The 476423-nt window shown below is 36.5% G+C and overlaps 6 protein-coding genes across 9 annotated transcripts; 3 read left to right on the top strand and 3 right to left on the bottom strand.

The window, feature by feature from the left end:
* The first annotated feature begins 23019 nt into the window (after nucleotides 1-23019).
* Nucleotides 23020-284299, top strand: ADAM12 (ADAM metallopeptidase domain 12). Its single transcript, XM_070946456.1, has 23 exons — nucleotides 23020-23134; nucleotides 48071-48204; nucleotides 83117-83190; nucleotides 175859-175937; nucleotides 179518-179594; nucleotides 194503-194686; nucleotides 196722-196787; nucleotides 197547-197618; nucleotides 198231-198400; nucleotides 199712-199796; nucleotides 213428-213576; nucleotides 234410-234587; nucleotides 242218-242307; nucleotides 242977-243172; nucleotides 252874-252982; nucleotides 253082-253280; nucleotides 264434-264511; nucleotides 265880-265988; nucleotides 272605-272737; nucleotides 274909-275020; nucleotides 276579-276761; nucleotides 282344-282477; nucleotides 284239-284299. Exons 1-23 carry the CDS (start codon nucleotides 23020-23022, stop codon nucleotides 284297-284299), a joined length of 2787 nt encoding a protein of 928 aa, XP_070802557.1.
* A 10584-nt stretch (nucleotides 284300-294883) lies between these two features.
* Nucleotides 294884-333632, bottom strand: FANK1 (fibronectin type III and ankyrin repeat domains 1). The gene is made up of 11 exons (XM_070945825.1): nucleotides 333611-333632; nucleotides 327083-327254; nucleotides 323625-323749; nucleotides 316476-316557; nucleotides 311402-311476; nucleotides 310412-310477; nucleotides 305529-305694; nucleotides 299589-299732; nucleotides 295220-295297; nucleotides 295084-295128; nucleotides 294884-294985 (listed from the first exon to the last, which is right to left on the bottom strand). Exons 1-11 carry the CDS (start codon nucleotides 333630-333632, stop codon nucleotides 294884-294886), a joined length of 1077 nt encoding a protein of 358 aa, XP_070801926.1.
* Nucleotides 333633-376710: 43078 nt separating this feature from the next.
* Nucleotides 376711-387499, bottom strand: BCCIP (BRCA2 and CDKN1A interacting protein). 2 transcript variants are annotated; one of them, XM_070945014.1, is made up of 7 exons: nucleotides 387324-387499; nucleotides 384165-384239; nucleotides 383281-383361; nucleotides 380986-381072; nucleotides 379208-379395; nucleotides 378599-378701; nucleotides 376711-378018 (listed from the first exon to the last, which is right to left on the bottom strand). In XM_070945014.1, exons 1-7 carry the CDS (start codon nucleotides 387477-387479, stop codon nucleotides 377848-377850), a joined length of 861 nt encoding a protein of 286 aa, XP_070801115.1. In that variant the 5' UTR covers nucleotides 387480-387499; the 3' UTR covers nucleotides 376711-377847. The 2 variants fall into 2 exon arrangements, with proteins under 2 accessions (XP_070801115.1, XP_070801114.1); XM_070945013.1 differs by having other exon boundaries at nucleotides 378599-378770; nucleotides 387324-387496.
* A 132-nt stretch (nucleotides 387500-387631) lies between these two features.
* Nucleotides 387632-413521, top strand: UROS (uroporphyrinogen III synthase). 3 transcript variants are annotated; one of them, XM_070945015.1, is made up of 10 exons: nucleotides 387632-387720; nucleotides 393019-393099; nucleotides 395466-395549; nucleotides 402296-402392; nucleotides 402520-402594; nucleotides 404122-404196; nucleotides 408222-408305; nucleotides 412440-412525; nucleotides 412969-413067; nucleotides 413302-413521. In XM_070945015.1, exons 2-10 carry the CDS (start codon nucleotides 393037-393039, stop codon nucleotides 413419-413421), a joined length of 783 nt encoding a protein of 260 aa, XP_070801116.1. In that variant the 5' UTR covers nucleotides 387632-387720; nucleotides 393019-393036; the 3' UTR covers nucleotides 413422-413521. The 3 variants fall into 3 exon arrangements, with proteins under 3 accessions (XP_070801116.1, XP_070801118.1, XP_070801117.1); XM_070945017.1 differs by lacking the exon at nucleotides 412969-413067; XM_070945016.1 differs by lacking the exon at nucleotides 387632-387720 and having other exon boundaries at nucleotides 392905-393099.
* A 5847-nt stretch (nucleotides 413522-419368) lies between these two features.
* On the bottom strand, nucleotides 419369-452489 carry EDRF1 (erythroid differentiation regulatory factor 1). Its single transcript, XM_070945068.1, has 25 exons — nucleotides 452366-452489; nucleotides 450918-451132; nucleotides 447787-447853; nucleotides 445829-445954; nucleotides 444191-444315; nucleotides 442805-442964; nucleotides 440613-440714; nucleotides 440219-440340; nucleotides 439475-439586; nucleotides 438453-438600; nucleotides 437214-437322; nucleotides 436078-436189; nucleotides 434796-435056; nucleotides 433060-433131; nucleotides 432816-432966; nucleotides 431776-431964; nucleotides 430834-431034; nucleotides 429243-429461; nucleotides 425753-425976; nucleotides 424650-424808; nucleotides 423507-423656; nucleotides 423211-423364; nucleotides 422895-423010; nucleotides 422446-422612; nucleotides 419369-419693 (listed from the first exon to the last, which is right to left on the bottom strand). The coding sequence occupies exons 1-25, from the start codon at nucleotides 452477-452479 to the stop codon at nucleotides 419528-419530; spliced, it is 3741 nt and encodes a 1246-aa protein (XP_070801169.1). The 5' UTR covers nucleotides 452480-452489; the 3' UTR covers nucleotides 419369-419527.
* Nucleotides 452490-461462: 8973 nt separating this feature from the next.
* TEX36 (testis expressed 36) lies at nucleotides 461463-476002 on the top strand. The gene is made up of 4 exons (XM_070944964.1): nucleotides 461463-461513; nucleotides 465307-465438; nucleotides 473922-473999; nucleotides 475676-476002. Exons 1-4 carry the CDS (start codon nucleotides 461463-461465, stop codon nucleotides 476000-476002), a joined length of 588 nt encoding a protein of 195 aa, XP_070801065.1.
* Nucleotides 476003-476423: the final 421 nt, after the last annotated feature.

The following is a 476423-nucleotide window of genomic DNA, read 5'->3' as shown; positions in this document are numbered from 1 at the left end:
TTGTGACCTGTTGATCATTGAGTCTCCTTTTCCAATGAGATATTTTAGACAAGCAGCATCAAAATAATTGATTTAAATTTATCCTGGTGCAACTCCTGCAGCAAGGTCATCTTCACTGTATTTGAATAGCATTTTGAAATGAAAAAACTTCACATTTCTTTTTTTTAATTGGAACAAATTTGAACTGCCCATTTGCTTCCTGAAAGTAAACATCTGCCCTATATTTCCTTAATCAATTCAGGCTTTGACATGAATCATAATGCAGCCCTTTAAATTACTTTTAATATAATTTTGAGATTAATTACCATGCTTCCCTCCGATCATATTACTTATTGAAAAGAAATCTAGTGTTTGGAAGTTCTCTTTCAAAATAACTACACTTTTGCAAGATTAACACATTTAGCAAGTATTAAATCTTCTAGATTTTTTAAAAGCTTGGATAACAAATTGAATTTCTTCTTTCCTAACTGGGTTTGGCATTTTACCAAAACTGTAGGAGGGAAAATGGTTCAATAACCATCTTCAGTGACTTATGAAGTTGGATAGCAAAGAATATCATCTGTCTACCAGATGCAAAACTGGCATGAAGAAAAAAAATGCTCACACAGATGATAGCGTAAGCAATTATATAGAGAAGGGATCCAAGGTTAAGAAGTAGAGAAGTGTTATCAATAACTGAGAAAAATAGTTCCATTTCCTTAATAGAAGCCAATAATGCTGATGGATTAATATCTCAAAATGGATTTATTGCTCTATTATTAAGAGAACTTTATTAGTTTCTTTGTAACATGCTTATTTAGAACATTTTACAGTAGCTTCATATTCATTATTGGATCTGATATTTTGCTAATTATAATAAACGGGATTATTTCATGGTTGTAGTGTAAAGTCTCAAATAAAGGACAATAAAGTAAGGAACTCTAGTCTCGAGAGACACAGGCAGAGAGACAAGTCATTCAAGAATAAAATTTTACATTGATTCAGAAATATTTATTCAGAAATAAATATTTAAGGTTGGCTGAAACAGTTCTCTAGATATATTTATTTATTTATTAAATTTATATGCTGCCCATCTCACTATCCAGAATTTTATTTTTTGCCATTCAGAGCTGCACTTTAATTGAAATTTGTAACTGGTATTTTAAAATACTGAATTGTTACTGATGTTAATCTTTGATACTATTTATCTTTGATATTTTTTATCTGGTTTCCATTTACCATAGCAGCAAAAGGTTAACACTGCAATTTCTAAAACTGATTTTGAACAATAAACCAATTATTTAAAATTATTTCTTCATTTCTTATATTTTCATTTTAAAAGAAATATCAAGAAATCAAATCATGTTTATTCTTTGTAGCATATACAAAAACAACACAAAGCAAATTACTGTTTATTTACTTAGATTGTTTTTGCATTGCTTTTCAAATGCAACAAGGGAGAAATGTACTTTCAGATTTGCAAGATTCTGTTAACGTAATCTTATAATAAGGTAAAATTAGAGATAGTCCTCGACTTATGGCCACAATTGAGCCCAAGGTTTCTGTTGTTAAATGAGACATTTGTTAAATGAGTTTTGCCCCATTTTACAATCTTTCTTGCCTCAGTTGTTAAGTAAATCACTGCAAGTTGAAAAGTTAGTAAGTGAATCTGGCTTCTCCATCGACTTTGCTTGTCAGAAGGTCACAAAAGTCGATCACATGCCCTTGGGACATAGCAACGGTCATAAATATGAGTCAGTTGCCAAGCATCTGAATTTTGATCACATGATCATGGGGATGTTGCAAAGATTGTAACTGTGAAAAACGGTCATAAGTCACTTTTTTCAATGCTGTTGTAATTTTGAACAGTCACTAAATGTAAGTCTAGGACTATCTGTAGTGCTTCTGGGCATGCTTTCTGGCTGCACTACCTTGCAAGACTGACATAACTTTTCCCTATCTAAATCCAACATCTTAACAAAATTCATGTATGTCGCTTTCTTTTGCAGATTTTTTTTTAATTGGAATCATACAGTGTTTTAGATTTAATTCCCAAAAAAGTGATTTACAGGACATGGTTAAATTGAATTGATTTTAATTGGGTTGTTTTAAATTCTGGCCAAAAATATTTAATTATTTTTTAAACTGTTTTTAAATTTTGTATGTTCTGTTTTTATTTTGGCTGTTCACCACCCTGAGTCCTGCTGGAGAAGGGCGGTATACAAATTAAAACAAATAAATAAATAAATAAATGGAAACTTAAGTGCAGCAGCGGTAAGCAACTCATTAAAGCTTCTATATGCAGGTAGTCCTCGAGTTACAACCATAATTGAGCCCAAAATTTATGTTAAGTGAAACATTTCTTAAGTGAGTTTGCCCCATTTTACGACTTTTCTTGCCACAGTTGTTACGTGAATTGTTGCATTGGTTAAGTAGCATTGTTGTTAAGTGAATCTGGAATTCCCATTGATTTTGCTTGTCAGAAGGTGATCACATGACCCTGGGACACTGCAGCCATCATAAATATGAACTAGATGCCAAATGTCTGAATTTTGTTCATGTGACCATGGGGATGCTGCAACAGTTGTAAGTATGAAAAATGGTCCTAAATCACTTTTTTCAGTGCCATTGTAACTTTGAACGAATTGTTGTAAGTCAAGGACTACCTGTATGTTTGTATTAAACATGTTAATACTATGCTGAGCAATACTTGAAAATGACACAGCTGCTTTAATGAGTTGTCTTGCTCTAAAATAACTTTTTTTTAATTGAATATAAAGCATTCTACAGCCATGTTTTCTATATACTATTGATAGTGAACATTCCAGGCCCAACTCCATCATTAAATTTAAAAAATTCAAAATTTCATGAAAAATATGGTCTATTATATATGTTACAGCAAATATTTAAATGGCATCAGCTGTATGGTGATGTTTTCAATTTTTCTTCTCAATTACAAAGCATAGATAGAGGTTTTTGGTTTCTTAAATTCTAATGCTAATTTATTTTTCTAACGTTCATATCTTTACAAAAGCAGCTGGAATTGCAAGATGCAAACACACAGTAATTGGCAACATAATTTTTTGATAAGAAACAGCACAGGAAACAGTCCTTAAAAAGGATATAAATTAAGGCAATTAAAGACCTCAAAAAGTATTTGAGAATAAATGCACAGATGTGTCCAAAAATGCTAAACCATAACATGCTTCAAATGATAAAACAGTATGTTTTCCAGTAAAAGGTAGGCTGAGAAGAGCAAAACTCATTTTATTTCTTGTATATAATACAATAGATTATGGTTTGTGTGAAATAGTTACAGTAGAGTCTGGTACTCTAGAAATGGAAAATGAATAGCAAAAGAACAATCACAACATCTGAGTGCAAAATAGAAGAAACTGTAGATGCAACTTTCAAGATTTCATCTGCTCCTGAGCTTTAGAGTTATTGTAACCTTCCAGACATTGCATAAAACTGCACCTATTTGAAGGAAGTCTTTGGAATTAAACATGCAAAGCACTATTGATTAATTGTATACCATCAAGCTGGTATTGATTCTCTGTTACCACTGTTCCAGGATAATCTTTCCTCTATTTATGCTCTTCAAGTTTTCCAATAGTGAACCCATCAATACTATAATTGAATTTGTCTGCCTTGCATAGAATGTCACAGTAAAAGCAACTTCCTGTACAGTTCTGATCTCTGTATATTTAAACATGTATCTTTTTCAAGGCCTTAATCACATGTATTGCTGTTTTGTAGTGTATTTCTTAACTGCTGGTTCTTTAACTATTGAAAGCCCATCCCAAAAAATGGAAGCTATCCATTACTTCAATTTCTTCGTTGTCAATTCTAAAGCTGTTTTCTATATCAGTTGTCATTAGTTAGGTATACTTTATATTTAATCATAGTCTCTTTTTTATTATAATTCTTGACTTTCATTATTAAAGCTTGCAGATCATTTGCATTTTCAGCTTTTAGAATAGAGGCATAGCATAGGTCCGTGATGGCGAACCTATGGTACGGGTACCACAGGTGGCACACAGAGCCATATCGGTGAGCATGCGAGCTCAGCTCTGATTTCCAGGCCTTCTGGGCCCACCAGAAGTAGGGAAACAGGCTGTTTCCTGCCTCTGGAAGGCCTGGGGGAGTGGGGAAGGCCCGAATTTTGCTCTTCCCAGACTCCAGAGCCTCTCTAGGAGCCTGGGAGGGGGCAAAAACTCATTTTCTTCCAATCTAATTTTGTCCAACACATATTCAACATAAATAAATATGGAGACAGTAAAGAGCTTCCTCTCACTTAGTTGCTGAATTGCTGCCAATCTTTTCCGCTATATTCTTTCTGGACTGTAACTTCCTGTCCTACGTATAGATTTTGCATTAAGGTGTATATAGATTTTATATTGAGATGTTCTCGGTTCCCATTTTCCTAAGAACATTTTGACAGCATGACATGGCCAACTAAATCAAAGGCCTTTCAATAATCAATAAGCACATGTTGCTTTCTTTTTTGTATTCATCACAGCAATGGGTCTTCTGTTACTTGGTTTTTGACAATCTCTTTTCACATTCTTCTTTAACAGCTGCTTCAATTTTAATCCACAGTTCTTCTGCTTCTCTGTCTATGAAGTTTAGAACTTGAAGTTATTGATATTCTCATTTTAAATGGTGGGTGTATGTTCAAAATCATAATCTGTTTTATATTGATTTAAAACCTGCATATGAACAGTTTGCAATCTGTTAGACAGTCAGCCCCTGGTCATATGTTCAGCCCCACTAAGTAGGCCAGACCAAGAATTCAACACCGTAGGAAGGTTCAAATTACTTTTATTGAGATTGACCTTAATAAGAATATCTTGTTCTGTACACTTTCCTCCTGCTTACAATTGTGAATTAGAAAAGTGTCTGCCTAAGCCACTTCTGAATATTATCTTTTTTCTGTATTTAAAAAAAATGTTTCAGCCCCTTTTGCCTTAGTAATGTCAGGTGCAAGTTACCAGGAATAGGAGTTGAATTCAAAACACTGAAAGTTTATTACATGCTACCTCTACACAAAAATCTGACCTATGAATGGTCAAGCCAAATTGGATAAGAGATAAGAATCAATAGAATTAACAGAGGCTGGACTTTTGTGGGGGCACAGCAACTCCAAACTGATGGGCATCTGACCCTGCCTTTGAGCTCCACCTGGTCCTATGAGTAATGGTTCCTGCATATCTTCCTGAGCTCCCACTGAGAATGTTAAAAATAGATTTGTACCTACTGGAAATCTTTCCTTAATGCCACTCTTAAAGAAACCCTCTCTTCAGAACACATGGTAAAAGTGCTCCTTGGTGTTTTATAGAACCATGTTTCAGACATTCCTTCATATTTTCATTGAGAAATTCAAAGATATTGAACATGCATATTTATGGAAAATGTTTCCTTAAAAGTATTCTTTCCCAATTCCATTTGCAGATGACTTATAATAAAAGAGACTCATTACACTGTCTGTTTGAGCTTCTTCTGAATATTATCGTGATGTTCCGGAGTTATGAAATATGAAAAGAACATTCCTTGGTTTTTCACATGTAAATAGTAAGCAGTATGTTCTTTACGACTATCACCTTGTTGTTTGTACCTTATGATTTATACTGATTGTTTTTATTTAGTATCTTATGACCAGGGGTGAAAGCCAGCAGGTTCTGGAGAACTGGTAGCGGAAATTTTGAGCAGTTCGGAAAACCAGTAGCAGAAATTTTGAGTAGTTTGGCGAACTGGCAAATACCACCTCTGGCTGGCCCCAGGAGTGGGGAGAGAATGGGGATTTTGCAGTATTCCTCCCTGCCACACCCACCAAGCCACGCCCACAGAACCGGTAGTAAAAAAAATTGGATTTCACCACTGCTTATGACTATCTTATGTTGTATCTTATGTTTCATGATGATTGTATTATGATTATGATCTTGATTTACCACTTGTTGCTTGTATGAACACTGAGAGCTTATGTACCAGACAAAAATTCTTTGTGTATCCAATCACACTTGGGCAATAAAGAATTCTATTCTATTCCATTAAAAAGAGCCCAAATCCAACCCATTTTAAATAGCTGACGCCTAAAATATTTCACTGTGTTGACCATTCTCATGTTAATGCTTCTTAGGTTTCACTATAATTCTGTGTTTGCAATTTCAGATTCTCTTTTCTTTTCCTGCATGGCAATATCAGTCACGAGATGTCTTGAAGACTTTAATCTAGTCAAGTCATAAATACCATTAGTATTCCAAAAAAGCCTCAGCTTTTCTTCAGTAGCTGTAGAAAAAGAATAAGAGACAATTTTGACAATGCAATGCAAGAAGAGTTATATTCTTGCTAATGCAGCTTAGCCCTGAAAAAAGGAACTCTACCTTGATTTTTCCGTGGTATAAGAGGAAGAAGAAAGAAATTCTGTCAGGTTTTCATGATTCTTCTATCATAATTTGTAACAGTAAAATAGATTTCCAGTGTTTCCTGACTCTGGTTTTGAAGACCTGATAATAGCTTGTAGAATGCTGTCTCATCTGATGGGTCCATTATCCAATACCATATTGTCAATCACTTCAGACTCTCTTTCCATTCGGTTTTCTTGAAAAATGTAGGTGTGGTTTACTATTGCCTTCTCTCATGCAGTTGACATGTTGCCTTTGCAATTCTCAATAAAGTGATTATCTGCCTCCAGCATCTTTGATTATTTCTGTTGCCCAACATAGGTGGCATACTTGCTTTACCTGGCTAGCTGGGATGACCAGACTTTGGGTGACCTTACTATGAGTATGGGCCCTTGGCAGATGTTCTTTGTTCATCCCTCCCAAGAGCATCCCCCTCCCACCACAATGAGTAGCATAACAGCACTTGATGGGATTATACTGCCAGAAAAATAGCCATGGAAGTCCATTGCAACAAAACTGTAATTTTAGTACATTTTGCCCAGAGACTCAACATACACCAGCAAACCTTTCATGCTGTGAAATCCAATTAGACAAAAAAAAAAAAAAAGCGAAACAACATTAATGCATGGCAGAATCGTTTATAACTGTAACTGAGTGTCAACTAGAATATTCCTTATGACCACTTTTCTAAGGAGCTTTCTGGTTTGGAAATCTTCCCTAAATTCTATTGCTACTTACTAACAATGTTTTATATGTTTCATAGTAAGTTAAGTTGGCATGTTTACTGCAGCCTCAGTATCTCAATCCCTTATTGAAATATGTGCTCTCTTCTCTGATTAGAAAGTATAGTTATTCAAGTTGTACTTCATACCGTAGAAGTATAAGAACTTGCCTAGAAATATTTGTTAATATAACTTTTCTAGTTAAAAAGTAAATATTAGAAAAGAATTTATATTTGAGCTTGAAGCAAAACTGAACAATCACTTCATAAGGAAGCATGTGGGTGATGGAAACAAAGTATGGCAGGTAACAGACATTGAACAAGCAGAAACCGGCAATATTTCAGAAGCATACAAATACAAAATAAGGGGCTCAACAAGCAATAAAAAAAAAAAAAGAGGGGGGAGGTCAGACTGAAGTCCAAAAGGGTTGTTTTTAAGTTATTGTATTATCTTTAGGCTATAAAGTATTTTACAGAACAAGTACTTCATGACATAAAGTTTTAACCTATTCAGAATCTCTATGTCAAGGTTCCAAGTAACACCCCCAATGAAAGAAGACTCCAAGGCTAGAGGTTCCTCAAAGTTCCATTTTATTAGAGATGTCATATTGGCACATCTGGGAAAACCCGAATCTGAAAGCTTCCAGGTTTTCCCCACCCAAAAGATATCTCCACCACTCCATGCAATCCCCCCTCCCAGTTTCCCACAGCACTAAATGTGGCAGCCCTGAAGATCCAAAGAAAAAGATAGCCTCTAGGGCTGACACCCTAGGAGAGAATGGGAAGGCATCAATGGGGGGGATTCTACCATTTATACCCAGTTCGGGCAAACTGGTAGCGGCGGTGGGAGGCTCCGCCCACCCACCCAATGTCATCACAGACACTCTGCGCATGTGCAGAGGTGGCGCGCATACTCACAGTTCCAAACCGGTAGCAAAGGCAAGTGAATACCACTATTGAAAGGCATGCTATTATTAGTTTATTATAGGACTTTCCCATCCCAACCCATGGATTCAGTGAGAGATAATCTTTCTTTTGGCCATTGAGCCTACCATGGAATAAAGAAATGATAAGATATGAAATGTGTGCCTATAATCTTCAAAACATATGCTGAGGTTCTCAAAAAAAGAATTAAATATGCTAAAAATGGATATAAGGGAACACAGACTTTTAAACCATGATGATTGTTGAAGGTAAACAGATGTGGATCAGTAAACTACCTGTACTGAAACTTTTTTGGGTGGGAAGGAGTAACTATTGAAGAAAACATTTAAATTATCTGTACTCATGGGTATCCTTCAGATGGTTTGAATATCATATTTCATCAAATCCAACTTGCTTGGCCAATGGCAATGAATTGTGGAAGCTGCAATCCATAACATCTGGAGGTCATCAAATGGTCCATGCCTGCCCCATTATATATAAAAATATTAATTTGGACAAACTCCATTATAATCTAATTTGAAGTAAGAGAAAAAAGCCAACAACAAAAGCCTGTACTTAAAATACAGATTCTCAATCAAACAGGCTGCTCAGTAGTAGAGGTGTTGAAAATGACATTTTCACAATGTATGTGCTATTCCCTTTCTTAACTGAATAATTTAAATTATGCTTGGTGGCATTCTAGAAGTTCTACTTAATGATTTTTAACTTTCATTTCAAATGTGATTTTATTTTCGGAAAGACTTACAAAAGGCTATAAATGCATTATCTTTTTTTCATAATGTTTCATGGCGGAGCTGTTACATTTATATATTTATACAAAATTTTACACTGCTTTATCATTCTAATATGAAACAGTGGTTTGGCAAAATATCCCTATAAAGCCTCCAAGCCTCTATCATTCCAGAGCATGAATCATCCTTTCTGAGATATAGAGCAATTGCTTTCATTATTGATAATGGAATCTTATAGTTGTCTATGAAGGAGTCAGACCTCATCAATACTATTGATGCTAGCTGAATGTAAGATTGCAGCCAATTTATATTGATATCTTTAAAGCATGCATAATCTTGGGTTATCTAGGCACAGCTCCACTCTTCTATAAAACAAAGGGAACAGTTTAATAAACATGCAAGTCAAATAAGGTGTGATGAATGGAATGGAATGGAATGGAATGGAATGGAATGGAATAGAATAGAATAGAATAGAATAGAATAGAATAGAATAGAATAGAATAGAATAGAATAGAGCAGAGCAGAGCAGAGCAGAGCAGAGCAGAGCAGAGCAGAATTCTTTATTGGCCAAGTGTGATTGGACACACAAGGAATTTGTGTTTGGTGCATAACTTCTCATTGTACATAAAAGTCAGTGGTGGGTTCCTACTGCTTTGCTCCAGTTCGGTCGAACCGGTAGTGGCAGAGGGAGGCTCCGCCCACCTGCCCGGACGTCATCACGGATGCTCTGCGCATGCGCAGAAGCGCTGCGCTTGAGCGAAGCAAGGACACGCGTGCTCACAGTTCTGAACCGGTAGCGAAGATAAGTGGAACCCACTACTGATAAAAGCTATAAGTGATAAATCATGATCATAGTTATCATAAAAATACATTCATCATAAATCATAAGATACAACACTTAGTGATAGTCATAGGATACTAAATAAACAATCAACATAAATCGTACTAGGAAACCAAATAAAACAATATAAATTATAAAGATTTAAGTAAAGATTAGTCTTAAAAAATTAATTTCTAATTGATAGGAATCTTCCAGAAATTTTCTATACTCAAAGACTGATATAATGCAATGGTCTGGCTCAGACATAAAAATACTGGATTAAGATCTGGGGTTTATTAGACTGAGAATAAACCTTTGTCCAAACACTTTCTTTCCATTTATGTTTCCTCTCGCTTTTCCAGTAGAATGAGGACTTCCAAGGGGAAGTATTGAACCATAATTTGAATTGTAAAATGATACATTAACTTTATAGACTGCAATATATAAGCATCTGCAAACAGCATGATTCTTTTACCTTCTATTCCCCCTTGAAATAATTCTCAGTAAATTAGGGAAGGACTTTTTTTTTTAGCCTTAGGGATGGATATAATTCAAACTCTTCCCTCTGCAATACTTAGCTTACTAAAGTCTCATGTACTATAACCTTAGAATGCACAACTTCTTTACCTCCTGGAATCTGTATGGCAATCTCATTTCATCTATCTATCTATGAAACACAGAAAGTTATTTAAAAGAGAAAAAAACCAGAACCAAATAAATATAAAAAAGGAACATAAACATAAATAGGCAGGAAATATATTAACAGATTCATGTACACATAAAAAGATTTGGGTAAGCATTTCAGTGAATAGCCATAATCAGCTACAAGAGAAATGGATACAATGAATAGCCATATTTCATTATAATTATAGCTAATCTATATTAATAAGTGAATTGTTTAAAGTTGCTAAAACATCAATTTTGCAAACCACCGAGTAGTTGGGACCATATATTTATCTTTCCAGTGCTGAATAAGCCTATCATCTCTAAGTAGGTCAGTGAAAATCAAATTTCATTTGTCCAGGTATCATTTTTCATCAATAGCAATATATTTCAAAGGAATGTGTGCATCTGAAAATATTAAATCTTATCATAAAGTTCAAACTTCATTTTTTAAAAAATAATAGATGGAAATAATTCTGTCAGTGAATCTTCATTTTAGATACTCTTGATTGACATTAATTTTATTTTGCATATGAAAGTATCACTGGAAAAATAAGTATGAATTATGATACCAGAGTATTGAGTAACAATGTGATAATTCTAGTTAAATTGGTGAGGAAGAAAAGCAAACCCATTGGAGAAAATAATAAAACAATTCAAACTTGCCTTATCAGATTTGGCATCCATGCTGGTCAAAGGCAGAAAAAAAATATTCTATATTCATTGATTTGGTATTTCAACTTACCAAATGAAATGATTCACAGAGACATTATGACACTTCTGGTAACTTGTAATTATTTCAGAAATATACTGTAGTGTTATTGATAACATTAAAAGAAATGATGGGATTGATATATTAAACCTACTTGAATTTGGTCACATGTTGTTCGATTAACCCAAATGAACTGAAAAAAGTTGTATGGCTTCCTAAATGAAATGGCTTTAAGAGGCTAAATTACATGAAGAATGACTGAGAGAACAATCCATTTTATTTTATTATTTATTATTATTTTTATTTTATTATTTTATTTTTATATGGCCCGTCTTCCAAAGGTGACTCTGGAATCTTTATCCTTTAAGCATGAGATCAGTCAGCTATTCTAGTCCATGGGAAAACACCATAGTACATTTCCCATTGCTTACTGTTATAATACAGGTAGTCCTCAACTTATGAGGTCCTCATAAGTTGAGGTCCTCAACTGAACCCAACATTTCTGTTGTTCAGTGAGACATTTGTTAAGTGAGTTTTGCCCCATTTTATGATCTTTCTTGCTGGAGTTGCTTCAGTGAATCACTGAAGTTGATAACTTAGTAACCTGGTTGTTAAGTGAATCTGCCTTTCCCATTGACATTGCTTGTCGGAAGGTCACAAAAGGGGATCACATGACCCCGGGATATTGTGACTGTCATAAATGAACCAGTTGCCAACGGTCTGAATTTTGATCATGTGACCTTGAGGATGCTGCAAAGGTCATAAGTGTGAAAATCGGTTATAAATCACATTTTCAGTGCCGTTGTAACTTTGAATGGTTACTTAAAAAAACTGTTGTAAGGTGAAGACTACCTGTATCTCATATAATTTCCTCTGTTTTTGTCCTAGATGTTTTTACAGTCAGAGGAAAGCAAAGTCAAGTCCTCTTCTAATATAAATCTGGACATCTATTTCTTATGACTCAAGTGGTATCCTCCAATGGAGGAAAATATGAAGAAAATATCATATTTGGATTCTATGTGAATCTTCAAGCTTTTCATCTATTGTATTATTGTATCATTAATTCTTTTAGCTCCTCTCATATCATTACACAAGCTGCATGACTTGATAAGAATGAAAATTAGGAAAGCTAATACCTATACTTTAATTTGACAACCTTGACTTGACAAAGACTGAAACCAAATGAAAAATTTCCTAAGGCAATCCTAACTCTACAGGAAAAGAAATTGTAGCATTACCCCAGAGATCCTAATCAATTCAAGGATCAGTTTTTGTTTTTTTAGAAACTAAAAGACTAAATAGTGGGAATAATGAAGACGGCAGCAAACAATTTTTTTCCCTAGTGAATTATTATTGTTAGTGCAAATAAGCATCTTTCTAAGTTAATTCTACCAATAGAATGGGATAAGCATTTGTTTACAAATTAGATACCATGTTTCTCCGAAAATAAGACCCTGTCTTATATTTTTTTGAACACTGAAATAAGCACTTGGCCTTATTTTCAGGGAGGTCTTATTATTTTGGGGCTATGGAGCAAGATGGGGCTTCTCTTGCCATCTTACCTGATTTCCAGTTTTCCAAAAAAATTAATAAAATTGAAAATCGATTGGGCTTATTATCAGGTGATGTCTTATTTTCGGGGAAACAGGGTACCAGTGTAGTGTTAAGATTTTGGATTAAAATCAGACATAGAAGCTCATTGGATTACACTGTACTAGTAATACACTTGGTCCATCCTACTTCACTGAGTTGTTGACATGGGAAACATATCATGGGGGAAAAGTTAGGTCTTGTATTGTGTTTACATATACTGCAAATGCATACAAAACAAAAACACTGAATGCTAATATCCAGTTCTTGTCAATATCATTTAAGGAGATAAAGAAGTTTATTTTACAACTTAGAGGAGGCAAGGCCTCGGATCAGGGTTTTATCCCACCGGAATGTTAAAAATCTATTTTTGGGTAGTTGGTCTCTTTATTTCCCTATCTAGATAGTACAATATGAGACCCAAGAGACTGGGTAATTGTAATTATCATCCCTGTGTTTATGAAAAGCAACCAAATTGACCAAAATAACTACTGCCCTTTTAGCCTTTTGAATACTTTTAGTAAGCTGTATGAAGCTGCCATCTGTGTAGAACAGAAACCGGTTTAAGGAGCATTAAATGTTCTGCACAATGGAACACTGATAATGAGATGGAGATTAATTATCAACAATCTATATAACACTCATTTTTGTGAAGAGACCTAAAAACCATCATGGTCAATAGGTCCAAAATTTCAAACATCTGTGATTCGTTTTTGACATCTTGGAAATCTCCCCATCCCCAAATATGCTATATCTGAAAATGCCTAAGGGAATACAAGTACTTTGTTTTAACTACCCAAAAAATAAAGCTCAATTACTGTATGGAGCCTGTCTTCATTATAATCTAATCTCCCTATTCTGGAAATAATCGAATATAAAATGGTAAGATCTAATGTCCAAGTTCTCAAATGTATTCCAAATGTTTTTAATACTTAAGGCTGGGCTACTGCCGTTTGAAATCAGGATATTAGTCACCATGAGTAATATTTGATTAAAGTTCAGTCTAACTTCTTCAGGACTTGCCTGTTTAGTATTGAATGATTTCTACCAATCTTCAAGGTGATACATTTTAGAGGTTACATTCGGCTTCTGTAGCTTTTCAGTGTGATAACTCTTGATTTTAAAGCCTGATTATGCAAAAGCAGAAATTAAAGTAAGAGTCAGCAATATGGAACACTAATAAAATATGTCTGGTGGTTCCAAGCTATTACATCCTTGATAGCATAAATTGCTCCCTCAAATCAGATAAGTAGCTTTGTAACTGAACAATTACAAAATGAGCCTTAGTGCAGTGGTTAGAATGCAGTACTGCAGGCTACTTCTGTTGGCTGCCAGCAGTTTGAGTTTCACCGGCTCAAGGTTGAGTCAACCTTCCATCCTTCCGAGATTAGTAAAATGAGGACCCAAATTGTTGGGGGCAATATGCTGACTCTGTAAACTGCTTAGAGTGGGCTGTAAAGCACTGTGAAACGGTATATAACTCTAAGTGCTATTGCTAAATATAAGAGGGTTACTTATTCACAATACACAATACACAATACTTTATTGCCTGCTGTGCTATATGGAAAATGTAGGAAAATATGATATAGTGAATTGATCTGCCATTGTGGGTCAATACAACTAGGAGATTGCATGCTGTTAAGACATGACTTTCATTCAAGATATTCACAGTTCTGGGACTTCCGGTGGAACCACAGGCGCCGAGGACGCTCTTTTCTTGAGCGTCAGCCCCGCGATCTCGTAAAGCCGCTAGAACAGCACAAATCAGCTGTCTAGCGGCTTGAAAACTTTCTCCCTGGGAAAAGGGGAGGAAGAGAGCAGACGGGCATAGGTAGAGCTCCCCAAGGAGCCCCAGGAAAAATTCTGGGGCTTGAAGGGTGAGAGCTCCCTGGAAGCCCGATAGACCTCCGGATCCGGGACGTTTCTGCTTCAAGCAGAAGAAGATGCCGCAACCCTCCCTGCAAACAACACTTGGAATAAACATCATTTGGAAGCAGGCTGAGCAAACTCAGGAGAGATTAGATCTGCAAGTACTGAACTTTAACTCCAAATGTGTATTACTTCCTTCTGACTTATTAAGGGGAGAAAGTGAAACCAAGATGGCGATTGAGCTTAAATGGGGCGTGAAAGTGAAAGTTAAAAAGGAAAGTTTCTTTTAGTGTTGGCAGCCCCTGTTCAAAATTAGAGATTTGTGTTTTTTTTTTAAAAAGGAGAAGATCAAAGATTACAGCAGTGATTTTTTAAAAAAGGATTGATATTATTTAAAGACTGATTTCTGGATTTGGTGGATCTATTGTTCTGGCAGCTGATTAAATTTAAATTGGAAACTAAAAATGGCTTCAAAACAAATTAAGGCTATTATCCCCAAAAGTGCTGGGACTTCACCAGCTCAAACGTCCAGATTGCAATCTCTCTCTGTTCCAATGGAACCAACAATATTAACATTTGAAATGTTGCAGGAAGCCCTCAAAACACAAGCCTCTGTTACAGAAAAAAAAATTGCTTCAATGTTTCAGGAGCAAACTCGAGAAGTTGCTGAAGAAATAGCTCAGGTCAAAGAGACTATTCAAAAATGAAACAAAGAAATTAGAGAAGATATTATTATGGCAGTACAAGGATTGGCAGGACACATTGAAGCAATAGATGAAAAAGTGGAAGAAATTAAGCAGTCTAATGAGAACTTGGAAAATAAAATGGGGGAGGTCCAGGACAAGATGGAAAGAACAGAGGCAGATGTGATAATGATACAATATAGAGACATGGAATTTGCTCTGAGAATAAGAGGCCTCAAGGAAAATAAGCCAGATAATTTGAGAGAGATCTTTTCAGAAGCATTTGCACAGATAATGGAAGATCAAAAAGCAAATTTTGAATGGCAAATTGACAAACTTTATCATGTCAATTCATGGGTGGCCAGACAGAAACATCTACCAAGAGACATTGTAGTTTATTTTACAACAAGGAGATTACACAATGAAATTCTACAAGTAACTTTTAAAAATAAACTTCAAGTGCAGGGGCAGGAGGTTTTAACACTGAAAGAAATTCCCCCCAAAATGTTGAGAGCCAGAAAGGATTATGCCTTTCTGGTGGAAGAACTGAGATACCGTCAGATACAGTATAGATGGGAAGTTCCAGCTGGTCTACTGGTGAATTACTCAGGAGAAAGATACCATCTCAATTCAGTGTGGAAGGCAAGAGATTTCTATACCAATGTATTAAAGGCTGGATGCCCCCAGCCCCAGGAAGCTAGAAGGAAAACGGAAATAGAGGGGGCAAGAAAGGGGGAGAAAGAAGAATTGTTGGCACAGGCCCAAAAGGGTGATTTGATTATTCAAGAAGAATTAATACAATTTTCAAATACTGTTCAAGCTTTGGAGATAGAAGAACCTAAGGATCAAAGACAGACTTGAGCAAGGGGGAGTTTGGAGACCACAGAAAGTTAGCCTATTTTAGCTTATGTTTGTTATGCTATACCCTGTTTTTGCTCTGGGAAGTCCGGGGGGGTGGGTGTCGGGGAGGGGGGATGGAGGGAGAGGGGGGATGGGGGGTGGGAGGGGGGAAAATTGTTGTAATGATTGTTAAAACTTTTTAAATAAAAAGATATTCACAGTTCCCCCATAGTTCCTGTTTTACTATTTTATTTGAGTGACTTTGAAATGTCATTTGTTTTTAACTTACTTTCCAGTCAAATTTTAAACTATGTCCAAATGTAGCTTAATTTTGTTAGATTGTCAAAAAGGAAAGACTTAACACAAATCTGCACACTTGAACTGTCAACCTTTTGAGACAGGTTTTTCTTTTATTGTTACGATTTTTATTTATATATACTGTATGTATGTGTGTTTATTTATTTTGCTTTTCTTTGTTCTGGTCTATGACTAAGAATTCCAGCAATATACTGCAGTTATATTTTGAGGGCAAGGTTTTTGGAGCAAGGCAAGGCTGAAATAATAAAATGCTCATTTTTCTTTTTGCTTGAGAAAAATTTCTTTTGTATTGTAATGAGCATTCATAGACAAAAACAAAGTTATTATCCCTCCTGCAGCTTATTTTTACATCATTTCTGAAAAATACAAGTCCTCAACTTGTTTAATGTAATAATGGTGGCTTGAAATTAACTCTGCATCTTCTCACAGTTCACCAAATGTTACATATTTCTTGGAACAATTAAGTCTTTAATAGGGGACAAAATGTGGATCAATAAGTGACCCTTTCAAAAATTCAAACAAAGCAATTCATAGGGAGTTTTTAACTTGGTTCAACATGAGATGGAGACAGAGTAGTTTGCATTTTTTTTTCCTGCCGAGTATTTTTGCACTGAGTGCATGATTGTGGATTGTTTGGATATGGTTTCTTTTTTTAAAAAAAGGCTTTCTAACCAGCTCTGTCAGTGTATGAGGCCAACTTCACAAGCAAATGATGAAGCAGGAAACAACGGATGTTTCAGAGAATGAAACATTTGTTTCATAAGGTCTTCTCTACGTTGTTTCCCCCCCAAATAAGACATCCCTTGATAATAAGCCCAATCGGGCTTTTGAGCGCATGGTAATAAGGCCAAGCGCTTATTTCAGGATTCAAAAAAATATAAGACAGGGTCTTATTTTCAGGGAAACTTCTAACCTAGTCAGCTACTGCAATATATGGCGAAAGTTGCTGCACCATTATTGGTGCTGATGTAAGATTCCCCTTAAAGCAGAATGGAAGTTGAGGACAATTCCACTTAAAGTATCACCAAAAGCATTTTCTTGTGGCCTTGATAAAGAGATCTCCAAAAGTAAGTTAAAATCCAGATGGGTTCATACTGGGTCATTCAATTCTTTACATATTCAACCTCCAAGCTTTTAAACATCAAAAAGAACATCTAAAATTCTGGATGGGAAACAACTGTCAAACAATGCTGGTCCTGCAACTTGGATTTAAGTTAGTCCTAGTATTATGGGCAGATTAGCTGCCTGGTTACTACATTTTACACAAAAGGAAGCTCCCATGCATTCTTCAAGGGTAGCACATCAAGAAGTTAAATAATTATTAAACATTTCATGTAAAAGTGAATACAATTATACTCTGCACAATTAAAAATTAATTTGTCACATCATAAACTACAATCCAGTCACAACTTTTAGAATAGACTAGACAACCCGTCATCTGTTGTGCTATTTTTTCCCAGGTATTTCCTTATCTAAACAAAAACAGAATGACTGTGGACAAACAACAACAACAACAACAACAACAACAACAAAACAGTGGGAGTAGGAGCAATTTCTGACTTCCTGTCATCTTCCCCATTGTCTTTCCCTGGAGGAAGCTGACAAGAGACATTAGAAATGACAATCATATGACTATGGCTGATAGTGGCAGTGCAGAAGTGTGAAGCAGCCACAACATTGCCAAATTTTAGTCCCATGGGGATCACGTCCCAGATTTTTGATGTATTCTTTAAGCTAGCCCATTTGAGGTATGTTGATTCCAAAATTGTTGCCCTATGATGCAAATTTTACCCAATTAAAGGTTACAAACAAATAAATATGAGAGTTTAGTACTATGTAGATTTAGGGATCATTTGTAACTTTTGGTAATACATGTAGTCTGGGCTGCATTGTTTTTACTTAATCTAGTAAAATCTTTCCCTTACAATTCTTTTTTAAATTTTGTTTTTGCTACTGTCCCTAATAGTAACAAAATGTCCATTATTTTCTCTGTTTCCCCATCTAAAAGGCATTTTGAAGGAGTAATTAATTATATGATGCAATCCACACCTAACATCTGGTTGAGACAATTAATCCATTTGAAGCTCATACCTTAAAAGAAAAACAAGATAATACCTGTACCTGGTGGAGAGCTTGCAAGTGTTCATAACTGACCAGGAAGGAAGTTATAATTTTATAACTTTATAAAAATTCTAATCAATTCTAAGACATGATAACTCTTCGCCATTCGTCAGGTTGAATTCATGCAAAATGAAAAGGAAGAAATGTCAGCTCCTGTTTATTCCTGCCTCATGTGCCATGTTTATCAAAGGTATCTCACTTTAAAGTCAAGTAATTCTATATTACTTCTTTTAAACCAGATTAAGGTTATACTTCCATTTGCTTGAAGACTTGCTTTTTTTCCCATCCACAACAACTTTCCTAAGAAATAGGTTGGAGTGAAAGAGACAGACTGGTCCAAAGTCACAAATCATCTTTTGGGCTTCCACAGTTGAGGGCAGATGATGCTGTACCCTAGATCTATGGTTGATTCAACATCTGGGATAAAAAGATCTATGATGGCATCTACTTTGAATATTACTAATGCGCTGAGATAAATCCTCAATAAAATGCAGGACACCAGCATTTTCACACATATTTTATTACCTCACATTATTTCCTCAATACATTAGTTAGTTAGAAGAGTTAGAATAACTTGATTGTCGCTTTAAATGTACACTAATCAGCATACATTAAAATGAATTTTTGTTGCATGCAGCTCTCAAAGGGTCTCCACCTCCAATATACACTTAAACATGACAAAATAAATACATACAAAATTATGCATACACCCACATACCCACATAGATGATACAGAGAAACAACACAGTCTAGTTTGGATGTATACATGTACATGGCAAGAAAAACGAATATTGTGAGTTTATCAGATGGATGGCATAGAGAACAAAGCTCTTCAAGAAGAGATAACCTTGATGGATGGCCTATTAATGTTACCAGTATATGTATGGATTAACATGAAGCTTTCATGGTCTGCTTTGCCACGTCCTTTCCAGAACTCTGGCTTTTTCTTTACATGAGGATTTTTACAAGTAATTGTAGCAGGATGTCTGTCATAAACACTGTCCACAGGACTTCTATATCCTGTCCTGGGATTTCTACACTCACAGCCTCTCACCCTGCATTCTGGAATGGCTGGGTATAACTGTTCCTCCAGGAATTGCCTGGGGCAGATACTTAAGCTGCCACCATCTGATTTAAATGGGGAGATCCCTTGGGAATTTCACCAGGAATTGGGATGAGGCAGAAGAGGCAATCCTATTCTGAAAACTCTGTTTTTAAATAAATGGCTATAGTTTCCCCTTTTAACATGTTACTGGACCAACCAACGTAGAGTATGTGGAATTTATGCAAACTCAACCCTGCAGCAGTAAAAAAAATAAAGGATGTTTGTTTTAATAAATGGCACAAAATAAGTGCTTGAGTGATTATAGCTGCATCAAATTATGAGAGGTCTAGGTATACATAAAAAGCTACCCTGTTTTCCCCAAAATAAGACATCCCCTGATAATAAGCCCAATCGGGCTTTTGAACGCATGGCAATAAGGCCAAGTACTTATTTCAGAGTTCAAAAAAAATATAAGACAGGGTCTTATTTTCGGGGAAACATGGTAGCAATGATTAAAAAGACACAGAGAGGTGGGAAATTAGTGTTATGCAATGACCCAGATTTATGGGAAATTAATGCTGTGCAAAGATCCAGATTTAAAGATCAAAATTTGATTTGGAGCATGCATGCGCATATAGGTAGGACTTATTGGAAACTCTTTACACTGAACATTTCTGCCCAGAATCACGTGACACGTGAGAAAGACAGCCAGACATGGCCAAGAAAAGATAGAGTTGTTTTAAAGCATTCTGATCCAGGTATCCCTGTATGGCCCACAATGCATTTTGGCTTTCAAATCTAGATTTCTGAAGAGCTTTACAGGAAATGAGAGTAAGGGTAAAACTTTGCCTCTGAGCAAAAGCATAACTGAAAAGAAATAAGATGCTTCTGATGCTTCTACCTATACAAGTCCTCAGCTTAACTACCATAATTGAGCCCAGAGGTATGGTCTAAGGCAGAGGTCTCCAACCTTGGCAACTTTAAGCCTGGCGGACGTCAACTCCCAGAATTCCCCAGCTAGCTGGCTAGGGAATTCTGGGAGTTGACGTCCGCCAGGCTTAAAGTTGCCAAGGTTGGAGACCCCTAGTCTAGGGTCATGACAGTTGTTAAATGGGTATCACATGACCATGCCTGATTTACAACCTTTTTTTGCAGAGGTCATTAAGCAAACATAGTGGTTGTTAAGGAAATCCATTTTCAGCAATAGGCTTTTTTTTTTTCTGGAAACCACAAATAAACATTGGAAATTGGCAAAAAATGCTGAAAATTGAGCCAATTGTCAAAGGCCCAAAATGCAACAATGTGACTGCAGAAGGGGAGGGGGGCATCAGAAATTTGAAAATGGGTCTCAAGTAGCTCTGGAAAGGTCCATCATAACCCCAAACATTTGCTAAGTGACTGCTTGTTAAGTGAGGACTCTCTGTACTTTCCCTCCCTGCTTTACCTTAGAGGTTCCAATTCAGGGATTAGGACAAATGGCCCAAACCCAGATCTAGCCAGAAAATGTGCTTCCACGGTCCTTGCTGCTCCCGTGATTTATAGTCCACTTTGAGGGGGAAACAAACTTTTTGCTCTTTCTTTCAATTTAAATAAAATCTGCCTACATGTCACTGGAAAAAGATACAGATTTTATACAAATGTAGACATCTAGTAGCTATAGTTGCCCATCTACACTAATAACATATTAACTTATATGAAAGGACAAGGATGCACAATGTTGCAGGACCAGGACAAAAACTAAAATCAATTAATTAAAATGGAATTAACATATTAATTGCAATTGATATGACTACTTCCCATACATTTAATGTTGTCCACCTTCTGCCACATTCAGTTACAATTTGGTGGCAGCAGATGGGCCATGAAAGTTGCACCCAATATTTTTTTCTGACTAAATTTGTACATTTGTATTTTAGGGGAGAGGCATCCCTAAGAACATTTTTCTTGTATAAGATTTGCATTGCAATTAATGATCTATGATTACATTTCTTCATAGAGATTGAGTTTATTTTAGAAAGCATGAAAAGTTTTATGGACATTCGACTTCAAGGGTGTCAAACTCGCAGTGTCACGTTGCTATCACATGACATATTGCAACATTTTTCCCCTTTGCGGAGCTGGGGTGGGCGTGGCCTTCACATGACGCATCCAGCCCATAGGCCACCAGTTTGACACTCCTACTTCTTCTTTGAAGAGGGAGGGTTAATGCCGAAGAATTCCCATTTGTTTGGCAGGAGAAGATATACCACCAGAAGTGGCATATCTTTTCCTGTCTTGTATCATCAGAAGTGCTTTGCTAGAAGGTGAAACTAGAACAGGGTGTATTAAATGACACAATCGGTCAGCAAAATAAAACTCTTAGAAATCTCTAAAATGGGTCTAGAATTAAACTAGATTTGGAGATGGTGGAGTAAATTCCCTTTCACCGGAATCAATAGGAAGGGATGAGAAATACTAAAATAAACAGGAGAAATTCTAAACCCCACAGAGCTTTGGATGCAAAAAGCAAGGTTCACAGATTCATCTGACCTCCATAAGCTATAAAGATCTGCTAGATATTGAGGTCCCTAGGTTAAATGTTTTGGTTTTTTTTTTTTTTTTTTTTGCACAGACATATGAGCAGAACTTTCTCAGTCACAGCGTTTCATAAATAAAAGAAATCAATCAGGGATAGCCAAATTCTGTCATTTTAAATTTAGTGAACTACGCAGTCTTTTTTTTTCTTCTTCTCTTCATAATAGTAGCAGTTGTGTCTGTGTGGTCTCTACACCAGTAAATCCCTCTGCCTTCAGGATTTATTTCAAATGTATCTACCAGGTGGTTAAGTATTAGAATTAAAAAGGTAGATTTGCAATCGTCTGTCCTAAAAGGAACGGGATCATAACCAACATTTTAAAGCAAATTAAGAATAAGATTAGCTTTTATGCTAATCATTTTCCAGACATGCAAACTCAACTATTTGAGACTTGAGATGGAGTGACTTTCGAGACAAAACAAGATCATTTATCATCCTTGGAGGAGAAAAGGGATTTTACAGCCAACCTTAAAAATCAATTTTCCTTCCAAACAGATTGAAAACTGGCAGGCAGGTCAAGCTCTCTGTAAACCTCTCTACCGAAGCTGGAAGGGCACTAGGACCCGGCACAGGAGCAGCAGGAGGAAAGCGAAGAAGACAACAATTAGTTCCATTATAATGACAACTGTAAAAGTTGGCAAGGGCAGTTTTTCACAAGGCCGGCCTTCTTTCACGAAAAGATTTTTAGTGCCTCCTGTTGCCAGCTTGGATGAGTTGCTCAGTTGTTGCAAACGGTCAACAGATTTGTTCTTGCCAGGGGGGTGGGGGGTGGGGGCAAAAAGCCAACCCACCAACAGTTTAAAATTAAAAAAAAAAAAAAATTTGAAACCAAAGCCCAACTCATCATCAGCCTATGCAGGAGCAGGAGGGGTTTCGGAGTGAACTGCATGCAGGAAACATCTCACATCCTGAGTTTCAGGACTCTTTTCGCTCTGCTCCGCAACTGTGCATTCATGGGGCTGGGACCAGCTGATCCAAGATTGTCTTTCAGCCTGGATTAAGAATGTCAGAGCGCTTCCAGGCAGGACGACAACGCAGCCCTCCTTTCCCTCGACCCCCGACCCAGATACTCTGTCTGCTGCTCAGCCTCTTCGTAACACCGCCACCCGGGTCCCGAGGTAAGTTGGCAACCCTCATCTAAGACCTGCAACCCCCAAAACGCCTCTGAACAACGGCTTCCCCCGCCCCCCCCCTCAAGTTTGGCCAAGGCGCTATCGACGGAGCCAGCCTGTCCCGAGCGCCCACACGTTGCACAGCGCTTTCTTTCTTTCTTTCTTCTTTTCTTTTTGCCCTGCCAAACAAAGAACCGTCCCTCTCTTCTTTCTTTTTCTTGGCTGATTTCCTAACTTTGACTTTTGATTTCTCACTTTCGGGGAAGGTGGGCAAGTTCGGGGCGGGCAGCAGAGCGCTACTCTCGCCGGGCCGGTTGCCGTGTCTGCTCCGAGTATGGGAGGTGGAGGAAAGACGCGGCTGCCGCCTTTCGACGCTTACCCGGCGCGAAGGACATTCCCGCTGGCTCGCCCTGGCCCTCCCACGCCCCCTCACGCCTTTCTTGGGCGACATTCCCTTCAGCCGCCGGTCCCGTAACTCTTCTTTTGCTGGAGGATGGGTGGTCGAGGTGGGCTTCTTCCTTACTACCTACCCCATCATCTTCCTCCTCCTCCTCTTCCTCCCCCTCCTCCTCCATCACCACAACCATCCTCAACACAATCCCCAGCCCCCGGGCCAGGATAACAGCCGTAAAGTGGAAATGGGTAATAGCAGGTGAAGGATTACTCCCAAGTGTGAAAAATCTATTCAGTTGAATTTCTGCCTGCTGTGGTAAATAGAGATAGTCCTCGACTTACAACAGTTCATTTAGGGACTGTTCAAAGTTACCACAGCACTGAAAAAAGTGACCTAGGACAGGGGTCTCCAACCTTGGCAACTTTAAGCCTGGCGGACTGGGAGTTGAAAGTTGCCAAGGTTGGAGACCCCTGTCCTAGGTCACTTTTTTTTTTCACAATAACAACCTTTGCAGCGTTCCCATGATCCTGTGTTCAAAATTCAGGTGCTTGGCGACTGCTTCATACTTATGACCAGTTGCTGTGACCCAGGGTCATGTGATCCCCTTTTGTGACCTTCTGACAAGCAAAATCAATGGGCAAGCCAGACTCACTTAACAACCGGCTTGCTAATTGATCAACTTGTGATTCACTTAACAGAAATTTCGGGCTCAGTTGTGGTCATAAGTCAAAGACTACCTGTAAACGATAAACCATGTCATTCTCTGAGAGACACTGAGGCAGTGACTTAATGGCTTAATAGTTTCATGGAGCATCACGGTACCTGTTTAACATTCAGCTATAGATGTCAGATTAATTATTCACATAATGCATTCTGCCTTGTCTTCTCTTGGCATTGCTATCATTTTCAAGTAGAAGTATACTTTTATCTTTTTTATTTCTCTACATCCTTGTTAAGAATTACACTGCTGAAAAGAATGCCTCTGGGCTTTTTCCATGGGCATGGGATTGTTAGATTATAATCCTCTGCCTGTTTCCATAGACGTAGCTAGAATTTATGTCTGAATATAGTTGAGTGCAGCAAGAATATGGAGAATGTTGACTTGCCTGCATGTTTAAGCTGTTTCCCACTTTTTAAAATGGAATTACACTGATGTAATTGAGAGTAATTAATATCTTACAGAAATTCAGAAATAGCCTATGATGAAATTCAGTAGAGCTAGCCTCCTAAGTGAAATTAAGTAGGATTATACTCTTCAATTTTTTTTCAAAGTAGGACTATATTTAAAATAATTACTTTGGGAACAAACACCTCCCCAGTGTAAAGTATCCTGTTGTCTTAAAGTATACTAAATTAATGAAAGAAGGAGCTTTGTAGCTTAATTTTTATTCTAATACAATAATCAGATCTAACTGTAAACCTGAAATAATGGGCAGTGTGATTATCATCCACACTTTCTTTCCATTGCAAGCCATAGGATGCAATAACAAAATAAATTCAAAAAATGGGAACAGTTTTATTCTGGTATGCCAAAATACTGTACTTGTTGAAAGTTAAATCGTGTGTGCATCTCAGTCTAGATTAATCAATAATTGAACTGGCCTGTCTAAAATGCAAACACATTGGCAAATTGGCATACTCTTTTAATATAAAAAGAATACCAGATACATTTTACTTATAAAACAGAATTATTTTTCAATTCCACAGCTATTTTCTATTTAATTGTTATGATCTGAAGGAATTCTTTGTCCAGGCTTCCTCCACAGATGAATGCCTTTTTTTTTTTTTTTTTTTTTTTTGCAGTATTTGTGTTTTGTGTTGAATGAACAGGACAAATAAAAGTTATGTTGCCCAGTCTGAAGTGAAAGAAGCTATCTCATTCCTAATGTTGCAGAATCAGCCAAGCATTTTTTCCTGGAGAACAAACATTCCTTTCTGCTAAGCTTCTTGGATCTAAGTCAGTTTAGGATTTTACATCCATCATAGCAGCTGTCATGCGATTGTTCCAACTCTCTTGTATGACACACACTAGATTTAATACTCTCTCTGTGGCAAAAGATTATTGGGGTGAAGGTGAAGGATTTAGAATATGTTGCTTGTTCAAGTCATTCCCTTTTTATGGAGAATTAGAATGATGGTGAATTTCTCTTTTGCAAGAGTTCAGGATATATAAAGGTCACTGGCTTTCAGATCCTTAAAAGTTACTCTTATTTTGATTGTCTTGATTCTGGACCTGTTGAAGCCCTGACCAAACTGTGTGATGCAGAAATAGTTAGTTGCAAAGTAATAGTGAATTAGTAGGTGCTATTGAACAAAACCAACTTGTTTGTTGGTTTCCTGGGCTAAGTTTTATGAAGGTAGTTGGGAGACATTTAAATATAAGAAGTTAATAAATAAATCAAAACAAATGCAAGTCAATTTTAGTAAAAACTCATTATCTAGTCTGCTATGACAATGGAGAAGCATTTTTTTTCCTTCACGGTAATATCCTTACAAACAAATGTAGACTTTTCCAAGAACTTTCAAATACTGTCTTAATCATGATACGGACTTATTAGTAGTCTGTTTAGTAATTACCCTGACTTTGGGATTTGTTCCCAAACTATTCTCCCAGACATTTGTAATACATTAGTTATTAGGAATTTTACATCAGTTACTAGACCCCGATATTAAGAAGTGGTTTTAACACAGTATTTGTTGTTGTTGTAGTTGTATTGTTGGTATGTACTCATTGAGTTCCTAGTCTAGGCTTGATTTCAATGCTTTGCTGTGTTTTCATTTAGAATGATATGAATACCTCTGAGTTTTTAAATCTGATCGGAAACCTGGAACAGATGTACTATTCAGATATATACATGCATTGAAAAAGTAGTATTGGAAGACGGAACAAGCCACACTAGAAGTAACATAAAGTGAATATTATGAATATTACGAATATTCACTCAAATGGAGTATCATCTGTCATCTCATGAGCATAAAGAAGTTTGGGGTTAACTTGGACATGTTATAAATTGTTAAAAAATATATTATGTCGATATGGGGAGAAAACTGTGGAACAAAACATTGCACAGTACTGTGAGCACTTAATTGCCAACTAAGTCTGTTTTCATTTATCTTAGAGAGGCCAAAATGGACACCACTGATATTATACCTCCCATTGAGGCCCATGTCTGACATCATTCTTCATGCCACAAATAGGGAAGGAACCATTCTCTTTGCTTACTGGTAGATGGGGAAAAGCTACAATTTCTATAGGGACAGAGTGAGGGCCAGAAATTCCCATTCTTGTGGTTTTCTTTGGGGAATGTCCAGTACAGCTGAAGCTTTCCTGCTCTTGCATGATGGCCAACTTGACCTCCAATAATGGATCACCCTAAACTCAACATACCTTTATCTTCCTCCCTGGAGAATGTTCTGGGTGGCCAAATTCAAACTATTCTACCTGATGCTTCAGACTGAGCAATATTAGAACACCACCAGACATTTTGACCAACTTGATTTTCTCCTTTTGAGGAAAGCATTAAGTAGCTAGGGTAGAATTGTGCTAGTATGTAATTTGGGCATACCTTCTTGCAGGGTGGATAAAAATCAATGATTTTTTTTAAAAAATAAAAAAAATCAGATTTTTTTTTATTTAAATCGGATTTTTTTTATTTTTATCGAATTTATTTGTATAAAAAACTTTTGGGGTAAAAATCTATCGTAAGATAGTTTTCTATTTAAGATACATAAATAATTTAGTTCATTCAGCATGAAATGGAGCTTAGTTATGTAGCATGAGGCTGCATATTCTGCAACACTGGGACTGTCGGTGAGTCAACAGTGGGTCAAAGGAGTAGCAGAGATGACAGTTGCTCCTTAAAAATTATGATTTAAATCGAGTTAAATTGTGATTTAAATCAACTCGATTTAAATCAAATCCACCCTGCCTTCTTGCCTGAAATCGTGGCTGTAAAGGTGGTTAGAAACTTATGCTACAAGTGGTTTGACTTCTGCTGCTTCTTCCTTAAGCAGCATTAAAGCCAGTGGTGGGATTCAGCCAGTTCGCACCACTTCAGGAGAACCAGTTTTTAACTTTCTGAGCAGTTTGGCAAACTAGTTATTGGAAGAAATCATTAGGGCAGAGAACTGGTTGTTAAATTACCTGAATCCCACCACTGGTTAAAGCATAAAGCAATGAGTTATTATGGTTGGTCACACCGTCAGATTCTGACTGGACTAGATTCTGCATTTTTGTCTACCTTTTGAATCCTTCCAAGGACCTGGGATAGGCAAATGTTGTTGTTTGATGTGTTAAACATATTGTTGCAGGATGTGACTTGTTCCAAGTAAAGCTGCCATTGGCAACTATCTGATTTTGTCAATCTGTGCGGTGTTCAGTCCCAGATATTTTGGGATTGCACCCATGGAATGTATTAATATTGGTGCATTTTAATACTGGTACTACCTTTGCTTTCTTTTGCCCCAGTCAATCTAGTTCTATTTTCAGGTTTTGTGATTTTTTCCAGTTTGTTCTTTTCTATTCTGCTGTCTTCATGTACTGCCACCCCTACTGTTCAGACTTCTTTTGTTTTATCAACAGTTGTTAGGTCTGAAGCGTTACGTGGCAAGTTCTTGTCTGTTAGTATTCTAAAGTCAGAAAATACTTTAGCTTCTTCATTTGCTATTATTTTGTCTGTTTTGTAATCCCACTGATTCTTTGCTGGCAGGCAAATGGCATTTCTTGCAGTCAATCCAATATACCATAGTTGCTATTTTATCATGCCATTGTTTGTAATCAGTCTCTGTAGTCTTCTTGCAGACATTAACTATGTTGCAGAAAAAGTATTTTCTGTTGCTGTCTTCTCAATTCTGGCTTTGTGTGCATTTGTTCTTAAGGCTTCGTCTTGTGAAGCCAGAATCAGCCCTTCTGTCCCTTTTTTTTTCAACTTTCCTGCTCATAACCATTGCCAAGTCTTGTTATTTGCTTTACCTCCTAGTTTTGTGTGTGTGTGTGTGTGTGTGTGTGTGTGTGTCTACTGACCATGTAATACTTTGCCTTGCCATGTCTCTTTTCTATTCTTCATTTGGTTTTTCTTTCCAATGACTCTGAACACCATCCAACAATATCAGAAGAAGCACCAGTAAATTTTAAAAGCTTTATTTTAGGAATATAAATATCTCATATTGAGTCTTTTAACCACACAAACATGAACAATAAATCCTTCTTGCCGTTGGCCAGGAAGATAAATCCTTCTTGCCGTTGGCCAGGGAGAGGGAAATTCAGGAATTTTCTGAGATGATCTTCAACGGGCTGAAAGGTGGGATTTCTAACTTCTCCTTTCTTCAGTTCTCTTTTTATAGGCAAGGTTGAGTTACCACACTATTATAGTTATATTGTAACTCAAGAGGTGTTGAACTATGGCCCCTTTATGACTTGTGGACTTCAACTCCCAGAATTCCTGAGCTGGCTCCAGAATTCTGGGAGTTGAAGTCCACAAGTTATAAAACAGCCACAGTTCCCAACCTCTGTTGTAGCTGATTGATGAATCTTCATCAATCTGCAGAGGTCATTCACCTTTGTGGGCATAATTAGAATATTCCTGTTTGTGTCCATATCCAACTATATTATAACCTCAGGGAGCACAAAATACTTGTTGGAATGATGGTTTCTGTATATTCTTTATCGCTTCACAGCCTGGTACATCTTGAAATATCTCTGAATATATTTGCAAGCATATACTCACTTTCTGTGAGTATAACTCTTCCACTTTTTAATATGTCTATTAATTTACCCAATAACAAGATCTTAGCTGATTTGCATCTTGCCTAAAGGAGAGAAAGGCAGGATAGCCAGAACATTACCATGCTGGTAGATAATTCCAATTCAGCTCATTATTTATTTTAATCAATTTAATTTTAATGGATTTAATTCAGTTCAATTCACCACTTTACAAAAGATGAGAGAGAAGAAATTGGGACTTATTAGTACCAGGGAGAAGGAATTAGCTCTTGTTTGAAACCAGATGGCTAGCTTGCCATGCTACAGGTTTTCTGTCCTTATATATGTTTTCCTATGAAGATGTACAGAACTAAGGATTGTCAGATTACAGTGCAATGTATATATTTAATATAGAGCAGAAAGCAAACGAACATTTGAAGAAGTGTTTATGTTATCGGTTGATAGCCAGGGACTTAAGGACTAATCTTGGGAAAAGTAATATAATTAATGACATCTATGCATATAGGATCGTGGGGTCTCAGTGGCTAAGACGCTGAGCTTGTTGATCGAAAGGTCGGCAGTTCAGCGGTTCGAATCCCTAGTGCCGCGTAATGGGGTGAGCTCCCATTACTTGTCCCAGCTTCTGCCAACCTAGCAAGTAGAAAAATAGGGACCACCTTTGGTGGGAAGGTAACAACATTCTGTGTGTCTTTGGCGTTTAGTCATGCCAGCCACATGACCATGGAGACGTCTTTGGAAAGCGCTGGCTCTTCGGCTTTGAAACGGAGATGAGCACCACACCCTAGAGTCAGGAATGACTAGCACATATGTGTGAGGGGAACCTTTATCTTTACCTTATGCATGAACAGTGAAAAGTGAAATAGAAATAAGGGACAGGTTGAAAAATACGATGAATATACAGCTAAAATATTTGAAGATATCCACATCTCACATTGTATATGAAGTGAGTGATTCTGGAATAAAGCATAAAAGTTGATATATGCATGTACATGAGAATTGAGTGCATATATTATATTGATGTTACATATTAAGCCCCTTATACTTAGTCAATTTTTAGTCAGGGTTTCTAAAAAATTAGAAAAAAATGGAAAGAGCTACAGTATGTGAAAATTTGAAGAATAAAAATGGAGATTATCCATCCGGGAACTCCCAATAAGTTAGATGACTACAGTTTCCATAGGATCCTCAGATTTAATTCGGATTCCAACCTAGAAGGGAGACGGGATAATGGAATAATTCTGGGTGAAAGAAAACTTCTTGTATCTAAGCCTCTATTGGAAATGAGCAAAATCTGTATAATGTTATTAAGTTTGACATGGAGTTAATATAATGAATATAATATATTGAAAGACATTCCTGGAGCAATATCAATTTTCCTTCATCACTTTTCCTCCTATACTGTGTTTAGTGTACATGTATTTAGTATTGTTGCTGTGGTGGATCAAATCTGAGCAGCTTACAAATTCTGTTCACTACTCCTACATTTGATTTTTAAATTTAAAATAGTTGTACAACAAAAACTCCAACAATCTTTTACCTGGCACAGCAGTAATTAAGCCATGCAGCCTTAACCGAAAGCTTTTGTAAGTATCGTCATGTAAAATTTAGGACTGCTTTTGAGTTTTGGGGGAAATAAATGGAATATACTGTTCTCATGCCTGACTTCTAAAATTTCATAGGTATCATCAGTGTGTTCTTTGGTCTGATCCAATATAGCTGTTCTTTATTTTTTCCCCTTTTATCGTGCTGTGACAATTTAGATCCTTTCAAAAATAATATCTCTCCCTCGGACATTTAGAGCGCTACCTAAATGTTCTCCCTTTTTCTGTAACTTTGGCCTTAAAAAAAGATAGATAGCTTTTGATTACTCTTACTGTCAATGCATTGGCACTGGAACATGTACATTTAGCTAAGAAGAAAACCCTTCTTTTTTTCCACCCAGAACCCTTATTTGAAGCCATCCCTTGGGTGGTGCATAATTCTGCTACTGCTGGCCTTGCTCCATTCCCTTTTAGAGTGATAGAAACAGAAAAAGTAAATGGAACAAATTTGTCATTGGCCTTGTCACTTCCTTACTCTATGTGTTCAAAGCAGTGGTTAGAACCCCCTGAGTTTAGCTAACTTGACATGTGCAAACGTTTATAACCTTAAATTTGGCCATATAGCTTTTATTCCACCTTTATAAGTAAAATAGCTATAAAATTAAGTCACTAATAAGGTACATGAAGTGTTGGAAAGGCTACAGGCAGAGAACTCCTGTTTTAAATTGTTCATCAAATAATCAACATTTCAAGATATTTTTCCTTTACAAAGACTAGAGGAATTTTTTAATATTAATTTTATTAAAAATTATAGTTGGAAAGATAATGAAAAAAATAGAAGGTGAGAAAAGAAAAGAAAAAAATAATTTAAAAAGTACTATATAAAAAGTTAATCTTCAATTGAAACAAATATAAACAATTTCAGTAACTTATTTCTTTCTGTTGAACTACAAGCGATCCCTTTCTCTCATATCCCATCACGTAGCTATAAACAGATCCTTAAAGACCTTTTATTCAGTCCTGATCAGCAAATTACATTAAGGCAGGGGTCCCCAATCCGCAGCTATGACCCACTACTTGGCCTTGAATTGTTCCGAAAAGACCATGGAAGTGGTGGGTGAGCATGCACATATGCAGATCCCCACTTATGCAAGCAGTGGGGACTGCTCATGCAAATGAAGGACCGCTCGTGCAAATGCTCACCATTCGTGCAAATGGAACTGCAATGCGCCACTCACACAGAACCATCCCCCTCTCCCTCTCCTCTGGTCTGCAAAGCCAGAAAGGTTGGGGAATTCTGCATTAAGGATTACCAGAGATAGCAACATGCCTATTTTAATGTTGATTATATAAACCAACTTTATATTACTTTCTTTTACTTTTCACAGTCTTGATCCTTAGTCAGTTCATATAATGTCCTGAAACTTAATTTGTTTTAATTTTTTTCTTTCTCCTTTCTTACAAAATTCTTCAAAGCTTTAACGATAGTCTTTTGTAAATCCAATATAAGAAAATTATCCACGTCACTCTCTTGGCTTGTTATTTGGATATGCCTTTTAATTTATTAAGACAATTGGTTTCTTTTGTATGTCCAAGGTAGGAACATTTTCCATATGATTCTTCTAATCTGTCATTTTTAAATCCACTATCAGATCCATCTCATTCTTTCTGGTGGAGCCATCTTCAGTTCACCATTACTCCCCTGGAAATAAAGCCAGACAAAAACGTTTAAATGGCTATTACATGACCAGTTAGGTTATTGCAGGAATTCACTCCTAGCATTCAAGACAAATGCATTGTTTCACGAAGTATTATATAATTTGATATTTGTTCCTATATGAAAATTCCTTTAAACCTTTGCTTGACATCACATTAAACAAACAAAATGCCAGACATCAGTATTGACAAAAGTTAGAAACATTTGGATCTCAACCACCTAACCATGCATTCATGCATTTTATATGTTTCAATATATTTTTTATTGTACATTGCAACATTCCAGCAGCACAATTGATGCTGTAAAACCTCTTAAGAGCCAAGATATTGCTAACATGAAATATATTTTTAAGCTGACTATGGGCTTTTATCCACTATAACTACCTCTGGCTTTCCATGTTCCACAAAAAGCCTGCTTTCAGTTATAAATGTAAAGTTTCAAAAGGGATAATTATAGTGAAATGTTGAATAAGAGCTACTATTCAGTCCAAAATAACTACTATTGCATTTGTGTTGTGGTGCATTGCTTGCAGAATTAAACTTGTTGTAAGTAGCATATCCTGCAAACCCAGAAGGATTTGTTGAAAGAAATATTATATTTGTCCTGAAAAGTAGCAAACAGAAACTTTTCTGTCAGGATACAAGCATGCCTTCACATCCTAAGCAGAATGCTAATAGGAAGAACAATGTATCCAGAGCTCTCAACTTTTTTGATGCAGGACTATTCTTTTTAAAATTTGGATTGTTCTTTCACTAGAGAATTTCTGCCAAAGTTATTGTGAAAACTCCTAAGCCAAGTCAGTATCTAACAAAGTAATGCAAGAGAAAAACATTCAAAAAATCTGAGCTTTCACAATGCTACTAGCTTCTCTCTGAATATTTTATACTAATAGCCTACAGCATGGCTTTCTTACCACTTCGGTATATATTTACGGGATAATGTGAATGATTGGATCTCATGTATACAACTGCTTTGGGAAATAAGATTATTCTGCATATATTTTTATGAAACACAAGGCTTTTTCGACACAGTTGAAGGTTACAGATAAAAGATTCTAATTTAATCTCAATTTTACATTAATTTGTAAAAAGTTATGTTTTTAAAAACCCATATTGAAAGAGCCCTAAGCCTTTTTTGCACCAGATTGATTGCATCTGTTTTAGTACTGAAGGAATCTGGCCATTATCCTAATGTTTCTTGCATATTTCTTTGGTGCATCAGACTCAGAGTATTTTTTACAGTCTAGCGATTTGCATTGCCAAGTCCATGTGATATAACATAGGCTGTGTGCCCTGATTTCTTCAATTGAACAAAGTCAGCGTTAATACTGTTTTTTTTAAAAAAATCATGTATGTATGTACACGCACTTCTAAAATATGTTGACATTGTTTCATAAAACAGATGCATGTTCAAAAGTCCAAATTAAAGAAAGCAAAGTGTAAAAACAGTTCCTATGCGTTCGAAGCTCATTTTTGAACTCTTTAATACAGTCATCCTATGTTTTGACATGGTTTGCCCTCAAAAATACCAGCTATGGTGAAGCACAACACATTCTGGCATTTGGTTAAGCAATGACAATATACAAGAAGTAAAGAGTTTATAGAAATGCTACATCAATATACAAATCAGGCTCAAAATACTTGATTTAAACAAGTTCTGTTCTTTCACCAAGTGCCAAATATATGCTTGAATGACTAATGGAGTCATATGGTTCACAGAATGAAGCACTTTATTGTATATAGTTTTGCAGACTTCCAAAAGTTATGCTACAGAGATTATGCTGAGATTAAGAAGATCCAACTGTTGTGTTTGCTTGTGTTATTCAGAGTTCAGTGGGCCAAGAAGTGAAATCAGCCATCACAATGGTATCATTTTAACTTTCATCTTTGAAAGACAATTTAGCACTGCTAAATTACCATCTTCATGTTAACATGTCAAAGGTAACTTTTTAAAAGGTGTAGAGAATTTGAAGGAAGACACAGTTCTTTCTGCAGCTTTTTTGATCAATACATTATAACACTGAAGGAAGTAATTCACAAAGTGGCAACAGTTAATCTTTCTTTGAATTGCATAATTAGAACTTTGCACATTATATTTTTGGTTAAGCAGGCTATTAAGCTAAATTGTTTGAACTCATCTTTCTCATGTAAGAAGTCATGAATCTAAGTAACATAAAAGATCAAATGGATTTGCAGAAAACCCCTGTGTAGATCAGTTTGAAGTTGGCAGCCCTGTCAAATTAGAGAGAGGATAAATTTTAATTAGAAGCACAAGGAACTGAACATTACATGCAGAAATACATGGATTCCTTTAGGTGCTCTTACATTTTCAGGCCCATCAAAAGATGTAGTTAATTTTTAACATTCCTAACATACTTTTACAAGCATGTAAAAGAACTATAAGAGATAAATGAACAAAGTAGATTTAAGGTTTCAAGAAAATGAGGAATATCTTAATACATTCTTCAAGGGAGAAATGAGCAACTTTAGCTGTAAACAGTAGGGTTTACATATGCATAAGCACCTAATGCTGAATTTTTATACTCCTAACAGGCAGTTCTAGATCTAATTATTATTAGATGTTGGATTATTCTTTTCTGAAGAATAAATTGTTGCTTTTGTTATAACGGCTTGCACAAATAGATTTGCAGTGGTGCTGGGAAAACTGAATAATCTCCTTCAATTTAAATATCCTTATATAGGATTAAACCCATCTCCCCACAGTGGGCAGGTTCTTCTAGAGCATGGGTGCAAACTCGCTGCTATCACGTGATGTTTCACAACGTTTTTCCCCTTCGTGGAGCTGGGGTGGGTGTGGTTTGCACGTGATGCCTCTGGCCCACGGGCCACCAATTTGACACCTCTGTTCTAGAGTGAACATCTGCCGCATTAGGTACACCAGAGGTCAATCACACAGGAAGGCTCAAACAGCTTCTATTGAAATTGACTATCTTACAAGTTTGATTGTGCTGTACCTCCTCCCACTTTTTATAATTGTGAATTAAGGAAATGTCTGTCTGTCTTTGTCAGCCATTGAGATGTGCCCGACCCTTGGCTACCTTATGCATCAACACTGTTCATGTCCCTCTGTTTTGCACCTCATTCTTCAGATCCACCATAGTCATCCTGGTGTCATTCTTTATAGCGTCTAGCCATTGGGTAGTAGGGTGTCCCCTGTTCCTTTTTCTGCTGATGACTGCCAGCATGATGGACTTAAGTGAGTCTGCTTGCATGACATGGCCAAAGCATGATATCCTTTGCTTGGCCATCTTGCTTCGAGTGATGCTGTATTTTTGGGTGAGATTCAGTCTAGAACTTCCTTGTTTGTGATTTTTGCAGTCCATGGGATACATTATAGTCATCTCCAGCACCATAATTCAAAGGCACCCGCCCTTTTCCTCCCTGTCTGCCTTTTTCAGAGTTCAAGTTTTGCAGCCAGAAAAATTATTGTCTTGTCTAATCTGTATTTAGTTGGTAGGCTGATATCTTTACTTTTTCAAATGTTATTCATGCTGGATATTGCAGTTTTTCCAAGTGCTATATTGCCTTCTGATCTCAGGGCTGCAGTCACCACCATGTTGGTTGATTTTAAAGCCCAAGAAGATGAATTCCTTTACTGTTTCAGTGGTCTGATTGTCAATCTGTACTCTGACCTGTGTGTTCTCTGCTGCCGTAATCATCTTTGTTTTCTTGATGTTAAGGTGCAGTCCAAATTTTTCGCTTTTCTCTTTCACTCTCAGGATTAGCTACTCCAGATCTTCTTTGCTTTCTTTCAAATGTTATATCATCTTCATATTGGAGGTATGTCTGCCTGAGTCACTTCTAAATGTTATTTTTTTCTGGATTTACAAAAAAAAAGTTTCAATTTTAGAATTTTAGCTATGCCTTGCATACAGGTAATCTTCAACATACAACCATTCACTTAATTAACAATGGCTTCTGAAAAAGTCAGTTACAACCTAAATTTGAATTTATGTCCGTCACCCTGCTCTTGCAGCCATGTGTTCACAATTCAGGTGCTAGGCAACTAGCATGCAATTAGGATCAGTTGCAGCATCCCACTGTCATGTGATCATAATTTGCAATGTTTTTTGCTGGTTTCCAGGTGAATTTGCACTTATGACCACATGACTCAACTTACGACCATGGTGATGACTTATGAATCTGGCAAAAATGGTCATAAAATGCATCTCATCACATAATGACTTGACTTACAGATGACTTATGATGGAAATTCCCTAGCTGTAGTAATAAGTCAAGGACCAGCTGTATCTCTATTAATACCATTTTGACTTTAGAGAGAGGGAGCGCCTGCTGAGAATATTAAATATAGAATTGTGTCTACTGGGTATCTTTAAAGAAATCCTGTCTTCAGAACAGCTCTGGTGTTCGGTAACATGATGAAAATGCTGCTTGGTGTTTTATAAAACCATGTTTCATACTTCATGTTTTCCTCTTATTTTGATTTAATTCCTTTGAAAGATTTTGAACATGCACATTTATGGAAGGTATTTCCTTAAAAACATTCCTTTATCATTCCATTTACACACAGATGACTTGTGACAAAAAAGAGGTTGTTAACTGTCACTAGAATAATTAAGCTGGAAGAGGCTGCTTGGTTTATTAGATTCAATCCCAACTGTATTCTGGAATTCAGATTAAAGTATCTGAGATAGATGACTATTTAGCCTCAGCTTGAGTTTCCAGTGAAAAGAAGGCCACTATCTTTCTGAATAATTATGAATCTGCATCTGCTGTTAGTGCTGGAATTCTTCCCTAGGATCTAGATTTAGATTAGCCGTGGTGGCGCAGTGGTTAGAATGCAGTATACTGCAGGCTACTTCTGCTGCCTGCCGGCTGCCTGCAATTTGGCTGTTCAAATCTCACCAGGCTCAAGGCTGAATCAGCCTTCCATCCTTCCGAGGTTGGTAAAATGAAGACCCAGATTGTTGGGGGCAAGATGCTGACTCTGTAAACTGCTTAGAAAGGGCTGTAAAACACTGTGAAGCAGTATATAAATCTAAATGCTATTGCTATCTAACTTTCTGCCTCTGAAACCTATTATTACATACTGTGCATTCTGAAATGACAGAAAATGAGTCTTGATTCTCTGTGATGTAACATCCTTTCAGAATTTCAAGAGTGCTGTCATATCTTCCTTGATTTTCTATTTTCAAAGCTAAATATTCATATTTTCTCCAATGTTTCTAGTCTCTGGTCATTGTTCTTCTCTGAGCCTATTCTAATTTTTCTGCATGCTTCTTGTGGTGCCCAGAGCTGACAGTACTCAAATTATGATGTGGTCAGTGTAGAATAAAGTAAAACAACTCTCCACCATTAATTTGAAACTATTGTTGATGCTGCCTAAAATTGCAATATTTCCTTCCCAACCCTTCAGATCATTATCAATTTGCAACTTATTCCAAATCATTTTCACAGTGAAAAAAATTCACATTTCCTAGCCAGATAAGATCCATTTTGTAGTTGAGCATTTGATGTCTATTTCCTAACTGAATAATTGTGCAGTTGTATTTGTTCAGCTTCATTCTGGTATTTTCAACACATTTTTATAATTTGAGGTTTGTAATAGCATGTAAATGAATTAATTTCTTTTTTTTTAGTGTTGGGATGGGCAAAAATATATAATAAAGGATAACATTTGTCATATTTTCTTGACGTATTGCGAATGTTTATCAGTTATATTCATAAATAGGTTATCTTTAGATGTCTATGGAAATTGTCAGTCATCCAGGTCATGATTGTCCCAAAGGTGCTTTTTCAAGAGGCAACTGGACTTCCTGGTTGTTTCTTTGAAGACGTTTCGCTTCTCATCCAAGAAGCTTCTTCAGCAGAGCTGCAAGGAATATAAATCCTTACATTCGCTACCATCCAGTCAGAGCTGAAGAAGCTTCTTGGATGAGAAGCGAAGTGACTTCAATGAAAAAAACCAGAAAGTCCAATTGCCTCTTGAAAAAACAACTTTGGGACAGGTTATCTTTAGCTTTTCTTTTGCTACCCATTTTGAAAAGCTAGAGATTAATAATTTAGTATAAAAAGTCAGCAACATGCGCATCTGTAGAAAGTTAAAACATTAAGGTACGTCATGCCAAAAATGGCAATCCAGTAATGCTGAGATTGGTGGATGGTTCTGACAGATAAACTATGGATCTATTGGTCCATAATATGGTGTGTTTGGGTTTGAATTAGCAAAATGAATTGACAGCACTACTCTATTGTGATATCATTTATAGGACATGGTTACATTGTCTAGCATTATGTTTTAACTAGATTGTTATGATTTTTTCTATCATGTTTGAAGAATGCCATAATTTAATGTAATATATGAGTTTGGAAACATGTCTTTTCTGAATTACACTTCCCAAATATGTATATAAAAATAAGGCTACATGCAAAATGGCTTAAACTTTAGAGACTGTTCTTTATTCCTTGCTTTGACATCTATATTCTCCCATACATTTTTATTCAGTTGTTATGAATTCTGTTTGCTATTTGGTTTTATTGTTCTGTCCACTTGATGTATCTTCTTTCTATATTTCTTTATGCCTTTTGGCTTCACAACCTTTATTTCATATTGGCATATTTCCTTGTTTCATATAAATATCATTGCTCTCATATATCCTGTCAGCTCCTGTTTTCAGACATATTTCTAGGTTATGTTAAAAACTACCTTTAGAATTTATTTAACTTGCATGTTTTCTTGGAAGTTTGGCTTTCAGTTTAGTTAACTTTTTATTTCTAAAAATGTTTTCTATCTGGGTTATGTGTTCCATTTTCTACAGGAAACCTAACCTTACGATTTACAAATAAAAATTTGAATCTGGTGCAAATAAAATCCAATTTATTGCTTGACAAGGAGAACAAAGAATCTGCCTTAATTAAATACAAGGCTCTTTTCTGTCATAAGAATAGTTGACATATGATTTGGGCAGATCTTCATGGCTGAATTAATAATGCATAAGCAAACGTCATCCTTTGGTGACTCAACTAAACAACTGATGTAATGGAACTCTTATAAAGTGATGGGGTTGTGGTGGATGCTTGTGTATTTCTAAGAAGTAATTAATTACATATACTAGCCACATGTGGGAATATTTTGATGCTTCAGATTTATACACAAACAGTCCACCATTGCTTGAAACTCTCATGAGCCTCCTCGGGAATATTAATTGGTAACAGTGGTATCTATGCATTAGCTTCTATATCCAAGGCATTATGTTTCCTAATGGCAATTGTTGATAAAAATGAGTGGAGGGTGCTTATCAGCTTACCATAGGCATGTGTTTGGTCACTGCGGCAACACAATGCTGGGCTGGATAGATCTTTGTTAGAGACAGTAGTCTTTCCTTAAAATCAGGCCAATTACAGAGCTTATTTCAGTAAATCAGTATCTTTGCTGGCTGATCTTAAAAAGCTAAACAAGTTTCAGGCCAGGAGCATATGTTTCTGTGTATATACTGGTATGTATTTGTATCTCTGATTTGAGGGGTGGATTTATAGAAATGGTACTTTCTTAAGAGCCCATTATCATTTTTACATACACCAGGGGTGGGTTCTACTTAACTTTACTACTGATTTGCAATGGGGCTGCGCGCGTGCGTGAGCATCGCTCGCGCACACACATACTCTTCTGTGCATTCTGATGTTCTGATGACGTCGAGGTTGGTGGGCGGAGCCTCCCGCCGATTTTACTACTGGTTCTATAGAACCGGTGCGAACTAGGAACAACCCACCACTGCTCTACACATTCTTTTAAATGAGCAACTATGAAACATGATACGACTTTCACATTTATTTATTTATTTTTATTTGCTTTACCTGTTTTAATGAAGTGACCAACAAGGAAATACAATTGCACCATTAAAACATTCATAGTATAACACTATAACCAATTATAAAATGCCATAAAAAGGGGGAAGCTTAAGTAAAAATCATAGAAACAACCAAAAAGAAAAAAAATGGTGTAATTTAAAAAGCAAAAGTCCTTAATCGTGGCTTTCAATGATTTTCTAAAATCTAATACATGCTGATTGAATTTCAGAGGGAAAAGAATTCCCTTTAAAAAATAATTTTATTGAAGATATTTATAATGAAATAAAAGCCATAAAAGAAATTAAGTATAACAAAGAAAAACGGTAAACAGTAAAAAAATTGAAAAGGAAAAGGAAAAAAAAGGAAACCAAAATTGATAAAGAAGTGGTCTCTGATCTTCTTGATGATGATTGTAGATACATTTCTATGTTACCTCCTCTTTCTAAAGTTACATCACAGTTTCCTTCTTTCCATAAACTACCCTTTCTAATCTTCAAACCCCCAAATCACATTTTCTCTTATTTTCAACAAAAGGTTTATAAGACGCTTCCTGTCAATAATAAATGTAGTTATTCATCTTTCTCTAATCAAACAGTTTGTTTTTGCTGTCTCTGCTATGCTCAGGGCATAGGTGTGACATTAGTGCCCAGGGCATTAGTTAGTGAGTACCTGCCAACATTTGGGCTGCTGCATTCACCTCAAAAAAGCTTATTGATTGTCTCAAAGGCAATCCTAAGTGCTGATAGAATTTCATTATTCCAGGTGAGTGGTGATGACAGCATGAGTTGTAACATCCTCCTCTTCCATTAAGTTTGCAATTGGTACATCTGATGAAACTTGCAAAAGATGCAGTGGTCACAACCTCCACTTGTCCATCTAGCAGTAGTTCTGGATCTAGGAGGACTACAAGTCACAAGCCTGTTCCTTTAAGGCAATGGAGACCCCATCAAGACACATAAGTGGACACATAATTGATGTCAATATGGAAGATAGAATACTTTATAACAATGATTGATAGTATCTACTATATGTTTCTATGTTGATATGATCATTATGACTATGAAGATGTTTAAATTTTAATACTTTAATACTAGAAAACACACTGTTCAATTTAGAAATGGAATTTGTGATATAAAAACAATAAAAAAGACACATAAGTGGTGATAACAGGAAGTTCTGATAGACAAACAATAACTCCATTTAGCTAAGGTTCAATTTCAGCTTATTTCATTCATCTGCTTCCAGATACTGTCAAGACATTGACACCCTCTCCTATGTGACCTAGGTTAGCAATGTATAATTGGGTATCATCAACATACTGTTGATACTAAACCCCAAACTGAATGGATGACTTTTCCAAGCGGCATCATGTAGATATGTTGGAGAATAGAGGCTAGAGTACCGAACAGTGCACCTCCCCCCACAAAAGAGGGCTGACTGGCTAATCTCTTTTTGCCCATAATCACTGACAAATTGCCCCATGAAGGACGAGCAGAAGTATTACAGTACTACACAGTGTCTTCAATTCTTAACCCTTGTGAATATTTTATTTCAAGTTCTGAGATATTTTAAACAAAAATATCACGTTCTAAAGAATTGACTTCAGCTTATAAAAATTTAAGTATAAATTTATACTTTATAAACTCCAACCTGGCTATTTCATTATGAAATTGAAGTCTTATTCTCTCGTGGATGTAAGTCAGTGGTGGGTTCCTCCCGGTTCCGCCGAGCCGGTAGCGGTGACGATATGATGTCACCGAACCGGTTCTGCCCCCCCCGCTCTCCCTGCATTATTCTTACCTTTTATTTGGCCCCACCCCCAATCTATTGCTGCCTCCTGAGTCCCAGCTGATCAGCTAGAGGGAAAAAAAACCTGTTTAAACTTTTGCCGTGGGGCTTCAAAGGGCCGCCCTACAGTTGATCAGTGTTAAAAGAAAACAAATGAGTAGACTGGTGCCTGCAAAAATAAATGAGTAGACTGGTGACTGCAAAAATAAATGGGTAGACCAGTGCCTCCAAAAATAAATGGGTAGACCAGTGCCTCCAAAAACAAATAAGTAGAGCTTATTTGTACAGCTGTAATAGGTACAGATACAGCTGTACCTGTTATAGGTACAGCTCTGCAAGCAGCTAAAAGCCTGGTAGACCAGTACCTTTGCTAAATCCTAAAGAATTGTCACATCACCATCAAGCCACGCCCACAAAATAAGTCACACCCACAGAGCTGGTAGTAAAAATTTTTAGAACCTACCCCTGGTGTAAGTCACATTCAATTCTAATCAGATTTACTTCTGAGTAAACATATAGTTGATCCTCTTTAGTTCTTGTACAAGGTATAACCTTTCGTCTAATATGTATGCGTAAACATAAGAATTTATGTATAACATTTTCACACACACCCCAAATCTCAAAAACATATGGTTGCTTTAAGAAAAGAGAGATTCTAACAATTACTTCTGAAACATTTTTGAAGCATGTACAGTATTATTTATATTATTGTATAATACAAAGCAATAGTTGTAGTATGATTTGAGGCATGATTCCTATGCTGCACTCACCCTGCTCCATTCATAGTATTTTATCAGGCTTCTAGATATTGTTCATGTGAGCCCCTCTGAATTGAAATGGCACCACCCAGTTACAGTTAATCATGTCAGTAAGAATCAGACCCGATTATCAAGAGGAAAATATGACCTGGTGACTCTGATGTGTGACACATTACTTTTAAACCTTAAATCTTCATATAAATTAGTAAGAGTCATTAAGGCTGAAATGTTTCTGCCTATTCAATTGTGTGAATTAGAATTCTCTTTTCTGTCATCAGACAGGATAAAGAATATTTGCTGCATACTTAAAAAGTCTTCTATGAAACCTGGTCTCCTTTTCTTGCAAGGGTGGAGAAATAGTCATCCTACTCACCATGATATCTGATCATGAATTTAAAACAGCTATTTTATACCTCTTATGTGTACCGTTGGTAATCAAGCCCTCTTTTTTGAACTCACTGCCATATATAGCTCGCTTACTTTTCCCAAACTCTTTGAGACTTTATTCTGAGATGAAAGGCCTTTTTTTTAAAAAAAAAATTATACACAAACAAACAAACATTTAATACATCAGTCATTCCTTCCATGCGACATCTAGGTGTTTTCTCCATGACTTTATCTTTTTATTATTTCTTCTGTCTTCATTTTCACCACATCTATTACAGCATTTCTCCAAAAGTACAATATTCTAATTATACCATTTTCTTACATAACTATTAGTTTGCATATCTATATCTCTTTTCTAACCAATAGTAAAATTGATCCCATATCTTAAAATATTCTAAATCCTCTCTTTCTTTGATCATCAAAGTTAATCTATTCATTTCTGCACAGTCTAAACATTTTTTAATTCCTTCTCCTTCCAAAGGTATTTTCTCTGCTTTCCAATTTTGTCTAAAAACAATCTTTGCAGCTGTTGTTACATGAATAATCATATAAATATTTTCTTTACTAATTATCTCTGGAAGGATACCCAGTAGGAACAGCTGTGGTTTTAAATCAATACGTTGTTGTATCATTTCCTCCAACCATGTCTTAATTTTAGCTTCTGGACATGTCCACCACATATGATAATAAGATCCTGGTAACTGGTGACATTTCCAACATTTAGCTGATTTATCTTTAAACGGATAAAGTGATGTGAGTCCCTCCTTGTGAAGTGGGGTCAGGGGATTCAGATGGGCCTACTGATTGCGTACCTGGCTCCCTGCCACGTAACAGCGGTCCTGCCTGAGCTGCTCGGCATTATAGCCGGGGTGGCGGTGGAAACCCCCAGACTTATTGTTATGGGGGATTTTAACCTGCCATCTGCTGGTGAGATGTCGGAGACGGCTCGGGAGTTCATGGCTTCCATGACGGCCATGGACCTGACGCAGGTAGTTCAAGGCCCCACCCACTTGGGGAATCACACTCTGGACTTGATTTTTGTCTCTGATCAGTGGCTGAATGATCTAAGAATAGGGGATATAGACATCAAGCCCTTGTCATGGTCTGATCATTCTCTCCTTCACATGGACTTTCAAGTCACTTCCACCCACCGCAGGGAGATGGAACCAACCAAATGGTTCCGTCCCAGGCGCCTGATGGACCCCGAAAGGTTCCTGATGGAGCTTAGGCCATTTCCTGAGACTCTGGCTCACGACTCGACTGAGGACCTGGTGGTCGCCTGGGACAGGGCGGCTACTGGGGCCTTGGACCGCGTCGTGCCTTTGCGGCCTCTGACCCGATGCCGATCTAGTCTAGCTCCTTGGTTTTCCGAGGAGCTGAGAGAGATGAAGCGTCAGAAAAGACGCCTGGAGAGCGATTGGAGGACAAGCCGATCTGAATCTGACCAAACACAAGTGAGATCTTATATTAAGACCTACCTAGTGGTGATAAGAGCGGCGAAGTCTAGCTACTTCTCCGCTCTTATTGAATCTGCAGAGAACCGCCCAGCTGCGCTGTTTAGAGTGACCCGCTCCCTACTTCAGGTGGGGGTATGGGAAGATCCCTTAAAGGGTCGAGCTGAGGATTTTGTACAATTCCTGCATGATAAAGTCGCTCAGATTCGGGAAGGCCTGGACTCCGATTGGGTAGATCCAGGGGAGGAGACGGGGGCAGGTCTTGAGAGCATTATCTGGGAAGAGTTTGACTCTGTGGCTCCTGAGGACGTGGACAGGATTCTGGGCAAGCTTAACGCTGCCACATGTTTATTGGACCCGTGTCCCTCCTGGTTGGTACTGGCCTCCTGGGAGGTTACACGAGGCTGGCTCCAGGGGATTATAAATGCTTCTCTGAGTGAGGGTGTCTTTCCCGCCGCCTTGAAAGAGGCGGTTGTGAAGCCTCTCCTCAAGAAGCCTTCCCTGGACCCAGCTATATTATCAAATTATCGTCCAGTCTCCAATCTTCGCTTTGTTGCGAAGGTTGTTGAGAGTGTGGTGGCGCGACAACTACCCCGATACCTGGATGAAGTTGTCTATCTGGATCCGTTCCAGTCGGGCTTCAGGTCATGATACAGCACAGAAACGGCATTGGTCGCATTGGTGGATGATCTCTGGAGGGCTCGGGACAGAGGTTGCTCTTCTATCCTGGTCCTATTAGATCTCTCAGCAGCTTTTGATACCATCGACCATGGTATCTTACTGCACCGGCTGGAGGGGTTAGGAATAGGGGGCACCGTGCTTTGGTGGTTCTCCTCCTTCCTCTCTGACCGTTCGCAGTTTGTGTTGGCAGGGGGGCAGAGGTCGACCTCGAGGCACCTTATTTGTGGGCTGCCACAAGGGTCAGTAATCTCACCCCTTCTGTTCAACATTTATGTAAAACCGCTAGGTGAGATCATCCGTGGTTTTGGGGTGAGTGTTCATCAGTATGCTGATGACATACAGCTATACATCTCCACCCCAGACCACCCCAATGATGCCCTTGCTGTGATGTCCCATTGCCTGGAGGCCATGCGGATCTGGATGGGGAGAAACAAGCTCAGACTCAACCCCTCCAAGACCGAGTGGCTGTGGCTTCCGGCGTCCCGGTATAGTCAGCTGATACCATCACTGACAATAGGGAATGAGATCTTGCTCCCCACAGAGAGGGCCCGCAACTTGGGTGTCCTCCTGGATTCATGGTTATCTTTAGAAGATCATTTGACGGCCGTGGCTAGGGGTGCCTTTTATCAGGTTCGCCTGATCCACCAGTTGCGTCCCTTTCTGGATCGGGACGCCTTGCGCACAGTCACTCATGTCCTAGTTACCTCCCATATGGACTACTGTAATGCTCTCTACATGGGGCTCCCCTTGAAAAGCACCCGGAGGCTCCAACTGGTCCAGAACGTAGCCGCACGGGTGATTATGGGCGCAGCTCGTTACGCCCATGTAACATCTCTCCTACGCAAGCTGCACTGGCTCCCGGTGGTCTTCCGGGTGTGATTCAAGGTGTTAGTTATCACCTTTAAAGCACTCCATGGCTTAGGACCTGGGTACCTACGAGACCGTCTTTTGCCACCAATAGTCTCCCACCGACCAGTTCGTTCTCACAGGGAGGGACTACTCAGGGTACCGTCAGTCAAATTATGTCAACTGGTGACTCCCAGGGGGAGGGCCTTCTCTGTGGGGGCTCCAACCCTTTGGAATGAACTGCCCCCGGAGATACGGAATATCCCTGATCTCCGTGCTTTCCGCCGTGCCCTCAAGACCCTGATGTTCCAACAGGCAGGGCTAAACATACAAACATGTGAATGATTTTTTAAATGTTATCTAATTCTGGGTTTTATTTAATTGACCAAACTAAGTAATAATTTTAATTAGCAATTTTATGATGTTTGTGTGTCTATATTTTTCTTGACTGTACACCGCCTTGAGTCCTATGGGAGAAAGGCGGTATAGAAATATAATAAATAAATAATAAATAAATAAATAAACATTTTTGCCAGTTTCTCAGGGGGCATATGCCATCTGTAAAACATTTTATATTGGTTTTCTTTATTTGCAGTGGACATTGTTAGTTTGTAATTCCAGATGAAAGGCCTTTTGAAGGCTACTGATACCATCTTCTAAAATCTTCATGTGTTTAAAATCCTAAACTTTGCTATTATGTACCTGTATTTGGAGAGAGAGGCGTCAATGTTTCAGAATGCACAAGGAAAATTAATCAAATTGATTTCCATTTTAATATTGATTTCAAGTATAATATAATTTGTGTTATTACTTTGGGTACAGATTAAGGAAGGTTATTGATGCTGGATTTTCTGAGAAGGTGTTTCAGATATCAATATATCAAACAGATTTTGCATCAGCTGACATAGTCTAACATTTGAGGGGTGGTTCAATATCCTTAGATTTTGTCCATGTTTAAGCATTTGTTTGAGCCATGAAGTATTAATAAGGGGGAGTATAGCAGGGAGGATTTCATAAGGTATTTTTTTTAGTGAGAACATTTGTAAGCAAGGGAGAAAAATTTATTGTCATATGCTGGGTATCATGAACTATATCAGTACCTATACTCTTATTTCTTAATGCTTCTTCATTGTAAAGTTGGACTTGGTTTGGGGACTCCTTCAAACAATAAGCCACTTAAAAATAACCCCTATCAAATACAGTAGTGAAGTATTCTAAAATTGTGTCCAAAATCATAATGTAAGAAGTAAATGGGTAAGAAGAATAACAAAAAAAAAGGTGTTTTGATTGTTACTTTGATGTTCTATCTCTCACAAGTGAATCACTTCATTTCCCCCCATATGTTTGCCCTATTTGTACCTTCAAAGTGGAATTACTGCAACTTGCAACCAAAACATATAAAACACAACATAATGTAAGACATATAAAAGCTTATTCTGATACATATTTTAATAACTTTTGTGTATTAGTTTATGTTTATAAGAGCTGTGATGACACAGTGGTTAGAATGCAGTACTGCAGGCTAATTCTGCTGACTGCTGACTGCTGGCTGCTATCAGTTCAGCAGTTCAAATTTCACCAGGCTCAAGGTTGACTCAGCCTTCCATCCTTGCGAAGTCGGTAAAATAAGGACCCAGATTGTTGGGGGCAATATACTGACTCTGTAGACCGCTTAGAGACTGCCATAAAGTACTGTAAAGTGGTATATAAGTCTAAGTGTTATTGCTATTGCTATTCTTTCAGATTTACTTAGCAATAGTTTGTACTACTGTACTGCTGGTGCCAGTCCTTCACTAACATTTAATCTTTTTTTAAATTATACTAGGAGAAACTGTTGAAAGTAAACTGGAATTCCCTAGGCAATGGATTCAAAGAGAACAACTAGAATACTATGGCATAACCATCCCTTATCTTTTGAATGGTAAACCATGGAAACCAATAAAGAATCTTTATGAACAGGTAAGTTGTGTTTCAACTATTGTTTTTTATAACATAATTTCATGGATTACAATACAAAAATGTATAGGACTAAAGTCTTTTTTTTTTTCCTGAAGCAATATTTATATCTGCTTTCCTCAAACTGAAACATTCTAGAATTTTGGGTGGGCTACCTAGGGAAATTGAATATATTTGCGGTTTTTCAGATTGAAGATATACATACAGTATATCTGTCACTGTGCAGAATCGCCTTCATTACTTAGAGATGTGATCACAAATAATTTTATTTTTCCTCAGAACATTGCCCAGGAGAATAACTTGTTATGCTGGGGCTCACAGTTTTGGTTTAAGGTTAGAAATTCTGGGCTTTTAACTTGGCCAAGTAAAAGTGTCATTTAGAGGTTTCTTGGTTATTCTTTCTTCCTTCTCATATGCATCTGAGGTGAAAAACCATTTAAGATGTTAATATATTTTGTTTTATTATTTGTTAACCAATTAACAGGCTTTGCACAGATGTGGCAGAATCTCTCCAGATGACCTCGTATCTAGCTTCTCAGCAAAAGGCACACAGACTTGATGCATTTAGAATAATTCCGTTTCTTTATTACAGATTAAAGCAAAGTCCTTCGTACACACAGAATATCGGCATGCTATGGTATACACAAAAGATAAAACCTGTATAAAAGTCTGTGTTCCAAGATTCATATTTTAAGCCTCTTCCTCCTGCTTTTCCAAGTCAACAGATATTTTGTCATTCTTTTATTTGGCTTTGAGAAGCACTTGATCTCTTTTGACATAGCAGTTTTCCCTTCCGGAAAGCGTTGGTTCCTGCCTTATCGGTTTCAATCCTTCTAGAACAGGGGTCAGCAATCTGCGGCTCTGGAGTTGCATGTGACTCTTTCACCCCTCTGCTGCGGCTCCCTGTCACTCAAAATATGCATCACAACTGCCAATATGCGACACCCGCCAGCTTGCGATTTATTGAGCTTTTCAACCCCCCAGTAGGCCAACCATGGATAAATCCAAGAAAAGAAAAGTTTCAGAATAAAACAAAGATTAATTCAACTACATATGCTAGTTTTGTGGCCACTCAAGAAGTAGTCAGGCATGGGAAGGGTTTTGTGGCTCCCGGTGTTTTCTTTTCTGTGGGAAACGGGTCCAAATGGCTCTTTGAGTGTTTAAGGTTGTAGATTCCTGTCTAGAACAAGGAACTACCAAAACAAATAAAAAGCCCACTGAAAATAAGATTGGTTGAACAATTAATTACAATGTTTATGCCCATTCAATAGCTCTTTTTTGCTCATTTATATCTTTATATATCAAATATTTAGGATTATTTGCAGCAGAATCCTATCTATATTTAATAAAAGATAAACTCCATTGTATTCAGTTCGGTTTAGATGATTTTTCAGAAAGACTGCAGTCTTAACAATTATCCTTTGTAGTGATTTGTCTTTTAAAAGCTAAGTCGTGGTGTGTGGTTGTGCATTTGTATGTGTCTATATACAATATATTCTTAATTTAAGGGATTTGGGTTTACCAGATTTTGAATGCAGTGGATAAAATGTCTGTATCTTGTAAGTTCTGCACATGTGTATAAACCCATTTCCATTTTACACATTTGTAACATATTGTATGTAAGAAATATATGTGTAAAATCCCATTTAGTTAATTGACATTCTGTTTTTATAAGCACCCTTTATTCCATTTGTCTCCTAAATTATATTAGTTTACATTAAAAGCTTATGTTTATATAAAAGGAATATTTGCCATTTTATATATATATATAAAAGCTTACTAAAGGACATTAGACTCACACCTGAAATTATAAGCTAGCTAACATAAGATATCTTATGTATTTAGTATCCACCTAAATCTATTTTGGGGTTGCTTAATTAGAAACAGATGGTCATCTTTACTGTACTTCAGAGATTTTCGAAAGTGATGAATACAGTGTATTGAAAGAGCTTTAGTATAAAAATTTTCAGAGAAGAATAATAATGGCATTCATGCCATTAATTTACTTTCCAATTGCTTGCAATTCAAGGTGAATGTTAAATTAAAATGCTGATTTAATATAGAGAGCTACATGGAATAATAGTGCTCCCATTCCCTTGGAAACTGAAAATGTAATAAAAAATATTTTGATTCTTGTGAGAAATTCAGCAAGAGAGATATATAACAATTTATTACATTTTTATCAAACAAAAACTAGCATTTATTATGAACCAGTTTAATTTAGACAAATCTTAGAAGAAGGTGATTCAGAAATATCACTATTCCCACTGTAGCTGTGTATGGCCATGAAGTTTTTAGCTTTGATAAGAATGAAGTTGAATCAGAGGAGGAAGCTCAAGAAACATTTCAGTCTAATCCAAGATTCAAGAGTTATGAACATGCCACGTGGCTTACAATACCTGGAGCACACAAAAAACATGGAATACACTCTAGATCTATGACAGAAAAGATATATGTGTACAGATAGTCCTCAATTTACAACTACAATTAAACCCACAATTTCCATTGCTGCTTCTTCTTCTTTTTCTTTTTATATTTATATTTATCATGTCTTTTCTCCTGAATCCTTTTTCTCACTTTTAAATATATTACTCGAGTAGTTCTCCCCAAGTTTTCTCCTAGTCTCTTTCCACTCTTTCCTTCTTTTCCCTTTGTTTGATTCTTTTTGGTGGAATATTCCCCCCATCCACTCTTTTTTTTGCTACTGTTAATCCCAGTTAAATCATCTAACTGCTTTTTGCTTTCAATTCCTTTTCTTTCAATATTATTTTCTTGCTCCTCACTTATACTCTCTTTTTCCTGCTCTGTATGTTCCAGCAAAATTTCTAACTTTTTATTACCCTTTAGTGATTCACACATATTTTTAAACATCTCAATTAATTCTTCACACATCCAAGAATCCATATTGTCAATTTAAAAAATTGTTAACACTTTTACTTTATATTTAATTGAAATTCTAAAGTCCATATAGTCTCTTTTTAATTCCAAATGGTATCCAATTCAAATATTTATCCAATCCATTCCAAATTAAAGGTTTGTTATTTCCCACAATTGTTGACAGTCGAAACCAAGCAGTTCAGAAAAACAGATACTCCTTAAAAGTTCTCACAGTTTCCAGATTAAATCACGGTCACAGCTGTTGTTTTTTCTTCTATCTTCCCACCAATATTGCAGTACTCACTTTCCACCAGCAGATGTCTCTCTCAAATCCATAATATTCTCAGAGCAACTAAGTATCCAAGCTGTCAAAAATATTTTAAATCCACATAAAGAGTTCTTTTCCTCGGGTTTCTTTTGTTGTTGTTGTTGTTTTTAGTTTCCCCAAATTCAATTTTAAATCCAGTTATATTTTTTTTCCCCCTTGGGCTTTAGTATTTTAACTTCCTCTTTGTTCTTTTCCTTCAGATGTCAAAACTGTCAAAAATATTTTAATCCACATAAAAAGTACCTTCCCTTGGGTTTCTTTTTCTTTTATTATTTTTAATTTCTCCAAAGCCAATTTGAAATCCAGTTGTAAAATTTTCTTTCTTGGGCTTTAGTATTTTAACCTCCTCTTTGTTCTTCTCCCTCCATTAACTTTCCCAAGTGCCAATTAACCACTCATTTCTGCTCAGGGACACCTTTTAAAGTTGTTAAAAATTTTCTTTTTTACCTGTGAGTTAGCCAATCACTCACCCGTACCAGCACTCCATTCAGACACCGCTCCTGCACAAACAACTTAGTCCAGTTGCCCCAGCTTCAGCGCGGTCATTTTTCAATGGCCACCGCCCCTGCCGCCAGTTCAAAGAGCAGCCTCCAACCTTTTGAGGAACTTGCCTGTTCCTCTTGGTCGTCCGAGGCACCTCTACTTCTTCACCATCCCTACAGGATGGTTCTGGTCTGAAGATCCCCCGACAGCAGTTTGTCTGGCTGAATTTTCGCGGGGCTTGTCAGAGCCCACTATTTCTCCAGCCGGTCTCACCACAACCCTTCCAGTTTCTACATTTTCCATTGCTAAGTGAGACATTTAAGTGAGTTTTGCCCTGTTTTATGACTTTTCTTATTAAGTGAATCACTGCAGTTGTTAAGTTAATAACATGGTTGTTAATGGCTTCCCCATTAACTTGCTTATCAGAAGATCGCAAAAGGTGATCACAGTCAACTGTCATAAATGTGAACTTTTTTAGTGCCATTGTAATTTTGAAGGGTCACTAAATGAACTGTTATAAATTGAGGACTACCAGCAGAGTTGGCCCATGAGGATGCGACTTGGAGAGCAGGGAGAAGAGGAAGAATTGGACTTCCTGACGTGATTAGAAATCGAGAAAGATCTGGAATAGACAAAAGGCAAGAGAATTCACAGTTATACTCTTTCAATAACTTTCTCATTGATGAAATTTAACAATTGCAATTTTGTTGCCCTTGAGAAGTCTGATTTAAATCTTAGATCCTGTTTTTCTTACATCCTATTTTACTTTTGTGGTATCTATTTTTCTCTTACTCCATTGATATGATCTCCTGGCTTGTGCTCTCAAGATGTTAATTCACTACTATGTGCTCTTCCTATGCAGTCTTCCTGACTGCAAGACTCTGGCAGTAATAATCAGCCCTGGGCATGATAGTGTTGTTCATATATTTTAATTTCTGCAAGATTTCATAATTTATAAAATATTAACTCAGCCATGTATACAGTATATATGTATATATATTTAGAGCCATTGGCTACAGTGGCCTTTGATTATGTGCTTATGATCTCGCTCCAATAAGTGAGTAATCCTGAAACAAAGCAGTTAGTAACATTGGGTCAAATGTAAATATAAGTTAAATTATTTCAGCAGTATTAAAATAATTACCTCATGTTTATAATACATTTGCAATTATGTTTCATTCGAAAATATAATTTTGCAAAGCTTTGGTGCATTACATGCATACTGTGTTATGCTTTCTTCCATTAAATTCTGGCAAACTAAGCTGAATATTTCACTTAAATGTTCTTTGTTCTTATATCTTCAGGTGGTATGATATAATTTTCTATCCCTCCATTGGGAGAAAGGGGAAAAAAGTGCCAGTTCTATTGCATGTAGATCATCCTAATGAAGAGATAAGGCTTCTTTCTTCCCTTCCTTCCTTCCTTCCTTCCTTCCTTCCTTCCTTCCTTCCTTCCTTCCTTCCTTCCTTCCTTCCCTCCCTCCCTCCCTCCCTCCCTCCCTCCCATAGCAGTAGCATCCTGTTGTGGCCCACCAGCGGCCTGTGCGGATTGTTGCTGATCCTGACGAGGAGGAGGCTGGTCTGGTGTCACGCCAGCAGCCTGTGCAGCCAGCGCTCGAGTTGGACAGCAAGGAGGCTGAAGAAGATGTGGTGCCAGAGGCAGGGATTCAGCCAGGGCCTTCAGAACCTCCAGAGGCTCCTTTAAGTGCAGAGGATGAAGTGGAGGAGCCTCCTCTCAATGCACGAGCATGCAGAGCTGCCAAAAGGCAGGAGTGGTTACTCAGGAGGAGGTCTCCTCAAGAATAAGGCTTGGGGCTAATTGGCCACTCCCTTAGCCTATTTAAGTTTGCACACAGCTTGTAAAAAGCTGCAGGAAACAACATGTGTTCGTCCTTTCGTGCGCTGATCATTGAGTTTGAATTTTCTCTGCAAACCTGGCTTCTGGGCTTTCTGCCAACTCTAGTAAGACACTATCTTATCTGTGGAATTTCTGGCAGGTTGTTAAGAACGTTTTATTAACAGCCTGCATTTGCAAAAGACTGTGTTTTGAAGTAAACTGAGTTTGGTTCGGAGTTTGTGTGTGCTACATTCTTTGGGATCCGTAGCTGGGGCAGAACACACCCCTAGGGTTAGAGGATAAAAAGAATTAAGATAATGGATACAGTATTAGGATTGAAACCATCCCCCTTTGCATATGTATCAACATATTGCTGAGCACATTGTAAGCCGCCCTGAGTCTTCGGAGAAGGGCGGCATATAAATCAAATTAAAAAAAAAAAAAAAAAACATTGCATGCCTGCTCATTTAAATTAAGGAAGAATAACACAGACTAACAGGGATGGAAGGGACTGTGGACATCTAGTTCAGGGTGGGTTCTACTTACCTTTACTACCGATTCGCAATGAGAAACGGTAGTAAATGTAATACTAGATGTTGAATTCATTTAGAAGTACTGGATTGGACTACAGGTGTTGTAATTCTCAGTTGTAGTCTCGTATTTCTGGATAACATCAGCAGGTTGGGAAGGATAGTATACAATATGATTAAAATACCAGTGCAGTACAAATTCATCCATTTGAATCACTCCAATTCAGATATTCTGCATCTCATTTGTATATCGTCTCTACACACAATGAGTGGCACACAAATCAATCAATCAAACAAACAAACAATTTTTTTCTCCTAATCGGGGTTGTGTTAATATGGGAAAAAAAGTGAAGAAACGTGAAAGCATATAATTGGAAATTTGGAAGTGATGTCATCTGGAACTCTTTTCCTATATTATTCCATGAAACAGAACAGTTGCATGCTAACTATGTAGATTCCCTGAAATGTTAAGCTATACACTTACTGATCTCAGTCACAGCAAACTTTGCAAATTTTGCAGTGTATTGTGGTATTTTGGACTTAATGTAAATTATGGTTGTTATCCTTTACTGCTGCTCAGATACCTTTTTGAAAATATTCTGGACTGATTGCAGTGGTGGGATTCAATTTTTTTTACTACTGGTTCTGTGGGCGTGGCATGTCTTAGTGGGCGTGGCAGGGGAAGGATACTGTAAAATCTCCATTTCCACCCCACTTTAGGGGAAGATTACTGCAAAATCCCCATTTCTTCCCGATAAGCTGGGATTCAGGAGGCAGAGGATAGATGGGGGCGGGGCCAGTCAGAGGTGGTATTTACCGGTTCTCTGAACTACTCAAAATTTCTGCTACTCATTCTCCAGAACTGATCAGAACCTGCTGAAACCCACCTTTGACTGATTGTAATTTAACCAGTTGCTTCCAAGGCCAGCCTGAGTAATCTGAGTAATCTTCTGCTATTCTGGTCTATCACAAAGAAATGTGGCTGTGTATCCATCTTATCTTGTGAAGATTGTTGGTTTCATTTTAGATTGATCTTGGCTAAATCGTTCCCACTGCTCATATTGCTGCTGTAGCTGAAAACTCTTCCAAGTTTCATATAAGCCTGTTTCCTGATAAGAATATTTCTGTAGCACTTACTTCTATTGAGCTACCTGCTGCATGATACTATATGTGATACAGTTTTAATTCAAGTCTTAATATTATCTTAAAATACAATTTGCTCTCACTTAAGAATACAGCAAAAATCTGGAATGTCCAACAGCTTTAACAATAGCTTGAAGCTAGAACTAATTTGATACAGTTGTGGAGCATAATATGCTATAAAATACAGTGTTCACTCATGTAGGATTCATTTAGCTTTTTCATTGCTGTTCTATACTCCTTACCAAAGATTATGTTCCTTTTACATTGATCCTCACAAAGTCAAGCTTTATGATTGTTCTTAAACAGATGAAGCTTGGTGTAGCAGTTAAGGTGTTGGACTCGAAAATAGGGTACCTTGAGTTGTAGTTTGCCTTTAAATACAGAAGCTGACCCGGTGACTTTGAACCAGTCTCTCTTCATAGGATTGTTTATGTAGGAAGAAATGGAGGGAGCATTATGCATTCTGTCTTGAGTTTTTATAAAATAAAATCAGGATGTTAAATTCATTCCATCCATGTCTGCACTAGGATTCTCCTTCACGGTTGAGTGAAACGGCTGTTCACTTTAGGCCAGGAGGAGGTTGCATCAGCATGCAAACTGTTGTCTTCACTGACAGTCTCTTATCCTGCCCAATGGCACGATGCCAACAAATAGTGCTATCCTTATGTATAGCATTCCAGGCACTTTAGAGACAGAGGCTGGTTGATAGCAAGGGTTGATTTTCTTCTTATCCCACCAAACATTATGAACTGGTAGGAAAATGCCCACTAAATGCTTTTTTTAAATTGGTGTGGAGGCTAAAAGGCAAGTGTGGAAGATACTACTTTTTTTAAAAAAAGCTATCTTTCAATATTCTCTGGGGTTTTGTGCAAGACATTTGATTGATACTCAAAGAAAATTGATAATTAGGCTTAATTTGGACAGGAATTTAACAATATTCTGGAATAATACTTTAACATATTCCCCCCTGCCCCCACCAAAAGAGTATCAGCTTGTTTGTTTAACAGTATTTGCAATCTGTTAATGTCTCAGGAAACTTGGGGAAATGTTTAATACAAAGAGAAATAAAAGAGAAAGCAACATAGCAATACAACTATATGATGGTGGAAAACCTCACACAATAAATGACAATCCAATGTTTCCTGAAATTCATCAGCAGTAGGAATTATTTCTGGCCACTTCTCCTCCTTTTCTAATTTATTATGTTTGGTATGTAAAATATGACCCAATCACAGATTTATATCACTCTAGGTAGGGCAATAAACTAGCAATACAATTTTTAGTTCTCTGAAAAAAATTTCTCATGCCCTCAAGAATCAATGGTGATGGCGATATTTTCAGATCAGTGGAAGACCAGAGAATATAAACATACATGGTTTCTCCAATTCATAAGGATTGGGATTGGCCCACTGGGTGTAACTGCAGTATTGCTGTTTTTAAAGTCCCTCTACTGGGTTGTAGCTTTCAGGTGGAATCTTATTATTCTTTCTATTGGATTTTGAAACTGCTATCCCTGTTTGCATAAGAACACCAGCTGTTTATTGAGCAGTCCTCGTTGCCTCACCCAATGCCTCTAGTTAGGTCTTAATGTACTATTAGCTGTGAACAAAACGTCTTCTCCACACTCTAGCTGTGCACGTTGCTCAGATGGTTGCTACTGTCATAGTTTGTCGTGAAAGCACCGTAGCACAAAGATCTAAAATATCCTCTGGTGTTTCTTTTAATAATAAACCTGAGGGTACATCCAGTGGGAGACCCTGAGGATACATTCAGGCTGGCTTACAATTTGACAATAAGGAGTGGTGACATTTCCAAACTGATTTGAACATATCCCAATTAGAATGTCTCCGCTCCTTGTTTCTTCTTTCATCTTCCTGTTTCCCCTTTTCTTCCCCATCATGGCATTTGTCTAAGTTGCTTCTCAAACTACAAGACTCTTTTTCTCTTTGTAACCGTCACAGCCTTCCATCTCTCAAAAAAGAGTTCTGTAAATGCATTGTTTGATTTTCTTCTTTGTCAAAATCTTCCTGGAGTAAATTTCCCCCACATCAAATGTCCCTGAGTCAGGAAATTGCAAATTCTTACGGTTTTCAGTTCACTGGAGCCATTTTGATAAACATCCAAAGCTTGGTATATTAGCTAAGGTGCTGGGCTAGAAACCAGAACACTGTGAGTTCTAGTATTCTCTCAGGCATAAAAGCTGGCTGGGTGGCTTTGGGCCAGTCATTATCTCCCAGCCAAACTGACCTCTCACAGTCACTGTTGTGAAGAAATAGCAATTGTACTTTGAATTGACCAAAATAAAAAAGTGAGATAAAAATCAAATACATGAATGAATACTTCTAAAACATCTCATAGTTGATGGACTGTGTCAAAGAAACATCTTTAACCTTCCCTGTCCTATACAGTAACAGTATGGTTCAGTTGTAAACAGTCATTCAATTTTTAAGCCTTTCTACCTCCCCTGTGTTCTAGGCTCACTTAACCAAAAGTGTCTGTTCAACAGCTTCTTACACACACACAGAGAGAGAGAGAGACACAGAGAGAGAGAGAGACAGAGACAGAGACAGAGACAGAGACAGAGACAGAGACAGAGACTGCTCCAGCACAGTCTGCTCTCTGTCTTCCTTGCTTTCCAATGACAGAACAGCAGTGCAGTTGAGACTCTTGAGACTAAGGTGAGTAGTCATAAAGTCAGTGCCGGAAAGTGAAAACAAGACAGAGAGAGAGAGAGAGAGAGAGAGACAGTGGATACAAAAGACAAGACAAGGGTTAGAATTTTGTGCTTCCCTGTCCCCCAAATCCTGCCATCTGTATTCACCCAATGGACATTAACATCTGGAAAGGATCAAAACAGTTGTTTGTTTTCTAAAACTGGCAGTTTACACTGAGTCACTAGTCTCTTGCATCCAGATGAGCCAAGAACGAGAGCACCCAAATAACACAGGTCTTATATAGAATGTTGATCAAAGACAGTCTGAAGGCAGGTATAGACTAATAAAAGACCCCAGTAGGGAAATAATTGCTTTACAAATAATAACGATACAAGATAGTCTAAGGGAGAAATTGGTAGCATTATTCACTGTGTGAAGATATTACAGATACCTTTTTGGAATGCAACATTACAGCTTTGATATACAACATTTGTCGAGGCTCTAATTATTCTGACAACTCAACCCTAAAGTTTATTACGGAAGGATGGAAAGAAATGAGGAAACACAGCAATACTCCTGAATCTCCTACCTCCGTTTGTGATGTAAATTCTTTAGACATTAAATTACCAACAGACAACAAATTTGCATTGTAACAAGATTCTATACTTAAAGGAACTACCAGGGAAATGTAATTAAAAATACATGCAAACTATATACAAATAAATGATTATGGGATGGTTTCATTAAACTAAATTCTTATTCCAGTTCTCCTTAAAAATATAATCTAGAACTCAACATAGAGATCCCCTGCAGGGGCCAAACGTCTACAAATTAAAACAGGTTTAACTACTTCCCAGAGTGTCAAAGAAATGGGACCCACATACTGTATCTGGGAAAAGAGTATTCCACATAGTATGACCTACTACTTGTGCCATTAATAGGCAGGGGTTTTTTTTGATGTGGGTTTAGTGCTGTTCCAAAACAATCACTAAGTCTCTGTTCTAAAGCTGTCTGAATAATAGCTGGTGAATGCAAAGAGACTTGAATTATGAAGAATATAGAAAGAAAGCTGGCTCCACTTGCTGTTGATTAGCTGCTGTATAGGTGATCAACTTTGAGAGCTGTGGAGAAAGGTGAGTTAGAACTGAAAGTAGAATGGCATTGGAAGACGTTGCTCCAGGGTAATGGAGAGTTAATGGAGAGCTTCAAGGAGAGACTGGACAACCACCTGTCTGAAATGATATAGAGTGTCCTGCTTGTGTAGGAGTTGGACTAGAGGTCCCTTGTGTAGGAGTTCGACTAGAAGTCCAAGGTCTCTTCCAACTCTCTTATTCTATGTTCTAAGGTAATGCAGTAGCCTAAAGTGGTTTCTACCTTACTCTACCTGGTTGCAATGTACGAGTTGAATCCAAATGGCAGAGTCTATAATCTTTCATTCACTGGAATCTTTGCCAAAGAACATGGTTTCAGAAAGTCTGTGTGAATAGCATATATATTTGATGAAAGCTGATACACTTAACATGTCACATAAATCTTCAGTGCAGGTCAATTTAATTTGTTTTAACTTTACACAATTTATATTTAAATTGTATTTATTTAAATATATTTATTAACAATATAAAAAGATCTATGCTTTATGCAGGATGACACTTAAATTGTTTTGTTTCACAAAAGAGAGACAGGCAATGGCCATTAGAATGACTACTACAGTCAAAACCAGAGGAAATGAACCAAGGGGATATTTAAATATCAATCTCTAAAGTATAATAACCAATCCATAGAATATATATTCAAAATGTAGTATCTGCTTTATTGTCTCATACTTTCCTGTTATCAGATTGTATTTAGGCATGTGATCATATCAATATTAATAATGGCTGTAATTAACTTTGGCAAGCGTACGAAATTTTATTTTATTTTATTTTTCCAAATAAAAAGGACTGGCTCATTCAAAAAAGGCACCAGAAAGTTTCTACTTAGATTACTGCCAGCCTACTAGGATGAAAAAGAAACATGGATGTCCAGCATAGGCTAAACATGTAAGTTAGTATAAAAAAATTACTAGCAGGTAAATTGAAATAAATTGAAAATCCCTCTGGTTGGATGAGCATGCTAATGTGCACTGTGACTATAGAGACAGTTTGGTATAGAGGTTAATGCATTGGGCTAGAACAAGGAGAGTGAGTTCTAGTCCCCCACTTATGCAGAAAGCCAGCTGGGTAACCCTGGGCCAGTTGCTCCCTCACAGCCCTAGGAAAGAAGCAATGGCAACCACTTCTTGCCAAGATAACTTCAGGAACTTGTCCAGGCAATCACCAGGAATCAAAACCTGACTTGGCACAAACAAACAAACAAAGTCATTATACCCCAAGTGGAGTATAGAAGGCAACTTGAAGGACCAACATATCACAATTGACTCTAAAGTTGATCCAGGATGTGCCCCAATAATCTATGGACAATGATCATGAGGCCTGTGTGATTCAATAGTGGATTGTATTTCTTATATTGAGCTGAATTAATTGGCCAGAAAATGAGATTTTACTAATTGTAAAAAAAAAAAAGTTACAAACTTACAGCTATATTTTTTTTCTATTCAGATATCATGTCATCCACCAAGGGATATGCCACATTTCCCCCAGCTTTGGCAGTGCTAGATGTGCCATCTCAGAAGCAAAATCTCAGCTGCCACTGTTGCTTTTAGTTGACCTCCGTATAAGCATTCAAACATCCAAGCACTTCTAATCTCCAATTTACCAGCCAAATTAACGTTGACATACTTATCAGTGCCTTGAAATAACATTTTAAAAGTCAAACAGCCTAACATGACACACATGACTTTAGAAAGAGCATCAGGCATTAAATATATTTCAGCCCCAAAAGTCTTCTGTGAGAAAGCATGCATTGGCTTGAAAGGAAAAAGTATTATGGAATTACATATACCACAAACTTCTTGTAAGACAGGAAAATGTTATGACAAGTCTAGGTAAAATATTGTTACTTAATTGACCTTCCAAAAGGCAACCATAAAATAAAGAGAAAACTAAAAGATGCAGGGCGACACAGGATCACCAATTAAGAAGAGGAGAATCTTTTGTATCCTTATTTTGAAAACCTTCATAATGTACACATCAGCAGTATTGTGTGTATAACAGTATAGCATTAACACTAGCCCCACAAAGTATAGCTTTCCCTAATGTATCTCCCATTTTTTTCAGAGCAGACTGAACACAATAATATTATTGTTAATTGTTAATTAATATTAACAATTATACATGTGCACCTTTTCTGTTGTGCCTTTTGCCTTGTCCCATGATGTAGTTGTGGTGGCAGTGCAGCAAGCTAAAGCACTTGTGCTTTTATTTGAAACTTTAACCCTTTAATTAAATTGTCTTTAATCCCTTCATTCAGGTTGTGGCCTTGCCACAACCTGAATGAAGAGGCTGAGACTGTATCTCAGTCACAGAATCTGAGGCTGTATTGTGCATATAGCCTTGTTCCTGGAATCCTTAAGTTTTTCCTTGGAAATCTCAGCCTCTTTTAGCAATGATAGTTCACGGTCTGAGTCAGGATGGATGGACAGACAAACAGACAATAAATAGATGATAAACAGACTTTGAGAATCTCTTTCAGCTGTACGTTATTCTTTTGCGGGAGTCCAGGAAGCTATTCCTAACCATGTTATTCCCCCTTTAAAATAAAAGAGGCATAACTGAGATATCTTATAATATTCTTTCTGAATCCAATAAATTGCTCAGATTTTTCAGTCATTTTGACAAAATGGAGTGTTTGTGGTTTGTGTTTTTTTTTTTAAATTAAGGGAATAGCTTTTTCTAACCAAATAAACTGCCCTTAATGTCTTTGAGAGTGGACTTGATGAATCATTCAGTTCTGCTATTCCATGCTTGATGAACCGTTTCCTTGTTTACCTTTGTGATTACTTTGTACTTCAACCATATGCATAAGGATAAAAAAAAATCTGCAAACGTCTGACCTTGAATTTGCAATGACTTACATTCTCTGGCAATTTTTCTGCTCTTGACTAGAAATAGTATATGAGCTGTCTCATTTGACATTGATCCAATCAATATAATTTAACTCTGGGAATACATCTGTAACATAGCATTGTGATGTCTATACTTCACAATTTTGGACTCACTCTGCCATATCACTAATTGTTTAGATATCTAGTAATTTATTTTTGTGTGTAAAATTGCGGTAATCATAAACACTAGAGAAAGCCAGCTGTGTGCAAATGCATTTTTAAACCATAGCTTTTCAATTTTTCCTTTGCTTTTTAGATCATTATATGTTTAACTGAGTTTTGCAAAAAAAAATTTCAGGCACAAATTTAAACAGCTCTATAGAACTGTAGTGCAGTTGAATAATTTCATAAGGCTGGTATTAACTTTATTCTTTACTTTAACTGGTTACCTTATCTCCTTATTTTCTCTACATCCCTCATTTTAATTTTTCCAATTCTAAGGATGCATTTCAAGATTCAACATTTAAATGATAAATGTGAAAAAGCAAGGTAAACTAAGATATCATATACCCTATAACAGGGCTGTGAAACTCACGGCCCATGGGCCGGATGCATCATGCACTGGCCAAACCCATGCCTGGCTTAGTGAAGGGGGAAAATGTCATGATACATCATGTGACGATGCAGTGATGACACAAGTTTGACACACTTGACCTATAGAGTTATTAATACTGGAGAAAATAAAATATTATTGAAATTAAAGAAGTGGTGTTGCTCTGAAAATTACATTGAAGCTGCATGTGATCCAAAGCAGCAGTCCTCTTATTGGTAGATGGGAGCCTCCATGTGCACATAATCCAGGACTGAGGATTCTTTATTGATTACTAATAAGCTTCTAGTTGTGCACTGGTTTTGACCTTTAAACAATATGCAATCTGGCACCTAGTTTCCTACAGCAGGGGTCCCCAACCCTTGGGCCACAACCCACTACTGGGCCGCCTGTTTGAATATGGGCCGTAGGAGAGATGGGCAAGCACACACACATGAAGCTCCACTCACACATGCAGAGGGCACTTGCGTCCGAATGGAGTTTCACCCGTGAGTGTCCTCCGCATGTGAGAGCTTTGTGTGTGAGCACAAGCAGGTCCGCATAAGTGCCATCCACTCAAGCACCCTCTGCTTGCACAAGTGGAGCTTCACACACGAACGCAAGCACCCTCCACCACTTGTACACGAAGCTCCATTTGTATGAGTGGAGGGTGAGCACACTGCTCTCACAAATGGAGCTGTGTGTGTGTGCATCATCCTGCCAGTCACACACACACCCAGGCTGGGTGGACTACCAAGTTCAAAAGCCACTGGGGACAGTTACTAATTCAGGAATGGCGGCCTGCAGGCCAGATGTGTCACGTGCAGGCCACGCCTACCCCAGCTCCGCGAATGGGAAAAACATCACAAAATGTCATGTGATGACAATGTGACACGGTGAGTTTGACACCCATGGTCTACTTCAAGTATGTCCTATGCATCCAGCGCACATGAGATAGGTAGATTCCTTTCCGAGAAAATGTGAAACACCAGATTTGCACCAATGGCAGAAACAGTCTCCTACCAGAACTTTGGACATCTTCATAACTACAAAGCTGTTCAGAAGGTCATTTATTTAAGACCTATCATAAATATGCCTGTGTTTTTTTGTCATTGCAATTCATGATGTGAATGGTTTTAAAGATTCTTATTTTATTTTTTAATACATTTTATATATTACAGTTGTTAGCTCCTAATACACTGCCAAAAGATCATTTGAAAAGTGGAGATGCAATTAATGCAATTACTTTCAATATAATTTTGCTAGTTATTTTAAGTACTGTATACTGTTCTATTGAAATAAATGAACATATTTGAATATTGTAACTATCACTTATTTACTGGAAACTAATTTTAGTTGATTAGTCTTTTCAAAATGAAAGTAAACTGAATTTTTTTACTGCAAGTAGAGAAATTTTTCAACAATGTTTTCTTTTGACAAACATAAACTTAACCCTATGCCAACTTTCATCTAATCTTTCAACCCTGGAAATTGCAGGAAGCATACAATAGATTCATATAATGTGCTATATGTAGCACCTACAGTTACGATATTAATTAGTTATTCTTCTAATTAGTTCAGCTGTATGCTTCAGATTTAGTTCCAAAAATGTTCTTTGAAGGACCTAGAGGCATGAATGTTGCATATGTCTGCAACTTTTTAAAATAGGTGCATCTTTTTCCAGGACTACCAGGTGGTAAGTTTTTACTATTGCAAGTTCTGAAATTCTGGAATCAAATTTGGAACATTTAATTCCTACTAATTATGGCTATGCAAAGCATTGAAAGGGAAACTACTAATCATATTAGAAGGAATAATGTCCCCTCTTTAAGGCATTAAAGTATCTGCATGCTCAGATACTGGGTTTGTTAGAAACAGATCATGCTGGATGAATCTTATTGCCTTCTTTGGTAAAGTGATTAAATTAGTGGATCAGAGAAATTCTGTGAATATAATTTACTTAGACTTCAGTAAGGCATCTGGAGGAGTAGGCCACAGCCTGTTTCTTGGTAAGATAGAACAATGTGGGATAGAAACCACCAGATGGATTCGCAGTTGACTGACCAATCACACTCACTATGTAATCTTCAATGGAACTACATTTACATGGAGGGAAGCATGCAGTGGGGTACCTCAAGGCTCTGTCTTGGGTGCAATGCTCTTCATAACATCTCCATAAATGATCTAGATGATGGGATAAAAGGGGAATTAATCAAATTTGCAGATAACACCAAGCTATGTCTGATGTCTGGTCTCAAGTCTGAAATCTCAACAGATTTCTCTTGAGTCCTGCTGAATCTCCAACTCATCCTCCTTGATACACTATTTAATGTTTTTATCCTTTGCCAAAGCTATAGAGTAGGTGAATCTTCTCAGTGTCACTGTGATCCCGAGTCTGATTTTGGGACATTTGCATACAAAAAAACCCTAACCCTGAAGCCATTGCATTATCTGAAGTCCATCAGACAACTCATCTCACTGTATGCTTTTCCTTACAGACTCATATCCACACTTCTACTGGGACTCCCTGCAAGGGGACATGCACACACAAATACACACGCAATAAATGCTTTGAGGAATGCTTTGCTACTAAGGACATTGTTTGCTGTAGAGACCCTGACTGTTCAGTGTGATATAAGGCTCTGTTTGTTGGTCTATAAGTGTAATAAATTATCCGTGTTTCAATTTATGAGTCTATCATGTCTGCATTAGACAGTCATGTATACAAAAACTGTTAACTATCTAGCACCAAAGTAAACTGATGCTCTTGCTCCTTGTCATTTATATAGCACTTCCAACAATTAAAATGTTTTATGATCCTTCATGAACAGATTTTAACACTGGGAGAGCTTAACATAGTTTCATTTTGGAAATAGGAAACTCTTTTAGAGCCTTGGCATAGGTACAAGTCTGGGAACTATACATTTTTTAACAAAATAAAATTAATCTACATAAAATTATTTATTAGGGCACTGAATACACAATTTATAATCTATGTAGTTCCTATAGGTTGTGTTGAATAAAGTTTAAGAGCAGATTATGTTCTGCCCAAATTTCCAGGATCTCAATATCTTTTTTTTTTTTCTGTTACATTTGCAAGGAATGTATTAATGTCTGAAAACTTGGGTTGGTAAATCATATGTCTTGGGACCTTGGCTAACAGCAGCTTCCAATGAAGTCGTATCCAAGTTGGGTTCAACATATCCATGCATTATTGTATGCTTAATGTATTTTGTCTGGTTATTCTCTTAAATGCCAGGTGTGTTGGGTAAAAAGCAACTTTCTCTTCTAGTGGTTTCTGGCAATGTTGGGAATACATTTAGATGGGGAATTTGAGGGTCGTATTCCTAACTGGAGGCCACCACGTTGGAAAAAGCAGCATGACTGACAAGACAGAAGAGAACATTCCATTACCCAAAGTATTTCAGTAAGTCTCTAAGTCAGTGGTTCTCAATCTTTTCTTCACCATGGACTGCCTTTAAATATCTTCTGTGGCCATGAACCATGGTCACGGATCACCATTTAAATCTTAACTCAAGATTTAAAACATAACATTTCTTCAAGCTTTTGTGGATATCGTGCTTCCCCCCCAGAAGTCAGGGGACCACAGGTTGAGAATCACTGCTCTAAGTGATTAGCAGCTGTTGTAACTTCTGCACTATACCAACTTAAACATTGTTCTTCAGATGTGAAGGCGTGCTTAGTATATGTGCAGTTTTTTACAGATTCAGAATAAGAAATATGAAAATGGCAAGTGAAGAAATTTAGTCACCCTTTCAATCAGTATTTTGTTACACGTTCCTTGGCAGAACTCACGTATTTCCCATAGCGGGCTAAAAATCTAGTCTTCTTTTTGGATTTCTCCCCACTCTTCTTTTGCACAATTCTTTTGGCTTAGAAATATTCTTAAATCAGTTTGCATGTACTGCATATTAAAGATCTCCCCAAAGTTTTTCAATGAAATTCAAGTCTGGGAAATGTGGAAACCCCTTTCCAGAACTTTTATGTTCATTTTCTGTTAGTACCTCATAGATAATTTAGAAATATATTTCACTTGTTTGAAATATCTAAACTCTGCTTAAACTTTTACCATGGTCTAAGTATCTTTTAGACCTAGAAGAATATGTTATAGGAAATTAGCATACTTCAATAATGTATCTAATTTTACCTCTTACCCTTTGAAAAGTGTGGCTAACAGCAAGAGGAGAATATGATGAAATTTGATAAAGGAAACAAAGGCTCTTTTGAGTCACGGAGTTAATGATTCATTCTAAGTCTTCTTTCTAAGAGAGCTAACTTTCAGAGGCTAATAATTCTGCCTTTTCAAAATTGGAAAATAGTTTCTGAGAATGAAAGCCAACAGTAATTCTTAGAACCAATTGGTTCTGTTCAGTCACCTTCAAAACTTTACAAGCTGTGGTGACATTCCATTCTTTTGACAAGATTATTAAAAGAATAGAATGGAATTAGGTGACTTTTTAAAAATTAGATACCATAGGCAAATGTACTATGTAAAATAGAATATTTCTGGGTATTTGTGGGTGTTGGTGACCACCTTTAAAGCGCTCCATGGCTTAGGGCCAGGGTATTTAAGAGACCGCCTTCTGCCACCAATAGCCTCCCACCGGCCAGTACGCTCACACAGAGCGGGCCTCCTCAGGGTGCCGTCCGCCAGACAATGTCGGCTGGCGACCCCCAGGGGGAGAGCCTTCTCTGTGGCGGCGCCCACCCTCTGGAACAACCTCCCCCCAGAGATACGTACAATAACAGACCTCTGGATTTTTCATCGGGCCCTGAAAACCTATTTATTTCAACTAGCTGGGCTGGCTTGAGTTAAATTTTAAATTGATTTTAAATTGGGTTGTTTTAATTTACGGCCAAAATATTTAATTATTTTAAATTGCTTTTAAATTTTGTATGTGCTTTTTTACTCTGGCTGTTCACCGCCCTGAGTCCTATTGGAGAAGGGCGGTATAGAAATGGAAACAAATAAATAAATAAATAAATAAATTTATAGGAAGATTTGGCAAGGAAAGTTACCAACCGAAGGACTGGTGTTGAGGTTCCATATGATAATATATAAAAGTAGAATTTTTGTTTATATTTGTTGCTTACATGTATGATCCAAAAGCAAAACTGGTGCACTTATCAATATAAGTCTACATATTTCCATCTGGCGAGACTTAAAAATGATAGGGTATTTCATGATTCTGTAGAAACACAAAATATGGTATTATTCCTTTTAAAACAGTTTCTTGATTTAAAAACAACAACAAAGATTGCTTTTATGCAATATGTTCCATTTTTATTTTGCATTGTTCACAGACCTTGTTAATTGTATTTTAAATTTTGGACTGCTTTGGTGCAGAATAATTAATGCAACTTTTAAATGCAAAATTATTGTTGAAAAAAAAAGTCTAACTCTGAAGATTCCTTTGGATCTATTCATCAACTTAACCCAATAGTTAAGATCATTAAGCATGCCTCTACATTTCTTCCATTAACGGCATGGAAACAAAAATTTAATGAGTACATCTTCATTTCAACATCATATGAGCATTGCATATATTTCATCTTACCGATCTGTCAGCAGGTCAGGTATCCCCATTTAAGTTGTCTAGCCTATGAGCAATACTTGGGCTAGGATGGTGATGAATGTTAAAATTCTTAATCTTTAAAGCAGATTGATACTAAAACAAACTTTCATATATGCATCTTCATACATAGATATACAGTGACTAAATGTGATGTCTCTGTGCCTCTACTTTTTTTCAAATCTATTTAATTCACTTAGATGTCTTCACACTGAGCTTCTTTGCTGCTTAGATTAAGGAGTGCTATTTTACTAAGAGATAATATTCCATCCTGGAAGATTATCATGGGAAGAGAAGAAATTACCTTTTACTGAGCCAAAGCATTAGTTCATTTAGCTCAGTACTTTTGACGTTGGCTTGCTGAATAAGCCACATTAGAATGGATTACTGATTGTGCTAAAACAACCAAACAAATCATATTATAGCTTAATGTCATGTGTAAACAGTTTGGCTCTGATTCTTACATATTTCAGTCATTTTTTTCCCCAGTTGTACCTCAAGACATAGAAGAAAATTAAATTGGCTAATCAAAAATGTAGATTCTGCAACACTATTCAATTCCCCCTTAGCTCATTCTCTTATACATGAACAGTAACTTTAAATTGGGATCCTGGAACTATTCAACAGATCTTCATCAGACCATAGATAAGCAGACTTTTATCAGTTCCTGGGAATGTTGACATAATTTTAGGAAGGTGGACAGGGGGAAGGGAGTGAAGAACAAAATGAATATTAGTTTGCGACAATACAACAAACCACCATTCTCTTATTAGCTACTGTTCGACCTTTTTATGACCTGATCCTCCTTCCCCACTCCCAGCTCTTGTTAGTGCTTCTCAGTCCACCAGGCATTGTTACTTCTATAGATTTTAGAAAATGCTATGGATGTGGCTAGAAATTGAATGAGAGACTACCAAAAAAAGCCCAGTCTAGATTAGACTGGATTGGGGAATCAATGAAACATTCTGGAAAAAGAGGCTTTATTTGTGATTTTCTTTGAATACTATTCAACTCTGCAATCTGATTAAAGGAAAAGCCAAGTGTGGCATATTCCCATTCCTTAACAGGCTGGTGTGGTGGATCACCACTGATTCTCCCATTCACACTCCATTCACGCTCCAGAGAGTTTTAGGGCAGGACAGAGGCTGAAGAAATAAATCATATCAGTGGCTTGCCTTTAGCAGGAGTTGAGGCACAGATGGGGGGAAAAACGGGACTGTGTCCTATAATAAATTATCATCTGGCTTTCATAGGATGTATCTGACCTGAATATAAACATAACTGCCTACTTAGCAGCTTTTGACTCATTGTTGGTTGTTGTAGACAATTAGACTCCTAACCAAACAAAGAGGAAGTGTGCTACTCCTGTGCAGAATGGATAGGAAATAGCAGCATGGAAATGGAGAGATGGCAGGTATAGATGCCACCAACCAAGGCATAAATATTAAAGAATATAATCCTTTCCTGATCAGATCAGTAGTTCGCAATTTTGAAGAAGCAAATAGATGTTCAGGAAATAATATTTGAGTATCTCGGCTTATTCTGAGATTTCATACTTCTGTAATATAAGATGAGAAAAATGTACTTGCCTGAACTGTGGAACAATTTCCCCAATGTCTGTCTTTTAGAAGCTCTGCTGCTACAACTCTCAGAATTTGTAGCCTGCATGTTCAATCAATTGCCCAGTTGAATTGATTTTTTTTTTAAAAAAAGTCAGACTACCCTGTGGGTATGCAGGCTTTGGTGAATTATTTATTTCATTTATTTATTTATAAAATAAACGTAAGGTGAAGCTTGTGTGTGCACTGGTTCTAAAATTGGTAGATATAAATGTCGTGAGTTATTTAACAAGACACAAACATTGCAAACATTTATTTCTCTGCACATATGGCAATAGGATCACAGAACCTAATTCTACTTTACCTGGTTATTCCAAAAGGGACATGTTATTTGTGTTACATCTCTGAAAGAAGTTTGAAACCTGGGTTGCTGTTGCACTGGCAAATGTCTAGTGCTACAAGATAATGATTTACATCTGATAAAAACACCAAGCAAAAAGAAAAAGAAAATCATTATATGTACTACCTGCTTGATGGTCAATGAAGCTCAAGTTCACAGGGCTCTTGGTAAAAAGAGCTAATGTGTTGTCTCATCAATATATCAAATTATACAGTAACAATGTTTACAATAAGCAGTAAGTAATTCAAAGCATATTTTGGGACATCTGGACTATAAAATCCTTTTGGTAGATCACAGAGCCTATGTGTTGCTTCAGTGTTTTATTTTCAATTATCTGTAGCTGAGGCATAGATGGTTCTTATTTGGGTTTAATTTGAAAAACTCACATAGGGAGGTGTTCTGTCCCCAAACTCATTTATTGGAAATTTTACATCTGTGGCTCAATTTTTGGTGGAATTATAGCAAATAACCAAAGACATATGTGGCTTTCAAGTATTAGAAATCTTCTGGGATAGGAAACAGTGATTTTTTAAAAAATGTATATAACTTGATATAAATGATAAGATGTTAAGAGAGCTAGTTTGGCCCAATGCTAAAGGCACCAGGCTAGAAATGAGGAGTCTGTGAGTTTTAATCCTGCTTTGGCATGAAGATCAACCAATCTCACCCATGAAATCAGGCTCAGATGACCAGCTGCTGGATCAATATTGGTTGATCTAAAAAAGTGGACCCTGCACTTTTGGGAAAACACATAAAAAAAATGATAAAATGCTGCTAGTTCTTCATATTTTAAGTGTGTGTTTGTGTTTGTGTGTGTGTCCATTTTCTAGCATCCTTTCTCTTTGTGGCAAACCCCCTCATCCTGAAGAAAAATTGACATGAGTGCTCCTTAAAGAAAGGGTGTTGTGTGGCAGATTGGCCTCCAAACAGTCACAGTTTTTTGACAAATACATTAAAGAGGCATAGCTTAAAAACCCAAGCACAGACTTTACTTAAATTGAGCAGGCCTCAGAACTTCAAAAGCTCTTCCTTATTTGCCAATTTTACCCCAGACTGGGAGGGAAACTTACGTTCCTGTAGTTTTCAGATGGAACAAGTATCGGTATCTTGCTTTTATAAAAAGAAGGTTATTTATAAACAATAATAAATGTGGGATAAAAATCAAATAAAAAAATCAGGTAACAAAGTAATAAACAGATGCCCGAGTCATCTGGAATGGATCAGGCTATTTCCTGGGTCAGACTTCTGGAGTAAGTAAATAGTTCTACATTCTCCTATTTACCAAGTGTTTTTTTCCATGTTTTTTTTTTCACTTTTAATGGATTCTGAATAGAGCCAAAGAAAAGTGGCATAGTATCTCTCTAGTGGATCATAGTCTTCTAGATATGCCAAACCACAACAGTCATGGCCTTTGGCCATCCCCTGACTGAAAGTAGTAACCCAACATATTTACGGTAGAGTGTTACGTTGTACTGTTTTTAAAAAGAACCATTTCTTTTCTCTTGAGATGTAGGCCTTAGATAAAAGCCAAGTGACATCATGAAATTATTTTTTATTTATATACAAAATAGAAGGGTAGAGTATATTTCTTCCACCTTGAGCAAATGTCTATTTTCTTCCATATTGCCACTGAGAGAATATTATTGTTCCCCAGCACAAAGATAGCTTTTGGAAACAGGCTTTAAGGACATGACTAAGATGATGTGTTTGAAAGGATTTCCTCCCTCTAGCCTTGATTTACTTTTAATATATGCAAATGGATTGAATAACATTTCTTCTTTCTCTGAAGGTGTGCTCTTTTGTGCATGTATTTATTAAGAATAGAGTGCAATTGACAAATTTTAAATAGACAGATTTCATCTCTTTTCAGAGAAAATATCTCAGAAAAGAGGGGAAAACCTGCCTGTTAAGTCTAAAAGCATTTTTGACTCAGGATTCTGTTTTCTTCTCCACTTCTTTGAAAGGGAAGAAGGAGAAAAGGATGGTTAGTAGGAAAAAAGTATTTAATTGGTATGTTGTTCAATTTGATTAGCAACCTAATGATGCCACCTTATGATGACTTAGGTTCATCATCTTTCATGTAATAAAGCCCAAACTCTACTAATCTATCCAAGTGACAGGCATAACTAGAGCATTCAGTGCAATAAACTAAGTTTAACACCTTTGTGAAACACAGTCACTGAAACCATGACACCATGGTGATGTAGCAACATGTCCTAGTCCAGGGGTGGGCAACTGTGGCCCTTTTATAACCTGTGGACTTCAACTCCCAGAATTGGCTGTCTCAGGAATCCTGGGAGTTGAAGTCCACAGGTTGTAAAAGGGCCACAGTTGCCCACCCCTGGACTAGTCCCAATGCAACTTATATCATGTTGACTTTTGTGACCTCTCTGATCTTGGAAATATGGGTGCCAATTCTTGACCATAAACATCAGCTCTGTAGAAAGAAGGTTCATTTATATTCATTCTCTCTCTCTCTCTCTCTCTCTCTCTCTCTCTCTCTCTCTCTCTCTCTCTCTCTCTCTCTCTCTCTCTCTCTCTCTCTCTCTCTCCCCCTCCCTCCCTCCCTCCCTCCCTCCCTCCCTGTAGGTACCTATAAATATAGGTATAGGTACCTATAAATAAGTACATACCTTGGCTGTTGTTTGTATCCGGAGAAATCATCTGCTGCATTACCTTCTTTAGCTCTGCAATAACATTTCCCCCTTAGTAGCTTGTATGAGAAAGCATAACCTTTCGGCTTAATGAATGACTAAATGAATGAATGGAGTGAATGAAGGTGATTTTCTTACATTTCTTTTTAAAATCCTAGATTTTATTCATATCCACATGAAAGCTTTACAGAGATTCCAATAAGGGAGAAAGCCATGTAATATAAAAAGTTGAATAATGTACATTCCCAAAATGTGTTTCAGAAATTGAGCAGGGAAAAGGAGTGTATTTTCTGAAGAAACAAGTACAGATAATTAAAATATTTGGAATATGACAATGTGACTAGTTTAATAAATCTTTTGTCTTGCCAACATTCCTTTGACTAAAAATACAGAAAGATGACTGATCTTATATATAAGGAGTACTACAGTGTGTGTATGTGTGTATTCTGTTGTCAGTTATAGTAACTGATTTAAGTATTATTTTACTTATATTTCTTTATACACATCAAAGAGAAATCATAAATACACTGTTGTCCAATTTATTAGTCTAATCCCAAATGGAATGCTTTTTGTTGTGAACATTTTAAGGATCTGATCACTTTTGTCTACTAACATTCCAATTGCACTTAAAAAAGCCTTAAGATATAATATTATGAAAAGGTCTATACATTTTAAATATGTAGCTATACCAGTGTTGTACAATTATATTTGTAAATTTATTACTACTAAAATTAAGTTTTCAGGACATTTAGGCTTTTTGGATAGTTACATGGTACATTAGTTCTACGATAAAGTTTGTATATTGTTTTGTTCTAGATGTGAAAACTCTCAAAACATAGTAGTCCAACCTCCTGCCTTTTAAAGATTAGGCAGAATATTTTTAGGTGATTAACAAGAGCATGGAAAAAATATTGTTAATATTTTCCTGTTGTTCTATAACAAAGTTTTCCAAAAATGGCCTTAGAATTTCTATTTTACCCAAACAATGTTGAAATGTACTTTAAAAATATGTATTGTAGACATTTATATCTTTACACCAATTCCTCCTCTTTTTATGTGTATTCTATTATATAATTTCAAAATAACCTTCCAGTAGACATAATCCTTCAATGTATAAACATTGTGTCCCTTGGAAATACAGTCTTTGAATGATTCATGCATTATCCAAAATATACTGGTGAGATGAGAGGTAAAATTTCACTTTCATTTTTTAAAAACATTAGCAACAATTTATCTGGCTTTCTACTTATTCCATTTATCACTGTCAAAAGTTCTGCAAAAACAATGGAAAATTTAAAAGAGGAAAAAAGTTAACTGCTTGCTCTTAACTTTGGCCTAAATTCCATATAACTCCTGCAAAAAATGGAACATGCGTGCAAAATGACTGTGGTTTACAATGAGCCAAGAAGAAAAAAGTCACCAGAAAGCTCATTTTAATAGAGAACTGCTTCAAGAGTTTAAAATTGGTGCTAAGTGATCCTGGCATGAAACCCATGTAATGGGTCATAGCAATTTGACTTGAAATAAAGAAGAGAAAAATACGTTAATTAAGCAAGTAATCAAATAACAGTGCATGAAGATGCGTGACATTGAGTTTTAATTCAGAGAAGCAAACTCTTGATACTCCTTTGATTAAATTAAATTAGGCTTGTATTGTAATCAGAATTCTAAATATATGCTGAATTAATAGAATAAAGTTGACATCACTTAACATTCTAAGATCATAATACAAATAGGTTGCAATCTTTTTATAATTAGCTAATATTTTCATTTAATTATCCATTCACCATAAAGTTAAGTTATCAAAGTTTATATATTGAAACTTTGCTCCTATTTCCATCTAGAAATAATTAGAGTTGAAGTTAGAATGACCTTTAATGGATTGATTTTCAAGAGTGTAAATAGCAAACCCAAAAAGATATATCAAATTTTAGGCGGACAGTAGAAAAAGGAACTTAAATTCCCTCCTTTGTCAAGTTCCAAACTGAAAACTTTTGTCTGATTCTTAGATATTCTTTGTTAATTTTCTGTCCATTGAAATATCTCCTGCATGTAAACACCTGTTTTGGAGATGAATCTATTTTTATAGTGTTTATGGAAAACAGAAGAATTCAATTCTCAATTCTAGTGATCTGTCAGTGGGTGTTATTTACATTCTAAGAAACAATTGCATTTATATAATGTAATAGTTGCTTGGTGTCTAGCTGTCCAGGGTAAAGATAAAAAATTTACATGAAATGCTCTTAGATAAGAGGCTATGCTATGATGCTGAGGTTGTAATAATTGCAAAATATGTCTTTTATTGTACATCAGAATCAGATGTACAATAATGTGAACATCAGAATTCTATACATATGAATATGTGAACTCCTTAGCAGTTTATTTAATTAAGAAAAATTTTCTGTATTACTGTAAACATTTCAGTTTCCTCAATCTGTTGCTATTATACTCTTGTGTATGAAAAGGACAATTTGGGCTGTCTAACAATAAAGAATAGAGACCAAAGTTCACTTGGAATTATACTTCTTTGAAATATATTTTTACTTATTTATTCCATTTACTAAGCAAACTTAATCTCTTATCTGTTCACATTCTAAAAAAGGGAATTGATTATAGATATATAATATGATACAAAGATAGAGATATAAAATAAAATAATTGATCATTAATATTTTCTTATATTAGGACACTAAAAATATACTGGAAAAAATAATTTAGAAAAAAGTGCATAACTAGATTCCTAGGATGAGAATAAATTTAAGATAGATTTTGATGACTAAGGGCTTACCCTCACTTTGCTAGAAACATTTCTGGAGGGCAGGAGTTGACTGTGCCACCTTGAATTAATCCCTATTAATCATCAAAATGACTTCCGGGTGCATTATTATACTCCCATTGTATATTTGTGTTGCCTCAATTGATATTCTCTGTTCTGGACTACACTCTTCAGTTTTTTGTGTCTAAATCCAGTTCAATGAATCAATCAGAATAGATCTGGAAAGGACCTTGGAGATCTTTTAGTTCAGCCCCCTGCTCAAGCAGGAGACCCTTGTACCATTTCAGACAAGTGACTTGCCAGTCTCTTCTTAAAAACCTCCAGTGATGAAGCACCCACAACCAGGGGTGGGCTGCTGGGGGTTTGCAGGAGTGCGAGAGAACCTCTAGCTAAGATTCTGTGCAGTTTGGAGAATCCCCAAATCCCATTCCTGGCTGGCCCCGTCCACCTCACCCCTCCCCTTCAGGAGTCCCCACACGTCCCATTTTGGATGCAGGTAAGTGTAGGACATGCAAGGAGGCTTGGGGAAGGCAAAAATTGGGCCTACCGGAAGTTCGGGAAGAGGGCCTCCGGAACCTGGGGAGGCCATTTTCGCCCTCCCGGAGGCTCAAGCAAAGCCTCCAGAGCCCAGGGACGGCAAAAATCCCCCCCCCGCCCGCCATGGTGCAGGAGGCTGACTAGGCCACGCCCACCCAGCAACCGGGCAGAGAACCCCTTGCTAAAATTTTTGAAGCCCAACCCTGCCCCCAACCTCTGAAGACAAGCTGTTCCACTGGTTAATTGTCCTTATTTTTAGGAAGTTTCAGTGATGAAATTTAAAATTTGTTACTATCGGTTCTGTGGGTGTGGCTTGGGGGGGTAATGTGATTGGGTGAGCATGGCCAACTTTTTTTTTTTAAAAAAGCATTTTTTTTCTACAACCTCTTTGGCTGAGGAGGTTGTAGAAAAAATGCTTTTAAAAGTAAAAAAAAAGCCTCTGATGATCGTGCGGCTCAGCTGGGCATGGGGGGGGGCAGAGATTTTTGCTACCAGTTCTTCGAACCACCCGCCGCCATCGCTACTGGATTGGGCAATCCGGTCCGAACCAGGAGCATTTCACCTGTGGGAAGTTTCTGCTTAATTACTGGTTGCTTCCCTCCTTGATTAGTTTCCATCCATTGTCTCTTGTCCTGCCCTCTGGTGCTTTGGAAAATAAACTGACTCCCCTCCTCTCTGTGGCAGTCTCTAAAATACCAGAATACTGCTTTCATGTCCCTCCTAGTTGTTAATTGGCTACTTTTCAGACGCATGGAGATGCATTTTGATGTCTTACTTTTGTATGTATAAATTCAAACAAATGCATTCAGGTATACAAATACACAAGTGTATAAATGCATGAAGACTTGCCCATTGGCATTCTTTTTTCTCGAGTTGAAAGATAGGAGAGCATAGCAGCAGGAGAATTGTCCAGTTGGAGGACCTGATAGTTGAGGTCTAGACTGTGTGTTTTGCAACCTGTTGCCAAAGTGTCTCAGTTAAATAGGATTTTCTCAAGTCAGTTTAGAGTCAAGTGAGCATGAGCAACAAGCCAAATCAACTTTAAACAGTAACTGTGGATGTGCCTTATAATAATAATTCTAATAGCAATACTTAAAGGGACATGTATCTTGCTCGTTTGACTGAATCAGTACCTTTAGAGCAGAGCTGTCCAACCTTGGCAACTTTTAAGACCTGTGGACTTCAGCTCCTAATAATAAATAATAATAATAATAATAATTTTATTTCTATACCACCCTTCTCCCGAAGGACTCAGGGCAGTGTACAGCCTATTTAAAAACACAAGACAAAACAGCAATTAAAATTTAAAATGAATAAATAATTTGGCTCAATTAAAACCCCAAAAATTTAAAATACCCCAATTTAAAACTATTATGTTGATAGCCCGGCCTGGCGGAACAACAGGGTCTTCAGTGCGCAGCGAAACACGCGGAGGTCGGAGATCTTACGTATTTCCGGGGGCAGTTCATTCCACAGGGCTGGGGCTCCCACAGAGAAGGCCCTCCCCCTGGGTGTCACCAGCTGATATAACTTGGCCGATGGCACCCTGAGGAGACCCTCTCTGTGGGAGCGGACTGGTCGGTGGGAGGCTATTGGTGGCAGAAGACGGTCTCGAAGGTACCCGGGTCCTATGCCATGGAGCGCTTTAAAGGTGGTAACCAACACCTTGAATCGCACCCGGAAGACCACCGGGAGCCAGTGCAGCTCACGCAGGAGGGGTGTCACGTGGGCACAACGAGTTGCGCCCATAAACACCCACGCGGCCGCATTCTGGACCAGCTGGAGCCTCCGAGTGCTCTTCAAGGGGAGCCCCATGTAGAGAGCATTACAATAGCCCAACCGGGAGGTAACAAGGGTGTGAGTGACCGTGTGCAGGGCCTCCCGGTCCAGAAAGGGCTGCAACTGGCGGATCAGGCGAACCTGATAAAAGGCCCCCCTGGCCACAGTCGGCATATGCTCTTCTAAAGACAGCCGTGCATCCAGGAGGACACCCAGATTGCGAGCCCTCTCCGTGGGGGGCAAAGATTCACCCCCAATAGTCAACGATGGCACCTGTTGACTATATCGGGGCGCTGGAAGCCACAGCCACTCGGTCTTGGAGGGGTTGAGTCTGAGCCTGTTCCTCCCCATCCAGACCCGCACGGCCTCCAGGCAGCGAGACATCACATCAAGGGCATCGTTGGGGTGGTCCGGGGTGGAGATGTACAGCTGAGTATCATCAGCATACAGATGACACTTCACCTGGCTGGGGAATTCTGGGAGTTGAAGTCCATAAATCTTAAAGTTGCCAAGGTTGGACACCCCTGCTTTAGAGGAAAATCATAACTATCATAACCATAAAGAATAGTCATGATGAGTAAGAACCAGCTATTAATAAAGTACTATAAATAGTTTTACCATTAGATTTTAATTTTTTGTACAAATACTAATGTTAAAGGAAAGAAGTGTTCTTTATTCTTACTGGGCCAGAATATAAATTTGGCTTGGCAACAAAATTTGAGGGGAAAAAACCTGCCAAGTATTTCTTGACTTGCCTCAGTTAATACAAAACCTTAGCATTTTTTTTGCATCTAGCACTCTTCTTTGGACCTAACTTTGTGTGTGTGTTGTGTGTGTGTGTGTGTGTGTGTGTGTGTGTGTGTGTGTGTGTGTGTGTGTAAGATGAAGAATTTAATGTGTGTGTTTGTGTGTGCACGTATGCGTGTATAATAAATCAGTACTTAATTTATTGAGTTGTATTGATCCTTTTTCTAAAAAGCAAATATTATAGGAAAAAATCCTGTTTAAAATGTTGATTGCTTTAATTCAAGCATTCTATATATATAGCAATTATATAATTTTTAATTATATAATTTGGGGTATAGTACATTATTTTGCCATATTATTTATTTTGAGTGTTAAAAAGAGAGTCTCAGACTTGATCTCATGATTCTACTGCTATTGGAATATCTTAAACGTTGTCCTTTCTAAGTCCTAAAGTATTTACTTCTAGGTTCTGAACTATTTTCTTACCTACCCTGTTTCCCCTAAAATAAGCCCCCCCTGAAAATAAGCCCTCCCCAAATATATTTAAACACATGTGCAGCCGGTCCCCGCCATTTCCTCTGGTTTCCTCCATGTGCCCCAAAATAATAAGACCTCCCCAAAAATAAGGCAAAGCTCTTATTTTGAGGTTCAAAAAAAATATACGACAGGGTCTTATTTTCAGGGAAACACTGTAGTACAAAGCTCACAGTAAGGCTATCTCCAATCCCACTCTGCCAATTTGCCTGGAGCTTTCTCTGAAATCATTAGAAGTTGAGCTAAAATCATCTCAAAATAAAGCTAGAAATAACACCCAGGGCGCTGGTGAATGCCAGTGATTTTTTTCTAAACATTTATTTATTGTGGTAAAATGATTGTGGTATTTCATCTTTCATCAATTATGGCATATATTAATATAGTTATTTAATAGAATGAAAAGAAGAAACCCACTATTGACATAAGGTAAGAATATGTATGTTTTTTATTTATTTTTTTACATATTTTTATTTTTTCCAAAGATAAGATGAAATACAGATAAAAGAAACTAAGAATTACAGACAAGACACAGAGAAAAGAAAATGAAAAAGTATATACAATAAATATAAAATTAACAATAAGCATATGACCTCCACCCTAGTTGAATGCTGATACCTGTATCTCACACAAATCTGATAGGTTTGATCCCTTGCATTGCAGAGCCACAAGTAGTTATACATTTTTCATCTATGCTTACCAAATTACTAATTTACGTTAAATTTCTCTTAACAAATATCTCAAGTATAAAAAAATTTGATTGTGTATCAATCAAATCAATCCAATAGCTGTCTATTGTAAAAAAGCTGTTAACTGTTAACCCCCCAAAAGTATATTAAACTTCAAAGCCCTCTATTAATGTCCATTATTATTTTTAACTCCCAGAAACTCCACAAACGGCTTCCAGTCTCTTATAAATGTATTCAAACTGTCTCTAGTCAACACAGTTAATTTCATCATCTCTGCCAATTCAGTCAATTTCAAAATCCATTTTTCCACTGTTGATATTCCTTTTTCTTTCCAATATTTGGCGCACACAGTCCTTGCAGCTGTCACATATACAGAAATAAAGTTCCACATTGCTTTTCTGTTGATTTATCCATAATACATAGAAGAAAGGCTTCAGATTTCATTAATATTTGTGTTTTATGTAATATTTTGTGTTATAAGTACTATTATATTTATCCGACATGATTTAGCATGTTTACAAGATCACCACATGTGTAGGAGATACCAGGCTGAGTCTGAGGGAGAGGTCAAACACATCATCAGTCTTGAGTCCCTTCATGCCCAAAAGAGTCCTAAATCCAGAACACCTTGAATTACATTGACTCTTATCTGCCACCAATTTGCTTTATCTGTTAGTAGTTCAGATTCTTGTAGAGAGTATTAGCATACAATCAATCTATATTCATTTGAACTGCCTTGACTCCTGATTTCCTGACAACAATTAAGTATAAAGGTATCTGAAGTTTGATTACATTTCCAGTATTTGTTGGAAGTTCCATTATATATTCTTGTCAATTTATTTGCAGTCAAATCCTATCAATACATTATGTTATAGAATTTTTCTTTCAAACTGTAATTCAAAGTAAACTTTAAACCACTAATTCATGTATTGATCTAACTTTATATTATAACCAACATTATGACCATTTTACCATACAATCATCTTCCAAGTTCACCCTAAGTAATATTTTATAAACTTTAGAAATCAAATAGTCATCTCCAGAGCATAAAGTCTAGAATATGTATATGTATGGATTTTTTTTTAAAGCAGAGACTTTTGTACATGCACGGCTGAGTCACCTGGAATCCTCCTATATTGTAAAAATACTTTCTGTGACTTCATGGGAAATGTTGTTTCCTGTAATTGTTTTTGTCAAACTTATTTCCACTGACAGTTTCACAGATCCCACAACAGGCTGGTGTAAGAAAACCTTCTGTCTTTTCCCACACAGTCCTAGGGGAAGAGATTTTACCTCAGAGTGCAAACAGAGAGCTTTCTTCCACAATGTAGCTGCTTAGTATTTTGAAATGTGGGGGCGAAAGCTCTCATAGGACCAACATTTGTGCCTGCTTCATTAGAAAGGAATATGTATAATCCAAAAGAACATGGAGAAGGTCATGGGAAAATTATTAAACTAAATTCTAGGTTGCTAAGAAAGGCTTCATGAATAGAGGACTAAAAATATAGTTATTAATCCATATGAAAGAGTAAAAATAAAAAAGAGCTTTCAGTACCTTGGGTGTTCTTTAGGGAAATCTCCTCTCATATATGTTCTGTGTAAGACAAAACACAGAATGAAAAACAAAAGGATCAGAAGAATGAGTGTGGGATGTCCTTGTTTTTGAAAATAAGTTGCCTTTGTAGATAAGCTTATTCTCGTTAATTTAATTCTATAAAATGAGGATTGAAATAACATCAACAGATTTTTTTTTGGTCAAAATTATTCTAATAACTACTTTCTCTTGACTTTACCATTATATAATGAAAGGATTTTGGAAATAACAATCTATATCAATCTTGATTTTTGAATTTTTGTCCCATTATGATTTGTCAAATTACCTTGAAATTTGGGTTAGTTTAAAACTGATCAATTCACACCATCCCCTGAACTCCTTGTACTGAGGCATCTTTTACCACCTGAGTAAGCACACAACTATTTTCCCACTACATTCAAACTGGTGCCTTCCTTCCTCCCATGGAATCCATGTTTTGTCTGGCAAAAACCAATAACAACAGAAGTAAGCCCCAGAACAGTGTTTCTCAACCTTGGCAACTTTAAGATGTGAGGACTTCAATACCCAGAATTCTCCAGCCAGCTTACACCTTAAAGTTGCCAAGGTTGAGAAAACACTGCTCTGGAGACTACATCACTGATGATATCACTTGGTTGGGCAATAAAATGTCTTCCAGAAAACAACCATGCTTAGAAAGCAGTAAGGACCCCACAGTTCAATCCTGAGTTACAAATATTTTCTTCTTTTGGTAGTACATCAGTACTTGAGTATGTTAGTCATTCCATAACATCTACTGAGAAAATATTAAAATCTGTTGTACAATGATTGCAATCTACCTTTCTTAGGCAGAGGTGGATAGAAATATGAGCAAATAAGTTAATTTTATGTGCAGTAGCTTTTAAAATGAAGCATGTGATTGAAATATTTTATGACTAAACTCATGAATAATGTGAATGAAATGGAAAGGAAAATATTAACTGGTCCTGACATTAAGAAGGACTGTCCTGCAGGAAGAGACAAATATTTCTAGATAAATTAATGGAAAGAGAGAATGGAGAATTCTTACTCACAGTTAAAAAATGTTGCATATCATTATGCATAAGTTGGCAAATCAGATGTTGCTAGAGCGTTTACTGTTTATGTGACCTACCTATGGGAAAAGGCTCTACATTTCATAATGAAATATGAATTTTATGTTATTTTGGGACCAGAGGTCATATTTATACAATGGAATTTTTCCTCTAGCATATCTATCATGTTAAATTCTTAGTATTTGTATATATATGTATGTATATATGTATATATTCACTATCCCATGTGGGAAAGATTTTAATTAAGAACAGATTTCCTGTTCTTGAGTACACCCTCACACATAAGTCTATAGCAGAATAAAGACTAACAATTCAAGCACATAACCAAATTTCTCTTTAAAGTGCTAAATCAATACCTTTAACATATTTAAGGATTCCTGTGGTTACCTAACATAAATTTAATTGTCAAGTTAAATGAATGCTTTTTTGAGATTGTTATTTCTATTTAAATGCTTCTTTCTTGTCTCTTTACTTTGAATTCCATTCTCCTATTTTTCTTTCCCAATTTTGCAACTTGTATACCTGTTGGAGAGATTTTTTTGTTGTATTGAATTATTGTATTCTTCCATTTCATTTTTCAGACTCACCCAGCAATGCTGAAATTTCTTATACAAGCCGAAAATGAACAACTTGTCATCAGTCTGGAAAGAAATGAGTAAGTGGTTGTAATTGGTATTCCCTGCAGTATAGTAGTGCTATGGATTACTAAGTTAAAATTGATGGTTTATATTTGTAATGTATGGAGAGGTATGGCCCTTACTACTTTCTAGCTTTGAAAAAAATAGGCTGGTATAACAATGTTTCCAAAGGTTTATTTCATTATTTAAGACAAGGTGGCAATTCTGTGAGATTTTGTGCATAAACCATGTATCTCTTTTGGCATTACTTTAAGCTTGTTTTACTTTCACACTTAAATAAACCTGCTTGTTCACATTATGATAAATAATTTTAGACACATACTGCTTTGTTTTGATATTATTTCATAGTTTGAAATGAGTTAACTTGTCTAGGGACAATCATTAGTTTGCTATTCACTTTTTTGCAATTCAAAAAAACTTAAATTCTCTCTGACCTAGTAGTTGGAAGGTAGGAAAACTGAGAGAAATATAATAAATTTTACTAAATCATCTCATAATTATAGTCTTGCTTATTGCAAGAATGGCAGCATAGTGATCTTAGTCTTGTAGAATCAGTCATCAGTTCATCAAAGATTAATAAGAGAATAGCAAAAGCAGCTACTTCAGCTGACTGCTAATTCAGCAGATCAGCGGATCAAATCTCACTGGCTCAAGGTTGACTCAGCCTTCCATTCTTCCGAGGTGGGTAAAATGAGGACCCAGATTGTTAGGGGGCAATATGCTATTTAGTATACTGTCTTTGGTGTAAGCCGTCCAGAGTCCTCGGAGAGTGGGAGGCATAGAAATATGACTAATAAAAAGGACTTAGTCTATATTATCATCTTTCTCTACAGTGATATGCTGATCCTGGCACAGGGACTTGGTCTATCATATCTGTTTTTCTCAGAAGGATGTACATGACAACTGACTGCGCATATACACAATTCTTCTACACAATCAGGAGCATTGCCTATTTTTAGGATAGAAAAACCAATAATTTGCTTAGGGATAAAGGAGCTGCTTACTTGGTATCAGTCTGCTACTCCCAAATGTCATTACTTAATTGACTGAATGCACTGACATTTTAAAATTTATACCTTTTTATTTTTGGCATCTGAAAATATAGTTTTCCTCTCTATTTACTCCAACTGACAGATTGTGAAATCCTTGGCTTGGTAAAACTGAAAATAAACCATATGTAATCTTTTATTCGTAAGCATTGAGTCATCCTAGACTGGATTAAGTGATTACAAGTTACTCTTTTATAGACTCTTGGCTGAAATGGTGTGGCTGAGTAGCCATCCATCCAAGACATAGTATGGGCGAACATTTCTTCAAATTAAAAACAAGAATGAGTGAGCAAGATTAAAAAGTCCTACAAAATGTGTTGGTCCAGAACTCTGCCTTTAAATGCAAGCACATAACTAGAGTGGAGCAGAATTTGACCTGTTCCTCCCTATTTACCAGGAATGACCAGGTATATGTACAGAGGATTCTTGGGCAGTTATAAACATCAAGGAAGGAAGTTGCCACAGCATAGCCAGTATATGAAACTGTCATTACATACAGTATACAACATGAGTAGGGTGATAAGGGTCTAGCATGCAACACTAAAATAGGAAACTAATTACCTGTACAGATTCAAGACTGTTAGAAGGAAGGAAATACCGTGTTTCCCCGAAAATAAAACCCTGTCTTATATTTTTTTGAACCTCGAAATAAGCGCTTGGCCTTATTTGTGGGGAGGTCTTATTATTTTGGGACATGTGGAGCAAGACGGGGCCCTTCTTGGTGTTTTACATGATTTCCAGCTCTGTCTCCTTAACCCTAACCAGAGGAAATGGTGGGGACCGGCTGCGCATGTGGTTAAATATTTTTGGGGAGGGTTTATTTTCAGGGAGCAGCTTATTTTAGCACATGCGCTCAAAAGCGTGATTGGGCTTATTATCAGGGGATATCTTATTTTCAGGGAAACAGGGTAGCAATAGCACTTAGACTTGCATATCCCTCCATAGTGCTTCACTATAGCTTCCTACCCTAGTAGGAGGATGAAATTGTGATTACAAATTATGTCTGTAAATTTTCCCTTTGGTCTAAGTATATAACAAGGGTGGAAAAGAGAGTTTTTAATATAAGAGATTTTTCCTTTTCTCCAGCATTTTTGTGTAGGCATAAGCTATTTCAGGAAGTGAGAGGGAAACTGACATTTTCTGCAAAAACCTGAGCACTGATATGAGCATTGGAGATAGTTTTACAATTTAAAAAACAAAGGCCAAATCCTGTGTCATTTCATACGTTTAAGGAGTTGAGCTCTTTTATTTCTCACCACAATTCCCATCCTCCCTCAGGAAGGCAAATGTGAACTGGACTTTCTGCAAAAGATTATTCTATGGTGGTTTAATAAAGGAGCAAGTCATCCAAATTGCCTCCCAATGGAATTCACTGAGATTCCTTAGTTCTGCTAGAGAGACCAATAATGTTGCCAGGGGACTGCAAGGTTGAGGTTTAACATTTAAAATTCTAGAATTTCCCGCAAACAATAACATCTCTTGGGAACAATGAACATCTGAAAATTGGCAGTGTAGCTGTCCAGCATTTGCCATTATGAACTACATTAATTTACTGTCCCCAGTTTCAGTCACTACATTTTATGAAATCTAACGTGACCTATCTACTCTCCCTTTGGTGGTGATCAAGATATATTTCTTCTTCTTTGGTTGTCTGTCTGTTCTGATACAATATTGCTTAATGCATTGTAAGCCGCCCTGAGTCTCCGGAGAAGGGCGGCATATAAATCAAACGAACAAACAAACAAACAAACAAACAAACAAACAAATAATAAATACATAAATACATAAACAAATAAATAAATAAATGGCTATCATCAAGTAGTCCCTCAGGGCTAGGCTATTTATTTTTAATATAACCAGCACCATGTTCAAGCTTCATACTATATGTAGACGGAGCTCTCAGAAGTGCTGTCTATCAATCAGCCAATCAAATGTTTCAGCAATGCCTGATTTACAAGTAGCAGTTTCATAATTTTGTACATGAAATTCTGAAGACAGAAATGGGTCTCTGGTTGATAATGCTAAAAAAGCATCCTGTGTGGGCCCTGATCTCATAGTTGACAACAGGTCAAGGAAATCTGACTTAATGGAACTATGGTGTTCCTCAGTTCCCAGAACTCCTAATTCTTCTTGCAAAGTTCATGACTATTGCTCAATATTTTCTTCCTCTAAAGTCCCTGGTGTGAGACAACATTGCACTCTATCTGTTGTTAATAAGACTACAGCCCTGACCTTGTTAGACCAAGTAAGATATATGGTGTTTATTTCTCAGAAGGTATACACAAGATTATGCTAATAATTAAATTATTTACCTGTCTGGCATAGAAGAGATACCAAAATTAAAATATGAACATTTTACTAAGGATACATACTTAGAAAAGAATATAGGGAAGAGTGGGAGAGGAAATATCCTAAACTTAATCTACCTGATAGCATCTCCTTAAAACAGATTTCTCAAATATCTCATTCTCAATAATATTGATTAGTGATTACAAGAACATTTCTGAAGAGTACCAGACTGGGAAAACTGCCTGGAGAGGAAGAATGAGTATAGTTCAGTTAAGCTATTATTTGAATTGTACGTCTAGGTTTTTATTGTTGTTGTTTTGCAAATATAAATTGATTTAGAAAGTACTATGTTTGAATAATAGAAGAGCTAAATCAGAAGGGGGAAAAAACCCTTTCTTCTCAGAGGTTTGCTCTCTTCAACTTGAAATAATCTTCCTCCACATAGCCAAAATTACCTACCACAGTGCTCTGGTCCTTAAGTGCGAATTGTGCACAGAGTGTGCCTAAATATACCATATCAATTATGGTTGGTATGGCTACCAAGAGATTGTATATATAAATCAGTTTAAAAGAATAGTATTTTTTTCCTCCCAATTTATTTTTTATAATGGGAGGTTAAGCTTACTCTCATTGATAATACAACAGTGGTGTTAGACACTTATTATGATCTGATCTCTGTTTACCATGTAATTACTCTTTTGTAAACATCATCTTATATTCAAATAATTTTCTTGTTGCATAAAAATTATGTAGCTCAATAATGTATGTGTGTACACACACACACACACACACACACACACACAAAGATCAATGTATGTGTGTATGTATGTGTAGATACATATCAGTATTCAACTACAATTTTCCTTTAAGTGGTTATTCAGTAGCATACCTAGGATTGCCCCTTGGTGAAATGCCTCTGAAAAGAAGCAGTTAAAGTGGATTCATTATTTATAAACTGATAATATATACTCTTCCATTCTCTAATGAAGCATAAGATGATGGGGTTTTGAAGAATGCATTTTTGCATAAGAAATGTAAATTGATTCTGCAAAGATTTTAAAATAAATAAGTGTGCTTGAGATGAGAATAGAATGTGAAGACAAACACCTTCGCTGATTCTGTGTTTCTTAAATCAAAACAGAGGCATTTAAAATCTGTGTTTATATTGCCTAATAGTTTTTTTTTAAAGCATTATTTGCAAAGTATGGAAGAAAATTGCTTGCTAAATGTTACAATTTCTGTTTTAGGTAGATAATTAAATTAAAATAAACTTCTGGTAGTTATTTATACTTGGCCAAAATAGGTATAAATAGCATTCATATCACGTTACTGAAAAAAAATTAGAGAATCAATGGGCAAGCTGTGATATTGTTCAATAGTGCTAGATTATAAACTCATCATCTTCCAAGTGGGTCACATTGGGGTTCATTGCATATTGCTGCTGTGGTGGATTCCAAATAAAGAGTGGCATTTCAGATTGCAACTGAGAGGAGTCTTTCACCTAAGCTAGGATGAACTGATTAACTAAATTACTTTATTACTGATTTTGAAAATATTGCTTTTAGATGAAAATATAGATTCCTTACTGCAGAATTTAGATTGTAATTACGTTTCTTCATTTTCATCTGAATCACAATGGGATTAAATAAAGAGTCTTTGGCCGTCAGGTATTTAAATGTTGGAAACACTTGCTGAACAAATTGACTATTCAAACTTGGTCTATCTGTTAGACAGAATAGAATAGATTAACCTTCCTACTGATCCGTAGGACTATGTAAAACTTAGGATATTTCATGAGTGAAACAAACTTTTTGAATCTGAAAAGTCAGTGCTGCCAAGTGAGACAACCCCATACAGAATTTTCTTCCTCCTCCTCCTCCTTCTCTTCCTCTGATAAAAGGTGTTCCTGGCCTTCCCATTGGGGATAGGCAGATCTAACCTCCCTCTGAAATTACAGCACATCACAATGACTACTTTGTCTTGTTTGGATTCAATTTCAGTGTGCTGCCCCTCATCCATTTCATTATTGACTATAGGGTCATTTTTTGAAGAGATCACAGGGAAAGTAGATCTGACTATCATCATGTATATAGCAATTTCATTAGATATTGAAAAGAAATAGCAATAGCATTTAGGCTTATATATTGCCTTATAGCTCTTTATAGCACTCTCTGGGGAGTTTACAATGTAAGCAATATTTACATAGTCCTCCCCAACAGTCTGGGTCCTCATTTTACCAACCTCAGAAGAATGAAAGGCTGAATCAACCCTGAGCTCCATCAGGATTGAACTCCAGACTGTAGACAGAGTTTGCCTACAATACTACACTTTAATCACTGCGCTACCAGAGGTAAAACAGTAGAAACAATATAGAGACCCAAGAAACATGGTATAATAGTCTCCGCTTTAAGGAGCAATAGTTTCTAGGCAATATTTCCTGAAAGTCTCCTCAGGGATAAGAATGAAGCACTAAAAAGTTGTATCCTGTATTCTCCTCTCAGGTGGTTCAGAAGGATACTGTGGCAAATTTTATGAAAAATGCTGACATCTCAAGAAGAATCTATCAAGTTACATGCCTTCTGTTAATTACTAAAGAAAATCCAACAGACTATAGGTCAACCTCAAGCCTACATCTGCTGCTTTTAACTAGGCCCAAGGACATAACTCTGTTTTGTTATCAAGTTGGAAGGAAGATAGTTCCTTCCTTATTCAACTTTATTTCAACTTGATAAAAAAAAGTCCCCAGGTTTCTTATAATTTGCAGCTTATTTTTTCATTTGTAACCAAAAAAAAAAATTAATGTAAGCATAATTATAGTTTGATTAAATTTACTTTTACATTTAATAAACATACCAAAACTGATACTTGAACAAAGCCTCTTTCTCATACACACACATACACACCACTGATCTAAAATTGCCTAGTGACCAGATCAGAAAATGGCATAAACATAAACACTCACTGTATTACAATTTTTCCAAAAATGTTATTTTTCTTCTGTCAGAAGAAAGAATAATAAAAATGTTTACATCGCTTCACTGTTTCCAGAAATTTTACACTTCTAGTTCAATGGGGTGTGAATTTGTGGATCAAATCAAGCAGAAAAGAGCTGTTTCTTTATAGCATTTATCACCACAGTATAAAATTTGAAATGGACTTGATCCTGATCCTTAGCAGATGGTAGTCCTATCATTCACTTGTGCTCCAGTCATTTACCTTGCTGCTTTAATATTCATTTGTGTAGGTGGGACCATCTTTGAAACAGATTAGAGAGGGCACTCAGCAGGGACTGCCCAAGCATACTTCTATTGCATGTACCTCTAGAATCATTGATGAAACCAACTCCAACCTTTTCAAGATAACTTGGAACCCAGAAGGATCCAATGACCTTTTGACGAATAGTATCATAATAAGCCCATACACAGGTAAATTGTAGCCACTAATCTAACCTTAATCAGATGGTGATCCATTTATGATGGATGATCCCTACCCATAGAACACTTTTTGCTAAAAAAAAAAAAAAAAAAAGTTCAAATAAAATCTAATACCGTATGTTGGTTCTGTAATCAGTTTTTATTGGTTAATAGTCATCATGACTGTTATGAACCATAGAACTGCTTCAAACAAACCAACCCAAAACCAGATGTTTGTCCAGCTTATTCATGGATTCTGTTAGGTAGAATCTCCAAACATTTTCTGATCCTAAGACTAAATATGTATACAAACACCCACATACACACTCAGCATGAACCAGCTCTTGCACAGGTATAATTTCAAGGGACATAGTATCCTTATGTATCACCATCACACCACCTTCTCCCTTGGCTTGCTCTACTACAAAAGAAGCTGAGCCAAAATCAGACCTCTGCCTTTCTAAACAAGGCAAGTCAGCTTTCTCATCCATTATCTCTCTCTGTGTTTTTGAAGTGACTTGGATTTATAGAGGAGCAAGACCATTCTCTTTGAAGGGCTGGAATGATTCTCTAAGACTTGATGGTTCACATAATTTCCAGAAGTGGGGAATGGACCTTTCTAATCATCCTTTTCCTTTGTGCCTCTCTGATGAGCCAGATTCTGAAATGGAGAGAACTATTCCTGTGCAAGTATCTTTTATGAGATACTGTCTTATGATATACTGTCCTTCCTTGTTTTATCTAGTTTGGGTGGGGTGGTAAGTATTCATGCACTGCTATTAATTTGGTAGCCAGTAGGTGTGGATCATGCCCGGGGCAGGTGCTATCTAGATATTCATTTTATTTCATCTATAGTGTATCTCCTTAGCCTAGTAGCCAATTCGGTGAGTCTTTGTTTAGCAGTCTCTAGAGTTTCAGATGGAGTCAGATTTTTGTATTTTTTGCAGTAGCATGTTTTATCCTAATCTCCACTCTTCTATAGTTCTACCAGATGACCAACTTCTACCAAGAGCCTTGGTAGTACAGGGGTTTAAGGCACCCTGTTATTAAGCTGGTTATTAAGACCAGCTGCCTGCAATTACTGCAGGGTTCGAATCTCGCCAAGGCTCAAGGTTGACTCAGCCTTCCATCCTTTCTAAGGTAGGTGAAATGAGGACCCAGTTGTGGGGGCAATAAGCTGACTTTGTATAAATATACAAAAGGATGAAGGCTATTGCTGAGCACATTGTAAGCCGCCCTGAGTCTTCGGAGAAGGGCGGCATATAAATCAAATTAAAAAAAAAACAAAAACTTCCCTCGTCTTGATTTTAGCCTCAAATCTTATTTTCCGGGGTGGGTGGAGGGAATACAGTATGTACTGCTGCTGTTCTTGATCATGTAGTCAAGTAGCTCCAGAATTACACCAGCTGTGGTCATCAGATTGTTCTGATTCCCCAACAGCTGAAATAGACCATGTTCATCTGGGTGTTTGTTTCCTAGTTTATTCATTGTTTGGTTTTGTTCCCTGCTCAAGTCTCTAATTAATCTGCATTAGTACTAGTTGTTACAGCAAAACCAATAAAACACATTGAGGAATTATTTAAAGACACTCAAGTAATATACTCATTGCAAGACTATCTGGGTCTGTCATGTCTGCGAAATTGTTGCTGTATATGTAAATACAGGTGATATGCTTTATTTGTAGTGTTTATCCAGTTCCTGTTCAAATAATCATCAAAGCTCTGTTACTGGAAGATGTTCAAATATAGCCAATCTTTTCATGTCAAAACAGTGATTTTTTTTTTGTGCGGATATCTTCCTAATTCCCAAAGTCCTGTGGCTATTTCTTAAAGTTCATTCTCCTACTTTTATGTAAATTGATATTTTTGGTTGATCTTACTGCTTTACTTTTAACATTGTTGGCTGGAGAAACCGGAATAACATATTTCCAGTATCATTTAAACTGACAAAGTCTGTGAATAATTTGACATGTTTATTATCAGTGTCTAAAAACATAAATGAAAGAATAATAAAAACAAACAAAATCCTGGGGAGAAAAATAGGACCTCCCAGACATATCTTGCTGATGTAATTTATTGCTATAATGTAGTCACAAAATATTATAAATTGCTCTCTCTGTTGCTGACTGAGTTGTTTTTATCTGTGAACTCAGAATGAGCAGCGGTGTCATAGTATTTCAGAGAAACTTGACAGCTGGAGTTGTCCTTTAATTAAAATAAACAGTGATATTTTCCAAAGTTGCGGCCCAATGTTGCATCAATGTTAATATATATATAGTCAATCATTTTCAAGCATTGTTATAATGTTTGTGCTATTACTCTTCTCAAAATTAGTTCTGTAAGAATTCTTTTGCATATCATTTTCAATGTGCTGTATGAAAAAGATCAAAAATTTCTCTAGTGCAGGGGTGTCAAACTCACGGCCTGTGGGCCGGATGCATCATGCGCTGGCCACTCCCATGCCCAGTTTAGTGAAGGGGGAAAAGTCACAATACGTCATGTGACGCTGCCGTGATGATACAGGTTTGACACCCCTGCTCTAAATGGCTAATGTTAGATTCTGGAAATAATGGCATGGTGTCTCTCTTACTATTAAACAAGATAGTCATGAAATTTAAACAAGTTCATTTCTCCCTCTTAAATAATAATGTTGTTTGCTTATTATTATTTCATCCGTATTTGTGGGTTCTATTGCTCATTCTACTGAGAGGAATCTCCTGACAAACCCGTCTATTCTGCAACATTGCATCTTCCCCAAGGTATGTGCTCTCCAGATGTGTAAACATCAATTCCCAATTCGAGAGTTAATGTTCATATATGCGAACAGAGAACAGCATCAAGAAGGCTACTATAGCAAATACTACATTACTTAAGAGAAAAATATCTGTATTAAACAAAAACATATCTTTGGGTTGTTGTTTTTTTAAAAGAATCCAACACTTTAATAAAATTATTGAATTGAAAAATGTTTAAATATTTGAAAAGGAAAATATTCACAAGGTTGATATTCTTATATGTAAATTTGTATATGAAATATGTTCATGATGTATCTTCTTTGTATGGTATAGATCTTGGTATGATATTAGCAATTAGAGTGTTGGACCATGACTAAGGGGTTTTGAATTAATCATTCACAGGGGAAACTCAGTCTAGTCAGTCCCTGTTATACCATGAATGTCTAGGGAAAAGGGTAGATTACAATCAACCACAAGTGAAAATGGAGGAGGTTGAAAGAAGAATTGGCGACAAAAGAATAACTGTGGAGAGGAAGTATCAGAATGTGTGAAATATGTTGAAGAAAACAGATATCTGGTCTGGCAGTTCAAGTCAAAAGCTACTGTATTTATTAATAGTTGGGACTAAAATATTCCAGCATAGAAATTCGTTTAGTAGCTTTTCATAACCTAACATGTCTGAGGAAGCTACAACATTTCAGAAGAGCCAAAATTTTCCTTGGAAGTGTATATGTGGAAACATTCCAATTGTATTATTTTGGTTTCCAAGGTATTGGCAGATATCCAAGGAATATCTTCAGCTGGGGACAATGCTTTCTTTGTCTATGGCCATTTTCTCACTGGTGATTTATAATGCCTTATAGTATCATCAAAGCACTACTGTCCCAATATAGCAGTAATGAAAGCAGGCTTTATTGCTGCAACAATGGGAGAGTAATGCTATAGTATTCATTAGTGAGGAAATGGCCTTTGGTGTCATGTAGTCATGTGGCCAATCTTTGAATTACCCCATTCACAGTTAGGTCCTTAGGGTACATAAAATTCTAATTCTTACTTGAAATTCAGCTTAAAATAATTCGGCAACCTTCTATAATTAGCTATGCATTTTGATTGACTAGCCATTCTAAGCTGATTACAATTAATTTGTAGAAGCAATTGCAATATGTTTATGCTTTGTTCTGGTTGATAAACATATTTGAAGTGAAATTAATCATATTTCATTCTTTATGGCTGTAACAGTTGAAAAGTTAATATTTCTAAGGGACAAATGTTTCCTGCAAACTAAATAGGGAGCAATTTGTATAGAGAATGAAGAATGAATGAACGATAAAATGAATAAATAAACAAATAAACAAACAAACAAATATTAATAGATAGATAAATAATAGATAAATGGAGAATGAAAATAAAAAATAGACGATCTGTTATTTCCATCAACTTTCCAAAGGGGAAATCTATCAAGGGCCTGGTGGCTCAGCAGACTAAAAGCATTGTGATTAACACCAGCTGTCTGCAATTACTGTAAATTCGAATCTCCCAGGCTCAAGGTTGACTCAGCCTTCCATCCTTTCTAAGGTAGGTTAAATGAGGATCCAGTTTGTGGGGGCAATAAGCTGACTTTGTATAAATATACAAAAGTATGAAGGCTATTGCTTAACGCATTGTAAGCCGCCCTGAGTCTCCGGAGAAGGGCGGCATATAAATCAAATTAAAAAAAAAAAGTTAGTACAGTTGGAGATATAAACACACTGCTGTGGGAATACAATTGCTGTGAAAATGTGCTGCATTTATTTTCCTATCCTTGGTGTGTATTTTTATCCTCAAAGCGTCACAGGGGTTACAAATTACTGGTTGAGCTTGCTGTCTTTTTTGCAGCTGTGAATAGAGGAAGAGGCATTGGAAATGGATAGTTGGGAGAATAATTGATGATTAAAGATTAGCCAAAATACTCCAGATACAAATTAGTTTTACTTTAGGTGAGAAAAAGCTTACTAGGTTTCCTTTGTTAACTTTACAAGTTTCTCTATTAACTTTTCCCATAATGGGGCTGTTCCAAACAATATGTCACGTATTGACAGGAGAAAAGATCTTTGTTGATGAACTATTTGTTATTGAAAAAATATCTTTCACAACCCAAATGTTTGTCTTGTCTGATATTTCATCTAATATTTAATCATTTAAAATAGCAGGAAATAGTTGAAATATAGGTCAAACAATAGTTGGACAGTATCTTTACTAAGACCAAACAAATAAGAACAAAAGGGTGTGTAAGTGTCTACTTATATTCTTAACAGCCTGCTAATTTTGTTATTTCCAGAGGTTTGGGATCCTTGATGAGTTTTATGCATTTATGAATAGAATAGAATTGAATAGCATAGCGTAGCGTAGCGTAGCGTAGCGTAGAGTAGAGTAGAGTAGAGTAAAGTAGAGTAGAATAGAGTAGACTAGAGTAAAATTCTTTATTGGCCAACTGTGATTGGACACACAAGGAATTTGTCTTTGATGCATATGCTCTCAGTGTACATAAAGAAATATAAAATACATTCATCAAGAATCATAAGATACAACACTTAGTGATAGTCATAGGTTACTAGTAAGCAATCAAATCATAGGAAACAAATAAAACAATATAAATTGTAAAGATACAATTATGTATACCTCAATAAACTGAAACTGTTAAGTTGAATATAAAATATAAAAAATGAAGTCTCCATTATTTTCCTATCTGGTGAAAAACTTACTATACAGAATTCAATGGAAAGTGTTAGAGACATGTAACATTGCAGAATTGATTTCCAAAAGTTAGTTTTGAGTGTGTGGGGAATATGACATAGCACCAGCTTTGTGAATCCTGAGAAAAGAATCAATTGCTTTAAGTTAATGTAGATAGGTATTATGTTCCAGCTTTTGCAGACTCTTAAAGACCTTTTGAAGATGAAACTTGAAGCACTGCATAGATCTACCACCTCATCTAGAGAATTAATCTTTTGGTCCTATAGTTTTTTACTCCTTGTTATTAGTATATGAACTGGGGTTAATATATAAGAATACGTCTAGGTTTAATATATGAACTAAAATTCTCCTGTCCTAGTGAAGGAAGCAATGAACTGAGGCCCCCCAAAAATGCTTTTTCTCTATCAGTGCTAATGCATGATAAACATACACCCAGATCTAATGTAACAATATTCATTCATAAAGTTAATGTTAAAAATGAAAATTCAATCATGTTGGAGAAAAGGCAGGATGCTGATGCTGACGATGCTGATGATATCTGCAAGATGATATCTGAGGAGCCATGGTGGCGCAGTGGTTAGAATGCAGTATTGCAGGCTAATTCAGCTCACTGTCAGGCGTTCAATTGTCACGGACTCAAGGTTGACTCAGTCTTTCATCCTTCATAGGTCAGTAAAATGAGGATCCAGATTATTAGAGGCAATATGCTGACCCTGTAAACTGTTTAGAGAGGGCTGTAAAGCACTGTAAAGCGGTATATAAATCTAAGTGCTAATGCTATCTGCATATACCAAGTCCTTGGGAAGGACTGGATAGGTAGATAAAAATGCCAAATTGGTCTAAACATCTGGCAACCAACCATAATGATAACCATTCTTATAATAGTTACAAACCAATTAATTGTGGTACATCTTACAGCATAGAGGAGAAATTTTTGATCTTGGATAGGCATCTTTGGAACAAAATAGTCCCAGCAATCTGACTCTTTCATTTCAGAAGCCCAGCAGAAAACTGACAAAGGAAATTTAATACTGAAAATTAGGTAAGAGTGAGAGTACTGAGAAACTAGGGACTTGGGCCATACGTTAACTCAACCCCAATTGTGAGACTTACAGAATCCCTTTGACAAACTGGTGGTACAAGAAAATCTCTGTGCAACAGCTAAAACACACTTAGCATAACTCAACACAACAGAGAAACCAGATATGTGAATCACTCCTGAAATGACAAACACATGAAAACTTCAAATATGACTAGACATATTATATGGGAACGTGATCAATCAGTTGTGTCTTTTTAAAATTATACGGAATGTTCTTTCTTTCCTATTTAATGAAGACTGTGCCAACATAAGTATTGAAAGACGTACTCAAGATGCTGCGAAGAATTATTAGATTTCTTGTTTTAATACTCTCGACTTGCTTTTGTGGATTTCTGACAGTCTTATGATTACTTCATATTGCGTGTTATAGTTTGTAACCATCAATCATGGTGTTGCAATCTTCTGAGATATTGATTTCATTATCCTTATTGCAAAGTTTTTGTGTATGCCTGTTTGTATACAAGAAAGAAGGGCAGATAGATGTTCATGAACAATCCAGTTATTTGGTTCAGTCACATAGCACCAAAAAGGTATGGAAACAAATATACATCAAAGAATCAGAAACCTCTTCATTAACTATTCTGTGTGGTGTATCGCGATGTGTGAGGATTTCAGCTTCCAGAATTCCCACTCAACAAATCCGGTGGGGACCACAAAATGGTGGGAAATTCTGGAAATCATTGTCCCACCACATCTGGAAGGTATCATATGGGCTTAGCTATCATTTTATAGCAATAGCGCATAGACATATATACCACTCCATAGTGCTTTACAGTATTCTCTGAGCAATTTACATGTTAATTTTAAATGTTAGTTTAACCAGTCAACTCCAAATTGGGTATGATTTATATAACAAAGGAGCCAGGGATGGGAGTGGTGAATCTCACCAGTCTGTAACATACTTCCTTGCTGTTTGTACTATGAATTTTCTTCCCAAACAGCTGTATTTTGTTATCTGAATTTGATCTGCTTCGAAACAAAGCTCTTGAGGGCTGGGTTATAGGAAAGGTTCCACATTCACATATGTCTCATCCCTGTGTCTCTTTAATGGAATGATTCCTGTTTATTTATACTGGGTCAGGACAGCCCAAATGAAAATAAATGACCTTCCTGCTATCATATAATTTGCCCTAAGTTATATTACAGCCAAGTACGTGCTGTTAAACAGATAAGAAAATGTCCAAATGTAAAAATCTCTCTCCTTTGCAAGACAGTTACTATCTTTAAAAGGGTTTTTTATTCAGCCACAGTTTTGTTGCAAAATGCAATAACACAGGAAGTGAGGTAGTTGCTTTTTTTTTTAAATGCAAACTCATACTTTTCAAAAAATTAACTGATTATAATGCTTTCTAAAGCTTTGAACTTTTATTTCATGCCTTATATTGTGATAGAACTTTTTAGTACCAAACGGATTTTCTCACTCTGTGAGTCTAAATATTTGACAGTTTCTCCATAGTTGCTCTAAATCAGCAAAGAGAATTGTAAATAACTTTTCAAAAGTGGGGTTGAACCTGCTCTTATTAATTATCTGCTGGATATTTTCAGCTTGATTCATTGTCCCTGGGGCCCAATTTTGTTGAGTAAGATAGATGACACTCTGCTCTTTTAAAATTTCTCTCTTTCTCCATACAATCTTTTGGCATATGTTCAGAACTTTTTTAAAAATGAAAAATATTTAAACAAAATCTTTTGCCTCTCCTATAGGTCTTACAGAAGAAACGGATTCATACTGCCTGGATAATTTCTACCTTTAGTAGAAATAGATTTCAAATTCTTGATTACCTTATTCTTCCACCTGCTTTTAAGAGAGATTCCCCAAAATGTCCAATCATCCTTCAAAAACAAATACTATTACAGGTAGTCCTTGACTTATGACCACAATTGAGCCCACAATCTCTGTTGTTAAAGGACACATTTGTTAAGAGAGTTTTCATCCCATTATACAACTTTTCTTGCCACAGTTGTTAAGTGAATCACTGAAGTTGATAGGTTAGTAACCTGGTTGTTAATTGAATCTGGCTTCCCCCTTGACTTTGCTTGTCCGAAGGTCGCAAAAGGGGATCACATGACCCCACGACACTGCAACCATCATAAATATGAACCAGTTGCCAAGCATCTGAATTTTGATCACGTGTCCATCGAGATGCTGCAATGGTCATAAGTGTGAAAAACAGTCATGTCACTTTTTCCAGTGCCGTTGTAACTTTCAACGGTCACTAAATGAACTGTTGTAAGTCAAGACTACCTACGTTTGTCTATAAATAAATGGCGAATAGTGAAAGGTTGCCATATTAGAAAGAAAACAAAGTATTAAATGACAATGTCTTTTATTAGAGTAGCATGAAAAATAATCAACCTACTTTTACATAGGTGTTTTATTTCTTGAACTCTCCTAGGAAATGTAACTCTTAAACCTAATTATATGAAAGAGAGTTAAACTGTTTGCTGATAACAATCTTGAATTTCAGACAGGACTTAATTATTATGTCTGTGTTGAATATTTCCTTTTTTAATCCTGTCTGTGTTTTGTATGTTTCAAGTGTGGTTTTGCTTCTGTCTTTCTGTTTTCCCCTTTTACTAGAGCGATTCTATACATCTTTTGTTATTTGTCCTCTAAGCCAGGGTCTCCAACCTTGGCAACTTTAATACCTGTGGACTTCAACTCAGTGGTGGGTTGCTACTGGTTTGCCCCGGTTCGGGCAAACCGGTAGCGGCGGTGGCGGGAGACTCCACCCACCCACCCAGATGTCATCAAAAACGCTCTATGCATGCACAGAAGTGCCATGCACCCATGAAGCGTGCGCGCCCACGCTCTCCCAATAATGAACCGTAGCGAAGAAAATTGAAACCCACTACTGCTTCAACTCCCAGAATTCTGGGAATTGAAGTCCATAAGACTTAAAGTTGCCAACGTTGGAGACCCTGCTCTAAGCCAGCAGTCCCCAACCTTCTTGGACAGGTTTTGTGAAAGACAATTTTTCTACAGACCGTGTGTGTGTGTGTCTAGATCCCTCACATTTGCAGCTTACAATTGGGTTCACATTCCTATGAGATGATCTACCTGATGATCTAAGGTGGAACTGAGGTGATGATACTAGCACTGGGGAGCAACTGCAAATACAGATGAAGCTTTGCTCGCTCGCCTGCTGTAAACCTCTAGCTGTGCAGCCTAGTTTCTATCAGGCCATGGACCGGCAGCGGTCCATAGCCTGGGGGTTGGGGACCCCTGATTTAAGCTACTGTGTTTATATGTCTGAGTGAATGAGAGAGAGTAAGAAATCCTTAGCTGAGCATTTGTAGACATTTATTTTTTATTTTCGTCCCATTTTCAGAGGTGTATGCAGATTGAAAAAAATAAAAATGTTAGCCACAACGGTGTGATTGAAACTCTGCCTGTGTCTCTCTCACACATGAAAAGTCTTATTCGGGATAGCATCTTGAATTTGGGGGGGGGAATGGACAAAACTTGAGCTAATGCTTTTATTTTTTCCTCTCCCCTAATTCCCAAAGTATTATCATTTCACTAGTTATCAAAATTGCAAATTATTAATGATATTATTCAGATTTGTAATTGCTTCTTTCTTAGATTCTGACTTGATGCACATCCTTGTGATATGTTTTTAGGAATAGTTGGTGTAAGCAGGATTTGGTCTGTCTTCAGATGAGTCAAATACGTACACCAGAACACAAGCTTTGTATTAACATGCTTGTAATTCCAGAATGAAACTAACGGTAACTCCCATTTGTTATGCTTTAGTGGAATGCCAAATAAACACCTTATCAGTAGGCAATGTTAAACATATCTTTGTTCCTTTTACTCACATCATCCATTATTTCTTGGACAGCATGGATTAGCTGATGTGTGCATAAAGAAAATAGTGAGCTAATAGCTTCTCTTGTATGAAGATTGCATGCTAACACAAATATGGTCTGACGCAGCAAAATGTAGCTAACTGGAATGAATCTTCATCATGAATCATTAGAAAAGATGACACTTTGGCTACAAGAGGAAAAATCTTGATGAAGGCCAGTTGTAAAAGCACAACCTGCTATTTTCATGATGACTTGTGACTTTAGTAGATGCTTTGTTGTTGCTGCTGCAAAGCTTAATGAAACAAGTTTTTTGCGCTGGGAATCCCCTTTCCCCTCTGAGAGAGCTTGGCTTTGAAGAGATACTTTGAAAATCATTGGCAGCCACTACAAATAACACACCACTGCTGAAAATGTATTTCACATACTTCCTTTTGCATTAAGAAATTATCATTATTATTACAACTGTGTAATCAACTCGGCAGTTGTAGTGTTTCAATATCATTTATACTGTGGCATGATCAACATTTTGTATGTTTTCCAACTGAGCAAACTGCACCTGCTTACGTTCCAAAGGCATAGTAATGTGTTTGTTGCAGCAAAAACAGCAGAGGCCATGATACCTTCAAAGGCTAAGAGATTTATTGCAATGTAAGCATTCATGTACTACAATCTACTTCCTCACAGCATAGTCCGCACTTTGTAAGCATGGATCTGTACACAAATAGAGAGGCCCATAATATTTCCCTGCAGAGATCAAATGTGCAGTATATAAAATAAATATAGTGACCCATTCAAACAGTAACTGGAACTGTTTGAATGTTAGCTGTGCTAATGTAATAGCTGTAGAACCTATGTTTCCAATTAAATCTGAATTAAAGAAAATTGCATTTTCATATAATGTATATGTTGGCAATTTCACACTCAGCTTCATTTTTCTCAACATTTTTTCCACTACTCTTAATGTTCATTTTTATTGTGAGATGGGTAAATTTTTTCCTGGAATTCTTACTTACTTCAGTTGGCTATCTTATTACTCTAATTGTTGAGATCAGTATTCATAAAACCATATGAGAAAGCCAATAATAAGCCACGTGATCGTATTCCCCAGCTTGATTATTTTAAATACCTTTAGTTTTGGTTGCAAATTGCCCTGTTTTCCTAAAGCATAATTTTAGTCCATTCCACAACTTAGACTGCCTGTACCTTACAAACTGTCCTTATGGTTCCTGCCTTGACTCGGAAATGACTCCACTTTTACACTATGAAAAAAAAAATCATGGGAGTAAAATATTCAGAGTGTTAAGAATTTCTGAATATGGCAGTCCCATTGGCTGTCATTGGATTTCCTTGCTACCGTGAGCATTATTTAGTAGTTTTGGTTCAGCTTGTGAGAACCTGTTGCTATTTTTTCTAGGATGAGATGCCTTGCCACTTACCCTCAGGCAAAAATAGCCCAGGGCAGTGGGCTAAGGATGGTGAAGGGTCAGCAGCACAACTCCACCTAAGGCATCTGTCAATACCAGCCCAAATTACTATACTAAAAATGTAGTTGGGGCCACCACTGAGAAGCCAAGTGGGAAATCTTCTCTGAGTATGTTGGTTCCACTGGCTTATCTCCTGTCAGTGGCCTTGTCCTGCCTGTTACCTGCTCAGGAGCTGGTTGCTGCTTAATTTAAAGACAACCCTGTTTACACTTTGCTCTTCCTTGACATTTTACCATGTTATCACGGACCCAGAGGTGTGATTATTTTTGTTTTGTGATGGAAAAAAATCAATAGGTAGTTTCAGGGAATTACTTTGGCTTATTTGTTTGCTTATTTATTTAAAGGTTCCATATTGCCACAGAATATCATGTACAGTAAACCAAAATATCAAAACCAAAATAAACAATACAAACTCAAAAGGACATAAAAAGATTAATTGATGTCAGGATCTGAAATTTGTTGCATCCTGACCCAAATCCCTGAAGAAAGAGACAGGTTTTCTCTGTCTTTCTAATGACCTGCAGCTTCAGGGCCAATTGTATTTCATGGGGAGATCATTCCAGACACTGGTTATTCAAAAATCAAACTCATAATTTTATTTAGCTAACACAATGATTTTAAGATTAAGCGTTCCTGGTAGGCCTATTTAAATTAACTTTGCTCTTCATTACATATTAGTCTGTCTCATACTATATAACAGAAATTATTTTGAATACAAAATATAAAAAGAAATAGGTTGGAAGAAATCACTACAATCTGTAAGAAATTATATGGAACACCTCTGAAATACTTATTTTGTGTTTGCTAGTTTTATTTTAATTGGAAAAGAGTATGATTTTATTCAGGTGCCCTGAGTGGGAGCTTGGAATCTAACTATTTATTGTTCATTAAACACAACTCTTGCCAAATTATATTGCAATCAAGTATCCATAAACTGTTATATGGTTACATAAACATTTGGCATGCAAGTAATGGTTTGAAGTTTTACTGAGTCAAAGGTTCAAGAAAACATTGGTGTATTGAATCAACAGCTGACATTCTTTCATTAAGTATGCCACTTCCAGAAGTATTACTTAGTCTATTTAAAACATTTCTAAGATTGGATTTTCATCATGTTTCATGCTATGTATGTATACTTAAGGTCAAAATATACAAATGCTATCTCACTGTGAATGAAATACAAGCAGATCTTTTGAATATACAAAACAGATATGTCATCGTACATAGGAAGTTTTCAGAATTTTAAATCAAATTTCCATATAAATACATACAGCAATCCATTTTCTTCAGTTTTCCTTTGAGGAATGAAGTGGAAATTCATGGCATAGTAAAAAATAGAATGTACCCAAACAAGAATTCATACTGATTAATTTTGATTTCGTATTTTTATGTATACTATATCATTATACTACATGGAATGATATATATGACAATACAGAAGACTTTACTCATATTAAGGTCACATATTTTTAAATTTATGGGAAATTTAAATTTCCCATAAATATAGTTTGATGATTAAATACATCTGTTGGGCAAATCTGTAGATATTGGTATAGATCAGGGGTGTCAAACTCATGTTGTCATGGTGGTGTCACATGACGTATCATGACATTTCCCCCTTTTGCTAAACCGAGCATGGGTGTGTCCAGCGTGTGACCCATCTGGCCCAGGGGCCACAAATTTGACAGCCCTGGTATAATTCTTGCTTCTAAGAGGTCAGGATGGTTATAACATGAATAATAGAAAACAGCTATTCAGCTAGACTAGTTATTTTTTAAAAAATTGCAAATGCAGCACAGGTCCATCATCCATACTAAAAGCTCAACAGAATAAAATGGGATTTTCAAAAAGCAGATGGGAAGAAGAGACACTTTATTCCTTTTACCTAAAGAAGAACAGGAACTCCAATCAGCCTTTCTTGGGATAAAAACATAGGATGGGCTGAATCCATTGGCAACGTTTTGTAAGCATACTGTTGCCAGGCCATTTCAGGCTTTGTTAAAACAGCGCACAAAATAGGTCCCAGAAATCTTTTGACAACTTTTGATAAGGATTGAATAATAATTTTAAATTAACTCTCCTGATAATAGTTTGGCTGCTTCATTCTGCACCAACCACAGCTTCTAAACATTTTTTAATGGCAACCCCATTTAAAGTAGGCCTGCAATTGATGCACCAGGTAAAACTGGAAAAAGCCCCAGATCTTGAGCAATTGAAACTTCCCTGCCTGTGTAGGAAGGAGTGGAAACACTGCAATAGGATGCTCCATACCCAAACTTTGAAGGTGGTCTAGAAAAATATTATGGTTAATGATACTGGGTCAGTCAGAAGAGTATGTGCCTTTTGAGATGACATGCTCTTAAGTCATCCCTGACTTGGCCATCCTGGATAGCAACATGACTTTGCTATCTCCATTGCCTGATCTAAACTTGCCTCTTTTGCTTGTCTTTCAAGTCCCTTGAGTTTAAAATGCATATGTGTTGAAGTGATTCCCACATCTTAATATATATGGGATAAAGTACTAGTGTAACTCTGGAATAGGAAACCTCCCTCCCTCCTGGGCTGAAGAGGATGAAAGCAGTATCATGGGGACATGGCAAAAAACACAGGCTGTCCTAGAGGGCATGTTTGTGCCATGACTGGTTGCCAGTGGGAAAAGGAATCAAATCTGATATTTTGGTTTATATTGAGAACTAGATGAGTCTTCAGGATTCCAAATTTGTGTCTGTCTAATTTTCTCTCCAGAGTACCCATTTCGTCAAAAAAGTATTAAAAATAATAGACTTAACTCATCAAGAGCCATTTTTAAAGATCTCTTAGAGAATGTCTATTAAAAAGTGGTCTGAAGTTTGACTTTTATTCTTGAATGTATATAAATTCAGGGAAACAAATGTGACATATGGTTGAATAACAGTATGGATTCCACTTGACAAAGAGCAATCATCTCAGTATAAATAGTGAAACACAGTGGAGATTTCCTTCAATTTAACCTTTCAAGCTTCCTCCCCAGGCTTAAGAATGCTAGTAAGTATTTGTATACTTTGACCTTTATTTGGTTAGTCCAAGGGACTAGTCAGTGAGTTGGATCCCTTTGTGCCAGCAGGATGTATACATAATGTATAGTTGATGGAGAAAAATGGGAGCATGGAAATCGAAACTTATCCAGTAGGTGATAAAGAAAGCTCCAATAATTTATCCAAAACTAGAGTGTGCAATATTTAATTTGCCAATAAGAACTGCAAAATATTATACCAAGGACATTTATAAACCTTTTTTGAGACCAAACAGTCTCACACAGAATTTGAGAGGAGTGTTTCTCTTCCTGAGATGAATAGAGAGCTTGTTGTGGTTGGTTTTTACCATGGCAAAAAAGCTCTGTTTCTGATGAATTTGAAGTATGGAATTAAAAAAAAGGCCCTGGTCTAGATAGGATGCTAAAAAACTCCTTTAAGACAATATCTCACTTATGGTAGACATACAAACTCCAGAGATTCTTAGATGATGTGAATCATAGAGAACAGAAATGAATTTCCTGCTTTGCCTACTTTTGGTTTCATCAAATTATGGGGCAATTTCTATTAAGTAAAAGCTTAGTGAGGCTCAACAAAAGTTTTTTTTTCATTTTCACAGAAGTGTATTAGGCTATTAGTGGAAATTTGTACTCCATTGAGTCTATTGCTCTGAATCAGGAAAAACATATTTAACTTTATCAACTTGAATTTTTTTAAAAAAAATTGTGCCTGCTAATGAAAGGTATGTCAACCTTGAAAATATATAGTAGATCACTAAAAACAAAGGACACAAATTAAATAGTGTGTCATGAATGTATGGTGTTAGTTTAAAAATGCTAAAATAGTTCCTTTGACACCTTGAAATTGTGGTCTGTACTATAGCTGCACTAAATGTGGCACATTATCCTTGAGGGATATCTGGCCATGAAAGAGTTTTGATTAACTGTCTATTCCATATTACAACAAATATATGAAAGAAAGAAAAAAGACTTCTGACACGAATACTATTGGTTAGACATCAAGAGAAAAGAATGAAAAAGCATCAGCATTACACTTCAAAATGAAGCAGAGAAATAATTTGTAAGAAAACAAGGAAGAAATGCTGTTGTTTCACAATCTAATTTGAAATCGTGACCCTAATTGTATCTTTCAGTGCTGAATATAGAACATTAATCTAAAACATTGAATTACCATCCCCTAACATAAGAGGTTTGGACTTCATTAAAGAGTCTTATTTGGAAAATATTATGAGAACTCTGGGGAGCAAACCAAGAAGTAGAGTCATCCATCCACTTAGCAAGCTCTGCTATATCAGCACATTTCTTTGGAAAGCCTCAACCAAATGACCTCATTGTTCTCTGACTTTATGTCTATCAACAAGTGATGTTGTAAAACCATTCTTCTCCACTTAACAGTCCTATTAAGACTAATAAACTGTTGCAGAGCATTTGGTGCCAAGAGAGATGTTGAAACTGGACTTTGAAGTAATGGCAAATTAGAATGCGTTCTGCAGACCATTCTCTGACTGTCTTCACGTTCAGTCAATTCTCATGGAAGGACATTAATTTTGTTTATTAAAAGAGGAGGTGTGTTATAGGTAGAGTGGAAGTGTTCTTTTCTAGCTGTACATACAATTTAAAACTTTTTACAGATGATCTGGCTATTAATCGGTATATAGAGTAAAGGAATAGTCTGCTGTTCCAATAGTCTACAATGATCCATTGTTTTATGATCAGGCTCAATAAACCTAAATAGGTATTTCTGAAATCACATGTAGATCTCCTTGTTCTGGGAAACAAATCATGAGAAAATTTGAATCAGTAGTAAAGTGGGATTTGGGATTTGCTTCCAGAAATGTTTCATACAATAATTACCTACAAATCTATTTTTATCATACATCACTTTTGCTGTAGACCTGTATTTTTCTACTATGAATGCTATATAACCCTGTTCTTCTCATTTCCTGCTAAATTATTTTGGGGAAAAAAAATCAAGGTAATCTCTTGCTTACCAAGCTTTCTACATACTCTTGTATACATGCAAACTTGTTAGTGTGCAAAATTATACTTTTATTAAAGAAACAGTATGAAGAATAACAATACAATGTGTGCAACAAATTGATAATCTTTAGCTCTAAATTTATCTTTTGTTAATTTTTCCCTCAATCTTTTGTAGAAATTGACCATGTAATATTTTTGTTGCTAGCATTCTGCTTGTGCTTTTATTACATTATTTTGATATTCACTGTTGTTTCCTGTATATTTAGTAAGCTCCCTTTTTTAATTTACACCAAGGCCTGTTGTTGGCTGTCTGTTATATAATCAGCCAATACATGCTTTTCTTCTTTGACAGTTTGTTTGTTCTGAAGTAAACCTGTGCTCCATTTCTGCAGGGCAGGTATATTCCATCAATATCACTATGGGGATATAATGCATCATAAATAGTCATCAGTTTTCTTGTTTTTCAGTCCAAACTGTCTAGTTGAGCTTATGTCCAGTTAATAAATCTAGTAGTCTATTGTATCATAGATATGTCCCAGGAACTGATGACTTTCATTGTGTTTTCATTGTTTAATTTTGCTTTAGCAGTTTCCTTACTCTTTGGATGTATTCTTTACTAATCACATTTTTATCTTGTCCATGCTTGATGTTATACATCTGTAAAATGTCCATGTAGTTGTAGATTTCATTCGCTTGTGGACAGATGCTCAGGAACTCTCATATCTGACATGGTCCTTGTTGACCCAGGCAATCACCAATCTGATATAGGATTGTTTTGATGTTTTTCACCATATTAAATGGGTTGGTGGATTCACTTAGTCAGGATCTTCCACCAGAACCTGGCTTGTATGGCTGCTCCTTCTGGTAGAATACATTGCCACCAGCATAGCTCTCAACCTTATCAGAGGATCACAAGCCTCTCCCCCACAACAAGGGGGCATCCATGGGGATGATGAGGATGATTAATAATATTGGAATTTATAAGCTAGGTTGGAGATTTGAATTTAGCAGGAATTCTTGTGTTTCTAAGCAGCATTGTGTGCTGAAAGTAAATAAAGGAATGAAATAGCAGCAAGTTCCATTTAAAAAAAAGAAAAATGACCATACTGTACAATAATATAGTTGTTATGGATTCAGACTAAATTTGAGCCCAAGTATCAGTGAATGTTGATATACAGTACTTTTGGTATATTAGAAGTAAAGGTAGATTTGTTAAGAAATACATAGTAGGAAAGCCTCCTTTTTACCTAAACTACAACTTGAAGGGAGATGGGGAGATAGAAACTTCCCTTCCCTCTTAAACATGAAAACTTGTTTTTCTTTAAAAAGGTGGGGGGGCAGGCTAAAAAGAAACACAGGGACAGTGTGTGAAGATGCTTCCCTTTATCTGTTCTCACCATTGGCCCTAATGATGAAAATAGTTCATAGAGGCAAAGAGATAACACACTTCCCAACAAGTTATTTATTTACTCTTTACTATGTAGATAGAGTGAGGACGATTACAATGTATTGTTCTTTATTAAGGAATCATTTGCATGCCACCAACAATACCAGAAAAATTCTGCCAATACATTTTTATAGTTAATCACTGTAAAATCAACTGCCTTTCTCAGGCCAAATAACCTGCTAGTTTCCTTTGCCTACCTATTCTCTAGAAGCCATGCAAGATCTTTCAAATGATGTTAACTATAACACATATGGAAATGATGGGCTTCATGCAGGACTTCTTATAAATGAAGCAAATGTTTTCCAGTTGTTTTGTTTGCGAACATCAATGTCCAAATAATTCTTGGAAATATTATCACAAACAGAATGGAATTATTAGCTTTACACTTTATTCTATGTAACAAAAACCAATCTGGATTAAGATCTCCGGTTCCCAGTGCTATCAAGAACCTGGTTCTTGTCTTGGTTTTATAGGACTGACCATATTCACTCAATGACCAAATTAGGGTGGTGTCAGCTGCTTGTAACCAAGCTCCACAAACATCCAAAATAATGTCATAGCATATTCTGCTTGTTGAAAGTTATTTTGTGTGGGGTCTAAACAAGATGGAGATACAATTTTCAGGAATTACTTAGACTTCATTCAAAGAACATGCAGGAAGCTCCAACCTGTTTTTCTTTCAGACCCATATTGTCTTTCAACATCCATAACATTATATTAAAAAGAAATGGAAATACCAGAAAAAACTGATAATATTTCAGAGTTTACCTGTCAAAAGAGTGAAGCTGAATATGAAAAGTTCTTCCTTACTAGAAGTAAAATGAAACAATCTTGCGGCTATCACATTTAGTTTTTCATGTGGGTCTTTCCCAAAAAATGTCAAGATAAAGGGAAATGTGTGAAACAAGAACTGCTGACCTCTGCAGAACTTTTTTCTCAGTTGTGTGATCTTCTTGACTAAAAGGCAATATCAGAACATGACATTTGGTAAATTCCTTGGGCAAGGAGAGAGATAATGTAAAAAGATGATAAAATTCAAGCTTGGGCATTAAATTAAAATATGTGACTAGTCTTACCTGGAAGGGGAATCAAATGTTTGTTTCCTTCTCCATTAAAAGCTGGGAACCCACTACAAGATGTTGCACATGAGGATTTGATTGAGAATTTAATAAAATGCAGTTAGTGATAAAGTACAAAGGCAATGATGAGACCAGGAAAGCAATGTTTGGGAGAGCATGATGGCTGCAAAGAACCAGAAGGGCAAACTAAGAAGAAATTCAGGAAAAGATAATAATAGGGAAGGAAGCCTTTTCCATATATCTGTCATATACCATGTAATCTGTACTTCTATAACTGTCTGGTTTGGTTCTGCAACCCAAGAAGACAGACACAGACTTCAGAGGATAATTAGAACTGTAGAAAAAACAATTACTACCAACCTGCCTTCCATTGAGGACCTGTATACTGCACGAGTCAAAAAGAAGGCTGGGAAAATATTTACAGACCCCTCGCATCCTGGACATAAACTGTTTCAACCTCTACCCTCAAAACAACGCTATAGAGCACTGCACACCAGAACAACTAGACACAAGAACAGTTTTTTCTCGAACGCCATCACTTTGCTAAAGAAATAATTCTCTCAACATTGTCAACTAAGTCTGCACTACTATTAATCTTCTCATCATTCCTATCACCCATCTCCTCCCACTTATGACTGTATGACTGTAACCTTGTTGCTGGTATCCTTTTATATTTATATTAACTGTTTCCTAATATGATTTGATTGCTTATTTGTACCCTATGACTATCATTAAGTATTGTACCTTATGAATCTTGACAAATGTATCTTTTCTTTTATGTTCATTGAGAGCATATGCACCAAGACAAATTCCTTGTGTGTCCAATACACTTGGCCAATAAAGAATTCTATTCTATTCTATATGCTCTTTTTAAAAAACCACATCTACTACTGTTTCCTTCACAGAAATGCAATAATGAGATGGACCCAGACTTGAATCCCAACATCTTAGATACCTTTCCTTTTTCAAACAGCCAAGAATATTTGATGCACTGAGGTGTGAATGAAGAAGCAGAATAAAATTGTTTTCTGCAGGCTTTTTTCTGGCCATGGATAAACGGGATTTTATGTCTTGATATTCTGTGACAACTCTCATTCCACCACTCAACAGTTCAACAGAGTAGTTCATTAGATAATAATATAAGGAACAATATGGAGTTAAGTTTAATATATGTTCAAGGTTGTTTCAAAGACACCAAATATCTGATGCCATCTACTAAAAATGATCCTTCTATCAAGAAATGACCTTTCAATGTACTTTTAGTGCCATGCCATCTTAATGACTTTTTAAGATTGTTCTGTTTATTTAAGTATTTCTTTAAAAAAGGTATGAAGCTTTTTGCAGACTGTCAATGATGACATTTAATCTGTCATAGTTCGACTGATTTCTATACATTCTGCTTTGCTAAATCATGTTGCTAGGACAACACTACTTCAGAAGATGAATTCTACAAGGGATTGATGTATTTATACTTAAAAGAATATGTGGAGTGGCAGAGTCCTCATTACAAATGAACATTATTAACAACCTAACACTCAAGAAAAGCTGCTAGAAATCTCATTTGTTTGGAGGTCAAAAGAACATATATGGTAATCTTGCTATTACATTCTGTTCATTCTTTGCCAGCAGTTTGCACATCATGCTCTAAACTGTATTATTTCTAATTAATTGATTTGATTTTTCTGATTCCAACCAGAGAATTGTTCCTATAGCCCTTCCCCCCCCCCCCCCGTAGTTCTCTTTCTTTTTGGAAAATAAATGGTTTATATCCAAAATATTACTCATCTTTTTATACCAGATAACAGTGAACTCATGCAGCCCACTCCTTTTGATGAGTTCATGACCCAATGTACTTCACTTGATAGATCTGTGCAAGTACATTTGCTTAGCATGCATTCACATACACCCCTAAAATGCAGATACGTTTTCTTGTGTGTGCTTGAAATTCCATTGTTATGGCAAAATATGGGGTGATTTTAAAATGAGCCAAGAAGAAGATAAGTGCTGCACTCAGTAACACTCAGATTACTAAGAATTGCTTGCTACTGAAACTAGTCGAAAGAATTCAGTTAAAACAGATTGCACAGGATACAGTTTCCCTTTGAATGGAAAAGAAATATATCTACTGTTGTTTATTTGACTTGATGTGATACAGATGTAAGAAAGTGAAAGGGAGAGTTGTGCAATCTTAGCAAAGGTGTGCTGTTTCTGAAATCTTTTCTTTTCTAGAATGTCATCAGGAATGGGTTGAAGTGATGAAATATAGAAAAAAATATATAAAGTACCTGTAAGTGCTGTAAGGAACTTAGCCCAATGGAAACTGATACACAAATAAGTGGTTTTCCCCCCACCCTTCATTTCCAGTATATAGAAAACAGAATGAAAGGAAATTCCAGATTTCATATTACATTTGTTCTTCTTTTAAATTTGGCAGTCTGTCGCTTCAATTTAGCCCACCACTCTAATAGCCACAGCATAGTAAATTTTGGTGAAATTTTTAGCCTAAACATCTTCGGTACATGAATGACTTAGTCCGTATTCTGAGCTAATGATATTTTGTATTAGAATTGCTTGCAAGGTTTACCAGGAAGTTATAAGGCTACAACATTGCTGTATTGGAACTTTGTGAGCTCTTGACTTACATAATGTTTGGAGGCAGGGGTGAAATTCAGCCGGTTCTATCCAGCTCAGGCGAACCAGTAGCGGCGGCTGCAGGAGGCTCCGCCACCTGCACGGACATCATCACATCGCTTTTTTGTGATGATTTTAAGCCTCTGTGCATGTGCAGAAGGCTTTGTGCATGCACTGACAATGTTGCACGCTCACTTCGCTTGCTCGCATACGGTGCACGCACATTTGCAAACCAGTAGGGAAGGTAAGTGAATTTCACCTCTCCTTGGAGGCCCCTTATTTAAAAGTTATATCAGAAAGTACCAAAACAGGACTTTGAGTGACCACAAAAATTCGAAAGATACTGTATATATATGCCTTTGAATTGCATATAAAGCCATTTTAAAACTATAGAGATTTGCTACATAAGATTTTAAAAACTACTGTACAATTAAACCACATAAAATTCTAAAAGCCAGAACAAAAAATTCTGAAATTTTCTGACCCCTTGCCTAAATTTGGTACTGGGTTAGAGTAATTATTAAACAAAAGTGATTCAGTGTCACGAGAAAGGATACCAATTCAATTAATGTGTTCTTTCAAAATATTGTCTGCTTGCATATCAATTAGCTGTTATTACCAGAAGTGTTTTTTGCATGTCAAGAAATTCAGGCATATGGCTCAGTAACTTCCAACAATATAATTTATCCTGGTCTATTTAGATCTCTTTTTTGGACAACTATGTTTGTTAAACAATATGTAACAGACAGATTAAGCACTACATTTCCATGGAAAAAACCAGCAATTAAAATATATACAAAGTATAATTATTGAGGGAACATTGCAATTATAGATGTATAAAATTAAGAAGATTATAAGCACACCCAGAAGGAAAGTTTTAATAAAATAAGAAATCCTGTGCAGAAGAGGCAAAAAGTGACTTTATTTTTATATGGATTTTCAGTACCCCTGAACCAGGTTTCATATCAAGAGTTTATTAGGTTTTCTAATTTTAGAGTGGATTATTAGAAGCAGCAGCCACTAGCCTGCTGATTGCTTTATTACCATTCATCTGTAGCATCATGATCAAGTACCACAAATGGACCAGAGGGTTCCACATTGCCCTGTACCACAAGTTGCTGACTCATTGCCCCCCCCCCCCCGCCTTTGTCTGATGAATCTGGTTGTCAGTTAAAGACAAATACATTGGTCATGGATATGTCATTGTTTTGGGCTTGTAGGCCAAAAACAAAACCACTGCTATTTGAAGACGGTGTAATTATCCAGGGCTTTCATGGGGGATATGACCAAGGACAAATTTAAAAGGCAAGCTATTGCTTCTTATCACTCTTTATTGCCCCCCCCCCAACTTTGCACCACAACAATTTAATTTTGGATAGGAGGATGTTCTGGGGAGAAAGTGTCTGCAAATGCTCCTTAGTTCTAAATAGAAGCTAGCAACATTCCTAGAGATTAATATGATTCTACTTCCGCATGTACTTTGCTTTCCACTCCAAGTTTCCATTTATGCAGATACTATAGTAGATACTTTAAAGACCTTTTGGCTATTAAACTCAGAAGGAATAGGGAAGCTTGCAAATTTCATAATATAACTACCAGTGTTAACTGCCTGGTTGCTTCCTGCCCAGCCATTCTGATAGCTTTAACACTGGTTGTCTTTTTCAGATAATTGGATAATTAAATATGGGTGCCTGTTGGGTTGGTTGCTGTTTCTTTCCAACTGTATTGTCCATCCCTAACATGCCTTATTGCAAATTTCATTCATCAAGTGGCTTACAGAAATCACAATAAATGGTCAAAAGTGGCATAGATGAATATATACATCTTATGAGCTAGAAATCAAACAAAAAGTTTACATTGATAAAAATGAAAGTTTTGGTGTAAAATAGCTCCATCTTTAGCTTTGTGTCAGGAACATCCACAAGTGACTCATTATTGAGTAAAAGCTGCATGTCTAAATATCTGCTGTGTGAGCGAAATTAGATTAGGTTCAGAAAGCTATTGTTTTATATTTGTTGACATTTGTGAAAAGAATTTTGGAATCATATTTTGTTTAAGTGCCATAATATGTGTAGCACTGTTTTGATTAAAATAAGAAACACTGAACAGCATTTAAAAAGCTGAATTTATGGTGGACTTTATTTGTATTTTGGAGACTGATAAGATTTTGCATCCAATATTAATATAGAAATTTTAAAAAATAAGAAATGGGAGAGGAAGAAAAGAACATCTTTTGTAGGGGAAGGAAATATCCTGGATCTCAGCATTGTCCAACTTCTTGAAAGAATGTGCACCATAGTAATTTTCATAAGTAAGACTGTAGCACATTATATACTCCTGATGCAAATGTTTATATTATCCCTATTAGGATTTGTGTTATGATGTGGTTTTTTTTCTCTTTTGTTGTATGATTAATATTTTTTATTTATTTTTAAAACAATTTATATGCCAACTATTTCAGAGACTCAGCTGGTTCCATTCGCCAGACATATTAACATAATCAAACATTCACACACCAAACCATTACAATTCCAGTAAAATAGCACATGTTCCTCCTCAAGGAGTATGATTCATTTTGATTGGAAGCAAAATGTGTACAGTTGCCTTTCCAGAAGTTCAAAATATAGATTTGTTGTATTAATGGATGGAATTAGAGGAGAGAGAGAGAGAGAGAGAGAGATTTTCAAAATGATACTGTAATTGTTAATATAATGCAGTGAATTTTATCTAGAATTATGGCACCAACACTATCTGCATGGATGAATAAATCCACGCAGAGAGATCAATAAATCTCTCTCAGATGTTGCTGTTACGCTACACACTTTTCAGACATATTAATACTGTAAATTTAAACACCTAAGACTAAAGTAGTGCTTCCCCCCCCCTTAACTTCACCTTAGTTGCATTTTTGAATCAATGTTTAATATGTAGGACAGTTTGGCAAGGTAAAATATATGTGTACCTAGAGCAGGTATTTTTGCCAATTTTAAATATTTAACAAAATAATTTTAGATAATAGTGTAATCCTGTAATAATGGTTGGGCTTGTATAAAAATATTAACCATACAGTTCTTAAACATTACTTGCTGTAAACAAGAAATAGTCTGGGGAGACATAATTGATAAGCAGGTATTATTTACTAGCACCTGAATCAACTCCATTTGCGATTTCCTGCTTAGTTAAGTATAAATGGCATCTTCCCTGATGGATTAATAATTATCGTAGAATGAACAATGGAGATCAAATACCACTGTTAGCAGCAATTTAAGCAAACATTTAAACAGTATTAGCAATAATTTCTTTTGCCATTATTCATGGAACACTAATCACAATAAATTGATTTTCTGGTGGTGTTATGATACACTAAAATATTTAACATGATTGTCATATATCTTTCTGTGCTTTACAAATCATTCGGCTTCAGGCATCACTGGATGATTCAGGCTGTAGTATTAAAGAAGCATCACACAATCTATCACATCATCAGCTAATTCTGATAACTCTGATATCGGGTGGAATAGAAAACTTAAGGTGAGTTTTATGAATACCTGCAGATGTATCAAAGGGGAAGTACTCTCAAACTTACATTTTTAAAATGAAAAACAGTTGTATGCCACAAACATAAGCAAAAATTTTGAAGGGAAGTGGTTTGGAAGGAAGAGCGTGATACAGTGGATAGAGAGTGGCTCAGATCACTGAGACTCAGATTCGTTATTGCTCCTCAACTTTGAAGGCTTAATGGACTGCTACTGTGTCACAAGTGTTTTCAGAATTGCTGTAGCTACTTGATCAGTTACAAACAGTATGGATCCAATCAAGCCATCTCCTGTTTGCAATTAACTGCAAGCCTTCCCGCCCTAGTTAATTGCAGGTTAACTCCCCATATAAGCACGGACCTTTTCTGCTTGCTATTTGGGGTCTAGACGCTGTTTAGGCCTAGATGCAGAGCCAGTGCTGAAGCACCTGGATGCAGAGCCCAGAGCAGAGCTGCAGAAGGGAGGAGAACTCAGCTAAGGAGTCCTGATGGCTGCAGCAGAGGTAGCAGCAGAAAAGGAGCCGAAGAGCTGTGTAAAGATACTCCCACGGAGCTAGCTGCAACTGTGAGTTGAGATAGCTGGGAGCCTTTTGAAGTCTCCAATTTCGGCTTGCCTTTTGCTGAGTTGAAGCACGCAAGCCAACATCTGAACTGTTGCTGCTGTTGGAGCTATGATCGGAGGGAGAGCTGGACAATTTCCCTCCCAGGAGCTTCAAGCCACGTTTGCTGATTGAATTGTTTTTCACAGGTGACTTTTAGCTGTGACGCTTACGCTGCTGCCCTTCTACCACCTCAATGATGTATCGACACCGAAGCTGTTTAATGTCATGTTAGTTTTTTCTTATGGACTGTTTCGGTATTGTGGAGAAGAATTTAGGGAGATGGCCTGGCTTCATTTAACCAAGATAAGACTTGGTTGTTAATGTGCCTTTTTAAAGATATAGTGTTTTTTAAACGTTTTGAAGTAAAGTATATTTTTATATAAAACTCCTCTGCCAGTTTTATTTCAGTCCTAGTGTGTTTGCTCGTGAGCTGGTTCACGGTTCGGGGACAACCCTCAACCCCATCCTGACATACTGCAATCTGGAAGCTTATAAATCAGTCAATCATCATGTCCAATCTCCTGAGACATATACAGCTCTTCAATCCCCCTTTCTATGCAACTGTAGTCAAGGAACAACTGTGTGAAACTAAGACTTCATGGGACATAGCCTACCTCACCATTCACCAGTACTCCCAGGATCTATCACCCTTCGCCTCCTAGGATCTAATAGAATACTTGAATAGCTCAAGATCACTACAGCATGCAATGTGTTAACCGCTGAGGTTTATGCCATATAATTTGCATAACCAACACACATTTGCATATTCATATTCATCACATCCACCCCTTACCGTCCATGTAACAAAAAGTGTTGGGGAAGACTGAACACTCAGTGGGTGACAGTTGCTTGTACAAAATGGGGATCTTTTGATACAATTATTTTGAGCCAGTTTGGTCTGTCAGCCAATTTAATCTAGTGGATTAGGCACCAGGCCAGAAAGCAGGAGACCATGAGTTCTAGTCCTGTCTTAGACATGAAAGCCAATGGGTGATTTTGGGCCATTCACTGTTTCTCAGCTTGTCACTGCACAGGGTTGTTGTGGGGAAAATAGGAGGAGGAAGGAATATTAGCAATGTGTACCTTGAATTATTTATAAAATAATAATAAAGGCAGGAGAATAAATAAATAAATATTTCCATCTGTTTCCTGTCCAATGTTCCTTTTTATCTTCTGTTGAAAGTCCTATATCATTTATCATCTCAGCTGTATGCTCATTGGTTGCTTGCTTAAATAAAATCAATTGTCTGCCAGTTGGTTTCACTTCCTTATTTTTGTAACTGTCATCTAGTCTTGTCTAGTCTTATCTAACTGTGGTATGCTTTTTGCATGACTATTCTCATGCACATATGCTTTTATCTCTCTGGGCTAATTTACACCAATATAGTGTCTTTTTAGTTCTATAGTGCCACAAAACATTATTCTGGGGACAAAATGTACACTATTCAAATTATTGGAGAAAAACAATCTCACTCTTATGATTGTTGTAATTGTTTTTTTTTCTTTTACCCTTTGTTTAAACTACATACTTTTATCCTAAAATCATTTTAAAGAAACTGTAATAGTGAAGCAGAATCCTTCTTTCAGATAGCATAGTATATTTGAGTGCAACCATTTCCCCATTTCCAATCATAGAATGCAATGAGATATAAAGAAAACTAAGACTAACAGTTTTGGTTTCTTGAGGTAAGAAAAGAAATGTGTGCTTTTGCTGAAGATTGTTTTAAGACAGCAGAAAGAAAGTGAAGAAAGTATAACTTCTTATGGTACAAATACTTTTCTTGTTCTGCTGCTGCTTATGGTTACAGGAAATGTGCAGCTTTGTGAAACAGTGTGAACAGTTACTGTATTCTTCTCAAGATGACAAGAATTTTTAAGGTTTTAGAATTCTTTATTTGACAAGACAAAAAATAAAGGAAAAGGGAGATGAATTATTTATAGATCTTTGTCACATCTTTATGTAAAATTCATATCCATTTTTGTTCCCCAATTTCTGAGAATATACAATCAAGCTGCTAAAGTTATCTTTTATTGTCAGTAAAACATAAGTGAGGGAGACAACAAAATTGGAAGTGGATTGATAGTGTACCTCATCCACAAACAGGAATCCCATGTAATGTTTTCAGTTCTTTAAAAACAGAAACAAAATTTTCCTTGGCTTCCAGTCCAGCCATGTTGGAAATTCAATAGTGAAAGTCAAGGGATAGAGTATGTCAGATGAAGCAGGTGAATTTATTTAGCTGCAAATGTAAGGATTCAAAGTTTATTTTACACAGGAGATGTTACTTTTGTTCTCTGAATAGCTGTAGTTCTTTATAGTGTATGTATTCAGCTCACCCTTTGGTAATTGAAGGCTACACTTGTGGGTGGAAGACTCTGAAGTAAAGGTAAAACTACCCTGGGGATAGTAACATAAAGAGCTGAATGTGTGCTTTAAAAGGTATAAAAAGAATGTAAAAAAGGTAACAATAAAAGAGCTAAGAAATAGGATATAAGAAGCTGTTTTTACCATGTCAAGCCTTGCCTTTCTAGTATACAATTATCTACACTGACAAGCTGTGGTTCTCCAGATTTTTAGAGAGAGGCTTTTAAAATTGTACCTAAAAATGAACATATGACATTTTACATTCTGTCCCGAGCTGACTTATGGCCCTTCTCAAACAAGGAGGAAACGATTGTTCTCAATAAGGGCTCAAGTCAGGGATAAGCAATATGGCTCCTGTGACCTGTGGACTTCAACTCCCAGAATTCCTGAGCCAGCATGGCTATGAATACATGAACAAAAATTAACCTGCATGCAATATGACAGAATCCTAACTGTATAATAATACAAAAGGAAAGAAGTTTATTTGCTAATGAGGTAAGACATCATGTAATCACCATCCGATACTAAACAAGTTCCTAAGCAAAAAAGGAACTCCAAATTGCTGTTTGGAATGGCAAATCTGGAAAGTCCTAGGTTAAATTATTTTGTTTTACACTTGTTTATATTTGAAGAAAGAATGCAACCCAACTCATGCAAACTCATTCAAATATAGTTGACACAAGCTTCCAAAATGGTATTTTATATGACATTTATACAGTGTCCTGTGACTATGATACTCTTGCAGTAAATTGTTGAAAACATACATATAGTTACTGTATCTATATTTCTATCCCTACAACCCTCCCCACCCGAACTCCAGCATTGTAATTTCATGGCAATAGCATTTAGACTTATATACCGCTTCACAGTGCTTTACAGCCCTCTCTAAGCAGTTTACAGAGTCAGCATATTGCCCCCAACAATCTGGGTCCATTTCATGCTTGTTTTCCAAGTGTGGGTTCTTAGAAAAGCAAAATAGCAGTAATCTCGTCCCATTAAGGTGAGATATCTGCTGGTTTCAGGGAAGTTAGACAAGGCTTAGAGAAGTCTGTAGAGATTCTCAGTCATCCAGGTCATGGTTGTCCCAAAGGTGCTTTTTTTCAGGACTTCAACCTGACTTTCTTGGTTTTTCTTTGAAGACGTTCTTTGAATGGTGTGGGAGTAGGAAGGGATTTCCAGAGAAAAAAAATTCCAGACTACAGGAACCATTTGCACTACTCAGGTGACCCTGATGACACAGATAAATCTCCAAGTGCTTCAATGAACCTCTAAAAGGATGCGATGACCAGCTGTCTGCAAGGAATATAAATCCTTCTATTCCCCACTATCCTGTCAGAGTTGAAGAAGCTTCTTGGATGAGAAGTGAAACGTTTTCAAAAGAAAAAAACAAGAAAGTCCAGTTGCCTCCTGGAGAAAAAAAAGCACTTTTGGGACAACCATTAGCTGGATTATTCAGAATCTCTACAGACTTAGAGGCTTAGACAAGTTCTGAAACCCAACACAAAAAATAAAAATAAAAATGGGTGAGCATAGTTAAGCAGTCCCAATGAGAACAGGACAAGAAACGCTGACTGACTTTGGAAAGAGGAATGGAAAATGAGTGGGAAGGAGGTATGGAATATCCTAGAAGAAACTACAGCCCACTGGCTGGCATTCTGAATACGAGGAGCAGTAGAGTTCGGAAGATTCTACTTTGGAGTGTCAGATGTGTTGTTTGATTTCAGTGTTTCACCTTTTATCTGTACTACTACAAAATGGTCTTGCTGGTTGTATATGGATTGTTTAACTTGATAGGCTGGCTGGAGGGATGGATAGAGGGAGATAGATTTTGAATTCATTATTTTGTACATTAAAAATGCATATTTTTTATTGGCCAAACAGTAGACATTCCACAAAGAAATTCTACTACTGTGGCTTTTTGAAAGGAAAAGGAAAAACGTCTGAAGCTTTTGAACTAAATATAATTGTTGCTGAGCTCTGGTTTCATCTATTTATTTTATATCTAAAATTATGTTATTGCTTCAGTGGATTTCCCTTAAAAACGCAAGAAGTGGTAATTAAGAGTTATGCCAGATTCAACCAGACTAGCTATTTCAACTGGAAACCTATTCCTGCTGTTATTATTATCAGAGTATATAATTTAAACTATTTACAAACAAATTCATGGGTAAGGCAATTTGGCTTTTAGCACAATAGGTACATTATACATTATTGTTCTATTTTGTTTTACATTATTGTTGCCACTTTGTTAACATTTTTTCTGAAACTATTAATTCTGCTAAGAAATTATATTTATATAAAAGTATTATTTTCATTCTCATAGTATACTCTTTAGTCATTGTTGTTTTTCTTTCTGTAACCCTGACAGTTAGTTTATTTTAAAATCTTAGCCATTTTTTTTATTATTCTTTACTACTACTACTACTACTACTACTACTACTACCAATAATAACAATTTAATGAATAGAGGAATTGGTAGATTAGCTAGGATTTATGAATAATAAATATATGATCAAAATACTGAATCTGTTAGTTATAATGTTCTTAATCGCATTGCAAGTTTTTAGCAGTATATACAGAAAGGGAATTATGCTTCCTATCCAACATGTGATCATATTGTCTGGCTTGGGGGCGTCCCATTCTGGAGGTGGCTAGTAGAAGAATATCAGAGCCCACCTCCACCCTGTCTACACATTGGTTCTTTTTATCTGCTTTAATATTAATTTTAATATTTTAACTTAATGCTCAAGGTTTTAATATTTTAATTGTATAATTGTTTTATTTTGTTATTTATGGTATTCTAAGCTGCCCAGAAACTCTTGACAGTGAGATGGACACCATACAAATATATTACTTCTACCCTAATGTTTTGAGTCGGCTGCTTTCTGATAAACAAACACAAAATAAGTCAAATGTTTAATCAAAATAAATTTTCCCTGTTTCAAGTATTCCAACCATAAAACATAATAAGAAAGTAGAACAAACTGTTGCTTCTTTTTTTTTCCATCTAAAGCCCCCAAAATAGGGCAAAAGTTCCTGCAGAATGCTATTAGCTAGACTATTTGTTGGGGCGGGGGGGGGGGTGGAATCAGTGAAACAGATTATTTTTACTTTAAAAAAAATCAATACCAAAAATATATGGAAATAATTTGTTTCCTTTGTGGATACTCAAAGGCTTGTGTGACTTTCTTCTGCTCTGGATGGAAGTTGATTGAAAAAGGAGAAATTAGACCTTACATTCATTTTTTAAAAAACTAACAAACTGACATTTCACATTTTCTCCAGAGTTGGTGGCCTAAAATTTGAACAGATAAGCAGAAAATGAATCTACTCACCTTGCTGACAAAGAGTCACTTTGGGGTGAGATGGGTGGCAAATAAATGTAATAAATAAAATAAAAATAAAATAAAAGACAAGACAATATTTCTTTCAAAAGTAGTTTTATTCTTAATCTACATTTTGTAGTCAGCAGAATTTTGTTTCTAGTCTAGTACTTTCTTTGCCAATTTAATAAATGTATTTAGTATAACTTGAGGAAACTTTATTTCAGGAAGAGAAACTGTTCTACTAAGTCATTGTCCAGACATGAGATAATGACTTGCTCAGGCTAGCGTGCAAATTAAAGTTTGGCAATGGTTGCCCAAAACTGAATTGGGTCCAGTGGTGGGATTCGGCCGGTTCAAACCAGTTTGGCTAACCGGTTGTTAATTTTTTTGTCTAGTTCAGTGAACTGGTTGATCCCACCACTGGCTGGTCCCACCCTGTCCCTCCCACCAGGATTGCCATTCAGGGTTGGGAGGCTGCAGGCGCATAACTGGGAGCCACACTGATCAACTGGGAGGCAGAGAATGGACCAGCCGTGCCAATCAGCTAGGAGGCTATCTCCTCCGCTGACCGTTTTTGGCCTGGATGGCTTCCTGCAAAATCCTGCAGTAATCACCATTCCCTCACTCACCTGCTTTCCAGTTTTGTTCTCTGGCATACAGGGCAACAAAAGAAGACCATATGATTACCGGTTTAAAAAAAGTTCAGTCAGACCTTCCAACTTCGCGATATCTTTTTCCCCCTGAGAAGTTGGAAGGTCTGACTGAACTTTTTTTAAATTGGCAGTTACATGGTCTTCTTTTGTTGCTCTGCATGCAAGAGAACAAAGCTAGAGAGCAGGTTAGTGAGGGAATTCTGATTGGTCTGGGATGGGGTGGAAGTGAGAATTTTGCATTATGATTGCTCATAAGCAAAAGAGGAATGGAAAAATCCCTATCTGTAGATCAGCGTGTTTCAGTTTTGGCAGGTTTAAGATGGGCGAACTTCATGCTGCCTTGGGAATTCTGGGAATTGAAGTCCATGTACCTTAAAGTTGCCAAAATTGAGAAGCATGGGTCTACACTAGAGTTTAGGATTTTCTATTTAAAGTTTTGTGCAATTAAATAAATCAGTTATGATTTCCTTAACAAATAGTGATTAAAATGATATGAACCATTACTGGACTTTTTTGTGAGAAACTGAAATTAAAAGTTGATCTGGGCTTTGATGATTAGATATAGGATTATGGAAATAATGTAGAAAAATGTTAACCTTAGAGTAAGAGTTTGATATATTTTTTACTTATATCTGTACGAAAGAAAGTTGGAAGTCATTCTTTTTCAGTTTTCCTTCTTTTCCTCTTTCTTTCTTACACCTACTAGCTTTGTATTTTTTTGATGTATGAAGGATCAAGTACTCAGCTGTTATAATTCTACATTCCTTATTTACAGAAATCATATCAACATTTAGAATGAAATCCGCTGGGAGCCATCTCATATAAGGCAGGCTCGGAGTCCCTCTAACCAAAAAGTGTTTTATCGATAGAAGAGAATATTTGTAGCTCAGGGTTGAATTGTGGGGTCCTTGGGGCTCTCTGAGTTTGATGGTTTTCTTGCAGATGTTTCATTACCAAACTAGGTAACATCATCAGTACTAGAAGGGAGTGGAGTTTCCTTTTATTTTCATATACTAGTGGCTTACCCTGTCAGTGTTGATCAGTTGCTTCACAAACAGTGTTTTGATTGGTGCCAGGTTTCTACAGCCTCAGGCAGAGATGGGCTATTTTGCATCCCTCCCTCAAATGTTCTTAAAATACAGAGTTTCCCAACATTCATTTAGGAATCTCCAACATGCAAACTGTAGTTATTCATCATAAAATGAATCCTCTTTACCTGGAGCTTCAAAATTTGCTGTTTGCTGGGAAGATATGTAGCTAAAAGTCAGTCTACATTTAGTCTACATCTGACTCTGGGGATATTTCTTCATAACCAAATAAAAGTGTATTTTCTGTGCAGTTCACACACCCTCACTGGATCTGAATGTTACAAAGCAAAGTTTACATTTTGTAACTAATCCCCATGCCCCGTTTTGACTGGCAGAGTTCTGCAGGAGGCTGAGTGCTGTCATGCCCCCTGGCCGTGCCCCCTGGCCATGCCCACCCAGCCACACCCACCTAGCTGGTCATTAGGCCAGAGAACCAGTTGTTAAATTATTTGAATCCCACCACTGATTGGGTCCATTCTTTCATCTTTCCTTGGACTGCTTAGTCAAGACATAGGCTGCTGGTCAAGTCACCAACAACCATCGATCCAGCATGATTCTCCAACATAACATTGGCAGCAGCCTCAGCTTTGTAAAAGAGAATCCTGTAACAAAACAGGGGCTCTAGGTGTTGTTTGGGGCACAGCAACACCTCAAGGTTCAATCAATGCTCTTCTCCCTAGTGCTTCCTAGTGTCCTCCATTGAGCTGCTTCTGTCATGAGGTAGAGATTACTAATGGAACACTTTGGCCGACAAGGACAAATGCATGCTTAGCATAGACTTCGGCCAGTGTATGATTGCTGTATGAAGTAATCATATTATGCAATCTTTGGACTACAGTATGAACTAACATGCTGTGCTGTATTTGGAATTTATTCTGGAGTTCACAAGGATATTCCTAAAGAAATAAACAAGAATAAGAATTGGCTTATTTTGACTGTCACTACACTTAAGAGGTTTGTTCTGATGAAGGATGGCTCAGGTACAGAAACTAGCAGGTCTTGAGACAACAGATGGTTGAACGCTTGCCATATCATGCATGGCTGCCTGCTGCTCAAACAGCTGTTTGAAGGAGTTCTACCAGGCAGGGACATTCTGAATGTTTAGAAATCAGGATAAGTAGATCTCAACCTAGTTCTGGTCTAAAATTAGCCTCTTTTCATAAACATGTTACTATCACGCTAGGTTATTGTTCTTCTTTCTTTGCAAGCTGCTTTTAAAAATTAGATCAGTTTACAAATGGCTGAAATTTTATCTACTAGCAATTACAGAATTATATTTATCTCCAGTAATTACAGACTTTTAAGTCAGGTCACCTTCAAGCGTGACTGGCTACATCTTTATTTTTAGAATTTATTTTTAATTTCTTTATTATTGTATTTATCATTGACCCTGTTTTGCAAAACTAACAGTATAAACAAGGTTATATCCAGAAAATTAGATTATTGCCAAAAGAGAAGAAAAAAATCTGGAACTGCGCCGACTGCGGTCCGATCTAAACATAGTACACAAAATTATCTGCTACAACTTCTTACCTGTCAACAGCTTCTTCAGTTTTAACCACAATAATACATGGGTAAATAATCAATACAAACTCAAAGTAAAGTGCTCCAAACTCGATTGCAGAAAATACGACTTCAGCAACAGAGTGGTCAACGCCTGGAATGCTCTACCCGACTCCATTGTTGCAGCCTCAAATGCTCACAGCATCAACTTCAAACTGTCTACTGTGGCCCTCACCCCATTCCTAAGAGGTCCATAAAGGAGACGTGCATAAGCGCATCAGCTTGCCTACCATCCCTATCCTACTGTCCCCAATTATCTGTACTTACTTCCTCTGTTTATGTTTATGTTTATACCTGTATCTGCTATCTTATACATGTTTGACAAACAAAATAAATAAATAAATAACCCAGATAATTTTATAAATTATAAGCCATCAGATGGTGACTCGTGATCAAGTGGAACGGATGCTGATTAGTACACTATCAATTTTAGTTTATTTTCAAAATGAAAACAGGGTAGGAACCATGTGGACCAAGAAGGGAGAATATTCCATATGAATTTGTTTAATAAATAAATAATTTGATGGTGTTGCTGCTGCCATAAAATGGGATAGGATTTCATGGTTTTTATGTTGTGGATTTTAAGGTTGTAAGCCCACCCAGTCACCTGTGTGAGTTGGGTGGCCAAATAAATTTGTTTAATAAATAAATTCCACAGCAGGCCTGTCATCTGGTCCATCTCACATGACTCTTTCTTGAGGAGGGACTCTGAATAGGCCCTGTGTAGATGTCCTGACCAAACAGCAGATTTCATTCTGCAGAGATGAAATCACAGTACCAATATTAATAAATTAATGTCAAGAAATATTTTCTCTCATATTAGCCTTTCCAGATGTAAAGGGAAATAGTAGATGATAAGATCAACTGAAAAGCTTTTGTCTTTTGTCTAAAGATTTCACTGCTTAGACAGATGAAAGCAAGAACTGAGGACTTCTCATCATAATGCCAACATTTTAGAAAAACTGCTGAAGAGAACACTGCCTTTTGCCTGCTTTAAGATATGTGATTTAGACTTTTTTTCTATTTAAAGAAAGTTATATTTATTCAAAACACTGAAATACTGTTTTGTTTGCTTTTCTTTCATTACTTTCTTTCATGATGATAGTTTTATAGTCTGTTTTTATCATCTTTTCAGTTGCTTTTTTCAGAAATATAGAAAAATAAAAATGAAGAGAGTATTGCTGATGGAACATAACATTTGTCCAGGTAGAAAGCGAACTTTGCTTCAGGAATGAATACTTTCACTATCTCATACTGTCTTGGTCTTCTCAAAAGAATGAGGAATGAAGTACATGTTTTTACTTTAAAAACATACACTATCTTTCACTTGTGAGATAATATCCTAAAGAGTGTTCAGTGCAGAGTCAAATTTAATTCCATATACAAATCAATACCAGATTTTGTTTATGTACTTCTATCTATGGTGGGAAAAAGAGAGCATGGTGGAAAAATAAGCATGTGAGACAAGACTTCTCTCCAAATTCTCCATGGTTTCAATTTCAGAGGAAAATAATATCTGTAATTTCTTTTATATATTTTGGACACTTTAACTGCCCTTAAAAATACTAATATATAAAGGAGTATATTAAGCCAATGTCTCTGAAATATATTTTTAATATGTGTATAAAGCTAGCCCTTGACTTCAGCCACAATTGGGATGGGAATTTGTGTTGCTAAGCAAAGCGGTTGTTTAGTGACTCACATCCGATTTACAACCTTTTTTGCCATGATTGTTAAGCAACATTGCAGTTGTTAAATGAATCACATGGTCATTAAGCAAATCTTGCTGCTCCCATTTATTTTGTCAGAAGTTGGCTGAGAAGATAACAAATAGTGATCTAATAACTCATGACCGTGGGGATCCTGCATCGGTTGTAAGTGCAAGGAACAGTCATAAGTCACTTTTTCAGTGCTGGTGTAACTGTGAACAGTTGCTAAATGAATGGTTGGTAGCCAGTGACTAGACTAGACTAGACTAGACTAGACTAGACTAGACTAGAATAGAATAGACTAGAATAGAATAGAATAGAATAGAATAGAATAGAATAGAATAGAATAGAATAGAATAGAATAGAATAGAATAGAATTCTTTATTGGCCAAGTGTGATTGGACACACAAGGAATTTGTCTTGGTGCATACTACCTGTATATTATTACACACAATCTGATTGCTCAGATCAAAACTGAATTTGAACATGTTGCAAACAACTGTTTGTTATAAATATGAGACTTTTCTAAATTCCATTTCACTTTTCTTGGGGGAAACTGTGAAAAATGCAACATATTTGTTATATTTGAGAGAGATTGACCTTCCATAGAAAATGCACATATTTCCAAACCACTCACCTGAACTTTGCACATGCATTTGAAGAGTAAAGATGGCTAAGCCAGGAAGTTCTCACATGAAATGAGCGTGGGAAAAGTGTCTTTCAGAATATTATGGCTACATTGGAAAGTGAAAACATTCCTACCTTAAATCTAAAACCATAATTCCTTATATGCTTGTGAGGCCTTTCATCTGAGAGATCGGTCTTACAGATTGCTGCAGAAATTGGGGGGAAAAAGAAGGTAGTTTTCTGCTTTTCAATAAGACCTTTATCTCCTTTTTCATCAGCAGTGATTTTCTCCAAAATTTGTATGAAGGAGTGCCCAACACTCCAGAGTGGATTAACAATAGAGCATGGAAACAGAGGAGAAGAAATCCCTCCCTTTGTTAGACTGGTGAATTGCTAAATTTCACATGGATCATTCTCTGTTCTGTTGCTCTCCCTTCTACATGCCACAAACAAACATTTTCCTACCTTTGCAAACAGAATTTTAAAATGCAAGAGGCTCATATGGGGAATTATTCATCTGCCCACTTTGTCTTGACATACCAGATGGCTAGCATTTCACTGAAAGAGCTACACTGGCACTGGAGAGAACATCTGGCCACTCTTAATGTCCTCTTTTGCAGAGAATTGGGGGCGGGAGGGGTGGCACTTATGTCCAGGCTTTCAGTTGAGCTTCTCTGGCTGCACTCCTATTTTTATCAAATTTTGCATTCTGACACTCCACTAGGCTGGTTTCCAAACAGTTTTTACTTGTTCTGATCTGTAGTAGGGCAGAGATTAACTCTTTGAAATGAATTTGTTGATACACAGTTTTCACATGGCATCTGCCAGCACTGACTAAATACTGCATGAGCCAACATTTGTAAATTATATTGAAACCAGTGTATCATAGCATTGTGCATATCTTCAGGGTTCTGTCCCATCACAGCCAACAGCCAGAATCCAGTGCCAGAGGTATTACGTAAAGAGATGCTTGCTTTGCATTTCCAAGTTTATTATAACATAGGATGTTTTTTTCTTGATTAATGGATTTTTGAGGAGTCTTAAATCAAAACTACACATTAGTTGCTTGCGTTTTATGAAGCTGGTTACATTGTTAGGTTTTGAGCCCTGTATAATTGATGGCTTAGACTCACCCCCCCAAAGGAAGCTTAAATTTTACAATACAGAAATTGTTCCAGATTATCATAAAACCTAAACTATATATCCTTGCATAACTTTTAATGAATGTCATAAAGCTCTTCTCTTGCCCTAATGGTTCTTAATTTTATTTCTCTCATGTTATCGTTTAATTCTGTGTATCCATTATTTGTAATATTACATCAGTGGTCATGAACAGAAACACATGATTGCCGTAGCTAATACCACTAATTAAATGTAATATTGTGGGCAAATCAAGTCATGTCATTAATGCTTTCCAAGGTGAAGGATAATAATAAAAGACGCATATAGCAATAGCAATAGCACTTAGACTTATATAACGCTTCATAGTGCTTTTACAGCCCTCTCTAAGCAGTTTACAGAGTCAGCATATTGCCCCCAACAATCTGGGTCCTCATTTTACCAACCTTGGAAGGATGGAAGGCTGAGTCAACCTTGAGCCTGGTGAGATTTCATCTGCCAAACTACTGGCAGCCGGTGATCAGCAGAAGTAGCCTGCAGTACTGCACTCTAACCACTGCGTCACCGCAGCTCTGTGGTGTATGATACGAATGACCGACAGGCCAGTCCAGAACCCACAACTACCTCTGGAAAAACTGAAAAAAGTAGAAGGCTTGAGAATGAATCAGATGGGTGGCTAAGATGTAAGTAACTATGGGAATCTTTGGAAGTGCTGCAAGATAGTAAGCACACAAATCTAGGGTTGCACAAAACCATGTGGACTGTTGCATTTTTCTATGTAAGCCATCAGAATCCTAACTAATTTTGCATCCATTGACAGAAAAATTCTACATATGCTTACTTAGGAAGAAATTGCCGTGTTAAAAATGCAGTTCTAAGCTTGACTCCTTCATTTTCTAAAGTACAGGTAGTCCTCGGCTTACAATTGAGGCCAAAATCCCTGTTGCTAAGTGAAACATTTGTTAAATGAACTTTGCCCTATTTTATGACCTCTCTTGCCACAGTTGTTAAGTGAATCTGGCTTCCCCAATGACTTTGCCTGTCAGGAGGTCACAAAAGGTGATTGCATGACTCCAGGACACTGCAATGGTCATAAATATAAGTCTTTTTCCAAATGTCTGAATTTTGATCACATGACCATGGGGATACTGCAAGTTGTGTGAAAAACGTTCTTTTTTCTATGACATTTTAACTTTGAACGGTCACTAAATGAACTGTTGAAAGTCAAGGACTAACTGTATTGCTCTCCTGAGAAAAATCTTCTTCTACAGCTCTTATGTGCTTTACAGAAACCTTTCCACAACTGGGGGCTTTGCATCAGATACAATATTTTCTGTGCCAACAGTCTCACAGTTATCCATGCTGCAGTCACTTCCCAGTTGCAATGCACTCTACATGGGGCTGCCCTTGAAAAGTATCTGAAAGCTTCAATTGATTCAAAATGCAACAGTCCTCATGGTTTTGTGCAACCCTCCTGCAGAAGCTACATTAGCGCAGGTTTGCTTCTGGGATCAATTCAAGGTGCTGGCTGTCACTTTCAAAGTTTCACATGGCTTGGGACCAAGTTGTTTGAAGGACAGTCTTTTCCCAGTCATATCCCAGTCATAAGAGCCATGGTGGCTCAGTGGTTAGAATGCAGTACTGCAGGCTAACTCTGCCACTGCCAAGTGTTCCATCCTAACCAGCTCAAGGTTGACTCAGCCTTCCATTCTTCAGAGGTTGGTAAAATGAGGACCCAGATTGTTGGGGGCAGTATGTTGACTCTATAAACCGCTTAGAAGGGGCTGTAAAACATTATGAAGTGGTAATATAAGTCTAAGTGCTATTGCTAATGTTATATCTATGTGTCCTACCAGAGTGGGAAGACAGGCTATGCTATGGGTCCCCTCTTCTAAGGCAATCCATCTAGCAGGACCAAGAAGAAGGACTATGGTCGCTTGTCAATGATGGCTTCCTCCCTGTGGAATATTATCCCTGCAGAGATAAGATTGGCCCCACATTGATACTCTCTCACAAGGCCTTGAAAACATGGTTCTGCCAATGGGACCTACAGTGATATGGAACCCATCAAATGGCTTCTCTGATTGTTGTCACCAGGCGGTGGGGGGTTATTGCTTTTTGTATTGGGGTTTTATCCTTATAAGCCAATCAGAGTCAGGCTGAGTTGGGCGGGCATATACATTTTCTTAAATAAATAAACAAAAATAAGAAATCAATGTGGATCCTCTGGAAAGATTCTTTTCAGCTTGAAAAGTTTATTATTAACATTTCCCATAACATTTGGCCATGATTCCGAACTTGTCATTCAGGCTTGCATTAACCTCAGAAACAATATATTAATAACAAAATTAACATTATTATTAAAATATATTTCATAACCTCATACACTAGAGCAGTACTTCCCAAATGTAATAGAATAGAATAATTATATTGTTATTTTGAATGTATACTAATCGGCATACAATAAAATGAAATTTCATTGCATACAGCTCTCAAAGAGTGTATGCACACACACACACACACACACACATACATTGTATCAAATTTATATTTGCTGATAAAGAAATAAAGAGAGACTAGTATAGATCTATTTCAAGCTATTTAGCTCTTATCAGCTAACATCATTTGACAGAAAAAATACTTAATCTCTCCCCTGGCTCAGCTGATAAAGGGAGAAGAACTTGTGGCTCAGAAGTTAATACAACTGCATAATATGCAGGCAGCCCAAGTTCGAATCCGAGTAAGGGTATGGCTAGCTGATGAGACCTAAATAGCTTGAAATAGATCTATACTAGTCTCCCTTTATTTTTTTATCGCAAATATAAATTTGATACAAAATAGTTTGTCATGAAAGAGGGCTCCTGGATTGGAACTGAAAGGCAAAAGGGAAGCAGTATGCTGCCTCCCATATTGGGATAGACAAGGTGCTTCGACAGAAAAAACACTTTATACACCCACATATATTATATGACACACAGAAACAACACAGTCTCGTTCGGACATACATGTATATGGAGAGAAAAGCGAATCTTGTGAGTTTACTTGATGGATGGCATAGGGAACAAAGCCATTACAGAATCTGATAGTCCAGCTAGAAATACTTTGAAACCTCCCCCCAAGGGGAGCAGCAGAAACAGAAAGCGTGAAGTCAGTGTGTGGCAGAGGTGGGTTTCAGCAGATTCTGACCAGTTCTGGAGAACTGATAGCGGAAATTTTGAGTAGTTCGGAGAACTGGTAGTAAAAATTCTGACTGGCCACGCTCCCATCTATTATCTGCCTCCCAAGTCCCAGCTGATCGGGAGGAAATGGGGATTTTGAAGTAACCTTCCCCTGCCATGCCCACCAAGTCACGCCATGCCCACCAAGCCACACCCACAGAACCGATAGTAAAAAATTTTGAAACCCACCACTGGTGTGTGGGGTCTCTAACAATGCTTTCAGCTCTAAGCACATAGCACTTATAACTTGGGCAAATTACTCAAAATTTGATAATAAAAGTGGTGGGGGTTTTGTATGTGTGTGTATGTGTGTGTGTAATGGCCTAATCACAACAGGGGCATTTAAATAAGGAATTTCTGATAAGCTGTTTTGAGTAATAAAGGAAATAGTTTGGAAAGCACTTCTCTAGAGATTTTGCAAAAATTGTAAAATGTTTATCTCTTATGAAGTATTACTCTTGAACTTAGGCTCCAACTTTATATAGTACTGGTAGTCTGACTTAGAACCATTTGTTTAGCAACCAAAGTTACAACAACACTAAAAAGTGACGTAGGACTGATCTTCGCACTTATGAAGGTTGTAGCATCCCCCCATAGTCACATGATCAAAATTCAGGTGCTTGGTATGTATTTACAATGTTTGCAGCATCCCATGATTATGTGATCACAATTTGAGGCCTTCCCAATTGGCTTCTAACAAGCAAATTCCCTTAATGACCATGTAATTTACTTAACAACTGCTGTGATTTCTTAACAATTGTGACAAAAGAGATCATAAAATCGGGCATGACTCACTTAACAATTGCATTGCTTAGCAATGGAAATACTGGTCCCAATTCTAGATGTAACTTTAGGACTATCTGTGTATTTTTTGATGCATGAACACATTGATGCCATAGGATCACTAGTGGTCAATATAAGATGGAAGACTATATAAAGGCTTCAAATAAATAAAAATATTTACCTTATTATAATCCCATTATGACATATGACACCTCCAAAAATAACATTCACTTTCATTTCTTAAAAAGTAAACACTAATCTGCTGGTGATGCTTCTGCTTTAAAATCCAGAAGTAGAAACCACTTAATAATGAATCACAAATTTTGATTTTACCCCAAAATATATATTAAGATTTTGCACTATTTTGTTTGATCCAGCACATTCTTAAGTTTCTCCTATTATCCACATGTAGGTATTATACAAAACTTTGGCATAGATTTTACATGGACATCAAATGTCAAGATTTATAGTGAGTGGACTTTGGAGGAAATACATTTACAGGAATCCTGTATCAGGAATGCAGTTTCTTCTGTTTGAGTAATGAACTGGATTAGTTGTTTTGCATCTTTTGAGGTTTTTATGGAAAAATATGTGGAAGAAAGATTATACCAGGTGGTTTGCTCATTCTAAAAATTAACGTTATAGGGATTACTTTAACAATGTGCCATCTCCAACACAAACATTTTTGGTATGATATATTTCATTCTGTTTCATTGGCACTTGTTTCATTTGGACTAGTCTGCGTTTAATATGCTCTGTGTTCTGATCAACATGTATATGTATGTATATAATACAAATACACCTGCTTCCCTCCTTTCTAAATAAATTCACCACAGACACTTGGCTTGAAATTCAACAGTGGGAATTTGGAACAAACTTTAGCACAATTCTTCGTTTTATTACCCTTTGGAGCCTAAAGGAAGCCTATTTTGTAGCTCAAAAGCATCAGATCATTTTCTAGAAATGCAAAGTAATCTGAATGTGTTCTCTCAGTATATGTACTAACTTCACTGCTTTCTCTGATCATATTGATTTCTGCTGTTTGAATCTGGGCTGCTAAATCCACTTGACAAACAAAATACATTCCACATATCAGTAACAGCAAACTGTTAATTTCAGCTTTCAGTTTGCTTGTTCTGTTCCTACAGGCAAATTATTAATGATGAAAAATGAAAATTATTTGGATGGAAGTAATAGAAAAGCAATATCACATTTCTCTTGTGGATCATAACATTTTATTAGCATTAGTCTACTCAGCGAAATGGTTTGTTGAACTTTACATCACATTACTGAGAAAATGTATCTGTAAAAATTATTTGTAAGGCAATCACATGATCATTACATACATCCTGCTATCCTGTGATAGCAGGATGATTTGAATTTTGTAATAAATGAAATTCTGATGACATGCTAAGATATATATATAAGCATACAAACACAGCATTCCTTAAGTCTACACTAAGCAACCTAGTGTTTTCTTGAGATATTCACTTCAACTACCACAGCCCTTTACTATTGGCTTGGAAAAAAACATGACAGGATACATACCCCTGACTAAAGAGTGGCTTTCATCTTTTGAATTGTAGTGAGGGGAGAGAATTAGTTAGTGCAATAAAATCTTGTTATAGTATGCCAACATCTTGGTTTTGACCATATTTGATGATTGTCACCCAGTCCCCCCTCTCCTCTTTCTGGTGCAGCCTATTAAAAAAGGATGGGGATCAAATTACAGGATAATCAGATTATCTGGTCCTTTTTTAGTTGGGTTTCAGATCTGGGCATATATCAGAGATAGACAGTTGTTGTTGCTAGATGATCTTTGAGCAATATGGAATGTGCTCCTTCTAGTTCTATAGATCTCTCAGCTACCTTCAGTGCTATTGAACATTACTGTATATTCTTCTGGATTTCAGTGAGAGTCTTGACCAAGGGCACTGTTTTACAGCAGTTTTACTCCTGTGCAGAACAGTGTGCAGTTCTAGTCAATAGCTGGGATGGAAGAAAGATCAATTCACTGGCTGTAACCTGTACAGTGCCATAAGGTTCAGCCTTCTTCATGCTGCTGTTTAACATCTGCAACAGACTTCTGAGAAAGTTTGGAGCATGGTATCATCATTTTGTTAACGATTCCCAACTTTGACATACATTGCCATACCGGAATGAGCCAAAGATGCTGTTGAAATCTTGTCCTGTTGTCTAGAAACTCTTGGGCTCTGAATATGAAGAAATAAGAAGAAAATGAACCCAAGCAAGAGAGATGTGCTATTTATTCTCTAATGGCCCAGAGTGGTCTCTTAAAGACACACTACCTCGGAGGGAGCTGTTTGCTTTTGTAGATTACATTTACACAGCTTGTTCTATGAATCCCAACTTCTCCATCGCAAAGAATCTTGAAAGCAGCAGTACTTTACTTACCAGCCAACAACAGCATGAAGTGATGAGCAATCATCTTCTTCTGCCTGGGTACTGCTGCTGTCTAGAGTATCATCTACCTGTGAATAACACAGCATGAGCTTGTGATATATGGTCCATCTGAGATGCAGCAACATCACTGGTCATGTTCAAAGATGGTTAGGGTGAGCCTCTGTGGTGGCTCATTGTGATGAGATACATACATAGAAACCTACTTGGTGTCCCAATGACATCAAAATGCTGTTGCAAAGGTCATTATCCATATTACATAATTCTATTATTGACTGTCTCTCCTCACCTCTCAACCGTCGTGCAGATATCCACAACCACATGGATCTTTTAAGCAATGCTGAAATGGTGCAGTGGGGACCAGAGAGATATTTAAGTGTGATAGATTGGGATTGTGAAGGGGGAGATTGTATGAATTTTCCAAGGAGAGAGCACATTCCATGGAAGGGGAGTGGGTGAGACAAGAGGCAACACAAGCCAGAACTGGGTCAGAGAAAGAGGAAGAGGTTTAGGGTAGCTACTCCCCACTTCCAGTGGTCTGGAAGATAAATAAGGGACTAGCTTCAGTCATCTCCAGATAGCAAATTGAGAAATTCCAGCAAGGAAAAAATTATTTTATTAAAAAATTAATTACTTCACTGTTCGCACGTACAGTAGAAAGGAACTCATTGCTCACTCTTTCGCTCAAAACATAGGTTGATGAGTAAGAGATATACTGCCAGGCAACTATTTCCAAGAGTGATCATACCTTAGTTTGGATTACCTAAAATAGAACTAAATCCATCAGCATGCTTTCCTCTGGCCCATTCAGGTAGCACAGGAATGATACTGGCAAAACCAACTGATACTGATAGTTTTTTATTCAATGATCTGCTAATCACATAACTGTGAAAGAAGGCAGGCATATCTGCAGAAGAGAAACCCATTCAGGAACCTGCTCCCTGGTTGCTGCTGCTGTAGGTGGAACATTGACCGAACAGCCCACCCATCTCCATTTGACTTGACTAGGAATGATGACCGGCAGGCTAAAAAATAAACAATATGATCAAACAACCCAATTTTAAATCTTAACACCATGTAGTAACTCAAAACATCTGGAATATTAGCACAAATGTTAAACTATTAATATTTAAATATTAAATATTGTTTAACTTACTAAACAAAATGTTAGAAAATGTGTTTTATTCTATCGAAATTGTAGCAGAGGATTATTAAATAGCCATACAGATTGGTAGCAGAGGATGGTTACATAGCCATACAGATTAAATAAAATGTACCGGGTACAGTCAGTCCCCATGGGCCTTGCTGCTTAACAGTTTCAACGGTCTCAGGAAACACTCCTCAGAACATAAAGAAACCATAGATTATAACCATAGAGGCACACTAAACACTGCCATCTCCTGGCTGATTAATTCTATAGTCGTTGCAATACAAAAGACATTCTAACCATGAATTCCAACACAAAATAAGTTTTGTCTCAAGGAATATCAGAGGGGTGGGATCATTGGAAGTGAGACTCTTGCTATCTTAATCTATCTTGAACTTGGATACCTGTTCAGGCTGCTCTGGCCCCTGGTTTGGCCTCATGGAAGTAAAGAAAACTTTGTTGTAAGCTTCCTTCTGCTAACTTTTGCCTCTCTCCTGACTCACCTGTCCCTCCTCCATATGTTTCTATGAGCTGTAAGTTGAAGGCCTTTCATCATCCAAGTCTTACAACCTGTTTGAGAGGTGAGATGTTGGGGTCTTTGGCTTAAAAGGAGGAAACATGCCAGTGGCGCATGGAATGAAGGAAGGTGCCGTTAGACGCTGTAGTCCAAGATCAGGAGCACTTTTTCAAAGTAATACATTTTATTCAAAGGCATAAGGTTTCATCAGCTCTACAGCATCTGAGGAAAGGATCTGTAGCTCACAAAAGCCTTTTAATAAGATGTATCGGTCTGAAAAAGTGCTACCAGGCTGCTGCTCCTGATTTTGGCTGGTGGCACAGTGACTGATGTGGTTGCCAGCAGATTATCTGTCTCCAAGCAATCATCAAAGCAGATTCAACTTTAAGGTGCTTTTGTGCAGGAGAATTGAGGAAGGAGTAGTGGAAAACACATTGGAGTAGCAGTTTCAGTAAGAGTGAGATATAGACGTTGTGGCAGGTTTGCAAGCTATTACAGGAAAGGGTAACCTTCAGTTTAGGAACTGTTTTCCTTTTTGGTTGCCCTGGCAACTGTGAAATCTCAGCGAGCAGTAGAACTGCCTTCAGAATTTTGCCTTGCTTTTCTGTAAAGCCAGATCAGTCAGACTATATAAGTAAAATCATCCCTGATTTGATCATGGATGAAGGAGCCACAGGTGGGGGAGTTAATGCCCAACATAGGCTCAGCTTTTTTCTATCAAGATAATACGTTAGGTCCAGGTAGTTCTTGACTTAGAATTGTTCATTTAACAGTAGTTCAAAATTATAATTGCCTTAGAAAAAGTGATTTACGATCTGTCCTTCAAGTTAAGATTGTTATCCCCCCCTCCCGCAGTCATGAGATCACAATTCAGGGGCTTGGCAACTAGCTCACATTATGCTGGTTGCAACATCCTATCGTTATGGAATCCCAATTTGTGATCTTCCCAGTTCATTTCTGACAAGCAATGTGAATTGGGAAATCGGATGCACTTGTCAACTTTGTGATTTGCTTAATGACTGGTTGCTCAAAATGGTTATAAAATTGGGTCTGGTCATGGGATGATTTGCTTAATGACCACATCACTTAGTGATCAAAATTTCAGTCCCAGTGATCTCCTCTCCCTCCTCTGCTCTCCATTCATTCATCTTTTTGCTTATTATATTGATGTATTTATTCTCACTGTATTTTTTTGTCATTGTTTATTTATTGTTCTATTATTTTACTTCTATTTTGTTTATACTTTTCAGTTTTTTTGTAAGCCACCTAGAGTAGCCCAACTGCAAGATAGGTGACAATTAAATTTAACAAACAAATAAGTACAAATATATACTGTATCTATTTTATTAGTTTCCGTGTGAGAGACCTGTGAGAGACCTGTTTCAACACAAAACTCTTGGTTTGGGACTTGGGGCAAGGACTTTATAGTGGCATGGAAGAAATGGTCCTGTCTCAATCCTGAGATAAATACTGCTTGTCATATGTTCAATTTCGTCTTTTGTTTAAATTAGGATTAAGGTTGCTTTGTAATTTCAATTGATTTCTTCTTAGATATTCTTTTTGCAGTGGCCTGTCTTGGAAGAATATTAGATCAAAGGAGATTCCATGAGATCTTGGAAGTTTTAGAGTGGTTTTGGCTGATAATACTTTCAGTGACCTGATGGGTGTCTGGGACAAGAGAAATTAGAGCAATTCGTATAATTGCTTTTAAGCATAATTTCCAATGTGCTTTAAAATCAGGGCTATGCTTAAGTAGTAAAGTAAAGGACAAGGATGCAAATGAAGGAGGAGTTTTATCTAATATGATAATATATAGCACAGAAAACTATGTTTTGACAATATGCAGCAAAAATATGCTGAATCAGCTAGTTCAAATTCAGCTGAGCATGTTTAGGCTGTTAAGGGCTTAATTTTAGATCCTTTGATTTCAAATTTGCTGTAGGAAGCTATGCTTATTTCCAGATCAAACATCTGATATCTAGGTTGGCCTGGGCTCCAATATTTCTGCAAAGTCAGCTAAGAGATGTCCAGAAATCTTTCTTATAGGATTACTTTAGATCTGTTTCAAATTATGATCCTTGAGGATACAAATTTTCTCTGGAATCTTGCACAAAATGGGGAAAGAGTTTGATGTAGTGGGTTGCCAGGTGTCCACTATTTGAGCGGACAGTCCGCTTTTTTCACATTATGTTCACTATTTTTTTTCACAAAATAGTGGACATTTTTTTTATTCAAAAGCTTTATGATGAAATGGTACGTAATCTAAAGCTGTACAGTCTAAGAGAATAAGGATAGGAGAATCGCGTTTTGTCTTTTTTTTCATAAGTTAGAATGAGACAAAGATCGAATATCCATTGAACTCGATTCTCCGAAAAAATTAATGATGAGATTAAAATAAAAATGTATTATAAAATTATGTACAGTTCACATTTTTAAAATGTATTGTAGCTTGTGTCGACTGACCTAAAATGACGTGTTAAAATGTTTGTAAGAAAATATATAATTTAATTGTAAAAAAATTTTTTATTACTACTTAACACCCCCCCCCCCCCGCTTGTCCGCTATTTTTTGGAAGCAGACCTGGCAACCCTAGCTGGCAAACTGTACATTGGATTAATGCCAAACATTCTGTATTCAGTTGCCTTTGCACTGAAATCTTACAATTTATTATTTATTGTATTACTTATTTATTAGGAAATTTATACCCTACCCATCTTGCCAACACATGATTGAAACCCCATCTTTTCTTACTCGTGTTGCTGGTTTGATGCATTGAAAAAATGGGCAGGACTTTTATTGCATGGATATGGGCACCATCTTCTCTTTTTGACTCTCCCTCCAACAACTCGAAGAAAACCCCTATTGCATATATTTCTTGTGAGTATCCAGGCAAAATATAAAATATAAAAAAATATAAAAAACTTAGACTCAGTTAATCTGAGATAATATCTCTTTTTCTTTTTGCCTTAACCCCATTGTTCATTAAGAAAATCAGTGGAAGTTTTTGGGCACGATTAGGTGGTGGCATGGGAATTGTTTTTTCATCATTTCTCTTGGATTGTAGAAATCCCTCCCTTAGGGATCAGGGCTATCAGTTGCTTCTTTAGAGGTCTTTGTCAGTAGTGTAAAAAATGTTTTCACTCTGACTTTTAGTGATTTTTATGATTTTGCAATAATTTAAATACAATGGTTTTGACTAGAATTGATTATTTTGTTCTAATTAAGTGGTTTAAATGTTAATGTGAATTGTGCTGACTCTTTGGGAAGAAAAGTATAGGAATATAATGAATGATTAAATAACATCATTAAGTAACATTAGTTACTTTTCAAGATGGTTTCTATCTGCCTTTCCAGTTGGACAGCATAGGGCATCTTCCTGGTTATATTAATAATGTCAACTAGTGGAGCTCGGAAGATGGAAGTTTTCTTCTATAGCACTTGCCTTCTGGAATATTCTCCTTCTGGAGATCAGGTTGGGCCTCATCGGTCACTTTCCTACCTGTTCATAATGTCCTAAAGAATTGGTTTTGTGCCCAGGCCCGTGGCTCTGAGTGTGTGAAGTAACCCACCTTCTGGCTGAGTTAATGAGTGTTGCATTTTCTTATCTGCTGTATATTTTGACTTTAGAAAATGTAATTGTTTTTGTTTTAATTTTAAATTTCCTCAACCAGAGTCATTTTTTGAGATGGGTGGCCGTACAAAATAAGTAAATAAGTAAATTAATTAATTAATTAATTAAAAATTAAAAACAAAATAAAACCTTGATTTAGATGTGCAAATAGAATCCTGTGTCTTAAAGCTTGTACATCCCAGAAATTCAATATGTAATTGTTTAAATATTCATAACTGTTGTAATTATTTCCTAAAATCTTTGTTCAAGATCTTTCTCTTGAATTATGTATGTATTATTTATTATGACATGGAAAAGAAAAAAATAGATGACATATCATGACACATCAACAAATATCATGCAGCAATGTTGTAATCTTGAGCTGAACTCTCAAGATTACTGTGGACTGATTGTAAGCACCCATTGTTTAGCACTCTCACATTTACAGTTGCTGAACAAATGGTCATTAAGGGAGGATCACCTGTATTAAACACCAACCTTAGCAGTTTGTTTTGGTAAATGTGTGCTTTGCATTGTCAACGCTGAAGCTGACTTGGCCAAAGCCATCTTGGAGTTTCAGTGTTGCCCCACTGGAGCGAGGGATAGGGAAGGGGGATTGGAGATAGCTGGGGCTGTGTGGTCAAAATAAAATACTTTCCCCTGGGAACCAAGAGCGTTCTCACACTTGGCCAGAGGAAGGAGGAGTGACGTCATCAGACCTGCGGACACTGGCATGATTGGGCCATATGACTGACTGTTTGGGGTTGAGGGGAAAACTTTTACTTTTAATTAGGTGAAAACCAAGTGGCCTCCCATATCACCAGATATGATACCAATTTGATATTTCCAATAAAGCTGTTATTTGAGGAATCTACCTGCCTCGGAGTTCTTGCTTGCAATGGATCTATTACTTGGAACCCTGACATATATTTCCACAAAATGTTTCAAAACTTCATTACCCCATTATGAGTCAGCTTCAAGGATTTATGAAAGAGGAGAACTAGATCAACTGGCAAGTGCTTGTTCCAAAGTTCTTTTAATGACAATCAGTCATGAATAAAAATAGAAAGAACATTATGACCTTAAAGGCTAACTATTACCATATTGATTTTGTGTATTACCATAACTGATTTTGTGTATCGTAATCCAATTCATCAGATGTGGGGAATGTGATCTTGAGAGAACATTTTATACATTCATAATGGTTGGGGAAGAGAAAAAGCAATGAAACAATGAGGAGAGGGTCAGAGACAGAATTATTTTAAAGGTTGAAAAAAGAATGGTTTAAACAGTAAAACTAAACAAACCACAAAACTTAGGGTTTCAAGGAAGTAGCAAAAACAGCTATGAATCTTACAGCATTGCAGAGATCAATGAAGCTTAGAATGAGCTTTTCATTCTAAGAGGCAGATTTATATGGCTGGAAGAGAGAGAAGAGGAAGGATAAGTGGTGGAAGTAAAAATGAGAGAGAATACTTCATAAGTTGCAGTTAAGTCGGACCTACTTATTATTGCCCTAGCATGGTCATTCTCACACAGAAATGGAGTTAACCTAATCTGATTCCAAGGTTTGCCCTATGTTTAATCTGTGAAAAATGGTATTGAATCATGGAATGAACTCCAGTTTAATTGAAGTGAGGTTTTTTTGTTCTTTTTCTAAAATGTCACTATCTTGAGGTCAAAGACAAAAGTGTCTTGCGGAGTTGAAGTTTTTCCCTAGTTGATTTTTGATATGGCCTTTCTTGCTTTTCAGATTTGTATCAATTAATTATATTGGATAAAGCCTTCTATGTAACAGAATAAATAGACAATAAGAATGCATTTTGTCTTTGACTTCCAAGCAATGAGACTTGGGAGAAGGGAAAGCGTAAAGTCTGATTAGATTATTATCTCACACCTCTAAAATAATTCCCTCTGTCCTTACTATATCATCTTTTCTTCTCCTTCCTCAACACTGGGGATTTGAATGTTTTTTTCATTCTGGACCAGTCTCCATAAAGCTGATTTAAAAAACCTACAATCTACAAAGCTTGTGTGATAATAACATTGACTAGTCTTAAAGATTCCACAAGGCTCTTTGTTACTGCCAAATACTGGTAACAATATAATTGTTTAGAAATGAAGAATCTATTTGTTTTAGCTCCAAGACTGTTGCAATATAGCTTCTAATTTTTCATCCTAATAAGTAAGAAAGAGGGTTCAATTTATAGACTACAGGCCGACATAAATATGACATTTTCAACATTTACCCCAATTAACAGAGAATTAATCTGATTTTGTGAATATGAGATTTACATAGAAGTTATGTTTGTGTGCATGTATGTATGCCATATTTTCAGATGAGCAACAAGCATTCTGATGCTTAGTTTGGGGGAGACAATAAGTGCCGAATTAATTATGAGTGAAACATTGCTCAGGTTATGCAATTTCTATGCGATAAACCTCACCCTTAGTTAGTTAAATGTTCCTAGGATCTTGTTGGAACTTCTAATTGATGAAAGGCTTGTCTGCACAAAAGATTTAGAAAGCTGTAATTGTTTTGTCTTATTAAACAAACCATCTATTTTTTGTGCAAGCAACTGTTTTCCTCTCACAAAACAATGGTACAAATATAATTGCTGTGACATTTCTGGCATTTCATATGCTCTTCTCTTGTTTGTTCTTTTTGACAATGTTCACTGAACTGGTTATTTTTAGATAGCTTTATCTTATACTTTATAATGAGATTTCTATGCATATAGGATTATACTGTAAACTTGACTGGCACAAGGATTATTATCCTCTTATTCCAAATCTAAAATATAGCATTGTTATTCTGAGCATACTTACTAATAATATCTTTTGAACACCATGGGATTTAGTGCTGAACAAGTATGCTTAGGAGATCTCTGCTGTTCATTGCAAATTCTAAACATGCTTACGTTTGGCTATACAGAAGATATAATATGATTGGATCAAAAGTTCATTATGTAAGTACCTAACAATTATCCCTTATCAACAGTACAAAACTTTTTCTTAATATTGATGCCATTTAAAGCATGACAAAATAATCTAACCATATCAGCCATGCTAGCTTCGGTTTTTCATTTTTTTGTTGCTAAAAGATTCAAAGCAAAGATCATTATGGGGGTTACTTTCAACAGAGATTTATATATGTGTATGCATATCAGTACATATGCCTATTTCTACATCTGTTGCTGGAGAAAAACTCTGAGGAAAAACCCAGTAGCCTTCTTCTTTTGTTACTTGGATGGCATGGTTGAGCCATTCTTTTGTTCATTCAGGACATGTATTAAAATCTCTAAAATGGCAAGAATCCGAAAAATCTTAAATCAGATATGGAAGAACATGTGTGTATAAAAAAAATCAATTCTTGTGTGCCACCCAGAGTCATCTTTGGCAGGGTGGGTGGCTATACAAATTTGATTAATAAGTAAAACAAACACACATACAAGTAATCTTATACAGCCTATTTCACACAAGGTATTTCAGGGGTGTTGTCACATTGACTAATCCACATTTGGTCATTTACACATTTTGAAGTAAGTAGAAAATCCCCCAAAAGTTTACCTTTGCACATGTGTTAAAACTGGCATTTCCATAGCAATACTAGGGTTTCCTACTATTTTATTTATTTATTTATTTATTGGTTCGATTTACTGTATATGCCGCCCTTCTCCGGAGACTCAGGGCGGCTTACAATGCGTTAAGCAATAGCCTTCATACTTTTGTATATACCTGCTTAGTAGGGCTTTTGCCCCCCCCCAAAGCGGTGTTCTTTTTTATACAAAGTCAGCTGATTGCCCCCACAATCCGGGTCCTCATTTTACCTACCTCGAAAGGATGGAAGGCTGAGTCAACCTTGAGCCTGGTGAGATTTGAACTTGCAGTAATTGCAGGCAGCTGGTGTTACTTAACAGCAGTTTAGTCTGCTGCGCCACCAAGGCTCTAGGTTTTTTTTCCCCATTATATACAGTATAGGGGGACACGGTGGCTCAGTGGCTAAGATGCTGAGCTTGTCGATCGAAAGGTCAGGAGTTCAGCGGTTCAAGTCCCTACTGCTGCGTAATGGGGTGAGCTCCCGTTACTTGTCCCAGCTTCTGCCAACTTAGCAGTTTGAAAGCACATAAAAAATGCAAGTAGGAAAATAGGGATCACCTTTGGTGGGAAGGTAACAGCATTCCATGCGCCTTTGGCATTGAGTCATGCCGGTCACATGACCACGGAGATGTCTTCAGACAGCACTGGCTCTTCGGCTTTGAAACGGAGATGAGCACCGCCCCCTAGAGTTGGGAACAACTATCACATATGTGTGAGGGGAACCTTTACCTTTACCTTTTACAGCATAGCAGTGTTTTTCACTACGGTGTGCAATTCGAACACAAGTGAAATGAGCCTTTGCACCCATGTAAACATAGCAACTGTTTGGTTCTCTATTCCATGCTGTTTCAACTAAATTTGCATCCTAATAATGAAATCTGTTTGGAGGAAGAGGTGAAGGGCCAGTCCATTAGCACAGTAGGTGGGAGGGGTAGATATGGTGGGTGCAGGGGGCCGTATTATGTTTGGGGGGTACGCACCTGCTACTTGCGAGTGGTGGCATGCTCCAGCCCCCACAGCGCTTCCTGTAACCCTGGTTGCGCAGAGCCTCAGGGCTCGAGCCTTCAGCTGATGTTGTGCAATGTCAGGTCTGCTGTAAATAAAGCCCCCCTCATTCATGATCTAATCCAGGAAGGGGGTGCGGACCTGGCGGGGATTATGGAAACCTGGTTGGGCCAGGAAGGGTGGTCCCCCTTGTTGAGATGTGCCCACCAGGTTTCCATGCATTTCATCAGCCGAGGGCCCAGGGGAGGGGCGGGGGGTAGCGGTGATTATTAAGGAAAGTCTGGATCCGAGGGAGGCCACTGTCCCTCAGATAGCTGGTTGTGAGTCCCTCCTTGTGAAGTGGGGTCATGGGGTGCAGATGGGCCTGCTGATCATGTACCTGGCTCCCTACCACATGGCAGCAGCCCTGCCTGAGCTGCTCGATGTAATAGCCGGGATGGCGGTGGATACCCCCAGACTTATGATCATGGGGGATTTCAACCTGCCATCCGTCGGTGAAATGTCAGAAGCAGCTCAGGAGTTCATGACTTCCATGATGGCCATGGACCTGACCCAGTTAGTTCATGACCCCACTCACATCGGGGACACACACTGGACTTGATTTTTGCCTGGTCAATGGCTGAATGATCTTGATTTAGGGGAGTTAGTCATTAATCCCTTTTAATGGACAGATCATTCACTCCTTCGGATAGACTTTCGGGCCACTTCCCTTCATCGCAGGGAGACAGAACCGACCAGGTGGTTCCGTCCCAGGCGCCTGATGGACCCGGACAGGTTCCTGATGGAGCTTGGGCCATTCCCAGAGGCTCTGGCTCACGACTCACGACACGGCTGAAGAACTGGTAGCCGCCTGGGACAGGGTGGCTGCTGGAGCTTTGGACCGCATCGTGCCTTTGCGGCCTCTGACCCGGTGCCAATCTCAATTAGCTCCTTGGTTTTCCAAGGATCTGAGAGAGATGAAGCACCGGAAAAGATGGCTAGAGAGTGATTGGAGGACCAGCCGCACCGAATCTGACTGGACACTGGTGAGGTCTTATATCAAGACCTACCTAGTGGTAATTAGAGTGGCAAAATCTAATTATTTTTCCACTCTTATTGCATCTGCAGAGAACCGCCCAGCCACCCTGTTTAGGGTGACCCGCTCTTTACTGCAGGTGGGAGCGCGGGATGATCCCTTGCAGGGTAGAGCTGAGGATTTTGTGCAATATCTGCATGATAAAATTGCTCAGATTCGGGTCTGGACTCCAATTGGGTAGCCTCGGATGGGATGATAGGGGTGGATCTTGAAAGTGTTATCTGGGAGGAGTTTGACCCTGTGGCTCCCAAGGACGTGGACAAGATTTTGGGGAGACTTAATGCTACCACATGTTTATTGGACCCATGTCCCTCCTGGTTGGTGCTGGCCTCCCGGGAGGTTAGGACCGGGATACCTACAGGACCGCCTTCTACCACTGAATGCCTCCCACCGTCCGATACGCTCTCACAGAGACGGCCTCTTCAGGGTGCTGTCGGCCAAACAATGTCAGCTGGCGACCCCCCAGGGGGAGAGCCTTCTCTGTGGGGGCTCTTGCCCTATGAAATGAGCTGCCCCCGGATATAAGAAGGATCCCCGGCCTCCGCACCTTCCGTCATGCTCTGAAGACTCTATTGTTCAATCAAGCCGGCATGACCAAATAAATTAATTTTAATGGGTTTTAATTGGTTTTAAAGGGGTTTTAGCTAAGGGTTTTAATAACGGCCAAATTGCTTTAATTTATTTTAACGGTTTTTAATTTTTGTGATGGGTTTGTTTTAATATAGCTGTACACTGCCCTGAATCCTTCGGGAGAAGGGCGGTATAGAAATGTAATCAAATCAAATCAAATCAAAATCAAATTACTAAATTCCTCATGAATCCTCAGGGTTCTCTGTCTCTTATAATATCTATTTATATTCTACACCCCTATGCAATCCACCCCCTCCTCCAAATGATTTGGATTATCTGATGTTACTTATAATACCTTCATTGCTATATTTGCTTTTCTTGGAATTTCATCTTCATTTTATAACTTGTATATAACCTATATATGTATATGTAATCTGAAATCATGATAGTGCCATATAAGTTCATTGAACTCCAAGAAATGTGAGAACATAATGAAACCACAAACTTAAACAGATTCTGGTGTTCCATGTGCTGAGATATTGAGTAGAATAGGGGTGTCAACCTTGATTTCATTGAGGGCCACATTAGGATTATGTTTGACCTCGGGGGGAGGCTGGGGGGCATGGCTGGGGCCCTCCTGAGCTCGGTTTTCACTGGCAGAGGCACCCCAGGATGGACCTTCGCAAGCTGGATCTTGGCTGAGGAATTCTGAGAGCTGAAGTCCACAAGTCTTAAAGTTGTCAAGTTCTACAGTACTGTATTATTGTGAGCATTCGAGTATTTGAAAATTCCTTTCTCTTGGCTACTCTATTTATTTAACAAAATAAAGAGATAATATACTATCAGAGTAGGATGAGATATCTGATGCTCACTTAACATTTTAAAAAAAAAATTACACTGTGAATATGACCAACTCCTTCTGCTCCGATCCCACATTTTGTTCCATTACTATCCAAGGCTATGATGAGGTTAAAAAAAAGTTAAGCAGCTAAGTATGATCTGAGGATTAATTTCATTGGTGTCTTATGGAAGTGAGCAGTTTAGAACTGCATTTGCACTGCCTTTTGGGCCTATTGTATTGTGCATATGCTGCTAATTACTTTAATAGAATATCATAACCCTAAAGGAATTGTGTAAAGTTACTGTTGCATGAAGATTTGACATTTTAGTATTATATGCTATAATGATACTTGGAAGTAAAAGGTCTCAGAAGGTAAGGTAGTAAAGTTTACTAATATAAACTTTAAAACCAATCGTTGTAAGAAGAACATAGTGACCAACCAACAATTGTGCTTTCATAATTCTAAGCAGACATATATGTAATTATATAGCTGACAATTTCTTTTTTTCTCACTTAGTCATTATCTTAGGTGACCATCTGGTGCTAATGCCTCATAATAGGAATTTCTTTATTCCGAATTAATGATAGTTGAAAGGTCTCCTCTATTAATTTTTATAATGCAACTGAATGGTAATGATGTCCTTTTGATGTTAGCTAATAAGGATTTAGTAGTTTTATTGTTCCTGGTGTCCAAAATATTTTGTAATTATTCTCCTCTAAGGATTACACCAACAGACATAAATGGTAACAGGCATGCATCTTCATACTGAACGTGGGACCCATATGTCTTAGTGGAAACCATTGGCTGGAATAGCATCATGTTCCGTGTGTGTGTGTGTGTGTCTATACATACTCTCATAGAAATGAGAGAAATATCTCTATCTAAATCTCTATCTCTATCTATCTATCAATCTATCTATCAATCATCTATTCAGTGGTGGGTTTCTACCGGTTCGTTCCGGTTTGGGAGAACTGGTAGCGGCGGTGGCGGGAGGCTCTGCCCACCCGCCTGGACATATCACGGATGCTCTGCACATGTGCAGAAGTGCCGTACGCGACCGAAGCAAGCACACAGACATACATGCTCACAGTTCCGAACCGGTAAATGAAACCCACTACTCTATCTATCTATCTATCTATCTATCTATCTATCTATCATCTATCTATCTATCTCTATATTTTCTCTCATTTCTATGAGACATTCATAAATGCTAAACTTCTGTTTTCCAAACCATTTCTCAATTTTGCTTCTACACTTTTCAACTTTCTCAAACCTGGTCCACCTGTTGGAATTTTAAAAGAAAAATATTATGCACGATGTGAGTAAAAAAGGGAGATAAAACCTGGTTTTAATACTATGGGATTTTCTTCTGAACAAATCTGTTTAGAAATGAACATCAGCTGCATATTTCCATACCTGGAAGGAAAGAAGTAGAATAAAAGGGGAAAAAAAACAAAACACATGCTGTGTTTACTCTCTTAAGAACTAGGAAGCACTTTAGAAATGTTATCTCAATTTAGCCAGGAGAGTAGTTAACTAAATAGCAGGTATCATTTATGTTTTGAAATAGTTAAGCTAAGGAGCAGATGGGGCCTGTTAAGCTAGTGTTCGAATTTTAATGATTGCAATTTCCCCCAGCAACTTACATTTTTTAGTATCTTTTTCATTTTCTTCATCATTTGGTAATATTTACATAAGTCATACATCATGATGCTGCCTTTCATACATGTAAACATGATATCATTGATTGTAGTCACAGATCATTTTAAAAATAAGTAAATGTACAAAGCTTGATAATCTGAAAGAGTGATGCTAGCACATCCAGACATGTCCACTTTACAGCAAAAACAGATTGCTGTATCTCAAGATAAATGTACTGATTTACATAATACGTTTCAGCTAAGATCCATAAATTGTAATGTCTTCTGAATCTGAAGGTGCAGTCATAGTGCAATTCCAGAAATAAAAGATTGTTCATGATTGCGTATTCTTTAAGCTTTTGGCTCGCCTCATTTTTATGAAGAGTAATATATGTGCCAAAATGTTCATCTTTTAAAATGTCACCTGTAACTTGTAAATCTTAACAAGTTGACTCTTTTGATTACATATACTTCACTACTACATAATTTTACTCTGCTAGATTCAGTACAGTCCAAATAATCTTGGCATTTTAAAAGAGATGCAGATAGTCCACAAAATTGAAATTATGCATAAAATTTGTGGACACCAATTTTTTGGGAGATGCAACTCTTACTTCCTAAATTAAATTAGGGCAATACTATAAATGATTTTGTTTCCTGTTGGAAGACTGCGTGGTGAAATTGGGTTGTTTGCTTGTTTTACTAAAAATGTTTCTGAGATCTTTGGATCTGCTATTATGAATCTTAACTTTAATGTTATTGTAATCTAACATTTCTTTTCACATATGGTAAAGTGATAAGAATAAAATATGTGTAGTAAATCAAGGCATATTGATTGAAAATAGTTTATTGCTTTTGCATCTGTTCTGGTGATACATATTTAACTAGCTGAAAATTAGGGATGTCGTGTCAAAGAGTTGGAGTTGAAAACGAACAGGACTTTGTGTTTTATTCCACTTTTGGGCTGTCTTCTCAGTTTTGCATGATTGAAAAACTAATTCTTTTTCCTCCATCAGGTGATGTGATGTTTAAAGCTCTTCAATTTTAGATAAGCATTGTTTCTGTACTTCTAAATAATGTCAAACATGAACAAAGGTAGAATACTTTATCTGCATATTTGAACCTCCCTTCCATTTTAAGAATAAAATGTTCCGTTCAATATATTTGTATAAAAGTTCTTTCTATGTACATGACTTAATGTAGTCCTTCATGTGAATATGATATCATTTATAAGAATGGATTTTCATACATCTTAAGATGTCGTGCTACAAGATAACCAGTTTATTTTCATTTCATCAACTTTTTGTGGTTTGTATTGAAGAGATACATGAAATCAGACCCATATAGTATGTTAATCAATAATTTTTTAAAAAATGGATATCTGCATGAATCCAGAAAGAAAACATGTGATAAACTAGTGGGGTTGATTTTGTTGTTGTAACCCCTGAAAAAAAATATATTTAAGCAGAAAGAGAAAATAGAACTCTTAAATCAAAACTAGAATAAATTAAATTACATGTGGTCTGAGTAATATAGATTGTCCAAAAATGTCTCTTGTGACCAGGAGCACCACATATCAGACTATAGTGTAGTACTGACATTTTGCCCAAGTATCAAGGTCAATTCCAAACAGCAGTTTTCAATCATTCCATCTGGAGGTGATACTGCCATGGATAAGTCTGTTCTCCTTGCTATTTCACTAATTGTAAGTCATATTAGCAAGGTTCATTACATCCATTAGCAAAGCTTAAAGGATGTTCCCAGGTGGAAAATTTGGTCAAAGCATGACTACAATTGAAAAAAGTTAATTTGGGGTGGTGGGGAATCTTACAATCTTATTCAACAAAATTTGAAAAGAGGAAAAAAGTTGTCTAAAATGCAGAAGATTAATTATTCATTTATTGATTGTTCATTGTGCTATTGCCTTACAACTTACACTGAGATAAGAGACAAGGCTGGCTACACATTTTTCTCCCATTTTTCTCCTATTGTGTAACTTCTCATTTTGTAACTTCTCAGGCATTGAAAAAGTAGCTATTAAAACTTTCTTAATGCTACCTATACAAAAGGATATGCTCATTTCCTCATATGCATTTCTATTTCAATGTCCTTAAATTAATCTTAGAAAGTCAAATTAATCAAGAGCATGCTAAACAGAGTTTTGCTGATTTGGCATGATAGTCAAGATAGTAGAACTAAGCAGAGTCTTGAGAACATCTGATTCTTTCTTTTTGAGATTGCAAAATGCTTGGAGGTGCAAGCAACTAGAACGACATGTTATAGCATTTGAGCTAACTACTTATTTGTATTCTGTCTACAATACCAGAATCTCCCAAGATTCCATGCCTTCCTTTGGGAACAAGTAGATAAGGTCCCATGGAGATTGGGGATGGCAGGGGGAGTCCTAGATTTCTTGTGGCTGTGCAATGAAATCAAGGCTAATTTCCCACTTGAGCCCTTCTCCCTGTTTGGCTGGGACGCGACTTTTCCCAACATCTCTATATTGTAAGTGATATAGACTGAACTTGTTATTTCAATCCAGGAACCTAAAATTGTAGTTTTTAGTGTAGAAAAAGTATGAAGAATTGACAAAAATACCGACCTACCTCTCACAATATAATCTATTGCAGAGTTATCCCAAAGGTGCTTTTTCGGGAGGCAACTGGACTTTTTTGTTTTTTCTTTTGAAGATATTTCGCTTCTCATCCAAGAAGCTTCTTCAGCATATAGCTCCATTTTCTTCCCGAGCTCCATTTTTGCTGGCAGAGGGTTGCAGAAGGCCATCACAGCTGAAAACAGAGCTCAGGAGTTTTCTCTCGTAGAGCGCTCAGGCCACCACAGGCGCCCCCGACACGAGTGATGTAGAACTGGCCATGCCCACCCTGGCCACATCCACTCACAACCCTGATGCGGCCCTCAATGAAATCGAGTTTGACATCCCTGTTTTCAAGGGTCGTTGAAGTGAAACATCTTCAAAAGAAAAAATAAGAAAGTCCAATTGAAAAAGCAACTTTGGGACAATCATGACCTGGATGATTGGGAATTTCTACAGACCTATTGCAGAGTTGTAACACACAAGCAAGTGGGTTAAGCATGTAACAGAAGCATTCCAAAGTCCATACTGAAGGTAATCAAACAGTTGCAAGCTTGCATAGGCAAGATAATTAAAAATTAATAAAAGTAAGTTGAAGGAATAATATATCTGGAATTCAAGCCTTGTCTGTCCCACATAGTCTTAGAATATTGAGAACTTATAGATGTGCAAATTGGACCCTGTAGGTACAAAAGAAATGCTAGTTACACCAAGGAATTTTGCTCTCCATGCTTTATTTAGTGTTGAGATTTTTCAGGGGGATAGTAGGTATCCAGAACAGAGGTAACCCTTAACTTTTTTGTATGCAAAGATTCAAACACTTTTGTTCCAAAGCAATACAAAAAGAGATCTAAATTATACTGAGATGCCTATTGCATTCTGTGATACGTTTTTGAATATTTTAAGTACTCTTGTATCGTGAAGCAATCTTGTAACAGTTAATTCCCATGAAATTATTCACCTGAAAAACATGAGCTGTTATTACTCTTTGTGAAGGTTTTTGGCTAGTTTTTGTCTTGAAGCAAGCCAAAATGATAATGCCTTTCATAGATATATGGCAACAGCTTTCAGTCTGCAATATTACCCTGCGTTTGATTTATACCAGCAGTATAATATAAATAAATAGGATAAATAAACATATTATGGAGAGACAATTCTATTTATATATTAATGGTTCTGATAATAAGAGTTTGAACCATATTAATGAGAATTGGGTTAAAAAATGAAGAATGTAAGAAAGTAGGGAAAATAGGCTAGCTCACTTTCAAATTCTATTTTGTACTCTGTGGGAATGCCATAAAATGAAAACGTGCATGTATTGAGATATTTCAAGGTGTTGGTTATCACCTTTAAAGCGCTCCATGGCATCGGGCCTAGCTATCTTCGAGACCGCCTGCTGCTACCGACGACCTCCCATTGTCCCGTGCGCTCCCACAGAGAGGGCCTCCTCAGGGTGCCATCAGCCAATCAATGTAGGCTGGTGACCCCCAGGGGGACGGCCTTCTCTGTGGGGGCACCTACCCTCTGGAATCAGTTGCCCCCAGAGACAAGGAAAATCCAAGACCTTAGTGCCTTCCGCCGTGCCCTTAAAACCCACTTTTTCCAGCAAGCCGGGCTGGCTTAAGAAGAAATTTTAAATGTTTTAATTGGTTTGTATTTTTAATTTTGGGCCAAATTTATATATATTTTAATTGTTTTTTAATATTTGTATTTCATGTTTTTTAATTCTGGCTGTACACCGCCCTGAGTCCTCAGGGAGAAGGGCGGTATATAAATTTAAAAATAAAATAAAATAAATATTTAAAAAATCCAAATATTATCTTCCAAAATCAGCATAGTTCATTACTATATCGCTGCTTTCCTGTGCCCAACACAGTTGGGTCCCAGATTCTGCAGGTTCTTTTGGGGTCAGTAGCAAGTACTACACCAAGAAGAGTTCTTTATTCCAAGGTAATATAAAAAAATAACATAATAGCATAACATAAAATAATAATCAAAAAGTATTCAGGAATACTGAAGAATATTAACCCAAGAAAAGTAATTCAAATATTCAAGAATAAGACATTAGGACAAAGATAGAAAGACCCTTACAGCTTCTGCCAGTCAGGGAATCCTAGACAGGTAGGATTAGTCTACCTGCCATCTTTTCTGATCTTGAGAGAAAGATCAGTATATAAGAAATAACTGGAGAAGTTCTTAAAGAACAAAGGGCAATTAGTAAATTCACAGAGCTCGCTCTGTCAAAATAAGATTAAACAGTGAAAAGAAAGAGTAGAGGGCTTGAATGCTCTACTGCCAGTTTGTAATTGATTTTTTTTCCCGCATTTTTATGATCTATATATTTTTTCTCTTCAGTTAGAGAGTCCCATTGGTATCTAAGCATCTTTTTTATTATTTATTTTACATTATTAATAATTATACTATTGTGTTTCCCTTAAACTTTTTTAAAAGAGAGAGCATTGTGTAGGCATGTAGATCAATTTGCTATGGTTGGAACAGTCACATGTACTCAATGAACTGCGTAGAGCTACATAGTGATCCAGCTTCAAAGGGGGAAAGGTGATTTTGAAATGTGCTTGAGGATGCACGTAGCATCTGCCAGCATCTCCTTAAATGCAAAAACACAGCTGCTTTAAGGAGTTACTGACAGGTGCTAAATGAGTGCCTTCATGCAATGAAAATCAGCTTTTCCTTGGATCTCTGCACAATTTTATGCTGTATGTGTTAATTTGCTGAGATGCTGATAAAACTATATTTACCATATTTTTCAATAAAAATTAAGATATTGACATTTGGTATTTTGGCATGCTGGGCTCTCATCAAAGAATATAAAAACATACTCTTTAAAATGCACTCTCCTTCATAGTTGTGTTTACATACTTGCAAACTTATACTGTATAAGCACAAATCTGAATGCATATCTTCATGTAAAAAGTTGATAATGATATTCTCTATAGTTCTTAAACTTCACACCTTGATCTCAGCAGGTCTCCAAACATTTAATTTTTAATTAGCTCTTGGATAGACTTGGCTATTACAGATAAAAATGCCTACTGTAGAGCAAAGGACAGAATGTAGGGTTCTGCAATTGCATTATTTGATTCATTGTATTCAGAATCAACTGTCAAATTTCTTTATATATCTGTTTAAGCTTTAGCTTAAACCTATATATTTTTGTCATCCCAAACCAATCCTTTGCCTGTCTACTTGCTTGGAAGGGAGAAAAAAGTGGGAAGAAAATGGTGAATTTAGATTGAGGGAAATCTCAGCAAAGGTGTAATTCATTTGCACTCAACCTGAAATTACAGAACTATTCAGGACCTTGGACAGAGCACGGGCTGATGTCTTGGTTACAGTTGGCAAACTGTTGTTTCAGCAAAGTTCTTTGAACTGATAAAGGCTGATTAGTATGGTAGAAAGCTTTCTTGTATCTTAAAGGGAAAGTAAAGCTGTATCTTCTTTGTATCATTCTGGTAAATAAAAAAAATGCTTCACTGAGATTGTTTTCTGAGTTGAGATCTGAATTGCAATGCTGAATGAAGATGTCCCAGCTTTAGTGACTGAGCTAAGGGAAGTTATATTGAATATTCAGTACATGAATAAAACAGCCTAATCTAATCTATGTAGCAACATTAATGTGGCAATAATACATTTGTGAGAAAATTGGACTTTGTACACATATATATCTAGACCCTTTGATAGAAAGGCAAGATTAAAATGTAATTAATACTAATTAAAATGAAGAAATTAACAAGCAATAGGATTAACAAAAACACTGATCCAGACTCTATTATAATACATGGCCTAATACAAAATAAGTCCTTTCCAGGAAAAAAAAATCAATTTTTATGGATGCATGCAAATAAATATGCAAGATGGAAGGCTGTAGAGAATCAATGCTGCAAATATATTTTACCTAATGTCACTCTCAGCAACCAAGTTCTAACTGACTTGATTTATACTAAAAGGTCCTTGAGTTGTGAATTTCAAAGAGCAAATTAGATTTCTATGCACCACAAACTAGATGATTTATAGAATTGAAAAGCAATTTTGAGATGCAGATGTAAGTCCACTAAATTAGCATCTTGAATGCAAGGCTCACATTAACCAAAACAAAAAGAAAATGTACAGCAACTTGTTACCTATAAAGAAATATAGAAAGATTCCCCAATAGTTACATTCTGCAAAGAGACAACTTGATCTGGAATAAACAACAAAACTTCACAATATATGTAGTTGTAGACTTCATCTGGAAGAGAAAAAAATATGACATTCAGCTCTATCTGATGTTCCTTTCTTGAAAATCAAACAAAAAATCTTTTGCAGATTTCACTTTCTGTTAAAGATGATTGTCCTATTTTTGTTTAGAACTAATGGGTAGAAGTTTTATGTATATACTTGTCACACAAAGTCATATTTCTATGTTTTTAGTTTAAAGTTATTTGGAATCCAATCATCCTCATTAAACGGGCCTGGTGGCTCAGCAGATTGATAGCATTGTGATTAACACCAGCTGTCTGCAATTACTGTAAATTCGAATCTCACCAGGCTCAAGGTTGACTCAGCCTTTCATCCTTTCTAAGGTAGGTAAATTGAGGACCCAGTTTGTGGGGGCAATAAGCTGACTTTGCATAAATACACAAAAGTATAAAGGCTATTGCTTAACGCATTGTAAGCTGCCCTGAGTCTCCGGAGAAGGGCGGCATATAAATCAAATAATAAAAAAAAATTCTTTAACTCCGAAATGTGAGCTTATTGTGTTCATATAGTTGCATAAGAGCAAATATTGCTTTGTTCTCTTTAATAATTTATATAACTTAAGCGAGAAACATGAGCTCTTTTATGTGCTCATTCCTTCTCATGACAGATGATTGGGATTATACAGGCTCACCACACTTCTTATCATGTATATATGATATACATCCATTATGTATATACATATACATCCATTGTGACAGTCAGGCTTATATGTCTACTTTTCCACATAAAAAACTACCCATAGCACAGAGAAGCATAGCCCATCAGTGAAGGGATAACTTGCTCGAATAAAATGAAAGTTAGCACTTGATATAGGAAAAGTATAGGAAAAAAAGTGAGAAAACAGGAGATGAGGTTTAATTCATTTTTCTATATGAATGGGATGATACCCAACCACATACCTTCTCTATAACTATCTGTAGCTAGAACCATCTGGTTTTCTTCTTATAAATTTCAAAATGGAATATCATTTTCTTCTTTTGGAATAATTTTTCAGCTTCATATTCTAGTCTGCAATTTCTTCATGGTGTCTCACACAAATACTAAGCAAGTTTGGTCCGATTAACTTTGACAGATTACCCCAGGTAAGGTAGGTTAGCTGCCACTTAGCTAGGCTTCTGTACTTGTAATACATTGTAACTGCATGTACATAAGTCATCATGATTTTTTGAAATCCTGTATAATAAGAGACATTGCTTCTTCTCTTAAGGTAAATGCTGTAATAATCATAAAGACACACACATTAAGTATTTATTTTATTTAGTCAATTTATATAGTTATAAATTGTATATAATTATATAATTATTTTCTCTCACTTGGATGAAGAACATAATGTATAGTATCCAAAATGCCCAGTGGGGCGTATTTGCCCTATTGGTTGTTATATTTTTAGCAGTTGGTTAATTTAAATTATTTCCTTTCCTATGGTATTGGCATACATTTCCTATGATATTGCTGCTTTTAGGACTACTGAAATGTACTCAATATAGAGTTCAAAAGAATAATATATTTGAAAATTTTAGTTTTTGTCTGAATTATAATTATATCATTCACTATTTTCTCCCAAAACTTGGTAAGTACCGTATATGACATTGTAGAAATATGTTTTAAAGAAGCATTATTACATCTCCAACAAAATGCAGTTTTTGACAATTCTTTTCTATACAAACATAATGGAGTCCAATAAATTTTAAACTTTATTCTAAAGATTCTTTTTTGTTTTATAAGTTGCAATTTGAGGTCCTTTGACACTCTTGCTATATAAGACACTCTCCCATTGTCTAGACACTTTATTTATTTATTTCATTCACTCCTTAACATTTGCATATTAAACTGATTTATTGATAACAAATATAGAATATTTCATCTTCATCATCTATTAATTGGTCCAAAGTGAATATCTCCATTTTCATCCAATGTTTTCATATTATCAATGGGTAACTCAATTTTCACCTCTTGATATCAATTGCTATTTGAACCAATAAATTAAGTAGCTTGCTATTTTGCTAAAGGCATCTATTTTTTGCATCAACACTGGAATAGTAATATGAGGTTTAGAAGTAAACGTAAGAATATAGTCTAATAAAACTAATTCGTATTCAACTGAGTTATGTACTACTCTATAGATTTCCTTATGCTAACTAATAACACAAGCCAAGGGTTCAGTAAAGATATTAAAAAACAAAGATGAAACTGGACATCCTTGTCATCTTCCTCTGAATAGTGGGAAAATAGGTAAAACATGCGATTAATCTTCACTTTAGATGTGGGGAACACATACAATATCATGACTTATATTACTTTGATGACCATCAGGCTAGGGATTGGATCCAAAAGAGAGATAAAGTATAGGTAGAATTTTTGCTGGCATGCCAATGTCCATTCATATCCTGATGGTTGTAATTAAGAAGATGTTTTAGTTAATTTGCAAAACAAGACCCTTTAATTTAATTTGAACCAAGATACAGAGCTCTTATCAACAAACTGTATTCAAAAGGAAGTACAAGGTCAAAGTGAAGCAGAGGTCCAAGATACCAAAAGACTAATAGCACAGCAGCTAGAATGAGACAGGGACATATCAAGACCTAAAGAGGTCAATGCAATATCAACATGGAAATGATCTAGAAACAGAAAGCCAACCTAACATATGCTCTGTTTACATTTAAGCATAGCTAGTACATTTATTTTTATTTATTTCATAAATTTATATGCTGTCCATCTCCCTGACAAGATGTCAGAGCTGCCATCATATGCTTCAGCTTCACATTGCTAGCTGCCAGCCTGCCATGAACTATGGGGGGAGGATGCTATTGGGAGGGGGTAACACTTAACCATTCATCGTACCTTCTCATCATCTCATTAGCCCAAGGTCAAAACTCTGGGAATGGAATGCAATGACTCAGCAATTGCAGAGATCGTTTCCAAAATAATTTATTTAAATCTTATTGGACAATGGGAGGCCTGCAAGGAGAGGAACAGGACAGGAGAAAAGTTAACTGGGGAACTTTGATGCAAAAACTCCAGTTTTAGCTTTGCTATACTGTAAAGCACTTGGCTTTTAGTAAAACTATACTTTTCACTATAAATGGAGTCGAGAGTCTTTCTTTCCTAAAAGACCAAGTTGGGGCAGGTCTGACACAATGCAACTCACATATCAGTCCTAATTATTGAACAGCCCCATGCTAATTAGAAATGACACACTCTTCTTTTCAACTTTTTTTCCACAAACAAATATTCCTTTCTATGTTTTGGCTCTATTCAAAACCAGGAACATTCCTACAGGTTAGTGAGTATAGTTTCTAATTCAGTGTCAGATTCTGAGTAGAGACTCTACAACCTTTTCAGTAGAGCTGAGGCCCAAACAAACATGTCTTCCCTTTAAAAGAATAAAAACAAAATGTAAAGGAACCAGGAAACATCCTTAACTTACTTGGCAAGTTTTAAGCTCTCAACAAAATCATCTCTCATTGCAACCCTCATCTATTCTGTTGAAACTGCAAACAGTATAGCCAAATCTTGAATTCCCTTGCCTTTCAACAGAAAAAAGTGAAGGCTCGGGTTTCTGAATTTCATTTTGGTCTCACGTTAGACTGGATGGCAGATTTCAATTTAATCTGACCTGAACGCAACCTTGTAGTTTATAGAAATGGGGATTTTAGCTCTTTTCTGTAACTAAATCCATAAACAGGGAATCTCAAATAAAAGGAACTTTTGAAAAGGTAAAAGCATCTGTAAAACGAAAAAATTGTATAAAGCTTTCAAAGAACAACTTGATGCCTGTCAATGGTGCTGTCTTACTCATGGCTCCTTTCTGTGTTCTATAATGCTTTTTCATTATGGCTCCCATTAGCAGCAATGTTATATGATGGAGGATTCAGTACACCAAACCTGAAACATTCTTAAATGTTCTTCATTTAAGACCTTTATGGGTCAGAACCAGCACTTTAAATTGGTGTTCCAGGTGTCATTTCTGGCGCTGTCTCCTCAACAAATGAAGCAATGGCCTCAGCAAATGAAGGCACTATGTGGGATCAGCTCCCAGTAAATGGATGCTTAGGGACAATAAAGTATAGTTGCTGGCTCATTTTCTGAAGCCAACCTTCAACAGCCACTAAACAAAAGTGCCCAGCAGAGAGCTGGGAAAATCTCAAAATGCCACAGTTTCTAAAAATTAATGCTGCTGTAGCTCTGTTATCCAGTTTTCTCAGGACATATGAAATGTGGCAATACAAACAATTTATTCAATTTTTATTGTTTGTGGCTATATTTATAGCAAATTAATACCAAAATACTAAAAACTGAATTGCATACTTCTTTGCATAAATTGTACTTAAAAATAAACACAGCATTAAAGACTCTAGAAAAATGCTTTAATTAAATATTACTTTATTCATAGTTGGCCTGCATTTTTAGTGTTATGGAGTAAGCAATTCCTATTTGATTGCATCTATTTATGCTAATGTTTTCTGCATAGAAGTATTGAATTAGGGTAAATAATATCTATCTCTTGGATATGACAAATGCATATATGTTGTAATTATATTCTTGGTTTTTTTTGCTTTTATGTATCTTTGGGTTTACATATGTATCTAATCTTATTCTTTTTAGAAAAAAAAATCAAGATATGTCTCATGAGAACCCACATATTTTTGAAACACATGTTCTTGTAGATAGACATGTGCCCACAAAACTCAATTTTTTTATTGCATTTTGGACTATGAATGTAACTCTTCCAAGTTTATGCAATAAACAATATCTAATTATTTACATAACACTATGATTTGTATCAGAAGTGTTGAATTTATTTTTAAAACCTCTTTAGAAGGGTATTGCTGTGTTAGTCTTAACAAAAACACTCAACCCTTCTAATTAGGGTTATATATTTAAATACTAAGCAAGCAAACTATCTCTGAGTCCTGTCTGAACAAGTGACATTGCATCTGTAAAGTACAAATTAACTTATTCTCCTAAATTAACATAAACATTTCTGGGTGAAACTTTTTAGCAGTCATTACCAAAGACTGATCATTTCCTTGGGATAGCACAATATTATTCTAGACTGATTCAGAAAGCAATTTATACTTTGATATTACAAGGAAAGTCATGAGAAAATATTCTTAAACAGCAATTGCATGAGATTATGTGCCACTAGAAATGTAATGAAAATTAGATACTTAATTCTGATAAAATTATTCTGAAGCCTGAGAGGGAACAATCATTTCTAGCTTCCTCACAGATATAGAGATATACGTACCTGTATTGGATCAGGATTGGAAGTTCAGGTGTTTTCTGAGAGAAGGTCACAGGGTAATTGGAGTCAGTCATACTGTTACAAGGTAGGGATTGGATGGAGAGATAACTGAAAGCGTATTGATACCTCTGTCTTTTCAAGGGATCCCAAGTAAAAGATAATTACTATAGGCCACAGGTATCAAACTCGCCTCATCACATTGCCGTCAGGTGACGTTTCATGATGTTTTTCCCATTCACGGAACTGGAGTGGGTGTGGCCTGTGCATGATGCATCTGGCCCACAGGCCGCCAGTTTGACACCCCTGCTATAGGCTGATTCCAATCAGGCCAAACCTCCTGACAACCCTGCTTTATCCAGTTGAAGAATTCTTGACTTTCCCATCAGGACTTTTTACTTCATCTCAGCTCTAGGAAGTAGAAAGAAATATAGCTGTAGATCATCTAGTCCTCTTACTTGGATATTGTTACATATAGTCCATTTCTTGTTCATTTCCCTTCCTTAATTTCACTGTTTTTAAGCTGTGCTTATGGTAAGAGAAAACCAGTCCCTTTGAGAAACTTCACCATCAAAGCTGACACCAGACAGAACATAGAAAAACTCAAAGAAGTAGTGCAAGTTTGGAAGATGTGGAGAGACTTAGCCCGTAGAATTGCCAAGAATCAGACACAACTCTCATTATCATTGAGAAACCTGACAGGTAGTTGCCCAATCCAGTGAAATATTATATTTCTGATGTCGTGATCTAAGTAAATTGCTCAGTAGCAGAATCTACATTCCTAATAATCCTGCAATTGGCTGCTGAAAGTGCCACATCGTTTTCATCAGTTATAGGGGTGGGTGAGTGGGGAGCGGGCTTTTCAGATGGGAAGAAGAAATAATTTTTATCTATTTAAGTTTCTTAGCATGGAGTAAATTGACTAGTTAATAAGAGAGAGGTGGAAGTTACATTGTTGTGGGAAAACAAAAAATGGGAAAAAAGAAATTTGTCCCCCAGATGTAGCAGATGACTTCCAGATGACTACAATATGACAATAAAAATTTTATGTATCACGCTGCTACTATCATTTATATATTTGAATATCTGATAATAGGGTGTGGGCACTTGCAATAAAAATGATGGGGTATAATACAAAGTATGTAAGTTGATTTGTCTGAGGATATGCAGCATAGAATATGATAATATGATTTGATCTTGATTAGTCTAGCTTTTGGACTACAGATCTAAATATATGCATAAATGCATTAATTGTGTTTATTTTCTTGGAGTTGACATGTGTAATTTTAGGGGGACTTTTTTAGAATCTATCTATCTATCTATCTATCTATCTATCTATCTATCTATCTATCTATCATCTATCTATCTATCATATCTCTCCCTCCCTCTCTCTCTCTCATCTATTTCTATCTATTTATAATTTGTTTTATTTTGTAAACAATGTTAGACCATAAAACAATAAATACTTATTTAACATTTGTCAGTCTTTTTTTCTTTGTTGAAAAGTCCTTCATGTTGGAAGTGACTAACTTCCATTATCACCTAGGCTGGGATAAAGGATTAGTTCAAATACAATATTGCAGGCAGCTGTCAAAAGTTTCATTCTTTTGGTGGTTAGGAAAAAAAAAGCATTAAGAATCAGTAGGAACACATTTTCAACCGTTGCTCCTGTTGTTTCATCTGGCAAGGTAGCCATTAGCTGCTATCCTAACAACTATATTATGGAAAGATACAGGAGCTGAAGCAGGCTACGTACTGTTGTGCACTGATTACAGTATATTTATGACTTCTCATTCCTTTGCTAAGGTCAATTGTCTGTTTTGTTGAGCTCTTCCTTATTGTCTCTAGTGCTTTCCAATCTGTCTTCTCAAGTATTGCTTATTGATGGTGTTATAGAGTTGTTCAGATGGCTCTTTATTAAGCTAGTTTGCCTTAGGCATTTCCCAGACATGTTGAAACAACCTTTCCATTTTATTCCAGGAAAAATATAAAATTGCAAGGTTTGTAGAACTGCTAAGTTAGAAGTGCTGGTGTCTTTTTTGCGTACCCTATATCTACCAATGGAGTTAAGTAATGACATACTATTTTGCTAATTAGGCTAAGGCAGTGCTACCCTTAAGCCTACACACCTTGTTTGCTGAACTCAGCAAAATACAGCTTTACCTAATACTGCAAAAATGGACGGTAAAACCGAAGAGTGATATTTATCTTAAGTAGGTATAAGTGGAAATATTTTGATGTTGTAAATATGAATGCTCTTTTGCATTAGACTCCAACATTGTGGAATCCAATCATAATTTTTTAGAAATTATGATTATTTTGACATGGGAAATAGCCAAGGTAATTATACTTAAAAATGGATATCAAAGACTAGATTCAATAAATGTGTAACATATGTTTCCCTTTTACAAGAATAGACAATTTTATATGTATCTATTATTAATATACTATTATTAAGAGTATGACATATACTATATATACAATACATACTGTATACACTGTACATATACATCATACACACACACACACACACACACACACACACACACACATGGGAACAGACACACACACACATATATAATGTCATATATTTGGGTGACTTATTTATTTACCACATTAATTCGTAAAGGAGCATGTTTATTTTGTTTTATCTGTTTTGGTTTTATAATGTAATAACCAATTAGATTGTGTGTTGTATATATTGCTTTTTTTTAACCTTTGCATGGTGTTTTAGGATTTTCTTTTTTGTTTTAAATTGTAATTTTTAAAACAGTCGGTATTTTTAATCTTTTGGATGGCTCTAATTCAAGAGCCCTGTTCTACGTATATATCCCTGAATGCCAAAAACTGCCACCCAGTCAAATCCCAAAGGGGGTATCTGAACCAGCTGATCCAGAGACTTATGGAAAATAGCTCAGTCCTCAGCTGGCACCACCTGGTGAAAGTATCACATCGATCTTCTCAATTTGACAGATGGTTTTTAGGCAGCTTTTCCTAATAATATTCAGCTTGTCACGGAAAGCGTCTGTGGTATGGAAGATGCAGAAAGTCAAAAGTGAAAATAAAAATTGGACTGTTTCCATGTATCTTCACTCTAGCCATCTGAATGTTCCATCATGGAATTTTATTTTTTGCTATAGACCTCTGTTTTTAAGGTGCCTTATCCTTTGCAAGAGACATGAGGCACAAGGAAAGTAGCTGTTTAATGTACTTGGTAATAAAACATAACATTCTTGGTTGTTTCTTTCCTTGCCTACCTTGTAAAGTAATTTTCTCCTTAACTGTTAATTAATATTTAAATGCTAAATGTTATCCACTGGAATGTTACAGAATAAAGATGTTGACTGGACAAACATCCTACAGCATTTTCAATCATATTAAGTAATTAACCGGAGGGAATGAATATGACATATTTAAAAAGTATATAAAAATTATCTGTGTCTGTTTCTAGTGTAGATACCGGATATGGGAAAAACCCAGAAACAAGCTTTCTTAATTTTTTATATTGTAATGAGAAAGACCTGGAAAATGCATGTGTAACTCTCCTTAGTGATCCAATTCCTGCAAGTAGCAGCATGTTTAGTAAGGACCTGTTTATTACTGTGAACCTGTTTAATAACCAGAACGCTAGCAGTTGAATAAAAAATAGCAACCTCCATTGCAAAAGTCGAGCTAACTTAACTGGAGAAGCCTTTGTGCATTGTGATGGAATCAGTAGGGAGAACTATCAAGGCATTTTAAAAGGAACAACTAGTATGCCACATAGCCCCAAAATTTGCAAGAATTTTTATATTTTATAATATAATACTTTTATATTATGTATAGAGGATTTATATAATTTTCCATGTAGATAGCAATATATTAGAAAAATAATATAAGTTTTAGATAGATACTGTCAGTCCAATTAACTTTAAAGAGATAATAAGTAATGGCAGGGAGCTACTCTCCCCTTCAAAAATATCAAGCTAATAAAAACTAAGTACCAACTAACTAATAAATATGAATGTACTGTTAAAAATTAATTGCCTGAAAAATTAGACATCCTAAAACCAAATCCTTGCCCTAGTCTTGCATGCACACACATAATTGTGCACTATTCAATCTCACACAAACCTGTGCATGCATGCATGCACATATAATCACTCTCATCTAAGTTATTCATGCATACACATGCACACTTTGTCTTTCACAGACAACGCTAGGAAATCTAAAAACACAGCAAAAGAGGACCGTTTTTGTTAAGTTCATGAGCTAAGTTGCCTTATTCTTAGGGAAGCATGTATCCAGGCTGCTACCTGGGATAGATCTGTCAACCAGCTTAAACTGCATAATGAGAGAGGAAATAGGAGAAGAGCTCCTTGCAATATTGAACTGTTTTTTCCTTCTATTTGCAACAAGGAAATGAGTCAGTGGAAGCCTTTATACAGTGCTACAAAGAGCACTTTATGCACAGGCTCTTTCAAAAGTAGTCGCACTAAATTTGGTGTCTCTTATACCAAAGCTTTAAGTCTTAAAGCTAGAAGTCTTAAATTTGCTGCTTTTTTCTCCCTCTATATGTATGTGTAATGGATGGATGGGGTGAAATGGTTCCTCAGATGCACTGGTCCTATGCCAGATTAGTTGACAACAAATGGAAATCCCATTAAACTCTTAATGATGTACAACTCTGCTTAGCTTTTAGAGATCAATCAAGTAGATATTACCATCTACCAAGTAATAATACCTGCTGAGCAACATTTTAGACCAACAAACCCTACCTGTGCGGTAATTTTATTCTTCGGTGCATTGTGAAGTTATTTTGGTTAATTCAATGAAACAAGGATCAGTTAACCATAAATCAGCATGTTTTGCAAATACATCAACAGTACTAAGATAGATGTATGAACGGTGTAATTCATAACAAATAACTTCCTAGGTTTGCTTTACAGATTTGACTTTTCATCTTTTTTTGACACTGGACCAGAATACAGACTTGAAGGCATGCAAAAGGTGGTGGTTCGGTTTGTTTGAGGGGGTTTGTCAGTTTTGGCAACTTCAGTTGATGGATTCATTAAGACTTGAAACACATTTGAGAAAGCTGAGCTCTCATTTTCTTTAACAAAGGGGTTTGGAACAGGGGTGGGTTCTACTTACCTTTACTACCGGTTTGCAACGGGGTCGCACGCACGCATTTGCTTCACACAAACACACACACACACTTCGATGCATGCACAGAAGCTTCCTGATGATGTCAGGGTTGGTGGGCGGAGCCTCCCTCCAGTTTTATTACTGGTTCTATAGAACCGGTCCAAACTGGGGGCAACCCACCACTGGTTTGGAACCAACGGCTAAGGTGCTAGTGGGAACACTCTTTTTCTCAAGCATAGTGACAATTCATAGTGCGGATCCTGAAGTGTGATGGATTAAAGCTATTTAAATCCATGTCCTTTCTCGGTAACATTGATTCAATTACGTTAAGAAGATTGCCCTCTAAATTGGTTTGCTTTTCTGTGTTTATCTCCTTTAAGGGGGAGAAGGTTAAAAAAAACATGTAAATCGATAAATTATGTCTGCTTTGAAAGGGAGACAAATTATCTCACAGGTTTGTATGTGCTGAATATGGCTTTGATGTTAAGTATGAGCAGTATGTTATTGCAACCTCTCAATGGCTACACCTTTCCTTCTTGTTTCTTGTCAAAATCCTTTTAAAAAAGAGGCACAGATGATTTGTAATCACCTGATAGCAACACTGTTTATACCACAACACTTTTTTTAAGGCAGTAGGCATTTTTAAGAGGGGAAATTGCTTTTGCTAAAAATGGAAAGAAAGAAAGAAAGAAAGAAAAGAAAGAAAGAAAGAGAGAGAGAGAGAGAGAGAGAGAAAGAAAGAGGGAGGTAGGGAAGGAAGGAAGGAAGGAAGGAAGGAAGGAAGGAAGGAAGGAAGGAAGGAAGGAAGGAAGGAAGGAAAGCATAAAAGATACACCAGAGTAAAAAGCTATAGGATATAAAACAGAAAGTATATATAAAAGTCCAAAATAAATCTAAAGGGAGGGTTAGGAGCGTTAGATGAGTGTAAGAGAGCATAAAAGTTAGCATGTGGCAGTCTAAATCTATCACAGTTGAGAGCTCTCTAGTACGATGAACTAGATGCTCATTAAGGCTAGTTTATGGCACAGGATTTTAACTGCTGCTGCGCAGAACCTGGCAACATTATTAGTATCAGGGAGGTATAGAATTGTCTTGCACGCCCTGAGTGTTTATGCAGTATTAGTGAGATGAGGCAAGTACGAATGTCTCTGTAATACAAGCATGGGAGTAGCATGTGCTCTATTTTTATGTGTCGAGTGGCATTGTCACAGTGGCATTGTCTTTCCAGCAGCGGTGAAATCCACTTACCTTCGCTACCGGTTCGGGAATGGGAGTGTGCACACAGAAGGTCAAAAACGGGATGTAATGACGTCCTGGTGGGTGGGCGGAGCCTCCTGCCACCGGCGCTACCAGTTCGTGCGGTCTGGATAGAACTGGCTGGATTTCACTGCTGCTTTCCAGATAACAATAGCAATAGCACTTAGACTTATATACTACTTCATAGTGCTTTACAGCCTTCTCTAAGCAGTTTACAGAGTCAGCATATTGCCCCCAACAATCTGGGTCCTCATTTTACCAAACTTGGAAGTATGGAAGGCTGAGTCAACCTTGGGCCATTGAGAATCGAACTGTTGGCATTTGGCAGAATTAGCTTGCAATACTGCATTCTAACCACTGTCCCACCACAGCTCTTGATGGGATAAACAGCTGAAGGAGGACACACCATCATGCCAAAGAAACAGCCTTTGAGTGACTAGGTACTTTGAGATTAGTTATTTCATAGAGGAAGCAGAGTACATGATGGATTTGTTAACAATAAAGTCTGGGAACCTGGTTAGATTCCATAGGTGCTCTGTCTCTTTACTTGCAGTTTAATGCGTGCTTTGGCCTGATCATTTCCCATGGTGAGTAAAAGACTGGAGAAAAGCCCAAGAATGGGATTTTAATTGTCACTGCCTTTTTCCATGTGGACTGAAAGTTCTCCCTCAAGTTAATGGGGCAAAGCCAAGAGGAACAGCATGAGCCAATAGTTGAGCATGATCACGGACACTCTGGCTTCCACTTTCATGAGAACTGTGTTTACTCTTAGGGTGTCATTAGAGACATTCTGGGACTTGAAAGACCAATCTTAGAAATCTGGGTGGAACAAGTTTTAATGGTGCAAAATTGGAGAAGGCACCCAACTGGGCACATGAAAGAGCTGTGCTATTTTTATTTATTTATTTTTATCCTGCTTTTGTTATTTTACAAATAACTCAAGGCAGCAAACATATCAAAGACATCTTTCTCCTCCTTCTTTTCCCCACAACAACAAATCTGTGAGGTGAATTGGGCTGAGAGAGAATGAGTGGCCCACAATCATACGGCTTGCTCATTGCAGGGGTGAAATGCCACCGGTTCGCTCCGGTTCAGTGAACCAGTAGTAAAAAATGCTTTAAAAAGTAAAAAAAGATTCTGACAATCACAGCTGTGCCGCGCAATCATCGGAACCTTTTTTTTTTTTTTTACTTTTTAAAAGCATTTTTTTACTACCTATTCACCCGAACCGGTAGTAAAAAAAAAATGCTTTAAAAAGGTTTAAAAAAAGGTTCCAATGATCACGTGGCACAACTGACTGTCAATTGGCTTCCCCCTTCCTTGTCTCGCCTGCCTGCAAAAGAAAACTCCCTCAGAATAATGGCGCCAGCAGGTACGTGAGAAGGGCACAGTGGGGATGGTCCCAGAGAGGGTCCTAAAGAGGACTTGGGTATGTCCCCTCCACCCTCACCAGCCTCTTGGTAGTTTTTCCCTCAGGCCTGCAAGCAGCCCGTTTGGGATAAAAGGGGAGATGAGAGGCTCCAGCATGCTCAGGACAGGCATTTGGCGGGGGGAGCTGCACAAGTGAATGTTGCTGTCTCAGAGGCAATTCAGATGTTTTTCTTTTCCCAGAAGTCATTTGAGGGACCAAGTATGTCCCTTCCTCCCCCCACTTAAAGTGCCCTCTGCATATCCTCAGAAGTACCCTCCCTTCCATTATCCCTGAAAGCCTGCAGGGACTTATCTAATTCTCCGCAGAAACGTATGTGTTCCTCTCAACTCACGCCCAAGAAGGAACTCCTCCGCTGCACAGTCCTTGCTTGACCAAGGTGCACTTTGCCTGTGCTCAGAAACTGTTGCCCTGTGCTGGGAGCGATAGGATTCCCACCAGCAGTTCTCACCCTTGGTGTGAGAGACTTTGCTTTCATGCTGCCTGGCTGCCTGGTGATGGCTCCCAGCAGCTGCTACCCACTTCTCTCACCTGCTGTGCGGGTGAACAAATGTGGCCACAGATGCAACTCCTTCACGTGCCACTCCGGGCCGTTGGCCGCGGACGCTGAAGTGCTTGCCAGTCAGGGTGGCCCCTGGGTGAGAGTGGCGGGGAAGGTGATGCGGGGAGGTGATGGTCTCTCACCACTGCCCGCCTCCTAGAGGTGGACCGTGGGCAGGAGGAGGCTGAAGGCCACTGTTTTCGGCGACTGAAGGTGACATCCCAGCCATCCAAACAGCAAGCTGGATGGTCTGTCATGGCTCCATCTGTCAGGAGAGAAGACAACGCAGAAGGGCGACATTGCTTCGTGGAGGCGCTTAGAGGTCCAACCAGGAACAGGGATTTTCTCCATTTTGAAGCCTGTAATGTCCAGTACATTTTACTGTGGAGTGATGCATTTTTCCTGTTTTCTACTAAAACACACTCAACTTTTTCTCTTTGTTATACAGAGAAGGCTAAAATACTGTGTAGTTAAAAAAAAAAAGCATTTCTTTGCATTCCTTCCATTGCAAACTACTTGGTCTCAAACTTAAAAGATACTCCACTGCCCAAACCTGATCGCAGGTGTAAAAGTAACAGGAGAAGCCTGCATTTACAAGCCTCCCTGTGGTTAGTGCATTTTCTGTGTCCACTTTCGCACACATCTATCAACTAACCACAGGGATGAAATCACATAATATAGTTGACTAAAGTAGTCTGTGGTTTCAAGTGTCTTGAAAACCTAATGGAAAGCAAAGTGAGATTAGGATTTTGGATTGATAGCTTCAAACCAATTAATAAAGAGCTTTGCTATGGAAGACATGAGACAATAGTAAATTGACTTTTACCACCTACTTATCAAGAAACAAGCCAATCATGGCTTAACGTAGCTTCCAGTGTGAATCCAGACCATGTAGTTTATCAGCCAGTGCCATGTGAATCCAGAAAATTAGGTTGAGTAAACCATGAAACTGCTAAGTCTTGCTTGCATTGGGTTAAATAATAGCATGCATGAATGTCTGAATCCCTGCTAACCACAAGTCTGGAACTTCCAGCAAATTTCCTAACTGAATAGGACTTTGAACATCAATGGCTGGGTTTAGTCATTTTAATCCTGCTTAAAATAGATAGATAATTTGTAGTTCATCTTACTAATCATCAGGCTATTATAGTCAGCCATAATGGAATGTGTTTTATTTGGCCACACTTATGTTTCTTAACACTTACAGGCTTAACACTTACATTGTCAATCAGCTGTGCCACGCAATCGTCGGAACATTTTTTTTACTTTTTTAAAGCATTTTTTTACTACCAGTTTGGGCAAATAGGTAGTAAAAAATACTTTAAAAAGTAAAAAAAAAAAGTTGGCCACCCCCACCCAGTCACATGATCACCCCCACCAAGCCACATCCACAGAACCGGTAGCAAAAAAAAATTGCATTTCACCACTGGCTCATTGGCTTGGCTTCAAATAATTTGAGTGCTGCAGATATATAGGAAATACAGCATAAAGTAGAATTATTACTTTTGTAATTTAGAACATTTATTTCACTGTTGCTGACATTCAGTTTTATGAATTCAGTTTCAATCTACATTGAACTTTGACTATATATGTAATGGTTGACTCCCAAATTGTTAATGAATGGAAGGGAAACAACAGGCTTCAGCTGAAACTTGCAAGACTTGTGACTTGGGGTTTTAGGGCCCTCTGCTTCTAGGACTCAAACATCTCTGATACTGGATGGGGTTGCACTCCCCCCAAAAAGATCCTGTGCACAATCTGTGGGTCCTCCTGGACTTATGACTTCTGGTCAATGAGCAGATGGCATTGGAGCAAGAGAGCTTTTTCATAAAAACAATAAAAATATCATTATTTTTATGTTTCATTTTTTGTTTCTTTTTTTCTTTTGTTTAATTAAAAAGGAGTAACATTATTTAAAAGGAGGGCCTTTTCACATCTTTGTACTGTGTAATAGATACACCTGTTCCTATGGTTTTGCAATTTCTTTCATAAAACTAGTTAAGGCTGTTGCTTAGTTGTTGCAGGTTTTTTTATTATTTTTTTTTACTGGTTTTTTTACAATTTTGGCAGTTTTGAATGGAGGTTGCTCTAGGGCAGGGGGGTCAAACAAGGTCCGGGGGCCAGATCCGGCCCACAGGGTGCTTAGATCTAGCCTGCGGGGCCACTCTGGAAAAAACAAAGGACCGTCCTGCAGTGCCATTGTAGCCAAAAACGGAACTCCGTTTTGCTGGCAGAGGGTTGCAGGAGGCCATTGCAGCCAAAAACAGAGCTTGGGAGCCCGTTTTCACTGGCAAAGTGCTTGGGCCATCACAGGTGCCCCCGACACGAATGATGTCGAGTTGGCCATGCCCACCCTGGCCATGCCCACCCCAGCTCCCCAAGGACAAACACAACCCTGATGCGACCCTCAATGAAATTGAGTTTGACACCCCTACTCTAGAAACAGGAGAAAAGGAATTTGTGAGCTGTATATATCTCTGCACCTCAGGTCACTCTCCTATGAACTAGACAAATAATCTAATAACAATCCTAATATTCTGAATAAGTTGAAGTCTCTAAATCAGTTTAAGAGTTATCCCACATGTTACATCCCAGGACTCCCATGTAAAATTTCCAGTACGTAGATCAGCATAGCCAGATTCTGACAATCTAGAAAGGGCTGAATATTTTGAAAAAAATATTGAGTACTCTAGGCTACTAAGATCAGTTCGTTCTCTAGTGGTAATGTTAGGTCCAGAAGTTGCTCCAAATTATACTTCCTTTCTACAAAGGTTGAATGCTATTTGCATGGGGGTGGGGTGGGGTAGGAGGGAATATTGGAACCATTTGTTGTAATAGACTCCAACTTTAGCTATTTCATTTTCAGTTATTTCACTTCCAGTTCAATTTCATTACTGAATCCAGAGCTTCAGCATTTCTATAGCTTCACTTGATTCTGATAACAGTTAAAGAGAATTAGAAATCCTCAATGTATACTAGATACTTCATTCCAAATGTTTATATGGCTTTGTCTAGCAGATATATATATATATATATAGATACTATAGAGAATGGAGGGAGGATGCAAGATCAAAGTAATTTAAGAATCAAAAGGTCCAAAGAAGTTTCTCTACACTATCTTTTGCAATTGAACTTCTAAGGAATGTTTAGGCAAGTTGAATCTGCAGGGTGAAGCTCAGGGGTGAAATCCAGCAGGTTCTGACAGGTTCTGGAGAACCGGTAGCGGAAATTTTGAGCAGTTCAGAGAACCGGCAAATGCCACCTCTAGCTGGCCCCAGAGTGGGGTGGGAATGGAGATTTTGCAGTATTCGTCCCCTGCCACACCCACCAAGCCATGCCCACCATGCCACACCACGCCCATAGAACCGGTAGTAAAATAATTTGGATTTCACCACTGGTGAAGCTGTATTGCCCCAACCCAGAAAGCAGATTGGTTACGATTCTATGACCACTAGTATCAAAAGCTGCTAAAAGATAAGTAAGTTGAATAATCAGGATTTTCATTTTGCTTGCTTTTTCAAATCTAGGTCCAAAATGATGATTAAAAAAAAGATTTCTCATTCAATCCCTTAGTCTAGGCCTGATTTAAACAGTCATAAATGTTTTAACTGAGAGCACCTGCACAACTGTTTGGCAAAAATGAGATATTTGAGAATTGGGCAAGTTTATATGCAGTTTTTATTTCAGTGAGATGGAATGCTGTCACACTTATTGCTTCAAAGAAGCCTAGTCCTTTCCTCTTTTAATATGGCACTAATACAGTCTTGGAGCTGTCCAATCAATACCCAGCAAAGGGAGCATACAAATGATTTAGCATAGTTCTGTAAGTACTTTATCTCTCTTAGAGTTGAAATAACCAAAATAAATTGCATAAAGCCAGATCACTGGACACTCTCTTGAAACTGTACAATATTAATGTCTAGATTGAGGATATATAATTCATTTCACTGCATAAATACTTAACCAACGTGTCACATCAAACTTTCGAGTGTTTCAAAATATTTCTCACGTAGTCTAGATGTAATAGCTTTTTCACTGTCAAAACACTCTTTTGATTGGCTTCATGAGGATTCAGTGAAGGAATCTTAGTTGAGTCTCTTTCCTATTTTTGCAGTGGCAAGTTAATCGGTATATATTTTTTTAAATGTATGTCCCATGTTTTGCTTAAGAGTGATTTGAATCCAGAATCATACTTTGAGGATGTTATTTTCTAAATGTGTCTTGAATCTACCATTCTTGCTAGCCATTCAAGCAAGAATTGTTATTATTATTAAATTTTTATCCTGCCTATATGTATATATGTTTCGTAAACTCAAAGTGGCTGACATACCTAATATTCCAGTGCCCTATTTTCCACAGAACAATAATTTTGGTTTTCAAGTTTAAAGGAGGTCTAGAACTCAGACTCTCCTGCTTTCTGTGCCAGCACCTTTGCTACTACACCTCTCCTCTTTCCCTCTCTCTCTCCCCCTCCATCCCTCCCTCTCTCTTCTCTCCCTCCCTTATAAAAAAAAAACCACACAGAAATAAATATTACCCGAATCAAAGTGTTCACATAAGTTCTTTGGGGAATTGGAAAATAAGAGATATTCTAATTATTTTACTTGGCAGAATTAATAGGCAGTTCTAAAGTGGAAGTAATTAGTTCACGCAAAATAAATTTTTAAAACTCAAACTGCAGGTCGCTTTCTGGAATAATCAAAGTAGAAACATACAGAAATGACTCTGACTTGCAAATAACTTGGTTAAAGGTTGCCAAAAATCTGAAACAAAGAAAACAATGATAGAAATGATTTCACCCAGCTCCAGAGATCCTGCTATAAAAAAGGGTGGGGGAGGAGAAGAGAGAGAGAGAGGTTTGAAATAAATAGGGATGACTTTAGCATTAAATACATGCCAAAAATGAAAAATCCATGACATTTTCAGGATTGCACCAACAGCTCTGAGAGAGTCAATTTCCTGGTTTGCTCATACCAGTGACTGTTCATAAGCCAAATGGTCCAGGTGCTTGCTATTGGGATATGTTTCTTCAAGGACTAAGTACTAAAACTTTTTCTTGGTGCCTCTTGAGGGAAACATTAGCATGGATTGAGTGATCTGGTTAGATAAATGGATTCTTTCTACAAAGAATCCATGACATAGTAAGCTGTTACACAGCCATAGCAAATCTTTCTAATCTGATCTCTTCCAGAACATTCTGTTTGCAATACATTTAGATCTGAATCTCAAAAACTAAGACCAAAGATCAAGACATATTTTATGCATAAAAAGCCAGATTAATTTAAAAAATGTATCTGAACATTGGACAAAAGTATCTAGGACTATTCCCTCTTGAGTCATTCCCCATTCTTTTCTTCTCCAGAATTATATGATAAATCAGGGAACAGGCTATAAGGGTACTTGGGAGATGACATATTGGCAGAATTTTTTGTCTCAACATTCCATGTAAGATCTGGTTTGGGAAAGGAACTCCAGTCATTTAATACAGAAATTCCCCAGGGCATTCTAGACTTCACTTTTACTGTCATAAAACCTACTAAGAATGAACTAAACACCTTAGAAAGAGATAGGTGGAACAATACCATTCTCACTATCAAAATAATGATTCATGAATGGTGCAAATATTATAAATTCACTAGGTCTTCACTAGGTCCTGTAACCAATACACTGATATTATAACCAAATCTTACTCCAGTGATTCCTTAAGAAAGAACTATATATGTCTATAAAATCCATACATCATATTCCAGTAGAATATTTAAAAATAGGAATTGCTAAGAGAGCCAGTTTGGTGTAATGGTTAAGGCATTAGGCTAAAAGGAGACTGTGAGTTGTATTCCTGCCTTAGACACAAAACCAGCTGGATGACCTTAGGCCCTCACTTTCTTTCACTCCTAAAAAGAAGGCAATGGCAAACCATTGGCAAAACTTTGCCAATAAAATTGCAGGGAGTTGCCCTATCAGGAAAAGGACATGATTGAACAGAAGAGGGGAAAAAAACCCAGAGTGTAAAATGTCGCTTGTAAGCCCTTTGAGACAATTCCAGATAATTTATATTTGAACTAATTTTACATGCCGTATAATTAACTTTTTTCCACAATAGCTCAAAGCAATTGATTTGAAGCATCTGATTATAGAAAGACATGAATGAAAGATCTTGCTTTAAAATGCATTTGGAATTTGGATACAATACAAATTATTGTATCAAAAGTACTGATTTATTTTTGCTGGAACACTTGTTAATATTCAGGAAGAAAGCTAACTGTGGAATTGTCCTTTTCTTTGTTTACAGACATTATCCAAATGTTATATCTATTTTTGTTCCTGAATTGAACTTCCTCTTATTTCCATTTATTTTTGAAAAGAGTAAATTAAATCAAAATTATTTGATGCAGAATTGTTGTCTAAGATTTCCTTTTAATTTTTCCCCTAGTGCTCTCTTTGCTGGCAACATCACAGAAATGCATTATTTGGAAGATGGTACTAGCACTATTGTCACACGTAATTATACGGTAAGCTTTGTGAATTCCTGTGGTTGGAAGTCAATGTATCATACTTTATAGTTAAAGGGAAAGAATGGGAACCATGCAGATAAAGTGAGTAGCATATATTTGATTTTAGATTTTGGCTACTGTAATTTACTCACCTTTTTGTTCAAAATGCACATCTGTGGAAGGAAATGCTCCAATTGAACCATGATATCAGAACTTTAAATAACAATAAGATTTGTGCACTTAATGCTCTTTACAAATGTGCCTGTTAGAGGTTTCAAACAAGTTGAAAGCATCTACTGTTGCAATATGTAGCATGAGAACCAGATTTTGAGATATGGAAGCTCTCAAAAAAAGATTATAAAGACTTCCTGGCTTTCTTCAGTACAGGAGTTAGAAAGCCTTTTTTATTTCTTTTTCATTTTCTTGGGATCAGACTCTGAAAATATATTATAGATGAGGTTATGGAAGAAGAGTTGATGAAAGAATTCAAGCTTTGCCTGGTATTTATTAAAATATTAACAAATATCTTCACAAAACATTCTTTTCAATAAAAATATAAGACTATAATGACGTTATTTTTTCTACCTATAAATAAGGTTTCTTAATTAAAAACAGTAGATAAACTTAATTATTATACAGTATTTGTCTTTTGAGTAATTCAAGCTGAACTTACAACATTAACATTATATGTTAGAGAGAGTTGTTGAACTTAGTGCTTTTCATAATAACCATGTAGATAGTAATACATGAAGTTACAGAATGACTTTTGTCTTATATTGGGGTTCTCGTTATGAGCAATTTTGGAATGTGTAACTAAACTGAATAATCAACAGTTTCATTAAAGGTTCTTTCAGAGATTTCCCTGCAGTTTGCTCCAAATTTTAAGGTGAAACAAGAAACAACATTATATGGATATAACTTGACAAAATGATGGGGAATACTCCATTGTTTCTCGTTCTCAATGTTCTGAGGGAGGGAAATGCAAATAACTCATTTTTCCAACACTTTTTTCCCCCTCAGAATGAACATGCAGCTGGCAAAGGGAAGCTGTTCCAAATTCAAAATAAATTTTGAGCTGCATTCCCCTGCAATTGGTATTCAGAGCCATAATATGTAGTTAATGGGATTAAAAGGCTTTCTTCCATGAATTACCGCTCAGCTTCTGAGTGCAATTTAAAGCGATATCTGTCACCTTTAAATCCCTTCCTGATTCAGTTTCTGGATATCTATGGGATGTTCTCTCAATAACATCTGCTTGCAGAGAGGACTTACTAGGCACCCCTTCACTTAAGGAAGGCCACACTTGAATTGGAAAGAAAACTAAAGTCATTGATATGGGTTGTGCTCTGCAATATGCATTAGTTCAATGGTATTTTACCATGAAGCCCACAGAATCTCAGGGTGACCATGATGGAACACAAATGTTTTGAAACATATCCTGATATAAGGATGGGAGTAGATGAGGGCTAATAAGCAAAGACTGAATCCTGTCAAATGGAGTGTATGGTCTGGAATGCTCTGCTTTCTGATATTTGGGCAGTATCTACTATCTGAGGGTTTCCCAACCTTGACGACTTTAAGATGGGAGGACTTCAACTCCCAGAATTTCCCAGTCAGCCATTTTGGGAAACCCTGTGTTATTCTGTCTTTAGAGGCTTATTGAATTTTACCCCTTTCTCTAACCTTCCCCAAAATCATGTTGGAAGAGTTGGGACTTTCTTTTTCGTTCCCCGCCTCCCACTCCATGCTTTTAATGAGTATGTTTTGTTGAACATTGTTTTTATATTGTTGTTTTATTATGGTATCTCTGTTTTTATTACGAACGCATAAACACGGATACACACAATTTCCTGTATGTGGCTTTCTCCCCTTTTACATTGTTTTTATTAAGCTGATACCAGAACAGATTATAAAGGTAATTCAGTAAAGATTCAAGGCAATCACCTTATTTTGTAATGTTCATTTTGTTTGTGTAGGTATGCCCTGCATGTAGTCTAAAAGGAAGCTTTTGTACTAAGCTAATATTTTCTTTACACAGTGATCAAATTTGCCAAAAATTTATACACCTGAACTATTAAAACTCATCTGTGATCTTTTCATATGATTACTTTCTCTAACCAAATCAGGGTGGTCTTTAGAAGGCTGCTGTCTGTGACTATATAATTGAAATCCATGTCCTGATACTGAAAGGTTAATTAATGCAGCTTTGATGTGAATGAACCAAGAAATAGAGGTTGGTGAGATGACTGTTATGCAGAAATATGAGAGATAGCTTTCTTTGCATTAATAAGATAACAACCTTTCACAAAGGAGGTGGGGGGGAGAGTTTCTTTTTTTTTTTTAAGGTGGCATTCAAAGGAGCTAGAAATGCTGCTTGTGGCACAAACATTGTTTTATAACCAGATCCATAACTGGGGAAAAAGTATTACATTTCATCAGCAATAGCATTAACCTTGAATCCCAGGCAAATTCTCAACTTTATTGGCTATGTATCTTCTGTTACGGTTCTTTTGGTAAGCAGCTGGATTTATTAAAAAGAAATACAATAACCTGCCACAAAGTGAAACAGGAGTGGCCTTCTGAAAATAGAATTCCTTTTCATTCCTATTCTTAATAATAAGCTGCTTCCAAGTCAACACAGGATGATAACTATTAATTACTATTATTACTATTAATTACTAAGATTACTATTAATTTTCTCATCGTTCCTATCACCCATCTCCTCCCACTTATGACTGTATGACTGTAACCTTGTTGCTGGTATCCTTACAATTTATATTGACTGTTTCCTAATATGATTTGATTGCTTATTTGTTCCCTATGACTATCATTAAGTGTTGTACCTTATGATTCTTGACGAATGTATCTTTTCTTTTATGTTCACTGAGAGCATATGCACCAAGACAAATTCCTTGTGTGTCCAATCACATTTGGCCAATAAAGAATTCTATTCTATTCTATTCTATTCTATTCTATTCTATTCTATTCTATTCTATTCTATTCTATAATATTCTATAATATTCTATAATATTCTTTCTCTTTCCTCTCCACTCTATTTCTCATGATCAATTTCTTTGTGAAGCTGTAAAATAGGAAATGGTTTTATTACATTGTGTAGTATGCTTAATTATGTCCTATGGATCTGCATGATTTAAAATTTATATCTACAGCAAGCGCCTAAAGATGAATGACAGTGTAATTTGCTCTGCTGCTTAATTTTACAAACTGTTCTCACATAGTTTTCCGATAATAATATAATAAAAAAAGCAGGCGTGTCCAGGAGAATGGCTTTAAATACTTGTCTGATCATTGTCTTTTGTTGAGCGAGGTAGAGCATAGATATTGCCTTGAATTTGTGTAAATCCGGCATTAATCGCTGGAAAGTTTCATGCCTTGTTTCAAACTAGGCAGAAAGATGCTTTCAGCATGATTATTTCCTCAATCACTAGAATTCAGAACAGATCTTAATAATAATAATAATAATAATAATAATAATAATAATAATAATAATAATAATAATAAACAGAACACATCATACATCTGTAGTAAGATTACACGTGGAATATTGGAATTGATCCTTTTTTCTCTGTCTCATTAGAATAATTGCTTTTATCATGGCCATGTACAAGAATATGCTGAATCTGCAGTAATTTTGAGTACATGCTCTGGACTCAGGTAAGGCAAAATTTTTGAGATTATGGGCATAAGATATAATCACAAGTGCTGCTAGTCAATATTAATACCTTAGTCTAGATCTTGTAAGAAGCACTTTAGTGAAATCAACATGAAGGTATTGCCAGTAGTTAGATGGGTGGCCGCCTCTAAAGACTAGAAAATTTCTGTAAAACAAATATTTTAGAATCTCTTGTTCTCTTGCCTTCTGTGATTTTGGAATAACCACAGAGTTCACTTGATCATCATAAACTTTTATGGTATAGTTTTATCCCTTCAGGAATTCTGTCTACTCTTTGTTCTTTCATCTGTTTTGTTCATTAATTGCATTTCTCTGCATCTCTATTAATCTCTTTGAAACTATAAATATCCCTCTCTTTTTGTTCTCTGTGATAGGAATTGTCTTTCCTCTCTGCATTATTCAAAAGTTTTTGAGAGAAGTTCAAGCGTGCTAGTATTGAATTATCTATGAACATCAACTATAATAATATAAATTATGAATATTAAGAATGTTTAAATATAAAACATAAGCTGAATGGGACACCAAAGTGACAATATTCATATGTCAAATGTTGTGATACAAAAAACATGTCATTGACATGATGATATCATTGTAGATGTGTGTTGTTACATTGACACCATCATGGTTTTGTATGGATGCTATTGGTTGGTTGCTACCATTTAGCAGATGCTGGGAACAAATAATCTGAGTGCTGACACTCAACTTCAAAAAAAATATTATTCGAATTTATCCCCAAAAGAGGAGCTAGGAATGAACTTTGTATTGCTTAAGGTAATCAACCTATTTCCTGAGAAATCTAAATGTCAACACGTAGATGTAACTGTTCACATAGTATGTAAGATATTTACTAATCTAGGGAAACTTGTTTCTTTGAGAAACTGAATAAGATCAAGCAGATTTAATAATGCAGGGAAAAGTCACAAATCTGTTGGGAAATCTTTAATTGGTGTTTTTTATATCCTGGACCCAGTTCATAAATCTATTATTTTATATAGCCAGCAATTGGGAACACTGGAGTTTGCTCAGTAAATCATTCTGGGTTTATCATGGTGTAATTTACTGTAAATTTGCATTGTGGATATATTTAGAAAAGCAAGGTTGGAATTAAGCATAATTGTTCTTCATTTGCTTCAGGATGAATATTTTTAGTGTCATTGTCATATTGGCAAGTGATACATAACCAATTAAGGAGCTAACTCAATATATTTAGCAATTTCTGAAGTAGTCAGTTATGAATATTCCTAGATTTTCCTCTCAGTTAGTTTTATCTTCATCTCAAAAAGCAACAGTTAGTGATTGGTATACTGTACCTATTCTGCTGTCTCTCCTGTCTATTTAAATGAGATATCTATGTGAGGTGGTATGTCACACAGAATCCTCTGTTGTTTTAACTTAATAAATCTAATTCACAGCTTGGTAGTACCATTTAATCTTAATAACCTTTAGCCTTACAATATTAGAATCAGAGCTAGCTAATAATAACTAGCAAGCAATGCAACTCATTTTCTAGGACTTAACAATTTATTGCATGGTCTTTCTTACTATGGTTTAGGCCAAAAAGGGATTTTTGTTTTGTTTTCCTACATTCAGAAATATTCATAACACTATGTGTCATTATAATTGGAATTTCTTTTGATGTTGATATGTAGTTTAATGTTAGCACACTTGAACTTCTCAAACACATTTCAATAATGTGGGGGAGAAAATACATCTTGCTATAAACAAAGAACAAAAGGAAGATATATTTACAGAGGCTTCAAAGAGACTAGTGATAGTGCAGAGAAATAAGAAATGTTGCTATGGGCCTCAAAGTTAAAGAGGCATAGAGATCAAGGATTAATTAATTGTAAAAGTGTTTTTGCCAATAAAAATAAGGATGCAGACCTTTAAAAATGGAAAACTAGTCTTTAGTGTGATCTGAATAAGGTGCCTTTGCAGTACTTAAGGACCATGATTTTACATCCGAATACAGTATAGGTTTATATATCAATTAGAGAGAATTCTGACTGACTTCAAATGCTCAAGATCTATTTTTGGAAATTTATACAATTATGATAAATAAAGCTAACAGTATACTTACTGTATGTTGAACTGAATGAGTCCTTGGCTTGATTCAGCACAAGTCTTATGTTGTTATGCTAGGTGCTGTGAAGGATTTTTGTAGAAACACATAGTGAAGAAACAAACATCTAAGACCAAGGTTGAGGAGGAAATGTTTTTTTTAATGCTATTGTAATTCTAACATTCATATTAATCGCAGCTTAATTAATATGTATTCTGATGGCCGTAAATTTATTTCCATTAACTAATTAGAAAGTCTTGCATAATAGGAATGTTACATTTTTAAAAATGAAGGGATAATCACTATATGGTTGAGTTGTCTTGTTGAGGAAGTGGGGCTGAGGTTAGTAAGGTAATTGGCTACATAAATCCACAGCAGGTTACTTGTCCTCTGTAGCTGTGTGAAACAGAGAAATAAATTGCACGACTCAGCTGGTAACCTAAAGATCCCTTTTATTTGATTACAGCTTGCCTGAGCCTATATGACATTTCATTGACATTTTCTAAATTAAGGAGTTCATGGGTGTCCGTGGGGTGGGCAAAGGGGGAAAGACAAATCACTAAAGGTAAATAACAATGACATTGGACAAATTCACATACATATTTTGGACAGCAAGATGGAAGTGCATAATGGTGGCATTTGTATGATGTCATCACACAAACACTGTCATTTGAGAGTTATTTCACCTTGTGGTGGACACTGCTGATTTTTCCAGACTGTTGATTTTTTTCTAATGTTTCTGTCTCCTTGATCTTGTGCACATAAACCTTACTCAACTGGAAGTTAAAGTCCAACATAGCAGGAGGACTTCATGTTGAGAAAGATTCCTAATTACTATTTCATTTATTCCAGTTTTACAACCCTTAGGTTGTAAAAATAATTTTAAATCACAAAATGCTAGCTTTTGAAAGCTTATTAAATTAAGGAAAGTATGTTCAAATTCACAGCTGCAGTTATTCATTTACTGTGAACATGTGTATGTGAAAATCACCCCATGATATTTATTCAGAATTTCTTTCAGTAGGATAATTCATAGCATATATTAATGGAGAGTTTGGTGATGTTGCATCCACAGATACAATATCCCTTACAAGATTTCACTCTTCTCTCCTGAAGTCTTTGAAAATTATAAAAAAAAATTGCAGTACTTCAACATCTTGGGAAAGAATCCTAAAATGCTGTATTTTTGGCATAATGATATGATATGTTGATAAATTAACGAAAGAAATAAAAGAAAAGGAAGACACAGAATATTATCAAGTATGGACTAAGTGGTACGATTGGCTCAAGATTAGGGAAAGTAAAAGTGAATAAATGATGTGACAAATGTATAAAATACTGTAAATGAATAAAACTGGAAACAAAGGGACGATAAAGATAAAGATCATAAAGGATGAGAAAAATGGGAAATGTAGAAAATAGAAAATAAGAGAAACTAAATTGATACATAAAAAGAAACACATATTGTGTGTTTGTGTTTGTGTTTTGTATGTTGTGTTGTGTTGTTGTTGTAAAATTAATAAAACAAATTTGAAAAAATTTGAAAAAAGAAAATTATTTTAAAAAATGCAGTACCTCACCATCTTGGGAAAGAATTCTAAAATGCTACATTTTTGGAATAATGATATGATATGTTGATAAGATATGGTACAATGTGGTATATGACATAATACATTATATTAATTACCAGCCAGGTCATAAAACAACCAAAAGAAGATGTAGAAAGATCATGAAATGTGGAGTGACCTAGTCCATAGGATTGCTGGGAATCAGACACAATTGAATGGATAGTCTCCTTATCATAATATTTTGGTTCCCTCCACCATGCATAATTATTTGATGATACCTGAAAAATTTCCAAGCTCTGCTTAAGGTTTTCAGACAGCACTACGTGCTACACTAAGCTTTAAGGAGCAGGAGTAAATTTATTCTATAACCATTTTATCTGCAGTGTTATTTGAAAAATCCAGCTAAATGTTATTGAAGTTAAGCTCCTCTCTTTGCTTTGTTCTACATTTTTTATCCATTGTCTGTCCAGGGGAAAAAACTGTACATAAATCTTTTGCTGATACCAAGATTATAGTACCATGATTCCTAACTGCAAGACTTTTAATCTTATTAGTGCTATCACTCACATTTTAACTCTAGGTTTAAATTCCTGGATAGCGGACATAAAAGCCCTGGTGAATAAATAGGATTTGCAGTATGAAAGATTTAGTGTGCATAACTAGTGTCTCTCGATGACATGATGAATATGCACATCCTTTTCTTTGGATGCTAAATAGATTTCAGGATGCTAATGTGTCTACTCTATATTTATGAAAATAAAATGAATTCTTTATACAGGAGAGGCATTTAAAATGAGAATACAGCCATGCTGGTATTTTCTAACCAACGCTCTTAAGCAGTTGCCTTAATTGTTTTGTCCTTTGCATACTGAAACAAAACCCTAGAAAGCATGTAGAAGAGAACAAGGAAGCAGTAATGTCAAGGATGATCATAATTTCAGATATGAGTCTACTTAAATATATACCAGAATAACAGCAGGAGCAACAGCTCAAATTAACCTATTTTTGGATTGAATAAAATGACAGAATGATTGAGTCAGAAAGAGCCTCTCTCTTGAAAGAAGATTTCCTGCCACTTACTCTTTATTATGAAAGGATCTAATCTTAACTATGTTGGAAATTACTGTTCTCTCAATCCTAGCGTACCTTGGTTACAGCGTCACTGACTGATGCTCATATTGGTAGTGTAATAATAATTGTTTAATTATCAAGATTATGTTATTCTGTTCATCCAATGTGTTATACAGTAATATCTACAACAGATATGGGTATTCCTTTCCTATAAATGGGAAGGGATGGGATGGGATCAGTGGTGAGTTGTCCCCGGTTCAGAACGGTTCGCAAGAACCGGTAGTAAAACTGGTGAGAGGCCCCGCCCACCGCCCCAGATGTCATCATCAGCAATCTGTGCAGAAGCAAGGCACGCATGCTCGCTTTGCTCTCTCATGCGCGATCCCATTGCGAACCAATAGGAAAGGTAAGTAGAACCCACCCCCGGGATGGGATGGGGTAGGGTGGGGTGGGATAGGATACAATAATATTATATATAAGGATATCTTATCTCTTTTCTTTTACTTGTTTTCCTTCCATTCAGCAAATCTATCATGCACTCCTGAAAACTGGGAAAATTCACTTTCTGGGTCCCAGAGAACATTGATTACATGTTAATATCCCAATTGGCAGAATTGATCAGGAATTAATTCTTTACCCCAATGGTGACGTTTACCAATTACTTGAATTACTCAGTCTTCACATCCTACCAAGTAAACAAGGTCCAAAAAGAGTTGATAAAAGGCTTGACAAAACAGGGTTAAGCAAGTGTGTATCCTGGCCTTAAAGAGTATTCAGACTCTTTACAAATTTGAATTTTGCATCCTGCTCATTCAACTAGAGGCTAATTTCCACATACCCCCATGCTGATGACATAGCTACTGTCTTCCAAATAAACTAGACTCTGCTACAGCTATTGAGCTTTGGCTGAACATTGCTAATTGAGGGTCTGAGATTTATGATTATGATTCATTTACTTATTTAAATAGTGGTTGTCCAATTCTAGTGGACTAAATATGCAAAACCAAAGCTGTGCTTTTTTACCAAGGGATGCTACCAACACAGGTGGAAAATCAATAGCCATTCCATTAAGTAAGTAAATTTCTGCCTATTTTTAGTCATCCACTTCCTGGATACAGCAAACATAAGAGGTCACAGCCCAATTCCAGAAAACTACCAGCGCAGTCATCAGATTAGCCAGCTGCAAAAAGAACATATTGTTCCCAGCATCCATTAAAGTTTTCAGTGCTAAAATGCTGAGCCTATTGTTGTTCAAGCACCCAGTTTAGTGCATAGTCTGATGATTCACATTTTGACATCTAATCAATCATCAAAACTTTACTGCAAGTTTCCCACTCCAGTGCAAATGTGCTTCTTTGGAAGAAACTGGGTTGCCCTCTAAAGCATCTCAAATGGAGATCTCTTAACTAAGATTCTGACAAAGACATAATTTGGGGGGAGGTGTTCTTTAGGTGAAATGCTGGCCCAGCTTATTTTGGAAAAGAAGTTTACTTCCACACGGAAAAAACATTGCCAACGATTTGTCCTTCTGTGACTTTTCTTACACTTGTTCTTAATAGTATTCAGAACAGACAAAGTCATGCAAATAATTAAAGACAGTCTTTGACATGGATAAATAGAATGATAGATCTATTTGTGGAACCTTCTTTATCCCATTGCTTCTACTCAAACCACCAGATCTAGCACAGAGGCATGTTCTGACTTCCCTCTATTAAACAGCGTGATCTTGTTGGATCCAGGAGCTATGTTGGCTGTGTGTGGCAGTGCTTTTGTGGAAAAACGTCTTCTGGAGATTTGAATCCTGACCTTATTGGCCTTTTGTAAGGTTCTGAAGCCCTGTTTCCCAGATGTTCAACTGAAATGGTTAGGTTAGCCCTATTGTTGTTCTTGATGTGTTTTTATGGATGGTCATTTACTTGGGGCATCATGGATTATTGTTTTAATTGTTGATGTTTTTTGTATGAAGCTTAGATACACTGTTGTAATATGGTTGACCACATAAATAAGTAAAGCGTTAGAGTGCTATTACTAATCTCTTTATGTAATCTGAAGTTTTTTTGTGTTGTTATATACTCTTTTCTGCCTCTAGCTGTCAATTAATTAAATAGTAGTAGTAAAGATGAAGATAAAAATATATTCAAAAGGTGAGAAAAAGGAAATTACCAACTAATCAGGCAGGCATTGGTAAGTAGTAAGAATCTAAAACAGCTCATTAAACAATTGATCTGTAAACATCTGGAAGCAGTGTTTTTCCAGCAGCTTGCTGCCCCTGGATTGTTTCCTAAACTTGAAACTTCTGATTCTAGCCAGCATAGTTGGTCTGATCAGATTTAGTTCCCATAGTAGGTATATCCTGAATTCCTCTGCCTGGTGTAGCTGTTTCTCAATGTGACTATGCCTTTCCATCTTCTGTGCTTGGATGGCAGCATATTCAAGGTTCCTAGTATAGGTCAGAGTCTTTTTCCAGGACAGGATAAGGGGGTCTGTTACAGACTTGGCATAGGTCCTGAAAGCATCATGGTTTCTTTGTGGATTCATCCAGAAAAGACTCTTGAAACAGAATCTTGACATGGTATTAACTCCACATTGCTGTCAGAAATTCAAAGGTTATCAAACTATTTTAGAATCTACATTATTCTTCAAAATAGATTTATTGCCTTGGCTCAACTTCTTTTTTTCCACACTATCCCAAATTGAAATTTCTGCTAAGTTTTTTAGCATTCTAGCTTGTTTTTATAGGATACTGAACTACTTCAGCTGTTTCTTCTTTGCAGTGCTTCCTGGAAAGGCGGAAGCTTTAATGAAGCCTTATAAAAATAATAATAAAATTTACCAACAAAGCATGCATCTCCATCAACAGTGGTGTCATAGATATAAAATATTTACAGTTACTAAAAACTCTGCAGTGATCTGTAAGTGTAATGAAAAAATGTATTGCTCTCTCTTGATTGGTAAAAGGAAACTTCCCAAATTCCATTGTCTACAAGATAACATTGTTTTGGATTTTAGATAGGGGTTATTTTATGCTATTTTGTACTATCTTATGAATGTATGTGTATGACTTGGTCACCAGTTAGGAAAAAAAATATTGTTGTACATCGTGGGTATGACACCATTGTTGATGGAGAAGCTTGCTATATCTTCACCCAACAAGAGCTAGAAAATGGAAATTTAGCCTCACCATCTTTCAACAAGGGAATTGACATTTATTAATTAATAGTTAAGTACTATTCTAGAAAACTGGTGTGGCCATTGATTGTATCTGGAAAAACATTCCCAAGTTCATCAAAGGATATGAATAAATTAACTGACTTCATCACAGTTTTCTGTATTTGGACATTTCAAGTGAGGCAAGCATTTGGCTTAGGTCCAAGGGATATGACAGCTGTCCTGGTGTCACTGTTGGTAGAGGTTATAATTGATAAAGCCAAAAAGAAGGGTTCATTGCCTATGTATACGTCAATCCTGAAATCTGCTAGTACTCCTAAGAAGCTTTGAGACATGCTAGCATAATCTATTGTGGTTAAACTAAAACCACCCCATAATTAACATTCACAGAAATCTATTTTCACTTTAGATATTGCTGTAAAGATATTTTGCTGTGCAATGAATTATAGAATTTCCACAGAAGACCTTCACTTGTGCTGAAGATATTAAATCATGCATAATGACATAACTTAATTAATTATGATTCTTCTCTGGTGTCTGAGGGTTTGGATCATTAGATAAACTTCATCAATGAAAGATGAAAAGGTCTCCTCATTCTGCAATTACTCCCTGTTATGGAATATTGCCATATTGGTTGTTGTCATGTCTTGCTGGAGCTTAAAATAGTCATAGTCCGGATTACCATTTAATATCATTATTTCTCCTAATGATATAATCAACTTTTATTAAGCTTTCTTTGTCTTCATTACCTTGAACTTGTTTTTCTGAACATTCTGGGACTATATCATTGTAGTCTTTATATTATTAAGCCTAGAGGCTAACAATAACTTTGCTATTTTTATCAAAAGTTTCAGTAGGATATGGTGGGACTGGAACATCCTCAAATGGAAATTGGCTGAAAGTATCTTCCATTTTAAGTGAGATTACTGTGATAGACATACTGATAGCCAATTATTCAGGATATCTAATTTAGAGATAATTCTGCTTCAGCTTTCACAGGGAGAATTTTGGAATGATTTATTGGAGCTTCTTCCTCCCATTCATTTTCTAATATGGCTGCATACATCTCAAAAGTTTGTTTACCTTTACTGAGACACTCAGTAAAGGATTAGTTTCTATGCTGTTTTAATCACTACTAAATTGCTTTATTGTTATTTATACAAGTACCTCTTATAGTATTGTACAAAACAAAATAAATTGGTTGCCCATGAAAACCTGTGGCAGCATCATATGAATGTAGGATACTGCGTTTTAGATTTAATTGTGTGTTTTATTAATTAAGATTCAAGATATTATGGACTCCTACAACCCTCTTGGCCTCAGAGAACTGGTTTATTGCAGACTTTTCTATATGCTATCTTGTTTCATTTGGGGTTTTGCTGTTTTTAAATGTTGGATTTTTCTCATTGTTGATATTAAAAATTCAGATTTGTTTGGTGCAGTTAGCAGTTTTGTTTCACTTGTGTTGTCTTCAAATGACAACACATTCTCAATTGTTATAATATGTGAAGCTGTTTGTCTGAACTTGTTGTGGTGCACGTCTTAGTGTTGTTTATTTGTTTGTTGCCCATCCTTTCAGATTCAAGAATTATTTAGGGAAAGCCATCTGTGGAACTATCTACCTCCTTGATTCTTGCAAAATAAAGAAAATGAAGCTAGAATAAGATACAGGTAGTCCTTGACTTACAATTGGTCACTTAGCCACTATTCAAGACAACAACGGATCTCCCTGGGGGTACTTATGACCCAAATTCAAATTTCCAATGACTGCACCACCACCCCCGGTCACATGACTGCATATCAGGCCCTTGGCAAGCAGTCTGCATTTATGTCTGTTTGCAGCATCTGCAGTCATGTGCCTGGATTTCATGGCGCTTTTGCTGAAAACCAGCATTTCAATTTCTATTTTTGGCCACACCAGTCCATAGGAAATCATTGCCTCACTTACTGATCATGGTGTTCATCTAGTGACCACCACAAAAAAGGTCATGAAATCCAATTGATGACATGGGTAACCTAATTTACAGGAGTCACAATTTAAAACCATAATAGGCAGGTTCCATTACATTGTAAATCCAGGATTACCTTCATATCTGATCCAAGGTTTGCCACTGAGTTCCAAATTACGTTATAATTCAAATATAGCTCAATGTAAGCATTTGTAAACCAAGAGTACCACTACACTCTTACATAATTTGTTTAGACTGCTTGGCGGGAGACAGGAACTAAATAAAGGTGTAAATCTATCTGTAAATGCAGACAGTCTTTTTATTTCTGATATCCCATTTTTTTTTAATTCATAGTCAAAAATGAAAATAAAAATAATATTAGGTAGTCATCGACGTACAACTATTCATTTAGTGACTGTTCAAAGTTACAACTGCACTAAAAAAGTGACTTTTTCACACTTATATCTATTGCAGGATCCCTTGATCAGGTGATCAAAATTCATATGCATGTATTTATGACAGTTGTGGTGTTCCAAAGTCATGTGATTTCCTTTTGTGATCTTCTGGCACGCAAAGTCAATGGGGAAGCCAGATTCACTTAACCACCATGTTACTCACTTAATAACTGCAGTGATTCACAACAATTATGGCAAGAAAGGTCAGAAAATGGGGCAAAACTCACTTAACAACTGTCTTGCTTAGCAATAGAATTTTTAGGGCTCAATTGTGGTCATAAGTGGACAACTATCTATGTAGGATTCTTTTTTTCTGGTCAGTTGTGTCTGATTCTCAAAGACTGCCTGGAGAAATCCCTACTGTTTTCTTGGCAAGATCTGAAGTGGTTTGCCATTGCCTTCTTCCTTGGACGGAGAGAAAGTGACTGGTCCAGGGTCACCCAGATGGTTTTGTGTCTAAGGTGGGACTAGGAGTCTCATAGTATCCTGATTTCTAGCCTGATGCCTTAACCACTACACCAGATTGGCTCTAATATTATAATATACCTTCACAAAACAAGATGAAAAATTAATATAAGAGGAGGACATTAAATTCTAGTGAACTACACAAGGCATAAGTGGCCAGGCTAAACTGAAATCTCATTCAAACTTGTGCGTTCCAGTAGTAATTGCAGCTGAACAGAATTTGATAGATTTCATATAAATCTCTGCAGATTGATCCATTAGTAGAAAGTTCACCACCTTCATTTCAGGGCAATCCATGCATTTAGTAAGGAGAGGAAGAATATTAACCTAGGACACCAAGCAAGGCAAAGCACATTATTTCACCCAGCAAGAGAGTTAACATGATCATGAAGATGGTTTTTCCCAAGGTGAGGCCATTGCCCTTGAGATGTTCTGATTCCTGTAATTTTCTCTTTGCTGACACTGTTTTTTTTTCCTTCTGCAAGGAACAGCTGCAGCAAAGGTAGCAAAAAGTTTTCAAAGCATTGAAAATAGGTCAAAGAATGCATGAAATCGCCCAATGTCTCACCCTTATCTAACACATATTTGAAATGAACACTTAATGAGGCCTTAAGTGTTCATTTATTAAGAGAACATTCTGTTGGAAGAAATCTCCTTCTAGGTTCTGCTCCAAGTGGGGAAAAAGACACTGGAGACATGGAGACTGCTTGGAAAGATGGTTTAATGGTGGACAGGATCACATGGCTTGAGTTCCGGAACAGAAAAGGGGGAGATACAGCGAGTTTTTCAGGTTTTATGCTCTCTCTGGCTTTGAACTTCCTGGGGCCCAGAAAGAGTACTCTGATTGGTTGTCAGATACCCAGGGGGTGGGGGTCTTGCTGGCTGATGGTCACATGTGCTTCCCAGGTCACATGTGGTGAGTTTCTGCTGCTATTGTGTAGAGGGCTAATCCTATCTTTGTTGGATCTTTGGCAATTCCTACTATGGCTCTGTCTGAAGGAGGCAGATCTTTGTTATGTAGAATAGACTGGCCCAGGCCTTAATGGCCCATTGACAAAGGGTGGGGGGCAGGAAGGTGGGAGCTGCTTTGTCTATAAAATATGCTTCTCCATTTCTTATCCAGGGAAATATAATATTCTGCCTTTTTCATATTTCCTAAAATATTTCACTCTTCCAGGAAAGGGGTGGGTGCTAACTTCCTACAATTCCATTGCATGTACACTGTAAACGAACTAAGTCTTCTTGCTTTTATTTTAAAACTTGTACTTCAAGTTTTACATTTTCTGTGGTTCATGCATAGATAATTCTTTCCATTTACTTTTTTGCATGTTTGCAAATAGGAAGAAATCACATCAAATCCAATAAAATCAAATTTATTAATCATTGTTTCCATAAAATCAAATACTATGGAGTCTTCTAACCCTGCACAGATTGCATAACATTAAGTTATCTAATATTATAATTATTATAATTCTAAAATCTGTATCCAAAATGTAAATGATATGAATGGACATTTGGATTCTTCCATTGTATTAAAAATATTGAAATATTTTATTTTTCATATACATAATATACTGTTATCCATGTATAGTAAAATATGCTTTATTGGAATAATGGGCCATCCATAGCTGATAGTTTAGTATTAGAGATACTACTCTTAAGGGTAAGTAGATCAGTTAAAGAATACAAGAAAGCCGAAATATATGTTGTTAAGCTGCTTTACTAATACAGGATTGTTCTCAAATCTAGCATGGCCATGAAATAGATTATGGTATATAGGTTAATTTGGAGCAGTGGCCCCCATCTTTTGAGCGCTTCCATGGAGAGAAGTTTTTTGGCGGATTGGATATGGTATGGTTTTGTGCTCTACCTGCATCCTATGTGTGTGAGGATGGGGCTTCGCTCATTTCCACGGCCCGGTTTCTGGTGTGCCAGTCTGTGGACTGGGGTTGTTTTAGAGAATACTGCACTCTATTAGAAGGCCACAAAGTGAAAGTGAATGCATACAAAACTGAATAAAGTATCCAAAAATAATTTTGGAGGACAAATCAGAGTTTATCAAAGTGTTGGAGAAAAGAATTTAAAAAAAAACAACTGGGAAAGCAAAAGTATAAGTGGTTCAAGGCTTCTTATTGTCAATTTCAGATACAATAGTCAAAGTGAAATTTGTAAATTTCACCCTTTCTAATCACTTTGGTATTATGCAATCAAAACAAATGGAGGACCTGAACTATACCCTCCATGCTTTCTTTTATGCTATACTGTACATACTGTATCATAGCATTCCCTGTTATTTGATTTCTCCAAAGGTCATAAATTCAGATTGCAATCATCTGATACAGCTATGAGTCAATTAGCAGATGGACACAATGTTTCCAATATGCTGAAACAGGGTGAATTTAAGGGAATGTGAGCAAGAGCCTTCTAGCACTTCTTATGAGTTCTTTCCTTTCTGCTTTAATTTCATGGCTGCCATGGTACGTTCTCACAATCTAATCCACTGTTTTTCAACTTGACAATTTTTACAATGCGGCAGGCTTGAAGTCCATATGTCTTAAAGTGCCAAGTTTGAAAAGCACAGGTCTAATCCTAGTAATGTATTACCAGCAGAGTTTGGCATTATGGCTAAAAACAACAGTACTCCTTTGATTTATATATGTTAGTTTCCAACGCTCTGTATAGTTACCACAAATACAACAACAACAACAACAACAACAACAACAACAACAACAACCAAACCAAAAGCAAGTGGTAGAAATACATAGAAACTCTTAGAACATGTTCCAATACAGTGGGCTCCTTCAAGATCACATGATAACAATATCACGGTAGAAGAATTCCTGATGGTACCCCATGGTTTTATTTCATTCGTTTGTTTCATTATTTATTTCATTGCCATATTACCAATTTATTTTTCTTAGAAGCAGTTTCTTGCTATTAAATCAACCACCTTAAAACCAATTTTGTTATTACGAGAATAAACACAGATTGAATATTAAGGCAGGCACATCTTAGAACAGGGGTCCTGTACCCCAGGCTCCAGACCACATGCGCATGCAGCTCAGGGGTGGGTTCTACATTTTTTTACTACCGGTTCTGTGGGCGTGGCTTATTTTGTGGGTGTGGCTTGGAGGTCATGTGACTAGGTAGGCTTGGCTAGCTGGTCAGAGTCATTTCTGGAAGGTCCTCACACTTACGACCAGTCCTCGCACTTATGACCCGACTCATTTGTTTGCTTTTAACACTGTTCAGCTGTAGGACGGCCCTTTGAAGCCCCACGGCAAGAGTTTAAACAGTTTTTTTCCCTCTAGTCATCAGCTGGGACTTAGGAGGCAGTAATATATTGGGGGTGGCACCAAATAAAAGGTAAGAATAACTGGGGAGTGGGGGGTGGGAGGGTGGGGGGGAGAACCAGTTCGGTGACGTCATATCGTCACTGCTACCGGCTTGGCCAAACCGGACCGAACCGGGAAGAACCCTGCACTGATGCAGCTCCATTTGTGCAAGCGGTGGGCATGGGTGCCTGCCCCTTCTGCAGATGAAGCAGTACACACACATGCTCGCCCACCGCTCACGCAGAACCATTCCCTCTTACACACACACACCCGCCAGTCCACAAAGCCAGAAAGGTCGGGGATCACTGTCTTAGAACAACTGCAGACAACTGTATCACTGATGAGAAATTCTGCACATCTTCTCAACACATTAATTTGAATTTTCTCTAAATTACTTTGATTTAGAAAACTGACCCAAATTCCTGTTTCTGTTTCCATAATTCTTGTTTTGTAATATTCTGGGACTGAGTGGTCCACAGGATGAAGGCTAAAGAAAATATTAATTACATTTATTAATTTTATAGGCAGTCATGTTAACTAAAAGGATTAAAAATCTGAAGTGATGTTAATGCATTACTATGAAGCATAAATATACTTTGGTGCTAGACTCCAGTGTTTAAATACAAAGAAATAATCATCTTTTCAAAGTAATGAGCTGTACACGTCACAAATTTACAGAATTTTCTTTGTACATTTTCAGACTTTAAATATATACCATGTTGCATCTTTAGAAAAATATCATTTGATTGCAAATAAAATATAAACTAAATGCAATAAAGTAATTTTTCATTTGTATTTTTTTTTTTTATATCACAGGGGTATTATTTTTTTTGAGGATAGAGCCTACATTTTGGAGCCACTGGAAGGTGCTATGAATGAACATATAATCTATAGATTAAAACATCCAAACCTAATCCTGGGTACATGTGGCCATCATCTCAATCTTACAGGTGTCAGTTTGGGGGATACTGCACAGTTTATTCCGACATTTACCAGCAGAGTAAGTGACAATTTAATTTAGTTTTCTCATGTTTTTCTAGTATATATTGAAACAAATGTGGTGTTATGGCTCAAAATTGAGGTGCCAGCTAATAAAAGTGTATGTGTTTGTTTTTTTGTCTGTTGGTTTGTTGAACTCTCAAGGAGAAAAACAGCCTCCCACCAACAAGGCAGGGCAAGCTACTGTATATAAAGAGAGAGCAAATCCCACACGCACCAGGTCTGATGATATTTTGTAATTGGGTAATGAGATGTTTGTAAACAAACAGCCAAGTTTGGAGAGCACCAAGGTCTCCACATTTAGATTACCACACTCAGACAATTTACCATTGTCATAATAATAGAAGATTAGATCCATATTTTACAAAAATAAAAGCTTGTTGTGTATTTTGGAGTGGTGTTCTTGGGAGTAAGTACCAGTGGTGGGTTTCTACCAGTTCGCCCTGATTTGGGCGAACCAGTAGTGGTGCCGGTGGGAGGCTCCGCCCACCCACCCAGACATCATCACAGACGCTCTGCGCATGCACAGAAGGTTCTGCACACACATATGCTCCCGGTTCTGAACCGGTAGTGAAGGTAAGAGGAACCCACTACTGCTAAGTACTTTTTGTAAGTGATTAATAATGATGAATGGACCAGTGTCTTTTAGCAAAGCACTGTTTTTCTTCTTAAATACTTGCTAAAGATTCCAAGTTTAGTATGTCAGATTGAGGTGATTTGGAAATCATAGTTTTAGAACAAGAACTGCTCTAGTTATTTGTAGGAATTGCAATAGGAATACATTTTTAACATTCACCATACTAAGCACTATTTAATTTGAAACAATAAAAGTTTAAGTGATACATAATACATACTATTGAAAGTTCATTTTTATTTTTTTTAATTGCTGAAAAATGGGTCATGCCTAACTTTATAATCAGAATATATAATACTTCCCATTGTAACTATCTGCATATATCTTAAAATAATTTTTTATTTATAATTTCATATGAATTTATGTTAATATATATTTCCCATTTTGGGGGTTGTTTAAGGTATGTACCTGTAAATGTATCACTTTTATTCATGAAAATGTGTCTAAGTACAACAAGTGAATAAGCAGCTACACTGCTTTGTAAAGTAGATGCTATTTGCATAAGGTGGCACACTGGTTAGAATGCAGTATTGCAGGCTATTTCTGCTAACTGCCGTCTGCCATCATTTCAGCAGTCCCTGGCTCAAGGTTGACTCAGCCTTCCATCCTTCTGAGGTCAGTAAAATGAGGGCCCAGATTGTTGGGGGCAATATGCTGACTCTGTAAACTGCTGAGAGAGAGAGCTGTAAAGCACTGTGAAGTATATATAAGTCTAAGTGCTAATGCTATTGCTATAAATTAAGGTATAAGAGTGAATTGTTAGACTTCATGGATATGTTCCATGTTTAGTGTATGATATGGCTGATGTGGTTGTTATATCAGCTTTTATATGATAGAATGACATATAGGTGACATGTTAATTTTGAAAAATATCAAATCTTGTACAACACTGAAGTAGAAGTGAGTAATATATCCAGAATTCTAGAATCATATCCAGAATATGATATTTGAAATAACCTTGGTGCTTATTGAAACTAAGGAAATTTTGGTTTTCCCTGTACCTGGAGGCCTAGACCACTTTTGAAATGATTGGTCAATTCTTTTATCTGTAGATTATTCATAATACACTGCTCAAAAAAATAAAGGGAACACAAGCAGAAGACATCCGAGATCTGAATGAATAAAATAGCCTTATTAAATACTTTGTTCATTACATACAGTAGTTTTGTGTTCCCTTTAATTGTTTGAGCAGTGTATAAACTACTGTATGTAAAGAACAAAGTATTTAATAAGGCCATTTCATTCATTCAGATCTTGGATGTCTTCTGCTTGTGTTCCCTTTATTTTTTTGAGCAGTATATTTAAATAGCTTGGTATTAGAGTACTGTGGTAGAAAGATATATGTAGAAATGTAAATCTCCTTCAAATAATAACAGCTCTTATCTCATGCTTATTTTGATAGCACAAAAGAGAAACTCTGAAGTCCACCAAGTATGTGGAGCTCGTTATTGTGGCTGATAATCGGGAGGTAAGCAAAACCTAAAGTTAAAAAAAGATTGTGGGTATAAAAACATACATGTATTTATAAATTAATGAAATAATAGTAACCCTATTCTGAATTTTCCACACAATGCTAAAATAATAATCTGTCCCATTTGGACATTTAAATCTTTGCTGCATTGCCTAACTTTGAACCAGAGGGAATGGAAATGTCTTCTGTAAATAAGAAAACATTTGTGATAATTGTTTTCTTTAGATGTAGTTTACCAATTACAAGTTACATTCAAGGATGCATAAATTGTTGAAGTTTTGCTAAAGAAATTCACAATAGATGGATGACACACTTTGTAAAAATTAGCAGAAGCTGTGAAGTGTAATCAAAAATAAAAAAAAAATTGCACTATATCCCCATTTGCATTTTTCTACATTTAAAAATTACCAATTAGTTAAATAGCAATATTTTCCCCCTGTCCATCCATGGTAAACAACTAAATGTTTTTTTTTCCCTTTTGTACAGCATGAAGTGTCCCAATGAAACAATTGTGTGAGAAACAAAATTAAAAGCAACATTTTCTTTAAATTTAAGAAACTATATTCTTTCACACAATCTGTGCCTCTTTCAATTAAATAAGAATTCTACTTTATAAGCAGTAGAAAGTTGCCTCTGGCCTTTTTTCCATATAAAATCTAGATATTGGTGTTACTGCTTTTCTGAAGAAGGCAAGTTAGATTTATAAAGCAATAAGTATAACTGTTGATAATTCAAATGATTAAGAATCCTTTCTAGTTTCAGAGACAAGGCAAAGATGTGGAAAAAGTGAAACTGAGGCTGATAGAAATCGCAAACTACGTTGATAAGGTAAGTTTTTCATTGGTACTCTAATAATTTCCTTTGCTATAGAGCAGTCTGCTTGACTAACCAGTTGAGTCTAATCTTACAGTCAGGTTGTTTAGAAGGTGCTTTTTCAAGAGGCACCTGGAGTTTCTTATTTTTCTTTGAAGATGTTTCGCTTCTCATCCAAATTAACCTATAGTAGATTCTTCTACTACTTCTGCTGTTCTTTCCCTGCCCTGTTATCGTGGCTATTGTGAAGAATACTTCACCCAACTCAGAGGTTGTAGCAGTAGTAATTTATGACACACCTGACATAATTTCAAGGTATTCTCTTTTATATGTGTTATTTTAAAATGCTGTGAATCGATAGTTGTTTCTTATAATCTAGCTATCATCTGTGTAATTTATTACTCAGCTGAGTATTAAACTCACGGCTCTTAATCAAGTAGTACATTCTTGTATGCCATCAAATATTTTAGAAGGCATCATTTTGCTGACTGAGAGAAGAAACTGAGAAGGAAGTTGTCCAATGAATTATTTAACATCTGTTGTTTATATATCAATAATTTGTCTCTTTTATTAACTTTAGGAGTTACGCAAATATAATCAAGAATATTGATCTCGTTTTCTCATCAGTTTTACAGGCCATTAAATATTAGAATAGTCTTGGTTGGATTAGAAGTCTGGAATGATGTAGATAAGTGTACAGTAACTCAAGATCCCTTCACCACTCTTCATGAGTTTCTGGATTGGCGAAAGATGAAACTACTACCTCGTAAACCACATGATAATGCACAACTAGTCAGGTAAGCCTACCAAAACTGGAACTTAAAATTTTAAATACATTATGTTGCTAGTGACATGACAAAAAGGAAATCGGTGAATAGAAAGCCAATACATAGGCTACATATTGATAGAATCCAATACAGGATTCTAAAGTTTAGTTTAGTTTAGTTTATTTGATTTATATACCGCCCTACTCCCGAAGGACTCAGGGCTGTGAACAGCCACAAGATAAAAACACATAAATACAAAATTTAAAAACAGAATAAAACCGAATTAAACAATTTGGCCGAAGACAGATTTAAAACACCCCAATAAATTAAAAACGAATTAAAATTTGCATTTTAAAAAGGAAAAAAGGGAAAAATTAGGCCAGGCCAGCCTGATGGAATAAAAAGGTCTTGAGAGCGCAGCGGAAGCTGCGTAGATCCGGGATCCTCCGTATCTCTGGGGAGAGCTCATTCCAGATAGTAGGTGCCCCCACAGAGAAGACTCTCCCCCTGGGGGCCGCCAGTCGACATTGTTTGGCTGATGGCACCCAGAGGAGTCCCTCTCTATGAGAGCGTACCGGCCAGTGGGAGGCTACTGGTGGCAGCAGGCGGTCCCGTAGATAACCAGGTTCTAAGCCATGGAGCAGTCTAAAGGTGGTAACCAGGACCTTGAAGCGCACATGGAAGACCACCGGGAGCCAGTGCAGCTCACGCAGGAGAGGTGTTACATGGGAACACTATGTCGCTCCCATAACCACCCGCGCGGCCGCATTCTGCACCAGTTGGAGCCTCCGGGTGCTCCTCAAGGGGAGCCCCATGTAGAGAGCTTTGCAGTAGTCCAGGTGGGAAGTGACGAGGGCATGAGTGACCGTGCGTAAAGAGTCCCGATCCAGAAAGGGACGCAACTGGCGAATCAGGCGAACCTGATGAAAAATCCTCCCGGTCACGGCCATCAAATGCTCTTCTAAAGACAGCCGTGAATCCAGGAGGACACCCAAGTTGCGAGCCCTCTCCGTGGGGGCCAGCGATTCGCCCCCAATAGTCAGTGATGGCACCAACTGACTATATCGGGACGTCGGAAACCACAGCCACTCGGTCTTGGATGGGTTGAGCCTGAGCCTGTTTCTCCCTATCCAGATCCGCACGGCCTCCAGGCACCAGGACATCACTTCAAGGGCATCGTTGGGGTGGTCCAGGGTGGATATGTAAAGGAATGACAATAGCACCACATAGAAAATCCTACATCCATATCACATCTCTATTAATAAAATCCAAAATTATGTTCTTATGTAACTGTTTTCCCTGTATTTATTATTTTTAACATAGTTTCTTGTCTTCCATTAGTGGAATCTATTTCCAAGGTACCATCATTGGCATGGCACCTATAATGAGCATGTGCACCAAAGAGCAATCTGGAGGTATTGTTATGGTAAGTACTACAGGTACCAATATTGATCCTATTAATGGCTGGAAAGAAACAAGCAGGGACAAAATAACATACTCCTGTTCTGTCTTCAAAATCTCTATCTATATTTTTTTCCAATTTTTTTTGCAACTATTTGAATTTACAAATGATTGAATATGAGACATGCTAAATTTGCTGCTGTCCAGAGATGTAACAGAAGCCTTTTTAAGATAATTGCTTATTTTTTCCAATTCCCAGTAATAAGCTTTTGTTATACTGACAGGTGACAAAGTACAATATGCTGATGTAACTTTGAAAAAGCTTTCATATTAACTGTATTTTTGGTAGAAGACATTTTAATATTGTTTTTGTAGCCTTTCCAATATATACAGTATGTATGAATGAAAATGATAGAGTAGACTATCAAATACAGTGTAAACATGGATTTCAAAGAAATTATCCTTAAGATATCAGCTGTTCTTTACCTGAAGAGTTTGACTTATGTTAAAAACAACAGTAATGTCACAAAACTTTTGCTTTCAGGCATAAATTAAAAATAAAATGCATAGGTTAAAGTACAAGTCCAGAAAGAAAACTAAAGGAAGATCGAAGGATTATTCTAAGTGTAATTTAATAGATATCCACAGGAACAGACAATGTTGAAATTGCTCAGTTAAGCCTCTAAGTGTTTTGTTGGTAAGTTGATTCTTCAGCAACCTCTTATTTCTGAGGATTCCCTGTTAAATATAGAAGAAGATTAGAAACCCTGCCCTGCCCTGCCTGAAAGGGATAACTTCCCTTCTAACTGGGTAAAGGCAACCTCTGTCTTCATCCCCTCTTATTAAGATTACCAACAGTGTGTCATTTAAATCAAGCATTTGCCATGTTTCCCAGTGAGCATAAAGTAAATTTATTTAAAGTAATTTGCATTATAAAATAATGAAAATTACTTTCTGGCTGAAGAGAAACAACAACACTGATATATCTGTACCAAGTTACTAGCAGCTTCTGTACCAAGATATTGCTATATCCCTACCAAGTTACCAGTAACTTCCTCTTTTTTGAGCAACAAATGCCCATAAATCTTCAGCTAACAAATCAATTATGCCACAGTAAGCAGCAAATAAGTGAGGACTTCTACACAAATAAAGCACACAAATAAAAAAGAACCAGGAAAAATAAATGTTTTTCAAAACCCAAAGAAAAAGCATCACATCAGCATTAATTCCTTGTCTTGTATGGTTAAAATTGTTTGTTTTCCCAAACTCAAACATATCACAATGTCTTCTGAGGAGTGTCTCCCACTTTCCCCATTTCCCTTTTATGCCGTAAACAAACTCATTGCTTTAATTGGTTGGAATGAAAAAAAAACTCCCAGATTTTAAAGTAACCCAGAGATTTCTCCCTCCAAAACATCTGCAATTGACAAGTAAGAACATTTGCGATCTGATTGTAACATGTTTAGAAACAATAGTGAAATCACAGCAATTAGTATTTGTATATTTTAACAGCTGATATTTTTTACAAGGAAGAATAACAGATGGACTCGGTAAGGAGATCTCAGTCTGAAAAATACTGTTAAATAATAAATCAAACTATTTACTTGTACAGACATATCAGAACTGGTTGTGTCAGATGAAGAAAGATAACTACACTATTTCAGAGGGCATAGTAGCAATATCAAGCATCAGATTTTGGGTTTGATGCAAGTAAAGTAATTGTTAGTCACTTGAATTGATTTTAAATATCTGGGGAAGGTTTCTTGAAGATTTGAAAGTAGTAGGAATATTAATAAATATTAATAAAAAGTTATCATATAATCATTCAGTTCCTTACTTTAAAGGAAAATACATCTGGGTGCAGCACATGTTTAAATTTTTTAAAGTTGATTTTAAAGTCTGTAAGTTAAATTGTTAATAAAGCTAAAGGGAAAAGGAGCTTAAGATCAATGAGAAAACACAATTATAAACAAGTCCAATGAGGGGAAAAGGAAGACAGCCGAAGAAACCAAACTATACAAAAAACTTAGTGAAAATCCGAAAATAAAAAGGACACTTACAAGAAATTCAGAAAAAAATTAGGAAACAACAGAATGAACTGAGATTAACATACTAAGAAAGCACTTCTTTTTATATAGTCAGCTAAAAATCAAAGAGAGTAAAAAGTTTATAGATAATAAAGAAAAAAAGAAAAACTATTCATCTTCTTCAACTCTCTCCAACAGTAGATTATGTACTTCATCATATAATTGTGAAGAGCAGGATGAATAAAGATGAAGAGAATAAAGATAAAGAGAATAACTATTTACTTAGTAATATAACTGTTTACCTAGACTCTAAGTAGGCCTGTCAAACTGGCGGCCCGTGGGAGGGATACGTCATGCGGAGGCCATGCCCACCCCAGCTCCACAAAGGCAAAAAAAAATCACGCTACGTCACGATCTGGCCCGTGACGCGATCAAGTTTGACACCCATGCTTAGAGTTTAATTTCCAGTATCAGATGAACTGCATCTTAATATAATTTATTGTATTGGTTCGATTTATATGCCGCCCTTCTCCGGAGACTCAGGGCGGCTTACAATGCGTTAAGCAATAGCGGTCATACTTTTGTATATACCTGCTTAGTAGGGCTTTTGGCCCCCCCTAAGTGGTGTTCTTTTTTATACAAAGTCAGCTTATTGCCCCCACAATCCGGGTCCTCATTTTACCTACCTCAGAAGGATGGAAGGCTGAGTCAACCTTGAGCCTGGTGAAATTTGAACTCGCAGTAATTGCAGGTAGCTGGCAGCTAAGTGCTACTTAACAGCACTTTAGTCTGCTGCCCCACCAAGGCTCCTTGGTGGAGCCTTGGTGGTGCAGAATAATGAAGAAATTATCCTCAGATAGTGAAGTGAAGAAACTAATTGGTGCTATCATATTGTTATCGCTGAAATTCATTTATCAGTCTGGTGGACTGCCAGATGACCAGAAGAGAGCAAAAGTTGCCCTTATCTTTAGAAAGGAGAAAAAAGTACATCTAAAACTGCAACCTGGTAATTATACCCAAGATTGATTGATTGATTGATTGATTGATTGATTGATTGATAGTAATCTTTTGGGGTTGAAAGAGAAACACTGCTGTACAGGTAGCCCTCAATTTACAACAGTTCGTTTAGTGACCAAAGTTACAACAGCACTGAAAAAAGTGACTTATGACCGTTCTTCATACAACCGTTGCAACATCCCCAAGATCAAGTGATTAAAATTCAGATGCTTGGCAATTGATTCAGATTTATGATGGTTGCAGTGTCCTGGGATCATGTGATCACCTTTTGCGACCTTCTGACAACCTAAGTCAATGGGGAAGCCAGATTCACTTAACACCATGTTACTAATTTAACAACTGAAATGATTCACTTTAACAACTGTGGCAAGAAAGGTCATAAAATGGGCAAAATTCACTTAACAAATGCCTCACTTAGCAACAGAATTTTTTTTGTGGTCATAAGTTGAGAACTACTTGTACAGTTCATTTGCAGAGGTGATTCTGAAGTCCTAGTCCGGAAGCACAAATGGAGGCACTGAAAGTCCATTGCTGTAGTAATTGTAGATGTTATCCTGTGATGCCACTCATGGTTTTCTATCAGGTTTCGGTGGCTTTCTTCAAAGCTGGCGGAGCTCCGTAGAAATAGCCCAGGGCCCACAATGGGTTCTGTCAGCAGCTGCAGCCTTTAGCTCTCTTGGTTGTATGTCACAGCGGTAGAGGGTGGCAGCATGGAAGCTTCTGGTGCTAATTAGGGTTTCTTTCACAGTGTCTTTGTAGTGCTTGTGGATCTAGTTTTTCATTATTATATTGTTTGCTATATTTAATTGTATTTCATTTTAGGTGACTATGATGTAAACCACAGGGAGTCAGTTGAGGCTGGTGGTATACAAATTAAATAAAGAAATATCTATCAGAGGGCAAGCTTATATTCACATCCAAAATTATGCTTAACAAATTGATAATGAATTTTTCCCTTGGTAACAGCTACAGAAATACCTATAATACATTTCTAAAATAAGCTACAAATCCTAAACATATTCTGAAATACCCATCATTCATATGAGTCTAATTAACACTTCAGGCTGATTACAGGGTAATGCATGCATATTTTGGGAATTGCTAGTTTTCCTCCCCATGTACTTCCTTCTTGGCATCATCACAACTTTATCTTGTCTTTCTTTTTCTCTCCGTGCCACTTTAATGTATTTATGATTCAGTGCTGATGTTTTAATATTGAAATGTTCTCTGAGAGAAATTGATTTTGGAAAAAGCACCCATTTTCACAGAAATGAGTCATCCAGGGAAAAAAATTGAGAGGATAATGTATTAAAGGAAGACTTGGTCTTCGTCATTAATCTGTTGTAATTACTTTTATGGTATTTCTTATTGCATTTGTAAATAACACACATGAATACCATTCAGGGTATTTTCTGGTTATTTTTAAATGAAACTTTGATGTTTTTCCAGATTCCTTTTGATCTCTCATGTATTTGATAATTAAAATGAATGAATGAATGAATGAATGAATGAATGAATGAATGAATGAATGATGAATGAATGTTTATGGATAATCTGGTATCAAATAATAAGAGAGAGAGTCAGAGAGAAAAAGACAGAGAAGACAGACTGCTCGTAAATTATAATTTCAGGCTAAATGCATGAAAATATCAGATTGTCCATTTACTTAAATATTGTAAATAACAGATCAAATTCCTAGATCAATGCAGGCAAAGCAGAAAAAATATATTTTTCAAATGTAAATAATAAATTGTTCAGGTCTACCCAGTTTGTTCACTCCAAAGAGAGCAATGGAAGCAAAACTGGTATGATAGAATGCCATTAACATATAGTCCCTCTGGATTGCACCTAATCCTAGGAGAATATTGTCATATTGGTTACAGAAGTGCTAGAGAGGATGATGTTATGCTGCATTGTGGAAACTTCTGGATTTATTTAAAGGTTTTCTCCAGATACAGAGACAAAAACTGATTTGATAACGGCACAAAACGCATAAAGAGTTAATTTAGCAACACCTGCATATTTTTTCAAATAGGCATTGCAAGACTAATACATGATCCTTGGTTCTAACTCCAGTAAAGCCTGCTTGTTCGTCCTGGTCTGTCCATCCACTTTGATAAGTTCATAAGAAGGTATATAGTGTACAATTATTACTAAGTAGACTAAATCTTCTGTAATTAACAGAATGAGAACATCTTCTCTTTTTATGAACTGGGGCTCCTATGGCTAAGCCCCAGTTTCTGGTATATGGAATGTTGGATTAATACATAGCAAAAAAAAATTAGCTAACGTGCAAATTATCCCACAGTCGATTTTATTAATTTTTTTAGTATAATATCACAGTTTATTATCATTATTATTGCACATTCCAACAAGATGCATAAGTCAATTAATTAAATTAAATCATCAGAATATAACAGACAACCAATACAAATCTTTACAATAAAATTTAGTGGCTAATCTATTGGTAGTTATAAATCCTCCACCTGTGATAGATAATCAACGCTTAATTTCCCATGGCACAGTTGTCAGGAGCTTCTGAGTGATGCAGTCCCAAATGACATTTAGAAAGTGATAACAAAGTCTTCAGAGAAGAAAAGGAGAGCTGGATCTATTACCTTCAGAGAGTCAACACTTCTCTGACTTTGCTTTTTAATCACAGACTCCTCAAAACAAATCAGATTATTGCCTCTTGACCATCCTTCTAGCAAAAGCATCTAAACAAAGTTTGAGTCAACCTTTGCTTGGTTTCCTTTTTATCTGGGCTGTGCAGCAACTTTTCAGAATTCTGCCTTTCAACTTGAAGAAATATTTCCTAATTTAAACAGTTATTGTTAGGATCAGTGGTGGGATTCTACCGGTTCTATCCGGTTCGGACAAACCAGTAGCGGTGGCGGAGGAGGCTCCACCCACCCACCCAGATGTCATCGCGGACGCTCTGTGCATGTGCAGAAGGCTCTGCATGCGCTCACAGTTCCAAACCAGTAGTGAAGATAAGTGAATGCCACTACTGATTAGGATCCAATCTGAGTCAGTCACCGGGATCAGAAGTTTAGTCTTCCAAGCTCTCGGACTCATGCTGGAGCCCATCCTCAGGGAACCTCTCTCTTACCAGACACATTTTGGTGTAAAAGAAGTTCCTTGAGGATGGGCTCTAGCATGAGTTCGAAAGCTCGGAAGCCAATGACCCACCCAGATTGGATCCTGCAACATTATCCTTATTATTAGCTGCCGCTAATAATACACGTATATTTGCTTTCATTCATGGTTATTGTTAGTCCTGGCTTCTGAAGGCAGAGAGGCAGCTAATAATTCAGCTGCACCAGTAATTGACACTAATGTTCTTTAAATCCCTCCAGGCTATATAGAATTTCTGATCATTCATGCCTTGGTGGTGTGCCAAAAGAGTTAATCAGCCTGGTTTCTAAGGTGTCATCTAAAGAATTTTCATTAGACAGAGAAGCTGCTTAAACTTGGTTGTCAAGGTCACAGATAGTACAGGAGCACTGGGGACATTATCAATTGGCACTATACCCGTGTAGTTAATATCAATGTCATTTGCAACAGCTGTCTCATTTGAAATAACCAAGAGGTTTACTTTCTCATTATGAAACAACCATGCTGGAATAATAATAAAAAGTTACTGATTATGTTGCAAAAATAATCAATCAATAAACTACTATTATTACATTTTCATTTTATACAATTTGGACCACAGGACAGTTCATATCAGAAGATTCCTCTGTCTGCCATGGCAGGATTCCTTTCCCTATCATGCTTGGCAACCATTGGATTGTATTCAAATCAATCTGATGTGCCAGTTTGCTGAAGTCTTCAGTAATCTTGAACTTTTACAAAACCTGACAGCCTATCTGGATTTTTTTTCACAAATGTTTTGAAGTACCGGAAGTCCTTGACTTATGACCGATTGTTTAGTGACCATTCAAAGTTATGATAGACTTTTAAAAAGCTACTTATGAGCCATCCTCGATGTGACAACAGTGACACTGCCCACACCGATGGTCATGTGATTACATTTTGGGCATTTGGCAGGCAGCTTGCATTAAAAGCCAATTGCAGAGACCCACAATCACAGGATTGTGATTTGCTTGTTTTCAACGGTTTTTTTTGCAAGTTTCCAGAATTTTTTTTTTCAGTTTCTAGTAAAAAAAATACTCATTCGGAAGAATGGATTTGTTAAATGACCACATGGTTTGCTTAATAACCATATTATTCATTTTATGACACCACTGAACTCACTTTACAATCATCATAAAAACAGTCATAAAATCAAGTCTGGTGATGTCTCTGCAATAACTTCTGACCAAAATTCTTGACTCTATTATGGTTGCAAGTCTTTTAATGTTTACCCTTTTTGTTTTACTGCTATTATCCAGAAATAACCTGACAGTTTATTACATTACAACTACACCTTCCTTCAGAAATAATTTATCTTGTTCATTACAAAGGGCGGAGAAGGGTCTCCAAGAGATTATTAGGGGGCATTTAATTGTATCCACCAAGGCAAAGTAGAGAATCAGAAAACAATGTGGGTTTTTTTAATGATCATTTTTCCAGGAAAGAAGATTTTAATTTAATTTAATTAATTCAATTTATATGCTGCCCCTCTCCGAAGACTCAGGGCGGCTCACAATATATTTAAAAAAATCATTATAAAAACATTTAAACATTAAAAACTTATTCACGCCATTCATGGCCGGATTTTGCCAGATCACAAGAGCGAGATCAACGGCCCCAGGCCTGCCGGAAAAGCCAGGTCTTCACCGCTTTTCAGAAGGCCAATAGGGTGGGGATGGTCTGGACCTCAGGAGGTAACTGGTTCCAGAGAGCTGGGGCTGCCACAGAGAAGGCCCTCCCCCGTGGGCCCACCAGCCGACATTGTTTAGCTGACGGGACCCGGAGGAGACCAACTCTGTGGGATCTTACCAGTCGCTGGGAGCTATGCGGCAGAAGGCGGTCTTGAAGATAACCTGGCCCTGAGCCATGTAGGGCTTTAAAGGTAATAACCAACACCTTGAATTGTGATTGGAGACCAATAGGGAGCCAGTGCAGCTCGCGGAGAATTGGTGTAATGTGGGTGTACCTAGGTGCACCCACGACAGCTCGCGCGGCTGCGTTCTGGACCAACTGTAGTCTCCGAACACTTTTCAAGGGTAGCCCCATGTAGATGGATGTATTATACATTGCTTCTATAATTCTGAGCACTAATTGCCATTCCAGAAACATTGTATCTGTTGGAAAAGAATTTAATTTGTCTTCCTTGTTTGCTGTCCTCTTATTAGTTGCTTTTTTAAAGAAAAATATTGGTTTTTAAAATTTCTTTGGTTTGCAGAAATCAAAATGCTTGGGATGTTTGCATAATACTGTCCTTTCCATTCTCAGTATTGTCAGGATATGTGCACCTTAAATAAATAAAACCAAACACTACAGATCAAATTGGAACAAAATGTACGGCCCCAAATGGTAAAACAATACAACAATAAAAACAAAAGAACAAAAGAAAAGGGGAACATAATAAGCTATCCCAGCAGCTGCACAATGATTGTTATTTTTCACCCACCAGCTGGATGGATGGTGCAAATCTGCAAGCTATTGTAGAGGTAAAGTCTAGTGAATTAAGAGCTCAAGCCTGCATGGAGATGCACAGGGCTAAGTTTGACACAGTGTGGTCATCCTTGGGGAGTCAGGGGCCATCAGATGGCTCTAGAAAACCGGTCCAGGATGGAGACACAACAGTTAAAACTCCCTTGCCAATAGCTTCACGTATTTGCATTTGCTGTTAGCTTGATAGTATTAATAAATTTAGGAAGGAAGAATGATGGAATACTTTGGCTGCCGTTCACCAACTAATTAAATCAGAGTACTTGGTGCCAGGCCAATAGATTTTGTCCTTTAAAACAACTTGGAGGAACTGGCCAGTAGTATTTAGCACAAAGCCTATTCATGGTGGTGAGAGCACAGTGTCATAACACATACTCTGGTGACAGCATGGCAACGTGCTGTTCGATCAATATACATACAATAATGATGTAAGACGAATCCAATTGTAAGGTGTTTTGTGAAGTGAACTCCCTGCCCCATTTTTTTGTTGGCTGTCATCAAGTAAAATACAGTATATTGCCTACAAAGCGCTATATTCACTGGTGAAATGAAAAGCAGGTAGAGTTGCAAAATAGGAAGGAAGGACAGCAGCGTAACTTATGGCTGAAAGGAGAGCTTTAGGAGACTGCAACACTAGAGATAAACTTAAATACACTCGTATAAAAGATAATGTCCTTCAAGGAATATAATCCAGTTTAACCCTCTGAATCTTGATACATATGCTGGAACACTCTGTCTTGAATCCTGTAATACCTTTTCCAATTGTTTCAAGTGTTTTGTTTTTTGATCTCTGAGCTGATCTTTTTGTCTTTGCCTACCTACTCTTCTTTGAGATTTAAGGCAAAACAGAATAGCAAACAGGGGTGCCCTGGAAGAAGTGGGCAATCATCTGCCCCCTATATAAATGCAGCAAATGTAAAAAAGAAAAGAAAAGAAAAGGGAGCAGAACATTGATTGGCTTCATAACATTTTGGCTTCCTAATAACAATCCAGTTCTAAGGCGACTGATTGCAAAACCAGATAGTGGAAATGACTCTAACTGCCCAATTGTTCAGTTTGATTCTCAAAACCTGATTTGATTGTAAACTTTTAAGGATCGTGCTTCAGTGAAACCATCCTAATTTTGGGCTCAGTGGTTGGAATCATGGATGATTTCAGGTTGATGACTATGAAACATCTTGTAAAATCAATTGACAAGGGAAAACAATTGAAAAATGGAAGGAAGGGAGGGGGGAAACAGACCAGTAAATATGAGCATTCTTCCAGCTTCCTGTAATTTTCTCATCAACGTGGAAGTTTCCAATTGTTTGGTTAGAATGTCTTTGTGTAATAATTTTGCTGCATTATGGTACTTCCTGCCTTGAAGAATTTGGTCTAGATAACTATTAAACCTGTATTCAGAAGACATCAAATAGTTCTGATTTCCTACTTGATGATAATGATGTTGTCTTCAAGCTATATCATTCATTGCTTTTCTCCAGATGTGATACCATCTTTGCTTTTATTTATTTCTGTGATTATTTAAGAGTATGAACATTCTTACATTAAAGAAAAATCCAGAAGTATGGTTTGGGGCTTAGTTTGCTTCTTTAAAATAAAGTTTACTATTTTTGTACATATCAAAAACAAATGGGAAAAACTACATAACAATATCTCTTCAATCTTTTTTTTCTAGTTGAAATAGAGTCACTTTATAACACTATTTTCCAGTATACAACCCTTTTTAGTTGAAGTTGAGACACTTTATAACATTATTTTTCACTATATTTCTTAATATAAGGAATAATAATCTTAACAACTATTCATTAAAAATATCAGAAATTCAGAGTTTCTAATACTATATAGATCTGTCCAAGTCAGTAGTGTGCAATTTTTCTATCTTGGGAGAACTTGACCCATTCTTCCCAGAATGTGATTATTCCCAAGTATTTTATAATTTCCCCTTCTGTCACATAAACAAGTTTATGATTCAGATTATAATTATAATTCAGTCCTCCAGAGATTGAGGGGCTCTGGAGCCATGTCTAAGTTACATCTGAAAAAGTCTTTTTCGTGTTGCCGTTGCTGCAGTCCTACAGCCACTGGTGCTCATGGGATATATTGAGGATAAATAAAAAATTTACTAGCCTGAAACTGGTCTATTCATTTCTTTTTCAGCCTGACAAGAGTTGAATAGAGTTCAGGATCCAGTGGTTTCTCTGCCATGTTTCTTTCCCCCAATTGGCTGCACAGGATAATAAATACTGCATAATGTGGTTTACAGCACACAAGTATAATATGAGTACTTTAAAACAGAAACTGATTTCACTTGTTTTACAGCTGTCTGTAGAGCAAAGAAAGAAATTATATCAAAAATAGACATTAGAATTTAATAACTTAGCATAAACTAATAACCTCGGTGATGCTGGAATCTCTTCTTTCCTTCTTTATGGGCCTGATTACTGGATCCATGGGTAACATAGCCTTGAAGATCCCTGACAGATCCTATTCAATGCAATACAATGAAGGTGGGGGAAAACAGTACCTTTCCCCCCCAACACCCCCCCCAAATGAAGACAATATTTGGCAACTTCATTCTCTAAAAAATGTCAAGATCACATTGGCACAACTGAGTGTATTAAAATTATTATCATAAAGTTCCGGATGAAATACATTCAAGTAATTGTATTCATTCCAATGATCAAAAAATAATAGTTTTTTCTGAATTGACAGGATGTTTTATTTCATTCGTCTTTCATATGACAGTTTATTCATATTACCAGAAAATTATGAAATTTAAGCCACTAATACGTTTGAAATGTCTTTTCTTTAGGTTTTAGGCAGTTCTGAATATCTACTCTCAGTGCTCAAAAGAGTGCTTGAGAGGTTATGAAGAGGGCTTCTTTTTGAAGAATACAGTTTGAAGAATCATTTGAAGAATAGGCATTGAGAAAAAGATATGTGTAATAATTACTGACTGATAGCCAAGCATTCATTTATGATATATGTCTAATCCATTTTGGGGGAAAGGGGTATAAGGAGATCAGTTTTGCAATGAAATAGGTGGATGTCATAGGGCCGTGATGGTGAACCTATGGCACGCATGCCACACGTGGCATGCAGAACCCTCTCTGCGGGCATGCCAGCCATTGCCCCAGCCTAGTTCCACTGCACATGTGTGTGTGCCTCCCACTGGCCAGCTGGTCTTCAGGTCTCTGCCACACATGTGCGGGGGGCGGGGCCCATGTGGGGCACATGCACGGGGGGGTGCAGGTTGGTGCAGGAGGCCCTGTGCCCCGTTTTGGGCCTGGAAAGCCTCCACCAATTTGGAAGCCAAAACGGGGCATGGGGGCACCGTGTAAGGGCCCCCCCATGCTCCATTTTGGGCCTGGAAAGCCTCCTGCACCAACCTGGAAGCCAAAGCGGGGTGCAGCGGTGCCACATGAGGCCTCCCCCCACTCTATTTTGGGCCTGGAAAGCCTCCTGCACCAACCTGGAAGCCAAAACAGGGCGCGAGGGGTGCATGTGTGGGGACACCCGCACATACGTGGGGGCAGGGCACATGCATGGGGGGTGCTCGCATTGCATTTTGGGGGTTCAGGCACATGCACGTGTATTTGGGCACTCAGCACCAAAAAAGGTTAACCATCACTGTCATAGGGATTATTGTGGAAAGGTTGTCATGTAAGTGTTTGAGTCAAGTTGTCAGTTGCTGAAATGAGTTCCTGCTGTGATATAATTGTAAAAGAAAAGAAGAACTTAATGCTACCTTTACTTTTACTGACTACAAAATTCTTACTCAGAAAATTGATACTTCATTTATATTACTCTACTGGTAGTGAAAGGAAAATATGCTTTCTACCAAGATTTTGAGAAACGTATACTTATGCCAAGCTTTTGCATGATTTCTTGCATCATAATATTTTATGAATAATTACGTAGGTTTGGTATACTTGCGGACTTGCATTACTTTATTTCTTGCCATTCATGAAAGGCACATCATTATATAAAGTGATTCCCTTAAAACATTACATTAAGGCCGTGTGAAAGCTCTGTCTCTGTTTGAATGGACCATCAATCAAGTCGCCGTTTCCTGTTTCAATCAGTGCTACACATTCATGTGTGAACCAGACTGTGAATAGGAAGACACATCTACATCACAGAGCCCCTTTCATAAGAGCTGAATCTGAGATCACCACTGCAGCCCTTTGTTGCAATGATGTAGTTGGGCTTCTATAGAAATTTGAAGGCTTCAAAAATTAATTAGAATACCCACTGTTCCTGTGGAAATAAAAAAATAATTTTGGAGTGTTTCCTCTGAAGCTATTGAATAGGCAGCTACCCAGAGGATGAATGTTTCATCTCATTCCCCTTTTCAGCACCTAGGACTTCTCTCTAGAAGACATGACCTTGGTGTTTTCTCTTGCGCACAGTAGCTATTTCTGGTTGCTTTACATTAGTTTACGTGGAATAGACTGTACATAGACATAACAGGCCAGCATGGAGTATCTTTCATGTCTGAGACAGGCTGAGTTTATGCACACAAACAACTGGATGTTGTACCATTTGAAATGCAACTATGAAAAAAATCCCCTTCATACTGCAAATTACTTCAAATAATATTACATACTGCAAATGTAATTCATGTAATGTAATGTAATGTAATTTTCAGAGTATATTTTTCTAGCAACAACATTTTCTTCAATAATTTTATTATGTTTTTTCTGTAGACAACATTTATGGAATTGCATTGATAACTGCTGATATAAAAATAGCTTTCTATTACTGCCTCAAATGATTGCCTTTCAAACAGTATTATAAGGCTGTTTGCATGTATAACTCCTAATTAGATAAGGCAAATATGAATTTGGAAAACAGCAAGTGTATGAGTATAGTAGTAATAGGTATCGGGTAATACCACTTTCTGAGCCTATAATAATTTTTAATAAATTAGGGTGTGTTCCAGGATTGGATTGTTTATTACAATGAGATTTGTGTGCTTTCTTTTTAGGATCATGCAGACAATCCATTGGGGGCAGCAGTAACTCTGGCTCATGAACTAGGCCACAATTTTGGTATGAACCATGATACACTGGAAAGAGGTTGCAACTGCAAAACAACTGCAGACAAAGGGGGCTGCATTATGAACCCTTCAACTGCGTAAGTGCAAATTATATTTGGGCAAAAAAATTGCCTGTTACTGTAGCTTTCCTTTTAGGTGAGAGGTATACTTCTGAAAACTTTCTAAGATGAATACATCCTGTTTATAACAACTGGACGTTAGTGCAGAGAGCCTACATAATTTATTAGAATAAAAAATATTCTAAATTTTCAATTCTTGAAGAAAAGAAATATATTTTGGTACCCATCATACCTCCCAGAACCAATTAATGATGAATAGCAAGGTACCACTGTATAGTAGGTCAATGATAGCTTAGTAGATCAAGGAATGTAGGGAGTATAGTGTACCTGCTCCTCAGCAAAGCCTTTGACAAGTCTCTCGTGATGTTCTCCTTGCTAAAGTTGTAAAAAAAGGTATGGATGATTGCAGAACGCTGCACTCAAAGTCTGTTCATTAATTTCAGCTTGAGGGAAGTACTGAGTGGAACGTCCCAGGACTCTGCCCTTTGCCCAGTGCTGTTGAGCAGCAGGGTTTGGAGAGGGAGTTAAGGAGATGCATACCAAATTTACAGATGATACGAAACTGGGAAGAGATGGCTAATACTTAAGAAGTGGTGGATTCCAAAAGTTCTAGAGAGGCTTGAGCAGTGGGCTGAAATGAATAGGGTAGATTTAACAAAGTGAAACAGGAAATGCTGCATCTGGGTAGGGAAAATAAAAGCCACAAGTATATGGTGAGGAGAACTGGCTTAGCAACTTCCTTAGCAATAGGAAAAGGATCTGGGGGTTCTTGTAGACTACCAATTAAATGTGAGCCTGCAGTGTGATGCAGCTGTTAAAAATTCAAATACTATTTTGGAGTACATTACTAGGAACAGACCATTTAGGTCATCGGAACTGTTCCAATTCTACCCCAATCACAGCCCAATAGTATTTTATTGCAGGTTCAAATAATTTTGTCCTCATCCTGAATGCAGTGCTTTTTCTTTCACGGAATTTGTGACTTACATTTGTTTGTTTCATTTTTTTTCTACTTTATTGTTTGAAGCTGGGGGTCTGCAAAATCAAAACAAACTTCCCTGAGAGTAAAAAACATATTTTAACTAGTTCAATTCATTTAAATCATGGTGTGCTCAATTTAAGGGAATAGGTTACTTTTTTTTTTTTTTTTGCTTTTGAGAAGATGGTTCTGATCTTCATTTTCATTATTTTTAAATGTGTGCATGCACATAAATGTGAACATTGCCCTTTAGTTAAAGATACTGCTGCCAATGTGGTTTTATTTATGAATATACATGGAATTTATTTTCTGCTCTGCTGCCTATTGTTTAAACAAAATCAGGTGGCGATGGTAATACAAGTGCTTGCTAATGATAGCCTGGTTTACCAATCACATCCAGATGTCAAGTCCATTATAATCTCCTTTCTTTTTTCACTGCTGGTTTGAAATAAACATCCTTTTTTCACCCCTCTTGAATCTCATGTTATCTTCAGGAAGCTGAAAATGCTTAGTTCGGAATCAGCAAGGACCAAGAATTTGTACTGCCATATTGAATATTCTAGAAGAGTTACTGGTTTGAATGTTATATCAGAATTTTTAAAGGAAATTTGGGTGATTTTATAAATGGACATTTTCATTAGCCTGGAAATTAGTCCAGAAAAATCACTAGCTCACAGAATTGCTTACCAGCACTTCTAATCAAACAAATTTTTGCTAGATACCTGGGTCTTAATAGAAAAGATAATCTTAGTTCTTTGAACAACTTCTCTAGAGTTATTCTTATTTTCACAAGCAATTCCTACAATTTGTTTTTATATTATGTAGGAGAAATGATGATCAAGATTTGAGAGATGAGATCTCCAAAATAATAATAATGAGATATATTTTCTCATTCAGTTCTCACTCTCAATAAAGACTGCAAAGCAGTACCAGTGTTACTTCTTTTTCTCTCCAGAGACTTAAGAATTGTAGAAACTTAAGTTTCACCAATACACATTTCCACATCTTTCACACCTACCAACTGAAAGTCTAACTGCCCAGACTAAGTTGGAGTTCCAGAAGACTTGAGGAGGAACATTATTGTTCATGTATCTTATTTGATGTAATGATTACAAAGATTACATTTCCCATATATCTGTATACCTTCCAGCAAGCCCACCACTGCTCTTGGTATTTTTCTCATTCTGGATGCTGTTGCCTCATTCAATCCACATGGACTCTATCTATTATTTTGAGAACCATCTTTTGTCATGAGAACTTTATTTCATGTGTCTTTTTGAGATTTCTTCAGTTTTCATTCTTCACATGAAATTTTCCTGAAGAAACCCTTCTGCCTTTTGGACTTCTTTCTATTCATACAAAGCTACAGGTTACTACTGCCCCATAGCAATATATTGGTTGGCATTTTATGCTAGCAATAATATGTTGACATGCAAATACTGATACAAGGTCAGAATGTTCTATCATTTGCATACATTTTTGTATTATTAGTGTATTCAAATTGCATGATTGTAACAGGCGTAATTAGGTCTCTTTACTTTGAACCGTCTTCTCACAACACCTTAACAATTTCTGGAACCCTACACTTTCACCTTCGCATCATATAAGTGCTTGCAAAAAGCTTAAACAAAGTACTAGGAAAAGCTTATTTAACAGAGAAACTTCTTTGAAGATGATCATAACACTGTTAAGATTTGTCTGCTTGGTTCTCTATTAAATGATTTGTGGCTAAGGGGAGGGAGCATGTCATGACACTTTATTTTAATAATGAATTTGAAACCAGGCCATTTGTAACCTTTGCCCAGCACTAATTAGTTTACAGGCTTAGGAGAGACCATGCCTCCCAGTACAACTTGATTAAATTGCTTCAGCTCAACAATTTTGATCCAGGTGCTGAAATTATTGTAAGAACAGGCAGCAAACAGGAAATACATGGGTGTAGATCAGCAGTCCCCAACCTTTATGGCTTGGCGGCCTGGCCGGGGGGGAGGGGGAGAGAGGGGAACAGGGAACTGGCCTGTGCAAGCAATGGGCTGGTGCATGTGCACCAGCCCACTGCTCACGTGAGTTGAGCTGCATGCACGGGTGCGCCAGCCAGCCACTCATGCGGCCCACTTCCAAACCAGCCACAGCCCGGCACTGTGCCACAGCCAGGGGTTGGGGACCCCTGATGTAGATTACAAGTTTACATGAGATTCAGCAAATAGCCTCATGAACATAACTAAGATGCTTGCTAGACTTCTGCTGCACTTGACTAGATAGTTTGGGGGGACTGAGGAGTGAACACAGGGACAGAATGAGTATTGAAAAACTGACTTAACACTCATTGCTTTGTCCAGTAATTATGTCATCTCATCCTGTCCAGAAAAAAATAAAATAAGCATGAGCTGAAATAATAGGAAGCATTCTAGTAGGCTATTTAGGATGAAAGACATCAAGAGTTTAATTTTGCTTTCTGATACACAAGTATGTTGTGATTGGCCATTGTTCTGTAACTCCCATCACTGATATAAGTCTTGGTCAACATGAATTTGAGTACAAATAAGATCAGATAAGCATTTTTGTAAGTTAGCCTTTATAAGAATTGTATTCGCAATAAAACTTTGTTTGGAAAATAATTACTTTTGGTTTTAGACAGTTGTCAGAAACTTTCTTATTAGCGCTGTGCAGCACTTCAGATTTGATTCCAGAAAGGTACTTTAGAGCATTTGGAGATGTAAGCAAAACCTTGAGTGTGCATCTTTGTCACACTTGCACAGTCTTCATAATTTAGACCAGTCCCGTTTATATATGTATATTACTATTCCAAATATCTTTTTTAGTCCATTGCTTTGTTCTTTCCCTGATTTCTTCCAGCAGACTTTTTATAGACTTGTGTCTGAGTATATGACTTAACAATGTCTCCATTTTCTTTCTTCGATGGCCTTTTTGAGGCTTCTTTATTCCCATGCCATCCCCTGGACTTGAGGATTTGATCTTTTTATTCATCCTAAATGCCTCTTTTCAAAGCCTCCTTGAATATGGTTTATGTCTCACAGTTACAAAGAAGAATTCACCAGATGTTCTAATTAGTCATTCTTACTCTTAATTTTAAGTCAATTTTCCTTGAGGTCAGATTATTCTTCATGCTTAGAAAAGTTTTCCTTTCTAAGGATATTCCTGGCAATCTCTATTTTCTTCTTTATTTTACCAGCTGTCTTTCTATCTTCTGTGAACAAGTGTCCAAGATAGGTACAGTCCTTGACTTGTATAAAAATGGCATTATAGACCCTTGATTTAAATTTTAGAGATTCCCCTCTCCCCTGCCTTTTTAAAAATATTTATATATGACCCAGAGTTTTCACTTGGTGTATTCTCAATTAGAAGCTCCTGGTTCTTTTCTTTTTCTACCAGGAGCACAATATCATCTGCATATCTTGTTTATTTTCATATCCTCATATTCAGTCCTGGTCCAGTGCTTAGTTCATCCAATATTTTTCAGTGTAGACATTGAAAAGGAGAGGGGAAAGGATACAATCATGGCACACTTCTTTCTGGATTTAATACTTATTTGAAAAGGCTTCTTCAAGCATTAAAGACTTTGCTCCCAGTATAGATTCATTATAATACTAATGTCTTTGTCATCCTTTCCAATTCAGTAGCAGTTCAAGCCTGCTGAACTGAATTGCAAGTCTGTGGTTGCAATTCAAATGCTAGATGCATTTTACCATTCTTTGGATTTCAATAAGGATTTTGGCATTTCTTGAAATCTTTTTTGGTAAAACAGACACAGCTTACGGCAGTACAATTTTTAAAATAAAATATGAGATCATATTTTTTAACATAACATAAACATCAGGTAAATAGTAATAAGAATAAATAGCACATCTTGAGTATCCAGAAAAAATAGTGGTGTTATTAACGATGTTACTAACTTGATTCACTTAACAACTGTGACACGAAGGATTGTAAAGTGGGACAAAACTCACTTAAGAAATGTCTCACTTAGCAACAGAAATTTTGGACTCAATTGTGGTTGTAAGTCGAGGACTACCTGTAGATAAAAAATGATACTGTTGAAAAGGTATTATTTAAACAAGTGTTGTCGTTCAAAAATCACAATGGAACTATATTCAAGATACTGAGCTTTATCTGTTTCATTTATTACTGTGATTCCTGGTCCCAACATATAATATGGAGAAAGAATATATGGGCACGTGTGAATATGTTCTGCCATATGTATTAAAATCGAATAGGGTTTTAAAATAAATTTTTGACCAAGCAACCGCAACAGTAACAACTAAAGATTATCCTGAACTTGATTTTTAACAGATTATTTAAATAGTTGGTATATTAAGAATTCAGCTTCTTTGAAGCCATCTTCAATGAAAATTCAGAGATAAAAGGAAAATACCCATATGATACTATTGAAAGGCAATGATATTAGCAGTACACCATACATCATTTGTATCCTGCTTGCTTAAAACTATTCTTTCATCTCTCGTTTCATTCATTTCATATGGGTAGCTTGGGAACAATAACACAGTGGAAGTTTAAAGCAATGTATTTGTTTTGGCAAGTAACCTACCTAAACACTGCCAATTGATGTACATTGAAAGCTTTAACTCTCTGGAGAGTCTTTGGGCCTCTCTGAACGATGATTTCCAATACATATGCACACTCACTTCTACACATAATGAGATCAGAAACAAACTTCTGGCTTTTTTTTCAGAGCCCTTATTCAAGTCTATCTTTGTGGGTGATTGAGTTTAATGTGGCTGCTCTGTTTTAATTGCAATAGGGAGCACATTTCCTAAAGTTTGATTCTTGAAATGCAAGGTCTTTCCTTGATTAGATAGTCAGCCCATCTTTTATCAGCAAATCTTTACATCTGATAGATTTCAAGACTTGGAAGGATTTATGCAAGAAAGGAGTGGTGTAAAGATCAGTGGTGCCTCTTCCAAATGTGGTACTCTGGAAGTAGGAAGAAATCTAAAAGATTAATATAATGGAAGAAGACAGCCATTAAGCCAGCCAGCTAGTTAAGCCAAATCATAAAACATCATCACAAAGCAGCAAAATAATATTTTCCAAGATTGATCAACTTTCCACAGTACTGAATGGGGGAAGGGGGACTGCAAAAATTATTATAACTTTAGGGCAGATCATATTCTCCTTCCTTCTGCTCTCCACTACAACATCTTATACAAACAACAAAACCCATTTCCTACCCCATGGGCAAAAAAATGCAGGCAATGAAACCATAATTTAGAATATAATGTAGCCGTGATTTTAAGCAATAGATCCAGATCAGGGCTCTGGGGAGAGCTCGAATTTGAAGTGGAACAAATGAGATCTTCTACTCAACTGAATACAAATGAAAATCTATTCCAAATTACCCCATCCTCATTGGAATTTGGGCTTCCCCTCAATCTGATGCAGAGCTCCAGCAGAAATGGAGAAATAATATCTTGAAGCTTTGGAAACAGCCAGTCCATGTATATCAGTGTTTCACTTAGAGTTTATCTTGAGTTGGGCTCCTGTGCTGTGCCTCTGTTTTGCCTTGAATGATAACATTATTGGAAACAAACCAGGTGGAATGAAATTGTGTGGAAACCTGGACACAATGAGGTAAAGCAGGAGAAGCTTGAATTTCTACTTGTACCATCTGCTTCTTAGGCAAAGAATAACCCTCTTTATTTCCATCCATTGTACATGTGGAAGTTTGCTATAATGGATGTGTGGTGGAATTAAAATTGAGAGAATTGATTAATACGCCTGAACATCTTCAGTAAGCAGAACAATTATTAGTCGCAGGGAAGAATGGTTAACCCCAGATTAACTGATTTTTTTAAAATTAGAAATGGTTTGCATTTCTCAGGCCTGCTTTTGTTTATAGATGTTTATATGCAGAATCAGCAGAACCCTCTGAATTTATCTATTTAATGATTTTTAGAAAATGAAATTATCTTGGCAAGGTAAACCATTCCTAATTAGATTCTGCAACATCTATGTTTCCAGCCCAGTCTCAATTTAAATACACACAAACACAGTCCTGCCCAATAAATTAGTTGTGACAGACTTGCTGTTTTGCCAGCAATGTAACTTGCATTTTAAAAAAAAAAATCACAGTGATATAGTTTAATGCCTCCCCATTTTCACTGGAAAGAAACAAGCATGAAATGTCAGAATAGTCTTATGTCAGCATCTCATTTACATTCTTGAAATCTACAGGGTGCAGCTAAGGGACAATCATTGTTCATTTGCTATTCAACATTTAACACCATTATAAATATCTTTATTTTTTTCTGATAGAAAAAGTCATAATTATAACTTTAAACAACATCCAGATTTTCCATGCTTCCTTACTTTATTTTCCAACATGCAAATGCTTTTTCACCTAATGCTACAGTGAACAGTTAATGAAGTTAGACTTTTATTTGTAATGCTTAGAATGGAATACCTGAATGCATGTTGAAACAAAATAATTCTTTATAATATGTGAAAGAAACAAACCCCCCCCCTCAAAAAAACCCCTACCGGTTCTGTGGGCGGGGCTTGGTGGGTGTGGCATGGCTTGGTGGGTGTGGCTTTGTGGGCGTGGCAGGGGAAGGATACTGTAAAATCTCCATTCCCTCCCCACTCCAGGGGAAGGTTACTGCAAAATCCCCATTTTCTCCCGATCAACTGGGACTCAGAAGGCAGAGAATAGATGGGGGCGGGGCCAGTCAAAGGTGGTATTCTCCGAACTACTCAAAATTTCCACTACCGGTTCTCCAGAACTGGTCAGAATCTGCTGAATACCACCTCTGATAGCTTGGGATACTTCGGGTTGTATGTCATGGGTATCTGTATGTTTAATCCTTCTATGCCATCCAGAGTCATCTGTGTGAGATGGGTGATGATAATAAAAGAGACTATCTGTAGCTCAGGGTTGAACTGTGGAGCTCTCTGAGCATGGTTATTGAGTTGCAGACGTTTGATTATTCAAGTAGGTAACATCATCAGAGCAAGTCTGATCTTACTTAGCTGGCTAATGAAACATTTGCAAGCAACAACCAAGTTCACAGAGCGCTGTAAACTCCACATGGGTAGCTATACAAATCTAATAAACAAACAGAAAAATAAGCACAGCAATCTGAGCATCCAACTATATAATGTGACTGCTGAGAAAGATGTTTACTGTTTGTGAAAACCAGGCCTTCGCTTGATTAATGCGATGTCATTTGTCTTCTTTTTCCTTTTATAAATAGATCTAAATTTAAAGCAGCTGCTTTCTTTAATGAAAGTTATTTTAAGATGATGGATTAAGCCATACTGTTTGCTTATTCTTCATGTAAGGTAGATGCTATAAGTATTTCTTAATTCTCTAGTTTTTTTTTTAAATGTAATATGAAAAAGATAAATAGCCAGTGCATACATACACACAAACATACTTGGTGTGCATGTGTTTGTGATGGTATAGGTATTCTCTTTTCCTTGCTAAGACTATGGATATAGTCAACTAAAGCACATTTTGGCCACATGACACATGTGTGATTCATATGACTTGTCAATCATGCAGAGCCTATTCTAGGTCAACTAGATCCTTCAATCTAGCAATTACCTGGCAAGCCAACTGTATTCTACACACACGCAGGAAACAGTCAAGATACATGATACAGCTTAGTAATTGGAAGATTTTAGTTAATGGTGCAGTGTGTATCAGTGACTAGTTTGCTTGTGACTAATGTTATTTTGTTCTCTATTTGTGAGGTAAGGCAAGAACTACATATTCTTCCATCAGTGCATTGCTGACATAGATCACTGCATGAAACAGCTCTATAATTAGTGCCCCAAATAATTTGATGCTTATTTATGATTCACAGGTTGCCATGATTTGAAATTTTCAAAACTAATATTGTTATCATCAATCTTCTGTCTATAGTAAAATCTGTCTTAACTTCTTCTATATATCCTTTTTGACAAGAGCATGTATAGAATTTTTCTATATGTATATTTAGAAATGGGAATATATATATATTCCCATATTTGTTTTCATAGATTTTCACAGGTAGAGGTATGCAAGTTTTGGTGTATTCAGGTCTTTTCCCGTGTAAGATTGAGAATCCTGGGCTGTGTGGGCAGGACATTACATCAAAAAACTCAGGATATCACAATACTAGAACTCAGGATGTTAACACACAGCCCATTACCCAGGTCATTAAAACACAAAAGACTAATGGGCACACATCAAGGACCTCACCCACAGAGGATGTTACGAAACAGCTGACTAATCTTGAAACATCAACTCCATCAACTAATCAGGATGTAGCAACACAGGCAACCAACCCGCTCACAGCAACAAAGCCAGCACCCCACACCTCCCCACCAGTATTTATAGAGAAATGGCAGCTCCAATCATCCTTTCTTCGCACAAGCACAAAGCCGAAGACACCAGCCTGAAGATGACAAGTGAGACCTCATTGAAAAGTCACCAAGATACTCTCAATCTTACACGAGAAAAGACCTGGATACACCAAAACTTGCATATATTCCCATATGTATATACAGTAAAATACAATGACCAAAAATGAAGTTGTTTCACTGGCTTAGTCTTTTCCATAGTAAACTTTTTCACATCTTGGCAAAAAGTTTTTTCAAAACAGCCTAGGATGAAATACTAGTGCTTCCAGCTGTGGTTTTTATATAGCAGGGTGCCAGAAAATAATTAAATGCTTACAAGATGCCTATTGATTGACAACTCCGGGAACTTTCTTTTGGCAAACATTTCTTTGGGTAGGGTTTCTGTGTATGAGAACAATGTGTTGTTCTCTACTACTCTACCTGTTAATAAAACACCAGTGTTGTATTCTGTTGTGTCGCTTCTATCTTCTAGGATTTCAATTTTGGGTTTTCCCCGTTTTGCATTATAAAAATGTTTTGTCATCAGGGAAAAGGGGAGAAAAAACCCTAGCTCTGTGAATAGTTATTTAAATATTAAGTTAAGTCCTAGCATAATTTTTACACTAATGAAAATCCCTTATCATGCTGTGAAGGCTAGACCATTCTTGAAGATTTTCTGAATATTTGTCCAGCAGCATCCATTTAATCACAAGAGTAGAGGAGGCAACTTGGAAACTGATTGCAAGCAATGTGCTTCCAATGGTAATGTCGGTGATTTATCACGATTCACTTATTGTTAGGAATAGATGTCATGTTTAGTGCAACAATTTAGGCACAAACTAATTTAGTTTGGTTTCTTATCTACAATTTTCTTTGACATTAACAAAAAGCTACAAAGCATGTTACAACTTTTGCTCTTTTTTTCCCCCTTAAATGTGAAACCAGGGTGACCTTCCTCTCTCTGGTTTTCTCTTGTTTTCTTAAATCACTGGGTTGACATCAAGTCTACACAGTAAATTGTGAAATCCAGACCCTTTGCTGTCAAGTTAATTGTTATTAATGAGGTAGCAATTTAAAAGGAAATGGAATAATAGATGAACCAGAGGCAAATGTAAACTGATTTTAAGTACTCTTCTTGACTGCTTAGTTTTCAATAGGAACAGTAGTTGAGTACAGCTTCCAGAGTTTGCATAGCAGATAACTCTGGTGGAATATAGTTGGAAGTGAGTGTCAAGCTTGATAAATTGAGTTAGCATTGCTTCACCTTTGGAATAAGTAATGACATTGACCACAAAGTTCTATTTTTTAAAAAAAAAAAAGTCTTACTGTATATTTGTCAAAGGAAAAGTAACTTTATAATGTTTTACTTGACAGTTTTTTGATTGTGGAATTATTATGCTGTGTCCTCTACAAAAGAGTTGTTACTTTTTTGAAATATTTTTTTAAAATTATCCAGCCATTGGTCCTTTTGATGCTATCTGATTGGAATCTTGCATTTTCCTTCTAAAGCTGCTTATTTGACTATTTCTCAAATTAAACTTCACGATCTGAGTTATATTTGAAAAAACAAGTAGAATAAAGCCACCCTTTCTTAGGATATCAGATAAACCTGATTGGTTAACTGTACAATTATTAAACAGTCTTCAGCCTGTGTAGTTGCATCTTCCTAACACAGCTTCTGGGAAATGTTTTATGTTACAATGTAAAAAGAGCCATAACGACATGCCAAGTTATTAATGACACACCTCACTTGAATTAACACAATGGCACACCAGGAGAGTAAATACAGAGTTGTTATTCAATCCTCATTTTATTTCACAAGCTCAACTTGATATGTACTAAATTCTGTATTTTACAATCAGATGTTTATTCACACATTATAGAAACAACACAGACACAGTCCTTATTGAAATTCAGGTGGACATTCATATGAATGATTGCAGAATACGACGTCTGCCATAAAGATGGAATCACTTACAGTAGATATACTATCTGCAGTAGGAAATGAGGGACAGAGAAAGGGACACACACATCCCCCTCAATTTTAATTCTTACTAGTTTGCTCTGAATACTTCAATGGCAAAGCATATGCTTTGTATTCTATTTATATCAAGGATATATCAAGGATAATTTATAATTCATATAAGTAACTCCGGCAGTGGAAAGACACTTGTCTGAAACTTTAGTGCAGCACCGTGAATTTCTTCAGATCACATATTCCTCTGAAAACAAAAGATGACAAGCTAGGTCTACAGTTTATATGTGTGTAAACCAAAAGATTTGTCATAGATGTTTACAAGACTGTGCAAAGCATGAATTCTGGGATTCTTTCCAATTTCTTATCAGCAATGGCTGCATCTGTATTTTCTTCTAGATAATGAAATAATACGTTGCATCTGGGTGTGTCTGATCAGGATGGGTACAACTTTTGTGTGGCTGTGACACACATACACATACACATGCACACACACACAAATACACAAAGAGAAGATATTTTTGTCAGAGTGGATGCATATTTAATGCTTCTCATTCTGTGTGTGTATTTCTTCTCTCTCCCTGTGTCATCTTTGAGAAGCAAGGCACAGATTACCCATACTTCGCTCTGACACAGAAGAGAAGGAGGCAGAGGACTTAGGATGGGGCAATCAGTAGCATTTTGAGCTGCGGCCTGTAGAGAATGCTGAATTTCCTCTGCCTGAAGATTTCCTCAGCCATTTGCAAACTCGTTTTTTTTCTTTTTGGTGGTTTCTCTACTCATCCACCCATTTTGATGCTGTTGTGTTTGATTTTTGGAGACTTGTTGTGCTGACAGACAGACAGAGAGTATCTCAAACCTCTATACCTAATTCCTTTCAAATATTCCGTTGGATTGGAAAGAATAAAAAAGAAAGAAAGAAACCCAAAATTACTTTACACCCCAAAAAGAACCCTTGCTGGTAGATAACGAAGAAGCAAATGAAGATATTTTTATTTAAGTGAAAGAGGAGAAAATTGAAAAAAATAAAGAGAATGACATGGAGACAGAAAAGGTGTTTAATAACAGCTTTGTGTCTTCAGCTCCATTATTGTCAGACAGGGTTGAAAGACTTCTCCATTCAAAATTAAATAGTCTCAATTATTTATTCATTGCATCAATATCCAATCTTTCTTCAGTAAACATAGGGTTTCCTCCATCCCCCCCCCCTTCTCCCTCACTCTCTTTATCCTCACAACAGCCTTATTAAGAAAGTTAGGCTAATATCCACTTTATTTATTGACAACATAAATGCATTTTGAGCTCTTGGGAACAGTTTGTACATTAGAATAAGAAGAAACTCAGTTAAATTGTGGATGATTCACATTCTTTCTCCCTACAAGGGCACCAAAGTCTTTGCCCAGGTGAAAAATGAAAGCCCACCTTCATCTAGTAGGAAAGAGAGGTGGAATACAAATAATTGAATTTCAATGACTTCTTTGTCATAGATGAATTTTCACTTTTTGGGCTAGGGGGAAAGAAACGAGGAAAAATTCTTAAAATTTGATGCTATTCTTTCTTTGATTTTTTTAAAAAAAGATTTTAATCTATATCTAACGGTGAAATGATTTTTAAATATATGCAGAGATCAATGTATCCTATTCTAATACAGTTAGTATTATTGACCAGCCTTCTACAAATTGGCTCCTCAGCAGTAGTGGTATTCAGCCGGTTATATCCGGTTCAGGCGAACCGATAGCAGCAGCCATGGGAGGCTCTGCCCACCCACCCAGACATCATCACGTCCCATTTTTGACGCTCTGCGCATGTGTGCTCACATTTGTGAACCAGTAGCGAATGTAAGTGAATACCATCCTGCTCCTCAGATATATTGAACTACAGTTCCCAGCAGCCTCAGCCGGTACTGCCACTGACTATCGCTGAGTGTAATTTGTTAAACTTGTCTTTGCAGAAGTTATAATCCATATATGTCCCACATTATTTCTTTCACTTTCATGAGCTGATCTAGGGTGTTTAAAGGGCAGATTGTTTTGTATTTATCAACAGATATATTGAAAGTTTAAATCGGAGGTCTGTGTGTTCTATAATAAAAAATGAGAACTACAGATGTGTAAATATGAGGGTGAAACATAATTGAACATGCCATTCATGGTCTCTACAACAAAGGTACGAATATTATGCATTTTTTCTCCAAGCACTTCAGAGCTGCCTAGATGGAACTATAATTTACTCTCTGAAGTGAATTAGGCTATGAAATAATGACATGCCCAAAGCCATCCGGTGAGTTTCATGGCTGAGTACAAGTTTGTACCCTAATCTTCCATATTCAAATTATTTTGACAAATTGCATTCTGCAAGAGGATGTAATAGTGAAACACAATTATATGAACATCATGTTTTCTCCATTTATCAACATATTAGAATAGATCTGATAGCTCAGAAAACTCAAACATATCTGATACTGTTCAATGAGCCTTGCTTGTAAATGTTATAGATTGACTCGGATGTGAAAACTGGATCAATGCATAATTTGGGAAAGTTAATGCCAGAAGAACCTTCAAGTCCAAGTTTCTATTGTTGCCGTCACCAGCCAAATGCCAAAAGGAAACCCTCAAGGTGAACATGAATACTCTCCTAGTCATGTAGCAAAGACATCAAGAGACCAATTTAATATCTTTCTCATCCCTGGAGGTGATATAGGTGTCACAACTAGCAATGAAGTAGGCAGTGTTATCCTCCATGAATTTTGAAACCCTTTATAAAACTGTCATGGTTAGTTAGCATCTTTTGCTATGGAATTCCATAGGTTAACTACACTTTCTTTTATCTGTGCTGACTCACCTGTCATTTTGCCTTATGGGATGGCCCAAGATTCTAATACATCAAAGTCTTTTCCTCTACACTATCTCTAAATGTGACATAATTGTATATATATTTCTATCATATTCCTGTTTTATCAGCTCCTTAAAAAAAAAAGCTAAAGAGTACTAAGCATGGAATCTTTTCATAATAGGAGAATTGCTCCAGCCCTTGATCGTTTTGGTTAAATTGCATTTGGAACAGGATATATTCTAAAATTCATCTTCATTTGCTCTCCCTGTTAATGCAAAATAAATCAGCATGGGGTCCAGTAGTAGCCAACAACAGTATGCCAAAATATGCAGCTGAGATTCTGTACACTTGTAGAGATTACTGTCTTTTACAGAAGACCATCAATATTTAGGTAACATGGGAACTTCTTGCAAAGACTGTCTAGCCCTGTTGGTTTTTATCAAGGCTGACTGCCAACTTCAAATCAACTATTAATTATAATAGTCTCCATTTCCATATTTTATTTATGGAATAAATAAAATCAACTCTCCATTCTTCACTCCCCCCCCCAAAAAAAATCTGAAAAGTATTTAATATCTCACCCATTTTGTTTTCTGCTGTAGATGGCCATATGATCTCGCAACATAAAATGATAAGTTCTCTATAAGGTTCAGGCACATATGAAATGTATGCTCATTCATTAGTTTGGCCTTTTTAATCCAGGTTCATATTACTTTGACAAGATGCATTCTGAAAGGGATTATTGGGAAAACTTTAATAATATAAAGAGTAATGTGTTATTTAAGATCTGATTGAAATATCCACATGTTATCCACCCCAAGCTAACTTGGGGTCCAGTCAATTCTGTCAAATTAATCAGTCGTGTTCAGCCCACCTCACAAGAGTGTTGTATCCACAAGAGTGCTGTCCTCATTGCATTGCCTTAGATTCTCAGAGGAAATATGGGATATAAAATGTAATATGTAGCTCAATAATCAGCTATGTTGCATTGCACCCAAAACATGTGCAATTTTTGATGCATCCAAAATATAGCATCCAATTAGAAAAAAGATAAAATATATTAGGTAGCTTTCATTGTGATGTTGGAATTCCATCTGCAGAATTCTCAGTTGGTTTGGCCAAAAATATGTAATGTGAATTCTAAGAACTGAAGTCAAAATATATTTGAAGAGCACCTGATTGTCGAAGAGAGGATTAAAGGATTGGTGACAAGGTTTTGTGGTAAAGTCCATTTTTTCTCTCTACAAATGTAAAATGCTGTTCCTCCAGACTGGCAATTAGAAATATTTAGCAAAAACAATGGCTAAAGACCCATTCCTCATACCTTTCTCTTTATTCTTCAGATAGATTTCATTTCTTTGTCTGGGCTTATATCTAAGCAGACTTGTCAAAATGCTTCTTTCTGATGTTAATTCTGATAATGTCAGAACTGCTTCTTATTTCAGTCTTGCCTTAGGGCTGAATATTCATTTTTGTTATGCAGCTTGGCTTGGTGGTGCTCAATAGGGTGCTCTAACTTATTGTAACATCTTCCCCCTTCTGCTTGAGGTGATACTATGAAGCTTCTTATTGGCTCCAGTTTAGTCCAGATGCTTGAACGGAAATAAGGCCACCCTTTCTTCATTTATAGAAGATTCATTCATACTCTTTCTGTGTCACATTTCTCATGCTCTTCTCTTGTTTATCTTGGGGTTTTGTGTCTCCAGCAAAACCTTTTCAATGGCTTTCTGCTTTCTTTGGTAAATACTGAATATGCAGCTGATTATAAATGAGGGAATGAGTGTCAAGAAGAGGAAAATCCAGAAATTTAATGGTTCCACTACTTCACAATAGGAAACAGCTTGAAGGTCCTTTGAAGGCTGAAGAATAGCTCGGTTAATAGTGACACTCTGTGGCCACCAGCATAGACCAAAGCATCTGCTATCCCATTGAGAGGCCCTTGAAATCTTTGCCCAGAGAAATGGTCATAAATATTAAATGTTAATTACAGAAATATTTACTGTCTTTTTTCTTCCGAATCGTAATTGCTTAAACTGTTTGTTGTTACTGTTTATGTTATTTTGCTATTCCTGTAATTTTCAAACCAGCATTTGCACACTATGGAAAATCTTTAAAATAATAAAAGATAATAGTGCCAATCTTAAAAACGAACTGTAGAAAAAGAGGATCAGCTATGGTAAGTTTTATTTTTTTAAATGAAGTTCATTAAAAAGAAACTTAGATCTGCTTCCATTAAAAGATGTTAAATCTTTAAAGCAGAAGCAGCAGGATCAAAACTGGCTTTTACTGGCTGTGCTGGTGGACAGAAACGTTCTCTTCCCTTCTTGACATTTTTTTTCCCGGTGTTGTCCCACAGTGCAGGGTCTGCTTTTTCCCCCTGATCAATCAAGTGTTGATCCATTGGTTATGACAGGAATTGACTGATCAACTTATCACCCAAGAATGTCATAGGGCTACAAGAGAGTGACTGCCCCAAAGTTACCCAGCTAGTTTTCATGCCTAAAACAGGACTAGAATTCAGTTTCCTAACTCCTAGCCTCAACCAAATGGTTGAATGGTTCTCCCAAATGGGAGAAGGACCCTGGAAAGGAATAGGGTAGAAATTGTGGTAGAAGAGACGATTCAGGAAGAGGAGGACAAACAATTTTTCAGTCAAAAAGTCTACTAGGTATGAGGCAGGTGAAATGAAGGCAATGTTTCATGTTTCCACCATGATGGAAAGATTTGGAGAGGTATGTTGTAAGATGTATGACAGGACCTCCAATGATTACTAGAATGAGTAAGCAAAGTCATAAGTGAAGTAGTAATCTTTTTGATGTCCTTGTTTAAAAACTATTTAACATTTTTATTGGTTAAAAACAGCACTTTGAATTGGGTTTTTGAGTCACTGCGAAAAAATTAGTGAGGAGGCGTAGTGGTGTACTCCATTTTTTCTGTGTCTATATACATATAAGATACAATTCCCCAGGCTGGCAATTAGTGGTATTTAGCAAGCTTTGCAAATTACATCATTGCATTGTGAACTCTTCCATACTCTGTACCCATACTAAGAAAGAGTTATTTAACAATCTACTGCAATTTGAAAGTAATCACTTTTGCTTGGTTCTTACAACTTGTATGTAATTACTCTCACTTCAAACCTTTTATCTGCATTGCTACTTACAACAATTAAGATAAAGAGAAGGAGCTCTGTAATGTGATCCCTGCAGACAGGAGAACAGGTAGTCCTATCCTAGAAACAATGTCTCATGGTGTCAATACCTTTACCCGAGCATTGTCTGGTTTCTTAAGGTTTTGATAAGATATGTCACTAGACCATCTTCCCATGGTGAATGCTGGAGACAATGCATTATTTAAACAATATATTTGGCAGTAAGTCAATTAGCTTAGTTGTAACCAATTCATGGATTAGGTGCACCACCAAGCTATCACCAAGTATTCTATTGTTTACTCTCTTGTGAAAAGTATAAAGGCTGGCAAAATACACCAAATGCCAAGAACTTCAAGCAGTGGTGGGATTCAGCCAGTTCGCACCTATTCGGGAGAACCGGTAGCAAAAATCCCTGCCCCCCCCATGCCCAGCTGAGCCGTGCAATCATCAGAGGCTTTTTTTCTTTTAAATGGCTCTGACAATCCAAGCTCTGACGATCCCAGCCGAGTTGCCTGATCGGCAGAGGGTTTTTTTAAAACCCTCTGCTGATCAGGCAACTCGGCTGGGATCGTCAGAGCCTTTTGAAAGCATTTTTTTGAAAGCATTTTTTTCGTCGAAGAAGTTGTAGAAAAAATGGTTTTAAAAGTAAAAAAAAAAATTGGCCACACCCACCCAGTCACATTAACACCCCCCCACACTAAGCCACGCCCACAGAACCTGTAGTAACAAATTTTAGATTTCACCACTGGGCAAAGGGTTGTAGATTATTGTATCTTTCTTTCTCTATGTATCTTAATATTTACTCAAAAAAACCCTCTCTTTTTTTTGCATTTGTCATGATTTGAGCCTATAGTATTGTCTTCCAATCCCAGTTCTGATTGCCTACCAGCTGGGTATCAGTATCAAAACAATAGGCCAAGACACAACTTGTACATTACTGAAACTGATACCAAAATGACATGATTCTTAAATTTACAGGGACAGCAACTGGAAGGCTACATTTTACATCTGAATGGAGACTGGTTTCTGAACACAGAAAGGAATATGATGCATATTTAATTGTTTCACTTCATTTTTACTCTGAAAAATGTGTCTTGAGACTGAGATGAAATAGCTTTCCTCTGTCTGGTTTGAAATCTCAACTTACATTTTCAGTGCCTAAACTAAGCAGTTTATGCAGTACAATGTATCGGTTAACATAGATATAGATTCTAAACAATTCTGCTACTGTACTCCATGGACCAGTGGAAGCATCTATTGTAAATTTGTCACAGAGCATTAATTTGAGCAGTTCTTGGGCCTGTGTAATAATGTAGTCACATTTGTTTGCCTTTTCAACAAAGACTGTTGTTATCAAGAGTTGTATTTAGAAGGACACATAAGTCTTCATGCTGAATGTATCTACTCCTCTTTCATTTTATTTCTTGTAGTTCCCAGATTACTTTTATTTATTCCTGATGTCCACATCACTTCGTCATATGAATGTGTTGCTATTGCAGAACAATTGTGTAAAAGTCCACTGTCCCATAGTCCAGCATTTTCACCACCCAGTTCATTTTTAAAAATCAGCCAAGACTCTGTCTTCCTCTTCTTTTTCTTCCTCTAGCTGATTTCAGAGGAAAGGAAGATGCCAAGTGCAGCAATAGTTTTCCTCCTAACTTATCTGAACTCTTTTTAAAACAAAACAAAAAATGGGAAAGCAGTAGTATTGATTCCTAGTAAGAGGAGAGGAAGGAAAACAAAAGACTTTGGGGAGACAGGATCATGGGGAAAAATGGCAACAAGCACATGCATGTGTGTGTGTGTGTGTGTGTGTGTGTGTGTGTGTGTGTGTGTGTAGGCCCAGGTTACCACTGTAAATGAAGCAAAGTCATACTGACCTCTACCAGCGGCTTGTGAAAATGCTGCTCTTCCTAAAAATAAAATTACAGGATGCAAATCAGATCTCCAATCTATGATATGGAGGAGACATTTTTATTTAATCATGGCTTAACTGTGAACATAAAGAGGGATGATTTTTTTTCTTTAATTCCTTTAATAAGACTCCCTTATTTGATGAGTTAAAACACACTCTATGCAGATTTTCTGTTTTTCCCCTTATTTGCCTATTTAAGGCTTCATCCTAGCTTTAATAGCAGAGGATTGTTGTAAGACATTTTGGGAACAAACTCCAGTGATTATTGAGCTGGCTGGCTCCCTATCCAGCTATAGCATGAAGCTGCTGGTTGAATGCAGAAGGACAAGTGAATTCCAGAGCCTAGAAAATAAGGCAGTTTGCTTTTTATTTGCCAGATGGTTGTGATTCAAACTAATGTAATCACAAGAAATGTCCCAGAAGAGCTAGTATGTGTGTTTTGGCATTCTTTTAGTGTCCATAGCAGTGGAATGATGTCCTTGCTACCTTCCAGTTGCAGCTGGCATTAAACTGAATAGAAAGGTTTTTGAGCCCCACTCACGATTAACTGAATGGCAAACATCCAACAGAAAACCAAAGAAAGCATGCAAGAGCATAAAAATGAAGAGTAGAAACTTCACAAAAACTCTTTCATATCCTTTCGTATCCTTCATATATAATCAGTAGCAAAAGCAGCACAAACATTTGATCCATTGTTTGCTATTAGAGTGTTATAGGGAGTCCTCAATTTATGACCAGAATTGGGCCTGGAATTTTGGTTGTAAATCAAGGCAATCATTAAAAGGGCCACCACGTAATCTGACTAGATTTTATAACTGTTTTTATGATGGTAGTAAAGCAAGTCACATTAAGTGAACCCTATGTTTGTTAAATGAATCACATCTTTGTTAAGTGAATCCAGCATATCCAATAGCCATTTTTGCCATTTTCTGCTGGAAAATGACAAAAAAAAACCCATTAAAATCGTGGCCCTGTGACCACAGGATGCTGCAAACTGTTATAAATGTGAGCTGGTTGCCAATATTTGAAATATGGTCACATGATTGGGGTGGTTAGTGATGATTTATGATGGTGGGAAGTGCTTTACAGGCCGTAAATCACCCTTTCCAAAGCCGTCGTAATTTCAAGCATGTCAAGCAACCATTTCTTAAGCGAGGACTACTTGTAATGCCAATTTTACCTTCCTACAGATTCTAATCTGATGTGTCCCATTTCCTACTCCTTCTCTTCCCCCAAACTATCCACTTTGTAAAATCTGTCTTGATGTGGCAGGCCCGGAACAGTAACAGTAGCGAAAATTAGTCATCCCTAAGCATGTTTATTTTACTAAAAGATCTATAAAATATACTGTGGTTAATTTTGTGCAGTCTGTTTTTCTTAAGACAGCTTTGTGAGTTTATAATAATTATTAATGTACACAAAGTATGCATTGTGGAAGAAGTATTAACATCAGCCATTGTCAATATGCTTACATTTAATTCCCAATAGCGGGAACACTTATTGCCTTGTTGATTATAGTGTATTACGATGCTGTACAATTTAGAATAGCATGCTAACAAAGCAGCATGTTAGGGCGTCTTCTTTCACCTAAATTCCATTATAGTAACAAACAATTGTTCTCCTATTTTTCTCTAGCTATCCGTTTCCTATGATGTTCAGCAGCTGCAGCAAGAAGGACTTGGAAATCAGCTTGGAGAAAGGCATGGGGATGTGTCTCTTCAATCTTCCAGAGATTAAGGAAGCATTTGGTGACCCCAAATGTGGGAACGGCTATGTAGAAGAGGGAGAAGAGTGTGATTGTGGTGAACCTGAGGTAGGAGTAACACTCTTTGTTTTAAAGGGAAGACCAAGTTCATTTTGGAATATCCCCCATATTTTCATCTAATTTCTTCATATTCTTCATAGCAGCACTCAAATGTCTAAATAAAATGGTCATACTATTCTTTCTAAATGCCTGTGGGCTGGTCTTTCCCTGACCTAGAGACCATATCCAAAACCATTATATTTTACAAAGTTAATATTACCTAAAATTGTGTTTTTCAGCCTCAGCAACTCACAGCAAACATGCAGAACGTGACTCCCAGAATTCCCATGCTGGCTGAGGAATGATGGGAGTTGAAGTCCACACATATTAAAATTGTTGAAGTGAGAAATATTGACATAAAGGATGGATGGTCCGTTATGCAGAAGAATGTTCCCTGAGCTATATTATGCAAAGGCTATTCAGTTGCAGGCTTGGAACAGATGGCTCTTTTGCTAATACCCTGTTTTTATTTTCTATGGCTGCACAAAACCATTTCCCCAAATCTTCTGATTTATGACTCTTCTCTTCAGTATAGAGTTGTTAGCGTGCCGGATAAGATCCCTCTGTTTAATTTATAACTTAACACCCATTGCCACCATACTTGGGAGTGGGGGGAATTGTTTAGATAATCAAAACTAACTATTTCAGAAGATGATGGATTTGTTTTGGTTTTTTTCCCCTCATACATAATAAATTGAGAGGCACTGAAATAGCAAGAAATCACTTTAGTTTTCAATATAGTTTATTAAGTTGATTGAAGTCATAAAGATTTCCTGACAGCCCACTCATTTCTTGAGGTAGACATCTCCTGCCTGATGCTTTCAAATTCATGCTAAACTCAGATCTTTCTTGTTTCTTTTCTCCATCTTATTAATACGTTTTAAATAAAAAAAATAACGTAATATTGTCATGAAACAGTTCGAAGTGTGGCAAATCTATTACATTAATCCAAGTTTCATTATTTCAGTAATTTAACCCAGGATCTACACATTGATATAATTCAAATCCTTGAAGAAATCAAGGCATCCTCTGTGTAGCTTCTTCTAAAACAGGCGCACAAAACTCACGTTATTAATCGTTAAGAAATTCTAAGAGGCATATTTTGCTGATGGAGATCACATATCATATTTCAAAAGAGCAAAACAAAAACAAAGGTATCTGGGGAACTTAGTAAGCTATTTCTTCAAAGCTGGGTCACTGTGAGGGGGCGGACTGAAAATCTGATCAAGAAACCTACAGGTCTTGAGTTGGTAAAATTACTTACAGATAAAAAAGGAAGGAAGTGGACCTGACTGATTAAAAGTGACTGCTGCCCAAAAGAAATGTAATGGTTTGTGGGAATATAATGGGGAAGGAGAGAGATGCTGCCTAGGGCAAGGGTCTCCAAACTTGGCAACTTTAAGACTTGTGGACTTCAACTCCCAGAATTCTGGGAGTTGAAGTCCACAAGTCTTAAAGTTGCCAAGGTTGGAAACCCCTGGCCTAGGGAACAGTCTAATAGGGGCATAGCCGGCAGCTGCAGGTGGAGAAAAAGGCTGAGAAGAGACCCACCGATGCATCTTGGGTTTATTTCTTCAGCATTTTTTAAAATCTCTGCTTGTACAAGATAGTCTTCAACATACGACAACAATTGACCCCAAAATTTCTGTTTCTAAGTGAGACAGTTGTGAAGTGAAGTTTTCAGACAGAAAAGTGAGGTTTTACCCCATTTTTCTTGCCACGGTTGTTAAATGAATCACTGTAGTTGTTAATTTAGTAATGTGGTTGTTAAGTGAAACTGGCTTCCCCATAGACTTTGCTTGTCAAAAGATCACAAAAGATTATATTGCAACCATAATAAATATGAACCAGTTGCCAAGCATCTGAATTTTGGTCACGTGCCCATGGGGATGTTGCAATGGTCATAAGTGTGAAAAACGGTCATAAGTCACTTTTTTCACTGCCATTGTAACTTTGAATAGTCAATAAATGAACTGTTGTAAGTTGAGGACTAACTGTAAATAACTGTGTGCAAAAGTGTTGTTGAATGTTAATAAACTGCTTCCCTTCTGTAAAAACTAGATAGAATTTGCAGTGAAGCTAATTTCAATTCAGGATTGGAAGAAATGACTTAATGATGAAAAGAAAATTTTGAGTGAACTGGATTTCCTTGAGAATTTATGGATTCTCTCTTGCTGGTAGTATTTATTCATTAGCTGTCGTGGCACAGTGGTTAGATTGCAGTACTGCAGGCTACTTCTGCTGACTGCTGATTGCCAGCAGTTTGGCAGTTCGAATCTCACCGGCTCAAGGTTTACTCAGCCTTCCATCCTTCCGAGGTCTGTAAAATGAGGGCCCAGATTGTTGGAGGCAATAGGCTGACTCTGTAAACTGCTTAGAGAGGGCTGTAAAGCACTGTGAAGCAGTATAGAAATCTAAGCACTATTGCTATTTAAGTAGAGGCTGAATGGCCATCTGTTCAGTATGTGGTCATTGTTCAATTCCTATACTGACCTTCAGGATCCTTTCAACTCCAAACATTCAAATGTATTTATTTCTATATTGATCAAGTTAATACTTGCTGCAATTAGCCAGAGTCTCTGCAATTACCATAATTAGGAGCAGACAAGACAATGTATATGTGACAATTAAATCAGAAAAAAGAAACAAACATTTATGCTGCTTCTGTCACTTCTTCTATGCCTTCTGCAATATCACAATCTTCAAAACATTCCAGAAGGCTACTTAAGTATGTCTGGGAATTGTGAACATTTGATCTCTACCAGAGACTCTTCCATAGCAGGGATCTCACCAATGAAAAACGACATTTATGGGCCTGCAGACGATAGAATTTGTGGAAATGGGGTATTACTAACAGCTTTTCTTGAGATGCCTGAATTAAGGCATACAATTATGGTTGGAGGAAGCAGTCCTGCAAGTAGGTGCAAGTCCAGCATACTGGGGATTTTCTAGATATCTGCACTTTGAACTGAAGCTGACAGTGTCAACTGAAGTGATACCTCACGGACAGACAGTGCAGTACGCAGAGTACAAATGTAAGGTACTCACAATATGCTTATATTTCATCATATGCCCCTGTTTGGGAAATTTGGTTTTTCTTCATCAAAAGGTAGGCTACTCAGACCTCTGAAAATTTGCAAACTCCTTTAAATATTCGCAGAAATACTCTGTAACTCTGAAAGCATCCAAGGATTGTGTGCTTGCATCTGACTTCCACAGTTTAATTCTGTGTATGTTGTTGATGAATAGGACTATTCTGTATACAAAGCTGGATGCCCCTCTCCACAGCACCCTGCCTTTAGGTGATTAGATTTATAGAGATTCAAGAGTTTCTGAGATCTCCTTAGAATTTTATTTGGAAAATTGTATTCTTGAAGATAAAATGCTGTATTTCTATTATCCTTCTGTGAAAGAACAAAACATTTGATTCTATTTGCAAAAGCAGTTGCATAAGTTTTCACAACTAATTATGAATTAGATTTTTTTTTTTTTTGGCATATTCATCTTTCTGCTTATGCTTGGCCAATGGTCAGGGAAAGCATCTTCACTAATGAAACATATCATCTCCTGTAAAAAAAAATCAGTAACTTCACATGGGATGTAACCTAGATGCAATTCTGTGAGTTCTTATATAAGGAGTATTGTCTGCTGATCAAAAAGTGCATTAAATCTCAATGAATTTCAGATTCTACAGTTTTCTTTCAAAACAAGCACAAAATAGTTCATGCAGATATGAATTTGATAAAATTGATATTGCTCCTTTTGTTGGGGATTTTTTGTTAAGGCAATTTTGCCTACAATATGCTCAACAGATGTGACTCCTCTTTTTGGTACTGTCATAGTAAACAACAACAAAATCTTGCTATAAGATCAGACAGAGAGCCTTGTGCCATATTTTCAATTACCTGGCCAAAAAGATATTGTAATTTTTTAAAAATAGTTTTTAAAGAACTATTTAGATACTTCTGAGCCTGTAGTACAGTGGACTAATGCACTGTTATTAACCTCTGCTGCTTGCAATTACTGCAAGTTCAAATCTCACCAGGTTCAAGCTTGACTCAGCCTTCCATCTTTTCAAAGGTAGGTGAAATGAGGACCCAGATTATGGGGGCAATAAGATGTCTTTGTATAAATATACAAAAGTATGAAGGCTATTGCTTAACACATTGTAAGCCGCCCTGAGTCTCCGGAAAAGCAGAAATTTAGGCATTTTTCTATTTTTGGAATCCAACAGTGTTTATCATGCTATCAGAGAGAGAGAGGAGGAGGGAGGGAGGGAGAGAGAGAAAGAGAGAGAGGGAAGGGAGGGAGAGAGAAAGGGAGGGAGAGAGAGAGAGTTTTACTTGTTGCTATTAATAGTCATTGTTAATCTCTTGATTTCAAGTTTTAAAAGTGATAGCAAATATTCAGTTTTTCACACTATTTACGAACATCATCACTATCTCCTTTGTTGCATAATTTATTCAAGTGTGTTGATTTGAATAACAACATGCAATCTGAAAAGGCTACTGGAATAATCAATCTTTTCCTATATCTATATCAGTTGAAAATGTTGAACATATTTACTCTTCATTCCAAGTAAAAGACTTTTCAAATGTTCTGTCACTATTCTTTTAAGCATCTGCAACAGGATCAGTTAGCCATATCTTCTTCTTTCTCTTAAGGTCTGCAAAATATAATAAAAGTAATAACTTGTGTTCCTACTTCTGACCTAGTTGCTACTTTATGTTATGATCTCAGTATCAGAGATTTCTTATTTGTTCAGTCAGATGGAGTTAAAAGTTGAGGAGTAGTTTTATCTATAGCTATTTTGGTGAGGTCCTCAGGGACCTGATGTTCAGGGATCATCAATTTAACTCACTTCCTTCTGACTTTAACCTTGGAAACAAATCCATTTTTTTCTGAGAGTTCTTATTGGTTTAATCTACAGGCAACAAAATATTTATGATCTTATGCGTAGAGAGAAGTACCATGATTAAATTGTGCTGCATGGATCATTAATGTATTTGTTAGCCAATAGTGCAGATTATATTTGCAATCTATCCTTCATTAGATTCAGATCTAAGATTTAAAACTATATATCTACAATAGACAGAATGTACAGCTGAGGCCAAATCATCAGATGAACATAACTATTCTATTGAAGTAATTTCATATCAGTGATAAATTCATTCTCAAGTCATTTACTATAGCCACATCCATTATTTTGCTTTCTTTTTAATTAACCCTTCATTAATTTATTAATTGGCAAAAATTTATAATTTAAAATGCCTTTTGCTCACTTGATGCTCCATAAGAGCCCTTCAAACTCCAAAACACTTTTTCCTATTTTGAATAGAAAGCACTTCATAGCAATACCACACAACACATTAGATTAGACTAAAATGGATTTGGGTAATTTTTGTTTGGTGTGTTGTAAGAATTAATCATTATATACTATGTTCTGTTATCCAAGCCAATACTTTGAAGCATAATATGGTTTATTTGAGTAAAATTTGATTTTTTTTTAACACAACAATTGTGTGTTTTGTTAATTTCAACTTAGGCTTCTTCAGTATGTTGAAGCCAACCTGTACATCACTGGTTGCTAATTACCTGACTATGTTAGCAAATAGATTGTTTGGCTACCTTCTTCAGCTTTCCAATGGGATAGATGGCACTTATAGGGATGTCATGCATGAGCTCTATAGAAAAATGTCCTAGTGATAAGAAAACTAAAAGTAATTGGCATATTATAGCTGTCTCCACTTCTCAAAATTGTCACACACTATGAAGTCTATGAAGGGAGGGTGTAAGTATAGCCCTAAGGTAGAAATACACACTCTCTTCTGAATTCCAGATGCCACCCAAATTGTAGTTTTTTGTGAAATTATAGAAGCTGTTTCAGATTCTATTACCTACTCCAGAAATTGGGCAGAGCAGAAAGAATTTGCTATGCTTTTTTGAAATCTCAATGGAAGGGTAATTCTGCCAATCCTTAATCTAAAACAATTACCATTCCCTGTGACATTTGAGATACTTGAACTGTATGGTTCCGTTTATTTTCAGTTAAGACAAAACAGTAGACTAATAGGAAAATATATGTAGTAAGTGAAAAACTTACCAAGAAAATAAAAATCTACAAGAAGAAATGGGAAGTGTAGTACATGGGAATGGGGTAGCTACTATTATTATAGAAAACTCTACAAACAACTTCAACAGATGGCATTATATTATACACGTACAACAAAATGAAGTTGAGAAGATTGTATCAAGGTAAGTAGTATTTCTAAGGAGAACCTAAAGGTTAGAACAGATTACTAACCTAACAATATGTTACCGGGAAAGAAAGGTTAATGTTCTTTCAAATTGCATTAGGAACAGCATCATTTCCAAGACACTTGAACCAATAATATGACTCTGCTCAGTCTAGAGATTAGATCACATTTACATACTATGCTAGTTCTGATCAATACAAGATAAATTGGAAACAATTCAGGGAGAGCACAAATAGTGCTCAAGTTCCAGAAGAGAGGATCTAGTTCCCACCGAGAGAGAGAAGAAACTTAGAAAGATACTACTAGTTGTAGCTTCAATTACTTGAAGTTTAATTGTTTAGATGAAGTGGGATATATACATGCATGCATACATAACGGTACATACATACATGCATATGCATGCATTTGAAGTGCTCCGAATAGGCACAGAACTACGTAGTTCAAACAAATTATAAATTAATATAATATCTTTAACTCCTTTAAAAAACAAAAACATAACAGCTCCATAATAACTGTTTTGAAATATTAAAAGAATTACAGGAAATAATGTTAGTAGACCAGTTGCCGGTAAACAAAGAATAAGAGTTGGTTGAATAATCTCAGCCTTACAAACTTTAGTTATTAATGGCTTTATAGAGAAAGCTGGCAGAAATACTGCCTTGGTGCATACTTTTAAATGGCTCTTATGAAAGTAGCTAGTATTGCAATCTGTTCATAATACAGTGGGATTTATATAGAAATAACTTCTCTGTTTATTGGCTTTTATTGGTTCTTTGCCCTTTGTATGATTGTGACCCCTTGCCAAATCAGAGTTATTGTTGCAGAAATAGTGGGAGCTGCTTGGATAGTCTCAATAACACGTGCTGGTTCATAAAATTAGTGATGCAGCAAATTTCCCACCACAGTGGGATTCTACCAACACTATCAAGCATTTCCAATGTTTGTTCATGATATTATTTCTTAAAACCTTAAATAAAGATATGATAGGAATGCTTTTTTTTAATCGTTGAATGGAGAACTGAGTATCATATAGAAACTCAAGGGGATGTACCTAGCACTTGATCCATTGTGAGGTCTAGAGCTGAGAGAGAAAGTTAGTCCCAAGTTAGCCCAAAATTAACCATGGCTAAAGATGGACTTGTACCTGGATCTCTTTGGTAGGATATCATTGATAGGATATTTAAGGAAAGAAAAGTCAGATTGAGGCAAGGACAGTCCTGAAATCTATGGACTTCAGAAATAATCCAGCACTTAGCCTGAACTTTATTTAATTCTGCCTTGAGAATCAAGTCATCCTGTACATTGAGATTGTCTGTATACAAACTTGATTGTTTGACACAATCCTATAGTATGATTGGGTTGTTGTTTTTTTCCCCCTTTAGGAATGTACGAACCAATGCTGTAATGCTACAACCTGTACTTTAAGGCCAGGAGCAGTGTGTGCACATGGACTTTGCTGTGAAGATTGCAAGGTGAATATTTGATCATTCTTCAGTTGGTATGGGCAGGATTTCATAGTAATGTTTATGTTGGTTCAGATATTCAAGGCTGGGGTGTTTATATTGGTTCAGATATTCAAGGCTGGGGTATGGGTGTGTTTTCAGTGAAATAATATATATATTCAGTAAAATTATATATATATATATATATATATATATATATATATATATATATATATATATATAGAGAGAGAGAGAGAGAGAGAGAGAGAGAGAGAGAGAGAGAGAACTATTTTTTTTTTTAAGAAAGAGGCCAGCATATCTTCTCCCATAAGACAGTGTGTATTTTTTAATACCCTTTGCTGCTAGTATTAATAGATGGGAGCCCTATACGTGTATGCTTACTACGGCAGAGTTCTTTGAGGTTTAAGATGTGTTCTTCTGTGTGATGCAGAACATCAAAGCGCTGTGCTTGCATTTTAATGAGGAATGAAGGTAGGCCTTTGAAAGTAAGCCATAAACAATTCTGCAGTATATCAATGAGAGGCATATAAAGTGCTCTTTCGCTTCTCATGCTGCGTTTAATAGATGCCTGGTACAGAATCTTAGGAAGAGAGAAAGACAACTTTAGCCTGTAGCATAAAAGCCACAATATAATACATTTTCTTCTTTGAAACTGCAGTCCCTTCTTTTTCCCTACAGCTGAGGCCAGCAGGGATTTTATGCAGGGATACCAGTAATTCCTGTGATCTCCCTGAATTCTGTACTGGAAGCAATCCTCATTGCCCAGCCAATGTTTACTTGCATGATGGGCATTCTTGCTACGGGGTAGACGGATACTGCTATAACGGGATGTGCCAGACTCACGAACAGCAGTGCATCACCCTCTGGGGACCAGGTGAGCTTGATATTTATTCACACAAACAAATTAGCATTGACATTTGGAGGAGGCGTGTAATGATTTCTTACCTCTCAGAATTCATAACCCCAGAATAAATCTTTCCCGCTGCATTTCATCACCACATGCCAATCCTTTCCTTAAGCTGATAGTTAGTGATATATTCATGTTAATGCAAGTAAGCTGGTGAATGATGTAATTGAAGAATAGAATTTAATGTATGCAAACCTCTTTCCCTTCGTGTATATCTACTGTACCTCTATTAACCTATTAAGCTTAAAGTTTTCTGGAAAGTGGTTGTTACCACATCATTCTTTGACTCTTTTTTGCTTCCAGCTATGTTTGGGGTACATAACATAGCTTCCAAACAGCACGGAGCTTCCAACATATTGAATGACAGGCTCTAATCTGGAGAAGGCTGGGTGTGTTATCTCAGGCTTTCAGAAACATCAGTTACAGCTCATATATGTCAACATCTAACCAACATCTAACCAACATTTGCCAAAATGAGCCAGGATTTTTCTTGCTGGGTCATTGCCAGAGGTCTCACTTCAGATCTATGCATATAGTTAAACATTACATTGAGATTCCCAGTGACTGTCATTGTCCTTTCTTGTACTAGGTGAGAACAGCTGCATCCTTTTCTGAATAAAGGTTGATTTGCTTTGCTTGAAGTTACTTAACTGTAAAATGCAAATACTTGCCTTCATCTTAGAAGTAATTACTATTATGTTTGCTTAAGCACTTAGAGATTTCTGGGATGAGAGCCACTCTGTAAGTGCACAGCATTAACTCTGAAAACATAAGTCATAGTTGAAGATGAATTAGGATGAAATAGTGCCACCAAATGTACTTCCATCAGTCTGGGAACCGACTTCAACCATTAACTGGCTTTCACTGATAAAGTAATCTGAATCAAGAACAGAGGAAGGGTATTAGAAAACTGCATATCCACCCAAAATTTTTGCTGTTGTAGTTCTGCACCATCCCTTTTCCAACATTTCAGTCGTTTGCCACAGTATGTTACTTTTTTCTGCGGTCAGTGCTTTTGGCAACAGAGTAGTACCAAATGGGGCAGTTAGGCTGCAAAATAACGACTGAGAGTAGTGAGGTCCTAAAAAGGCAAATAGGTGATGAATGAAGAAATGTAATTAAAATGTGATGTTACTTGGATTTCAAGAATCCTTCCAAGAGAAGGTCAGAAGAAAGACTCCAAGAATTAAGTAATTTCTTCTTTTCTCTTTAATCAACTTCACTCAATAATTTAACTTCCATTCCTACAACATTCACTAAAATTCATTTTTTATCAGTTGCTGCTGTTGCTAATGATGAAGGTGAATAACGCTTTGCTTTATGGTATTTTTACTAGAGGACACGTAAGGCTCAAATTAGGGTTCTGCAGAAATTGAGATCTGAAGGGCAAAATGTGATTCAGGGCACAGCTCATTTTGGGTTCCATTAAAGCTGCTTTTGCAACAAATGTGTGATCCCAAGAAAATATACATTTGGTATAAGGGATTATAGACAGGTACAGACCTACCTTTATACAATCCAAATTGTATTTATCCTTCAAATTCAGATCATAGTAGAAAGAAAGTTTTATAGTGCTATAAAGAATCCCATGTTAAAGAAATATTTCACAGACTGAATTCAAGACAAGAATCTATGTTACATAAGAAAAATTCAATTTTTTTTCCTGCAATCTCTGCCTTTAAATTAAAATGAAACTTTTTAATACTTTGCTTCTGTAAAGTTGCATTGCCATAGCTGTGACCTATTTATAGCAATATGATTGATGGTTATGTAGAGTAGAATGCATTTGGATATTATCTACTGCTTTTATTGGCATTTACAGGAGGTGCTTAGATATGCAGATAAATCCATTGGTGAGAGAAACATTGATTTTTCCCAGAGAAAAGAAGCCTCAACTTTGAACAAACTGGGACTTTCTCAGACTGCAAAGAAATGAATCCTTACTTTAAATTCTTGAAATCGAATGAGGGTTCCTATACATGTTTTAATGGGAATAGTTATGATGATGATTAAATACTACCACCAATATTGTGATGACTGACACAGATATAAAGGAATATGTGTTGTTTACTGTGAATATCAATTGTCAGGATAAAATATAAGACAATTGTACAGAAAATTCCACCAACACACTTTTTTTTTTTAATTTGATTTATATGCCGCCCTTCTCCGGAGACTCAGGGCGGCTTACAATGCGTTAAGCAATAGCCTTCATTCTTTTGTATATTTTATACAAAGTCAGCTTATTGCCCCCACAAACTGGGTCCTCATTTCACTTACCTTAGAAAGGATGGAAGGCTGAGTCAACCTTGAGCCTTGGAGAGGTTCGAACCAGCAGAAATTGCAGGCAGCTGTGTTAATAACAGGGTGCACTAAACCACTGTACTATCAAGACTCTTTAGTTATATATCTCTTCCTCTATATTCTGTTTTTGCCTTTTTTGAAATAAACATCCAAAGTACTCTACAGAACTTTTATAAAGAAAAGGAAAGCTTTTACAAAATTCCAGAAGGCATCTTACAGAACAGTCCTTTGGATTTTAAATCCAATTGTTCTGAAACAGAAAAACAAACATATCTATCATCACGAGAGTCTTCCTACAATTAGTATCTAGATGACCATTTATTCCTATCCTCTGTTTTCTACCCTTTAATCAGTTATCTAACCATAAGAAGGGCCACTGTAACCCACAACTATTCAAGAATTTTTAGTGGCAAAAGCTGTTGTAAATCTAAATATGCCATGCCAAGTGGATTGTCTCTATCTATATACCTATCTATTTATTAATTTTTATCGTATCTTGACTATTTTTACTAAAAAAACAATATATAGTTTTATAATGAAAGTATAATGTTTATCATCATCATCTTCTTTTAACAACCCCATAATACCTTGCGGGGTGGAGTCTGGGCAACTGAATGGAGCTAGCAGAGTGTTTTAATGGCCGGATGCCTTTCCTATTGCCAATGCAGAGTTTTGTTCAGCAGATATATTCTCAGTGTGCCCAGAGAGAGAAATATCTGCCTCAACCTAGGATCGAACTCACAGCCTCCTGATTGTGAGGTGAGAGCTCCACCTCTAGGCCACCACACCACTCTTGAAAGTATAATGTTTATACTCTCTAATAATCTCCATCCTCCTCTAGTTCTCATTCTCCAGGCAATGGTAGATGGGAAGAGGGATAGCAACACCAGCAGCCCCAGACCATTATGCTTCCCTTCATACAGAAGGGAGGACTTAGCCTAGCTAGTGGGAAGATGGCTTAGCTGAGCATTGGCTGCCCACTGGTGACACTACAGTGCCCTGAAGACACATAAGGTGGCAAGCCAAGAGCAGAAAGTCCCTTCTCCATGACTCTCAGCAGCACCTGCCACAGACAGGTGCTTTTCTTTTGTTAGCTAACAGGCAATGCACATATGGAAAAATAACCAACCCCTTTAGGGCAATCAATTTAATTTTAAAAAATGGCTAGATTCAATAATTGAGCATGCCTTTAAATAATGGTCACAATTTAGGCTAGCCTTGACTAATATAAATCTCATAAGCTTTGACTCCCCTTTTGAAGATAACCAGCAACTGAATATTAACACATTTTTTAAAAATGAGTAGTTGATTCATCAGACTTATAAAAAATGGATAACAAGGAAATTGAGTGCCAGATCACAAAGAATAACCAGCACAATAAAATATTATTTGAGTTCATTGAAACAAAATCAGAAATCTCTGGACATTGGAAGAGGGTGCTGAATTTAAAGCTGTCTCTAAATCCATGAAACCAATAGCGGGGATGGTTAGAATACTTATTTGTTACAGTAGTTGATACAGTACTATACAATAATTGATTGTTGATTTCCCCAGTTGAACCCAGCTAGTTTCTCAGCCAATGAGAAACTAGCTCAATGATCTGATGAAGCTGGATCTTCAACTGATCCAGCCCATCACTTGATTTACATTCCAAATGTCAAGTACATGGTTTACAAATTATGTCTAGTATATTAGACAAAAAAAAATCACATATAAGATTTCTCCCCTTTCTTATAAATTGGCTCACTGGCTTCAATTCAATCATTAGCTAGAGGAATTTATTGGTAGGGCAAATAAAGAAGCCCATACTGGATCACCCCATGATGATCTCTCAGGATGGAAGGATTATTTCTTTAGACATTTCACCAAGAAATGTCAGCAGGTTTTTCTGCTGATCTCCCAGTTTTCATTACCTCTGGCAAGCAAGCTGGAGACATGACAGTAAGATTATTCAAGACTTACCTGGTGGCTTTGATTATTTTGTCGTTAGCCCTAAGGCATATCTTAAAGGCTTTTATGGATACTTTCAAGACATGGGTCCCATCATAATTTCTTTGGTGGTATATAGTTCCCTTCTAAGTTCTTCTATGTTGTCATCCAAATTAAGGGATACTTAACTGTAGAGTTACTTCATCAGTCTTCCTTACCAGTCTTCCCTTCTCATTTCTTTTAGTTTAGTAGTTGGGTACAGAAGCCTCTTCATCTAATGAGGCAGAGACAATTTTAAATGATATTTGAAGCTTCTTATCAGATCCCTTTATCTGGCTCTCAGCTATTATCAGCATCATAACAAAGCAAAGTAGATAAAAATATGTGAATGGAAAGTAGCAAAGTAAAAATCATGGCCCCCTGATGTTTATACCAAAGCTGCCCAAAAGGACCTGGATGGCCCAGACTTCTGGAGAAAAGTTGTATGGATAGATAAATCAAAACTGGAACTTTTCTGGATATGTTCATGAAAGAAATGTCAAACAACAAAAGTTAGTGCTATTTGTTCGCTCAGACTATATAAATACACATACACACACACACACATATATATATATACGTATACGTATACATATACATATACATATACATATACATATACATATACATATACATATACATATACATATACATAGATATGTATATATTAGTAGACCTACTTGAAGTTCTGGTAGAACATGGAAGAATTCCAAAAATATAAGAGCTAAATAATTTTTCAGGACACTTACTCCATACTGACCCATAACATCTCTGTGTTCTGGTGTAAAATGGACATGAGGAGAAACGGTCTGTTGCATTTAGTGCGAGAACAAGTATGAACAAAGGTTCATATACTGAGCACAATATGGTTTGTTTAATTTGACTTAGTGTGTTATAGGATCCAAAGTTATTTGTCACTGTATATTTAATTATTCAACCATAATTAAGTAAATTTAGAGCGGTGTGTGAACCACTGTGAAAATTGTTATTTTATACCAACTTAGAAACGGGTGGTAGGAGATTTCAGTTAAAAAGTGTGACAAATCTTAACTTATTGGAGTGTCAAATTCTGATGGCTGATAGGAAGTAAGATAAGCATTCAATCTGTTTCAGCAAGTTTAAAATCTGCTAGCAATCTTTCAGAAATCATTTTCACTTTGCCCCTTCAAGTAGCAAAATAGAGAGAGAGAGAGACAAGGCTTTCTGCTTCGGTTTATCTGGTAGAATTATGATAAATGGGTTTCCTAAAGAAACACATCACAGCTGGTTTCCTTAAGTATCTTTCTGAAGGTTTCTTAGTTTGTGTTTTTCTTTTAAGCTACTATTTCAGCTTTCCATACCCTGACACTCCCCAATATATTAATCAGGAATGGCATTCTGGCTACTGAAAGTTATAGTCCGTTTACATCTGGATGTTCCCAGGCTGGGAAAGGCTGTACAAGGATCATCAATTCTCCTTATTTTTATATGAATATAACGTGAACGATAATAACATTGTGGTATTATAAGAGACTAGACATATGGGTTGCAGGGACACAAAGCTAGTAACAAATTATTGTGTTACTGAAATATAAAAGCCATTTGAAAGAGATGGTGGGAAGACTTGTTTACAAGCCCAAGTTCTCTCTTCTGTAAAAAAAAAAAAAAAAATGCTATTCTCTGTTTTTATTTATTATTTTGATTTATATCCCATCCTAAAAATCTCTTACATCAGTAAGATTCTTTCCATGAAAGCTTATAAAGTTATCTTAGGCTTAGGCAGTTTTAGAAGGCCCCTACAAAAAAGAATGACATTATAAATGTTACTAGATACCAACTGATTGATTGATCAAATGTATACAGCCACTTATCTCACTGAAGGTGACTCTGAGTGGTACATAACAAATGGTCATGAGATTTTGCTGTATCCTTCCCCTGCCCACCAAGCCACGGCCACAGAACCGGTAGTAAAAAAAAATGGATTTCACCACTGCTTGACCTCCTTAAGTACTCCCAAAGTTCTTTTGGGGTACATTATTTTGAAGAAAATTCCAGCAAGAACCATGGGGCAGTATTCTAAAAGCCCACTGTTGGAAGTACATACAAAGTCCTGGTTTCCTTTCCCTCAGGAATCCCAGAAAATGGAGTGTTAAAAATTAGACCTTTATTTTAGAACTAATTCTTCATCCTGATTGTGGAAAGTTTTAGACTAGAGAATGTGTTGGGGAATAGAGAGATGTAGACTAGGCTGAGAAGTCAAACAGGAATCCAGAAAAAGGCAGTGGAAAACTATTTTTACATTAATTGCTCAAAAAGCAAGATGGTTGTGACCAAGTAGGCACCAGGAGTCAAGTTGACCTCAAAGAGGATGTTAGCTTCTACATCTGGGGTAAATTGCTGGGTCTTTTTATAATTTATCAACTAAAATTTCCAACTTTTAACCATTTAAGAATAACTAAAACAAAAGCTTGCTTCTTTTCTTTCTCCTCATTGAGAATTAAATCCTCTCAATTTCTTGTCTCAGTAATAAATTTATACTTCTATATGGAAGCCATTTGTTGCATAACCACTAGAAAGATGAGATATTAATGTTCATCTGTAGTAGATAAGACACTTTCCCACCACTGCTATCCTTTCTATCCTATAAAGATACCATATATTTGTAGGTTTCAGCCATTGGAGATAAACCACAAGATGATCCTTTCATGCTGAGTGACATCAAAAAACATTTAGATAAATGTTTTTTGGAATAGAATACTGGAGTAGACAAATTTAATGGGCTTCTTTTAAGCATTGCAGGGAAAGTGAGACAGAGAGAGAAAAAGAAAGATTGCTGTTTTGTGACTCAATGTTCCAGTGTGTACTGTTTTCAAGCTTGGATGAAAAGAATTGGCCAGAAATATATTCACACATTTTATTCCTCCTCAGCATGTCTCATCAGAAAAAATACAGCTGCTGCATAATCTACTCAAATGCATTTATTTTTCATTCAACAATCAAGAAAGCACATCTAACAGGCTAAAAAAAGTTTAAATTTTCTTATTTTTTTTTCTGTGATTTGTATTTAGCTAATTAATAGTATTACTATTCTTACTGTTTAAATGCTTTGTAATAGAAAATATTTTAATAGGCTTTAAAATATTGTTATATCAAAACATCTGATCACTGGAAAGCCAGTCTCAGTAAAAATCTAATAATAGCCAAGCTTTTAAATTGCCAGCCAACCAGTCAGCCAACCAACCAACCAATGCCAGTCTTCTGCCTTTTACCTGTTTACCAATTGATAGTGCAAAAAAATGTGATGATGATGTTATCCATTCAATAGTATCTGTCTCTTGCCAATTCTATGGGTCAGATCTCTCCACATCTTCCTATCTTGCACTACTTCCTTGAGTTTTTCTATGCTCTGACGGGTGTTATCTCTTATGGTGTCCAGCCACTGGGTTGTTTGGCAGCCTGGTTTCCTTTTACTTCTCGTTTCTTCCAAGCATAATTGTTTTATCCAATGAATTCCCCCGCATTAAATGAGGTGTAGTTTTGTGATTTTTCTTTCCAGTGATATGTCTGGTGTTATGTGTTCTAATATTTGCTTGTTAGTCACCTTTGCTGTCCAAAAATATGCAGCAGGTTTCTCCGGCACCACAGCTCCAACAAGTTGATTGTCTTCCTGTCTTGCTTTTTTAAGGTCCAACTTTCACAACCATAGGTAGCTGCAGGGAACACAACAGAGTGAACTCACCTACATTGGTTGCCAGGCTGATGTCTTTGATTTTCCATATTTTCCAACCCAGTGCAATCCAATGTTTTATATCTGGGCTGCATTCAGTTTTGAGTGATCTGCAACCCTGGAAAGTGATTTTTTCCACACATTCTATCTTTTCAATGTTAATTTCTATTTTGATTTTTTTTATTCCTTGGAGTGCTCATGAGTTTGCTCTCTTTGATGTTCAAAAAGAGACCAAAATTCTCACTCTCTTCTTTGATTTTTCTTGATCAGACATTCCAGGTCTTCTTTTGTTTCTGAGAGAAGAGTTATATCATCAATATATTGAAACTCATTAACACTTCTTCCTCCAACCTTTGTCCCAATTTTTGATTCATCAAACTCTAATTTCTTCATGATCATTTTGGTATACGGATTGAATAAGAAAGAGAAAAGAATGCTGTTCATTTTTTATGACTCAGAAATCAGATATTTTCCTTCCAAGAAGTTACTTCTATACCTTATCCATTGTTCAACTAGCAATATATTGGTTTAATGGGGATAACCTTGAGTGACAAGAAGAACATCTACTACCAAAACCACAGTCAGATAAATGAAATCTAAGTTTGGAGCAGCACTGTAACCCGAGAAAAATGTCTCAGATAAGACACTGCCTAGTTCTCACAAAAATAAAAGGAGGAAGGAAGGAAGCACATTCAGACTTGGAAGGTTCTGTTAATATAATTTAAAATAAAAGTGATATTGATCTGTATGACTTGGTTTTCCTAATCCGGTCTACCTTGAAGGGCTAAAAATAGGGTGTTTGCTTGCTTAGTTTATCTGAACAGAAAAAAAAATAGAGGAAACAAATAGATTTCTATTTAGTTAGAAATAAACAAGTTGAAAAGGAATTACGAAGGCACAGAATTAAATGCAAGAGTATCAGGTTGTCTCAGCATACTAGATGGCCACTAGTAACCGAAAAGAATAAGTATAACTCATCCAGTATTTTGGTTATATTGTAACAAACAGAATTCTCTATTTGCTCATTTTCTGCTTTTGCCACACTGAGTTTTCCCTCTTACTAGAAAAAGTGCAAATACAGTATTGATTTATGTCAGAACTAGGCATAAGGTTATGTCACTAACTTTATTGTGATTGCTTAATGCAGCTCAGATGGCAACATATTAATGAATAACATGGTTTGATGGTTTGGCTTTAATGTGTTGTATGATCTCAGCAAATTGTAATCTGTTTAATAAACCATGTTTAATATTAACCATGGCTTGATGGTTGAGTATGAAATTTAAATTCCATTACAGTTTATTCTAAAAGATGGAACCAAATATTTCTTGCTGCAGCCATTTGGGTAGTCACAGAGAGAGAGACAGAGACTCTTAAGAATATGTATATAATTATAGTTCCAAAATGTAAGTAGTTATATTAAATAATAAGATTTATCTGGGTGAATAGCTATTCCAATTACAATGTATTCTTTAATTTTATTTTACTTCCAAGGGACTGCCATGAACATTGCTAATAATCTTGTGATTTCACAGAGGTGGGTAGAGATGCCTGTTTGCCTTTTGGAAGGAAGTGGGGGAGGCATAATCCAAGAATTTCCCTCTTCTACTTCCTCTCTTCACTCTTCCCTACCAAGATTCTACTTTCTTACATACTTCATACGGATTCCATATTTTTGCCTCTGTTTTAGGCGCTAAACCTGCTCCTGAGATATGCTTTCAGAGAGTCAATTCTGCAGGAGATCCATATGGAAACTGTGGCAAGGATTCCAAAAGTACTTTTGCCAAATGTGAACCCAGGTACAAGCTGCACATCTGTCCAAAACAAAACTAAGTAAAGCAGTGCTAATAGAGATGCTGATTATATGTCAACGATCTACATTATTCCTCTCTTTTCAGAGATTCAAAGTGTGGAAAAATTCAGTGTCAAGGGGGAGCGAGTCGACCTGTAATTGGCACCAATGCTGTCTCAATAGAAACAAACATCCCTTTACAAGGAGGAGGCAAAATTCTTTGCCGAGGAACACATGTTTACTTGGGGGATGATATGCCTGATCCAGGTCTTGTCTTGGCTGGAACAAAATGTGAAGATGAAAAAGTAAGGCTTAGAAATCCTTTCCCTCAATTCCTTTGATATCTAAGGTCTTTTTCATATGTATATGTATTACATCTAGTCCTTTTTTTTTCAGTCTTACTTTCTGTGCTTTGAACTAATAGCCTGGCAAACCTAACATAAAGGATTATGCAAATAGCTCTTCTAATGTTAAGTATATTTAAGGGTTTATTGATGGTGCATGGAATCAGTTTACTGTTTAGCCAGAAGGACTAGCGGTAAATTGGTACATAAAAATTTTGAAACACACATATATAGTATGAAAAAATACTCTTTTTTTTATGTTACACCAGTTTCTGATAAATTATATATTAGGGAAAAAGGGGGGAAATGAGCAAGTGTTTGGTCTATACAAGTTACTCTTGCAATGAAGCAATATGAAAAGTGTTTATATTCAAAGATTGATATGAAGTTTCTTGTTGCTTGAGTAATATGAAAGTACTGGTAATATGGTTTCCAATATTTCCTGTGTCCAGCAGAATCAGCTAAAGTTGATGACAGAGCTTAATTCAAGCATGGACACGTTGGCACGTACATGAATAATTTGTGTGGAATAGTAAATGTTGAACACATAAAGTTATAATATCTGTCACCATACACATGGATAAACTTTCCTTCCGACTGATTTATTTCATAAAACATGAAGACTAAAAAAAAAAAGTCTCCCAAATTCATCCCTTATATATAAACAGGGCAGACAATCAGTGAGACAGGCAAACACCAACTTTGTTCCTTTCCTCTCAGGATCACAACATTAAAAACCCAGCAACAAATTAATTATTTTTTTGTGATGAGATTTTTCATTTAATATGCTTGTCGGCCACAAAAATAGTTGCCTATTGCTGATCTTTAAGAATCTCATCTTCTTGTCTAATTATATACCTTTAAATAGTCAGCAGGTATCAATTACCTGAAAATCAAGCAGGACTGAGATGTTTTTTTGTTGATGCTTTTCCCTCTGCCTGACACTTTTTGAACATGAGTTGAATGTATGGTACTGAAAATCCCTAGGCTTGTTATCCTAAACAAGTTAAATATTAATATCAAATCTGTCTTGTCAAGAGCATCCCAAAGGTGCTTTTTCAAGTTCAACTGGACTTTCTGGTTTTTTCTTTGAAGACGTTTTGCTTCTCATCCAAGAAGCTTCTTCAGCTTTGATTGAAGAAGACAGCAAAGTCCCCATTTTGGACAGAGAGGATCGCTGGTTTGAAAGAGGGATCAAAGAGACCATCTATGTTAAAATTGAACAGCCCTTTCTCAACAGAGGGAGAGGAATATGACATCATCTATCTCCAGTCTACAACACAGTCCTTTCAACTGTTCCAAGAAGGTTCCACACCCATTTGCATTACTCAGGTGACCTTGACGACACAGATAAACCTCCAGGTGGCCTCAATGACTCTCTAAAAGAATGCAAATTACTAGCTGTCTGCAAAGACTATAAATCCTTCCATTCCCCACCATCCAGTCAGAGCTGAAGAAGCTTCTTGGATGAGAAGTGAAACATCTTCAAAGAAAAAAACCAGAAAGTCCAGTTGCCTGCATCTTTGGGATAGCCATGACCTGGATGACTGAGAATCTCCATAGACACTTCTCAAGAGCAGTTCAAGATTTGGGTATCATATCAGCCATTGTCCTGTCTCAGATAACATGTTAGGATAGATTTAGACTCTTCCAATATTCTTGCACTGCTTGGATGGTTAAAGTCAATATTACTTTTGTAGATCAGGTGAAAATATGGCTTTTTATTCTTAATTCAAGCATCAGTTACTACTGACTATAACTTTTATCCATTAAGTACCACTCTGTTAAAATATTTATAATTATGTATATACAGAATGTGGAAGAGCTGCTTCTAAAGCCGATTTTTAAATTTTAACTTTAGCTCTTTTTTTCATTCTACAATATTTTTATTTTAATTTATTTTCATTCTTGTTCTGCTGGAGACCTGTATATTTTTTATTTTTCTGGAGATCTGTATTTTTACCTTTTTTGCCATGGGGGGAAAAAAAGAAGAGGCAATATTCACATTCTGTTTCTCAAACTTCACTCAATCCTATAAAACTGCTCCAAGTTGACAGTTATCTAAAAAAGCAAACATCTATTTGCCCCGAGTAATCAGGCCCCTCAGCTCTTGCTGCTAGTCTCTGTAATAGATATGACCTCCTGGGATGGAATCTACAAGTGGAGATTGAGAGCTCCAGACTTTTATATCTTTCTGCTTCAATGCCTGAAGGAGTTTCCCCTCACAGATCAAAGCCATTTGTCCACCAATTGCAACGCTTATACAACAAGGTGATAAGGATTTTAAAAATGTTACTGACTTTATAACCTGACAATTATTATTGACAGCATGAACAGTATTGTCAATTTTGAGCTTCTGACTACAATTAACAACACTGTAAAGGAGTCTTTCATTAAATTTAAACATAGTCATACAGATACTACTGCTAAGTCAGTCAAATCAAGCTCAATCAGAAACAACTGTGACTTAAAACACAAGTAGTGGAAAGGTAGATCCTACTGTATTTTGGAACCTAAAAACAGAGTGAGCATAAATTAAGAGATATAAAACTACATCCAGAGGAGCACGGAAGGCAAGTATCACTCTCTCAGGAAGTATTAGACAAAAGGCAATTCCACCATAACTATTATTTACAGCCAAAGCAGATCACTCTACAAATTCAAAATAACAGAGGAAATAGAGGAAAATGGAGGTCCCGAAGTGTAACCATTATCTCTCTCCCCCCCCCCCCCCCCCGTTAGCTTCTACACTGTGAAAGGCAGATTATTGATTTGCAGAAGATTGAATGGCTTCAATCCAGGAGAGTTTAAACAATCCTTCTAAGTTAACATCTAAACACCTTACCTTGGGCAGCATGTTGTTCAAAAGAAAACCAATTTTGAGCAACTTTGAAATCTTCCCAGTGCATGTTTTTCACACATAGGGAGTTAGCTTATTAATAACTCATCTTGGCAATACGAGTGCTTTTACTTTACAATTTAATTGTAGCAACATAACAATAGGTAACTTCAAGGACTTTCTATCACCACTGTCCTTGAGAAGAGACAGCCTGACCAAATAATCTGTACCTTCCACAGAAGTCAATGTTCTGAAGAACCCTTAGAGACAAACTTGATTAACTCTTACAATATCTTGCGAGATACTAAGCAAGTGGGTATTACAAAAAGGCTAGATGATCTGAAGAAATTATTACAATAACACATAAAAGTGCTAAGCCTTCAATAGACTTGGTCATCCCAAGACATCAGTACCTATCTTGAGAAACCATCTGCTGGTTACTTCCTACTGGAATGGAATGGAATAGGGTAGGGTAGGGTAGGATAGGGTAGGGTAGGGTAGAACAGAACAGAACAGAGCAGAGCAGAACAGAACAGAACAGAACAGAACAGAACAGAACAGAACAGAACAGAACAGAACAGAACAGAACAGAATAGGTTATTGGCCAAGTGTGCTTGGACACACAAGGAATTTGTCTTGGTGCATATGCTCTCTTTAACATGGCATATAAACAGAAAAGAACAGCAAAAGGTCATCAGGAACAATTTCTACCACATTCTGCCTGTTTCCTGTTAAAATACTTTACCACATGGAAAATGTAAGAAACGGAAATAAAATGGAGCCCGATAGACAAGAGGAAACAGGATGCAATACAAATCTTTGTGAGTTACCAGCAGAGGTTGATTGTAAGGTAGGACTAAGTGACAAGGAAGTACCCCTTAGCTCAATACTTCTAAAATTAAAAACAAGCCCCAAAGCATCAATTAGTATTTTTCCAATCACCTCCTCCCCACCCCACCCCCGCAAATATTAAGCATAGAAGTTTTATCCCATTACTGATTTGGAATAACGCTGGCTGGAAGAACAGTAACAAATAGGACCTGGTGGAGTTCCTCTTTGAATTTAACTTTACAACACCCCAAGAGTGCTATGCAGATTATATCAAGCAGGTTATAACTATTTCAAATACATTAATTTTGTTCCAGGCTGGGCAGAAATTCTCCATGTAGTGGAGCTGGTACAGTCTCCATTGGCATAGACAGATAATGAACTAATGGTGTGATTTAATTCAACTTCCTATGTTCCTGTTTTAGAATATAAAATCTTTTCCTTGAAAGAGCATGTGAAATGCTCAAATTCATTTTAAAAGGAGTATTCCAAAATATATACAGGTCGACTTTGAAACCAGTAGCATGTTTCCTCTAAGGAATGTAACACTAGGAACAATGCATAAATATAAGAAAAAATAGATTGGTGAATTATAAGATACGTATTTTGGATGCAAAAAACAGTTGCATTATATAGTGTAGCTTTGCTATCTCCTGGAAATTTTCCTGCAGATGCCCATAAAAATGATCATCCAGCTGGAATCCATCAAGCTCTGTCATTAAGTCCCAACAATTAATCTGTTTTCCTTGGCCTTTTTGTGATTGGGTTCAGTTGGATTGTTCTTAATTTTAATCTTTAGTTGTGCAATATTTTATTAAAGTCTGCTTGATTTATTGATTTTATTAATTTTTGCTCCTGTATTATTTATTAGATTGTATTGTATAAGCTTCATGGCGGAGAGCTTTAGTCCTTATGTAACCTAGAAATGTCTTTAAAGCATAAAATAAATAACAAGTAACATACAGCCCATACAATGTCCTCTGATTTATAAGAATTGAATTTTTTAAGACAGATTTTCCAAATCAGACTTTAATTATGAGCTATTGGTTTTACTTCCTTGATTGGGGAGTGGGATTCTTTATTAAAACGGATCTCCAGGTTCTTAACACTGTGACAAAGCTATGGTCTTTTCTGAAAGGAAAATGTAGAACGCCTTGACTTAACAGTTGGAACTATGCTATTTAGTGGCTTTTGGATGACATTTTCATCTTCTTTATTAACTATGTGCTTTAGCATGTTCAAACCTGGGAAAGTTGCCAAAGCATAAAGCAGTTCCTGCAAAGCAAAGAAAAAGCTTTTCACATCGAGAATATATAAAACAACTTGCTCAGTACATCTATGCATAGCTTTTCCAGAGTAGTCAAGCAAGGAAGGAAAATAATGAAAAGCTATGAGAACGGTGCCTCTGAGAATTTGAGAGAGGTGGAGTTAAAGCAATGTCCCCTGCTATTGGCAAAGTACAGATCAAGATTAGTTTCTGGCTTATCAAAGTCTCTGAGTTTATGCTTACTTTTGAGGTCTATATGCTTCATGTGTTATACATAAGTTTGTGGCAGTATCTAAGTATTTGTGACCAAGTTCTTTGTTTTTATATATCTGAGCAATGGAGAAAACTGCTTTTGTGATCTGTAGGGGATGTACCATATTTGTTTTCCTCCCTGAAGACTAGAAAAAATATACATGATGCAAATTCAGGCAGATTATCTTCATAGAACAGAAGATGAAGAGGCTGGAAACAAAATAGTCCTCTTTCCAGCTTATCAGGAAAGATAAGGAATTATTGCAATAGACACAGAAATGTTAGCAGGACGTTAAGGAATACCACTAAACCACCCATGTATCTCTGGATGAAAAACAGCCACCATAGAGCTGTGGTGGCACAGTGGTTAGAATGCAGTATTACAGACTAATTCTGCTGACTGCCAGAGGTTCAATCCCCACCATCTCAAGGTTGACTCAGCCTTTCATCCTTCCGACGTGGCTAAAATAAGGTCCCAGATTGTTGGGGGCAGTATGCTGACTCTGTAAACTGCTTAAAGAGGGCTGTAAAGCACTGTGAAGTGGTATATAAGTCTAAGTGCTATTGCTATTGCTATAAAGCACCAAAGACTCAAGGAAGAAGATTTTGCATGGTGTATAAATGAAAGAATGTCGGCCTCTGCCTTGAAGATGAAGATGTCATGTGTGGTAGTGAGATTCTCTACTCAAAGAGAGTGAATCAATGATCCGTAAGCCTTATAATATATTAAGAGCAGTCCCCTTGATGCCTGGATGTAATGGGAAAGTTCAGAAGACTCCTTGGCTCACTGATAATTATTCCTTTTTATTGATACACACAGAAATACATTTACATGACACCTTTTGATTGATACGCATGACACATTTTTATTGATACGCATGGAAATACATCCACATACCAAATGCGATTATGAAATATTATGAAATATTGAATAAAAGAGATATGGGCCAAGCATCAATTTCTTCATTTCTTCTGTTAAAGAAGAAAAGAGTTAAAGAGTGTGGCTCGCATATTAAAAAAATAAAGAAATGAAAATTAGCAACACAGATGGTGCCAAAAGAAATAGTTTGGATACTCTGACAATTGAAACAGTATTGTTGAGTTCCCATCTCCTCCCTGATAGAATTTACTCAATAATGCTCTGAATCAAGTTCATCTCTTGCCAGAAGTCCCTCATTTTTTAAATGACTTCTGGCAAGAGATGAGCTTAATTCAGAGCATTACTGAATAAATATTATCAGGAAGGAGATGAGAACTCAACAATACTACTTCTCCGGGGACTGAGATGGGGAGGGGTAGCAGGATGTGGAAGGATTCAATAAAGAGGATATAATTAAAGGAAGGGACAAGTCAAGTTTGATGAACTGAGGATTTCATGGCCTTTATCCATCTACCCAATGTATGAGAAACAAGCAAGGAAAAGTAGAGGTCTTATGACTTAGAAGGCATTATTGAAACTTGATAGATGCAACTGATGAGCAGAATGCAGAAACTGAGGGCATAAATCATTTAAAAGGAATAAGGAGGAGTAGTTTGGCATTATATATGAAGACAGAATATCCTTCTATACAGGCAAGTAACTCAAAATGCCAGATAGTGAATCAAACCAGTCAGTTTGAAACTTTGGAACACATTATTAAGTAGTCAGTTTGTGAATATTTAGAATATATGCTAGGAGCCAGCAGGTATTTATCTAGAAAAAGTCATGCCATCTGATCTTCTTTTTGGTAGAAGTTCCAATTTAATTGAGCCATAAAATACCTTCATCAGCATCCTAGAAGGAGAGCAGGGAAAGGAAAAGGGTACGCACAACATCTCACACAACTGCATCAGGAACAGCATTTGCATCATGATGTGTCTGCACATATTTTGTACTTTGGATGGAATTACAATTCGTTACAGATGCACCTGAGTACTTAAATAAAGTATTCAATATCAAAAAAGTTGAAGAAAAATAGAGACGAAGAAAAAAGATATAAAAATGTTTTCAATATTCTTTACAAAAATATATAACTACAAATATATTCTAGCTTCTCCCTTCTAAAGTTGCAACATCTTACTCCGCTCTCTATTAATGTATCCCATCTTAGCATCAAAACCATAAATCAAAGTCCTTCTTTTATTTTTATGCAAAAAGTCCACAAGAGGCTTCCAATCATCAATAAAAATAGATAATGCCTTTTTTCTAATCAAAGAAGTCAATTTAACTGTTTCAAATATGTCAACTTCACCAACCATTCCTACATAGTGGGTAATGTTGAATCTTTCTATCTATGCACATATAATAATTCTGCTGCTGTAATCATATATTGAAATAATCTTCCATAGCTTTTATCTAATTATTTATCCATTAATCCTTAAAAGAAAATTCTCTGCTTCAGTTGAATATTAATCTTTAAAATCCTCTGTATCCAAGTATGTATTTGAATCCAAAATATTTGGGTTTTTTATTCATCTACTCAACATGCAAAATGGCCCCTCATGATATTCACATTTTCAGTGTACATTTGAAATGCTTTTATACAATCTAGATAATTTCTCTGGCGTCATGTACCAATAATACATCCTTTTATAAAAAAATATATTTGAGATCATAACACAATGGAAACTTTTTCCTTTTTCTTTGAGCTTTTTTCTGTTTTTCTTCTTTATATTAGTTTGTGTTTTGTAGCCACTCTGAAAATAGCGCCCATATCCAGGATGGCATATTGTGGCCTGCAGGGATGCTGAAGGGGAGAATGGCTTGCTCTCCTTCCCCAACAATGAGCTCCAGAGTTGCTTAAATAAATTTAATTAAACCATACAATCACCTGCTTTTAATACATCTTTGTTCTTATTTTAATAGCAGGCGCATTAATGGAATAGGTCAATATGGACTAGACAAAGAACTGCTTCATGTCATCCATCCATTGGCCTGTCATTCTCCTCTAGCTGAGCTGTGTTTATAGGGCTGTTTTGTAATATTAAAATTAGGAGAGGATCCAGTATAGACCCCCTGAGGGCTTTTTTCTGCTGAGTTATAAATGCAATATGTAAATGAAAACAAACAATTTGGTGTGACATGGGATACTGAATGGTTTGCTTGTTTGTTGTGAGGTTTCAGTGGTATATTTTATTTGTTGTGAAGCCAGTTCCCTTTCATTTCTTTCCTAATTTCCCCTTTCCCTAGAGGGAAAATCTACCCTGATTAAGCATCAGTATTCTGTTCTGCTTCATTTTGCCCCCTGCCTGCTCATAAAAATTGTGCCTGACTTTTAGCCCTGCTGAAATAAGTCCCCAAATTAAAGGAGAGCAGATATTATGGGAGAGATCTGATTGTTGACCTGGCATCTAATACCCATTCCTGCACTGTATAATCTTTCCTCTACTCTGATGATATATCAGGCACTCTGTAAGTGGGTCATTTTAGTTTGCATTGTGAGTCTGCTTTTATGGGAATGTCAATCTTTCTCCGTCCCTGTGTTTCAGCTCCAGTGAAATAGTGAAGTTAACTCTCTATGATGATTGCATGAACAATGAACATTCGATTACATGCCACTCCCTGTTATTCATTTCCCTATAAATAAAAGATAAATGTATTTTCTTCAGGCAAATGCTAATTTAACCCTGCAATAAAATGACGATTCTGTTGAAAGTTTGAGCCCATACACATCTAATCTACAAAGGAAAGCAGTTTAATTTTGGGGTGGGGATGTGGGGTAGACTTAATATATAGTTGGACAGAATTAACCTCTGGCAGCATTTGAAATATTTTAACTATTATGGGCTCTTCTTCAGAAAGAACTATCTTGAAAAAATAGAAAACGCTGCCATTACCCAGTCTGAATTTTGAATTTTTAAATATTTGGGAGTTTCTTTCAAGCTGTTGCTTTCCACTCCACTGCTGACTTTATCACAAATTGCTTTTGACATTACCCCCCCTCCTTTTTTTAAAAATGCCTCTTAATATAGATGCCATTGTTGAAGAGAAAAGCTTTGACAAATATCTTGGATGCACAGAATTCTCTGGCATGATATTGCATAATTGTGTGTACTAGGATAGGATATTCTTATCCTTGTTGTTTGCATCAATAAGAAGCTGATGATTTCTAAAGTTTAATTCAAACAATTAGCTTCTCTTCACATAGACAAAGAACAGATTTTCCACTTCTATTATGCAGATGGTAATTCATGAGATGAACCTTTGCCCTCTCTCTTAATTCTGTTCTCTTTTTCTCTTTCTTACACAACCCCATATACTCACTCCCCCACAAATTGGACAAACAGGGACCATGCAAGTTTGGATAGTGTCATACTCAATCAATCAGAATAGAACTGGAAGGGACCTTGGAGGTCTTCTAGTCCAATCCTCTGCTCAAGCCGGACACCCTATACCAGGGTCAACAATCTTAAACACTCAAAGAGCCACAAAGGTGCTAACCAGAAGCCCCCCATTCAATTCTGGAGCCAACCGGAAGTCCAGTTCCTCCACCATATAGTCTCCTCCTAGTGCGCCATCCTTTTTCCTCTGCCAACCGGAAGTCCGGTTCCCCCACCGTAGAGTCTCCTCCTAGCATGGTGTCCTTTTTCCTCTATCTGTCCTAACTAAAAGTCCTATCAATTGTGGAGCTGACTGGCAACAGAGAACTGCAGTAGAGGGATGAAAGAGCCACATGAGGCTCCAGAGTCGGGGGTTGCCGACCCCTGCCTATACCATTTCAGATAAGTGGCTGTCCAGTCTCTTCTTAAAAACCTCCAGTGATGAAGCCCCTACAACCTCTGAAGGCAAGCTGCTCCACTGGTTAATTGTTCTCACTGTTAGGAAGCTTCTCCTTAATTCCAGGTTGCTAACTAATGGATAGTTTCCATCCATTATTGGATGTAATAGTAGAATTACCTTGTCTGTTTTTTGGTGGAGGAAGGATACACCAACTCCTCCATCATGTAGAGGAATGCTACTTTAGGTTTCCACAAACAGATGTTCATTGAGTCATTTTGTGGTTAAAGCACCAGGCTAGAAACCAGGAGACTGTGAGTTCTTGTCCCATCTTAGGCACAAAGCTAGTTGGGTGACCTTCTCTCAGTCTAGGAAGGGGACAATGGCAAATTGCTTTTGAAAAATTTTGCCAAGAAAATTGCAGACACTAATCTATGCAGTTGCCAAAAACTATGCAGGAGTCAAAAACTGACTTGAATACATATACACGTAGCAATAATGTTCACGTATAGGATTTCAAAGGAAGTGGTGAAAATTAATAGTATCATTCTAATATTTGCTGAACTTGCAAATAGACACAACATAAATCTAGATAAATAAATTAAGTCTGGTAGTTCCACACTTTAAAAGAGCAGTTTGATGGCCCACCCATCCCGTCCCAAAATACGTATATCTAGTTTCCAATAAGCTTTAGTTAAGAATTCCTCGTGGACCCACATGGTCATTGGGAGACCCAAAATGCTGGTCCCTTGATCTGCTGTAACATCAGATTTACCTCCTTTATGTTTTACATCCTTGTATTCTTAACTTCAAAATACACCATGCTCAATGTGGCAGAGAAATACAGTTGTCCTAAAGACATAACATATAGCAGTCAGGAAAGAAACAGATTTCTGAAAGAAAAGAGGATAGATTGATGTATGCACAATGTTCCGTGAATAAAGCAGTCATCATACTTCCTACATATTCTATACCTTCAGATTTGTTCTATATTCCAAGTTATTTCACTCAGAACCCTTTAGATCTTAACATCTTGATATATTATTTCATGGTGCAATATTGGTTGATTTACTAAATTTACTAAATCTACTAAATCAAAATTTAATTTAAAATCATAACCAGAAGAGATTGGCTATTTTGTCTTGAATTAGAAATACAGTAGAGAAAGAAATATCCAATTGTTTGGTCTTTATATCATAAATTATCTTTTGCCTGCTCTTATGTCTTTACAGATCTGTCTTAATCGCCGCTGCCAAAACACCAGTGTATTTGGTGTTCATGAATGTGTGACAAAATGTCACGGACGTGGGGTAAGTATTACAGATTCAATTTTTTATAGTCAGTCAATCTCCAGCTGAGCAATAAATCATTCATTGGTTACAGCGTTTAAAACGGTGGTTTATTTGGTAATATGTCAGTCAGTTTTTTTTCAGCCTCTGCTTCCAGAAAGATCAATTTTCAATGCCCTTTCAATGTCCAAGAAAGGAAATGTGGCTTTTATTTGACAAAGCAATATTGCTGGTCACAGTGACCTTATCTTTGAAAAAATTAACATTCAGCAGTTTAAAAACTAGAATGAGTTCACTTATGCTCCTGTTAATGTTTCAGGCATAATAGACTGGGGCAAAGGATTCTTTCAAATGTATCCAGCTGTTTGGAACAGAGGCTGATAGGCATGTTCAGCCAAGGAGATGTAACAGAACTGAAATATTTTAAAAATGTTTTACAAAAAAATGAAGTTAAAACATTTAGTGAGTAGCCCATCCTTCAGATCTCCAAGGAAATGTTCAGGAGAAAAATCAACTATGCAATTAAAATATAAATATATTAAAAGCAGCATAACTATAAACAGTGTTTCAGATAATCAAGCAAGACAGAAATTATATATGACAAGCAGGAGCGGATATGATTTCTTTGTCTTCGATGATCAACCTTCTAAACTTCAATGGTGGAGGCTCTTCAGGCAGTCCTTAACTTAGCATATTAGCCACATATGCTTGAATATTTTGCATGGCATTTTGTTCTAACATACAGCAGCGTTCACAAGTATTTCAGTAAGACACTTAACTATCTATGCACAAACCACAAATGAGAACCCACTGGACACCTATTTTTGTTATAGCTTCTTCAGGCTTGCGAGACTAGGTACGATTTAAACTTATTTAGTAGATCTTCACTGATCTGAGAAAGCAATTAAGGTAATCACCAAATCCTGGGACCCCTTAAAAGTTATAATCAATAATACATATATAACACTTGAGGGACAAACAAACTCCTTGCAAAATGGGCTGCCTCTCTATAATCTTCTAGCATGCGAACAATCTAGTGACAGTGTTGTTCGGTTATTATGGCTGGAATTGCAGCTTCCAAACTAGAAAGTAAATATTCTACATTCCTTCAAGGAGACATTCCAGAAGAGAAAATGCTATCAAAATAATTCTGGAGCCACGTACATTGTGATCCTACAGTTACTTTTTAATTCTGGAGTCAATTATTTTTATTCCACTTGGAGTTACATTTGGAACAATCTATAAAAGGGTGTAGTCTTTGTAACATCACAAAGCACGATTGCTGTATCTTATTTACTTTTTTATTTTATTTTATTTTTATTATTATGATAGGCATAAATCTTTGCTAGTGCTTTCCGTGCTCATATTTGTACATGCTTTGCTTTTGAGGTCTGCAACAATAAAAAGAATTGCCACTGTGAGGCTCATTGGGGTCCTCCCTTTTGTGATAAGGCAGGATTTGGCGGCAGTGTTGACAGTGGGCCAGTACGACAATCTGGTGAGTAAACAGACAAAAGAAAAGAGAAGATAAATGGAGGAATTAGCTTTGGACATCAGATTATCTAGGGATCCAGTTTTTATATCACGGCATCCACTTCTAGCTACCATTGCAGATATAAATAAATTGAATTATGTAGAGTATAGGGTGGTGCCTTGTTTCACTTTAAATGCAAAAGTAGTTACAGCTGTAAGTCACTGATTGTGCCTCGGTCCATTTATGGTAACAAAAGACTGTTCTCCTCCATAAACCTTCCCAAATAAAATCTTCCTATTTCATTGCTTTGTGCTGGGACATCTTGATGTCTTTCACCTTTGTCCTGTTGGCTCTTTTATGTAATAACATTGGGTCTTTCAGATGACAGCAGCATAACATAAGTGACAGACCGGTACAAGCAATGTAATACAGTGAGAGGAAACTTAAGATCACAGATGAACTCTTGGGGAAAGACTGTGTTTTTTATATTCTATTCCATCTCTACCCATTCCTTCATCTGATTGAATGCTGCACTTTTTTAAACCTCATTGTCCTGAAAGTTCAGGATTATAGTCACTGTCCCATAGATCCAAAGCAATGCTAGAGTTGAGTACTCACATAAAAAATAATGTTGCAGGTTGAAACATTCTGGATGTGCTCCAAGGATTCCTGAGAATGGTTTAATACTTATAACAGAAAGTGAATTTATGTATAGGAAATACATAGGCAAAAGTCTAGGATCTAGCTGCCACAAAGAAGTCAACTGATTCTCCAAAGCACCTGAAGGCAGGACAAGAAGCAAAGGATGAAAACTAATCAAGGAGAGATCCAGCCTAGAAATAAGGAGAAATTTCCTGATAAAACTATCAATCAGTGGAACAGTTTGCCTTTAGAAGCTGTAGGAGCTCCATCTCTGGAGGTTTTTAAAAAGAGATTGGACAACCATTTGTCCAGAATGGTATAGGGTCTCCTACTTGAGCAGGTTGGACTAGAAGACCTTCAAGGTTCCTTCCAACTATTCTATTCTATTCTATTCTATTCTATTCTATTCTATTCTATTCTATTCTATTCTATTCTATTCTATTCTATTCTATTCTATTCTATTCTATTCTATTCTATTTTTGTGTGCCTGCAGAAAAAGAATCTCCAATTAGCAGTGTTGGACAAAAATAGAGAGAATGAAAGGTAAAGAGAGAATGCAAAGGAAAACCTTAACTCTGTATTTACACACTGCTGCTGCTTTGTTGTGAGGAGGTCATGGGGTGCTGTAGAATCAGCACTTTCAGATTTGCACCTCAAACAAATAATTTCGCTGTATTTGAATTCTGCAGAGCAAACTTCATGGTTGTTTTTGCTAGCGCTACCCCATACAAAATTTGGGAATTTCCAAAGGGCAAAAGTAATTTTCTCCCATTTATATTAATTGTAAATATCAATGCTTCATTCCTAGAAGGCTCTGAAATGTGTTAATATTGAGCTGTTTTTGCAGATAATAAAGTTAACTTTTTGCTAAAGGAAATGGCAAACATCCTTCCATCAGGGTAAAATAGCTAAACATATTTTGCAGAGATGTTCAGGGAGATTCAGGAAGCATAGCCAGCTGTGAAGTTGTACAAGTTGCTAGCCAATCCTCATAATATCCTTTGCAGTCCAACCTTAAACTTTATCTAACCGTTTCTTTTGCCCATTGTGAAAAAGGCAGGTGTAACTAAATTCCTCATATGGGTCACCTAAGCTTCATCTCCATTTAGCATACTTTGCTAACCTAGACAACAGCCCTAATCTTAAATTGTCTTGGTTAATACGTCACAGACAGTATTGACTTCAGTCTTGATATCCTTAGAGTATTGTTGACATTTTCCACATCATTCTTTCAGTTCTTTAACTAAAGATGTGATGATTGATTAAGTAGGAAATTTAGTAGTAACTAAGTTGATTCAAATAAGATCCACTGATTCACATAAGACCACCCCACACAATTGTCATTCAAGAAAAAGAATTTAGAAGGTATACAATTGAGTAGTAGCACATACAAATGCATTGATATATTTACTGAATTTTAAATACCTTGTGATCCTCCAAGATAACTATGTTAAAGAGCTACATATTAAATAAACAGCTACACCTATGCAGTAGCCAATAATTACTAAGAAAAGTAGCCTACTTAAGGATCATCCATTTTTCCACAGGCTTCTTTGTACGCATGGATTGATAGGAAAACTTTTCTAGTTCCTTAACCTTTCATTTTTTGGCAACTCCCTAAAAATATATTTTCCCTTTATTCTGCCTGCAAATCAGACTGCTTTATCTCTGCCTGAAATTGGATAGGAATTGATTTTCCTCTTGTAAATCATATACAACCAAAGCTTTGAAGTCTGTAAAGATATTTCTATGTTGATTGGATGTAAGAACAGAATCAGAGCTACATTTGTGCCTACCATTAAAGTTTGGAAATGATCTCAATTTGGAGGGAGTTGATTAGGATACACCGCATTATTCAAATTAAAATGAGATGGCATTTACTGCAAAGTTATGATAGTGAGGTGAGTTTGTGACATCATCCAAATCTCTGTATCAGTACAGTGACATAATGATTTTATAATAAGATGAAGTTGGTTTAAATCAAAATGAGTTCTTATTCAGACAAGAATCCCTTCTTGGAATTATAATAGCAAAAAAAAAAAAAAAGTCCAGATGTTGAGTAAGTGAATTTAATCACAGTTCAACATTACTTATATTCAGCAGAAAGTCCTACTGACTATATAAAGCCAAGTAACAACACTGTGAAGTTTGGATATGCTCATATCTTTGCATTCTGCTTTTTCATTTGAAGCCTCTTTCATCCAACTCTTTATCATAACAAATAAACTTAATAAACTCCATGGATATGATCACATTAATGCTAAACATATTCTGCTCAATCTCTTTCCCAGGAATTTGAATAGGATTTTGATATATTATATTGATCTTTTCCCCATTGGTTTTAATTTATCCTGGAGGTGAAGGAAGGGCACAATTTGTCCTTTCACACATGCAGTGAATAGAATTGATAATGCCAACAAAAAAATGGGTGCAGGATGGGAAGAGAGTAAGAAATGGTACCAAAAAGTTTAGGGATGCCTGATCTCTTTCATTTTTCCTGTCCTGTCACCAGGTATAGCAGTAGCTTCTGCTGTTTGCCAGAAATTAAGTCTCAGTCTTCAACAGAAGGGCAAAGAAACAGTCAAATGTTATTTATCCCTGAGGGAGTTAGTTTTACTTTGAAGGAGAAACCACAGGAAAGATACTACAATATCTTAGTTTGTGGCTGTGGTTGTACAGTGGTTAGAATGCAGTATTGTAGGTTAACTCTACCCACAGCCAGGAGTTCAAACCTGACCAACTCAAGGTTGACTCAGCCTTCCATCCTTCCAAGGGCGGTAAAATGAGGGCCCAGATTATTGCGGGCAATATGCTGACATTGTAAACTGCCCAGAGAGTGTTGTAAATCACTATAAGGCGTTACATAAGTCTAAGTGCTACTGCTATTGCTTTTTAAATAAAAATAAGTTAAAAATAAGTACACACAAAATGTTTTTAATTTTAAATAGAGGCAGGAATCCACTGTTCTGTGCTAAATGTTTATTTATATAAAACTTTTTAAACTGCTCAATAGCTGAAACCAGTGGTGGGATTCAAGTAATTTAAGAACTGGTTCTCTGCCCTAATGATTTCTTCCAACAACCAGTTCGCCAAACTGCTCAGAAAGTTAACAACCGGTTCTCCCAAAGTGGTGCAAACTGGCTGAATCCCACCACTGGCTGAAACTCTGTGGGCAGTTTATCACAAACACACTAAAATGATACATAAAATGATAAATTCGAGTATCCAATATATCCAATAAAATATAAAATAAAGATACCATACAAACTAGGCAGAAGCAAGATGGTTGACATATCTAAAACAATATGAATTAAACCATGATTAAACTATGATGAAAAAGCTTTGGAAAACGAAAGTGTGCAAAAAATAGGTCATGTGATCACCATTTGCATGCTTCACAGCTGAAATTCTGACAGACAGTCAGTGGAAAGGTTGACAGTAAAATTACAAATCACAATCATGTGATGTGTTGCTTAATTGTCACATCCTGGATAAACCAATAGAGTTGCCAGTCCCAACTATGGTAAATAAAGGAGGATATCCTTTCTTCCTTTCTTCCTACCTACCTACCTACCTACCTACCTCACACACCTACAGACATGTACACAATCTCTTATCAATACCTATGTAATAGTTATATTGAGTTATATGCACAAAAAATGATAAAGAACATCAATTGCAGGGCCGAGCTGAGGATTTTGTACAGTATCTGGATGATAAAATAACTCAGATTCAGGAAGACTTGGCCGCCGACTGGGTTAGTTCAGACGAGATGACTGAGGCAGGCTTTGAGAGTGTTATCTGGGAGGAGTTCGATCCTGTGGCTCCCGAGGACGTGGACAGGATCTTGGGGCGGCTGAACGCAACCACATGTTTATTGGACCCGTGTCCCTCCTGGTTGGTGCTGGCTTCCCGGGAGGTTACACAAGGCTGGCTCCAGGGGATTATTAACGCTTCTTTGAGTGAGGGTGTCCTGCCGGCCCCTTGAAAGAGGCGGTGGTGAGGCCTCTCCTCAAGAAGCCATCCCTGGATCCGGCTGTTTTGGCTAACTATCGTCCAGTCTCCAACCTTCGCTTTATTGCGAAGGTTGTTGAGAGTGTGGTGGCGCGACAGCTTCCCCAGTACCTGGATGAAGCTGTCTATCTGGATCCGCTCCAGTCCGGCTTCAGATCTGGGTGCAGCATGGAAACGGCATTGGTCGCATTGGTGGATGATCTCTGGAGGGCCCGGGATAGGGGTTATTCCTCTATCCTGGTCCTATTAGACCTCTCAGCGGCTTTTGATATCATCGACCATGGTATCATGTTGCGCCGGCTGGAGGGACTGGGAGTGGGGGGCACCGTTTTGCGGTGGTTCTCCTCCTATTTCTCCGACCGGTCGCAATCTGTGTTGACAGGGGGGCAGCGGTCGACCCCAAGGCGCCTTGTTTGTGGGGTGCCGCAAGGGTCGGTCCTCTCGCCCCTTCTGTTCAACATTTATGTGAAGCCATTGGGTGAGATCATCCGTGGTTTTGGGGTGGAGTTCCATCAGTACGCTGATGATACTCAGCTGTACATTTCCACCCCAGACCATCCCAATGATGCCTTGGAAGTGATGTCCCAGTGCCTGGAGGCCGTGCGGGTCTGGATGGGGAGAAACAGGCTTCAATTCAACCCTTCCAAGACCGAGTGGCTGTGGCTGCCGGCGTCCCGGTATAGCCAGCTGACGCCATCGCTGGTTATTGGGGGTGAATCATTGGCCCCCACAGAGAGGGCCCACAACTTGGGTGTCCTCCTGGATGCGCGGCTGTCTTTAGAAGGGCATATGACAGCCGTGGCCGAGGGGCTTTTTGTCAGGTTCGCCTGATACGCCAGTTGCGCCCCTTTCTGGACCGGGACTCCCTACGCACGGTCACTCAAGCACTCATCACTTCTCGTCTGGACTATTGTAACGCTCTCTACATGGGGCTCCCCTTGGGGTACACCCGGAGGCTCCAACTGGTACAGAATGTGGCTGCGCGGGGGATTATGGGAGCGACGGGGCGCTCCCATGTGACTCCTCTCCTGCGCGAGCTGCATTGGCTTCCAGTGGACTTCCGGGTGCGCTTCAAGGTGTTGGTGATCACCTTTAAAGTGCTCCATGGCTTAGGGCCAGGGTACTTACGGGACTGCCTTCTGCCACCAATAGCCTCCCACCGGCCAGTTCGCTCCCACAGAGAGGGCCTCCTCAGGGTGCCGTCGGCCAGACAATGCCGGCTGATGACCCCCAGGAGGAGAGCCTTCTCTGTGGTGGCACCTACCCTATGGAACAATCTACCCCCGGAGATACGAGTGATCTCCGACCTCCGGATTTTTCGTCGGGCCCTAAAAACTTATTTTTTTCAGTTAGCCGATCTGTCTTGATTTTAGGGCTAGTTTTAAAATTTTAATATTGATTTTAATTGACAAGTTTTAAATTATGGGCCAAATTTATAAATTATTTTAACTTTATTTTTAACTGTGATGTTTGTATAGATGTTTTTATCTTGGCTGTTCACCACCCTGAGTCCGAAAGGAGAAGGGCGGTATAGAAATTTGAATAATAAATAAATAAATAATAAATTCTAGAAAGACAGGGCAATTTCTTGTCAAGGAGTGATGTGACTTTAATTTCCCCATATATTTTGCCCAACTTTGCTTAATTTTTCCCAAGTGGGGCTCTTCAGATGTGCCAGATCTCTACTTTCATAATCTCAACCAGAGTGATCAATAAGGAATAGTGATCCCTCTTGGGGTAAGACTTATCACCTTAGGGAAATCTAATTTATTCATTGCTACATTATTTGAGCCATAGAAGATGAAAGCACAGAATATCTGTAACCATGCCTTTTGTCTAATTTCAGAATTAGTCATTAACAGTTCTTTGTGTGTGTATATATATATGCATGATTGTGGATTAGGAATATTGCTACCCAAAAACTTAAGTAAGTGATTTTTGATTTAATCTTTTTAATTAAGGATTATGGGTTTGTTTGTTTTAGATAACAGAAGCTTAATTGCAATACTTATAACCATCCTATGCCTTCTGGCGGCCAGTTTACTTGTGTATTTCAAGAGGAAGACCTTGATTAGAGTGTTCTTTATTAATAAGAAGACTACAATAGAGAAACTTAGGTATGATATTTAACATTGCTCTTTTTTGAAACTGCAACCTCAGACATTGTCTATTGCTGGCCAATGTCTTCCAGAATGAGTATTATCTATATTGAAATGTATTTGCATATAAGTAGCACGGGTTGGTAGTTGGGCTATAAAGAAATCAGATCGCTTCTCAGTAACAACAACCAGCCATTCAAATAGACCGAAACCAGACCATGACTCAGCAGTATCCGAACAAACAATACTAATTTACATCACACAAACGGCACTTAAAACCAAAGACCATGCCTCAGTAATAACAGCCGGCCAATCAAACAGTCCAAAGTCAGACCATGACTCAGAAGTAGCCGAACAAACAACATCCACACTAATTTGCATCACATAAAAAGGTATTTAAAGACCAGTCCTCTGACAGAGGAGCACAATTCAAAGCGCACAGACGACGTCTCCTCGAATGGTGATGAAACATTTGCAACCAAATAGCCAAGGTCAGAGCTCAGACCAACAGCCCTATTATTTATATTCTTTCATTAATATCATTCATTACAATGAAACATTTTGGTTTATTCAGTCAGAAGTAAGGTTCTGCCTGAATGTGTGAATGTGTAATTTGTTTTTATTTGTATATAAAATTAAATAAGTGTAGTGTGTGTCAAAGGGCAAAAGGGCAAAAGTTCAAAACAGAAACCACATATGAGGAATTAATAGAGGAATTAAAAACGCAGAGGATCCACTAAAGCCTGGAGCAACAGTATAAAACCGCATGTGGTGGTCAAAACTCTAAGACACTTTTGATAAAAAGGGTTTTTTTAAAATTTCTCTTCGCTTGTAGCTATTGCCTGGGAAGAGAAGAAAGGAAAAAATATATCAGAAAGAGAAATAAAAGTTAACCTTACTCACTTTGAGTTCTAGCTCCATCAACTATTTGCTTTAGCCCATACTAGTCATTAGCATTTGACCCTTCAGCGCAGTATCTCTGCAGAATTATGTCCCTCAACAGAATAAAATCTAGTTTTGCCAACAATGAGACATCGTGTCTCTCATATTGGATTTCTTGTTTTAAAAGAATGTAAAGGCATCATCTGAGGAAAGTAGTCTTAATGAGATTGGAGCTGGTGTGGAGTGGGGAATTAACTTTTTCCTCCCTTGTCCAGGAATAGCTCTCTTAAGAAGGAGATATTATTTTATTAATTTGATTGATATCCCGCCTTTCCTCCCCCCAAGATGATCGACAAGATACAAAGTAAAACAAAACAATAAGCATAGTTAAAGCATATAAATATTAAACTCAGTATCTGTATTTGTCAGGGAGTTCATATGCTTATTTTGCTGTATCTGAGCCAGTTGACAATCCATTACTGGGTGGGACTGGAGACGTTGTTTAATACCTAAAATGGACAAAGATATTGAAGAGATTATTTTCTCCTATTCATTCATCTCAAGTAGCGAAGCTTTCTTGTCTCATCTATGATGAAAGGAATTACCTAAACATAGTGAAAGGCTTTTCAATTGCTATTTCATGAAAATGAATACCAAGGTTTAAGACATTAAGACCTTGAAAACCTTATATAATATTTGAAATAAAATTGTGTTTAACCTCGTTTGCTTACCTTTGTTACCTTTTGGTTGATACCATTGTTTATAGTAGATAATTTAATTTTAGCTGTTTTATATAATGTAAGCACATTACAAAGATATGAAATACTGTATCTATCGTGAATATAAATTGTTTGGTTTTTTTTCTGGCATTAAATCAAGACAACAGCACTTTGTGATGCTCTTGTTGTTGTTTCTCGTTTTGTTTTGTGCTGAGCAATTAAAAAGTAAAAGGCCTGCTTGAAATATTGAAAGATTGGAAGTAGCCTTTTGTCTCTAGCCCATTGAATGAAGCACAATATCCATAGCGAAGGTCATTACTTCTTAAACACCAGATTCATTAGAAGTATCCCTTGGGGGCTATAAAGCAGCATTTCCACAGATTGCCAGAGCTAATTTAACAGACTAGTGGTTCTAAACAACAAAAAAAAATCAATATTTTTATTCTTGCAAGAGTATTGGATGGATTTTGCAGTCACTGTTACTAAAAAAAATAAAATAAAGACAAAGGAGCGTTATATCAAACTATAACCCTGACGTTGTATTTTCCAAGCAGTAGCTATCTTTTAATGAGTGTGTTTGCATTGCAGGTCTGTGAGTCAAACAAGGCCTTCCAGTTCATCTGAATCTAATCATGTTCATGCTGCAACATCTCTCAGTAAGAAACTAGCCAAACAGCCACAAAATTCATCCACACCCAAGGTGGGTTTTATATAGTTGAAGTAAAAGTAAAGTGATTCCCTTGAGTCAAGCTCAGCTTCAAGTGTCTATATGGACATTTCTCTGTGGTTTTCTTATTATCAATAATTTACCATTACCTTCTTCCAGGATCTGAACAACCTTTGGACTTGTTAGCACCTATGTCTAAGGATATTTAATTGGATATCATTAAAAATGATTTTAATATTTTTCTCAGTAGTTATTATTTATAATATTTATGTATTATATGCATTTTCCAACCTGCAACACAAGTCAGAGAAACACAGTTAATTACAAAAATGTCATCCCCCCCCAAGAATTCAAAATGTAACAACCTGCCAATTAGAGAAATATCTTCGGCTAATACACACTATTGCAACCATGCATATAACAGCACGCTACAGTACAGCCAAGTGCAAACATATCCAGAATTTCTATAAAAAAGGAATTAACCTTGAAACTGCCAATCCTAATGAGTGCAAGGTGGGATAAACAAAGTCTTCTAGTTAAACTAACATTCTAATTAAATAAATTATACATCCATTTAATGGGGCAACAGAAAGAAAAACCTGCCCAGAGAACATAATAAGTCAAGAGGTTTTTAGGAGGATGTTCCTGTTGGTATTAGAAGTTTGTTACCATTGATGACATGCTGACAAAATGCCTATTGCAATGTCACAATGGAATTACATAAAAGGGCAAGATTTGCCATGCTACATTGTGATGTGCATTTGATCACTTGTTCCTCTTCTCCTTCCTTTCGTCTAGCCCTTTGCAAACACCTATGAACCAGAAAACTTTAGCTATGAGCATTTATTGTTTAAAACAGATTCTGGCTATTCTTGGGAGCCAATAAAAACCCTTCCTAGGCAATGAATTCTGAGAAAAACACATAGGGTCCAGAATAGCCCGAATGTCATTGTTCTGGTTTGTCTAAGATCACGGAAAAACCCTGCCAAGAAGACTATTGCAATACTCTGTGCATGAAATAACTAAGGTATGCACCAATAGAGTCTCTGTCAAATAAAGAAAGCAAAACACAAATTTGGTTAATGATTGGCATAAAATCAACACAGCCAGATTGGAAAATGCATACTGGTTTCCATGCTCTAGACGAATGAAGATTTTAAGAGCCGAAACAAATAAATGTACTGCTTTCTGGATTGCAGCCAGTTCTCTTAGACAGAAATAATGCTTTTTAAACATCCAAGGATTAGTGTTTGAGTAAGCTGTTAATTGGTTGTTAGTTGACTTCAAGAAAAATAAAGAGGGCATATTAAAAAGGAAGAGCCATTTAAACCAACCCTGAAAGCAGTGACATTTAACCATTAATTTGTATATCTGAGAAGAAGCATATTGGCACAATTCAGCCAAAATGATTTTAACAGTTATTTCAGTGGGAAAGATAATTTTGTTCATAGCATTTTCTTTTTCCTTGGGTTCTTCTCATCTGCTTTTCTTTAACTGCAATAAACTGAACTTGAAATGCTTAGTTTTAGTTGTGCCATATGCAGTGTACTTAAACTGCAATTGATTTGCATTTTGTTTTTACGATCTATAGAGAAACAACGTACAACAATTGCTCCAGTATCAGAAAAGAGATATTAGTTACTTTGTGAAGACTCAGGATGGATCGAAATGGAGCCCACCAGAGAGGGTCCAACCTTATCTTTATGAGCTTTCTGGTCAACAGTCTGTGTTTGGAAAGGTGCTACCCACCAAGCGCCCTCTGAAATTTGACCTGGTAGGTTGTGTTCCTCCCCTCCATTTCTACAGAACCTGCAAATTCCGGAAGCCCAGAGTAAATTGAGATTTCTTGCTGTTGAATGGAGAATAAATAGCCCTTTCTAATTCTTTTATTTCTATCTATCTTATCACCTGTTGCAGTCAAGAAAACCCTGAGCAGTTTCAATCTTGATCTCTTTGGGCAGTTCTTTACTGGTGGATTTTATTCTGAATGGCTACACTAAAAAGAATTGATTTTAGATTCATCTAATCATTCCTAGTCACCCTCAGCATGTCTTCCTCCAGTGCCATTGTTACAATATTTGTGACATGCTGTCAAGTAGCTGTTTAAATTCTAGACTGTCTAGAATTCAACAATGCCAGGGCTGTCTTCCATATTCGCTTCTTCGTATGAGCCACGGTGACTCAGTGGTTAGAATGCAGTACTGCAGGCTACTTCTGCAGACTGCCAGATGCCTGCAATTTGGCTGTTCAAATCTCACCAAGCTCAAGGTTGACTCAGCCTTCCATCCCTCCAAGGTTGGTAAAACGAGGACCCAGATTGTTGGGGGCAGTATGTTGACTCTGTAAACCGCTTAGTAAGGGCTGTAAAAGCACTGTAAAGCTGTATATAAGTCGAAGTGCTATTGCTATTTTTGCTCCAAGAAAAATCACACGACTGTACGTGTCGTACAGTCGTACGTTGGTACGTGTCATTATTAGATCTTACAATGGTTTTAATGTGGAAGTGTTGGCGCCAGAGCTGTAAAACGGGAGAGTCACTGTTGAAGAGGAGTGGTAGTATAGAAGTGCACCTATTCAGATTCGAAGCAGAAAAATTGCTTTAGAGGAAATGCGAGTGTGCTGTTTGGCAAATCACTAAAAAAAAAAAGCTGTACCTTCTTCTGTGTTTGCACCAGCTGCATGATCACAGAAAACATGTTTGAACTAAAGAGGCATTAAAGAAGCAGTGACAAGGTACACTGATACTGTCACACTCTATTGGTGCTTTCATAATTGAAACATAAAGAAGCTGAAGCTTCTTTAAGGGAGTGCTGAAAGATGCAGTTAGTGTGCCAACATCCTCTCCAAGTCACATTGCTGCTTTGGGTCAGAAGAACTGGATGTCGCTAAATAATTAATGTTATATTTGAGTACTTTTAGCACGGATCTACAGATGAGAAATCATGTTCAGCCTATGCTCTCAGCTGATTCATTCTGGAAACCAGGGTGGTAGAGGCATCTGCAACATTGTACACAGTTATCAAAATGACCCAAGCAGTGTCATATCATTGCATTGTAAACTCTACCCCTTTTATACACATGTGACATCACAGTACATACACAATGCCAAATGAGGATTATGACACAATATTTCTTTCATCATGTATCCCTCTGCAGATACTTCTGCACCATGAGCCACTGATACGCTTTTTAACTGAATTGGATGAACATTGTGGAAAATATATGTGTTAAAACACATCTATGAATGTGTTCAAACACTCATTTCTGAACAGAGACAATGACATCACAGGGCTTGACTGCAACTGATGAAATTTCTATTTGGAAGGAATCTGAAAATGAGCTGTCATATGTAGTTGGCCCTGTCTAGAACTACGTATCTTAGGACAGTGTTTGGTTCTCAGATTGCAACTTTTTTAATTTGTTCAATTTAATTCGGTCAAAGCTATTCTTTTCTGAGCCAGCCTGCTTCCATCTATTGTTGCTTGGTGTTAGTATTGCTCTTTTGCTAGGATGGTAGCCTAACCACTTCACATATTCTGATTACAGCTCCATTGATTTGTTGAAAGCATTTGAGGGTACAGCCAACCTCGAAACCCCAGCATAATTTTTGAGTTACAATAACATTTGAAACATTGAACCAATCCCACAGATTGACCACAACTGTATTTCATAAAAACTATTAAAAGTGAAGTGTGTTCCGTAACCTTAGTTCATTGCTGGTTTTGTTTCACATAAATTCTAGTTTGAAGAAATCTATAAAGTTTGATATTTCATTTGTAACATTTTGATAATTCTGAAGTTGCCACTGTTTAAACTTTATCTATTTATTTGGAGATCTTACATCTGAAAAAAAAAAATTGGCACCGACTTAAGCCAGCTTTCACATTCGTTCGAAAATCAGTACACAGTAGACTAACTTTTTGATGGAATCTGTTTAGTCAGACCACAAACCTAATTTTTTTTTTTTGAAAGAAGTATGAATTGAATAGTACAACATTATTCCATCTCCTGCTGTTTACAAAGCTCCTGAATGTGGTGGTGTTAATTATGATACCACCTCATTATCTTTTGCAAGCACTAGGCTGGAACTGTATGATGCAGCTGGCAGCTTTTTTTTCCTAGCAATTGCCACAGTCTCTGTACTGAAATTACTTTGATCTTGTTTTTGTTCATTCGCTTCCCTAGTATTTGTCTGAGCCAGACTATAAAAAATGCCATTTTGCTTAGAGGGAAACTAGAGAAACTAGAGAATAGATGGTTTCTTGCAGAGGATTTTCCCTCTTCATAATTTATCTTTAGTATTAGTTGCCTGATTTGTATTTCTATTCATATTAAGGCAGTATTTATTAAGTGTTTATGTGGGTACATATGAGCTAACCTTTGCTTTTTGAGTCAACATAGTCAGGACTAGCTCCTGCTATCGATGGGCTTAATGTCCTTAATGGTTACAGCAGTTTGACCTAACCACCAGCTGTCCCTGAAACTTGGTAATAAGCAAACAAACAAACAAAACTGTAGGCAAGCTAATTATGTGATTACGTTACTTCACTTATCTGCAAGTTCTGGTTTACCTATACAGTACAAGCACACTGTTAGTTGTTACCTTGGCCTGCAACTTAGTATTATTCCAAATCATTTCTTCCATCTTAAGCCTGCTTTTGACTGGATCTAGCAAAACTCAGATTTAGAATTAAGAATAACTTGCCACAGATGCCGCAAGCATGATGTACAATTTACTCTGGAGTTCCCCCCCCCAATAAAGTAATGGGGTCTGAGGCCTGGAGCCTTAACCTACATCTAGTCACTAAAGACACAGAAGAACATCAGCCATAAGATAGTTGATTAGGCCCTTGTCTTAAAAATAAGCCTAAATTAGATTGCTGTAATTTGCTCTGCTTGCAGCTGCACATGAAGACCACCCAGAAGCTTGAGCTGGTCTGGTGCAGAGAGGCATGCTTGCTTAGTGATGAGTGGTAACACAGCCATATCATATTTCTATTCTATTGCAGGTGTTGCATTACCAAGTAGGCTTTTGCATATAATGCAAAGTGCCAGTCACTATCTATAAGAATATATATAGTTTGGGGTCTGGGAGCATTTTAGAGACCACTTTCTTGATTAGTTTCTATTTGTCTTACGTAGACAATTAGAGAGAGCTAAGTGTCCCCAGATAAGAGGAGGTATAGGATGAGGGAGTGTGATGGCATCTCCCAAACTTTGGAATAGCTTGCTTCTGAAACACAATCCATGGTTTTCCAGATGCACATAGAGAGTTTGGAAATTTATGTATACTATGACACAATTTGGGGTAACTTTACATTTTTACCTTTACTTGCTATTGTAATTAACTTTATTCTAATTTTGTATTCTGTTTTCTCTAAGTAAATTCTGTAAGGTGCCTAGAATCGGACAGTTTCAGTCAAATAAAGTTCATGAACACAAGCAAATCCCGATGAAGACTATAATGTAAAATTTTTAAAAGCAGGACTTTCCCCATTTATTTATCTAATTTAGCTATTGCTCTTTCACTCTCAGATAATAACCAGTCTCTCTGCCCCATGTCTGATATAGGTATAATTATAGGTGTTAGTTGATTGAAGAATAAAGCCAACTTACTTATTACTTTATTGGATTTATAAGACCTTCTTTTATTTTGTAGAACTGCAGTTGTACACATAATATTATTCCTCTTATTTTCCTTACAATAAAAAAAATGGTGAGGTGAGTAAGAGAGAGCGAAAGCCCAGAGTGAGCCACCTAGTAGGTTTCCATGCCCAAGAAAGAACAAAGTTTGTTTGATAAATTATAAATTTATATAAAATTTTATACACACACACACATATAATTATATAAAATTATATATAAAATTATAAATAAATGGTAAATGCTGTTATAATTTCATCCCCTGCAAGAATATTGCTAAATGTTCTTTGTTGTTGTGCCTCACAAACAAGCATATCTGTAGATAGAAGTCCAATTTTTACATAGTTGTATTCTGAGTTCAGATTGTTTTTTGCCATTTTCAGAAACCTTGTACTTACTAAAAATGAACAAATTACAGTGAAGTAAAAAAAAAATTGGAGCCACCATTTCTTTCATGACAAAACACACAGTATATATTTAAAGTGTCTATTGTACTCTGGAAGCTATAAAAAAAAGACAACCATGATTTATAATATAATAAACATTTTACTAATATTTCTTCTCCATGTATCTGTCAGAAGACATGGCATAGAAGCTGATATTTTTTTCTGTTATAAAAGTTAGCCATTTTAAATGTCCATTACAGATGCAATTTTAATAGCAGCCTTTTCTGTTAGAGAACATAGATGAGTTTCTTGCAACTGTTTCTTGTAACTGTTAAGAAAACACTTCAATTAACCCAGTGCTACCTATTCAAGTGTCCTATGGCCAGAACAGCTGGATATACATAAATCAAAATAACAAAAACAGCAACGTGTTTGATATTTTTTATTCATTCTTGAGTCTAGATGTAAGTATCACAAGGTTTTTAATTCATAAAGCCAGACTTCTATTTAACTACATTTTATTTGAAGTTATGCCTTACCTCTGGCACCCGCTTATTATGCTTTATTGATAAAATGCTTATTGGTTCTTGCATCCTTTTGTGGAATATGAGAATTGATAAGAATTTGGGTTTTATTTTCAAGACAGTTAATAGGAAAAGGGCCATGGTATAACTGACAGGATAATGTTTAGCAGGATGCCTGGCAGAAAAGTGATATTAAATTGCTATAATTTGGAAATGTCCCAATGACAAATGTACACAATGATCTTCTTGTGTTTCCGCTCTTGGCATATTTATTAGGTGCCTTGTCATGTTCTCTTTTTGAAATAAAGAACAGATTTATGTAGGTAAAGCATTTAAAAAAAATTGATAGATAGCTTTGAATGCTAAAAAAAAGCCATGCATTTTTGCCAAAGAGTTTTGCCAGCTCTTTCATAGCTCCCGTGAATACTTTCCAAGAAGTCCTTCCTGACTTTATTTTTTCTTAATGTTTTTTTTTTATTATTTACTAGAAATAGAAATCATGGAAATTCATATAATGCAAATGTTTGTTTCAACTAAAGCATGTTATGAGGGATAGGCAGGATGATGAATAATAGAAACATTAAAAACTAAATCAAAAGGAGCTTGTTTTTGGCTGAACTTAGTTTGTTTTTGGACAAACTATAACTACAAAATTGTGAAGAATTGTTTAGTAACATTCTATAATACACACAGTTTTGGTGTTTTATCATTGACTGCATTTTACATGGATAAAATCTATAAAAGAAATGTTTGTATAAATCAATGAATTGCAACAATATTGTTATTTTGTTCCCACATTGTAGGAATCTTGCAAACCAAGCCCTCCTCAGAAGCCTTTGCCAGCTAATCCTCAGAAGAACAAAGCTGTTCAGTTTAATCCTGCTTCTAGGACAATGTTTGAGCTTCCAAAAGCTTTGCCTCACATTGCTCCTGTCAGGTTAGTTTGGTTGTCTCTTATTATGTTTCACACTAAACTCTTAATGGAAGCTATCCAAGTAAGATTTTATGAGCACCATGAAGCACAAAGTGGTTTAATTTTGCAATAAACATGTCAATGTCACATGAAGAATCAACTTCAGTATAAACTGAGCCGTCACAGACTGGCAGTACACAATGTAAAAAATTCCTTTTCTCTGCCCTGAATCTTGACTATTTAATTTAGCAGGTTCTAATATTGTGAAAAAACGATTTCTTCTATTTCTCATTCCCCAAATCATAATTTTAACACTTTTAACATATAGGCTAAAAAGATAAAACTGTCCCAACTCTTTAGTGGTTTAGAGCTGGCAATGATCAGAATAAAATGATATTCCAATATTATGACCACAGTTATGTTTATATCACTATATCATATGATATATGTATGTATATATGTGCATGTGTATATGTATATGTATATGTATATATAAAAAGGGACACAGTGGCTCAGTGGCTAAGATGCTGAGCTTGTCGATCAAAAGATTGGCAGTTCAGCGGTTCGAATCCCTAGTGCCGCATATAGGGGTGAGCTCCCGTTACTTGTCCCAGCTTCTGCCAACCTAGCAGTTCAAAACCATGTAAAAAATGCAAGTAGAAAAATAGGGACCAACTTTGGTGGGAAGGTAATAGCATTCTGTGCGCCTTTGGCGTTTAGTCATGCCAGCCACATGACCACAGAAACGTCATCGGACAGTGCTGGCTCTTCGGCTTTGAAACGAAGATGAGCACCGCCCCCTAGAGTCGGGAACAACTAGCACATATGTGCTAGAGGAACCTGAACCTTTACCTATATGTATAAATAATAAATAGAATTATTATGAATTAATTATAATTCATGTAAATTTTAAAAGTAAAATATAATTGAAAGACATTAGAAATGAAAGACGTCACACCCAAAGTTCTATCAAACAGATCTTTTAAGATATTCCTGTAATAGGCAGGAAGGAAACCAATCTAACTGCAATTATTCCAAAGGGCCAACATTGCCACCGACAAGCAACATCTCCTGTTCTGAGTTCTCTCACCTCCCCAAAGTGGGAAAACCACAAGTTGCTTCTCCCAGATCATTTTGATGAAGATGGTAAAGAAAATCTGGTACCAAGCTCAAGGTCCTATAGGTTAAAAGCAAGAGTTTTAATTGCATCCAGACGCTGATTGATAACCAGTGCAAGCACTGTAGTGTAATGTGCTCCTGCCAGATGTTAGGGAACCTATGGGCCACAGCATTCTGGGCCATTTAAAGCAACCCCAACTAGGACCTATTAAGGTAATCCAAATGGGTGGCAATAAGGCCATGAGCTGCTGTTGTAGCAAAGTTTCTTGTTCTGGGTTCAGCATGCACACACCCATCTGCAGCCTCCTGAAATTAAATTTGATGGTGCAGATGGATGGGCTTCAAAAAAGTGGTCCAGGATATCTACGTGACCTGAAACTATCGCATGCCTATCCCTATAAGTAACAATTGTTTTGTTGTCTTGTGTTTTTAAATTGGCTGTACACCGCCCTGAGTCCTTCGGGAGAAGGGCGGTATAGAAATAAAATTATTATTATTATTATTATTATTATTATTATTATTATTATTATTATTATTATTATTATTATTATTATTATTAATTGTTTGATTTATTTACCGGTAATAAGTAAATAAATGTCTTAATAATTCCCAATTTTCATGTATTTATTTTTTCTTTTTGTCCCTTAACCCTCTTCTGTTGAACAGGCCTGCACCAAAACCTCCCCTTCATGTGCCTAGGCCCTGCAATGCTGCCTATATGAAATGAAATGTGGGGGAAATGAACATCATCCTTATTCTGAAAAAATAGAAGTTTGCACTATTTTTCAGCTGGAAATTAATATTTTTATATCAACCAATAGAATGTCTAATGTTCTATATCCCATTGTTTTAAGAACTCTGAGCTACTGCCTTTGGTGCTATAGTGTGTGAAGGTGGTTTGCGTCCTTGCTCAGGTACTAATAAATTATTAATTTATACTGATATTTATTACAGTGCAGAGCACTGTAGTAAATATTATTTCATCATAATCAAGTTTTCCTAGGATAGAAGCCATTTCTATGATGTTTAAGCAGTCTTGAACCATCCTTCATTTTAAATTTCACAGGCTATATAATACCTCTCAGTGTTTGTGTTCCATTTAGATCTATTCTTTGCAGGATGCTGACTAGGACTGAAATAAAATTGCTGAGATCAAGGGACCAATGAAAGTTCAAATAGAGTTATCTTTTTTATTGTTTGCCAAAATCTGAAGGCAAAATGTAATTTGGGGGATACAATTTACAAGAAGATGAAGTAAACAACTGCCAATGCTGTTCCTATTGATATTCCATTAGAAAGATGGAAAAATACTATTTGCAAAAATCAAGATATACTGTGAGATTTTCTCATAATTTGAATGCTTATAGTAAGCAAAGGCAACCAAAAATTCACTGTGATTATGCATGTACCAAATGGAAGTCCAATCTACCTCTAGTGAACTGTGCATATGGAACATAAATGTTTTTGGAGAAAATAATACAAAATGTGATTTGTGCAAAACTCATCTCCATCATCATGGTACAGATGCACGTTAAATATACACTGAATTATCTCTTGAGGCTTAAATACCTATCCCAAAATCAGCAGTTTTATCCAGTACCCAGAATCCATTTTCAAGTGTAACAGAGTCTCAAGAATATTTCTTATTATTTATTTCAGTTCTATAACATGTTAGTCATCTGTTCCAGAATTACAATGGGTTAGAGAAATCTTTAGATAAATTGTACTAACACAAGTGATTTCTTCTTTGTAATACACAAAAATATAGTTAGCCACAACTCACTGTATATCCTAACTCATTGTACTGTGATGTTAAATGCCTGTTTTCCAAGAGTGTATAGATTTTCAAATAGCTTTTAAAGTACTGTATATTGAAGACCATTTTAATTAGAAATGGTGTGAAATTTCTATTGTAATGCATTTTTCAAACTTTTCAATCTTCTCAGTGTCTATGTATCTGTGTGTGCGCAAATATACATATATAAAAATCTGCATGCACACAACAATGCCCATGAGGCTCACACTTTGATGATTGGTTTCCACCAATACAGCACAAGGTGCTTGTCCTTTTTTTACTCTGTGGTGCAACAGACCATATAGTCACAAAACTTATAGGTAGCTTTATAGTTCCGTAACACCCAGTTCAGATGCTTACTTACCATTTATACGATGTTTTCATGTGCAGAATAGCAAGTAACTCAGCATGGGATAGGAGTTTTACCTTTTAAAAATGTATTACTATAGCAGTCAATTTCAAAAAAATATTTCTTACAAATAGCTGTGCGCAGTAACAAAAATGCATTGTTTCCTACTAAAAGAAAAAATCAACCCAATAAAATATTTTGCAAAAACCCATTAACATTGGCTTGAAAGTACGGTGTTTAGCATTTACAAAAACTAGATTCCTATAGAGGTACTGTTTTGAGTTAAGCTACCATATTTAGATTGAAAAATTTAGATGGCAATAAGGAGACAGACAACTCATTCTGTTGTTGTTGCAGCTCTCTGGTAATAGACACGTGACTCTGCTGTGCCATCACTTTTAACTCTTCATCTCCATATGTTCACTGATTTTATAAAAAATAATTTAATCAGTTCTTATATCAGGCTGTTGCATGGCAAGAAATTTGAAGAATTAAACACTTCAAAAACATTTTTATATTTACCTGCCTTCCTCTTACGCTGAATGTTTTGCTCATTAGTTTAATGCATAGTGACTAAATATGTAGCTCTGTAATTAGCTATAATAGAAAAGGTAAAGGCTTCTCCTGTCCAGTCGCATCTGATCCTAGTGGACAGTCCTCATCTCCGTTTCTTAGCCGAGGGAGCCTTCATTATCTGAAGATACACTCGATAATCTCCAATCATAAACGGCAGAATTCTAGTGCATTTTATGAAAATGGCAAATTGTGAGTTCATCTATCCCAGTACTATCTACGCTGATCACTTAAGATTTCTGAGAGAGAAGTAGGTCATTTCCAATTTGTCTGCCTAAAATTTATTGAATTTCCCATGCCTTTACGGTCAGAAAATCACTACCATTTATTTTCTCCCCTGCTAACTAACAAAACAGCAATTCAAGGCTTATTTCATTAGCAGCATGGATTACTGACCTACCATCTAAAGGATATCATTAAAATTATTTTACAGTAGTCCTAACAGCAGCTGGGAAGCATAAGTTAAATGTATTTGTCCTTGGTTTAGCAAATTTATAAAAAATAACTGCATTTTTTATTGACAAAGCTACATTTATTTTTTCCTTTCTCTTAAAAATACTTAACCAATTGAATCACTATATTTTACATCTTTCCTCTTATTATAAATTGACCAATATTATCATCTGTTAATACATAAAACTGCTTCCAGTTCCCAGACCTTTCGGTCATTCCAGCTGTATATGCAACATGCTATTTTCCAAAGTCACTAATCTTTGCTTCCTAATAGAGAGAACCAGCACCAAATGATCTTTATTTCTTTTTTGGTGCATAATTTAACTTTTCCAATTATTATGCTCTGTATCTAGGCAACAAGAGCAGTGATGCCTATGAAGAAACCTGGTAAAAATATCCATATCTCAAAATATAGCAAAATGGAATTATCTAGAAAACAATTTGCTTTATAAATCTTGCATATGTTACAATGTAATAATTGATATTTTAATTTATAAGGCATTTGGAAAATATTAATGTAATATTTATGCTAAGTAGGAAGAGTTATTAATGATTGTAGAACTCAGTTTTTTAAAATGAGATATGGCAAGTGCTATTAGGATTCTTTATATTTCCTGCCTCTTGAATGGTTGTAGGTTTTCCAAGAGCGATGACCCTCTGTTCTCCATGAAAATTAATTCTATTTGACTGTCACTCAAAATAAATTTGTAATTGCTTATTAAAAAGATGACATTTATTTCATCTAGCAAGAATCCCAGGAAGAGACTGCGTATAAAAATATTGAATTATGTAAGGTTTATTCTTTCTTTGGTACTATATTAATTCCCCATCATTTTTTCCTCTGTATTTATAAAAAAAGTGGAAGCAAAACTATTTAGAAGATATAATCTTCAGTTATAAGACACTATGCATTCTTAGTGCCCCAATCTAACAGGCATTGTAGACCTGTGGTTGTATACTACTGCATGAGAAATAAGGTAACTCTGTGTAGGTAACAGTTAATATTGGGCCTCACATGTGCAATGTGCATAATGTAAGTTAGGCAGGGGTCAAATGCACATCACAACCAAAATCAGCAGATGATCCAGCCAATTTGATCTTTTCTAGCATTATATAAGTGAGAAGAAACACAGTTCTATGTGTCTGTTACTAAGTCCATTATTCCTTATCACAAAAGGAGTCAATAAAAGTATCAGTAAATTTAAGAGCATCTTTTTCTTAATTACAACAAAGCATATCAATCATTTTAACTTTACAGCTGGAGTTGTAACATTACTATTTCCTGAAACAAGGTCTTCCTCCTTAGTTTCTCAACAGGATATTTGTAGGCCTCATCTTGACCAAAGCAGGTGCCTAGCCCAATCTGTAATGTTTTCAATGGATGGCAGCAGAGCCATCCATCATGGCTTTGTTGGTCTGCGTCGGGGCGTCTTAGGATATGTAGGATACTAAGCCATTTTATTTTTTTTCCAAACAGTTGGGAACTACTCCAGCTTGAGAGCAAATCTCATGCCATTGGAAGCTGTGCTTTGGGGGAAAAAAGGGGGTGGGTGGTTTGGATATGCTAATCTCCATACCTGGAGGTTATGGCTTTAGAAAGAGGTAGTTCTCCAGCCCTCATGTTTTCAAAAGATTTTTTGGTATGGTCATGGTCCTGCTGTTCTTGTTTTCTGATGAAGAGGAAGAAAAAGAACTAGGGATATCTAGGAATAATAAACGTGGTGGGATTGATTCCAACACTGTTGTAGCCAATATTCCCACTTCACTCTGACTGAAGCAGATCCAGTAAGAATCCCTGCCTGCACCCTCTATTTGCCTCTCAGATTCTTAAATCAATTCATCTAGTCCTGAACAGAGGTGTGTTTTAAAGATACAACAGTCAAAGATTGACTGACCAAAAAGCAGGTCAGTAGGAAAGTAGACTTAGACCTAGAAAGAAGCAAGGAACAAGTTGTTCATTTGGATGAGCACTGCTGATTTTTTTAGGTGTCTGTCATTACCTCCTTAGTAGTGCAAACATTTTCCTGGGACCGCACAGCTATTGTGTGAGTCCAAAAAAAGCTGGGACATCTTTAAGGTGTTGGCAGGTGCAACAAGCACCCTCAAACTCTACTTCAGGGATGTCAAACTCGCATTGTCACATTGTCATCACCTGACGTATCATGACTTTGCCCCCCTTCGCTACACCAGGGGTGGGCGGGGCCAGCGTGTGATGCATCTGGCCTGGGGGTGCGTGTTTGACACTCCTGGTCTACCTGAACCACATTTTCTACCTTAGATACAAATAATTTTACATCCCCATTAATAATTGAGAACTGATAGGATAATGCTCTTAACTGGTTCATAACAAATGTTTATGAACTACTTTTGGAACTACAATTAATGTAAAAAGAAAAAAAAATAGACACAGAATGTGTCCAGTTCTGGATACCACAGTTCCAAAAAAGGACAACAGCAAATTGGAATGACTTCAAAAGAGAATTACAAAGATGTGGAACAAGCCCAATATACAACAGTTAAAAGATCTGACAAAGACTGACGAGAAATAACGACCATTCTTCAGACATCTAAAAGGATAGATTATTTTCTACTCTGCCAAAGCATTGGCACCTGCAAGTGTAAACTTAGAAGGAAGCAGAATTAATAACTTTCAGGTATCTTCAAACTTAGATCTAAACAGATAATCACTCTGTGATTATATATTAATTGCATTTAACTTGCTGGCTTTCTAGCAAATGAACTATCAGTAAATTTTAAAAAAATTGAAATTAAAGGTAGTGCAACAAGAAAAGACAGGAGATTTGAAAGCACATGCAGCAATTTTAGGAGTTGGGCCTATCCCAAAAGAAATATTTTTATGCTGAATATTTATTGTTCAGACATGTTTGACAGCAAGAAATGGATTGCATGAGATGCAATGTGAGTTGCCGTTAGGACTCATCCTTTGGAACAAAAGATCCTAACAAAATTAATTCTTTACTAGAGGAATAGCAACTGATGTATAATTTGAACTGTTGATATTGTGATCCTTGAAACATTTTCACATTAAATGAAATTAATTATTCCATTTAATGTGTGTAGGGTTATTTTAACAAAATCATTCTATACACTATAAATGTACATTAGAATCCAATGCATTCATTTTTATGAAATACATCTCTACAATGGTTACAATTATATTTGCTTTATTTGATATACAACATTATATTACAGTTTGTCTTCTTTCTGTCCAGACTTTATACAGATTATTACAGTATGTCAATATGTTTCAATATTACGACATTATATATTCTTTTAAGTATTTTATATCAAATAAATTGTAAATACACATTTAGTTATCCGTTATTTTTTTTTATTTTATTTAAATGATTTTTCAAATTGAGATTTATTGAGGAAATAAATGTTTATTTACTCTGTAGTTCAAATAGGGCACACTTTACAAATCAACATATTTAACTAAGAATAAAGATTTTTGTTTTACATTTAAGAATTCAATCATATATAGACTTATTGAGGAATAAATATCTTTAAAGTCAGTAATTTTTAATGCATTTTGCAGTTATTTAATAAGTATGGCCTCAGAATGTTAGGAAAAAAGTAGTTAGGTAGCTAAATTTATCAATTTCTTCTTTGGCAGAGAAGACTGAGCATTTCTTATATTGTTCACTTGATAAATAAGATAATATTTGTTGGATCAAAATTCTATGCAACTCAGAGTGCATAGATGTTCTAGATCACACTATGTCTTCAGAATAAAACATTAAGTCTTCTTGAAAATTATGCCATATACAGTATACAGCTACAGAAATAGGATGGAAAATAAGCCTAAACCAACTATTTCATTAGAAGCTAAAGATACATTTGTTTTATATACTAAACAAATTCTCAGTGCTGATTGCTGTGTTCACAACAAAGATTGAAAGGAAGCTTAGAAATCAACTACTATTGCTTAATGCATTGTAAGCCGCCCTGAGTCTCCGGAGAAGGGCGGCATATAAATCAATTTTTTTTAAAAAAACCTATCCTTTTATCATTCTGAAAAAGTATATGACAATAATCACATTTCAACTGCAAGAAGATGAGAAACAATAGGTTTCTGCTAACAGGTAAGACACTAAGTTAACTTTTATTCAATATGAAGATCTTAATGGACACATTTGGAGTAAAATTAAAATGTAATTACAGCGTTATCAGCCTGAAGGAAGACAAATGTTTATTAAGATACTGATATTGCTTATGCTATTCATATATTATAATTTATATTGTATTTAAATTTGTTTCTGCTGCTAAGATCTTGACTGAGAGAACAATACATTTCTCAGTCATAGCAAATCTTGCTACTGTGATTGAAATAATGATTAAAGTCATCAGGACAAATGGATTTATCAGACATATTCATTTCTCTGAAGCAGAAAACAGGATTACATAGCAGAAGGAGAAAAATCCATCCCTGGATTTCCTCTGCTGCTTATTGGCTATATCCTGTACCTATCTACGTCTACAGGGATGCTTTGACCTCAGAAAGCTTGAGAAGGATCTCAAGTTCTCTCACCTCTGTACATGAAAATAATTCAGACCAGCTAGATAACCACTCTAAATTTATTTCCTCTTATTGCTTTGCAATCAAAATGGAATCCAACATCATTTTGGATTCAACCCAACATCCTGCGCAGAGTTGTTGTGAACTTGTTTTATACCGCTACCACCATGTTTCTAAAAATCTCCATATGGTGGATGTCATTTATAATGCTGCAGAGAGTTATACGAAGTGTATTAATAAGTGTGAAAGCACCCTTCTTGGAAGGATAGAAGTAATGTCCCTGGAAGGCTGGACTCAACTGTTGGAGACTTATCCAGACAATACTGCACAATTCACAGATAACAATTTGGCTGAGACTGCCCCTGACGCAAAGCTCATGTAGAGAAGACTCCAAAAAACCTTCAAGCAGCCTAACTGAGCCTACTAGAAGTCAGTTTTATTTCAGAGTTTTGAAGAGAAGAAAAAACAGCAGAGGTCAACAAAGAGAAATCTAGAGGCAAGCACCTGCTTGATTACTTTGAGTTCTTAGTTTAAATCTGTTTTGATTTTTCTATCCCTAAATGCTCAAGGGACAGGGCAGAATAAATCTCCCCAGGTTCTCTACACCCTTGGAGAGTCTAGTGTTTGCTTTATGTTACTCACTAATCACCTCTACACATTTGTGTCTACAAAAATCTCTGCCAAGTGATACTTGTTCAGGTATTATAAGAAATTCAAAATCATAACAATATTTCTAAAAACAGCCACACTGGTTCTATTACATCACACATGTTTTAAATTGTAATTGTGAACCTTGACCTGTCCAGAAAAGCTACAGTAGATCTTTACAAGATTAGAAAAAATTTGGGTTTTAAACTATTTCCTATTTATGTGCTTGGTGTTCTATAATCTGACCTATCTTGCATCACTGATCCTTCCATAATAAGATACTTTGAAGGATTCTTTCATGATGCTTATGTTAAAGAACAACAGTTGAGGTAAATTCATATCCAATTACTATGGCAGAATCTGAATTTAATAAACAGTGTGCTTATGTTGTAACATGGAAACTTGGCTCAAATTCTGGCATAAAGAAGAGCTTTCAAACGTTCCAATGTTGGGTTATCTTTTAAGAATAAAAATGAACCCTAAAGTATAAGAGATATTCAGTTGAATGAAGCTTGGCTGTAATAGTAATGTTAATTTGTTTTAGCAAATGCAGTTTGAGGCAACAAATTGAATTGGGAGATAAATGAGAATGGGCCAGTTGTTTTTCCTACTGTTTCATTTCCATTTTATATCTTCCTATATTTAGCTCTATCCCTTTGTAGAGGCACAAAGAGAACAAGGGGTGGATTATTTACTGCAAAAATGTATTGAGGAACTTATGTTATTATGCTCTTATGTTATTATGTCCTTCTGGTTAGAAAGAGCAATCCTGAAGATTGGTGTAAATAGTTCTACATTAGAATCTCTAAGAGATCCAAATTCTTTTCTGGAATCTGTCAGCAGATAAGAAAAGAAGGAGCAGGAGTATTTTTTTTCTTTCCGACAGGTCATTTTTTTTTCTAGCTCTTGAGCAGGGGTGTCAAACTCAATTTCATTGAGGGCCGCATCAGGACCTTGGAGGGCTGGGTGGACGTGGCCAGGGTGGCCAGCTCGACATCACTCATGACAGGGGCACCTGTGATGACCCGAGTGCTCTGCCAGCTAAAATGGGCTCCCATGTTCCATTTTCGGCTCCGATGGCCTCCACCCGCAGCCCTCCCAAGCTCCATTTTCACTGGCAGAGGCACTGCTGGCCAGTCCTTCACTGTTTCCAGGGTGGCCCTACCGGCCAGTTCTAAGCACCCCACTGGCCAGATCCAGGCCCTGGGCCTTGAGTTCGATATCCCTGCTCTAGAGATTAGAAAATTCCTCTTTCCCTGTCTGGAATATAGCACAGACTCTCCTAGTATACTGATGGTCCACTTACCTATCTCTATTTTTTTTCTTTGACATCAGAGATCCAAAATTGGAGAACTGAGGTTTTAAATAAATTCTTATGAGCTGTATATGGCAGTTTCGAGGTTGAATCTCCTCCACGGTTGGTCCTCCCTCTCTGCCCCAGAGAATGAAATTTATGCTATTCTATAATCATAGAGTAATATTTCTAAGCCCATAAGACTATACCTTAAATTGCATTGTGCATTACATTTCATAAAGCAAAACAAAATATAGGTAAAAAATATGCCCAGCCAAATTTTATGAGTAGGTTTTAGACTCAAATGTTTGTAAAAAAAATGGCAGCATTTTTTTCCATTGACATTAGAATATAGGAAGAAAACTGGTTATGAACCCATTCCTAGTTTATTAGATCAAAATAATTATTGAATTCAAATGGAAATCCTAGTAGATTTCAAATGGCTTGTGGATGTCAGGCTTTAACAGAAATATTAGAAATGTACAGTTGCTGGTTACATTCATTCTCACCTTTAAACAGGAATATAGTCTTTGGAGAACACTCTATATAAAGATACAAATTCAATTTGGCCATGTAAGAACAAATTCATTTTTTCAATTAAAAAAAAATGATTTAATTAATGATTTACAATTGCAAATCACATTTTAGAATACAATTCCAAACATGTAACCAGAATTTCCATTTAAATTCAATGAAATATATTCAGAGAAAGATCTGAACAGTCTAATGCTTTAACAGAGCACTCCAGTGAATGTTTACTCAGAGATTAATCCCACTATAGTCAGTAGTATTGTCTCAGTCTTAAGTGTCTGTTAGGATGGCATGTTTATTATGGGGACTGATTTCTGCTTCAACTGCCTCTCTATGGCCAAGTTACAACTAGTAAACTCCTGGCTGATGTAAAGCTGCACTAGCCTTAAGTACTCAGAATTATATGAGCAGTCTTTAGGATTGCGTTCAAGATCCTGACCATGAGCTATTTCCTACTTTGTCAATTGTTATTCTCAGTGTGTTCCATTGCAGAAAACCTATTACACTAAAACCTAGCACTGCAACTCCCTGCCATTGGTTGCTTTGATAAACTGATTGTTACAGTTTGCCCTTGGCTGCTTGATTCTTGAAAAAACAGAGGATCCAGGTGACTGGAGGAAGGGGCGGGGGGGGGGGAATAAGCATATGAGAGGAGTGGGAGCAGGGTGATTTAATTTAATATTTATTTATTTATTTTGCTGTGTCCTAGACATATTCTTTTAATGGCATCTACTATTTCCAAGCAGAAACTGTTTTCATTGACATTAATCAGGATCATGGTTGAGAAAAGGGTTAGTGCCCAGATTCCATAGTTCCTATCCAGCTAGTGAAAAATTCAAGTGGGGCATATCATGTGACAAACTCCATATTGAGGTATGCTAATTATAACAAGCATTTGCATTTTAAAATCAATCTCCAAAAGATAGAAGAACATAATATTACTATAAAAACATCATTAAAGAAAGACGGTTTTAAAATTCAGATAAATGTAAAATGCCAGAGAAAATCCTCAAGAAGGAAACATTTTAATCAAAGTGTCCAAGAATGATAAAAAAAAACTTACAGGAAAAAAGAAAACAAGCAGAAATCAATCTTCATAGTCTCATTGTCTTTTCTGGGAAAAAAAGATTAAGATGCACTTTCTTCAAATAACTGTGAGGGGGTAGATGCAAGATCAACAGCTATATTGCTTAATTGCTTTTTCTTTTCTTCTATTATTGAAACCACACTCTTAAAAAAAAAAGAAAAAAATAGCATGTTAATCACCAGAGGATAAAGAATCTTTAAAAAAACTAGAAATGATTAATTCAAAAAAGATAGATTCCTACCTGTCTGTTCAAGCCTTTGGCCATGTCCAGAGCGCCTTTACCAAACTGAAAAATAACATATCAAACAAATGACACATTCAATTTACTCTAAGTACTGTGTAGGTAGGTATTGTATGCAGAGAGAGAAATATAATACCTCATTTTTAATATCAGGATCGGCTCCCTTCTCTAATAATAATGCAACCAAATCTTCATGATTATTTAAAGCTGCCACCTATAAGACAAGGAAAGAAATACACATCATTTAGTATTGCATGTTTTATAGTAACTGGGGAACTTTGGGGGAATTTTTGTACAAAACAAAATATATACTAAATGCCACTTGTATATAAGCACTCTCTGAATCTCATATGCTGTTTGCCTTTTCCAATGAAATTATGCAAAGGTGCTAATGTGTTGAAAATAAATATGTTCATCGAATGAGGGATTCCATGAGGGATTCCTTCAATTTCTCATGTAGCAAATTTGTGATCTGAAAAGCACTCAAAGAAGCTACTGACAAACCTCTATATTATTATCTTTCAATCAAAATAGAGCTGGAAAGGACCTTGGATGTCTTCTAGTCCAACCCCCTTATCAAGCAGGAGACCCTAGTATTTCAGATAGGTGGCTGTCAGTCTTTTCTTAAAATCCTCCAGTGATGAATTATCTATAACCTCTGAAGGCAAGGTGTTCCACTGGTTAATTGTCTTCACTGTTAGGGAGTTTCTCTTAATTCCAGGTTGTTTCCTTGATTAGTTTCCATCCACTGTTTTTTGTCTTGCCTTTTGGTGCTTTGGAAAAATAAGTTGACCCCCTCTTCTTTGTGGCAGCTCCTCAAATATTGGAATACTGCTATAATGTCACCCCTTTGTCCTTCTTTTCTCTAGACTGGCCATACCCAATTCTTGCAACCGTTTTTCAAGTTTTTGTCTCCAGGCCCTTGATCATCTTAGTTGCTCTTCTTTGCACTTTTTCCAAAGTCTCAACATCTTTTTTCTAATGCGGTGACCAAAACTGGATGCAGTATTCCAGTGTGGTCTTACTAAGACTTTATAAAGCGGTTCTAAACATTGTTGAAATACTTAAATATGCAGGAATGTACCTAATGTCACTAGAAATTGAGATTATTACATTGGACTTGACTTTTTAGTGAGGCTTTATTTAACTTTGTTTCATTTATAGTCAAACAGTACATATAAGAGTAGTATTTTAATTCGAAATGGAATATTCTTCTTCATGAACTGCTCATCAATTGCCATTTCTTTTTTGTTGGTTTATATCCCACAGTTGTTTCTCTGCATAAAGTTTCCCTCACTGCATAAAGTTTCCCTCACAGAAAAGATTAGAAAGAAATAGAATTCTCCAGAGAACAAATACACAACTCTCTTTCTCTTCAGTGAAAATCAGTGTTTGCATTCTGTCAATAAGTGCTGTTATATAAGGGCAACTGAGATAATATAGGCATTACCTAATATTAAAATGTTATTCTAGAAAAATCAACAAGATTTCTTCTTTTTCTTGGGCATAAGCACAGTATCATATTCCTGACTGCTGCTTGTTCTATTTCCTTTCAATTTTGTGTTTCTGCCAAAGACAGAGAAACAGGCAAGAATGGCCAATTTCCTGCATAAAAGGCAGGCCAGCAGCAGAATGAGACAATTTACCACAGCCAATTTACTACGGCCAACTCGCCACTGCCAACTCGCCATGGGACAACTTAACAATTCTATTTAATTATTTAAAATAAAAAAATATTTTAATTTTTGCCATTCACATTTCATTCTGTCCCCACCCCAGTTACATCCTTTCTTTAGTGATTCTATTCCACCATTTCTTTGATATTAATAACTCTTATCCTGCAGTGAGTTGTCCTGTGGCGAGTTGGCTGTGGCAAATTGTCATAGAGTCAGCCAGCAGACCCAGTAGCAAGAAAATCTTAGGATTTCATTGTGGCAAATTTCGGTACTCAACAAAAAAAACTGAACAGAAATCATTAATGTGTTTTCTTATTCAATATGAATATTTCCAAATACACTGATTCCATTTACATGTTCTCTTTGTAGTATATGTTGAAAACATGTATGTCCCTAAAAGTGAGGGGATAAATTATTAATTATTATTATTATTAATTATTAATTATTATAAATTATTTATATGCTATGTTTTATCTCGACTGTACACCGCCCTGAGCCCCGCAGGAGAAGGTTGGTATAGAAATAAAATAAAATAAATAATAAATAAATAAATAAAAATGTAATTTGCAAGATCATTATAACTCATCTATTCTCCAGCAACTGAGAATATATTATGTAAGTATACTGAATTCCACTGCTTTCTAAGAATTCTGTCGATAGTTTTATAGAGGTAGTAAAATAGGCTTCTATAAGAGGGAACTAGATATTAATCAGCATTCAGAATTTGGCAGTACTATATTGTATGTGCTTCCTCTTCCCCACATCATTAAAGTACCATCCCAAACACCTATTTTTAAGTGCAGAAAAATACTTGCTCACTATGTTGATTGGGGTAAAAACATGACAGAGTGCCTTTTGATCTTACATCTTACATCTACAAATGCAGTGGTTCAGAAAGATGAATTTCCAGTAAGAAGGAATAAGAAGCCTCATCCCATTAAAAGAAACATCTGAACCTACACAGATTACTCTATTTCATGCAATAAATCAGAAATGATATTTCGATATAAAATGCCTTGGAAGAAGAAATCTAAGAGGAAATGAGGTCATGTTTTGAAAATGCCTTGAGCTTGATAATAGTAAGAAATAATGTTCTTCTTCAAGCATAGATTATGTTCCTACAGACAAATAGGAATAATACATGATATCTGGCAGGCTTTCCACCCATGTTTATAAAAATATAGACCAAACAACAAGCATGCAAATTTCCCCAGATATTTGGGTCAGAAGGTTAGGTTTGTTCTGCTCCTGTTGAGGTTTTGTTTTGATGAGTGGCGGTCCTTGCTTTATCCTAGCAAGGAAAAGGATGTGTTTGTGCTTTTAACCATCCAGAATCATCTATGCTCACATCTATGCTATGTGCAGTCATATAATTCAATAAATAAAATAAATGTTTTTACTTTTACTTTGAAATAAATTTACTCCTTTTTGTATATAATCAAATGGTATGTAAGTATAGAATGATGCAATAGTCATAATAAACAACAAATTTCAAGTGAACATAAATTGACATTTAAGCACAAATCAAAGGTAATTATGCTCATAGTGAAATTCATTGGAAATGTTAAAGATATACAATACTTTCTTTGAAAATGTTATACCTATCACTAATTACTAATGATACTTAGAACTAATTAGTAATGATGCCACACATAGCCACAGAGAGTCATGCTGATTGCCTGATTAAGTATGCAAATTGATATTCTTTAGTTTATTATCTTATTTATGGGGCACTCAAATGATCCCATATATTTTAAGATAAATAATAATCTCTCTCCTATTATGGAAAATAAGTAATAACTGAAAATTACTTTTTTCACAGCAGCAAAGAGCAGGATAACAACGTGAAGAAATATAATAATATAATGTTTAAGCATTTTTCCTGAGCTTGATTAAAAATTTGTCCACTGGATTGCCAGTAAGAATCAATGTTTTTTCCCCAAACACAAGTTGATGAATTTAGGATTTCTGGAATTCTTTGAAAGCATAACCATAACAAGCCATGATAATGTCAAAACATAGGGTTATAATCACACATATTATGCAATGATATATTTGTAACAGCTTCTGATGGAAGCACATGCCATAGTGTTTCATGATGGACATGTCCTAATTTACTCCTCCCTCTACCCACCCACAAGCACCTATTCTTGACAGTAGTATACTCCCCAAATAAATATTGGCCAAACAGGAAGCTATGGTATTTCACAGACATCACTGTGACTGAGATTTGAATATTTGTTCTAATAGCTTGCACAATATATCGTTATGTATGTACAAATTTTTATTATCACACATCATTCAGTAGACTTAAAAGCAACCACGTACAGTGTAACAACATTGTCATTCTAAGTAAGAACATCATCACAAAATGGTGAAAGGTTATTAGGGGATGCCTACCTCCCACAGCAGAATTTAAGTGCTATCACTGAGAATTCTCTAGATTCTATCAATCAGATATCCATGAAAGCTAAAACAATAACAAAAGGGTATGCTCAAGTTGACACAGGAGGAAGGAGCATTCTGCTGTTTTCCTAGACTAGAAGTCCTTTCCGTATTTATAAACCAATATTCTTTTCTTGGAGACAAGTGATAATCAAGACAGCCCTGGCACATGTACAGTACAAAAAAAAAAGACCTTCTGCATCATTTTGAATTAGGAGGAGGATTCATATTTCCTTACTTACCTTAGAATTAATTATGAATTAAGGTAGACTTAATAGTGAAGAGTGAAGAGTTTGAGATCTAGGATTGTTTGGAACCATTCAAGACTCTCTCATCCTCCTTACTGAGAAACATTCTAACATGTTACTTAGCAGTACAGCATACCATCAGAGATGTCTTGCCATCCTTATCTTTTATGTTCACATCAGCTCCAGCATTTATTAAAATTAAGGCTACATCTGTTTTTCCTGATAATGCACATAATCTCAATAGTGGAGTCCATTCCAAGACAGAATCTCTAGGGTCAACCTGTTGAAGATATAGAAAAGCCAGAACCACAATGTTATTCTGAATAGCACCTATATTTGGTATTTCCTTTTAAAGTTTGCTTTACACAGTCTTGATCTTTTTGTCTTTAACAATTCTTTCAATCTTTCCTATATTAAACTAGTTCAATCTCCTTTCCTGCCTCAGAAACTATTTCTTCTATTTATTTATTTTTCTCCTGCCACTTGGCATCATTAGTTCTTTTTCCTGCCAGTTGAACAGTCTCATTTTACATTTTACTGTCTTTCAGAGTTTTTTATTTCCTGGTGTTCTTCCTGCAAGTGCAGGACCTACTATTTTGGATCAACTGAATGCGGTTCATTCGTTACTTAAAACAAGAATTGACCAAGTAGCTTTACTGTCTTTAGTATATCTTTAACTTTAACACTTATTGTTTGTGTGGACAACAGGGGTATCACTACTGTCATCTCTAGATACAAAACCATGTTGTTGATAAAAACAGATTAATAAAAGTAATAATAGTAATAATGGACAAGATGTATGTAATAGTTTTAAAAATGATGTGTATAATAGTTTTAAGTTAACTTTAACATAGATTATATAGGACATAATTCAGTGACATGTAATATGAATAAATTATATAAAGAGGTTTCTTCAGACTGATAATTATTTAAAGTCATTAAATTTTACCCTTTGGAGAAGGATGAATGCTCTTAAAATGAGTATTATTTCCGGATTAATTTATATTCTGAGAGGAATTCCAGTTTATAAATCTAGAAAATATTGTCAGAAAATAAATTATTTGTGTAGAAGCTTTTTATTATATTCTTCAATATGAAATATCTTTACAGAAAATGCAATTATCAATTAACGAGGATTTGGTGTTCTGAACCTGGAGCTATATCATCATGCTAACCTAGAGTAAAGAATTAAATACTGAAGTGAACATTTGGTGTTAATTTTCCAATTTGGGCAACTTTGGATGATATGTATATGTAATTATATATGCGTATGTATATATCAATATCCTTTGGTTGGATGGACAATATTAGTATCTAAATATACTAAACCTCATTAATCTCTGGAAACAATTAGGACACTTAAAAAGTTATAGCATATATATGGCTAATAAACAAGATTTAACTCTTTTTTCCATGCCAAATTTATGGGGAAATTGGGAGGAGGAAGGTGATGTGGAAAAATTGGATGGAAGCCTGAGATGTTAGAACAACTTCTTAAATTCGTTAAAAGTAAAAAAGTATTAGTTTTTATAATAAATCAATACAATATACAGATGTTAAGAAATGAGTCGAAAAAAGAACTAGAGGTTCCTATATCATTTAGACAACAGGAAATCATTTTAAATTCAATAGCAAGAGTGACAATGGATCTGAAATTGCAAGTTATACAACATAATATTCAGAATTTATTGATCCCTATTATGTTTGTATAGAAAGGGACTATCAAAAACAGCATTTTGTTGGTGATGTAATAAGGATAATGTTTCTTTAAAACATATGTTTCTACAATATCCTATACTTACCAAGAATTGGGAGACAGTAATAGATCACATAAATATGACTGTGTGACAGAAGCTAAAATTTTCAGAGGATACTGTCCTTTTAAACTATATACTTAGTACATGGAATTGATAACTGAACAACATAAATGGATTCTTTATATCCTTATTACGGCTAAAAGACCGACACTGCAACATTGGAAAGATAAATGAATGGCTGCATTTATTCAATGGATTGAAAACTTGATTGCACTTGCTAATTATGAACAGATTACCCATAGATGTAGACTTTGTAAAGACAAGAATAATGAAATAGAGGACTCATTTATACAGAATACAGTAGATTAAAAAAGATTTCTTATAATCTTTGAATGTGTGGCATGGATGAAATCTGTGTAATTTCTGCCATTAGAGTGGTACTATCTGCATATCTGAGGTTGTTGATATTTCTCCTGGCAATCTTAATTCCAACTTTTGATTCATCTAGCCCCGCCTTTCTCATGATGTGCTCTGCATATAAGTTAAATAGGCAGGATGACAGTATACAGCCTTGCCGGACTCCTTTCCCAATTTTGAACCAATCAGTGGTTCCATGTCCAGTTCTCACTGTTGCTTCTTGACCCGCATATAGGTTTCTCAAGAGACAAATAAGATGGTCTGGTACTCCCATCTCTTTAAGAACTTGTAACAATTTGTTGTGATCCACACAATTAAAGACTTTAGCATTGTCAATGAAGCAGAAGTAGATGTTTTTCTGGAACTCCCTAGCTTTCTCCATAATCCAGCATATGTTGGCAATTTGATCTCTAGTTCCTCTGCCTCTTTGAAATCCTGCCTGTACTTCTGGTAGTTCTCCATCCACATACTGCTGGAGCCTAGCTTGTAGGATTTTAAGCATAACCTTACTAGCATGTGAAATGAGTGCAAAGGCGCAATAGTTTGAACATTCTTTGGCATTGCCTTTCTTTGAAATTGGAATGTAAACTGACCTTTTCCAATCCTGTGGCCACTGTTGAGTTTTCCAAATTTGCTGGCAAATTGAGTGTAGCAATTTTACTGCATCGTAAAATTTTAAATAGCTCAGCTGGAATACTGTCTCCTCTTCTAACTTTGTTGTTGCTCAGATTTCCTAAGGCCCATTTGATTTCAAATTCTAGGATGTCTGGTTTGAGGTCAGTGACCACCCCGTCATGGTTATCATTCTTGTATAGTTCTTCTGTGTAATTTTGCCACCTCTTCTTAATCTCTTCTGCCTCCGTTAGGTCCCTGCCATTTTGGTCCTTTATCATGCCCATCTTTGCATGAAATGTTCCCTTTATATCTCAATTTTCTTGAAGTGATCTCTGGTCCCCCCTATTCTATTGTTTTCTTCTATTTTTTTGCACTGTTCATTTAAGAATGCATTCTTATCTCTTCTAGCTATTCTCTGGAATTCTGCATTCAACTGGGTGTATCTTTCTCTTTCTCCCTTGCCTTTCGCTTCCCTTCTTTCCTCAGTTATTTGCAAAGCTTCCTCAGACAAACATTTTGCTTTCTTGCCTTTCTTTTTCTTTGGGATGGTTTTAGTTGCTACCTCTTGTACAATGTTGTGACCCTCCGTCCATAGTTCTTCAAGCACTCTGTCTATCAGATCTAATTCCTTAAATCTATTTGTCACCTCTATTGTATATTCGTCAGGGATATGATTTAGTTCATACCTGAGTGGCCTAGTACTTTTCTTACTTTCTTCAATTTAAGTCTAAACTTTGCAATGAGAAGCTCATGATCTGAGCCACAATCAGCTCCTGGTCTTGTTTTTACTGACTGTATAGAGCTTCTCCGTCTTTGGCTGCAAAGCACATAGTCAATCTGATTTCTGTGTTGACTGTCTGATGATGTCCATGTGTAGAGTCGTCTCTTGGGTTGTTGGAAAAGAGTGTTTGCTATGACCATCATATTATCTTGACAGAATTCTATCAGCCTGTGCCCTGCTCCATTTTGTACTCCGAGGCCAAACTTGCCTGTTATCCCGGTTATCTTTTGGCTTCCTACTTTAACATTCCAATCCCCTATGATGATAAAGACATCATTTTTTGGTGTTAATTCTATATGGTGCTGTAGGGCTTCATAGAATCGGTCAATTTCATCCTCTTCAGCACCAGTTGTTGGGGCATAGACTTGGATTACTGTGATATTGAATTGTTTGCCTTGGATTTGAACTTAGATCATTCTGTCATTTTGGGGATTGTATCCCAGTATTGCTTTTCCTACACTTTTATTGATTATGAAGGCTATGCCATTTCTTCTGAGGGATTCTTGCCCGTAGTAATATACCTGATGGTCATCTGAATTAAATTCACCCATTCCTGCCCATTTTAGTTTGCTGATTCCTAAGATGTCAATGTTCAGTCTTATCATCTCTTGTTTGACCACATACAGCTTGCCTTGATTCATGGATCTTACATTCCAGTTTCCTATGGAGAAAAAATCTTTACAGCATCAGACTTTCCTTTCACAACTAGATGCATCCACAGCTGAGCGTCCTTTCGGCTTTGGCCCAGTCACTTTATTCTTTCTGGCGCTACTAGTACTAGCCCTCTGCTCTTCCCCAGTAGCATACTGGACACCTTCCGACCTGAGGGGCTCATCTTCTGGCATCATGTTTTTTTTCCTTTTGGTACTGTCCATGGGGTTTTCATGGCAAAGATACTGGAGTAGGTTGCCATTTCCTTCTCCAGTGGATCACGTTTTGTCAGAACTCTCTGCTATGACCTGTCTGTCTTGGGTGTCCCTGCACAGCATAGCTCATAGCTTCATTGAGCTACGCAAGCCGCTTCACCACAACAAGGCAGTAATCTATGAAGGGGATTACAGCCTTAGCTCTAGCAATACTGAGCAGTCACTTATGTAAATAAGTAACTTTGTTAGATAAAGCATCTTTTACATAATTAAATGAATTTTATTTTGTTAACACTGTAACATTGGCTTCTGAAATATGCCTCACAATATTAAAATTATATATGTAAATGCTCTATCTTAAAATGTATGGGAGGTATCGGTGACCTGGATCTATGGATTTTCCTCCTTTTTTTCTTCTGGTGTTCTACTATTCCAAAAATATCTGTTAGGAATGGGGAGGGGAGGGCCAAAGAAGACTTGAGATCTGGAAGAGGAATGTAATGGAAAGGCAAAATTAGGCAGAAACAACTTGTAGATGGGGAGAGATTTTCAGGGGGTAAAGAGGACAGGGGCTGAAAGTAGGAAAGCACCCTCTTATATTTTAGTTTTTAATGGTATTTAATCTCTATTCATTTTAATATTTAATGTAATGTAAAGGGAGATGGGAAGCATATAAATTTACTAAACAAACAAACAAACATTTCCACTGCACGAGCAGCTTCTAGTCAAGCCAAACCAAATCACCTTATATTTTTCTTGCTAAATTAAAATTAAATTAAAATGTAAAGGCATCGTTTTAATCCTCTAAGCTTTGAACTTGTTTTTATTTTTCCATATTGATAACAATGATGAACGTTAATAAAAGTTATAGCAGGTTTTCACTAAGAAAGTTAATCCAGTGGTATGATACAGTCCATTTACAATAATTAGATTGTTATAAAAGCATCCCTACCTAAATACAGATAATCCTCAATTTACAACCATATATTTAGCAACTGTTTGAAGCTGCAATGGCTCTGAAAGAGAGTCTTACAACAGATCCTTGCATTTATGACTGTTGCAGTATCCCCAAAGTCATGGCCTCAATATTCAAGCACTTGGCAACCAGCATATATTTGTGATGGTTGAAGCATCCCAGGGTCACATGACCTCCACTTGCTATTTTCCCATCCAACTTCTGACAAGCAAAGTCAATGGGGAAAGCCAGATTTAATTAATGACCATGTGATTCACTTAACAACTACCGTGTTTCCCCGAAAATAAGACCCTGTCTTATATTTTTTTGAACCCTGAAATAAGCACTTGGCCTTATTGCCATGCGCTCAAAAGCCCAATTGGGCTTATTATCGGGGATGTCTTATTTTGGGGGAACAGGGTACATTGATTTGCTTAACAACCATGGCAAAAAAGCTTGTAAAATTGGGGATGACTCGCTTATCGTCTTGCTAGCAATGTAAATGCTGGTCCTAACTATGCTTGTAAGTCAAGGACTATCTGTAATCTATTTTTTACACATGTACCTACTGATTAGCATTACTATTATCTTCTTCAGTATTTCATGCAAAGAAGTATGTACTGGTACATATCAGAAAACAATTTAAAATGCTGTTTTTCATAAGTTACACAAATGTTTCCAATACCTCACAGCCGTCCTGGATCATCCATTCAATAACATCACAGTGCCCTCCATCCGTAGCCCAATGCATAGCTGTACATCCACCGAAATCCCTACTTAGCCAGGAAGCCCCTTGGGATCTGAGATACTGGACAATATCCAGGTGACCAGCGAAACAAGCTATCATTAAACTGTAAAATAAAAGCATTTATTAAAGCTAAAGCACTCATTTTGGATTGCTGAGAGGTGGAAATTAAATAATTAAAATAATCCCTATGTTCTTCTACATATCACTCAGGCACTCGTCACTTCCCACCTGGACTACTGTAATGCTCTCTACATGGGGCTCCCCTTGGGGTGCACCCGGAGGCTCCAGCTAGCCCAGAATGCGGCCGCGTGGGGGATTATGGGAGCGACGGGGCGCTCCCGTGTGACACCTCTCCTGCGCGAGCTGCACTGGCTTCCTATGGTCTTCCGGGTGCACTTCAAGGTGTTGGTGACCACCTTTAAAGCGCTCCATGGCTTAGGGCCGGGGTATTTACGAGACCGCCTTCTGCCGCCAATAGCCTCCCACCGGCCAGTTCGCTAACACACAGAGGGCCTCCTCAGGGTGCCGTCGGCCAGACAATGTCGGCTGGCGACCCCCAGGGGGAGAGCCTTCTCTGTGGCGGCACCTGCCCTCTGGAACAACCTACCCCCAGAGATACGCACGATATCAGACCTCCGGACTTTTCGTCGGGCCATGAAAACACATCTATTTCATCTAACCGGGCTGGCTTGACCCCATCCTTGCGGTTTTAAATTTATAATTGGTTTTAATTGGGTTATTTTAAATTGATGGCCAAAATTATTTAATGTTTTTTAAATTGTTTTTAAATTTTATATGTTGTGTTTTTACCGTGGCTGTTCACCGCCCTGAGTCCTGTTGGAGAAGGGCGGTATACAAATTAAATAAATAAAATAAAACAAATAAATAAAATAAATATACTTCTAGTTAAATATTAGTTTTCATGGAAGATGCGCCTTGGTGGCGCAGCAGACTAAAGTGCTGTTAAGTAGCACCAGCTGCCTGCAATTACTGCAAGTTCAAATCTCACCAGGCTCAAGGTTGACTCAGCCTTTCATCCTTTTGAGGTAGGTAAAATGAGGACCTGGATTGTGGGGGCAATAAACTGACTTTGTATAAAAAAGAACACCGCTTGGGGGGGCCGAAAGCCCTACTAAGCAGGTATATACAAAAGTATGAAGGCTATTGCTTAACACATTGTAAGCCACCTTGAGTCTCTGGAGAAGGGCGGCATATAAATCAAACCAATAAATAAATAAATAAATAAATAAAGATTTATTCTTTTATATTGTATATTGCTATATTAGATGGTAGAAGTATGAGACTATCTCACCTTTTGTGACTGCAATCCTTTGTTTGGATTTCTGGTGACTATCATTTTGATTTCTTTCTTAGTGAACAGGTAATTAATTTCCTACAGCCCAAAATGCTAGACAGCAAGAAATGTTTTGTAGTATATAACTTTTTAAAATATTGCTAGAACATCAGGTTCCTTTGCCTCTTCACACTAATGTAAGAAAATAATTCTTTCAATGTAAAAGATAGAAGGCAGGTAAAAAGGTAGTTTATCTTCCTCCTTGACTCAAAGCTTCAGAAACCAAATCCAAACTTCATTAAAAATCAAAATTGCTGATTGGGGCTCTTGATGAGGCAAGTGAACATTTTTTTAATGCTCTGAGGATTGCAGGGGTATTACAACTGAAAAGACAACTGGATGGGACTGCAAAATTCCATTTGGAATAAAGAGAGATCTAGAGATTGCCCATTTGTACTCCAAACAGGTGAATTTTCTGATTAGACAGCCAAAATTGATGTTTTGGTAGTCACTTGAGACCATCTAGGAATCACAGGTTCCATCATGCACTGAGCCATAAATGCAACCTCTTAATGAATCCCTCAGAGAATGAAGATATAGTTTCTATCTGCTTGTTTGAAAAGTAGGTGCAGTCACATATCCAGGTTTTCACACACAGACAATAAAAACTTGCTTCAGGCATTCATACATTTTTTCAGAACTGTATGCACAGGCACTAAATCCTGTTGCATAGCTTGGCTAAACCCTGGTGTTTCTCAAGGACATGCTCATATCCAACCTTACCCCACTCAATCTTTGGACCATATAAAAGCAAATGCTAAGACAGACTGGGGAAAGGAACGTGTACAGCAGGAAAGGTAAATGCAAATGGCCTAGAGATGAGGAAGTGGAGGTTATGTCAGAAGACTGAATTAAAGTCCCTTTGCCAGGATAATGCTGCTCACCATGGTTTATAGTCCTGGCAACTGAATTAAAGTTCTCTTACCTGCTTGCAAGAGGTGATGGCAAGAATATTTTAATTCAGTTCCCAGGACCACAAGCTATGGTGAGCAGCATTATCCTGGTGGAGGTTTTACCTGGTGCTTAGAGCTTTGCCTGCAGCTTGGGAGCAACTAGAAAAGCAGCAACCACACTGAAATAGTATCTCATCTCAACTACAGGTGATCCTTGAGTTGCAACTGTAATGGAGCCTGTCCATTAGGCTCAAAAGTCAGGACAATGTGAACTGCCTCAAGTAACAACCAACCATCTCTGCTGTCCCCAGTGCATTCATTAAATGGAGCTCAGGGTTGGGGGAGATCCTGGGTGGCCAGGTGCAGGCACAAGCCCACCTGCTTCAGGTCTCTCAAGGCCTCCCCATCCCATGTTCCATTTCTGCCACTGCACAGCTGTCTTGCCAGTAAGAAACAATGGAAAGAAAAATGCTTGGTGCACATGCTTTTCCTAATTCTGCCCCTGTCTACCTTCTGCCAAGGTGCACTGCCTTTCTGGGGCAAAAGAAGGACCAGTTCCTAATATTTTAGAGCCTCCTGATGGCCGATCGGCTAGCCATTGGGAGGATGCAAAGCTTTTCTAGGCTTTGGAAAGCTGGCCCTTTTATAAAAGGCAGGAACTTCAGGATGAGCTTCCCAAACCTTTTCCTTGCTTAGCCCCCTCCCCCAGAAAGCCACAATTCTTCAATAAACCAGACAAAACAATCTGGGAGCAATGGACCTGATCTACCCCCTCCTCCCATGCCCCAATTAGGTGCTAAAACTAAATTCTCCACCTCTGCTCTCAAATCTCTATTCCAGGCTGAAGAGTAGAGGAAAGGAAGCAAGAAGAGGGGAAAAAAACTTAATGCAGTTTTTCCCTTGAACTAGAGGGGAAAAAAACATCATCTCACTTGTAAAAACGTGTACAACAAAATGGAGGACGCTGGGCCTTTGGAAGCTTTAGCTGTTCATCTGGTTGCCTGTAGAGCCCATCTAGAATTTAAAGGCTAGACTGTAGATTGTTCTGTACAGCTCAGGGGAAAAGCTGTGGAAAGGTTATCTTTTCAACTATGTATTGTGTCAGCAATTTTAAAAAGAGGATGAAATTTAATTAAGCATGTTTATCCAAACCCAAGAGGCATATATCAAGTCTTCAGTCTTAAATCCTCTGGCTTGAAAGCGGTCTATATATTCCCTCATATGTACAGGTTAATATTATTAATGCTCTTTTTGTGAAGGCTGTATTTTAGAGAAGGATGGTCTAGTGGTTTAAGTGCTGGTCTAGGCACCAGAAGATTTAGGAATGAAAGCTGTCTGGACAACTTTGGGCTAGTCACTCACTCTTCACAGAGTTGTTGTTATGGGGAAAATAGGAGGAGGAAGGATATTCAGGGCCTTGAATTATTTATACACAAAATGAAGTCTGGATGAAAATTGAATACATAAAATAAATATGGAATTCTCTTTTGACGACAGAAGTGATTTGATTAATAAAATGAACAAAGCTGTTTGACACAAAAATTACTTTTTAAAAGATTTAAAAAATTAAAGTCAGTTACTTAATCCTGCAGTTGAGAAACTGGACAATATAACTGTCTTGATTTCATACGATGATCTTAACATTGATTTCAGTTAAATTAGATCAATATGACCATAATGAAGTAAGTACTTTGTAAAGCTGGTTTCCATTATAATTTTTACAAGTGAATAAACAACACATTTTCAGTTGAATGAGATCATTAATGCAGTAGGACACATTCTTCATATATATGTGAATTTTTTCATGAAATTCAGAATTAAATGGCTATATTTTCATCACTTTTCAGGAACTTTGCTTTGTGTATCTCTAATTACATATTATCTGCATAAATATTTATACACATCAGATTGGCATTGGATGAAAAGTAAATATTACTTTACCTAATATCTAATAATGAAAAGTAAAAATAGTTATATACAATGCCATAAAATACTCCCTGATATTTATGTTTGTTTACCTAGGATACATTTTCATTTGCCAAATAAATTTAGCTAGACTTAAGGCACCATGAAGGATTATATGCTTCCCTCCCTCAAGAGTGAATGAACTCAATGCAATTTGTTCTACTTGTATTGTCCATTGCAATATTAATGCATTAGTACCAAACATTTATTTATTATTAGTATAAGACTATGCACAGCTTTCAAAGAAGATGCTTCACAATATGCATGTACAAAGCACCTCCTTTAAAATAATTAAAGCAAATATACGGTACTCAGGCTGACTTGGCACGCTGGGGCACATATAGCCTGTTGCAGGAAAGACAATCAGTGAAGTGGTAATGTATGTACACACATGCTGAGATAGTTCCGAATAACTTCTGAAGTAGCTGAGTGAGCTTGGAAAGATGCCGCAGCTCTTATGATCCCAAAAGAAGTATTTTGTAGTATTTCCATGCATTGTAAAATACTTTTTCCAGTTTACATAGCCTAATTGATATTCTCAATTATTTAACTACTTCTTTCAAACAAATAAATATATTTAATGTAATCTTATATATTGAATTTTATACCTGTCTTTTCCACTGGTATTTTTCAGGTTCACATCTGCTCCATTTTCTACCAAAACCTGTACAAGCCTAGATAATAAAAGAGTAGCTTCATATTATTTCCATTTTTACCTTACATTGTTTTCATAACTAGCTTTCTTCCATAGTTTATAAAAATACATTTCAGATTTAGATGCCAATTTTAATGAGTCCTTTAGTAAGAAGTGGATGAAATTAAAAATAACTTTCAATCTCAATTTCATAAATCCTCTGTTTTATAAGCTAACTATATTGTTCACAAGTCATTGCAACCTTAGGTTCAATGTATTTTAATCTATAATTGATTGAGTAATATAGAGCAAGAAAGGACAGCTGATTTTCAATGTACAATAAAATGCTGTAATATAGAACAATTGATAACTGTATTACAATGATATAATAATTAAAATCAGAAGACTGAAAAAGGGTACTTAGGTCTATCATTGTAGTGGTATACTAGTGGTAATACTTTTATTTGATATTTGTTTATATCCAAGCATATTTTTAAAAAATTAGCACTCATAAATGAGATCAATGTATCTGACAGCATAGATGGGCATATCTTCTGTAAATCAATCTGAGATTTAATATTTGAACTTCAACAACTGAATAGCGCAGCCTGGCCTATGGGTTCACAGCTATAGAACATGTGATCAAGTGTAGCAGTATTACTCTATATATGCAGTTACATATATTTCAAATAAAATTCAAAAAATTACAACTTAAATACTGAATATTTATAACTAAAATTAGTTATAGAAAAATTAACATAATCTTATGGAGATTATGATGGGAAAGAACTGATAAGTCTTTTGGAGTTAAATCCTCAAGTAAATAATCATATAGTCATTCTGCTTTGAAAGCATTATGTTCATATAGTTCTAAAAAAGACATTAATATTGATGATCTAAACAGATGCTAAAATACAAATCTAAGAATACTGAAGTAAAATATATAAGAAAGATAATGCCATACCTTGTATATCCTTTTTGTGAAGCAACCATCAATGCTGAAAGTCCTAGTTTATTGAGTGTATTTACTACAACTTGCCTTTTAAGGGGAAAAAAATCATTATCCACAGTTTTTCATTCATCTCATTCCTGAATAATATTTTGTAATGTTATTGCACTTTTTGAACCATAAAATAAAAAATAGTATTAATCAGTGACTTCTTCAACACATTTCAATAGTTTTGTATAATTGCCACAGGACCTCAGAGTCCTGTTGAACAGTTGTGGAACTGGTCACTGTCTGTTGTTATGGGAGAAAATTGAAGTAGGGAGTACTAATACTAATTTGAACTCTTGGTGAAAAGACTAGATAGAAGTTTAAGTAATATAGGTCTATATTTATTTATTGTTTCGCATATCATATATGGACTAGTAATATATATTAACATTTCACCTAGATTAATAGAACACAATAAAATATAAATGTTAAAAGGATCTATGTTCAAATATCAATGTCTAGGCATCCAAACACTGAAATGCAGTACCATTCATATTAAAAAAAAATTAGAGGCAGAGTTCTCAGCTTACAGCCGGTCATCATGTGATCTACAGTTTGATGTGAAACCCCACAGTCACACTGAGGCGAGGATACTATGCCCTATTTATATAGAGAATCCTGGCAAACCGGTAGGATTGAGTTGTTCATAGTTTTTCTGTTTTCTCTCACTAGTGCATTCTTGCCTTCATAAAGCTGGCAGTGCTATATGACCTAGAACAGGAAGATAGCAAGTCGGAGTGGTTTTAATACATCCACTTATAATCCTCATGGTGGCGTTGAATCCTATGTCTAACTGACTAGTATGGCAGCTGTTAAGCCATATAGGGGCACAGGGTTCCGCTGCAGGGTAAACTAACCCAAATGCTGATGACTTTAGGGTGGCAGATGAAGCTCTCCATTTAGTTCCACAATTTCTGGAGTATGTTGTTCCTAGTACTGATTTTGGCAGCCATGTTCTCGAGATGTATCTTATAGGAGAGAGTCTGGTCCAATGTTACTCCAAGGTACTTTAGATGGGGATTGCAGGGGAGTAAGTTGTTGTTTAAGTAGACATCGGGGCTTCATAAGCTACTTTGTTGTTAAGGTGGAAGTACATAGTTACCGTTTTGCTGGTGCTAGGAGTGAGCCTCCCGTCAGTGAAGAATTTTCCTAAGATTTTAAGATCTTTGGACAGGCGGCTATTTGCCATCTCCATGTGTTTTTCTTGTACGTACTGCTATGGCCAAATCATCTGGTATATAAAAGCAATTCAGCACTGAATCTGGTAGATATCCAAATACCAACAATAAAGATAAAATTTCAACAATTCTTCCTGAAACAGCATGTAGCTGGGTGGACTTTTGCTGAGCTTTGGACTCGTAATATATATGAACTAGTAATATATATTAATATTTGGGCTCTGGTTGCTGCACAAGTTATGCCTCAGGATGCCTCAAGTTTCATGCCTTGATCCACATGGTTAGACTACTGTAATGTGCTCTACATAGGTCTGACTTTGGAGGTATCTCTGAACCTACAGTTGGTACAAAACATGATAAAAGTCTTCTTATAAGACAACCTCTAACAGAGTAGAACTACACCTGTTCTCCACTGACTGCTGGCTAGCTTCCAGACTCAGTTCAAAAACCTAGTAATTGCTTTTAAACCTTTTACTGGCTGCACTGGGTTATATCCGGAATCATGTTATATTGGGAAAGAGAGAACCTGCCCATTCAATATGAACATCTAAAGAGGGTCTGTTGACAGTCCTCACCCTACCTTTCTTCTGCAAGGTCTGTGAGGTATAGCGTTAGACTTTATTGTTTGAAACATCTTACCTTCCTAAGTAAAGATAGGTCCGTCTTTCTTGTAATTACAAAGCAAATGAAAACTTGTCTTATTATAGTGAGCATTCAGCTCCTTTGCCTTTTGAGTATTTAATTTTAACTTGTATTTATTTGCACTTTATATTATGGTTTTAATTGTGTATACCTAGTTTATTGTGGTAGCTTATATACACAGTAAATAATAAATAAATATATATAGAGAGAACATAAATTGCTATCCAGTGATACCCAAAAGTTCTATATAAAATGATGGTCTACAGAGGAGAGATTCAAGAGCAATCAATACAGTTTAAACTTGCTCAATAAAGGCTATTATCTAAATGGTTGCAGTGGTACAACAGCAACTTTCATGAAAGAAAAAGCTTAGAATCTGGTCAATCTAGTTTCTTCTGTCATTGTGTCTTTGTGACATATTATATAAATATGATAAAATTATTTATTATAAAAATAAATATTACATTTTAATTTCATGCTAAGAATTCAGAGATAAATGTTGAAATGTAAACTCTTTCAATGTAGTCTAATTTTTCAATATATTTATCACTACTTGTGCAGTACTTTCAGAACTGTCAGAACAGTATTTTTCTCCCATTTGTGATTAACTAATCATTTATGATTAATCAATGACTATTAATTATGACTAATCCCATTAATGATTAACCAGAAATTTTTAGTTTGATGCAAAATGTAGTTCTAGTCAACAAAAGTCTGATGGATGCCAAAATTAGATTCCAACAGAACATATCCAGGAATTTTATATTTCTAGTACCTAATAATAACTAAGTCTATAGCTTCAAAACTATGTACTGTGGTACCCTGGGTTACTGCATCAAATTCACAGGGGCATCTAGATATCTGGGATATCTGGGACAGTGAAAACATTATTGAAATATTAAGGTTGCAGGATATCAAGAAGCTTGGAAAGCTCTGAACTAAGTCACTGATCAGTTTTTCCATCTTCACAATGACATATTATCCAAAGAGTACCAAATATTGAACAATTTGATCTCCAATGTGCCTAAAGGTTAAAAATTTGTTTTCTTAAATTTATACTGAAATGTGGAAAATCTCTACCCCTCAGACACTGTTAAATAGGTGTTCATCAACTTCAGTTAAAACCTCAAATTCTGAAGATGCTAAGAACTGCAATATCTGGAGGACCTAGATTTCCACTTCTGATCTACTGTATATAGTAATCAATACTATATCTTTTTCAGACAGAGGTGAAGCCATTCCCTGTGTTATTTTTTAAAGAATTAGATCTATTTGTTCTTGCTCCATTCTTCTCCCTACTACTATATCAATTATGTCAGTGCAGTTACTCATTCGTCATTCTACTAGTCCAGGTTTTCCCTGCTTCTGTAACCATCTAATTCCACTACTTTCATACTGCTTCATTTTATTCCTAATTTGGCAATTGCTTAATCCCCACTAGAAACAGTTGTGGTGGTGGTGATAATTATTAATTTGATTAGCCATCAGGACATATCAGAGTATAAAATACAGATCAATATAAAATATATGACAAGTTGCTCATTTTAAGAATAATCTGGCATATATTTAGCCACAAAAGACTGAAGGATCTATAATTATTAGGATCATCTTCATTCCCTTTTTTGTATATAGAAATTACGATTGTCATCTTCCATCAAACTAGGATATGGTGGTTATTATTTATACAAGTGAATAAACCTCCTGAGAGAAGAGCCCACCAGTCTGGGTATCTTTTAAATAGGCTAGACAGTGAAAACTTCTTATGAGGGGCTTTGCTGCTCTTCAGACTTTTATGATAGATGTAATCTTGTTTTCTAAAACTGGTGGCCAATGTGGTCTACAATCTATTATTTAGTAACTGTTTCTCAACAGATTCCAAGAGAGCAAGCAAGTAAGTTTGCTCCTTCTCAGTTGATTCAAATTTATTCAAATTCAAGTTGATTCAGATATAAATATTTCTGTTTTTTCAGAAGTCCAACTGCCAAAATACTTTCAAATTATGACTTCTAGAAATAATACATGAATGGGACCCCACACTAAACTTCTTTCCAAATAAGTGCCACTATTGTTCAGCACAGACAGCAAAAACCTACTGCAAGACCCAATGGCAATCTAGAACCAAACAGATTTCCAGAAGATAATTGACTAGCACAAATAGATCTTAGCAATATATTATCTTCCTTCATGCCATGAGTGAATGACAGACAGTATTGCATGTATTAACACATACACAGGCTATGTCTCTCAGCCTAATGCTACAATTATCTTTGAAATTTTCTTTAAAAAACAAACATCCACCATGACGAACAGTGGTGCAGAATTGGTTATTCAAGGTCTTTGAACTCTTCTCCCTACTTCCCCTATTGAATTGCAGTGTTTATGATAACTTTTTCTCCCACACCAGAATATATATAAGGTCTTTTTGATATTCTCCCCAGAGTGCTGCTATGCTCCAATTTTCTTCTCATCTCTACTCTGTTGCAGAAACTGATCAATGATTTAGGAGGCTTATAACACCAATGCAATAAGTGCTCTGATTCAAGTTTGTCCTACTTCTGTTCTATATGACATTCCTTTCCTATGCACTATATAACTTCCAATTCCATCATTACACACATTTAAAATGTTCAGAGGAAACCCAGCTCCATTTCCTAATACGCACAGATTGCACACTCTATTGGCATCTCTGTACTGGCTGAGAAGCAAAATAGGCTACTAATCTCTTATAGTAGTCTAATCATTAGCTGCACCATGCTGAAATTGGAGTCCTGCGTCTTGCATTTGTAGGAGTTGAGCCTGACACCATTATATCTTTTCATACTGTCGCTCTATTGGAGGAAACTCTTTTTTAGCAGAACACATTACTGACGATGCATTGTCTTTGAATACCTGAAACATTGCTGGATACAGGCCAATGTTATGAGAATGTTCCATTATACAAATCATATATATTCAATTGGTATGACACAATGATAACTCATATTAGAAATTAGGTTTAAAATAAATGTGGTACAATATTTAGAAGCCCATGCAGTTTTCATTATTTTCTTTAATTATCACACATACACACAATATATATATACATGTATACATACATACATATGTATACATACATACATACATACATATATATACACACACACATACATATACACATACATACATACGTGTGTGTGTGTGTGTGTGTGTGTGTGTGTTATAAAGTGTGAATTATTTCTTACCTTCCTTGAAGAATAAGAATAACATCCTCTAAATCATTCCTGCTTACAGCACGGTGGAGCTGATCTCCACTCATTGGTTCACCTAAAGAAAAGAAAGGAGGTTAATATATATATACTATGTGTTTTTGTCAATCATTAAAAATCTCAAATATAATTTATTAACTTTCATGTGTTTCAATACAGCATTTGGATATCTTTAGAAGTTCCTGTTTTATTGACAAAGGAATTGTTTAAAAGATAACCTCAAAGTCTTCTACTAGAAAATGCAAGAACATTATTTTGAAATTATGAGCTAGAAAAATCTCTAGCCCAAATTTCATCTCATGAGATGCCTAAGGGCTTTACAGTAGGTAATAAACAGTAAAGGTTCTCTCAAGATTCTCTCAAGTCCAGAGTCTCTCAAGACTCTGGATATTTACATAAATAGAACCCTTCAGTTTTCCTGACAATAACATAGAAGTGGTTTGCTAATGCTACCTTTTGGAATGTTTTTGATTTCCAATTCAAGCCCTCAACACCTCTATTTCCTAATGAACTTCCATCCAAGTATCAATCAACACTATTTAAAAGCAAAGTTAGTCAAATGCTTAAATAATCAGGTTTTTTTTTCTGCCATCCTAACTACAGTATGGAGAAATTAATAATAGTTGTATGAATAATATTCACAAAAGCACTGGACAGTTAAAATTTTAAAAATATTTAAATTGCTCTTTATTATGCAGCAATGCACCTTTATTCTAATCAGGCTATGAGGTCTCATTAAGCCAGGTAGGTAGGCTTTACAGATAGAAATATGGCTCCAATTTGTTAATATGGGGCTCAGTATGAGACAGATAGGAAAGTGTGGCACAATGAAACTGCAAAAAATGGTATGGTTATCTGGACAAGCTAATATGGCTGGAAGGAGATCGCTTATTCACATTAAGCTGCCTGATTTAGCATGAAGAGATTGAGCGAGAACAGGGTCTGAAACCAAAAGGCACCCAGTCAGGCCAGCATGGAGCACCAGAAACAAGTGGTTACAAAAGAGTCAAAACACAATATTGTTCATTTATTTACTGAAGAAAATGATCTAATGCTACGTATTTGTGTGTAGAAAAATATGCAAACCTCTAGAACAGGGGTGTCAAACTGAAGGGGGCTGGGGCCGGCCAGCGGGGTGCTTAGATCTGGCCTACAGGGCCACCCTAGAAACAGCAAAGGACTGGCCCGCGGTGCCTGTGACAGCAAAAACAGAGCTTGGGAGGGCCGCCCGTGGCCATTCCAAGCTCCATTTTCATTGGCAGAGGGTTGCAGGAAGCTGTTGCAGGAGCCTGTTTTCGCTGGCAGAATGCTCAGGCCACCACAGGCGCTCCTCTGCACGAGTGATGATGAGATGGCCACACCCACTTTGGCCACGCCCCCTGGCCTCCCCACGTCAAACACAATCCTGATGCAGCCCTCAATGAAATCGAGTTTGACACCCCTGCTCCATAACTATCAGTTCATTTGAAGGAGAAATGAGAGTCAGGTGTTTCAATCAGTGGGAAGATAATCTGATGTGAACGTGGGAGCTTCTCATTTAAAGAATTCTGGGTATTCACTATCGAAGTCTAAATTCCACCACACAGGTTGTGGAAGTGTGTCATGGCTCAAACAAACGGAATTTCTGAAGGCAGTTGTGGAAAGGTTACAAATTATTTGCAAAAAGTTGGGGCTCCATCAGTCCAACGTTAGGCAGATTGCTTACAAATGAGGGCAATTTAACACCACTGTTATCTTCCCTATGAATGGCCATCCAAACAAGATCACATCAAGAACAAGACTCTGGGAGGTCTCAAAGAACCCCATGATAACATCTGAGCAATTAAAGGCCTTTCTTGCATTGGTGAATGTCATTGTTAATTAGATCATCTTCAGAACAAAACTTAACAAAATGGTGTGCATGCCAGGTTTCAAGGACTGAATGGCTTAGGAAACTAAAATGAAGAAGTAGACTGCCTTATCAATTTATCCTACTCCACTGACTTCTTTATAGTTAACATTGTTTTCAAACAATCAAAACAAGGCCTCTTATACTGTACATGGACATCATAAGATGGGCTAAATACAAATCAAACTGACTGAGGTAGAGGATCAAAATTATAGCATCAAAGACATGACCAGCTACTGACTATGGATCAAAACATGAACCGCTCATATGGAAGGTACAAGTTAAGCTAAGAAAGAAGGTCCATGGAGATTCTCAGTTATCCAGGTCATGGTTGTCTCAAAGGTGCTTTTTCAAAAGGCAACTGGGTTTGCTTTGTTTTTTCTTGAAGACATTTCGCTTCTCATCCGAGAAACATCCTCAGTTCTGACTGAAAGCTGGGAATGGAAGGATTTATATTCCTTGCAGTCATCTGTTTGTTAGCATTTTGAAGGTGGGTCATTAGCTCTCAAGAGTGTTGAGGCTCCTTGGGGATTTCTGCACCCTCAAGGTCAACCTGAATCAGAATGCAAATGGTTGTAAAATTTTCTTGGAACTGCTGAAAGTCTGGATAGAGAGGACCAATAAACATTTCTTATTTTTGATGGGGGAGGAGGGGGGGCTAAATGTTTGAATAATATGAAAAAAAAAAGATAAAGATCAAATAATAATAAGGAATGGCAAATACAAAATAAGTCTAAAATATAGCCCTAACAGGAAACTGCTTAAATGAGACCAGTACTATATCTATATACTATATCTTGTACTCAGAGCCATTGCACCACATCTTTCAAAAATCCTGGAACACCAGGGAACTACCAGAGGACTGGAAAAGAGCTGATGTTGTTCCCATCTTCAAAAAAGGGGGGGGGGAACAGACCCAGGAAACTACAGTTAGGCTGAACTACAGATCAGCCTAACATCAATACCCGGGAAGATACTGGAAAAGATAATAAAAAAAAACAGATCTGCCAACACCTAGAAACGAGTAAAGTAATAATTAACAGTCAGCACGTGTTTGTTAAAAACAGATCATGCCAAACCAATTTTATTTCATTCTTCAACATAGTGACTAAATTAGTAGACCAGCAAAATACTGTGGACATAATTTACTTAGACTTAGCAAGGCATTCGACAAAGTAGACCACAACCTACTTCTTCGTAAGCTAGAAAAAAGTGGGATAGATAGCTTCACCACCAGATGGATTTGCAACTGGCTGACAAACCGTACTCAATGAGTAGTCCTTAATGGGTCTAAGTCTACATGGAGAGAAGTAAGCAGTGGGGTGCCACAAGATTCTGTCTTAGGCCCAGTACTCATCAACATCTTCATAAACGAGTTAGATGAGGGAATAGAAGGGGAACTCACCAAATTTGCAGATGATACTAAGCTGGCAGGAATAGCTAACACCCTAGAAGATAGGCTCAAGATCCAGATGGATCTTGACAGACTTGAACACTGAGCTCTATCTAACAAAATGAAATTCAATGTAGAGAAAAGTAAAGTCTTACATTTAGGTAAGAAAAACCAAAAGCACACATATAAACTGGGGGAAACCAGGCTTAACAGCAGTGACTGTGAAAGGGATCTTGGAGTCTTAGTGGACAATCAGCTAACTATGAGCCAGCAGTCTGCAGTGGCAGCTAAAAAAACCAACGCAATCCTAAATTGCATTAACAGAGAGATACAATCAAGATCAGGTGAGGTATCATGCCAATAAACCGGGCAGGTGGTTGGCTTACACACTGAGGAAACAGCAGAGTACTCGGACTATTGGGAGTATTGAGTATAGAGGAAAGGAAGTATTTCAACAAAGACTAATTAAAGAAGCCTTTTTAGATTATTATACCAAATTATATACTAAAGATGATATACAGAATGAACTTATAAATAAATACTTAGAAGAAAAGAGAGTTATAAAAATTTCTAATGATCAAAAGGAAAGAACCAGTTTACCAATAACAGCTGAGGAGATTATTGTTGCTATTAAACAACTGAAAACAGCTAAAGCTCCAGGAACGGATGGTTTAACTGCGGTGTATTATAAAACTTTACAAGCAGAAATGATTGAACATCTTAAAGACTTATTTTGTAGCATACAACAAGGGGGGAAAATACCCCCTTCATGGAAAGCAGCTTTTGTTTCTCTGATACCGAAAGAGGAGGCAGGCTCTACAAAACCGGAAAATTTTAGACCAATATCTCTCCTGAATACAGATTATAAATTTTTTGCGAAAGTTTTAGCCAACAGATTAATGCCAGTTATTCAAGAGGTGATTCATCATGATCAAGCAGGATTTATAGAAGGTAGACATATGAAGGATAATGTGAGGCAAATTATAGACTTATTGGAATATCTTGAGAAGAATAAACAGATCTCTGCAGTGCTGGTGTTTTTGGATGCGGAGAAGGCCTTTGATCGAGTGAATTGGAACTTTCTATTACAGACTTTAAAAAAGATGGACTTTGGGGATCAGTTTGTACAGGCGGTTGCAGCAATTTATCAAGAACAAACAGCACAAATTATTATTAATGGAAGTTTAACTACAAATTTTAGTATAGAAAAAGGCACAAGACAAGGTTGTCCGTTATCCCCGTTGTTGTTTATTCTAACTTTAGAAGTCTTGTTGAACACAATACGGGACTCGAGCACCTTGAAGGGAATAGTGATAAGGCAAGAGGATTACAGAACAAGGGCATTTGCAGATGATCTGGTTGTTACCCTAACACAGCCGATGAAATCAATAATTCAGATGAAAGATATTATAGAAGAATATGGTATGGTATCAGGATTTAGACTGAACCAGAAAAAAACCAAGATGATAGTTAAAAATATGACAGCTGATCAAAAGAAGGAAATGGAAAGGAAGGCAGGCTTTGAAATAGTTTCAAAGGTGAGATATCTAGGAGTTCAAGTTGCAGATTCAAATATAAAACTGTTTCAAAATAATTATGAGGTGTTGTGGCGAAAGGTACAAAAGGATATGGAAACCTGGAAAAAACTGCAGCTGTCTTTACTTGGAAGAATAGCAGTAGTTAAAATGAATGTTCTACCTAGATTTTTATTTTTGTTCCAAATGATCCTGGTGCTTAAAAGTGATAAACATTTGACTGAATGGCAAAAAGGAGTGAATAAGTTTGTTTGGAATGAGAAAAAGCCAAGAGTTAAACTGAAAATTATGTAAGATGTTCGTGAAAGGGGTGGTCTTAAACTTCCAAACCTGAGATTATATTATGAAGCTGCAGCGTTTACACAAGCAAGTGATTGGTTTGGAAGGACAAAGACTGGAATATTGAATATAGAAAGCCACGATCTTGAATTTGGTTGGCATGCATATTTATTTTATGAAAACAAGGTGGACAAAGTATTTAATAGCCATATACTTAGAAGCTCCTTGATGAGAGTATGGAAGAAGCACCGATTCAAATGGGATTACAAAATACCGTTGTGGTTGGATCTTGGTCACATTATACGGAATATAAATATAAAGTCACTCGGGGGGTTTTTATATAAAGAAGTACTTTTTAATGATGGGGCAGATGGCAACTAAAGACATTAACACACTGTTGGAAGAAGGGATTAATTTAACTTGGTTACAGTATAATCAACTTCAATTGAGATGGAGAGAAGATCAAAAAAACGGTTTAATGTTGCATGAAGAAGAATTGGTTAGACAGATAAAAGAGAAAGGCCCAATGCATATTAAGAGAATTTATAATGTTTTGTTAGAAAGAGATTCAGAAAATGAATTGGTTAAAGATTGTATGATAAAATGGGCGCAAAATTTTGGAGAACCAGTTATGATGGAAACTTGGGAAAAATATGAGTTCAGAATATTAAGTTTACACAGTCACAGAATTTAAGGGAAAATTTTTATAAAATGTTCTATAGGTGGCATTGAGATCCTAAGAAATTGTCATGTATGTATCCTAATGTTCAACTGAAATGTTGGAGAAGTGAGTGTTTAGATGCTACATATTATCATATATGGTGGACATGCAAGAAAGCCAAGGCTTTTTGGATAAAAATTTGGTGGGTTATGCAAAATGTTTTAAAGAAAAAAATTCAATTTTCTCCTCATTTGTTTTTACTGGGTATAGTTAAGGGTTTTTCAGTGGGTGAAACAAAATTGATATTGTATATGGTGACAGCAGCCAGGTTATTGATTGGTCAATATTGGAAAAAGGTTGATATGCCTACAATTCAAGAATGGACTTTGAAGATGGCCAGTTTTGCAGAAATGGCGAAGATATCAGCATACTTAAAAGACCGGACTCAAGAGACTTATGCATGGGAGTGGAAGAATTGGATAGATTATGTGCAGAATAAATACCAAACTAGGAAGTACCAGATAGCTTTTAGCTAAATGTTGTGTAGAAATGTATAGTTTATAGGGGGCAAAATAGCTTATTGTTACGTAGAAATTTATAGTGCACAGGGAGTAGAATAGAGGGGTGGTAAAGTATGATATAATACAATGTGGATGGATTTCACCTTGGGGAAGTCATGGGGAGGGAGGGTTTGGGGGAGTTAGGGAGGGATGGGGGGAAAATGGGGGAAAATTTGATGTTTGTAAAACTTTTTCAATAAAAAAAAAAGATCAGGTGAGGTACTAATACCACTCTATAAAGCCCTAGTAAGACCACACCTCGAGTACTGCATCCAGTTTTGGTCACCACACTATAAAAAAGATGTTGAAACTCTAGAAAAAGTGCAGAGGAGAGCAATCAGGATGATTAGGGGACTGGAGAATAAAACATATGAAGAACGGTTACAGGAACTGGGCATGGCTAGTCTAGTGAAGGGCCAGGAGAGACATGATAGCCGTCTTCCAATTTTTGAGGGGCTGCCACAGAGAGGAGGGGTCAAGCTCTTTTCCAAAGCACCTGAAGGCCAGACAAGGAATAATGGATGGAAACTGACCAAGGAGAGATTCAACCTAGAAATGAGAACTTTCTGATAGTGAGAACAATCACCTTTCAAGAAAAGATTGGACTGCCATTTGTCAAAAATGGTGTAGGGTCTCCTGCTTGAGTGTGGGGTTGGGCTAGATGACCTATAAGGTCCCTTCCAACTCTGTTAATCTGTTAAATCTTTATTTTAATGAATGAGTTTCTGCTTTCCTTCTAATGCTGTTTTCATTTTGCATATATTTCTACATTGTTTGCTTAACATTTTATTAACATATTGTGACCTTACTTGTTGTAGTTACACAAATAGGTGAACTATAAACAGATTCTCCTTTAGGATCTGTGACTTTAAGTCGAAATCTGTACGTTGTTCTAGGTTCAAGACCTTCCACAACATGCTGTCGGGCATATCCCCTAAAAAGGAAGTAATTTAGTTTTTTAATTACTTTCTATACTTTTACACAATAATTCATATTTAAAGGTAATTCTCTACAAATTTCAACAATATATTAGCTTTGTTAATCACTAAGCATGTCTGATATTTAATACCTGTAAATGTCAATGCTGCCGAAGGAAAAATTCATTTTGTGGGTAAAAGTGAATCCATTTTTAAATACATATTATTTTGCTTTATTATGCATCAATTACACACACACACACACACACACACACACACACACACACACACATATAATATATATATATATATATATATATATATATATATATATATATATATATATATATATCCGATGTTATCATGTGATTACTGCAAGATAGATGCAGAATAAACCCATTCTTGCATAAATATTTAAACTATGCAGATGTAAAAAACCTACATCAGAGATACAAGAACTGAACAGCTTTGAAAACAAGAATTAGAATATCTACAGAAGTGTCATCAGATATACACTTACAACATATTTTCAAGGATGAAAAGACAAGGTTGATTATTCTAATGGTGTGCACTAGGATTAGACTAAGACCGGAATACCACCAAAACAGCCATGTGCTACTGCTTCATTTAATAAAAATCTTTATAAAACTGTTTCCTAGATCTTTCAGAATAATTTAAAATTTAAAATACTGTTGATGGTGTAAGATGGCTAGTTTGATAAATGATGTAAAAGGGAATACTGAAACAGTCTAATTCTGCCACCTAGTGAAAAATTCTCCAAAGAATCTTCCAAAAAAAAAAAAAAGCCCAACCCATTGTAATTTAAAACAAAGCAAGTAACAGCAGTTAGGGCAAAATAACTACATACTCTCTCTCACTTTCCTTCAGTATGATAAATTTCCAAATGTAGAAAATAGGTGATATTAAGAAATATGAACATTGTCTCTAGATTCATTATAGTATCAACTTAACTGTGAAACATTTGTTCCTCAAATTTAATCAAACTTCAGAGAAACAAAAGAAGGTACCAGAACCAATGAAGGTCTGCTCTGCTGAAGCAATTTTTGCAAAGATTTCATTATCTATCCATGTTTAAAAAGAATGATGCTTTTATGTGAAATCATTAAAAGAGCAACTTCAAAGAGGAAAGCATCTTTGGGTAGCCATTAAGGAAGTTCATAGAGTGGGCCAACGTGTTAGCCTCTAGTCTAAAGGATCTGTTTTTTAATGTCAGGTTGCTTGTTCATAAAGCATCTATTATCCAAATTTAACCCTGGCTGAAAATAGTGTCTACATAAAGCCTGATTAAAAGAGGGAGGAGTTAATCTGTCTCAGTATTCTCTTCTAAATTAACCCATAATGCAACAAGCTAGCTCTGAGGTTAGGATTCTAGTTATCTCATTAACTAGAAGTTCTACTCAACTATCTAGAAATCTCAGTGTTTGCAACCATGATTCCAGGACTTGCTACAGTATGCTGATATTGTTTATCTACTGTTTACCTGCTGCACAACAATCTCTTCCCAAGCCAGCCAAAGTAATCTTTTGAGTGGCAGTGAACTATTAAGAGTTATTGTCCTGGAAGTGTTCAACATCTGCACTAAAACATCTGTTCATCTTGTTCTTTTGCTAGTCATTGGCCAAATAAATATTATTGATTGATTGAAATAGTCTGACCATATACCTGAAGGACTTGAATAATTTTCTGAATGGGCTTAAAGAATTTCTCATCTGATCTGTTAGTGATACTGTTCAAACTCTGGCTGAACTGTGGAACAGAGAGATGGCCCAGGTAATTGATACAATAACTTCTATATATTTTCCTTCTAGCAGAGCTAAATCAGCAACTTGATTTTCTAGGTAACTAAAGGAGGTAGAGAGTTACAGCCTAAGTCAAGGATCTCTAAAATGGGTCAATTTGCCCACTAATTTGGGATCTACATACTGTAAGACTCATCTGAATTCATAATCAACGGTAGCAAATGCAGCAAAAAGATTTTATTTCTCTGCCTCCACTGCACTTACACAAACACAATGGCAGTAGTTTACCATTTTCTGGAATATCTTCTCCATTAAGATGTTAGAGTAAATAGGTTGGAATAGTCAGAGCAATTTTTATCTTTCTTTGCAAAAAAACCCAACCATATATTGAATTCTCTATGACAGAGGTGTCAAACTCACGTTGTCACAGCATCATCACGTGACATATTGCAACATTTTCTCCCTTCGCTAAACCGGGCGTGGGCATGGCCAGTGCTTGATGCATCTGGCCCATGGGCAGCAAGTTTGACACTCCTGCTCTGTGGCTTGGACTAGTATTGGGGTTGGATTGGTTAATCTTTGCATTTGTCTGAAACACATGGATTGTTTTCTGTTTGCTGTAGAAGTCAAAATTTCTCAAAAAAAGATTATAGTTATAGCAACAGCCAATAGTTGCTCCACTTCAAGGCAGAGAAGCAAAAGGCAATCTCTCTCCATTCTCTCCATTAGAATTTAAATTGTGTTCCACAGAATGTTAGGATTCATTCCTTCATCCTATAGATGAAGTCCAATAATAAAAATTCATGAGGGCTCCTTGATGGTCTCCGAGCTTGATGTTTTTCTTGCAGACGTTTCATTACCAAACTAGGCAAAATAATCAATGCACCAGCAATGAAATGTCTGCAAGAAAACCACCAAGCTCAGAGAGCACCAAGGACCCTACAGTTCAACCCTGAATTACAAATATTATCTTCTATTGGAAAAGCACTTCTGAAGAATCATTGTAGCAATAACTAGTGTATGTGCAAAATCCTTCTCTATGTGGTCTTTTGAAGACTATGAATGTTTCACCACAAGACGATATGTATTTGATTCCACTATTTAGGAAAATTGTAAAAACGCAAATTTGGTCCTCTTAACTGTTAATTGATTTTAATTATATTGATAGTACTGTCATTTTTTAATATTTTGTATTAAGTTGTTGTAAGCTATCTACAGTTGTTATGTAAGTGAAAAGATTGGGTACAAATGAAGAGATAGACTAACAGTACAATGGTGTAAAAACTTAGTTATACCAAAATAAGAAAGAAAGTAAAAGGGATGATTGCACATTCCCATGTAATAAACCCTTTGGTAGTATTTGATCCATCTGTTATTACATTTCATTTCAAATATTCCACTGAGTTACATAAAAAATAGTGGCAAGAGTTCTACAATCCAAATAACTGAACACTGTATTCTAGAAACATTAAAACTACATCTAAGAATTGATTTCAGAAACTGACCTGGGAGTTATGTTAGTTGAATTAGTCTTGTATGCTCAGACTTTTATTTTTTTTTGTAGAAATAAAATGGTAGAATTGAACTTACGTATAAATCAGACCATATTTATGCAACTTAGGGTCTTCTCCTTCAACTGAAAATTTTAGCCATTGCTCTTGAGGACCTTTTCGTTGTTCTTCCAAGTTCCAACTCAGTTCAATATTATGATGGCTCACATGGCCTACAACTGGAGGCGGTGGCTTTACTATAGAATGCCTTCCTACAAATGAACCACATCAAAATTATTTTAGTATGACAATATATACAAACAAGTTCCAAGAACTGAAAAAAATCAAAGTATAAATTAAAATAAATGACAGTAAATCAGTAAAAGCAATATAAAATAGCAGCAGAACAGATTGTTGTTGGTTCAAAATGCCTTATGCTTTTAACCCTTTTAAAAAGAGTTTTAGCTTTTTATTTGAGTGCCAACAGGGACAGAATTTCATGCTATTATTATTATTGTCCAGCAGACAACATCCCCTCAAACTCTAAATATACTACTAAGTTATTGTAGGGGACGAAAAAGATAGGCTGAGGCATATTGAATTTTCACCTAATGTTCTTATCCTGGTTTCAAACACAACTCCCTCTAATTTATTATTTGTAATATAATAAATTAGTACATCAGATTAAAATAATATATTTTCTATTTCCCATATTTTCTAAGAAACAAAGTACAAACCCAGAAATATAATGGACTAGCAATGGTTAAGTTCCCTATACACTGACAAAGAATACAAAATTAATTGCTATATATAAGATTAACAAGGTTTATGTGAGTTCTGAAAAGATAAAATATGATTCCTAAGATAAAATAAGAAAAAAACACTCCTAGAACTAATAAATACCATAATCATATAAACATTAATTTGCTGCCTGAACCATAGATTATTAAACTAATCTGTAATTTACTGTAGTACCGTTTTCCCCAAAAGAAGACATCCCCTGATAATAAGCCCAATCGGGCTTTTGAGCGCATGACAATAAGGCCAAGCACTTATTTCAGGGTCCAAAAAAATATAAGACAAGGTCTTATTTTCGGGGAAACACGGTATTAGTTCCAAAAATGTTCTTTCCAAGACCAAACTTTAAAAACACACAGATATAAAGCCAAATGTGGGAAGATAGATAGCACTTTTGCAAAAAAGTTGAAGAAACAGTGGATCACTTAAGTTAACTGCAAGAAGATTGCAGTAGAATCTGCAAGAAATAACATTTGCTTGCAGGAAAAATCTGGTAGGACCACAAAATAGAAAATAATAGAAAATGAAGAAGCTAAAGTGCTTTGGTATTTTAAAGTTAAAACAGATAACACCCCAAATAACACCCCAAACTTAGCAATTATCAGTTAGAAAGACAAAAATGTCTGGATGTGGCTTGGAGACAAAAAAATAGAATTATCGAAAGAAAGAAATGAAAACATATTAAAAATAGTTTGGCATTAGAAAGATTTCAATTCAGCAAAATGTTATCTACTATACTAAGGAAATTGAGATTAACATTATGTGTAGTAATATGTAATATCTTACCTAGAATAACTAAAATAACTAATACCAAGCATGCAAAGTTGCCTACATACATATAGTGAAGATTTAGTATATATTGTATATACTGTATAGACTCATGTTTAAGCCAAGAATTTTAGGTGCCAAAATCAATCTCAAATATTGGGTTTGGCTTATCTGGGATAGGCTTATCCACCAGTATTATAGTAATACTTTTTAAAAGTACCTGTATTTCTCATATATACTCATGCGTAAGTCCATCCACAGATAAGCTAACCCTTTAATTTTTGTCTTAGAAGGATATCATCACTACATAAATCGTAAAACCAATCTAGCTATAGTGACAGGAGAAAGGGGGAGTGGAGTATTCAATTCTTCTTGCCAATGTGTATGTGGATTAATCAGAGAATAGTCTGTCTGTGCATGCATTCCTACCCTTACACTATTCAAACTCATCATAAGACTATGATGTATACTTTCCCACCAACTTACAACTTGTGTCAGGCTCTGCTTTTTGTTTTGAGGTTGGAATAAGCAATGAATTCGACAAATTCAAGAACTATAATTCGCTTTAAGTCTTCTAAGATTACATCTAAGAAGATATTACATTTTATCTAATGAAATTAAGAGTTTTATTTTCAACAAACTAACTACAGATCACTTAGCTCATTTTGCACAAGCCAACAGAGCGGTCCATGCTTTAAAGAATTGTATAGTAGAAGCAGATAAAACTTCTAAACTATTTACTGCTATAGATGGTTGGTGCAGAAATGAAGAAATATTGTCAAGATGAATTTGAGCTTGTCTGATTAACGTGAAAAACACAAAAACATAGCTGGAGGAAACTTGGAAACCGTAGATTCTTTATCTCTTATTCAAATTAGCTTCTTGGCCTTTTGGCTAAGATCAAGTGTTTTATCAACTTGGAAGTAATTATATGATTTTATAGTGAGTAAAAAATATTTTGTTTCTATGCTTGTAAACATAGTCCACCTATTAAAAAAAAAATAAGTGCAAAACAAAATACTGGAGGCTATAAAATGATGGCTGGGTTTAGATTCAATTTAGATACAGTATATTCATTTTATAGTTTTGACCAACATAGAGCTTTATGACATCACAGTTATATTAAAACAGAAACATTATTATTGAATGATTATGCCAATATTTATTGTTTTGGTTTTAAAAAGTTAAAGATATTTTCAGTGCTCAGAAACCTAAATCATTGTTTTAATATACATAAGATTTGTCCTATGCAGATCTAGAAAAGTAAAGCCACCGTAGTGTGAAATTTGATTAACTGGATCTGTCTAGAAATTATTCTTTACATGCAACATATCAAATTTGCAGTAACTTATACCTCTGCATGCTGTTATTATACAAATGATACAATTAAGTTATTTATGTCATATTGCAAAGATGACATCCTCCAATTTAATGGACCATTCATGAATAACAAAATTATCTCCCCTCAATTAGCCTGTAAAAATGAGATTTCATAGTAATTTTAGTAAGCAAGACAGCTACATAATTATACATACATAAATAATTATATAGACCTATCATAAGAACATGTATTTTAAAAGAAAGAAAAGAACAGGCTCATCTAATTCTATTCATTATGTTTTCTAGTGAACTGTTCTATATTTTTTAATAATGAAAAAAAAATTAAATCAGCCAAAGTTCCCATCAGCTAATTTTATAATCTCTTGCTGCAAAGTCAATTTTGTGGTTTACTTTAGCTTCTCTGGAAACAGTTAAAACTTATGAAAAAGGAAAAATAATATTAAATTGGGTTTCTTTTCTGTAATCTGCTTTAATTATTGAAAGCAATTACTTAAGAAGAATTACTTAATTCAGGATCTCCTTTATCTTGTCCTGAGGGAAAGTAAAACTCATGAAGCAAAAATAAATAGGTGACATAGCAAATGTAACAAAAAGAAGTCACAGACATTGATATTTCACTGTTCGTCCATCTTGTAATAGAGGTATCAATTGAAAGATAACCTTTAAACTCTATGAATGCTGGTAGAGCACTACTTACATGGAATAACCATCATGTTCCCAGGATTGAGAAGTCTACTCATACAATATATATATGGACTGCCACTATGATATCAGCCCGAGTCACAGAACACAATCACCATAACCTAGTCTCATGATTTAACATATTATACACTCCCTCCATTGTATTACTCTTGGTTATTTTGAGACAGGTATTTTCCACTTTCTCCTGCTTGTAGACATATTTAAAAGCATGTCATAGGTGTTCTAAACAGATTTCTCTTCTAAAGGGTAATTATAATTCATACAAAACTTTGCAAATGCCCCCAATATTGTGTCATTTATAAAAGTAGAATCTTTGGTGCTCTCTGGCCTTGGTTGTTTGCTTATAAACATTTCATTATCCAACTAGGGAACATATTAGTGCTAATATGGGTTTGTTCCCTGTTTATATTCAATAACTTGCCCTGCCAGTATTGGTGGGAGTGTAGTTTTCTCCTTGGTAGTTCTTTCATTAGGGTATTGTTTTCTACCTGATTTTTTTGCCTGGTGTTAATCCTTGCTTATCAGGGTGTTGATTGCTCCAGGGTATGTGTTCTGGTCTTTTTATTTTCTTCTTAGCTTTCTGTTATCTCGTTTGAATGGTTTTTTAATATGGTTTATTTCTACATGTCTATTGATAGCTTATTTGTCTGAATGCCACATATCCAGGAATTCTCTAATGTCTGGGGATTTGGCTTGGCCTAGATTGCTCTCAGTTCCCCAGCTGAAATTGTGGTTGGGTTTGTTCATACGTTCTGAAATTAAGAAAGTTTTCATTACTGCTAGTTGGTGTTCATGGATGCGCTCTGCTAGTCTTCTGCCTGTCTCTCCTACATAGTGGCTTTACAGTCACTACACTATACCATATGTTGCAGAAGATGTTTTAAATTCTTGGGCTGCTGGATCTTTTGGTTTACATTAAGATGTTTAGTTGGTTTGTGTGCTACAATGATGCCATATGGTTATAATAGTATGTTGGTTGTTTCTGAACAGTTTTTGATGTATGATAGTTATTCTTGTCATACCTTGTGTTGGTTGTGCTGTAGTAGAATGAATGGTCGAGTATTTTTGTTTGTCGGGTATTTTGGTATCTATTTTGTTAGAAGTTGTATAGATCACCAATGTTTCTGGATTTGTGGACTGGTGAGGAGGGAGAGGGAATGGTTCCGTATGAGCTGCCGGCAAACATGCATATGCAGCTCCATTTGTGCAAGCAGCGTGCACATGCATCTGCTGCTCACTTAAATGGAGTGTGCACACTTGTACTTGCCCACTGCAAATTTTAAGCATATTTTATTTATTTATTATTTAGTTATTTGAGGAATAACATTTTTGAAATTGCAAATTGTAACAGAGAAAACCAGAAAGACATTACTGGGGGCAAGTGCAGATCTTCAGCAAGTGCAGATCTTCAGCAAAGAATTACATTTCAAAGGCACATTATCAAAAAAAAAAATGAAATTCCAAATATCTAAATTAATGACTATTTTTTGTTAATATCCTTTCCAAGAAAAAATTGCAGAATTCAAACGTCCTCTATCATCTGATTGTAAAGTTACGTTAGAACTTTATATATCATTCAACTGTTAAGAAAATGCTCTCCAACTACTTATACAATAGGATTTCAGCATTAATGCCTATATTCCCCACTGTAACATGAATTGTTCCTTACAATTACAATTCCATCATCCAATTTTTCTGCATTTTCTACTCTTTTCCCATTCTAAGAAAAATACTCCTTTTTTACTGGACCCCTGCTCTGTATACTTCTCCCTAAACCAACATTATCATATTCTTGTTGTTCCTGGGATCCTGAAATAATATCAGGCTCTGCTTCTTCTTCATTTCAACTTGACCCAACGTTTCAGTTTAAATCAACAGGACCTTTTCTTAAGAAATTTCAGAACAGATTTCCATTTGGAACTAAAACATTCCTATACATCAAGATACACATGGGACAAATAATTGCTTGTTCTATTGTTCTGGATCTGGAATATTAAAGTCAAGGCACACAGGATCCAAGCATCCTAAAGGGTTATGACTTCAGAGGATTACCACCTTTTCACTGGCAGAATCCCTCTGCTTTAAACAGCTGTTCAGCAACCAGAAATTCAACAGGTTAAACTTGTTTCTCAATGCCCTTCCATATGGATTGCAGAGAAAACCTTACGAGAAAAAAAGAAAAGAAAAAAGACGACAACTTATATCAGTCCTTCCTCCTCCTGTCCTTTTTTCTTAAAAGGACAAATATTGCATCCATTCCAAGGTCTCCTATTCCCAAGGGAATACAATACAGGTACTATACAACAGTTCGACTTACAACAGTTCATTTAATGACTGTTCAAAATTACAACGGCTCTGAAAAAGGTGAGTTATGACCGTTTTTCTCAGATACGACCTTTGCAGCATTCCCATGATGCCACAATCAAAATTCAGGTGCTTGGCAACTGGTTCATATTTATGTGTCTCAAGGCTATGTAAATTCACCTTTTGCGTCCTTCTGAAAAGCAAAGTCAATGGGAAAGCCAGATTCACTTAACAACCGGGTTACTAACTTATCAACTGCCGCGATTCACTTAACAGCTGCAGCAAGAAAGGTCGTGAAATGGGGCAAAGCTCACTTAACAAATGTCTCACTTAATAACAGAAATGTGGGGGCTCCACTATGGTCATAAGTCGAGGACTACTTCCAAACTAGTCTCCCCTTATCCCTTCCAGAAAAAGCTGGCCTCTCTCCTTTTCTATGCAAGGGTGTAATTTTTTTTTTCTTTCTTTCTAGAGAGATGTTGGCACTGGGAATCTACACACTCTGCACGTGCCTTTTTTCAGGCTCAGCCGCATTGGGCTGCATGAGTTCCTCCCAAGTTCTGGCGCTCAGCTTGCAAAGAAACCTTCGGGGCTTCTCTTCCTAGGTCCCCGGGACAGACCTCCTTCCCCTCTCTCTCTGCCCCAAGGGGCTCTTCCCCCGTTCCCCTCCTTCTCAAGTCATCCGGCTCCCCCTTTTCCGTCCCTTCTCCCTCACCTATCCCAGGCTCCATCAGCATCTGTCTTCAGAGCCGTACTCCAGTCTACAAGGCCGCGCCGGCGTCCTGTTGCCATAACAACGTAACGGCCCAATTAGGCGTGCAGCTCACAGATTGATCTCTGGGCGGGGTGGGAGAAGGAGAGGCGGTGTGTGTGTGTGTGTTTGGGGGGTGGGGGTGGCCAGAAATTTGTCGCCATGTATTGTTGAATGCCAATTGGGGAAAGGTGGCGCGTTTAGATAAAATAATCGAGGCTTATCACGAATAAACTCCGCTTGGGACTGTCCCATTTTCCAGTTTCGAGTTGCCTTCCTGTTTAGGAAACAACCGAATGAGGAGACAAATGGAACGTCGAAGGTTATTTTTAGCGAGAGGAAGAATTTTATGAAGATTCCCGCATCTGTATTTTGATGTGTGTGTTTTTAGGCGCTGTTGTATGTCTTTTTTTCTCTCTCTCCCTCCCTCCCTCTCTCCAAGGGCAGCAGGAAAATACGCGAGGTAGCATGGATATATAAAATAGGAGTATAGCTTACTGAACGTTCCTTGGTTTCTTGCAATCTTTTAATTGAGAAGTCCCGATTTCAAGTATTGCTGGAAAATTTAATTTCATGTGTGCAGGCTTCAGGGACCACTCAGTTTCTGAAGAAGACATTGGGGAAAGGGTTTAAATTCTTGATCTGATTCCATATGTTTCATATTAAACAGTGCTGTGAAATAATATTTCATTTCCTTCCCTCTCAAATCCCAGAAATCTCAGTTTGCACTCCTTGATTTTTTTTTAATATTTGACACCGAACTAAAGATTGCTATAATACAGTTATCAAACATTTGCATCGTGATCAAAACTATTGAATTGAGATTAAGTGACCTTCACAATCAGTCACAATGCCCTCATTTTGTAGTACACTTTTTCATAGGAATCGGGAAATGGGTTTTTGACAAAGGGAGGCACTGCAGAATTCTTAATCGTATTCTATATTAGCAAAGGGGAAGCAGGAGATTACATTGCAGGAGAACAAAACCATCTTGCTATTAATTAGTCCAAACAAAAAGAAGTTAATTAACTGAACATGCCAAAAACCACTGATTTTTCCTAAATTGTATCTCCAGAGACATATCATTCTAAATGAGGGTGTTTCGATGTTTGAACTTTGATTAAAAATTTTTATGAACCTCAAAGTCTAAAGTGATAACAAAGAGAGAATGTTCAGGACCAAAACTTTCAAATTAAATAGGTAGTATAACCTTTGAACTAAATTATTTTAATGACTTTCATTTTTCACCTGCACTCTAACCCTTTGGCATTTTCTTAATGTCATGGTCGTCACTAAAAACCCAGACAGTGCTTAATTGTTAGGAATAGTGTATGAAGAAGAAATATGGATTGCTTAACTCTTTAAGAATCAGTATTTGTCACAATTATTTGACTATCAATCAGTGGAAAAGAGTTGGAAAAGGAAAGAATGCTGAAACATGTAGAAGATTTAGAATCAGAATAGAGCTGGAAGGAACTTTGGAGATCTTCTAGTCCAGCCCCGTGCTAGAAATGAGTCTTTTTAATGATTTGCTTTTCTCTTCATGATTAATAATAATAATACTACATTATGCTACTCAAGTCTCAATGATTTTGGGTGGTTTGCAGCAATCAAATTACAATAAAATAAACAAAAAAAGAGAAAAGATGGCAAGTTCAGAGGCCTCACTGTTCCTTGGCAAAGGTCTGGATGAAGAGCCAGGTCTTCACAGCAATTCTAAACAAAATCGCATTGGGAACCATCTGGTTCTTGGGAGGAACCTTGTTCCGGAGGGCAATACTGCTACAGAGAAAGCATACTTCCTGGATTCTGAGACATCACATTGTTTAATCAGAGGATTCTGGAACATGCCTGGGCAGATGTTATGGGAGACAAGCAATCCCTCTAGTAACCAGAAAAACTATCTAGCTGGCAAGCGAAACATTCATTCATGGAAAGTTTGCATTATTATCTGGTTGTGATTGTTTCGGGGATGTTAAAATGGGCAAGAGCACTCAGGTGGATGTTTTTACCAAGTATATGCAATGTGCTATATAGATTTAATAACTGCATTTGTAATTTTCAACATAATTCTTGTAACTTATGTTGTCTTATCAAAATAATGTTACTCTATAACTGGATATTTATTTAGTTAATTTTTAATTAGGAGCACTAGAACCTCAGGCCAAAGTATTCTTTAGAAGCTCCATTTCATTCACATATTGCATACTTTTATTTCCAGTTTGATTTTTATTTATTTTCTTTTATTTATTTATCAAACTTAGAAACTGCCCATCTAAGTTTCTACAGAGGGACTGTATAGAAATCTAAACTTAATGCATGAAAAGTTTCAATACAGTATGAATTGTGAACTAAATCGTATTTGTTTGTTAATGCTGTTTAATTTGTAATGTCTGTTCAAGGTCTCCAGCATCTCATATGATACTCTGTCTTACATGTTACAGTTCATGGTATAAAAAAAATTGTTCTAGTTGAACTAAAAACCCATATAGTCCAGCAACTAAAGATCACCCAGATGTGAAAGCCCAGATGTAGGACACTGTCAAAACAATACATTCTACATTCTCACTTATCAACTGCTTCATTTAATAATTGTTCAAATGTACAATAGTGTAATAGTATAGTATAGTATATAATAGTATAAAAAATAGGGTTTTCTTTTTGCCAGTCCTGTTGCAGCATCTCTCTGTCACATGATCACTGTTTAAGGATTTTGCAATTGACTTGCAACAAGCAGAATTAATAAAGAAGATGAAAGTAAAATTGTAAGTCAGGGTCACATAGTGTTTCACTAATGATTCTGGGAATTCACTTAACAGCCAAAGGAGAAATGAGGTCATAAGCTCATCAAAGTCATGTAATGTTTCACTTAAGCAACTAAAATGCTTAGCAACAGAGTTACTAGTCCCAATTAAAATCTCTAAACAAGGATCACCAGTAGTTACATATCCAAGTTCCCTAGCTATGGGCACTTTGCATTGACAAGATTTTAAGATCATAACAGTTTGAAGAGTGACATAGCAAAGGTTAAAAGGCCACTTATCTAACATATGCTCAAAATTTATGGCATTATTTAACATATGCTCCAACTTCTGGAATCTTGGTCCCTGCCACATCAATCTTATCCTATAAAAATATACTTTCAACATTATTAAAAAAATTTCAGAAATCTAACGTATACTAACATGGTTATTTGGATTGCTGGCATCTTGCTAGTCTTGGGTCCCCACCCTTATCATGTTCTGAAACAACTCTATAGCTATAATACTCTATAGCATCTGGATAGAACACCTCTTTTCACAGACTTAGAGCAAACTTGACCCTTGCACTCTCACATTGTTACATTACCTTCCCTTCAGTAGTTTTGTACCTGAAAACTAGTGCTGTCTCTGTGCTAATCTTCAGGAAATTGCAATGCATATACAAAAAAGCTCTATGGTTACTGAGAGGTGGTGCTAGAATAAACAAGGAATAGGTTGCAGCGGTAGCTGCTTTCTGCATGAACAAACTGAAAATCACATTATCCTGTAATCAGTAATATACTGAGGCTATGTGGGTGTAAAAAACGGGTGTTTTATTTATTACATTCTGATCTTACCCAGTCTCCAAGCATCTTAGGAGGCATATACACTCTGCATTTTTATGAAAAATTTTAGATTAAGATTTAGTAATCTGTACTGTATTTTATAGAGCAATTCATAGCTAAACAGATTTCGAATCTATTTTTCATTTCATCCATCCTGCCAAGTTTGGTAAAATGAGAATCCCACATTGTTGGGGGCAATAAGTTGACTATGGAAACTGCTTAGAGATGGCTGTAAAGCACTATGAAGCGGTATATAAGTCTTAATTGCTATTGCTATTCTCTTTTTAAGTTTAAGTTTAATGCGATTTATATGCCGCCCTATCTCCAATAGACTCAGGGCGGCTCACAACAATAAAATGCATAATTGCATATTAAAACAATATGAAATTAAAAGTCCGAATTAAAACAGTTTAAAATCAATTTAAAACTATTAAGAAACCCCCCCCCCATCAGTCCAGGCTACGAAACAACCAGGTCTTCAAATCACGGCGGAACGAGCAAAGGTCAGGGGCCATCCGGAGTTCCAAAGGAAGTTGGTTCCAAAGGGTGGGTGTATCCACAGAGAAAGCTCTCCCCCTGGGGGTCGCCAGCCGACATTGTCTGGCCGACGGCACCCTGAGGAGGCCCTGTCTGTGGGAATGCACTGGGTGAATGGAGATTGTTGCTGGCTGCAGGGGGTATGACAAGTATCCCGGGCTTAGGCCATGAAGGGCTTTATAGGTGATAACCAGCACCTTGAACTTCACCTGAAGGGCAACCGGTAGCCAATGCAAGTCGCGCAGGAGGGGTATAACATGGGAGTGTCGGGACACTCCCATCACAACCCGCGCAGCTGCATTCTGCACCAGTTGAAGCCTTCGAGTGGTTTTCAAGGGCAGCCCTAGGTAGAGAGTGTTGCAGTAGTCAAGATGGGAGGTGACCAGCGCATGAGTAACAGTGCGTAGGACATCTTGGTCCAAGTAAGGGCGCAGCTGACGCACAAGGCAGACCTGGGCAAATGCCCCCCTGGGCATTTAGATCTAAAGACAACTTTAATCATTCTTATTTTGAGCTCAGATCTAGATACTTTACATATTTCACTAAAGGGAGTAATATTCAAGATGGCTGAATAATGATCATAAAGTTATTATTCAGAACAGTAATACTAAGGAGAATGGTGGTCTCACAAGCAACCCCCAGTGAAAATCCTAAATAGGAAATACTAGACAGCCTGTGCTTTATTGGGCCATTATTTCAAAAATAAACAAAATGACAACAGGTGGACAAAATAACACTGGGAGTGGGAGTGACTTCTGACTCCTTGCTGGCTTCCTCATTGAGTTTCCTTGTGTGGGAAACTGGCAGGGAGCATTGGAAATCCTCCCTCCCTCTTCCTTTCCTTGCCTCCTTCCCTGTCACCTACTCTCCTCCTTTTCCCCCCTTCCTTCTCCTTCCCTTCCCTCATCTTCCCCCTTCCTTCCTTCCTTCCTTCCTTCCTTCCTTCCTTCCTTCCTTCCTTCCTTCCTTCCTTCCTTCCTTCCTTCCTTCCCTTGGCAGATCATTAAGCAGGATTGTGTCTTAACTATGACTGCAACATCCTGCTGGCTTGTCAAAAGGAAAATCAATCAGGAAGTTGCACGTCCCAGGCAGCACTAGGAATGGCCACTGCCATTTGTGGGAAGGTACACCAGTGCTTGCCATAGTGCAGCACAAGTGCAGCCAAGCCAAATTGAGAATGGCTGTTGCCAGCTGCTGGAGGATGCACAGGTGGCTGCTGTCACTACACTACAGTACAAGATCTGCACAGCCAAGTTCTTCAGGAGAACAAGCAGAAGGAGTGGGAGTAATCTTACTTGCTGGCTTTCCCATTTGCTTGTGGAAAACCAGCAGGAAAGCTCACAAGTGGCAATCATGAAACTGGTACTCTCAACTATTGTTGTTAAGTGCAAGCCAGCTGCTTAGGGCCTGGATTGCGATCACATGTCTGTGGGGATGATGGGACAGACAGAACTTCGATAACCAGTCATAAGTACTACTAAGTATAGCTTCATCATAATTTCAAACCATCACTTTGAACAAGTAGTCATTAATTGAGGACTACTTGTATTCTTTACTAGCAAGCTTGTGGCTATATTATGGCACGGGATACTAAAGTAGTTCAATTAATTTTGGTCACAAAGTTTTGATTTAAAAGATCTTTAAAATGGAGAGGTTGGGATCATATATATAAATGCAACTGTAATCATTTGTCTCCAAAATGTGAACAAACAAGTTCTTAAAGAAGAAAATACAGAGGGTGTTTGATTGGGCAGTCACTACATTTTCCATATGTTTCTCATAACTGCAATAATTAAGAAAAACACTCCTTTAATATATAAAAAGTAATGAATGAAAACTTCAAACTAAAGATCACCATAGAGTGAAATCTGAGAAGAATCTGAGATGCATGCCCCAAGTAATACACTATCTCTTTTGGCCTAAAGAAAAATGAGTTAATTCCTTCTCCAGCTTATGTGAATACTATTATGATCTACATTTTTAATATTCTCCAAAATATGATCAGTGTTTTAGGGATTCAACTCCTATCTACAAAGTGTTATTTGAAACAATCCAAACAAATATCTTTATGGATTCAAGCCTTACACAAATGGTAGGGAAGCTGCATCAGAACCAATGAGCTGGGGTTTTTTCTGTCTCAGTTAGGATAGCAGGAGTGTGGGTAGAATTTTTGCAGTGTAATGATATGATAGAAAATTCAGTCGATGTAACTATTTCCCTGTACTGTAGAACTATTCTACATGCTACATTTGTTCTCTTCATCTCAAAACCTCATTAGAGAATTAGAAAGAAAGGGAGAACTTCCACATCTAAAATAGCTCAGAGAGACTACATAGATAATTTCCAGCAATATGAGTTAACATTAACGAGGGATAACATGAAGGTAGACATTAAAACATCAGCCCCTAATATGCCCATCTGCTTGGTTGCTTCTGGGATTTTCATGTGCTCACAGCATTTTCAACTAATAAGGATTTACAAAGCTTCTAAATTCTGAGATGGAGGAGTTGTAAAAGTAGAGTGTTCATATAGCAATCAAGGCTTTAAATGGGATGGAATAAAAGCCATGTCATAAATTGCAATAAGAAAATTAAGTAATATGCAGGTATTTACTCTAATTCATAGACACTATAGATTCAATCGATAATCCTGTAATAGTTTCCTGTCAAATTAATGCACCTGAATTCCATACAATCATATTTGTAAATATAATGTTATTAATCAGAGAGTCATTGTTTCCTTGTCCCTCCCACCAGAAAGCTTTTGCTTTAGTGTAGAAAATGAAATATCCTAGCAACAGAAATGCTTCCTTTGATATCTGAACCTACTTTAACAAATGCAAAATAACTCCATTTGTCATAAAGAAGTTATTCTCTTCAATGTCATTGTAAGTAATTTTGGAACCTAGCCATTTTTAATTGTTGCTATGCTAGATGAAAGCAAAGGATGACCACTTTGCCCATTCACACTTAGTAGGTTCAGTAATTTGGCCAGGGTCTGCAGCAATATCTTTTGATAATCTGATGCCAATTAAAGGGATTCTTTTAATCTTTTTACTCCATTTGTTTGGTCTCAGGATCATTACATGAATCAAGGTAGCTGAATTATAAATTTGGGGTGTCATGAAGAAGTAATGCATTATATATTATTTGGATATTCTATGTCAGGTTGATGGAAGGTAGAACTAGAGATGGGGCAATAATAGATTTATGCAGTCATTTTTGATAGGATTCATTGCCTGATATAGATAAACTGAATGTGTAAGTTGTTCTTCTGAGAAGAAATAATAGATTGTCTTTTCCTATTTTTTTTATGGTCATATAGGTCATGCTCAAATTACTTTGCTGCTCACACATTACAAAAGATAGGATCATGATGGAATTCCTCCAGAAATATTTTATTTATTTTATTTATTTATTTGTCAAGAATATATTAGGTAATAAGTATAAACATGAATTGGATACATAAAATAGATACAAATAGAGGAAACATTAGGACAGGGACGATAGGCACGCTGGTGCTCTTATGCACGCCCCTTACAGACCTTTTAGGAATAGGGTGAGGTCAACAGTAGACAGTCTTAGGTTAAAATTTTGTGGGTTTTGGGATGAAACCACAGAGTCGGGTAGTGCATTCCAGGCACTGACCACTCTGTTGTGAAGTCATATTTTCTGCAATCAAATTTGGAGCAGTTCACTTTAAGTTGTATCTATTCTGTGCTTGTGTATTATTGTGGTTGAAGCTGAAGTAGTCATTGACAGATAGGACATTGTAGCAAATAATTTTATGAACTACGCTTAGGTCGTACCGAAGGCAGTGTAGTTCTAGGTTTTCCAAGCCCAGAATTTCAAGTCTGGTGGCATAAGGTATTTTGCTGAGAGCAGAGGAGTGGAGGACTCTTCTTGTAAAATATTTCTGGACACGTTCAATTGTATTAATGTCCAATATGTAGTGCGAGTTCCAGACAGATGAGCTGTATTCAAGAATTGGTCTAGCAAATGTTTTGTATTCTCTAGTTAGTAGTACAATATTACCAGAGAAGAAGCTACACAAGATTAGGTTAACAACTCTTTTTTTTTTATTGAAAAAGTTTTTCAAATACAGATTTTTCCCCCTTTTCCCCCCCCTCCTCCCTAACCCCCCCTCACCCTCCCCTCCCCCCATGGCTTCTCCAAAATAAAATCCAAATTGATATAACATTATATAATACTTTACCATCCTTTTACACCACCCCCCATATGCTAACCATTTCTTTCTAACATTATTATTATATCTCCCCTATACTATACATTTCAAAGCAACTAGGTTAACAACTCTTAATGCCTTTTTGGCAATGTTGTTATAGTGGGCTCTGGCACTTAGATCATTAGATATGAGTACTCCAAGGTCCTTGACAGAGTGAGGGTCATCTACAAGGTCATGTCCACTCAGCTTGTATTTTGTGTTCTCGTTCTTTTTACCAATGTGTAAGACAGAGCATTTGGTGGTTGAGATTTGGAGTTGCCAATTGTTTGATCATTCAAAGTCAAGGTCTTTTTGAAGGGTAGCAACATTTAAATATTTTTACATCATCGGCAGTTACTTATAATGCGATCGCAAAGATCATTTATGTATAGTATGAAGAGTATTGGTCCTAGAACGCTTACTTGGGGGACACCGCTATTAACAGGTACAGGATTTGATAGGGCGCTCCCTATTTTGACTACTTGTTGTCTGTTTGACAGGAACACAGCTATCCAATTATGTAGAGGTCCAGAAATGCCATAGGATTTTAGTTTTAGAAGTAATTTGTCATGTACCACTGAATCAAAAGCTTTACAGAAGTCTATGGAAATTGCATCTATTGCTTTGCCCTGATCGAGATTTGTAGTCCATATGTTTTTCCAGTGTAGAAGTCATAGATTACAGGATAATTTTTTTTCTGAAACCAAATTGTTTATTAGAGAGTAGGTTGTTTGTTTTTAGGTGGAGAGTAATGGAATGGTTAATGATTGATTCCATGACTTTGCAAGTGACACAGCATAAAGAGTTGCAGGGCTAAATATAAATCATCCTTCTGCTTCAAAGAAACATTAATTCTGGCTGTTGATTTCTTCCTGGCAGACAGCTCAGTTTCTGCTAAAATGACAGGGGAAAGTCTCTGCTCTAGACTAGCCCCATTGGAGTAGATATGGCTTTGGCTCTGATGCTCCCCATAAACGCTCTCTCATTGTTAAACCAAAGGAATACATGGAGTCTTCAAGACTGAGAGAGTTCAAGTCCTTTTATCTCTATAAATCATTTCTGTCACTCTGTAGTATACTCAGTCTAATCTAGGTCAGAACAAGAAATTCCCAAAACTGTCTTTCACTTCAGATTTGACCATTTGACTGACCTCAGGTCTTGACATTTATCCAGGCTGATAATTTCCATTTATTGAACTGTTTAGTTGCTACGAGTTAGACAGCTAGCAAACTATAGATGTTCATTTGAGACAGTGCTTGCAGTATTTATTTTAAAAAAAAAACCTGTATGAGTTCATTTCATAATAAAGTCATTCTCTCTTTCTCTGAAGTTTCCTCAGTAACGACAGAATATTTATTTTCTGCCCATTTTCAACATGAGACAATTGTTTGCACAGAAACACAGCAACAAAGAGCAGAATGTTTGGCACTGAAAGGGGTTAATGAAATAAATGTCAGTGTAGGTTATGAAGTAGTCAATAAATGTGAGACCTGCTACAAAAGGGAAGCAATCCTGTGATTTATGCATGTTTATGTAGTTTCCTGAATACAGAGGTGAATAACTTGTGACACCACAGCTACATACTGCTCCCCAAACTGATCTACCTTAACTGTTCTAAGATTAGCTAAGGTTGATTATGTATGGCACCAGCTTAAGCTAAAATAGTATTAATGGAATTAAAAAGATAAATCCTACCCCTTCAAAATAGTAGACAATGTGCCCCAATATCCTTTACATTAGCATGTCCTTAGTTACACACAAGTGCACTCCCACTACATACATACGTTTATCACACACACATATATATATGCACACTATGAAGACCTATCACTGAAGATCATGGACTGTAATTTATTATGCCTGTATGGTGTAGGTTGAAATATAGAATTTTTCATTTCCCAATCAAAGGGAGAGACTGGCCCAAAGTCACCCAGCTGGCACCCATTCCTAAAGAAAGACATGGTTACTTATCTTTTAGTCCAGCAATCATTACCCTAACTACACTTCTTCTGTGTACACCTACATACACAGTCTATCACAGTGTGTGAGTATTATTGGTCATAGTCTATGAATTTCTTTCACAGTCTATGAATATTATTTAATTATGAACATTATGTTGAGAATTATAAAGCTATCAGCTATCTGAATCTTTATATGGTTTACATATAAAATAAAAGGACTATTCTCTATAAACACACATAGACATACACAAACATGTGTAGTAATGCCTCTTTTCATTTCCCCATGTAAATGAATTGCTGCTTCTTGGATGGGTGCAATTCTTATGTGAGCGGATTTCTGGCCAGGCAGTTTAAATATGCAACTGCCATGGTTGGAGAAGCAGTCCAAATTGAGCAAAATGTTCCCCAGGTGGAAAATCTCTTCTATCAACTGTTAAATCTTACTGCCAAATTAATTTCCAGACATTATTGCCAGTAACAATATTAAGTCCTTCTTTTTGCTCAGACTAGAGTATGATCCATAATGATGAATGGTGAGAGTCATCATCTAATTTATCTAGAAGATGCTAGGTGGTTGTTCATATAACATTAGATATAATTTGGGTTTCGGTACTAAATCTGTGAGTAAGGTTGATCTCAAAAAATTAAGCAATTGGATTTGAGTAGTATTTAAGATGGGAATTAATATAGCCATAAGCTTGAGTGGGAAGTCAAAAAGGCAACCTGGGAGACAATTATTTATTTATTTATTTATTTATTTATTTATTTATTTATTTATTTATTTATTTATTTATTTATTTATTAGTTCGATTTATATGCTGCCCTTCTCTGGAGACTCAGGGCAGCTTACAATGCTTTAAGCAATAGCCTTCATACTTTTGTATATACCTGCTTAGTAGGGCTTTTTGGGGCCTCCTAAGCGATGTTCTATTATTATACAAAGTCAGCTTATTGCCCCCACAAACCGAGTCCTCATTTTACCTACCTCAGAAGGATGGAAGGCTGAGTCAACCTTGAGCCTGGTGAGAATTGAACTCGCAGTAATTGCAGGCAGCTGGCATCTAAGTGCTACTTTAACAGCAGTTTTAGTCCACTGCGCCACCAATTGCAAACTACTTCTGTCCTATTGCCAGGGGAACTATATGAATGGGTTGATGGTCATCAGGATTCAAGCTTGATTTAAGACTTCACCTTTAATGTCTTCTGAATGCTTTGGGACCATATGCAATCTATATAAGATTGTATGTCAGTCCAACAGATTGTGTAGTGGCTTGTGGCTTCTTACAGATATAATATAAACTTGATTGACCGTCTCTAATCCGCCAGAACTTTCTTTCTTAACTGTGTGGAAACACATTTGTAGATTATTCAATAGAAAAGGCTTGGTACATAGCTTAGACATAGGTTGCTTGCTCTAACCTATGTAATCACCAGGTTTATTTGCATCATGGTCTTCCTTCATTATGTATGGTGATAAGTATTTTCGAGATGACATGCTGTAAAGAGAAAGGCTATCCTGTCTTCAGCAATTATGGAGTCATCATTTTAAATGATATTCATAAAAGAAGTGAAAAGTGCTCAATCATATATTACTTAGGCTTCCTAAAGAAGTTGTGATATGACGGCCAGATCTGTAGTTAATTATAATTACATCTCCTCAAATATCTAGGAAACTACAACTATATTTTGACAGCAGGTCTCTCAACAGTGAAAAACAGGTATCAGAATTTATATATACTTCTGTCAATCAGAAAGACCTATTTTGTGTCTGCTTTACGACTGTTGTTCTGAGGTTCATAACTCCAAAGAAAGAAGTAATATGTGATCGAATACTGTAAATTTCTTGCTTAATATAAAGTAAAATAATAGTCACATTTCTTCTTTTATACTGGGCTCAGCCTCTTCATAACCTATTTTTGAAATTGAATTGTTACAAAATTCAATTTACATTAAGCGTGTGATTCTATACATTAATCTGGGAATATGTTCCATTGATCTAAATAGTATTCTGAGTAGATTTGCACATGTTAGTGCTGTATGGCAGGATTATCTATAAGTGCATTCCTCTAAGACTACTACTGAGTCACAGGCAGTGGGTTAGTTTCAAATGTTCCACTGTACAACCTGGAGGAATTTTCAAAGCAGTTTTTTTCAAAGCAGCTGTTTGATGAGGAGCCAATCAGCAGGTCTCCTGAGAGAAGTCCCTCCTTCTATTATAGTGGAAACTTGGATTTGAGCCATAACAAATGGAAAACAATATCTTCATTGACATATAATAAGAACTGATGGGATTCTTTTGATGTAACCATCTTATTTCTGAATGCAAGGTTGAGTTTGACTATTTAGAGTTAACAGAATTACGTTAACTACATATGCTCGCAGTCATTTTCATATTAACAGTCCCCATATCCGTGGACTGCAGTAAAGTACATCTTTAACTTAAGCAGCCATTTGACTCCCTAGGAAAAAGAAGGCCCAATCCTTCTCTGCTATGCTGTATAAATGTTATCTGTCAATCCCAGCCCTGAGAAATTTATTGCTACATGACTATCCAGCATAGGAGTAGAGAATTTAACAAGTATTGAGCGTTTCCTCAATAAGCCATCTATCAACATTGCTATTTATTCTTGAAGAGTTTAGAAAGGCAGTTCCTTGTTTTTTTTTTTGTTGTGTTTTAAACTATCAATTGATGTTCAGAAATTCCTGGAAATTTAGAGCTGTATGTCATACTGTTTTAAAAAAAAATGTGTAATTTCCCAACATGTATTTTTGAAAATAATTCTTTTTCATCGGAAATGTACTTAAAGTTGAATTGGCACAATTGAAAGAAAAAAATAGCATTATTCAATGGCCATGTCATAATTAAGGCACACATATGTATAAGCAGCCACACATTTCATAATGTTAATATACTTTATATTAATGTATTGAAAGACAATCCAGTCTATTAGATGTTGATGCCGGAGGGCAAAAAATTCGAAGTTGACAGTAATCATTATTTTTTGCGAATAAGTGAGTGAAGGGTTTTCCTTCTATTCTGACCAACAGGATTCATAACAGAAAAATATGATTACTATCAAAGAACTGAAAAATTCTTGCCTTCTTTTTTATTACAGGAAAGCAGATGAAACATCCTCTATACATGCCTTCTACTTGGATACCTCCAGTCAAAGGTTGTTTACCATCTCCCTTGGCAATTGGTTCCATTGTTAAACTCTCTAAAATAAACTCTCTAAATATTATAACATTTTTCATTCATCTGGAATTTGCCTTCCAGTAAGATTGTTGTGTCTTGCATTCTAGACAAAAAAAAAAAAAAAAGAGTCCTTGGCTTTCTATGAGATGCCTCTGTTGATCTTCCCTCTCAATATTCTTTTCTCAGGACTAAACTTATCCAATTCAGTTAGTTTCCCTTTGTAAGCCTAATTTTTAAACTCTAATAATCCTTGTTTTTCTTTGCAAATGTTCTATGAATCTGCCCAGAACATTTTGTTTTTGGGGAAATACCATAAACATCTTCTTGGCTTAATGGGAGAAACAGTAATAACTGTACTTATTTCTTCTTTCATTTATTTTAGTTGAGATGCTCTCAATAGCACCAGTAAGTCCATTCCTTTCTGTTTTTTAGAATGTAACTTCTCATCCTTTTATATTAGTTCTGTTCTTTTTGAACCACCTATATCCTTCAGTTGTTGAATTGCCATAGTATTGCTATTGTAGTAAGACAGAATCATAGAAGGATCTCAGAAGTCATCTAGTCACAACCTGTTAAAGCATTTTAGGTAGATGGCAATTTAGCTTCTCTTTAAAGATTTGTATTTTACCAGGAAATATAAATGAGGTGGGCTCAAAGAGTCAGCATCTTCTCAAGCATATTGACATGCTATGAATCTGTTGGCAATAAAAACCAGGAAACGTAGATGAGGCAGGCTTGAAAAATCAGTCCTTGCAAAATATACTAATGCTATAAATTTCTTGGCGATATTCATTTTGCTCTTCATGGAGCCCTAATCCTAACCCTAAATAGATTTACTCCCAAAGAGATTTTCCAATGTATTTTCCCCAGAACATAGATAAGGCAGGTTCAAAAATTCAGTACCCTCCTAAGCATAAAGGTAAAGATTCCCCTCACACATACGTGCTAGTCGTTCCTGACTCTAGGGTGCAGTGCTCATCTGTTTCTAAGCCAAAGAGCCAGCGCTGTCTGATGACAATTCCATGGTCATGTGGCTGACATGACTAAATGCCGAAGGCGCACAGAACACTGTTACCTTCCCACCAAGGTGGTCCCTATTTTTCTACTTGCATTTTTACATGCTTTCAAACTGCTAGGTTGGCAGAAGTTGGGGCAATTAATAGGAACTCACTCCATTATGTGGCTCTAGGGATTCGAACTGCCGACCTTTCTGATCGGCAAGCTCAGTGTCTTAAGCCACTGAGCCACCGCATCCCCTAAGCATACCAATATGTTATATATCTTGTGGTGATGTTCCTTTTGATCTCCAAGTTCATGGAGACCTAACCTTAACCTTAAGTGAAATTTTCCATGTGCTTTACCAAGAAACATAGACAAGGCAGGCTCAAAAATTCATCAACCTCCTAAGCATATTAACATACTACAAATACATTTGTGATGTCCATTTTATACTCCAACTTCATGAAGACTTAACCCTAAGTGGATTAGACCCAGTGGGATTATCCCATATATTTTATGTGGGAATGTAGATAAGGTGGGCTAGAAGAGTCAGCCCCATATTTTACTATATTTTTCAGAGCATAAGATGCACCTTTCCCCCCCCTAAAAAGGGGTGAAAATTTAGGTGTCTTATACACCAAATGTAGCCCCACCCACCCACTGGCCCCCACCCTTTGGCCTCGGCCTGCCAGCAGTTACCCTTGCTGCAAGCAGCAAGAAGAAATAGCTCCTTTCAGCTTCAGCACAGCCTAATTAGCACAAGTTGATTGGATCAGCCTCCCCACTCTCAGCTGTTTTGATCTCAGCTGTTTTGCCTGGGCCTCTGCTGCTTGCTGCAAGGAGGTAAATTGCTGGAGCAGATTTTTTTTTCTTGTGCTAATCAAGCTATGCTGAAAACGAAAATGAAAGTAAAGCAGTCTGTTTGCTGTTTGCTGCAACAAGGCAAAATTGCTGGGAGGCAGAGGTAGATTTCTTTTTCTTGTTTTCCTCACCAAAAAAGGTAGGTGCGTCTTATAGTCCGAAAAATACGGTACTTCTGGAATCCTGATCTGTAGTTGCATTTTGGAATGGAGCACTATACAGTATAAGACCTAATAAGCATAATGTGATACAATGTAATGCAGATAGTCTTTGACTTACAACCATTCATTTAGTGACCATTCAAAGTTACAATGGCATCATAAAAAGTGACTTATGACTCTTTACAACCATTGCAGTATCACCATGGTCATGTGATCAAAATTCAGCCACTTGGCAACTGGCTCATTTTTACGAGGACTGCAATGCCACCTTTTGCAACCTTCTCACAAGCAAAGTCAATGGGAAAGCCAGATTCACTTTACAACCATGTTACTAATTTAACAACTGCAGTGATCCTCTTAACAACTGTGGCAAGAAAGGTTGTTAAATGGGACAAAATTCACTTAACAGCTGTCTCACTTAGCAGTGGAAATTTTGGACTCAATAGTAATCGTAACTCGAGGACTACCTGTATAACAGAGGCTGTGAGGTGATAATGATGTTGATATATGATCAAATTCAGTCTTTGTGTGTTTACAGTCCTTGTTCAAATACATTACCCATCCAGATAATATAGTTACAATTCATGGTCCCAGAAAGCCTGTTTTCCCATTATAGCCACACAACAGTGTTGTGTTTTCCTGTTTCATGAACTGTCAAGGTTCTTTAGCTTCTTTATGAGAACTTGGAAGTCCAGTTGATTGGGTATCACTGCTCTTGGCAGTACTGTTTGTCTCTTAGTGATCAGCATGAAATATGTCAATGAGTTTGATGAATAAGGTGCTTTATCTCATATCTGATTGGTGCTCACAGGAAACAAAACATTTCATCATCCTTTGTTTTAAGCCATCATACATTAGAGACATTCCTCAAAATAAGATGACAGCAATCAATATTTTTCTTCCTGGTCCTTTCAAACTTCAGTTTCCTATTCAGCCTGATCTTGTTTTTCTTTCCTGGGGACTGAGAGTACTTGAAAGTATTTTTTGAGTTTCACCAAGGCAAAATAGTTCCTATTTTATTTCTAATTGTCATTCTTATCCACTGGACTTGTTCCTTTGTTTCAGTGTTTTTTCTCTGTGGATTATTGTTTTCTCTCTTAGCTTTTATTGTAGTGACTTCTTTATTTTTATTTATTTATTATTTATTAATTTAATTTGTATACCGCCCTTCTCCCGGAAGGGACTCAGGGCGGTGAACAGCCAAAATTAAAAAACATACAAATGCAAAAGTTAAGATAATTAAAAGAATTAAATCACTGGCTACCCAATTTAAAACCCCAAATCCATAAAATTTAAAATCCCAATTAAAACCATTTAGGCTAGGCCGGCTTGATGAAATAAAAACGTCTTCAGGGCTTTACGGAAGGTCCGGAGGTCCGGGATCAATCGTATTTGATCTAATACCACTTATTTTCTGTTATGAATTACTGTAAACTGTGGTCAGTCATGCCGCCAATCCTCTGTGCTTTATTTTAACTACTGCTACAAGCTTGCAGTTGCAAATAAATGCCAGGTTGTTTTTCAGGCAAATGCAAGTATTGAAGACAGCAACCAGAGAGTTTGAAGCACATGGAATGACTTTAAAGACAGATGTGCTTCGGCGAACTTCAAAGAGATTTTGGATCACAAGGTGATTATATACACAAATCTGTCCCCAGATGATAACTGTTAGAATATGTCTGTATCATGAACAAGATAGAGTCATATTTGCGCTGCCAAATTGGCAACTGACAGATAGTTGACTGATTGTTAGAAAGTTAAGGAAAAAAACATGAAAAGGGGGCAAATTAAAATGAATGTTTCCAAGTTGTGCATATATTTTTCATTTACCATATGAAACACATAGTGAAGACCTTTTTGCTCAGACTTGTGGTTTAAATCTCTTATACTAATATTAAATATTAATATTAGTATAAGTAATATTAGTATACTAAATATTATATGTGATTTCCCCATATGTGGGGAAATCACTACCCTTTGCCTGGCCAGAGGTCCAAATAATTTTCTATTTACTCAATTTTAAAACTGCTCCTAAAAACTGAATAATCTCTGGTTTAATATTTTAAATGAATGATTACCTTAAAGCAAACTCAACTGATTTTTTTTTAAGAATTCAGAAAAGAAAAGAAAGTATGTTTGTATTGTACTCCTCTCCTATATCTTGCAAGCAACAATTCTATAGAAAAAATAATGTCACATAATTTAATAAAGATTCTGGAAGTTATTTTCAGCTGTTGAATTTTTGGACATCTATGCTTTTAATCACTCAGACTTAATTTTTTGGTGAATGTTTTTAAAAATATTCTGTTGATTTTTATTTTCCCCTGAAGCTATATCTGGCAGTGGGAATACTGTACTGCTATAAAGTCAATTTCTGTTATGAGTTAAACTGTGGTCAGTCACTCCTCCAATCCTCTTTGCTTCTATAAACTCAGTTATTATAACAGCAATGAAAATATAATCATTTTACATAAGGTTTATAGCAGTTTTGATCATTTAAATTCTACACTGATTAAAAATACAATAGTAGTTTACAGTACTAAGGATTTGTCAAATGAATTCTTACTGTTTCTGGGACCAGGTGATTGAGAACATTGATACAGATTTTAAGTCTGATAATTCTGGTAACATATTAATCAATCATATCTACAGCAAAACACAATGACGATGATGTCAAGATGCCAATACCTTTGTGTGATTGGAAACCTGGCATGGAAAGAATCCACAGACCCCCAGCATCCCATGCCCTCCATGCCCTAGGCTAAAACATGAAGAATTGTTGCAGGAATCAAGAGCCTTGATAGTACAGTGGTCTACGCACCCTGTTATTAACACAGCTGCCTGCAATTTACTGCTGGTTCGAATCTCTCCAAGGCTCAAGGTTGACTCAGCCTTCCATCCTTTCTAAGGTAGGTGAAATGAGAACCCAGTTTGTGGGGGCAATAAGCTGACTTTGTATAAATATACAAAAGGATGAAGGCTATTGCTTAACGCATTGTAAGCCGCCCTGAGTCTCCGGAGAAGGGCGGCATATAAATCAAATTAAAAATAATAATAATAATAATAATAATTTAAAAAAAAATGGTATGTCTAGTCTAATGAAAAGAATTGGTATGTCTAGTCCAATGAAAAGAAGTAGGTGTGACATAACAGTCTTCCAATATCTAAGGAGCTGCCATGAAGAAGGCGAGGTGGGCGGGTTTCAACCTATTTACCAAAGTATCTGAAGACATGATAACCTTATGATAACCTTATGGTAACCTTCAGCTTTCCTTTGCTTTACACTCCTGCAAAGTTCATAAATATGAAGATTGATCAAAAAATTACTATTCCATCACTATCATAATTCTGAAGGGTTGTCATATAAGGCAGTAATTAAATAAGGACTACTTGTAATTCAAATCTGTTCATGTTTCTTTGTTTTGCCCATCCTATGTAACAAAATACCTATTATATTTTTGGACTGGAGACATGGTTTCTATTTAGTCCTCCTTTTTGCTGTGGCTGGATCTACAATCATGTTGCTTTTCTTTGTGGGAGAAGCAACTTTCACACCAAACAAGAATATAAAAATCTCTTTTTTTACATTTTCATTATTTGTGATGATTTTAGCCATTTGGGCAATTATGTCATTGTGTAAATTAGGTTATTTATGAAATGCATCCCTTGAATCGTACCAGATTCTTTGGTATACAGTACATTATATCCTACTTGTCACTTTACATTTTTGTAAGGTGGCATAATTATTCAAATGACACAAATTGATATGAATAATATAATTTACATTATTTATGTAATTATATTTATTTATTGTTTATTTATTTATTGGCTCGATTTATATGCCGCCCTTTTCCGGAGACTCAAGGCGGCTTACAATGCGTTAAGCAATAGCCTTCATACTTTTGTATATAAAATAAATATACATACATATATATACATATACATACATATATATATATATATATATATATATATATATATATATATATATATATAATTTATTATATTTATAATATAAATATAATTTATACTATATAATATATAATTTATTATTTATAATATTTATAATATAAAATATATATTTATATATAATATAAAAATTGTGTATCTCAAGACATGTTGCTATTTAAGAGACATTCAGGAAGAATGAAGCCTCTTCCTCCTAGATAGTTTGTTAAATAATATTTTACTGTGATTACAGTAAAACAAAAGTATTGTGTGGGTACTAGATGGAGATGTTGGACGAACATATGGACTTCCCATTCTTAGACATCATTTAGACGTCTATGAAAAAAACCTGGTTTGTAAAGTCAGTGGTAATATTCTGTGTATAAACACAGCAGCCTCATGGAATGGATCATACATGTTTTATTGAAGATAAATTCACTAGAAAATAATAGTGTTCATCTCAAGAAAACTATAGTGATTCTGACAGCAACTAGCAATACTTCAATCAATGTACCTAAATGCTTTCATTTTTCATTGGAAGACAGGTGAAACAATAATAAATTTTGGGAGAAGTAAATGAGATTGTAGTCAAGCATTTTACTAAACACAAAGAAGAAAAATCTCACCTTTCTATCACACACACATAATCCCTCAGTGCAAATCTAATTCTTTTTTGATCAGTCCTTATTTATTCAACACAATAATTTCCTTCTTATATTGTAGAATATACAGTATAATCATTGAATCAAAACAGATATAGGTAGTCCTTGCCTTACAACCATAATTTGAATTGGAACTCCTATCACTAAATGTTACAGTCACTAAGTGAATCGTGCCTGATTGTATGACCTTTTTTTGCTGTAGTCATTAAGCAAATCACATGGTCATTAAGTGACTTCAGCTTCCCCTTTTGATTTTGTTTATTAGAAAAGCCCTCTGGGAAAATTGCAAGTAGTAACCATGTGACCTTAGGATGCTGCAACCATTGTAAATACATACCGGTTGCCAAGCAACCGAAATGTGACCATGGGCATATTGCAATGGTCAGAGTACAAGGAGCACTTAAGCAGCACTTTTTTAGCACTGTTGTAAATTTGAACGGCCATTAAATGAATGGTTTAAATTGAGCACTACTGTACTGTAGTTATACAACCCTTTAACCAAAAACAAAGCTGAGTTGCATTAGCAAAATATGAGCAAATCTTTATAAGAAGACTTAACCAGTCTTCATATAAATACCACCAGTCAAAATTCAGCAATCTAACTTCAGTAGCATGGTTCACTTTCTAAAAACATTGGCTTAGATCCTTGTGGCTTCATAGGCAGGCTATGAGAAACTAATCATTTACTTTTCATATTTTTCCTGGATTGCTTTACATTTATTATTTCATTTACTTGTATCTCTTCAAAGCAGCTTAATCAGAACCATAGTATTGCAGTGAACAGTAAGATATCAAAGCCCAATAAAAAAATATCAGTTTATAAATCCATGGCGATAGCATTCATGAACCAGTGAATTTCCCCTCCTAATATGTACTTTATTTTCTCATGCCTTCTGTTATTTTACTATCCCTTGCTGGAAGCAATAATAATTTAAAAGTGTGAAACCTACATAGTTTGTATTATCTAGGTTGACCTTTATTCTTTTATTGATTTGTTTCCAGTAAAAACCCAAAACAAACTCCATCTTTAAATTAGTCAAGCCAGCAGTAAAAGAAAATGCAATCCCTGCCTCCAGCTATAACACAGAATATTACCTGAATGACAATACCGAGAAGTATTCCTCTATAGGAAAAAGAGCATTACCATTGCTTATCACTTCCATTTGAAGGCAAATCACTTCCTGCTCATGTCTTTTCTACTTGAGGGACTTATAAAAAGCATCTTATTTGAATAAGTTCAAAATAAGGGCTGTGGCTTCTATCAACTTAAAATGCAAAAGGACCACTTAGCTAGCTCTATACACGGGGTCGGATTCAGCTGGTTCATACAGGTTTGGGAGAACCGGTAGTTGTGACCCGTCCACGCACCCTGGCGCCATGCCGTCCTATTTAGCTGCATTTTTAAAGGCATGCGCATGCATGCAAGAGGATGCGCAAGCAAAGCACATGCGCAGAAGGCCATGTGCATGCTCACATTTTCGGTGCTGGGACGAACCAATTGTTAAACTATATGAAGCCCACCACTGTCTATACATGGGGTTTTATTTATGGGAGTTCTTCTATCAGCTAAAAGACCACGTTTATTATTCACAGAAGTGCAGATTACATTTCTCTTCTATATGGCATTTCCATTAAATCAAAAAGCTGACAGGTTATCTTTAATAATCTTCAGAGACATATAGAGAACACTTCCTAAACGCTAAAGAAAAAGTTGATGGTTGCAGAACATCATTCAAATGAAACGTTTTTGAGAGAAACTATATATTCACTTTTTACTAGTAACCATATATTTCTTTTTTAAAATGTAATTTGACCTTAAGTTTGAAATCACTGTTATCTGGAAATGGTGGTTTTATGAACTGTAATCATAGGTGTTGAGTTCACTATAGGTGTAAAGTTTCCCGTCTTTAAAAAGGAGGAAATACATTGAGCCAAGCCATGATTCTTCATGACTACACAAGCACATCCATGCAACGGGACCAAAGTCATTTGCTGTTTTCTTCTTCCAGGATGTGGTGGGTTTTTTTTTTCTTCCAATTTTCTAGTTAGCCTATATTCCAGGTGAAATCCTACCCAAGCACTAACTGGACCAGATCCTGCTTTACCTCCAAGCCCAGACAAGGACAGCCAGATGCTGCCATATGTTTAAATATGCAGGTCTTTAGTTATATACTTTAAAAAAAAGAGAATATTGTAAAACAGCATAGGATTAATTCATATTTCTTTATTGGGCTCTGTTGGTCCTGAAGGACATAGAACTACAAGAGAAAATGCAGAATTTTTAAATCATTTTATCTAACAGACAATGCAGACTTTCAGCCCTAGGTGAATTTTAAATTAAGGCTTTACTTCTTTGGTTTTAAAAACAATCTAGAAAGCATAGATTTTGCACTATTTACATTCTGGAACAAAAGAGATGCGTAAATACACTTACTTTGCAGTACGTTCCTAACAAGATGATGCAATCGCCTCCTTTAAGTATATTTATATTCCTAAGATATTATAAAGTGTGAGTGCCTTTTTGTGTTTAATAGATATTCTGTAGCCATGCTATGTCTTGACTAAAGTGTTAGTTTTCAGATGGTGAGTTGTGCCGCAAATAATTGGAGTAGGCATGCCTAATGAAGCAGAGAGTGAGCAGGAAGGAAAGGATTGTTCATAAAATAGTATTGGCCTCACTTTTTTGGTTAAATTTTACAAAGGATATGAACCTCTCCTCCCTTTCCTTCCCTTGTCATTTTAATAAATTTTACTAACAGATGAAAATATGTTGATCGATATTGTGGGGAGGGGTGTTGTTTACATTTCCACATCATGAAAAACCTAGCTAGTTTTATGTGGGTTACATTTTTTGTAGCTTAATGTGTTGTACACTCTACCCATTCAATTAGTTTATGACTCACTATATTTGCAAATCTAGCAAACTGCTTAATTTAGTAACCATGTTAAATGTGTGATGCAAATCCAGCCTAACAGTACTACAGTAGTAATAAAGTTATGAATCAGACTTTTCTGCCATTGGTTTATAAAATTATGTCGTATGGGCATTTCTAGAATGAAACTGAGTTTGAAGGCAAATGTGAAATTTTGAAAGACATGTACTGCAAGTACTGTAAATCCTCTTTACTCATTAGACTAAAGTGGTTTGTTTTATGCTTGGTTAATGAACCATTATGAATAAGCACCATATTTGAATCAACCCATATAGTTCGTTGAAAAAAATATGATTTAAAGGCATGGCATAGTATCAAGTCAGTGTGAATCCATGATACACTGGTAATGCATTGGATTTTGTAGTTTGTGAATGACACTGAAAACGTTTTTTAATTTTTGCAGTTTAACTCATTATCATCCATTGGCAACCTAACAGTTAGAAAACATGCAAATGTAAGTAGATCAATAGGTACTATTTCACTGGGAAGGTAACAGCATTTTGTGATGTCATGCTGGCCACATGATAGTGGAAATGTCTTCAGACACTGCTGGCTCAATAGCCTTAAAACGGAGATGAACATCGCCCCCTACAGTCGGCAATGACTAGCGGAATAAAATCTGCAAGAACTCCTTTTTTTACATCGTACTCTATATTTCTAAATATAGAGAAGTGATTGAGAAGTCTGGAATATGTACTTAAGAAATCTTTACAGTTAATTCTTCAGGACTGTTACTGTTATCAATTTTTGTGTGTCACATGTCTGAGCAATTTTTATGGGGGGGAAAAACAAGTTGGTAGCAATCAATGCTTGTGGTGTTTGGGGAAAAAATTAGCTTAACATTTTATATAAATAATGGTTTTGTTTATGTAACTGAGGCAGGGATGAAATGCTACTGGTTTGGGGCAGTTCTCCCGAACCAATAGTGAAAATGCTACTGATTTGCCCAAACCGGTAGTAAAAAAATGCTTTAAAAAGTAAAAAAAAAAAGTTTGGTTTAAATGTGAAAAATAACTGAAATTAAGATATAAAATTTAAAAGCTAGTAAATGAGGAAAATAATTAATTGATGTTGGAATAAGAAATTAGGAACTAAGGAAAATAGGCGGTGGAAGGTTAATTAAGTCAAAAGGTTTCAATGTAAAAATGGAATGAGTTGAAATACATTGTTAATAATTTAAAAAGTGATGGGGACTTTGAAAAATATATTTAATAAGTGGAGAAAAAATCAGGGTTGCCTGGATACCGTTGTGGAAAAAATTGAATTGAAAATGAATACAACAATGGAAAGAGAATGGAAGGAGGAGTAGAGGAAAGAAGGAGAAGAGAGGAAGGAGAGAGAGGAATAGAAGAAAGGGAAAAGGTGAGGAAAAAAGGAAGGGGAAATGAGTAGGAGAGGTTAGAAAGGGAGGAAGGAATGGAGGAGGGGGGAAAGGAAGGGGAAGTAGAGAATGAGTAGGAGAGAACGAAAGAGGAAAGTAGAAAAGGATAGAAGAAGGGAGGGAAGAGAAAGAGAGGAGAGGAGAAGAATTGTTGTAAAACAAGGGAGATGAAATAGTAGAAAGGCAACCCTGAACATGTCCAAATTTATTAGGATGAAGAACGAATTAATATGAACGTTAAAAGGGAATATATATGATTAACAATTGATAAGATGACTAATTGAAATAATGTTAAGAAACTAGGCTTTGAGGGCGGATGTTGATGCTCTTTATATAATAAGCATAGAAGTATTAAGATAAAAAAGTATGGAAAAAGAATATTTGGCAAAAATGGTAACTATGTAAAATGAAATTGGATATGATAAGTTGTATAAGATATGATACGGTCAATACTCTGTTCATAAAATATGTGTGTGTGTATGAAAGAAAAAAATCAATAAAATTTGATTTAAAAAAAAAAAGTAAAAAAGAGTTCCAATGATCGCACAGCACAACTGATCGTCTGAACTTTTTTTTAAGCATTTTTTTTATTACCTATTGGGTGGAGTACGTTTTTGTTCCCAGGAGGCTTCCCTGAGGTCTGCTAGGCCAAAAATGGGGGGTGGGGGGGGTGCTGCAAAAGAAAGAAAGAAAGAAAGAAAGAAAGAAAGAAAGAAAGAAAGAAAGAAAGAAAGAAAGAAAGAAAGAAAGAAAGAGGGAGGGAGGGAGGGAGGGAGGGAGGGAAAAAGGAGAGGAAGGAAGGACCACAAACCTGGCACTAGACACAGCTTCAGAGAATACCTTGAAAGAGCACAGCAATCCAGGGCTGGAAGGGATCAGGAGGTCATCTAGTCCAATCCCCTGCTCCAGCAGGACATTGTTAAAGTGAGTTTCTGTCTTTTGACCCCCCAGTCACATGACAATATAGCCACGCCCACCCAGTCATGTGACCCCCCACCCACCCAGTCATGCCCACCAAGCCACGCCCACCGAACCGGTAGGAAAAAATTTAGATTTCACCACTGAACTGAGATAATGATTGTTTAACAAAGTTTTAAATAAAGTTTCCTACTTGCTTCCTGATAACATTCACTTTAGCAGGGATAGACATAATAAAAATGTCATCCCAGTTAAAATCTCTAATTTACAGTATATAAGGACGGGATTTTTGAATTCAGAGTATTTATGATATGTTTATTTAATTCTGAACACTACCATAAAGAAGCCTCCAATGAACCTTTGTCATTTTTACAACTATTTTTTATTGGCTACATTTGTACCAGCAAGAGCAGAGTAATATCTGAACATCCCATTCAAGGTTTTTTGTTTTATGACTGTTCCTTCACCTGTATAATCTGCATTTATCAACTTGTCCTTTCTAATATAATAAAAATCCAAGTACAGTACTTCCTTTTACGACAACACTAAAGCAAGTTTTAGTAGCACCTCTATTTGTTGGACTTACAGCAACCAACTTGGAAATAAACGAATGCAAACTAGCAAGACCGTACAGGGATAAGAACTAGCGGCAGACCCAAATCCTGCTAAGGAGAATAATTGTATATTCAGCTCACCATACAACAATCATACTGATTTATAGAAATTAGTTTGCCGTGATTCCCTGGTAATTACTTTGGAGACACGGTAGCTATTCATGTCCCTAACCTTTAAATCTTGCATCCCTATTTTCTGTCAATGCCTTTTGATTTTTTCCATTCATCAGCTGTTACTTTTCATTTCATGGCTCAGTGATAAAACTCTCAAAGTTTTTCCCACTTAGACACCCAACCTGTTTCCTTCTTCAGTGCTTTGACTTTCTCAAGGACTCATTTTTTATCACATTAAACATTGCAGGCTAATAAATGTTCTCTCTTTTTCATAATGTGCAGACAAGGATCTGAATCTTAATTATATTAAACTGGATCTCTAGGTAAACACATGGCATTTTTGCTGCATAATGCAAGATAAATGACTAGAAAATGCAAGCAGTTTGGTAATAATTCTCAAATCCAACATGCACCTCAATAGTATGCTTGTTTATTTATAAGCTTTAAGTAAATGTACACAGGACTGCAGTTTTTCAGGAAAGTCTTATGGTCCCTCTACCTTTTGCCAGGCCTAGTAACATTAAAACTAGTAGAGATCACATATAGATTACTTTCTTACTGCGCATGATTAATATCATAAGCCAGCGATTAGGCGAAGCAGTATTTATAGGCATGACTTCAGATATAAAACTTGTATATGATGGGCTCCAAAATTTATTCAAGTGTGTTGTGGAACTGATTCTACATACAATATTGCTAACAAGGCAATATAAAACCATACTTTGTTGAGCACGGTATAGGAGCTAGTTTGCACATACTGTTAAATTTCAATGGATGGTTTAACATTTCAAACTAAGCCATTAACAAGCAAACTAGATTATAGCTTAACTGTGTTGTGGCCCGTCGGCTGCGAGCAGAGCTAGCTGCAGAGTCAGACGAAGAGGAGGAAGATGGAGAGTCTGGGCCAGCTTCGGAGCCTTTGAAAGGCGCTGATAATGAAACAGCATCAGAGACAGAGCCGGATCCTTCCGTCCTCCCCAAGGTGGAGAGGCAACTGTCTTCAGGGCCTGAGCTGAGTGAGGGGGAGGAACAAATGAGGCCCATCCCAGATGGGCATATGCCCGGAGAGGAAAAGAGAGGAGAGCAAAGGAAAGCAATAAGCCGGCTCTCAGGGAGAGGCAGACACAGACACTAGCCAGCCCCTCCCTGGCTGGGAAATAAATAGGAAAGGTTTGGCAATGGCCAGATGTCACAGACAAACATTAGTTTCTAGTATACAGCAAGCAATTCAGATTCTTGATGGTTCTAGTGACAGATCTTTGGGGAAAGTGTGTTCATTGACCACTATCATGCATGAAGTATTGCTAGAAGAAAAAAATCCATTGCTATGATTCTTAAAAATATGCATCCCCCCATAAAGCACCATTGTAACATGGAGGATCTATATTGGAAACCCATTTCCTGTTTAAAACTGAATATGGTCTTATTCAAGCAAATTAGAAGCTGCACCAATAAACACGTAATTGAGGATGTGGTTAAAATCTTACATTCAAGAAAATCTGATCTGCCTTTACACTAAATTAAAAATGACACTGAAGTAGAAAAGAGGATGAGACCATATTAATTCTGATAAAAGTCTACTTTATAAACCATGGCTTTAAAATAAAACTGATCTTTTGTGATTTATTTCAGAAATAGACTTCAGAGTCCGATGTTGCTATGCCTGCTCCTAGTATCATGTATAATACCAAGGGAGAAATTAGCATAAATTGTATATTCTCAAGGTAGATAAAGCTTATTTAGGCTGGCAAAAATCTCTATGCATCTTTCCTATATTAACCCCAAAAGACTCTTATACAACACTCCCCGCCCCCAACATCACCATCCAGGAATAAACAAAACTATTTGCACTATTTCCCCCTTATTTATTCCTCATCATTTTCATTCAGAAATGAATATACCATCTATGTGTATTCCATCTATATTAGCAACACCAGAATTATATTTTTTATAATTGACTGAAAAAGAAAATTAAAATCTTAAAAATGAAGGTGTAAGATTTATGCTGTCGGTAGAAAGTATATACCAGTATATAGTCCAGAAGTGGAAGACTATCCCAGTTTTCACTTCACTTTTTAGAAATGTTTATTGGAAAAATCTGTCGGTCTGTCTATTTTTCTAAGAATATATACCAGGCCTGTCAAACACCCAGTCCGCGGGCCGGATGCATCACACACTGGCCACACCCACATCCGGTTTAGCAAAGGGGGGAGGGTAAAGTCCCGATACGTCACATGACACCTCCATGATGACGTGAGTTTGACACCCCTGCTATATAGTAATATATGATTAATGCAATGATTATTGCACCATAGCAAAATATAAAATAGAAGGTTTGAAAAACGGCTTCTCATTTGGGAAGATTATATTTTATTTGATATTCAGAATCAATTATGAGATATTTGACCAAGTGGTGATGTAGATTTTGTGGAGGGAATATGAATTAAAGAGACTTTAAAGAGGAGTCATGAATCAGCAATTTTAAAATGTTGGCTTATTACAGCTTATTTGGGTAAAAAATGCATTTCTTGGTTGAAGTTATACTGATTCTTTTTCTGAAATTTTAATTAATAATTTCTATCTATCTTGGTGCCTGAAATTTAAATGCAGGCATTGCAGAATCTGGAATATTTAGATGCTCTGGTAATGATGACAGTCTTTTAAACTTTGGAACAATGATGTCTGAATTTCTTGTTGATCCACAGCTGTCAAAAGCTATTTTAGCTTCATGTAAATTTGATTGCTTCTAGAATTGCTGTCATGGCAACAAGTAAGCTTTGAACTCTTCTGACTTCCAGAATATCTATAAATAACTGTTGATAACAAATGTAGAAAATTAGGTGGTTCATAAACAATGAAAAAAAATACATTTTCAACATCACTAAACAGGAATTCAAGTCTTATTTGATTGTCATAAACATTGCTTCTACTTGAGTAATCTGATCTGAATTAAAATATACCTTAAAATGGTATCAATTGCCATTAACAGTTTTTTCATTTCACAGTGTATCCTGTCAATTCATCAATCAAACATTTCTTTGATTACCTATTTTATTGCATATTGCACACTTAAAAATGACAACATCTGTAATTAATGCAGTCTGGTAGATTTAACTTATCTCTATATGTTTGACATAGAAATTCAGATTGGGTGATGTGACTTCATTCACATTATCTTTAATGAAAATACAATTGTACAGTCCTACCGATGTTTGCGTATACCCGTGATGGCGAACCTATGGTACGCATACCACAGGTGGCACACAGAGCCATATCTGCAGGCATGCAAGCCGTTGCCCTAATTCAACTCCAGTGCGTATGCGCACACCCGCCAGCTCATTTTTGGCTGGCCCCTCCCACACTGCCCCTCTCCTCCCAAGAGTCTCCATGCGGCCCGTTTTGGATGCCAGGTAAGTACAGGGCTCGTGCGGAAGCTCGGGGAGGGTGTTTTCGGCTTCCGGAGGGCCTCCAGGGGATGGAGGAGGCCATGTTTGCCCTCTTGAGCCTCCAGGAAAGGTTCTGGAGTCTGGGGAGGGTGAAAAGCGGGCCTTCCGGGCCCAGCAGAATTGGAAAATGGGCCATTTCCGGCCTCCAGAGGGTCTCTGGGGGGTGGGGAAGGCTGTTTTCACCCTCCCCAGGCTCCAAGAATGCCTCTAGAGCCTTGGGAGGCAAAAATTGGGCCTTCTGGGCCCACTGGAAGTCGGGAATGGGCCATTTCCAGCCTCCAGAGGGCCTTGGGAAGGGAAGGCTGTTTTCACCCTCCACAGGCTCCAAGAAAGCCTCTGGAGCCTTGGGAGGGTGAAAAACGGGCCTACCGGGCCTACCAGAAATCTAGAAACAAGCCATTTCCAGCCTCCGGGGCTTAAGGAAGGCCTGCTAGGCCCAAAAGAGGTCGCGGGCGGGGTCGTGTGCGCATGCATGGGAGAGGGCGAGTCATGGGGGAATTGAATTATAAGTGTGGGCACACATGCACGTGACCCCCCCGCTCCCCCCGCTTTTGGCACACGACGGCAAAAAGGTTAGCCATCACTGGTCTATACTATACTATTTGAACAACTGATATTGGATTTGCTACAAATGATGTAGCAAAAGACTGATTAACTGGCACTGCAGAAACACATATTTCATAGTGCAAATAAATTCTATTGATAGGAATATAGCTTGCTTTTCACAGTTGTAGCTATGTACTATTTAAGTATACTTGTCTCATAAAGATAAGTGATAAGCGCATTTCTTCTTGATAACATCATTTCAAATGAAAATTGAGAGCTTTCATAAAATGGATGTATACTCTTTGCCAGCATTTAGGAACAAAAAAAAGATTTATGCATTCTATTTATATGCAAGAATCTTTTTCTGTGAGGAATAATACATTATTTTACCCTGCTAAATAAGCACACTTAAATATAGCACCCTTTTAAACAGTTTTATTAAACCAACTGGAAGTTTCATTGTCATTAGTAGAGAAGGATGTATATGATTTTAACAGTCATATTTATCCAGCTTTAAAATCAAGTATTTTGGGAGCAATGTTTTGAAATAAAACAAGGACCAGTCAATAATAAAACAATAAAAGGTTGTTATATATCACCAGAGAATGTACAGCATATCTATAGAAAAACTAAATTCTGTAAGGGCCTAACAAGGCAAAATCAATAGAAGGCAATAAAACTATATGAGGAGGAGGAACAGTAAATAAGGAATATGCATTTTGCTTAAGTGATATAAGGGTGTCCGATTTTATTGTGACTTTTAGATTACAATACTACACTCATGAAATAAACTTCATTAATCCTAACAAATGTGTAGAGTTGCACTATTATCCATATACTATTAAAACTCTTGGGTCTCTTTGATTATTCGTAATCTTCAATTGGGTAAAACAGTGCATCATAAGATAATTTTTATATATAGAGCCTTGGTGGCGCAGCAAACTAAAGTGCTGTTAAGTAGCACCAGCTGCCTGCAATTACTGCAAGTTCAAATCTCAGCCTTCCATCCTTTCGAGGTAGGTAAAATGAGGACCTGGATTGTGGGGGCAATAAGCTGACTTTGTATAAAAAGAACACCGCTTGGGGGGTGGGCGAAAGCCCTACTAAGCAGGTATATACAAAAGTATGAAGGCTATTGCTTAATGCATTGTAAGCCGCTCTGAGTCTCCAGAGAAGGGCGGCATATAAATTGAACCAATAAATAATAAATAAATAGACTTTGAAAAAAACATGGCGCTTAGCCTTAAAGTTAACGAGCCAATGAGTGTGGATTGGTGAAGTTATTTTGTGTTACAAGTTTTCAAGTTGTTGCAAAGTTGCCTTGTTTGCTATAAGAGAAGCAAGTGGAAAATTTCTCCCTTTCTAATATTGGACTTTGTTTTATCCTAGCTCTTAATTGATCAAATCTGGGGGACTTTTTTAGAAGTTTTTGTGCAGGAGGGAAAGGAAAAGGAACTTCCCTTTTTAGAAAATCCAGACTACGCAGCAGGATGGCTTCAAAGAAGCAGGAAGGGAAGGCAGCAGGGGGGGGATCCCCCACACATAAACAAGAAACGCAGCTTCCCTCTGCACAGCAGTTACAAACCCAGAAAAAAGAATTTGATGTGGGAGATTTAAAACAATTTATTTCTAAAACTCTGGATGATAAATTTCTAAAATCTCAACAGGAGATAGATGATAAACTTCAAAAATCACATCAGGAATTTATGCAGGAAATTAATGAAGTTAAGGATATGGTGAAACAGAATCAAAATAAGGTGACCAAAAAAATATCAGAAGTGGCGTCTGGCCTGGCAGAATTTATTGGGAAAGTTGATTTTAAAGTTGAAGAATTTAAATCAGAAGTTAATGTCAAGATGAAAGACAATGATTATAAAATTGATGAAGTTGACAATAAAATGCAGAGAATTGAAGATGAGATTGTTATGATACAATTCCGGGCGATGGAATTCGCCATACGGCTTCGGGGAATTCGGGAGGAGGAGAGACAGGATTTGAGACAAGTTTGCTCTGAAGCCTTGGCCAAGATTTTACAAGTTAATCCTGATGTGGTGTTTCACAAAATAGATAAAATTTACAGAGTGAACTCTTGGGTGGCCAGACAAAGACAATTGCCCAGAGATGTGGTCATATACTTTACAGATAGAGAAATTAGAAATGATATCCTGCAAAAATCTTTTCATACTTCTGTACAAGTGGGGGGTTCACGATTGGAAATTTTTAAAGAATTACCTCCCAAAATGCTGAAAGCCAGAAAAGAATTTGGTTTTCTTGTTAAGGAATTGAAAAATTTACAAATACCCTTCTGGTGGGATGCACCAGCTGGGATAATTTTCAGATATAAGGGAGAAGGATATCGGTTGAATACCGTGGAGAAGGCACAACACTTTTACACTACTATTCTTAAGGAAAGAACACCATCTCCACGTACATCCACAGTTTTGGAGATTAAAGAGAGTGAAGAGAGGCAATTGCAAGAACAGTCTAAGCAGGAATTAGAAGTAGTGCAAGGTGCAGAAGGAGGTTTTCTGAGTGAGCCCTTGTTTGATTCTTCTCCAATTTTGGATTTGATTCAGCTGACTGAAGTTAAAGATCAACGTATAACTAGAGCTCAATCTAAGCTACTTAAACAAAAGCAACAACAACAACAGGAAAGACAAGATAAGAAGGCAGTTAAGAGTATTGTACAAGAGAGTGGAGCTATGGGAGGAGCGAGATCGAAGCTCTCGGATGAACTTCAAATATTTTGCTCTGTGCTCCAGAAAGAGGCTGATGACCTTTAAGTGTTTATCTTGGAATGTCAATGGGTTGAATTCAGCACAGAAAAGGAAGAAACTATTTACATATTTGAAACAATTTAATAATGATATAATATGTTTACAAGAAACGCATATCACAACTCAAGATCAAAAATATTTGATAAATTCAAAACTAGGAGCACATTTTATATCTTCAACTTCGCAGAAAAAGAATGGTGTGGTTATTTATGTAAATAAAAAGTTAACAGCTAAAGTTATAGAAGCAGATCAAGATGGTAGGTTTGTAGCAATTGAATTGTTTACAGCAAATGGCCAAATTCTTTTGATTGGAATTTATGCTCCCAATCAACAACAGGACTATTTTTATAAGATGTTACATACTAAAATATTGCAATGGGACTATAGATCTATTTTAATTATGGGAGACTGGAACGGAGTAATTGATTCTAAACTAGATAAAAAGAGTTTGGCAAAGTCTAGAATTAGACTACCACAGACTTTTTTTGATATGAAAGAAGATATGGAACTAAAAGATGTTTGGAGAATACATAACCCAAATGAATTGGACTACACTTTTTTTTCTGATAGACATAGATCCTTTTCTAGGATTGATTTTATCCTGTTGTCAAATGATCTACTTGTTAAGACAAAAAGAACAAAGATTTTTCCAAGAACTTTGACTGACCATAGCCCTGTATGGATAGAAATTGAGATGGATAAGGTTGAGAGACGTTCTTGGAGATTAAATGAGAACTTGTTTAGATATGAAAAAAATACAATAGAACTTAAAAAGCATTTGAAAGAATTTTTTGAAATAAATTTGAATAAAGGTACCCCAATTGAAATTGTTTGGGACGCAAGTAAAGCTTATATGAGAGGGGTACTTATCTACATGAACTCTAAACATAGACTGTTCCGACAAAAGAAAAGATCTGAATTGGAAACGGAAATAAAGAATAAAGAACAGTTACTTATTAAAAACCCAACAGATGAAAGAATACGAAGTGCTATAAAATTTTTGAAAGACCAATTTCAAATGCTTATGGCGGAACAAGTTGCAACAAACTTACAATATGCGAAGCATAATACATTTTGCAACGCTAATAAACCGGGCAGATGGTTGGCTTACACATTGAGGAAAAAACAAAGTATACGGACTATTGATAGTATTGAAACTGGAGGGAAAGAAATTTTTCAACAAAAATTAATTAAAGAAGCTTTTGTGGACTATTACACCAAATTATATGCCAAAGAGGAGGTGCAGAATGGACTTATAGAAAAATATTTAAATGATAAGAGAGTTACAAAAATTACTGATCAACAAAAGGAAAGAACGAATTATCCTATAACAGAGGAGGAGATAACAGCAGCAATTAAACAGTTAAAAACAGCTAAAGCTCCTGGCACGGATGGTTTGACCGCAGTGTACTACAAAACTTTACAAGCTGAAATGGTGAGACAACTTAGAGATTTATTTTGCAATATTCAACAAGGGGGTAAAATACCCCCATCATGGACAACTGCCTATATATCTTTGAGACCAAAAGAACAAGTTGGTCCTAAAAAACCAGAGAATTATAGACCAATATCTCTTTTGAATACAGACTATAAAATTTATGCGAAAGTATTAGCCAACAGGTTGATGCCAGTAATTCAAAAGGTGATTCATGAGGATCAAGCGGGATTTATTGAGGGTAGATATATGAAGGACAATGTAAGGCAAGTAATAGATTTATTGGAATATCTTGATAAGAATAAACAGATTCCTGCAGTGCTGGTTTTTTTGGATGCAGAGAAGGCCTTTGATAGAGTGGATTGGAATTTTCTACTAAAGACTTTAAAAAAGATGGACTTTGGGGACCAATTTATACAGGCGATTTCAGCAATTTATCAAGAGCAAAAGGCACAGATTATTATTAATGGAAGTTTGACGACAGAGTTTAAAATTGAAAAAGGAACAAGACAGGGATGTCCGTTGTCCCCACTTTTATTTATTTTAACATTGGAAGTCTTGCTAAATACAATACGGGACTCTAAAATTTTGAAAGGCATAATGATAAGGCAAGAGGATTATAGAATAAAGGCATTTGCAGATGATCTGGTTGTTACCCTATCACAACCAATGGAATCAACAATCCTGATGAAGGACATTATACAAGATTATGGTAGAGTTTCAGGTTTTAGACTGAATTCAAAAAAGACTAAAATGATAGTTAAAAATATGACACAAGATCGTAAACATGAGCTTGAAAGGAGGGCAGGTTTTGAAATTGTACCTAAGGTAAAATATCTTGGAGTTCAGGTTGCAGAATCAAACATGAAATTGTTTCAAAATAATTATGAGGTGTCGTGGCGAGAGGTTCAGAAAGACATGGAGACTTGGAAAAAGCTGCAACTGTCTTTACTTGGAAGAATAGCAGCAGTTAAGATGAATATTTTGCCAAGATTTCTGTTCTTGTTTCAAATGATTCCGGTGCTTAAAAGTGATAAACAACTGAAAGTTTGGCAGTCTGGTGTGAATAAGTTTGTCTGGAACGAGAAGAAGCCGAGAGTGAAACTGAAAATTATGCAAGATGTTCCAGAAAGAGGAGGCCTTAAACTCCCAAACCTACAGTTATATTATGATGCAGCAGCTTTAACTTTAACAAGTGATTGGTTTGGAAGTAAAAAGACTGGAATATTGAATGCAGAAAGTTTTGATCTTGAATTTGGATGGCATGCTTATTTATTTTATGACGATAAAGTAGACAAAGTATTTAAAAGTCATATACTTAGAGACTCTTTGATGAGAGTTTGGAAGAAGCACCGATTCAAATGGGATTATAAAATACCACTATGGCTGGATCTTGGTCATACTTTGTGGAATACAAATATAATGTCACTCGGGGGGTTTTTATATAAAGAGGTTCTTTTTACAGATGCGGGCAGATGGCAGCTGAAGACATTACAGACACTGTTGGATGAAGGGTTTAATTTAACTTGGTTACAATATAATCAATTACAACTGAGATGGAAAGAGGACCAAAAAACTGGTATTATGTTGCATGAGGAAGAATTGGTTAGACATATAAGAGAGAAAGGTCCAATGCATATTAAAAGGCTTTATAATGTATTGTTAGAAAGAGATTCAGAAACGGAATTAGTTAAAGATTGTATGATTAAGTGGGCACAGAATTTTGAAGAACCAGTGATGCTGGAAACTTGGGAAAAAATTTGGGTTCAGAATGTTAAATTTACACAGTCGCAAAACCTGAGAGAAAATTTTTATAAAATGTTTTATAGATGGCATTTAGATCCTAAAAAGTTGTCATGTATGTACCCTAATGTTCAGCCAAAATGTTGGAGATGTGAATGTTTAGATGCTACGTATTATCATGTTTGGTGGACCTGCAGGAAAGTTAAGGCTTTTTGGATAAAAATTTGGTGGGTCATGCAGAATGTTTTGAGGAAAAAAATTCAATTTTCTCTACAGTTGTTTTTATTGGGTATAGTTAAGGGTTTTACACGGGGTGAAATAAAACTGATATTGTATATGATAACAGCAGCAAGATTGTTGATAGGTAAATATTGGAAGAATGAAGCTTTGCCCACTATCGAGGAATGGATATTGAAGATGGCTAGTTTTGCAGAGATGGCGAAGATTTCAGCATATTTAAAAGACTGTTCTCAAGAGACTTATGAATGGGAATGGAAAAGCTGGATAGAATATGTCCAGAACAAATACCAAACTAGAAAGTATCAAATAGCTTTTATTTGAAAATAATGTATTAGAAATATTTTAATGTAAAGAGATAAAGAGGAAAAATTATACAGGGGGAGGGATGGGCTCAAGCTTATATATCAGTGTTATTAGTTATGAGCACATAATAGGGAAGTCTGGGGGGGGGGAAGGTTAGGGAGGGTTAGGGAGGATGGGAAGTTTGGGGAGGGAGGTGGGGGGGGGAAAAAAGGGGTGAAAATGTAATTGTAAAACTTTTGCAATAAAAAAAAATAATAATAAATAAATAAATTTTTAATCAATGTATCCATCAATCAAATGGGATAATTTATAGACTGTATCCATAATCTGGGATCCATGACTCCCGTGAGATTGAAATTCAGCCAAGGTAAAACCATGTCAGTGCTGCTGCAATCAGCTGTGGTCATGTGATCATCATTTCCAGCCCTCCTGCCACAAGGAAAGACAGTGGGAAAGTCAGTAGAAAGTCAGAAGTTGCTCTCGTGCTCATTGCTTTTTTGACCACCTGTGATAAATCCGTTTGTTTACATATGGAAATACTTCTGCAATAATAATCCAGCAGGCTTTCAGGCAGTTAATCCTCATTTTATGGCCATAATTGAGCCCAAAATTTATGCTGTTAAGTTGAATTAAGTTTGTTAAGTGAATTTGTCCCATTGACAATTCTCCCAAGTTTTCTTGCCACATTTGTTAAGTGAATCACTGTAGTTGTTAAATTAGGAACATGATTGTTACATGAATCTGGGTTCTCCATTGACTTTGCTTGTCAGAAGGTCACAAAATGACTCCTGAACACTGCAACCGTCATAAATATAAGTCAGTTGTCAATCATTTGAATGTAAATCACACGACCATGGGGATGCTGCAATGGCCATAAGTGTGAAAAATGGTCATAAGTTACTATTTTTAGTGCCGTTGTAACTTCGAATGGTCACTAAATGAACTGCTGTAAATTGGGGATTACCTGTATAGACATTCTAAAATAAAAGCACAGGGTGTTATGACAAGTAGTAAGAAAAACATATGAAAATGGTTCTTTTAACACATTTCTTAAAATAAAACAGTTATGAATTTGTTCAGGAAATTTCTGTCATAGGGACATGCTGGAAGAAAGAAAAAGATGCATCATAACAACATGGTACATGGGCCGTAGATTAAAAAAAAGTAGAAAAATAGAAAGAATACGTTTGTAAAGTAACAAGTCCAAAGTATGGAGATTCTTAAAAAACACAACTCCAAAAGCTAAATACTAAATAAAACAAGATAAAATGTAGTACTGCATTTAATTTTCTCTATCTTGTGACCAGAAGGTTTAATCAATGAAGGCTGTGTATATGCTGATTATCGTATTCTCTGGTCTGATGATGTTCGTCTATCGTGTTCTTTTTTTTTAAATCAAGTTTTATTGATTTTTTTCTTTCACTCACCCACACACATATTTTATAAACGGAGTATTGACCATATCATATCTTATACAACTTATCAATTTCATTTTACATAGTTACCATTTTTGCCAAAATATTCTTTTTCCATACTTTTTTATCTTAATACTTCTATACTATACTTATTATATAAACAGCATCACCATCCGCCCTCAAAGCCTAGTTTCTTAACATTATTTCAATTAGTCAACTTATCTTATCCATTGTTAATCATATATATTCCCTTTTAACTTCCATCGTGTTTGAAGAGGACCTTGACATCTAACAGGTTGTGGACTGTCCACGATGTGTCTGCAGGTGGCTGGTAAAGCCTATATGGGCACAAAATGTTCTGCCACATATCAGGCAGACGTGTGTGGGCACCATTGTTGCAGCATTTGCAGCTCTGGCTGCTTTTGCTTCTCTTGTGCTATGGTTGTTCTGCTGTCCTCAGATGTCTGGCAGCCTTGGTGGATCAGCGTGCGCCATGTCGATTGATCTTGTGCCAGGTTTTCCCAGGAGGTGGTGTCGATATCCAGGGACTTGAAGAAGGCTTTCAACGTGTCTTTGTATCGCTTCCTTTGTCCCCGGTACAATCGCTTTCCTTGAGACAGCTCACCATAGAGGAGCTGTTTGGGGATGCGATGGTCTGGCATCCTTGCAACATGGCCTGCCCATTGTGTCTGGGCTTTCATCAGCAGGGTGTGAACTGATGGCAGGCCTGCTCTGAAGAGGACTTCTGTGTTTGGCACAGATCCTCAGAATTCTATGGAGGCAGGTCATGTGGCAGTGGTTCAATTGTCTAGCATGCCTCCTGTATACCGTCCATGTCTCACTGGCATACATCAGGGTAGTTAGCACTACTGCTCGGTAGACTTTGAGCTTTATAGCAAGGCTTATTCCACGGTGATCCCACACGTTGGTTGGTCCCACTCTCTGGTCTATGTATTTAACAAACAACAATTACATATCAGTCTTATACATACTATAGTTATTAAAAAACTAGAATTTGTTCAAAAATAATTCCATGTATCAGTGATAGGCAACACGTAACTCATCAGAAATGGCTAAAGTCTCCTCACTATGGGTAATGTAGAGCAAAGTGAGCACTACAAAGTAATTTTACATTTGGAGGGTCAGGTTGCCTAATCCTGGCAATCTTAAACATTAATTTCATAAATGTCTTCTAGCAGTTGATATAATAAATCCTTAATTAAAAATTGGATTCTCAAGTAAAATGTAATTGTGCATTTTCCCCTCAGACAATACTGGAAAATGTGTCAGGATTATGTTTTGAATTGTTCTGTATTAAGAGTGATAGAAGCCATCAAAACGGAGATGGAAGACAATATGAGACAAATTGAGCTCCCAGTTTCCGCAACCAAAAAAATGTACTGAACACAAAATAAGCCTTCTTATCTGGCTATTTTATGCAAATAGGGAGAACACTTGGATAGCTTGAACTAAGTAATTAACATTACAATCTTAATAGTATCCATACGCATAACTTTAATTTCCACTTGAAATCATGAGAGCTTTGTTACTTTGCTAGTAACAATGAAACTCTTTCTTTTAAACTAGTTTTCTTTTAATGGCAAGGTACACTCCTATACTACTTCCCTGAAAATAAACGTTATATCTGAGAATGAACATATTATACTAATAGTAAAGGAGTTTTTAAATACACAAAATAATCCACTTTTGAAAAGAGATTGCAGACTTAATCGTACTGAGGTAGGAATATATTCAGATTAATTCCATCTAATTATAATACACACACATGATTTTTCCTGTTTTGGACTATTCATGACATCGATGGATCTCGAAACTACTGATTGTTGTCATATTGGCAACTACTGTACCTCATCTTTGCCCTTTGTACTAATTTATACTTTAACTTCATAAAGACTTCGGAAAAAAATTGGAACCTTGATCTTATATATATGTTGACAGCAGCAAGTCTACCGTATGCACAAAAATGGAAGGACATTTCGATTCCCACCATGGACAAATGGCTACAGAAGTTGATGGAACCAGCAGAGATGGATAAATTGACTATTCTGATTAAAGAAAATAAGTACTTTTGTCACTACATGGAGACTACTTCTGGACTTGGTGCTTGAGGTGGAAAAAAAATGAAACCTTGATTTGGGGTTTTACTGATTAGATTGATTTGTTGTTATAGAAATAGCTAGTTTATATTATTATGGGAAAGTAAAAAGATGAGGTTCAGTGTTAATGCTTTATTGTACTGCAACAGAGTGTCGGAAGTCAACACTTTTTTTCTTTTCTTGCCCCTCTCTCGATTTTCTTTTCCTCCCCACTGTGTCTTATTATTTGCTTTCATATTTTTGTATTTTATTCTATAATCTAATAAAACATGTTTAAAAAATAGATACCGTAACTTCATGAGAATCCCAGATGATTTGTATTCCATGAATTTAGTACAGCATGCTGTAGTTGAAAATGCTATAAAAATCATCTTAGCAATATCATCAGACGTGTCAGACGAACCTTTTCCTTCCCATTCATTTTTTTTATATTACTTGAGTAGCCTGTGCAAGCAAAGTTGCTGATTTGTTCTATCTCTCAGTTCAGAGCTTTGCTTAGGCTATTACTCAGGATTGAATTTCAAATCCCCAAAGCTTTTCTAATGAAAAATTTCTAAATTCTGATTTAATCAAGGAAATTGAAATACTGCCTAAGGCATAATGATGGGGGGGTTTTTTGTGTTGCTTTGAATTTCATTACCCTCAACTTCAACTCTTTTCATTTGTTATTGATGGCAGGCATGGCTACTGGAAGCATTTCTAATTTTGCACACTTGTGCGTCTCCATGTATCAAAAGTGATAATCTAGAGCAGTGTATTTATTCAATGATCTTCTGCCTGAGAAAAGTGGGTAAGAGCTACATTATCACCATTTTAAATGCCAGTGGAGCTCGTCTTTATAAATACAAAGATTTCAGGACATTGATATGTCTGTGAACCTTCATTTTAGTCAAGGGAAAACTGCTTATTGGTCCAATTACTTCACTATTTCTGCCTCTTATTATGTATATAGATAGATCTCAGGGATTTCAGATCAAGATCTACTAGGAATTATTAGGCTTATCTCTGGAGCTTTGGGCATCCCAATTCACATGCTCAGTCATTGGATTTTATCAAATACTTTTTTGGAAAAGCAACTATGTACATACCTATTTGTCTATGGAGATTCTCAGTCATCCATGTCATGGTTGTCCCAAGTGCTTTTTCAAGAGGCAACTGGACTTTCTGTTTTATCTTGAAGACGTTTTGCTTCTTATCCAAGAAGCTTCTTCAGCTGCTGAAGAAGCTTCTTGGATAAGAAGCAAAACATCTTCAAAGAAAAACCAGAAAGTCCAGTTGCCTCTTGAAAAAGTACCTTTGGGATACCTTACTTGTTCAGGCTATAGTAGCCTTAGGAAACAAGAGCTCGTTTCCCCCAAAGGATTTATTCATTCACATCCACAACGAAGAGAAGAGACATTTGAATCAAAGCCATATTCCTAAAGTCCCAGTCAAACGCTGTGTTAGACACAGTATTTTTTAAAATAATGCTTATTGCAGTCACTGGAACCTGATTCACCATTTAACACAGCCTTGCAGAGATAGGCTACCGTCGTATCAATATATTCATTATAAATTTAGTCGATAGAACTATTTGGATAAAATGGCTTGATTGCAGCTCGGTATAGCCAATTTGATTTTTTTTCCTGTATAAATAATGAATTTTAATTTAAATACTTTTTATTTACTGAAACATGGAATAAAAGATTAAAATCTTAGAAATGTTAAAATGAGTTTGCAACTCAGCTTGTCTGTTTTGTTATTTAAAACCAGAACATGTTTTTTTTTAAAAAAATAAAATAAGCTGTTTGTAAACCAACAAACCTACATTGACACACAGAACCTATCCAACTGTAAGATTTAAGAAACAAAATCCATGGTACTTTCTAGAGATGAAAGTCTAGTAATTCCAGGGCTATGCCTCCAGATCAAACATCCGTCTCTCCTATTATATTTATCAACACAGTGGGCTTAATGTGCACTTGTATATAGGCTGGTAATCCTCTTAAAACATTTCAGAAGGAATAGATTCTATGTGACAGCAGGAAAATATTCTTATTCCTGGACCCTTTGAAATTAGAAAAGAAAAATGTTAGTTCCTCTGAGTTCCTGTAAACTATACACTGAAGCAATCTTGGTAACTTCCAGTGTATAGACTTCAATTCCCAGGAGTCTTATCAATGGCACGCTAACTGTACAATTCTGGGATTTGAAGTCCATACATCTGGAAAAGACTACAATGAAGATTTATAGCTTTTGAAGAATATCCCCTAGCCAAGAACTATGTTATATTTAATTTGCAGATTACAGCACCTGAAGAAAGTTTGCTACCACTGCTTCAAGGAGAGTTGAAGCATCCTATTTTGTAGAGGCTTAAAAGTAAAATTTTTTGAACATTTCCTCTTGGAACCAAAACTTTTTAGACAGTTAAAACTACGGAATAAGTAGTAATGGTAGCCAATTTGGATGGTTTGAAAAGGAGACTAGATAGGATCATTGTCACACAAGCAGTGGACGTTAACTTGATTCAATTTTATGAATTCTTGATCAGAGGGTATATGTGTTAAATACTTGTTTTCTGTTTTTTATTTTTATTTTTTAAGACAAACAAACATATAATAAATACATCAGTCCTTCCGTGTCTCATCTCGGTGTTTCTTCGGTGACTTCTTTTTGTTATTCCTCCTCTTCTTATTTCTTCCTTAATAGATCCCATTTCTCTATTTCAATATTTCTCCCAAAATACATATATTTAATGTAACTTTCTCCTGTTTGCTTATCAAATTCTAAATCCTTGTTAATGGGAAGTGAAAGGTTTTTGTTACCCAGTCGAGTTTTGTGAACTTGTCAAATACGTTCAGGTAACTATTGTGTGACAGAAAATGCTGGCACAATCCAGCAATGTTCTGAAGTATTTGTTGGTATGAGAAATAAAACAGTGATAATGATGATGATTAAAAACAAAATCTTAAAATATTCATCTTTGTTTATTCGATATCTTAACAGATTTGTAGACTTGACACCTCAATATTATATTTCTTTTGGCTTTTGGAATTATATTGCATTTTACTCTCTTTGCCATATTGTGATCTGCTCAGAGTCACTTTGGGTTGTACAACACCCAAATCAAATAAATTCAGTTAATATTATTTCAGTAATTTGCCTGCTAGTGAAAATAAGACTATTCTGCATAAACTTACCATTTCAGAAACAAAAAACAGCAAATGAAAACAGAAAGTATGATGAAGAATTTGAAGCCCCAACTGAATGATCCATTATTTAATAAGTTTCATACTGCAAACTCTATTAGATCATGGGTGTCAAAACCCGCGAACTCAAGTTGTCGTCATGTGACTTTTTCCCCTTCGCTAAACCAGAGGTGGCCATGGCCAGCACGTAACGCATCCAGCCTTCAGGTCGCGAGTTTGACACCCCTGGTATAGATAGTTCTTACTTACAGTTAATTGGGACCAAAAATTCCATCATTAAATGATACAGTTGTCAAATAATCCATGAGACAATGCTTAGTGACAACAGTTCCAGCAGTCCCAGTTGCCACCATAAAACAAGAACCTCATGACTATGACTTGCAATTTCCTGCCAAGTTCCTCATTAGCAGAAGCTAGCAGAGGTTGCAAATCACGATCATGGAACACCATGACAGCTCTAAGGACTAGGACCTGTTGAAACTAACACTCATTCAGCGTAGTTCTACGTTTGAACATTCTGTAAAAGAGTGGTCCTTAAACATGTATGTTTCTTTTCTATATATTAGGTATGATGACAGACCAAGTTGTTTTTACAACTTGACACATGAGATTGCTGAATATCATAACTGAACAAATGAAATATATTCAGCACACAAAAGTAAGAAAAATATGCAGCAAATAAATATTGATAATTATTTAAAAATCCTGATTACACAATTTTAAATGACCAACTCAGAGCATACAAAGTTGTTGCAAAAATATACCTGACATTTTACAATATGAAGGAAACCTTGAAAGAATGCAAATTAGTTTTTTTTAAATGTCCATTTATGACTCAAATGGCAACATCTTATAGGATGACTTCATCCTTCAATACAGTTTGCATACAAAATGGTCTAGACAGAAAGGTATTCTTTGAACTTCTCCATGACGGCACCCATTCTGTCAGCAGGGATTACCATCACTGTTCGTAAAGGCTTCATAGGTGTATCTTCAAAAGACCATCTGCCTCCCAAACATGAGTCACTCTCTTCTTCTACTGAATAACTAAATTTCAGCACCGATTGCTATTAAAAAAAAACCATTGATTTAGATTATTTCTCAAGTGGAGAAAATAGTATATAATTAGAGAATACAAAATTAAACACCAAGCAAGACATTTAATGAAAACCAGCTATAACTGAAATTCCTGATCAGAAGATTTGGAACTGCCTCCCCCTAAATCAGGGTATAAGTCATGGTAGAAGAAACAACGTAAATTACCATTCCTCTGTCAGCCAAGCATAAGGTTAAACAGTTGTTTCAGATTTGAAACAGTGGAGAATCCAGCTCTAGAGACCAGTTCCAAAACTTTTCTATTCAAGGCAGATGCTTCCTAGCTAGATCTCTAGTAGTAATCCACAGAATAAGGACACAGGAGTGAGGGTAAGCTGTCAAATCATGCATGGGTTTATCACTATGGCAGTTATACATTCCAAGCAATTTATTGTCTATATTCAATAGTAATTTCACACTAGAAATAAAAAGCTTAAACCACAAAACTGCAACACTGCCTAAAGATGCTGGGAATTGGGCAGTATATAAATGCAATAAGTAAATGTGTGAATCAAAATGCACTTGGGAAATTGAACTAAATAATAATTTCACCTCATAGAAAAATTCTTCTTCGGCATTTGAAAACATTAGCTCCACTTTCTGGTGTGTATCACTTCCTCTTTTTTTAGCATTCTTCTTATTAGTGTAAGTCTTGCTAATGAGAAGGTAGAAATAGCATTTGCCACAAGGTTTGTTTGTACGCTGAGCTTCCACTATTTCTTTCCTAGAAGTAAATGTGTTAATTACATCAAAGATCAACGACAAAGCACTTCTATTATATCGAGCCCTCATCCCACAAACTGTAACTATTACAGTAACATTTTAATGTTTAGAAGAAAATGCAATTGTTTTAATGTATTCTCCAGTTACTGTGCAGCTCTGAAAACTACATAATTCAATTTGCCTGCAATATATTGCTAAATATTTATGTCCCTTACAAACAATATTTCCACAATTAAGTAAAATAATCTATTCACAGTAAGTTTAAATTAAAGGCCATATTAGACAACAATATTAAAATGCTGGGCTTCATTTCTCTGGCTCTTACATGTATTTTCTCTTTTTCCCCTCCTATTCTAGATATTTCCATTTAAATAAGGTTTCAGAGGTCATCCAAGGATAAAAATTACAGTTCAAAAATGATTTGGGAGAAGCACTTACTGCAGTTGCTGGTGCATAGGCAAAGCAATCTGGGGAGGAACATTAATGAATCTTTCACTTAGTAGGAAGCCCACAGGCTTAGTGGTGTCACTTATAAGCTTATCCAGCTGCTCAACCACATTCTGCTCACAGTTCTTTTCACACTGACTTAAGACCAGTTCTTTAATTTGCTCAGCACATTCAGTACCCTAGGAATCAAAAGACAGATCTTTTTTTGTGGTACAAAATAATTAAGCAAACTATTGGGCTTTTTTTTTAGACATAGGAAAATCACAGCTTTTAATAATACTAAAGAATTTCTTTTCAAATTATCCATTCAATTCTCCCAACAGAAATGCTTAAACGTTTTGTGTCATTCACTCGTGAAGCCTAGAGACCCCTTCCTAGAAAAATGTATTAAAATAAAATACATATATAGACTGTACTACAAAGGAAACCGATTATACTCAGTTATCAAAATATTAAAAAATATTGTATATGCAATATAGTAGTATATGTGAAAACAAAATTGAATGTTTTCTCCATCCTAATTCATAGACTCCCCCCTCCCCGAAATCTATTCATGGATTCAGAGAGACTTACTTTCCATTCTAGTTCACAGTCACAAAGCAGCTATATGAATTAAAATCCTAATAAAAATATGAAACGTTTCCAGCCTAGATTAATTCAACGAAAGTAACAAACCAATGCCTAACTTCTATCTTAAATGAAAATATGCCTGAAATAAAAATAACCTCATTATTTGAAATTCAAGTGAAAAAAATAACAATTTAGCATTATTAACCAGTTGCTTGTTGAGATTTTCTGCTGCTACAAATGAGAATAACTATTTCAAATCTCAAGGGCTAATATTATTACAGCAATAGACAACTTACATGAAGTCATGCTTTTTATTATTTTCTAGAGCACCAGGTATCTCAAAAGGAGACTATTGACATAATGTAAGCACAGTTATAGGAAGACATGAAGATGGCTGGTGTGTTATGCTTGATAAGTAAAGGCAATCTAAAGACTCATTTTTCTGATTAACTGAAAGAAGCTGTGTCTTCATAAATTTTGGGTGCAGTGGTTCTAGTTACAGTAATCCTTGCTTACTAACCACTTCTTCAGCCACCAAAGTTATAATGCTGCTTTAAAAAAATCATTTTATGCTTATTTTATGACCATTTAAAGACTTTGCAGCATTCCTCAGTCGAATAATCTCCATTACGGTCAGTAAGCCTTGTCCTGTGCCTGACCTATAGTTCCCTTCTCCCTTGCGAAGCTCAGAGTGGAGAGAAAGGGATTACACGAGAGTAAGATGTTTGCTCTTCTACACAGTGAAAACAATTATTTTGCCAGCAACATGATTGCAATGGGGGGGAGGGAGATTAGGTTAAGAACAGATTGGCTACAAAAGCTGCTTGTCTCCCCCCACCCCCAAGATATTGGAGAAAGGAATTTCAAGAGAGTGGACTCTAGTGCACCCACAGCTGCCAGACATGGTCTGCCATTGCAGTCTGATTGCTTTCAATGTTTACAAAGCAGTAAGCAGGCACTCAAAGTTTCTAAAGGAAGGGGAAACAATTAGGAGGCAAACACAAACTGAAAGTATGAAAATAAGAAGCTTCTCTCTTTCCAGCTAGAAAGCATAGTCCTAGTCACAGTGACCATTTTGCATAACAGATCCCAAATACAGTTGCTAAACAAGGACTAGCTGTATAACAACTGTTAAACATTTCAATATTTCATTGCCAAATTAAGCTAATATTGATTTTTATATGCTCATGATCACTGACCTTCCTTTCTGTTAAATTTAAGAGGCTTATAAAGCCAAAAACCTCATCATTATCTTCGTCATCACTTTCCTCTGTGACTTCGGTTTGCTATGAAAAGAAAATAAACAATTAAATATAGCTGTTGCTTATTCTGTTCAATATTTTAAAGAATTTTTCCCAACATGGCCCTCCTAACTGACATGTTTCAACTCTCTGAATTTCCTGTCCATGTGGACAATAGAATTTGTAGTCCAACAAATTAAAAAATAACCAAGCTTGAAAAGGCTAGCTCTATTTACCGTATTTTTCGGAGTATAAGAAGCACCGGAGTATAAGACACACCTACCTTTTTGGGTGAGGAAAAGAAGAAAAAGAAATGTCCCTCTACCTCTGTGCAATTTTGCCTCCTTGCAGCAAACAGCAAACAGCCTGTTTCACTTTCATTTTCGTTTTCAGCATAGCTTGATTAGCACAAGGAAAAAAAAAATCTGCTCCAGCAATTTACCTCTTTGCAGCAAGCAGCAGACCCCTGTGCAAAACAGCTGAGAGCAAATCAGCTGAGAGTCGGGCGGCCGATCCAATCAACTTGTGCTAATTAGGCTGTGCTGAAGCTGAAAGGAGCTGTTTTTTCTTGCTATTTGCTTGCAAGGATGTGACTGCTGCGAGGCAGAGGCCAAAGAGTGGGGCCCAGTGGGTGGGCAGGGCTACTTTCGGTGTATAAGACACACCTAAATTTTCACCCCCTTTTAGGGGGGGAAAAGATGCATCTTATACTCCAAAAAATACGGTAAGTTAAAATATACAGGCTGATTTTTCAGAGCAATGTAACATAAAAAGATTAATACAGTGTAAAGAGTTATATTCAGTAGAAAAAAGAAGAATGTTTCTTTGGAAGAGGCAGCATTAAAGTATTTAGTTTCTCAACACCAGCTTAACTATCTGCGTTATAGGACCCAGGATAAATCAATTCAAAGTACCATATCTGTGAAGTCCATCTTAATCTTAAGGGAGAGTCAGGCAACTTATCCAAATTAAAACCTTAGAATATTAACTACATTGGCGAACGCCTGGGAATCTATGACTAACCACAGAATTGGAGCAAAAAGAAGAAGAAGATGTATTTATATTGTAATGTGCTCGGAACTTTGGGAGCAGTGGAGCACATACATTCTTGTTATTAAATAAACAAGATTATTCAGAAACATGCTTATTAAGCACAGTAGAAATACAAAACATATGGATTTGGGTTGTATCATTTCCATAAGAGCATTATCTGCAAATATAACCTTCTAGTTGGTTAATCATTTGGTTGCCATTGTGATTTTTCTGCATCTCTTCAATTCCACAATACATTCTCATGTTTATGATGACCAATATTACACATTGCACAGTATTCCAACTATGGTTATATATTTTATGATTGTATTGAATTGGCAGTTTTATTTTCAATTCCCTTGAAACTTTTTTTTCTTTAACGATAACTACCTGCAATTGTAATGACAGTTGACAGAACTCAAATATATGCTTTCTAAGCAATCATTATCAGCTCAAATCCCACAAACATGTTTGTACGGTTTTTCAAGCAACTTTTTACTTGCTTATATACTGATCAATATTTAGAATACAATATTGCAGGAAATGGCACTTTCCTCAATTTGCTGAATTATATAATGAATTATGTAAAAGGTGAACTTGAACAATTCTATCTAGTCTTTGAAATACTGTTATCAATTATGGGCAGTTTCATCTTTTTCAGTAGTAACAGTGAATTTACACAACATCAAAATTGTAACCTATTTGCTCTATGAGTCTATCTAGCAGATAACTGGCACCCTATGCAAAATGATACTGCTCTGCCTAAAATGTTTCTAGAACAGTGGTCTTCAAATTTGACAAATTTAAGACTTGTGGACTTCAACTCCCAGAATTCCTAAGCCAGCCATAAGGAATTCTGGGAGTTGAAGTCTCTACAAGTCTTAAAGTTGCAAGTTTGGAGACCTCTGGTCTAGAAGCACAAGGAAACTGTTGGGACTATCTTGCTGACCATTAATATTCCAGTAATTCTGTGGGTAATTCAAGTTAATTATGATTATATTGTAGAAATAGCATATAAGAAGAGAAGTTATGAAGTTAAATGGACCTAGAAACATGAGCATTGTGGAGATGAACCTTCAGCAATGTATGGTTGTCTGAATAAAATTACTCACAGATAAATACATGATATATGAGCCACAACAATGGGAGGGCAAGACTAAAATCTTATTATAGCCTCCAAAAATATTATGTAAATTAAGAAAATATGAGAAGATACTATACCTTGATAATACTTCCAATGTGATTTTGTTGTATCAATATATCAGTCAGATCACCTGTATTAATAGGAGCCTTTAGAAATAGCTGAGAGAAAAGAGATTTTTAGTTAATATAATATAATCTATATGTGAAATCAGATTTGATAGATAAAGCCACTTTAGCACTGGGCAGGTAGAGCTATAGCATTCATTTCTAGGAATTAAGGCAGTATTCAAATGAACGTATAACTTTCTGCATAATGTACTTATGATTTAATTTTATAATATCTAACCATTCTGTACTCATTTTCTTTATGAGATTTAATATTCCAAGACACCTTGGTAAATTAACGTGTCCCACAGCTATGCACTTTTTAAATCAAATTGGAATTAATAATTGTAAACTTAGTATTCCTTTCCCTCCCAATAAGTTGCCACAGAAATAACAAAATAGTATTGCCTTGTGGTTAAAAATAGCAACAGCACTTAAGACTTATATACTGCTCCATAGTGCTTTACACCACTCTCTGAGCGGTTTACAGTGTCGGTATTTTGCCCCCACAATCTGGGTCATTTTACCGACCTCAACAGGATGGAAGGCTGAGTCAACCTCAAGCCCTATCAGGGTCGTACTCCTGGCTGTAGGCAGAGTAAGCCTACAATGCTGCATTCTAACCACTGCACTACAAGGGCTCCTTTTTTTTTTTTTTTAAATTTGATTTATATGCCGCCCTTCTCCGGAGACTCAGGGCGGCTTACAATGCGGCTCCTATGTCCTCAGATTGTGACAAACAAAAGCTCATTTGTCCACAATGATTTGAGAACAGTTAAAGAATCATTATTTAGTTAAGAATCATTATTTTAAAACACAAAAACTAAAATCCAGGGTTATAAGAAAAACATACATACTTGTTGTAGCAACTTTTTTATTCCATTTTTATCACTATCAGTTATTGTATGTGCTTCAAATTCAATGTTTACTTCCTGTGAACCAAGAGAAATAATACATATTAGTATTCATCTAACTTTATCCATTTTTAAAATCTAGCCATATAAACTTTTGTGAGAGATATATGCTTCCTCATGCACATCTGCTAATTTGTGCCTAGGATATTAATTCCCAAATTCTTTGTCTCAGCTGAAAATAAAATCACTTTAAATCTCTTTTGTCTCTTGGACTGACTTTAAATGGAACCACCATAAATGAAACCGCATTGCCCAATCCCACACAAGCTGCTCCATGCTTCTGACAATCTACCCTAGTGGCTGATGGGAGATGTAGTCAAATGCATTTAGAAGGAATCAAAATAGAGAAAGGCCCTTCTAGGTTTTGGTGTCAAATATAGCAAGGAAATGCACTTTGTTTACATTTCCAAGCCTCCCATTTTGGTTGTTATCATTCACATGGTTGGAGAATGAAACCCAGAAGAAAAGGAAACTTCAGAGAGTAGAAACAGGCATCAAGAAGTCAATCAAACAGAACAGAGCTAGAAGGGACCTTGGAGGTCTTCTAGTCCAATCCTCTGCTCAAGCCGGACACCATTTCAGACAAGTGATTGTCCAGTCTCTTCTTAAAAACCTCCAGTGATGAAGCACCCACAACTTCTGAAGGCAAGCTGTTCCACTGGTTAATTGTTCTTACTTTTAGGAAGTTTCACTTTAATTCCAGGTTGCTTCTCTCCTTCATTAGTTTACATCCATAGTTTCTTGTCTTGCCGTCTGGTGCTATGGAAAATAAGTTGATGCCCTCTTCTTTGAGGCAGCCCCTCAAATATTGGAACACTAGTATCATGTCACCCCTAGTACTTCTTTTCTGTAGACCAGCCAAACCCAAATCCTCCAACCATTCTTCAAATGTTTTTGTCTCCAGTCCTTTAATCAGTTGCTCTTCTCTACACTTTCCACAGTCTCAACATCTTTTTTGTAATATGGTGACCAACACTGGATGCAGTGTCCAGGTGTGGCCTTACTAAGGCATTATAAAGGGGTACTAATATTTCACATGATTTTGAGTCTATGCTTCTGTTTATACAACCCAGGATTGTATTAGCTTTTTGGGTCACTGCCACACACTGCTGGCTCATTTTAACTGATTGTCCACAAGAAGTTCTCACAAATTCACTACAAATAGTCCTCAATTTACAACAGTTCACTTAGTGACAACTGCACTGAAAAAAATGACTTATGACCATTTTTCACACTTATGACCATTGCAGCATCCCCATGTCACATGATTTACATTCGGATGCTTGAATACTGACTCACATTTATGAGTTTGTAGTATATTGTGGGAAGCCCCCCTCCTAGAAGAATGAAATATTTAGAGCAGTGGTTCTCAACCTTCCTAATGCCGCGACCCTTTAATACAGTTCCTCATGTTGTGGTAACCCCCAACCATAAAATTATTCCTAAAACCATTGAAAATATGTGTTTTCCGATGGTCTTAGGCAACCCCTGTGAAAGGGTCATTTGACCCCCAAAGGGGTCCCGACCCACAGGTTGAGAACCACTGATTTAGAGGAATATTAAAAAGGCAGGATATTATATTTCCCTAAATGAGAAACAGAGAAACAATTTTTTTTGAAGAAAGAAAACAGACTCAGTCTAACCCCCCCCCCACCAGCCAATATTTTGTGCCCATTAAGAAAGATTGACCAGCCTTTCTACAAAACAAAAGACCTTCAGCTTCAGGTTGATGGGATTAAGAACAGGACATGATCCTTCAGGACATAATAGGATTGACCCACTACCACTTAGCAGAAGACACAGAGCTCACTACATTGCACAATCTCCTAAGGGCATTTCAGACATTGCATGACCCCCAGAGTAGTCCAAATTTCACCAGGGAGCTCAGATAAACAATAAGCCTAAAGTAAACCAAATTAGCTCAACCACCTAGGACAGTAATGGCTAACCTTTTCCAGGCCGAGTGCCCAAAGCGCACACACACCCGAACCCCCAAAATGCAATGTGTGCATGGCCCCTGCGCATGCATCCTGCTCCCGGTGCGCAGCCCCCCACATGCACCCCGCCCCCCACGCGTGCATCCCGCCATTCATGCACACATGGGCTGCCCACATGCACTCCACCCCCACATGGACGAGTGGCCCCCATGTGCACCCCACCCCTGTGCATGTGCAGCAGGGACCCAAAGACCAGCTGGCCAGCAGGAGGCGCACGTGCATGTGCGGCGGAGCTAAACTGGTGCAATGGCTCGCATGCCCAGAGAGGGCGCTGCGTGCCGCCTTTGGCGCACTTGCCATAGGTTTGCTATCACGGACCTAGGATTTGCATTTCCTCTTTTGCCTATAGAGCCAGCTATGACCCCTACATAACCCCTACATGACACCCTAGGAATCTGGCAACAGCCAATAGAATACATGTTCTTGCACAGGAAGCTCAAGGGCAAAGCCCAAGAGAAGATATAATTACGCCCCACTCTCAACTCCATGTGGTCAGCTGTCCAGAACCATCCATGTGGTTCTGCTTCATCCTTAAACTTCCTTTCCAGTCAGCCTCCATGTTTCCAGTGTCTTTGTCCCAGCTTGGAACTGAACCAGATGGGTGTGTGAGTGTGTGTGTGTGTGTGGGTGTGATGCGATCACCTTCTGACAAGCAAAGTCAATGGGGGAGACCAGATTCACGTAACAACCGTGTTACTAATTTAACAACTGCCATGATTCACTTAACAAACGTGGCAGGAAAAGTCAGAAAACGGGGCAAAACTCACATAACCAATTTTCCACTGAGCAACATGTGGGTCAATTGCGGCCGTAAGGCGAGGACTCTCTGTAATTCGGAGTGAATGGGAAGCAAGTTGGAAATGAAAGGGATTTCCAGGCAGGACCACCCTGGGGAAACGGCGGAATCTTCTCAGGGGGAATGAAGCCAAGGCCAGCTATCAAGCGGCGTCCTTGGAGACCCCCACCCCACCCATCTCCGCCTCCGGACTCGAAGCTGCCGACAACTCTAATGGAGAAGCCGGGAAAGTCTCGACTGCTTGCAGGCAGAGGTTGGAAGAGAAGCCGCAGGGCTGGGCTGGGTTGGTGATGGGAAGACTCAACTCACCTCGTTAATTTCTTCTTCGTCCTCCTCGCTATCACTCTCCAGCTCCGAATCGGAGTCCTGGCCGTCGCTGCCTTCCTCCTCCTCCTCCTCCTCCTCCTCCACCAGCCGAGACTTTGAAGGCCCCTCCGCCTTCCTGCGTTTTGCCCCAGTGGCCATGCTTCTTTGTTTTTTTTTTTCCCGTCTACGCGCATGCGCTCGCGAGCCGGAAACGCGGGCGGCGGGGAAGCGAAAGCAAAGGGGAGAGCCGGTCTGGGAAAGGAGAGGAGCCGTCGAGTCTGGACGTGGTTCGGAGCCGCTGCCTCCTGTGGGAAGGATCCACGAAGTGGGCGGGAGTGGGGAGAAGAGAAGGGGGGCAGCTGCTATTCAACCAATGACAGGCTTGGCAGGCCTAGATAGGGTAGGTAGAGCGCGCGTTCCGGGAACGGAACTTCCCCTCTGTCGGCGTCGGTCTAGGGTGGAGCTTGGCTTCTGCCTTGGTCTCTTAAGGCAGGGGTCTCCAACCTTGCCCACTTTAAGCCTGCCGGACTTCAACTCCCAGAATTCCCCAGCCAGCAAAGCTACATGAAAGCTGGCTGGAGAATTCTGGGAGTTGAAGTCCGCCAGGCTTAAAGTGGGCAAGGTTGGAGACCCCTGTCTTAGGGGGAGACTTCGGATCTCGGTTACAAAAATGTGGGCGACCTCTGGGGGCGGGTGTTGCGTAACCCTTTAATGCAGCCAGGGGCTGTGCCTCTTTGCCTCTCAAATACAGTCAACCTGCTGTAACCAGGTAGTAGTCCTCAACTTAAGAACCACAATTGAGCCCAACATTTATATTGATCAGAAATGTATATTGATCAGAAATTTGTTAAGTGAGTTTGCTCTGTTTTACAATGATTCTTGCCACATTGGTTAAAGTGAATCGCTGCTGTTTCTTAAATTGGTCGGGCGGTTGTTAAGTGAAACTGGTTTCTTCACTCGTCAGAAGGACGTCAAAGGGGGGAATCGCGTGACTGGGATGCTGCAACCGTCGTAAATGTGAGTCAGTTGCCAAGCATCCGAATGTAAATCACGTGACCATAGGGATGCTGTGACGATCATAAGTGTGAAAAATGGTCATAAGTCACTTTTCAGTGCCATTATAACTTTCAACAGTCACTAAATGAACTGTTGTAAGTTGAGGACTACCTGTATGTGCGTGTTTCAATGCATGCATTGCAGTGTACTGCACTGCACTGCGTGCAACATCAATGTCTGGTGTATGATTGGCTTTTGTAGTAGCAACCTCCAATGACTGCAAGTTGTGGCTTTTTCTGTTTTATTATTTATTATGCGTATGACTTGAATTTTGCCCCAAAGGATTGGATTGCTGGGTAGAATACATGTATAAAGGAACAAATGCTTTTTTCATGGCATGGAGATCTCAAGTTAACAAGCTAAGAATATAGTGCCATTGAAGTACACACACACACACCCCTCTGAAGAGACAGCAGGAGAGAAATACTGCGTTCAGTAGGAAGGGGAAAAGAGATTTTTAGTCTTTTATTTTTCTGTGGGAGAATGAGAGGAATAAAATACCATTGTATCCTGTTCATTATTTTCTTCTTATCATAGTATTTCCCTAAAGTCAGGAAAAGATCAGCACAATATTATGCTGAAATTATGTTCCAAAGTCATCTTTAAAACATAACCCAGTATTTTGCTTATGGCAAATGGGAGACAAGGTAATCTGACTGATGTAATTGAAGATTATTTTAATTTGGCCTGGTATTACTCCCATATTAGATAAGACAAGTGCTTTAGATATTTCTATTCCTCACCCCATCCACCTCCAGGTTTTATAGGGAAGCTTTTGACCTGATCCTATGTATTCTAATCCTATCTATCCATCCAATTCATCTGCACCTCGTTCCAACCAGATCATACATTTATTCTCCTCTATAATACAGTACCTAATACAATAGATGTATTCTCCATTAAAAGGTGTGTGTGTGTGGGGGGGTGTTCCTAAGAAAGGTATAGTTTGACAAATGTCTATGGAGATTCTCAGTCATCCAGGTCATGGTTGTCCCAAAGATGCTTTTTCATGAGGCAACTGGACTTTCTGGTTTTTTCTTTGAAGACATTTCGCTTCTCATCTAAGAAGCTTCTTCAGCTCTGACTGGATGGTGGGACAAGAAAGGCCTAAAAAGATAAAAGCAGGGGGGGGGAGGAAAGTTGTGGGTCCTTGGACCAGGGGTGAAATCCAGCAGGTTCTGACAGGTTCTGGAGACCGGTAGTGGAAATTTTGAGTAGTTCGGAGAACCCGCAAATGCCACCTCTGGCTGGCCCCAGAGTGGGGTGGGAATGGAGATTTTGCAATATCCTTCCCAGTGGTGAAAACTGAACCGGTTTACTACCAGTTCGCTGGCTGCACATGTGTAGTGTGCACCATGCACCAAATGCGAGGTGCGCATGCACAATGCACGCCCAAAAGGAGGCACGCGGTAAGTAGAACCGTGCGAGGGGGGCTGATCAGCTGTGGCGCGCAATCTTTTTTTTAACTTTTAAAAGCATTGCTTTTAAAAGTTTAAAAAAAAACCTCTGATGATCACGCTGCTCAGCTGTGATCGTCAGAGGCTTTTTTTTTTACCTTTTAAAACTTCTGCCTAAGAGGTTGTTAAAAAAATGCTTCTAAAAGGCTCTGACGATCCCAGCTGAGTTGCCTGATTGCCAGAGCCTTTTAAAAGCCGAAGAGGTTGTAGAAAAAATGCTTTTAAAAATAAAAAAAAAAACCTCTGATGATCGTGCGGCTCAGCTGGGCATTGGGGGGGGGGCAGGGATTTTTGTTACCAGTTCTCCAAACCACCCGCCGCCATCGCTATCGGATCGGGCGATCTGGTCCGAACCGAGAGCATTTCTCCCCTGATCCTTCCCCCAGGAGTGGGGAGGGAATAGGGATTTTGCAGTATCCTTCCCCCAGGAGTGGGGAGGGAATAGGGATTTTGCAGTATCCTTCCCCTGGAGTGGGATGGGAATGGTGATTATGCAGTATCCTTCCCCTGCCATGCCCACCAAGCCACACCACATCCACCAAGCCATGCCCACAGAACCAGTAGTAAAAAAAAATGAATTTCACCACTGCCTTGGATCCACAACTCATTCTTTTGATTTCAACCCATGTTCCTCTCTAACACCATATCTAATAAATATCTACAAAGTCATCACATCCTGGACATAATCTATTTCAACTTTTTTTGTTAGGATGCCACTATAGAGCATTGCCTGCCAAAACAACTACGGTAGACACAAAGATTTTTCCCCTTTGCCATCACTCTGCTGAACACTTAATTCTCACAGCACTTCCTCATTTCTCATCTTTTCTCACCAAATGATTCATCAGTTGTTGTTTGTAATTTATGATTAATAATTGTAAACTATGATTTATGATCTATGATCTATTACTTACTGTTTATATGTACACTGTGATCTTATGCACTGGAGACAGATTCTATTCCCATTCCCATTCCATTCCAAGAAAGCAAGTTTAAGAAAGCCAGCAATGAAGAACTTGCTGTAATATTGGAAGACACCAAATAAAACACCAAATATCACAAAATGGCAAAATTCAAATAGTCCTCAATTTACAACCACAATTGAGCCCAAAATTTCCTAAGCAAGACAGTTAAGTGAAATTTGTCCCATTTTACAACTTTTCTTGCCACAGTTGTTAATTGAATCACTGCAGTTGTTAACTTAGTAACGTGGTTGTTAAGTGAATCTGGCTTCCCCATTGACTTTGCTTGTCAGGAGATCACAAAAGGTGATCACATGACCCCAGGACACTGCAACCATCATAAATACATGCCAGTTACCAAGCACCCAAATTTTGATCATGTGATCTTGGGGATCTTTCACAATCTTAAGTGTGAAAACCAGTCAGAACTCATGTTTTCCAGTGTTGTCCTAACTTTGAAGGATCACTGAATGAATGGCTCTAAGTTGAGGACTACCTGTAGTTATTTCACAAAATGCACTGACGGGATTCAAAGAAGTATACAGAACCAAGCACAAATTAAATACCCTTCCAAACCGTATACATAGATAAAAAAGCTCCCGCAAACTATACATTAGCTTAGGGAAGACAAACACACAACATATATCATCCCAAGTAAAGCATCACACTAAACAAGCAAATCAACCTGATGACTAATGCATACATTAACACATTTTTTTGGATCAAATCAATATATTTATTATAACTTTTGATCAGCCTTTATAGTAAAAAAGAAAATCATTTGACACAAGAATTAGTTATTTGGAAAGAGAAAAAAACCAGTAAAACAATATACTGTATCTAATCGAAAAATGTTGTGGAGTTGTATAACTTGATGAATATATTTGACCACCTGATATGTGATCCCTTAAAAATCGAGTGGTCCTCATGTTTGGAAATGATGCCCAAGATGTGCTCTTGGGCATCATAAAAAGGACACGACAGGAGGACATGAGCAAGTTTTTGTCTCCCTGAATCCACAAGAGCAAAGTCTCTGCAAATAAGGAGTCCCATGAATTCTTCCCGCCATTAGTGCTGATGGAAGACCATCAAAGGGCTCTGAAAAGGCTTAACTATATTTGCTTAAAGTCAGATTGCGTAGATACCTTTCAGTAGAGGGCTCATGGCTACCTAACAATTGGTGGTAGATTTTGGGGGCATTGGCGATACCATTTTGAGGATCAGTGCCCCTGATTCTCTCTCTCACACACAAATGATTTCACCTTCTCCAGGGTTAGTTGGCCTAAATATTTAGGAGAGAGGCTGCAATGCTCGGCTGTACAGAAATGGTGCCGATGAGATTGGCACTGTCTGACGACAGAAAAGGCCATCCGGCCACATTTTTAGAAAATACCACTACTTTTATTTCAATCTAAATTTAACTTGCTTTAATTGGCTCATTTCAAATGCATGGTTTTAATGTTGTTGTGTGTTTTATACTGTAAATTATCCACACATTTGAAAGGCAGATGAGAAGTACACTGTATAAATACCTAGATCTCCAGGGAATTTCTGGTGATTTGAGACTGTTTTCATGCTATGAAAAGAGAACATCCCCTAGGTTTGGCCCCCAGTACATTAAACAAAATGGATGTCTCTGCTGCTGGATCTTAGGTTATCTGCCAAATACTGCAATATTGCTGTGACAAAGAGCTGTATATTCACATTTGACTTGGAGTATATCTGAAACCTCTTGGCAGGCATAGCTTATCTCTTTTGTGCAGGACAACACCATTTGGGATGGGCTTGTTTAGGTGTCTACATGCAAATACTGTAAGGGCATTGGAAAATATGTATTATAACAGTGGTTACAGACTCTTCTAACACTCTGGTGGAATGTCCAAAAATTATATATTACAAATGCAAGATACACAGTATACAATTAGAATGCTGCCTATTTGTAAACTAAATTCTATTCACCACCACTGCAAATTCTTTTCACCTTTTCCTTTCAGGATGCAAAGACATATTGTATCATTTAAAAACAACATGCATTTTGTTAGCCTTATCAGGGTTGATATGCAATTGCAGAGGGTGCACATTAAGTGCGTACTCATCGTGTGACCAACACCGTTTAGTTACTCTTAATTATCCTGTTTCTTGTGACCATTAACCAGTACAACTCTTGTACAGAAAAGAATCCTAATTTAGATTTATTTCCATTTTGTGCTTCCCTGTTACAAGGCATTTCACAAGTAAACAATGAAAGTGTTGCTACTGAAAGATCCAAAGGAAAGTGATGGTGGACCAGATTCTTATATAAAGGTGAGTAACCTAAGAAGAAAATCTCTGCTGGAATTGCATTCCAGCTCATCCAAAATGTAATTCTTCATTTTAGCGGATTAGATAACAGAATTGGATAACAGAATTGAATGATTAAAGAAAAAAAATCCTCCAGCTTTGTCTAGCTCAGATAATATGTTAGTTGTTTGTGCCTCTTTTCAATTGTCTTTTGGAAATAATATTTTACAATTCGTGGTAGCTGAATTAAGGGATACTGTTGTGACATCAATAAGCCAGAAGTAATTGAATGTGTGGCTCATTTTTATTGTAAAAATGTATTATATCAGCCTCTGTTTTCAACTTCATAGGCATTATTTCCTGAAAATGAAATACATGGCATTTTATCAAATTGATAGACCGTAGATGAATAATATACAGATTATATTTTAAAGAAGTCTTCTTTGGTTTCTACCAAAGTGTCAAAAAATTTCCTTTTCCTATATAAGCCCTCATAATAATTTATCAGCACTTTATGAAGTAAGACACATATTAACAAGGAATAGATAATGACTGTTTAAGATAAGGGCTGCTAATACCTAATATTTATTTGGCGTTCTATTACACTGAAGATTTATTTCTTATACTGCTTTCAAAATTTACTGTTCAGTATTTCAGCAGATAGAAGATCTGTTAGACTATCCCTTCCTCAAGAATAAAGCTAGCTTTCATTATAGTGATCTCCTTCCTTATTTAAATTAGAATGAATGGTAGAAGTGGTGATCGATGCCTTTAATGTCTGACTTTCTTATAATACTTTTGTTCCTACATAAAGGAAATGCAGGGTTTTTTTTTTATAGAAAATCTTCCATATTTTACATCATATAGACTAACTGTATTAAAATTAATTTTTAATGAAGTAATCTATTTAGCATGTATAATCACGGGCAGGACTTTTAGTATGAATTCAGCCATTTTTCCACATCTCAATGAAAACAGTTCCGAGAAGCTGTTGCCAAAGTCTTATACATATATATTCTTGGAGGGAGGGGGAGTAGGAATGAAATATGCCTTTAGCTATTCTTTTCCAAACCTTAGGTTTTTTTCCCCCTGGCATGATGATATTTGTGAAATAATTTTCATGGCTAGTCATGGCTAGATAATATTTCTCTTTATTTTCAGTGCTGTTTATTGATGTTTATACAATTTTTGAATTGTCTTATTACAATACTTTAAGAATTACCAGAAGTACTTGTAAAATGTAAATGCCTATGTTTCTGCTGACATAAAATTTTCCAAAATCCATACTTGGACTGTTCTTTTCTCTAGATCAGCAAAATGACCCAAGCTTTAGAGCATTCCACCACTTTTCCAGAGGCAAGAAATCACAAGAGCAGAGACTTGGGATGAAATACACCTCCAGACTTAGGTTAGGTATTACAGCTGAGGTCAGAGTCAGATAGGTACTTGGGCTGAGGCATTTGTTAGTGAAAATATGTTAGTATCAAACTGCTTCATGGATAAAGAAGATGGTTACTCAACCAGGTCTAATAACATCGGTCAGACAATCTTGTGCAATAGTTAAAGCTCACAGGTTCTTGATTAGTCAAAAAACAAAATGTAAAAATACTGCAATGTTTATATTGTCAACTTGCAAAGCTTTCCAGACCAGCTTTCAAGTTGCCATAAGTAGGAGGGGGGAGAACTGACGGAGCTGCTTGGCTGCCCCAACTGAAAATACATTCCACACATGCCTTTCTCCAGATTGTATCCTAGGTTACTGGAGTAAGCAGAAGGGGTGGGGTTTTTACAGCCTGCAACGTGGTCCATTGGAGAATGTGATTTATGACATGACCAGGGAGGAGGGGGGAGACAGGGTCATAGGGGCCTGCAAATTACGTAGGGTCAGAGCTGACTCAATTTGAGTAATTGCCGGAATGTTGCTCCTAATAAATGATTGGATTTCTTTTGAAACTTGGCTTGAGGCTCATGAATTAATTAGGGCATCTTTTGGAAACTTCACATATATTATATTCTCATCTTTTCTCATCTTCTCATCTTTCCTGCTATCTTCTCCTATTGGTTTCTTATGATTTATATCAATTATTGTTTGTAACTTATGATTAATGATTGTAACTATGATTATGACTTATGACTTATTACTTGATGTTTATATGTGTGAGCTTATGCACCAGAGCAAAATTCCTTGTGTTTCTGAACACACATGGCCAATAAAGAATTCTATTCTATTCTATTCTATTCTATTCTATTCTATTCTATTCTATTCTATTCTATTCTATTCTATTCTATTCTATTCTATTCTCCATAATTTTAGGTGTTTCAATGGGTAATGGGCAATAATTCAATTGGGATTCTTTTTTTCCATAAAAATCTGTACTTCTTTTTTAAAGGAATTTGGTTCACATGGACTCAAAGCAACTTTAATTCCAGTTTTAACATTTGAATTTATTTCTCATCAAACTTTCTCTGAAAAAGTAAGTTTTGAATTTTATTTCTAGTAATATCCCATGCTATTGAAACTATGCATTTACGTTTCCTTTCATTCTGTTTATTTGGTTAGCAATTTAAATGTTGATGTTATAAACCCTATTGAGGACAGAACACTTATAGTAAGTCAAGTATGACTGTAGTTGTGTGAATTGTAATAGATAAGCAAAAATGTCTGATTCCTAACAGTTTGGTAATAACAAATTCTTCTATCCTAATATTATGATAATCAAGAATTAAGAGAAAACTATAATGGATTTTCAGAATATAAGAATAACCTTGCTAATCCAGGCCAAAACCTCTTAACCCAGTATTCTGAGCATATGATATTGTATCATATATATTCAGAAAACTCACAAAACGTTTTTTACTGTTGCTTTATACGAACTGATGTTTAATGCTTGTAGCAGTAAATATAATTGTACATGTTGATGGCTGCATTAGGTCCATCGTTCACCAATGTGTATTGTCACTCATGTTTTAAAATCATTTAGTGGCTTGCATCTTTCATGGCAGCAAATTCTATTCTTTGCATGAAGAATGACTCCCTTTTTATTGGTGCTCTGCAATTAACTTTAATGTTCTAATATTCTGAGAGAGGGGTAATTACTATCATGGAGTTGAACTACTGTGACCACATCTAATTTTGGTGGTCAGAACAAATTATAAACCTAAGAACGTCTTAATTTGAAATTTATTTATTCATTCAATCTATATGTCTGCCCACTCGTCTACATCTCTGGATAGCTCACATTTATTAAAAAACAGCAATCAGATTGAAAACAATTTTAAAAGGTTATAGCATATGCATTGAATTTCATTTAGTATATTTATTTTATGTTAATTTGGAAGTTTCTCCCGCTGGTTATAAAGAGCAAGTTGCTTCCAACTTATATTAGTATAAATTTGCATTCTAAATCTCTGAAACAAGCTTACCATCAAGACCATCGAAAGTGAGGGTTGAGGAGGAAGAGAATGAAACTAGACTAAAATAGTTTATAATTGGGATATTTTAACTTACAATACAACAGTGAGCACATGTTCAGCATTTCTGAAGTGAGGACAAAACTTTAAATACAGGTAGTCTTCGACTTAATGACATTTCATTTAGCAACCATTTATAGTTACAACAGAACTTTTTTTACTTTACTTTATTTTGAATTTATATACCGCCCTACTCCCGAAGGACTCAGGGCAGTGAACAGCCAAAAGATAAAACACACATAATACAAAATTTAAAAAACAGTGTAAAAGCACATTAAATAATTTGGCCCATACAAATTAAAACTCCCCTATTATTTTAAAACAAATTTAAAATTAACAATTAAAAGGAAGTTAGGCCAGGCCAGCCTGTTGAAATAAAAAGGTCTTGAGGGCACGGCGGAAAGTGCGTAAGTCCGGGATCCTCCGTATCTCCGGGGGGAGCTTGTTCCAAATGGCAGGTGCTCCCACAGAGAAGGCTCTCCCCCTGGGGGCTGCCAGTTGACACTGTTTGACCAACGGCACCTGAGGAGCCCCTCTCTATGGGAGCGTACTGGCCGGTGAGAGGCTACTGGTGGCAGAAGGCGGTTTCATAAGTACCAGGTCCTAAGCTATGGAGCGCTCTAAAGGTGGTAACCAAGACCTTGAAGCGCACCCGGAAGACCACTGGGAGCCAGTGCAGCTCGCGCAGGAGAGGTGTTACATGGGAACACCACGTCGCTCCCATAACCACCCGCGCAGCCGTATTCTGGACCAGTTGGAGCCTCCGGGTGCTCTTCAAGGGGAGCCCCATGTAGAGAGCATTGCAGTAGTCCAGGCGGGAAGTGACAAGGGCATGAGTGACCGTGCGTAAGGAGTCCCGATCCAGAAAGGGACGCAACTGGCGGATCAGGCGAACCTGATAGAAAGTCCTCCCGGCCACAGCTGTCAGCTCTTCTAAAGGCAGCCGTGAATCCAGGAAGACACCCAAGTTGCAAGCCCTCTCCATGGGGGCCGACTCGCCCCCAATAGTCAGTGATGGCACCAACTGACTATATCGGGACACCGGAAACCACAGCCACTCGGTCTTGGATGGGTTGAGCCTGAGTCTGTTTCTCCCCATCCAGATCCGCACGGCCTCCAGGCACCGGGACATCACTTCAAGGGCATCATTGGGGTAATCCGGGGTGGAGATGTACAGCTGAGTGTCATCAGCGTACTGATGGTACTTTATCCCGAAACCACGGATGATCTCACCCAGTGGCTTCACATAAATGTTGAACAGAAAGGACAAGAGGACCGACCCCTGTGGCACCGCACATACAAGGCGCCTCGGGGTCGACCTCTGCTCCCCTGCCAACACAGACTGCGACCGGTCGGAGAGTAAGGAGGAGAACCACTGCAATACGGTGCCCCCCACCCCCAACTCTTCCAACCGGTACAGCATGATACGTGGTCGATGGTATCAAAAGTCATTGAGAGGTCTAATAGGACCAGGACAGAGGAAAACTGACAAGAACTGACTTTATGACCATTTTTTACACTTACGACCTTTGCAGCATCCCCATGGTCATGTGATCAAAATTCAGATGCTTGGCAACTGACACATAGTCATGACAGCTGCAGAGTCCTGGGGTCATGTGATCCCCTTTTGCAACCTCCTGACAAGCAAAGTCAATGGGAAAGCCAGATTCACTTAACAGCTGTGTTATTACCTTAACAATTGTAGTGATTCACTTAACAACTGTGTCAAGAACGGTCATAAAGTGGGACAAAACTCACTTAACAAACATTTCACTTAACAACAGAAATCCTGGGCTCAATTGTGCTCATAAGTCGAGGACTAACAGATTTAATACAAGCAATCTAAATGATTTTAAGACCAACCAACTTTTAAGCAGGTTCTGAATGAAAACTACTAAGCAAAGCACAGAGGGAAGAAGTCTACCTAGGTTTCTCTGCTTTATGAGTCTGGAAACATATAATAACAATAAATATGTATGTACTAATATAGCAATTAAATCTCCAAAGATTACTGTGTGGGGTTGGTTTGTTTGTTTTACTATTATTGGAACTGGTCAATGTTCAAGACCAATGAACTGTGAAATCCTTGTTTAAAACCTTTTAACTATTTACACCATGCATACTTTTTTCCTGAAATGTCCTTTTACTAAGAACCAGTGCTTATAGGAAATGTTGCCTGTGACTCTGTTAATTCAGCAATATTTAGCAGATATGCTTGCTTACCAAAAAGGGGGAAAAGTCCTAGCTGACTTTTTCTTTTTCATATTTGTTTCCTAAAGACTTTTTTACCCGCAATCAGTGGAAGGGAAAAACTTTATCATTCATAAAAGATGAGTCAACACTTTGATAGTTTTATCATTGGTTTAATGGCTTAAAAGAAGAATTAGACTTTCAATGAGTAAGTTTACTTCTGGGTTATCATTTTGATAAGGGTAGTTATTTGAGGACCAAAAGGCCTTTATTTTATATTAGATATAAACTTCATTGTGTAGCTACAACTGATTATTAAGTGAATTAGCAATTCTCAACCACCACATGTATCTTTCTTAACACTTTATAAGTGCCTAAAGGTTGTTTTATTTCCAAATGCTTTTAAGGGTGGTTATGGAGCAATTTATTTTCATTTTCATTTTATTTGCCATAATTTGTCATTGTAGTACCAAAGTTTTGAGTTGCAAAAAATACCAATGAATCGATAACCCAACAATAAATCTAATTATGCCAAAATTAAGGTTACCCAAACTTGATTACTAGCATGGATCTCTTGAGCTAGAAATTATGTTGGTTTTTTTAAATTGTAATGGTACTTGGATTTTATAAATAGTACACAAAGCAGATGGTTGAAAGGTCTCTTAAAAGAAACAGCATCTTGTAAATACACACACACACACACATACACACACACACATACACTATGCATACTAGCAGGGCTGTAAACATATGCTGATATGAGGTTATTCAGTCATATTAATATGCATTTTCAATTATATATAAACTGGATTTTTAAATATAAAAATCTTGTTGCTGTTTCAGATTAAACCTTTTCACATTTTTAGGTACAGGTTGAACCGTACTAGTAAGCACAATAAGGAGCTGTCTCAGGCAAAAGCAACAAAATGTAAAAGAAGAGAGAGCAGCATTCATACATTACACTCTCTTTTCAAGTGGTGGCGGATGCTGTCTGATCACCAGTATTGAAAAAAGGTTCAACTGCCAAGTATGGTTGACTTGGCTTGAAAAATTAGATGCATCCCTACAATTTGGCAACAAAATGTTGATGGGAACATTTCTAAAAAAAAAACCTCTCCACACTTAATTTCTTTTATTAATCATGATGACATGTGGTAGCCCAGCATTCTTATAACCTACAAAGGAAGTTACCCAATCAAAAAAAATGCCTTAGTAGTCTTAAACTTGATAGCTTTTATGTTGTCTTCTAATGATCCGTGCATTATATTCAAAGTGCTTATCGATTTAGCCCTTTTATTATCTACCGTAGAATCTTTCCATATGCCAATCTCATTGTCAGCATTCTGAGTAATGCACCCATTGAGAGCATAACTCCGAGGCAGGTATTTTCCTCAAAGGATATGTTTATTGGATACATCATATCAGCACGGCTAATGAAAACCAACTCTGAGAGTTCCCGCAGTTTTCACCTAATTAAAAGAATCAAACTGCCCCTTTCCAAGTGTCACCGGTCACATTGTCCAATGAAGATGGAAGGCAGGCTCTTCTCCATTTTCTTTCTTTCTTTCTTTCTTTTTTGTAAATTTATTTTTTCCAACATAAACATAAAAAAATTTTTTTTTTCAAGAACGAAGTCTTGGTCCGGTCACAAATGAGTATACTAATTTAACAAATGAGAACAAACAATTTTAACATAAATTCCAACATCTTAATAAATCTTTCTATTATCTCATCATACATCTTAATCTCCTACTAAAGCAGAGCTCATTTTTATATTCAATTATAAATTCAATTATAAATCAAAATTCAATACCGCTCTATCTAAATTTTTTTTCCCTTGCTCCTTTTAACATCAACATTAAACACAAAAACAATCTAATCTATTAATCTATACATTTACCTTAAAATTTTATCACCACAAATCTTAATTTCCAAATGTATACAACTCAATTTTTATTTCAATTTATTTATCAAAATTTCTTTCTATTTTTCTCATTTTCTAGACCCAATTCATCCTATCATGTTCTTAAACTTTTAAACAGACATCTCAAAATTTACCATTCCATTTTAATTATCACCCAACATTTTCTTTCCCCCCCCCATTAATAATTATTCTTCAATATATTCTACTCATTCTCCTCCATCACTCCACCTATTATTTGGCTGGTTTCCAGCATAGCATATTTTGGTTGAGTTTTCAGCATATTCTCCTCCATAACTCCACCTGTTATTTGGCTGATTACCAGCATTTTCCATTGTTTTGGCTGATTTCCAGCATGCTTTGTTTTGGCTGATTAACAGCATTTTCCTCCACTTCTGTTCCTGCGCCAAGCTTTTTGTTGCTGTGCCAGTTAGTTAAAAGTTTATTAGTCATTGTATTTCTTCTTTCTTTGTAAAGCCATTAAACGACAGAATAGGAATCTCCAAAGTTCAAAAAACCATAGTTCTTTTCAAAGTAATCCACAATATGTAACAAGTCAAATAGGCTCTTTTCAGGAAAAAACAAGTTTCCGCAATCAACACTTTTACTTAGTCACAGCTTCAATCGCCATTTTGAAACATTTATGGAGCAATCCGTTTGATCTCTTTGTCTGGCTTTTAGAGATGGCAACTCCTTAATTATCACTTTTCTCTGTTCAAATTCATTTCGGTTTTAACAAGGTTCAAATATCCAGCTCTATTTAGTTAATAAGCAGTTCATTCCAATCAATCAGTGGTGAAATAAAGTTCTTAAAGGGTCTTTAACTTCTTTCCTTATTTTACAAAATCTTCAAGTCCCTCAGATCTTCAGCTGCTAGGTAAGGCTGGGGATCTTATTTGTAAATATCCTTATTTACACATTGTTTCTCGCCTGGGTTGGTGTCACTCACCCGGCTCCGAAGCACATTGTCCTTTCTTCCTTCCTCCTGCACTTTGCTTGTCCCAATTTTTCACAATCTTGAGGCAGCCGCCATGGCTGCCATCCCCCGCCGCTGATTTAGAGGGTTGCCTCCGGCCTCCGAGGAACTTTCCCGTTCCTCTCGGTCGCCCAAGGAGTCCCTCTCTTTTCCCCCTGTCCCTTCAGGACAGAGTAGGTCCGCAGACCTGTCAGCGGCGGTTAGCCAGTTGGGGTTTTGGCGGGGCTCATTAGAGCCCCACCATTTCCCTGACTGCATCGCCATGACGCCAAACCGGAAGGATGGCTCTTCTCCATTTTCAACGGCAACCTGTTTCAATGACCTTGGTTCCCACAAGAAAGCATTTTGTTTTGACTGGAGCTTGACTATCTACTTCCCCCCTCCCTTTCCCCTTTCTGGCTTCGTGGCAACTATGAGGCAGTACAAGATAGCTTCATCCAGGTCCGCTTCAGAATTGACACTCAGATTGACACAATAAACTTTTCAAGATTTGATATAATGGGATCCTATTATTTCTTAAAATGGCAAATTTTAGTGCTTTTACATGTATTGAGATTTTGATGAAAATAATACTGAAACTAACACTTTGCTTTTTAAGATTTCTTGATGGTGAATATTCTGTTAATATTTTACTTATTTTTTTTTCTCTCTTCAACAAATAGCTTTTTCATCCTGATCAATACCGTGGACTAATTTTTACCAGTCCAAGAGCAGTAGAAGCTGTTAAATTATTCCTAATGGATAGTTGTAAAAAAGAAGGTGAGCGTAATGTTGTTTGCATGGTTTTACTTTAGTGGATTATTTGAATCCACCTATTGTGGTTTGTTCACCAATGCTTATGGCTTAACTAGCATGAAATGTGAAAGATGCATTGTTTTATTTTTAGCTTGGAAGAACTATCTAAGAGAAAAATGGAATACTAAACCTGTTTATGTGGTAGGGAAAGCTACTGCTGGATTAGGTAAGACATCTTTTTACATTCATATAAAAACATTTAAGACAAGTATACATCATGCCTTTTAACAGATAAACTCTATTTTGGCTGCAGGACAAAAAGTTAAAACAAGATTAGCAAATCTATTGTCTTACTCTTTGCTCCTTAATCCTCTCTGGCAGATCAAGGATTCAGTCAGTTTATCTAAAACTCTAGGGCAGCAATCCAGGGCTGGAGTCTCCCAGAAGGAAGTCCTCCCTTAGTAATACAATATTGCTGGGTATTTTAGGGACAGTCACTTTCCCTTAATCTCGGATACTTTACAAGGCTGCTCTTATGGGGATCAAATGGAAGTCACATTGAGCTCTTGAAAGAAAGGTGGGGTTTAGATCTAACAAATAAGTAAGGCATCAAAGTGGTCAGACTGCTCATATAAGTATGAGCAGTCTGACCACTTGATGCCTTACTTATTTGTCAGGATGTATTAGAGGAGAAAATACATTGTTAGGTATGAAGTACATGTCCCCAGTATTAGACATATAGAAACTACTTTACAATTATTCTAGCATTAGAAAATGATTTTTGGACATTTATTCACCTGATGTTGTCAGATTCCCAGGATTGAGGGAGTGCATTTGAGAAGACAAATGACAGTGCAGTTTAGTTTGCATGGAAGAAGAGAGTTGAGACAGCTTCCTCCCTAGTTCCCAGAGCACATGCTTTTATGGGGCAAGTAGTCTGCTTTTGTTTGGCAAGATTGTTGCCTATAGGTGAGGAACAATAAAGGAAGTTGCTTAGAAAAGTAGAACATTTGATTGGTGTTTTTTGTTTGTTCGTCCTTGCTAAACATTGTTAATAAAATTCACACTAGGCAGTTTAATCTGATTGCCGCATTTTGAGTTTCAGCATTGGCATTCTATACTAAAAGACAAAACAGTTTCTGTTTTTAAAGGCAAGGCAAGTAAAAAATTATTGTCTGTCTGAAATTTCAGCTTTAAAAATACATTGAATATATCCACTCCTTAAAAGCCCTCAAATATTTCCCCCCTTCAATTCCACTGAAGCTATGGCTATTTGTGTGCATGAAATATTTAACTCAGCCTGACTTTAAGTATCATCTGAAAATGTTCTCTTTTGTAGCAATATAATCTCATATTTTCATTGTCTTCCTAGATTGTAAACCTGCTATGGTTTTTGTAATGATTGTACTCTACAGAGAGGCTAAGTTACTACAAAAATAATATTAGGAACCAAATAGATGAGGCAGCAGCCATGTTTTTCAGCAAAGTATAATGCTAACATATTTTTATTCATACTACATGTAAAAAAAATAATCTTTTGCCTAATTACAGTGATCTGGTTACCAGAATTAGGGTAACAACTAATGTGATTTAACCATGTTGCTACACAATTTTCTTATGCCTCCATAGTTGATCAAGTCTCTGGATTGCATATGATAATTTAAAAACAAAATTCTACCTTTAAACGATTGTAAAATAAGCCTTCATTTTCTTTACTGCTTTATCTTGTCTCCTCCTCTTCCTCTTCCTTCAGTAACTGAAATAGGTCTCAAACCACAAGGAGAAGATTGTGGAAATGCTGAAAAACTAGCGGGATTCATTTGCTCCCGTAAGTGGAAACATAAGTTTCAATGACAGGTGTATGACTTTATCATCTTCAATATGTATATGTTACAATGATCTAATTTTATGATCTACATAAAATACACAATGTTTTCTCCCCTGGGTAACAATGAAAGCAGTTCCAAAAACTTCTCATTATACTTGAAATATGTATCAACAGCAATAGCAAAAAATAGCATCCTGTGGCATTTCACAACAGAAATATAAATGCTAAAATGTAGTGTTAGTTTGGAGCGGGGAAGCCTGCTTCTTCACAGAATTAAAGTGTCAAACCTCGGCCTGGGGTTTGCCATACCTGGGGGGAGGGACCGCAGCACAGGAGGTGGGTGGTGGGAAGACCGTCTGTCAAACCCTGAAGCTGCAAGCGGCCAAGTGGCAAGCAACATGGAGCCGACAAACAGCTGATCCAGGCCAATGCAAGCTGGCCGACGATCAATTGATCATGATTGCCTGCAAGCCGGCCAACAGGCTGTTGATCGACTGCCGGCGGCCCGACAATAAGCTGATGGGGCCTGCTGGGTGGTTGGCTGCTCTGGAAGTGGAAGGGCACGGTTCCAGCCTTCAAAAGGTGCTGGGAGGCAGAGGCTCCTAACGCAAACTTTAGTCCTTATTTTTAGTCCTTATTTTTCAGACTCACTGTGTGCCGAAAATCCACCTTAACAAATGTCTTGGAACTTTAAGTGTGTGGTGTCCTGATTGTGGGTTAGGTCTGGAAGTCTGGAGGTCTCTAATCTTCTCTTGACAAAACATTTGCAAGAAAGAGAAGTCATGTAGTCTATTTGCTGTTGGATGCTGTAGCATGATTTTCTCCTATTTTGCTAAGAGAGGGATTAGTTTCTTTTTGTCTATGGCAAAAATAACTTTTTAGACCATATGTCACCTTTGGCATTTTGAGGGCATGTCAGTTAAAGCACTTCCCAAAATGGCTGTTATGGGGGTGTTATTTATGTAATAACCAACACAGTGGGTATTGGCCAGTGTCACAGCAAACATTTACCAGAAGTAATCCTGTCATGTTATTTTCCTTGCTAGCCTTTCTGATTTCCTATAACACTTTCTACAACTCTTGAGATGTCTTTTTCTTTTTACCGAGCCAATCTACTTTCATACAATGCATGAGCTATAGTCACTGATTATTTTGTTTTTTTTTAAAAAAACTTCTATTGGATCTGCAGCTGTACTAAGCATGTGGATATATTGTGTAAATTAAGGTTAAAGCTGGGTGCCTCATTTTACAGCATGCCAATTTCTTCTTTAATTTTTATTTCAATTTCTCCTAAAATTTTTATGAAAACACAAGAACTACATGTTAATTAAAACAAAGGTAATTGATAGTAGAAAATTTAAAATACATCATTCATACAGCACTTTAGTTCTACAATTGTTTGAATATATAAACCAAAGACACTTAAATTATCTCACTGAGTTGCATTGGGCCAAAATAGAATTATATTAGTTTGGATCCAGGACAGTTGCTGTTATTCAAGTAGCTTTGTCTTTGGTATTGGCTTTGGCTGATCTATTGTGCTAAAAACGTTAGCTGCTCCCTTAATTAAATAGGTAGCATCAATATTTGTCTTTTTCCTAAGATAAACCTTGCAGGTTTTTTACAATGTTAATGCCACACATAGGTGGTTATACAGAAAGAAAACATTATACGATCTGTCCTTGTTAAATTGTCTACTGCTATCAAAATGTTATTCTTTTGTTCTAAACCAATTTAAAAGGATTAACTTTCCTTCTCAGGAATCACATTGGCTTAAGCCTTCAGAAGCAGCGATGTTAATGTATTTTCCTTTTATCTCTGCATTTTGCCTCAGGGTTTTTTTTTTTTTTTTGGCTTCATGTTACTGACATCTCTGTGGTGCCTAATAAAACATAAGGTTATTCTGATGAAAATGATTAGATCTTAATAAGGTCCATCCATTGATTATTCAATTTTGTTCAATTAGGAATCTTCAAAGGCAAAATTATTTTATAATGTTTAAAGTAAGTATCTCAACCATTTTTTAAAATAGGTCTGGTAAGCAAAAGGATACAAATCTGACAGAAATATCTACATCTCTGAATTGGAGACACTGTTTGCTCTTATGAAGCAAGTGATGCTTTAGGATGCTAATAAAAAGGCAGGTTTTAACAAAATCAAAAGGTCTTTACTTGTCTTTAAATCCCTTACAATTATAAGGGCACCACAAGCAAATGAGACATGATAATTGCACTCTTGCTGGAGATATAGAACACCACTGGGATGGGACCAGCCCATATTGGAAATTACCAGTTGATGTTCACATCCAAGCCTTGTTCATATCAGTCTGTGAGGTCACCTGACTGCATTTCAGGCACTTGGCAACACAGTCATATTTATGGCCATTTTCAGGGTCCTGTGGTCATGTGACTATGTTTTATAACAGTTTTGTTGAAAGTCAGTTACTTCCGATATTCAGCAAAACCGCACCATACTGAAGTTGGGAACTGCAGTGGGTTTGCTTAGTGACAATGGCATTCATTTTTTCACCACACTGTTGACTTAACAATCCCCATTTAAAAAGGTCAGTCACATGACTGACCCAATTTACAATGGTCACGACATAACGACCATAATGTGCAGTCTAGAACCTAATAAAAACAAAGTATTCCACTTGCTCTCCTTACAATGTTCATGGGTGTGCTTAGGCCTCCTTTGGGTTGACTCCCAAAGTTTTCCCCCCTAAAGATGTCTGCTGACATTTCTCATTTTTGTCTAGCTGATGCCATTTTTGGCTATGTGAGGATCAAAAAAATGAAAAAAAAAAGAATTTCCTTTTTATATAGCAGGTAAACTGCACCAAACGTTGCCAATCTTTTGCCCCTATCTGCCTCATTCATTCATTCATTCATTCATTCATTCATTCATTCATTCATTCATTCATTCTATAACTGCCCAACTCAATCAAATGATTCTTTTCAGGATATCTTCAGTACCTCTTACATTTCATTCTTCCTTCCCAATTTTCTGTTCCAACTATTACCATAAAATAATCCATGGGCCTAATTTTATCTTTCCCTTTCATTTTTCTCTCCTAAATGTTTATTTGTACTGAAACTAAGTTTGCACTTCAGGGAAAAACCCCTCACTGCTATCTGCTGTCTTTACATGAGTGGCACCATTCTGGCTGCAAAGTGTTGGCATGTGTACCTGAACATCCAAAACACAAGAATTAATGATGATAGCTGCTACCTGCAATCTAGCCATTTTTAATGTTCCTAAGCCTGTAGGTATGGTTTGTGTGAATATTAAAATTAATGAGAAAATGTTAGGAAAAACGGTCATGGAAGTGAATAAGCAAAGAACTATTTTTCTTTTTTAAAAAAATCCCTCTTCGATAATCTTCAAACAGTATTTGTTTCAGCAGAACTAGTAATTACAGGAATATCATCTTGAAAGATGAGAAAGTGATAGATATAATTCCAATTAACAGTCTGTCCTAAGGTTAAAAAGGATGTTGGCTGCAGTCAATAACAACAGAAACACCAATTAGAATTGGGAGCTCTTTTCAAAGCAAACTGTTCCTTCCTGTAACTATCCTGACCTTTCCTTTTGTGTAGAAGACAAATTTATCTTGCTGAATTGAGTCTTTAACTTTCTACATCTGTGCCTATATGTGAAGTCTGAAGAATGCCAAATGGCAGAATGGGAGGAGAAAATGTATTAAAATGTTTGGAAGCATTGTGCTCCTAGCTCTGTTGAATAGCACAAGAATAGCAAGGCAATTAATCTTTTTGCCAGATCTTTTTAGGCAAATATCTATAACTCGGCAATGGATTCCTTTTTAATTTACATGCTAAATAGCTTCTATCTATGGGATGTGTGTTTAGTTTTAAGCATTAAATGTTTTGAGCCATTGTAGGCATACAAGTCAAATACATTGCACTTCTTACGGTGTTTTAGAGTGGCCATTTTAAAGCATTGCTTTGTGCTGCTTGTGCTTAAAATGCCATTCTGAATTAAATCCCTTTTTATTTCTTAAACAGGGGAGCCATCCAATTCATTGCCTCTCCTTTTTCCATGTGGTGCTCTGAAAAGGGAAACACTTCCAACAATGCTCAAGGACAAAGGTTTGATATAAAACATACTTTTGAGCAGTAGTTTTCTACTCCAAGAAGCTCAGAGGGTGATGATTGTTAAGCTAACCCAACTTGCCACACATTGTTATTGTTGTGGGGAAGGTAGTAAGGAGCTTAGGTATGTTTGCCACCTTGAGTTATTTATAGAAAATAATAAAGGTGGGATTAAAAAAATAATAAATTATAGACCTCGAAGAGTTGGAAAAAGTCTTACAATATGCAATATTCCATGGTGCAGGAATTAAAATTGAAACTTCTCCCTACAGATGGCTCTCTAAACTCTGCTTGCATAGATCTAGTTAAGGGAATTCACTATCTCCCTCAGTGATTAGTTCTGCTACCTCATTTTAACTCTCAGGCTTCTTAATATTTTTTTTTCAGAATCTGCCTTTCTATAACATAAGATTATTATCTGATATTCTAGGTTGTCAAACTGGCGGCCTGTGGCCCGGATGCGTCACATGTTGACCACGCCCATCCCAGGTTTAGCGAAGGAGAAAAAAGTCATGATACATCATGTGATGACAACATGACATCACCAGTTTGACACCTGTGTTCTAGTTTCTGGGCTGCTAGATAACAATTTTTTCTGTATGATGGTCCCTGTAGGTATTTAGAAAGCACTGTCATATTCTCCTCTGTCTTCTTTTTCAAGGCTGAGCTATCCATTGTCCTGTTTCTTTATAATAATCCTTTGGTCATTGACATTGTCTTTCTCCGCACCTATTCCAGGTTTTCTGAAACTTCATAAAAATGTGGAGGCCAGTAGTATCAATAGAGTGAAAGCAGAGGAATTGGCCACTCTGGACCCCATAAGCACAGAGAAGCCTGATGGGGCCTTAAGTCAGTCTTGTCAGAATGATCTTCTACACTGCTGCAATTAACATTATTTAAAGCGTGGAAATTGCCTAATTACCTTGACTTTCATATACTTGATTTCAACTCCATTTTAAAAAAATACTATATCCTCTAGTCACAATGTCTGTTCTGGGCGGATCTTAAAAAACTACGCTAAGTATCCAAGTGTGCAGTGGATGGGACTCTTGTGGGCCTGCCAAAATGCAGCTGAGCTCTAGAATGTTCTAACAATGTCTGGAATAACAATATGTGTGATTCATAGATGCCACTAGAACTACAGTTAGAGATGAGCAACTGTTGTTTTCCATTTCTCGTTCTATGTAATCAACTGATCTGCTTACAGACAAGACATAGCTGTGGTTTGTATATTACTGTGCAATCTAATCTCAGTAATGTCACCTCACTCCAACGAAAGTGCAATGAAAAAAACTAAACAAAGCCCCAATTGTTTAAAACATGTGGAATAACATCTTGACTCAGAAGATCTTATAAGACTGACATGTCTTCTAGGAAACTTAAGAGTCACCCAGCAAATGGGCAACTATATACATTAAATAAACAAGTTCAGAATGCAGGTTCATTGTAGAATAAATGCTGAAACACTCATGTTCAATCCTTAGCATCTCCACATAGAGGTGGAAGAAAATCCTGCCAGATACCTTGAGGAGCTTGTATCAGTAAGGTCAAAAAATCCTGGCTAGGAACAAAGCCTGGAATTTTTTTTCTTTGTTCTTCTTTTCTTTGGAGTTTGTATTTTAACTTTGGAAATAAAATAAAAAAATAATGCAAAAAAAAATTAATTCCTGGCTAGGATAGACCAATGCTCCGAACTGAACTATGATACTTTCCCAAGTTCCTATGCAAAAAATATAAGGAGTATCCTTTTTCCAAAAAGCTTCTATTCACCTGGCCAGCATAGGGAGACAGTATTTGCTAAGGGACTTCATCTGTTGGGAGGCACATAGAAGTGAGCCTGAGGGCAGGCATTCTCTCTGAGGGCTGCCTCTTTGCAAATAACAATGGCCCCCCTCATACAGATTTCTGGACTTGGCTGGAAATTCACTGATTGGTGCCATTTTAATTTAATGTTACTATAATGTTATTAACTTAGCTTATATTATTATAATTGATGTATTCATATTACTATAGGACAGCCAGGAAGAGTAGGGGTTTGGGTGTTAAGTAGGAGCAGGGAGACCAGAGTTCTAATCCACTTTCAGTCATAGAAGATACCTGGATAATTTTGGGCCAGTTACTCTTTTTGTAGCCATCCACCACATAGGCTAGTGGTTATGGGGGAGGGGCGGGGGGGGAAGAGAAGGGAGCATGATGTAAGTCATCATGAATTCTTGAAAAATGGATACACATAAGATCAAATAAATAAAATTTACTGTAAGTGCTTTGAGTTTGTTGATTGAGATGGGGATAAATCCAATAAACAACCCTTAGTAATAGCCCTGACAGCTCTTCTATTATTTTTGAAGTGTACTTGTCACTCAAACACTTAAGAGAAAGCTGTCAAAGATGAACCACTTTTTATGTTTGCTAATCAAGTTCCTTTGGCATAATGAATACGCCAATTGCTTCATTATTTTTAAAATGATGGCAGTGATCTTGAAAACAAGTTTTTATGGTCATATTTGAGATGACATTCACTTGTGTTTTCTCTGTCACCCCCTACACGTAATTAATCTTGCACAGATGCCTGTTTTCACAACATTGACAAGTAAAACATTGAATTATGGCCAGCTTATTAATTCTTTTAAGGACAACACAAAAAATGGAAGAAAGTTAATAGCGTGCCATTTATATCAATATGTATGACACCGGAAAGGAGTATTGGTCTGTCATCTCACTCCTATAATGCTCAGTTAATTGGTTTTATCCTTTTTTAAATAGCAGAGGAAAGCCTAAATAGGCTTTATGACTACCATCTGCTGGCAATAAACTAATCGCGGTGGTGGTCTAAATCTAGTTGTTCTAAAACAAAAACAAATTCTCCAGATCCATCAAACTGTGTCACATTTCTTCCTATCTTGGAAACATCCAGTCAGTGAAAAATCTGTGATATATCCTCACAAAATTATACATTAGAAAATATTCCTTTGCTGTATAGTTAGGATTCTTCCACATACACAATCAATTGCTTGAGGTGCAGAGCATGGAGTAGAGAACGTTCTGTAGAGTAGACTGTATATACTTTATACCTCATCAGAATTCAGTATATACAGTATGTAATTTGGTTTACTGGTAAAATGGTTTAACTACGAAATTATTTCTTTGTTTCAATAATTCTATTCCTCTTTTCAAATCTTACTTTTTTTTTACTTCCAAAAGACAGAAATCCTTCTATGTCTGATGTTTTATTGTGTTCAAATACTGTATAATCTGGAATTTCAACAAAACTTTTCATCCATAAGCATAATTCAACTTAATTTTTTTTAAAAAAAAGTTTTCATTAACCAAATACCTTGTTCATTTAAGAAGTTATTTTTGATCAATAGTAATCCAGATTTTGAATCAGGCATGACTGCTTCCTTTAGAAGCACATTTTTATCCAGCTAAAGTTAATATTATTGCTGCCTGTTTAGTTGATAATTTTGGAATTATGGAAATGTGGCTTGTTCAAGGGCCTTCCACATCTATCTTTTCGAGTATTTTCACATAATGAATTGTCACATAATCTGTAGGTAGAAATACTTCCAAACTAATGGCATTTTATTATTGCTAAAATGCTTTCATTATCTATTCTGAGACAGATTGTCCAGTCATTACATTTTATTATGTGATTTGAATTTCTCTGTTTCTTTCAAGGATGATATATTAATGAGACTTTACCTTTATCTGGTACCTTTAGAAAGAATACATTTTGAATTTGGTTAGAATTAGCATTTTCTTCTCTTCTATGAGCAATTTCTTTGCCCAACTATTCTTAAATCCTTTTACAAATCTGTGTAATTTGTATTATACAGTATGTCATAGGATTTTTATTCTGTTTTGATCATATCCCTTGATAGTGTTCTGGTAACATCTTTTCATAAAGATTAAATGGCCACATAGTGTCTTATTCAGAATTTGTATACTGTCTGTGACAATACACCTCTGAAGTATTGATAAGAATTTTGCTTTCATTATCAGCTGGCTTTGTCTGCATTTTAGGTAGACAAAAAGAATGAATTTTGGTTTAAATATATTTCCATTCATGTTTGAATTGAAAACAATTTAATAAACTTAAATCACAACTAAGTTTCATTGTTCGTATTGCAGATATTATGTTGGAATCTGTTACTGTTTATCAAACCAGTCAACATCCTGACCTCCAGGAATCCTTGACGAATTACTTCTCACAAGAGGTATTTTATTTTCTGAGTCATGTTGGATTTCAAGAAGTTACTGATTTCCATTTATTTATCTGGTACAGTTACCACTGGGCAGAGGTTAGACTAAGCAAATGCCTTGGAGATATTTTGCCCAGCTACTGAGGGAGAATTTCTATGGCTTTGTGAACTGACAGGCATTCTGGTAACCATTATATGACAACATTCACAGTTCACACATTCAACATGCGGAATGTGCTTCCCAGCTTCAAAGTGGCCATTCTTTGATCTGGTAGTAGAGTGGTTTTGCTAAACAAAATATAATGCCATTTCCATTGCAATCATGTGCCTAGATTAGGAATGAAGATGACTTTTAACTTCTGAAGCAATTTATCTTTTTAAAGAGTCATAAAAGTCTATGAGTATTGGAAAACCGAAAGCATAAAGAATACCCCCTCTCAATATTTTTATTTGGACAGGGTGTTCCTGCTAGTGTTATTTTCTTCAGTCCCTCTGGTGTCAAATATTGTCTGAAGCAAATTTTGAAGTTGTCAGGTGATTTTATTTCCCAAATTAAGGTAAGTTTTACACCAGAATTTTGATACGTAGTATTTTATAACTACTACAGAATTGAACTGAAAGCCATAAATTCATTGAACACATTTTTTTAATCAGGCTTGATGGCCAAAGCAGCAAGCATATCTCTACTGCATTTTATCTTGCTTTTTTCCATCACTTCTCTGTTTTATTTTAATTATTGTTCTATATCCATAAAGACATAAATAAATCCTATAACATGGCTCTCTTTTCAGTTTGCTGCTATAGGTCCAACAACAGCTGAAGCTCTTCTAACTGAAGGAATCTTAGTAAGGTGTACAGCCAGTCGCCCCACCCCCCAGGATCTTGCTGCTGAACTTAAAAAATGTCTGTAGCTGTAATACATTTGAAAACTCTATGATTGAAATTATGTAATTTGCAGTAATATCTAAAATTAAAATATCTAAAATTAAAAATACCTTCTTTACTATTTAATATTGGATTATTTCTGCAATCATTGGAAGTATACATCTTTGATGTTTTCAACACTTCTGTTGCATTAGTAGCAGTGATAAATACTGCTATACACTAACCTAGATTATATGGCAGGTAATCGAACTGTTTGATAAGATAGCTTTGTTTACACAAAAAGGAACTCAACTGTAGCTTTAAATCATGTTTTTGCATTTCCTTAGAAGATAAAAATAGACGATATCATATGTGAATATATATATTCATCAGGCTGTATTTTAGGGAAGCAGAGCAGAGAAACACCAGTTAAATTGAAGGCATTGGATAAGAAAAAAGAAGTAAATAAATCTAGTTTTCACCAATACACTCACTGTATGTCTCTATACTTTTCTATCTTTGCAAATTATCTTTTTTTGCACACGTATTCATGTATTTTGTGTGTGTCACATTCCTTGGTGCATGATACAGTCTGTTTAAAATTCATTGCACATCATTCAGATTCTCTACCAAAAGCCCAAAATACCCTGCATATAAAATTTAAATATATATATTCAGATTCCCAAACAACTAAGTTCTAAGATCACCCGCAGGCATTCCTTTTATAGTTCTCCATAAATACATTAAACAGTTATCCTCAGCTTACTCCCTGCTCGGTGTTCATTTGCTAAACATTCCTTTTACCACAGGCATGCATTATTTTCATCTTAAACCATTCTTAACACATTCATCAACTAATCTAGAACTCTAGTCTTCCATAATTCAAGCACTACTATTTTCATCATATGCTTCCTGTAAATCAACACATTATCAATAAAGTTTCTAACATACGCACATTCTTCCATGATTACAGAATAAAATTTCAAAACCCTAGTAGCCTTACACCTTAAAAAAGAGAAGTACAGGAAACAAAGAAGAACAAGTCCTTGAGTTAGAAGCTGTAGAAGTCACAAATGGAAAAGCCTTATTCTGCCTAAATGAGAAACATTCTAGACGACAGTACCATATCCTTGATTACTTTGCTTTTCATATTTTTGATTCTGCTATCTTTAATATGAAGAACGTATTCGTGAATTTGCCAAGGCTGATCCAATAGAAGGTAAGAGATTCTGTTCTGTTAGGGAAGCTTGTGTGACAGTTTTGAACTGAGGTCTTTCAGATGCCTTACTAGAAAGCATGATACTAAAGTATGTGAAAGCTTACACATTAGTATCTCACTAATTTGTTCAGACAGAAAGTATGATGCCTGACTGCTCCAGTAGAGAACAAAAGGTACATTACACTAGTTATTTAGTGCTCTGGCTTCAGAAGTGACAGTTCCTGCTCTGCAATTTCTCTCTGATGCCAAAGTACATTAACTGTAAAGCTAGAGGGGAAGAGAATTGCTGCTTATATAATATAAAGGACAGGGTTTATGGGCACTAAAGCAATTCAGCTGTTTTTGTAGTCACTGGTCAGCATAATTATATGTATGATCCAGTCAGCTAGAGTCAAGTCAGCTCTTGTAGAATTATTTCAGATCCTGTACTTCAGGAGTTGTGTTTCTGTTTTTCATTTTTATGTCAACTCGTTAAGTTCTCAAATAAGAGCTTTATAGTAGTGGGCTACAGTGTTGATTCTACAATGCAGAACACAAAGTAACAGGTAGACATCTTAACATTCCCTTCACAGCAAGAAGCTCATCTGGTTTCTATTAGTCCAAAACTGCTCTCTGTTCTGGAGAATTCCCTTCAAACTCCACTGAACATTTTTCTTCACTGACAATCAATTTAAGCTTTCCATTCTAACAGCAAAACCCTTTTCAAGTCAACTCCTCAAATACAAGTTACATAAGAGCCACACATTAAACTGCATTATCGGCTGCATTTCAAAGGCAAGATAACTTTCTTATTCATAATTTAATATCTCACTCTTTAAAATCCACGTATTATAAAAAGCATTATTTCAGCAAATATTGTTTGGAGAAGAAATAGTAGTTGCTACTTAATAAGGTTAAAGGAACAGCTGGCTGCCTAATGAAGATGCTAACATTTCGTTAAAGGGCAGAAATAATAAGACTTTCAATAATGGTATATAATTTCAGTGTTGTTTTACTACATTTTAAAACCTACAATAATCTTTGAAGGTGTTGGGGTGTCCATTTTAACAACAAAAGTTAGAGGGATCTGTTAGCTTGAACCCTTGGTGAAATGTAAAATTTGATACTACGGTTCTGTGGGCATGGCTTGGTGGGAGGGTGGGGGTAATGTGACTAGGTGGGTGTGGCCAACTTTTTCCCCCTTACTTTTAAAACCATTTTTTCTACAACCTCTTCAGCCGAAGAGGTTGTAAAAAAAAATGCTTTTAAAAGCCTCTGACGATCCCAGCTGACACGAGTGATCATCAGAGGCTTTTTTTTAACTTTTAAAAGCATTTTTTGGCCAGAGAGTTTGTAGAAAAAATGCTTTTAATTTTTTTTTTAAAAAGCCACAGGGATGTTTGCTACTGGTTCTCCGAATCACCTGCTGCTATCGCTACCGGATCGGGTGATCCGGTCCGTACCAGGAGCATTTCACCCCTGGCTTGAACGTATTTCATTTACATACACATTTTCTACTGAAAATGAGAATCTCATTTTCAATCTCATGAGAATGAAACATAAGACACAGGGATAGTAATAGAACTATGGTCCAAAGCAGTTTTATTTGTGTCGGGGGCATTACCATCTGCTGTTTTTAAAAAAGTCTTCTGTTTAACACTTGGTGAAGCAAGAATTGCTGTTAAGGAGAAAAAATAGGTTACATTTAATCTTCTGCGAATTAATATATTTATCAGTGATGATAAAATGCATCTAAGAGGTTCCTGTTTAGATTGCTTCCAAAATTTGCAAGCCAATTTAAGGAATCTGTTGCTTCAAAGGATTGGTTTGTTAATGCTGTAACTAGGTACATAGGACGCTAACTATAATACAACCATTATGAATTAGTTTGTCAAATAGATATTAATTACAGTACTTAATTTGAATTAAGTAGCTTGCATCTCTTCAATCGCCTAAGAAAGGGGTTGATTTCTGCCAAAACTGCATTGATAGCTGTCCAAAGTATTCTCCAGTCTCCAGGAGCAGAGAAACAGCTGTCAGAATGCAAATTAGGGCAATGAGTAACTAGGACTTCAGAGATAAGATTAGGAATTCTGTTAAATGATTCTACACCACACGAATATATAGTGAAATCTCATAACCATTTTTTAAACATTTTATGTGGGAAGCATTCAGAAAAGGACAAAATAATAACAGAAGTTGGCCCAAGGAAAAAGAAAAATTAACAATTTAAAGGCAGCATTGAATATTGGATTAAGCAATGAGGCAATAATTCCCAGACATGATGATTAAAATTTAGCCTCCATTTTTTTTTTAAAAAAAACAGAAGCTATAATGCCTTGAGTATGTTACACATGGGTGGGTATTTCCCCCCACCTCTGAAAGTTAATTTTTTGAGACAAAAGATGTGGTTGAGACAGTGGAATGGGATGGGGTGATTTTTTTTTTTTTTTGGCTTTTTTTAGTTGGGAGAATTTGGGTAAAGCTACACAAATATGCTTAGCCTCTAAAGTTCAATATATCTATTTAAAATATTAAAATAGGAGTGGAGTAAGGAAATGCCCCCCCCCAAGTGGGCTGAATAACTATACAGAACCCAAATTGCACATATGTGCTCAGGACCTATTGCTGGAAATGTATCTATAGTCACCTCGATTTTTAGCTAGTATTCCACTCACACTATTTAAATAATTATCTTGATTTTTCCACTTAAAATATTTTTAAAACATGGACAATATGATGTTTCTGATTGAAAGATGGTCTAGAGACACTTCTAAAAATATTTTTTAGACATTTACTGAAACTGTCATTTAAAAAAGAGGAAAAAAAGAAAGCTGGGGTAATAACAAAGAGACAAAGAATGATAACCTAAACATCGGAGGGTGGCAGTAGATGAGAAATTAAGACAGAAAAATGAAAGTTGGGCATGAATATTGGTTGACAAACTACATAGAAGAAGAAAACTACATAGGAGAAGAAAATCAGTGAAAGGGCTAGGTCAAAAATGGCGGGCTTATCTTCAAAATGACAGAAAAGTATTGAATGTTTAATCTATAAAACCATGGATATGACAGAAAAGAGGCCACACAATATCCGGCTTGCGTATGCTGAATTGCTACATGGGCAGAATTGTACTGACCAGACCTTACAACAGAAGTTTGAAGCAATACACCTCAGGGACCCCCAAGGGGTAACTTGCTGCAAGAATTGTGCTGGTAAATAGATTCATAATATTGTTTTGTCATTTTAACATGTGAACTTCTCCACTACAACACAAATGAAAGCAGCTGTTATTAAATAACCTCATGGTAAACAGGCTTGTGTTTTTCCGCTTGGACAATTGCCCTACTTTTGCCGTTTATTTAGGTTCCTGCACAAATTTATATTTTAGCAGGCATGCCTGACAAATTATAATTAGCCATGGGAAATTTTTAGTGAGGCATCTGTGACACTATGAAAATTTCAGAGGTGTCTACTAGTGCAAAATAGATATAGACCAAAATATCCTAAACGAAGTAGCTAAGGTGCCATTAGGTTGCAATAAATGCTATCATTGCTAACTCTGTAAAATACAAATGTTGCTTTTGGGAAGAGTAGGCAACAGGAACACAAAACAAAAGTAATAATATCCTAGCCTATAGGACTCATTTTCAATAAAACACATTTTAATATACAACTTTATTCGCATTTCTGGAAAAAAATGGTGGCTGAAATGCAAAACAGTTCATCTGCCTTATGCAACATTCTTTCCCCTGAAGTGAAGTTAGCTCCATCCCTCTTAATATTCTGGAAGTCTCCCAAGACCTAACTACGTCTTCAGGTTTGGGGACCCAAGGACACTGGTAAATATTCACTCAATTGTGCCTGGTGGTTTTTTATATTTTAATAACGATTATTTTACATTTGTAATCATTGATCTTTTTATACATAGTTTAATTGTTATACACCACCCACTTTTGCCACCTGCGCGGCCATATAAATTTGATAAATAATGAACTGCCTTATCCCGCTAGGACAAGCCCATCCTATCCATGCCAACAGAGGGCAGACTTTGGATCCTGTCAGTCAAAGAACTCCGACTAGTAGGATAGAGAAGAGCCTTCTCTGCTGCAGCACCCACCCTCTGGAACGCTTCCCCCTCTAATAAGGCAGAGATGGGGAACTATGGCCCCTTACTGACTTGTGGATTTCAACTCCCAGTATTCCTATGCCAGCCATCCTGGCTCAGAAATTCTAGGAGTTGAAGTCCACAGGTCATTAAAGGACCACAGATCATTAAAGGATCCCTGCTAAAGTAAATTCTGCCCCCTCCCTTCTATCCTTCTGCAAAGGCCTGAAGACCTGCCTCTGCTGGTGGGTCTGGGGACCAAATGGGTGTGTCTCACATTGGGGGTGGCTGCTAGATTGATGGCAGACTCTCCCTCTCCCTCTTGCTTTCTGCTCTTCACCTTTTTGTTATCATATTGATGTATTTATTCTCATTGTGTTCCTCTGTCATTGTTACTTTATTGCTCTATTACAGGGTTGTCAAACTCCCGGCCCATGGGGCTGGATGCGTCACGTACTGGCCACACCGATTTTAGCGAAGGGGAAGGTCCCGATACATCACATGACGCCACCGTGACGTGAGTTTGACACCCCTGCTCTATTATTTCTCTTCTGTCTTCCACACATCTTTTCATTTTTCTTCTTTTTTATTACTTCAAGCGTCCTAGAGCAGCCCCATGGCGAGATAGGTGGCAAACATATTTAACAAACAAATATAATAAACCAAAAAAACACCTCTTACAGTGACATTTAAAGAATAATGGTCAAAGTTTATTTTTCCAACTGTACAATCTTAAATATGTAACAATATAAATAAAATCAAGCAGTCCATATTGGACAAAAGCACACATTCCATTTTGATCAAGGCACTGATTTACCACAATGCAGTATGCCAGCATTAAGGTGGATCATTGAATTCCCAGATTATTTCCTTCATTGTCCTGAGTCAGCTGTTGCAGTATGTTTAAAATAACGTCTGTTCTTTCCAGTAAAGTTAGATTTTTATTTGCTGCTGATCGCAAGAGAAGTGAGTAAGCATACTTATTCACCTTAAGGTTTTCTTCATCTTTACCGCTAGAGAAAAGTAGAGTGGAACAGACGTTATCCAAATGCATAAAGAACTCTGAAAAATACTGTCTTTGCTACAGCACATCAATAGGAACAAGAGACACTTCCGTTTGTTCAAGAGGGAGAGTTCCCTAATTTACATAAATTTTTCCCCCACTGAAGGTTTTTGAGTCACATCTCATACTGCTTCTAAAAGTTGTCCAAACCCCAAAAACAGTTTTTCTAGGGGCGAGAAAGCTTCATTTTGGTGGCAATTTATTGGATCAAAAACTTTCTTTCAGAAATGCATCCATATAGAAAGTTAACTGAAGACATCTATTTGCATGTTTCTTTCCCATCCTTTTTAATAAGAAAGCAGATATTTTCCGCAAATATTTTCACTCAATACAAGAAGCAATTAAAGAATTAACGCTTGGCAACAGAAGCAACAGCCTAAATTATTATATTTACCAGTTATACAATTCTAATTCCAATAATACTATCAGAATATCCAGAATTGTTCTTCTAATTATCAATTTAAAATATATTGAGAGTCATGTAACAATAGCAACCTGGGGGGGGGGAAGGTGCATCTTATACTCCGAAAAATACGGTAGTCGAAAGGAATTTAAATTTAAAATGTGCCTTTTGTCCTTTTATTTATTTTCTATGAGGCTTACAATGGGGCACAGCTGATTCGTGGTGTTCTTTGACATACCACTGCAGCCACCAAGTCTCCACCTACCATCACCGGTGCAGGAGCTCCTTCCCACCCCCGGTATTGCAAATCCCGGGGTTTCGGGGTTTGACAATCACATTGTCACGTGAATGTTTCAATAAGTTCAATGTCACAGCATGAAAACTGTTCTAAATGGACTCTGTTGACATGTGCAAGTTATCAAATTATATAAATGCAGATGCAAACCAGGGTAATATTCCACCATCTATCTCCCTAAAATACAATACGACATGCTGATTAAAATTTCACAAACCTAAAACTTAAATTTAGTTACCAAGTCCCAAACCACAGAACTACTGGCAATCCTGCTATCATGGCTGTTCACTGCTGGCACGCAGAAGTGTTATAATATCAGTCATAATTAAAGAGTTCAAAAATATCACAAAAGTACAAGTGGTCCTTATTTAGAGACCACAATTGGAATCAGCTTGGTGGCGATGTGAAGTGGTTACTAAGTAAAACCACAACTGGATTTATTATCTTGATTTGCTTTACAGACCTGCAAAGGGCGTAGTTATGAGGATGGGTCATATAATATGAGGCAGTTGTTAACAAGGACTACCTATATGGTCTTTCTGCTTTAATGATTAATTAAAACATGTTTTAATGAGAAAAGTATAATACAGCTGATGATTTATGTCATATTCTTTGAAAAAAAATACTGATTTTAGTTCTCCTTCACCTGCCCCAAATGAAAATTTCAAACTTCTAAAACTATGGTCAGGTACAATAAACTTCTATTACCATAGTACCAGTATATTCTATTACTACTAGTACCAATAGAATTAGAGCAATTATTGCTATCAACAGGTTATATAACAAATGCATTAATTTTGAAATAGGAATTATTTTCTTTATGTTCTGTATTTATATTGCCATCTTGTGGAGACTTAGAAATTCTAATACAATTCCTGTGAACCTTCTATTACAATTTCAACCTGCCATACATTCATCTCCTTTTCTTTATGGATATCTTTTGTCCTGGAATGCTAACATTGTCAGTTTTAAATTGATTATTGACTTTTTCCTGGCAAGATTGCAGAGTATCTACTTTCCTTTCCCTTCTTATAAAAAAAACATTGACAGCTTTCCCCCCATTTGGTGGAATCAAAATAATAAGAGCTTAATGCTAAAAACAAAAACTTTCATCACTTGATATAACAGCTCTGAGATTCAGTAAACTACACAACAAAAGCATGTAATTTATTACCTTTATCCATTGGTACCCCATATGAAATATATATGAATTAAGCACATATGAAAGAAATCAGAATTTGTCTAATACATATAAAGGTAAAGGTAAAGGTTCCCCTCGCACATATGTGCTAGTCATTCCTGACTCTAGGGCGCAGTGCTCATCTCCGTTTCAAAGCTGAAGAGCCAGTGCTGTCCGAAGACTTCTCCATGGTCATGTGGCCGGCATGACTAAACGCCAAAGGTGCACAGAACGCTGTTACATTCCCACCAAAGGTTGTCCCTATTTTTCTACTTGCATTTTTTACGTGCTTTCGAACTGCTAGGTTGGCAGAAGCTGGGACAAGTAACGAGAGTTTACCCCGTTATGTGGTACTAGGGATTCAAATCACTGAACTGCTGACCTTTTGATCGACAAGCTCAGCGTCTTAGGCACTGAGCCACCGCATTCCATATAGATACCTGAAAAAAGGGTAATACCCTTTTTCTTTATCTTCAGTTCCTATCTAAATCTTCTATGTTCAACAGAATATATGTAGTATCTTGAAAGATAGATAAACAAGCATTTCCTCACTTAACAAGGTTCACATTAGACAACATGGAGTAAATGAATATGAAACACTAAAATGAAGTTTACCCAACTGTTTGTGCCTCCTAAAATATGACCACATATACAGAACACACATAAAAGAGCAGGAGGTAACTCTCCAGAGTTTGTAAAACTATTCTAGGATTTCTATTTAAGAGTACTGATACCAAGCCAGTAATTCAAATTCACATTTAAAGAAATTTCTCCATGGTTTGGAGTAGAGTTAAATGAAAATAACACAATATTCTGGCATTTACCCAGTTTTTTTCTTGGTTGATGAAAGCAACTTGATGAACTGAAGAAGGAGGAAAGACAATCGAGATTCAAATATACTAAGGAGCTTCAATACTTCTTCTTTATTAAGGTTAGTAGATGGATCTTCAACAGGAACTCTCTCAGCATTGTTTGAGTCATCAACACATTTCTAAACAAAAAGGGTGTTAAGGAATTACTGTAATATCCATACAAATTTTATTAGGTGCACTTCTACAGTCAGAACTCTATATTACAATTTTAGAAAAATTACTTAAAGTGAAGCGATAAAATTGAACCTTTTTATAAAACATCTTTTTATAACAAATATCAACTTTGATATATGAACTTTTTGTAACAAATATGAACTTTGATACTTTGACAAAACATGATATACAATATAATATGCAAGCAAATCCAATCATAATATGCAAATATGAAAAGTAATAGTTACCTGTTCACAATCAGCACCAAGCTCTTTCCTGATAGATTGAAAAACAGACCGGCATTGAATCATTATATCTAAGGCCCCAGACAAAGTCTTTAGTTTTCCGGTGCTGCTATTCTGACCTAGTAGAATCAGAAAGTAAGCAACATAAATAGTTCATCACTGCCCTGCCCCAAAATAAGAATCTACAAATGTTCTTTTTGAACACATACTGCAAACATTTTGTTCAAAGCCACCACCAATAGGTTCTCAGAAAACTACTCATCAATTTAAAATAGGATTGTACTCTAAATTAGGAAATTCTTTAATTTAATTTACTTACTTGTCATCTGAAATTCAGCAAACGCCACTCTTTCCAATTGCACGCGGAGAAGTTCACATGGTGCATCCTTCAAGAGCTGAAAAAACTTCACGGCTTTACTGTAATGAAGATCAACCAGTATCCTGTGCTGTTTACGCTGATGCTCATCCCCAACCTTCATCAATAACATAGTTTGACAAATCAATTCAAGATAATAACAACCAGTGTTTTATATTAGGCATTTTACCAACATACACATTTATAAGCATACACATTCACAGAAAGACCATGTAACCATGCAATTTTGGAGAAAATACCTGATTTCTCAAACAGCTGTGGTACATGGAAGCCAACCTGTGGTGAATTGTGGCTGCCCGGTACTGGCAAAGAGGTTGTCTTGTAGTCACTAACTCAACATCACAGTATTTCAAAGATTTCATCATTGATTCACTAACTTCTTTTTCTATCTAAAATACACAAAAGAAAAACTTTCGAATTAAAATCTATTCAACTTATAGATTTATAGTCCTGTCCAAAATGATAAAGTGTAATAAGGCTTGACAGTGATCATATAATTTGTCTCCCAATGATATCACATTAAATCTATTTTCAGGCCTAGGTTCACCATTGAAACTGCATCGGTAATCCCACAAGAATGACCTATGTCAGAGAGAGACACAAAGTGATATTGATTTCCCTGAATTTCCTTCCAGGTTTCCATAGCTGACCATGACATAAGGTGAATGGCATGACATTCTAAAGCATGGTCAGTGTTGTCAGGACAAAATAATAACACTTGATCTGATTTCATTTAGAATTACGGAATGCTTATTTACAATTAAATTACATTAACCGAATGCAGTTAAAGTGAATACTCACTACATATATAATTTGCCCCTTTTTATCATACAGTATTTGCAATTCAGTAGAAATTATTGAACCAGCTTCAAGGTCCATGGGGCTCTGAAAAGGATTTCAGATTGTGCATTTCTGTCTTAAATAATGGGGGGCCCACCAATCTCTTGGAAAAATTGTCCCAAGTGTACCAATCCAATCACAGAGCTCTTTGAGAATCCTGTTCATAATCCTATCAATGGGATTTCTAAGGAATCGTTATCTGAATATAGCCTTCCTTATTTATTGCAACCTTGTATTATTATTTTTTGTCTTGTTTTTGTGTCAGAAATCATTAATAATTTTCATCAAGATTCATCACTATATCAGTTTTTTCATTCTTTTTAAGTCTGTATATTACAATACAGTTTTAATTTAATTGTTTTAAACTTTAGTTTAAATTCTGTAGAACTATTTGATGGAAGCTTAACAGAGAAGCAACACAGCCATTCAATAACAAACAATCATATTATTGTGGCATTTAACAAACCATATATATACATCCTCATTATTTACCCATTGGTAAAACAATAGTTGATATTCAATAATCAGGTGAAATCTGATACCTGTTCCTGAGCTTTCCTAGATAGTGGTGCATAGTCTTGCAGCAGAGTTGCCATGGTAAAATAGGTAGTGGACAGTTCCCAGTTGACAGAATCCCAAACAGCTGGATGAACTTCTCTTTTGTTCAATGATCGTAAGGCCTTCAGATAATAATCAACAGCCTATAAGATTTAATAATTATGGAATATGAGACATTTACAGATGTATGGAAACCAGTAATAGTAATATTATTGTTAAGTCTCACAAAAGGCAGTCAATAGTGTGGGCTGATTTTTAACGCTAAGTATAAATAGAATTATATTAAGAGGACTGTTGTCCAGAGTTTCTGGATGTGGAATTATCCAGATATAAAGGACTATAGAATTCCTAGCCTTTGGAAATAGGAATACCTGGGATTTTGGATATCTGAGTATATCAAAGAGTCACAAGTTACGGAATATTACTTTGCTTTTAAATCTCTCTATACATTCTGGATTCTGAAAATATTTTCACAATTTATCAAGTTTTCAAATATTAATCAATGAAAGAGTCAGTGTAAATTCTTATATATCCAAAGCAATATCCTTTTATGATCACAAATCAGGATTTTATACCGAAAGTGTTCATTACACTTAAAAAAACCTATGTTCTATAGTTCCCTTGTGACTGTTTTCTATTAAGGAAAGAATGTAGAAAAAGACAAAGTAAAGAGCTATTTGGGCTTCCACAACATATTTATCTAAAGTTACAATGCAAAGCCCCAATGTGAGTAGTTACTAATATAAATAATCCAGTGGAAAAACAATCTGAATCAAGAACAATAAAAGCTGCCTATCCATATTTTATTAAAAACCTATTAAAATTTTTAAAGGAGTTGTAAGTTTGAAAGAATGATTTTAAACAATATTGCCAGGATAAAATGTAGATACTAATATAAATTTCTCGCCCATAGCAAAGATAAAACTGCATAATAAATATAAGCATGAAGTTCATACTAATATTATCGTACTATACTTGAAAACTTAAGCCTATACCATGATTATAAAATTAGTATACAAACATTGTATTCTAGTGTACATTCCATTGATGTATTGCAGTCCGCTTAAATGTTTAGGCCTAGCCTTACCTTATTATAATAAAGAGCCTCTTCAGGAGAAAATTCTCTTTTGAAGTCTCCGCCCACTGCACAGTGCGCATGTGCACAAATCCGCATTAACCTTCCCATGTTACACAAGAGAAGAGCAGCATTGGTTGAATCATCAATGGATTCAAAGTTCTGAATCCCTTTTTCAAAAAAAGAGAAACTTTTCTTCCAAAGTTGCTGCTCTGCTGTAGATACCATCTTGTTCTCTGTAACAGAATAAAAGAAAAGGGACCCATTTCATTCAAAGAAATCAGAAAAAAACTATATGGAATAAATATCTGAACACCATTCTGGAAAATGAAATAAAAATATGTTTACTTTAAATGCATAAAGAACATTTCAAATGTTTTTGTTTTCCAAGAGACACACTGGAAACTGTCAGGAGTAAGCAGCATGGCAGTACAAAAACAAGTAAATAAATATTTTTAAAAAGCTGTTTCCAACTTTTTTTCTTCCTGAACATTTTGGTCCCATGATGGTTACCAGGATTGTGAGAAAGTCATAAATAGCTAAGAATCTAAATATAAATTCTTAGACTTCACAGGAAAATTACTCCTAAAACAGAATATTCTTCAAAAAGCATATTTAATTTTAATGTTTTCAGGTTAACAATCTCATGTATGTTATTAAAATGTTTCCAGATTTTATTTTTAAAAAGAGCATAGAAACCATAAGTTTTGATCTGATTAAAAACATAATTTATCAGATCACAGATGCAAATTCTGCTTGATCTTTTCTATAGATATAGTATCAAGTTATAAATGAAAAAACTCAATGAAATCTAGGAACATTTTGCATAAGATAGGCATCCTTATATGTATTATAAACAAAGAATATACACAGAAGTGTTTACAGGTGTAACAAAAGCAATGGAACTCTGCTTGGTATTTATATGGTTAATGGCTAATAAACAGTAAGATTTTTTTTCTACAGGGTTATGGGAATTTCTGTTGAAAGTTAACAATACTATTTTTAATAAAAAAAGGAAGAGATTTTGCTTTAGATACTACTAAATAGTTTGAGACACTAAAGTTCATATTCATGAGATTGAAAACCTGAAATAAACTAAACTAATGAACTAAAACTGAACTAAAAATGTGTCACCAACAGGATGAGAAGAAGAAAAGATTAGAGACTAGAATTAAATCGAAAAAGAAAACAAACCAGGCAGGACAGCAGCCTGAGAAGGGAAAAATCTGGAATCATTTGTATTAGGCAACCTACAGGAAGGGTGTGATCTGGGGTAGGTAAAATTCCACCAGAAATAATGTGACCTGGAGTCCTGAGAATTCTCTGCAGGAAGGATGGTACATGGGTACGAAAAACAGTCCCTATCTTCCTGCATTATTATTCCAGTGAAGTACCGTATTTTTTGGACTATAAGACGCATGTGTCCCCTCCAAAAGTGGGTGGAAATGTCTGTGCGTCTTATAGACCAAATGTTGCCGAAGCCCCGCCCATCCGCCAGCCCCCACCCTTCGGCCTCTGCCTCCCAGCAATTTGCCTCCTTGCATCAAACAGCAAACAGCCTGGTCAGCTTCAGCACAGCCTGATTTAGCACGAGGAGCTGATTGGCAGTTGGATCGGCCTCCCGGAATACCGACAATCAGCTGTTCCAGGCTGTAGGGATCACCACCACCTATCGCCTCCTCCGCGTGCCCCATTTTTGGCTTCCATGCGCCCCATTTTCGACCTGATCTTGTTTTCTGTGCGTCCTGTTCGGCCTGGAATGGGCTGAAAACGGGACATGGGAGGCCAAAAATGGAACGTGTGGAGGCCGAAAATGGGGCGCGCAGAGGTAGCGATAGGCGGCAGTGATCCCCGCAGCTGGAACAGCTGATTGTCAGTATTCCAGGAGGCCGATCCAACCACCAATCAGCTGCTCATGCTAAATCAGTCTGTGCTGAAGCTGACAAGGCTGTTTGCTGTTTGCTGCAAGGAGGCAAATTGCTGGGAGGCAGAGGCAGATTTTTTTTTTCTTGTTTTCCTCCCCAAAAGCTAGGTGCGTCTTATAGTCCGGAGCATCTTATAGTCTGAAAAATATGGTAGTTAATCTTTTGTATTAGAAACCTATATAAATTCCATTTCATATAATTTGTGAGTAACTCCATGGGGATAGAGAGTAAAGAAGTTAATGGAAAATTTGATAGAAAATTAAGGGAAAAAATATGGGCTACATTGTAAGAATGAAATGGCATGTTTACACTTGGTTGTTTTTCTTTTGTAATAGTAACTGAGAAAGCATACAACAAAAGTAGTTGGATTATTTATTTTGGAATTATTTAATTTCTTGCAGTTGCAAGCAATAATATTGTACTGATTCTTTTAAATATTACCCCGACTGTGAAAGAATAAACTTTTGGTTCTCTTCCTGAAAGAAAAAGAGAATAGCAACAAAAGCTGTGATTAAATTGGCAGAGCAGGTATGATGCAGGTACCATTAGTTAGGTCCCAAGAGACATGTCTTCTCTGCCATGCCATGGCATCGACCTTATGGAACATTTTCCCCCTCCCCTAATTTTAGTTTAACTCCAACCCTTTCGACATTCTGGAAGGCCCTTAAGACTTCACTATGATATTAGGCCTGAGGCTCCCAGGGAACTAAAGACTTGCTTAGATGGCTTCACTGTTATTATTCTTATAGTTATTCTCACCTAGGGTTTATATCTTTGTTTTTTATAATATTTACCTTTTAAAATGATTTTTATATGTTTTACATTGTTTCCTTTATATGTAGTTTAATCTATCTGTTGTCCACCGAGACACACCTTTGGCAAGATGTGCAGCAATATAAGTTTAATAAATAGATAAATAAATAAAATTATAAAATACATTTTATTTTTGCTTTCTTCCACTAATGTGCAACTAGCAGCCAGATTAAGAAATCAGCTTGGCATTTGAAAGAAACACTAGGCAAAGGAGTATCAACTCCTATGGCTTATTCTCAATTATTTTCCTAAATTAGCAATACTGTATGTATATTAAATCAGTGTCACCTACTTTTATGGAAGTGACTTCATAATGCTTTACAATTATACTTAATTAAATTCTGCATAACAGTTTCTCAATTACATTGTACACAATCAACGCATTATCTTCTACTTTTGGGATTGTTTTCTGATAATTGTAGATCCAGGCTTAAAATACCAACAGTATAGTATAGTATAGTTTATTGAATAGCCCGAAGGCCTTTTCAAACAAAACAGAAAAGAAAAAGGGAAAAAGATAAAACAGATACAAAAATAGCAATCTAAAAATATATGATAGATGACATTAAAATTTTACAATATCAAATTTCAATAGCTAAGTTGCCAAGACTAGAACTAGAAACAGAATATATACATTGCAAATTATCCTAAAAATATGAGTTCCAGGTGTAGCTATAAAAGGGTTAGCTACACTAACCCTACATGTATAATATATACCTACACACATGGCTAAAATAAACACATACACATATAAATATACTTGCCTACTCTTTCACTTTGTAAAGCAGCAGCTTGGTTCATATAAAATACTCCAATTTCATTTTGAATATTGCCCATTCTCTTCACCACTTGGGTATACTGCTCTGGATTCTGCTCTTTTAAATTACTAAAAAGCAAAATTTCATGAGCTGCCTCATAACATTTGCAGCTGACCGAAAGCTGGCATTCCAAATCTGTAGACAGGTCAGTAGCCCAAGAAAATACTACAAGAAAAAAATTAGCATAATAAGTTGCCAAATACTTACTATATAGAAGTACATGAAAAGCTATTGAAAAACAATTTAAGGAGGATAAACTACTGGAATCAGCTAGTAATTAGACATTCACTATCATTTGTACATGCAAAACATTGTTAAGAGCTATTATGTAGAAAATGAGGCTATAATCCATTGTTGACCAAGAAGACAAAAACTATTGCATTTCTGTTCTAGATATTTCTAGCTAAAGTTACGTTTAGATCCATTCCAATTTTATATGCAATAGAATCTTTGGCCATAGTGGCCAAACCTAGTGGCTATAGTACACTATAAAGTAATATAGGGGGTATGACCCTCTAGGTTTTGCTGTACCTCTCAATCATTTTCAATACTGTCAGCAGAATCCTTCTGACTCACATAGCCACCATCTTTTAAGATGGCTTCAGTTCTTGAAAGTTGTCTAGAGCTGTATCCAACTCCTTCCATTCTTTCCATTTAGACCAAAAAAAAGCTTAAATAATATATAAAAATTCAAGTTCTAAATCAATGTCTATTATCATTTATAAATTTGGTATGGGCAATCACAAATAAAAGGTTAATTACAATGTTCTACCTATCAGTTGGAATACAGATTAGAACCTGAACATCCAGATTTTAGAAAAGTCTGAACTAGCCTAATCATTACAGCCATTTGGATTATTATTATATCTGTATCTATATCTCTATATAGACATATCTATATCAGATAACTATATCTGTTTACTTTACAGGTAGTCCTTGTTTAGACCACAATTGAGACCAGTAAGTCAGTTGAGTGAAATGACAAATATGTTTATGATATTACTTCACCTTTTGTTTACAAGACCTGCAAAATTCATAAATGTAAGGATTAGTCATAAAGTTACTTTTCCATTACTGTTGTAACTCAGGCAGTTGCTAAATGAGGACTGTCCTTTTGATTTACTTCAGCTTTCTTTTGTTCCAGAGACATGCAAGTCATGTCTTAAATGTGAAAAATGGTCGTAAAGTTATTTTTTTCATGACTCTTATAACTACGAACAGTAGCTAAACTATTAAATAAGAACTACCAATAGTCAAATTATTCTGGAATTACATGGAGTGTACATGTCCCTCATAATGACATTAGCTAGAGATCAGCTTCAAACAATTCCTTAAAAATTGTTTGAAGAAAAAAATATATAAAGAGTCCTTACATTATATAATAAAAGGCACAGCTACTGCTTATTTTACTGGACCCAGACATTTTATTACCAAAATGATTCAAAGGGCAATATATTGCTGCCGAAAAAAAGTATAGTTCTTTTATTTTGGAGAGCTACTTGACATATTGTTACACTCAGGTTGCAGTCGTGATTACCTTGACAGCTAGACTCTCGATGTAGGCTATGCAGTATTTCCTGATCTTCTTTTGTTTGAAAGTTATATTCTTCAAGATATGCAGCTCTGTTGTTTGCATTCTGGGCCAGCATTAATTGAATATCACCACAAAGAGTTAAACTCTGACAAAGAAATAGGAGTACTTCAGAAAGCATGTTCATGAAGAGGCAGCAATATGCATCTAATGGGGGGAAAAATCAGAAAGGATATTGGTGAACTGGAAGTTAAAATATCTCATTACTAAGAAACCACATTATGAAGAACTGTAGTATTCTAGCCTCAAACCTTCTGGCAGATTCAAGAAATAAAAATCCATGTATCTAACTTCTAACATCAAGTGTGCTTACATAAATTGCAAGTGCTAAGAGTAGTGTTTACTGATGTTTTGCTAGTAGCAAATATCATTGCCTGAATCCATATTTATATTCAGATGGCGGGTACCAGTGAACTGCCAATTGCTTCTCTTGATTTTGTAATAATTTGATCTAAAAAAATAGCAAATCAGATGACAGCATGCAGTAAAACAAACTGCTAGCATCATATTTATGGAATAAAATACCTCTGGGCTCCCCACAGTTTTCTTAGACATTTTTAGAAAATAAAAATATATCAGAATTACAATTCAATGGTTTATTTATACATTTACTAAACTGATGCCCTGTTTCATTGAAAGGGTTAGGGTTGAACTGAGGTGGGTGTGAGCATTCTAGGAGGCTTCGGGGATTAGGGGCAGGAAGAAATTTCACCAAACTGCCTGCTGATTGCCCACTCCAGAGATATTAGAAATAATTAAATTGTAAAATAATTTGTATCTGAAGCAGCCAGTTTAAAACCCTCAGATATAGCGAAATTACGAGTGTTAAAGTAGATATAAAAATATACATCTGAGATATATAAGATATATAATAAAAGTCCTACTTACCATAACACTGTAAAGCTAATCTTATGTATCGTAATGCTCTCCCATATTTCTGAAGACTCACAGCAGCATCAGAAAGAACATAATAAGCCTTTGAAGATTTTAAAATCAGCTGAAGTTTCATTTTATATTGCCAGGTTCCAGGGATCATTCCTGACTGACTGGAATGTTTAACTTCCTGGAATGACCCCACTAGAATTGAACATGAAAGAATGATTAGCAATCTTAACATAAAAGTTAAAAGGATTACATTTTGAAATTAAATGAGCATTTTAATTCAATTTAGTTTCAAATTAGCATTTTAGCCATTTTGAATATTGGTGTAAGATTCCTTATTCAAATTAAACTATTTTCGCTTTTGGTCACTTTTCAATTTCTATAAAACAATCTGAATATGTGCCATGAATTTTGAAGGCACGGAGAACCTTTGCTTATTACTTTATCAATAACATATATAGGATCAAATAAATATATAGGATCAAAACAATGTTCTATCTACAAACTAAATTATTTAAAGCCACGTACTTAAAATATATCTTAACAACTAATATACCTACAACAACCTAACATTACTGTTAAAACAGTACCTGAATGTTCAAATATCTCATAATGAATTTTTGTCATAGCATTTTCCTCCAAGTGCAGGGTCTGCTTTTTTTTTTTTTTATTAAATTAACTGAGTATTGATCCATTGGTTGTAACAGGAACTGAAAAACCAACTTGACACCCAAGCCCAACATCATGGACAAAGAGAAAGTGACCAAACCAAAGTCACTCAGCTGGCTTTCATGCCTGAAGAAGGGACTAGAACTCACAGTCTCCAGGTTGCTAGCCTGGTGCCTTAACCACTGAACCAAATTGGCAAAGGTCTCATAATAAATACATTAAATGTAGACAAACACATTAAAATAGCAAAGTTTTACATATAATTCAAAGTAATACAATCACTTTATAAAGAAAGCAATATTTGGGGCTTAGGCTTTCTTGACAAAGAGGTTTACCATCTGTGAAAAGCCATTTAGGATGCAACAAACCAAACTTACTCTTGCCTAAAAATAAGGCCATCTGTTTTTCAAGGCACTCAGGGCCAACTGTTGATGATTCATCTTCGTATTTTAAAGGGATAGGTATACTGGGGTCTGCTGCAGGAAGATCACTTTCCTTCTTGATGCTACTATCAACCGACTTTAAGCCCTATTTGTTAAAGAAAAAAGCTTTTCAATACTGTACCAACACGTACACATTAAAAAACAGTTAAATAGCACACTTCTCAGTTATGTAACTTACTTCAAGAACATAGCTGAGTACTAGTCTGCATCGTTCTTCAGTGTCATGGCAAACAGGAAAGGCACAGCTAGGCTTTATAGAAAAGACAAAAGAAGTTTTCATGAAACTAGTGGAATTCAGCTTATATTATCACTGAAAACCAACAAAGAAGCCATTCTTATAAAGAATATAAGCTTAAGATGAAATCAAAAGAACAATTGACTGCAGGATTTACTTTTCAATGTTTTTTATATACACAATTAAAGGAGAGGTTTAATATGGACAGAAAGTCACCAGACATAGGTCAGAATTAGAATTATATACAAATGAAAATCATGTGATTTCTAATATGTATAAATAACTGTTGAGATTTGAAATGGAACCTTTTTTCATCAATTATTGAAAACATTCCAGGAAGGCCTACAGGACCATCTACTTTATGTAGAATCTGTCTGTCCAATATCTATGGGTTGAGATATCATGTTATAAAGTCTTCCTTCCAAGATATTAGGAAATCCTGTATTCATAAGTAGAGCTTCTTGGTTGTATGGTAGTTCTCCTGCTCTGGAATACCTCGCCCCCCCCCCGAAGTAATGATGATCCCTTCCCTGTTGTCACTCCAGAAGTTTATGAATATAATACTTTTTCCAATGATCCTTTGCAGTAAGGAATAGTCTCTCATCAAAGACAACCAGAGGCAGCGGTGGTAATATACACAATCAAATGATATTGTTGGAGTTTGGGGGATTGTTTGAGAGTGTGCGGATATAATCCATATTATAGATAGGGGACATACATGCAAATTTTTAAAAAAATATGAATAAACACATAAGTTTGGAATTAAGAAAGGAGAAAAAAAAGTGGTAGGATTCATCTAACGTACGTTTAAAAGATTCTAACAAGCCAAAACAGTTGATAGGGTTAGGATTAGAAAAAAATATGAAGTTATTTACTTGAAATAAATTATTTGGATATCTATTTTTGAAAGGCACGCATTTCCCCTGAAGGCCCAACGGAGGTAATCTTCAACTGAAAACTCCTCTTCTCATATTACCGTACTTTTTGGAGTATAAGACACACTTTCCCCACCCACCCCCCTAAAAGAGGGTGGAAACGTTAATGGGTCTTATACACCGAATACAGCCATTTTTGGCCTCCCAAAACTCCGCCCTGCGCATCCTGTTTTCACGAAAAATAGGCATGTTTTTTGCAAAAACGGGATGCGCAGAGGGTTTGGGAGGCCCACAGAGTGCTCCTGGGGGCTGGGGAGGGCAAAAACGCGATGCGTTGGGGGGGTTGGTAAGTCAAAAAACAGGGGCGTTTTTTTCCTCCCCAGCCACGAGGAGCACTCTGCAGGCCTCCCAAACACTCTGTGCATCCTGTTTTTGTGAAAAATGGGCCCGTTTTTGGCTTACCAACCCCTTCCCCGTGTCACGTTTTTGCCCTCCCCAGCCCACAGGGGCACTCTGCAAGCCTTTCAAACTCTCTGCACATCCTGTTTTTGTGGAAAATGGGCCCATTTTTCACAAAAACAGGACGCGCAGAGAGTTTGAAAGGCCTGCGGAGTGCCCCTGTGGGCCGGGGAGGGCAAAAACTTTTTTTCTTTTTTACCTCTTCGAAATCTTAGTGCATCTTCTACTCCGAAAAATATGGTAATTACCTTGACAGAAAGGAATCCCACATATTTAAATTTAGACCATAAAATATAATCCCAATGTTAACTGAAGTGGCATTTCAAATTCAGTAGATAAACTTACACGTATTTGATGAGTAGACTTGTATTTTTCAGGTACTGACAATTCTCCAACAGATTTAATTATAGCAACGGCTTTGCTGTCATCTGGAAAATCTGAGCTGGTGCTATACAATCCATTTTCATCACTATCAGGCATTTCTTCTTCTTCTTCACTATAACTTTCATCAGAGTTGCCATTTAAAGGAAATTCGCTGCTTTCTTCTTTTTTTGGCTCATCTAATTGGAACAGTTCTGAGAGCATGTAATTTGCTGAAGCAATAATCTTATTTGAAATAAAGACAGAAATAAGAATTCAAAGGGTCTCCCAGCACTATATTTTTTTTTACAAATATCTTAAAAATGGATTTAAAGGTAAAATTGTAGTTAAAATATGCTTATTTTAAATAGTAGAATAGGATGTACTCATTAACTTCACTTATAACATTAAACATTATTTTGGCAGTATATGGATAAGTTTTCAACCCAAATTTTCCTAGTATGGACATGGTTCCAATATTTTAACTGTTATAATTGAAAAGGCAAATTGCGTTAACTTAAACTGTGCTTTATACATGGCTCAGGGCCAGGTTATCTTTGAGACCGCCTTCTACCACATAGCTCCCAGCGATCAGTAAGATCCCACAGAGTTGGTCTCCTCCGGATCCCATCAGCTAAACAATTCCGGCTGGCGGGCAGACAAGGCGGGGGAGGGCCTTCTCTGTGGCTGCCCCAGCTCTCTGGAACCAGTTACCTCCTGAGGTCCAGACCACCCCCACCCTATTGGCCTTCCGAAAAGTGGTGAAGATCTGGTTTTTCCGGCAGGCCTGGGGCCATTGATCTCGCTTTGCGATCTTGTGAGATCCGACCATGAATGGTGTGAATGGGTTTTAATGTTTTAATTTTTAAATGTTTTTATAATGTTTTTTTTAAAAAATGCATTGTAAGCCGCCCTGAGTCTCTGGAGAAAGGCGGCATATAAATTGAAATAATAATAATAATAATAATAATAATAATAATAATAATAATAATAATAATAATAATATTAAAATAAGCCAGGTTCAAATACAAGTCAGATACAATGAATTCCAGATATTTTAAACCACATGAAGAGAATGTATACAGCCAAAGTTCATTAAGTGTCTTAGCATTATGTGCAATCTAGAATTCATTGAAATTGCATAAACATGAAGAGTCTTCCATTGTAATTGGAGATCAAATATATATTTAATTTTAACCAGTCTACAATACATAAAATGTTTTCACTAGGTGATACAGAAACAAGAGTATACAGATTTAATTCTTACCTGAGGATGCCTGCCCTTGTCCAATAATTTTACGCAGTTAAGGAGTAAAGTTCTAATAGTACCATAATATTTCCGGTTTTGTGTTTTTTTCAACATCATATTGCATGCAACTCTAAGCAAAAGTAAGGGAACAGAAAAGAAACGAAAGTTTTCACATTTCAAATATCTACTGAAATTTTATTTTAAATGTGTATCAGAAAAAAATGCTAGTAAATATTTTAATGACAAGAAAATGCTGATGTCATTGAAGACAATCTTTTCTTACATGCTTTAAATTAATTCTAAATTTCACACGTGTACTGTTTTGAATGTTATCTTTGTAGTACTTCAACATAAATTTTAAACACATAACACACATAAGTTTTAAACACATAACACATATCCCCCCCATACACAAACACTTTTGTCTTAGAAGGCAACTGATAAAAATCCTATAAAGATTAGATAATTCACTCTCTGACGAACAGTTTGCCAGGGCTGGCTTTAGTTCTAATGGACCCACAGCTGCTCCCTTCGGCTAAAGCAAGCTAAATGAAGTTGCCATCATGCTTCCTTTGCTATCAAAAGAGAAAATAATGAAACTGAAACCCACCCTCCCACAAGACATTGTGTATCCTTGTGGTACTAGCCAGCATGAGATATAAAATAATTTTTTTCAGATCAACTTCTTCAAGTACCTAGATGATTACAAAATTAAAATAAAATCCAACAGTGCATTTTCTAATTTTCTTGTACAAAAATTAGCATTTTTACTAATATTAGTATTTCAAAACTGGAATCAAATACTGCAATAAACCATTTAATAAACCATTCAACATACTTATTGGGTAGGATAGGTTGCTATACAGACAGTATGTTATCATTATAAGGATATAACAATTTGGTCAAAAAAAGTATTATTTTCCTTGCATTCTTGCCTCCTACAATATAAAACCAAATAACAGACTCATTTAATTACTTTTTAGAAAGTTAAGTGCTGCATCAAAACAAGTACCTAAAGATTTAACATTTTACATAGCCCCTAGGATTAACATTTTACTTTTGGTAAAGGTTTTGAGTGTACATATGTAAAAGAAGGGTCACCCAACCCTTCTTTTATATATTCTTGAATCCCCATGATATATAGAAAAACTTACTTGTAGAGAAGAATTGCTACCGGCATTGTGAAAGGGTTTTGGTATTTATCTTCTGTTTCTTCACACAGGGTAGTGAGATCATACAACTTCACTATATCACTTCCACTTGCTGAAAGGAAAAATGTTTTCCATCAGTTTGTCTGATAAAATTAGAAGTCCAAAGAATAAAAAGCCAGAATTGTTGGTAATTCTATAGTATTTTAGAATATAAAGCTAATGACTAAGGTTTGCTCTGCTTTCAGTTTATCTAACTATTACTATGGCTCAAGTTCTTCCAACCAACATAGAAAACTGAAAAATTTGAAACTTTTTCCTTGTTAGTTACGTGCATGATGTACATGAAAATATTAGACGTATGACCCGTGGTGGCACAATGGTTAGAATGTAGTATTGCAGGCTAATTCTGATGACTGCCAGGAGTTCGAATCTCAGCAGGCTCAAGGCCTTCCATCCTTCTGAGATCAATAAAATGAGGACCTAGCTTGTTGGGCACTGTGAAACACTGTGAAGAGATATATAAGTCTTTAATGCTATTGCTATTACTCCCTTTCCCTGGAAGCCTTAAAGCTCACAAGATCACAGTAGTGGTAAACACAAACTTAATAGCACAAAATACTATCTCCTTATGTTGGTGTAAATCAGGGGTGCTTAAATCCAACCCGCGGGGCCAGCCTGGAAATATCAAAGGACCGGCCTGCAGTGCCTCTGGCAGCTATGTGCGTCCCCCCACCCCCACCCCATGCCTCTTTTTCACCCTCCATGGCCTCCTGCAGCACTCTGCCAGCTGAAAAACAGGCTGAAAGCAGCCCAAAAACAGGGTCGAAAACGGGCCTGAAAATAGCTGGCAGAGTGCTGCAGGAAGCCATGGAGGGTGAAATGAGCGCAGGGGGGGGCGCACACAACCCCCCCACACCCCATTTTGGCCGGCAAGATGCTGCAGGAGGCATCCATCCCGCCCACCCACCCCTGCCAGCCCGCAGAGAACTACAATGCTGATCCGGCCCGCAAAGAAATCCAGTTTGATACCCCTGGTGTAAATGAAGAGAGACATTCTATGCGTTGTCAGTGTAGCCAATGATTAGAAACTTTTGGGAAAGAAATTGCTATTTCGCTAGCTTCTTCATTTTCTAAGAACTATGAGCCTTCTGTACCGTATTTCATTCCAAGTTACAGCCACATTGCAAATCGCCCTTTCAAAAACAAAATTTAAAAAACCCTATTGGTCAGGGGGAAGTTTACCTTTAAACAGCCAGTATGTATGTCCTTCTTTTGTACAATTTGATTTCAGAAAAGATAAAATATTTTGAGCAATATCTTTTATTACTTTAGTAGAGAAATTGGAATTCTCCAAATTGGGTATATCTTCTGTCTTAATCATTTCATATTTCTGCAACAAAAATGGAAGAATTTTTAGAACTGAAAAAAAAAAATATCTGTTGCAAAAGTTTCATGATACAGGTAGTCCTCGTTTAGCAACTGTTTGAAATTATGGTGGATGCCCCCAAAGCTACTTACACCTTGGTCCTGAAGTTACGGCCCTGCAGTGCCTCTGCAGTAGTTTGTCCTTACAACCAACCAGAGGGATGCTGCAGTTCTTCCCCTAAAGACTGTGGAGACTTTGAGGGGTGGGTGTGGAATTGGGAGTCTCAGGAGTTGGAGGAGACCTTGGGAGGCCCGGGATAGGCAAGGTTCTCCACCAAAGCACTCCATACTCCATTTAACGACCTGTGGGTTTGTTTAATGGCTGCATCAGGAAGAGCAGGGGGTGGGGGTTATTAAGCAACACTGTCTAGCTTAACAGCTGTCAATCATAATGGGCAGGCTCCACTAGGATCGTAAATTGAGGACTCCCTGTAAAGCTAAAAAGCTTGCCCAACTTTTTGTGATATGTTCTATACATAACATAGAACTCACAGTTATTAACATGTATAAATGTAAGTTCTTGTGTACTGCTGAAAGTACAGAACTGCTTACAAATAAAATGTGCTTACAAAGACATTCACAATGAAGTCTCAGACGGGTTGCTATCTATTTGCTATAGCAACCTTACTTGAATGGATACCATTCATTTTCTTCAACTAATGTGTCCTTCAGTAATCAGCTAAGCTAGCTAGGAACTTCTAAAGTTATATCAGAACATATATATATAGGGGATACCACATTGGATAAAATCATAGCAAAGGTATACTTTAAGCCTCCGACTTATTCTTTTGCTGATTGAGATTGAGAAAGCAATCAGAATATTTTTAAGGAAAATTTACCTGAACAATTCCATTGACATGAAAACACATAACAAGTTCTGGAACATTGCAGATCAAGTTGTCCAACCAATAATCAATTCCTGTTAGCACATTAATTGGCTTATTGTTATCCCTTCAAGTAAAAATATTGCAATGTTATTTCAATAAAATAGTTAGGATTCATTAAAAATACAAATAGAAGTGTTGATTCGAAATTAAATACTAAGTTAATACAATATAAACCTGTAAATATTAGCTATCAGGACTAATAGGAAAATGGAAACATTTGCAGTAGATATGAAATCAACAGTGGTTTTGAATAATGACCATTTTTGTAATTTTAGTTCTGTTATGTAGGGGAAACTTTTCAATTTAAGAAGCAACTTTAAGGTTGTCCTTTAAAACCAAGTAATCAGAAGATTGTAAAAATTAAATAATTGCAAGTGAAGTACAGAGACCAAAAATGGGAAATATACAGAATACAACCGAGGATATAAGAGAGTTTGACCTATCAATATTTTACATATTTTAAATCCTTCATATTTAATATATTAACAATATTGAACAGGTACTTTTCTTTGCCAAATAGGCAAAACATACCATAGATTAGACTTTTTGAAGGCTCCTCATCCATTGGAACTACTTAAGCTTAGTTCATATTGAATAAGGAATTCATTTTTGAAGTGACTTTTTAGCAACAATAAGTAAAAAACGACAGTAGCATTTTTCAACAGGGAGCTATCTAATTTAATTCACTTAATTCACCTGAGACGCAAGCTGACAGCAGGGTATCTTCCTCCTCCAAATATAGGCATATTTGAACCTACCAACATGTGAATATCTTCAAATGTCCATAAGATGTTCCTAACGAAGTCATTTTTAAGACCCTTTAAATTTGAAGAACATGCCATGTATAAACATTTATTCTCTTTATTATAAAAGAAAACGTAGCATAGCTTTGCAGACTTAAAAGAAAGCAAGGTGCACAAACAGCAAATAAACCATAATACATGGTAGCTATTCTAGACTTTCACAATAAAAAATCAAGATTGCAGGTGCCACAAAACAATTGATAAAAACGATTTTTCCCCCTCAGCTGCACTGTAAATCAAACTGAGCAAGGGGTTTTCCTCGGGTCAAATTCCACATAAAATCATACCTGACTGCTTTCCCCGTCACTGAACAAAGTAGTTAGGTTTTGTTCTTTGGGGGCTGAGGCCACATGCCCCACTACATATGAGGATTCAAGAGGCACACTTCCCTGTGAAAAGCACAAGGGCATAAGTGATTCTACTGTTGAAATGATATAAACTCTGCTTTTAATAAAGTACCAATTTTGCACATTGGATAACCTATCTGTGAAGGCTTTTTTCACTGAGTATACATATTTTGGTTCTTTTTGACCAATACTTTTGAACAGTCCATCATGAAAATTGTTTACAAACAACTCCTTGTTAAGTCTTTGCAATTTCTTTGCTCATATAATCAGTCTTATCCAGAAAATATGATTCTACCTACTTCTGCATACAATTCAAGCAAGATTATTTACACGCTAGTCTTCAACATGTACTTAACAGGTACTGAAATGTTTTGCAATAATAAAATTATAAATGTTCCCAATGGATGACAAAATGTTTGCTTGCATTTATATTATAAATAGTCTTCAGTTTTATTCACTGTATTTCATTCTCAGAATTTCTGAGCCCAATCATGGAAAAACAAACCCTGATTTCTCCTTTAAGACTAGCTCTCATTTTCAGAACAAGTACTACATTTGCGGAGAGAAATGACTTTGCTTTCCTGGTTCTAGTAATCTTATTCTATGCTACATTGATCAGACCCCACCTGAAGTATTATATATCCTGTTTAAGAACCAGACTTGGAAGCATCATAAATTAAAAAGGGGGTCATCATTAGCAGTTAAATCCTAGGAAGAGAGAGATTATATGAAATCTCAGAATCTCAGGAAAAATATACTACAAATCAGAGCAGTTCTGACAATTACTTAGGGAGGTAAGGGACTCTTCATTGAATATGTTGAAGTTGAACTTGGCCAGTTATCCAATTTTGTATTTTATTTCTGGATTCCTCCACTAGGAGGCGATCCCTTCCAACTTTGAGTCTATGACTTCCTATGTCTGTCTTTCTCTATTCTATGACCTTGATACAAAAGGAATTTTCTCAAATGCAGGTAGTTGTCAGGTTAAGATGGCAATTTGGATGGGATTGCCATTGCTAAGAAATGCAGCATAAGGTGAGCACATCATTTAAGAGTTGTAATCTAAGATGCATGGGTTGCTAAATAGAAGCAGCACAGTAGTGGGTTTCAAATTCCGCTGCTACCGGTTCGCTCGTGGACATGTGTGTGCTTCACGCGCAATGCTTTTGCGCATGTGCAGAGACATCCAGGTGGGTGGGCGGAGCCTCCTGCCGCCATCGCTACTGGTTCGCCCAATCCAGGGCGAACCAGTAGCAACCCACTACTGAAGCAGCAGGAGTTCCAGATTAGGAGCACAAGAGTGCTGCAGAGGATTGGGGGAAGTTTGGGATAGACCAAAACACAGATTTCTCCTTTTTTGGATACTTGGGAATCTGGAACATTTTACACCAGAATTTCTGTAAAGGTGGACCATAAAGAGATGGGGAAATTTATGAAACAAATTCAAGAACATATGAAGAACAGGAATATACTTGAAGAGCGCCTTATATCATCAGCAAAAGTAATGATTACGTAGCAGAGGTTTGGCACTTTTTTTCTAACAACATACGAAGATTGAATTACAGATTTTCCTTATTAACAGGATTACCTGAAGCAAAGTAATAACAATTAAAGCTGGCCTGACATAAATAAGGACATGGGATATTATATAGGCTTTAAGTAATCTATTTTTTGAAGTTTCTTCTCCATTCTCCATTCAGAGCTTAAAACAGGGAATAAAACCATAACAAACCAGAAAAGAGCGTAATTTAAGTATTTTTCTCAAACAAACTTTTTTACTTTCTATATGAATAGGAAGCTCATAAATATTCATGTTACTTGTAGCACTTTATAATCTCTTCTGAAACGCAATCAAAGCAAATAAAAAAGCCAATTAATCTAATTTATATTGGACTTATACTTAAGTTCATGTACATAAATGACTTGGAGATCCTGAACACTCTCCACACCATGCTATCTAGTGAGCTCTTGCACACTCATTTGTAAGATGTATTTTGCTTCCATCTACTTATAAAAAAGGGCAGGAAGCAGCAATTTCTCCCTGTTATTCAACAGTCACCAGACTAGACATTGGCAATGGGGGCTATAAGAAACAACTGCTACTGTCAAGATAGAAAGGACACAATATTTACCTGATTAGAAGTACTTGCATCTTCAGAAAGGGAGGAAGGCATTTCAAAAGGAGCTGGCCAAGAAACCCTGCTAGGTTCATCTGTTTCATCTTCTGTTGTCTCTTCTTGATTTTGTTCTTTGGAACCAGGAACAGGTTGAGCAGCTTCATCACCATTGATACTGACAAGAAAGAAACTGAAAATGTTAATTAAACCATTTTCACAAAACATTACATTTTAATATTGTTATTTTTAATAACATCCTAATAATTACAACATGAACACACAAGAACTTTTTGTAATGTATTTTTTATCACATACCATAGCATGGTTTCAACAGAAGAGAATATAAATATTACATTTTTCAATCAGGCACTTTTGTTTTTATTTACATAAAACTAAAGTTCTCAAGATGGTTTCTATATTCCAAGCAACTGCAACATAATAGATTTATCATTTTTAAATGGGAGTCTACCATACTTAAAAACCTAGCCTTAGTTTTACAATGCTGTATTTCTTTCCAAGGATAATCCTTAAATCTATAAAAGTCTTTGCAGTTTAACACAATGCCCAGCTACCAGGGACCACATGCAGAAAGGATAATGGAAAATGGGTGTACTAGATAAGGGATGAGTAAATAGTATGTGAATATATGTTGTCCGTGTTTTGTCTTGGTGCATTTTGATGTGACATACATTGTATGCTGTCTTTTTGTGGAAATTATTCTATTTGCCATTTTCTGAGAGCATCTATTTACTTTCCCCGAAACACTATTTTGGCATAATTTGTATAGGTCAAATATCTATAATTTGGGATTCAGCCTTGTCTCTGCTTTGGACCCAGTTTCCTGAAGAAGTTACCTGTCCCTGGGTCTCATCATTTTGCTTTTTATAATTAGATATTAGACCTGAAGAATCATATATTTTCCCAGGCATGGAATTTGCTGCCATTCAACCATATGGATTCACCATTACAAAAGCATAAACTTATGAGCCTATCTTTGTAACAATATGCAGACTGTTAAGACAGTCCATTAATTAAATTTCATTAGATACTTTAGAAAAATATTAAATAGAAATCATTCATTTTTGGTACTACATCTGAATTCAAAGTGCTACATGTTTGTGGAAACTTTAATATTTCCTTGTCTAGCTACCGGCAGCTGCAGCTCTCCAAAGGAGAACCTTTTGGAATGACATTCCATGAGAAATGAGGGACTATAAAATCAGGAGGGAAAATCACCTTGTATGCGCTCTTTTTTTTTCAATCAATGTTCAGAAACAAGAGAGATATAATGTTGCCTAAGCTTTGAAATGACAAGTTTTACTTAGGATGTAGATTCAATGTAGGTTAAACACAAAGGAACAATGTTAACAAAATTACAAAAAAACCAATACCAAAAGGTACCTGTAATATAAAAATTTGGAAAGTATAGCTTTGTGGTACCAATGTTCTTTGCTCTTCTTTTTTCGTTGCCACTTCTGATCTATTAATCTCTGATAGAATTCTTTCAACCATGTCCAATCTCCAGTCTAAATGAAAAACAAAAATGTATTCAAAAAGGTAAATAGCAATTACCTTATTAATTTAATTAATAAGGTAATTAACTAATTAATTAATTAGTTTAAAGATTTCCTTGAGTTAAACATAGTTCTGGGTTCTACATTGACAGATGCAGTTTTCTTGACAATAGTATATAAATACATAGAGCCTAGTATTCAGAAAGCACACCTATTTCTGAAATACAGGTAACTCCTCGATTTACAACAGTTCACTTAGTGACTGTTTGAAGTTACAATGGCACTGAAAAAAGTGACTTATGACCATTTTTCACACTTACAACCATTGCAGCATTCCCATGGTCACGTGATCAAAATTCAGAGGCTTGAAAACTGATTCATTTATGATAGTTGCAGTGTCCTGGGGTTTTCCAACAAATAAAATCAATGGGGAAGTCATATTCATTTAATAACCGTATTGCTAATTTAACTACAGTTATTCACTTAAGTATGGCAAGAAAGATCATAAAATGGAGCAGAATTCACTTAACAAATGTCTCACTTAGCAACAGAAATTATGGGCTCAATTTTGGTAATAAGTCAAGGACTACCTGTAAAAGATTAAAAATGAGTAGTTTTCCACCTCCGACACCTTTTTTACTTTTTTTTTTTTTTTACTTTTTTGCTTTAGTTTACAGTCCTGAAATTTGCATCTGTTAAGAGATATATTCATTTGGTGTTAAGGAGTGGCTCATTGAAATGTATGTACCCTTAGCCTACAAATAACATCTTTAATTACTGAATTTTTTGGAGTATAAGATGCACCGGAGTATAAGATGCAGCTTAGTTTCTGGGGAGGAAAATAGGGGGGGGGGGAAATCTGCCAGGTATTCATCTGGCTAGCGTCCTTAGTCTGGTCAGCTTCAGCACATTAGTTTGCTGGTTTTGAGCATTGGGGAGAAGCTCAGAAGATCACTTCACTCGCTAGCGTCTCGTTGGGGCTGAAAAAAAGCTACATTTGGGATATAAGACACACCCAAATTTTCAACCTCTTTTAGGGGGGAAAAGTGTGTCTTATACTTCAAAAAATACAGTATACATTAGAAAGACTGGCCAATATGAGTCTTAGGAGGTAAAGCCTAATTTATTGTTCAAAATTAGATAATGTGATTTATTTAGTAATCATCTATTTTAGTGTTTTTCCTACTTTTTCTAATAATAGTGTCTCCAGCTGTGACGTAATATATTATGATAACAACACACATTATATACAACAACTTGAGCCTTTGAATTCTTTCAACTGCTTCATCAGACAAAATTCTAAAAAAAATGAAGATGCATGCCTTTCATCAAAATGTATTGGTAGATGTTGCACAGAATTAAACTAGAATTGGTTACCATAATCCTAGAATTCTCTGAGGACCACAAATTGTTTCACTGTCCCAACTCTCCTGGAAAGAATTATAAGTGTTTCTGATAATATCATTGAAGGATAAATAGCAACACTGTAAACTAAATAAAATATTATAAAATATATTGTGATCACCTGCGATGATCTCATAAAGAGTTCTTGAATATCTAAATCGTCCAACAGAAGCGTTCTCCCAATTCGATGTACTGCCATGCTGACATGCGATTTGCTGTAAGGTATCTTAAGGAGTTTTTTAATATTCTGCAGAATAACAGAGAATAAGAATAAGAAAATATAGTGTTTTTAAGGAATTAGGCAGATCGACAACTCAGAACTTTCCACACAGATAAACTTGAGAGGAATCATAAAAGACAAAGGACAAAGTGTTAGAGCATAATTATTGACATTTGTGAACACCATCAGAATTTTGAAAGCCTTTTTGGTGAAATTTGAAAATAGTTCAGATATTCAGCAAAATCTCTGTGAATTATGATTAAGGAAGCCGCTTTACGGTTTGGTGTAACATTGAATTAGCATCCCACATTTTCTATAAACTTGAAATCGTAAATCAGAAATGTTGGTTTCAAAAGCGTTCAACAACTATGTTTTATACTAAACATAAGTTAGGAGAATGTTGTCCAAATTACCGTAACAAATTGTAGATATTTCTCTAATCCTAGCATTGCTGTAACTAAAAACTGAAATATTAAGCAGAGGGAAAGTGAAAAGCTGTAAACCATGGTTTATCTAAATATTATCCAGTCAAATATTATAACTTGCAAAAATTCCTATGTGGAAGTAGGAATAAGCTGGAAGTTTGGACAGAAAAGTATTTTGGTTTTTGGTTTTGTTTGTAATAGTCCTGATTAATAGTACAGCAGGGGTGGTCACTGAGGTCCAGAACTTTGTTTTTGAAATGTTAATTCCAGCCCTTCATGTGGCTTGATCTCAATGACTTACATCCCTGTCCCACTCTAAAATATACAACTAGTGGCACTGTGGCCAGGAGGCAATATTTCTCCATCATAGCATCTATCTGTGAGAGCTATGAAGCAACCTGCTCTTAGAGGTGAGTCTTGCCTGTCTTCTAGAAGTTGGTCAAGACTGAACTCTACAAAATTTTAGATCATCCTCTTCTCTATAGTACCTTATCTCCCCATTCAAAACAAAACATATATCAAAGGTCCGTGAACTATTGAATGTAGCAGAAGAAATTCCAAACTCTGAATGGGAAATTAATAAATTGCCCCATTTTAATTCACGAAAGTTTGATTGGACCTAAGTCACTTCTCTGAATGGAAAGGTACTGTCACAGATTTTTTTTAATGTAAACACAGGTTAGTGGGCTCCAAACTCCAGGAAAGCCAAATCCACCTAGCCTCTAGGCAACACACCAACATACACTCACAGTTCACTATACACTTTTCTCCTAGTCTACTACAGCTTCTGCTACTCCACTACTACTTCTCTTTTGAGCCCTATTTATGGAGAACAATAATAGTAAATTTGCCTTAGGTTGCTTCAAGGCTCTTTTAGTTCCCCAAATAAACACAAAGCACCTTCTCTCTCACACCCACTACAACTCCAACATCACAACATTCTGCTGCCTATCTGCTCAGCTTTTACATTGCTAGGCTGGCTAGAGAGAGCTCTTAAAGTGACATGGGTCCTGGCATTTTGCAGGCAGCCTGTTCTTTCACATTCCTTTGGAATGCAACGCATCACATTTGAATTAGATTTTGCCAATTATCCTATTAAAAGACAACCCTATTCTTCTAAAATATGACTAAATATTAAAAACTATAAGCATTTAATGCTAATAAATAGTAACAGTAATTGTTATTTAGTGTGCACTTATGACTAAAATCAGTATTGATACTGTATATCAATATAATATGAATCAAAATTGACAATAAACACTAAAATAACAATACAAATATATAACATGGAATATAAATGTAATAAATATATAAATGCAATATAAACAAAATTATTTATCATGAAACTCTCCCCCTTTAAAGTAGTAAGATCAATTAAATAGTCTAGCAAGTTTGGATTATATGTTAAATTATGTTACTTAAGAATATACATACCTCAGAATCAGATACAACATCCACATCATTTCCAACTGAGTCGATAAAATCATATGCCATGCCAAAACTATTTTAAATAAAGATATGAAATTAATCAAGTATTGCATTTATTTTTCAAAATGAATGTACTAACTTTTTATTATTTCAGTTTTCTACCCCATCTTTTCACCTCCAAGGCATTCAAAGCAGATAACAGATTTTTTAAAATTGAAACCTACTTAAAAACTGATGTTTAAATCACCATAATCTAATTCAAAAAGCCTGGCTAAAAAGGGAATTATCCTTTTCTAAAACCAAAAAAGAAAGAAGAACTGCCGAAGGATTGCATTCCATAGTATTTAATCAATGCATAGCTTTCAAATGTAATCCAAATTATATATCTAAAAATTATAAATCATTTAAATAACAGGAGATTAGACCATTGCTTTTTTCTGACCTCTTGGCAGAAAAGATGTGTAGGGAGATGCTAAGAAACCCATCATTACCACTCATTCAGTTGTAAGCAAGAAAAAAGAGAACCACAACCTACCATCTCTATTATTGCTATTTGTAAACCACTTAGAGGGGGCTGTAAAGCACTGTGAAGTGGTATATAAGTCTAAGTGCTATTGCTATTGATTTTTAGAGGAAGAGATCTTGATCCTTTTCTTGAGAAAAATACTTTTTAAAATTCAGTATTTATTGCCATTATTTTTCCTCAGAAAAAAACCAAAAATGTACAGGTACTCATCAAATTACAACCGTAATTAAGTCCATAATTATGTTTATAAAGCAGGTCACCACTTAACTAGACTCAATTTTAAGACTTTTGCAGAAGTTGTTAAGTGAACTCATTATTTGCTATGGGGCATTTTTTGCTAGAAACTGGAAGTAAAAGCTGGTTTCTGGCAAAAACTTTGTAAATCATGGTCATGTGATTGCATGGTGCTGCAAGCAGCTGTAAATGTGTGCCTGTGTTATCAAGTACCAGAAATACAGTCATGTGACATCAAAACTTTGAAACCAGGTCACAAATCCCATTTTTGGGGTCTGTTGTAACTTCAAAAGGTCATTAAACAACTGGTCCTAAGTCAAAGACTACTTGAATGCATTTCTCTCCTGAACGAAATGTATTAACTATATATAAAACATATTTTATTGATCACCAAAGAAAAATGGAAGTAGAAAATTCAAATAAAAAGGTTCAGATAGTTCTCAACATATGATCACAATTGAGCTCCAAATTTCTCTTGCTAAGCAAGGTAGGTGTTAAATGAGTTTTGCTGCATTTTGCACCTTTTTTGTCATCATTGTTAAGCAAATCACTGCAGTTGCTAAGTGAATCATGTGGTTGTTAAGTGAATCTGACTTTCCCATTGACTACTTGTTGGAAGCCAGCTGGGAAGGCTATCATACTGTCATAAATGCATGTCAATTGCCAAGCACCAAAATTTTGATCGTATGACCACTGGGATGCTACTATGATCGCAAGTATGAAAACCAGTCATAAGTCACTTTTCAATGCCCTTGTAACTTGTTACTAAACAAATATAGGTTGTAAACAAATATATAGGTAGGACTCCTATATATGCTTAGTTATTATAATGAACAACACAGGGGTAGAGGGGAGAGGGAGAGCTGATTAGAAATGTATCATTCTGTACTTATACTGTAGGCCAGACTTCCACCAAATTCTTGCAGAGAATACAACTGTTCCTTTCTAATCTTATTCACTACTCTGGTTTATTCCTACACAATACACACACTGGCCCACACATCAAAATAAGATTGGCTTCAGATCAGAATTTTGGTAGGTAGATTTAAGATTAATGAATCATGGAAGATTATTTCAATATATAATTACTGTTGCAAGATGTACAGATGGAAAGATTCAAAATTAACCATTATGGAGGAATGGTTCATGGTTGACAGATTTTGCCAAAATAAATGTTATTTATTTGTATCCTGCCATTATTATTTTTACAAATAACTCAAGGTAACGTACATATCCAAGACACCTCTTATTTTCCCCACAACAACAATCCTGTGAGGTTAGTTGGGCTGAGAAAGACAGGCCCAAGTCACCCAGCTGGTTTTCATGACTAAGATGGAACTAGATCTTACAATATCTTTCTAGCCTGGTACCTTAAACACCAAACTGGCTTATTATAAGTATTAGATACTATCATATCTGAATGAAAATGAATTTGTAATTTATGGTTTTGATTATTAGATTATAGAAGGAAGTGTAATATGATGTAACATTAGAGAGATTAAAATATATTTGTACTCATAACTGTTGTGAAGAATATCAGAAGCCACTTCTTTGTATCTTTTTTCTTCCTTTTCTATTTTTCTTCCGTTTTTTTCTTCCACTTTTTGCTTTTTCTTTGTTTTTTAATCTTTATTTTATATTATTTTGTGTTAATTTTTATTTTGCTTATAAGTTTTAATTAAAAATATATACAAAAAAAGAGTGTTGGTAGATATACAAAATGTGGGACAGTCATTAGATAACACAGAGATACAGTACAGAAAAATATTTGCTGTACCATCTAACGGTCATCTGAATTTTTACAGCCCAAATTAGGGAGCCCTAGGTATGCTCCTCCCAGAAACTGTAGTTATCTCATAGAGATTTCCTTGCTGTGTCTAAATTACATTATTTCAAGGGTTCCTATGCACTGCCTCCATAATATTCTGGCATAGTTCTACGCTATTGCTTCTCCCCCAGTTTCCATCTTCTCTAGTCAATTTTCCTTTCAAATCACCATATCATAAAATAAACTTTGGGATTATAATTAATTGGTTCTTAAACCAGCAATTTTATTGGGACCTAAATCTACTAAGAGCCCAATGCAATTATATGTATGTTTTCTCCAACAGCTTTCCATTTGCTGAAAATGTTAAGTTTCTAACAAAATACACACACACACACACACACACACACACACGTATATATGTATATACACACATGTATATGTGTGTTGTGTGTATAAATGAATGAATTAATGAATTGGTGAAAACTTCTTTAATCCTGTATTTTACCTTCCACACAAATTTATCTATAAATCATAACTCACAAAATGTCTTTTAACAAACTTGAGATTATTTTGACTAAGATAGGGATAAAAAAGGTTCTCAATAATTACCTTGAAAATGGTTTGCTTTTCTTGCTGTTGCCAAGAATAGTTGCCCCTGCTGGTCCCAGTTTTGCATTTTCACGCAACCAGTTAGCAGGTGGAAGTTTTAGATCAGTCTTTTCTTGAAGGCGGGAAAATGCTGCTTGGGGTGGTGCAGATGAATATTTTACCACAGCCCTGCTCTTTATTTCATTGCCACCAAGCAACAGCATACCGGTAGATCCCTAAATTGTATATAAAAAAATGAAAAATTATAAAATTCAACTGCACATACTCTGTACACACATTTGATCACATTCAAAACAAATCATAAAAAATAATAATCAAAAATAACTATTCAGTTTTGATATGTCTATGGAGATTCCCAGTCATCCAGGTCATTGTTGTCCCAAAGGTGCTTTTTCAAGAGGCAACTGGACTTTCTTTGTTTTTCCTGGAAGACATTTCACTTCTCATCCAAGAAACTTCTTCAGTTTTGATATGTGACAACTAAGCCTATCAGCAGTTTGTGTAACAGAGTTAATCCCAAGGAGTAATGAGGAAGGCTTTCTTGTGGATCCTCAATACTAATTGAGGAATAAATACATTTCTACTTCTGTCACAAAAAAAGGAAGATTAGTAAATGCATTGAAGCAGTTTTGATGCCCCTCTACAAGAGTAAGGTAGAATAGAATAGCTGGAAGGGACCTTAGAGGTCTTCTAGTCCAGCCCTGTGTTCAAGCTTGAAACCCTATACAATTTGAGACAAGTGACTGTCCAATCTTTCCTTAAAAACCCCCAGTGATGGAGCACCATGATTTCTGAAGGCAAGCCATTCCACTGGTTAATTGTCCTCACTGTTAGCAAGTTTCTCCTTAATTCCAGGTTGCTTCTCTCTTTGATTAGTTTCCAACCATTGTTCCTCTGGTGGTTTGGAGAATAATTTGACCCTCTCTTCTTTGTGGCAGCCTCTCAAATACTGAAATACTGCTATCATGTCATCCCTAATTTTTATATATTATATTATATTATATTAATTATATTATATTATTCTTTTATACAAAGTAGTTTGTGACTAATATACCAGGTATTTCTACCCCATCCCTGGATTTCCATTTCACAAGGACTCCGCTTGTCCTCCTCTCTATTTAAGCAACTGGAAACCACAAACACCACGGAAGTAACTAACCATGGAAAGAGGTTGCGCCTGAGGAGTCCCAGAAAAACTGACTTCTCTTTATGTCACAGACAGTTATGGTTTGACTTCTCTCTGTCCCAACTTCACCCATTTGCCAGGTCCTGCCATGTGAAAAAGGAACTGAACGCTGCGTTTGTTCACCTGGCCCCAAAGCCCAAGGCGACTGCCACACAAAGAAGGCAGATGTGGGTTTCACATCTGGTGAGCTAAAGGGACCGCTGGGACCCCTATAGACTCTTGGGAAGGAGTTAGCAGCTGCCGTAAAGCCGCGTTGAGATACCTGTTTGGGCTCTTCTTGCTCTCCTGTCAGCGCTACTTGCCCTGCTTCGGACGTCCCAGGGTAGCTTCTCTCATTGGGGCAAACCCCAGCCCCCGTTTCCCAGAGGTCTCCCATTCGTTTCGCTCGGCTCGCGGCCGCCAAGAGAGCAGCAGTTGCCACAGGAAGTCGAAAGCCCTCTCTGGCAGGAGGAGGTTCCTGCAATTTAGAAACCACCGGAAAGAACGCGGAGCCACCCCAGGCGCCCAGCGATCTCTTCTTTCTCGCTGTGTTTCTTTGGTTCCGTTCCTCGCCAGAGGAAAAGCTCCCGCGCGCAGGCGAGATCTCGCGAGATCTTTTCTGTGGGAGGGAAAAGGAGGCGAGAGGGGCAACCGAGGGGAAAAGCGTAGAAGCGGCGCGTTTTTCGCTTGGCTGAGGGGATCATAGAAATGATTCGTTGCTGTTATTACTTGTCGGAATAACAAAATAACAGGGTCGGAAGGGACCTTGGAGGTCTTCTAGTCCAACCTCCCCCTCAGGCAGGAAACCCCTACACCATTTCAGACAAAGTCTAGACTTCTATACCCCATCAGGATAGCAGCATTTAATATAATTAATGACGCCTACTCCTTCAGCGACAAATGGGTGACTTCCAATCCGATTTAAAACTTCCAATGATTCTTGTTCAGTCATACAAAACCAAAACGAGTTCGTTGTGGGAAACTTATTCTCAAGAGATGCTGGGGCTTCGGTTGAAATCAGAACTTTTTAAAAACGTGTGTACATTCAAGTGTCATGAAATGGCTGCAGGTAATCACATACACCTATGTCCCAGATTGTGGGGGCAATAAGCTGACTTTGTATAAATATACAAAAGTATGAAGGCTATTGCTTAACGCATTGTAAGCCGCCCTGAGTCTCCGGAGAAGGGCGGCATATAAAGTAAAGCAAAAAAAAAAAAATCACTGAGGGGAGGGGTTTCTAGTTTTAAAAAAATTGTTTAAAAAAAACCATACAAACTTTTTAAGGAATACATTCTAAGTTGAAATAGTTACCTCCAATGATATTGTCTACTAACATACCTTCCAATAACAAGAAATGCTGCTTAAAGTTTTCTTGGAACTTTTATTTCTTAAAAAAAATACTAATATATAATACATAATGTACAGGCTTTCCTAGTGGTTAAACTGAGGCAAGGTGCCAGTCAGTAGATAAAACTAGGGAACAGAGTTGTGTCTTCTAAAACTCATCTTGCAATTTCTGGTATGTGGTAAATGTGCATCTTCCAAAGGGAGACCATAGATTTAGCCATTTAAAGTGTTCCCCTTTGCTTGTACATGTGAGGAAGAGGATGTGAATTTTATCCAATGGCTATTCCACCATTCCTCTAAATTGAGAAAAAGAAGTTGTTATGGCTAGTGCTTGTGCCAATGCTTGTTTTCTGTGGGCTTGTCCAGAGTAGTCCCAAGATATTTGCAATTTAGCAAGATGCTGGGATTAGAGCATAAAACTGAGACAAATGAGGCCAAACCAGGATCTTCGATAAGTCTAGCTATGTATTCAGTGTTAAATCAAAATAATTCATTTCTAATATAATATCCACTCATTATGTTTAGACTCTATCTCAGGCCCAAAGCATCTTCTGATCATGACACAAGGCAAAATTCTGCCTGGTTTGTATTATTGCAAAGTTATTTTTGTACAACTGAGAACATTACTGTTATACAATCTTTTAAACTAAAAACATTAATAAGAACAGTAAGAATTGTGAAGCTCAAGTACATACTATCTCCCCCCACCCTCAATCTACCAAGTTCTCTGTTAAGCCTTCAGTACACAATGAAGTTAAGATCATATTTTGTTTTTGCAGCCCATGATAGGTTTTACTATATAGAGAATCTATGAAAACTTAGCATTGCCAGGTATATACATGGTATTAACCCGTGGTTAGCTCTACAATAAACCACAATTGGTTGGATTTTGTGCAGGACTTGCTAGGCTATTCTGGTTACTTCTAGTATAAATCCCATCATCTTTTCTCCATTGCTGTGTTCCACAGAGCCCTTTAACCTTGGTCTAAAAGTCACCTTGAAACAGCTGCCACTTTAGGTAAATATAATACATTCATCCTTAAGGTTCATGTTATAGTTAGGCTTCCAGGGAGAGGGAAGAAGAATAAGATTGCCTATTAACCATTATCAAGTAGACTGATTTAGCTTGTCATATAAACACACTAAGCCATAAATAATGACTTTTAAATTAGTGGCCCAATTCACTTATTGTATTTGTAAATTATACAAGTTACACTGGATTATGATTATGAACAGATGTTCATATCTTCAAAGTGTGTTTATACACTGCATAGTTGGTGAGTTGGGATAACAATATGTTGGTTTTCAAGATAAGCCTCTAAATTAAAAATTTTACATATATAGAATAGCCTGAGCATGGCAGGGTAAAACTGGGTTTTAATTCTGCTTGTGGCATATTGAATAAAATGTGCAAAAATGAATTATTACTGCCCAAGCTAGGAATGATGTATATGTCACAGGCTTGATTAAAAGTGTAACCTAGTCCACATCTTCCCTATCTTTTTAAGCAAGTATTTTGTAAAAGCTTTGATTGACCAAAAGCCATAATGGGTAAATAGATAGACATACAAACACACACAGATATGTGACCATATTATATGGAAGCTTATGATTTGGAATATAAGAGATGTAAATAAATACTATAAATTAAAACTATGAGAGAAAAATAGATTTTTTTGTGTGTTTTATGATGGTGAGAGAAAAGAGAATATAATAACTCTGGAAAACTACACTGAGTTTATATGCCATGCAGTTGATGAACACTTGCAGTGAAACTAGATGACTTCAACAATATGTCTCTGTTGAAGTGATCTAGATTGTTGTTAGTGGATAGGAAAACAGGAACCAATAGAACGGTGATGCAAAAATAGTTGCAAATTACATGACAGTAAGTGGTAATAATGAAAGAAATTGAGTTGTGTTTTGGGGGAAATTATGCAACATTAAATGGAGATAAAGTACAGAAAAAAATATTTTCCAATTGGAGACAAGAATGAATGAGAATGATGTCTAATTAATATCTGCTTAGAAAATGGCAAGAAACACAAAGCAAGAAACTAATATATATTTAAAAAATTTAACTTGATTATTTATGACAAAAGATTTAAAAATAGACTGATTAGAGATTCAGAATCTATAAATTTATTTTAGATTCTATCAGAGTTGAAACAATGCATGTGGAAAATATGGAAAGAAACTACACTGAATGTAAAATTACTCTAGGAAAAGTCATAAATCCATTATGATCTAGAAAATAGATTAGTCTCACAAAGGAATGATTGGAAATAGATATAAGGAAATTGCTTGGAACAAAGTGAAAATGTTAGATTGTCACAGACAAGGATGAAAAGGATGTCGGCTGAAATCCTGAAGTGGAGTACGTTGTAAATAAGAACTTATTTTGTATATAATCATTGCTAGAAAACATAAGAGTAAAATATTACATAATGTATCCAGAGGAATGTTTGTTGAAGAGAATAGTCAAAGAGAGCAAGGTACCGAGGCAGAATAAATGCCCAGCAATTTCGATGTAAATACGACATTGCTTTGAAGTGGATGAAGAAAATTAAACAAGTACCGTAGCTCCCAAAAAATGGAGAGAATTAAAAATAAAAGTGATGAAGGTTGAAATTGAAGGAAGGGAATGCTGGAAAAAATACTTCAGCTACTATGTAGGAATGCTAGTGATATACTAAACAGTAGAATTGAAATGAATAAACATTAGTATCCAAGAAAAAATGATGAAATACTGTGGAAATGAAGTTTTTAAAAATGATGACATTAGGTGGAGAAAGAATGCAGAAGGAACATTAGAAATATGTAAAGACAGTATTGATGTCTGATGACAGGAAGAATGCTATTATTCTCCTATACAAAGGGAAAGGAAGGAAGAGTGAGTATATAAACTTCAGGGAAATCCTTTTCTCCAGTGTCCATGGGAAGGTAGTTTGGCAAAATTTTGATTGAATGAAAATGAGTACAATATGGGAGCACAGTATAGCATTTTTGCCAGGTAGCAATCTGCAAATTACAGTAAAGTGAATAGATATTACATGAAATGTTTTACATAAATATGGAGCTATTTGCTGAATAGATAAAGGCATATATTATGGAAATAAGATACATTTGAAATAAATAGAATGCATAGTGAGTGAATGGTTTAGCACTGAACAGGAAGAAAGACAATGCTATATGATTTCCTCTTGGTTAACTAATTTATAAACACATTAGGAATGTTTGTGATATTAGAGGTGTATGGCTCTATACACCTTCAATACTTCTGTATTGCATAAAGAAGTAGACAATTAAAATTGTATTGGTGGATACAGCATATAGATATATATCTTAATGAATAAATAAATAAATATGTCAATGAATAAATCTCATAATTAATGTATCAAAGACCAAGGTAGTTGCATCTTAAAGAGAAAATTATTGCAATAGAGCTATTAAAATGTGTGCGTGGTAGAACAAGAACAGATAGATTAAGAATATATGGGTATTGAATGAATATGGATTTTGAATACAAAAACGATTGACAATGATGAAATATAAGCAATATATTTATAAAATTTGGTCATGTATAGCAAATGAATGAAGTTTGATCTGCAGAGAAATATATATGAAGGAAGAGTAAATTAATCAAAAAGACCAAGGAATTCCTGACAAGTTGATGAGATCCTCACATGACAGGAGTTAAAATTGTAAAGAGAAAAGAAAATTATGCAGCAGTGTTATAGCTGTGGTGGAACCAAGGCTCATTTGCAGGAATATAAAATTATATATGAGGTAATATTGTTAATGGTGCTGAGATAATTCAGTTTAACTATGTTTCTTTTTATTTTGCTTATCTTGATCCCATAATTCCTGTAGCTCGATTTTTTTTACTTCTTTATGCTCTAAATGAGTCTTTACTGCAAAAGGGAATAGTATCTTGTGAATGGATATGGGTAGCTGCAAATTATAACATACCTAGTAGTATTCTATTGCTGTGTGATTATTTTGAATTTTTAATTCAGCTTTTTTCTTTTTTGTTTACCTGAAAACTCTGGTTATATTAGAAGCAATTCCTCACAGTCCTTGCCACAGATACTATTACATAGTATTAAAACTAGTCCTAAAGGGAAATCCAGTGGTAATGGAAGATGCAGAATTGTCCCACTGCAGACGTGTTTTAAAGGGAATGCAAAACTTTATGGCATGGGTCAAGCTACCTAAGGAACGGTCTTTCCCCAATGGAACTGGCTTGCCTTGTTCATTCTGGCAGAAGGGGCATGCTACAAATCTTATTAATTCAAAAGGATCTGGTTTGTAGGATCCAAGAGAAGGCCCTTTTCTGCTGTGGCTTCCATCCTCCAGAATATTATGTCTCTCAAGGTGAGAGCCACCCCCCCCTTCCTCTTGATCTTCCTTAACAGCCTCAAAACCTGGCTTTGCCAATTGGCCTGAGGCCCCAATGGCGATCTCATCACTATCCCGTTGTATTCTGGTTTTTTACTTTATTTAATCTTTGTTAATTTTACTATTTAATGTTTTGTATCTTTGTTTTTATATTTGGAAGCCACCCAGAGTTGCTTGACAGTGCGATGAGAGGCATATAAATTTAATAAATAAAGAAATTATTGGTTTGATCCAAGCCAGGTTTTCCAGAGAATATAGGACTATTGCTGGAAGTAGAGGTGAAATTTATTCAGGAGCACGACAGGCAGTCACAGCAGAAAGCCTATTGTAAAAATGGTAAACATAAAAGGACAAAAGTGAAAAAGGACCAGATCTGAAAAAGGTTCATTAGGATTAAACTGTTAATTATTTATAATTTTGGCCTACAAAGGAAAATTCAGGAGCAAAACAAAAACTACAAAAAGACATGCTAATCAAAATATCTGAAATTCAATTCCATATTTTTCACATGAATGTGAAAGAACAAAAGTGAGATTTTGAAAAAATCAATCTAATGAACAGATTTCTGAAACATTGAATTGTCCTTTATAATAAAGGGTATATGGTCATTGTAACTATAAATTAATGTGCCAGGGTTCCAAGTAACGTCCCCAACCAAAGAAAACTCTGAGGCAGGCAGTTCCTCAAAGTTCCATTTTATTAGAGATGTCATATTGGCACATCTGGGAAAACCCGAATCTGAAAGCTCCCAGGTTTTCCCCACCCAAACGAAAGCCAAAGTCCCTTCCCCTGCATTCACATATCCATCTCATGGTCCAATCAATCCACCATCCCATCCGGAGATGCCTCCCAGTCATGCCACTCCAGGTGCAAGCTGAATGTTCTTGACTCTCAGAGAAAAGAATGTTATGGCTAAATACCTCTACCAACTCCATGCAACACCCCCCCCCCAGTTTCCCATAGCACTAAGTATGGCAGCCCTGAAGATCCAAAAGAAAATATGGCCTCCAGGGCTGACATAATGTTTGTGATGGCCATAATCTACTTCATAGATTATTGATTTTGTTTTTACTGTTGATTTTTTTTTAAGAATACATGTAATTAGTTCACATTTTCAAGCTGATAAAAACAAGGACTATTGCTACAAAAGAGAAAAAGCAAATTAAAGCATAAATAAAAAAATGTAAGAATGAAGTTTTGGTAGCATATTTTCTCTTTGTAGTGTTCCTAACCACTATGACAGACATTTTGAAAAAGCTTTTCCATGGCAACTATATTGTGAGAGCCTATTAAATGTTCTTAAGATTTCAACCAAAAAGGTTCAGAGCATCTGACTGCCAATTTTCTAGGGACTTCTTTAACTTGGTGTTTTCTCTTTGTAAAAGTAAAAAATATTATCTTGCCTTAGTCACAGAATGTCTCATTGCCTCCAGTAGGAATATGAAGTAATTGGGCAAGAATAAATCACAGCAGAGAATTCTAAAGCGATCTAGGACAATGTATTTTTCTAAATAGAGTTATTTTATAAGTTATTATGTTTTATACATTGAAAAATACACTAAAATTATGAAGTTGATTCTAAGTACGATATTGGGTTTGTGGAACAAATCGATATCTAGATGAGGTCAAAAGCTTTGAAATAGGAAGTGAAGTACAAAAGATCTGCCAGTTCGCTTATTTAACATGGACCATATCTGATCTATAAAAGATTGCTACAGAACTAAATGCTAATAGAACCCACATTTGATATAAATGTTTCCCAATATCTAGAGTACATACATACAATTGCAGGTAGTCCTCGACTTACAACCATAATTGAGCACAAAATTTCTGTTGCTAAGCAAGACATTTGTTAAGTGAATTTTATGACTTTTCTTGCCAGAATTAAGTGTATCAGGGCAGTTGTTAAATAACACAGTTGTGAAGTGAATCTGGCTTCCCCATTGACTTTTCTTGTCAGTTTCAAAAAGGTGATCACATGACCTTGGGACACTGCAACACTAAATATGAGTAGTTGCCAAGCATCTGAATTTTGATCACGTGACTGGGGATGCTGCAATGGTCGTAAGTGTGAAAAATGGTCATAAGTAACTTTTTCAGTGCTGTTGTAACTGGTCACTAAATGGACTGTTGTAAATTGAAGTCTAGCTGTATTTGGGCTGATAAATGAGCATATGAACATTGGTCATCCCTTCCCACCTTTTTATTTTTTTCTTTTCTCAATTTTTTTCTTTTTTTTATTTTTTATAAAAATGTCAAATCAATGCGTGAACAGCACCTGGGCACCATACATTCCAATACAAACAAAACTGATCAGATTAAACATTATTATTACATTCAATCAACTTATGAAATTCCCATGACAATACACATCTATATTAGGTTAGTCTATCATTATTCAATTATTCCACCTATTTCATTATTACTTTCATTTTATCGAATAAAAATATAATATATTAATATTCCCTTTATTTCTATCTCTTACTCTGGGTTTTAATCATATCACCCTATATTAAAAAAACCTTTTACTTTCTTTCCTGTCGAACTTCTAATCATATCACCTGCCTACAAAAAGAGAAAAAAAGAAAAAGAATAGAGAGGGAGAGATAGGGAAAGATAATTCAAAACAGCAACCAAGAACAGGAATCATCCATTCATCTCTTGCCTGCTTTATACTTTAATACCCTAACTCAGGGGTGGGCAACTGTGGTCCTTTTACAATCTGTGGACTCAGGAATTCTGGGAGTTGAAGTCCACAGGTTCTAAAAGGGCCACAGTTGCCCACCCCTGCCCTAACCCTTCCTGCCTTTTTACTTCCACTCATTCCTTTGGGATAGAAATCCTAATCAGCTTTCTCCTAAATGGTCACTGTAAGAAAGTACCACTTAACCATGTATTGTCAGCATGTCAGCAACTTCTAAAAAACATTTTATAGCTTATGCTGTTTATTGTATTCGTTTATTAAGAAAATGTATATAGCCATCCAACTCTCTCGGTGACTCCGTGGCTTATTATTATTTAGGATTTGATTAAAACTTGTGACAGGAACATGTGATGCAGCAATTAGATCAGTTTCACCAATAAATTAAATCGTGCAATTCAATTATCACATAATATGTTTGCCTGAGAAGTCACATTCAGAGACCTGACTATTTCTCTTGCGGAGAGATGGAGTTGATACTAACGAAGGAGAATATTCTCCCTGGAGTCTATTCATGCCCGCCTCAAAACAATTCCTCCACCTTTAATTCTTGGCTTGACGATTTCCCTGCATCAACTTGAACTCCCTATATGTCCGTTGGAAGCTCTTTAAAAGACAGAAACTACCTCAAGCAGAAAAGTAAAGAGACGCAGAAGCGATTTCCCGCCTTTTCTTCAACGGTCGGGAAAGCCATTCGGACCGCTGGACGTAACAGAAGGAAAGGGAGGGGGAGTCCCTCAGCGTGACGCAGAATCAAGGAACTTGACAACGGTAGCCGTGGCAACCAAAACTGCCTCCTGCACCTTTTGCTCTTCTTTTTCTTTCTCCTCCTCGGAGGTGGAGGCGAGCCTTCCTTCTGGCTCCCAGGGAAATTAACCCCCACGCGCGAGGAGTCCTTATCGGACCGCTCAGCCTCAGCTTCCTCACCATGCCGAAAGGGAGGCGGGCCAATCCAAGCACCACCCGGGACGGTATCTGGGTAAGGAAAGTGGCAACGGTCAGGCCAGAGTCCGCCTCACTTGGTCGATTTGGCACGTGGGGGCAAGGAAGAGCCCTAGCCTGAATGAGAGACGGTCCGCGAAAAAAACCCCAAAACAGCGTAATAGCCCCTGATCTAGGGTACCAAATGTTGCTTCGTCCAAGGAAAGATGCTTGTGTTTCGCCCTTCGTTTCTTTTTAATCCCGGCCTCAGTGGTGTAAATACAGAGAACGAAAGCACTGGAAACATTCCCTCTTAGCGAAGTATTGCCCTGTGTCTCTTTGCGTGTTTAAGGAAAATCATTTCAAACCTTATAAAACAGAATTATAATTTGCACAAAACATGCCTGGGTTGAATAGATTAAAAGATTAAAATTAATATGGAAATAATTTTGTCCTCTCCCCTTGAGTGTGACTAAGAGCTTGTGCGGTGTAAAAAGTTATATCTTGAAGAAAGTGACCCTTTTGTTCATCCTAGTTTTGTCACACCAGATTTGTAAGAGAAAGAAGAGCAATCTATAGTAAATATTGCTCTGACTGCTTGGAAGAAAGGAGGCAGAAGAATAAGGAATAATTTGAAATATATTGAGTATAACACATGCAGTCTAACATAAGAGTACACAGATATTTATCTGCCCTAGTATTATTGATGTCTGTGCAAAATATTACCAGTTAACAGCATCCCTCTCCAAAAACGGTTTCTTAACCAATTCTTCATTTTTATTTGAAGAAAGTATAATTGTGATATAGAAGCATTGTATATAATAGTAATGCTTTTCTTTGTATACAATTTAGCATTTCCCTCCATCCTTTTCCACCCTCCAATTTGTTTTTTCTCTTCTTCATGCAATCTAACTTAATTTGCTTTCCCCCCCACCCTGTTCCACTCTTTTTTCCCCTTTTGGCAAGAGAATGGCTCATTACCTTGGTCTCTAATGGGAGTATATGATATAGCAGAAGCAGTAACTGTTATTGTTATGAAATGCCAAATTGCTTTTGTGCTTTAATAAGGAATAGACAGTGTTAATATAGAATATTTGTTTCATATTGAATGTAGAAAGCTATTGTTCTACATCATGCAAAGTAAAACTTACTTATGAAAGCTCTTGCTGAAAATATGTACAATGCAATCATGCTGGAGATATTTTTAATTTAATTTAATTTAATTTCCAATTTATATACCGCCCTTCTCCCTGAGGACTCAGGGCGGTGTACAGCCAAGATAAAAAACATAGAATACAAATATTAAAAAAACATTTAAAAATATATATAAATTTTGGCCCAAAAGTTAAGAAATCACAAACTAATTAAAAGAATTTAAAAATTTCTTCTTAAGCCAACCCGGCTTGCTGGAAAAGATGGGTTTTAAGGGAACGACGGAAGGCATTGAGGTCATGGATTCTCCTTATCTCAGGGGGCAACTGATTCCAGAGGGTGGGATCCCCCACCGAGAAGGCCCTCCCCCTGGGGGTCACCAGCCTACATTGTTTGGCTGATGGCACCCTGAGGTGGCCCTCTCTGTGGGAGCGCACGGGTTGATGGGAGGTCGTCGGTAGCAGCAGGCGGTCTCGCAGATAGCTAGGCCCTATGCCATATACTTTATTATGTTTCCTTTTCCTTTTTAATTTGGCCTTAATAGCAATTCTCCTTGTCAAACATGCTTGCCTTTTATTCTTAATTGTCTTTTTTTATTCCTATGATAATACGTAACTGGTTAGGTACTGCACTAAGGGATAACTTGTTCATTGAGTAAAATTGGCTGAATTCACACAACATTTATACATCGTTTTTTGTTCTTTGCTGTTCTCAAAGTTCTCTTTGAGAATCTCATCAAATCTGCCTATCTACATCTTTATGAATTTTCCATTCCATTTCATTCTCTTTGTTCATTTTTTTTTTGCAATCCTCATTCTCTCTTTAATGTACTTCTTTTATATTAGTCAATCATTTTGTATTTAACCCACATTCATTCAGCACCCATTCATTCTCAAGCCTCTTCTTGTTTTATCCTGCACACTTAATTGCCATATTCCCACTATTTTTATGTTTTTTTCTGATACATATTTTTATGTTTCTTCTGACACACTTAACTTCTGGATAATATTCCAACAAAGTGGCTAGATGCACACAAAGCCATTTTGTTTCTTTCGACTTTCATTCATTTCTTATAAGTTAACGGTTATTACCTACTATGTTTCTACCAGTTTTGCACATATTAATGTCTGAGTCAATATTTGATGCCAGTTATGCCTTCCAGCTTCCACTGTTCAGTTCCATTGCTAGGTAACTAGATCCTCAGTTGCTCTGAACTCTAGCAATTAAACAGAATGGTGTATAACCGTTTATAGAGCCGAGGTGGCGCAGTGGTTAGGGTGCAGTACTGCAGCTACTTCAGCTGACTGCTAGTTCAGCAGATCAGCGGATCAAATCTCAAATCTTCCATCCTTTCGAGGTGGGTAAAATGAGGACTCAGATTGTTGGGGCCGATATGCTATTTAGTGTACTGTCTTTGGTGTAAGCCGCCCAGAGTTCTTGGAGAGTGGGCGACATAGAAATATGAATGATAAATAAATAAATAAATAAAATAACAAATATAAAAAAAGTATAAAAACATAACAAGTATTAAAAAAGTATAAAAATGGTTTATAACGCACTGCATATCAGACATTAATACAATCGAACAAGTTCAGAGATATTTCACGAGAAGAGTTCTCTACTCCTCTGCTCGCAACAGAATACCTTATGCCACCAGACTTGAAATTTTGGGCTTAGACAATTTAGAACTTTGCCATCTTCGGTCCGACCTAAGTGTAGTACATAAAATTATCTGCTACAATGTCCTACCTGTCAACTTCAACCACAACAATACACGAGCACATAATAGATACAAACTTATGGTAAACTTGATTGCAGAAAATATGACTTCAGTAACAGAATTGTTAATGCCTGGAATGCACTAACTGACTCTGTGGTTTCTTCCTTAAACCCCCAAAACTTTACCCTTAGACTGCCTACTGTCGATCTCACCCCATTCCTAAGAGATCTTTAAGGGGCGTGCATAAGCAGTGCCTACTGTCCCTGTCCTAATGTACCCTTTTATTCATATCCATTTCATGTATTTATAGTTATGTTTATACTTATATCTGTTATCTAATACATGCTTGACAAAATAAATAAATAAAGTCTTCCCTCTTCTGTAACTAACTCATGAATGAGGCTGCTGAACTGGCATGTATAATTGAAATAAAGCCTTTGTGCATAAGGTCTGGCTATCTGAAGGAATTGTCACTCCTGTTTCTGTCCTGTAAGATCTGACAGAGAAGGTGTGCTTCATATCCTATCCCTTAAATAATGTCATTTGAAGGGACCTAAGAAATGCACCGTCTCTGTGACAGCACCTCCTTTTTGGATTAGTATTCCCTCAGAGGTTTAGATTCCCTTCAAGCCTTAAGTGCTTTTTTAAAAACAGATTTTCCCATGAAAACTGAGAGGGAGGTTGCCCATTTGGCATGCAGTGTGTTTCAATTATGGTATGTCTGTTTAGTCCTTTATGTACATAATACTTTTTATTTTATGTATGTGTAAAATATATTAACATTTTTATATATCATGTAACTTGGAAAATAGAAATTATTTATGTTATGTTTTTATAAAGTGAAAATAGAATGAGATTTTGCTTCAATATAGGGCCTCTAGGTGTTGCTGTAATACAAACAATAAAATACAGACTATAGAATCTTGTGTTCATTTTTTAAGTATTGAATTGTATAGATTATTTTGTTTGTGTTTTGCAGTTCAAACAGTGTGAAAACCTGCAAATATATCCAGAATCTCTTACAGCCACAATGCAAAAGCAGATATTTAATATAGATGCCAATTGTCAAACTGTAAAAAATGTGCCACTGATGTACAAAGAACGTGAGAAAGTAAGTATTTTTCCAATTTTTATGATACTCTAGCTTTGTACTCTAGCTACAAATACAAATCTAAGTTTGTTTTAAATTTTTAAATTTCTCAATTTTAATTTGTAGCTACATTAGTACTGTTATAGTAACAGATCAGTGTTTTCTCAGATTGTTTGTTTCTGACCTTAACAGATTTGCAAGTACATTATAATCTAATTTGGAATTTCAAAGTTAATGCAGGATTTCTCAGATTGGTTGCAGTCCCTGGGCTGTTGTGAGCACATGACAGATAGTCTTCTCTCTCTCTCTCTCTCTCTCTCTCTCTCTCTCTCTCTCTCTCTCTCTCTCTCTCTCTCTCTCTCTCTCCCTTTCCCTCCCTCCCTCCCTCCCTCCCTCCCTCTTTTAGCTAATCGGACTTCTATAGGCAAAGTGGGAGCAGTATCAAAACTTGCTGAGTTGTCTAGACATTCCTGTAGTGGGTTTACAGAGGCAAAACACCAAGCAAAATCCAGAGTGAATATGCAAAACTACAAATCTCAGCAGTTTTGTTTGTTAGTTATGTAGTTTTAATCACATGCCATCACACGAATATTTATCAAGGGGGAAGGCACTTTGGTACAGCGAAATTGATAACCCTTGTATTAAATGTATAATTCTTTTTAGGTGCTAAAATAGCACTTGCCAGTAAAATGTAGTGAAATTGTGTTTATCTCAATGCTACATTCCTGTTTATTCAGAACTTTCACCTCATGACCTAAAGTCATTTGCCTATGCCTTTTAACAAATACAGTAAATTAAAATAAAGCTACCATAATCTGTTTTCTTTTATAATATAATATTATATTACTATATTTAGTAAGTAGTGATATTAATAAATATTACATTCACTTGTTAGAAAAATACAAATTAAAGTCATTTTCTCCATATAAACTGTCCTTACACTCTATGAAAATATAAGGGCAGTTTATATAGACATTATATATTTGCTAAGCGAACATGTCTGTCTTTTCTCAAATGTATGGTCTATAGATAAATATGGTCTGACCTGATCACTGACATGTGCTACAACACTTTTTGATGTGAACAGTACAAATTCCTTTATGTTTGCTTCAACTTCTCTAAGGAGCCAGAAATTCCAGATTCAGAACACTTAATCAAGTTCAGTTTGGGATGAGGTCACCATAGGCTTAACTCTAATCCCTTCATAAAATCAAAAAAATGAGGGAGAAGCAAAGACACAAAAATGTTTCAGGCTCTTTATTTATTATTCAAATTTCTATACCGCCCTTCTCCTTTCGGACTCAGGGCGGTGATAAAATTGTTTATTATATTTTAGATAGTGAATAAATCCATCCTGAAGAGCTTTTGTTTCTTTAAAACTTTTTATTTTTACTTTTTAATAAAAAGTTTTATCAAATATTACAACAATTTTTCTCCCCATCCCTCCTCCCCCCCTCCACCCAACCCCCCTCCCCCCTCTTCCTCCAACCCCCCTCCACCCACCCCGGACTACCCAGAGCAAATACAAGGTTAAACCTTGAACAAACATAAACTAAAATATGCTAATTTTCTGTAAACTCTTAATTCCCTCTTGCTCTTTAACTCCCCTTTCCACTAACAAAACATAATTCAAAAAGAAATAGTTGGTTTCATTCATAAGCTATTTGAAGCTTTTTAGTCCGATATTTGTTTTGAATATAGTCAATCCATCTTCTCCAATCCGATATATATCTTTCTCTTCAAAACTTTTTATACAGCACAGCTTCTAACAGAAAGTGATATGGAATTTATAGAAGGAATTTTGAAATTAGCCCTTGAGGAAGGATTTGTGTCTGAAATGTGCTAGATAGTAATGAAATGATTTTATAGCACCTGGAGTTTTTTGTTGTTCTTACAGAGCCCTAAATAGACAGGCCTTAACAGTTTGCTCTGTTTTCTATTTATACCCAAAGCAGAAAAAAAATATTTTATATGGAGTGATAGAGTGTGTATATGTTTATATCAAAGTATGGTACCTACTTCTTTGCTTTTTAATACTGGAATATCTGCTAATAAATAGCATGTTGATCAACATGCTTGATCACTCTTTTTAAACTACTACTGCCTCCGGGTGTGGATAAAAACCTTAGATGCCTCTGTGCATAATTGGTTTGTACACAGAAACCAGGAATTAACTAATAATTAACTAACCATGGATGGAGTAATAAATATTAGCTGTACTTCCTGGCAGGCATTGTCGTATAAAAATGACCAAGTGGCATGTATCAGAACTCTGCTTATTCCCACTAGTTGTTCTAAGTTCCTTTTCATTTATGTACGCATGCCATTTTTTAGCTGCTTTTCAGCCTAAGACCTCATAATAGCTTTCAGAATAGAAAAAAGAAAATAGAACAATGTCTAAGAGACACAATTACAAATCAGATATTTCAATAGACTAATATAAAAAAGACTATAAAATAACATGTAGGTTGATATAACATAGCCTATAAATGTCTATTTAAGACAAGTAAAGCCCGTTTAATTTTACATGGCTTAATCCCAAAAAGAAATAAATAGATTTGCAATATAAACTATTTAGTTAGGTTTGGTTAAATAACAAATTTGTTACTTCATGCCAAAAAGAAAAGAAAAAGAATGGCAGGCAAAATTCCTTGGAACAAAAATTGTAGAGGCAGGGTGCCACTACTGGATAGGCTTTATCTCCAATCACTTACTCAATGTTCACACAACATGGTAATTCAAAAGTGAAGAAACTACATTGTGATTTAATTCACTATCTGAATTCAGCCATTATGTTTTATAAAACCATGGATTTTAGCTTAATGGTGTGAACGTATTCAAAGTCAATGATAGTTTAGTAACCCAGGACTCAGTGCAGTGTATGAACTTTGCTTGGTTTACAAATTATATTAAGTTACTTTTTTTTTCAGTTTATCCAACCCTAAGTAAACTATATTATGGAATGCATAATGTCTCACTTTAATGATTGTAATGAATAGTTGCATTTTTTGGAAAGGAAAGAATGACATGTTAAGAAATATATTTAACTATAGTTTTGATCAATGTAATGTCTTATAATATGCTTTCATGGAGAAGGGGTTTTTTTGTGGGAAGGAGACATTTTTAATCTAATATCTGAGTGTTTTTGTAATCTGGTAGGTGTTCTGCTTGTAGTAATTACAAGTACACTTTATACATATTAAGTAATAAAGCAAAAATTTCACAATTTTTGTGAAAATAGTTTGGTTTACACTTTACTGGTTTATCAAATCTATTATGAATGGTATTTTACTGCTGCAACATATTTATTTCTGTTATAAAATCCACTTCCTTGTGTTTTAAATCCATTGTTTTTTGTCCTATGTCCTGGAACAAAACTGAAAAATTCTATCCCATCTTTTAAAGGACAGCCCTTCAGATATTTGAAAACAGTTTTCATGTTTCTGCTGTCTTCTGTTCTTCATGCTCCATATATCCAATACCTCCAGTTGGTCCTTGGGTTTCTCTCCAGTCCCTTTATCTCATTCTCTTTTCTCTCTGCATATTAATCAATGCCCTTCCTAAAATGTGCCCAGAACTAGATGCAGTAAACTAAATGTGATGTGTTCAAAGCAAAATAGGGAAGAATTATGACTAGACTTGAACTCTATATTTCTCTTGAAGCACTTAGAATTGCTTTTGCTTTTTGGAAGCTCATGTTCAACTAATGATGTATCAAGAAAGCCAGATTTTTACTGCATGTATTGCTGCTTAGTTTGATCCCTTTCCATCTTATACTTATGATTTGGATGTTCCCTACTTCAATGTACTGTATAACTTTGTATTTTTCCCTTTTAAATTTCAATTTATTTAATTCCACCCATTGTTTTAGCATATAAGATTTTCCTGGGTTGTGGTACTGTCTTCTAGTGTTTATTATCTCACTTCTGTTGTGGTATTGTCTGAAGATTTGATAGTCATACTTTTAAGCTCTGATCCAACTCATTTATAAATATTTTAAATAACCCTGCTCCTACATCTGAGCTCTGAAGTACACACTTGACACTTTCATGCAATAATTAGTAATGGTTCTAAAAAGTAACTGAATCTAATTCACTTGTTCTTTTACAAGGATATGTCTTCGCATGCAAGGAAGAGATTAAAAAGCAGCACATAAAGAAAGTGGTACAGTACTACAGTTTATTAATTGGCAATAGGAAATACTTAACAGTAGGAAAGAAAAATGCAAGTTTTCAAAAGGTTTTTACATGGCTTTCTCTTTTTTGCAGTATTTCATAAATTACAAACAGTTAAAACTATATTGGTTACAAGAAATATATTAGTTTCCATTATTTGTAGTCTTAGATGAGATACATGTCTGAGAGGAGTTGAGCAAGGTCAGTCAAATTTACATATATGGGAGATTTTTTTTTTTTGTGCAGCTGAAATATAAGCTACAAATTAAAACTGTTAATTGTGTATGCTTCCATTGCTATTCAGTACAGAATTCAAATCTTACGAGATTTTTAATATCTATAATACAGGACGATATATACTTAGGTTGGCAAGCAGGATCATCAGAATGGAATGAATTTTTCAGATCTGTGTATAGAATAGGATATTAAAGACAATGTTTTCTTTTTCCCTGAGATTTTAATTTTTTCTCCTAGATTCTGATAAGGAAAGTTTTCAATCTGGACATTGCAGAAATGTTTATTGATCTGTGATCATTTAAACTAAAGAAACAGAAGCATTTCCCCTATGGCATATATATCTGAATACTGCTAGCTGGAATTATATGACCCTCTCATGTCTGTGAAATTGAAACTTAATTTCCTTTGTGAAGTAAATAACAGCATATTCACTGAAGTGTAAAAAAGCAAACATATGGGGAGTGAGATGAAAGATGAGATGAAAGACCTGATCAATTATTGACCTCTTGACTGAAACAGCAGCAATCAAATAATAACAATTCTGTTATTAATGATGCTTAGAACAAACTACCATATTTTTCGGACTATAAGACACACCGGTATATAAGACACACCAAGATTTCAAAGAGGTAAGGAAGAAAAAAAGTTTTTGCCCTCCCTGGCCCCCTGGAGCACTCTGCAGGCCTCCCAAAGCCTCTGTGCGCCTCATTTTTGCGAAAAATGGACTCATTTTTGCTCGCTTTTCACAAAAACGGCATTTTGCCCTCCCCAGCCTACAGGAGCACTGCAGGCCTCCCAAACCTCTGCGCGCCCCATTTTTGTGAAAAATGAACTTGTTTTTGCCCGTTCTTTGTAAAAATGGGGGTGTTTTTGCCCTCCCCAGCCCACAGGAGCACTCTGCAGGCCTCCCAAAACCTTTGTGCGTCCCATTTTTGTGAAAAACAGGCTCATTTTTTGCCCATTTATTGCAAAAACAGTGTTTTTTCCCTCCCTAGTCTACAGGAGCACTCTGCAGGCCTTCCAAAGCCTCTGCGTGCTGTTTTTGCAAAAAAATGGGCCCGTTTTTCAGAAAAATGGAACACGCAGGGCGGGGCTTCGGGAGACCAAAAATGGCTGTATTCAGTGTATAAGATGTACCAACATTTCCACCCTCCTTGGGTGGGGGGGACAGTGCATCTTATACTCCGAAAAGTATGGTATGTAATTACTCTAAAATAGTAAGTCAGTATGTAGTACTGAGTGAGATTACCAAGGAAGAAATTGGTCTTTTGTAAAAAGATACAGAGCTTTTTCAAAGATTACATGCAATCAAGATAATATCAAGCTACACCTTTTTCTACTTAAGGAGTAATAGGTATATTAAATATATGAAACAGAAATATTCCTGGTCTTGATAGCCATCCTGTTGAGTGATATAAACATATCTTGATCTTCTTTCACTCCTATATTGCTGGAGATTTTATTATTTATTTTATTTATTATTGCTGGAGTACAGTTTTCCCAATTTAATACAAGTTGTTGCCAGAATTTGTACAGTAAACTTGGCATGCGGATTACAGAAAACATGATTTTTAGTTGTCTATTGTGCCATCTGATTTTTTATAAAAGGATGACAAAGCTCAGATAATATTATTGATACTTTAGTTACACATTCAGAAAAAAGGGAATCCACAATTTTATTGGATGCAGAAAACGCCTTGGGTATAATAAAGATAAGGTTTTTGGACAAGCTTTGGCCAAATATGGATCTCCATTTTTATTAATTGGATTACAGAGGAATTATTGAATCTGTCATTTGTATTTCTCTAACTGTATGGTTCAGTGCAACAACCCAACCCAACCCGACAGACTTCAACGGATAGTTAGGACTGCAGAAAAAACAATTGCAACCAGCCTGCTTTCCATTGAGGACCTGTATATTGCACAAGCCAGAAAGAGGGCTGAGAAAATATCTACAGATCTTTCACATTCCAGACATAAACTGTTTCGACTCCATGTAGTAGGGCTGTTTTATATTATCTTTCTCATCTTTCCTATTACCTTCTACTATTGGTAACTTATGTTTATATTACTTTGTGGTTGGTATAGACACAGAGCTTATGCACCGGAAACAAATTCCTTGTATGTCCAATCACACTTAGGCAATAAAGAATATTGTATATTGAACAATGCCCTTTATATGTTTAATTTGATACTGGATCCACTAACCTATCTGAAGGTCATTCTGAGAGTTAAAATTGCTAAATTAAATAAAAATTATGAATGTTATACATCAAAATTTAATGATATATCACAGTAAATTGTTCAATCAATTGTAGTAAGTGTCCTAAACATAGGAGATATACACAGAGAGAAAGATATATTGTATTATATATATATACAGTACATATACATATATATGTATGTATATTAATTAGCTCAGCATATTAATTAGCTGAGTGGTACCAATTCTTTAAAGAGTTGTCTGTCATCTGCACTTCTATAACTGTCTGGTTTGGTTTTGCAACCCAACAAGACAGACATAGACTTCAGAGGATAATTAGAACTGCAGAAAAAACAGTTACTACCAACCTGCCTTCTATTGAGGACCTGTATACTGCACGAGTCAAAAGGGGCTGGGAAAATATTTACAGATCTCTTGCATCCTGGACATAAATTGTTTCAACTCCTACCTTCAAAACAACGTTATAGAGCACTGCACACCAGAACAACTAGACACAAGAACATTTTTTCCTGAATGCCATCTCTCTGCTAAACAAATAATTCCCTCAACACTGTCAAGCTATTCACTAAGTCTGCATTACTATTACTATTAATCTTCTCAGCGTTCCTATCACCCATCTCCTCCCACTTATGACTGTAACTTGTTGCTTGTATCCTTACGATTTATAGTGATTGTCTCCTAGTATGATTTGATTGCTTATTTGTACCCTATGACTATCATGAAGTGTTGTACCTTATGATTCTTAACGGATGTATCTTTTCTTTTTATGTACACTGAGAGCATATGCACCAAAGACAAATTCCTTGTGTCCAAACTCACTTGGCCAATAAAGAATTCTAATCTAATCTAATCTAATAAGGATAAAAAATGTCAGATTACTTACAGTCGCTCACATCCCACCGCCCAAGCTTTTACAGAACTTTTCTTTCAAGTAATGCCAATGGTTTATTTGGATAGAAGATAGAGGCTTACCAACTGTACTATGTTTATACATCTATAATAACTTGAATGTAGAAGATCTGAAAAATATTAGTAACAAAAAATTAGAAATGTATTGGTTCTAAATGTTCATTGTCCTTTAATTCCTAACACAATTCTGAGAAGATTTAGGTAAATTTAGATAAATTTCCTTTTCTGGTCTATATTCTGGTTATAATTTGAACACCAAAAATTATTCTTTATTTTAGGTAAATACACTGTTTAGCTATTTAATCCTTATTTAATTCTATGATTCTAAATTAAGAATATTGACATTATTAGGGTTGAAAAGTAGGGAATGTGTTGACTTTGTTTCAAAGAATACTAGAGTTTTCTTTGCTTTTGTTTAGTGAGGAGAACAAAACCTAGGAGACGGCAAATAATAAAATATAACATACATCCATATGTTTTCTAGATTTGGGACTTAATCCTTTTAAATACATGTTCTGCCATTTAATATATAGTATCAGTATTCTGTACTAAACTCATAAATCTCAGATTGATTTAATTATGAGTTTCTCTTGAAGTTCAGTTTTTATTAGCAGTGGACTCAGTAGCAATTCTCTAAAAGATATCTTGAAATTATTCTAGTAATTTGTTCCCATAAAAATAAAATTGATTTAATTCAATAGCTGTGCATGTTAAAATTAGATGAAATTAAATTCTGTTATTAATAGAGAGTATATTCTTTACTAATAGAAACAGTGGATTTGTATCACACATATTTATAGAACAGAACAGAACAGAACAGAATAGAATAGAATACTTTATTGGCCAAGTGTGATTGGACACACAAGGAATTTGTGTGCATGTAATTTTAATTTCTGTAGAACATGAAAGATATGATCCTGCTGTATGAATGCACAAGACTTTTTTTCATTTTCTTTTAGAAACCAGTAAATACATTTCCATTTTCAATCCATGACAATAGACGTTGTTTATTGAGTATGGGAGAGTATTTAGATGCTGTAAGTATTCTGTTTTAATGGTATTTTCTTAAAAATAATTTTTAATAATTCTCTGTAAGATGTAATATATTTTGGAAATGTTTAGATTCATTCTGTATTACAGAATTTCTTTCTTCTAAGCTGAATGCAAAATTGATGACAGCTTATTTAATTTCTTTGTCAGTTATGACACATAACTAAATTTGATAATATATCAAGTTATAGACCAGTGTTGACGAATCTTTTCAGCACCAAGTACCAAAACAGGAGCATGCGTGCATGCCGGAAACGGGAAGAGCAGCAGCCTGGTGCACACATGCATACCAGGAAGATGATCTTCCGGTTTTCGGCACACGCATGTGCACCTGCCACCTGGTTTTCTGGCGTGCATGCACGCACAAACATGCATGCACCAGAAGCCGGAAGATAATCTTCCCGGCGCGTGCATGGGCAGCAGGCGGCTGCTCTTCCAGTTTCTGGCATTCCCACGCATGTGAAGACCGGCTGGCCAGTGCACCAGAATCCGGAAGAGCAACAGGCGACAGTTCATGTGCCTAGAGAGATTGCTCTGTGTGCCATTTCCGGCACCCATGCCATAGGTTCACCATCACCGTTATAGGCTGTCAGTTTTCTTTTGTAGAAATTTAGGTATATTAATAGCATTTATTATTTAGTAGGGCAATTCATATTTCCCCAAAATTTGAGACATATTAGAGCAGGCCTGTCAAACTGGCAGCCCCCAAGCCAGATGCATCATGCATAGGCCACGCCTACCCCGGCTCTGAAAAGGCAAAAAATGTCACAATACGTCACGTGACGTGATCAAGTTTGAGACCCGTGTACTAGGGGATCTTTATTTAGTTCTTGAAAATTTAGAGACATATGTATACAGGTAGTTCTCAATTTATGACCACAATTGAGTCCAAAACTTATGTTGCTGAGTAAGAAATTTGTTAAGTGAGTTTGCCCCATTTTACAACTTTTCTTGCCACATTATTAAGTGAATCACTGAATTCACTAATTACTAAATTAGTAACCTGGTTAAGTGATTCTAGTTTCCCCATTGACTTTGCTTGTAAAAGGTTGCAAAAATGGATTACATGACTCCGGGACAGTGCAACCATCATAAATTTGAGGCAGTTGTCAAGCATCTGAATGTAAATCATGTGACCATGGACATGCTGCAAAGGTCATAAGTGTGAAAAATAGTCATAAGTCACTTTTTTCAGTGACTTATGACACTAAATGAACTGTTGTAAATCGAGAACTACCTGTATTACCCAAAAATGCTGACATGTGCAGGGTTTGATCATCTAAGATTCATCCATCCAGAAGTTGTCCTTTATGGCCTGCAATACTTACCAAGTCTGCTTTGCATGCTTCAGTTAGAAACATATACATATTAAAAATCTATTCAGTAATGAATGAAAGAATGACACATCTCTTTTGCGCTTGACGAAAAGAGATTGGTCTTGCCAAGATACTGCATGTTTCTATGAAGTCCACACTTCTACTGCAGTGAGGTTGCAAAAGCTTACTTTTGCTATGTATCAGATGAGAATAAGTTTCAGAAATAGTTTGTAAGTTAATTATCAACATGCTAGCCAAGATCTTTTAGTAAAGCATTTCCTGATAGTTTGCTAACATAATGCAGAACATGCTAACTATAATAAATGCCTTCTCCTCATTTCTTTTAGGGACTAGGAGTAAGAAAATTTCGAGACAAGTGTCAACACTATTCGCAAAACTACTATTTTTTGGCCCATGAGCAAATTCCTAGCAGCAATGCCTACCATTCTGTTTATAAGAGTTCATTTGTCCAATATCCAGATATTAAACATTCCATTCTAGGTCGCTTTCCTAAAAGCCATATTGATAAATGCATTGCTCTACATTCTGCACCTAAGAATGATTACATGTGGTTTTCAAAATTTTACACTGGTTCTAATGATATAGCACCTACAGAGGCTACTAAAAGCTCAGAACCTGAAAATCTTTCAACTGCTGAAGAAGAAGTAAAATAAATTTTCAGGTTTTCATAATAGTAAAGCATATTTCACTTAGGACTGAAAAATACTTTTTTTTTTTTTAAACACAAGGGATCCAATCTTTCTTTGAAATGATTTCCAGAACCTAAATGACATTAAAGTCATGGCAATTGAATGAGTGGTTGTATTCATACACTTTATTTTCTTAAAAGATCAATGCTGCCATAGGAAAAGCAAACTTTTTAAAATTGCTTTGAATATACATTTAGTTTTCCCGTCTCAAGGTAAATATTAAAATGTTTCACTTTTTATTGTGACATCAGCTAGTTACTTCTATAAAGTAACTATAATAATAATCTGTTCGTATATACTAAATGGTGACTATTCACTTGTCATTGCCATCATATTATGAAAAACGGTGCTTAACCAGTCATCTTTAAAGCTATTTTCAGACTAG

The sequence above is a fragment of the Pituophis catenifer genome, unplaced genomic scaffold, assembly GCF_029215685.1.
Source record: "Pituophis catenifer annectens isolate HBS135680 unplaced genomic scaffold, rPitCat1.0.hap2 SCAF_6, whole genome shotgun sequence".
NCBI lineage: Eukaryota > Metazoa > Chordata > Lepidosauria > Squamata > Colubridae > Pituophis > Pituophis catenifer.
This window is presented reverse-complemented; position numbering and strand designations above follow the sequence as displayed.

What these genes read in the sequence shown, in the direction of transcription:
- ADAM12 (XM_070946456.1), top strand. Translation starts at nt 23,020, where the DNA reads ATGTCAGAGCGCTTCCAGGCAGGACGACAACGCAGCCCTCCTTTCCCT. An exon ending in CATCACCCTCTGGGGACCAG is followed by an intron (nt 243,173 to 252,873) that starts GTGAGCTTGATA and finishes CCTCTGTTTTAG; the next exon opens with GCGCTAAACCTGCTCCTGAG. An exon ending in CAAAATGTGAAGATGAAAAA is followed by an intron (nt 253,281 to 264,433) that starts GTAAGGCTTAGA and finishes ATGTCTTTACAG; the next exon opens with ATCTGTCTTAATCGCCGCTG.
- FANK1 (XM_070945825.1), bottom strand. Translation starts at nt 333,632, where the DNA reads ATGCTGATGGAGCCTGGGATAG. An exon ending in ATTCTTATTCTTCAAGGAAG is followed by an intron (nt 311,477 to 316,475) that starts GTAAGAAATAAT and finishes TCCCCTTAAAAG; the next exon opens with GCAAGTTGTAGTAAATACAC. An exon ending in CCAAAGGCTTGAACAGACAG is followed by an intron (nt 294,986 to 295,083) that starts GTAGGAATCTAT and finishes TTTTTTTTTAAG; the next exon opens with AGTGTGGTTTCAATAATAGA.
- BCCIP (XM_070945013.1), bottom strand. Translation starts at nt 387,479, where the DNA reads ATGGCCACTGGGGCAAAACGCAGGAAGGCGGAGGGGCCTTCAAAGTCT. An exon ending in TAAATTTAACAGAAAGGAAG is followed by an intron (nt 379,396 to 380,985) that starts GTCAGTGATCAT and finishes TTTGATTCCTAG; the next exon opens with GGTACTGAATGTGCTGAGCA. An exon ending in CCTATGCACCAGCAACTGCA is followed by an intron (nt 378,771 to 379,207) that starts GTAAGTGCTTCT and finishes ATTTACTTCTAG; the next exon opens with GAAAGAAATAGTGGAAGCTC.
- UROS (XM_070945015.1), top strand. Translation starts at nt 393,037, where the DNA reads ATGAAAGTGTTGCTACTGAAAGATCCAAAGGAAAGTGATGGTGGACCA. An exon ending in ATCAAACTTTCTCTGAAAAA is followed by an intron (nt 395,550 to 402,295) that starts GTAAGTTTTGAA and finishes TTCAACAAATAG; the next exon opens with CTTTTTCATCCTGATCAATA. An exon ending in AGCGGGATTCATTTGCTCCC is followed by an intron (nt 404,197 to 408,221) that starts GTAAGTGGAAAC and finishes TTTCTTAAACAG; the next exon opens with GGGAGCCATCCAATTCATTG.
- EDRF1 (XM_070945068.1), bottom strand. Translation starts at nt 452,479, where the DNA reads ATGGGAGACCTCTGGGAAACGGGGGCTGGGGTTTGCCCCAATGAGAGA. An exon ending in CTAGGAAAGCTCAGGAACAG is followed by an intron (nt 423,657 to 424,649) that starts GTATCAGATTTC and finishes TGTGTATTTTAG; the next exon opens with ATAGAAAAAGAAGTTAGTGA. An exon ending in ACAGCTGTTTGAGAAATCAG is followed by an intron (nt 423,365 to 423,506) that starts GTATTTTCTCCA and finishes TTATTGATGAAG; the next exon opens with GTTGGGGATGAGCATCAGCG.
- TEX36 (XM_070944964.1), top strand. Translation starts at nt 461,463, where the DNA reads ATGCCGAAAGGGAGGCGGGCCAATCCAAGCACCACCCGGGACGGTATC. An exon ending in CCACCCGGGACGGTATCTGG is followed by an intron (nt 461,514 to 465,306) that starts GTAAGGAAAGTG and finishes TGTGTTTTGCAG; the next exon opens with TTCAAACAGTGTGAAAACCT. An exon ending in TGTACAAAGAACGTGAGAAA is followed by an intron (nt 465,439 to 473,921) that starts GTAAGTATTTTT and finishes ATTTTCTTTTAG; the next exon opens with AAACCAGTAAATACATTTCC.